Source organism: Pipistrellus kuhlii, unplaced genomic scaffold (assembly GCF_014108245.1).
Source record: "Pipistrellus kuhlii isolate mPipKuh1 unplaced genomic scaffold, mPipKuh1.p scaffold_m20_p_5, whole genome shotgun sequence".
Classification (NCBI taxonomy): Eukaryota; Metazoa; Chordata; class Mammalia; order Chiroptera; family Vespertilionidae; genus Pipistrellus; species Pipistrellus kuhlii.
Genome location: NW_023425551.1, coordinates 647200 through 1212535, shown reverse-complemented (window position 1 = coordinate 1212535; position 565336 = coordinate 647200). Strand labels below are relative to the sequence as shown.

Sequence of the window (565336 nt, the reverse complement as noted above, 5' to 3'; positions counted from 1 at the left end):
GGCACAGGGTGAGGCACCCCCGTGTCTTGGGGCGCGTGCCTGGCTCCCGAGTGGAAGCGGCCGCTCGGGCTCGGCCGTGGATCATTAACAAACCGGGGCCGCTGAGGGCAGTTCTGACAAACAATATGGACACCCCGGGCCTCCCTGCCCGCTGGGCCGAGCTGCGGGGCTGCACTCGGGTCACAGTCCCGAAGGAGGTCCGGGGCCGAGCCCAGCGCCGCCCGGCCCGCCCGACCCCGGCGGAACCTTCGGGAAGGGCCGCTCGGACCGGGAAGCCATTGCTCCGCTCGCCGGCTGTGGAGCCGCACGCCCTTCGGCAGCCCAGGGCGCCCGGCCCCGCGCCCCGCCGCCCGAGCCCCGCGCCCCGGGCCCCGGGTCCCCGCCGCCCCGAGTTCTCGCCGCCCCGGCCCCGAGTCCCCGCCGCCCCGGCCCCACCGCCCGAGTCCCCGCCGCCCGGGCCCGCGCTCCCCGCCGCCCCGGCACCGCCGCCCCCCGCCGCCGCCTCCGGGCGCTCCCCCTGAGGCCTCGGGACGGGCGCTCCCCCTGAGGCGGGCGGCGGGCGCTCCCCCTGAGGCGGGCGGCGGGCGCTCCCCCGAGGCCTCGGGCCGGGCGCTCCCCCTGAGGCCTCGGGCCGGGCGCTCCCCCTGAGGCCTGAGGCGGGCGCTCCCCCTGAGGCGGGCGGCGGGCGCTCCCCCGAGGCCTCGGGCCGGGCGCTCCCCCTGAGGCCTCGGGCCGGGCGCTCCCCCTGAGGCGGGCGGCGGGCGCTCCCCCGAGGCCTCCGGGCGGGCGGGGCGGCGGGCACAGAGCGCCGCCGGGGCGGAGGCTCCCGGGGGCGGACCGTGGGCAGGAGGCCGGGCCCCGGCCCCGGGCGCTTCCGCCGGCCGCACAGCCCACGGGAGGCGGCCGCGGGGGCGGCGCCGCAGCGGAGTGAGGAGCCCGGAGCGGCGGCGGCCGAGTCGCCCAGCGCCCAGCCGGGCCGAGCCGCAGCCGCAGCCGCAGCCGCAGCCGCCCGCAGCGCCGCCGCCATGGCCGCCAAGGTGAGGCGCCGCCCGGCGCGGGGGCCGGGCCGGGCCGGGCCGGGCGCGGGGAGTGGGGGCGGCGGGCCGAGGCCTTCGGGGACCGCGGGGCGCGGGCGGGACTCGGGGGGGGGGGGGGCCCCGCACCCGCATGCCCCGCGCTCCCTCCCGCCGCGCCTCCGTGCGTGCCTCCCGTTCGCGGTTTGCTTTCCGGTGTGAGGAGACGCGGAGCGGGAGGGACTTGTCGGCGGGGCGTTCGCCGGAGGGAGGCCCGGCCGGGGCCGCGGAGCCGGGACTGGGGCTGGGCCAGCGGCCGCCTCCGCGGGGCCCGCTCGCCAGGGCCGGTTCGGGGCCGGTTCGGGGCTGGTACGTGGGGTCGGCGGCCCCTCTTCGCCGCCTGCGGCTGCAGGGGGCGCCCTCCCCGCCCCTGTCCCGGGGCTCTTAGTTCCGGACCGAAGGAGGGAAGAGCCGGGATCCCGCCGCCGGGACCGGAGCTGGGGACCCGCCCGGAGCTAGTCACGTGGTGCGAGGGGCGGCTTGGCTTTTGCAAGTGGTTTTTGTCCTGCACCCTTACCCTTTGTAAACATCAGCACCCTTATACCCATCAGCACCCTTATAAACATCAGCACCTTTAACCCTCTTGCATATTTAGGTTTGAAATCTCCCAAGTTTCCGTTGGGTTAGTTTTGTGGAGGTTGAGTGTCTGTGGGATAACTTCGGAAAGGGGTGAGACATTTGAAATCCCTTTGAAAGATCAGGCTGTCTGATGTCATTCAGTGTGCGCTCAGAATCCACCTATGTTTTAATGGAGATTCCTCTCCCAGGAACCTGCTTGCCTGCCGGCCCTGAGACAATTACCTTTTTGTTAAAAGACTGGTGTCTGTGCTCTTCCTTGGTGTTACCGGATGTGACAGGACTTGCCACCTTTTAAAACATGTATCATTTGTGTTGGCCTTTTAAAAACAAAACTGAACCCAAGCCAAGGATTTCTAAGGAAATTTGATTTTGAGGTTTGTTGCCACACATTTTGGAAATTAGAGGTGACACGGTCGTAGGTGACATCCATCCTGCAGCCTTCAGAGCTGGGTGGCTGCAGCTCGGGGCGGTCAGTGTTGGGGCATTGCTGGCGCTGACCTGCTGATCATGCCACCAGGTCTGTCCTTTAAGCGGGGGCCCGGCTTAGCAGCTAGCTCAGGTGCACACAGTGGGGATTTTACTTGGTGGGTACAGCTGAACTTAGTTTTTCCACCACGCTGAAAGAGGTGGTGTGGTTCTTGTATTAAACTTGACTTGGGCGTGCTCCCATTAAATACAAGCCTGCTTAAAGCGTGCATCAGCACTTCCTCCTTGCTTATCTGGACACCACTGTGAGGGCACATTCCAGTTCCTTCCTAATCACTATTGCACAGGGGACTCATTTCCATGTGCCTGTGGTGACAAACCCTTCCATTTAAAAAAATTTTATTTTTTAAAGGAAGCGCAAAGAAGTGACCCTGCCTCAGTTTTCTGGTTTTCCTATTTTCTGGTGATTCTTCCATCAAACCAAGAGAATTTGTCCCTTGTTCCTGGAGAGGAAAGTTGTTCCCGTGGCTTCCCTTCCGCCCACTACCCACACGCTGCCCTTAGCAACATCTGACTGGTTTGGGCTTTTCCCTTCCCTTGAATCGGGAGGTGGGAACATTCTTTCAATAACTAATAACAGCTAATGTTCTTAACATTTAAGACTCATCTAGTGCTCAGGCTCCGGCTTTAAGTGATGACAAATAAATTCAATATCTGGAGATGCCAGGTAGAGCTGGGTTTCCCTTTAGATTCACCAGAGAATGGCTTTGGCTCTCTTCCATACCATTTTCTTGTGTATTACGCTTACATGTTTTCTTGAAGATGCATTTACCTTCAAACAATCATAATTTTTAAAAATCTTTTCTGGTATACTCAGAATAGAAAGGAATTATCTTTGAAGAGAAAAACTTGAATTGGTCAATTCTTCACTACCCAAGAAAGTTAAATAGTAACTGCATGTTTTAAAAGGATTATCTGTTCTTTGAATCTAATCTTTCCCTCCTCTGCTGAATTCAGTTGTGTCACTCTGAGACCAGTCCAGCCTTACTTCACAAACACAGGGAAAGGCTAATACAAGTGTGTAAAGTCTTGACTTCTGTTAGAAACTTCAGAAGGTTATATTTTGACACAGTCATATGGTGAACTTAGGAGTAAGTTAAGTTTTATGTATTAAATCTTGGAAAATAAATGATTTTTTACCCATATGTATTAAAAGGGACATGAACTAGTTAATGAAAGTTAATTCATAGCTGTATAACTTAGTTGTAATTTCCATTTCAAAGTTAACCTTTCGTAACTAATTTGGATCCTTGTGTGCTTACGTAGTCACTTTTGGGATTAATCATTATAACAAGATCTAGGAGTCCCTGGTGCTTTTTAAAAAACAACTTTTCTTTCCAGCTCGAATGTGTAAAGTCACACCTTTGTGTTGTACCGCTTGTCCGGTAGAATTAAGTGGGGTAGAATGTTGAAATACTGCTGGGAAAGGAGTGAATTACTCATTCCTTACTGTTCCATAATAAACAAGAGAGAGGACAGTTTAGAAAGCATACTTTATGGTCTCCTCTGAGCAAAAATCTCTTCATCTGGGGGGAAAAAAATAGAAAAATCTTCCTCAAGAGTCTTCAGGGTTAAAGTTGTGTTGAAAGTTAAAAATATATATATATATGGGAAATGCTAACCATTCAATTTTGCTTATCAGTAATATTTTAAAAAGTGTCTTAGTAAATATATCTGGACAGTTTTTGTATAGTCAGAAAAATTTGGTGACAGTAGAAAAGTAAACCAATTTCTTATTAAAGAAGGAGTAGATTAGAAAGCATGAACATTTTGCTGTTTTCTGCTCCCGGTTTTTATATTGACCATCTGAGAATTAGAGTTTTACTTGGCAGATGCTGTTCTTTCTTTTCTGGAATGCTGTTCTCTGGCTCTTCCCCCAGGTGCCTTCTTTTTATACTTAAGTCTCTGCTCAGAGCATCACTTCCTCTGGAAATCATTCCCGATCTGCCCAACCCTTGAGATCACACATGCCCCTACTGCCATCTAAGGTATGCTTCCATGAGTGGCCGTCTCTTTTAAGGTTCTGTCGGCAGATATGTGCCTTGACCGATGACCTCTTGGTTCATGGGGTGATGCTCAACTGCTGAGCCACACTGACTGGGCTTTGCTGTTTTGATTGGATGTTTTCTGCTACCTTATCTTCCAAATCACTGATTTGATCAAGTACTTTATCTAATCTACTTTATTCTTTATTTCAGTTATTATAGTTTCATTTCTGAACTGGTTCTTTTTTATGTTTTCCATCTCCATTTTTATGTTTCCGATCTCCGTGAAGTCTTCACTGAGAACACAGGTCATCTTTATAACCTGTGTTTTGAACTCTACATCTGGTAGATTGCTTGTCTCCATTTTGTTTAGCCTTTTTTTTTTGTCTTTTCTTCTAGAGCTTTGTTCTTTCAGCTGGGACATGTTTATCTCCTCATTTTGTTTGCCTCCCTGCATTTGTTTCTGTGGATTAGGTAGGGTGTCCGATCTCCCCGTCTCGTAGAGGGGCCTTCGGCAGTGAGTGTCCATGGGGCCCAGTGCAGTCCCCCTGGTCTGGAGTGTGAGCCCTCCCGCAGTAGCTGAGCCTTTATTGATTGCTTTGGTATGGCAGAGAGGGGTTGACCCTCACTACGTTGGAGGAGCAGTTGATAGGGGAACCCTATGGCGCAGTATTCGTTTTAGTGCTCCTTGGTTGCCTGCTGAGCCTACCCTTTGGGTGTGTCACTCGTGGAGGAGGTTGGGTGATGTTCTGGTGGGTCTGATGCAGGCCTTTGGGTGTGTTGGTTCTGGAGCTTCTCGGGAGGGGCTCTGATGCGGTCAAGGTCAGCTGCTGCCTGTCCCTGCCCCGGCCCCTGTGCGGGGCCTGGATAAGCTGCCTGGGAGAGGCCGGCTGCCACTAGTGTTGGGCTTGTGGCTGCTTAGAGAGAGATAGGGGCACCTGGAGACTCAATGCCGCTCCTTTGGGGTTTGTGGACCTTGGAGAGATTTTAGGAAAGTTCTCACCATGAGCCAAGACCATTTGTATGGAAGAGCCTCTGGAAGCGGCTTGGGTGTGTCTGAGAGCGGGTGGGGTGTGGTCTCAGGGAATGACCAGGGCAGGGCAGCCAGGGTCATGAGGCTGATGGAGGCTCAGATACGGCCAGTCTGTGGGCTGGGCTGGGGGAGGGCTCCTAAAAGGAACAGTGGCCAATGCCAGCACTTCTGACTGGGAGAAAGCTGCCCTCCAGCCCTTGCCCTAAAGCCAGACAATTCAGTTCCTCTCACATGTCCCTGGTACCTTTCCAGCTGCTACCCCAGTGCTGGAGCTCAGAGGGAATTAGTCCGAAAAAGTCAGAGCAGTCCCTTTAAGAGGAATGCCCTCTGTCTCAGCTACAGTTGCCACTGGGTTTTTTGTTTTTAATGTATTTTTATTGATTTCAGAGAGGGAGGGAGAGGGAGCTAGAAGCATCAATGATGAGAGAGAATCATTGATCGGCTGCCTCCTGCTTCCCCAGGCATGTGCCCACAACCCAGGCATGTGCTCTTACTGGGAACTGAACTGTGACCCCCCCTCCCCCATGCTCAACCATTGAGCCATACCTGCAGGGCGATCCTCACTGGTTTTTACCAGCCAGAAGTAATGGGATTCTCTTCCTGCCGCTGGGACCCTGGGCTGGGGTTCTTTTGTGGGGCTGGGAGTCCCCAGGGTGACTTCCGCACAGATATTTTTAACTGCCATGTTTGAGTGGGTGACCAGCCCACTTGGTGTCTCCAGTCTCAACAGGGCTTCCTCTGGTATCCTGAGTTATAAGACTCTGTCAGCCGGGCTTAGGGGGTTGCCAATGATGGCTCTGTGTTTTAGCTGGAACTTTGATGTGGCTGTGGGAGGACGAAAGCACAACATTTGCCTACTCCACCTTTTTGACTGGGAGCCCAAAAGTATGTTTAAGTTTTAAAAGTATAGGGTTGCTCTTTGTCTTTTTGTTAATAATTTCTAACTTAATAGCATTGTGATCAAATAATCTGATTGATACTAATACTATCTGAAAATTAGTTGAAGCTAACTTTGTACCTAGTGTTACGAAGCGAGTCCCCAAGAGATGGACCACCGGAGCCAATTTGATTAAGCATGCTAGAATTTATTACAGATTCGAATCTGGACTCAAACCATGGCTGACGCAGCAGCCGGTAAACACCCAGGTAAGAGCCCTGATGGAGGGGCAGTCCCTCCAGAGCGCTCACACAAAAACACAGACAAACACACACCTACCGCGGCCAGTCAGGCTCTTCGGAATGGGGGTCCCTCATGGTCCTGGCTGGGGATTCCAGTCATGATCCCCAAGGACCACCAGGGAGCCGAGTCCGATGCAATAAACAAAAGAGCCATCTCTATGCTAGCATAGGCTATCCCACTCATGCCGGCAGCATGGCGGAAGAGAGCGAATATCGCCCAGTCCAGGAGTTTTATTCAGGTAGGTGATGTCACTGCCTCGGCTAACCCTGATTGGCCCCTCAGGACTAAATTCTAAAGACTGGGGACGGCCTGCAGGGTTGGTTCCCAGTCACACCCTGCTTGACATTGGATGTGGCCCTATCTTGCCCATAATACAAAAGCAGAACTAAAGGATATCTACAGTTTCTACCCCTGAAGCTACTGAGTCAGTGGCAGTCAATCTCCTGTAACTACCCTATTGTTTAAGCAAGCAATCGAAGGTAAAAGTCAGATAGCAAGGTTAAAATTCAAACAGCAGTTTTTACCCAAGTATGAGTGCTACCATATTTCACCTAGCATATAAGCAGAAATATTCCACTTGTGCACAATATATATGTATATAGAGTATAGATACATGTATATATACCCTAATTGATACACGTGTGCGTATTCTGTGTGTGCCCATTAGATTGAACTTACATTAAGTTATGCCTTTCACATCTGTTTTCTTACTAACTGGATGGACATGTTGGCTTTTTAAAATGGTGGCTTTTAAAAATCTCTGAGTTTAGAAATAACATTATCTTCCAGGTGACTTTAATGCTCATTAAAATACTTTTTTTTTCTTTCTTAAAGACCATTTTGTCTAACGTTAATGTGGTTTCACTGGCTTTCTTTTGGTAAATATTTGCCTGAGATATAAAAGCGTGTAGCTGAATTTTCCCTTTTTATCTACTCTGGCAATCTTTGTAGCTAGAAAGTTTTCTCTGCTTTTATTTGTGTTTACTGATGTGTTTGATTTCTGGCTACCATCTTAGAGATTGGTTAAAACCCCACCCTCTTTATTTTACTTCTTTTTCCCTTTCTCCACTTTTTGGAAGGTTTGTGGGACATACTGCCTTTTCTTCAGTGGTTATCATGGAGTGTATGTTACCACTTCTAAGTTAGAGTCTGAAATTACTCAATGTTATTGCCCGCTCTCCCCAAATAGCCAGTTATTGCCTAGTATTTGAATTCTCTCTTTTCCACCACAAATTATACATTATTTTAATTTTTTTGCAATTAATGTTTGTTTATATTTCATCACATGTTACCATATCTGTGCTTACTATTCCCTTTTACATTCCAGTTCTTCTTTCTGGGATAATTTTCTTTCTGCCTAAAGTGAATTCTTTGGGATTTTGATTAGGGAAGATTTGGTGATGGTAAATCTCTTCGGTGTGAAAATATGTTTTGCCTTATTCTTGAAATGCAGTTTCCTAGGTTCAGAGTTCTAGGTTGGTAATATTTTCTCTTGGCATGTTTGAAGGTATGATTCCCCCGTTTTTATGGCTTTCAAAGTTACTGCTAAGAAGTTAGCCATCTAAGATTGTTCCTTTAGAGATGGTCGAACTGTCCCCCTGCCTGTTTAGAAGACCTTCTCGGAGTCTTTAGTATTGTGCAGTTTCACAGTGTGTGTGATTGTGCATTCTATTTACACAGCTTGGGATTAATGGGTGTTTGAGTAGCTCTAGGGCAGTGCAGTGCAGTAGAATTTCCGTGATGCTGCAAATGTTCTCTGTGCAGTCCTATATGGCAGCCGCGGGCCACATGTGGCTAACAAGGACTTGAGATGTGGCCACTGTGACTGAGGAACTTTGTTTTAATTCTTAATTTAAATAGCCACGTGTGGCTGATGGCCACTTTATTGGGGATCACAGTCGTAGAAAGTTCCCAGTGATTATCAATTCATGAATATTGCCTTGTTCCCATTTTCCTTTTCTGGAACTCGAATTAGCATGAAAATGTTCAACAGACGTAACTTCTTAACTCTCAACCTGTTATGTTTTCTTTGTGCTGCATTCTGGATATAATAAACCCTTGATTCTGCAGATCTCAATTTAATGGACTTTGGGTTCAGTGGACAAAATTTCCGATCCACATGTCATATGTGGAAATTAACATCCTATTAATTTTAAAATCTTTTAACCTAGATTAGTTTATAACTAAATTAACGGGTGTTTTTTTTTGTTGTTGTTGTTGTTAACAACTCACTGTTATTTTTAACAAATTTTAGCAAATAAGCCATATGTTGGAGAAAACACTGTAGTAACTTCACTGACATAAATCATTATAACATACCTATACGAGTCACAACATTTGTAAACGGTGTTTGACAAATGTTTAGCACGTGATCAGACTGCATCGCACTGGACATTCTGCAGCAGCTTTACAGCGTGCTGGCTGGTTTTCTGACGTGCACTACACCATATCCCAGCCGTGTGCCTTCGTTTCTTCTCGATGACTGATGAATGCACACATTTGCTAGACCTATTTAGTATAAATTTAAAATTACAGTAATACATATAGAAAACTTTTATGTGAAATTAAACCTTTGAAGCATATATAATTTTAATTTACACAAATGTGTCTACATAAGTAAAAACAGGTAAACTAACCAATTTGTCAATCTTTTAACATGTGCATCTGGAAAACCTGTTTCTTATGTAGTGGACTTTCTGTGATGCTACAAATGTCCTACATCTGTGCAGTCCCTTATAACGGACACCCCCTCGCCCTAACTGGTCTGTTATGTTGAGGTGTTACTAATTTACTGTAATTTCTTTGACTCTTACCCAACTAAAAAAAGGACAGTTCACTGCTCTCTCTCTTTTTTAAGTTGGGCCTAATTTGCTTTTTTACCCATACCATTAGTTTTTAGTTATATTCTGGTTTTAGACATTATATTGGATTCTATTTTAGATCTGCTTGGTCATTCTTTATAGTCTCTCATTCTTTCCTCATATTTTTAAGCCTCACTTAAGCATAATAAACATTTTTAATTTGTGTCTGGTAATTCTAATATCTGAGTTCTAATTTCACATTCTGTTTCTTCTGTTCATACTCATGGTGCCTTGTTTTCTTGTGTGTTTTATAATTTTATTTTTTTCTATGAGTTGCAAATTTTCCTTGGAATGTCATCTGTGAGAATTTTAATATCTATATTGAAGTCACTCCCGAGAGAATTTGTCTCTGCTTATGCCGTTCTCCTGGAGAGGCCACATCCTTGGGGCCACTCTGACTTGATTGCTGGCTTAATGTTTCCAGCCACACTGGGTAGCGTGAACACGGACCTCAGAGCTCAGTGGAAATTTCCCTCATTCCCTCCTCTGTGTCAGTGGCAGGTTTCCTTGCTGTTCCTTTGGTACAGCAGGCTCTTCTCTCTCTCTCTTTTTTTTTTTTTTTTTTTTTAATATATTTTATTGATTTTTTTACAGAGAGGAAGGGAGAGAGATAGAGAGCTAGAAACATCGATGAGAGAGAAACATTGACCAGCTGCCTCTTGCACACCTCCCACTGGGGATGTGCCCGCAACCAACGTACATGCCCTTGACCGGAACCGAACCTGGGACCTTTCAGTCCGCAGACCAACGCTCTACCACTGAGCCAAACCGGTTTCGGCAGGCTCTTCTCTTTTACCCTGTGTTTTGGTCCTCTGGGCCCAGCTTCCAGCTCAGTACAGGAGTCCTGCCCTCCCCCAGCACAGCCTTAGGGTACAGATCCAAACAGGTCTCCAGCGTTTGCAGGAGGCTCCTAGGACAGAACCCTGCCCCAGCACACCTCTCCCAGGGTTTCTGCTCACTCCCTGTGACCTCTCCAGATCCTTTCCGTTTGTGCTGACTCAGAAATGTGTTTTAAAAGGTGCATATTGTGTGTGTGTGTCTCTCTCTTTTGCTTTTAATATTTTATTCAGTACCTTGGTGTTTCACTGTGATGTTGGTTAACATATCAGCCTGTTGTGTTTACCAAAATAAAACTCAAGTTAGAGCGTCTTTATAATAGATCGTGAAGGAATGGAGGATGTGCACACCAAGGGTTAATTTGTTTTTGGGGGGAAAAGGCAAAGTTGTTAAGCATTGGGGTTGAAACCAAACCTGACGTCAGGCAATCAAAATAACAAGCTGTGGGCATTTCACTTTCTAATTGGTACGTCTTCTCCCCCTTTGATTTTTAAAAACACACCTGCTAGATTTAGCCCATTTATTCACTTCTAGGCATGGTGCTGAAGGATGTTATTCAGTGTGACTCAATGTTCTAAGCTATTCTTAGTATCTGAAAACCGAGTGAGGTAGTGGTATTACCTGCAGGGACAGGGTCCAAAAGTGTGGGAGCTGTGCAGTCACCATTCACGGGCTCTCATTTGAACTGTGGATGAGCTCAGAGCCTGTCCTCAGCTCCACCGTGGCTGTGATCGGAAAGCCTGTGCTTGCCCTCAAAGGGCGAGCTCCCAGAGCTGTAGAGCCCCAGGGGGCAGGGGGGTGGGGGCTCCGCCCAGTGGGCGCTTTCAGAGGAGCAAGTCTTTTTTAAAAATACATTTTATTGATTTTCCACAGATAGGATGGGAGAAGGATAGATAGCCAGAAATGTCGATAAGAGAGAAACATCGACCAGCCGCCTCTTGCACACCCCCCACCGGGGATGTGCCCACAACCAACGTACATGCCCCTGACCGGAATCGAACCCGGAACCCCTCAGTCCTCAGACCTACGCTCTATCCACTGAGCCAAACCGGTTTCGGCAGAGGAGCAAGTCTTGAAATGTCTTTTCCCTTTAATCCATGATTGGATTTAACCCTCATTCTATCACATCAGCCTCTTAAAATGCCTAGTACATCTCGATAGTTTGCGAATTTAGTCTTTGTCCTGTAGGGTCTCAAATATTGAATGTAACAGACATTGCAGTAGCTCCTGTGTGCCTCTTGATGCTCCAATAAGGCAGCCAAGGTTTGGATCCTTGCCTAAGAGAGCTGACATTCAGAAATTGAGCTATTGAAAATGTACCAGTTAAATGCCAGGTTCCATGTATTTTCTAATGCAGATTCACAGAAGAGGGATTGAAAATGTAGAAATATGTGTTAATAGTAATTGTTTCTCTGATGGTGGCTGCCATTAACAACTTACTTTTCAGCGTTTAGCCTGTTTTGTATTCTCAAGATTTTGAATAATGAATATTTATTGTCTTAGTAATAAGGAAGAAAACAAGTTCATTTTTTTAAATTTAAAAACTTATTGTCACTAACCAGGCATCTAAAGCAGAATCCAAAACTTATCCACCTTCTGTTAATTGGTTTTGAATTTACTAAGATGAAAAAATGTTTTTAATTTAATTTATAAGTGTCATGTCAACAGAAAAAATAGAAAAATGCTAATGAATTCAGTATTATAAATAGAAACTTAGATATTTATTTAACTTAATTACCATATCCAAAGGAGAAAAAAGTATGTTTTTTTTTAACTTTTAAAAACAACTGAAAACTTACTGAATAGCCACCACTGAACCTGAAAGTTTTATTGCAGCTTTGTGAATACGTGTGTAATTTACCTGCTTCTCCGCATCCTTCTCTCAGAACCTCGAGAGGAAGCAGAGCAGCTAATCTGTGGGTCAGCAACAGTGTTTTTGTTTGTCATTTCTGTACGTTTTTCACCTTCATAAGATTTTAGAGTCAAGTTAAGTTTAAAGTTTTTTTACAGCCTTTTTGTTGATGTGTCAAAAATGAGTCTCTAATCTATTTTCCTGCATTCACTGTCATTGCAAATTTAAGAGTAAAAATGAATTTATATCTGTAAAGAGACCACAGCCTTTTTTCAGAAGTCTACTTTGTGCTCAGTGGTTGAGCGTTGACCTCTGAACTAAGAGGTCACAATTTGATTATAGGTCAGGGCACAGGCCTGGGTGAGGGCTTGATCCCCAGTGTGGGGCGTGCAGGAGACAGCTGATCGATGTTCCTCTCTCTCTCCCGCTCCCTTACTCTCTGAAATCAATAAAAATATTCTTTCTACTTGGTTGTTTTCCCTTTTTGTGATGTTTATTCATGTGCAGAAAGGATTCACTATAAACTGGGATCTGTTAGACTCCAAGATCTAGGGTCTACCTTGACTGTATTCTGAGTGCTTAAACATGTTTTTCTAATTTCAAGTTACTCTTGTGGAGGTGATGAACTTTTTGAACTTACTTTTTTAAATATATATAATCTTATTGATTTCAGAGAGGAAGGGAGAGGAAGAAAGAGAAAGAGAAATATCAATAATGAGAGAGAATCATGGATTGGATTCCTTTGAGAACTTCTTGCATTTAGGACCTGCTGGGATTAGCTTCCGCAGTGTGCCTTGCTAATTCTGATAAATCGCCTTTCATACATCAAAACAAGATAAAAATGAGTCAGTGTTTGAGGCATACAGGACAAGCGTGTGAATAAGCTAAAAAGCACATTGGCATTGCTAGAAAATCTGTGACATACCACTATATGTGTTAGCTGGTTCATAATTTTATTAACTTAAAGAATATTACAACTATAAACCTACTTTGCCAGCCCCTGCATTTCCTTTCAGTATTTCCAGACACGTGATCTGAAAATTTCTATCAAATAGAATCTAAAATTCAGTATGTTAAAGATTTTAAACATTTTCATTTAAAAATTATTTTCAGCTGATTTGACTGGGATATTTCTCATATATAAAAAGATAGACTGTTAATCCTTATGTAGCTCTCTCACCAATTGGCTTAAACGGAGCTCAGGATTTTTCTAGTGTCACTTTAATTAGGTAAGATCAATTAAGTTTCAAGAAGGGATGAAATAAGACTTAAGTCTAATATAAAGGTGAACAGAGCATTACCTTCCCACGGTTAGCTTTTACCAGTACAGGCAAGATCAACTCTTTAAAAAAAAGGCTGGTGTAGGTGTGTTGAAGCCCTTCAGTAGTTTTGCATCTCAGAGTAAATGCCAAAGCCTGGTCATCATGCATCCTTTCCTGAGATGGGAGCCCTGCTGCTGTGCCGGTGGCTCAGACTGCCCGGTGCATGGATGGTGCATGGACGGGGCGGGGGCGTGCTCCCACGAGGGCGGGTCCCCGTGGGCCCCAGTGTTCTCAGGGGCTTCAGAAGAGAGGGCGTCGTCCTGGCTTAGGATTTTGAGATTTAGTGAACTGTAATTTTTTTGTATGAAATGTGTTATTGAAATTTTATATTTTTTGTGGTTAAAACCCCCACAGCGATGAGTTTTATTAAAGATATTGTCTAAATATTTGGCATGACTCAATATTTTTTATTTTAACTATTCATAAAAATTCCAACCACAGACAACAGTACAATAGTATATTGAGCTCCAAATGTACTAGTATAATACCTATCACCAGTGTGAATAACTATCAACTCCTGGCCGATTTTATGGCCTCTAACCTTCCTCTCCTATTTCCCCTTCCTTTGTTGTTTTGAAGCAAATTTCAGATATTAATGATAAGTATTTTAGTATATACCCTTAAAAATAAGATTTTAGAAACAAAAACAGTGTTTGTTCTTTACTGTTTCCACTGGAACAACTGCTTCTAGTAAATCAGAATCTGTGCTGCATCATGATGTACCAGAAGTGCTTCTGTGACATTTCCAGTGAAAATGGGTCTTAAACAGTTCTCTAAAAAATAACAACGTAGTTCACTGACTACTGTGGTGTAAAGAAAATACCACAGCTCTTTAAGTTTAGAGGTCTTACCAGTGTAGGGAACCTAACAGGGCTTACTGTTATTTGCAGTAAAATAACTAGGTTTACTGTAAAGCTAGAAGTCAGGACAAACACAGTCTGCCCTTGAGGGAATAAGAAAATGAAAGCCAGTGACCAAGTCCTGAAGGCTGAGCATAGCCTCTCCCCTGCTTTCTCTGCCTTCTTCCTTCTTCCCTCTGCCCGCTGTGCTTGCTCCCTGCGCCTTCTGTTTTATCACACCGCACTTCCCATCAGCCACTGGGGGTGGCTTCTTGCGTGTTTTCATGTCCTCCTGGTGTGCTCGGTGGTAGCTGCTGAGCAGCTGATTTTTTGAGTAAGAGCTGCAAGCCGCCTGGTGTCCTGGACAGGAAGGGCCCAGGCTCTGGAGACAGTCCTGGGTGCAGTCCCAGCTTTACCACTTTTTAGCAAACCAGTCACCCTGGAATTATGCCAGAGCCTGTCATGTTTCTCGCAGGGATGTTAAACTTCCAACGAGCAGGCAAGTTCCAAAATAAAGAATATAAAGAATTGCCCTTCCTTGGCCCCAATGCTAATTGCACCGTTGTTGAGAAACGCTGGCTGAGGCTAATCAGGCCTAGATCTGTCCCTCGAGCTGAACGTGGTGTTACTTTGCAAAGTGGGGGCGGGTTATCTGGCAGAGAGGGCAGAGGGCGTGAATGCTGTGAGCAGGCTAGTGTGGATCCCGGTGGTGTGTCTCTAGGTGAGATTAGAAAGTGCTCTGCTAGGGAGGGTGGTATTGCGGAGTGGAAGATAGGTTAGAGTTTTAGGGTGGGGTTAGGTTTTGGAGGATCTTACACACCTGGAAATGAACTTGAACTTGATCTTAGATAATCGGGAATCATTAGGAGTTTTCAATATGTGGCATGACACGCCTGCTTTACCAAGAGAGCCTCCACCAGTGACTGGGTAAGAGGAAAGGCTGTGGCCCCATCGGTTAAGGGGTCAGGACAGGATCCGTCCAGGGTAGCTGACATCACAGAGGTGGAGGGCTAAGAGCTGGGTTAAAATCCCAGTTCATTTGTTGGTCATTCTACCTCAAGACAGGTGACCTCCTGCAGGACAGCAGTACCACCATGTTAGGGTTGTTTTAAAAACTAAGTAAGGACCTGGCGAGGTGCCTCCTGCCTGGAGAGGCTTAGTTCCGCTTCTCTGTTCTTTCTGCGTGGTGGTTTTCCCTGCTTGTGATGTTCATTCGTGCGCAAAGGGAGGAGCAGGTGCTGGCAGACTGGTCAGAGTTAGGACCCCTCCTGGGAGCTCTTCTGGCTTCTCAGCTTTCCCACGCCATGGACCCCTCACTCTGTCATCTTTCCCGTCTCTCGGTTGCCATTTAGTCTAAATCTCTTCATCTGGTTAAGTATAATTCATTCATTCTTCTGTTTTTGGTATAATAAACTTTTTTTTTAAATACATTTTTATTGATTTTTTACAGAGAGGAAGGGAGAGAGATAGAGAGCTAGAAACATCGATGAGAAAGAAACACTGACTAGACGCCTCCTGCACACCCACCACCGGGGATGTGCCCACAGCCAACGTACATGCCCCTGACCGGAATCGAACCCGGGACCTTTCAGTCCACAGACCGACACTCTACCACTGAGCCAAACCGGTTTCGGCTGGTATAATAAACTTTAAGTTAGCTCAGATTGTATTTTATTTTGCTAACTTAATTCTCTTTGGCACTCTTTTTTTACTGTCTTTAACCTTATACTGTGATACTATAAAAGCCAGCTGTAGTCCTGTGGTGAGTTTATATTAGCTGTATGAATCTAGAAGAGAAATTATCCAAAAGAGGAACCACTGATAAAAATAAATCATAGTTACTGTCCTGGTCTGTGTAGCTCAGTGGTAGAGCATTGGCTCACACACAGAAGATCCCAGGGTTCGATGCCAGATTGAGGGCATGTGCCTGGGTTTCAGGTTTGTTCCCTGGCCCCCGGCTGGGTGCATGTGGGAGGCAACCAGTTTCTCTCTCTCTCTCACATCGATCTTTCTCTCTCTCTCCCTCCCAACCTCTTCCTTCCACTCTCTCTAAAAAGCAATGGAAAAAATATCCTTGGGTGATATTTTCATTAAAAATAAAAATAAGATAAATAAGTCATAGTTAAAAGTACTGGCCTTCATCCAAATATTCAGTTTAAAGCAGACACTCATATTCCTTATGCAGCCCAGTTATATGTATCTTTATACAGATTACCTTAAGAAGCATATTCTGAGTAGTTTAATTGTATTTTTAATTTTTTTTTAGTTTTTAAGTTACAGTTGGTTTAGAATATTTTGTTACTTTCAGGTGTACAACATAGAAATTAGACATTTGTATAACTTACAAGGTGATCACTCCAATAAATACAGTACCCATCTGACAACATGGAGAGTTATTACAATAGTTTTGACTGTATTGCCAGTGTTGCACTTTACATTTCTATGACTGTTTTTTAAATACCAATTTGTACTTCTTAATTCCTTTGCCTTTTTCACCTATTCCCCTAACCCTGTGGTCTGCAAACTGCAGCTCATGAGCCACATGCGGCTCTTTGGCCCCTTGAGTGTGGCTCTTCCACAAAATACCACGGCCTGGGCAAGTCTATTTTGAAGAAGTGACGTTAAAAGAAGTTTAAGTTTAAAAAATTTGGCTCTCAAAAGAAATTTCAATCGTTGTACTGTTGATATTTGGCTCTGTTGATTATAAAAGCCAGCTGTAGTTCTGTGGTGAGTTTATATTAACTGTATGAATCTGGAAGAGAAATTGTCCTAAAGAGGAACCACTGATAAAAATAAATCATAATTAATGCCCAGGCCAGTGTGCTCAGTGGTAGAGTGTTGGCCCACACACCGAAGATTCCAGGGTTCAATTCCAGATCGTGGGTGTGTGCCTGGGTTGCAAGTTTGTTCCCTGGCCCCTGGTTGGGTGCATGTGGGAGGCAACCAGTTTATCTCTCTCTCACATCGATCTTTGTCTCTCTCCCAGTGCCGACCACTGCCCTAACCCTTTTGCCATATGGCAACCATCAGAATGTTCTCTGTAGCTAGGATTTTTGTTCTTTTTTATTTGCTTGTCTGAGTTTTAGATTCCACATATAAGTGAAATCATATGGTATTTGTCATTCTCTGACTTCTCTTAGCATAAAATCTTCTAGTTTATCCATGTTGTTAAACATGCAAAATTTCATTCTTTTTTTATGGCTAAGTAATATTTTATTATATATGTGTACCACCTCTTATCCATTCATCTATTGATGGACACTTAGGCTGCTTCCATATCTTGCCTATCTTAAATAATGAAAGGCTAATATGCAAATTGACCGAACAGTGAAACAAGGGGTCGCTATAAGGCACACTGACCACCAGGAGGCAGATGCTCAACACAGGAGCCGGGCTCACTGTTGGTGAGCATAGCAGCGGTGCTAGCAGCCTCTGCTGCCTCCACAGCAGCGCTAAGATGTCCGGGGACCAGGCCTAAGCCATCAGTCTGACATCCCTGAGGGCTCCGGGATGGCGAGAGGGTGCAGGCTAGGCAGAGGAATCACCTTCCCCCCCACCTCCCCCACACACACCAGTGCACACATCTCGTGCACTGGGCCTCTAGTTAGAAATAATGCTGCCATGAGCATATGGATGCATATGTCTTTTTGAATTAAGTGTTTTGAGTTTCTTCAGATAAATATCCAAAAGTAGAATTGCTGGATCTTTCTTTATCTCTTGTTACAGTCTTTTTTAAAAAGTCTAATTTGTGCCCCAGCTGCTATGGCTTGGTGGTTGAGTGTCTACCTATGAACCAGGGGGTCTCTGTTCAATTCCCACTCAGGTCACATGCCCAGGCTGTGGGCTTGATTCCCAGTGTGGGGCATGCAGGAAGCAGCCAATCAATGATCATTCTCATTACTGATGTGTGTGTGTCTCTCCCTTTCTCTCTGAAATCAATAAAAATATATTAAAGTCTATTTTGTCTGGTATATGTATTGCCACCCCAGTTTTTAAAAATTTATTTCTATATTCATGAAATGTCTTTTTCCATCCCTTTGCTTTCAGTCTGTGTGTGTCTTTAGATTTGAAGAGAGTCTTTTGTAGGCACCATATGTAAGAGCCTTGTTTTCTTATCTATTCAGCCACCCTGTCTTTTAAAACATTTAATTTGTTCACATTTGAAGTAATTGTTGATAGATGGTAGTTATTGACATTTTATTTATATATATTTTTAATCTTTTTTTTCTTCTAAAAGATGTCCCTTTAACATTTCTTGTAATAGTAGCTTGGTGGTGATAAACTTTTAATGTTTTCTTATCTGAGAAGCTTTTAATGTGCCCTTCAATTCTAAATGATACTTTTGCTGGGTAGTTGTCTTGGTTATAGTTCCTTCCTTTTCATTACTTTGAGTATTTAATTCCAATCTTTTCTAATCAGCAAAGTTTCTGTTGAGAAATTATCTGCCAGTCTGGGAGATCCCTTGTTGGTAACTGCTTTCCTTGCTGCTTTTAAGATTCTCCCTTTGTCCTTAACCTCTGGTTTTTTCATATATCTTGGTATGCCTCTTTGGGCTCATCTTGTTTGGGACTCACTGCACTTCCTAGACTTGTGTCTGCTATTTCCTTGGCCAGGTTAGGGTTTTCCATCATACTTCCTCAGATCGGTTTTTATCTTGTTGCCGTTTCTTTTCTTCTTCTGGTACTCCTATGATGTGAAAGTTGGTATGCTTGGTGTTGTCCTAGCAGTTTCTTATACTATCTTCATTATTTAGGATTCTTTTTGCTGTAGTGATTGGGTGTTTTATGCTACCTTTCCTCCAAATCGCTGATCCTGTCCTCTGTTTCATCTAATCTGTGGATTTTCTCTAATACATTCTTCATTTTAGTGATTGTATTCTTCATTTCTGACTGGTTATTTTTTGTTTCGATCTCCATTTTGTTTTATGTTTGCTATCTCTTTGTTGAAATTCTTCCTGAGGTCATTGAGCATCCTTGGGATTTTGGATGAATTGCAGTTTATTTATAAACAGACATCTTTATGTAGTTGCACTTGTTCTCAGAAACATGTGATATATTGATAGGCTTTCTTTAGTAAATTCTTTATGCTTTTGGTTATCCCTTCTTTTGTATTTTGTTTTTGTTGCCCTTGGGAAAATCCTTCCTATTATTTTTTTTTTTTTATCAAAGTATTTTCAAGGAAACTTGATTTTTTTTGCCTATTTATTTTAAAATTGATCTAGTCTAATATTTTTTTCAAATGACTGAGGGTGAGGGGTTCCTTGTGGACATCATTTTTAACATTGCTGGGTAAACTCTTCCCACCATACGCACTACACAGGAGTGCAGGGTTGTTGGGGTTGGCAGTTCCAACCCCCAGGTGGATCTGGTTCTTGAGCTATGTGGTGAAGTAACAGGTTCCAGAACCACCTTTTGTGGGAATAAGCAACTTGGTCCTCAGCTCTTTCTCTTGAGCTCCCAGGCTAGCTCCAGAGCCTTTGGTGGCTGGAAAAAGGAAGGCTGTACAATGATTTTAGCACATGCAGTATACCTGTGTGTGTGTATCTACACTATTAATCCATACTAATAAAAGGGCAATATGCAAATTGGTCACAGTGCCCTCACAGTAACAACCGAACAGCAGGCTGCGTGGGGCGACTAGGCTGGCAAGGGGGTTAGTGAGGGACAACCAAACGACTGACCAGCAGGCTGCGTGCGTGGGGCGACCAGGCCAATAGGGGAGTTAGTTACCCCATTTGTTATGCTGTTATCTTTTCCTGAGGAATTTCAGACAGAGACTTTAAGCTCTAAGGAATTCGGCCTAGTTGGACCTGCATGGTCTGGTTTCAAAGCCAGCTTAATCGCTGTGCTGCAATAATTACACTCCCCCTCCCCCTTCCCCTCCCTTTGTGGGAGGAACGGAAAACATCCAATACACAATACTGGGGCCTGGGAGGTAGCACCTTAGACAGACACTGTTACTGGGAGTGCAAATAAGTTCTCTACCAGTCATCTCTGGTTTCTGAAAAGTGCACGCACGTGTGTTTTATTTACTATGTACATGACTTTTTACAATCAGGAAAATAATAAAGCTGTTTTAATTTGGGGTGGGGAGTGAAGCTATTTTCTTAACCACAGCGAGGTAGGCTTTTGTGTGCTTTGCCCTGGAGGTCAGTAGTAACCTTGCAAGTGTGATAAGGTATGCTGATTTGAAGAGAACTGAGAGTAAATTTGACCCCAAGAACAGGAGAAGAACAGTATACGTACTATGGTTCTAAGTGGTCTTGTGTTTATGTGCAAACGTGTCAAATGCATAATTTTTGAAGGGTACTTTAAGGGTACTTCCGATCTGTTAGCACTTGTATTCTTTGGCAAATGAGGGACATTTTTTAACTTTTCCTTTTTCAACTTCATTATATTGCTTTTGTCCTTGTGAAAGTATATTTATTATGTTTATGTACAGTGAAAACCACAGTATTCAGAATGAGAACTGCAGGGATATATAGCCCTTAATACAGATTCTGCCTTTTAATCATTTTTTTTAAATCCTCACCTGATATGTTTTTATTGAATTTTAGAGAGAGAGAAACATCGATTGGTTGCCTCCCTTACAGCCCACAATGGGGTGACGGAACCCATAACCTAGGCATGTGCCCTGGCTGGAAACTGACCCATAACCTTTCGGTGTACACGACGATGCTCCAATAACTGAGCCACATGGGCTTGAATAGATTCTTGAATAAATTACTAAACATGCTACTTGTGAACGCTCAAAGAAATAGACCAACTTTATTTTCTTTGGGAGTTTTAAGAGTACCATACCCAAAACATGGCAGTTAATGGACCCATGTCCCCTTGGAGAATTTCTCATCTCTAGCAGTTCTCTTGGATCCCAGGCCACAGTATTTTAACAGTTTATTAATGAAGCAGGGAAACTATAGAAAGCAAGCTTATCAAGCTTCCTGATGACTTAGCAGGAAAGGATAAGGACAAATTAGTGGCTTCAGAAAACTCTTATTAGTAGGTAGAAGCAGTGGGCTGAATCTATTGATGAAAATGTAGAGATATTTAAGATTTTGTATTTGATTCAAAAATAACAGAATAAGCACAAGCCAGGATTTAAAGTGATTGAAATCATTTATAACAGGGATAAATACATCTATATTAATAATGTAATACAGTAATGCTCTCAGGGTCTATTAGAATACATTCTGTTTCTTACTTAAGCTGTAGAAGAATAATTGATCCTCCAAAATAAAGAAACAAAATGAAACAGACTCAAACACAGAGCAAACTGGTGGTTGCCAGAGCGGAGGAAGCTTGGGTGCTGGTTAAAAAGGTGAAGGGCTTATGAAGAAGTACTAATTGCAGTTACAGGTAGTCACGGGGGTAAAGTAGAGCATAGGGAATAGCGTCACTAATACTGTACTAACTGGATGTGGTGCCAGGTGAGGACTTGGTAAAGTATGTGATTGTCTGACTACCGTGTTCCCCCGAAAATAAGACATCCTCTGAAAATAAGACCTAGCGCATGGGAAGATAAGACATCCCCTGAAAATAAGACAGAGCGCAACTTTGGGAGAAAAAATTAATATAAGACACTGTCTTATTTTCGAGGAAACAGGGTACTATGCTGTACACCTGAAACTAATACAAAATAATCTTATATGTAAACTGTAATTGAGAAGTAAAATGTAAAGTTGGAAGGAAGGAAGGAAGGAAGGAAGGAAGGAAGGAAGGAAGGAAGGAAGGAAGGAAGGAAGGAAAGGAAAGGAAAGGAAAGGAAAGGAAAGGAAAGGAAAGGAAAGGAAAGGAAAGGAAAGGAAGGAAGGAAGGAAGGAAGGAAGGAAGGAAGGAAAGGAAGGAAGGAAGGAAGGAAGGGAAGGAAGGAAGGAAGGAAGGAAGGAAGGAAGGAAGGAAGGAAGGAAGGAAGGGAAGGAAGGAAAGAAGGAAGGAAGGAAGGAAGGAAGGAAAGGAAGGAAGGAAGGAGAAAAGGAGAAAAGGAGAAAAGAAGAAAAGTTGCTCCTCAAGGCTGAACGTTCAGTTTGTTTTCTTTGGCCTGTTATGCTCATTTGGGGATGTGCCTTTGGAATATTTTTGTTCTCCAAAATTATTCTCATTTCTAATTTTTAAGAAACATCTCTAGATTAAAATAAAAGTATTGATCAGTGTTTTAAATAAACCTACACTTTTATATACATTTTTGCCTCGGATAAATGTTTAGTAACATTTAAATGTGTAAGAGTTTCCAGTTTTTGTTTTTATTTTTGACATCCTGTTTACCAAGTTATAAATTTGGTAAACAAGAGGCTTTGGTATTCTGTATTTGGGGATTAGTTGGAGTTAGTGGGATTAAAAAAGAATGGTTACCTGGGATTCTTAAAGAATAATAAGAAAACATCTGGCTCTTGTCAGCACACCAGACCCTCCCCAGGAAGCTTGCTGTGCTGAGGGGTGTGTCCTGGCTCAGGGGCCTCGCCCCGCCCCGCCGTACCCATTGATCTCATAGGATTGAGATTGGTATGACATGTTTTTGAAAAATATTCCACATGACAAGCAGAATTCTTCCCCTTTTGCAGCTGTAGGAGAAAAATACCTCGGCACAGTTTGTTGTGCTTGAAATGACCTACGGAAAATTAATGCTCCCAGAATTCTCTGCCTGCAGTCTGTTCTTCCCACCCCCTTCCCAGCCTCTCTGTGAAGACGGGAGTAAGGAGTCAGGTGCCATTTCTTCACTGACACACTATGCACTACCATTGGTTTCTGTCCAGCATTTTATTATGAAAACTCTCATAAAAGTTGAAACAATTTTTCATTGAACACCATAAACCCACCATCTAGATTCTATAAATAGCATTTACTATTAATATACATGCTTTATCACATATTCACCCATCAGTCCATCTTATTATTTTTGATGTATATGGAAATGAGTTTGTATTTAGGTTTTTCCCTTGTCTTTTATTCCTAGCTGAGAATTCTTAATCCTTATGGTAAGAATCTCGGGCATCAGTAAGCCAGTGTGAGAAAGCGCCCGGCGAGCAAGAGAGCGTGCACAGGCCTCTGTATGGCAGGTGTGCGGTAGATATTTGTGAAGTGAATGCAATGCCATCCGTCCTATTTGACTAGCCCTGGAGGTAAACTTCAGTTTGCCTCTTAGACAATTACTTTAAAAATAAACCATATAATCTATAGATTCAGGTGAGCCTCCATTTATAAGATGTACTTCTTTCTATGAGACAGTCCATGGAAGGCATTTATATAGCATTTGAAATGACTAAAAAAGGGGTTTTTGTTGGTTTGGTGGTTGTTGTTGTTGTTAGTCCTTACCCGAGGGTATGTTTCCATTGATTTTTAGAGAAGGTGGAGGGAGGGGGAGAGACACACCCATCAGCTGCCTCCCGCACAGCCTGACCAGGACAGGGACGGAGCCTGTAGTCGAGGCATGTGCGCTTGACCAGAATCAAACCCAAGACTTCGTCCATGGGCTGGTGCTCTGTCTACTGAGAAAAACCAATTAGGGCAAGATAGATATATATATATATATATATATATATATATATATATATATATATATATCTCAACATTTTTTCCACGGAGCTTCTCTCTCAGAATACATGTGCGGCAGAATTCCAAGGAGCTCACACTTCTGGGTTGGTGCCCCAAGGATCCTCTTAAGGAAGAGGCTGGAGGAGTAACCTCACAACCAGAATGCCTTCCTTTTAGTATGTTTTCTGAGAAATTAAGATTTCATTGCAGGAAAATGTTTGAAAATTCTAACTGTTCAGGTTACCTGGCCAGTCTCCACAGCCCTATGAGTCAGCGTACAGTGGGTAATATTGTAGAACAAGAATGCAGTGTATATCCTGCACTCTGAGTTTACTTGGCTGGGAAAATGCATTATCAGGATTCATCCCAGAGGCTGTAGATAAAGAATAGTGAGAGCTGTAATGGCAAGGGGAAAAATCTCAAGACGTCTGCCTCTCCCAGGTGTCTACATATGTGTATGCCTCTGCATCTCTCCGGTCCCTGAGAGTGCGTTCCCATAGTGAACAATGTCTGTATTACTACTTACCCCCTGGAAAGGAGGGACATGCCTTTCCCCCCTTGATGAAATGGGTTTGTTTTGAGGACTTTTGGGGGGCCAATCTCTAAATGCATTGTGGGCAGTTACCAGAACTTCTCCTGTTTCCAAAACAGAACCGGGCTCTGAATCGTGTGGTAATATGTCTCCTTTCTCCCGAAACATGGCAGCCACTGTCATGTGGTGTCTGTTCATACCAGCATGTATACAAAGGGAACTTAAAGGCTGTTGGTTTTTTACTAAGTTTATATTTGTAACTTCTTTTCTTTTCCACTCCCAACAGGCTCGGGTTATGTATGATTTTGCTGCTGAACCTGGAAATAATGAACTGACGGTTAAGGAAGGAGAAATCATCACAATTACAAATCCAGTAAGAGAACTATTGCATTTAAATTGGATTGTCCCTTAAGGACCTAATTTTTAAGATTTTATTTATTTATTTGTTAATTCTCACCAGAGGGTGTTTTTTCCATTGCTTTTTCAGAGTGAATGGGGATAAAGAGGAAGGAAGGGAGGGAAGGTGAGAGAGAGACAGACAAACATAAACAGAGAGAAATTGGTGTGAGAGAAACACATCCATTGGTTGCTGCCCTGACCAGGATGTGCCCTTGATTAGAAATCAACCTTGAGACCCTTCAGTGTATGGGCTGAGGCTCTAACTGCCGAGCAACACCAGCCAGGGCAAGAATCCTATATAATAAAAGCCTAATATGCTAAGTGTCCAGTCAACTGGTCAGCTGTTCAACCAATCAAAGCATAATATGCTAATGATATGCTCAGTGGCTTGCAATGACATGCACTCACCACCAGGGGGGAGACGCTCCAACTGGTAGGTTAGCCTGCTGCTGAGGTGTGGCGCTGGAGCCCTCCTGCGGTCCCTCCCCAGCTAGCCAACTTCCTGCATCTCTCCCCTGCCCGGATTATGCCCTGGTGGGGCTGAGCTCCTCAGCCTAGCCTGCACCCTCTCGCAATCTGGGACCCCTTGGGGATGTTGGAGAGCTGGTTTCAGGGGATGGTTTTGAGGGATCCACTTAAGCCGGCAGACAGACAATCCCCGGAAGGGTCCTGAACTGTGAGAAGGCTCAGGCTGGGCTGAGGAGCTCCCCTCAAACCCCTACAGCCCAGTGCATGGATTTCATGCACCAGGCCTCTAGTACTTTATAAACATTGAGAAAGTTAAGTCTCCTAAAGATAGCTGGGTAGGAGTTCATCAAATAGAAATCCTAGCCAGATCCCAGCCAGATCAAAGGTGCTAAAATTAGAAAGTATTCAGTATTTCTTAGAAGTCGCAGCAACTATATTGACAACCTGTGAGTCCAGTGTTTGGCTAAGTTCTATCATACTTTATTGTATTTTCCCTTTGAACGCTGTGAGGTCAGTATTTTTGCAAATGAGGGTAACGAGACTTAGAGAAGTTAAGTAACTTATCCAAGGCCATTCTACTTGTGACAAAACAAGGATTCAAATCCACGTCTGTTTGGCCTCTAAACTTCTGCTTTTTTTCTCTGCTGGGGAACACTACATGTACACCAGTGTCCCAGGTGTGTACAGACCAGTAGGAGACAGACTAAGAACACTGGCTCTGAGAGCCAAATCAGACAGGGCTTGTATGCCATACAGAGATTCTGGGCTTCATTTGCTTAGTAGTGGATTCATTTAAGGGTTTTGCTAGTTCTTGGTGGTTGGTGGAGTTGGCAAGGGACATGATGAGACCAGCACTTGAGGAAATTAATCTAGTAGAGGCATATGGAATGGATTTGAGTCAAGGGACATGACTTTGAGTCACAACAATAGAAGTTGAAAGAAAATGGATATCGGAGGCTTTGGAGAGTCAGACCCAGAGGACTTGGGGCCTGATTAGGGACTGTTGGTGAGAAGAGGGTCAGAGACCCCTGAGGTGTTTGTTCTTTGCGCCTGAGACAATGGTGGACTTATTAATGTGTGTAAGTCAGGAAAAAAGATTAAATGAGTTTACTTTTAGATATGTTGAGTTTAAAGAATAGAAAATAACTAACCGTGGCCTGCATCAGTTTAAGAATGGAAATGCAGAGCTGGAGATGAGAGCTGGCTCCCTGGGCTCTGACAGGAAGCACACGAGGAAGGTGCCAGGAAGGCCAAGGGGACTCGGGGAAGGAAGGAGATGCAGCTGTTCCACCCAGTGGGGGCAGGGGGTGGGGGCGGGACAGCTAACAGCAGCACAAAGAGCCGGGGAGGAGACGAGGATGCCCGAGAGGAGGGTGGTGCTTTCTTACTAGTGATAGTATTTTTACAACCTAGTATTTTAAAATCTGCCTTAGGCACAAAAATGAATTACTGGGTAGAAAAAGAATATGTAGTTCTGTAAAATATGCTAGGTGTATATAAGTAAATAGGTTCTATTTTTAATCATTGATGAAATTTTGATTCTTTTATCTAATTTTTTTTTAAATGAAGACATATTCTTTATATCTTAGAAAAATAGTAATGTCTAAGATGCTGTTGTCAAAAATGGACAGAGTTGTGGCTTAATTTTTTTAAAAGAATGAAAAATGTTTTATCTAGATTCAGGTAATTAATAAATAATTAGGGCACAATTTATGAACTATTTTAAGGGGGGGAAAGTGGGTTTTTGCTGAGATAATAGATTGAAACACAGGAATCCTGGTATAGAGTACTTTATTACTTATTTTATTAGTAGTATTTTACAAGAAGAGCTAAAGAACCCACGGATCAGTTAGTTTTTTCTAAATAATTACCTTTTCCAGAGCTTAGCGACTAGAACAAATAAGCATTTGTCGTTGCTCAGGAGTCTACAAGTCAGCCGGATAGTTCTACCAGCTGGGGCTCACTCATGAGCTGGAGGTCACCTGGCTGGGCTGGGGCCTCCTGGGTCACATGGCTTCACTCACTCACGTGACCGACAGTGTTCCTGCGGGGGTAGACTGACTTTAGATGGGGCAGATTGGGCTTTGTCTTCATCACCATCTAGCAACGCAGATGTGTTCACAGAGCAGCTCTTCTGGGGGAAGGCCTCCGGAGGCCAGGCCTGAGCTCACCCCACCGTTTCCATCTCCCTGCTGACCAAGAGACCACAGCGGACAGCGCCGGTTCCAGAGGTGGGGTGTGCATTCTGCTTCTTGACAATCTGAGCTGCAGATCATTTTTGTAATCTACCACAGACCATAACTAGGAAGGAAAGATGGCATTCTGTGAATAGGTTATTTACAAATCTTTATCACTTATTGTTGAAGTTTGTTACTTCTTGTTTTTAGATGATATCATTTTTTGGAGTAAAGAAAAGGCTTAAAAATTTAAAATTTTGACATCACATATATAACAATTTCCAAAGTAAAATTTTTGCAGGAAATTCCAACTACATTCTTTCTTTTCTTTCTTTCCTTTTTTTTTAATTTTAATTTTATTTTTTAGGATGTTGGTGGAGGATGGCTGGAAGGAAAAAACAGCAAAGGAGAACGAGGTCTTGTTCCCACAGACTATGTTGAAGTAAGAACTTACTGTCATTTATCAACTACACCTTGTCTTTGTCAAACATAGTTTTATGAATTACCAACTGAAGGGACAGACTGGATGATAGCAACTTTATTTTTAATAAAAAATTTTCATTGCAAAAGTAATACACATTGATTATATAAAATGTGGAGAATACATTGAAGTGGAATTAAGGGAAAATATTATCTGTGGACCCAAGCTCCAAAGAGTGACTCCAAATATTTAAATGAAGCTCTTTCCAAAGATAGCAGTGTGTCATTATTCTGAATCTAAGTCCCTGTTTTTCACTTGCTTATGTTGTGTAATAGCTGCTACCTACGATACTGTTTATTATAGAATTGCCTCACACAGTGTAACTTTAGTACATTTCTCTCAGTTCCTCTCCCATTCCCACAGACAGAGGGTTTTGAACGAGCTACTGGGGACCACTGGCTGGGTTAAGCTCTGTTATGATAGATGCCAAGGGTAGTGTTACAACACCTTGAATGAATGAGGCTCCTGCCTGGGACACACCCACTCATCTGACAGGCCCTCTTGTGGGTCAGCCTCCCGGCGCCCCCCCGCTGGCTGTCCGTATGGGTTCTATAGCAAGCTATTCTCTAACCTGGGATATAGAACTAAGGCTGCCCGGTAGCCTGGGAGTAAAATCAGAGTGAGATCCAGAATAAAGGCACCTGCGGTTCCCCTCCAGCAGGGAGGAGCTACACCCAGGGAAGATGTGTACCAGGAGCTGCCTGCGGAATGAATGGCTGCCTGTCTCCTGTTCCTGAGTGAGAGAGTTTGGGTGGGAAGTTTTGAATCCTTTGGAGAATCTAATGAAATCTGTAGCCCTGCCGAGACCGGTTTTGCTCAATGGATAGAGCATTGGCTTGGGGACTGAAGGGACCCAGGTTTGATTCCGGTCAAGGGCATGTACCTTGGTTGCGGGCATATCCCCAGTAGGGGGTGTCCCAAGAGGCTCTCTCTCATCGATGTTTCTAGCTTTCTATCTCTCTCCCTTCCTCTCTGTACAAAATCAATAAAATATATATTTTTTTAAAAAGAAATCTGTAGCCCTTCTCAGAAACGTGCATTTGCACGCACCCAGCCTTTTCCATACAGTTTCAGTTTTCCCAGGCCTCTGAACTCAGTCCACATGCCTTATGTTTATGTTGTGTGTTTTAGCTCAGGGCAGCATGCTTTCAGGATTCTGAAAATTGACAAGAATAAGAAAAATCTGACGATTTAAGTAGATACTGTCTTTAATTGCACTGCCTAGAACTCTGCATATTCACAGAAAGGAATAGTTAACTGTGCTTGGGTTACTTGCCTCTTAGAAATATAAACCCCTTTTCTATAATAGATAGCTGTTCTTACTTGCCCTCAGGGACTCTTAACTCTGAAATAACTCTAAAATATTAAAATGATTGCGATCCTTTCTAATGTTCAGATTTTGCCCAGTGATGGGAAAGATCCGTTTTCTTGTGGAAATTCAATGGCTGACCAAGCCTTCCTCGATTCCCTCTCAGCAAGTACAGCTCAAGCGAATGCGTCAGCTGCCAACAGTAACAACACGGTGAGTCTTACATCACCCTGCTGGGTGTGGCTGGCCTCACTGGGAGCAAAGAGCATTGTGAGAGCTTGTGCTATGTGATAGCTGTCAGATGTTTGTGTGGCATTTCTCCTGGATATTAACAAAGAACTTGCTTGAAAAGAGTTGCCTTGAAAAGTCTGGCACGATCTGAACACAGAGCCTGTAAGTGGCGAATACCCTGTCAAGTGAGGGTGAGGAGAGGAAAGAAGGGTCCTGTGCTGAGGTGGTCAGTGTCAAAGCTCTGGCTGGGACAGGAAACCATCTGTCTGACCTTGGCACCTTGCTTGCACTCTCAACTAGAGCTCCCTCTTCTCACAAATGCAACACATGTAAAAGTGACTGCCAGCCAGCTCTGAGCACTTGGTACTATTATTGTATTCCTTCTAGAAAACTTGGGACAGTGTGATAATTCAGTGGGAAAATTACACTGTAATTTTACATTAATTTTAATGAAAATATGATCAGTTTAGGTGATGCTGCCTAGTGCAGTTATTGCTGATTGATTATCCACAGTGAGTGACAAAAAGACAATTGAAAGAATGGATATCAGAATATTATTGCTGCCTACATCTTTAGAGTGAATGGGCTTTAGGGAATGCTATTTCTTTATATATTTTCAACTACTTAGGTTCTTTGTGCCTCAGTTTCCTCATTAGTAAAACCTCATAAAATTGTTGGAAAGAGTAAAGGGAAAAATAGTTATAAAGTATTGAGAACAGTACTTGGTACTCAGCAGGGATTTGATAATTGCTTGTTACAGCTATATTATACACTGCTGCCTCTATAATAAGACATTTAGGGGCCTCCTCATTGCCTCCTGAAACAAGTAACCATTTCTACATGCAAAGAGAAAGAGTTAGGCAAGAGGTAGTCACTATCAGTCAGGATAACCAAGCAGACACCAAAGTGCATGGAAGGAAATTGTGTAAGAAATTCACCTGAACTTGAGGTAGGATTAGATACTTTTCCAATCTCAGTTCCTTACCTTATCCTTACTATGTATTAGGCTCCAGCCAAACTGGCTGTTCCCCAAATATGCCTTATGCTACCCCATCTTTTCTTTGTATCTTTGTTCTCTTCCAAGAATTATAGAATGATTCCTTCCATCTTTCAGAAGTCTGCCCAACCCTTAGGTCTCAAATCAAACATTACTCCTTTAGAAGTCTGTTTTTTCTTGTCCCCTTTGCTTCCTCTCGATTCTTGTAGCACTATTTGAGACTCGTAAATTATATCACTTATTTGTAAACTTGAAATTGTAGCTAAAGCCTCAAAGGTTTCAAATTGAACACTTTGGGCAAGAATATATTATGGGTAATTTTGTATATTCATGCTATAATACATCACATCAGAAGACATAATATCTAGTCAGCCCACCATTACTGATCAGAATGAGCTTGGGTCAGGTCAAGTTTTATTAGGGACCCAGGGGAATTACTACAGTGTTTTTCCCCTTAAAATTGTTACCTCTTAGAAGTCCATTCAAAGTATTTCCTCTGACATCAATATTTGACATTTTTCTTGCTCTTAAATACTACTAATTCTATCATTTGTTATTGCTGGGTCAGCTTCAATTGGTTTTTATCTTTTTATGGGTCTTAATTTCTTGCTTCTTTTCTTGCCTGGTGATTTGTTATTGGATGCCAGACATTTGTGACTTCTATCTTGTTATTATATGCTGGATAGTTTTATATCCTCGTTCTGGCATGCAGGTAAGTTACTTAGAAACAATTTAATCCTTTCACAGCTTATTTTTAAAAACATTTTAAAATGAGATCAGAGCTACATTTAGTCTAAGGACATTTTTCCCCCTCCCGGGAAGCAAAACCCTTTTCAGTCTGTCCCTAGTGCCTGTGAATGATGAGGTTTTCAATTCTGGCTGGTGAGAAGGGCCGTATGTGATATATTGACACTTAATCCTCTCATGTGGCAGGTTTCTCACCCGCATATGCTGATAAGTACTGAGCCCAAAACCTGGGGCCTCCTTCAGTCAGTCACATCTCCCCCTCGGTCCTCGGCCCCAAACTCCCAGCTGTCTCCACAACCCGAAGACCACTGGGCTTTGTGTGGGTTCCCACCCCCAGTCCGTGGCCTGGAAAGTCTCTCCAGGAGGGAGCAGGCCCTTTACTGCCTTATGTCCAGTGATTTGAAATCAGTTTTATATATTTTGTCGTTTTTATTTTTCAGTTTTAAGTGGAAACTGCATCCCAGTTACTCCATCTTGATTGCCCACTTTTGCATATTACTTGGTTTAGAAAACCAAGTTTATCTATATCTATAAAATGGAAATAATGCCACCACTTTGCAAGAGAGTTGTTCCAAAAAGTGCGTTGTCACAAAGCTGCATAAATGTTAAATAATGACATTGACTTCCCTGATAGATAGTTGTGGAGCTGGGATCTGAAGCCTGGAAATTAGACTCCAAAACTGTCCTCTTAACAGTGATGCCGGTTTGGCCTTGGCTGGCTTAGTGGGAGGGTATCCGTGATTCTTTTCTCCCTACGATGCTGCGTACTGAGCTGGGCAGAGCCTCGGGAACCCACCAGAAAAACTTTGCTCCTGAGTTCACGGCCTGGACGGGCTGTGTGGTGCCCTCCGCTGGGTTTGGTGGGTTCGTCATGGCTCTGTGATTGCTTCACGTCAACCTCATGGCTGTTCATCTCCTCTTCGCTCTCATGGATCTGGTGGCCATGAAAGCAAAGGGTTCAATATGCTAACATTATTAAAAGCTTGGCTATGTTTTTTCTCTCGAGTTTCTTTCATTGGCTGTGATACTTGCATGATATTTGTTCTGTTTCCTCTGTACTATAATTATTTTTAGTGCTTTAGAGATGCTGAATTATGACAGCAACGAGTCTTTATTTAAATTATTATTTTATTTTTTTAATTTTATTGTTTTTTTACAGAGAGGAAGAGAGAGGGATACATAGTTAGAAACATCGATGAGAGAGAATCATCGATCAGCTGCCTCTTGCACACCTCCTACTGGGGATGTGCCCACAACCAAGGTACATGCCCTTGACCGGAATCGAACTCGGGACCCTTTAGTCCGCAGGCCGATGCTCTATCCTCTAAGCCAAACCGGTTTCGGCAGCAACAAGTCTTTAGAATATAAACTAGTGCATTGGAGATAGCATATTGCAACCCAATTGGGGCTTTGCTTTTTGCATGTAATGTGTGTGAGCGAGGGGCATGCTGAAATTTCCTGGTAAACTTAGCCCTGCTACGAATTTGCTGTTTTTAGTTAAGAGCTTTGGAGTACTCTTTTTTTTCTTCATTTACTGAGCACCTCTTTTATTTTAAGGTGGATATTTTGGCTCAGATTGGTTGTGTTGAAAGTCTCAGCCAGTCACCACCTTCTTCATCTTCTCCTTCTCCTCCTTCTTCTTCCATAAATAAGGTAAAATTCAAACTTAAATGCAAGAGGAAATACACATTTAAAACCCCTGAAGTAATACCTGTTTCCCAGTGAGGTCATTGCTCCAGGTAAAGCATCTTGCACAGCCCTTCTGGAGGCGTGTGGAACCATTGGAACTGCAGTGAGGGCTCAAGAAGAGTCTTAAGGACGAGGCTGAGATTCAGGAAGGACTTGGTGCCATAAAGGGAGGGGCCGGGGGAAAGAAGGGAAGACATTGCTGAGGATAAAGGAGAGGAGGGAAAGGTAGAGAAGTGTTGCCTCTGGGTTTGGCTGGGACTGGAACCCTCAGTACGGTAGGACTTGGGCAGAGTTCAGGAGGAGGATGGAGGAGGCTTTGTGTGCCAGTAGAGAGAATAGCATGAGCAAAGGCAAGATGTAGGAGAGTTTGGGAACCTGTGAAGGTTGAAGCACAGAAGTGAAGGTTAATGGCAAGTAAGAATGGGAAATGTCATGGAGGAAAAGTTAGGACCTTGATGGGTGGACAAAGGAGCTTGGAGTTTATTCCATTGCCAGTGAGAGCTAATGAAGGGTCTTTAACGACATGTGGTTGAGAGTGAGGAAGGGTTTGGTACCGTAAAGAGGTTAAAAGAAGAGTATGAAGACACTGCTGGGGAGGAAGGAGAGGGAGGAAAGCTGAAGAAAGTAGAGAAGAGTCACTTCAGAGTTGAAACCGTAGGGAGGAGCAGAGTGTGTGACCAGACACAGGCAGCTGAGGGACCACGGATGGGGGTTGAAAGCAGAGAAGTCAGAACGGTGGGCTCAGAGAGACAGGACCAGACTGTGTGAGCTCATTTAGGTATTGATCTTAGAAGAGGGGTTCTGGAGGTCAGTGAAAGGTCATCAGAGAGAGAGAAAGCCAGTAAAAGGCATGAAAGAAGGCTGGAAAGAGTTCTGGTTTGGAAAGATTGAAACAAGATAGAAAGTTCCAGAAAAAATAACAAAAGACAGAGGCAAACCATTACCATATTTGCCTACAGGGATTTTATAATCTACAGTAGATAGAGAGCTAAGATCGTAAACATAACGAAATAATGTAGCAGTTATTACAAGTATTTTGTGAACAAAGTGGTTTTAGAGAGAACCATCATATGTTTCTGCCCTAAATTGTAAGTTCTGGGGATACTTGCTGTGAGTAGGTCACATTCCGTTTGCCCAGTGCTGATGAAAATCTTCCTTTGACCCTTCACTGTCAGCCTTAGCGGCACTGCAGTGCTGAGCTCCTACCCTTCCTGTTGCTTTAGTTTATAACCCTCTGTTCCTTTACTTCGTTTCAGTCTGTCAGTCTCAGACCCCGAGTCGGCTGCCTGGACTTGAATTCTAGCTGAGGTTGCCCCGCTGGAGAGGCAGAGCCAGGGTTGTAACCCGCAGCCTAATGGAGGGAAGCCATGTTCCTAACTGTGCCGCCCTCAGTTGGCCGCCTTTATTTCCAGTCTCCACTGGAGTAGCTTGGAAGTATGATCTTGTAAGCCATGTATTGGAGAAACTCACGGTCGTGTGAATGAAATGTCTTTCTGCTATTAATATTTGCCTTAGACAAAATCATTAGGAACTTCAGAAATCATAACTCCATATATAAAACATATATTCTGCTTTTTATGCTTCTGGTATGTTGTAGCCAATTATCCATCCCATCTGTCAGTGAAGTGTAAACAGACCAACATTATAGGGTTCTAGAACGTTAAAAAGCTACCTAAACAGTTTGGGAAATTTTCCTATAAATATCTATATGTCTCTATCTCTTTCCTCCGCCCCCAACTCCATATTTTTTTCCCCCATGTGAAGGGGAAATATTGTGATTCCATGTTCGTGGATATACAGATTCAACATTGAAATTGCTGCTGTTGTTTTTTAAGGCATTACCTGTATTTAAATTTAAATTGGTTGTAAATTTCTATTGCTTTCTTTCAGCATTACTATTGTATTCAATTGTTACGTGATTCCTCCCGAATTGAGTAATGCTTCTAGAAGTCACAAATATTTTTTCTCCTTTTTTACCCTCAACAACAGGTCAGCAGTGGCAATGACCCCTGGTCGGCCTGGAGTGCCTCCAAATCTGGAAACTGGGACAGCACGGATGGCTGGGGAGCCAAGGCGGAGGGGACTGCAGCCCAGAAAAGCACTGCCAATAACTGGGACACCGCCTTTGGTCATCCCCAGGCCTACCAGGGACCAGGTGAGGAGGATGAGGAAGAGGGCTCTGCTGGGGACTAGGGCATCGGAATAAAAACAGATTCCAATCCAAGGAGCTGTTCTCAGGTGCTCCTATTGGGTAATAGTGAACCTATTACTAGTCTGCATCTATTGTAGGTAGCTGTTAATTATGGCCATTAGTCCAATCTCAGTTATCTGTCAAGGAGTCACATGCTTGCAGGGGCCAGGTTCATAAAGCAAAAGAACACTTTAAAATCTTGGCAATTAGCCGAAACTGGTTTGGCTCAGTGGATAGAGCGTCGGCCTGCAGACTGAGGGCTCCCGGGTTCGATTCTGGTCAAGGGCATGTTACCTTGGTTGTGGGCACATCCCCAGTGGGGGCGGGGGTGTGTGCAGGAAGCAGCTGATTGATATTTCTCTCTTATTGATGTTTCTAGCTCTCTATCCCTCTCCCTTCCGCTCTGTAAAAAATCAATAAAATATATTTTAAAAGATAAAAATAAAATAAAATTGTGGCAATCGACACACATGTAGTTTCTTTTAAATCTTAGGCTAAAAACAAATGTATACAGATGAAATATGGTGTATCACCTGCCAGGCTATGATCTCTGACCAGCTATTTCATCTTTTCCTTAACTACTTGTTTGACTCCCAGGCCATCAATGGAAATATTGAGGCAGAAGAGGAATTTATAGATGGGGAAACAGTTAAGGAAGGATATTTATGTCGGTTCTGAAAACAAATAAGATACAAATCTGCTCATCATTTTTTATGATCCCTATATGAGCACATTGTGCCAGGAATTGAATGTGCTAACTGGCAAGGACCGGGACTATTGGCAGGACCAGGAGTCTTGGGCTGAGTAGAAATGTTGAGACCAGAGTGCTGACGTGTAGTTCTTAGTAAGTGCCATGGCCCCAGGAAGCTTGGCTCAGGTCCTTCTAATACTTCCTGTTCTTTTCTTTTTTGTTTTGGCATTTGTCTCTTCGTTGTGGCACTCTTAAGGCAGAGATGCCAGGGTCATTTCCTGTCTAATAGCAAAAGGACAAGCCAGGCCCCCAGAGGTGGGAGGCAGGCAGACTGTGGTGAGGAAGGGAGCAGGTGAGCTGGCAGCACCTTACCTGATATACAGACTACTGCTGTGTTAGGCTGCGAGTGCTGGCTGTACTTCCTATCTCCCGTTTTTCTGTCCTTTCTCCTCTATCCCCATCCTGTTCCTTTCCATCTCTCCCACCATCACCCTTCTCTCACCTTTATTGTTCCTAATGATAATTGCTTGTAAGAGCTTTATTATACCTTTTGTCCTCCTCACTCATAGATAAATAGATAGGTACATAGATAGATTTCAGAGCGGAAGGGAGAGGGAAAGATAGAAACATCAATAGCATCAATGACGAGAAAGAATCATTGATCAGCTGCATTCCCCCTGCTGGGGACCAAGCCCACAACCCAGGCCTGTGCCCTGACTGGGAATCAAACCATGACCTCCTTGTGCATAGGTCAGCACTCAACTACTGAGCCATACTATGCAGACCTCCCCAATCTTCTTGACTTTAAGGGTGTTTGATCTGCTTCCTTGCGAGTTTATAACGCTAGATTTATCAACGAATGGGCCTCCAGAAGACCTTCCCTTGTGTACCACGGAGCATTTTTATAGTCACTTCAGATGAATGAAGTTACTTGGACTGACGGTCCTCTTGAAGCTAAAAGGCAGACTGACTGCGGAGCCTCTATTCTTCATGTCTACTTCATGCTCCTCTAGTGCACCCTTTTCCCCTTTTTAACTGGTCAGCCCCCTCGGTAGTTTTTATCCTAAAATTAAATTATTCCCTTTTTATTTTGTTTTCCTTCACTGATCATCGTTGGTGCCCACCCCTAGCAACTGGTGACGATGATGACTGGGATGAAGACTGGGATGACCCCAAGTCATCTTCTCCCTACTTCAAGGATTCAGAGGCAGCCGAAGCAGGAGGTGCTCAACGCTTAAACAATCGTGCTGGCTCCTCGTCGATGAAGCTGCCACTTAACAAGTAGGTTTAAAGGGAGTCAAGGCACAGGACCTCTGTGTAGGAATAGACAAGATACAAAGAGGCCTTTTCTCTTCTCAGTGATTTACAAAGTTTTGTAATTTGCTCACTTTATTTATTTGGATCTTAGCTTGGTAGTTTGTTTTAATACTAGAGGCCCGGTGTACAAAATTCATGCACTCGGGGCCGGGGGTACCTTAGCCTGTGTTGCAAGAGGGTGCAGGCCAGGCTGAGGGACCCCACTGGTGCACAATTGGGGCTAGGGAGGGACGTGGGAGGTTGGCCAGGCAGAGAGGACCATAAGAGGGCTCCAGTACATGTCCGGTCTGACTAGTTCATTCCTAATCTGCTTCACCCCAGCAGCAAGCTAACCTACCAGTCAGAGCATCTGCCCCCTGGTGGTCAGTACATGTCAAAGTGACTGGCCTACTGGTCAACTATCTGCCTGCTGGTCGTCAGTGCACATCATAGCAAGTGGTTGAGTTGCCTTAGCATATCATTAGCATATTACACTTTGTTGTGTTTTTTTTTAAATATATTTTATTGATTTTGTACAGAGAGGAAGAGAGAGAGAGAGTTAGAAACATCAATGAGAGAGAGTCATCGATCAGCTGCCTCTTGCACACCCCCTACTGGGGATATGCCCGCAACCAAGGTACATGCCCTTGACCGGAATCGAACCCTGGACCTTTCAGTCCCCAAGCCAACGCTCTATCCATTGAGCCAAACCGGTCTTGGCAGCATATTACAGTTTGATTGGTTGAACAGATAACCAGACAGCATATTGCGCTTTTATTATATAGGATTTTTTTTTTCACTTTAAAGGAAATATTTGTCCTATTTAATGATCTGCAAACACTGTTTTTACCTTTATCAACTCCAGGATGTATTTAGGTTTCCTTACTAACGTCACAGGAAAACCAAAACTAACTTTCTTTAAATATTTTATTATTTATTGGTCATTGATCGCTTATCGAATTACCAGGCATTGTACAAAGCAGTTTGTATACATTCTCACGAGAGCCTCATATCCCTGTGGTACATGTAATCTCTGTTCTGTGGGGAAAACTGAAGCCCAGAGAGGTTAACTAACTGCCCAGACTCACACAGGATTCCAGGCCAGTCCCTCAGTCTCCTAAGTACATGCTCTAAACTACATTGCTTAAGGTAATTAAGATTGTTTTCACCTAGATTTCTCTTATATTAAAAAAGGCTTTGAGTCATACTTGTAGATGCACTGCTTAACAAGAAGGCAGGTGGTAAATATGGACGGAGTACTGTAGCATTGCTTGGTAGAGAGTTCTGGATAGTCTGTAGTTCACACCATAGAGCTTGAAGGGGATATAATTTGAGACTTCCATAAGAATCTTCAAGTGCTCTTTCTTTCAGCAGTTATGTGTGAAATAGTTTTCTAAGATGACTGATACTGTTTCTCAGTGGTCCAAGCCCATGATTCAAAGCAGATACCAAGGAATGTTAACCTGCGTCTGGAAAAATATTGTCAACATAATGTTTGATACCTGTATCTAGTTACCAGGCTCCAGTTCTAGATCTGCACACATATGCATACGTTAATAAGCCCTACAGTCCCCTTAGTATATTTAATGAGCATCAGTGATTAAATATCATCTTTTAGCTACCCACTTTTTCTATGTCTCTGTCTGGTTTCTTCCATTATGTATTTTCATGTTCGGTTTCTTGTGTAAAAAAATTAGTCATTTGTTATTGACAATATCCTGTTTCTTAGGGACAAATTTGAAGTTTTCAGTATGGTCAGTAAAGATGTGTATTTCTCTCCACTGTTCTTTAAACCTGCACACAGAATGTATTTAAAACCCATTTCAGTGGAATGTATCTCTTTGTCCCAGTTTGAAAATGAGGAAGTCGAGACTGCACCACATGACCGGCCAAGTTTTCTGCCAAGTTTTTGTGGCTAGAAAGTGAGGTTGTGGCTGGTGCCCAGGCCCGTGGCTCCACCGCCTATTCTTTCTTTCCACTGCTCGACGCTGGCTGATACGCTGTATAATATTAGAGAAGTTGGAAGATCTGGTTGAGCCTCAGCCACCTAACCTCTAAGTGAAGGGGCTGGCTTTAAGAATTTTCTGCTCTAAAATTTCATTCCTCTTTGAAACCAAGTTAAAACAGTCCTCATTTGCATCTGCAAAAATTTCTAATCCAGTCTTGTCTTCTTTAGAAATAGTACTTTGGATGGCTATGCATGTATTCCAGCTTTTCTCCAATTTTAGAAATTTGCTTTGGATTTAGATTTGATTTCTGGAAGTAACCAAATTTATTATGTTTTAGGTCTCTGTTTTCTTTTGTGTTGGGAAAACTAGTTCTTTTGTCTGTCAAAGGCAGCTTCTTTGGGATAATTGTGGCTGCCCTGAGGAGGGCATATGTTGAAAGACAGCTTTAATTTGGATCTAGAAATGCTGTGTGTGGCCATTACCCCGTGGTCAGCTCTCATTGGTATGCTCGGTAGCGTCTCCTGTGATGTGGGGGACATTTTTCTGGTATGCCCTTCACTCTTTGTGGGTGATAAAGTTAGGCAAATGGAGTGCCATAAATATCACACTTTCTGGAGTCAAACTGTTCTCTTACCAGAGAAAGCTTAATTAAATGACTAATTGGCCACCACACAATCTGATTAGTTTAAGTTTCATTTACCACAGTTTCCTAGACCTAGTACACCTGTGAGACAGACAAGGTTAAGGTGGTTGTATTAAGTAAATGTGGATGAGAGCTGTATAATTCTTTTAAGAAAGACGTACGTCTCACGAACATTTGTCTTCATGTTTAGGTTTCCGGGATTTGCAAAACCTGGGATGGAACAGTATTTGTTGACTAAGCAACTAGCAAAACCCAAAGAGAAAATTCCTATCATTGTAAGTTTGTTCATTTTTGTTTGTTTGCTGTGTTTCTGACTAAGCTCTCTTATATCTCTTAAAACTAAAAGGTTATTAGTTATTTGGAAAGTTTCTAAACACATTTAATACTCTAAATAACTGAGTATGTGCTAGTATTTTAAAAGTACTAAAGTTAATTAGCATAAATTAATGTCTGTCATAATGTTTAGGTATTGTTTACATTTACCTTTCAGATTTAGTAAATGAACCAACAACACCCTTTAGTATCTGTATTTTTAATAATTCTTTGTCTGTTTTGTGTCTTGAAGTACCTTTTACATGCTGTTTTTCTACCTAATAAACCCAATTCAAATATTTAGGTTTCTGCCTGGCAAAGTCCATGCATGCTATCAGAATTAAGTGCCTTTTCCACTAAGTTGATATAATTAGTCTTTCTTCCAGTAAACCTGCTCTCAGGTCATAATAAGGAGCTAGCAAATAAAAGCTGACAGTAATGACACCATTCAGAATATCTGTCTTAGAATAACTTGGCTATTACATCACATGCACTGGCTCTTCAGTTTCACCCAAACATTGATTGCTGGTAGATTTTTTCTGTCTAAGCATTAGATAGCCGATATTCTCAGATAAAATTCTGGGAGAGAACTGTGGCTCCTTCTGACCCTATTGCCTTACCCCGGTGACTACGGGATGGGGGAACCTTGAGTGTAATCATCATAGACTCAAACAAGGAGGAGGAAACATCTGGTCTTAATCCATAATCTCCTAGGAGACTTGATAAAATTGCAAGAATGATGTTGGACTTATTTTATTACTTATTACATCTTTGAAACCTGGAAACCTCCAGAGAGAAGGGATGTGGCCAAGACCCCTTTTTTCCTTCTTTCCTCAAAGCAAATTTGGGGTAATTATCTTCTGAACTACCCTAGAACAGATATTCTTAATGGTGTCATTAGATTAAATTTTTTTTTCCTTCAGACCTTTTGTAAATACTGAACATGTATCATTGTTTTTGTTTTGTTTTATTTTTCATTAAATTTAAAATTCCACATAGTTAAGAGGCCCTCGCCCTGCCCCCTGGATTCGCAAAGGGGACTTTGTCACAACTGTGGCAGTGGTGTAGAGCTGAAGGACCCCAGCTTATGTACCAAAGTCGTAGGTCGAAGTGCCCTGCAGGCAGACTGCCTCTGTGGGCTTCTTGTGTGGAAAAGGGAGCCCAGGAGAGCCATTCGTCTTCAGGAAACCGAGAGGAAGTAGAGACCTGGTTCTTGGCTTTTAAGGCACAGTAACCCTTCCCACTGATACAGTGGACCCTTGTGTAGTGAGCAGAGTCCATCAGAATTGCTCTCGTGCTGTGATTGTGGGGAGTTCCCCAGCGGCTCCTCTGCAGCTTTAAGGGTTTTCTGGATCAGCACTCCCCTTGGGGAGCCAGAGTAGCTTGTTGTCATAGATCTTCTCTCTAGCACCTTATTAAAATTCTCTGGACCCCAGTCATCATCCTGACCTAATGGCCCCTGAACTTGCATGCCCCGCCCCACTTTTCCTTCCTTCCACCCTTAAAAAGAAATAGGCCAGGGTATACAGAAAATGGGAACGTTTGATGGCAATGTGACATTTTTCAGACATACAAGGCTGTAATTTTTTATTTCACAAGCTATCAACCCATGAGAGAAGGGAACATTTTAAACTAGCCCTTTATACATATAACTAAGATGGCTGGACCAGAGAGAGAAAACTTGTGTTCCACCCAGCATTCCAGCGGGGAGGGAAACGGGCATCTTCCCCTCCTGGCCTGGAGGACCCGGATGAGGAACAGCACTATTTGCCTGGCGAGCGTGTTCTTCAAATAGAGCTCAGCGGGAACAGAGAACATTGATGTGACCCTCAAATAGGGGCAAGAGCAGCCCTCCAAAGGACCCCTAGTCCTAAAGAGAACCTTGATGACTTGCATCAACTTTATTTGCGGGTTTTCCTTATAACAAAGTTATCTCTCCCTTAAACGTTATGTAGGTTGGAGATTATGGCCCGATGTGGGTTTATCCTACCTCTACCTTTGACTGTGTGGTAGCAGATCCCAGGAAAGGCTCCAAAATGTATGGGCTGAAGAGCTACATTGAGTATCAGCTGACGCCCACTGTAAGTACCCGAGTTATCAAAAGCTTATGTCACTAGTTAGAATTGGCTTTTTTCTTCATTTTCTGTAATTGGCATTGTAACTTTTTCTCCTCTTTCCCTTATTTTGTAGAATACTAATCGATCTGTAAACCACAGGTATAAGCACTTTGACTGGTTATATGAACGTCTCCTGGTTAAGTTTGGATCAGCCATTCCAATCCCTTCTCTTCCAGACAAGCAAGTCACAGGTGAGTGTGTGTGCCGCTGAACTCAGGGCGACAAGTAAAAAGACTCCAGTTTTTAGAGTTTCCCGATATAAATCAGTAATGGCATTTCCATCCTCTAGAGGGGCCAGATGGAGGAGTTTGGAGACAGTAGCTGCATACACTATACATACCGTACATGTGTTTGGAAGTGACCTAAACACCTAACAAAGACTCATAAAGTTTTCTATCAGAGTTCTTGAATTCTAGCGAAGTTGTTGTGTCTTTATTGCTACACCCTTTCTTGTAAAAGAAGTACATGGATGTTAAAATGATACCTGAGAAATGATCCAAATAGCTTGAAGTGGAACCTCAAATCTATGGCCCCGCTGGTGGGAGCACTTCACGCAGTCAGATGTCTTGTTTGCAGTAGAGATGTGTAGGTATCCGGGGTAGAAGCCACAGAGCTTCCAGCTGTTAATGCAGGCGCTGCCAAGTTTTCTACCCAGTTAGGAGGTGACTATTTGTAGTTAAATGTTTTTATTTATCACTGAGAAGCCCTCTGCTTTTTCTTATTTAAGGTGTTATTTTCCCCACTTTGCCCTGCCCCAAGTAGTCTGTTGAAGAATCCACATGCTGCCAGAGCCCCTTATAACCTGCCATCGGAAAGGACTTCTGTGTCTGTTTTGAGAACTGTCATTGATTTTTTTTTTTTATCTCCTAGTATAAAACCTGGAAAAATAGTACTCAGGATTTGTTATGTTTTTCTCAGAATAAAAGTTTATAACGAAGCTGAGCTTTACTGAAGATTGGGAAGAGTTTTAGTAAGTAGGTATGGAACTGATAAGTACAGAAAGGAAAGGATCAAAGATGAGAGTGCGGCTTAAAGGTCTGGGGTAGATAGCCTCTGAGAAGGGATGACATCAGCAGGCTAATCCTAACCCCAAAGCAGAACGCAAAGCAGAACGCAGAGTCTGGGGAGGAAGGCTCCTTCCCCAGATGTCCGAGAGGACCAGACAAGGTTTAATCCTCACCCCGTAGCGTGGAGATAAGTAGTTTAGAGAGGAACTGAGAATCCTAACCAGCCGAATGGCAGAGCCGGCTAGGACACTTCGGTGCTGTAGTGAACTTACCCCTGCCGGGGTCCGAGGGCCCAGACACGGCGCCGCTGTCTCCGTTCAGAAACGCCGAGCCGCCCTGCCGGCATTCCGAAGCTCGCTGTTTAACATGAGATGTGGACCAGCTTATCTTAGTCAGAATTAGAGACCTTAGGATAAGAAGTTTGTTCTCCTTAAAACGTTACCTTGTACTTATTTTCTGTTTCTCTGAGAATTTTTGAGGGCATGGAAACATGTTTTTAAAAAGTTGTTTTGATTGTGATTTTTTTTTTTTTTTTTCAAAAATTTCAAATTGTCACAGCAGAATGGGGAATGGGGCTGGGGCTGCATTAGCATTCTCACCCTCATCTGGGTGGCCCTGAGCAGCCCCTTGGGCGGGGCACATCGGCGGGAAGCCGTGTCAGGGTGGCCAGGCTGGTGTCTCTGCTGCCTCCTTCCACTCGGAGGGGTCACTGTACCCCCAGTCCTGTGCCCGGTTCACAGTCCTCCTTTTGTCATCCTGTCACTTTAAATAGCAGCTTGCTTTTTAAAATTTTAGATTTCTTTCCCTGAAAACATCAGTCTGCCTTTCTCCATATTTTCAAATTGCAGTTCGTTTCCTGAATGTTATACTCTCCTTTATCAACTTGACTGGCCCAAAATGTGGAATGAGTGGATTGAGTTATTTCAGGGCTGAGGAATTTACAGACCACTTAGGTTTTAATACATTGTTTAGTCTAAATCAGATAGCTGTGCTGTTTTAAAGCGTCGTGGAGTCGTGGTTCTCTTCCCATATTAAGGTTTGTATGGTTTTTTAAAAAAAGAAAAAGTTCAAGCCCGAAGCCAGGGGGATGCCAGAGGAAAGCAGAAAGCACAGCCCGTGGTGTGCAGAGAGCTGAGCCTTGATTCACTGCCTGGGAGATGTGCTGAGGAGACTGGAAAGCACAGAAGCCACTTCTCTCTCCCTCCTCTGGCTTGCCTCCTGCCCCGATGCCACAAGACCATTATTGTGTAAACTCCCCTCGCACTCAAGTCTGGAGGACAGAATAGAAATGCCAACATATGATGTCACGGCATTTCTGTGGACTTGCTGAGCTGTCCCTGAAAAACCTACAGCTATCATTTTTTATTTATTCACAGATTTGGGGCTTTGTGAAATAATATTGAATGAATCTGGCTTTACTCCTGGGTGCAAAACTGACATGTTCACATTCTTAGTGAAAACCTAAGCAGGGTTATTAAAAATGGGAAAAGGAGAATTCCCTCCCCCATTTCCCGCTCCCCCCCCCCCCAAATTCTCTGAAACATGCTATAAAAATCTTACCAAGCACAAAATAACACCTGAAATTATTTGGAAATAAACCAACTATGTCAGAAAATTTTCTGGAAGAAGTTAAGAATCAATCAATAAATAGGCTATGAACTCGTGGTATGAACTCACTTGGTCATAATGGGGAATTCGGTATAACTCAGGTCTATGCTGATTTATCGGGTCTTTTTCTGTCCCTCCTTATATCTAACAGACGAGACTGTTTCTGCACAGCCTAAGCTTATATAGTACTTAATCTCTGTCCTAGTAAGTGCAGAATTTGAAGTGCTTTCATATACAGGACCTATCACACAAACACACACACACACACACACACACACACACACACGTACACGCACCATAGATGATAAATTGCTTTTCACTTGCTGCTTTCAAATTTTGATTTTGTTTTGTCTTTCAGAAGTTGGATTCTGCTATATCTTGGCGAGGGCTCTTTATATTTATCCTACATGGGGTGTATTGAGCTTCTTGGAAGTGTAAATTAAAGTTTTCCATCAAATTTGGGAAATTCCCCCACATTATTTCTTCAAATATTTTTTTCTTCTTTCTCTTCTCCTTTGGCTTCTCCCATCATGAGGATGTTGATGTTTTCTGAGGCTCTGTTCATTTTACATTGGTTTTATTTCTCTCTGTTCTTCAGATTAAATAACATCTGTTTATATTCAGATTCACTCTTTTTTTTGTGTGTGTGCCATCTTGAATCTGCTGTTAAAACCTTAGAGTGGATTTTTAATTTCAGTTATTGTATTTTTAACTTCAAAATTTTTCAATCTTTTTTTATAATTTCTGTCTTAGTCTCTATTTGTAGATTCCTCGTCATACTTTTCTTTAAAATTTTTAACATGGCTTCCTTTTAGTGCTTGGAACATATTATATTTATAGAAGCTTCTTTGTTGTTTTGGTTTTGTTGTGAAATTCAACATCTGGGAACACTTACAGTTTCTCTTGACTGCTTTTTTCCTCATATGGATCATGCCTTGCTGTTTCTTTGCAATCTCTTAATTTTTTGTTGAAAACAACATTTTGGAGAATATATTTTAGCAATTCTAGATTATAATTTTTCTCTCTGAAAGTTGTTGTTTCTGTTTGTTTTATTTGTTTGTTTGATTTACAAGTAACTTGCGTAGGCTAAGTCTCTGAAACATGTCTCTCCTATGGCTCAGTTTTATTTTATCTTTTAAAGTAGTATGGCTTCCTAGGGTTCACCTGTGTCTGTGTGTCTTGGTGGTAAGCCTGCCTCAGGCCATTGAGCTTCTGTCCTCTGCCAAGGGACCTGTGAGTGAGCAGGGGAGCCCATTCGAAGCTCAGGTCATTTTCAAGTTAGCCCTGGTTTTCCCTTCTTTGAGGCCCCTTTTGTGTCTCCTTCCCATGTGTGTGTAGCCTCAGGTTGGCTGGCCTGGACCCCAGCAAATCTGCCCTGTCTCTGCACTGGGCCTCGGCCTGAAAGTCTTGGCTCAACCTCGTCACCTTGGCTCCTGGAGCTGTTGGCCTCCCTGTTCACCAGCCTCTGAATTGGCACTGCCCCGCCACTGAGCATGGGCATCTCCCACACTCCAGATCCAGTGAGGTCCTTTCCTCCCCGAGAAGAGCAACTGCCCATCTTCACTCCTGCTCCGTCCTGGTAGAACCCCATGCCGGCCAAGGAGAGATGGAGGGTGGGGGCAGGAGGGGAAGACAGGAGCAGCCAGAAGCCAGACGCCACAGATTTCCACTGGCTTTGCCTGAAGTACAGCAGTTTTGCAAACACATTTCTCAGATGGCTGCTGGCCTTCGGTGGGCTTCCAGGGCGCTGGTGGTTTTGCTTGTTTGGGTTTATAGTCATTTGGGGAACTGGGTTAGCTGATTGCCTCACTTGACTGCAGCTGGAATCTCCATTGCCAGAAGCCTTTTAACTGATACCCTGTTTCCCCGGAAATAAGACAGTGTCTTATATTAATTTTTTTCTCCCAAAGTTGCGCTAGGTCTTATTTTCAGGGGATGTCTTATCTTTCCATGCGCTAGGTCTTATTTTCGGAGGATGTCTTATTTTTGGGAAACACGGGTAGTAGCTTTGTTTGGTAGGCTTATAAAAATGGCAGCTTTCATTATTGCATTCTTGGAAAAATTGCTTTTTCTATTTTCAGTTTAAGTAGCTTAAAAAATAAAATGGGGGGAAAGAGCTTCAGTCCTGAGTTACTTTGCATAAATACTAAACTTAAATTTGTATATCTGAGATTATACAGCATTTGGTCACATTTTTATAAATATAGAAATTTCATATGCTTTTATAAGGATTATTTATTAAATTCAACAATATTACCTTTCTTATCAATAGGACTTAATATGGCCACAGATTACTTTATAAGAAAGAGAAGGTTTTTCATATTGAAATAAGATTTACTTTAAATTTTTAAAATACTTTAGGAAACCTTGAGGAAAATAGCATTTTGAGGTTATAATATTCTTATCACAATTAAAAGGTTTGTTGACTTGTTAAATTGTAATTTCATGCTTATAAACTAAAAAGTCTATTGTATCATTCCTGTGGGTCTTTGATAATTCACTATGTTACTTGTTTTTATTTTTCTTTATATTATTTTTTGTGAATCCTCACCTGAAGATATTTTTCCATTGACTTTTAGAGCAAGTGAAAGGGAAGGAGAGAGAGAGAGAAACACTGATGTGAGAAAGACTCATCAGTTGGTTGCCTCCCACACAAGCCCCATCCGGGACCAGGGATGAAGCGTGCGCCTGCTGTCTGCGAGGGCTGCTGTGGAAATCACCGTGGCTTACCTTTTACTAATAACTTTCTACCAAGGAGCCATTAGCTCTATAAACAGCTTTTTGACAAAGTGGTAATCCTATCGGCGCATCCCTTGCAGGTCGCTTTGAAGAAGAATTTATCAAAATGCGCATGGAGAGACTCCAGGCATGGATGACCAGGATGTGTCGGCATCCAGTAATTTCAGAAAGTGAGGTTTTCCAGCAGTTTCTAAATTTCCGGGATGAAAAGGTATTTGATAATTGTCATATTCACATCAATTTTATGTCTGAAAGGAGTTAAAATTATGTCAGTTGGATGGTTATTTCTGATCTTCTCTACAAAGACAATGGGGATAGAAAGCTAAATCCCAGGGATAGGAAATTAGTCACAAAGTCTGAAAGAACTGCTTGCTGGGATGGTTCTCCATCTGTGGAGAACAGATTGGCCAGAGTAGAAGGGGCAAAGGATGTGCTAGGCTGAGGAATGGTTCTAGATGCTAAAAATAGGCTAGACTCCAAACTATGCAGGATATTACCAGCATGAAGTGAGGGAAACAGGATGAATTATTTTTTTTTTATGATCATATCAATTTTTTTAAAAATTGATTTTAGGAAGGGAAAGAGAGGCAGAGATCATAAAAACTGATTTTTGTAGTCAAGAACTCATGTAGATGGATGAATACAGAAAATTCCAATGAATCTACAGAAAAATTACTAGAAATAAGTAGTTAGTGAGGTAGTTGGTTATAAGACATTGCATATTTGTATATTGGCAATAAACAGAAAATGAAAGTATAAAATACTATCACTTACAACAGCATGAAAAATATCAAATTTCTAGGAGTAAATACAAGGAAATTTACAAAAGACATAAAAAACTATGGGACACTGTTGAGAAAAATAAAAGACTTAAACAAATTTTCCAACATTATCTTTCATGGATTGAAGGACAGAAAAAAATGTCATATGTAAAAAATCAAAGCACTGAGAACAGCCAAGATCCTCAGGAAAAAGCACGAAGTGGGAGGAGGACTTCTTTGGATATCAGGACTCACTGTAAAGTTAAGAGTTTCAGAAGCAAGGAAGTGACGTAAAGGAAGACAATAGGCCAGCAGAGCAGGACAGAATGCTCTCCTAATATCTGACACAGAGGATGCTGATTCGGTGGGGAAGGACGGTCCTTTTAACAAACGGTGCTCAGTCCATTAGGTTAGTGGTCGCCAGTCAGTGGTCCGTGGACCACTGGTGTCCATGAGGTCCGAAAGGTTGGTGACCGCTGCATGAGATGGCACCACTGGAGAAAACAAAGCATGGTGCCACCTGAACAATGTACTGCTGGTCTTGTTAGGCTGACATTAGCATGGTGGCTATGTGTGGCCTTATATCGGAGAGGTCCATTTAAGTAAGCAAGAAAACTGGTAGAATAGAGGAGATAAAACAAAATTGGTAAATTTTTGATAATTGTTGAGGGCTGAGTCTTACAGGGGCTTATTGTTCTTTCTCTCTACCTTTGTATATGTTTGGAAGTTCCATTGTATAAAGTTTTAAATCAATTCCAGATCATTCTGAGGTCTAAATTTGAAAGGCAACCAATAAAGCTTCTAGAAGGTGACATGGGAGAATAGCTTCATTACGCCTGAGTAGGGAAGGTTTCTGAAATAAGACAAAAACAACTAACCATACAGGAAGAAATAGGGGGTTTTTAGAAATTTAGATTGCATTAAAACTAAAAACTTCTGTTTATCATCAGAAGCCATTGTGAAAAACAAACTAAGATATGAACAAATATGACCAACCAATGGCTGGATTTTAGAATATAAGAAAGAAAACCCAAAGAAAAAGGTAAAGTAATCAACCCAGCAGAAGAATTGTAGATTTGATTAAAGACCTCTCAAAAGAAAGTATCGAATCCTCAACAAATGTTTAGAACAATAATCTCATTAGTAATCAAGGAAATGCAAATTAAACCACAGTGAATACCACTAAATATTCACCAGAGAGGCTAAAATTAGAAAGTCTGATAAGTGATGAGCAGCTACAGGTGCTCGCACACTGCCTGTGGGTGTCAGAATAGGTAAACAGTTTCATATTATCTAAAGTGGAACAGTTTTTTATTCTTATACCTAACAGAAATTTGTGTGTGTGTGTGTGTGTGTGTATGTGTGTATACACACACATACACACACACACACACACACACACTGAATGGTCATATTATTGATCTCTGAACACATAATAATCTGGCCACTCAGTATATATCCTATATAATAAAAAGGCTAATATGCAAATTGTCCGCTGGACCAGGAGTTCAACCAGCAGGCAGGCCAGCCAACTGCCGATGTCCCCTCCCCCTGGCCAGATTGGCCGGACCCCACCCATGCACGAATTCATGCACCGGACCTTGAAATATCTGAGTGGCCAGATTATTATGCGTATAGAGATCATCATAATATGGCCACTCAGTGTATAGGAAGACATACATAGCAACTTCATTCATAACTTGGCAGGGGCCAGGGGTGACTACCAGTCATAGGATGGGTAAATAAATGGGGGAGTATTTATATAAGGGAATATTGTATAGCTATAACAACAGTGTGAATGCATCTCTTATACACAGGTTGAGCCAAAGAAGCCAGATACACGAAAAATGTATAGAGATCTTTGCTAGTCAAACTAGGAAAACTATAGTTTAGGGATTCATGCCTAGGTGGTAAAATTCTAAAGAAAAGTGATGAACCAGCCATCATAAAGGAGAGAGAGGGTAATGGTTAACTTGTGGGGAGAGAAGGGTGGTGACTGGGGAGGGACATGAGAAGGCTTCTAGAATGCCAGCTCTCCCCCGTTCTTGGTCTGGTGGTAGTTACACAGGAGTTTGTGAGAATTCCTTGCATGGGGCACTTTTCTGTTTGTATATGCATATATGCTATATATAACTTGGAAGAATATGTTTTTAAACTAACTCATAGTACTGGTTCCTATCTTATATTTTAGAAAAGTGTTAACCTTTTTCAGAACTAAACAGCCTAAAAATTTAAGGCACCGTGTCCGAATTCATAGGTGCGTTCCTACTCCCTGTGTTTAGATTGGAGCGGCTGGGCACGGAACAGTGGCCGAGTCACCTCACTCACTCGGGAAGGGCTGGGGCGCTGTTCACATGAGATCACGTTTGAGATGTGCAGGATATGGCCCATGGGGCGGGGGGGATGGCGGCGAGCTGCTTCCTGAGAATCAGAAAGGTAGAGACGGTCAGTGAGCCGATTCTACCAGAGGGTTTGAAAGACCAGTTTAACTCATGACCCTCCCTTTTACAGGAATGGAAAACTGGGAAGAGGAAGGCCGAGAAAGATGAGCTGGTGGGACTTATGATATTTTCCACCATGGAACCGGAGGCCCCTGACCTGGACCTGATAGAAGTGTAAGCGACCTGCCAGATCCGCCTCCTCCTCGGCTATGTGCGCCGCCCGTGCTCCGTGCTCACGGTCCGGCAGGGCGGCGCGGTGGGGCTGGGGCAGGCTCCAGGGGAGGAAAGGAGTGGGCTCGTGTGAAGCACATCCCCCGAGAGCACACGGCAGTCTGCTTCCTTTCTGCCCTCCGCACTGGGCTCGGAGCAGAGGTTGGTGGTGACTCCTAGTGAAGCGCGCGGAAGCAGACGGCTCAGAGCCAGTCACACCCACGCACAGTCCGCAGAGCGGAGTCTGAGCATTGCCTCGAAGGAAGTCATCTCTGGTCTGCTTTATCTGTGCTTTATCTTGTCATCTGCTCTTTAATGTGGGCTTGCTGAGGATTTGCAGTAAAAAAAAAAGTCTTGAGGTTTGTTTTTATTTTAAGAAACCTCTTTCTTATAAAATCATTGCATATGTGTTACCAAAAACATAGACAAGGAAAAAATCGACACACCACCCAGTCTTCCAACTACCCAGAGAGGAAGTCAGTGTTAACATGTCGGCCTATAGTTGTCGTTTCCCAAACCCTCCTTGGTACAAAGGTGTCTAAAGGAAAATTGTTTAAACAGAAATGACCTCACAACGTGCATTCTCTTTTATCATCGTTTTAAAATTTGAGGAGTGTCTCATGTGCTCGCTTTGGCAGCACGTGAACTAACAGTGGAACGACACGGAGATTAGCATGGCCCCTGTGCAAGGACGACACTCACATTGGTGAAGCGTTCCATAATTTTAAAAAAGTATCTGGCGATGATTTTTTTCAGGTTGATAAATACTTTTTGCATCCTTAAGGAATTGATCAGTTCAGAATCACCTTAGAGCAGTGATTTTCCATTTTTTCATCTCATGCACATAAACTAATTACTAAAACCTTGAGGCACACCAAAACACGTTATATTTTTTGCCAAGCTGACAAAAATAAAAAGTAGCTATAATTGTGATTCATCCACACCAAGTGGCTATTGTGTGGGCTGCTGTCAGTTTGTACCTTGGCAGTCTGAGGGGAAGAGGCCAGTGCCCTGACGGAGGGGTCAGGTGCCACACGTTTTACATCCCCGAGGCTCGGGGGAATGGCTGCGTGTGCAGGCTGGTTCTGGGCTCACGGCTGGGAGAAGGAACGCCTGCCATAGCCGCCCCTCTCATGTTTTTCAGGTTCCACGGTACTGCCCACGATGGAATTTCTCTAAAGATATCCAAGAAATGAGGGTTTTATTCACTTTAGAATAGTTTTACTTGCCATTCACAAGGAGTTGAGGGAAGGAGGGAGCAGAGTAAAACAAATGGCACGTTTCTAAGTAGTTCTTTAAAAGCCTGGATCAGGCCTGTTTGTGAGACTGGTTTGCTTAAAGGGCGGTGGTCCTGGTGCAAGGACACAGGCCTGTGGCTGCCTTTGGGGTGAGGCTCCTGGCCACCGAGATGTTTCTCCTCCTGCCCGATGCCGGCATTTTTCCTTGTGTTTGCCCACAGAGAGCAGAAGTGCGACGCTGTTGGAAAATTCACCAAGGCCATGGACGACGGCGTGAAGGAGCTGCTGACGGTGGGGCAGGAGCACTGGAAGCGCTGCACCGGCCGTGAGTGCCCTCCGCGCCGCCCGCCCGCCCAGCTCGCAGGCAGTGAGGCCCGCTCTGCGGCCTGTCACCCGGGGCCACACCCCTGGGGCAGAAGAGCATCTAGTGACCTTAGTCGTGTCCTCCCATAGCTAGCGATGAACCTCACTTCTCCACCCAACTCAGCAGCAGACAGTCGGCTCTCACGAAGCCAGTTCGGGAACTCTTAAAAAAACACCACATTTGCTTAAATACTTCCAGTTACTTGGGGGTTTGTAATCTATGAAAAACTTATCCTTTCTGCGTGCTTAGAGAATGGTTGTAGCTCATTCTTTTAATTTTTCAATCTCCATTGGCCAGGTGTTGATTTGACTAGCACCCTAGTTTTTAGGAAAAACCAATGTGATTGGTAGGAAACATAAGACAGGTTGGGACAGGAGCACTGCTGAGGGGCCAGTGGCACCGCCAGGTATGCTTCCTGCCTGCCGTCCCCATGTCCTCCAGGACGTCTTGTCCCCTCACTTCCCTTTGTTTGCAGACTGTCAGCCTGCTGGGCCGCGTGTGCTGTGTTCCTGAAGCATGAGCTCTGGTGTCGGATTGCCCGGCCCAGACACAGGTGTCCATTGTGGATCCTGCCACAGCCTCCCCCTCCCTCCCTGAGGCTGAGGCTCACCTGTAACATTCACTCAGGTGTCCCACTGCCTCAGGATGGGAGTCTTCTCCTCTTCCATCCATCCTGCCCTCACTGCCAGCACAGCCTCTGAGTCCCGCAGAGAAAGCCCGGTTTCTGAGCTGTAGCTGGGCCTCACCCGTGATTGGCTGGGCTGCTCCGCTGAGAACGAGGTCCTGCTAGTCTGTCACTAAAACCTATAAGAATCCTGGTCATCCCCAGTTATTTTTTTAAAATAAAAATGGCTTGGCTTTTAAGTATAAAAATAACACATGCCCACTTTAACATTATATTAATACTTTGGTGCTCAGCATAGAAAGGAGGTTAAATTATATGTTTTTGTAAAGATTTTTTAAAGATGGAATTTTTCTTCTAAATAATGGAAAAAAATAAATTTGAAGTCCAATAATAGTTTTAATGAACAAGAAACTGAATGTGGAGGGACTTGAGGGTGAAATATTAAAATAACAAAGCCAGTGAGGAGCAATTCTGAGGTCTGTGACCCAGACTTGGAAGGGAGGGGCAAACTGGGACCTGCAGTCCAGTCTGGCGTCCCCCACTTTTGTAGTGAAGTGCTGCGGGAACAGCGTCCCATGTACTTCCGTGTAGCCGTGGCCTCTTGTACATACAGTGCACAGCGGAGGGAGGAGTCGCAGCGGAACCTGTGCCCCACACTGCCTGGAGGACTCACTGTCCAGCCTCCGAGTGGCCCCTGCCATCCACACGGCTTATACCAGCGGATGAGAAAGCTCACATCCTTCCTGCCTGGTCCTGGGGACTCCCTCTGCCTTTTTCTCCACACCTTGTTGCTTTGAGTTTTGTTTTGTTTTGCAAATAATCAATCATACATACATAGCAGAGTGGGGAAAGCCATGTAATTGGAATCAGAAGTGCCACATCCACAGTTCCGTTAGCCATGTGACCCCGAACACGTCACTTTACTGATCTGTGTTCGGGGTCACATGGCTAACCCTCCCTTCCTACCCCATGAAGCGGAGGGGTGTCTGTATTGGGGGAGGGGTCGATGTGATGGAGTGGGTGGCCTGTGTGACAGACAGCATGTGCGCACTAGAATCGTCTTCTAACAGCTGCCCGTCCACGCAGAGTCATTCAGTATATGAGAATGGGCAGTGGTGCTGGTTAACAGCATGCACCACTCATTCAGCAAGTGATTACTTATAAATTGAGAGGATTTGATTGGGGGGGAAAAACAATAAATTAAAAAAACCCTATGATTTTATTATAGCATATAAACTATTTTGAATCACTTCAGATTTCTACTATTATAAAAGTAATCACTTTTAGAAAATAGCTGAGTCCCACTTCAGTCTGCGGGGTGGGCTGGTTGACGATGGATTGCTTTTTCTCTTTCAGCACTACCCAAGGAATACCAGAAGATAGGCAAGGCCCTGCAGAGCTTAGCGGCAGTGTTCAGTTCCAGTGCTTACCAAGGTGGGCTTCACTTACTCACCTTACTCACGTTCGCGTGTTATCCAGACAGCCACCCTGCAGACTCCTGCAGACAGGCCGGAGCGCTGAGCCAGCACCTTGGCATCGACCCAGATTGGCTGGGCTGCTCCGCTCAGGCCTTCTGCAGCCGCACCGTGTGACTTTTGAGAAGAATGGAGGGTTGTTAAGTGTGTTTTCTTGCCAGCTTCTTTGCCAGAAAGCTGCACACTGACTGATAATTCACATCAGGGACAATTGCCTTCACTATAATACGCTATTGTCCTTATTTTTTAGAGTCCTTATCTTCTAAGTAACATTTATGATGACATGTTATGTGGCCAGTGGGAGAGAGGTGGGAGTGAAAAAATATTGCCCATGCACAGTTCATTGGGAGGCTTAGGTGATGGGTAAATGTAGGGATTCATTCCAGTTTTAAAAAGTCTGAAATGTTCTGTCATAAAATTTTTAAATAAAATGAATGAAAAGACATAACTTACAACCACTGGCAACTGTGATGCTTTCAGGTGAAACAGATCTCAACGATGCAATAACAGAAGCAGGCAAGACTTATGAAGAAATTGCCAGTCTCGTGGCAGAGCAGGTATTCACATACCCACACAATTCATGTAATATTTTATGCCATCTAATCTACATGCTTAATTTCAAGTAAGTTTTAAGACAAATGCTCCAATGGTTATCCTCTACTTTTCTACTCCTATTTATCTTTTTAAATTGTATTTGGTAATAGTGCTTCTTAGATTTAGCTGAAGTGATGGATAAAGTTGTCATCAAGAAATTTAAAAGAGCCCTAACCGAGCTGGCTCAGTGGATAGAGCGTCGGCCTGCGGACTAAAGGGTCCCAGGTCAAATCTGGTCAAGGGCATGTACCTTGGTTGCAGGCACATCCTCAGTAGTGAGTGTGCAGAAGGCAGTTGATGGATGTTTCTCTCTCATGGATGTTTCTAACTCTATCCCTCTCTCTTTCTCTCTGTAAAAAAATCAGTAAAATATATTTTTTAATGTTTTTATAAATCTAAAAGAATACCTTCCAGGGTCGAGGGTTGGATCTGTCGTTAGCCGCCAGGGGTCAGTGTGTGCAGGAAGAGCACTGCTCAAGTCCCCTTTGGACTCTCACTTGCCTCGGTTCCCCCTTCGGGAAAGTGGCGGTGGAGGCACCAACCTTGGGAGGAGCTCGCTCACAGGGAGCTCAGGACTCAACGCTAATGAGGCGAAGCTCCCGCTCCAGTCCCAACACCAGCCGTCCTCGTCCTCGGCACAGAGCGGCGTGGACTGGAGTCGCTCCTCTCGCAGATAACTGGAACACGTGCCTCCAAGGACATGGTCATCTAAGTTGTTTCAAATCCCTGAATTTAAACATTTTTTTCAGATAGCTTTTTAACGTGTATATACACAGGTGTCTGTGGACACACACTCATGTCATTAGTTACTCTCTGCTGCCTGTAAAAAAGATTGATTTTTAGAACTGTGCATGACATAGCTATTAAAAAAATCATAATTCAGAAAAATAGAAAATGTTAAAGTTGCCACTTACAATGATTACTAGACTTTCTAATAATATTTTTACATTTTCTGCTAAAATTTAGACATTAAACTCTAACATCTTATTTCCCTGTATGTAAACATATAGTCCTAACATTATTTTCCTCATGATGTTGTATTTTGGACCCAACTACAATATTATCTGATGTGTCATATTTTCTTTACAACCTGTGGTAGAGGATATAGGACTCTGGGGTTATTTTCTTGTAGGAAAACTAAGCTGAATGCGTAAGCACTCAATAACTTGATGAGTACCTGGGGGATTTGGCTAATATTGTCCTCAGCTAGGTGTTTTCTTTTCCTTGTTTGTCCGGATTCCTCTGCTAGTAACAACCAACTTGTGTCTTGTTACAGCCAAAGAAAGACCTCCATTTCCTGATGGAATGTAATCATGAATATAAAGGATTCCTTGGCTGCTTCCCTGACATTATTGGCGCCCACAAGGTAACTGGATCTGGAAGTTGACAGCAGACGGGGGGTGAATGGGGAGCTGCAGGCACCGGCCCCACCTCTCCCCCTCCTGAGGCGGGAAGCTTTCTGGGACCCCCGGAAGTCCTTCGGGCTTAACTAGCAAGGTCCCCATCACATGTTTGGATATAAGAGCAGTTGTTTCTTTTGTTATTAAAAAACAATATTATTTTGAAGGAACTAAACATATGAAATCTTTATGCATGTAGTTAGGTATCTTGATGTTTGAAATCCAAGACAGTAACAGGAATGGTCCTCTCTTACCAGTGAGACCTTGTCAGCTGCTGGGCAAGTGCTCAAAGACCCTGCCCTGGCGCAGGAAATGACCGCAAGTTTTCTAGTTAAAATTCACAGGGTCAGTGTTTGCATTATATGTTTATACATAGTATAAAAAGGAAAGTATATAATTCCCATCAAAAGTATTTTTAAACTAAATTTAAAAATTGACTTAGGGTATACTCAGATTTTGTTTCTGGTTAATTTTTATCTCTTTCAAAATCTGTATTACCTCAAACTTAGGGTATCTTACAGCCGTGGGACTCGGGACACAGTGCTGTGCGGGTTTGTTAGGAAACTACGAAGGCTGGACGGGACCATTTTAGCATTTGGCTTCACTACTATAATTGAAGTAGGAAGAGATTGCATACGTAAATAAGAAGTTGTGTGCAACTTAGGTAACTTAATATAAATCTCAGAGCATTTTCCTGATCCATTCATCCGTTGATGGACACTTAGTTGTTCTGTATCTTGGCTGTTTTAAATCGTGCCCCAGTGACCTGTGAGTGTTGTGTCTCTGGGGGAGTGATTTTGTTTCCTTCAAATATGTAACCAGAACTGCTGGGAGAGTAGATCTTAAATATTAATATAAGGAAAAAGATCTCATCATAAGGAAGAATATGTGTAATTCTGTGAGGGAGATGGATGTTAACTAGACTCACTGTGATGATCACTTCAGATAGACACATGTAACAGGTCATTGTGTTGCACATCTTAAGCTAATGCAATGCTGCGTGTCATTGCATTCCAGTAAAACTGAAGAAAAGTAAAATTACAATCTCAGTAAATAACTCAGGTCCGTTAGCTTGTTGGAGGATGTATCCCACTGAGTGAGAGTTCTAGGCACGAAGCCGAATTTACCCGTGAGCGAGGAGGTCTTTCCAGGCGGCTCTGAGTAACGCGCGCCGTGAGGTGTTCAGCAGCTTCTTCGGCTCCTTCCATCGGATATTAATTTAAAATGGACTCAGTGCTCGCTTAGCACCAGCCCGTCAGTCCTCCCCTGAGCGCAGGGAGCGCTGTGCATGCACCCCAAGCCCGTCCTCCCCGAGTGCCCAGGCACCCTGCCTCCTGCTGGGCGCTGCCTGACCTGCGGTGGCCCACGGAGGCTCCGGAAATGAGTGCTCCGGGCTTCCTGCTTGCCCGCAGCATAAAACCCAGTCACAGCTCAGTGACACCTTCCACGAACAGTTACCGTGGCTTGCAGGTGACTTGAAGGAGTCGTGTGTAGTGCTTTCCTATGTCACCTTGTAGCAACCTTGTCCAGTTCAACATTAAGTCATTCATTGTAAAAGAAGTGGTTGCTTGGTTATATTTTAAACTGAGGACTGATGCTTTCAGCTTTGTTTTACTGATGCCATTTCACTTCTCTGTTTCACAGGCAGCAATAGAAAAAGTGAAAGAAAGTGATAAACTGGTTGCAACTAGCAAGATCAGCCCCCAGGACAAACAGAACATGGTGAAGCGCGTCGGCACCATGTCTTACGCGTTGCAAGGTGAGGAGTCTGAGCAGGGGGCTGGTTTCCCAGCAGAGCTGCTGTTTCCGGGTTTCTCCGGAGAGAAACCCAATGGGAACCGCGGTGAAGTCAGGCTGGTTTGGAACATCCTCATAAGCCACTTGGTCACAGGACCCCAGTGTTGATGAAAACTGACGTGGCTATGAGTGACGGTTTGATTAAACTTGCACATTTTTATTCTATCTTAGGGTCATTGAAGGTGCCTTTTCCAGCCTTAAAATCAGCACCTTCCTAATGCTCTGTCCAATTCCCACGCTCAGCTGTTAGCAGCCTGGAGCCTCCGTGGCCGAGGACCATGGTGTGTAAAGGCATTTGGAGGTAGCAGTTGGGCACAGTGGACTCTTAGTGAAAGGAAGAGTTCACTGCTTTTTACGTGGTTGAGTGTTCTCCTAGGAGCAGGAAACAGGTTTGTCCTGTTTGGTGGACAGATAGAATATTCATGGGAAAGGAGGAGACACGGATGCTCTAGCATAGGGGTGTCGAACTCAATCAGAGAAGGGGCCAAAATCTAAAATCCAGCCTAAATCGCGGGCCGAATGGTTTACTGAACAGTCATAAACTGTCATTGTGATGGAAACGCAGCAGAGTGCAGTGATGACAGCGCGGTGCGGGCCACATTGCAAGGCCTGGCAGGACGGATTTGGCCCGCGGGCCTCGTGTTTGACACATGTGCGTCTAGCACAAACAGAAGCGTACACAATAGTGCGCAATGATGCCCTCGGCCTTTGGGGCTAAAACATATTTGTAGGTGATTGGGGAATGAGCGTTGGTGATTGTGGAGAGCCTTGAAAGCCAGGCAGAGGAGTCTGGACTGGGTGTGGGCAATACAAAGCCATGAAAAGGTTTTGAGAGAAAAAGTGCTCACAGGAGAAGAAGGGCTTGCTGGTGACGTGTACACCTTGGAGGGCAGCATTGGCTCGACCACGGCCGGAGACCACGGCTTGTGGGTGAAGTTGGAGGACCCGAGGAAGGTGTGCCGGGGCGGGGACAGCACCGCCGGCCGGCCCTCCAAGGGGCACTCGGGGCGAGGGGTTCGTGGGAGGAGGTGTAGGAGAGATTGCCAGCTCTGGGCAGCCAGAGCGGAGATGGGAAGCCGCCCTGCAGATTTGGGTGCTCAGGGGTTTGAAATAGGGAATTTGGTGTTGTACTTGTCTTTGAGCTTATCCAATAGATAAACGAAGAGCTTCAGATAGCATAGAGGTCAGAACAGGCAGCTTTTTGTAGGCGTTGATGCCAGCAGTTGGCTCTCTGGGCCGGGAGTGGAAGGGAAAGGCGAGCAGCAGCTGTGGTGAGGAAGCCTCGGTGGCGGCAGTGGTGGCAGTGGGGGGAGGGGTGGTGCCGAGAGACTCGTTGTGAGGAGGGGACAGCGGTGCGCGGGCAGTGACGCCCCATTAAGGATCAGGTGCAGAGGGCCCATCGGTGCCTGGCTAGGTCCCCGTAAACACACCTGACCTTCGCAACTGCAGGCACCTGCAGAGAATACACAAATCAACAGAGTCCTCCGTCTCCTCGGAAGTGTTTGCCTTGGCTGTCCAGTGGTTTTTCTAGTCTCTGTAAAGGGAGCTGGCACTGCGCTGAGAACCTGGCTGGCGAGGAGCCCAGCGGAGCAGAGAGGCCAGGCCCGTGTGCAGTCGGGGACTGACTGGTGTGCTGGTTTTGGTTGTAGCGGAGATGAATCACTTCCACAGTAACCGGATCTATGACTACAACAGCGTCATCCGTCTGTACCTGGAGCAGCAGGTACAGTTCTATGAAACGGTAAGTCACCCTCTCACCCCACTGTCTGTGCAGAGGTCACTCACTCTGCATTAAGTTAATCTGCTTGTATTTTTTAATCCTAAGTATTAAACCCAAAGAGGCTAAATATTTCCTAGGGTTTAGTTTAATCTTTTAATTACCCCTGCCTTTCCGGTTTTAGTAACACTGGTTAATATAAAGGTTTTCTTTTGAAGAAGGGGGAACGGGTGCCAGCGGGGAGGTGCCGAGAAGACCCTATTGTGTGGTCCTTCCCTCCCTCACTGCCTCTCTGTGCGCAGGGAACACTGCTGAATGGATGAGGTCACCCTGCCGCCCAGTGGGCTCAGCCGGGGAAGGAGCCTGGCACCACTCGGGCACCACAGGCGGCCTCTGTTTGTGACTGAGGTCTCAGTGCACCAGGGGACCACAGAGAGGAAATTAAAGAGAGCGAGGCCGTAACTACTTCATTCAGAAACCAGTGAGAGCGCAGTTTTGTACTCTCTGACCCATTGTTCACCAGAGAGCCAGGCTCCCGCATGGAAACGAGAAGTCGGCCACCTGAAGACAAGCACTGCCACTTTATCATTGTCCGTGTGCCGGCCGCCATGTTCTCAGTCTTCCACCGTTCCACGGTGTCATGTCAGGTTGTCCAGGGCTTTAGTAGGCAGGCTCCAAGCTCAATCCATGCGTGTGTGGTCTTTGGACTAGACACCGCCCAGAAGTATATTACTTACATATGCACATACACATACACATACACATATACATACACATACACATACACATACATTTACATACATACAAACACATTAGAGCGTGCGGTGATTGTCCTTCAATCCAGCCTGCACCCCCTCGAGGAATGTCCGACTGCCCATTTAGGCCCGATCCCTCCTAAACGGGCAGTCAGACATACCTCTCACAATCCAGGACTGCTGATTCCCAACTGCTCACCTGCCTGCCTTCCTGATTGCCCCTAACCTCTTCTGCCTGCCAGCCTGATCACCCCCTAACCACTCCCATGCCAGCCTGATTGATGTCTAACTGCTCCCCTGCCAGCCCGTTTGCCTCCAGCTTCCCTCCTCTGCCGGCCTGGTCACCCCTAACTGCCCTCCCCTGCTGGATTGATCGCCTTCAATTGCCCTCCCTTGCAGGCCTGGTCCCTCCCAACTGCCCTTCCCTGCTAGCCATCTTGTGTCCACATAGGGGCAAGATCTTTGACCACATGGGGGCAGCCATATTGTGTGTTGGAGTGATGGTCAATTTGCATATTATCCTTTTATTAGATAGGATGGAGGCCTAGTGCATGGGTGGGGGCCAGCTGGTTTGCCCTGAAGGGTGTCCCGGATCAGGATAGGGGTTTCCTTGGGGTGTGGAGTGGCCTGGGAGAGGGGCCAGTGGTGGTTTACAGGCCGGCCACATCCCCTGGTGACCCAAGCAGAGGCCCTGTTATCTGGGTTTATTTATCTGATACAATTGAAACTTTGTAGCCTGGAGCAGAGCCAAGCCTCCTGCTCGCTCAGTGGCGGCAGCCTTTTCTGTTGGAATTTATGTATCTTCTATAATTGAAACTTTATAGTCTGGAGTGAAGGCCTGAGCCGGCCAGGGCTGCTGAAGCTTGGCTTCCTCCATTGTGCGGGAAAACCCTAGCCTCCTGCTTTTCCAGCTCATGGCTGCTGCCATTTCTGTTGGAATTTATTACCTTCTATAATTAAAGCTTTGTACCCTTGAGTGGAGGCCTGGGCCCACCAGGGTGTGTGGAAAGCTTGGCTTCCTCCATTGCTGGGGAAATCCAAGCCTCCCTCCTGCTCTTTGTGGCGGCAGCCATGTTGGTTGGAGTTAATTTGCATGCTCGCTCTGATTGGCTGGTGAGTGTAGTGGAGTGATGGTTAATTTTGCATATTACTCTTTTATTAGGTAGGATACACAACACACACATATACACATGTATATATATATACATATACATATATATACAATATAAAAGAAACTTTATTAAGTCTAACATAGTTATTAAAATGTGCATATTTGTTCACGAAGCAACCATTTCTTCAGTGTTATACTTACTGCAAATGCTCAGGGTCCCAGGATGACTGAAACCTCTGTCTTCAGGAGTGTGTGTCCTTGGGGGAGACATAGGCATGCCATCCCTGAGGGATAGCAGTGGCTTTCTGTTGAAGGTGGTAGCAGAGGGGTGCGAGCACGTGGAGAGCCCCTTGGCTAGGTCTTAGGAGCTCAGAGGTGGAGGGATCCTGGGGCCTCACTGGAAGGGAAGGGGATGGAGGTAGGGAGGCTCTCGGAGGAGCATCCACTTCCCTGGGAGCATCTGGTCCGCCTCTGAGAAGGTCTCTCCCACACCAGCGGGGGAGAGCCTGGGTGCATAGACCCAAGAGGCTGGAATTGTTACAGTGTTAACTCAGAGGAGCTGGAAATAATGGGTCCCTGTGCAGCTGTGTGGCCGTGCTATCTCAGACCTTCTCTTTCCACCAGATTGCAGAAAAGCTGAGGCAGGCCCTCGGCCGCTTCCCAGTGATGTAGGCGGAGCGGAGCAGGAAGAAACTCCCAGTGCGTCCCCGACCTGGGGCATGCAGTCCAACCCCCTCACCCCGACTCGGCCCGAGAGAAAGAGTGCAAGACTACACCGACTTCTGACCTCAGGCGTCAGGCCTATGCCTTCTCTTCATTTCTACAGCCATTGTTTAAACCGCTGGAGATTGTCTCTATTTTTGGAAAGTATTTAAAATTACCAGAACTTTGAATGGAAAATTAGAGGTTTCCCCACTTATATTTTACATAAATTTGTAATTTTTAAGCCCACAATCGTCCAGTTCTTACCCAAGGCCAGATGGTTACTAATTGCTTTCTTAAAAATATGGAATATGCCAGAATAAAAAAAATATGTATATATTTTTATAATTCTTTTCAATGCCTTGGAACTCCTGTCTGTTTAGGAAGATCCACATGCCTTTCACTGACAGATTCATGCCTCAGTGCTGGCGTTTTCAGGAAAGGAGGCCGAGGGGCTGTGGGGCCGCGGGCTGGCAGGCTGTGCCTGTGGCGATGCCGCCCCCAGCAGGAGGGCGTTCTCTCCTGCACGACCTTCCTCAGCAGGCCCAGCTCCACTCGGGGAAGACACGTGGGGCCCATTGGGGGCGTTCCCCAGGGCTCTGACTGCTGACCCCTGCGCTGACCCCTGCGCCCCTCCTGGTCAGGGGCGAGACACACCCATCCTCGGGCTTCTTGCTGCCCAGTCAGACGTGATGAGAAGTGAGAGAGGACTGGCCACTTACTTGGTTTGGGTGCAGACGGTGGGCCAGTTGGTATTACCGGACAGATGAAAACAGTTACCTGGCCGCCCCCTCCCCCCAAGTGGGGGAAAAGCTTAGCGGCTGCGAGGGTGGCAGCCTGGTCACTGGCACTTCAGTGCCCGGCATAAGCCAAGCAGAGCCACAGACATCCCTGCGGGTCTGAGCGCGCACACTGTCTTCCTGCGGACGCGTCCCGTCTGCCCTCTTGCCTTACTCACTCCGTGATCTCTGCACGGCTCTCGCTCTGTCCTAACCACGCTGTTACAGAAAATGGACTGTCGGGCTGCATGAATGAAATGAAACCAAAAAATAAGAGGAAATCAGATGGACATGAATGAGAACTTCTTGTTCTTTAGTGTCACGGGTTTTTGTTAATGTTTTATAAGTAATTTCCCTTGATTTTTCTTTTATAAGATCTCATAGAACAGTGTTTATGATATAGCCATTTAATATATGTACAAATTGTAAAGAATATGTATAAATGTTTTACACAAATGTAGAGCATGTAGAAACAAACATATAAATAAATTGTTTAAAAAACCTGTACAGTAAATTCTCAAACCATTTTTCAAAACACTTTCTGGTGTTATTGTGTGATTTTTTAAAAATGGCTTCTTGTGGCCATCTGCTGAGAACATGGTGCCCCAGGGGAGGCGGGAAGGAAGGGGTGGGCCGGGCATTTAAGCCACTTCTTCACGGAACCTGGGCAGCCTTCATGGCCCGCTGGGCAATCACAGGTGCCCCACGTCCATCCGCCACACGTCCATCCACCAACCCCGCTGCTGCTCCGGGCACCTTTCTCCTGGAGCTGAGCTGAAGAGCCGATGTGACCCAGGCAAATACAACATCCTCTTCTTACTACTTACCCTCGCGGATCTCAAACTGACCAGCAGCAGAGATGGACTCCCTCAGCAGCCATCGAGTGAGGTGAGGCTGGACACGGTCGCCTGGCAGGGCAGAGCTCCAGGCCAGCCCAGCTCCGGGGGAGGACAGCTGGGTGTGCATGGTCAGCGGCTCCCTCGGGCTGCAGACCAGAGGAAGGGCCTGCACCCTGCTAACGATGCCTGTCCCAAGCCCTGCCCCGGAATGTGATGGGATGTCTGCTCCTTGGCTAGTGGCTGCCAAGCCTCAGGCCTGTTGGTTTCTGGGGGTTCAGTCCCTGTGCTTACGTGGTTTCCTCTGATGAGTGCATGGAACCATGTTCAGCCAGTGTTCCTAGAGGACACCCGGCAGATCTGAACTGTGTCCATGTGTCTCTCTCACATCTGATCTCTCCTTCTCTCCTGTGCACTCCGCGGCAAATCCTACCCGCTGTGCTCACCCTAAACGCTTATCTCTGTCTGCTGGAGGACTAAGAACAGTGCCTGCCAGGTATTAGGTACTGGAATCCTTACTAAACACAACAATGAAAATAAAGAGAAGGGGACCATTTTCCACCCTACCCCAATGGTTGATGAGGGGCAGCACCTGTTAATCTGTTTTCCCATATAGAAGTTTTCCTTTGCAGTCACTCTAAGTTGACCCCACAATTGCATCGTGGGTACAGGGTTCCTGCCCACAGGTCTGCATAGCTAGTCTCTCCTGTTGGTCACAGCTTCCATAACCCGGGGCTGTCACAGCTCACAAGTGAACGCCGGTGCAGTGCTTGGACTGGACTATAGACTTGTGTTCCCTTGTCTTTCACTAATAGCCCTTTTCTTTCTATGGGAGGATCTAACCCGGTACCCCACACTGCGTTAAGCCCCCTCTGTGCAGTGTCTCTCAGTGGTCCTTGTTTGGAATGACGTTGACTAGCTGGGAGGGTGCTGTGTGGAGAGGGGCCACAGCATCTGCACAGGTTCAAGACTGGGACTAATGAGAAGACCCAGTCCTCTGGTGGCCACGTGCAAGTCCCAGCTTGGAGGGCAGAGCCTCCCGGCACAGTGACAGCCAACGGCGAGAGGTGTCGGCTTGAACCTGTGATACTTTTATATGGAAAAACTCAGCAGGGCTAAGAATGTCCGACTGACGGCTTAGGCCCCCTCCCCGCTGGGCCTAAGCCATCAGTTGGACATCCCCGAGGGCTCCCAGACTGCAAGGGAGTGCAGGTCGGGCTGAGGAACCCTCCTCCAGTGCACGAATTTCCATGCACGGGCCTCTAGTTAAAAAATAAACTGTATGTAGCGAACTCTTGTTGGGTAGTGGTAATTCTCGTGCATTCCTGCACCTGTGTAAATTGGCTAACATCAACTTAAACCAAAAAAAAAAAGGAAGAGGCTCAGCTGAGAACACTGAGCCAACACCCAGGAGAGGGGGGCCTGGCGAGCTGCTGGCGCCACAGCCAGCTCCTGCCACGTGGAGCCCGGCCTGGAGCCGGAGCAGCCTGTCCGGACAGCTGGGGTCCCTCCCGCTGCTGAGTCAGCGGGTGCGTTCCCCTGGGCCCCCAACCGGTGGGTCTGGACATCCGCTGCCTGGGCGAAGCAGGAGCATTTGGCAGTGTGCCCTCTGGAAAACCATCAACCCACAGAGGAAGCACAGCAAACAAATGTTTACCGCGGTGGGCCGTTTTTGTGAGCTTGCGTCCTCCTGTGGGTGTGTTTAATGCCTTCCAGATGGGCCACACCATCGCCGTTCGGGAGGCCGGTTCTCCCTCAGCGCACACCCAGGCAGGAGGGAACGCCGGGGAGCGTGGATGGGGACTCCGTGACCCACCCGCGAGGGAAACGTTCTCCTCGGGCTGAGGGGGGGGGATGCGTGCTTCACCCCCCACCCCTCCCTTTGCAGCTGTTAGCTGTGCGTGTCCTGGGAAATGTGTTTGCCGTTAAGATCACGTCCCCAGCCCCTCCTCAGAGGGATCCTGTCCTCAGCTGCTGCTCACTCGCCTCTGAAACAGGAATTCTTGGCCAGGGTCCCGGCAGCACTGGTGTGTGTGTCAGTGAGTCACATGCGACTTCAGGCCAATGACTCGTGTGTGTATTTTACAGTTTCTCTGGGGAAAGGGTATCTGCCGTCCCCCTCTTACAGGTCCGGGGCCTCAGAGGGGGTTCCTCACCCGCCCAGACTGCCGTCTCTCCTTTCACCACTGGCATCCTGCTCTTTCTCTGGTGATTGCTTCTCTTTCTTTGGAGCATCTGACCACAGGGATGTCCTGAGAGGTGGGTTGGGGGAGGGTAGGTGGCGGATTTCACAAGTGGATGCGAAGTCAGTCTCCAGCTGACGGCCCAGCTCAGCCGTCTGGAGGAGACCCAGAGCTTTAGTCGGTGTGGTCACTGCCACAAGCACCTGGGGCTCTTCCCGCTCGGAACAGCTGCGGGAAGGACAGCCCCGGAGCTCTGCTCACCCAGAGGGGTGAGGAGGAAGGGAAGGGGGTTGGGGGTCTGGGGGAGAGGGGGGAGCTGGGCCTGGAGGAGAAAGGGATGTCCTTCTTCTGAAAGGCCCGTTTCCCTCCAGAGCTGAGGCCCTGTGGCTCCGGGGGAGTCTGGCCTGGGGGAGGGAGGTTCTGGACAGAGTGGGCGAGTGATTAAGAGTGAAGGGAGAGGGCAGAGAGAGTGGTGTGTGCTCTCACCACTTCCGGGAGAGTGCTGGCCCTGAGAGGCGGGAGGCTTATGCCGCTGATCAGGAGCCGGCCTTCCGGAGGTGGAGAAAGCTGGCGGAGTCAGCCCGATGGTCCACAGAAAGGCGTGCGGGCGGTCTGCTGCGTGCCCGCAGGAAGGAATTCGTGTGGAAACTTCTCTGTCACGGACGCTGCTGGCTGGAGGCGGCTGGTCGCGGGTTTTTAACGCACAAAGCCCTTTCTCTTACATCATCCTTAAAACACAAGTGCGGGTGTTTTACAGGCCAACCCGTCCCCCCTGAGAGACACTCCTGCCCGCCCGGAGGAGGCCGAGTGAGGGCCGCGGCAGCCCCTTTGCTTGCCAAACCCCGGCAGGTCACTTTTTAGTTATTTTCGTGACGTCTCACGTGGATGTAGCTCAGTTTTGAGATTAAAAGAGTCACACAGCTTGAGATCGGCGAGAAAGCTGTGGTATTCTTACAGCTGCTGCGGCGTTTGCTCTCAGTCCACCGCCTCCTCTCCCTGTGGCTGTGTTGTGGCCAGGAGGGGCACGGAGCCTGGGCACCGGGGCAAAGAGGCACGTGTGAGGGCTGGGGGTCTCCAGCTCTGAGCTTCAGGCCAGGGGGTGGGGGAGAGGATGGTGGAGGGGGCAGGGGGGGCGGTGGAGGGGGCGGCAGAGGGGGTGGTGGGGGCGATGGAGGTGGAGGTGGTGGGGGCAGTGGAGGGGGCGGGGGTGTGGGCAGGGTGGTTTCACTGGGGTCAGGCTCCTGCGCAGTTCTGAGAGGTCACAATCCTGCGGGCTCTGCTGCTTCAGGTGGGTGGTGAGAAAGTCAAGTGAGCCTGTCCATCCCCAGTGATGTCACCCGAGGCCCTAAGTCCAGTCACGTGTGTGTGTGTGTGTGTGTGTGTGTGTGTGTGTGTGTGTAACGCCCCTAACAGTGCCAGGGCGCCCGCCATCTTGCAGAGGGGCTTCACGTAAGTTCCTGATCTCTGAGAAGCCCCAGTGAGGGGTGATGTGGGTGGAGGGAGGGTCCCCTCTCTCCCATGGGGCCCTGCTGGGAACGCCCAGGAGGGAGGGAGACGGGTGGTGGGGGACAGGGGGAGAGAGGAGGAACTAAGTCTTTGGGAGGGAGGAGGGACAGGGTCCCAGCACGTGGGAGGGAGCAGGCACTGGGGGAAGCAGAGGCCCGGAGACCTGGTGCCGGTCTTCCTGCCGTCAGATGACGAGCCGAACCCACACTGTCCGGGAGTCACCGGCAGGTAAGCTCGAGGTTCAGATTCCCAGCTGCTTAACACCCGGCTGTGGTCCTGAGAGTCCTTTCCCACTAAAACCATCAGGACTTCTTGGAGAAACAATTCACTGCAGGCTGAGGAGCAGAACATGTGCCAGAGGAGCCTGCTGCTGCCGCACCGGAAGGCAAGGAGTCGTCAGAGACCACGGGGGCCGCGTCACGTGGGAGCACCGAGCATAGGCAAGGCCCGTGGTCGGCAAACTGCGGCTTGCAAGCCCCATGCGGCTCTCTGGCCCCTTGAGAGTGGCTCTTCCACAAAATACCACGGCCTGGGCATGTCTATTTTGAAGAAGTGGCGTTAGAAGAAGTTTAAGTTTAAAAAATGTGGCTCTCCAAAGAAATGTCAATCGTTGCACTATTGATATTTGGCTCTGTGGGCTGATGAGTTTGCCGCCCTGGAGGGGGACACAGCAGATGTGCTTCCGCTCAGCTAGCCAACTGGTCGCCGTCGGAGGGAGTCAGAGAACAATCACTGAGGTGGAAACAGCCCTTGTTTGAACACGAGCAAATGAAGGAACAGAACCCTCCCCACAGGTTCTGTGTGTTGCTCTCGGGAGGTGGGGAGTTTGAGTTCCCGGGGAAGGAGTGACGGACAGGCGGAGCTGTGGGAGGACGGCGGCAGCATGGGTGACGGTGGCTGCTGCATGGCCAGGGGACATCAGAGGCATACGCACCTCGGGACACGCTCAGCAAACGCCGTGGCTGAGGCATGTGGCACGCAACTAGTTTTCCACAAGCAGATGGCCGAGGAAACAGAGATGGAGGAAACCTGCCTATGAAAAGGGGCTGAAACAGGTTTGGCTCAATGGATAGAGCGTCGGCCTGCGGACTGAAAGGTCCCAGGTTCGATTCCCAGTTAAGGGCATGTACCTTGGTTGCGGGCACATCCCCAGTGGGGAGTGTGCAGGAGGCGGCTGATCAATGATTCTCATCAATGTTTCTAAACTCTCCCGTCCTCTCTGTAAAAAAACAATAAAATATATTTTAAAAAGGAGAAAAGGGGCTGACTGTGTGAATCACAAACTGTGGGAAGCACCTTATGACAGTTATGTGAGCACTCATTGGATATCTGATGATATTAATAGTTATTGTTGAGATGCTATTAAATCATGAATAAGGACACCAGTGTGTGGGGCTCCGCTTTTCTCAGCTTCTGGGTCGCCCTGGGCCGGCCAGTCCTCAGTGGGCCGGCTCCGTTAGGTGCTGGTGTCTGTGCAGGTGAGCTGTGCCTCTGCCCTGAAGTCGGATGGGGTAGGGGGTTAGTTAACAGAGGGGGGCAGTGTTGGCAAGGTGGAGGGGAAGGCCCTCCTCCTGCACCTCCCAGTAGTGCCTGCTCCTTACCCTGAGCTTTCAGTCCCTAACTCCTCTGACTGCCCCCCTCCCAAGCCCCTGCACCCACCCTGGAAGGGGTGGGATGGGAGGGCAGGTCCTGGGAGGTGCGGAAGGCAGGCGGGAGGTCAAGCTCACATATTGGCAGGCCTAGAGACAGACCTCAGTCCCTCCAGGACAGCACCCGTGACCTCCCTGGGAAGGAGCACAGGCAGCGTGTCCATCGGGGTCCGCTCACCGCGCAGCCTCACCCGGCCCAGCGGGCAGGTTCCGGTGAACCGCTTCCCCGCGGGCAGCTGAGGCAGAGCGGCCGCAGGGAGCCGGGGCCGCCGCCCGAGGGGAGGACAGGGAGGCGCAGCCGGGGCTCCCGCCGCAGCGCCCGCCGGGCTGCCCATAAAAGGCCGCGGGATCGACGTCCGCTCCTCCGGCCCCGGCGCCCAGGAATGTACGGAATCTCCCTCCGCCGCCCCGTGGGAGCCCCACCCCCCACCCCCCGCGACCGCTCTGATCGCCCCGATCCCGATCCCGCCTGGGGCCGGCCTCCCGCCGAGGGGGCGGGGAGCGCAGCGCCGGCGAGCGGGGCCGGAGGCGGCGGCGCCGCGCCCCTCACCTGCCCGGCGGCCGGGGACGGGGCGGGGCGGAGCCTGTGAGGCGGGGCGGAGCCTGCTGGCGGGGCGAGACCTGCGGGACGGGGCCTGTGGGCGGTGGGCGGGGCCTGGGGCGGGGCCGGAGACGGCGGCGGCCGCGCCCCTCACCTGCCCGGCGGCCGGGGACGGGGCGGGGGCGGGGCCTGAGATGCGGGGCGGGGCCGGCGGGGCTGGGGGCGGGGCCAGGGGCCGGAGGCGGCCGCGCCCCTCACCTGCCAAGCTGCCGGGGGCGGGGTGGGGCGGGGCCTGCGGGGGAGGGGCGGGGCCTGCGGGGCTGGGAGGCGGAGGCGGAATCTGAGGGGCGGGGTCTGTTTGAGGGGCGGAGCCGGAGGGGCGGGCAGTGGGCGGAGCCTGTTGGCGGGGCGGAGCCTGCTGGCGGGGGCGGGAGCTCCTCGAAGTGAAACTCCCGCAAGTGGCAGCGGGGCGGGCGGGCGCGTGGCGGCCCGGCGGGCGGGCGGGCGGCAGCGGCGGCGGCGCCATGGCCCTGAGCAAGGGGCTGCGGCTGCTCGGGCGGCCCGAGGCGGGGGGCAGCGTCCTGCTGGAGGCGCGCGGCCGCGGGGACGGGCTGCTCTTCGAAGCCGGCACGGTGGCCACGCTCGGTGAGTGCCCGCGGGGCCGGGCCGGGCCGGGCGCCCCCTCTCCCGCCGGCGGGTGGGCGCCCCGCACCTGCGGAGGCTGGGAGACCCGGGCCTCCCCGTGACCCGCCCGCAGGCATCGGTGGGGGGGGACTGGCGGGTTTGAATGGCGGGCGCGGGGGCGGGGACGGGACGCCGGACACTGCTGGCCGGGCCGTGCCCTCGGCGCCTCGGGAGCCGCAGCCGGCCCGGTGCGCTCCGGCGCGGGTTCGGTTCCGGGAAAGCCGCCGGCCTTGGCCGCCCCGCGCCGGCCTGGGTGCGGGCTCCCGGGGTCCGCGGGGCCAGGTGCCCGGCGGTGAAACCCTTGGTTTGTGATCCAGCTTCACTCCCGGGGCTGGGACCATCCCCGTGACACAGACGGAGCAGCCCGGGCCGCCTCTGAGCCGCTGGGCGCAGCGGGGTGGGCTCCGCTCCTGGGGACCCCATGAGGGAGTCCGCCTGCCCCCCTCACCCGCTCCGCTCCGGGGCCATCCCAGTGGCCTCCTCCCGGTCTGCCTCCGGCCCGCCGCTGGCGCCTTGGGCGGGGAGGCGGCAGTGCTGCCAGGCCCGGCACGGGGAGGCAGGCCCACCCCTGATGCCACCTCTCCTGGGGGTGTTTTAGAGGCAGAGGCCGGGCTGGTGTGTGACAGACAGAGGGCTCCAGGAAGTCTTAGCCTCGCACTGTGCCAAGGACGTTAGAGCCCATCCGGTCTCTGAACAAAAGAGCCGTCATTACCCCCGTGTTACAGATGCGTAAACTGAGGCTAAGACGCCTGCCTGCCCGAGTGGCAGGTCTGTACCTGACTCCGCGTGGCCATTCCGGGCTCACGGGCCCTGGTGCCTTGCTCTGCGGGAGGCTGGGTAGCGCCAAAGAGGGAGGACAGGTAGGGCTGTTCAGCTGTGAACTGGGAAGCTGGAGCCCAGGCTCCCGCTGACTTCCAGCTGTTCCACCTCCCCTGGTTCGTAGCTGGACAGGGTGGCCGCCAGCCCCTGAGGTGGCGGGTGGCCAGTGCCCTGGCTTCCGTGGTACTTTATAAAGTCTCCAGTCTTTTCTTCACATTTGCGGGCATCGGTGCTTCCGTTAGGGTCCGCGTCTTGGAAGGACTGTCTCATCTGGTCCCGCCTCCCCAGTGCCTTCATCAGCAGAGTTATGGGCTTGTTTTCCATCGCTCCAGTTTTGTCAGAACCATACATGTGCAGCGATTAAACCTGGTGGATTAAACTCTGACCAGGTTACTCCGGTTTGTGCTCGGTCCTGAAAAGTCCAAGTTTGGTCATTGGCGAAGGTCTTGTGCGAAAACCACAGAAATTTCCGTTCCATGTTAGATGTCCACTTCACGCCGCATTTGTCAGAGGCGAGAGATTAAAGTCATGGTACGACACTGCTGCCTCGTCAGCGAGATTAAAACGTCCTGTGGTCGAATGACACCCCTGAGCTACAGGCAGACGCGTTTGAGTTCCTCTGAAGCCCCTCGGGGAAGATGGACTTTATTTTTTCCAAAGTGAAGATTTAAAAATGATGAATGGAAGTAATGTGCATACTTCCCGCTTGGAAATTAAATTGGGGCTGACATACATGTGCAGGTTGTCCCTCCAAAATGTATATACACCTTAGCAGCCGGTAGCTCAATTTAGAAAATGAAATGCATTTTAATAAACATGCCTGTATGATTATCCAGTGTTTATTATTTTAATAAACACTGCCTGTATGATTATCCAGTGTTTATTATTTTAATAAACACTGCCTGTATGATTATGCGTCTACACTTCGGGGGACACCCTATGCGTTACGTTGGTGACTACAGTACAGGGGGTTCTGGAACCGGGAGTGTGATGAAGGGAATGGCATGTCCCGGACTCTGGTGCCGCCCCCATTTGTCACTTACCCTTGCATTCATGTTTCTGCAGACCTTGGCCTGAATACTGACTTTTTAAAGTCTGTTTTTCTTAAATTAAGTGCAACTGTTTTTTTAAAAAGCAGCATAGAGTCTGGCTGGTGTGGCTCAGTGGTTGAGCGTCAACCTATGAACCAGGAGGTCACAGTTTGATACCTGGTCAGGGCACGTGTCCGGGTTGTGGGCTCGATCCCCCAGTAGGAGGCATGCAGGAGGCAGCTGGCCAATGATTCTCATCATTAATGTTTCTCTCTCTCTCCCTCTCCCTCTCTCTAAAGTCAATAAAAACATATTTAAAGTTTTAATTAAAAAAAATGATAAATGCAGTGCGGCATTTGGAGGTATTGCTGGTCCTCGGGACGGTGAGAGCCCCCTTTGCTCAGACTTTAAGGGATCCTAACCATGCCCCGAGCAGCCAGAATGGCTCTCAACTAGAAACTTCTACCTGTGCTCCTAGCTTGTTGGCTCTCCTTTCCCTGACGAGGTGAAGAATGCCTTCGTTTGTTTCCCTCAGAAGGCTGCCCTGTCTGCTCGTGTGCGGGGCGGCACACCTGGCAGCTGGCAGCGAGGGCGGCGGGACCCTGCCCACCACCCTCCATGAGGCGCAGGGCTGGGGCCGCTTCCTTCCTCACTCCAGCTGTGGCTCCCTGTGAGGGGTCTGCCCCGTGGGCGTGAGAGGCCAGGGGGCCGGGAGTGGGGGCTTATTCCTATGTGGGTAGTGATTCTTGTGGCCACAGGGTGGCCCTGGCTCAGCTCTGGCCGATGCTGCTGCTGCTGCTGCTCTCCTGGGGAGCTGCAGGCGGGCTGGGGGGGCAAGGAAGGGGGGGCAGGGGAGCTGCCAGCCACCCGTAAGCACAGCTCTTCCAAGCACACCGAACCCCAAAAGCACCCTATCTCGGAAGGCCTCTCTGTGGAAGGGGCTCAGGGCTGCTCAGTGTTTCCAGGCAGGGCTGGAGACAGCGGCTGCTTGAACTGGGCTGTGCATTTAGGAAAAATTGATAATGACCCTCGGACGGTGGATTGCTGGGCCCAGCCCTCTGTTCCAACATGACCACAGGGAGCTGGCAGCAGCAGGGGTCTGGCGGCCCCAGGGGTCTGGCGGCCGGAGGGGGCCGCCGAACGCACACGCCCCAGCTCCCGCTTCTGCAGGAATCCTCGGACCCTGTCTGCAGTGTGGGTCCCTGAGAACGGGAATCCCAGGGGCAGGAAAGCCTGCAGGAATCCTCGGACCCTGTCTGCAGTGTGGGTCCCTGAGAACGGGAATCCCAGGGGCAGGAAAGCCTGCAGGAATCCTCGGACCCTGTCTGCAGTGTGGGTCCCTGAGAACGGGAATCCCAGGGGCAGGAAAGCCTGCCGCCCGGGCTCCCGTTTCCAAGGTGTTTGTCAGGCTTCCGTGGCGGCCTGATTGAGACAGGGACTTCTCTGGTGCAGCGGAGAACTCCCCGCGGCCCCAGAACTAGGGCACAGACGGTGTCCTGTTTGCCCGGGGGACCGAAAGGACTCGCTGTCCTTGTCTCCGTCTCTGGCTCGGTGTGGACCAGGCGCAGGGAAATGTGCCTGCCGGCCGGGGTCCCGTCCACCCTGGGGCCAGCCCCCAAGCTCCGAAGGTCAGGGTTCTCCACACAGCCCGGGGGGGGGGGTCCCCCGAACCCTGCGTGTGCCCGCCCGGCTTGCTGCGGAGGCGGAGGGGGGGGGGGGGAGGGGCTTGGGAGACTTCATTGTGAGTGGGCGTTGCCCCTGAATTAGCTGGAGCTTCGGGGGACAGGTTTCTCTGTGACACGACGTGTTTCCCAGCTGCTGTGCCCTGTGGCCCCGGGGCCAGGCCGGCTTCCTCGGAGCTGTGGCCTCGCTCCGTTCCCCGAGCTCTGGGCCCGGTTTATTCGGTCCGGCACCTGAGCGGGTCACCATCCCTCTTGTCTCGGAAAAGAGAAGCCCAGGCGGGCTGGCGGGTGCAGGCTCCAGGATCTGGCAAGGACAGCTCAGCCCCGGCCACCGGCCGCCCGGCTCCGGTCAGGCCCTCCCGGCTGTAGGTTCGTTCACCGTATTGTTTACAGAAATGCCAGTCGGGTTCGCGTGGCAGGAATGTGATTCCGAATCCCACGGGGCTCCTGGTTGATGCTTTCACCGTTAGTTGTGAAAATTTAAAAACAGGCACAGAAGTGGCAGGAAAATTAATGTTGTGTGCCTGTCCCTCCGCCTTGGTAATTATCAGTGTATTTCGAATCTGTGTCACCCAGGCCTGACTTTTTTAAAATTTTTATTTATTTATTTATTTATTTTTACAGAGAGGAAGGGAAAGGAATAGAGAATTAGAAACATCGATGAGAGAGAAACATTGATCAGCTGCCTCCTGCACACCCCCTACTGGGAATGTGCCCACAACCAGGGTACATGCCCTTGACCAGAATTGAACCTGGGACACTTCAGTCCGCAGACTCTCTATCTACCCAGCCAAACCGGTTAGGGCCATATCCGTCTTTTTTATGAGCAATGAGTCTTCTAAAATTCAGTTGGTTCAACGCCAAGCAAGAATGTGGCTTGGCTCCCCCACCCCAACTTGCATTAGAGTGTGTGTGTGTGTGTGTGTGTGTGTGTGTGTAAGTTCTGATGAACTGGACAGATCTGACCAACAGTGGAAATGGTGGTGCGGATTGATCTTGAGGTTTTAGCTGGGATACGTTTTTAAAAGCAAAGTGGTCATGTGAGAAGAGTAAGCTACTGCCCAGAGGACTACAGTCCTGGGGGGACCTCGCTGGGCTGGGGGGTGCCCTGTGCTGCTAGGCCGGGGAAAGGCTCCCCCGCACCCCCTCACCCTGCACTCTCACCGGCGGGCAGAGGGGGCTGCGGGCCGCGGCCACTGTGTTTATGCGCCCCGTCTGGACCACACTGCAGGTTCGCAGGACCCTGAGCCTCCTGACCCAGCGTGCCCCCGGCTTCTGGCTGCTCGGTCTCTGCCCAGGCCCTGTGGACTGCGCAGTGGGGCCGTCCGCTCCGGGCCCGGGGAGGGGTGCGGTGAGGGTCCCCGGTGTGGGAGGAACCGGGGTGAGGGTCCTCAGGAGTGTGCACAAGGCCCTCACGGCATGGTGTGAAGCTGGACAGCGGAGATCTCGGTGGAGATGCTGGGGGGCGCTGGACGCTCCCTCACCGGCCGCACTCTGGACCCCGCCCTCCCGTTCCTCATGGGGCGTCTCCTCAAACTAAACTAGAACGTATTCTGTTTGAGAGTTTGTTCGCTTGATCTCAGACTTAAACATAGTTTGGCCTGTGGGGTACAGGGCTCCCCTGTGAGGCTGTCAGCAGGTGAGTGTGGGACTGGTGTCCGCTGCAGGCCTCCTGGACTGGGGCAGAGGTTCAGGGAGCGCGTGCTGGGCGCCCTGTTCGCTTGTCCTGGGGGCTGGGCGCGGGGCTCTGCCAAGTGGGTGGGCTCATGGTGCTTTGCACCTGAGGTGGGCCCTGCACAAAGGGCCCAGCTGGAAGGTGCTGCCTTTGGCCAGGTCCAGGGACGGGGTGGGGGTGCAGCAGGCAGTGCTGCTGGCATGGGAAGCTGGCGGGTTGCCATCTGCTTGTAGACAGCTTCCTGGTTCGTTAATGACTGGGGTGGGTGGAGCCACTCTGAGCGCAGTCATGGGGTGGGGGGTGGGGGGCCAGGGCAGCTCCTCCCGTGGCCCAGTTCGTGGCAGCAGCTCCAAAACACAAATTAGAGACTTGAATCTAAGGCGGTTTCCTGAGGATGTGGGACTCTCCCAGAGAGGACTCAGTGCTGTCATGGGAGCTGGCACCTGGTGCTGGTCTGGCCTCTGTGCCACTTCTGGTGCCTCCTTCCCCGAGGCTGGGCCTGCCCGAGCTGCCCCGCCCCCCTCCGGGGCTCCCGGAACCATGGCTGCCTGAGGCCAAGCCCGCGCTCCTCCTGTGCCTGGTCAGTGTGGCCCTGCGCTGCCGGTCAGGGCCTCCTGCTGCTGGACAGCGGGTGCTAAGACATGGAAGGGGCTTTCCCTGTCTTTACTGGTAAAGCAGCGGAGTCTCCCTGTGGGACTGGGGCGTGGGGTGGGGTGGGGAGGTGGGGGGTGCACACAGGACTGATGGTCCAGCCGCCTGCCCAGGTCCAGAGTTAAGGTGCGCATCTCGGTGGGACGCTGCCTTTCATCCTTTTAAAAAAATATATATTTTTATTAATTCAGAGAGGAAGGGAGAAAAGAGAGAGACAGAAACTTCAATGATGAGATAGAATCCGTGATCGGCTGCCTCCTGCACGCCCCACACTGGGGATCGAGCCTGCAACCCAGGCCTGTGCCCTGACCGGGAATCGAACCCTGACCTCCCGGTTCATAGGTCGATGCTCAGCCCCTGAGCCATGGCGGCTGAGCAGCCGCGGCCTTTCTGCTGTCGCTTGTGCTGACTTACTCCTGCTCGGTGCAGTGATCTCCGCTCAGAAGCAGACCGCCCCTCCTCAGGCTGGCCCACCCGGAGTGTCCCCCCAAGCCCTCCTCGCCTGTCTGTCCCCGCCGGATCCTGGCTCTGTGCTGGGGGGATCGGCTGAACCCCTCCAGGCCTCGGAATTCTAACGAGACAACAAATGAAGGAAACCCGTATTGCCTCTCTACTCTTGAGGTATCTTGTGTCTTAAAAAGAACAAAAACGTAAACATTAAACACAGGCAAATAAGAAACACCATGCTCCACACACCTAGTTAAAATTATAAGGATTAAGAAGTACAAATTGGCAGTTACAAAATACAAAAGGTTGTCAAATGCAGCTTAGGGGATGCAGCGAGTAAGATTGTAATAACTGTGTATGGTGTCAGACAGGTACTGATTTGATAGCTTCATAAGTTACATAAACATTGAATCCCTATGTTGTGCACCTGAAACTTTATAATGCACATCAACTGTAATTGAAAAATGAAAAATGATTAAAATAAAAGGTCTCAGAGACGCGCGCGCGCGCGCGCGCGCGCGCGCACACACACACACACACACACACACACACCTTCCCAGAAATTTGAATCTTAGGAGAAATGATCTGGCAATGTAAAATCCAAGATGGCTCAGCTCTGAGTCTGCACTTACCTTAGGAAACCAGTGCTATGCATTTTTAATTGGACACTTATGAATTAATTAAAATGCATGAGAATCTTTGTCCTTCATTCTGCTCCTCACCTATAATCAACAACAACTAAAAAAGTAAAAAGTCAAAACAATGTGAGTTTGAATTAGGGAGACAAAGTATGAATTTGTTAAGATAGCATACAGCAGTGGTCGACAAACTCATTAGACAGCAGAGCCAAACATCAACAGGACAACGATTGAAATTTCTTTGGAGATCCACATTTTTTAAACGTAAACAGACTCGCCCAGGCCGTGGTGTTTTGTGGAAGAGCCACACTCAAGGGGCCAAAGAGCCCCATGTGGCTTGCAAGCCGCGGTTTGCCGGCCACTGGCCTACACCGCGCCCACTGGTAGTTGTTCAGCTGGTTCTGATTCCTGGGCGTCGCTGTCCGCCAGCGTGGAATTCCATTCTGCAGCCCCATTGCTGGCCTTCCCGTGCTACCCATGAAGATGTGGGTGACCCTCCTTCTGCCCCCCACCCCCCGATGCATCTTCCATCTCTGGTCTGTTTTTCCTCCTGTCTTTATGGCTGGAGTATTCCTGTCAATTCTTCTCTGTTGCAGGAATCCACATGGTCTTAGAGTTGTTTTCTGAAAATATACAAACATATCTCGACCAAAATTAATAAAGGAATCTTTTCTATAAATTTTACTTGGGATACTTTTAATTTTTTGCCCAAACAATTTTTCTTTGACTTATTTTGGTACTATGTGTGTTTTTCATGGCTGTCTTACTGTTATCATTACAAATGATTTTGAAAAATTGGTTTTCAAAAGAAGAAAAATTTTTCTAGATGTAGTTTACTTACAGGACACATTTTTTTTTTTTTACATGGTATTTTCCACTATCCCCCTTTTTCTATTTAATTATTAGGAGGCTTTTGGAAAAATTTTATAATGCTGTTTTGATAACTTTTAACTTTTAATTTTTTGTACAAAAACTATGACTGCTTTAGGGTTTATTGTATGTTAAACAATTTTACCATGAAATGGACTACCAATAGAAATTTTGGTTAATACTTTAGGAACAGCCTGTTGTACAATTAAATTTTCTTGAATATTAACTCATTTCATTTAGCCAATTTAAATTAATTTGAAAACTTGACTATTTTACTGTCAAATTTAATACTTTAACAACATTTTTAGTTTACTCTGTAAATATTAATAGAAAAGATTATATGCATCCTTAAGAAAGCCCTGAGCACTCATAGATTTAGGCTGGATTTAGATGTAGGACAGTCGCCATCAGCCACTTTTCTGTTGCTTAGGTCTCAATAAGAGCCGTGCCAAGTCTCTTGTTTGTAGCTGGGTCTCAATCTGAGCTGGACCAAATCTGTTTGTTGCCTGGGTCCCAATCTGAGCTGGGTATGGGAAGCGTGAAGCAACCATGGGGCAGGAGACATCCCTCAAAAGGGCGAGTGTTCAAGCCTCTGCAGCGTTGGGGGGGTGAGGATCTGTGCCCCACCTCTGTTGGCCCCCAGGTCCTCTCCTGATGGCCCTCTGCGGCTGTGCCTGTCTTAGGTTGTCCCTCCCGTGAGGAATCTTACCCGTCATTGGCTAACCAGCCATCCTCCAGGGCCAAGCAGGGTGATGTGAGGTTCAGTTCTGTCTCCTTGTAGCCTATGCCCCTATGGCCTCCATGCCCAGTACCTGCCTTGGAATCCCCTCGCCTGCTGGCGGGGCTCCGGCATTGATCACAGATCTTAGGGAACCCAGGTTTCTTCTCCAGGGAGGATCCAGCTCACCCCATTGTGTGAGAGACGGATCCATGGTACCAGCCACCATGAGGTTTTAACCTCAGCATGAACTGAAAACTCAAGCAACAGCTGTGGGCAATTATTGTGACGAGAGGGTCCCTCTTTGCAAATAAGGCAAGAAAGGCCAATATAGAATGCTCAAGTGCCTTCCCAGTGAGGCTTTCCACACAGTGGAAGGGATTAAATTCTTTCATGTCCTTTTCCAGGATTAGGACATGGAGGTGAAGGGGGCCATAAAGGCCATTCCTTCAAGTTTTCTTCCTGCTCTTCTCTGGGAGGAGCAGAGGGAAGCTGGTGAGGAGCTTCCTCCTCAGCCTCTCTAAAAGGCTCTAATAATCTAGATACTGCATTCCCCATGGTAAAACAGTTTTTCTGAGGTGCCTTGTTTCCTGCTGCTAAGCCCCTTTTCTTCAAAAAAAAATTTTTTTTTACCACCTTTTGCTAAACACTCAAGATCTAATGTACCTTCTTCAGGAAACAAAGGGTTGTATTCTATATTTTTATAACCGAATTCTTCCCCATTAGCCTGGCTGAAAAGAGACGTTCCCACCCTGCTTACAGTTCGCGACGCTGCAGCTGGTCGTGGGCTTTGAGTGCGGTGAATTTCCCTCACCTTTTTTCTGGTGAATCTTCCCTCACCTTTTTCTGGTGAATTTTCCCTCACCTTTTTCTGGTGAATTTTCCCTCACCTTTTTCTGGTGAATTTTCCCTCACCTTTTTCTGGTGAATTTTCCCTCACCTTTTTTCTGGTGAATTTTCCACACCTTTTCTCGGTGTATTTTACCTCCTTCGCTCTAGGCGAAAAATACCTTCTCCTCCAGAAGTCCCGCGTTGAAGGCGCCAGATATTGGACTCTCTTTCATGGCCCACGTTGGGCGCCAGATATTGGACTCTCTTCCACACCCGCGTAGAAAGAGTTCCAATTCAGGGTTCAGCTTCTGGAGAAGGGCCGCACACAAATGAAGAGACTTAAAGAAATTTAATTTGGCGACTTGGGGGGCCAGGCGGTAGTCCAACTCTAGTGGGAGAACTACGACTGCTCTGGCCCTGCCATCCCCTTTTATTGAGGCTTAACAGCTGCTTCAACTTAACATAATCTCAACTAAAGGTTTAAAGCAATTGAGGTTGTTGACCAGCCTTCCTGGCTTCCTGTCAACATCTCTTTCCCAGCTGAATAAGATTTGGTTTCCAGCAGCCGCTTGCGTCTTTCTCCAGCCAGACTGTTCTGGGTGAGGACTGAGAATTTTATCTGGTCGTATAAATGGACTTTGATCAGAACTCTGTCATCTCTCTCTTTAAGGTTTGCTGCTTTTTGGCGGGGGAAGAGGTATCATTTTCATTAGGAAGTTAACCATATTGACACCCAGGGAGCCTGTGATGGGGTCAGAGGGCAAGGGCCAGGCCTCCGTGCCAGTTCGGGGGGGCCGAGGGGGGGGGTCCTTCAGCTGTGATGTGAGTGCGAACGAATTCCCCTTCCGTGCCCCCTCCCCGCCATTCCCGCTCCGAGACACTTTTCCCAATTCTCCCTGTGGGCTGCAGGCTGCCCAGAGAAGGACTGGCGAAGACTTTTATCTGACTGGCATGGAAGTAACAAATGTTTAATTCAACCACAGAGCTGGGCTTGTGCCCCTGCAGCACAGGAGCCAATGACACAGGGCCGCGTACAAGAGGTGGGGATTACAGGAAATTCCGTCGCCTGCAGAGGCTCCCCTTCCCCCATGGAGTGTTGGGCGGGGGGCCTGACTTCCAAAGCACCCCCCTCTAGGCTCAGTTTGCTGTTGGGAAAATCCTTAGTGCTTATTAGGATTTTGTCTTAGGAGAGAACACTCCCAGAAGGAAAAGCTGAGGAGCGACCTGTGAGGTGGGGGCTGTAGAGGACGGTGTGTGCCCTCAGTGCGCTCACCCCCTTTCTCCTGGGCCTCCAGGGGTCCCCCTGTGGCTCTTTCTCACCTCCTGAACGCTCTCAGGACTTTGGGTGCAGAGGGTAAGGTGTGTACATAGACAATTCGGGACATACCCTGAAGTAGCTGTGTGTGCAGTGATGCCACGCCTGGCATCTGTCTGTCAGTACTCCAGGACACACACACACACACAAACACACACACACACACACACACACCGGCACAGCGGCGGGAGAAGAGGTGAGTGAGGCTAGGAGATGCTGACAGGGAGCGGCTGGGAGCACTGGCCCATTGGACCTGGGGCTGGAGGCACTGGCCCATTGGACCTGGGGGCTGGGAGCACTGGCCCATTGGACCTGGGGGCTGGAGGCACTGGCCCATTGGACCTGGGGGCGGGGAGCACTGGCCCATTGGACCTGGGGGCTGGGAGCACTGGCCCATTGGACATGGGGCTGGGAGCACTGGCCCATTGGACCTGGGGCTGGGAGGCACTGGCCCATTGGACCTGGGGGCGGGGAGCACTGGCCCATTGGACGTGGGGGCGGGGAGCACTGGCCATTGGACATGGGGGTGGGAGCACTGGCCATTGGACATGGGGGTGGGAGCACTGGCCCATTGGACCTGGGGGCGGGGAGCACTGGCCCATTGGAGCTGGGGCTGGGAGCACTGGCCCATTGGACGTGGGGGCGGGGAGCACTGGCCCATTGAACGTGGGGCTGGGAGCACTGGCCCATTGGACCTGGGGGCGGGGAGCACTGGCCCATTGGACCTGGGGACTGGGAGCACTGGCCCATTGGACCTGGGGGCTGGGAGCACTGGCCCATTGGACCTGGGGGCTGGGAGCACTGGCCCATTGGACGTGGGGGCGGGGAGCACTGGCCCATTAGGCTCCGGAAGCAGGAAGCTGGCTGCTCTTCCAGCACCACCGGCTGCTCTACCAGACGTCGTCATTAGCCATCAGAGTGTGTGATGGGAAACAGACCGCTCCCAGGGACAGCATTTCTGGGAATAAACATAATAAAAACCCTAATGCCTCCTAGAAGAAAGATATAAACGTTAGTGAAGCACCACATTTTGGGATGGGAACATCAACAATATAAACATATTAGTTCTCCAATTAATCTAAAAATACAAGTAAAATCCAATGAAATTCCCATTAAAGGCTAATGGGCCGATTTTAAGGTGTGTCTGGGACTGTGCCCCTCCCCCCGCCCTGTAACGCATTCTTATCGCAATCCCCCCCATGGGCGGGGCAGGTGCTCAGGACAAGGACCTGTGTGTCATCCTGGACCCCTGCCTCCTGCCGCCCCATCCAGCCCACTGGCACGGCTGGACCGCTCTCCGCCAAATACATCTGAACCCGCCACCCTCCCTGCGCTGCCCTCCCTGCCCTGCCCTGCGGTGATCCCACCACTGCCCTCTCTCGCTTGGACTGCTGGCCACCACCTGCCCCTCCTGGAGCAACCCCCAGAGGCCCGCACAGTGGCCTCGTCACACACAGTGGCCTCGTCACACACGGTGGCCTGATCACGCACGGTGGCCTTGTCACACACAGTGGCCTGATCACACACGGTGGCCTGATCACACACGGTGGCCTGATCACGCACGGTGGCCTGGTCACACACGGTGGCCTCGTCACACACGGTGGCCTGATCACGCACGGTGGCCTTGTCACACACAGTAGCCTGATCACACACAGTAGCCTGATCACGCACAGTGGCCTGATCACGCACAGTGGCCTTGTCACGCACAGTAGCCTGATCACGCACAGTGGCCTGATCACGCACAGTGGCCTGGTCACACACGGTGGCCTGATCACACATGGTGGCCTGATCACGCACGGTGGCCTGATCACGCACGGTGGCCTGATCACGCACAGTGGCCTCGTCACACACAGTCGCCTGATAACACAGTGACCTGGTCACGCACGGTGGCCTGGTCACACACGGTGGCCTGGTCACGCACGGTGGCCTGATCACACACGGTGGCCTGATCACGCGCGGTGGCCTGATCCAGCCTGCACAGCCTGCACCCGCTGCCCACTCTTTCCCCAGCCTCTTCCCACTACCTGGGCTCACTCCCCTTCCCTGGGTGGGTCCTGCCTCAGCACCTCCCCTCCCGCTGCCCTCCGCCCCAGCTCTTCCCCAGACCTGCCTGGCCGCCACCTCCTCTTCAGGCCTAACTCGGTGACTTCAGGGGGACTTTCCCAGCCACCCAGCAGGACCAGCCCGTGGCCTCCCAGCCCACCCTCTTGTCCCTCACCCCCGGAATGACCTCCGTCTGCTTGCACTGAGCGTGGCTGGATAAGGCAGGCTCCTCGCAGCAGGGTGCTGGGGTGTGTGTGCCCCGAGCGTGCTCGTGTCCTAACCCCTGGGAACGGAGTGTGGCTGCATTTAGAAGTGGGGTCTTTGCAGACCCAGCCAGGAGGTAAATTAGGGAAAGGTCACACGGGAGCAGGGGGCCCTTCATTCACGGGACACAGGCTGGAGGAGAGCGGGGCCCGGGGCCGCCAGCTGTTTCCAGATCCCGAGCTGGTTACGTGGGGGCGCTCCTTGTGGGAAGATCCATGGAACCGTACACTTCAGATTTGCTCATTTCTCTCCATCTGTGTTAAACTCAGTTACAAAAACACTTCCTAAACCGACCAGGCTTTCTTTTGGGTGACCTCTGAGCCCTGTGCTTCCTTAGAAAGACTTCATACCGTCAAACTGAAAGCTTCTCTCATGTTTTCTTCTAGTGCTTTGAAAAGCTGGGTTTCTTTACACTTGACTCTTAAATCCCTCTGGGGTGTACCCAATGCAGGACGTAACGTAGGGCTCTCTCCCCTTCCCAAGGGGAGTCTGCCATTGGTTTGACTCTCTGGGTATCACTGCTCAGGGCAGACATGGCCTTACCTGGCTAAGTGAATCGCTTCTGAGGAGGAGCCACAGAGGAGTGATGCACGTTGACAGGGCAGCTCCGTGCCTCCTTAGTGTGACAGCTGGCCTGGGCTGCCCCGGTGAGCCCTGGAATCGCTCCCCGTGGGGTTTTGTAGGGATATGGGACCCTGTGGGCACGAGGCTTTAAGCTGGGAGAAGCGAGTTGCCGGAATCGCACTTCTCAAAGGAAAAGGGCACGTGGCCCCCCTGCCCTCTGCCTCGCCCTAATCGGTGGACAAGAAATGCCGACTCTGCTCTGTCTCCTGTGGTGCAGGCGGCGGCCCTGGTGACACACTGCGCTCGCTTAGTCACCTTCCCTCCTGGCCCGCAGCCCGCCCTCACACCCGTCCCGTCCCCTCGGGCTGACCCCTTTCCCAGGCCTCCAGACAAGCCCGGATCCGCCTCCTCCCCGGACACACCTGCTCGGTGCTGGGAACAGGAGGGCAGGCCCGGGCGTGAGGCTGAGAGCAGCTGTGGCAGGGCCCGGGGTGGCGAGGACCCAGGCATCCTGTTCTGCCTCCTCTGTCCTCCGTCCCGCACACCCTGCCCAGGTGGCTCTGCAGCCCAAGACCCGGTGTGGGCTCCAGCCCTTCCTCCACTCTCCCTCCACCCTCTCTGTCCCCTATGGGATCCATGGCGGGATCCTCGCTCCCTCTCTGCAGCCTCTCAAGCCCAACCCCCACCTCCCTCCCTCTGCCTCCTTCCCTCCTTCCCAATGGGATGGGGCCGACGCTGCTGTCTTCCTCCCCGGCTCCTGTTCTCCCTGACGCAGGGCCAGCCAGGCCCGGTCCTTGCCCCGCCCCTGAAGCCCTCTATCTGCACCCAGAGACCACTGGGCCCATCCCAGCGCACCCCCAGTGGTCCCCTCCTTCCTCAGGCCACGGCTCTCCTGGTCCTGCCCGTGTCCGGGTCCCAGAGCTCACCCGCACACAGCGGGAGTGAGGCCAAGGAGGTGTGAAAGGGGACTTCCCCTCCCGCGGCTCTCTCCCTCAGGGGAGTTTATAGCTCACACTGCACGGCTTCTGAAGGGCGTGCGTGTGTGTGTGCGTGTGTGTGAGAGAGAGAATGTGTGTGTGTGTGTGTGTGAATGTGAGTGTGTGTGTGAGAGTGTGTGTGTGTGTATGTGTGTGTGAGAGAGTGTGTGTGTGAGTGTGTGTGTGTATGTGTGTGTTTGTGTGTGTGTTTGTGTGAGTGTGTGTATGTGTGTGTATGTGTGTGTGAGAGAGTGTGTGTGTATGTGTGTGTGTTTGTGTGTGTGTATGTGAGTGTGTTTGTGTGAGTGTATGTGTGTGTGTGAGTGTGTGTGTATGTGTGAGTGTGTGTATGTGTGTGAATGTGAGTGTGTGTGAGAGTGTGTGTGTGTGTATGTGTGTGTGAGAGAGTGTGTGTGTATGTGTGTGTTTGTGTGTGTGTTTGTGTGAGTGTGTGTATGTGTGTGTATGTGTGTGTGAGAGAGTGTGTGTGTATGTGTGTGTGTTTGTGTGTGTGTATGTGAGTGTGTTTGTGTGAGTGTATGTGTGTGTGTGAGTGTGTGTGTATGTGTGTGTGTGAGTATGTGTGTGAATGTGAGTGTGAATGTGAGTGTGTGTGTGAGAGAGTGTGTGTGTGTGTATGTGTGTGTGTGTGCGTGTGTGTGAATGTGAGTGTGTGTGAGTGTGTGTGTATGTGTGTGTGTGTGAGTGTGTGTGTATGTGTGTGTCTGTGTGTGTGTGTGTGTGTGTGGAAACTGTGAGAGGCAGGGCGCACTGAGGTGAGAGTGTGGCAGAGCTGGGCGGCCCTGGGGCGGGGAGAATCACCTGTGGAAGGAGGACAGAACTGGTTGGGCTGGTCTCAGGGTGAAGAAACTGGAATGGGAGCTGGGAGGGGAGCCTCGGGCACCTGGACCTAATTTGTTAGTCAGAGGAAGCAAACCCGAGGCTGATTGTAGGAGGAAGGGCCACGCCCGGCCCTGTCCAGGAGGAACCTGGGGGCAGGGGAGGGACGGAGGCCAGGAGTGAGGTCTGGGCCAGGCCCTGAGCCATTCATTGCCCAGGAAGACTGGCCTCTCTCCCTCTGAAATCAGTAAAAAATCAATGAAATATCAATACAATAAATAAAGCAGAGCACTTGCACGTTTGTAGACAGATGGGACTCTCTGAGGGAGGCCCACGGCCACCCGGCCCGCTGACCAGGGGGGAGTCCTGAGCTTCTGAGCCTGGCCTGGGGAGCACATTCATCTCATGTCAGAGCACATTAACCCTGCATTCCGGCTTTTAAAGGAAACTCAGCTGTAAAGTCTCGTGTCCAGCTCTGCACTCCAGCCCCGGGGTCCGAGGAGCCGGCCATTTCTTTCGGCCGAGTAACCTCGGCCCCTGCCCACCTCACCTCCACAGGGTGGGTGCGGCCTGCCCCTGCCCCTGCCCGCGATGTTCGTCCAGCTGTGGCCACAGCAGAGGCAGGATCTGCCTCTTTTCTCTGGCTCCACACAGCTTGGCGGGCGGCAGTACATTTGCTCAGGTCACGCTGTTTGGAGGACCCCCCCCCCCCCGGCTCTCCTGTGGGGGCTGGGCATTTGAGGGGGGGCGGGGTGGGGAGGGCAGGGAAGTGTCTAGCGCCGGTGTGCGGGGTGCGAGTGGCTTTGTGTGGCTCTCAGCTTCGTTTCAGGCTGATGTTTTGATTTGCACTGCGCTTAGCAACGCTCCGCAGCCTCTGGGCCGGAGAGCCCGTGTCCTTCCGAAGGAAGCGCATGCAGCCCCAAACGGATAACTCGGAGGAGCCGCTGAGCCGAGCTCAGCGAGCACGCATGCAGGGGAGGCAGCGACCTTGATCTGGATGCTTCCAGCCCCCGAGGCCCTGAAACGCGAGCGGATGGTTTAACATTCCGCTCAGGAATGCAGCCGGGAGGGCACCTCCGTCTGCGCTTTGTTAGCTGACCTACTTGTTTTTCTGACCTGTGGCTGGGCCGCTGGAATTTCCTATGGCGCGTTATCGTGGAAAATAGTATGAAAGGGAAAAGGAAATATTATGGATCGAGATTTACCGGGACCTGTGCTGCCGGCAGGAGCAGGGCTGCTGGCCTGCCCGGGGCGGGGATTGGGGGGTTGGGTGGGGGATAGCAGGCTCTGGCCGGGCACCCACGCTCCCCGAGACCAGACGCAGCCTCGATGTCTGACCCCAGAGCTTTGTCCCGGGAAGCAGACCGGGGCCACATGTGCTCTGCCCGGGGCCGGCCACTGGTTCCCGCAGGCCTCAGTGGGGCTGCCTAACACCCCTCCACTCGGCCCCTGCACTGGGGGTGGGATGCGTGTCCCTGAGGCTCCTCTCCCTCCTCCCCCATGAAAGCACACAACCTGGAGCCTCCTGCACAGCACCCCCCAGGGGTCTGTGCGGGCTCCTCTCAGCAGCAAACTGCCAGCATCCTGTGTGACCAGCAGGAACCGGCTCGCTGGCAGGTGTCTGACTTTCTCCTCCAGAGGCGCCCCATAGCCCTGTGAGGCCCTGGCGTGCTCACTCACCTGGTGTGGGGGCCAGGCTGAGCTGCTGGGGACTCTCACTCCCCTCACCCCCCCTACCCCCGAGGATCTGTGTCAGGGCTGAGCTCCAGGCTCCCAAAGGCACCCCCAGGGGCCCCGGTGCTGTGACAGTTCACTTGGGGTTTCTCTCGCTCCAGATCCTCCACCAGTCACTTTTTTATTTTGATTGATTTCAGAGAGGAAGAGAGAGAGAGATAGAAAACATCAATGATGAAGAGCGTCATTGATCGGCTGCCTCCTGCACGCCCCCCCTGGGAATCGAGCCCCCAACCCGGGCCTGTGCCCTGACCGGGAATGGAACCGTGGCCTCCTGGTTCATTGGTTGATGCTCAACCACGGAGCCACGTTGGCAGGGCCAGTCAGGTCTATTTTTATTATAAGCCATGTTGTCTAATAACATAGACAACTTTTATCAGGTTACCATGGAAACAGGGCTAGAAAGTGAACCGAAGGCCAAATGCTCCGGCAGCTGCGTTAACCCTTTGCCCGCACATTCCGGAACCACGTCACACACACACACACACACACACACACACACACACGCCGCCTCCTGGAACATAGGGCCGTCCTCCTCTGTCGTCTCCCGAGGCCGAGTCCTGCCCTCCCACTCGGTCCCTTCAGTTGCCCTGGTGATCCTTCTGAAGACCTTGGCCTCAGGTTCCCTGACCTCCCCTCCTCCAATGAGTGCATCCTCACTCTGGCTCAGCCACTCCCTCCTCGGCCATCCCTGTCCCTCCTCCTTCAGTGTCAAACACCAGCTCTGTCTTCTCAGCTCGCCCCCGTAATTCCCCCATTCCAACCGTAATTCCCCCATTCCAGCCCTCTTTGACCCTCCTGGAACGGCCACCCCTGAACCTGCCACTTCTGCACAGTCCCTCTCCTGCCCCCTTCGCCTGCTCACTCACCCACCGGCCTTGCTCTCTCCCCCTCCCTCTTCTCCTGCCCTCCCTGGACTCTCAGCTGGTGGAGTAGCCGAGGAGGAGGTGGAAGCAGCAGGAGAGAATTTCCAGTTACCCGCCCACCAGTCTGTCCCTCCTCCTGTTAGCCGTGGGCGGACTGTCTGGCTGTCAGGCCATCTCACCCCCTCACCCTCCCACCCGGCCCGAGATCCATTGACCTCTCCAGGGCAGGGCGCCAGGTAAGCTCCCGCTCCTGCTGCATCGGTTTTTACCTCTGGGATCCTTTCTAGTGTGCGCACGCTGGGTGAACCCCATCTTAGACCTGGCCTCGCTGTCCTCTCCACAGCCTCCCTCTCCTCTGCACACATACACACACATACGTGCACATGTGCACACACAGAGGTCCTCAAAGACTGCCTCACTGTGGCCTGTCATCCCGTGCACCCAAACGCTGCAGGTTCAATTCCTGTTCCGGGCGCTTACCAGACGCAGCCCATCGATCTCTCTCTCACATCGATGTCTGTCTGTCTGTCTGTCTGTCTCTCTCTCTCTCTCTCTCCCGTCCTCTCTAAGTTGAATTATATGTATCTCCTTAGGTGAGGATTTTTTACAAAAACAGTTGTCTCTGCCCACTGTCTCCACTTCTCTGTCTTTATTACGGTTTTGCCCGTCAGCTGCTCTGAAACGGCTCCTCGGTGGCTCCTGTCACAGGACATGAGCAGCTCTGACCCTTGACCCCTCCTGCCCACCTCCTCCCTCCGCAGGTTTCCGGGACACCACGCACTCCGGGTGCTCTGCGTACCTTAGGCCGTGTCTCTTCCGTCTCCCCAGCCTTTAAACCCCGTCCCCAGCCTCACCCCGGTGACCTCCCAGCCTCACCCCAGTGACCTCCCACCCTCACCCCCGTGACCTCCCAGCCTCACCCCAGTGCCCTCCCAACCTCACCCCCAGTGCCCTCCCAGCCTCACTCCCGGTGACCTCCCAGCCTCACCCCAGTGACCTCCCACCCTCACCCCCGTGACCTCCCAGCCTCACCCCAGTGACCTCCCAGCCTCACCCCAGTGACCTCCCACCCTCACCCCCGTGACCTCCCAGGCTCACCCCCGTGACCTCCCACCCTCACCCCCGTGACCTTCCAGCCTCACCCCAGTGCCCTCCCAACCTCACCCCCAGTGCCCTCCCAGCCTCACTCCCGGTGACCTCCCAGCCTCACCCCCCCACCCCCACCCCGGGACCTCCCAGCCTCTGATAAATACCTCCTGTCTGCTGGGGACCCGGGTGTAGGGTCAGCCGGCTTCCCTGCTGGCCTCGCCCTCTCCAGCCTGGGCCCCTGCTGCTCCACAGACCGGTCCCCCAGCCCCCCTCCTGGTGGAGCCGCTACCCTGTCTGCGGTCAGGAGACAGGAGCAGCGTCCTCGAACCCCGTCCTCTCACCTCCCACATCCAGTCTGTCCTCGGATCCTGTCCCGGCTTTTCAAAGTGTGGAGATAGTTAATGATGTTAAGGGAAGTGCTTAAGTTCTTTTAGAGATGATAATGCTATCATGGTTATTTAAAAAAACACAGCCTTATCTTTTGGAGCTTGTTACTGAAATATTTGGAGATGGAATGATATGAAGTCCGGGGTTTCCTCTGGATCGCCAGGAAGGCCAGGATTCTCACTGAGAGGACGCATTACAACACCAGCTCCGAGCCTCCAGCCCTGAGTTTCTGGTTCAGCCAAGCCGGAAGGGGGGGGTGGGGGGAGGCTGGTAACTGGTATTGCTAACGCTGGGTGCTGCTGGCTGTCTGAAGGCCACACCTGAGGCTCTGATCTCAGGGGTGAGACGGGTGGGGGCAGTGAATGAAATAAGGAGTGAATGGAGCTAGCTGGTGTGGGGCTGGTGGTGCACGGTGTGTGGGTGCACACGGTTTATGACACTCACTCTGCTTTTCTTAGGAAATTTCCACGATAAAAGTGTGCGCGTGTGTTTCCAGAATTGGACTATTTCTCGGCACTCCGCTGCTGCATCACGGTCCCACTAGCGTGTCTGGCCTGAGCCATTGCCGGGCCTGCTAGCTGTCTCCTTGCTTTCTCCCCGAACCCCCCTGGGTTCTGTGCCCAGCATGGCAGCCTGCGTGAAACCCAAGGCTTTTTATGACCCAGAGGCTCTCTATAATGTGTCCCCCACGCCGACTCCTGCCACACACACTGGCCTCTCTGGCCCCAGGATGGCCAGGAATGCACGGGCCTCAGGGCCTTCGCACATGCTCCTTTGGGCCTGCAATGCTCCCTGCCCTCTCTTTGCTCAGCCTTCTCTGTCGTCTCCTTCAGGGTGGCATTCAGAAGTCACAATTGCGGCAAGGCCTTCTCAAACCATGAGATGTAAAGCTCCCCCCCACCCCCCTCACACACACACCACCTGACACCCCCCTTCCTTGCTCACTGTTTCTCCTTAGCCCATGCCTCTGTCTATCCTGTGCTTACTGCCCATGCCTGTCCGCCCTGGCAGGAAGCTTACAGGGTGCCCGGCACCAACTAGGCCTCCGTGGATGTGCCTCGGCAGCTCCCCTGCTCTAGGGTCCCACCCACCAGGGTGGCCTCCACTGTCACTCATCATCCATGGCACAGGGCCCTCCATTGCCAGCGCCCAGTGCCTGCCTGGCTGGCTCTAGTGTACGGGGATGGTGGCCTATTGGGCTCACTGCCAGGCCCCTGTGCCAGCCCCAGTAGGGGTGAATGGCAGCAGCCCAGGAGCAGGAGAGGATGGGAGAGTAGCCTAGAGGACTTCCCTCAGCAGGCTGGATGTTCACGGCCAATGGCAGGGGAAGCAAAGACATTCTCCCGAGGAAACCCACAGGAAATGAAGGAAGGTGTGGAGGACGGGAGCGCGCTATTTTGGAGGCATTAGCAGGACAGAAGTTGCAAACGGGCAGGCAAGTACCGTCTGCCCACACGGTGCTTAAAATAAGTGGGGTTGGTTGTCAGCAGCAAAAAATCAGCCCTGTCCCACTTCTCTGGAAAACCTGAGACCTGCGGGTACTGGGCTGGCATGGCTGTTGGGGGCCTCGGGCAGCACTGACCGCTGCCCCTCAGAGCGGGCGGGCGTGCCCTCTGGTCCCAGGGCCCCTTCCATCGGGGGCCTGCCCGCTGCTGGTAGGCACAGGGTCGGGAGCTGTCCTTAGGGGAGCAGGATGGGTTCTCCTTTTCCAAACCCAGGAGGACACGGAGTTGGGGGGGCCGGCAGGGGCCCGTGGTTTCGGAGCAGGCTGCCGGGGCGGCCAGGCCTGAGGCACGTGGGGCTGGGTCAGGGGGGTCCGAAGGAGCCGCTTATCGGGGAGACGGGGGCAGGGGGTGTGGGCCTTACAGGCTGGCTCACCAAGGGAAGCCATCACCCAGGGCTACGGCTCCAGCTGCGTCCCCACCACCCGCTGTTGAGGCCCCAGCTCTCACCCCAGAATGTGGGTCCGCAGAGAGGTCGTTCGTGGAGGGGAGGTCCTGCTGGGGCGGGTGAGGCCGTGTCCTCGTGCGAAGCGGACAGAGAGACCCTCGGGGAGAAGGCAGCCATGGGGCGAGGGAGGGAGGGAGGCCCCTCAAGCAGGGGCGGCGGCCACCCCGGAGCTGGGCGGCGGCAGGGAGGGCCCTGGAGCCCACAGAGGGGGCTGCCCCAGCCTCGCTTCCCGCCGCGCCCCCGGAGCGGTGGCCTGCGGTCGGCGTGGGCGGGCTTGTTTGCAGCCGTCCAGCTGCGGCAGGAAAACGCGCCCCTGGCAGGATGACCGCTGCCGGGCAGGCGGCTGAGTGGTCCCCGCGCGGCCGGCAGGAGGATGCTCGCGTCAGGAAGCCGGTCGGGGACAGGACTCGTGGGCCCCGGGGCCCCGGGGCAGGGCTTGAAGACCATCGGAGCGCCTTTTATTGGCGCTTGTTTCCTTGCCCAGGCCGGGTGGGGGGGGGGGTGTGCTCTGTGGCCTGTGACCCGTGGGCCGGGCGGCCCCCGTGTCCACAGCCTCTCCCGTGGGCCGTGCTGCGTGCGTCCAAGGTTGGATCTGACACTTCCTTTGAATCAGACAGAAGCGGTTCCTCCTCTTCTGTGTGGTGCCCACAGAGCTCCCCCCCCCCCCCCCCACCCCGTCCACAGTTCACAGCTGAGGGCCGGCCTGCAGAGGCGGGGGGTGTGTGTGGGGGGGTGCGCTGCAGGGAACCTCAGTAAAGCCCCTGGCTCAGGAACGTATAGATTGCATCAGGGTCATTCTCACGCATTTGTCCACTTGTCCCCTGACAGTGGTGACTGTGGTGTCCTTGGCAGTGCCCCTGAGGGTCCTTCCTTCGGTCAGCTTTGCTTTCCACCTGCTCTGGCCGAATTGGGGGGGGGGGTGTTTTCTGCTCATGCAGCTCCCCTTGGGGTTCACGCTACTGAGCCTGGGGTGTCCGGGTGCCCAGCCTCTGTGCAGCCCCCTGTGGGTGGACAGTTCCTGGGGGTGGGGTGGGCAGCAGACGAAGCCCCCGGCGGACGCACTTAGGAGGGCAGGCCCTCCGGCAGGGGACGGTGACCGCTGTGTCTGAGCACGTGGGCCCCGGGGCAGTGCCTGCTCCCCGCCCCAACCCAGTGCCTCCGGCCCGGCCCGCGGGGGTGCCCCTCGCTCGCTCCAGCCCTCCCCACCCCCCCACCCTCCACACACACACCCGGAAGCTGTGGGCGCTGCACAGAGCGAGCTTTTCGCGGGGAGGTCTAAATCTCTGCTGCCTGGCGATTCGCTGATGGTGAAACCTCAAACCTCCACACGCCTCGCCCGGCCGAGCCATTGTCTCTGCGTTTGCTTTTCCAGGGGCGGGGGCCGGGAGGCTGCGGGAGCGGGAGATTCCAGGGCCGCCGGCTGGCGCTGACGGTCTGTGCTGTGCTTTCCCCAGCGCCCGCGGAGAAGGAGGTCATCAGAGGCCAGTTCGGGAGGCTCACGGACGCCTACGGCTGCCTGGGACAGCTCCGGCTGGGGTCCGGTGAGTACCCCCACAGCGGCAGCTGGCAGCGCCGCCGGGCAGGGCCTCTTGTTAGTCTGGAAGGACTGCCAGGTCCGGGCGCTGCGTTTTAACCGTGTGATCTTTGGAATGTTTGTTTTGCTGGGCCTGCTCCTCCTCGCTGGGAAGTTCAAGGTGAGTGCAGCCAGCTCTCACCTGTCTGTGTTGCTTCTGGCCTTGGGTGCAAAGAAAGGTCCCCTTGGTGGTTTGCCCATCGGGATCTGAGCGTCAGTGTGTGTGTGTGTGTGTGTGTGTGTGTGTGTGTTTGGGGGGGGTGAATGGGGGTGTTTGTCACTGACAAGGGATCTGCACTCTGCCACAGGTCCCATGCCCCCTGGACAGGCTGGCCTGGGCATTGGTGGTGAGGAAAGCCAGCCACCAGGGCTGAGCGTCAGGCACTGGCAGGGGCTGGAGGAGGGGGAGCCACAGGGAAGGAAAGTGCATCACAAGTGGGGCCCCTGGTCTGGCTGGAGAAGGCAGAGGACTTAGAGGAGCAGGTGGCGGTCCTTGCCTGGTGTGACCTCGAGGGGCCACACGGTCAGCCAGGCGGCCTTGGGGCTTGTGCCCCCCGCCCCGGGCCACCGGGTCCCTCTGCACTCCTGGACCTCATGGGAAGCCTGGGGCACCGCGTCCCTCCCTGTCTCAGCCGGCTGGTCTGTGTGGGCCCGCCCGGGGCCATCAGTGAGTTCGGGGCCGAGGCCAGAGCTGGGTCAGCATGGGAAGGGCTGCGACTGACCTGCTTCAGGCGCGATGGCTCTCCCCAGCCCCGCACACATTTCCCACCCCCTCAGCCGGGGGCGTGCGGATGGAGGACGGGAAGCCACCAGAATGGCAATGGCGTTTTCTGGTCTTCTGGGGGCTGGTCTTGCCTGAACAATAGTGATGACAGTGGCAATTTCTTTTCTTTCTTTTTTTTTTTTTAATGTATTTTTATTGATTTTTTACAGAGAGGAAGAGAGAGGGATAGAGAGTTAGAAACATCGATGAGAGAGAAACATCGACCAGCTGCCTCCTGCACAGCCCCAACCAGGGATGTGCCCACAACCAAGGTATTTGCCCTTGACCAGAATCGAACCTGGGACCCTTCAGTCCGCAGACTGACGCTCCATCCACTGGCCGCACCGGTTTCAGAGACAGTGGCAATTTCTAAGCAGGCCGAGGAGAAGCACTGGGCTGCCCACCCACGGGCGAAGTGCTCTGATTGAGTCCGCTCCGTGCCAAGGACTCGATACACATTGTGTCCCTTAGTCCTGCAGAGCAGCAGTGGGGGCTGCCCCTTCACCGTTTTACAGCGAAGGAAGCGCCCCCACACTCTGCTGGGACTCACACCCGACCTGGCTGCCTCCAGCGCTTGCTTTTCCCGTAAAAACGTGCTGCCCGCCCCACCCCCAGCGGCCTTCCCGTGGCCCAGCCCCAGGCGTGATGCCGGAGGAGGCAGGTGGCCCTGCACGGTGCCTACCCTGCCCGCTCCCCCAACCCCCCCCTCCTCCCCACTGCTGACTGCTGGAACTGACTACCGCAGCTCTCCCGGCAGCCTGAGGGGGCGCTATTGTCACCCCGCTTCTCAGACAGAGACAAACTGGGGTGTGTGTGGAGTAGCAGAGGGGGACTTACCTGCTGTGCGTCATCTGGTCTGTGACACTTGTTCCTACGCTGTCACTTCCAGGCACTCGGGAGTGTTCCATGGCTGACATCTTACAGGGACCATTGGAAAGGTTTCTCTTGTGCTTAACGAAATGATCCCTTTTTTAAAATATATTTTTATTGATTTCAGGGAGGGAGGGAGGGAGAGAGAGAAACACCAATGCTGAGAGAAAATCATTGATCAGCTGCCTCCTTTACGCCCCCTACTGGGGATTGAGCCTGCAACCGGGCATGTGCCCTTGACTGGAATCAAACCTGGGACCCTTCAGTCCACGGTCTAACGCTCTAACCACTGAGCAAACCGGCCAGGGCTGAAGTGAACCTTAATTAATGCTCTGAGGGGGCCTAGGCTCAGTGCAGGGCCGGAACTGCCCAAGCTCAGGCAGTCCTGAAGCTGCAGCTCGGGTCCTGAGCCTTCTGGCCCCAGAGGCTGCTCTCCAACTCCAGGACGCTCTGTCCCAACGGGGCGGGAGTGAGCTTCCGAGTGCGAGGACAGCACCCCTCCTCCCAGGGAAAGCTGTGGGGCCGAGACGGGCAGGAGCCCGCTGGGGAGAGATCTCGGAGCCGAGTGCTCGGAGCTGAGCGCACAGCAGTGCCCGCAGAGGAGGCGGGGCCTGGCCCGGAATGAACGGCCTTGTGTCTGCTGTGACTCATGGGAGCCCAGTGCCAGGCTCCCTGCCAGGTGACAGGTGCCACAGCGCGGTGGGCGTGGGCCGTCACTGCAGGCTCGGGGCGCGGCAGCTCCAGCTTGGAGGTGGGCTTCGAGAAAAGAGTGCCTCAGTCAGTGCTGAGGTTTCAGAGAGGTTTGGTGAGTGTCACAAACTACGCAGGAGGTGAAGTGTTACGTGTGCAGTTCAGCGGCATTAAGAGCATTCCCAGTGTTGGGCCACAGTCCGTCTTCAGAACATTTCTTCTTCCCAAACTGAACTCGGCCATTAACCCCTCGATTTTGAGATGCACCGTCCGTCCTCCTCCTTGCCTGTCCAGGCTGCAGGCATTGGGGGTCAGAGGAGCTCCAGCTGACGGAGCTAGAAGACTCTCCTTGTCTTCGGACCTTGTGCTGTTATTTAACACAGTTTGTCCCTAGGCAAGGTGGAACTACACACTTCAAAGGCTTGCCAGTTTCGGGAACAGCCTACAGCTGTTCAGGTGTTTGGCCAACAGGAGGCAATAAAATGCCCTGAGCTGACTGGCAGTTAACAAAAATCCAAACCGGTTTGGCTCAGTGGATAGAACGTCAGCCTACGGCACATGTGTCAAACACAAGGCCCTCGGGCCAAATCCGTCCCTCCAGGCCTTGCAATGTGGCCCGCACCGCGCTGTCATCACTGCACTCCGCTGCGTTTCCATCACAATGACAGTTTATGACTGTTCAGTAAACCATTCGGCCCGCGATTTAGGCTGGATTTTAGATTTTGGCCCCTTCTCTGATTGAGTTCGACACCCCTAGCCTACGGACTGAAAGGTCCCAGGTTCGATTCTGGTCAAGGGCATGTACCTGGGTTGCGGGCACATCCCCAGTAGGAGGTGCAGCTGATCACATCCCCCAGTAGGAGGTGCAGCTGATCGATGTTTCTCTCTCATTGATGTTTCTAACTCTCTATCCCTCTTGTTTCCTCTCTGTAAAAAATCAATAATATATATATTTTAAATCATCCTATTCAGATTTGGGGGAAGTGCCGTTTAGCCGTTCCAACAGGTAAACTACATGTGACTCAACCCTGTTGAGCTCCCCAAGCTTCACCCACCTTTTGGTTTTAAAACTCTTGTAATTATTACATGCTGGGATTCGTTCTCGGCAGGGAGGAGGGTGGGAGGAGCTCCCCTGTCAGTGGGGAAGTGGGAGCCATGGAAGGAATCAGGTGGAGCAGGGAGGTCTGCCAGCAGGGGCGGTGGGGAGGCCACTCCAGTGACAGAGCTGGAGGACCCAGTGGCTGGAGGCCCTGAGCAGGTGTGGCTGAGAATTCAGGGGAGGGTGGCTTTGAGAGGTTTGGGGAAGAGGAGGTGGGTAGGGGGAGAGGGGGCGGGGCTGGGAAGGCTCCAGGCCCGGCACCCCTCAGCTCTGCTGGGCAGTGGAAGCGGGGGGGAGGGGAGGGAGGCTCGTTGGAGCACGTGCTGGCCAGGCCACGGGTCTGCATGGGCTGAGAATTTGCAAATATTTCTAACAGGCTCCCTCCCAGGTGGCGCCGCTGCTGGTCAGGGGGCCACGCTCAGCACCAGGCCCTGCACTGCAGGTCCCCGCGGCAGGGCGACTCCTAGACCCTGAGCGGAGGAATTGGAGGCGCGGGGCGGGGGCGGGGGGGTGAGAGGGGGGGGTCATGAGCAGGAAGGCACGTGGCTGCGGGAAACTGGGCCGCCTGGGCCCCGGGATGGCCAGCTGCCGCCACGGCCCTGAGCGCTTCTGTCCCATTTCCCCCCAGGTGACACGGCCCTGAGCTTCCTGGTTCTGGTGACGGGCTGCACGTCCGTGGGCAGGATCCCGGAGGCTGAAATCTACAAGATCACGGCCACGGACTTTCACCCCCTGCAGGCGGCGGCCCGGGAGGAGGAGCGGCTCCCGGCTCTCAGGAAGATCCTCAGCTCCGGCGTCTTCTACTTCTCCTGGCCCAGCCACGGCTTCGACCTCACCGTCCGGGCGCAGAAGCAGGGGGATGACAGCGACGAGTGGGGGCACCCCTTCTTTTGGTGAGGCCCGGGCCCCCCTCTCCCTTCTGCCCAGGTCTCCGGGCGGCGGGCCCTGGCGGGCACCTGCATCCATGACCTCCGCTTGGCATGGTCCCAGGGTCCCCGGTGACCCCGAGAGCAGAATCCGCGCCCACCCAGAGGGGCCCGAGACGCATTCTGACGCTGCAGGTCCAGGGACCAGCTCTGAGGAGCAGGCCCGGGAAGGGGGAGTCTGTGACTCACGGGGCACTGCGGGGACCAGCTGGAGCGTGCGGCCCTGAGGTGGCTGAGCCCACGGACCGAGGGTCTGTGTTCCCAGGGCACAGACCGTTTCAACCCCAGGCCGACAGGGGAGCAGAGGCCAGAAGTCCCTGAGGCCGTGACCTTCCACGGGAACATTGTAGGGCCAGAGGATGGCTGGGGCCTGGGTGCCACCCACACCCCCATGTAGCTTCCCTCCTCAGCCTCCTCCTGCCCGCGCTGTGGCCGGCGGCTCGAGCACACAAACAGGAAGACAGCAGAGAGTCCCTCTCGGAGGCTCAGTGGGGCTGGGGAGACTTTATCTTGATAGAGTCGAGAGGAAGCGGTGCCTGGGGCGGTGCCTGGCTGCTGGGCCGGACACCAGGGCCTGGTGTTTGGGCTCAGGGTGCACCCACTTCATTTCCTCACCCACCATTTGGGGTGCTGGGTCTGGCCCCATGTCTGGAGTCAGACGGGGTCCGTGCTGAACATGGCTGGTGAGTAGGGAGCGTGTGCGGTGGGGTGAAGTCGTTTTTCCGAACTGGTTATGGCCCCGCCCAGATGGCTTCCCGGAAAAGCCAGGCCCGGGAGGAAACACAAGGCTGACTTCCTCTCTGAGCCTCCTCCAGGGGTGTGTGGTGCCCGGCGGGCAGGCAGTGCTGCAGGCAGGCTTGTTCTGGGCTGTCCATTGGCCAGTCTCCTGCTGCTGCCTGGCTGGCGGCGGCCACCGCGGAGGCTTTGTCTAGATGCGGCGTGTGGGTGGCATGCACTGGTCCCCAGGCGGGCTCACTCTCTGAACTTGGGGGGTGGGGGGCGTGCAGGGAGGGAAACGGGTGTTTGCAAAGCAGTCCTGGTGACCCTCCTCCTTCAGGTAGACGGGCACTGAGGCTCTGAGAGTTAGGGATGGGGTTGGGGGTGTCCCAGCGCCCAGATGGAAGTGGCGGTGTCACGGCAGGAAGGCTGGCCTCAGTGGGGGGTCGCTGCTGCCTGGAGGAGCCACCTGCGACGTCAGGGCTCACAGCAGCTTCTCCAGAAGTGAGAGGGGGCTGCTGTCTTTGAGGAAGGCCAAGGACAGGGCCAGGCCTGCCGCTTCTGAACAAGTGGAGCATTGTGATCTAGATTTGCTTAATTACCGGCGAGGGAGAGGAGGAGAAAGGGAGGGGAGGAGAGGGAAGGGAAGAGGAGGGGAGGGAAGGGGGGTGTGGTGCCACGGGAAAGGTAGGGCCTTCATCAGGAGAGGCCCGGGCTGGCTGCCTGGGAAAACGACACCTGCTCCCGGCTCCATGCAGCCGCTTCCTGGCTCCCTGTGCCTCAGTTTGTCTGTCTGTGAAATGGGGTGAGGATCACATCCATCACACAGCATCATTTCGAGGAGGAAGGGAGTTCATCCATCCCGAGCACGTAGATGTGCCCTGTGCGCCGATGAGCGTGGGCTGCTGTCCCCTCCTCACCTGGGCTCTCTCTCCGGAAGCCCAGAGCCGTCCCCAGGCCGGGACACACAGTCAGGCTTTATTCCCATCGCACCCTCTTCTGTTTATTTGTGACGGCTTTGTCATCCACCTTTTCGGATTTGGATATAATTTCAATAAGCATGCATGTGTTTCGTAGGGTTAATCATTTGTCGTTATCTAATCACAAAACACGTGTTCCTTTTTTACTGATGGGCTTGCCCTGTAAAACGTGGAGGCCGCAGGTGTACACAGAGGCCCGCTGAGGTTCGCTGAGAGGCGATGGCTCCCACGCCAGGCATGGCTTCCCCTGGCGTGGCCACCGGCTGCGCCTCCGGGAGAGGCCTCCTGGCCCGCTCCCGCTGCACACGGAGTCTCGGCAGCCCAGACGCCCCGGGGTGGGGGGGACTGTGCGGGGGAGGCAGGTCGCCGGGCCCTCCCTGCCTCTCTGGGGCCGTCCCCGCAGGCGGCGAGGTGACCCGAGTGCGGTCTCCGCCCGCAGGAACCAGCTGCTGCACCTGCCGCTGCGGCAGCACCAGGTGAGCTGCCGGGACTGGCTGCTGAAGGTCATCTGCGGGGTGGTGGCCATCCGCACGGTGTACGCCGCGCACAAGCAGGCCAAGGCCTGCCTCATCTCCCGCATCGGCTGCGAGCGCGCCGGCGCCCGCTTCCTCACCCGCGGCGTCAACGACGCCGGCCACGTGGCCAACTTCGTGGAGACCGAGCAGGTCAGTGCCCGGCCGCGCTCGGAGGGAGGGGTGGGGGGAGCAGGGCAGTGCCCGGCCGCGCTCGGAGGGAGGGGTGGGGGGAGCAGGGCAGTGCCCGGGCCGTGGCTCAGAGGGGTGGGTGGAGCAGGGCAGTGCCCGGCCGCACTCGGAGGGGTGGGCGGAGCAGGGCAGTGCCCGGGCCGCACTCGGAGGGAGGGGTGGGGGGAGCAGGGCAGTGCCCGGGCCGTGCTTGGAGGGAGGGGTGGGGGGAGCAGGGCAGTGCCCGGCCGCGTTCGGAGGGAGGGGTGGGCAGAGCAGGGCAGTGCCCGGGCCGCACTCGGAGGGAGGGGTGGGGGAAGCAGGGCAGTGCCCGGCCGCGCTCGGAGGGGTGGGGGGCGCAGGGCAGTGCCCGGGCCGCGCTCGGAGGGAGGGGTGGGGGGAGCAGGGCAGTGCCCGGCCGCTGGCTGCACTCGGAGGGAGAGGTGGGGGGAGCAGGGCAGTGCCCGGCCGCGCTCGGAGGGAGGGGTGGGGGGCGCAGGGCAGTGCCCGGCCGCGCTCGGAGGGAGGGGTGGGGGGAGCAGGGCAGTGCCCGGCCGCGCTCGGAGGGAGGGGTGGGGGGAGCAGGGCAGTGCCCGGCCGCACTCGGAGGGAGGGGTGGGCGGAGCAGGGCAGTGCCCGGCTGCACTCGGAGGGAGGGGTGGGGGGAGCAGGGCAGTGCCCGGCCGCGCTCGGAGGGAGGGGGGGGGGGAGCAGGGCAGTGCCCGGCTGCTGGCTGCACTCGGAGGGAGGGGTGGGGGGAGCAGGGCAGTGCCCGGGCTGCTGGCCGTGCTCGGAGGGAGGGGTGGGGGGAGCAGGGCAGTGCCCGGCCGCGCTCGGAGGGAGGGGTGGGGGGAGCAGGGCAGTGCCCGGGCCGTGCTCGGAGGGAGGGGTGGGGGGAGCAGGGCAGTGCCCGGGCCGTGCTCGGAGGGAGGGGTGGGAGGAGCAGGGCAGTGCCCGGGCTGCTGGCCGCGCTCGGAGGGAGGGGTGGGGGGAGCAGGGCAGTGCCCGGCCGCGCTCGGAGGGAGGGGTGGGGGGAGCAGGGCAGTGCCCGGCCGCGCTCGGAGGGAGGGGTGGGCAGAGCAGGGCAGTGCCTGGGCCGTGGCTCAGAGGGGTGGGCAGAGCAGGGCAGTGCCTGGGCCGTGGCTCAGAGGGGTGGGGGGAGCAGGGCAGTGCCCGGCCGCGCTCGGAGGGAGGGGTGTCCGGAGCAGGGCAGTGCCCGGCCGCGCTCGGAGGGAGGGGTGGGCAGAGCAGGGCAGTGTCCGGCCGCGCTCGGAGGGAGGGGTGGGGGGAGCAGGGCAGTGCCCGGCCGCACTCGGAGGGAGGGGTGTCCGGAGCAGGGCAGTGCCCGGGCTGCTGGCCGTGCTCGGAGGGAGGGGTTGGCGGGCACATGTGGCTCCGGGAGGGGCATTCGGGGCGGCGTCTCACTCCAGCGGGAACGGAGCAGTCAGGGGGCTCTGCCTGCAGACGGGCATCTGGTTCAGGTCTCGCTGGGAAAGCACCGCTCACCGGGGTCCTGCAGGCAGCGCCGGCTCAGTGCTGGCTGAGCGGGCGTGCGGCCCGCCGGCCCCGGGTTTGACGCCTGAGGAGCGGAGGCAGGGTCCCGGAGGGTGGAGCTGGCCGTTCAGCAGAGAGCAGCCGAGGACCCATGAGCCAGCGGAAGCTAGAGGCCGTGAGGCTGAGGCCGGCACATGGCTCCTGGAAGGGAGAGGGAGGAAACCTCCCTGGGACCCTGTTTCATTCTGAACCAGCCAAAGCTGCGCCCTAGAAGCCGCCTCAGCGCCGGGCTGGGGAGGGGGAGGGGTGAAATGGCGTGTTCCGCAGCCGTGGCTCTGAGGGCCGTGGGCTGGGACCTTCTGCTGGGTTCTCAGTGACGAGTTCCCTAATCCCGGGCCTCGTTCCCGGGGCGGCTGGCTCAGCGCGGCTTCTCTGCCGGGCCGTGCGGAGGTGAGGCCGTTGCGGGCCGCAGGTGGAACACATCAGAGGCCCCGGGCGGCCCGGGTGCAGCACGTGGGGGTGTCAGGCTGCAGACACCTGTGTGCAGCAGAGGGGTTTCCCGGGGCCGCAGCCAGGGGCTTCAGCCCGGACCGGGGCGCCTGCCCGGCTCCCAGGCGCGAGAGGAGCAGTGTCCTCATGGAGAAACGCCGGCCAAGCCGCTTCTTTCTCGGCAGCCCGGCCGTGCGGCCCCAGGGCCCTCGGTCTGCTCGCCCTCACGGTGGCCAGCTGCCCCTCGGCTCCTTTGAGGTCGGTAGGAGGACGGTGGTCCGTGTTTGGACACAGGCGGCCAGCCCCTCGCCCAGTGCCTTTCCCTGTGGAGATCGGGGGATGGGACGGCCGCCCAGCAGCGTGGCCCCGGCCGGTGTGACTCCTGTAGTCTGGGCGGCCCGCGGGCCTGGCGTTCTGTCCTCCCTCAAATGACTAATGCATGCCGATCTGAGCGAGATCTAGCCGGCGGAACGCTACCCGGTAAGGGAGCAGGCTGGTGGGAGCGGAGAGGCCGGCGGCAGCGCCCGGCCGCCCTGCCAGGCCAGGGTAGAGTTACCAGATAAAGGGCAGAGCACCTGAGAGCCGCCGCGGCCACCCTCTCCGTCCTCTAAAGTCCCTCCCGGGCGGCCGGGAGCTGGTTCGCTCTGGAATAACGGGGGAGGGAGAGATGCCGTCTTCTCTGAGTGAGTATGGGCTTCCGTGCAGCGAGGGGCAGCTGTGCTGTGTGCTGACTCCGGGAGCGGCTGTGTGAGGACACGGTGGCGCGGGGCCAGGGCCAACTACAAGTTCAAGTCTTGGCCCCGGTGGCAAGTGCAGGGCTGACGAGAGCCCTCCACGGCGCCGTTGGCCGCAGCCTGTTCGCTTCATCCATGCAGCCCTTCCCCAGGTGCCTCCTCTGCTCGCCGATGGACAGTGGGCTGAGGGCCCTGACAGGCGGGGCCTTGCTGGGAGTGCAGGGCGCTCGGCCGCTGCACAGCCTGAGGCCGGTGGGCAGCCAGCAGGCGGGAGGGCGCCCGCAGGCCGCGGGGAGCACAGGCCTGACGTCCGCGGCCGCCCCCTCCCGGTGTCCGGTCTCAGGCGGCCGGATCCCGTTACCCGCCTGGACGTTGGGTTTCACTGAAGAACACTTCCCTTTGTGTCTCTGTGGTGCAGACGATCTACATGGATGATGGTGTGTCGTCTTTCGTCCAGATCAGAGGCTCCGTCCCGCTGTTTTGGGAGCAGCCGGGGCTCCAGGTAGGTCATAAAAGGCCCGTGCGCGTGTGTTCCTGTTCGCCCTGCCTTCTGTCCCCCTCGGCTGTGGTTGGTTTCTGTCAACATGTTCTTTCATGGCAGTTTCTGGCCTTTTCCCACAGCGCAATCCGGCTGACCCGGCGTGTGTGTGTGTGTGTGTGTGTGTGTGTGTGTGTGTGTGGTGTGTGTGTGTGTGTGCGCGTGTGTATATGGTGTGTGTGTGTGTATGATGTGTGTGTGTGGTGTGTGTGTGTGTGTGTGTGTGCGCGTGTGTATATGGTGTGTGTGTGTATGATGTGTGTGTGTGGTGTGTGTGTGTGTGTGTGTGGTGTGTGTGTGTGTGTGTGGTGTGTGTGTGTGGTGTGTGTGTGGTGTGTGTATGGTGTGTGTATGGTGTGTGTATGTGTGGTGTGTGTATGGTGTGTGTGGGTGTGTGTGTATGATGTGTGTGTGTGATGTGTATGCAGAAACATATGCCTTGTGTGTAATGTTCCCATCGTGAGCCCACTGTTGATGCACCTGCAGGGAGAAGTCTTGCTGATAGGGAGCTTCTAGTATAATTGAGTTGAATCACCTTGTTAGCCCCCAGATTCTGTGCACGAGGCTGTTAAAGGCGTTGGGAGTTGGCATTACAGGGGCCCGTTGTGCGGCCACGTGAGAATTGCACAGAGTCTTCTCGTGGTTTCTAAAAATACCCCTGCCACCCACAACAGCGCTCTGGCCAGCGCCGAGGTTTTGGCATCTGCCTCCTGGGGAGAGTTTGGGTGCCGTGTGCCAAGCGCACATTTGCTGTCCACGGACTGGCACTGCCTCGTTCACAGCTCCTACTCGAGGGAGTGGGCAGCGCCCCTGTGGGGGTCCTGAGGTTCCTCAGCACCATCCGACCGTCCACCATCCGACCGTCCTTCTGGCCTGAGCGTCGCTGTGCGCTCAGCAGGCCTCCCGCCCGGCCTCGGTCCCGTGGCTCCCGTGACAGCGGTTCGGGTGACCGAGGAGGCTCAGGCATCTCCCAGGACCATGGGGTGTCGGGCAGGGCTGGGTCTCCCCGGCCCTTGCCGTGACCCGGTGTCACTGTAGGCGCCTTGTCCTCCAGTCTGTCTCATGCTGCCGGGCAGCCCCGTCAGCTCTGCGGCTGAGATGGCCGGTGAGCGTCACCTGGTCTGAGTCCCGGGAGGGAAGCCTCCCAGCACCCGCCTGCGGGTAAGGATGGAACGGCTGAGCGGCTGGGACAGCCGGGGGCGGCAAGTGGCGGCAGAGCGGCCCCCCAAGCGGGGTTATAAGGCGGAGAACCCCTGGCGTGCATCCCACAGCGGGTGTGCAGAGCTGGCTGAGACACAGTGACATTCCAAGAACCTCGCCCGTGTGGAGCGAGCGAGCCAGTGGTTCTCGTGCGTTCACAGAGCCGTGTAGCCATCATGGAATCTAACGTCAGACATTTCGTCACAGCTCAAACCCTGTCCCCGCGGGCAGTGGCTCCCCGTTCCCTCCCATCGCTCCTCGCGGCCAAAGCAACTGAGTCTCCATCGAGAGGCCCCTTCTGGCCCATCCGCAGAGGGACACTGGGCTTTCCTTAGGTTTGGGGATTTCCCTCTGCAGCTTCTGCAGCTCTGTAGAAGGAGACAGTCAGACATCAGAGGAGCAGGGTGCAGAAGGGAGGAGGGAGACCGCGTTTAAGAAACCCTCACGTTGGGGGGATGATCCTGTAGCACTGTTAGATCCTAACACCGGTGCTTCTCCGGAAGCTGCATGCGTGTTCCTTCAAACACATCCCAAAAGCTCTGTGTCGGTGAACCTGATGACCTCTGAGTCTGATGTGCGCCTGCATCCTCCGAGTACATCCCTCCTCCCAGGGGAGCACCAGGGACCCGCAGGCCCTGCTCAGCGGGCAGGGCCTCCCTCACGGATAGATGCTGGCTGTTCTCCATGGGGACCTCCCCCCTTCCTTCTTCGCTTGGGTTATAAGCACAGAGGTGTGGGGTGAATAGCTTGCATTTTAAGTTGCACTGTTGCCCCTCTTGAGGCTGCCCCAGGGAACCTGAGTCTTGAGGGCCCAGAGCAGGATGGGGGAAGGGGAAGGGGTGGGTATGGGCAGAGAGGACTGTGGGATACTGATTCCTGTGCGACTTTTCATAGGAACGGTACCCTCGTTAGGAAGCCCGGGGTCCTGAGGCCATTTCCAGCCACCGTGTACCTTTCACAGTCCATCCTCACCAGGTCAGGGGGTTGCACAGTTTATAAGCAGCCACATGGACGTTTTACCCTCAAGGCTCACCGCTCTCCCGGAGGGTCAGTTACAGGGACTGTCCTTTACATACCGCGTGTCTGTGGAAGACTTTGCCCCTTGTGTCAGGTAAGAACCTCCCTCCCCCGTCACTGCACACAGGGACCGTGTCTTGCACCGGCGAGTTAGTCCGAGTTCTGAAGCTCCTGTGCCGCCCCAGCGGGGAGGGTGCGGGTCGGTGAGCGCCTCTGCTGTTCCCACCGGACCCGCCTCCCCGTCAAACCGCTGAGCCGTGTGCTGTGCTCATTTGTGTGGTCCCACTTTCCTTTGTTCCAGAACGTGAGATGGCTCAGAGGACAACCGCTTCAGAAATGACGCAGAGGGTGGGGTGAGGGGGGATACAGCGAGCACGGACTGGAGCCGAGATAGTTGCACACGCGTGTTGCCCGTGGGTTTGCGTGCTTGCTGCGTGTGAGGCAGCCGTCCCAGGAACGAGGCCACGTTTCCTGTGTTTCAGAGCATAGAGCCCGTGAACTCACACAGACCCACGTTCTACCCAAGTTCTGGTTCTCTCAGGATCCATATTCCGTTTAAAATTGAATTTTTGGGGTGACATCAGTGGATAGAAGTATATAGGTTTCATGTATACCATACCTAAAGGCATCTGTACTGTATGCTGACCTTCCCAAGTCAGCCTCCTCCCATCACCATTTATCCCCCTTTACTCTTTACCCTCCTCCCTTTCCGCTGGGAATCACCACACTGTGTATGTCCATGGGGAATCATACCTTTGTGAAAAGTTCTAATCTCAAAAAAAGAAAAAAGAAAAAAGTTCTTATCACAGAAGAATGTACTTATCTCAAAAATATTATCTCAAAAAATGTTCTCATTTCAAACTAGAAGTTCTTATCTCAAAAACAGTAGAGAAGTTCTTATCTTGGCTAAGCCTCAGCTTCCTCTTCTGTTGTGTGGAGTAAACAATACCCACCTCTGGGTAATGGAGAGGACTGGGAGTCTGAACTGAGCTCGGCAGCTAGACCCTGGAAAGCCCCGGGAATGGTAGCTGTTAACGTAGGAACGTAAATTATGACATCCAGGAGGGGCAGCTCAGGCTGCAGGGCTGGTTGCCTCTGGCCAGAGAATGAGATTCCTCCCCGAGGCGGACAGGCAGGTGCCTCAGTCTCTCAGGAGCTGCACCAGGGAAGTCTTCTGGGCTGTTCCGTCTCCCAGCCTCAGACACCCCAGAGCAGGCCATCTGTTTGTCCCACAGACACTCACTGAGCATCTGTGGATACGCAGGCAAAGCCCCTGGCGCCAGACACAGACGGGGTTTAGTTTGGGGAAAGAGGACTGGCTCAGCAGGGCTCAGCACTCACTGGCCCGCTGCGAGGAAGGGTTCCGGGGGTGGGTGACGCGGTGCTGTCCCTGGACTTGGAGCTGGTGTGTGAGCTGGGAGCAGGGCTCAGCACTCACTGGCCCGCTGCGCGGAAGGGTTCCGGGGGTGGGTGACGTGATTAGCTGCAAGTGAGGTGGGGTTTAGTTTGGGGAAAGAGGACTGAAGGTGAAGACACCAGGTGGGAAGTCTCAGCGATCCAGGTGAGACGCTGGCAGCCTTAACTGGGGGCGGGGCGGGGGTGCCCGGGGATTCGCAGATGCCCTTTGTGATCGTGGGGCCCTCTCGGGGGCCGGCGTGGACTCAGGTCTGACTCGCACAGCCAGGTGTCCTCCAGGTCTTGCCCCGAGGTGTGTGGTCTGTAGGACTGAAGTGGCCACTCCAGACAGGAGGGATTGTCCAACGTCTACCTGGCCAGGGGGAGGAGGATGGCCGATGGAGAAGGAGGGGAGGCCCAATAAAGCATCACAGTCGGTTCCAACTGTGGCTTCACTCCAGCCCCGACCGAAGGCGCCCAACACCGGGCGGCCTCAGGACCAGCTGACACCAGAGTGGAGGAGGCAGGATGTGAGGCTTGAATCAAAGAATGTGGGAGGAAGGATGACCTCCTGAGAGAATGCAGCCTGAGGCCATGATATCTAGGGAAGGGGAAAGGGGTAAGCTGGGCCTGGTCACAGTGCCCATGGCTGGGCAAGCATGGACAAAGCTCCTCCCCCCACCGCCCCCAGCTGCTCATTTCCTACCACCTTCTCAGCTCACAGGCATTTGCAATCTGAGCTAAAAGGAATGGAGGGAGAAGATGAGTCAAAACCAGTGCTGCTCAGACTGCAGTGCTTGTGCACATGCGCAGACACGTGCAGACATGCACAGACACGTGCCCATGCATGCAGGAGTCATCTGGCCGGCCCTTTAAACAGATGATGCTGCGGGTCTAGAGACCACACTTTGAGGACTGCTGGGGTCAGGGATCCTGACTGCCCTGGTCACTCTCTGGACAGTGCCCTCGACTTCTTAGTGCCCCCAGGAGGGTTTGTGGTCAGCAGGGACCTTGGACTAAGTGCTGTCGGGACAGAACATGCCCTCGGCGGTCCTGCCTGGCCCTGTCCACAGGGAAGGGTGTCAGAGGCAGCTGAGAGAGAAGCCAGGGGCATCGGAAGGAATGGTCACTGGCGGGTGGGCCCTGCGCGCCCTGGCCGTGGGCTGCCGCCTCCCGGCTGGGCCCACCGCCCTGGCCCGCTGCGGTGCCATCTTCCTCCAGTACACGGCTCTTTCTCGGTAAGGAGGGGCACCGTTTCCATCAGATTCCTGTTCCTTGTCCTGCAGGCTTGTTCATGAGCTGGAACCCCGATGGTTTCATCCAGGGCAGGGAACTTGGGGTCTTCCTATGGTGCCCGTGCTGTGTAGACGTGGGTGTCGGGGTGCGCTCGCTAACTCCGTCCTGGGCTGGTTATGCAACTTGTCGTGGGATCCAGGCAGTGTTTACAGTGGGAGGGATTTCGAGCACAGAGGTGGGACACTCCTGGTGCAGTCATCGTGACTGACATTTCTACTGTTTAGACGAAGAAACTGTGGGCTGTGACTGGGCGAGGGGGGAGGGGAGGGGGGATGTGTTCAGTAATAAAACTGTCACAACTAAAATCTAGGCCTTTGAGCCAGTTTCTCCATCCTCCCCTCACTGCGTTCCCATGGGAACGAGTCTAAAAACAGCCGCAGTATCCCTGAGGCCGGGGAGACTTCTTGCATGACTGGCAGACTGGCAGACAGACGGACACAGCCCCTGCTCTTGGGTCTCAGCGCTCGGGGTCTCCGAGGGTGGCTGAAAGGATCCCGTTTTCCCGGGTGCCTTCCTTGTAAATCCAGAAAACAGACGGGAGCCCACTTGCCTCGGAGGCAGGGCAGAGCGGCTTCTCAGGGCCTGGCTGTGATGGTTTTTCCTCAGCCCGGTGGCCTCAGCCCTGAGGAAAGGGCAGAGGAACTCAGCCCCCAGACGCGGGCACACAACCACGGGGAGACAAACAGTCCAGGACAGTGGTCGGCAAACTCATCAGTCAACAGAGCCAAATATCAACAGCCCAACGATTGAAATTTCTTTTGAGAGCCAAATTTTTTTAAACAACTTCTTCAAAATAGACTCACCCAGGCCATGGTATTTTGTGGAAGAGCCACACTCAAGGGGCCAAAGAGCCGCATGTGGCTTGCGAGCCGCAGTTTGCCGACCACGGGTATAGACACATGGATTCTCGTTTTGCTGTCCAGGTTACAATCCGTTATTGTCCTCAAATTGTCCCAGAAATGTTCAGAGAGAGCCCGTCCAGCGGGCTGCAGCAGCCACACGCTAGCTTCACGTTTTTAAACTTCCAGTGTCTAATAGGTAGCTCTGAGTAACAGGTAGCTATAACTCAAGCGTCAGGGCCGCCCCACCGAGGGCCCCGTAGCTGTAGAGGATGCGGGGACAGTGGTCTCTCCCGTTGGCTTAGCTGTCCTCTCACCACGGGGGTTTGTGGGTCTGTCGCAGCCTCGTGGTCGTACCCTGGAGGTTCCCGCTGTCTGTGGGAGAATTTGAGTGGCATGGTCCGCGCTGTGCTCAGAGCCCCCCTCGGGCTGAGGGACCTGAGTTCGGGTCTGGCCATCCTGCGTTTGGAGGAGCCACATCGGGGCTGGGAATGGGCCGCTGGAGACTGGGCTGCCAGAGACAGGGAGTGGGGACCACTTCTGGGTTCAGGGCAGCAGGCGTCACAGGTTATTTCTCTTTACGTTTTAGGTTGGCTCACATCATCTGAGGCTCAACAGAGGCCTGGAAGCCAACGCCCCTGCTTTCGACAGGTAAGGCCGTCGTGTCACCTCCTCCCAGCAGACTGCACAAAGGAGACAGCAGGAAGGGAGAGAGAGAGAGAGAGAGTGTGTGTGTGTGTGTGTGTGTGTGTGTCCGTCCCGCATCTGACCTTGCCCTTTACTTTGTTCCTGTATGCAAAGTGAGGTTTGTACCTGCGCTCAGGTCTCCCTGAGGCTCAGTAATAAATGCTCAGGTAGGATGTAGAATTATTTTATCTTATCAGTTCCTCCTGTGGTGAAGCTGGGCTCCTCTGAATCACAGGGTATTTGTAGCTGTTTGTGTTCATTTTAAAAGTAATATATTCCCAGGTCTGATGTCACCACATAGAATGGTATAAAGTGAGAAGTCGACGCAGTACCCTAGCTCCCAGTTCTCACTGCTTTTTATGTATCGTTCTAGAAAAAAGCTGGCATATACGTAGTTCATGTTATAAAACACAAATTGGACCATAACACACTAAATAGCTTGCAACTTTAACCTGTACTATTAACTTGAACTTGAAGAATTAATAGCTTCCTAGAATGTCTGCTGTTTTAATCTAAATACTAATTTTAAAAATTATCTTAGCGAATGTCATTGAACTTCAGAAAGTCATTTTGTGTTTGAATCACTGTGCCTGGAGCTTCGGTGGGACGTTACACTTGTTTCCCATCGCCTGGTAACACCAGCCCAGCTGCGACCCCTCCTAACAGCTTTTCCTGGAAGGAGCTAGTCACCTGATAGTGAATATGCTTTTGCCTCTTTTCCTGAGCACTGTTCATGTGTCTGCCCTTGGCATATGGCCTCTTTTCGCTGGCCCGGGTCTGCATTAAATGTTCATAGGAAATATAAGCGAAAATGAAATTCCCCCTGAGCTGGCCTGGGGCAAAGGAAAGGGGCCTGCTGGGCTCCTTCCAAAAGCCTTCATCTTCATGAGCTGTTTGTTTTAATTAAGAACATTTACAATGACTAACAGTTTTTAAAATTGTGTGTCAACCTAAGGATAAACTTGGTCACCAAACCCCTCTCTGAGGCCGTCTTTTAACGGGCAGCCCCCACTTAAAATTCCGGCTGCAGGGGCTTCTTTTTAACGCCTCTCACCCTGAAGTTGGACAGACAGTGCCCCCTCCCTCCCGCTTGGAGGAGCTGCCTGTCTGTCCTGACGGCTGCTGGCCCCTCGCCCTCCCTGGGCCACCGTTTGGAAGTGAGTGTCTGGGAGTGAGGTCACAGGTTTCTCTCACAGACCGAGATGGGGTGCCATAGTCCCCCCGGAGCCGTGCCCCCAAATCTCTGAGTTTCTCAGTTCTTCAATGTGTTTGGTCCAGAGCAAATCCCTCTCCTTTCCCCTATGTGAATAGTCCTCTCCGTGGGACCCTCTCGGTGGGACCCTCTCCATGGAGCTCTGCTGTCTTGCTTTCCTGGTTGCTCGCTGCTGTCCTGCCATCCGCCATGCCCGAAGGGGTGTCTCCAGTGGCCGTGGGCTGTGGCTGCTCGGAGTAGCATACAGCTTGGATGACAGCGTCAGCCTGTCTCTTGGCGGTGCCTGCTCTCACTCTGCAGGACGGTGACCCGCTCCACCCGCCCTCTCTTGCTGTGCACAGACCTGCTTGTGTCTGGACATCCGGTGGTCTAACTGCTGCCCCTCAGCTGTACCCAGAATTTGAGAAGGAAGCTGCCAGATGGAATCTGACTCCTCGAGGAGCTGGGAAACTCCCGTTTTCCAGGGAGCGCCGTCTGCAGCAGCAGATGGGCAGAGAAGGTTGAAAAAAATCCCTAAACGCATGGAGCCACCCGTGCCAGGAAGAGCCTGGGTGTGGACTCCAAGTCTCTCCCTTAGAGCGGTGGTTCTCCCCTTCCCAGTGCCGCGACCCTTTAATACAGCTCCTCATGTTGTGGTGACCCCCAACCATGAAAGTATTTTTGTTGCTACTTCATAACTGTAATTTTGCTACTGTTATGAGTCGTCATGTAAATATCGTGTTTTCCGATGGTCTCAGGCTCTGCGGCAGCAGCTCTCCACCCCCTCGGGGATCCAAGCCTAAGAGCCTGCTGTTCTGTCCACAGTCACTTCTCTAGGCAGAGGCCCCAACGAACGTCCCATTCCTTCCAGCAGCCTCACCCAGGGCTTCACGCCCACAGCTCCAGGGACAGACAGAGCACCGCCTGCGAGAGGCCCCACCATCTCAGTCAATGGTGGGCAAACTCCTTAGTCCACAGAGCCAAATATCAACAGCACGACAACTGAAATGTCTTTTGAGAGCCACATTTTTTAAACTTCTTCTACCCTGTTTCCCCCAAAATAAGGCAGTGTCTTATATTAATTTTTGCTCCCAAAGATGCGCTAGGTCTTATTTTCGGAGGATGTCTTATTTTCGAGGAAACACGGTAACACCACTTCTTCAAGATAGACTCGCCCAGGCGGTGGTGTTTTGTGGAAGAGCCACACTCCAGGGGCCAAAGAGCCACCTGTGGCTCACAAGCCGCAGTTTGCTGATTGTCAGTCCCTCTTTCTGAAGGGCTGCTGGGAGGGCGGGGCCACGGGGAGGGGCCGGGGAGGGGGCGGGGCCTCCAGGCTGTTGCTCTGGGAAAGGCAGTTCAGCCAGACAGAAGCTGCCTGCAGACTCCTGCTTACCTTCCCTTCCCAGCGAGAAACCTGCAGGGCCCCCTTCAGAGTCATATTCTTCTACCCCCTGCCGTCCCTCAAAGTTAGTAACAGAGTGTGTGTTTTCCCTTACAGGGTTTGGTACTTTTGTGATACTTAACTTTTTTTAAAAAAAAATTTTGTTTATAAAAGAAACATGTCATTGTAGAAATTTGGAAAGTAATGAAATGTTTAGAGAAGAGAAGAAGCTTAAATGACATAAAATCCCCCCACTTCCAACATCATTATCTTCTGGTCTTCTATATTTAGTATAAAGATGACCCTATTAGATTACAGTTTTCCATCCGCTTGTTGCTTGTGTCTTTTTCCTATGCCGTTTCTTTTTAAACACTGCATTTCAACCTTTCTAGCCATTGTTAAAATAGTAAAGTTACTTTTGAAAAGCTGGTGATAAAAGATATACATTTGAGTCTCTTTCAAATATTTCAACATATGTGTTTTTAAAATGGTCTCTGATAAGCAAATGATTTTCTGAAGACTGAGACTTGGTTGTTTCTCCTTGTTTGGACCCTCATAAAGCAGCTCTTAGCCTGGCCAGCGTGGCTCAGTGGTCGAGTGTCGACCCAGGATCCAAGAGGTTGCTGGTTTGATTCCCGTCAGGGCACATGCTGGTTGCAGGCTCGATTGGCAAGCTCAGTCCCCGGCGGGGGCCATGAAAGAGGGCTCTCTCTCTCTCCCTTCCTCTCTCACTTAGACAAACACACACATTTTTAAATAAAAAGGAATGGAAAAAATACATAAAGCAGCTCCTAGATAAAAACTGAACCCTGCGGTTGACTGCTCTCGTACCAGGTTGTCCAGTTTGGAGGACAGACAGTACCAAGGGGAACAGATTAATTTCAGCGATAATGCACATGGCATTTCTGAGGCTGTGTTCATGCAGGCCAGGTCAGCTGTTCCAGGTCTAATGGGGCGCTTTCTGGAAAGTCCTTCCTCTCATGTGCCAGCTTTATTCCTGCCCTTTTGCGGGCAGGTGCACCCTCTGGGCCTCCGTGCCCAGCAGGTCCCTTCCACATCCCCTCCCCCGAAGGCGGTCCGCATCCTGCTGACTCTGCTCTGTTGCAGGCACATGGTCCTTCTGAAGGAGCAGTATGGGAAGCAAGTCGTCGTAAACCTGCTGGGGAACAGAGGTGGTGAGGAGGTGCTCAACAGAGCCTTCAAGGTAAACGCAGCTTCTGCACACGGGGGAGTCTGAGGGGCCCCTGCTCGGAGGCAGGCTCCCTGGGGGGTTGGGGGCTGGAAACACAGGGCAGCCCGCACCAGGTTCCAGCATTAGTGGCTCGGGCTCCTGCGTGTGAGGTTTTGTTTGTCTGAACTCAGAGCTGGAGACTTTGCTGAGTCGAAACAGAGCATCTCCCATCTCCAGCTGCATTCCCTCCAGAGCAGGCCTGTCAGACTCGTGACTGCGGGCTGCATGTTTGACTTGCTTGCTCTAGAGCAGCGTTCGGCAAACCGCATCGGTTTGCCGCTCTGTTGACTCATGAGTTTGCGGACCACTGCGTAAGGCATTACCCTTACCCGGAAGTTTTGACTTCAGGTTAAAGATGTAATTAAAATGTTTTGATTATTCCATTATTAAAATGTTTTTTAAGTGTTTTCCCCTAAGGCAGTGGTCAGCAAACTCATTAGTCAACAGAGCAGCAAACTGCAGCTCAAGTGCTGCATGTGGCTCATGAGCTACAGTTTGCCGACCACTGAGCTTCCACCGGGGCTCGGAGGCTCAGGGCAGCCGGGCCTTTTCCGCCCTCTTGGATGGACACACGCACACCCACACACACATACACATACACAGTCACTCTCACTCACACACACACGTGCACACAAACACATGCACCCAGCCACTCATGCCAACGCGTGTGCGCACGAATATCTGGGCTTCGGCCATGCAGCCCTGACCTGCTCGGGGAGCGGGAGCTCCCCCTCCCTCCTCGGTCTGGCCCGCTGCTGGCAGCTTCTGTAAACACCCTCAGGCCCTGTGCCTGGAGTGACCCTTCAGAGCTCCTGGTCGGCTTAAGGCAAGAAATCTCCCTGATTTCCTCCTGCTGACTTGGTGCCTTCAAGCCTTCCACTCTTGCTTGGGCTGCCCCTCAGAGCTGTCCGGCTGCCCATGGCTCCCTGCGGCCTCCCTGGGCAGGACCAGGAGGGTGGGGAAGAACCTGGCCAGGGGAGGCAGCACCCCCTCCCGCGCCCCATCTCTCCCTGTCCCCAGAGCTCCTGTATGTTCCGTCTGCCACGGGAAAAGCTCCAGAATGGGCAGTGGGCACCTCCACAGCCCCTTCCCATCACCACACCCCCACTTAAGCCAGGAAAAGCCCAGACGGAGAGAGTGTGAAGGCAGGCCTGCCCTGGCTGGTGGCAGCTACCCAGCTGGGTGCCCATTTCACTCACTCAAGAAAGCCATGGGCGAGGAGCAGACTTTCCAGATGCCATTTCATTTGGCCAGACCTGCTTTTCCTGTTTGGTTTGTTGCTACTAGCAACGCGATTGAGAAACATCTCCCCTCCACCCATCCTGGCAGCTCATTTTAAGGAAGAAGGAAGGAGGGGAGCAAGAACAAAAAAGAGCCCAAGGATGTCTTTCCCTGTAAGCCTTGAGTTATGGGGAAGGCGCCTCCAGCGACCTGTCGGCCGGTGGAAGTGCCTCTTGGGCTGACAGGCTCCTTTGGCACAAGACGGGCACAGGATGGCAGCGGGCCCGTGGCCCAGGCCGGGGCGGGCAGGCTCCTGGACAGGTGGGAGGGAAAGAGCTGACATTCCGCCCGCAGGAGACCTGACCAGTGTCCCATGGAGTCCGGCTCCCGCGGCCCATCAGCTCTGCGATGCTGAGGTCCGTCCCGCAGCCGGCCTGCGACCCCGTGGTGATCAGGCCACAGGGACAGGCGCTGCTCCCGACACACAGTCACCGACTTCATCTTTGTGGCAGCACTGCCTTGTCGGCCGCACCGGGCATTGGTTTGCATCCTGGCTCCTGGTGGACAGGTGGACGGTGCCCTGAGTCACAGGACCAGACACCTGCAAGTCCTACTAGTCCTTCGGGGTCCTTACATCTCAGGACAAGCCTGTCCGGAAGCCGTGGGTGGGGAGGCCTGAGGCCAGCCCCTGGGTGGCAGCCCGGTCTCCTTCTCTCGGGGCTGGAGAGAGAGCTGAGGGGGCGAGGTTCCTGTGTGGGAGGGGAGTCTCTGCCAGGAGCACCCAGAGGGCCCTTGGAGACCCAGCCGCTCCAGAGCGCCCCCACCTGGAGGCCAGTGCTTGTCTGGATGGGGCTGGTTACCAGGCAACCGTGAGCTGGATTATGAGCTCCCAGCCTGCGGGCTGCTGGGCGCCGCGGGGGCCTGAGGCACTTGGTGCCTGAAGAACAGAGTGGTCCTTCCCTCCGGCCCTCGGAGAGCCCCGCAGAGGCGGTGCCGGAGCAGGCCTGGGGGCGCTTCCTCCGCAGCCTCACCTGGCCGGGCTGCCATCGGCCCCAGGCGGGCCTTCTGTAGGCAGGATGCTCTGTGGGTCCGTGGGCCGGCTGCGTGCTTCCCTCGCAGGGTCCGGGCCGCGTGCTCCAGTGAGTGATGGGTCCGCCGCCCGGATTCAGCCGGGAGAGGTTTGCTGCCGGAGTCGCCCCCGGCCCCCCCGCACTCTCACTCCTCCCTCTCCCCCTCCAGAAGCTGCTCTGGGCCTCCTGCCATGCCGGCGACACGCCTATGATAAACTTCGACTTCCACCAGTTTGCCAGGGGCCGGAGGCTGGAGAAACTGGAGAACCTGCTGAGGCCGCAGCTGCAGCTCCACTGGGACGACCTGGGCGTGTTCACCAGGGGCGAGCGCGTGAGCCCACGGTGAGTCCCCGCCGCCCGCCGCTGGGCCAGGCCCACGGTGAGTCCCCGCCGCCCGCCGCTGGGCCAGGCCCACGGTGAGTCCCCGCCCTCCCTCCCGGGGCCAGGCCCACGGTGAGTCCCCGCCCTCCGCTGGGCCAGGCCCACGGTGAGTCCCCGCCCGCCCTCCCGGGGCCAGGCCCACGGCGAGTCCCCGCCGGAGTCCGCTGGGCCAGGCCGCAGGGGGCTGGACTCTCCCGGCTGTGTGCCTGCCCACCACTCGCCAGGCTCAGTTTTCTGGTCCCTGGGTTCCAGCCTCTCCTGCCCCTCTCGCCATCAGAACATGCTTTTTTTAAAAAAAAAAAAAAATATATATTTTTATTGATTTTGTACAGAGAGGAAGGGAGAGAGATAGAGAGCTAGAAACATCGATGAGAGAGAGTCATCAATCAGCTGCCTCTTGCACACCCCCCACTGGGGATGTGCCCGCAACCAAGGTACATGCCCTTGACCGGAATCAAACCCAGGATCTCTCAGTCCCCAAGCGATGCTCTATCCATTTTTGCCACACCGGTTTAGGCAGAACATGCTTTTGAATGTTGTGGGAGATAGGGAAGCACATTAAATTTGCCAATAAAGGCGACCAGGCTACAAAGGGAGCCATGTAATCGTATGACTTCTCCAGCCAGAGGAGAGAGCCCGAGGGCGAAGGGGTGGCTGGCATAACCCCAATTGCCCACGGAAACAGGTGCGGGTTCTGCTGCTCAGCTGAGCGGAAGAAGGAAGTCCAGTGTCCTCCAGTCACAATACGGCTGATCCCCATTGCTCCCCCTGGGCGTGCAGACAGATGTGCCCTGCGTTGCCTCCCGCAGTGATGCCAAACCTGTGACCCCAAACCCACACTCCAGCGTTCACAGGCAGCTCCTCGGGGAGAGCCTGAGCCGCCGGCCGGCGGTGTGTTCCCCCGGGCTCTGCCCTCGGTTCCGCTCTCCCGCTGCCGTCTCGTTAGTGCCCCGGCTTCACATTTTTGTGCACTGGGTTGGCGATGTCACCGTTGGATAAACGGCCCCAAATATGGCGCTCAGTGCCGTCCAGGGACCCTCACTCGGCACAGGGGGGATGTGACGTGACTAACGGAGAGCTCAGGAGGCTTCGGGCAGCTGGAAGAGCTGAGCTCCGGGCTGAGGAAAGCACAGACTAAATAAGGCGTCTCTGCCAGCGGAGCCCGTGGCACAGGCTGCAGGCGGAGTGGGCGGGGGAAAGGCGTGGCCAGAGGCTCGGGAGCTATCTCCCGCGAGCAGGGGCTCAGCGTTTGCTCGTGGGCTAGTGGTTCACCGATAGTTCACGGCCACTTCCTGAGTGTTTAGAATGACCTGGGCCCTAACCGCTTTGGCTCAGTGGATAGAGCATCAGCCAGCGGACTGAAGGGTCCCAGGTTCGATTCCGGTCAAGGGCATGTACCTTGGTTGCGGGCACATCCCCAGTAGGGAGTGTGCAGGAGGCAGCTGATTGATGTTTCTCTCTCATCGATGTTTCTAGCTCTCTCTCCTTCTCCCTCTTCTTTCCTCTCTGTAAAAAACTCAATAAAATATATTTAAAAAAAAAAAAGGATGCCCCGGGTGTGCGGACTGCTGAGCGTGTGCTCTGAGGTCCTGAGAGCTCCGAGGGGCTGCATTTTGGGGGCCTGTGTCACACAGAGGCCGCGGTGCTGCACCATTGCTCCGTCTGACAGCACGTAACCATTTCTCTCTGCCTGCCTCAGTTTCCAGAAAGGCACTCTGCGGATGAACTGTCTCGACTGCCTGGACCGAACCAACACGGTGCAGAGCTTCATTGCGCTCGAGGTCTGTCCTGCCCCGGCCTCTGGCCTCCGCCGTGTCCGTGCCTTCGCGGGCAGCCGGCCAGCGCCTTCGCGGGCTCTCTGTCACTGTGGGGAGGGGTCGGGGTGTGCTAGGCACCTGCCGAGGTTTTCCGCGGGGCTGGCCGGCCTCTGACCCGTCAGGCCCATGTCAGGCTTCTCAGACGTGGTGGCCCAGGTGCCAGGAGTATTGTGAGCCCACTGCCGCGCAGAGGCGGGCAGGGGCTGTGCGAGGAGGCCGGCTAGAGGCCTCGGAGGGAACAGTCTGTTCCTGTGACTGCGTGCTCTCTCCTGGCTCCAGGCCAACTGCCCTGCTCGCTGGGCACCCCCCGGTGGCGGGGCAGGGACCTCCGCTGTACGGGGTCAGAGGAGGCTGGGAGGGTGGTAGTGGGGGCAGTTGTGGTGCAGGCCCCATTCCTTGCTCAGGGTCCCCTCGTCCTCTGGAGGGGCAGAGGGATGGGTGGCCTGCCGGACAGGCGGTCCATGGTGAAGGGAGCGGGTGGCTGGGGCAGCTCCCGGGCGGAAGCCGACGACCCTGTCCCCACCTCCCCAGGTCCTTCACCTGCAGCTCAGGAGCCTCGGGCTGAACTCCAAGCCCATCGCCGACCGCTTCGTGGAGTCCTTCAGAGCCATGTGGTCCCTGAACGGGCACAGCCTGAGCAAGATGTTCACGGGCAGCCGCGCCCTGGAGGGCAAGGCCAAGGTGGGCAGGCCGCGGGGAGGGGTGCGGGCGGGGAGGGGCGGGGGCGGCGGGGGGTGCCCCTCACCGCCCGTGGTCCCGCTCCCAGCAGGTGGGGAAGCTGAAGGACGGGGCCCGGTCCGTGTCCCGCACCATCCAGTCCAACTTCTTCGACGGCGTGAAGCAGGAGGCCATCAGGCTGCTGCTGGTCGGGGACGTGTACACGGAGGAGGCGGCCGACAAGGGACGGATGCTGCTGGACAACACGGCGCTGCTGGGTACGGGGGCGTGTGGGGTGCCAGCCAGCCCTCCTACCCTCGTGGCGGCCCAGGGGGCGGGCGGCGGGGCGTGTGGCCGTGACGTAGCTGCTTCCCACGCTCACGAGATGCTCTGCCGCGTGCGGCCACACGGCAGGCAGGAGAGGGCCCCCTCGCGGACAGAGCCGTCCGCGGCCGGGAGGGCGGGCTGGCGGGGTGCAGACCGACGTGCCCGCGTGCCCCCCGCAGTGACGCCCCGGATCCTGCGGGCCATGGCGGAGCGCCAGGCGGAGTTCACACACCACAAGCGTGTGCGCGTCGCCATGGGCACCTGGAACGTGAACGGCGGGAAGCAGTTCCGCACCAACCTGCTGGGCACCGCCGAGCTCGCCGAGTGGCTGCTGGACTCGCCCCGGCTCTCCGACCCCGAGCCCCAGGGTGAGCCCGCGGGGAGCTCTCCTCTGCCGTTTGGGGTCACTGGGACTCTGGTGTGTGTGGTGACCATTCTGCATGCCCGCCCCCCTGCCCCAGGCAGGCCCTGTAAGGCACAAGCCCGGTGACTCTGAGCCCCTTCTGCTGAAATGGCTCTCTTCACTTGTCTGCAGGAGCAGGCAGGTGCTGGCAGCTCCCTGCCTCTTACTGTGCGGGGTTGTAAGGGGTCAGAGGGTGCACCGGGGCTCCCACTAAAAGTCGCCACCTTCAGGAGAGGGGGGGAGTTGTGGCTGTTGCCACGCAGATCAGAGGAACAGTGCTTTTTTTCTTTAAAGAAAGAAAAGAGACTCTAAGCCAGTGAAGCCGGAGGGTCCAGCTGTCCTGTGTGGACGACAGGAAGCCGTGGACACTGGCCGTTCGGATGGAGTCAGGGAGGAGGGGGAGGGGTCACTGGCTGCAGCTCGAGAGCCACCGGCTTCCTGGCCAGGACACAGTGTCAGAGGGACGAGATGGAGAGAGGCAGCCGGTGGCTGCAGGATGGCACGGAACCCTGAGCTTCCTGTCCAAGGGACCCGGGGGCCGCAGGCCTAACACCCTCCCCCTGTGTGCTTCCTGTGAGCCAGGCGTTCATTTCCTTGGCGCAAGCTCCGAGACAGCTTCCCCTCTGGCCTCGGGTGTGACACCCCCCGGGGCCAGGGCCACGTCGGGCGGTCACTCCCCGGGGAGGACTGGGCCCAGCGCAGAAAAGCACTGTGGGGCCCAGACATGAGATGGTGTTTGCCCCTGGGAACCTGGGCCTGGCGGGGGAGAAGGTGTGAGGCACAGGGAGGGGCAGGCACCTGCCCAGGATGCAGACGAGAGGGCCACCTGCACGTGGGGGGAGGAGGTGCTCCAAAACGCCAGTCCTCACCTGATGAACGGCACGCGGTACGGACGGACGAAGATGTAGAGACAGACGCCCACCAGCTGTGCCGAGGTCAGGAGGGTGTACCTGTGGCTGCGCGAGATGGCCTTCTGCAGCTGCTCGCCCCACATCTTCCTGTTGGTGGTGCTGGGAGAGGACAGAGGACAGAGGCTGGTCACCGTTGCTGGCCCTAGGCGCTCTCCCTCCAGCAGGATCCTTTACACGCGTGACAGATGGCCCGTGGCCCTGGGCCTGCCCGGACACCCTCCGGGAGTGTCCGTCCAGTGGGGCGTCTGTCTCTACATCTTCGTCCGTCTGTCCGTACCACGTGCCAGTGAGGACTGGCGTTTCGGAGCACCATGGGGACACACACACACACACACACACACACACACACACACGGAGCTTTGTTCTGGCTTCCTCTCCGTCCTCTCAGCACACTGCTTCCCGGAGGCTCCTCGGAGCTTGGCGGGAGAGCAGGCGGGCGGCGGGTGGCGCCAGCCCTGCCGGCAGCGGTCAGGAGGCCGGGGTGAAGATGTCGGCCTCAGGGCGCTTTGTGGGTGCTTTTGTGGGTGCCGAGCCCTTGAGAGTTGGGGCCGTGGAAGAGGCGCTCCCAGCCCATGGGGCGGCTGCCGGGGCGGGCGGGGGCGGGGCAGCGGGTTGATGGTGGGCGCGCTGGTCGCCGTGTGGCTCGGCGTCTGCAGAGTCCGCGTGTGCGGAGCTCCGCCCAGTGGGCTGGATGAGTGCCCCTGGACAGGGGTACCTGCACTCGCAGGCCAGTGTGGCGCCCCACGATGGCGCTGACGCTGGCCATGGTGGCTCTGACGTCCTTCGTCTCCTGCCCCCAGATGACAGCAGCCCGGCGGACATATTCGCTGTGGGGTTTGAAGAGATGGTGGAACTGAGCGCGGGGAATATCGTCAACGCCAGGTGAGCTGTGGGCGCCGGGGTGCGGGAGAGAGACGGACACTGCCGGAGGGTGTCCGGGCAGGCCCAGGGCCACGGGCCATCTGTCACGCGTGTAAAGGATCCTGCTGGAGGGAGAGAGCCTAGGGCCAGCAACGGTGACCAGCCTCTGTCCTCTGTCCTCTCCCAGCACCACCAACAGGAAGATGTGGGGCGAGCAGCTGCAGAAGGCCATCTCGCGCAGCCACAGGTACATCCTCCTGACCTCGGCACAGCTGGTGGGCGTCTGTCTCTACATCTTCGTCCGTCCGTACCACGTGCCGTTCATCAGGTGAGGACTGGCGTTTCGGAGCACCGTGGGGACACACACACACACACACACACACACACACACACACGGAGCTTTGTTCTGGCTTCCTCTCGTCCTGCCATTATTCCCGGTAAATGGACGCGAACCCCCGGGAAGAAACCAGGCTGAATAGGACATTGTCTGCCAGGGAGCCGGCCACAGTGGGGCCAGCGCGTGGGAAGCTGGGCCCCTGTGGGAGTCCTGCGTCACCCACGCTCAGCTCAGCGCAGGGGCAGGGCCGGGCGCCTTGTTGACATTCTAGACGGGAAAACCTCTGAGCCAGAGCTGAGTAACTCGTCAGGAAAGGCCAATTCTTTGCCTCTTAAAAGAATTTTAAAAAATCGGAGCCACGTGGGCAGAAAGCCTCCGCAGCAGGTGTGGGCCTCGGTCTGTCGGCTCACAGCCGCTCGTGTGCACTGTGAGTTGGCGCTTTAAGGCGGTCAGGAGTCCACATTGAACCCCCTACGGGGCCCGGCACGTCCCCGGGTGCTCCCTGCTCCTCAGCACGCTGCTCCCCGGCGGCTCCTCGGGAGAGCCGGTGGGCGGCGGGTGGCGCCGGCCCTGCCGGCAGCTGTCAGGAGGCCGGGGTGGAGGTGTCAGCCTCAGGGCGCTTTGTGGGTGCTTTTGTGGGTGCCGAGCCCTTGAGAGTTGGGGCCGTGGAAGAGGCGCTCCCAGCCCACGGGGCGGCTGCCGGGGCGGGCGGGGGCGGGGCAGCGGGGTTGATGGTGGGCGCGCTGGTCGCCGTGTGGCTCGGCGTCTGCAGATGGGACTCAGCGGCTCCGAGCCGGCGGTTTTGGCGTTCTTGGCTGCGGCCTCGGCTGCGGCCCGGCTCTCCTCTGTAGCCAGACAGGTTGATGCTCTTCCCCGAAGCCCCTGAGAAGCCCGCCTGTGCCCCTTCCGTTGCAGGGACGTGGCCATCGACACGGTGAAGACGGGCATGGGCGGGAAGGCGGGCAACAAGGGCGCCGTGGGCATCCGCTTCCAGTTCCACAGCACCAGCCTCTGCTTCGTGTGCAGCCACCTGACGGCCGGGCAGTCGCAGGTGAAGGAGCGGAACGAGGACTACCGGGAGATCACCCAGAAGCTCAGCTTCCCCACGGTGAGGGCGCAGGGCGGCCCGCGGCCGGCGAGGGGCGGCCAGGAGGTGGGGCAGGCCCTGGCCTCCCTGCGCAGGCCCCCGCGGGCGGGTTTCTGAGCTGAGAACGGGGGCAGGCACAGGGGACGCACCAGCGCAGAGTCCCTGCCGTGGTCCCTGTGCTGGGGAGGGGCGGCCTCGGCTGGTGCAGTGGAGGCGAGCCGGGCGTCCAGCCTGGAGGGACCACGCTCGTCTTCACACGTCTCTGTGAAGTCTCACCTACCCTGTGTGTTCTTACGTGCGTTTCCCGGTTTTCTGATTCAAGCGTGTGGAATGGGAAGGAAAAGCAATGCGTCTGCCCTGTGTCCGAGCACAAGGCTGTCTTCCTGAGATTCAGTCTCGGCACATAGATTCCGTGGCGGCTCAGATGAGAAGGCCGTTTTCAAAGCCAGGGAATGTCTGACTCAGGAGCCCTGGGTGGCCCGTCCCGTCACAGGGCCGCGCTGCCCTCTAGTGGTGACCCGGAGCTTTTCGTTCTGAGGCCGCAGATTTGCCTCCCATTTCAGCTTTGAACGTTCAGTGCCAACCTGGCCGCGCACCGTCAGCCTGCTGCGAGCCACCTGTGTCCCGGCGGGAGGGGCGACCTCAGCTGTGATCCCAGTGTCCGCGCCACGTTCCGCAGGTCCCGAGCGCGTCACAGGGAGGCCAGGCCCGGAGACGGCGCCTCCTTTACCAGGCGGCACAGGCCGGCGAGGCGGGAGGCCTCGGCGTCCTGGTTCTTGGGTTAAAGAGGAAACAGAAGAGTTGGGAAATTGGCGCTTTGTCATTTTCCAGACTCTGTAGGGCATTATCTTCCTCGTGTGTCTGTGTAATTTAAAAGGTCGAACCTTGTCCCTCGACCTATTGGAAGGACACATTCTAAGTAATTAAAAGATAGGTAGCTCCCTTTTCAGCAGTGGAAGTAATGAAGGTACCTAGAAGTTGGTATTCTACACCTGCATTGTCCCGTAAAGGAGTTACTAGCCACATAACAGCTATTTAAATGGAAATTAATTAAAACTGAACAAAACTCCCTCGGTTGTGCTGGCCACATTGCAAGTGCTCCGTGGCTGCAGCGGCTGGCGGTCCCGGCTTGGACAGCGCGGGCAGGGCCGCGTCCGTCACCACAGAAGCTTCTGGAGAGCCTGCTCTAGCACTCACTGTCTGTGGTCCTGGTCATTTTAATCTCCTGCCCAGACAAATGCTGGGGGTTGGGGTGTAGCAGAACAGAAACAAATGTGGGAGCCACGTTCAGATCTTGTCTTTATCACACACTGGTTGTGTAGCCTTCAGCCAGTTTTCCTGAATTTTTTTTACCTGGAAGAGGAGCGGGCAAGGTGTGCCTCAGGGGCTGCGTGAGGGGTGCCGGGACAGAGCCCCGCCCGAGACAGGTGACAGGAAGCGGCCGCTCTCACCGTGATTCCTGCGGGAAGGGAGGGCGAGGGACCGAGCTGCCAGGCCCGAGGGACTGGGCGAGATGGGGAGGAGGGTCACAGATGAAAATGTATGGAATCCTGCCCTGTGGTCCCTGTGCTGGGGGAGGGGCGGCCTCGGCTGGTGCAGTGGAGGCGAGAAAACCTCTGAGCCAGAGCTGAGTAACTCGTCAGGAAAGGCCGGTGTGGCTCAGTGGATAGAGCGTCAGCCTGCGGACCAAAGGGTCCCGGGTTCGATGGTGGTCTAGGGCACGTACCTTGGTTGCAGGCTTCTCCCCAGCCTGGATCCTGGTCAGGGTGTGTGTAAGAGACAATCAATCGATGTGTTTCTCTCACATCATTGTTTCTGTCTTTCCCTCTCTCCCCCACTCTCCCTAAAAATCAATGGAAAAATATCCTCGGGTGAGGATTTACAAGAGAAAAATGAGAAAAGTTTGAAATCTCTGAAGCTTTAGGAAGTTGCGCGTCCTGTGCAATTTTACTTATTTCCTTGCACCTCATCCTCACAGCACGATGTTTGGGCGGCTCTTAGGGTCTGGATATAGAGGCAGCAGCTCGGTCTGCCCATGGGGGGTCAGCAGAGCAGATGTTGGCAGCCATGCCGCGGGGAAGAGTGGGGCATTTCTCCAAACCACTCAAAAGCACGATTATTGAAAACAAAAAGCAAGCCTTGTAGAAGCTCCCCAGTAGGCCTCGGGGATGGATGAAACGTAAGATGCGTTCACATTAGACTTTTTTAAAGAAATGTTTAAGAAAATGCGTCTGCTCGTCGCCTGCGGGGGGGCTTCCCTGCCCCTCCCTCCTCCCCTGGAAGCTGGGCCTGAATGATGTGATTTTCCTCTCGTTTAGGGAAGGAACATTTTCTCTCATGACTACGTGTTCTGGTGTGGCGACTTAAACTACCGCATCGACCTCACGTATGAAGAAGTCTTCTATTTTGTCAAGCGCCAAGACTGGAAGAAACTTCTGGAGTTCGATCAGCTGCGCCTGCAGAAGTCCAGTGGGAAGGTGAGTCGTGCTTTATAGCCGTTTGGGCAGCTGCTGCAGGAGGGAGTAACATGTAGATGTGAGGGCTCGCGTCTGCAGGTTAAGTTCCAGGAATAGATTAAAAAGGATCGTGAAACATTGTAGGAAATGGGTGTCATCGTCGGTTCACACACACACACACACACACACACACACACACACACACGTCCTGCTCCCCCTGGGCCCGTGTTCTTGCACCCTCCCCTCGTGCACTGAGCAGGCGGCTGTTCCTGGGCCTCCCCGGAACCACGGCTGGACCTGGTGCTGGAGGGAGAGGAGGACTCACCTTCGGTCGGGGCTGTCACACACTGCGTGTCGTGAACAGGCTTCGCTCACGGCTGTGCGGGGTGGGCGGGGCCCCCCAGGCCTCCTTGCTCGTGCCCCTCACTGTCTGCGGGGCCAGCCAGCAGACGGAGTGATGGGCCGGTGTCCGGGGCGGGGTGCCCCAGAGGCAGTGAGTCAGACAGGTGGACGGACAGACAGTCACCCGGCTTTGCTGATTAGAAGGCACACACACGCCCCGTTTGGGCCCTATCTGTGAATGTGACCTGGGTCCTGGGACTTAGGAACAGGGGGCCGCGGGGAGCACATGGCTTCCTTTCCTCCCGCCAGATTTTCAAAGACTTCCACGAGGGCAGCATTGACTTCGCTCCCACCTACAAGTACGACGTGGGCTCCGCCGCCTACGACACGAGTGACAAGTGCCGCACGCCCGCCTGGACGGACAGGGTGCTGTGGTGGAGGAAGAGGCACCCCTTCGACCGCACGGGTGCGGGGGCGCTGCGGCCGCCGGGCGGGGGCGGGGGCGGGGCGCGGGCACAGAAGGAGCGTTTCCTTAACAACCCCCCAGGAGTGGGTGGGAGGGGGCAATGGGAAAGAGAGGGGGACATCTATAATACTTTCAACAATAAAGATAATTAAAAAAAAAAAAAAAAAAAGCAAATGGAGCGAACGGAACCCGGGAAAAGGATGGATGGTGTTCCTTGAACTTTTATATAATTCTGAAATCATTTTCAAATAAGTTAAACGTTTAAAAAACAATAAGATAAAGTAAAATTAGGTCATCTGTCTGTAAACTGGTACATGAACAACTGAACTTCTCTGGTGAGACACTTGCTGGGATTGCAGAGCCACGAAGTGGTCACACCTGCAGATTGAAAGACGCATTTAGTTCAGATCCACGTGGGGCACCTGGTGGCCCCAGCCGTGGCCTGGCACCTCCTGCCATGCAGAGGGCTGCAGAGCCGGACCCTGCGCCCTGCACGGAAGCCCCACAGTGTGATTTCCCTGTCTCTTCCCCGCCTCTCTGTGCCCCCTGGGGAGGGGGCGGGCGGGCGGGGCTGGACACTCCACAGGGGACCAGGGGTCAGAGCGAAGGAGTCTGACACGTGGGTCCGCCCTGTGGCCGGGTCTGTGTTCGGCGCCCGTGTATGTTGACACCGAGCTGTCGTCTGTCTGTGGGTCTCTGGATTGGCACCCGTGAGCAGCTGGGGAGCTCAACCTTCTAGACAGCGACCTCGACGCGGACACCAAGGTCAGACACACCTGGTCCCCCGGGTCCCTCAAGTACTACGGCCGCGCGGAGCTGCAGGCGTCCGATCACAGGTACGGCCCTCGCGGCCGCGGGCACCGGCTGCTCGCTGAGACCCAGGGGGACGGAGGCCCCGGGCAGCCCGGGGGCCGCAGGGCGGTGTCCGTCCGCGGGGCCCTGGGCACGGGCGCCGTGTGGCCTCGGCCGGGCTCACGGCCGCGTCTCCCTCGTGTCTCGCAGACCCGTGCTGGCCATCGTGGAGGTGGAAGTCCAGGAAGTCGACGCGGGGGCCCGGGAGCGGGTGTTCCAGGAAGTGTCCTCTTTCCAGGGCCCCCTGGACGCCACCGTGGTCGTCAACCTGCAGCCGCCCTCCGCCGAGGAGGGGGACTTCCCCGAGGACGTGCGCGCCGAGCTCATGCGGACGCTGGAGAGCTACGGGACGGTCGTCCTCGTCAGGTGTCCCCGCCCGCCGCCCGCCCGCGGGCTCCGCGGGGGTGGCGTCCGGGCTCCGCGGGGGTGGCATCCGGGCTCCAATGGGCCGGCATCTGGGCCGCTGGGCTGGCATCTGGGCTCCGCTGGGCCGGCGTCCGGGCTCCGCTGGGCTGGCATCCGGGCCGAGGGGATGGTATCCGGGCTCCGCGGGGGTGGCATCCGGGCCGCTGGGCCAGCATCCGGGCTCCGCGGGGCCGGCATCCGGGCCGCTGGGCCAGCATCCGGGCTCCGCTGGGCTGGCATCTGGGCTGCGGGGGCTGCGAGGCGCTCGGGGTTGACGGGGCCGTTTCCTTTATTCCAGGATCAACCAGGGGCAGATGCTGGTGACGTTCGCGGACAGCCACTCGGCTCTCAGCGTCCTGGACGTGGACGGCATGAAGGTGAGTCTGCGTGTCCCGGGCGTCCTCGGTCCCGCGCCCCCTCTCCTCGCCGTGCCTTAGGTGTCGGCTCTGTGCGCGGGCAGAGGCCACGACCCTTCACCGGCATCTCCTCCTGGCACTTTGCTGAGGCGTCTGATGGCCAGCCCGGGCCACGTGCAGAATTTGGGAGAAAGGTTTTGGAGTCTCTTTCCCGCCGGGTTCCTGGGTCTATCTGGTCACGCCTCTGTAGGGGAGTGTTGCTCTCTTGTCTATTGAGAGGAGGGGTGGGGAACGTCTGGTCCCAGGGCCGTGTAAAAAGAAACCATTTGCCCTAACTGGTCTGGCTCAGTGGATAGAGCATTGGCCTGCAGACTGAAGAGTCCCAGGTTCGATTCTGGTCCAGGCCATGTACCTTGGTTGCGGGCACATCCCCAGTGAGAGGGTATGCAGGAGGCAGCTGATCAATGTTTCTCTTTCGTTGATGTTTCAAACTCTCTATCCCTCTTGCTTCCTCTCTGTAAAAAAATCAATTAAAAAAAAAAAATATATATATATATATACACACACACAAAATCCTTCGGCCTGGCCCTGCCCAGGCGTTAGGGGTGAGTTAATTCAATGTGTGACCAAACACAGCAGGCTGATGTGTAAGCTGGTCATCTTGCATGGTCTGCAAACAATACTATTGTACAAACATCCACCGGCCCGTGGCGGGAACAGGGTTCCCACCTCAGAGCCTGCGCTTTGGGATTGGCAGCGCAGGCGTTTTCCATTTTGACGATTTCGAATTCGCTGGGAACGAAAAGCTGAGGATGCTGGTCTGCCTTCTGCTGAGACCCGGAGCGAGCCTGCCGAGGCCAGGACCCGCCGTGCGGCCGGCCGGCTCGGCACAGGGTGGGAGCGGGAGGCACGGCCCCGGCCGGCCTGGGCGTGGGGCGCTCACCGGGCGCTGTCCCCGCAGGTGAAGGGCAGGGCCGTGCAGATCCGCCCGAAGACCAAGGACTGGCTGAAGGGGCTGCAGGCCGAGCTCCTGCGGAAGCGGGGAAGCCTGGCCCCCGTGTCGCCCACCGCCAACTCCTGCCTGCTGGAGGAGGGCTTCGACCTCACCAGCTCCGACTACGAGTGCGAGGGTGAGCGGCCGGCAGGCGGGCAGCGGGCGCACTCCCAGCGGTGGCCTCGGGACAGACCCGGCTCCGGGCAGCACGCGTGTGCGGGAGGATGCGTGGAACGGCCGCCGGGACCCGAGACGTCGAGGCTTCCCTGGAAAGCAGTGGCTGTGAGGGTGTCAGGGCTTCGGTGTGGTCCCGTCCCAGGCGTGAACGGACTCCGGCTCCCGTCCTGGGGTCATGTGGGCCCAGGGTCCTGGCACCCACTGTGGGCCTTGGTGCCGAGACCGGCCCCCCCACCCTGACCGTCTGTGGCTCCCGTGTTCCCAGGGGACATTCTGGAAGAGGACGAAGACTACCTGGATGAGCTGAGCCAGCCCGTGGTCTCCGACAGCGAGCTGGGCGGGGACGACCCCTCCGATGCCCCGGGCTCCACGGCGGCCCCCCCCAGCAAGTCGCCTGCGCTCCCCAAAAAGAAGCAGCACCCGACCTACAGAGGTAGCGGGGCCTCTCCCTCCTAACAGCCCGGGCACGGGGTCTCATCTCGGCACATCGGCGTGCTGCCACACTCAGGGGCGCCGCCCTGGAGGGCTCACCGCGAGCGACGGGCACGGGCTCCGGGGAGGTGGCAGCTGCTGCACGCTGCTTTTCTCCAGTGATTTGTGTCTTACAGTGTTTGCTGCCCCTTTAACATCCCACATTCAGGATAATTCCCATTTATCCTGTGTGTTCCAACAGCACAGCTCTGAACTGATTTTACATTTGATTTTTTTTTTCCCCCTCTCCAAAACTTTTCTGATTCAGTCCTGTAAGAGGCATGTTTAATATCTGTGCTAAGCTGATGGCCTGTTTTTGTTTTTTTATAGCGTGATATTATATAGTAACAATTTTATACATTACATAGTTACATATATATGTATACGTATACGTAATTAATGATATCAACATTAGCATCATCAGATCACCACTGACTGAAAGGCATGTGGATTGAACTGCAAGTCCCCAGATTATATACCCTGTTTCCCCGAAAATAAGACAGTGTCTTATATTAATTTTTTCTCCCAAAGTCGCGCTAGGTCTTATTTTCAGGGGATGTCTTATCTTTCCATGTGCTAGGTCTTATTTTCGAAGGATGTCTTATTTTCGGGGAAACACGGTAGTATAGTTGACTCTTGAATACTTTTTTTAAAAAATTTTTTCTTGATTTCAGAGAGGAAGGCAGAGGGGGAGAGAGAGAAACATCAATGATGAGAGAGAATCATTGATCGTCTGCCTTCTGCTCACCTCCCACTGGGGATTGAGCCCACAACCCGGGCATGTGCCCTGATCTGGACTCAAACCCGGGACCTTCAGTCCACAGGCCGACGCTCTATCCACTGAGCCAAAGTGGCCAGAGCCAGGTGCCTCTTGGAATGAAGACTAGAGCAGCGGGCCATGTGGGCTGCCCAGCCACCTGGTGGGCATCCACGTGGACTGGAGGGAGGGGGTGTGGGAGCCAAAGTGAAACAGACCGGGCTGTGCTGCAGTGTGAGAGAAGACCTGACCTTGCTCTTGTTCACACATGATACATACATGGAATGAAACATGAGCGGCACTTCCTCATGCTGCTCTGAGCCTTGGAAGGCTTGGGCTGGGTCAGTGGTCGGCAAATTGCGGCTCTCGAGCCACATATGGCTCTTTGGCCCCTTGAGTGTGGCTCTTCCACAAAATACCACGTGCGGGCGTGCACGTACAGTGTGATTGAAACTTCGTGGCCCGTGCGCAGAAGTCGGTTTTTGGCTCTGAAAAGAAATTTCAATCATTGTACTGTGGATGTTTGGCTCTGTGGACTAATGAGTTTGCCGACCACTGGGCTAGGGGGTCTGGGTGGGGCTGTTGGTGAAGTCGCGGGCCCTGGCTCGGTGTCTGGGAGCTGAGTGCCCGGACACCCCATGCGGGGCTGCGGCTGCAGGACGAGCATGGCTCTCGGGGTCTCGCAGTCCGTGTGTGTGCAGCGTGCGGGCTTAGGAGGCTCGGCCTCCCGCTGCCGCCTCTGCTCGGTGCGGGAAGGAAACACACCTCTCTGTGCTCTTCCGTCTCTGGTGTCTCCCCCGCCTGGACGAGGCTGGTCCAGGTCCCTGAGTGCTCCCCGCAGGCACTGGGTCCTGCCCTCCCGTGCCAGCCGCCAGGGGGACACTCCGCCCCAGGTGGCTCCGCACGCCTGTGCCCCACCGCTCACCTCCCTCCTCCCGCCCCGCGTGTCCTCCAGATGACGGCGCCCTGGCGGAGCTAACGCAGGAGCTGGAAGCCGCGGGGGACCGCCTCCGCGCTCCGAGCAGGTCTCTGTCGGTTCCCAACCGGCCCCGGCCGCCCCGGCCGCCGCAGAGGCCGCCCCCGCCAAGTAAGACCGCTGCGGGCTCCGCCTGCTGGCTGGCACGCTCCCGCCCCGCTCCCGCTCCCGCTCCGCTCCGCACCAGCGGCTGCGTCACCTGCCCGCCTCCGGCCACATGCACCTGCCTCTGCACCCTGCCCACATGCACCTGCCTCTGCACCCTGCCCTCAGTCTCTGCCCTCTGCCCTCTGCACTCTGCACTCTGCCCTCTGCACTCTGCCCTCTGTCTCTGCCCTCTGCACCCTGCCCTCTGTCTCTGCCCTCTGCACCCTGCCCACATGCACCTGCCTCTGCACCCTGCCCACACGCACCTGCCTCTGCACCCTGCCCACATGCACCTGCCTCTGCACCCTGCCCACATGCACCTGCCTCTGCACCCTGCACTCTGCCCTCTGCACTCTGCCCTCTGCCCTCCTTGGGCCTCTTTTTGTCTTAAATCCGTGACATTTGATACGGGAGGTGCAGCTGGGTTCCTCTCAGAGTTGGCGATCCTTTGGGAGACTGGCCCGGGCCCCCTGTGGCTGCTTCTAGCTGCTTCCGTGGAGAATGGGAAACCGGGGCCTCAGCCCAGAGCGGGGCTTTTCAGCTTCTCCCCAGCCCCACAGCGTCTTCCAGAATCTTCTCCCCTTGAGTGCTGCCACACGCGCACACACACACACACACCACCCCTCTCTCTGTGCTAATCCTCACCCGACGACATGTTTTTCATTGATTTTTAGAGAGAGTGGAAGGGAATGAGGGAGCGGGAGAGAGAAACATTGATATGAGGCACACCGATTGGAGCCTCCACACCCCCCAACCAGGGCTGGGATGGACCCAGCTACGGGCCTTTCACCAGGACGAGAGCCTCTGCCCTTTGGTGCACAAGCTGATGCTGCAACCATTGAGCAGCACTGCCAGGGCCCTGGCCCTCTCCCCTGAGGAAATGCAGGCCCCTGACCTGTCAGGTGACTGCACGCCCGCCTCTCACCAGGCGACTTCCTTTCTGAGCCCAGCCCGCTGGCCCTGTCACTGCCCTGGGCCTCAGACACCCTCCTCCCAGCCCCTCCGAACGCAGTGCCTGCCCGGACACAGCTGGGACATGCTTCTCACCAGTTGCGAGTTCCCTTTGCTGCTTACCACCTCCTGAGCCCCCCAACTTGTGGCCATTAGGCCTAGATTTTGCTAAGACTTCTCAGAATCAGGTTCCACGTGGCTTACATCGCAGTAGTGACCAGTGGTGAGCTTTTCCCTTTTCTGAGTGGATACGCAGGAAATAAAATGTAAACCAACATTTTAAGTGCTATGTATTCCCGAGGAAAACTTGTAAACATAGATAAATATAAAAAAGACGTAATTTCTTCATTTCACTTGACTACCGAGAAAGAACAGCTGTGAATCCAAAGACTGCCAGCCCCCCTCCACTCATGCACATCGACATCCGATCTCTTATTTATTTCCGTGTGTTTTACAAAGTGGGTGGCGGTTTTGTTTGGCCATTTTCCCTTCACCCGATGCCCGTGTCATTACCTGCTGTTCCGGGACGTGGCCTGTCCGTGGCTGCACGTGTCGGTTAGCATAGAGTACTCCCCTGCTCTGGGCTTATTTTCGATTTTTAAAAGTTTGGTCCTCATCACAGTCGTGCGTAAGCCAGCCGGCCTGTGCACCCCTGTGAGCCCCCGGCATGTCAGGGTGACGTTTAACCAGCCGTTACAGGGAGGCCGTGCTTTGCCAGAGCGTCTGCGTTCACACAGGAGCGTGGCAGGGAGAATGGGCCTCGTGGCCGCGGTGCCCGCGCCCAGCTCCCCGTGCTGCCCGCTGCCGCTGCCCCCCGCGACGTGGCCGGAAGCACCGCGGTGCTGAGAGTAAGGCCGCCCGGCGGTTCTCACAGCAGGTCTGATGGTGAAGAAGTCGGCCTCGGATGTGTCCATCTCCGGCACCCACGGCCAGTACTCCATCCTGCAGACGGCCAGGCTGCTGCCCGGAGCGCCGCAGCAGGCGGTGAGTGGAATGGAAACGTGCCAGGCCCCAGGGGCTGGCCTGTGGTTCGTCCTCGGCCCCTCGTCTCACCCCGGGTCACCCTTTCCAGCTCACACATCGACTGCTGCCTCTCTAACCCTCTAACTGCCCACCGGGTCCCCCCAAAGCCCCATAGCTTAGTCACGTGTTTTTTATGGGCTTTTCAATGGCCGTGCAGGGCCTGGGAGGGAGATCCCGTTGATGAAAAGTCCCAGTGTCCCGTGTGGGGGGATTGCTGGCCTCCAGACTCACCCGCTTCTCTCTCTCCCAATGCCTGGCTTGGACCGGGGTGTGCAGAGTAGTGCGAGGCAGAAGGGAAAGGAGAGAAATTCCGATCCATTGCTGGGCAAAATTAGGATGACGCTGGGGTGAAGGTAGCTGAGAGAAGAGGCTAAACCAGGCCCAAGAGGCCTAAATAACACAGGAGGGGCCCTGGGAGTGACAGCAGCTGTGCAGGGAGAGGGGTGGAGTGCCAGAGGAGGCCCGGGCTGCCAGAGACTGTGGGTGGAGGTGGGTGGCGTCAAGGCGAGGAAGGAGGGAGGAGATCTGGGTGCTGGGTCCCGGGACAGGGGCAGAGGGCGGGGCCAGATGCCATGCCGTCCCTGCAGGGGGTTGGCTACCCTCTGTCCGGGGTTTGCAGGCATAAAGGCTGGTTAACAAAGGGACCTGCTGGTTAAACGGGGTGAGGAGACAGAAGGGAACATATCTGGAAGGCACTTTAATAACTCCACTGGGCCATGAAATGGCTCCGGCTCTGCTCTGGCTCTTCCCTGGTTATGGAGAGAAGGCTAGAGGCTGGCTTGTCCCCATTGCAAACACCGGTGACCCCGGTGGGGAGACCTGGGAGCCCGGCTCCGGGCAGGGGCTGAGGACGCGGTTCAGAGCGGACGGTGCTGGTCGCGCTGATGGCTCAGGAGCAGATGAGCGGGCGGGGAGCTGGCCCAGGCTGCCTTCTTCCTGTGCTCCTAGTGCTTCTCTCCTCTCCGCCCCCAGCCCAAGGCCAGGACGGGCATCAGCAAGCCTTACAACGTCAAGCAGATCAAGACCACCAACGCCCGGGAGGCGGAGGCCGCCATCCGCTGTCTCCTGGAAGCCAGAGGCGGTAGGTGCCCCCGGGCCTCTCCCGCCGGGGGTCGCTTGTTGCGTTTTATTTTATTTTTTTAAATATATTTTATTGATTTTTTTACAGAGAGGAGGAGAGAGGGATAGAGAGCTAGAAACGTCGATGAGAGAGAAACATCGACCAGCTGCCTCTTGCACACCCCCTACCGGGGATGTGCCCCCAACCAATGTATATGCCCTTGACCGGAATCGAACCCCGGACCTTTCAGTCCGCAGGCCGACGCTCTACCACTGAGCCAAACCGGTTTCGGCTCTGTCCTCCTTTTCATCTGCCTACTAAACAGGGCCGAGAGGAGGAAAGAGTTTTTTCCTAAAGGCAGGGTTAAACGGAAGCCACCTTAGCAACATTTTGTAGAATTCTACCATTTAAAGTTATATCTTTAAAATTCAGTGAGCACATAGAGAGGATCCCAGGGTTGTGAAGCAGTGCTTAAGGGAGAGAGTGACAGAAAGACAAATGGATGTTAGCCAAGGCTGATGCCCCAGGCACTGACCCATCCTGCGGAAGGTGCACTCGGGCACACATCCTGTTCCAGACACAAAACCCACTTTTTAAATCAGCAGCTCCCAGTTCGATGTCAAAGAGCCCACAGGTAATTTAACTGCCTGTTCACGCAGCTGCTGCCACTTCCCTCAGCCCACGTCCGTCATATGTTACCTGAGCACACCCCCCCCCCCCCCCCCCCCCCCCCCCCCCCCCCCCCCCGCACATTCACATCCCTACGATTCAGGAGCGAGGAGAGCATGCCCTCTGAAAAGCCACTTGCCGTACAAGGGACTGAGTTGTTTTTAGTCAGGGTGTTTAACTTACTTGGGATTTTCAAATAACATCGAAAGAGGGCAGGAAGTAAGAGGGTGAGAAGCACTGCTGTAGGGTAACATCATCTCAAGTGGTTTCTTTTTCATTTAAATCTATTTTCAAATATTTGTCAAACATCAAATTTTTTTTTCATTGATTTTAAAGAGAGAAGGGAAGGGGGACAGAGAGAGAGAGAGAGAGGGAGGGAGGGAGAGGAAGGGAGGGAGAGGGAGAGAAAGAGACAGAGAGAGAGAGAGAGATAAACATCAGTTTATTTTTCCATTTATTTATATATTCATTGGTTGATTCTTATATGACATGGGATTGTACCTTGTATCAGAGATACACCTAACCAACTGTGCTACCTGGTCAAGGCTGTTTTTTTATTTCTTTTTAAATCCTATATAATAAAAGCCTAGTATGCAAATTGTCCCCTCGACCAGAAGTTCAACCAGGAGGTGGGGCCGGCCAGCCAACTGCCCACAGCTCCTCCCCTGGACGGCCCCAACCCTCAAGCATCCTTTTTAGAGAAAAAATAAAGGAAATATACTGCATCAATAAATTACCCTCAGAATGTAGATTATCTAAAGGTTACTTGGCCCAGGCGCGTCAGCGTGCGCTTTGTGTTCCAGGCCCCCCGGGGGAAGTCCTGAACGCCCCCGCCCTGAGGGACCAGGAGTCCTCCAAGCCGGAGCCCGAGGCGGGGGCGGCCCCGCTCCTGCCCCGCCGGCCCGCACCCAGGGTCCCCGCCATGAAGAAGCCCACCTTCAGGCGGACCGGGAAGGTAAGAGCTGGCAGCACCCGCCTCTTGCCCCCGAGGCGCTCGAACCCCGCACGTCTGGCTGGATAGAGTCCCATCTCGACGAGTCTCTCTCTCCGTAAACACGAGCCCCTGGCTGGGCCCCGTCCTGGAGGGGGACGCCTGGCCATCGCTTCCTCCCCCTCGTGCCCGGCTCTGGCTGCGCGGGAAAGCCCGGGATTCCCTCCACGCGGGGAGCTCGGCGGAGGGAGGCCTGCTGCCCGGCTCCGGGCTCGTCCGTGTGTCCGGGCGGGTGTGCGGGCCGCGTGGGCAGTCCCGTTGGCATCGGAAGAACGGTCACCGGTCCCGGCGGGCCGCCTCGAGGTGGACGAGCCTCCGTCTTCTCACCGCTTCTCTTGCAGATTGTGTTCTGCTCTGGCTCCCCAGCCCCCCCGCCTTGCTTGCTGCTTCAGAGACATGAGTTTGTCAGGACGGTAGCCGCCCAGAGACTGGCACCTCTAGAGGCACCTGGACCTTCCGTCTGACCTCAGTGTTCTAGTGCCGGACGCCCGGTAACCCGCGCTGCTCTTGGCATTGACCCCTGCTCTCCCTGCGGACTGCGGGCCGGGCCGGCCCCTCGCTCACGCGCACCCAGCTCGCCGCCGCCTCTGCCCCCTTCGGCTCGTGGCGCCTGTCGTTTCCCTCCTCCTCTCCCTGTCCTCGCTTTGTCTCTCGCCTTCAAAGCCAGGAGCAGAACTAGTCCATGGCCCAGCCCACCGAGGGGCTGTGCCTGCCGGGTGTTGTCTGAAGAAGCAAAGCAAGCGCTGAAGGCCGAGCTGCCGGCCACTGCGCACAAAGCTTCCCTCGGCCCCGCACTCCGGCCTCGGGGTCTTTGAATTCGACCCGAGGAGGCACAGTGTTCGCGGAACGGTTTCCGTCCTTCCACACTCACACACCACGCCCAGGAGCAGCGGCTCTGCATTGGCTTATCTGGGTCTCAACCGAGAGAGCGTGGGAGAGGTGTGCGCGCCGTGCGGGAGGCCCCCCTCCTCGGAGCAGAGGGAGCCCCGTCTCCGGCGACACCTGTGCCCTGGTTTTCAAGCCCCGCTCGCCTCTCGTTGGCCCGTGGTCCTCCTGACCCGTGTGTGTGTGTGTGTGTGTGTGTGTTTCTGCCGGGTCCTCTCCCTGGTCACGTGGCCGCATCCCGGACATTCTCAAATCCTGGATTTCCAGAATGTCCCGCGGCCCCGCAGCTCCGGCTGAGGCTGAGCCGGTGCCCCAGCCCCCGCTGGCGTGTCACTCACTCCGTGTCCTGCCTCTCCCCAGCCCACGTCGCCGGAGGAGCCGCCCGGGCCACCGCCTGTCCACTTCACCATCGGGCCCCCCGAGACGAGCCTGGACGCCCCTCCGCCTGCGACCGCCCCGCCCGTTCCCAAACCAAGGACGCTGCCCCCGGGGAAAGGCGCCGAGGGGCGGCCGGGCCCGGGGCCCCCGCTGCCCCTCCCGGGGGCGCCGCCTGCGCTGCCCCGGGTGCCCCCCCGGAGGAAGAAGTCCGCCCCGGCCGCCTTCCACCTGCAGGTGCTGCAGAGCCACGGCCAGCACCTCCAGGACCTGGCCCGCAGCGGCCTCCGCGGGGACTGCCCCCCGGCCCTCCCGCCGCCCGCCAGCGCCCAGGCCGCCAGCCGCAGGGAGCCTGGACCCGAGGGGGCCTCCCCGCTGGGCGACGGCCAGGACCCCTTCTGGAGCCTCCTCCAGCACGCCGGCCTGGCGAGCGGCGCCTGGCTGTGCGAGAGCTCCGAGCCCCTGGACGCGGGCCCCAGGCTCCTCCGGAGGGCGCACACGGCCCCGCTGCAGGCCAGGGGCCCGGCCCCCGAGGAGCGGCCACCGGCGCACGGGCACCCAGACCCCGGCCCCTGGGCCGCCAGCGACACGGACCGGAGGACGGTGCTGCAGGCCTTCGACCCGCTGGCGGAGACCTGACGGAGCCCGGCCGCGCCCTGCAGACCGCGGGCCTCCCTGGGGCGGTGCCCGGCGGAGAAAAGCCCGTCCTCCTCGGTGCCCCCGGGAGAGGCCTCTGTCCCTGCGCGCTCCCGCCCCCTCCTGTGCAGTTACAGAAACCGTGTCTCTCACTCCAGTAAGATGATGGCTCAGCCCCCGAGCTGTGACTGTTGCAGACGCACGCGGCCCGAGTTTCCGCTCGGGGCCCGGGAAGGAGCCTTCCCGGCGGGGCCTGCATGTGGGTGTTCAAAACGGAGTTCGTGGACGACGCCCAGTTCCCTCCCGTCGAGCGTTAAGTGGCTGTTGGGCTTACGTGTGTGTGTGGTGTTCCTTCACTTCGTTTGTATTTTACAGGTTCAGAGCCATGGTTTGGTGCATCGCCTGGGGGCGGATGCGTAAAGTCAGGCTCACACGCACAGGTAGCTGGCACCACGGGGAGCCGTGCCTGACCGCCTGGCACTGGGTTAGAATCGTCAGAGAGAGGCAGCAGAGAGGTCAGCCCGGTAACCGGGCTGCCCATCCCCGGGGGGTTATGTATGTGCGTGTCCCTGTGAGCCTTGACCGTGCCGGGACGGGGTCTGTGCCTCTGGGGGCCTGAAGCATATGCCATCCGCTTACCTGAGCTTCACCCGCTCCACACGCCCGTGTCCTGTCTCAGGTGTGCACGCTCCGTGCCCTGCTACAGCCCTGATCCTGGTGTGCTGTGTACACCAGTGTTTACACGCCGTCTAGCCCCCTTTGAAGGAAACCTTGTGAGTTCGTTTCTTCCCTTAAATTCCCTACCTGGTAAACGCACAAATGGGAGAACGCCTTCTGGGCATGCCATGGGTCCTCGGTCACGGTAATGGCTGCCTGCTGTAGCCGGGTCTGTGCTGCAGCGTCAGGAAGGAGAGCCCTTCTCCATGAGGCAGTGTCTCTGGATTGGCTTCTCTCTGTGTCTGTTGGGTCTGTTTTTTACCTGCGTTTCCCCTCTACGTCTCCAACACTACTTCTTGCCCGTGAAATCATTTAAAAAGAAATGGCCATTCTGTTCCACATTGAAAAAAACAATGTTAGAAGGCCTAGAGCAGTGGTCAGCAAACTGCAGCTCGCGAGCCACATGCGGCTCTTTGGCCCCTTGAGTGTGGCTCTTCCACAAAATACCACGGCCTGGGCGAGTCTATTTTGAAGAAGTGGCGTTAGAAGAAGTTTCAGTTTAAAAAGTTTGGCTCTCAAAAGAAATTTCAATTATTGTACTGTTATTTGGCTCTGTTGACTAATGAGTTTGCCATCCACTGCCCTAGAGTTTCATTTGGAGAAGATATTGTATTTTTGCTAATAAATTCACTGGCAAAAATTTTAGTGTGTCACATGGCATACGGAGGAACCTTTCACAGCATAGGGCCACACACAGTGAGTCTGGGCTCCCCTGATATAAGCCGGGAACCCCTACACTCAGTGCTGATGGTTGGGATGGCAGGGATGGCCTTGCCCAGGCAATACCACTCTCTCCCTACTGATCAGACCTCGGGGTGTTCAGGATTACTTCTCATTGCCACTATCAAGGTACACATACAGCTCTTAAATCCAGCACTCAAGTCAAAAACCAAACCACCACGTTATTTCACTTCATCGGAAAACTGAGCACAGGAAAAGGCATTACTGACCCATCGAGATGAGCAGAACACACGCATTGTCCTGTCAGAAAAAGATGCTGTTTCTGGCCACGGCGCTAGGACACTTTCTGGAGTACGTGCTTCGTATCATCTCTACCTCTCTAGCAAATGCAAACAAAGAATGTAATCCTTGAACTCCTCAGAGGAAGCAAGCAAGCAGGATGGGTAGCAGTCTCGGAGAAGTTCGATGATTTGCAGCGGCTACTAGAGTACAATTGGAAACGGAAGCAAAGGTTTCTTAATGCAGCCATGCTTCTTGTCTGCCACCTGTTTTCCCGCCAAGGGAAGGTGCATTTGAAAGCAGGTGCATGTAGCCATTGGTTGGAAAAGCAGGGGAAGTCTGTGCCACCACAGTTGCTTGCAATGCTGGGAACAGGCCTGATTCTCAGGTTACTCTTTGTTCTAGAAAACCGGTAGCCAGTGGCGGGCACAGGAGCTGAGTGTCCGTGGAGGCAGGTGCTGGTCCCACAGCAACACGTAGGGATCCAGCTGTGAGCAGTGGCGCGCGGGGTGGTGTCAGCCTCGGGGCGCAGCCACGGGAACAGGACCAGTTGTTTAACAGGACGAGCTGAACAAGTACTTGGTCCCGGTGTTCACGGTCAGGGACCACAGAGGCTGGATTTTGAGTTAGTATGTGAGGCTCCCAACCACCTTCCTCTGAAGGAGACAATCAGCGTCACCTTATTTATTTTTTAAATGGAGGCTCCTGGTTGCCGGTTTCCTGGGTGAGGGGCAGGCAGTGGATAACACAGCGAGGGCTGCCATCAGGGATGTCATTATCCGGGGATGTCACTCTGTGGGTTTGTATTTTCGGTTTTTCTTTGATACTCCCTCCCACGCGGGGCTTTTTACTGGGACCTTATTTGTGGTCTGTGTGTCATTCCTTCTCTGTAAGACGTTAAGTTCGCTGCAGTCCGTGTTTTCAGCAAGGTACTTGACAACTCGGCACGCTCTCGAGGACTCCGATGGCCCTCTTCCCTCCCACGGTGTCATCTCCGACTTGCTGGCTATTTTTAAAATTTATTCCAGTAAATTACTGGAATTAGGACATCTGTCTAAGCAATTCCTGTAAAGGTTTTACAGTGTTGAAGTTCAAGACAGTTAATAGAATTCTCCTGATGTGTATAAGTATAAGCAAAGTAATGTATTAAAACTTTATAACAGAGTGATTTATTTCAACAGCAAGGAAAGCCACAAAAATTATTTATTGGCTGACTGGCAATTAAAAAATCCTTGTAATGTTTATTTGAAGTGATCATTTGTACTGAAATTGTAAAAAAGAAATCTATTAAATGTTTTGTCTTTGTTTTGTAATTTGCCTTTTTTTTTTAGATATGAAGAGAATCTTGGGATAGCTTTTTTGGCCAGCCTTCTGTTCTGGGTGAAATGTGACTACATTACAAATAGTTTTCCTCTATTTGAGTTTGTTTATTTTTTCAACCATCAGACTGAGTTGAAAAAGCATTAGAATCATTTGGTTAAGAATTCGTGACTTGAATAATGCGGGTAGGGACCACTATGACGCCATACATAATAACTTTAAGCTATAATATTTATAAGATGTGAGAGATGCGAGAATTCGTTTTCTGTAGGGTCTTATAGCCGACATGCAATCTTAGACTGCACTGGTTTGAGTGCATTACTATGTCGAGGCAGAAGAGAGTAAACAATGTTCAAGTTCTGTCTAGGTTGGTTTTCAGCTAATTAACACAAAAAATACATTAAAAATGTTCTCTGATGATTTCTAGGAATGAGGATATACTGACAATCTCGAAATAATAAAGATGGCTAGTCCTTCCTGCCCTGTAAGTACCATTCTGAAGTCCCTTGACCTGACTGCACAGCCCCTGGGCTTGGCTGGGGAGAAACCGCTGGTTACGATCCAAGGTCATGGGGGAGAGGGGTTTGACACCCGCTCCCTGAGGAGGCCAACTGTTTGTGTCTACGGAATCACCGTTAACTCAGTGATGTAGGAGAGTACAAAAGAGTGATTGTGAACACACGGCCAGGGGACAGTTGAGTGAAGAGGATTAAGGATTTGACAAGTAGCAACGTGGATTTATGTACATGGAAAGGGAGAGAACTTCAGAAGACCTTACATGACAGTTTAGGATTTTATTCTGCAGATAATAGTGGGTAACAGAAACCTAAACAAATCTGTTAGAGTGGCCATGGTTACAGGCTTTGTAGGCCGGTGTGGACCAGGGGCTGAGCATCCACCCATGAACCAAGAGATCACTGGCTTGATTCCCCATCAGGGCACATACCTTAGTTGTGGGCTTGCTCCCCAGTAAGAGGCATGCAGGAGGCAGCCAGTCAATGATGTTTCTATCTCTCTATCCCTTTCCCTTCCTGTCTCTCTAAAAGTCAATTAAAAAAAATTTTTTTTTAATTTTAGCATGTGTTATTCTAAAAAAAAGATTACAGGCTTTGCCTGGGCTAATAGAAACTCTTCAAAGCACCTGGACTATAGCTTATAAATGGTGTCTGTTTGAGGGGGGGGGGGGGGAATTCTTAAATTATCTTCCTGAGAGATGGTATAACATGTAATTATTCATATTGGTCTCTTGTGAACCTTAGTATTTGTGTGTTATCAGTTGAAATGGCTTCTCATTTCTTTTTTCTTTCTTTCTTTTTAAATATATTTTATTGATTTTGTACAGAGAGGGAGAGAGATAGAAAGATTGATGAGAGAGAGTCATCAATCAGCTGCCTCTTGCACACCCCCTACTGGGGATATGCTCGCAACCAAGGCACATGCCCTTGACCGGAATCGAACCCGGGACCTTTCAGTCCCCAAGCCGACGCTCTATCTATTGAGCCAAACTGGTTTCGGCCTCATTTCTTTTTAAAAAAAATATTGTTGAAAGTATTACACATCTCCTTTTTCCCCCATGGACCCCCTTCCAGCCCACCCTGGCCACAGGCCCTTACCACCCCACTGTGTGCATCCATGGATTATGCATTGAAGTTTGGATTAAACTAAAAATCTAGGATTCTAGTAAGTTTAGTGTTTCCCAACCTGGGACCAGGTACTGAACTCTATGGCCATGTTTCTAAACTCCAAGACCAAGTTGAACACACATTAAGAAGGATGTTCATAGCCAAAACTGGTTTGGCTCAGTGGATAGAGCATCGGTCTGCGAACTGAAAGGTCCCGGGTTCGATTCCGGTCAAGGGCATGTACCTTGGTTGCGGACACATCCCCAGTAGGGGGTGTGCAAGAGGCAGCTGATGGATGATTCTCTCTCATCAATGTTTCTCACTCTCTATCCCTCTCTTCCTCTCTGTAAAAAATCAATACAAAATATATTTTTTTTAAAGTGTGTTCATAAAAAATTTTATGAGAAATGGCTTGTTCTAAATTTGAAAATTTCTTAGATATTAAACTGATTTATGTCTTCTGTTCTATTAAGGTAATATATATATATATAATATATATATATATATATATATATATATATATATATATATATGCCTAAGGGACCAAACAACTGGTGGGCCAGTCACTATGATGCACACTGACCACCAGGGAACAGATGCTCAACTCACAGGATGGGGCTCCCTCCTGTTTGGATCGGGCCTGCGTGGATTGGGCTGAAACCGGCTATCCAACATTCCCCAAGGGGTCCCGGATTGCAAGAGGGCACAGGCCAGGCCGAGGTGTTACCAGTTCATAATCAAATATTTCATAAACTTCCAATCTATTTTAAGTGATTAGCTATTGGGAGTGTTCAATATCTAATATAAGGGCACAATCAGTTGTAGGAAAGACTTTAAAGTGACATTTATATAAATGCTTCAATTTTTGGTTGAACATAATTTTTTATATTAAATGTCAATAAAGACTCATTCGATATATTTGATATTACGAAGGAGTAAAAATTCAGGATGGTATGCCTAAAGCTCAAATTTTAGGAATTGGAGTTTGAGGGGCATTGTGAGTTATGAACCAAGTTCAAGACACATCACTGTGTCACTGCGCTGTGCTTCTCACTAGGAAGTGAATGCTGGTGTTCCCACCTCAGGCAGGCACAGGGCGCAGGCCTGCACCCTCCACCGTGTCCTGCGTGTTGGCGTAGCCTGGGTGACTGGTTGAGAGGCTGGTGAGAAAGGTATCATGACCCTCCTTTTTGTAGTCTCTTTCTGTGGCGACATTTAATGTAAACTCTGGGGAAAAGGGGACTCGGTGCCCTTGAAATTTAGGGCTGACAATGTAATCTGGTAGGTTTAGGGGAAATGTAACCAGAAAGAAAGAAATAGGTTATAAGTAAAAATAACTGACTTTTCATTTTCATTCTAGCTGTATTTTTTTTTAAAATATGTTTTATTGATTTTTTCACAGAGAGGAAGAGAGAGGGATAGAGAGTTAGAAACAAAGATGAGAAGAGAATCATCGATCAGCTGCCTCTTGCATGCCCCCCACTGGGTATGTGCCTGTAACCAAGGTACATGCCCTTGCCCGGAATTGAACCTGGGACCTTTCAGTCCGCAGGCCGACGCTCTATCCACTGAGCCAAACCGGTCCCGGCTATTCTTGCTGTATTTACAGCTTTCTTTCAGTAATTTGTTTGGTAACACCTATATTCTGTTTACTTCCTTCTTAAAAAAGATCATAAAAAGTGACTTTTCACATGAGGGAGAAGGTGATATGAAGCTTTTGAGTTTTTCCCCCCAGAAAGGATATTTAAACAAAGCTGATCAAATTCCCAGAGTGTTTTATTGATGGTCTAAGTTTGAAACTACTTCAAATACATGTTTTCATACTTAGTGTTTTTTAAGCATTTTTCATGCAATGATTATTTTAAAAACATTGACTTAACTATCACAAAATGGATAAAGTCAACCCATGTACATTTATATCCATTTCATAGGCAGAATAAAAAAAAATGCCTTGCCTGAAAAACTGTGTAATTTAGTACTTCAGTGGATCCCTCTCCCAGACCTCATTTTAAAAGCACCGCTAAAGCAGCTCTATAGAGATTTAAGGAGTGGGGCTTCATTGCATTACTCTACGTTAATGAACAATTGTTTTCATGGAAACCAGGAAAAGAAAATGAACCAAGTGTATCTACCCCTTCTCCCCATAACATCCCATTAGCTAGCATTTATTATTTAATATTGTTAGCTCGTAACCATGCATTCACTGTATCTACACAATAATACAAGTGGTTAAGTCACTTGTTAGGTTGTTGCAAATTAAACAATTAGATGTTGACAGGGTTTTACTGATGACATGTTCTCGTTTTAGCTTTGATTATCCCATTCTACAATGTCCATCATCTTCAAAATGGTTATATCCTATATAATAAAAGGCTAATATGCAAATTGTCCCCTCGATGGGGAGTACAACCAGGGGTTAGCCAACTGCCCGTGGCACCTCCCCTCAGTGGGCCCCATCTAATCAGCCCTGATCGGGGGCAGGCCGGCTGGCCAGACCCCACCCATGCACAAATTCATGTACCAGGCCTCTAGTGAGCTTAATAAGACACTCTAGTATATATCCAAGAGAATGAAAAACAGCATAATACCCCCAAATTCCAAAGAATCTAAATGTTCAAGCAGCATAATACCCCCAAATTCAAAGAATCTAAATGTCCATCACCAGATGAACAAGTGTGGTATATCCATACCATGGAGTATTACTTGGCCATAAAAAGGAATGAAGCCCCGATACATGCTTCCTCAAGGGTGAACCCTGAAAACATTACACTAAGAGAAAGAAGCCAGACACAGAAGGGCACATAGTGTATAATTCCATTTATATTCAAGTCCAAAACACGCAAATCTGTAGAGATGAAGTAGATTAGTGTTTGCCAGGGCTGGGGGAGAAAAGGTGAGGTGTGATTGCTCCAGGCTATGGGGTTCTTCCAGGAGATGATAAAAGTGTTCTGAGATCAGTGGTGGTGATTGCACGACCCTGTAAACTTACTAAAAATAAACAACCTTGAGTTAAGGTAAATTTTATGAAATGTGAATTATATCTCAATAATGTCATTATTTAGAAAAAGTCAACATGATTTCCTATTTCTCACTTGCTGGAAGTCAAAGGAGCAGGAAAGAAAGGGATGTTTTACTTGGCCTAAAGAGAATTGAGAACCTTAATACTAAGTGTTACTAATCTATACAATGGCTTAGAATAGTTTTATTCACACTGTGATTAATAGTGGATTAGCTACTTTATCTGGGAAAAATACAAGTATAGGTAGCTAAAGTCTGGAAAGCATTACTATAAGCTAGATTTTTTTAGAGAAATATCTGTTCTCAGCCATATGAAAATAAAAATGTACAAGGAACTGGCCCATGGGTGGCAACAGGTCTAACAGTTAACATGTTAGACAAAGGTTTACACTTACATGTTAGTAAAAATTTACAGCACATGGAATCCCAGAACAAAAAGAGTCTTTTATGTTCTAGATCATTCTCTGCCCGCTCCAGGTGCTCTCCCACTAGCCTTGTCATGGTAAGCTGGCGGCGCGCTGTCCCTTCAGAAGCCATCAGTGCTCCGCTCGCGTCAGCCATAGGCGGTCACAGGTGACACAAGGTACTCTCCATCCACAGCAGCGTGTTCACAGGGACAGCACTGCACAGCATCCACTGGCCCCCACGGAATTCCCTGAAATCGAAAGCATCCGTCCAGCCCTTCCTTCTCCGAGTGCCACTCTGTGCTTGTGCTTTGCAGTGTTCTGCTGCCTGCAACAGACTCCAGACCACGCGATGCCACAGTGACTGTTTGCATGATTGCTTCAAAAGAGACCACCGAGCTTCACATGAAAAATGGAAGGTAATTGTCAGTTTTCAAGGTCTTTGGCTAAAGCTTCCCGGATGAACTGTAAGGTACGTTGGTACAAAAAAGCATCCTTTTTCTTTGGCTTACAAATGTTCAGATGGTTCACGTCCACAGGAATTAGATCTCCAATGCCTAAATCTGAAGAAAACAAAAATGTGAACAAAATCTAAGTAAAAATGTAAGCTTCTCCCTTATCAATAATGAAAGAGGCCAAATTTGCAGTTCTTAATGTTCACTTGGTTGTGACTCTTAAAAGATAAAGGATCTTTAGCTAAGATTCACTGTAGCTAAACTATATTTGATTAATCATGCCTGAATGGATTCTCAGAAGATATAATTATGCATTTCACAAATTCATTTGTATACTTCCTAATTTAGTAGTGAATAGAGCCTGGTCACTATAATATAATGAAACACTTTTTCTAGAGTCTTTATTATAAAAGTTGATAATGAGCTCCCTTGTCCCGATATAAAGAATGGGGATATCTCACATAGGGCCCATTCTAGCCATAGCCGGCTATGGTGGAGGTGACCCAGAACAAGGCACACACAGAATGGAGTTGAGGCGATGTCACTATAAGCAGTTAGTCCATAAGTTAACTTTGCTTTTGGTTTAAGCTTCCAAAGTCCTTTTTGGTAAATACCAGCAGCTGATCCTGAGCTCTGCAACTTCTCAATAGTAACTGCCCGCCCTACGGCACATTTCCTAGGAAAGCCATCCCTAGGCTTCACGGAGCAGAAGGCTTTTCATCTTATTTAGGCAGCATGGAGGAGGTTCGGACCCAACCGAAGAGCCACCCAGCAAGTGCTCTGCCTCACACGGTCCGGCTGCAGGGGCCACGTGGGCTCTGGGACAGCACCTACGCCCACTGCCGGGTGATCGGAAAAGGGTTTCACAGCAAGCTGAGGAGTCCGGGAGCGACAGGCAGAGTCACTGCCATCACGGAGTAATCAAGGAGCCACAAGGAGAATGAAGATTTGGGCCCTCCTCTCAGAGCCGATGGCCCAGTGTAATCAATACACTGGAGCAGGTGCTGTCATTCCCTCACTTCAGGATTATGAAGAGATTCTACTTTTAACATTAGTTTTTCCCATCAGAATCTTTGTTGAATGGTCCATATATCTTCCATTTATTTACTAAAGACTCCATATCTTTAGGTGATCTTTTTTAAAGTTTCTGCATGCAGGTATCAGTCTTTTAAATGAAAAGCCCCTTTCAGTCTAGCTAATACCCTGTTTCCCTGAAAATAAGACAGTGCCTTATATTATTTTTTTCTCCTAAAGTTGCACTAGGTCTTATTTTCAGGGGATGTCTTATCTTTCCATGTGTTAGGTCTTATTTTCGGAGGATGTCTTATTTGCGGGGAAACACGGTAGAAGGGTTTTGTGTTCTTACCTGAATACAACAGAGTTCACTGTTGATGCCTGATTTAGAGTTAGCCAATTAACCTTTGCCATCTAATCAACTAAATGAAGGGTGGGGAGTGGTAATACCAAGGTTATATGTTTTTGGAGAAATGTCAATCTGTGGCTGAAAAGAATAACAGGATTAGAATCTAGATCTCCCTAAAACTGAGAAACTAAACGTAAAAGCTGACGTTTATCATTAAATGCCGGGCATCGCCCACCAGGTGTGTGACGCCGGCCCGCTCCTGCAGGGGGAGTACCTGCTGAGTCCACAGGCACCACGTGCAGCTTGAGCATGCTCCCAATGCACGTTGGTAGTGTCTCCACGAAACTCAGCACCTGGAAGTTTCTGTCTTTAGCAAACTTCAGAAAGTCATCCTGTAGTGCCTTAAGCGCAGGACAATCTGAAATTATAGAGAATAAGGCTGTGACAGGCTCTGTTTATCCAATTCACAATAAAATACATTAACCTTCCAACTGTGAGGGAAAATCAGGGTTCTAATTTGGATGGTGGCTTGTTTACCGCCTCTATTTCCTTAAGCTGAGAGTAGAGGGCTAAATGCAAAAACAAGCGGCCAGTTTTGGGGGGAGAGCTCCCACATTACTGCTGACAGGAAGCAGCCCCCAGTGTGTGGGACTCGGGGTCTCCCCCCTGCCGTGTGCTGGCTGGCATCCCCCACCCACCCTACAGCACAGCCTCCCAGACCACAGCCTGTCTCCAGCAGAACCCTCAGCCTCAGGTAAAAGGACTACCACGAAGCTCAGAGTATTAGAAAATAGATCTGAAGAGCAAACAGAAAACCGGAGGGGGAAGAAACAGAGAGAAACTTACAACCCCCACTAATTTGTCTCTTTAGAATGATTTCAAAAGATAATGGATCAACGAACAAGAAATATCTATGAAAATAAAAGGACTGCAAACATGGAATTCAACAAAAGGTTCAACAAAATTAACTCTCTCTGCGTAAAGGAGAGGAAACAGGAATAGAGAGACGTCTGGCACGTTAAGCTCACGCCGAGGGCCACCCCTGACCCACAGGTACTCCGGGGTAAGAAAACGCTGACTAATGAAAGCAAATGCAGGGTGGGCAAAAGTAGGTTGACAGCTGTGACTATGCAAAACACAGAGTTTAATCTTGTATTATTATTTGTCAGTTTCCATGTGAACAACTGTAAACCTGCTTTGGCCCTGCCCTGTATATAATGCTTTGCAGCTGATATGGTGAAAACCTTGAACGCGTGTGCATATTTTAACAGTTGATGATTTTCCAAATTCATGGATAAAAGCAATTGGTAATTTGGAATTATACTTAAAACCTCATGTAATTTAAATTTTTAAATATTTTACATAGTATTGTAAGTTCCAATGTACAATTCTATAACACATTATCTGTACATTGCATTGCATGATCACCACCCAAAGTCTAGCCTCCTTCCCTCACTGTATATCTGACCCCCTTTATCCTTTATTACCTGCCCCCAGCCGCAGTTCTCTGGTAAGCACCATACTGTTGTCTGTGTTCATGAGTTTGTTTCGTTTCTTTTGTTGCTTTCTGTTTTATATCCCACATATGAGTGAAATCATATGGTTCTTGTCCTTTTCCATCTGACTTAACAAGAGATTTTCTTAAAACCCACAATGCCCACCTATCCTTTTTCTGGAAGGTGAAATGTATTTAGAACCAAATGAATCAAATGCTAAATCAATTGGAAAAATAATGATTTTAAAGAGGAAAATAATCTTGAGACTAAACATTTGTTACAGGATATTCCAAGACCACTTTGGGCCCTTTCCAGTACAGATATTGACAAAATCAAGTCAGCCACTCCTTTTAAAGTAACTTTGCCTCTCCCTAATATTCACCAATATCATTTAAGACCTAATACACTAGCATCCACCCTCCCCCCAACCCCAACCCATACTCCCCACTCTGCCCCTGGTCCGTCCCAGCTGCCATTCCAGTCCTAGCTGTAATTAAGCCCATTATATGTAAGATTTAATTATAAGCAGACTTATAATTTCATATACGAACCCTTGTAATTCTCCTACCTTCCAATTAAAAATTACAAATAATAAAAATTTATACAGAATCTCAGAACTAATATGTATATTACATAGTATTAAAATTGTTATATTTGAACAAACAATGGCTTGAGACAAAAAGGGGAAGTATCAAAGAAAAGCCAGACGCAAACTGAACATTTTCCGTGAGAGTCTAACAATTCATATGCAAATAGTAAAATGCAATGATCTAATCAGGTTAGAAGCTCTTTTTTCTCCTTCCCCAGGAAACTGATGTGAATAGTCCCGTTTCCCTCAGGACAGATCGGGTTACCCTTGCTGAGCTCCTTGACTTCCAGCGAGGGGAAGAGCAGGTAGCGGACGTTCACGGAGTAGTCGGCCAGGTGGGAGCCGTGGTGAGGCACGCTGTAGAAGATGATCCCGCGGGTGTTGTCTATGACCGAGCTCATCTCTGGGTTCTGAGATGCTTCCAGCAGCATCTTCTTGACAAGAAGGCCTGGCCACGGAGAAGTCAAAGAAGCAGAAGCTATTTCCTTCCCTCCACTGCTCTTGAACCAGAATATGCAAAACAAGAACTACAGAGAAGCTTTCTTTAAAGTTTAAGAATAGTTCTCTGTAGTCTAATACTCAGGGCCTTAAAATATCGACACTGACTAATCCTCCCTGTCTTCTGGGTCAGTCTCTCACCCACAAACAAGAGTCTAGAAGCTCATCTGTGCCCCAGGCTGCACTGTCCCACAGAGGTGTATCAGGTCTATGTTACGTGTCTGTCAATGAAGCGAAAATGCAGCTGCCAGTCTCCATCCTGCCCACAGCGGCCTGCCGATGCCCTCCGCTAGGACAGTACTAACATCCCAAAGCACAGGCCATGGAGCTGACTCTCCGTGCAAATCAAGCTTCTGTGCCCGCGGGCGTGAGCCAGCAATGAACACAAGGTCACGGAGATGGCGGCACTGCCTTCCTCAGCTGAATGCTGCCCTCGGCGCCTGCGCACCTCAGCAGGTGCACTGGCAGCAGCGCAGAAAGGCCGCTGCGAGGTGGGCGGCGAGACTCAGACTGGACTGGGGACAGGGCTGGGGAATGCCCGCAGGGAGCGAACACAAGGAGCCGCAGAGCGGGCACCTGCAGGGCCGGGCGGCAGGCACGAAGGGGCTGTGGCTGTGGCACTGGAACAGTCATGGGCTCTGCGGTGGCTGGGCTGCAGGGAAGAAAGGGGAGCCCTGGGAGCAGCCAGGAACAGGCACATGTCAGGCTGTAGAAGCCAGGGACTGCTTCTGGTGTTTGTGCGTCACTATTAATGACAGCATTAAGCTGTCAACCTCAGATCCCTTTTATATGGTTTGTCACTAGCTGCCCCTTCTTGGCGAAGGGTGGAGGAATTTTGAAACCCCAGCTGTAGAGAACCCTTATTTAGGGGGAAAGGGTCACGAGTAGACAGAGAGCTGCAGTCACTCAGGCAGCCTGCATGGCTGATAGGCACTTACCCCCCATGCTGTGTGACACCCACACCATCGGCCTGTCCCCAACACCAGCAGCTCGGAGTTTCTGAAGAAGTTCGTTGCTCCTGAATGCAATGGTCTTTCTGAACAAAATGAAAACAGCAGGCATGATGGGAGGCTACTGATCGCCCCAAAGTTTGCTATCCAGTTGTTAAGGTAAGAGCTTTTGTTTATGGACCAATGCTAGTGCTACATCTGGAGTCAGGAATACCCTTCCCTATTCTCTCTGCTCAACCTCTGCAATTGTTCATTCTCCATTTCTAACCTAGTCACACGGCATAGTTGAGAGTATCTAAGCCCAGAACAAGCCATTCATGTACTAAACAAGCACTATTTGAGCATCTAATACGAGTCTGGCAATTTTCACAGGTCAAAGGTCGGTCTCACTCCAACTGCCCCCAGCACTTAGGACATGGGTCTTTTCTCATTAGTGGCCTCTTTCTTGTGGTTTGCCTACATGAAGGCTGCTGTCATTGTACTGAATTGTTGTATTGAGGCTGAAAACATAATTTTAGTTTGTTACTTAAAAATAACAGAGAGCGCCGAAACCACTTGGCTCAGTGGATAGAGCGTCGGCCTGTGGACTGAAAGGTCCCAGGTTCGATTCCAGTCAAGGGCATGTACCTTGGTTGCGGGCACATCCCCGGTAGGGAGTGTGCAAGAAGCAGCTAATCGATGATTCTATCTCATCGATGTTTCTAACTCTCTATCCCTCTCTCTTCCTCTCTGTAAAAAATCAATAAAATATATTTTAAAAAATTAAAAAATATCAGAAAGCTATTATTAGAATGAGAGCATTCAAAATGAGTAATTTTCAAAACGGGAATGTCAATACTGTCTCGTCAGGAAGTTTCCAGCTGTTTACCTGTGGAATCTTTCTTCAGAAGAAAAGCTCGTCAGAGTGCTCTGGGTGAAACGGGAGGAGCCCTGGGTCCTGTCTCCCCACCCTCGGCACCGTTTCGAGCAGCTAGGTGGGGGCCATTCAGAACCCCAAGACTCAGACTGAGCCTCCCAATCTGTAGACCAAGCTCTCCGTACAGTAATGACTTGTCTGAGGTCACCCAGTGAGTCAGAGGGAGAGCTGAAGTCTGTGACTTCCCGTACACACACGTGCACGGGGGACAGGCAAGTGGCCTAAGGAGCCTCTATTGCTCAGCACCGTTTTCTCTGCTCCCTTCAGCCAGTGGGAGCGGGAACACGAAGCCAAAGGAGGAGGGGTGCTTTGTTCTGGGCTTAGAAGAGCTGCAGGTAGCCACGTCAGGAGCCCAACACCGACACTCTGTCTACCGCTAATCGATGCGTGGCTAACGGCCCGAGAAGAGAGGAAAAGGTTAGTTTTTCCTAAGAAATTCCGTCTCCCTCCCTGAGGGCCCACTTGTGGTCTGGACCCTCGCCATCCCAAAGCGTCTGTTACCTTTCTGTCGGGCACCTCGCTCTCCAGTCACTGAGGCTGGTGTCGTACTCCACAGATATAATCCGGAGAGCGGGACAGTCTCTTGCTAACCACGTCTATGTAAAAGAAAAGGTACAAAAGAACATAGATGACTTTCCAAAGCCCCTATTGTTTCCTAGTAATGAAATTCATAACTAAAGGACTCCTGCAATATTGACCAAAAACCGCACTGATCAGAGAAAAAGGCCGGCATTTTATCTTTCCATGTCTCTGTCACAGGTGGCATAAGTATTTATAGCGGCAGGCCAGTGGTGTCCGGAGGATACTGTTTTAATCTGCTACAGCCAGAAGCAAGGCCTGTTTCTGAGTCTGGATCAAATTGGCTTTTTGAAAGCATTTCACAGAAAGCTATGACCTCAGGACAGACAGTATGGTCTGATGGTTAGAGACTCAGCCCGAGCACTCAGAGCCATTCATTACAGTCCCAGTTCTGTCTCTATGGGCCAGGCTCTGTCGTTATCCCCACACCTCAATGTCATCACCGAGTAAAAGCCATTCTCCTGCTGACCAGCCTTTATGGCGGGGAGTGAGCAGAGCGGGACAAGCCCTGGGACCTCTCTCCAGCTCCAGCATAGTCACTGAGCTTCAGGAGCTCGGGACTGTAGCTCAGGGCTAAGCTCTTTGGAAGAAACAATGTCAAAAAATCCAAAGTAGAATTACTTCTTCAAAGTCTTTCTATTTTTATCATTAAAATCATAGAACTAGCCAACTACCATGCCTGTAATATCCTATTTGATACATATATATATATATATATATATATATATATATAGAGAGAGAGAGAGAGAGAGAGAGAGAGAGAGAGAGATCGGGTCTAGTAATAATTAATGTCGTTTTTAAACATTCGTTTAAAATCTTGCTTGGCGTTGACTTGTATTGACATAACCTTCAAACACGTGGTATCTACAGAACGTGTGAAGTGCAATTAACAAGTTTTGCTTGAAAAAGTTTGTGTTTGGTTTGGTTTTTGTTGCAAAACTAGGGCTAAGAAGATGGCGGATGAAGAGCATATTCGGCACTGCATGCTTTACGAGTTCCGATTAGGAAGAAAAGCAAGTGAGGCTGCAAAAAACATCTGCAGTGCTCTTGGTCAAGATGCAGTTAGCGCCAGAAAATGCCAGTGTTGGTTTGAGAAATTTCGCGAGGGAAATTTTTCGTTAGATGACAAGAGTGGTCGAGGCCGTGTGTCCAATTTTGATCAAGAAGCTCTTCAAGCTCTTTTGGTGCAAAATCCTCAAATTACCCAACAAGAGCTTGCGACAACTTTAAATTGTTCACAGAAAACAATTTCCAATCAATTGCGTGCACTTGGCAAAGTCCAAAAGTTTGGAAAATGGGTTCCTCATGAGTTGACCGACAACAACCGTAATCAAAGAGTCACAATTTGCAGTTGGCTCCTCTCTCGTCAAAACCGTTTGCCGTTTTTAGAGCAAATTGTTACCGGAGATGAAGAATGGGTGCTGTATGTTAATTTGAAAAGGCGGCCTCAATGGTTGGACAAAAAGGAGGCTCCGCAACCCACGCCAAAACCTGACTTGCATGCGAAAAAAGTGATGTGTGTTTGGTGGAATTTTAAAGGAATTCTTCATTATGAACTTTTACCATCTAACCAAACCATTACAAGTGCAGTGTATAGTGCCCAATTGGAAAGGTTAGCCCAAGCTTTAAGAGAAAAAGAACCCGCGCTGATTAATCGGAAGGGCGTAATTCTTCACCACGATAACGCACGACCGCATACTGCAAGAATCACTGCTGAAAAACTGCGCCAGTTGGAATGGGAAGTTCTCCCTCAACCTGCATATTCTCCTGATACTGCCCCTTCCGATTACCATTTGTTTCGTTCTTTGCAAAACTTTCTTCTTGGAAAAAAATTTAATAATGAAGAATGCCTCAAAAATGCATTGACCGAATTTTTTGCATCAAAATCACAAGAATTTTACAACAGAGAGATTAAAATGCTTCCTGAGCGTTGGGCACAAGTAGTAGAAAACAACGGCAACTATATTGTTGATTAAATTTTGTTGTATTGTTTAAATAAATTTGATTTAAAAAAGTATTAGAAAACATTAATTATTACTAGACCTAATATATATAGGATATTCGTTGTTATATATATATTAAATGTACTTTCATTGATTTCTGAGAGGAAGAGAGAGCGAGAGAGACAGAAACATCAATGATGAGAATCATTGATTGCTGCCTCCTGCATTCCCCTATTGGGGATCAAACCTGCAAACCAGTCATGTGCCCTTGACCAGAACTGAACCTGGGACTTTTCAGTCTGCAGGCCAGCGCTCTATCGACTGAGCCAAACCTAGTAGGGCTGTATTATATTTTTAATTGGAGTGAATGATTACTGGCCCTTGTCCCTGTTTTTTTACTTATTGGAATATTTTTTAAGAGTCATAGACTGTACATAAATTACACAAGTGATAAGCCCAGCTGTTCTTATAACATACCACAGGCGTCACTAAAGGAAGGAAACACTGCATAGGAAAAAAATCAGAGTGGAAATAGAAAAGCAAGTCACAATGAGGGCTCCGACAGGCAGTGACACGCAGAGTGTCATGACAAAGGTGGCCCACCAGAGTCAGCCGTATCCTTACCTTGGGCCAACACGTTGTATACCTGGTTTCATCCCCTGAAACCTTTTCAGTGAGCGCCTGGTCCTGCTGACGCCACGTCTTGAATGCTGCTCCCATAAGGCCGTGAATAAAAAGGACATCTGCTTTAATGGGCTGACTAACAGGGGAGAGAGTTTTAAAGAGAAGCAGAATAAACACATTATTGTTTTGGTGAGAATCTGCATAGCACACTCTGTGGATGGTGCTTAGCAGGGTTACGGGACATAAGATAAAAACGAAGGCAAGCTTTAGGAGCCCACATTTGCTGAAGAACCCTGCAAGGAGTTTGGCAAAGCCATGCACGGAGTGTGCTCACTGCTCCATAGAAATGGGGACATCTAGTCAGATGGACCAACTAAAATCAATTGCAGTGAGTCACGTGATGAGAGAAGTGACACATGTCAAATTGCCCTACAAAGAACTCCATGGTACTGTCCCACAAATTGGTATTTAAAAAATTAAATAAGAATATGCTATGCTAGAGTAGTTTCAAAGTCAGTGTGCATAAAAGGGATTTTCAAAAATTTACCAAGGATAATGTTTATCAGAAATAGAGTGAATGACTTTTTAAAAATATGTTTTTATTGATTTTAGAGAAGAAGGGAAAGGGGAGAGATGTCAGAGGGAACCATCCATTGGCTGCCTCCTGCACAACCCCTACTGGGGAGCGAGCCTGCAGCCTGGGCCTGTGCCATGACCGGGAATAGACGGTGAACTTTCAGTTCATGGGTGACACTCGCCCACCTGAGCCACTCCAGCCGGCTGCTAATGACATTTTAAAGCAATATTCTTTCTTTGTATGACATTTAAAATATGTAGATAGTATATTACTTACATCTTTTTATTTTTTTATTTTTTTATTTTTAAAAATATATATTTTATTGATTTTGTACAGAGAGGAAGGGAGAGAGATAAAAAAGTTAGAAACATTGATGAGAGAGAGTCATCGATCAGCTGCCTCTTGCACACTCCCTACCGGGGACGTGCCCACAACCAAGGTATATGCCCTTGACCGGAATCGAACCCGGGACCCGTCAGTCCCCAAGCCGACGCTCTATCCATTGAGCCAAACCGGTTTCGGCTACTTACATCTTTTTATAGGGCACACACAACTATACAACACCCAAATACCAAAGTATTTTACTTACAAATTGGAATTAAGTAGGCAATCCATTTTTCAAATTAAAAAAAAAGTTTTTGCTCTTTTCTGAGTTAATATTTTAAAGTGTCTGACAAAATCTAAGAAATATGTAACTTTTTCATTGTAGTCTTTTCTGTCGATGACACAACTGGAAAAGGTAGCCAGAAATGACCTTGAGGAGTCATGTAAGATTTATTACGACTTATTGCTTCCTTTACGACTTATTGCCATGCTTTTAAACCTGGCATCAACTTTTTCCAGTTCCTGGAGGGCTAGGCCCAGGCTAATTTGGTTGCCTGCATATAAATAATAATGTCCTATCTCCTTCCCATCCAGAACGACCTGTACCACCCGGATCAGATATTGAGTCTACGTGGAAAGTGCTCTGAGACAAAGAAATACGCGCACAGTTTAAGTGCGACCTGTAATGCAAGGTGAAGGCCGCCTTCCTGGACGCAAGCCTTTGGTGTGAAATAACCCTGAGAACTAGGTTCCTCCCCTGCTCTGTGGCAGCCTGCGATTCTTCTGAGACGAGGACAACTTTCCGTGTATATAAGGTGTGACATTCTTATCTGTGAGGTTTTTAACTTCTCTAAATTATGGGAAATAAATTAAAACAGGAAGCCTGTGGCTTCCCATCCCCACAGGGACGGAGGGGACGGCTGCTCGCTTACCTCGTGCGACACTGGGGGTGAAGCACGTACACGCCGTCCTGGTACTTCTCCTGCACCGTCTCTCGGTCTAGGTTAGCCAGGGTTCTGGCGGCATGCGAGGCCTCCACAATGTGGTGAGACTTCAGTGCTTCTGCCAGTAAGGAAACCCAGCCTGGTGAGGAGAACACACCTCCTAAATCCCATCATCCGTCTCGGTGGTGCAGAGGCTTCAGAAAATGATGGTCCTAGGTCTGCCTGGCTTTCTCTCGGCCTTGGCGGAAAGGAGCATGTAGAAAGAAGCCAACGGCCCCGGCCCTTCAGAGCTCCCAGTTGCCAGCCAGCACCAACTTGCAAGCTCTGTGAGCAAGTGATCTGGAAAGTGCACCCACTGCCCACAGCTGACCATAACTGCTGTTTTAATGAGTGAGTTGTGGGATGGCTTGATACATAGTAATATATAATTGAAACAAGAAAAAGGTTGAAATCAGTGATCTAAGTTCCTAACTTAAGAACCCATAAAAAGAGCAACAAATAAAATTTATTTGAAAGTGGTCCTTGATAGAATTTTCTGATTCCTCTTCTGATCAAAAGACACTCTTAAATGTACATGTAAATGTAGGAACATATGCATATACAGTTGACCCTGAACGAGGAGGTTAGGTCCCACCAACCCATGCTGTTGAAAATCTTCATATAATTTTAGACTCTACAGAAACTTAAGTTTTCCCTGAGTATCTGCCAGGAATTGGTTATAGGGCCCCTCAGAAACCAAAATCCATGGGTGCGCAAGTCCCTATAGAACTGGCATAGGTCAACGCAGCCAGGCAGCTCTCACATCCTCGGACTCCTAATGGTGGATCTAAAATGGTACAGGTATTTATTGAAAAAATCCACATATAAGTGGACCCACATATAAGTGGACCTGCACATTTCAAACCTGTGTTGTTCAAGGGTCAACTGTACATATGCAGATATGTATGTAGATATATATATATATGTATGCATGTGTGTTTTTTTATCACAGCTTTTTCCACTGAAAAAGTCAAGAATAAAGACACCCCAGGAGCAATAAGCACACACAGTACCCAGATCTTGGTCTCTAATAATCATTCATATCAAAGATATAAAAATTTAGGTGATCATCAGCAAAAACTGCTCTCATGTGTCTGCCATACACTGATTAACTTAGGTGTGGATTATCCAAATAACGAAGCAATTCCTTGCCCCTACACTAAAACAACATGCTGTAGGACCGATAACTTGCCCTAAGCAGTCTTCAGTCTGTTGAAAAAGTGAATATATCATGAGAAATGGAGGTAGGAAGATAAAGAACTGGATCCCAAGCCCTCAGCATACAAAGTTGTTACCTGCGTGAACTATAGTTGAATGAAGATGTTCGTTCAAAGCCATATTCCCAATGATACGTATGATATGTCTCTGTACTTTCAGGCAGTCCTTGTGAAGTTGGTACAGCTTCTGAAGTAGTTGCAAGCCTCCATTTTCTTCAATTTTATCACAGTGTGAGGGTATCTGCACAATAAATGAATGGAAGCCCACTTTATGTCGTACACATTCACTAAGCAGGTAGCAGCATGCGGCTGAGCAGTCAGGTGGGCCCTGCTAAAGGACAGAGACCCTGAGAGACCACCAACCTCTCAACTCAGCTTACTTAACACATAAGCCCCTGTAGACATGGGAAGTGCTTCTAAGTCATTGAAAAAATAAGTTATCTCACCAGGATTTCTGAAATTGTTATTCTTAAAGTTATTCTGTTTAGCTCTTGGTCAGAAATAACCTAACAGCATCATTATTACAGAACTGTTTAAATTTCTGGTGATTACTCTGATTGGCTTAAAACTACCTTAGAATCACAGCTATAGGGACTGTCTGAGCTCAGGAGTCAGAAAACTTTTTAAAGAGAATAATCTAGTACAAATAGAAAGAAAAGGGAATATGCATTTTTTTTAAATATATTTTTTATTGATTTTACACAGAGAGGAATTGAGAGGGATAGAGAGTTAGAAACGTCGATGAGAGAGAAACATCAACCAGCTGCCTCTTGCCCACACCCGACTGGGGATGTGCCCGCAACCAATGTACATGCCCTTGACCGGAATCGAACCCAGGACCTTTCAGTCTGCAGGCCGACGCTCTATCCACTGAGCCAAACCGGTTTCGGCAGAATATGCATTTTTAATAGAGAAAAGAGATGAAAGAAGACCAAAGGAAATATGTACACTAAGGTAAGGTGACAGAATGAATGGCCAGTCATTGTGGTGTGCTGCCTCTTTCCATCTCTAGTTGTACTCACTGAGATGACACCTTGTCACTCACGTATATGCAACTCTTTTCATTCCTACATTTTTATTAAATTTTATCACATTTTACGTGCATTTAAAATATGCCTTTTCGACGTCTATCAGTTGTGATGTGTACGAGCCTGAGAGGCTTCTGGAAAGGTTACTGTATTCCATGCACTGCATCTTCTCCTGCAGAGGCACCTCTGCTTCAGATACTAGACTGTCACAAAAACTCAAGCTCGTTGTCCCCCATTCCCTTCGGCAGTCCGATATTTTACTAACTCTGCTTTGTCCTTGACCCTAATTCCACAGGTGGGAAGTAGGTGCCAAGCAAGCCCGTGTCCTGAGCCACGTCTAATGGGTCCCAACATTTAACGGGAGAGTTCAGGATGTGCAGGAAGATGCTCCTCCCCACGGGGATGACCAGAACCATGAGCAGCAGCCTCGCCAGGGATGCCGGGCTCCACCCCACATCAGTGAATGAAAATTGATACAGGTGAGCAGGAAATGCGTGTTTTTAACACGTAATTTTTATGCACTAATGTTGGAACACCATAAAGTTTGATATTTTTTTCTTTTTAAAATCAAGCTATAATCATAATAGGAAGGTTGTGGTAAAGCCAAGAAATATGATGATCACTGGCATATGCTATGGTTAAAATTTGGTTGTTCGAGTGCTTTCTTTTTTCTGTCTTGACACATCTTGGACAGGTTTTAATGGAAATTAACTTTGTGATAATATTACTTGTAAAAATGATCTGAGAAAGGTAGTAAAATACAGCATAGCTCAAAGACAAATGCTGTATTTAGACAACACATTGCTTTTTTCAAGTGCAAGTAAGATTACATCCATTTTTAGACATACTTAGCAGGAATGAAATTCATATATTGCTGCTAAAACATGATTAGCAATTTGAACAAATGAGTGGAGGAAAGCAGAAATTTTAAAACAAGCAAAAGTTTTTTTTCTTTTATAATAAATGAGAATAATTTTCCTTAAATGAACACGTGTAATTTTTTCAATGTGATCATAAAGATAAATCACGTATGAAAATGTGAGTTACCTCAGAATGCTTTACTAAAGCTTCTAAACAGAACATTTCCACTGTCACTGAGGGAACTTCTCCGAAGCTCTCGGCATAAGGAAGTCCATTTCCTCCAAAACACCACAAGCCACCCTGAAAGGAAGAAAATTAAAACTTTTACTGAAAACATGACTAATATTTTTTGTTGAACCAAAAAAAAAATATCTTTTTAAAAAATATATATTTTATTGATTTTTTACAGAGAGGAAGGGAGAGGGATAGAGAGCTAGAAACATCAATGAGAGAGAAATATCAACCAGATACCTCCTGCACACCCCCTACTGGGGATGTGCCCGCAACCAATGCACATGCCCTTGATCGGAATCGAACCTGGGACCCTTCAGTCCGCAGGCTGACACTCTATCCACTGAGCCAAACTGGTTTTGGCAAAAAAAATCTTCGTATTGTATACAGTATTAGAAAGGACTGATACGTGGGTCCCTAAATATTATGGGGACTTTAGCTATGCAAACTGTTGCTTACTAGAATAGAAATCATGGAATTATTCCTAAAAGACAGCAATCTTTTTATTAAACATATTTGTATTAGTTTCAGAGAGGAACAGAGAGGGAGAGAGAGAGAGAGAAACATCAATGATGAGAGAAAATCAATGATCAGCTACTTCCGCATGCCTCACACTGGGGGGTCGAGCCCGCAACCGAGGTATGTGCCCTGACAAGGAATCGAAACTTGACCTCCTGGTTCATAGGTTGACACTCAACCACTGAGCCACGCCATCAACACAAGACCTTGGAAAGAGTGGAAACGCAGAAATATTTACAGAATGAACAGATGAGCTAACCTTCTGAGCTGCCAGACTCTGACTGCTTTCACTCAGAGCCAAAGATGTAAAATACTGGATGCACTCATCCAGCTCCGTTTGAGGTAAAGAAGCCAGCAAGTGTCTGAGCTCTTCTTCAATGGAAGTATCCTGAAACAAAAGGAAAATAAATTCTTCATAATTAAGCTCAACAGCTGAACAAAGAGTACACAAAGAAAGCCAAACAAGCAACAAACAATCAAACAAAAACATGCAGAGATAAATTAGTGCTTTTAGTCTCAAAAACAGTCACCCACCCAGGTAAGCAGATCATTTCATTTTGAACGCTTTGCTTTCACATCTGCTATCCAAACTGCAGACCTCTGGCCAAGTACAGCTCTACATTTCACCTCCTGGGCTACTTCACTTCTTAATTCAAATGACTATTACCCTTTCTAACTCTAGCTGGCTTTTAAAATCCAGAACTCATTACTATCTGATTTCCCTAATAACTTACACCTAGTATAATTGTTTTTCTATTCTTCAAAACATGGTAGCAACTTTTCAGATTTTTCCTTTTCTAGTCTAGGAAAGGTACTCAAGAAACATGCTCAAGTATCTGTCCTGCTGGCTAACAGCGGGAATCTCCTGTGTCAGACATCAGTAACTATGCAGTGGTTCTCCAGCTGTGTGTGGCACTTCGGGAAACATTCCGCAATATCTGCAAACAGGTTTGGTTGTCACCACTTGGAGTTGCCGCTGGAATCTAATGAGAAGAGGCCAGGAGGCTGTTAAACACCCTACAATGCATAGGACTAACACCCTCCACTAAAAAGAGCTATTTGGTCAAATATGTCGATAGTGTTGAAGTTGAGAAAAACTAACCTAAAAGCAACCTTAGGTCAAGGGACCAGTTCATGGATGCTGATATGCCATGAAGTTATCCTCTGGTGCAAGAGACTCCCGATACTCCAAAGGGGAAAATAATGGAGAAACAGCATCTCCTGAGGAATCAAGAACTCTTTGTAGGAAAACTACAGTTTCAGGTCGACATTGTTTACTTCCTTGTAAAAAGTAGCCAACAAATTACTTTTTGAATATTTATTATACACCCAAAATGAAGACTATATATTAAACAATTTTCGCTCTCTGTATTTTATTTACTTACGTCATTTAAAGCTGGTATAGGAGGTGGAGGAAGAAAAAAGCGAAGATCACTCTCTTGGCTTCGTGCTAAACCAATACGTGTTCTCAGATCACAGGCTTGAGCAATTGTCCTATACTGGTAATCTATTGTAAAAGTATGCCGTTAGCTCCAGGTTGGCTTAGAGTTTCAAGGACTAAATCGACAAACTACTTGAAAGCACTCTAATTTTTAAATTACAAGTTTATAAGTCCCGAGTATTTTTTCACAACTACAACATCAATAAGCTAAATACCCATCATTTCCATATCTGATCTCACAATTCTCCTCAACATGTATCTGGGTATGTCAGGGTCCAACTAACATTTTTGAAAAGAGGAACTTCAAATGTGAAAGTTAATAGGTGAGAACCAATTTATCTTCTCTTTAAAAATAATTCTAGCATTCAAAACTATTTTGATTGCTACTCCAAAGCCTGCAATTGCAGTTAGGTCTATTGTTCTGGTAACAGTATGATACCTTCCATGATGTCCATGTGGGGCAGGGGTGGGGAACCTTTTTCCTGCCAAGGGCCATGTGGATATTTATGACATCATTTGTGGGTCACACAAAATTATCAACTTAAAATTAGCTTGCTATGTTTGGTTAAACATTTAATTAACTCACCCCTAATGCTTTGGCAGGGCCAGACCAAATGATTTTGTGGGCCTTAATATGGCCCGCAGATTGGACGTTCCCCACCCTGGTGTAGTGTGTGAGGTACTTTATCTTTTCCTTCATGATTCTCCACTCCATTCTTTATCGATTGCTGCAGACTGAATGTTTGTCTCCCCCCAGATCCATATGTGGAAACCTAATCCCCAGTGTCATGGCATTTGGAGGAAGGGCCTTTGGGGATGAGTAGGTCATGATGAAATTAGTGTCCTTATAAAAGAGACCCCTGAGAGCTGCCAGGTTCCTTCTGCCAGGTCAGACCCAAAGAAAAGATGGCCAGCCTTGAACTAGGAAGCAGGGCCTCCCAGATACCCAACTCCACCGGCACCTGATCTTGGACTTCCAGCCTCCAGACTATGAGAGATACATTTCTGTTGTCCTTAAGCCACCCGGTCTATGGTATTTTTGTTACATACCCCTTACAATGATATATACACATGAATCAGATACATTTAACTATTAGTATTAGTATTAGGCCAGTTGTCAAGTGAAAGCAAATATAATGCTATGGTGCAGCAAGCAATTAAAATATATTTCATTAAATAGGAACCACAAAAAAATGTAATACGACATGAGGCCATAACTATGAGAATCAAGAGTTTCTCTGATCAAATAAAACTTGGTTCCGCTACAAAGTTACACAAAGAGATCTACCTCGGGTTTGAAGCTGTTCTTACGCTGGTTACCAGGCCAAAGGGTTTGCACTGGAGTTTCTTTTTTTAATTTCTGAAAATATTTTTAATGTAGTTTTAGATTGCCTGGATTATTTCCTTCCTTAAAACCTCATTCCCTTCCCCTCTGTACAGAAGTGGAGAAGTGGCAATGTGCGCATGTGCTGGGTCATTACCATGCCAGTGGTGGGCCTCCGACATGGCCTGCACAGCCTGCAACCGGGCCGTCCTGTCACCTGACCTGCTCTTCTTCAGGAGCAGCCACGCGTCACATTCATGATCTTCTATGTCAACTGTGCTAAAGGTGTCTTTGCAAAAAGAAAGAAAAAGACAATATGAGCAATGTGAACAGCTACAAACATTTCTATCCTCCTATTTATTTGTTAATCTTCACCCAAGAATATTTTCCCATTGACTTTCAGAGAGAGTGGAAGGGAGGAGGACACAGAGAAACATCAGTATGAGAGAGACATCGGTTTGCACGCGCCTCTACTGGGGCCTGGGATTGAACCTGCGACCCAGGTATGTTCCCTTGATCAGAATCGAACCCAGGACCCTTCGATCTGCAGGCCTAAGCTCTGTATAGTGAGCCAAATCAGCTAGGGCTATCCTCCCATTTATTTAGAGTGGTAATTTATAAATATTTGAAATCTACAATCTATTTCCAGGTATTGATAATAGCTGATACCTTTTTTTTTTTGTTGTTCCCCTAAAAAAACTTTTCATTATAAAAAAAAAAAAAACAAACAGCCCTGGCCAGTGGGACTCGGTTGAGCGTCGTCCCATGCACCACAAGGTCACCAGTTCAATTCCCAGTCAGGGCACATACGCAGATTGCAGGTTCAATCCCCAGTTGGGATAAATATGGGAGGCAACCAATAGACGATTCTCTTTTTCTCTCCATTCCTGTCTCTCTAAAATTAATAAAAAACATATTTAAAAAAGAAATCAAACATATGGAAGAATTAAAAGAATAATACATTAATACCAATATGCCTACCACAGCTAGATTTAAAAACTTATTTTGTCATATTTGCTCAAGCTATATGCAGAGATCTATATATTTTCTTCTAAACTATGTAAAAGGAAGTTGTAGGTCTATGACTTTTACTTTCATATATGTAAAAGGAAGTTGTGGACCTATGACTTTTACCCTTTCATGGTTCATACTGAATCTCCTAAAAATAAGCCTGCATTCTCCTATATGTAATCACAATGCCATTGTAACACTCAAGAACACACAAAAGAATCCTTCAAAATTATCTAAAATCCAGTCTAACTCCATATTCAAATTCCTTCAATTGTCCCAAAATGTCTTGAGAGGTTTTTGAAACCAGGATTTAAGCCTCTTTAGTCTCTCTTAATTCTAGAAAGCTTTCCATCTTTTCTTTTTTCATGACATCAACTTTTGAAAGAGATCTGTTCTTTTATAGCTAGCTCTACATTGTAGAGTTGCTAGTTGTGAAAACTACATTTTTGATGCAGTATTCTCATTACAAGAAAGCATGAGAGATTTCTTAACAAATTTTAAATATTGAAGAGGGTATATTTAGTTTCATTATTTATTTACAAATATCTAAACAATATATTCTCAAAGTTGGAAGGAAAAAATTTTTCAAGTAATTAAGGCTTAAAATTTAATACAATCCAAGATTTCACTGCTATAATAAATGTTAGTACACAAAATGGAAAAGTATCTTAGGTAGACCATCGAATGAGATTCCTAGTTAAAGATTTGATACTTACCAGCAAATGGACCCTGCAGTATCTTGGCTGAGGTTGCTAATATTCTTCTTACTGTTTTGTGAAGCTCTTTTCGCGCCTGGTAAAGGAGTCCTAAAGTGTTTACAAATTTAAATAACATCAAGTATGTACTCTTAATAACAAGTTCTAATACTTCAAAGAGAAATGTAATTAAACTCCAGGTTTTATCTTTTTTAAAAAGTCTCTATTGATTTAAGGTATCACATATTTGTCCTCATCCCTCCATTCCCATCCCAAACCTCTCCCCACGTGTGCCCCCACCCCCTGTTGTCTGTGACCACTGGTTAGGCTTATATGCATGCATACAAGTCCTTTGATTGATGCAAATTTTTTCAAAAAGAAAATATAAAATATAATCTTTCTGTTTTTACTGTCACCTGATTGAAGCAACAAAAACCATTATGGAAACATAGAGTTCTAAATCCAAAAAAGATTGCTCTCCAAGTCAGGGAAAAGGTGAAAAACAAAACAGAAACAAAAACACTAAACTTAACAAAAATCCCCATATAAAGCACAGGAGTAGCTACATTCAGGAAAATGTCCCTTAAAAAGAGTCCCTCTCATACTAAAGTTTAGATATCTCACTGAGATTAAGCTTCACTATATAGGTAAATTACAAGCTATAAAAGTGATCTGTGTGACTGAAATTGTGATACCACAGAAGCTTAAATACAGGAAGGTGAAATGGTAACACACACAGCTTGTGGCAGGGAGCACCAGAACCTGCCCACTCAGAACCATCATGTACCAGAAGGACTGGCTGTTCCGACCGACAGCGCAGGAATATGCAGCTCCGAGTCAAGTGTGCTGACTTACTAGACTACCCACATCTTGATGGAACGATACTCCTCTGCTCTCAAATTCATGTTTACCAAGCAATTGTCTGATCACTAATTAGTTTCCATGTAACCTAACTATGGAGAAGAGGAATGTTCTGACTAGTAGAAACAGGTTTTCTAGCCTTCAAGACAGATTTTTCCCTCTGTAAAGAAGTTTGTATTCATATTTATGAATCCATTTCTCCAGTTTAGTGTGCAGAGTGAATAAATCCCTGAAATCAGAAATATCTCCCAAGTGACAAACACTGAGGGCCAGCCTATGGACTGAAGTGCCACTAAGGGGGGAACTCCAAGTTTATCCTGAAACAGCTAGCTAGCCTTCACTTCACCCAGTTAAAGGGGAACTACAAACTTGAGCTCCAATTAACTCTTTTCTTTTTTTAACATATTTTATTGACTTTTTACAGAGAGGAAGGGAGAGAGATAGAAACATCAATGAGAGAGAAACATCGATTAGCTGCCTCCTGTACACCCCATCCTGGGGATGTGCCCTTGACTGGAATAGAACCCAGGACCCTTAAGTCTGCAGGCTCTATCCACTGAGCCAAACCGGCCAAGGCTCCAATTAACTCTTTAGGAACTTGGTTCTCACAGGGTTTGGAGATTCTTAAAGTTAGCTGAACCTACCTTATTTATACTGTGCTTTAAACATTCATTTCTAGTATTCCAGTCACAGAACGGTATATTTCAAAATGGCTGCAGAGTAGAGGCACATGACCTTGACAGTGTTGCCTACTTGTCTATTGAGTCACTGATATCTCCTTTGCCCATTTCCTCAGCTCCTTTTCTTTTTAAAAAATATATTTTATTGATTTTTTACAGAGAGGAAGGGAGAGAGAGAGCTAGAAACATCGATGAGAGAGAAACATCGACCAGCTGCCTCTTGCACACCCCCTGCCGGGGATGTGCCCGCAACCAATGTACATGCCCTTGTCCGGAACCGGACCTGGGACCTTTCAGTCCGCAGACTGACGCTCTACCACTGAGCCAAACCGGCTTCAGCCTCAGCTCCTTTTCCTTGGCCTTTAGCTCTGGTCTGGGGGGAAAGGGGGAGGGCAGTTCGAGGGGGCAGTTTGAGGGGGCTGGGAACAACGGGGAGAATAGGTTGTTGCTGCTGGGTGCTGTGAGAATCCTGCAGGCACAACTGAGGTTTCACACCTTTACAACCATCATTAGCAACCCAGATGAGCAAAACGGGATCTGCACCAGAGTGGGCAAGAAGAAAGGCAAAGCAAGGCAGGGATCTGAGGAAGGTTAACAGTGCTTAGTGACCTGTAGGAAGAGCAGCGTAAGGAAAAAGAGCACTCAAGGAGGTCACCAGGTTCCTGGTGTGGGTGATGGGTTGAATGGGAATGCTACTCTGGAGGAAGAATGTGGTTTTGGGGGGAAACAGTGAGTTCTGTATAAGGTTCTCCCTCCTCCCAACTGGTGGGCGGAGTTTGACATTACTGGCATCTGTCACAGAGACATCCCCAAGACATTGAGCCACCAATCAGTGCCTGCCAAGGTGTCCTGGAGCCCACCTCTTCCTGTTCTGCCCTGGGTCCAACCGTTTCCTGTTCCTCCCCTTAAAAGGACCCCCAGACCAGCCACGTGCTGCTGGTCCTCCATGTCCAGGCGGCAGCCCGGCTGGGTCCATCCCCCTTCACAGCTCCTTCAATTCTGATTTCTCTACCTCTTTTATGAGTCCCGCTCATTACTAGGGAATAAACTTTACTTTAAAATAAAAAAATAAAAAAAAATAAAAAAAAATAAACATTCATTTCTAAATTCAATAACTAGCTTCCATTTGTCACAAAAATTGTATTACTTTACCACAAAACTTACCATAATTTTCTCTTTTATCTAGAACTGTATGCATACATATATATGACTTCATTTTTTCTCTTTCTACCACTTGAGTATCCAATGTCAAAGACTTCTTTAGGGCCAGAAGTTCATATGTAAGAAATAAAGAACTTCTAAAAAAGAAACAAAAAATTCATCTTAAACATATGATCTAAATGTAACACAAGAGTCACTCTTTTATTAAGCTTTAAGTAGTTAACTTAAAAAGATAATAACTTTTCTATATTTTTTAAATATATTTTATTGATTTTTTACAGAGAGGAAGAGAGAGGATAGAGAGTTAGAAACATCGATGAGAGAGAATCATCGATCAGCTGCCTCTTGCACACACCCCACTGGGAATGTGCCTGCAACCAAGGTACATGCCCTTGACTGGAATCGAACCTGGGACCTTTCAGTCCGCAAGCCGACGCTCTATCCACTGAGCCAAACCAGTTTCAGCAACTTTTCTATATTTCTTATTGAAAAACATAATATATTTGCAATAATGGGCATAAACCATATATTTTTATATATGCAAATTATATATGTAAAGGTATACACATATTTCAGTTAAACAAATAATAATAAATAGCTACATTACCATATCCAGGCAAAACAATAACAACAACAGAACTTTAATAGCAAGTATCCCAGAAGCCCACAGTGGGCACCTTCCTGATCGGGACTCTCTCATGTCCACAGCTAATTATCATTCTGACCTCATTATAATAGCCTGTTTTTCTTCATAGTCTACCATCTGCATATGGGACCTTAAACAACAGTTTTGCTGCCTGTGAACTTCACAAGAATGGGATGACACTGTATTCTTTGTTCAGTCCTCTGTGAGCTTCATCCATGTCGCTGCATGTGTCTAGTTCATGCATTTACACTCATCATTAATCATCACTGTATGAATACACCACAAGTAATTTTCCCGTTCTACCCAGATGGGCATTAGGGACTTGGTAGTTTGGGTCTATTACAAACACCATTGCACATCACACCCAGGTGCACTGTACACACATTAGTTCCTATAGGGTACATATCTAGAAGCAGAATTACAGACTTGCTGACAGCATACTATGATTCCACTTTACTATATAATGCCAAACTGTTGTTTAAAAGATTAGTCAGTTTGTACTCAATCACCAACATAGGAAAGTTTCTCCTCTCCTAAGTTATACCTAAGGTCAGTTTTGTGTTTGTTTTTTTTAATATATTTTGATTTTTTACAGAGAGAAAAGGGAGAGAGATAGAGAGCTAGAAACATTAATGAGAGAGAAACATTGACCAGCTGCCTCTTGCACACCCCCCACCGGGGATGTGCCCACAACCAACGTACATGCCCTTGACCGGAATCGAACCTGGGACCTTTCAGTCCGCAGACCAACGCTCTACCACTGAGCCAAACCGGTTTCGGCCCTAAGGTCAGTTTTTAAATGTCACCTGTATGTTGTTTGTTGTGTATCCCCAAATGAATCAACCCGCACCCCAATCAGACTGATTCGCATACTCCCTTGATCCAGATACCTAGGCTGCCTGCAGTGTAACATTACTAACCTAAGCATCTCCTGAACTTCCCAACCCAAAGCAAAAGCAGGTGAACAGAAAGGCCAGGCACTGGATGGCACCAGAGGAAGAGAGACAAGGCTGAAAAGAGCCCTTTTCTCTCTTGGGGACCTATCTGAGCAGCCAAAAAGATTCAATGTATTCAGTATTTTATCATGCTTCCCCTGAAAGACAAAATTTTTTACTAAAAATTATGCGATTAGTTTCCATTCTATTCCTGAATATAACTATGATATAAACAAACTACTTTACAAAAGAGTACTCACTTATCTTTTGCCTAGAATAAGTCAGAGGAAAAAATCATCTATGTTTTGCCTGACCTTACAGTGTCATGGAGAAATGTATATATTTGGATAAAATGGCAATTATATCTCTATCATTTTAGTAGGTCTAGTAATAATTAATGTCGTTTTCTAATACTTTTTTAAATCGAATTTATTTAAACAATACAACAAAATTTAATCAACAATATAGTTGCCGTTGTTTTCTACTACTTGTGCCCAGCGCTCAGGAAGCATTTTAATCCCTCTGTTGTAAAATTCTTGTGATTTTGATGCAAAAAATTCGGTCAATGCATTTTTGAGGCATTCTTCATTATTAAATTTTTTTCCAAGAAGAAAGTTTTGCAAAGAACGAAACAAATGGTAATCGGAAGGGGCAATATCAGGAGAATATGAAGGTTGCGGGAGAACTTCCCATTCCAACTGGCGCAGTTTTTCAGCAGTGATTCTTGCAGTATGCGGTCGTGCGTTATCGTGGTGAAGAATTACGCCCTTCCGATTAATCAGCGCGGGTTCTTTTTCTCTTAAAGCTTGGGCTAACCTTTCCAATTGGGCACTATACACTGCACTTGTAATGGTTTGGTTAGATGGTAAAAGTTCATAATGAAGAATTCCTTTCAAATTCCACCAAACACACAACATCACTTTTTTCGCATGCAAGTCAGGTTTTGGCGTGGGCTGTGGAGCCTCCTTTTTGTCCAACCATTGAGGCCGCCTTTTCAAATTAACATACAGCACCCATTCTTCATCTCCGGTAACAATTTGCTCTAAAAACGGCAAACGGTTTTGACGAGAGAGGAGCGAACTGCAAATTGTGACTCTCTGATTACGGTTGTTGTCGGTCAACTCATGAGGAACCCATTTTCCAAACTTTTGGACTTTGCCAAGTGCACGCAATTGATTGGAAATTGTTTTCTGTGAACAATTTAAAGTTGTCGCAAGCTCTTGTTGGGTAATTTGAGGATTTTGCACCAAAAGAGCTTGAAGAGCTTCTTGATCAAAATTGGACACACGGCCTCGACCACTCTTGTCATCTAACGAAAAATTTCCCTCGCGAAATTTCTCAAACCAACACTGGCATTTTCTGGCGCTAACTGCATCTTGACCAAGAGCACTGCAGATGTTTTTTGCAGCCTCACTTGCTTTTCTTCCTAACTGGAACTCGTAAAGCATGCAGTGCCGAATATGCTCTTCATCCGCCATCTTCTTAGCCCTAGTTTTGCAACAAAAACCAAACCAAACACAAACTTTTTCAAGCAAAACTTGTTAATTGCACTTCACACATTCTGTAGATACCACGTGTTTGAAGGTTATGTCAATATAAGACAACGCCAAGCAAGATTTTAAATGAATGTTTAAAAACGACATTAATTATTACTAAACCCGATAGCATCGAGTTGATTTTGTATTTATAGACTATTATTAACAAAAATACTAGAGCAGTATGAGACATACATTTAACATATGTCACCCCCGAGAAAAAAGAAAAGAGAATGGAAATACAATTTTCAGAAAGAGAGTCTCTCCGTCATTAAGTGCTTCTAAAAAAGCACAGGAAAGGAGATGTCAATCAATTGCTTTTCTAAGTCAGCCTCAATTTCCTTTCATAAGAGTTTTACGCTGATTCATAGGATTTTCCAAACTAATTTTGACTATAGCTGACTTTCACCTTCTTTCCCCACGTTAGACCCCGAAACCAGATGTGGCTGGAGGTGTGTGACAGCTGCTGGTGAGTCCCCGCTCTGCAGGGCAGCACTCTCCTCGGAGTGACAGTGCTGGTGGGCAGGTCCCCTGGCACACTTGGACCGGAGAAACCAGCACTCAGAAGGTAAAGTACCTGGAGCGACCTGACGCTGCTGTGGTGGAACCAGTGATTAGCCAGTGATGAGTCCACTAATTCCAAGATCTATACCTTTCACTCCCCCATGCAGTCTGGAAAACACTTTCATTGGGATTTCAAATAACAGTATAATGAAGCCAATTAGTATCTCACTGTTGACTTACCCTAAAATGAGTGATCCAGTAAACTTGATTATGTTTCCTTCAAAGGAAAAAAAAGTCAGTGTGATTAATTTCATTTAAAAAATGACAGGAAATAGGCATATTCAGATAATAAGTGACTGATATTTCTCCATTAATATAATAAATTGCTATCAACACCAGGCTTACTATCCTGATATACACTGGGTGCAAAAATACCACCTCATTTCATATTCACTGTCTTCCCCTTCCGTCCCCACCCCATCAGCAAGGCCCTGGTCCCCGCTGGCTGCTGCTTCCAGGCCCAGTGCCCCCATCGAACCCCATGTCCTGGGAGCTAGCTTCCCCGCTGACTCCTGTTAGCTCCCATCCCATTAAATAAGGGAGCGGGGATACCATGTTTCCCCGAAAATAAAACATCCTCCGAAATTAAGACCTACTTACAGGTTTCCTTCTGAGTGAAATATAAGGCATCCCCCAAAAATAAGGCCCCCCTAGGCTAAACATGAGAGATTTGGTCCACTGATTCTGAAAGAAATGGAGTCACAAGAAATTCACAGGAAATTCAGGAATTAGATTGTTATGATGCTCCAGAAGATGATTGGCATGATTGTCATTGAATAAATGAGTAAATTCTTGATACTGTAGGATTCACAGTTTGTCTGGTTTGTGTTGACAACTACCATACTACCGTACCGTATACAGGTAATAAATTTCCTTTATGTTCATTTAACAATAAATGTGTACCATATTCTTCTTCATGGAAAAATAAGACATCCCCTGAAAATAAGACCTAGCACATCTTTGGGAGCAAAAATTAATATAGGACACTGTCTTATTTTCGGGGAAACAGGGTAGTTCTTCCTTTCACTGCCAACACTGCATTGAGGGACTATGGTTGTCTACTGGGATACGTAAAGCACATCTTCGATGCTCACTTCTAATACATGTGCTTTGCAGTTTAAACAATAACTAGCTGCGGAAGGAGAATGCAGTAATACATAAGTTAAATTCAAAAGGATTAGTATGAATCTAACAGGAAACACGTGAGAGGGACAAGAGTCCCAAGAAAAGAAGTGTGCGTAGCTCTAGGCCTACCAATTGGGGGTGGACCATTAGCCTAGAGAAGATAAACAGGGCTCAGATTTATCCTGGGTTCAACAAGCTTTTGTGAACTATCCTGGCAACCTACCACCTGGCAACAGGCCACTGCTCCTATGAGGAAACATTACTGTTCGAACTACTCACTGATATCTTTCCAGGACGTGCTGCTCTTTGGAGGAGGAGTTGAAGTTCCCATTCTTCTACAACAGACGACACAATAAGCAGCCAGGGACATTCTGTGTACTTGGAACAATTATTATAAATTTAGTTTAGTGTCTAATTAAAAACACTTCTTTTAATCTTAAGAACATGTCACATCACAGTGCATTAGGCATAGGGTTAGATTTTTCAAGAGCAGGAAAAAACTTTTTTTTTTAATTTATTTTATTTTATTGATTTTTTACAGAGAAGAAGAGATACAGATAGTTAGAAACATCGACGAGAGAGAAACATCGATCAGCTGCCTCCTGCACACCCCCCACCGGGGATGTGCCCGCAACCAAAGTACATGCCCTTGACAGGAATCGAACCCAGGATCCTTTGGTCCGCCGCAGGCTGACGCTCTATCCACTGAGCCAAACCGGCTTTGGCGGGAAAAAATTTTTAATTAAAAAATATATATTTCTCCCTTAAAAACTTAAAGCTGGCTTATTAGAATATTTTACTAGTACTTTGGTTATTTTTCAAACTCTGTCCAATTGTGAATTATGATTAATAAGAAACTGGAAAACACAGGTTATTAATCAGAACGTCAATATAGGAATTTGCCCTGGCCGAGTGGCTCACTTTGTGGGATGTCATCCCATGCATCCAAAATCGTGGGTTCGATTCTCAGTCAGCGCACACACCTAGGCCACTGGTTAGATCCCCACGTTGCAGAGTGCTCAGGAGGCAACCAACTGCTATTTCTCTCTCTCCCTTCCTCCCTCTCAAAATTTTTTTAAATCAATAATAATGTCAATAAAGAAATTTAAAATTGTAATGTCTTTTAAAACTATGTATGCATATAAGTAGATATTATTTACCTTTGATGGCTGAAGGCCCTACAGAAATGAAAGCAACTCGAAATGAAAGGTCTACTTAGGACCCAGGAAGTATTTAGCTTTTCTCCAGCTCCTTCAGGATGGCTCCCAACACTTTTTAAAATCTTAGACGCTTGCTCACTGTTGGCTCCCTGTCAATGGAGAATTGTTGCTCTACCGCTTCACCGACTGAGTACAGATGATCTAAATATGATGCAATGGTTTCTACAACTCAGCATCTAGAATCGTATCAGATTCTCTTTGAAGGAGACATTTTTCTTCTTTCTCTTGGATTAATGTAGAAAATGGTCCTTTGGTTCAATATATAAACAATCCCTAGCAGTTTTATAGAGATTACTGGGGAATTATTTGATGTACGTGTAAGAAATATGTTAGACAGCACAAAATAAAAGCTTTAAATTTTTTCTTGTGATTCCAGTACATCAACTGATGACTAAGCAAACGAGTTTAGGCAACAGGTAAACTTGTAGGTGACTGTTTTAAAGGTCTATATTCTAGATCTCAATCCCTTACTTCCATAGGGACCTGGATTCATTATCTATCCTCCTCAATATTCACACACTCCTCCCCCTGACTACTGGATTTCCAATGTTCTCTGAAGTATAGGGTGTCCCAAAAAATGTATACACACACTTTGAATAATCATAAAGGCAGTGTTTATTAAAATACATTTCATTTTAAAAATGGAGCTATGAGCTGTTAAAGTGTATATACATTTTTTTGGGACACCCTGCATATATTTACCAGCAGTTCTGCCAATTTCCTTCCTTACTATTACTTCCTACATCTGTTACTTTTTTCTGGGTTCAAATCATCTGTGATAAAGACATATCCTCTGACAGTTCTTTCATGAAGGCCTGTGTATAGTCAGCACCCTCAGTCTTAGCACATCTGAAAATGCTGTTTTCACCTTCTTTCTTAAAACAGCTGACTCAGAACTCTAGATGAACAGCAGGTTTCCTTCAGCACATTAATGATACTTTCACTGATGTTTCATCTGGTATTTCTCATCGTTCATGGGAAATCTATTGTAAATCTGTTTCTTTGTAAGCAAAGTAATAGTAATGAGATTAGCCCTAGCTGGTTTGGCTCAGTGGATAGAGCATCAGCCTGCAGACCAAAGGGTCCTGTGTTCGATTTGAATCAGATGCATGTACCTTGGTTGCAGGCACCTCCCTGGCCCAGGGCCTGGTCAGGCTTGAGCAGGAGGCAACCAATCCATGTGTTTCTCTCACATCAATGTTTCTCTCCGTCTTTCCCTCTCAATTCCTCTCCCTAAAAATCAATGGGAAAATATCCTCGGGTGTGGATTAACAACACCACCAATGAGGGAGAGGGAGAGAGAGAGTAGGGAGGGGGGGAAAAGGAGAGAGGGAGGAGGAGGGAGGAGAGGGGGGATGGGGAGGGAGAGAGAGAGGGTAAATGGGAAGGGGAGGGGGAGGGGTGTTACATGACCCTCCTCTTGGGAACTAGAAATAATAAACTTCTTTCAAAGCAACCGTCTCTGTGTCTGTCATCCTACCATACATGATTAATACAAAATCCTGGAAACATTTTAAAACACAGCTAGACAAATGATTATGGGCTAGTTGATTAATTTCTCTGCGTCTCACTTTCCTCATCTATAAAATGGCAGTAATCACAGGATTGTTTTGAAGGATTTTATCAATGTCACATGAGTTAACACGAGTAAAGCACACAGAAGAGTGCCTGTTGTGAGCACTCAATAAATGTTGCTTGTCATTATCATGATTACTATATCCCATCTGGCAATTTAAAGACCTTTTCTTTGCTTCTGACGTTCTTAAACTTCTCTACTTTACGTTTGGATATGGGTTTGCTTGTATGTATCAGGATTTGATATGCTCCTTCAGTGGTAGAATTTGTATCTTTCTTAAATGCTACGATGTTTGTAATAACTATCACTTAGAACCCCATTCTGTCTTTCCCTCTGGTACTTCCAATAGATGTATGTTAGTCTTTCTACTCTACCCTCCTATTCTAATCTCAAACTTCTGTATTTTTTTTCCTTTTTCTGTCTCTCCAGCACGCACTACAGATTGTCTCCCTAAATCAATCTTCCAACTGACCAATCACTTAGTGGGCTGTATTTAGCCTCACATGCAATCTATCCAGAGTATTTCAATAACTTTTTCTTATTTCTGATCATCTCACTTTCACACTTGCTTGCTATTTATTCCACACTATTCAGTTTTTGTCTTGAAGTATACAGATTATAACAAAATGGCCACAAGTTATTCCTTTCCTATTTCCCTGTTCGTTGGTAGTGCCCACCTCCTCCCTCCAATACTGATGCTGGGCTGGCCTCACAACTGACTTTGTCCGTCAGACAATAGACACATCATGCAAGCTGAGACTAGGGAAGCACTGGCACACCGAGGCTTCTGTCTCCGCTGCTCTTGGGAACCCTGTGGCCACCGCCATGTTGAATACCCAGTTTAGTCTGCTGGAGGGCATGAGCAATGCTGCCCAATATCCCCACCAGCCCAGCCACCAGGACTACCTGACAGCCAGTACCAATTGGTGGGCATGTGAGGCCATCCCAGACTAACTAGCCTATAGCTGACCCTACAAACCCCATATTCAACCCACAGGCTTGTTTAAGCTACTAGGGTTTGGTATTGTTTATAAATGCAGCAAAAAACCAACTGGTGTGCATGGTTTCTAAATCTTCCTTATACTTTAACCATACTTAAAGTCTGCTGAACCACTCTTTCTAATAGACAGGCTGGCTATCCTTCATGGATTGCTTTTATACTTTGTAATCTTTGAGAGTTCATCTTCAGTGGAAGTAATTCCTGTGGGAGTCCTATGTACTCTGGGCTATAGCACAGTTTTAAATTTTCTTGGCCAAAGTAAAACAGAGATCACAAATGTATAAATGTTCAACTTGCGTGTCCCAGCATTATGAAGACAATGTACACTCCAACCCCATAACCCTAAGTGATGTAGAGCTCCAATAGCCACTCTTTCTTCCTCCTGTGGTTTGGGCCCCTGACTTTTCTATCCTAACGATGGCATCTAGGCCTCAGTTGCATTTCAGCTCCAGGTCCAGAAAGCAGCAAAACCAGACCAGTGACCCCATGGCTGACCTCAGGACCAGCTTCACTGACCAATGACCCCATGCCCTGGTGTTGATCAATCAATCAATCAAGAGAGATCTAGACCCTGAAAGCACGCACCTGGGAAGCTGCTGAGTATTCTCCTGAGATCTCCCTCTAGGACCTCCCCAACATCTCCACCCTGAGAACCCTAAGGTCAGAGGACCCAGCACACTCTGGAGCAAGCCTGCACCTTTCTTCCTCTCCCTCCTCCATCGCCCCCCTCACCCCACCCCATGCATTTTCATTACCTTCTCACACCCAAGCTCCAAGGGCCTTTCCTTACCTGTATAACCTGTTTCCTAAGCCCATTTCTAGAAATTATGTCTTCTAGCTCTGTGGTTTTGTAAGTAAATGTTCTCTTATAGTTTGGGTCTTGGCTCTGAAATCTTTCCTAGCCAGAACTCAAGTACCAAGGTTGCTGAATCCAGGTCCGGTCTGACCCCACCTGGCGCCATTCCCATAGCCCCGTGGTTGGCAAACTGCGGCTCTCAAGCCACATGCGGCTCTTTGGCCTCTTGAGTGTGGCTCTTCCACAAAATACCACAGCCTGGGCGAGTCTATTTTGAAGAAGTGGTATTAGAAGAAGTTTAAAAAAGGTGGCTCTCAAAAGAAATGTCAATCATTGTATTACTGTTATTTGGATCTGTTGACTAATGAGTTTGCTGACCACTGCCATAGCCTACAACATATTTGGTGCCAAGACCCAATTTGTCTTACTGTGACTTGGATTGTTTCATCACTGGTAAGCCTGTTTATTGTCCTTGCCACCTGGCCTTGAAGGACATGACTAACTGTTCTCTTCCCTCCCTGCCGATTGCCACACTGTATGGGCACAGGACAAGCATTTAAAAGTCGCTGGAAAACTCTTGTGACAGGATTTATTGATCATGGACCATGGAAGTTGGCACTAGGCCAGTGTTCGGCAAACTCATTAGTCAACAGAGCCAAATACCAACAGTACAATGATTGAAATTTCTTCTGAGAGCCAAATTTTTTAAACTGAAACTATATATTGATAGGTAGGTACATTGTTATTAACTTAATTAAGGTACTCCTAAGCTGGCCTTTGCTAAAGTCAAGGGATCAAAGAGCTGCATGTGTCTTGAGAACCACAGTTTGCCAGCCACTGCACTAGGCAATCCACCAACTGCAGGTCAAGGCCCTTCCCCTCGCTGTTCCCAATCCGGTTACTAGTGCCAATGGAGAGGGAGAGAACATTGCCCTTCGACTGGAAGGATGTTCTTCCCTTTCACTCCTTCCTTTGTGTCTGGAGTTAAATTCAGGCTTTTTTGAAATCCTCAAGATGGAGCGAAGGGTTGAGGATTCAGAGACTCTAGGCTAGGGGTGTCAAACTCAATCAGAGAAGGGGCCAAAATCTAAAATCCAGCCTAAATCGCAGGCCGAATGGTTTACTGAACAGTCATAAACTGTCATTGTGATGGAAACGCAGCGGAGTGCAGTGATGACAGCGCGGTGCGGGCCACATTGCAAGGCCTGGCGGGACGGATTTGGCCCTCGGGCCTTGTGTTTGACACATGTGCTCTAGGCTATCGATCAGAAGTGAGGTAACTAAAAGTCAGGGAAGAAATGAATGGCTCCTTTATAGCTTTGGCTTTCGACTGGAATTGCTTTCTGAGGATCTAAACAAAACCTTTTGCTGGATAAATCAGAGCCTAAACTCATTCTCTTTCAAAACTGAGGGACACCCAGCAGTTTCTAATCTTCGCTTTCCCTCAGGGCCTGAGGTGCGCTTGGTCTGTCAGGCCTCCCAGCTGACTGACATAGGTCATGAGGGATCTTCTTTGATCCCTGTCAGGTTCCCTGACTTTTTGTTTGTTTATTGATTTCAGAGAGGAAGGGAGAGGAAGAGAGATAGAAACATCAATCATGAGAGAGTATCATTGATTGGCTGCCTCCTGCATGACCCCCACTGGGGGGGGGGGTCTATTGCGATTCAATAGACTATAATACACAGTTGTGAATATTAGACTCTAATTTAATTAGCTGTCTTCAAAGTTTTATTTTTCACCTATAAATTGAACTGGATCCTGAATTTATTTTTCTTAAACATTTGGCTACCACCCTCCAAACTAATGTTTCATTTTTCGCCCATCCTTTGACTTGGGATTTCTAAAGACTAACACTTTTCCCTTCCACGAGGACCCTCTGTCCTAATTCTGTCACCCAGCGCTGTTCCACCACCTACAACAGTGCGGCTTGAGGGAGACACGTAAGAACTCACAGGTCGTTAATGTGCATCAGGATGGCACCTGGAGCACAGGGTGGAGGGAGGATCAACGTGATGGACTGCTGAGATGGCCAAAGAGAAGAACGCATGCAAGGACCAAAAAAGAAAAAAAAGAAGAAGAAAAAAAAAGAAAAGAAAGAAACTTGGGAAGAACTCTATTTAGAGGCAGATTAAAGAGGGCGCAGCTGCCCACAACAGGAATGGAAGCCAACGGGAAGGAACAGATTTGAGGAATAGGAAAAGGGAAATAAGTGGGGGCTGGGTGTGTAAATCCTAGAAACACACGAAGTGAGGAAGCAGCATGAATGAGCTCATTAGGTACAATGCAACCTCAGGAACAGAAAGCATGACCCTGTACCTCCGCTGGTAAAAGCACAGACAGACAGACGGACAGCGCTGTTAGAACACAGACCAGAATTTGGGGAAGGGGTGACTTTGGAGCCTTCCGGGGTCTCTGGGGTTAACATGACCGTTACTGGGTTCAGAGACCTATCAGCCTTCAACCTATTGGCCCTCGGGGTCAGCGCTGGAGTCCGGGTCTGGAAGGCCCGATCTGTCCTCCCGACCAGCATTCCGTCACTGCCCCCCAGCACCCCCGGCCCCTCCGGGTCTTGGGGGAGAACCAGAGGACGGCGCCGCCGGGAACGAGGGCGTTTAGGGCTTCAGGGGCGGCCCTCGCGCCCGGCAGAGGGTCAGCGGGTCAGGCGAGGCCCGCCAGGCCACGCGGGGGCGCCCCGCCGCGCCACAGCCGCCCGCCGCCCCCGGCCCCGCTCTCCGCTCTGCCCGCCGCACGGACGCCCTCGCCGCCCCCGCAAGCCCGCTCCCCTTCCCACCTGCCGGCCCCGGCGGGGCCCGCCCGCAGCAGCTCTCCGGGCCGGGTCAGCGGCCGCCGCCTTCCTCCCGGCCGCCAGCCCGCGCCTCCACCTGGAGGCGGGCGGCACGTGACCCCGCCCCCGCGCTCCTCGCCCCGCCCCCGGCCCCGCCTCCCGCCCTCCGGGGCGTCGCCGACGCAATGACGCAATGCGTGGCGTGCTCTGTAGGCGACGCCGGAGAGCTGCTGGGTCTGTGGGCGGCGGTGCGTGGCGTCTGCTCCCAGGACGAGAGGGGAAAGTGAGGTGCGGGAAGATGTGGGGGTCCCGGGGGAAGAGAGGAGCGGTGAAGGCGCCCCGAAGCCTGTCCTCCAGCTGCGGGGGTGCAGGGCGGCGTCCCGCACCCCCTCGGGCCCCATCTAACGGGCCGCGCGGCTGGCCCGCAGGGACTGAACCGTGGCTTTCCCCCGGGAGGCATGGCCGGGGACCAGGGCGGGAGTTGAAGGGTTAGGACCGCGTGCACGGCTGGGTTTTTCCCCTTTAGTTTAGATCCTTAGGAATGTCATTTATTTTGTAAATGAACACAAGTCTGAAGACCTTGTACCCTTTGAGGAGAGGACGGGGAGCTACTGCTTACTCGCCTCAAAGGCTCTGGCTCAGCTGTAAAACGAGGTGATTGGACTCAATATATAATTCTCAAGGCCTCTTTCGGAGCTGCCATCCTGTGGTTTCTGCCTCCCAGAATCTTTTTTATTTTTTAAATCATACTCCTGGTGGGAAGAGAAATCTTTCAACTAATGTTTTATTACTTAAAAATATATTTTTTATTGATTTCAGAGAGGCAGGGAGAGGGAGAGAGAGACAAACATGAGTGATGAGAGAGAATTATTGATTGGCTGCCTCCTACACGCTCCCTACTGGCGTTGGAGCCGGGACCCTTGTCAAACCCGGGACCTTTCAGTCCGCAGACCCGCGCTCTATGCACTGAGTCAAATCAACTAGGGCTCAACTAATGTTTTTAAAATGGGTTTGGACACACTGGTGTAGGTAAGCCGCTTGCTTTCATTAGGATTGACTGGTAAAATTTGTTTGCCAGTAAGGTTTATACATTAATATTCCAGTAGACTTGTAATTTTATTGAAAGGTCAGAATATCTGTATGTTTTCTTAATGTTAGCTCTCTGTCTTCACAGACTTAAATGTTTATTCATATTCTGCCCCATTTCAGAGGTAAATTTCCAAAGTGTATTAATGTTGATGCTTTTGAATTGTATGTCACCGTCTTCCTTTTATTCGCATTTTTAAGGGCATCTGCTGCTTCTGACTGAGGAAAAGATGGTCAACGTCTTGAAAGGAGTGCTTATAGAATGGTTAGTAGCTTTGATACTTAATGAGCATTTTAAATTTCTTTTTTGTTTTAAGATCTGAATGGATCAAGTTTTTCACCTTGCTCGACTTCAGTTTTCTTATTTAGATAAAAAATGGAACAGATTTTGTTGCTAAGTTTCTTCCTGGTGCCAGATTTCCATGTTTCTGTTGAACTGATCTGTTTGGCATTATTTCCACCAGTTTTGGTGGGAGGCAGCATACTTGTGGGTCTACCACGTGACCAGCAACAGGCCAGGGGTCCCAGAGCGGCATGGCCAGCGATCTGAAAGGCCAGGGAGTCTAAGCTGAATGACCGGCAATATGCTAGGGGAGGAAGGGCTATCCTGGGAGTGACCATCCTTGCTCTGCTCCTGTCTGTCTAACTGCCTGCCACAGAATTTCAGGGTCTGCAAAGTCTTCACCTCACAAGCTATGGTCTTCCAAACATGCAGGGGGAAAGCTAAGCGAGCCAGCTGAAGGTTGCTTAACCTAGTCATACACTTCAAAGGAGGAAGGAGAAACCTAAATGGGCAGAGGCCCTCATGCCCAGCACCTGTCAGCCCCGCAAAGCCAGCTTACGGGGCTTAGTTATCATGCAGCTGGAGACCTGAACTGCTCAGTCTCCACTTGTTTGCTTGCCCCACCAGTAATTCTGTCTCATCTGGGAATCTCGCTCTGTGAACACTTCCATTGTCTGGAAATACTGTTACCTGTATCTCTATGCCCCTAATATGAGTCATAATATAGATAATGGTACTGTTTACATGATATTTCAGACTTACAGGCTTCAGTATTTTAAGGAAGGGGGAAATACTTGAGTACCAACTGCAGATCAAATACTATCCTTGGCATTTTTCTCCTATAATTTCCGTAACAATTCTCTTATGTAGGTTTTCTTTGAGGCTTTGGGAGATTCAGTACATTTTAAGGTCACACAATTGAATCCAGATCTGACTGTACTGTGCACCCTGCTTTATAAAGTGACGATTTAACTGGCTTTGTAAATTAATGTGTCACTGGAAAGGTAGTGAAAGGCTATTGGCTTTTTAAATGTAATGGTTGTGGACAAGTAAGGAAATTCATTTTTAAAGTCAGTCAAGGAGGCTGTGATTCTAGGCCCTATTAACTACAAAGCCTTGAACATTACTTCTTCAAAACATTATTGGCCTCTTTCTCTTAAACTTATACTAACAGCTCTAAAATGAAGCTACATCTATAAATCATTACCACTTAAGGCAGCATGGGAGTGAGAGTTTAGGATTTTTAACTTAACCTAAAAATTCTACATGCTCAAAATTCTAACCACTCAGGTTCTGGTGTAAATTGACAGTAAGGTTTCTCACCAGTATGAGTTTCCCTCCACAGTGACCCTGCCATGAAGCAGTTCCTGCTGTACTTGGACGAGTCAAATGCCCTAGGGAAGAAGTTCATCATTCAAGACATTGATGACACCCATGTCTTCGTCATAGCAGAGTTTGTCAGTGTCCTCCAGGAGCGAGTAGGTGAACTAATGGACCAAAATGCTTTTTCTCTTACCCAGAAGTGAAAATATTAGATATTAAAAGTAACAGATGCAAGAGACTCTTCACTTAGTATCTTGTGTGACAGGCTAGACTTAGAGCCTTGCTAAGAAGCATGCTGTGGGAAAGACTCAGGGGTCATTTGTTCAGAAAAAAGCCCCTGAGCTGATGTTCTGTTCTTTTGTGTGCATAGTTTCCTTTTTTTACTATGTGTACCCTAGAATTAAAAAAAAAAAAAAAAACCCACAAAACTTTAACAGTTGGCAATAATTTGACTTTATATTATTTTTCATCACAATTTAATACATTAGGAATATAATGGAATATGACTTTTAATCATCAGTCTAGCCTAGATGCTTATTTTTCTTGTTCCTGTTACTAATTGTGAGTTTTTGTAGTTTCAGTGTGGTTAGTTCTGTTCCACCTAGAAACTTCAGATAAATTTTTAATCAAAGTATGACATACATACAGAAAATGCACAAGTCATAACTGTACAAACCTCAGAATTTCCACAAACTGAACACACTTACATAGCCAACACCCAGATCGAGAAAGAAACAACCACCACCAGCCCAAGAGCCCTTCCATAGAAACACCCACGGGCCAGCACTGTGCTGACTTTGAACAGCATAGTTTTGCTTATTTGTTAACTTTTTACCGATGGAATCATGCAGCATGTATTCCTGTCCGGCATCTATTACTCAGCATTGTGTCTGTGAATAATCCGCACTGTCGAGTGACGTTATCCAGTTGACCTGGAACAATGGGTTTGAACTGTGCAAGTCCATTTATACGTGGATCTTTTTCAATAATTAATGTAAATGTATTCTCCATGTGATTTTTCTTTTTTCTTTATTGTAAGAAGATAGTACATAATACATATAACTTGCAAAATATGTTTTAATCAACTCTTTATGTTATTGGTAAGGCTTCCACCCAAAGGAGGCTATTAATGAAGTTTTGGAAAAGTCAAAAGTTATACATGGATTTTTGACTGCACAGACGTCGGTGTCCTATCCACTCTGTTCACTCCCTGTATTCAAGGGCCAACTGTAGTTTTTTCATTCTCATAGCTTTATAGTAGGTATTCCATTGTTTGCCTCAACCACATTCAAGATATTTTGGTTAATAAATAAATCAGTCCTAAAAATTTAATCAACTATTCATTCATTAAACCTCAATTTGATAAGCATACATCAGAAAATTTCATCATCATTCAAATGTTCATACTAATTTTTCTCTAGTGGCAGGATGTATACAACTTTATTGTATTTGAGAAAAGAAATAGAAGTACAGAATCTAATTGCAAATATGCTGGCATTAGTTACATTATTCTGTTATTCAGTTCCTTCAGTCCATCACTTACTCAAAAACTAATTAAGTACCTCCATGTCCTACCTGTAAAGGATACACTTTTAAAAAGATGGATGAGCCTAAACCGGTTTGGCTCAGTGATAGAGCGTCGGCCTGCAGACTGGAAAGTCCCAGGTTCAATTCCAGTCAAGGGCATGTACATTGGTTGCAGGCACATCCCCGGTAGGGAGTGTGCAGGAGGCAGCTGGTCGATGTTTCTAGCTCTCTATTTCTCTCCCTCTCTGTAAAAAAACAAATAAAAAATATATTAAAAAAAAAAAAAAGAAGGGTGAGACATCTGAATCTTTATCAGTAATGCTTTTAACTTGAAGAACACCAGTGAAGAGTTATTTAAGCAATGAAGAAGTTTAATTGTCTAACAAGAAGTCTGGAGACAGCTTCTGCTCTGCCATCCTAAACATTGGTTTTTGGTTCCTGGCTTATTGCCTCGTGATCGCAAGTCATTGGCTGCCACTGCAAGGTATTTTATTCACACCAGCAGCCCAGACAAGGGAAGGAAGGCTCCATTTGCCAGCAGAGAGAAAAGGGAAAATTTCCCCTGTTGTAGCTCTCCTTTTATTGGGGTGGAAAATCTTTCCACTTTATTTCTAGACCAAGAGGAATAAAATGAAAGTTGACTTAGATCAGTGCCTCTCCACCTTTAAAGTCATCGGGAGTCTCTCCAGATTTCTTATGTGGATGCTGTTCAGTCCAGGTGGCACTTAGTCCCCTACGGTGAGTATGTGCTGTACTGTGGCTCACTTCCAAAGAGTTGATTTAGACCAGGTGAAAGTAACTGTTCAGTGGAGAAACCTGGAAAAGACTATCTTAGCCAGGTGTCAGGGTTAACATCAGAAATAAGTCATGCTAAGAACATGTACCCCTAATATGATGCCATGAGAAGGTATTTCACCTCTGTGGTTTTCTCCTTAAAAAAACAATCACCCCAGTCTTACTGTGAACAACACAGATTTAAGGGAATTCTACCAAATACCTGGCCAGTGCTCCTCTAAACCACAAAGGTCATAAAAAACAGGCAAGACTGAAAAACAGGATCCGAAGAGACTAAGGAGATATGACTAAGTGTGAAGCGTATCCTCAGTGGGATCTGGAAACAGGACAGGCACACTAGGGGAAATCTGAGAAAATTTGTGTGAAGTCTGCAGTTTAGTTAATGTTCTGTCTGCTTTTGTATATCTTTGAAGATTTCTAAATGGGAATATTTTATTCTAGTATTAATAAACCTACATTTGTTTCAATAAAAAAAAAGCATAGCATAATGGTTAATACTGTGAAATTGGGCATCAAGTATTCTGTGTTTGAATCTGTTTTATCGTTGAATAGTTATTGATTTGGGGCAAGTTACTAAACTTTTCTAAATTTTGATATCATTATAAGAGAATGGCTGCTAATTTTAAAAAATTATTGAATGACATTGCAATGCCATGATTTATAAGAAATGTATATTTGGCCATTCAGATAACCAAAATATATTTCTCATATACTGGTAGTCTTAGTCCACAGTTCCTGACTCACAATTCCCCAGGCCCTTGGAATTTCCTAAGTGTTGAGAATTATAAAGGTGTCTTTTGTTACCTGAATGAGTTAACTTTTGGGAAGCACAGAAGGATGGGGGCTGGTTGCCAGGAGAGCCACTCATGTGATTAGAGGTTGGAACTTTCATTCCTACTTTCATCCCAACTGCTGGGGAGGGGAAAGGGGCTGGAGGGTGAATCAATTGCCAATAATCGGTGATTTAATCAATCTTGCCTATATAATGAAGCCTCCATAAATGTCCAGGAGGATGGGTTTGGGGAGCTTCCAGGTTGGAGGTTTGGAAAGAGTGGTGCACCTGGAGAAGAGTGGAAACTCCATGCCCTTTCCCACTACCTTGCCTTGTTCATCTCTTCCATCTGGCTGTTCCTTAGTGATATCCTTTTATAATAGATATCCTTTTATATATCCTTCTATAATAATCTCATAAGTAAAATGTTTTTCTTCCTTCTGTGACTCACTCTAGCAAGTTAATAGAACCCAAGGAGAGAGGTTTGTGGGAACCTCTGATTTATAGCCAGTCAGTCAGAAGTACAGGTGACAACCTGTGACTGGCATCTGAAGAGGAGGTGGGTGGCTGTGCAGTCCTGTAGGTCTGAGCCCAGAACCTATGGAATCTGATGCTATCTCTGTGCGGACAGTTCAGAATTGGGTTAAATTCTTGGGCACTCTGCTGGTATCTGAAAATTGCTTATTGATGTGGGCAACTCTTTCTACACACACTGAAATTGGGTCTCAGAACACCTAAAGCATTACTAGCCCACAGACAAGAAGTTAATAGGATTGCAGGACAGGTGCAAAGAAAAGCCAACTTATGCACAATATAGTCAAAATGCTGAAACCAAAGATACAGAAAAATCTAAAAGCAGCCGGAAGAAAACAGAGACTCATCACATATGTCATGAAAAACAATGAAGGCCAGAAGACAATGGAAACACACCTTTAAATTATTGCAAGTGAAAGAACAGTCAAATTAGAATTCTATCCTTCAAGACTGAAATCAAAACATTTCAGATAGAAAAAGCTTGGAGACTTGTCATCAGCAGATCTGTGTCACAAGAAATCCTGAAAGATGTTCTTCAGGCCGACGGGAAATTATCCCAGAAGAAAGGCCAGGTCTGCTGGGAAGAATGAGGAGCCCCAGAGAGACAGAGTAAATGGATGGTAAGATAACAAAGACCTTAAAAATGTTTTCTTTTTTCTCTTCCTATCTTTTTCCTTTCCCTCCTGGCACAGAAATTCTGGCAGTGGAGGAGGAGGGGCTGTGAGGGAGCATGCTGCACAGATATAGCAGCAGGAAGCCCCAGGGTTCCAGAAGGGCCATGGCAGAGGAAGAGGGACACCAGAGACAATCGTGGGATGCCCTGATGGCTGAGGATGTGGGAGAAAGTGGGAGGGATATGTAAAGGCTTTGGTGACAGAGAAAACTGCAGTGGAAGGAGGGTGCAGAGGAGCTAAGGGAGGTGTTGGAGAAGAGTGGGTGGGAAATGGCTACATTGAGCAAATAAGTGAACTGGTTGAGCAAATCCTATACAGTATAATAAAAGCCTAATATGTAAATTGGCCCCTCGGGTGGTGGTTTGATCAGAAGTCCCAACAGCTTGCTATGACATCCTCTGACCATCAGGGGGCGGCGCGGAACATGGCAGGCTTCAGCAATGCAGTTTTGGCAGCAAGCAGCAACAGTGGAGGTGCTGCTGGTCCCAAAGGGCCCCTATGAGAGTGAGCCCCCGGCGGCATGGTGGAGCAGGTGAGTGGGCAGCGCCAGGCCAAGGTGGGTTCGAGCGGGGCCTGATCGCCTTGCAGATAGCCATGGGGGGGAACACGTCACCCAGCTCCCAGGCACTGAGGGAGAAAAGGCAAATAGCAATGTTAAAATATTCTAATTATTTCCCTTTCAATGTGCACGGACCCGTGTACCAGGCCACTAGTAATTAAATATATTGAGGCTACTAGGAGCCAAGTTTCTCAGTGTCTGAAAAGAATACAGGAATGTTGTTGGAATTGGAAATATAACTCATGATAAATAAGTAATTTTTATACAGATAGTTCTAGAAATTATTATAAATGTGTGTGTGTGTGCAATAATGTCCTCTGTTTCTTGAAAGAGCCTAGAAGCAATGACACCCTCATAACAAAAGCCCCAGATCTTAGTTTCTAAATGCTATTCTACACTAAAAAGAGTCCTTGGAGGAATGGCTGATTCCAGAGCTGAAGCCAGGGAAAGTATAAAGTGAGCAAGGATACGGAAGATTTGATAATTCTGTCAATCCATTTGACATTTACAGAACACTTCCCCTGACAAAAGCAGAATCCTCATTCTTTTCAAGTGAATATGCAACAGTCACTGCTCTCGGAGTGTACGCTGGCTTATAAAACAAGTCTCACTGAATTTCAAAGGATGGGGAAAAAAGAAAATATAAATTAGAAATGCCAAGGATGAAAGAGAGGATGTTATAGATCCTACAGATTAAAAGCATAATAAAAAAATTACAAATGACTTTATGCCAATTTGACAATTTAGATGAAATACACAAATTCCTTGAAAAAACAAAATATATCAAAACCAACACAAGATAAAAGGTAAAGTTTAAAAGTTTAAAAATTGAACATTTAATTTAAAAATCTCTCAAAACTATAGGCCCAGCTGAAATTCTATCAAACATTTAAGGAAGAAGTTTATACCCTTTTACACAAACTCTTTGAGAAAATGGTAAAGAATATTTCCCAACTTATTTTATGAGGCCTACATAACCCTGACACCAAACCTGGACAAATATTACAAGAACAAATATCAACTAAATTCTCTCATGAGAATAGACACAACAATCCTTACAAAACACCACCAAATGGAATCTAGCAATATACAACAAGGAGATATATTTTTTTAATATTGGCAATATATAACAAGAATAAAAGAATAATGCATCATAACTATTTGAGCAAGATTATTTCAACATTCAAAAATCAATTAGTATGACAATAAAATGAATACAGGAGAAAAGCAATATGATCATGAAATACATGCAGAAAAAAAGTATGTGACAAAATTTAACATGATTTAAACAAAACTCCACAAACTAGAAAAATATGTGAACTTCCTCAATCTAATAAGTACACCTATTGAAATAATTAATATAGAATAGCAAAAAAAAAGAATGCTCCCGCCTAGAACTAGGAACAAGGCAAGAATATCCACTTTACCATTTCTAATCATCATATTTCTAAAGTTCTAGCTAGTATGATAAGAAAAAGAAATAACAGGCATTCAGATTGTAAAAGAACTGTTGTAGTCACAGATAACAAGATTGTGTATGTTGAAAACCTTATAAAATCTAAAAAGATGACAGTTGAATTTAACAAAGTCATTGGATACATCAATAAACAAAAGTTAAGTTTTCTATACCAGCAATGAAAGACTGAAAAATAAAATTTTAGAAATACCATTTACAATAACATTAAAGCCACAAATACATAGGAAATAGATCTATCATGTACCTCATAAAATAAGACCAGAGCAGTTCCTTCCTCATAGTTGTTAAGGTGACATGAATATTTTTAAACCAGGTAGATCAGAAGTAAATGTTAACCCAGATCTCAAAGTACATGCCAGTTATAAGATGAATGGAAGATATAATATGGATGTTTAAAAATTAGCACTTGGTGTGACATTTTCCCCCTGCCACAAAGAAGGAATTGGTGACCTATTGAGTATGCGACAGTGTTAACATCTGTTAAAAATTTGAGTCTTGACCAGGAGTCTGATATCTTGTACTGAGTATGTTATTCCAGTAGGAGGAGCTCTGACCTAGAGTTTGAAATGACACTATTGTCTGCTTTGGAGATCCAGACCTTCCATGACCTAAAATTTGTCCTTCCTTTGCTCTCTGTGCAGTGTTTAGCGAAATAAAATGCTGCTACAAACTATATATAATTTTACTGAGAAGCAGTATATTGGAATAAATGAATTTGATTTAGATTTCAGACTTAATTTCTACCGGAAAAATAATGCATTTTCCTTGTATTGGCAAAAAATTAAAAGGGTCATTTTTTACTTTATAAACATTCACATTTGAGGATTAAAAACAGTATCTTTATTTCTTCTTTTGAGACCACTGTATAGAAAGCTTTACAAAGGTTTTATTGGCCTCAGACCTCAAATTTACCTTTAGGCTTCCAAACGCCCTCTGCTATTAAACAAAAAGAGCCGCCTTCATCAGCAAGAGCTATTTTATTGTTCTACCCTCATATTTATTACATTTGAAATATTTTCCTATTTTTTTTTTTTTTACTTGTTCTTAACCCATTTAGACTTTAGATGTGCTATTTTTGTTCTTGTTGAGATACTAGAGGTCTGGTGCACGAACTCATGCACAGGTGGGGGTCCCTCAGGGTGGCCTGCAGGAATGAGCTCTAGCTTGTGCCCCCAGCCTCACAGCCCCAGAACCCTGCCTTGCACCCTGCCGTGGCCTGGCACTACCCTCTCATCTGCTCCACTATCCTGCCTGTGGGATGATCCATCGGGACCGGGGGCCCCCACCCAGCTCCCTCAGTGCCTGACACTGCTCACTCATTTGTTCCATCATCCCACCATGGTCCTGCTCTCATCAGGGTCCATTGGAGCCGGCAGCACCTCCACTGCCACCTGCTGCTGACAACCACCATGTTCCGTGCCACCCCCTGGTGGTCAGCGCACATCACAGCGAGTGGTTGAACTCCTGATTGAACAATTTGCATATTAGACTTTTGTTATATAGGCTCTTTGACCATGAAGAGTTGCATATATTTAAGTTATACAATTTGATGGTTTGACATACATTGTGTGGTGCTAGCATTATGAGTTTTTACATTTTTGTCATTTATCTTGTAGTTCCTCTTGAAAAGCTTAAAACATGTAAACAAAAGGGGACATGTCTCGCTAATTTCAGGTTGCTAGGCAACTAGCCTACTTCTCCATAGCATCTCTTCCATTGTTCAGAGATGAGGCAAGGTTAGCAGAAAGTATGTACTATTTAGGACATATACATACATATACACTAAGAGGCCACATTATTATGATCTTTGAACATATAATCTGGCCACTCTGTGTGTGTGTGTGTGTGTGTGTGTGTGTGTGTGTGTGTGTGTTAGAGGCCTGGTGCATGAATTCATGCATGGGTGAGGTCCAGCCAGGCTGGCCAGACTGCAGGGACATGGGCAGTTGGCCGGCCTGCCTTCTGGTCAAACTCCTGGTTGAGGGGACAATTTGCATATTAGCCTTTTATTATATAGGATATATACTGAATGGCCATATTATTATGCATTCAGAGATCATAATAATCTGGCCACTTTGTGTGTGTGTGTGTGTGTGTGTGTGTGTGTGTGTGTATGTATTATATACACACATTTAATAAAATATATGTTAAATATATTTTATTGATTCTTTACAGAGAGGAAGGGAGAGGGACAGAAAGTCAGAAACATCGATGAGAGAGAAACATCAACCAGCTGCCTCCTGCAAATCCCCCACTGGGGATGTGCCTGCAACTAAGGTACATGCCCTTGACAGGAATTGAACCTGGGACCTTTCAGTCCATAGGCTGACGCTCTATCCACTGAGCCAAACCTGTTCTGGCTATATGTATATATTTAATAGAATCACATCTTAGAAAACTATTCAGTTTGTGTACTTTGTGTTATCTTATTTCTCCAAGCTAACTTCCTATTCCATCTTTTAATCTTCTGAAGTTGAATAAAATTAATATTTAGAATTTTTCTTCAGAGATATGAATGGATATCAATGTATATTTTCCTCCTCATCCTCTGAAATTTTTTGTGTAAGATCAAAGTCTTTCTTAAATATCAAAACCAAATATTTTTTACAATGTCATAATGGTATTCTTTATCATTTCTATGTGTTTAGGTTTGCAAGCCCAGAATCCAGAAGCTGATTATTTCCTGCAGGGTACCTTGCCTATAATTATATGTACTTAATTTATGATTACTTTGGTGTATAATATGAAAACCATTTAAAGATATATGAGATTTTTCATCTCATATATATATATATTTTTTTTAAATATACTTTATTGATTTTTTACAGAGAAAAAGGGAGACTGATAAAGAGTTAGAAACATCAGTGAGAGAGAAACATTGATCATCTGCCTCCTGCACACTCTCCACTGGGGATGTGCCCGAAACCAAGGTACATGCCCTTGACCAGATTCAAACTTGGGACCCTTCAGTCCACAGGCCAATGCTCAATCCACTGAGCCAAACCAGTCAGGGCTCATCTCATATATTTCTTACTTCTTAAAATTATAACTTGAAAATCTGAAGATAGTTGTTAAAAGAGCCAACTATACAATCCTTAACTTTAATCACTTTATTTAAAAGACCAGAGAATATCACGACAAAACTAGTCCAAACACCTTTCCAAGCTGAACCTTCTTTATCCCTTCTCACACACCTACCAAGTAGCTGTCCAATCTATTTATTCTTGAATACCTCCAGTTACCCCTTTACTTTAAATATCCAGAAACAAATACTAGTTAACATGTGAACCTTTTCCACAAATGTTTAGTGTTATTTTATTCCAAACCATTATAGCTTTCATATGAATGCTTGATTTATTCATTCATGGTTAAATGATTCATCTACCCATCATCCATCCAGATTTGTTAGTTATTCATTCATCCAATTAGTCCTCACACATTTCATCACTACTTGCCACAATTCTGGGCACTAGAGATGGATATATATAATAGGAAATATAGACTTAATCATTTTTCTCCTAAGGTCCTAGTTACCGATCTCTGCTACAATATCCCAAACTCGAATTATTTTGAGGAAGTCTACTTCAATGTAGGCAAATCACTGCTGGGGCTTATTTCATCTATAGTCTGATTCTTAAATAATACTCAGATACTTAAATCTTTCAGAGACTCTCTTCCTCTACCTTCGTCAACAAGTTATTGAGTAATAAGTCATTTTCTTTGGAGCTTAATGCTTAAGTAGGTATAACTTGATATTTGTAGGTATAACTTGATATCCTGTTAGTCAACATCTGGGATGATTTTTTCAGCCAGTAAGAGGAAAACCAACCTAAAATTGCTCCAGCAAGTTAACCTTGTCTTCGTGTTCCGTGGCTTAGTATAATGAAACATTCCTTGTGGTAGGCTGGTGCAAACATTCCAGACAATAGGGAAGCCAACTGTCGTTCCTCTCCACAACAGTTTCATTGACAACACTATAGAACTTCAGATTAGTCATTAGAAACAGAAGTATTGTAACAGTGCTTTATTATACCTAATTGCTTGGGCCTTAGCTACTGTTGCCTGAAAATTACTCTATTCAAAATCCAGGCCTTGTCATGACATAGAAATGTTATTGTTAGTAAGTTTCTTGAGTTAGTTGATACCTAAATTATATCTAACTTTTTATTGAATTAAGTCCTCCCTGAAATAAAGCACATATATGTTTATTTAAAAAAGAAAGAAAGAAAAGAAAAAGCTATAGAACTTTCAAGTTGGAAAGGATCAGGGACCAACATCCCTCCCCATTTTACAGACTGAGGAATGAAGCTGGAGCGATGGAGTAATGTGCCCAAACACATGGTCAGCAAGTGCTGGTCTGGGTGACAGCCCAGGCCTTGTGACCGTGTTCTTCCGTTCTAGTTCTGCCACGTGGCAGCTAAAACAAAGACAAGCTATAACAAACAGGTTATATATAAATAGCAAATGAGCTGAGACTGGTTTGGCTCAATGGATAGAGCGTCGGCTTGGGGACTAAAGGGTCCTGGGCTCAATTCCGGTCAAGGGCATGTACCTTGGTTGCGGGCATATCCCCAGTAGGGGGTGTGCAAGAGGCAGCTGATCGATGACTCTCTCTCATCGATGTTTCTAACTATCTCTCTTCCTTCCTCTCTGTACAAAATCAATAAAATATATTATAAATAAATAAATAACAAATGAGCCCGAAGTATTCACGGTGTTCATCTTTGAGTGAAGTCAGTTTCCTTGTACTGTGCGTTAGCTTACAAGCCTGATAATCTACCCGTCTTCAGCCCCAAGCCTTACAGCCTCTGCTCCCACTCCAGGGCTCTCATTCAAGCGCTTCCCAGAGCAGCCAGCCTCCTGAGGTTTGGTCAGAAGTGGTTTTGGCACAGCCTTGGGGTGTCCTGGCCAGCTTCCCCTGACCAGCCCCCGATGCGGGCCACAGCTTCTGTCTGCTCTGCTCTCTGCCTCAGTTCAGGGCATTCCTTCCCACCAGACCTCCTATCCCTCATCAGCAGGCTGGCTGTAGGGTGGTTCATTGAAATCTTTCCCAAATCACTCTTCTTCTCAGAGATCAATTCTGCATGTTAAGACGCGAGGCAGTTTTAAAACACTGCCAGGAAAAAAAATATTTACCCAAGACAAGGGTGTCTACCTGCTTTAATAGTTGTTGAACTAAGACCAATTCTGTCCCTTTTGGAAGACCACTGACTACTCTGCTAGAAGGAAAAATGGTGCCCAGCAACATTTACCTACTCAGTCCAGGAACTGGCAGAATTCAGGGCTGCCTAAGGACCCGCCTCAGCGAGGAAAGGACTAGGAGGGAGGAGAACGAAGCTGTGACTGGGCAAAGCATGGCGGCCTGCTCACCTCCTCTCTTCTGGAGTGGGGGAAAGAGATGATTACAAAAACTTTTTGTTTTCAATGGCTATACTTATTTTTATATTTTTATTTATCCTCACCTGAGGATATTTTTCCTTTTTTTTTTTTTTTTTTTTTTAGAATAGAGGGAGGGGGAGAGACAGACAGAAAGAAACATCATGTGAGAAAGACACATGGATTGGTTGCCTATCATAGAAGCCCTCACCGGGGCCAGGGGATTGAGCCTGCAACCGAGCTGTGTGCCCTTGACTGGAATTGAACCCAGGACCCTTCAGTCCGCAGGCCGACCTCTATCCACTGAGTTAACCCAGCCAGGGCAAACACCATTGTCTGACCAGCCCCGGTGCAGGCCAGAGTTCATCTGCTCCTCAGGCCTCTGAGATGAGGGCCCTGAGGCAGCAGGGCAGATGCTGCCATCTTCCTCCTTTCCAGAGGGAGCCAGGCAGCACTTCCGGTCCTGGGCAGCGGTGTTGCCTTCGCTCGGCCAGCACTCGCAGGATGGGGGAGAGCAGGCAGCTGGCCGAGGAGAGGCTCTGGGCTTTAAGACTGAGCCTTGAAGAAGGACCTTGCCCTCTATGTCCAGCCTAGCTCGTCAGAGTCCAAGCAGAGGCATGAGTGGCTCCAGGCTATCTTACCATCCTGTGGCAAGGCGCTCTCTTATCTGAACCCTAAACCACACACTGGCTCCGGGACAGTGCTTGGTCCAAAGTAACAGCTCAATAATTAAAAAGAAATACTGTGCCCACATGAAGATATTCACCCTCATTGTCTTCTTTGTCCACATTAAGCACCCCCATTGTCTTTACAAGCTATTTATAAAACTGCACAGCAGCCGAAACTGGTTTGGCTCAATGGATAGATAGAGCATCCGCCTGGGGACTGAAAGGTCCTGGATTCGATTCCGGTCAAAGGCATGTACCTTGGTTGCGGGCATATCCCCAGTAGGGGGTGTGCAAGAGGCAGCTGATCAAAGACCCTCTCTCATGGATGTTTCTAACACTGTCTCTCCCTTCCTCTCTGTACAAAATCAATAAAATATATTTAAAAAAAACTGCACAGCATCTTAATACAGCTTCTCAAGTCCTTACCCTCCTGGTTACCCTTCCTAGGTTGTGCTCCAACTTATTAATATCCTTAGACTGGGACTGTGGTAGTGTCAGAACCGGGAGGAACAGCTGGAGGAACAGCCGGAGGTAGCTGGCTATGCTGAGCACAGTGCACCTCGGACATTTCCTCCCAATTCTGAATGCTGTCTTCCTGTAATGGGGCCTAACCAGGCACTGGTGATTTTGGCTCTCGGGATCCACTGAAAGACAAGGCTTTCATTTTAATTCTCCAAAAGCTCTAGCTAATATGCTAATTAGACCTTCCAGCCCACCTTCCAGAAGGTCTTCTGGTCTAATTAGCATATTACCCTTTTATTAGTATACTTAATACCTACATGTATTTTTTTATAAAAGATTTCAATATTTTTGGTGTGCTATACTATTATCAAATAATATTGATATCAATACTTCTATTAAGTGCATTATAAGTATTAATGTATTTGCATGAAGCAAGTATTGCTTGTTTAAAAATCATGTTTTTTTTTTAATTAAAAAAAATCTAGGTAGCACTTGCCAACTCTTGTGAAACCTCCGGCATGGAATTTCAGAATTTAAGAACTCTTCGTCTACTTTTTTCTTTCCTTTCTGACATCCAGAAATTCACAGCAGGAATTCTTAACATATGAACCTGATTTGAGAAATTTGGCAATTAGGCAGAATTGGGAAAAGTTCCGATCCCTTACAAAGAGGGGCTGTTACACTTAACAGTTTGGGGCATTTTACGCCTCGAATCACGGAAGGAAGGAGGCGACCCGCCTGTGTTCAGGAAGCGCCACGGCTCCGCGGGCCGCCGCCCCCAGCGCTGTCTGCCCCACGGAAAGGGCGGGCCACGCGGAGTGTCCGCCGCGGCGGTCAATGCCGGGCGGGAGCCGCGCCCCCCTTTGTGCGTTCAAGTGACGCTGCCGGTCCTCTCCCCACGCCGCCCGGGAAGGCGTCCCCGGGCACCCGCCAGGCACCTCAACGGCCGTCTTCGCGGGAGAAACGCCGGTCCCAGGTGGGAGCGGGTCGGAGCTTCCCGTTCACACAGCGGGACGTGCACTGCCGGCCACACCGAGCGGGCCGCGCCGGCGGGGGCCCGGGCCGGAGGGAGTGCTCGGCGGGCCGGCGGGAGCCGCGCGGTCCGCGTGGTCCTCGCCGGGGAGCAGCCGCCGGGGAGGCGGCCGAGCGCCCGGGCCGCGGGTCGGTGGGGCCGGGGCTCCGTGACGGGAGCAGGGGGCGGCGGGGCAGCCCCTCGGGCGGGGACCGAGCGCCGGGCGAGGCGGCGGCCGCGACCCCAGCCCGGAGCGGCGGCGGCGGGAATGGCCTGGCGCGGGGCGCGGGGCCGGGCGCGGAGGCGCCGCCGCCCGCCGGGGTCACGTGGCGCGGTCACGTGGCGCGGCGCCGGGCCCTTCGGCGGCGGCGGCGGCCGAGGGAGGCGGAGACTCGACCGAGACGCGGGGGGAGGCGGCGGCGGGGCTGCTGCAGGCGGAGCGGCGCGGCCCGCACGGCCCGGGAGGTGAGGTGCGGCGGCGGGGGCCGCGGTCCCCATCGCCCTGCGTGCGCGGCGGCGGCGGCCCCGTGCCGCCCGGGCGTTCTCCGGGCCGGGCCGGCGCCGGTGCCCTCGAGGCGGCGCGGGGCCGGAGCCCGCCAGGCCCCTCAGCGGGCGGCGGGAGGCCGGGCTGCGGGGCCGCGGGCGCGGGGAGAGGGGGCGGCCGGGCTGCGGGCGGCGCGGAGCTGGTCGCCTTTGTCTCGGCCTGCGGCGGCGGCGGCGGGAGCGCGGGTGCGTGTGCCTGTGTGTGACCCGGCGGCGCTTGGCGCGGAGCCATGTTTTCCCTGACTTGTGGAGCCAGAAAAGCCCCGACCACGGCTTCCCCGGGGAGACGGGCTGTGCTCCTCCTCTTCCTCCCGGCGCCGGCCGAGCGGCTTCCCTCCAGCCCCGGCCCCGTCCTGCCCCGGCCGCCGGCCGCCGGGCGCGGGGTGCCCCGGCCGGTCACCTGTCGCGGCGGCTGCCCGGAGCCGCTCCGCCGTCTGGTCCGGGCCGGGCTGTCCCCGCGGCGGAGCCCGGAGCCGCCCGCCCTCCGGTCCGCGCTGCCCGACAAAGTGCGTGGCCGTGCGGGGCTGAAGTTTGACCCGCTCCGGCCCTGAGCGGGGGAGAGGGGTCCGCTTCCCCCGTCACATCCTTCAAGGTTGGAAGGTGAGGGCCGTCCAGCTCCGGGGAAGGAGGTGAGGGCGGCCCGGTCCTCCCGTGAATGGATGTGACCCTGACCTGCTGGATGGCCACGGTGACCGGGAAGTCTCCCAACTGGTCTCCTTGGGGACAATCCCCTCCGCACCCCACCCCTCCCGCAGGGAGCCGGTTCCTGGATTTCTCAGTCGGGGACTCCTCCTCTTGGTATTTTGCAGTAGTTCAGTGAGTTTACTTAAGGATACCCAGGAGGCAGGTTTTTAAGAAAAGCACAGGGAAAGCCCTTTATTGCCAAGGCTTTGAAGAATGTAAATAGCCCTCCTGGAGGGTGAGGGTGGGGGGTCCCTTTCTCCCTGCCTCTGCCTCTGCCTCTGGGTTTCCATCTCTCAGGAGTGGGAGTGTGTTTCTTGCAGGCAAGGCCGCTGGGAACGGTGCGGGGGCCCTGGAGAGCCGTCACCACCAGGCCCGGAGCACCGCACCGGCCTGCGGGGGCCGTGATGGATGTGAGGTGACAGGGCACCTTGCACGTAGCCCTGGCTGCTCCCCTCCCCGGCAGTTCGCAAGTGGGTGTCAACACTGTGCAGCCACAGACTGGGTGGACCTCAGAGTCCCCACCTCATTTCCTCATAGTTTGCTGTCGTGGAAATGAGCATGTGAATGCATTGTGAGCAGCCACATCCAGTGTTTAGTTTCTTGTCTACAGACTAGGGCAGAGTTTGTATGGAAGAGTTGTTAGACGAAGCATTTTGTCTCAGCGTTGTGGAAGGATTGTGTTTCCATGTGTTGGGGGAGGTGTTGCTGACCCCTGGAGTCAGAGGTATGCAATTCTGAGTTAGAGGGATCACGTGGAGAGCTTTCAGACATGGGAGCAGAATGGAACACCAGGACTGCTTCCTGTGCCTGAGAAGACTATAATGCACTTGCTGTTATATATTTGAAAACAATGACTTTTTCATTTAGAAAAGACGTATGTTGTATTGAACATTCTAGTTTTCATATTGAGGTATAAGAGTGGCAGTGTGGTTACATTATTTTTCTCACTAAAACTCTAATAGAAAAAAAAAAAATTAAGCCCATAAAAAGATAGTTGGTACATGAAACCTGTTTTACATTGAACCATCCAACATTAATGCCGAGATCCAAGTAATGAAAGACCAGTGGAGGTTTCAGCCCTCTCACTAGATGGTGATAGGACGGGGAGTGACAAGCAGGTGTTCTTTCTGGTTTTACTGCAGATTCACTGAGTATTAGAATTCACGAATGTTTATTGAGTGCCTACCTTGTACGTGGCTAAGCTAGGCCATCGATCTTCATCTCTCCCATTGAATTGGAAATATCCATTATAGTCTTTCCTGTCCCCTTCTGTGGATAAAAGAGATTGAAAATGGATTGAGTGGCCCAACTATGCACATGATTGATTCATCAAGGGCAGTGTTTTTCAACCTTTTTTGGGCAAAGGCACACTTGTTTCATGAAAAAAATCACGAGGCACACCACCATTAGAAAATGTTAAAAAATTTAACTCTGTGCCTATATTGACTATATATAAAGTAATTCTCTTGAATAGGAATCAAATAAACACAAAGAAAGTATTTTATAATTACTTTATTATGAAATATTAAGTAAACAAAATAGTGAAAAATTATAAAATTCTTGTCTTGTCTGCACCTACGGCACACCAGGCAACATCTCGGAACAGCGGTTGAAAAACGCTGATCAAGGGCATTAAAGATTGGGTAAAACTATTAAAATGCTTTGATTTAGTTATTGCATTGGTTCCTATTTAGGATTCGTGAAGCAGTTTCTACATTACCAAAAGCTTTATTGAACTTATATATTTGTCCTTGGTGAAGCTGCAGGGACTATGCAATTAAAATTCAAATGCTCATAGTAGTGTTGTTTACAATAGGTAAGACCTGGAAACAGCCCAAGTGCCTATCAGTAGCTGAGTATATAAAAACATTGGTACATTTACACGATGGAATACTATGCACCTGTAATAAAGAAGGATCTCTTACTCTCTGAGACAGCATAGAGGAACCTGGAGAGTATTGTGCTAAGAGAAATAAGCCAGTCAGGAAGACAGGTATCACATGACCTCACTTATAAGTGAAATCTATTAACAAAATATCCTAACAGAATAGATGCAGAGACACGGAACAGGCTGAGGAATCTCAGAGGTAAGGGGATGTGGTGGAAAGATTAACCAAAGAACTTATATGCATACTAGAGGCCCAATGCATGAAAATTCCTGCAAGAGTGGGCCTGCCTTCCCCTGGCTGCCAGCCCCACTTCCCTCCTGGACCCGAACTTCCTTCCCCAGGCTGGCTTCCCTGGGGCCCTGGTCAGAAAGGATGTCAGGAAGTCATCCAGTCTAATTAGCATATTACCCTTTTATTATTATAGATATGCATAACCTGTGGACACAGACAATAGGAGGAGGTTGGGGTGCAGAGTGTCAGGGGGGCATCTGTAATACTTTGAACAATAAAGATAAATTTTAAAAAATGTGAAATTTCTCTTCATTTTAACATACTAAACATTGTTTTGTGATTATGTGTGTGTGTGTGTGTGTGCATATATATATATATATATCTCCTAAAATTTACCATCTTAATCCTTTTTAAAAAAATCTTTATCCAAGATCATGCTTAGAGAGATGGAAAGAAAGAGGGGGAGGGAGGGAGAAACATTGATGTGAGAGGAACATTAATCAGTTGCTTTTCTACCCTGACCAGAAATCAAATCTGGGACCTCGTGGTTCATGGATCCATCCCCAACCACTGAGACACCACTGGTTGGGTCTCACTGGAATTTGTAGATATATTTGTTTAATTAAAATGAGAAAACAAGTTAGTTATTACTTAATGTTCCTTTTTAGGATATAGAATCCATGGGGGGATAAAACAAATGTGTACATTATGTCATGTTGGGTCCTATCTTTTCCTTCCGTGTATATAGTGATATCTTTTTGAAAAGTGTGGCTTATGTAGATGACATTTTTGTTTCCCAGTTAATGTGATAATGATGTATGTTTTGCTATATGGAAGAGTATATAGTATATAGGACTCACCATGAGGTATAATATCGATTGTATAGGAAGGGTGGGAATAATGCCTAATTGTTTCCCTTTAATTACCACTTCCCCAAATCATAAGTTAGTTCCCTAGTATCCTATAGTGATGGATGAGGATTTTTTTCCTTTTTGTGTATATATCTTTATAACTCTACTAGAGGCCCAGTGCACGAAATTCATGCACTTGGGAGGGGTGCCTCAGCCCAGCCTGCGCCCTCTCGCAGTCTGGGACTCCTCAAGGGGATGTCTGCCTGCTGGCTAAGGCCTGTTCCCCTGGGGATCGCCTAAGCCGGCAGGCCGACATCTCTCTCGCATTTTGGGGTCCCTTGCTAAAACTGCCTACCTGCAGCGGAGGCAAGAGAGGCTGCAGCCACTGCCGCTGCATGAGCCAGCTTCTGCTGAGCAGTGCGCCCTGTGTTGCGTCATAGTAACCTGTCGCTCCACCGTTCAGTTGATTTGCATATTAGGGTTTTATTATTTAGGATTATTATATCTGTTTCAGTCCATTTCAGTTATTGTCCCCCCCCCCCTTTTTTAATTTATTGATTTTGTTTTAGAAGAGAGAGAGATTGTTTGCAGTGTTTGCTTCTTGTATTTCTCCTGATTGGAAATTGAGCCTAAAACTTTGATATATCCGGATGACACTCTAAGCATCCCAGCCAGGGCTCAGTTACTGTCCTTTTGAAGCTCAAATTGCCCTCTCTCTGGGTAGGTAGGCTTACCCAGGTTGGCTCCAAATCCTATGGCAGGGTTCTATTATCTATGTAGTTCTTTGTTTTCTAGCATGACAGATGTTTCAGGCTCCTCCTGTACTGTCCCTGTTCCAGATTTAGAGTCAGAACAGATCATTTTGTAAAAGTAAAAATACATGACCAATAAACATATTAAAATAGCCAATTTCAGCCACAGTGTGGCTCAGTGGTTGAGCGTCGACTTATGAACTCAGGAGGTCATAGATTGATTCTCGGACAGAGCACATGCCAGGGTTATGGGCTCAATCCCAGTCGGGGGTGTTGATTGATGGAGGCAGCTGATTGATGTTTCTGTCTCTCTATTCTTCTCCCTTCCTCTCTCTAAAATCATTAAAAACATATTAAATAAGTTAACTGTTATGAATTTTCTGACATCTGAATAATGAAATAACTTCGGTAATATTTAAAATGCTTGGAGTAGCCGGCACCGGTTTGGCTCAGTGGATAGAGCGTCGGCCTGTGGACTGAAAGGTCCCGGGTTCGATTCCGGTCAAGGGCATGTACATTGGTTGTGGGCACATCCCCAGTGGGGGGGTGTGCAGGAGGCAGCTGGTCAATGATTCTCTCTCATTGACATTTCTAACTCTATCCCTCTCTCTTCCTCTCTGTGAAAAATCAATAAAATATATTTTAAAAAAATAATAAAAAAATAAAATGCTTGGAGTAAAACACAATTTCTCTTAGTAAAAGATAGAAAGCTCACAGTTTTCTTATATTATTCCAATAATAGTAATTTTTACTACTGGGATAGAAGTGAGAATACAAATGACACACAGTGTTTGTCTCCTTACCCAGCTTTGATCGAAGGGGCTTGGGAATAAATTGGGTAGTGTAGGTTTGGGGTGCTACCCAGAATCTATACTTTACAGCTTACTAAGAGCATCAGTTTGCAACCTTTTTGGATTTAAGGCATCCTATTTGAGTTTGTTTTGTATCTCCTTCCTCCTTACCATTCTGATTGCTACTCTGTTATCAGTGGAGAGCAAAGTGCTGAGATATGAAGTACACAAATAATTACCATAATTAAATTTTACATAAGTATGTCAACCTTTAATTTTAACTGATCACTACCAAACCTTTTCTGGACCAGCTGCACAATTACGTAACTATATGGTATAGATTTATTTATGGTTTTCATCAGTTAAAATTCATGATTTGAAAAATGTGGTGGTGTAGTGTAGTGAATCGGATCTGTATCTTATGTGTGTTTATGTGCAAGAAATGTGATGGATAAATATGAAGTACCATTAGAAGCAACAGTGTTTATAAGGTGCTCTGAAATCAGCCTTCTAGGGATTTATTGTAAACTAGAGGCCTGATGTGTGAAATTCCTGCAAGAGTGAGCCTTCCTTCCCTGGCTGCTGGCACCAGGGCCCAGGCTTCCCTCGCAGCCCGGGCTTCATCTGGAAGGACATGGTTTAATTAGCATATTACGCTTTTACTATTCTAGATTGTAAATAAGCAGAGAAGACTCAAGGTTTTTAACTGATGGTTCAGAAATGGTGTGAGTATGGTGTTTAATTCGGAGAGTCATGGGCTCTCACAGTGTCTTCCCTTCCTTAGCTTGCTATGTTTAGTAAATAACTGACCTCCGAGGCTAATGGTCATATTGTAGAAATGGAATCTCCTTGACTGTCCTTTGCCTGTGTTCGATGGTTAAGTTCTTTCTTTTTTACGTGATGCGTAAAGATGGGCATGTGCTGGCTTCGGAGAATTGATCTGTTTCTCTGGTGTATACAAGACAGCCATAACTTTTTGTGGGAAGTAGGGTAAGCACCCTCATCTCATGTGAAAGGTACCAATAATCTCTAGAGGTCCATTTAAGCCAATGACCAACCTTTTACTCTCAATCAGTTATTACCCAGCCTTTTCTACATTGTTAGTGACTAGCAAAACTGGTTTGAGTTGAACCTCTTTTGGTGTTAATGAGAGGTAAAGTGGGCCCAAGGTGAGTGTCTGAGTAAGGGGGAGTCTGGACTCACTCACAGATAAGCTCATGAATGAGCTTCTAAAAGTTAAGATTCAGTTTAAATTCCTTTCTCTCCAATTTGTGTCTGCCTGGTCTTAAGAACTGGCTGTTACTACAGAAGGTTATTTTGAGAAGTGAACTGTCTTGGAGCATAGGAAATTCCAGGTAGGTAAGGCAGTGGAAATCGGCCTCATTTTCTGAAAGAAGATAGATAATCAACTGGAATGCAAACTTTCAGCTACTGAATTTTTAGTCCTGTGGTTTTAATCACGGTCACACTGTTCTGTGTGGAAGATATTTGTTTCTTGGCTTCTGTATCGTCTTATGTGTGACGCTGTAATGTCACTTGAGATTTACAACTTTCTGCTTAATTTTTAATAAGATAGATGACTAATACTCATTCTTAATATGATTCTAATTCTGACTTCATAGAAACTGTCTATATATGGGAACATCTTGGATGAAGTATATTTAAAAACACATTATTTAAATTTAAGAACACAGAAATAACAAAAACCAAAACATTACCTAGAGAGGTTGGTTCTGATATAAACTAATATCTTATAACATACAGATATTAGTAAACACCTACTAATGAGGTAGGTAGATATAACTTTTATTTTAAGAGATGCTTTTCCAATTTATTGCACTCATATTAGCAAAAGATAATGCAGTTTAGGAGCAGAAATGATTATAAAAGAAGTAAATTGGGGTAAATTCACAAGTCAAATTCAAGGTGTGCTCAAAATTTAATTGCTCTAGGGATGATAACTATTGCTTTCTAACCTGCTCTTCCTGCAGTGCTGAGTGCATGCTGTCGTCAGGGGAGGATGTCCTGGGGAGACTACTGTTTCCTGAAATGATTTAATATGGAGCGCCTGGCTGATTCTCAAACCCCTAATTATTTCACCCTCAGTCTGACCTCATTTCTTAATTTGCTTTTAAAGAAACTTTTTTAGCATCTGATGAAACTTGTAGACCCCTACCAATAAAAGTACTTTATTATTACATGATTAATTTCCTCAGTTAAAATAATAAGTGATCCAAAAATAAAAGGTAAGAAACTTACTCTTTGAATAGGTAAGTTTCTCAGAAATCCATGTAAATGGGGCTCCAGTGGGAGAGGGCTCCCCACCTGTAGCAAACGCTTTTCTGCTTGCTTTTTTCTGTTTACCCAATCGGCTGGTGCAGAAATTGAGTCTAGTTTGACATGCAAGGTCTTTGCACCTCTTAGTCTTTTCTTGGGACTCCCACTTCTGGTTGTGGTTTGACTTATTTCCACTATTGTGGCACCAACCAGCTAAGCTTGACATACTGGATTCACAGAGGGGAGAAAGTTTGGGTTCTAGAAGGAGACTGGTTAGGAGTAGTCAACAAGTTTAACAGGAGTGGGCTGCTGACACTCTGCTGTCTCTGCAGGATTCCCAGGCTAGGGGATGGGAAGGGAAACACGTGGCTCAAGGGGCACTGAGTTTGAGTTTGGACAAGTCATAGATTTGACCCGTGTGCAAGCAGTGTAGCAGATAGAGCATCTAGGTATGTAGCCCCTCCCCCTTCAGTAAAATGTTTCCTCTATTGTGGATATTAACCACGAAGAAGTACTGGGTATAAAGTTTGATCTAGTCACAGGGACAGAGATGCTTCCCTGAGGAACTGCAAAGACCTTGGGGAGGAGATCACTTTTCCTGCTGGGTCTTGTATCCCAATTTTAAGAATTTGGTCTTTATTACAAGAAAGGTTTCAGACCTGGGGTGTGCCGGGGTGCAGTGAGTTACAGTTAAATTAAGTGTCCCTGCTAAAGAAAACCTTGGCTTAGCATTCCAGAGTCCAGTGTGGTTTGCTGAGCAGGCAAGGAGCAGTCAGTGGTTAAGGCTCTGACAATTAACAGGTGTATCCAGAGAGGACAGAGGAGTATCTGTGCTTGGAATCTGGTGAAGTAAACCATCTAGGTTCTTCCCTTCGCGCGCGCGCGCGCGTGTGTGTGTGTGTGTGTGTGTGTGTGTGACGTGATTTATGTTTTCTAACTTAGATGAATTTGAACAGTCTGTCATTCTCTTAATGTGTGATCATTTAGGTTAAAAGATTGCAACAAGAAGTCTACTTGGTGTTATAAAAACAGGATGGATGGTTTCATTGTAAATAGATTTAAGGATGTAGTAATGTGTCTGAAATTGAACTTTCAGCATCTCCAAAGGTTTTTCTCCAGGTTTGCTGTAATAAGATGTGCTCTGATTCTCATGCATATGGATATATTAGGAAACTGGACTGCATCCCAGCGTCATCAGGCAGGGAGCCTGCCTCAGCCATAGAGTGGAGCTGCAGTGGAAGCGCCGTGTTCCTGTAATTACATCAGGCCGCGATGCGGTCCCTCTCTGTGTTTATTAATTAGTGGAGTTGTAATGAGACTTCCCCCCATGCTTTTAAGGATGCTCATCAGTGGGCATCCGGGCAGGATTTTAGTTGTGCTTGGGAGCCTTCTGCGTGCAGGTGTGCGGGATCTGTGTTTCAGGTGGCAGCAGGTGAGCCTCCCGCCAAGTTGGCATGATGGGAACAGGACTCTTCTGGGTTGCCATCTGTTTGTGGCTGATAGGAAACCAGCAGTGACTTCGGAGGAGTTTATGTCGAAATACTTAGGAATTAGTAATGTGAAGGCCGTGCTGATCAGGTGCTGGGAGGTGGGGGGAAATGGACTGTGTGGAGTGTTTTCATTCTTACTGATTTCAGAAGACAGCTGCTTGGGTTCAACAGCCCCCTCCCCAAAACCAGTCTTTTCTTCCCATGAAGTCAGCCCAGCTCTGTACTGAGTTGCCCATCGCAAGGGAACACTTGTTTATAGGACTGTCATACTTAATAGCGTGCATAGTGCTTGCCATGGGGATTTAGTCAGTCTCTGTAACGCTTTTATTATGTTACGGTGTGTGTTTATTTGTTTGTTTTTTAATTGTGGTAAAATATACAAAAAATTTACCATTTCAGTCATTCATAAACTATAAAGTTATTTGCATTGATTACATTTATGTTGTTGTGCAACTATCATGGTGGTGTTTTAGCCAAGTATTTTTATGTACAGTTGTTCCCACAGATACCAAAATCCACACATGCTCAAGTTCCTAATGGAGAATGGTGCAGTATCTGCTATATCCTATATTTGTATGCTAGAGGCCTGGTACACAACAGTCATGCACTGGGGGAAAAGGGCCCCTCTGCCCGGCCTGCAACCTCTTGCAGTCTGGGACCCTCTGGGGACATTCCCCGAGGGGTCCTTAGCTGTTGCACTCGCCAGCCGTGAGCCGGCTTCTGGCTGAGAGATGCTCCTGGGATCGCAGTGACCACATGGGGCAGCTTCTGCGTTGAGTGTCTGCCCCCTAGTGGTCAGTGCACATCATAGTGACCGGTTGTTCGTTCAGTCGATTTGCATATAATATAAGGGTTTCATTCTATGGGATAGGCTACAGCAGGGTATGCCTACGTGTCACTTGGTTTGTATGGATTGAGTGTAGTGCTTAATGTGTGACAAATTCAAGTTTTGCTTTTTGGAACTTTCTGGGATTTTCAGTTTGCAGTTGGTTGGATCTGTGGATGTGAAACCCGCGGATAATGAGGGCTGACTGTATGTAAAAAAAATAGTGGACACTTCCTCTTTGTGCACCGAAATATATAAAAATATCATCAGCATGCTCTGTCTAATGTGATGTCCCTTTGGGTTTTAAGCTTGAGTTTATTTTCTTTCCATATGGGAAGTTGACTAGGTCAATGGTCAGCAAACTCATCAGTCAACAGAGCCAAATATCAACAGGACAACGATTGAAATTTCTTTTGAGAGCCACATTTTTTAAACTTAAACTTCTTCTAATGCTACTTCTTCAAAATAGACTCGCCCAGGCCGTGGTATTTTGTGGAAGAGCCACACTCAAGGGGCCAAAGAGCCGCATGTGGCTCACGAGCTGCAGTTTGCCAACCACTGGACTAAGGGAAGTGGAGCCACTGTGCCCACATTTCCCTGGGTTCGTCTTGCTGCTCTCGGACCTGAGGACTGCTGTCCAGGACAGTGCGTTTTGATGGTATCTGGACACTTTGCCGGTCTCTTCCCTGCTGTACTCTAAAGCCAGGCTGTGGGTAGAGAGCAGCTCCCCTCCCTCTAACTAGGTTATTCCAGAGGTTATAGGAGAGCTGGCCTTTAGTGCCTGGGGAGGATGTGTGAGGTTGGCGTTACCCTGTGCAGCCTCTGCCACAGAAGCGGTTCTGAGGTACTGCTTGCTGCTTATTGGCTTGCAGCCCCTGCTGGGTTCCAACTACCACCTATAAGTTTCCACTTGCCTCTTTCAGGGAAAAGAAAGGACTATAGAGCCCTTTGCTAATTAGGAGATTCTTGGTGGCACATAAAAGGGAGTTAACTGAACTCACTTATTAAAAAAATATATATATATATATATTTTTTTTTATGGGGAAGATTCTGAGCTGTCTACTGGAATCTGGGCAGGGAAGTAGCTGGGCCTTAGTCAGACCCAGAGACTGGAACACTATATGGACAGGCCTAGAAAGCTTTTCCTTACTCTCCCCCCATCTCTGAGCTGTCCTCAGAACAGATCTGTTCCTTAACTCCTCAGTCCACGTGGCAGAATGGCTAGCAATACCCTCTCCCCTTAAAAAAATAAAAAAATAAAAAAATAAATAAAAATATATATATCTGGTCTAGTAATAATTAATGTCGTTTTTAAACATTCGTTTAAAATCTTGCTTGGCGTTGACTTGTATTGACATAACCTTTAAACACGTGGTATCTACAGAACGTGTGAAGTGCAATTAACAAGTTTTGCTTGAAAAAGTTTGTGTTTGGTTTGGTTTTTGTTGCAAAACTAGGGCTAAGAAGATGGCGGATGAAGAGCATATTCGGCACTGCATGCTTTACGAGTTCCAATTAGGAAGAAAAGCAAGTGAGGCTGCAAAAAACATCTGTAGTGCTCTTGGTCAAGATGCAGTTAGCGCCAGAAAATGCCAGCGTTGGTTTGAGAAATTTGGCGAGGGAAATTTTTCATTAGATGACAAAAGTGGTCGAGGCCGTGTGTCCAATTTTGATCAAGAAGCTCAAGCTCTTTTGGTGCAAAATCCTCAAATTACCCAACAAGAGCTTGCGACAACTTTAAATTGTTCACAGAAAACAATTTCCAATCAATTGCGTGCACTTGGCAAAGTCCAAAAGTTTGGAAAATGGGTTCCTCATGAGTTGACCGACAACAACCGTAATCAAAGAGTCACAATTTGCAGTTGGCTCAAACCGTTTGCTGTTTTTAGAGCAAATTGTTACCGGAGATGAAGAATGGGTGCTGTATGTTAATTTGAAAAGGCGGCCTCAATGGTTGGACAAAAATGAGGCTCCGCAGCCCACGCCAAAACCTGACTTGCATGCGAAAAAAGTGATGTTGTGCGTTTGGTGGAATTTGAAAGGAATTCTTCATTATGAACTTTTACCATCTACCCAAACCATTACAAGTGCAGTGTATAGTGCCCAATTGGAAAGGTTAGCCCAAGCTTTAAGAGAAAAAGAACCCGCGCTGATTAATCGGAAGGGCGTAATTCTTCACCACGATAACGCACGACCGCATACTGCAAGAATCACTGCTGAAAAACTGCGCCAGTTGGAATGGGAAGTTCTCCCTCAGTCTGCATATTCTCCTGATATTGCCCCTTCCGATTACCATTTGTTTCGTTCTTTGCAAAACTTTCTTCTTGGAAAAAAATTTAATAATGAAGAATGCCTCAAAAATGCATTGACCGAATTTTTTGCATCAAAATCACAAGAATTTTACAACAGAGGGATTAAAATGCTTCCTGAGCGTTGGGCACAAGTGGTAGAAAACAACGGCAACTATATTGTTGATTAAATTTTGTTGTTTAAATAAATTCGATTTTAAAAAGTATTAGAAAACGACATTAATTGTTACTAGACTAAAATATATATATATATATATATATATATTGTATATATGGGACTATTTCTATATATGTGTTATAGAAAATTCTGGAATTCTGGTAAGAACTGATGAGTGGTTCTAGAAAATGGTGGCTTCCGTTTTAAGTATGGAGGGGGGGTGGATATAAGTAAGTTAGGATATCTGTGCTACAAGTTTGCAAAAGTGTATGGGACAACCCTAATGGTAGCAATCATGAAAGGACCCAGGCTGTGAAAGCAGCTAAGCTTTGCATTTGAAACCAAAGCAAAACAAGAAATCCAAAAACTAAACCTAAACCCAACTATTACCAAGTAAATTGAAGAGGGGAAACTGCTAAATAAATTATGGAATGATTATTTTAAAATTAAATTTCTTTTTTAGTAAAATAAATTATAGCCTATTTTCATATCAGCATTGTTTAAACTCAGAGAAATTGTGGCCAAAATTTAATTAAGCATAATAATTTGATGTGGGAGATATATTTCTGAAAACCCAAGTATAAACATTTTTTAAAATTAGATTATATGTTAAGTGCATGGGATTCCTGTTCTTAGAAGAAATTCTTTTATAAATGTTTTTCTAAAATCCACTAAAGGTGAACCTTCCTGCATCACGGTCACTTAGATCACGGGGTGCCAGTGGATTGTCCTTCCTGCTGTCATTACTCGTCAGGGTCACCAGTCCAATGGCAGATGACACCCTCCTCTGACTTCTGAGGTGACGAGAAGTAGCAGTTCCTTTTTCACTAGTCGTTGTGTGGTTACACACCTGGATTCCCTGTATGAATTGGAGAACCCTCTGTGAATTGAAATTAAATTGGATTGAAAATCCTGTGTGAATTGTGAACCTATATGCAGTAATCCAAGGAGATTTGAAAATATCACCTAGTGATTGCAAGTTGAAGAAAGAGTGGTCTGATAATTCTGGGAATTAGTGCCATTTGAGAATTTGGGAATTTACAGATATGTTTGTTTGACATCTTCTCAGATGTGCAGTATCTACTTTATTTGCACATTTGTCATAAAAGTGGTTTATTGCCCATTTGACTTATTACGCATTTACAATTAAAACTCAGTTTTCCTTCCACAGAACATGTGGATTGTGTTGGAAGTATGACTTGCTCATGGACCTGAGGGGACTTCAGGTTAGTACTTGAATAAACATTGCTACACTGGAAGACCCTCTGGAAGGCTTTCTTATGCCCTCACTATTAGATTTCCTACCTTCCAAACGGTAGGAAACGTTCATTCCTGCCTTCACGGACGTAAAAGCCAGGTGGTACTCTGAAGCAGTTTGGAAAGAGCCTGCTGTGGATTGAAGGTTGGGAGTGCTGCCTGGGGTGGTGGAACCCTTCATCCCATGGCCTTTCTCTTTGTATGTGGGCCTCTTTCTACACACCAGAGGGGGTGCCCCAGAAATGTCATGTCTTAAACACAGTCTTGAACCATATCTCTCATTAAAAATGCAGAACCAGAGAGCTCTAAGGTCGGGAAAATCGGGGCCTTCAGAATGACATTAGAAGTTATAATGTAAAAACAGAAAAAAGATCATATGTGAGGGTTGATTTTTTGTGCTACCTTCTGACAAGACAGAAAAAATCTAATATTGTATATTTGATAAGTCATCACTTTTAGTTTGGAAAGCATGTTACATTCTTCAGAGCATTCTTTATAAATGTCACCTTTGATATTTATTTGTTGATAAATGTGATAAAGGGGGACCAAATAGTCATCCATTTACAGATGGAAAACGGAGTTTGGCAGAAGCTGTGCACCACTTGAGGTCTCCCAGCCATTACCTAGCTGGGCCAGTCAGAGCCCAGCTTCTGATTCCTCGTCAGATTCTTTCCCCACTTCACTTTCCCTGCTCATTGTTTTTATTATCTATTTATTTATTTTAAAAATATATATTTTATAGATTTTTTTTACAGAGAGGAAGGGAGAGGGATAGAGAGCTAGAAACATCAAGGAGAGCCGGGACCAGTTTGGCTCAATGGATAGAGCGTCGGCTTGGGGACTGAAGGGTCCCGGGTTCGATTCCGGTCAAGGGCATGTACCTTGGTTGCGGGCATATCCCCAGTAGGGGGTGTGCAAGAGGCAGCTGATCGATGACTCTCTCTCATCGATGTTTCTAACTCTCTATCTCTCTCCCTTCCTCTCTGTACAAAATCAATAAAATATATTAAAAAAGAAAAAAAAGAAAAAGAAACATCAAGGAGAGAGAAACACTGCCCAGCTGCCTCCTGCACACCCCCCAACGGGGATGTGCCCGAAACCAAGGGACATGCCCGTGACCGGAATCGAATCCAGGACCCTTCAGTCTCCAGGCCGACGATCTTTCCATTGAGCCAAACGGGATTTGGCTGCTCATTGTTTTTAAAATAAATCTTATCTATATTATAAAAAGCCAGTGGCTGTAACATCGTAATGACCAAAGGCCCAGTCGCCAGGAGGTGCATTGATGGGGCTTGCAGCGCCAGGTTTCTGGGTCTCGCGTGATTTCGTGCACTGGGAGTCTAGTCTGAGGATAACTTTATATACTTATTTAGAGCCCAGCCTCTCTCACAAAAGAGTTGAAGAAACTGAAAAGCAGTGACTAAGAAGGAAGTTAGGTGGATAGATACCTTTGGCTGAAGTGAATTTCTTAAGCTTTGAAAATAAAGATAAGAGAAAACTGTTTATTTGATTAAAGTTAAATCCTCTGGGCACCAAGAGCTCCCTATCAGTTTTTAGTTAGGGATAGGCCCCACGTTTAGGATGTATGAATGGAGAAAGGCCCATAGTTACAGCATTGGTTTGACAGCATTGAAATATATCTATTCTCCACTCTGCTCTCACTCTGGAGGGGCTCTTCTGGGTAGGTGGTGGACCTCACTGGACTTTGCAGGCTAGCCCAGCCCTTGCCTGGGCCTGTGCTGGGCACTCAGTGAACATTTCTTGCTTGCGTGTCCTTTGGCTGCTTTCCTCATTTCACTATTCACTTTGGACTCTTGCAGCTAAAATTAACACCTCATCTGTTGATTTGATGCTTGCCTCTTTCTTTCTTTTCTTTTCTCTTTTCTTTTCTTTTCTTTTCTTTTCTTTTCTTTCTCTTCTTTCTTTTCTTTCTTTTCTTTCTTCTCTTTCTTTTTTAAGCCTTTCTAAGCTTTGCAGATTTCTTCCTGGATCCTTCCTGATGAAGTATCTGAATTAGAACTAATTTACTCCAGCCTCCATTGAGCTTAATTATGGCAACTTTCGAGGCTGCCTTCACTTTTGTCTCAGAGTTTATATATACCAGCAGATTGTAAAAAAACTGTAATTGGTTTATTTAATATAAGCAGATTTTGGTAATATCTGGTCTTTCCTATTTTGTCTTGTTATTAATTGTTGCTTATTATGTGGTATCAAGAAAGATTTGAATCTTAGGCAAGTGAGTAGCTATTTAGGTCCAGCTTTCTCAGGGTTGTGTCACTTAGGAGGAAGGGCAGAGAAACATTTAACTCACAGAAAAAGTACATGTGCTTTGTCTCTTGGACCTCAGGGTTTTGGTGTGTGTGTGTGTGTGTGTGTGTGTGTGTGTGTGTGTGTGTGTGTTTCTCTCTTTAGAAATTTTGAAAGGGTAGCTCTGATTCAGGTATAACTGTCCTCCCAAAGTTTTTTAAAAAAGGTTCTGAAAAGTTGGATTTGAAGTTAGAAACCAGTGAGAATGAATCTGCTGGGGGAAACTGTTGGAAAACTACATCTGAAATCTGTCAGTCTGCTTTAGGTGAGACAAAGGGTGTGTGCAAAGGGCAGATGGGGGTAGGTAGGTTGTTGAAAGGATTTATTGTACAACAGTGACTTTTAAAGTATTTGCAGAAAATTACTTAGAATCTTTAATTTCTAAATTGGAAATTTATAAAGTAGAATTTAGGAGTAAGGGAGTTAAGTATTAAAGGATTAGTTCAACAATAGGCTGTCATTAAATCATATATGGATGCTGCCCTCAGGGAGGTACAGTCTAGTAGGGGATCGAAGCCTTCTCCCCTAGATTTTAATGAGTTTCATGTGCATCCTGAAACTCATAATGCTATCACGTTAGGATGGTAGGTGTGTTTCAGGCATTCTGAAGAAGAAATTTTGAGTTAGGAGTTACCAGTGGTCACCAACATTTTCACCATCGTATTCTTCTTTTTATTATTATTCCTTTTTGCTCCACAAATGACGGTGATCTTATTAATAGCTAAGAAGCTTTGTTCAGTATAAAGTAAAGGGTATTAATAGCTCCTGTTTGTTCGGTATTGCTGACCCTTGAACAATGAGGGGGTTAAGCGTGCCAACCCTGCCCCCCAAGCAGTCAAAAATCTGTATATGAACTAAAAAAAAACAACTTTATTGTTGAGTGTATTACAGATGTCTGCCTTTTTTTCACCTGGTTCTCACCCCGCCCCAGGTCTTTACCACCCTATTGTTTGTGTCTATAGGTAATGCATATATACATATAAGTTCTTTGGTTTATCTCTCCCTGCCCCCTTCCCTCTGAGATTCATCAGTCTGTTCTATGTTTTCATGCTTCTGGTTCTATTTTATTCACCAATTTATTTTGTTCATTAGATTCCTTGTTCATTTATATTTCAGATTCAATTGTTGATATGTATATTTCCATTTTATTGTTCATATTTTTATCCCTCCCTCCCTCTTTCCCTTCCTACCCTGTTTCCCCGAAGACAGTGTCTTATATTAATTTTTTCTCCCAAAGTTGCCCTAGGTCTTATTTTCAGGGGATGTCTTATCTTTCCATGCTCTAGGTCTTATTTTCGGAAGATGTCTTATTTTCGGGGAAACACGGTACCTTCCTTCCTAAAGAATCTCCTTAAAATTTCATGTAATACTGTTTTAGTGGTGATGAACTCCTATAGCTTTTTCTTGTCTGTGAAGCTCTTTATCTGACCTTCAATTCTAAAAGATAGCTTTTGCTGGATAGAGTAATTTTGGTTGTAGAGTAATCTTGGTAGTAGGGTAATCTTGTTTGTAGGTCCTTGCTATATTCATCACTTCGACTATTTCTAAGTGTCTAAGGTCTACCTTGGTCTGACCTGGGATATTGGGCTTCCACAGGACTCAACACTAGACCCTCTTCTCAATCTTCATTCTCTCTCTCACTGACTCACCATTTTCTGTAGTTAACTCATCTTTATGTAGATGACTCTTAAGCCACTACCTCTAGTCCAGACTTTTTCTCTGGGGTTCAGATTCATGTGACCAACTTTTTACTTGACCTTGACATTTGAATATCTCACAGACAATGCAGACATAGCATTTCAAATGGAACTGTTTCCACAGGCCCTGTTCATAGCAATCCCCTAGTCCAGGGGTCCGCAAACTGCGGCTCGCGAGCCACATGCGGTAACTAATGATTTTGCCAACCACTGCATAAAGGCATTACCCTTACCCAAAAGTTTTGACTTCAGGTTAAAGACATTAGTACATTATTAAAATGTTTTTTTAAGTGTTTTTACCTAAGGCAGTGGTGGGCAAACTCATTAGTCAACAGAGACGCAAACTGCAGCTTGAGAGCCGCATGTGACTCTCGAGCTGCAGTTTGCCGACCACTGCCCTAGTCTATCCTGTTCTTTACCTCAGTTATTGCCACCACCAACTGGCAATCATTCATGATGATAACAGTAAGAGCTGATATTTGTTGAGAGTTTATTATGTCCCAGACACTTCCCTAAAGGCATTACATGAATTAACTCAATAGTACCATGAGAGAGAGATGATGATAATAGTAATGGCAATAAATAGATTATATAGCTCCAAGTACATACTAGGCATTCTTTTAAGCATTTATCAATACTGACTCATTGAACTCTCACCCATGTAACAGTAAGCCCATGAGGTAAATACTGTTACTATCCCTGGTTGACGTATAATGCCAGCAACTTGAACACTGAGAGATTAAGTTACTCCCCACAGCACTCAGGATCCCCTGGCCAGTAAGTGATGGGTGGAGCTGGCAATACAGTCCCGCAGAGACCAAGCATGTGCATTGTGCCAGTACTGCATTTTACTGTGTTTATCCCCATTTCACAGAAGGAAGGAGATTCCTCTACTTCCTCTCCCACATTCAGGTCATCAGAAGTTCTGGTTTTAACTCCAAGACAGCTCCAGGCTGCTCTTTTCTCCCTCCATCTAGTGAGCATCTTTGTTCAGGCCACCATTGGCTCGCCCGGGATCACTGCAGCAGCCTCCTTCCTATTTTTTCTGCTTTCACTTAGTTCCCTCCCAGATCTCTTCTACATCCCAGCAATACTGGTCCTGAAATGAAAACCTTGACATGTCAGTCCATGCTGAAGACGACTCAGTGGCTTCCCACAGCACTCAGAATTAGATCTAAGCTCCCTTTTGTGGCCTACAGCCCTCTCCCCCAAACCTTATCTTATGCCTTGTTTCCCAGTCTGCCCCACCAAAGTCTGTCCTGCCTCTTAACCCTGTTACAGCCACTGCCAGTGGGAGGCTCCCCACCCCAGCTCTCCATCACTTCTTTGGTCTCTCCTGCAGTCTCTTCTCAGAGGTCCTTTCCCGCACCACTCGTAGGGTTTTTCTCCCGCCCCTGCGGGGGCCCCCCGCCCCCCCAGCACTTATTGCCAATGGCAATAACATCATCTCTTCCCTTTTGTTGTTGACTCCTCACCCCATTAGAATGTAAGCTCCATGCAGGCTAGAGCTCAGTATTTGTTGAAAGAAAGAAATACAGGTTCAACTTTAGGCCACATTACACACCTATCATTTTCCAGCTGGAAATGTGTTTTGAGTTCCAGAGGAGCTGGATCTTATGCAGACTGGGACTCAGCCACCGCAAAGCTGTGGGATGCTTATAGAGTTCTGCCACCTCTGGGACACAAACTCAAGAGTCTGGGACACTTACATCTGCAATTTTGGTTACTCCGCTATTCAACTTAGCCTTTCTCCTCACGCACCACAGAGCTGGAGCCTTGTGAGGTCACTGCTGGCGTTTTTGTGGGTGTGGAAAGGACCCAGGCAGGGGAGTGCTCTCACAGGTGAGGGTCTGAGCCTGAGTGTGTTTGGCCATGTCCCTGCTTGTGAAACGCTGTTGGATAAGGTGACTTTTAAATCCCCAATCCAGCTCTCACCCATTCATTCTCCTGGATCGCATTTACAAATCGAACATCACCAAGTCAAGACATCTGAAAGGTCAGCCATGACTTCTGTAGCTCTTTTTTTTTTAATCCTCGCTGAGGACGTGCTTGGAGAGAGATAGAGGAACATCTATTGATCGATTGGTTGCCTGCCACAGTGCCCTGAAAGGATGGAACTTGCAACTGAGGTGTGTGCCCTGATTGGGAATCAAACGGGCAACCTTTGCGTGCAAAGGGTGACGCTCGGCCAGCTGGGCCTCTCTGGCCAGGCTTCAGCTGCTGCCTGGTGCCTCCCTCTCCCCACAGCTCTTGTCACTTCCTGGGGATTCTTCTAGGCCACCTTGGATGTATGATACATCTACTTTAATGGCGAATTCTTTTACTTCCTTCAGTGACCGATTCTCTCATGATGGGCATTCGGGGAAATGTGCCTCATGAGAATTTCTGGAGTAAGCAAAATGGTGGAATTTGTGCTAATTTTAAGTGAGCAGGCAATTACTGTTAGCAAATTAAGGACACATAGTTCTTGTGGAGGACAGTAAGTTATTCGCTGACTTAGGACTCTGGGACTTCCGAAGAACGTCATTCTGTGAAAGTCCTGAAGGAAGGTGGCCCCTGCCATGAGAGGTAGGAGCAGCCACACATCCAGACTGCAGCTCATTGTCCCTCGCTGAGAGGAGTGACGGCTGTGATGGACTAGGGACCCTTTCTTCTACACTACCTGTTCCCAGCTGACGGTGGGGTGTACACATGACCCTACTTAACGGCTGCTTCAGTTGTTCTGTGGCCTAAGCTCAGAAGTTAGGTCACAGGAAATCAGTAAAGACGGGCCAACGTGCAACACTCGTTCCAGAGGACCCCTTCCCACAGCAGTCTTCGTTTTAGAACACGTGTCAAACACAAGGCCCGCGGGCCAAATCCGTCCCGCCAGGCCTTGCAATGTGGCCCGCACCGCGCTGTCATCACTGCACTCCGCTGCGTTTCCATCACAATGACAGTTTATGACTGTTCAGTAAACCATTCGGCCCGCGATTTAGGCTGGATTTTAGATTTTGGCCCCTTCTCTGATTGAGTTCGACACCCCTATTTTAGAACAACTGGAAGTGACGGGTGTAAAGCAGCACTTTCTCTGGAAAAGTATTGAGGTGTTTCTCAGCAAATAGTGAGGCCTACGTTACTATAATAGAACCTACAGAAATTCCTTCCTTGGCTTTTCTCCGTCTTGAATGTCACCTAGAACCATGGTCAGCAAACTGCGGCCCCTTGAGTGTGGCTCTTCCACAACACACCACGGCCTGGGTGAGTGTATTTTGAAGAAGTGGTGTTAGAAGAAGTTTAAGTTTAAAAAATGTGGCTCTCCAGCCGGGATCGGTTTAGCTCAATGGATAGAGCGTCGGCTTGGGGACTGAAAGGTCCCGGGTTCGATTCCGGTCAAGGGCATGTGTACCTTGGTTGCGGGCATATCCCCAGTAGGGGGTGTGCAAGAGGCAACTGATCGATGACTCTCTCTCATTGATGTTTCTAACTCTCTATCTCTCTCCCTTCCTCTCTGTATAAAATAAAATTAAAAAAAAAAAAGTGGCTCTCCAAAGAAATTTCAATCGTCGTACTGTTGATATTTGGCTCTGTTGGCTAATGAGTTTGCCGACCACTCACCTAGAACAACTGGCATCAGGGAGGTCAGGGAAATGAGATTTGTTCTTAGACACTGAAGTTGGAGTTAGATCCAAGTACATTGTGGGTTAAAATGACTTTTATGGACTAGCCTGGGAGCAGTGATAATGCTTATGACATTACTTGTTTAGAATGATTTAGTCACAGCTATAAACAGTCCACTTACAAACAAACGTTAACCATGTAGTGGTTAGCATATTACACTTTTATTAGTGTGTGTGTGTGTGTGTGTGTGTGTTGATTGATTTACTTGATTTTACAGAGAAGAAGGGAGAGGGAGAGAGAGATAGAAACATTAATGATGAGAAATAATCATTGATCAGTTGCCTCCTGTACACCCCACACCAGGGATCAAGACTGCAACCTGGGCATGTGCCCCTACCGAGAATTGAACAGTGACCTTCTGGTTCATAGGTCAATGGCTCAACCACTGAGCCATGCTGGCCTGGCATGAGGAGAATCTTGATATATATATATATATATATATATATATATATATATATATATATATATATATATATATTGTTTAGAATGATTGAGGTGTTTGTATATATGTGTGTGTGTGTATGTGTGTGTATGTGTTTATTGATTTCAGAGAGAAAGGGAGATGGATGGAGAGATAGAAACATCAATGATAAGAGAGAATCATTGATAGGCTGCCTCCTACACACTCTCTACTGGGGATTGAGGCTGCAACCTGGGCATGTGCCCTTGGCCAGAATCGAACCTGGGACCCTTCATTCTGCAAGCTGACACTTTATCCACTGAGCCAGACCAGCTAGAGCATGAGCATCTTTAACACATGGCTTCAATGGTACAAAACTTAGTTTCAAATGACTTCACTAGTGTTAATTTCAGGTAATTATGTTAAAAAGGAAAAATGGAGACTCTCCCTCTCCCAGCTCATCATTTGGCACTAGCATAACTGGGACAGTATCCTTGGCCTGTCTCCTTTCCCCTCCCCTAGAATGGTGTAGGCGCCCTGTGACCTTGCTGAGACATACGGCAGACCTATTCATTCTCGTCCAAAGGTTTCAGCTGCAGCATGCAGCTGTGAGCACTTGATCTTTGCTTGGCTTGGAATTTAGCATGTGAGTCTCCCTAGAAAGTCACACTGCTAGGCCAGAGGACTATTATTTCAGAGGGCGCTGGGGATGGTGATGCTTCTCTGTGACTAGACTAGATGTGAGGCATTTACCATGTGGTGGACAGGACGGCCAAGTGCACAGTACTATGCTTTTATGCCATTGTATCTTTTTCCCCCTGGAATTTCTTTTTTTATTTTTGATACTTTACACTGGTCATTTATTACCTTATCCTCCTTTTATTTAATGTCATCTTTTCACCCTACCTGGTTTGGCTCAGTGGATAGAGCATTGGCCTGCGGACTGGAAGGTCCCGGGTTTGATTCCAGTCAAGAGCACATGCTCACTCAGGTTGTGGGCTCTATCCCAAGTGGGGTGTGTGCAGGAGGCAGCCAATCAGTGATTCTCTCTCATCTTGACGTTTCTCTTTCTATCTCCCTCTTCCTTCCTCTCTGAAATAAATATAAAGATGTTTTAAAAAGTTAAATAAATAGAAAAATAAAGTGATCTTTTTTTCCACCAGGAATTTATTTTCTTTGCTTTTTGGAATAAGTGACTGTTTGAATGTAGATTATATTTTATTATGGAAATTAGTTTCTTAGAGACCTTCTTCAGTGAAATTAAGAACCGCTCTGCACCAAGGGAGAAAGCCGTGGTCAGGATTTGATTTCCCCCCTAAATGGCTTCCTCAGTGCCTCTGGCCACGAGAGCTGTTGGCACAGTCCCTGCTGGTTGCGAGGACAGAGCTGAAAGCCAGCTGTCCTTAGGAAGGCGGCCACGTCGGGTGATTAATTGAAGATATGATTTTGTGTTTGAGATGAGGCCCCGAGCCCTCTTTAGGTTAGCAGGAGACCATCTCACATTCTGATGGTATTTGAACGGTGCCCTTTTATCGTGCAGTGCACATCTTAACTGTTTAAATTGGGAGAGAGAAACAGTCATTTATCAACTAAATGAGAAAGTCAAAGGTGTACTTCATTCCTAGTTTTTTCACTGCTTAGCACAGAGGCTAGGATGTATGGCAGTCAGTATTTGTTCACTGAGTGACTAGATGGACAGATGTATGAATTAATAATTGGTTTTTATGTTTAAAATAGTTCATTTGAAAAGAAACAGTAGCAGATATATTAAATCTGAGAGCAACTTTTAATTCTTTTGCTCCCTATGCTTTGAGTAAACGAGTAGAAAGGAAATGGGCGATATCTTGGGGCCAGTTAGAGCTGCCTCAGCTTGGGAATGTTCTGGGAAGGATATTTTAAAAGGCAGAAGGAGAAAGAAGCAGAATCTCGTTTGTGTCCGTGCCTTTTACTGGCATCTGAGAGGTAATTCAGACTTTGGATTCTAAGTTGAAGTCCTGCCTTAATTTCCTTATTTACAGAGCCAGTCTAAATAGGGAGGTCTTCTTCCCCATCCTGGTTTTTATCTTTCTGTCACTCCAAAGGAATGACAGAGGCAGGGGGACTAGTGGATGTTGTATGGCCCTTATTTTGTCTGCTAACTAGTTTAAGAGGCATGCTTTTTAGGAAGAATGGGAAAGACACCTCTCTGATGCATAGCACATTTTGGACCAAATTCTCCAAGCCTCAAGAAATCACTTTTCAGTGGATAGAGCGTCGGCCTGCGGACTGAAGGGTTCCAGGTTCGATTCCGGTCAAGGGCATGCACCTTGGTTGTGGGCACATCCCCAGTAGGAGGTGTGTAGGAGGCAGCTGATAGATGTTTCTCTCTCATCGATGTTTCTAACTCTCTGTCCCTCTCCCTTCCTCTCTGTAAAAAATCAATTTAAAAAAATCATTTTTACTGAATTATCCTTTAATGTTAAATTTTATTCATGTTTGCTCTAGGAAATAAGTGTAAGTCCTGTTGTACATTCATGTGACATTGTCAGAAACATCATTTCCATCATCTGATGGCATTCTGTAGTGCTGCAATGTTGATATCTTTTCAGAATTTAATAAGGGGAAAACAGTTGTCTTTCCTGGATAACTAGGCAGTTTCCTCGTTTCTGATCATAAAATTTCTGTAAGACATCCTGAGTCTCCTTTCCCCCCGATTGCAAGCATACGTATGGCCAAGATTTTGTGTTTACTGTTAATATTTTTGCTGTCTCCTTTTTCTCAGCTCGTTTTCCCTTTTTATAAGGTGATAAATAATATTGTTTTACTTTGTATGCACTTTTATTTTTTTTATATTTTAATCCTCACCTGAGGATATGTTTATTGATTTTAGAAAGAGGAAGAGGGAGAGAGAGAGAAACACCAGTTGATTGCCTCTCATATGCACCCCGACTAGAGATTGAACCCACAACTTAGGTATGTGCCCCAATGGGAAATCAAACCCACAACCTTTTTGTTGTACAGATGACACTCCAACTGACCCAGCTGGCCAGAGCTGTATGCACTTCTTTTTTTCTTTTCTTTTTTTTCCTCTTTTTTATAATATTTTTATTTATTTTATTTATTTATTTTTTTTTTTACAGAGTGAAAGGGAGAGGGATAGAGAACTAGAAACATCGATGATGAGAGAAACATCGACCAGCCGCCTCCTGCACAACCCCCACTGGGGATGTGCCCGCAACCAGTGTACATGCCCTTGACCGGAATCGAACCCGGGACGGGACCTTTCAGTCCACAGACCGACGCTCTATCCACTGAGCCAAACCAGTTTCGGCTTGTATGCACTTCTTATAAAGTGCTCTAAATTCTTTCTGGAAAGAGTTATGTTTTTAATAGGTTAATTAAAACAACAGTATGTACTCATTATTCATTAAGTACTTCGTTTCAGTTTATGCTTGTTGGCACTATAACCTCTTTAACCACTAACTCCAGTTGATTTTTCTTGTTTAGTCCAGGTCCATGCTGAATATCTTTAAATATAGGTATTTGCATACTGTTTTAAGACTTTGATGTTATAGTATAAAAATGTGAAGGAAACATAATTGATTTGTTTCTTCCAAAGCTAACTTTTTGAAAAATGCCTGAATCCCTTCTGAGAACCTGGGTAATATAAATCATTTCCTGAACCCACGAGTCATGTTCATTCATTCCAGCACTTAATTGAAATGTGGTTGAAGGGAAGATTGGGATCATTATCTGTCTATTATTTGAAGTAACACCGTTTTCTGGGAAGAAGGCTTACTCCACTGTTCAGATAGACACACAGTGGAGATGTAAATTCTATAGTTCATTTTCTCATTTTTCTTTGTACAACTACTCATCAGTACTATGACTTAACTGAATTTGCATTCTTGTTAGTGTTATTTTAACAACACCTGTTAGAAGCAGGCATCTGGATCCCACAAGGATACAGACACCTTCCTTGATGAACCCCATTTCATGTTATTCCGATCTCAATGTTGAGTTCTTTTAGCAATTTCACATACAGGACATTATGTTAGTATATGAAAGTGCTAAAAGGTACTGAGCGGTGTGAGTATGTCCTTATGTAGCTTCTTTCATCTTCCTTTTGCTAATTTGTAACCAGCTCCCACACATGGTTATTGTTACAATGAAAAGAAATAATTTAAAAAATCTTGAAGCACTATGCCTGGCTACATTCAGTAGTAATTGAATCAGAATAATAAGCATTTCCAAGCCATTGGTGATGGCCCACTTATTCCCAACCTGTATAACCAAGTCCTGTGGAAACAGCTCCATGATGTAGAAGGTGACAGGATGTGGCTTGTCCTGAGTCTTAGGCTTTCACAGTAGCAAGCACAGCATCAATGGAACACCCATTTCGTTCAGCTCATTTTCTGTGCCTGGGTTCCCTATGCCATATCTCCTACTTGAATTTGACTTCACTTTGAATCTGTGTGCTTGTCATGACTGTTTTGGGTAAGTTAATATACTAGTATTCCTAAATTATCCTCTTTAACTGACGAGAGCACCATCAGTTAAAGGGAGACTCTCCTCAGGATGGTCCTTCTCTCCAGCCTGTCCAGGTTGGCTCTCGTGTCAGCTGCTTGTGTTTCCTCACCTGCTTTGGGTATCCCCAGATTTGACTGCTTTCCTGATTTCAGTGCTTGCTCACCTTTGGGACAATTTCTGACCCCACATCTGAAGGTGAGGTGACAGTATGGAGCCCTTCTGGAATGAAGTTGACCAGATATTTTAGAAACCCTCCTGTTACAAACACTTCCAGTAGAAAGATTGGAGAAGATAAAGCAAACATCCTCTGACTATCTTGATTGCAAGAAAGTGAGGAACCCACAGGGAAAGAGGAGTAAGTATAAGAGAGAGAGAGAGAGAGAGAGGGAGGGAGGGAGGGAGGGAGGGAGGGGGAGGTAGCTGACACAGAGGGAACCTCTGCTGATACTAGGGACCTAGATGTCAAGGAAACAGGGTTTCGTCTGCACCTCCCTGAAGGGTTAGAGCCTGGGTGGGGAGAGAACATCCATTAGCAAAGGGAGGAGGCTTCTGAGCTTGAAATAACATGTTTCTTGGTGTTCTTGGGTCTGGGATTGAATTTGTGCTACCTGCATGAGCTGGAAAACCGTAAGCTGAGACACTCCTCTCCATGCTTCTGAGTCAGAGACACCCAAGGGCACAAAGGCACCCACAGCCCATTGATTATGAGCTCTAAAATGTGAGCAAAATAAAAAAATATTACTTAGGAAATGAGCCACCATGCATGAGAGTCATCTTAAAGTCAGTTTGCTGTGCCATCTGTTCATCACTCAACCACAGTTCCTCACATTTCATCCTCACTCGCTAAATCCTAGGTACTGTTCTCAGTGCTGCGAGTTTGCTCCCAGGGGGAGGTTATGAACTGTTTTAAGTTCAGGGGCCAGATGCAGTATTCTTTTTATTAACTATATTATCTAGCCTTGGGCTGGCTTCTAGGTAACTGTTTTATAATAATCTTTCATTGTTGCTTGATTAAGCATGTAATGCCATTGTCATGAGGAAATGAAAATATTTCTGACCAAAAAGGTATTATGGTCATTATGTGAGAGTTACGGTGACGTGGGAAAATATTTTGGCCGGTTCTTTATGATATAGATTTCCGTATCCTGCTCTCTCCGTCCTGATTGAGAAGATGACTCCCACCTGATTTCCCGCTGCAGTTTCCTTTGCATTCATTCAGTGCCAGGCATGCTTGTACGTGCTCCCACCACGCTGGATGCTCTCTGTGTTGATCATTCACTGCCTCACAGCTGCTTCTCTAGCCCCAAACACATGTTCCAACGGAAATATGTCCCCTGCCTCCCTGCTCTGCTGGGTAGACAGCTTGGCGTGCTCTGTGTCGGCTTGTCTGTCTGTTGGCCGTGGGTCAGGCAGTCCTGCTTACCATCAGAACCAGAAAGGAGTCGATGGAAGTTATCCCTCCCACAGAGCCCAGCCCAGGCCGCGCTGTGCCAGGACTCTGTTGTCAGTGCGCTTGTGGCTGCATGCCAGCTGTCCGTGCGGGCCCTTTCTGTCTGAAAGACATGGCGGTGCCAGGGGGTGCTTTTAGCAGTGAAAAAGATGGCAGCAGATGTGAGGACAGTTTACTCTTCATGATGTCAATTGGTGTTTTGTTTTCATTTTGGTTAAACAATCTATAGGTACTTGTGAAAATATTTCACTGTAAAAAATGAAGAAAAATATCAAACTGCCATTTATTACAATGTAATCCAGTTTAGTTCTTCGGAAAGAACTTTTAAGTTATGTTAAAAAAAATACTGAAATTTATGTCAGTATTAAAGTAAGCTTTAAAAGTTTTAAGGAATTGAGCAGACATTAACATTCAGATTTAATATGATAAGTTATGCCTGCTTTTGTACCGATATAATAATTCTTAGGAGAGTAGAACGTGGTAGTGGAACTCCTTACTGCACGGTTGTTTGCCACAACTCTTACTTTTCTCTGATGGCTGAGCGTGGGTGTGGTTTTCTTTTTGTAAAGGAAGCTGTATATATTTTGTATTTCCTCCGTAGCCATGACTAAGAGGGTAATTTCTTCACTAACCTACACTTTACCAGTTTGAATTTCCTGCATTGCCATGTATCTGTGAAAATACCCTGTCTTACTGGTATTTCTAGTAAATTCAGCATGGTGAGATCACGTGAACACTGCGAAGGGGACATTGGCAGGAGTTTGGGGAATATGCCAGTTATTCACAACTCTGTTACGGTTAATTTCAAGGCAGATTTTATTACATAATTTCATTTTATGTATTTACTGTCGTCCAAGACTGCAGTGTTTTAGATTACTGGAACTTACCCCTCTGAGAGCCCCCGATTTTCAGCTCTTTTAAATGGGAAAAAGAATCCAAAATAAGCGATTTCCTTCTTAATTAGAAGACAGTGGTTTTAATAAAACCTATAGTTTACCATTCAGGGTCATCTCTTTATTCCGTGAGGACATATAGTGAAGCTTTTTGGAGTAGGTAGCATGTTGGACTTCTTCTTACATTTAATTGACATTTATTCAAAAAATACTGAATTCTTTTCTAGGTGTGAAGATTCAGTGATTAGGGCATATTTCCTGCTCTCAGATGGTTCACAATGTTACAGGAAAGGACAAAAAAATCTCAGGGGAGGCATTAGGGTATTCATGTTTGAGATCCAGATAGGCCTGAATTCGAACTATGGGGCGAATGAAGTTGTATTAAACTCTACCCAGCATTTGTGTGACCAGAGTTGTGAGTGCATGAGTCTGTTTGCCTGCCTGTGGCAGTGGGAGGATTTCTGGAAGTTTATTGGCCTATAAAAAACCAATGTATCATATCCTTGGGGAAGCATTTTTATTCTTACATAGGATCATTTGTTCTTAGGGAAAAAGGTTTTTAACACCATGTACAAAAGGAAAACACTTTTATTCAATTGAGCATACACTTATTGAATACCTTGAGGCATTTTAAAAGTCCTTACCCTTAAGTAACTAATAGGCATTTAAAAGTCCTTACCCTAAAATAACTATCAGGCTAGCAGGGAACATAAGGGCTCACATACCTATAATGTGATGGAGAATTGAATGAGCAACTCACAAAAGATAGAAGAAAATGCTGTGAAGATGGAAGACAACAAATCCCGCCCAGCAGGGAGAAGCGGCAAGGTTTTGAAGATGCATCAGGAAAGATGGCTAAAACTGGGGGGTTGGGTGACCTTTGTAATCAGCAGAGTAAACTTGGGGCTTGGTGCATAAGGAGAATTATGCTTTGAAATGACTAATTTTTAGAGAACAGAAGTGTTAGGTAGGTCTTACAGAGAGGGTGGGCCGTTCGTTCTGTGAGGGCGCGGAGTGCCAGGCTGAGGCGGGCGTCCCCGGTGGTGTCTGAGCTCAGGGACTGGTGAATGTTCTTCCTGGGCTTGCTTTTCAGTTTTGGAGTTTTCTGTGAGAGATCTCCTCAAGCTCAGAGATTACTTCCTCAGTCATGTCCAGTCTCCTAGTGAACCCATCGGAGGCATTCTTCACTTCTGCAGCATTTTCCTCTGGAATTTCCACATGTTCTCGCATGCTGTCTACTTTATCCATTAGACGTAGGGGTGTCGAACTCAATCAGAGAAGGGGCCAAAATCTAAAATCCAGCCTAAATCGCGGGCCGAATGGTTTACTGAACAGTCATAAACTGTCATTGTGATGGAAACGCAGCAGAGTGCAGTGATGACAGCGCGGTGCGGGCCACATTGCAAGGCCTGGCGGGACAGATTTGGCCCGCGGGCCTTGTGTTTGACACATGTGCTTAGAGTCTTTACCATATTGAACATAGCTGTTTTCAGTTCCTCGTCTGATAATCCCAACATCCCTGTCATTTCTGAGTCTGGTTATGATGCTTGCTCTGGCTCTTCAAACTGTTTTTTCTGCCTTTTAACATGCCCTGTAATATTTTTCTCGATAGCTGGACCTGATGTACTGATTAAAAGAAACTGTTGTAAATAGGCTTTTAGTGGTATGGTGATACGGTGTGGGGGGAAGGGAAGCCTTCTGCAGCCCTATGGTTACGTGTGTGTGAGTGTGTGTGTGTGTGTGTGTGTGTGTGCACGCACATATTTTATTAAGGTGAAAAGTGCAAAACATAAATCTTGCCATCGTAACCATTTCTAAGTGTACAGTTCGGTAGAGTTAAGTATATCCACACTGTTGTTCAACCAGTCTCCAGAACTTTTTATCTTGCAAAACTGGAACTATACCATTAAGCAATAACTCACCATTCCTACCTTCCCTAGTTCCTGGAATCACCATTCTACTTTTTGTTCCTATGAATTTGACTACTCTAGGTACCTCATATCAATGGAATCGCACACGTTGTAGTATTTGTCAGAATTTCTTTTTTAAGGCCAAATAGTATGCCTTTGTTGTGTACAGCTCCTTTTGTTTACCCGTTTACCTGGTGCTGGACACGTGGGTGCTTCCACCCCTGGGTTTTGTGAATAATGCTGCTGTGAACATGGGGGTGCAAGTATCTGTTCACCATCCTGCTTCCGGTTATGTGCCCATAAGTGGAGTTGCTGGATCATATGGTGGTTTCTTTCTTTTTTTTTAGTGTGTGTGTGTGTGTGTGTGTGTGTGGCCAGGAGGAGGCTAGTTAATGCCTCAATCACCTCACATAATTGCCATTTCTTTTTTGTGATGAGAGCATTTAGATTTACTGTTAGCAACTGTCAAATATATCATAGTGCCATTAACCATAGTTATCCTGCTCTACATAATATCCCCAGAACTTTGGGTCTCAGTCTTTTAGTGCACTTTGCCTCTGAGCTGTCTTCAAGTGTTTTCCTCGGTTTCTCCCACACCGTCTGGCTAGAGGGGGGAGATGGGATTCTCTCTTCCAGGCCAGCTAGGCTCTGTTTCAGTAGCTGTTACTGAGGGCGGGCCTTGCTAAGAACAGAATGCTCCGGTGATTTCAGAAATACTCCTTGTCACCTTCTCCTCCTGGAAGCGAGGGGTTTCTTCTTCAATACTTGCTGTGAAGCTCTGCTGAGCTCCTGGAGATGAGCTCACAAAGTCTAGGGGCCGCAATGGCTTGGTCCACCTCAAGATTTTCTCTCTGTCTCGCCCACACTGAGCCTGCTGCAGTTCCTCAGTGCAGGCTTCCCCAGGCGAGGACTGGTCCCCACAGAGGAACCAGCTTGCTGATTTGTGTTCTGGCACATGTGATTCTTTGTATTAGCCTTTGGATACCTCCCGTTTTCCCCCTGTGACTCACTCCTGTTTTGGATCTAAGAAGAGTTTATGTGTGTGTCATGTTCCCTCCTTGATATTTCTCATACTTTTCTGCAAAACCAGCAAAGATTGTTGTGATTTATCTATTGTAAGATCTAGTTATATAGTAGTTATATCCTGGAAGTGTAACCTGTAATGTCACTTTTTGCTTAAGTTATTAAGAACATGTCACCATATCACCCTGTATTACATAGTGTTTTATGGCTGTGCCAATATTTATTGAATCAATGTCCTATTTAGGTCATAAAGGTTACTTTAGATTTTTTCTTACAAAAATGGTGTGGTGGAAATCCTCCTAAATCTCTGTACAATCCAGGATTATTTTCTTATGAATTTCCAGAAGCAGATTTGCTAAATCAAAAAGTTTGCACCCGGCTGGTGTGGCTCAGTGATTATCAGCCTATGAACCAAGTCACAGTTTTTTTCCCCATCAGGGCCCGGGCCCGGATTCTGGACTTGACTCCTAGAAGGGGGCTGCCTCAGATCTTGCAGGAGGCAGCTGATCAATGATTCTCTCATCATTGATGTTTCTATCTCTCCCTCTCCCTTCCTCTTTGAAATCAATAATGGAAAGAAAACGGTTTACAACATTTTAAGTCTTTTGAATTATATCACCAAATTGGTCACATTTCTCTGTGCCCTACGTATTGGTATTACCATGCTTTTCAGTTTTTATCACTTTGATAAGTGGAATGTCCTCCTTTTTGAATTAAGGCACGTGACTTGTACCAGTGAGCTGTTTCACTGCCTAAGTGTGAGGGTAGATGCACTCTTAGAAGTATCTAGCTCCCACTCCCTTGTAAACTACAATAGTAATCCAGCTGTTTGTCTTACAGCCTCTGCACCTCCTTTCTCTGGACAGAGAATTAAGTGTGCATGTTCTCAGACGGGCTATTGAAACCGTGTGAAGAAAGTAAGAGGGAGTAACTTTCCCTGAAAAGGTGCCTCTTCTCTGTTCTCCACGCACAGCAGCACTCCGGCTTCCTCCGTGAATTATTTTTCTCCAGGGGCTGCAGTGACTGTCCGCCTCGGCTTTCAGGGGACCCAGGTTTTGCATGGTTGGTGTTTACCCAGTGTTCCTAGGGAACCTCATTCAGTTAGTATTTATTATTCCCCATTTTCTTAGAAGACTGTTGGGGGCTCTGTAGCATGCTTAGTGCCTGGGTAAGCACTTAATTAAATGAAGTACTGCTGAGTACTGCACTGAGGTAAAACCGGAGTCTAGGAGTTTGTGGTCTACTATGTATGATGAAGTAAACAGAAAAATAGCTCTATCACAAATGGAGAAGACCCTTGCCATGTGAGTCTGTAACAGTGCTTCAGTCCTACATCTGAAAGGGCTGGTGCTCTTCTGAATAAGACAGCTTTTCTGTGGAATGCATCTCTAAAATTCATAGTGCAAGTCAATGGGAAAATGATTGGATACTGACACAGCTGTAGTAAGAATGCATCTTTGGAATAAGCGTGGGCATAAGCAGGCATGCATGTCTTTAGTTATTATCTCACTAGCATGTTTTGAGAATAATACTAGATAGATAGATAATCATTATAAAGACATTTAATTATTACTAAGCTCTATTTATCTTTGCAGTGGTGGTGTAAAATTTCCATCTGTATCAGTGGCCACATGACCAGTGGTTATTGAGAGTATTCCTGCCCTAAAAGGCAGACTTGGGAGGCAAATCCAAACTAGCCCCTAGGCAGCAAATGAAGCTCATTAGGAACCAGCTAGAACAGCCTTGGACTCCATGGATATATGGGTTGTGGTAATTCCCCCAGGGAAAGGAGTAACTATAATTAAAGACAGGCCATCTTAGTTGCGTCCATTAAAAAGAAGAGTGGAGTTCAGGATCTGTTGCCCTCTGTAGGAAAGAGCAGTGAGTGGCCTGCGGATGGAGAGAGCCCCCTCTGTATACCCCGCCAGCCAGAGAGTTCCATCCCAGACACCGGCGGGCCACAGCTGCAGAGCAGGAATCGGGATGTGTTTAATGTGCATCCCCACCAGGAAATCTCATCTTCCTGTCCCTGCTCCCTAACCCCGAGCAAGTCTATAATCAAGCCTTCAACTCTAGGATGTTTGGAATATTTTACTTCAAGGTTTCTACTGTGTTTTTCTTCCTGCTTTATGTTCATCTAATATGTGTATATTTTTTCTTCACATCTTATTTTTACTTAAAATGTAACTATATTATGAAATGTTATCTCCACACATTACTATTAATATGTATTTTCTTTGTGGACACCTGCTTAGCTTGAGAAGTAACATAACATCTTTGATACTTTATTGGGATTTTCTAGATTGGGAGTGTATTCATTAAGCTTGTATATAATAATTTTAAAAATTCTTTCTGAATAAGTGATTTAACATTTCTACAAATCTCAAAAGATGCTGGCCTAATATACTTGACAGCTTGTTCTACCTATTTATTGTGAGATACATCATACATGTAGGAGAATATGTTAGACATATTGAAAGTAAAGAATAATTATAAGAGTGAACTCCCAAAACTGCCACCCAGATCAGGACATGGGCTATGGTGAGCACTGAGCAACACTCTCTGTTCTCAATCCCCGTCCCCAGGGAATCGCTACACTGCTTTACATTACATTTTCTTTGTTTCTAAAACTGCATATGCAGTTTTAACTGATAAAATTAGTTTTGCCTATTTTGAACTCTATATAAATGGATTCATATTGTAGATTTTTTTTTCATAGATCCCTTGTTCAACATTATGTTTGAGAAACTTACCCATTTTATTCTGTAGTTCATTTTCCTTGCTGTATAGAATTCTGCTGTTGAATATACTGTACCACACTTGATTCATTCAGGTGGGTTTCAAGTTTTGGCTAATGTAAATGATGCTATTGCTACAAATGCCTGTGTGTCCCCTGGAGTGCTTGTAAGGACTGTGTCTGATGCATATAGTCAAATAAATAGATAATCTCATCACTAAATGGAGAAAAGAGAATATTCCAGAATATAGTTCTATTTGACGTAAAAGGAGTGGAATTGCTATATTCAGAGTGTTCACGTCTTCATTAGTGCCAATGACTCAAACTGTTTTTCCAGAGTGCTTACACTGAATATTTCTATCAAAATTGAGTACATGGAAGATGTCTTCCCAAATTTCTCTCTGATCTCTAACATTAATTCTAATGCTTCTTAAAAAACCGAAAGTTCATTTTTATTCCCCCCTCTGGTGAATTTTACTCATGTCAGTGGAAAGTAGGATAAAATGAATGATATCGTAAGTGCTTTTTCTCAGGGTTACTACTGTTCTTTAATAGTCAGTGGAAATTTTTTCTGTGTAGTTGCTGTTTTGAAACAGAATATTAAACAGACATATACCCAGTGGTTGAGATTTAATAAAATTAACAATTTAATTGCTGAATCGAGAACATTCTTAAGTGAAGCCGGCATTTCAAAGAAATCCAATGAGTACTGGTACAGTTGGGTACCAATGCCTTGATTGTATTAAAAAGCTGGCAGTTTGACCCACTATCACTTTTGCACTATTGATACAAATTATCAACACAGTGAAGAAGGCACATAATATTCTAGTATTATTATAAAAATTATCTTGACTTTATGGACACCCTGGGGGATTTCGGTGGGATGACTGATAATTTACATTGTTGTATTTAATGTAGATGCTTTAATAATCATGAATTATGCTCTTTAGTTGTTTAAAACCCATGCATATATACAGCTGGGTCTTGAGAAGTTGCTTTTGCTTTTGCCATCTGTGATGCTGCGCCCTTCCAGAGCAGGGACTAAGGTGGTATTATTCAGTGGTGTTATTCTTTTAAGAGGACGAACTTGGCATTCATTTGAATTTTATAGCATTTGTTTTCACTTTATTTTTTCAGGTGCAAATGCTTCCTGAGAGATTTTGGTGGTTTTGATTTACTGGCACATACAACTGTATACACTGTGACTCATCTGTAGTAGGGCATCTCGAGGCATTATGTGTAGCTGCTGCCTTGCTCCTGCCTGCTGCTCCTCGCGTTGAGCTCCCAGTTTATGTATGCACGGTCTACTCCAGAGGAAGGCAGGCTCCCGGTTCCGGAGCGGAGCGAAGAACGCCAGCATGCGGTGTGAAGGGGCTGGTGCAGGAGTTGGGGCTTGGTGCTGGGAAGAGCATAGGAGAGGTGCCATGTAGGTGGCTTTTAAAGGGAGCGGCAGCAATGGAGACATGAAGGAGAGGAAGAACATAGTACTTTGTGGACAGAGAGTGGCCCAATGCCATGGTGGTCACACAGGCTGGATGGGGAGGCTGTGTCAGGAGAGAGGACAAGCTGAAATCAGATCATAAAGGGTCTTGGCCCCATTGACCAGTGGTTCTCCACGGCTGCTCCCCAGACCAGCTGCATTAGCATGTCTTGGGAGCTTGTTAGAAATGCAAATACCTGGGCCTAGCCTGAGGCTTTAGGTCCGGTTTTGTGGCTTTAGATTTGTGGCTTCAGCTTTGTGGCTGCGGCTGGGCTGCGGCCAGGCTGTGTGTCACTGGGCCTCTAGGGGACTGCCTAGGCCAGGAAAGAACAGTGGAGGCTCTTAAGCAGCCTTGCTTTTTTTAAAGCTCTCCCTGAGGACCCTCTGGAAGGCGGGACGGTGTGGGGAGTTAGGGGCTGAGTCATTGCTGTGTTTGTGGATAGGATGTGGTTCTGGACTGAAGGTAGCAGGAAGAAGAGGATGGATTTGCTGAGCTTCATTGCTATTAGACAGTTTAAAAGTTGAGAAAACAGCTGTGCTTTGCTCTGTGATCTACCCCCAATCAGAGGTGGAGGGGTTTTAGACCCCTTTGCTGCCCTCTGTCTTTGGGGAACATCTTTTACTGAAGGGGGTGGCGGGACAGGGGGGAGGGGGGAGGTAGTGGGGGAGACAAATCACATAACTGGCCGGAGCCTCTTTAGTCTCCTTTTGGATGTTGCCTGCTTCCTCAGAATTACGGCTCTGGAGGGCCATCTTGCGTAATCCGGAGTCTTAGAAAGGAGGGCAAAGTGGCGGAGACAGGCAGTGACTTCAGGTCTGCTTAGCTACTGGCCATTTAACCTGTTAACCGAGTGGGACCTATAAATACGTCAAACATAAACACTATCGGGAACGGGTAGGACATATGAATACGTCCTTGAAATATATGTTGCGCCCTGAGAGGGACGGTATATATTTTTTGTAATCTTTTTTTTTAATATATATATTTTATTGATTTTTTACAGAGAGGAAGGGACAGCGATAGAGAGCTAGAAACATCGATGAGAAACATCGACCAGCTGCCTCCTGCACACCCCCCACCAGGGATGTGCCCACAACCAATGTACATGCCCTTGGCCGGAATCGAACCTGGGACCTTTCAGTCTGCAGACCGACGCTCTACCACTGAGCCAAACCGGCTTCGGCTGTAATCTTTATTTATATATTTTTTTATATTTATAATTTTTTAATTCGATGTTTCCATTTTTTTGGTATTCTTTTCTATTTGTTTGTAATTTTGTATTTTACTTTGTGCATTATATATAAATAAACGAAAAAATATATATTTCATTTATTTTAATTAAGTATAAATAAAAATAATAATAATATAAAATTACGTCCTCTGGGCATGACGTACTGACATGTCCTAGTGAAAGAGTATGCGCCCGTTGTAAGTTGTGTAATTTAAAAGGGAACTCCCTCGTTTGCAGGTTAATAACCAGTAATGGCACGCAGACTTACGTTGTACATTGTCTCTAAGTGGGTGGGGTGTACCTTTTTGCTCTTTGAATTTTACCAATCACTAACTCCAGTTAGTACATGTAAGTGTAAAGATGGGTCTCCAATTTCAGTTACAGTGATTATTTTGTTAAAGCTTTATTCTTCAGCATTTTAACACTTTTTTAAAATCCTGTTTGTTTTACAGGTTTGTAAGACTCCAAGGCCTGCACGCTGTGATTGCTCAGATGGTTCCTAAAATGACTGGGAAACAGACACTTGACGGGCCAGTTGAAGAGTGGATGCTGGTGTCTATTTAAAACCTTTCTATGCACACACGCAAACACACACGAGAAGACAGGCTCGTTCTGGCGCACACTTGAAGCATTTTACAACTGATGAAAATTAATCTAAGAATCAGATGGAGCAACTTGACACCACTGGGCTCAGGAGCCCGGGGAGAAAAATACATCACTAATGGCCAATTTTCCATTTGGTCTTCACGGGTAAAGAAAGTCTGCAAAAAGAAGAAGAAAAAACTTGCACAGATAAGCTTCAGAAATACCTCCAGTTTGAACAAGGAGCTTAGTGAGACGGCGGCCGGGGAGCAGTGTGATCTCAAGCCTTGCAGGTGGGATCAAGCGGTGTTTTTTGCACTTTATTTTTCAGTGGGTTTGATGATTTGGACAGAGACTGTACCATTCTGGACCGACAAGTTTCTTTACGTGAGCTTGTGACTGGAGGAAAGCCAGTTCAGGTTTGATGGGACAAGTTTGAACAGTGAACTGGTTCCTTTCCCTTTTTCAGTTGACTATACCCAAGAAATTTTAATTTATTACTTCCCTTTTCTTTTCTGTATCTATAGGATAATATCCTAGATAGCATTTGAAACCGATAAATGAATATCAAGGAACACCTAAGCGAAGCTGCTTTTCCTTGGACTGTGCGTGTGGCATTGGGAAACCGTCTCTGAATGTGAACAGAAAAGGGCCCATCAGCCAGACCGGGTGACTCTTTAGGGAAACGTCGGGGAAGACCCCGCCCTTGCCTGTGTTTCTGGTCTTTTCTCTTCTCTGTGGAGTTTAAGAAGACTTGTGCATGTAAGAGGAGGATTACTTGATGGACTTAAGTCTGAGGTTCTTTTTTTTCCTTCAATGAAAAAGATGTGACTTTTAGGAGCAGAAAGGGGCGGAGTTAGACGGTGGGGGAGGAGACAGGCAGGAGAGAAGAAAGCTCGGGAGGGTTCGCTTTGGCAGCAGGAGGATTAGGACTCACCTGGGCAAACACGTGGGCCAGCTCTGGCTCTGCAGACAGGGGGCTTCTCTCGGCCGCTCCGTGGCATGAGGGCTGCTGGGCTGTGAGGGCATCAGAGAGAGCCCAGCTCGGGGGCACAGGGACTGGCCAGGAAGCCGCTGCGGCTCTCGGGGGGGCATTCTGGGCTCTGAACCACGGCAAAGACTCTCTTCCGGAACGCGGACTGCTGCCTGCACAAACTGTTGTCCTGCACGGTGTGTGCCTTTTCCCCCTTACGCAGCCTTTCCAGCGCTAGCAGCAGGAACTTTCTCGCTGAGAAAACATGCCAGAGGGTGGCCGCAGGGAGAGGGGGATCCCTGTGCTTTGTTTCTGCCTCTGAACTTGTGAAGAGAAAATTCCAGCTGAGGGATTCTTAAAGCCTTAAGTTACTTGAAATCTATGTATTTGCAGCCCTTGGTCTCTGGAATCACATTACGCTAAACTGGAATCTCAGGCGGAACCAGAATAACCGAGTTGAGTAGAAAGTCGGAAACTCCGTTTCTTGCGCACTACAGATTAGCGATGCTCTTTCTCCAAAGGGCCAGCCCCCTCCTCCTCTAAGGACTTGAAAATAAAAATGGGCCCCAGGTTTTTTTAAGCATTACCTTTTCTTAGCAGACTGCCATCGTCTTTTATAGAGGACTTTTTTGACTATGCATTTGGGGATCTTTATAAAATACTGACCTTCTGATTAGATCCAGGTCAATCTTAATTAGAGGAGACCGGGGAAGCCAAGCAAGCCGACCACAGAAATAGAATATTCCATCCATGAGAGGAGCCGGGAGGCTTTGTCAGCGGCCAGCGGTACTCTGCAAGGACAGTAGTCACTGAGAAAGCATGTATGCAGCGGTGGAGCAGGGGCCTGTCCTCTACAGCGACTCCAACATCCTCTGCCTGTCCTGGAAGGGCCGCGTCCCCAAGAGCGAGAAGGAGAAGCCCGTGTGCAGGAGGCGCTACTACGAGGAGGGCTGGCTGGCCACGGGCAACGGCCGCGGCGTCGTGGGCGTGACCTTCACCTCCAGCCACTGCCGCCGGGACAGGAGCACGCCGCAGAGAATTAACTTCAACCTGCGGGGCCACAACAGCGAGGTGAGCTGGGGTTTCCCGTCACAGTTCCATCACTGCTAGAGGTATTTGTGAGCCACCCCACCCACGGGTCCAGAACTTCACTTTTCTTCCGTTTCTTGTATTTGCTGCCAACTGAGACTGTTTGCAAAGTGAGTTCTATCGTCAGTGTTTTAGTGGGAAAGTGTTAGGCAGACGCAGTGCCCATTGCTTAGTTACCTCTTCCCCTCCTTCCACGCAGTGAGCAAACCCCTTGTCCCACCCCACACGCCCTGTGAGCTCTAGGGAGGAGCCCAGGGAGGGCCGGACTCCCCTGGGCCATCAGAGGAACCCAGGCCTGATAGCTCCAGGCATCTGCTGATGTCACAACGGAACAACTTGGGGCTCTTTTTCTTCTAGAGAACAAGTTCTTAAACATATTTTTGCTGCCATTCAAGTTAGTCACGGTTAGTACTGATTCTCTATTTAACAGGATTCCTTAGGAGCAGGTATACGTGTTTGGTGGAAATGGTTTCATTATAGGGACACATCCCTATAGGAATGGTCTTACCTGCGTTCTTGGATTTGGCTACCTCTCTCTTACGTTCACACCCCCTTTCCTCCCCGCCCCCCACTTGCCCCTGCTGAGCTCAGCAGCCTTCTGAGATGGTGCTGGTAATGATAGCTAGCTGCTGTGTGGGTTGGGCAACTTACTGTAAGATTGTTCCTATGGCCTTAACTTCCTCACCTCCCACTCTTTAAAATGTCATTTATTTTAATTGCCTTTAACTGATTAACCCACCTCAGTGTGGCTTTCCCCCCACTCTCTAACTGAAAAGGTCACATTCCCAGTGACCTCACATTGCTAAGCCCATAGTCACTGTATTGCAGGTAGTAGAACTCAGTGGAGTTGAAATGTCACTCTCTTGCTTTCCAGGACACCACCCTCTTCTGGGTTTCCTCTTACCTTTAGGTCCTCTACGTGCCACCCTTCTTTGCTGGCTTTGGCTGTTTTCTTTAAATTGAAGTGTTGGAGGGCCCCAGGCATGCATCTTTTCCTAGACGATCTCTCCACGTTGGCTTTAAACCACCTCTATGCTGGTGACTCCCAACTTTATATTCCCCACCTGCCTCACCCTCACCTTCCCCAACTGCAGACTCCATTCTTCAATCGATTGTGAGATACAAGATTGAACCTTAGTTATTAGACCATCTCAAAATGTGGTCTCTCATGAGAACTTGCTTTTCTGCTGCCCCTTCAGCCACCAGCCCTGTTCAACCTCCTCCTTCCACCCCTCTCGTCTCCCCAGGACCAGCCCACAAAGACTTACTACTGCAGTTTTCTTATGGCTGTGCAGAGTCCGGCCCCCAGCCCAGGGAGCTTTGTCCTGTACTGTTCTCCAATGTTTCAGCACACCTTCCACGTCCAAAACACAGTCACTCAGGATGTTTCTGGGCTCATTAGGCGTCACCTTTTTTGAAGCATTTTCACAGAAGGGAAAAACACACAGACATGAATTAAATCCTACACCTGCCATCTTGGTCATCAGCTCTATTCCTTGGATAAGTCTATACCATCTCTGAAAGTCAGGGATAATAAAGCTATAGAGAGTTGTTATGAGGGTTAAACAAAAGAACGGACAAAAAGCACATAGAAAATTGTGGCCATAGAGCATATACTGGTAGCAACTGGTAGCTGCAGCAACAACGTTAGTTCCATGCAACCCACATGTCCGTCCTCTGACAGAGAGGTCACGGGGCAGAAAGAGCCCCTTCGCCATGGTGCGGTGTGTGCAGGCGGCAGCCAATGATTCTGTCCCATCGTTGATGCTTCTCTCTTCTCCCTTTCTCTCTGAAACCAATAAAAAATATATATTTAAAAAAAGATTTTTTAGAGGTTCTTAAAGGCATTAAAAGTAGATTTATTCATGGTTCTATTCCCAGTCAGAGCACATGCCATAGTTGCGGGCTCGATCCCAATGTGGGGTGTACAGGAGGAGGCTGATCGATGATTCTCTCATCGTTGATGTTTCTGTTCTGTCTCTTCCTCTCCCTTCCTCTCTCTGAAATCAATAAAAACATATTTTTCAATGGATCTATTTTCCCTAAACAAAACAAAAATATTAGTAGTATTATATTTTATTTAGAAAATAGAATTTGTCAAAATAATGGCATTGTTCATTATTTTTCTTTAGCAACTTGTTTTATTCTTTTTCTAGTAGAAATAAATGATGTCTGAAAGTAATTTAGACACATGGAAAACACTGTCTTTTGGGTGTGTTTTTGCTAGAGAGGAAGAGAAAAGGATGTGGGTATAAGGCAGTAATGTTTTTGGTAACAGCCTCCTAGGGAAGCAGCTTCAAGCTGCATCGTGTCAAAATGAGAATGAAGGAGGCTATTACTGAAGTCCTGGGCAAATAAATGTTTTCCTAACTCTAGCATCTGTCTGTGTTTTATTAATAGCTGTGCCTATGATTCCTGAGCAGACTGCTTGGGTTTGAGCCGAGCCCCTTTCTGTACGACTTGGGACAAATTACATATTTTTTGTGCTTTGGTTATGCTATCTGTACGGGAATGTAGCATCTACCTCCTAACTTGCTTGTGGTGACTAAAAGATACAGTCCATGGAAAATGCACATAAAAGAGCTCATTATGTCTTAGTTCTTTTTAATTATGATTCCCTGCCATTCTTGGGTTTTTGCCCATCTGCATTTCCTTTTCCCCCTAATCCTCACCTGAGGATATTTTCCCCATTGATTTTCAGACAGAGTGGGAGGGAGGGAAGAGTGGGAGTGGGGAGAAAAGAGAAACAGAGACAGAAATCGAAGTGAGAGAGACACACATGGATTGGTTGCCTCCCACATGGGTCCTGACCAGGGCCAGGATTGAACCCATAATGGTGATATGTGTCCTTGACCGGGAATTGAACCCATTACCCTTGGGTCTGCTAGCCAACACTCTAACCAGGGCTGCATTTGCTTTTGCGTTTGAATCAGTGGAGCCATGATGTCTCTGCTGAGAAATAGCCTGACAGTTGCAAAATATAGGAATGGAATGTGAGGCAGGAGGCAGGTGAGGAGTTAGGAGCAGGGTTCGGGGTGTCCAAGCTGGGAAGGAGGCTGAGCTTGTGCCACTAGTTTTATTACAGGTTGGGATTCTGGGACGTGAGGTACCTCATCTGTGTCACCTCCATAGCTGCAAGGCATTCATCCTGCCTACTTCCGTTCTGGTCTACAGCAGTTCCGGCCTCACTGTGCATGGAGCCACCTAGCCATCCTTCAACAGAGCTGTTAGGCATAATGCAGAAATGGATCCCCAGTGCGCTGCGCAAGGGGGTATCCTGTTCTAATTTTGGAGGTTTTGTCTAAAGTTGATTAAAGTTATCTTTGAGGGATATGGTCTGGGAAAGGTAGGGAGGGTGTGAAGGGAACCAGAGCAGGAGAATCCGTGCTGTGCAGCAGTTTGATATTTCTAATTGGGTCTACCCACGTGCTTGACTCTGAACTTCCAAAACAAACATGCCTGTGCATTTTGCCAACATCATACCCCTGGATGTTTTCGTTGTACCTTCTGGCAACCTACATTTGGTTTCTCTTCCTCATTGTTTCTGTTTTATGGAATTCTTCCTGGCATTTGTGTTTTTTCCACTTGGCCTAGATAGATTTGGTCTACTAAAATACAGAGAAAATTCTCTTTATCCTAGGGAACTTTCTTTATCCTGAAATAATCTTCCTGTTCAAGTTCACTCCTACTTTTTTATTCTCCCTGTTCACAGTCTCCACAACAGTGTGCAAAGCAAAACCCAGTGCTGTCCGTCTTAGCGCTACTCTTTCTTTGCTTCTTACATTTTTAGAGTTTAAGCAAGTATTTGTTACTGGATCTTTAAAATAGAAAATAACCTTGGAAATAGCATCATTGTCAACAAGGTATATTTTGTAAACTCAGTAGCAGAAATAAATGCTTAATGGTTTTGTTTATAAAATAACATAAGTTGATGTTTAGACTTGGGAAGTCTATTTTATTCAAACAATATAAAAGCAGGAGTTTAAAAACGGTTGTCTCCATTTACTTGATATTTTCACAATTTTAGTTTCTAATTTTTCTTCTTTTCAGGAAAGTTCTACAGGAGACTAATTAGGAAGTTACTTAAATAACATGACCAAAGACCTCTTTCTCGTCTAGGAGCTATGGCCAAAGATCATGAAAATCCATTGTTAGGTGAAGTAAGGATTGGGTGGAAGTGTGACTTGATCTTTACAGATTCATTCCAGAGACTAAAAATATGGTAATGAATTCATGCTGAAACCATGTTTTGTATTAGTCTCCCCACCATACCTCCCACCCTAGCTTATGCTCTGCTGTTTCACTTGTATAATGGGATTTCCTTCATGTCTGAAGAATTGAGAATTTAATTATTTAAAATAAAATTTAATCTCAGCTGGTATGACATTTATTAGGAACGTGTGGCCCTGTTGAGCAGCTATCTTATCTTTTTTTTTTTTTAATGTATTTTATTGATTTTTTTACAGAGAGAAAGAGAGAGGGATAGGAAGCTAGAAACATCGATGAGAGAGAAACATTGACCAGCTGCCTCCTGCACCCCCCCCCCCCCCCCACTGGGGATGTGCCTGCAACCAATGCACATGCCCTTGACCGGAATCGAATCCGGGACCCTCCAGTCCACAGGCCTAATCCACTGAGCCAAACTGGTCTCGGCAATCTTATCTTTTTTTTAATGTGAAAAGGGGCCAATTAAATTTTTAACGAAATGACCCAGAGCCAGATGTCCTCTTGAAGGTAGCCCATGCACCTTTTGTAAAGATCAAGAGTACAAAGCAATTCTGTTGCCATATAACGGTCAACGGTTATCATAGATTTGGCTTAATCTGGAAGGAATTGCCAAAACTTTCATGTAGTATGAAATTCACTTAAGTTCCAAGGATTTATAATAACTACTATAAATGGAGGGTTTCTTTTCAGAATAAATTTATGCCTGAAAAGTCAACTTTCCATATTTTTTCCTAGTGAAGATTAATTATGACAATTATTTTACTGTTGACATTTTTAAAGAGAATAAAAGCTATAGAAGACATTTTACCCTAAGTTTTCGTTCAGCTCATTTGAAAAAAATACTAAGCATCTTCTGTGTGTTAGCTGCCATGTAAGTGATGTGGTTATAGGGGTGAACAGGGTGAACACAGATTGTGTTGATTGTGATATATATAGTTACAAGTACAGAAAAATTATTTATATTGGCTTAAGCAATTAGTGAAAGCAATGCATTGGCTCGTGGCACTAAAAGCACCTGGGGGATCTCAGGATTGAGTCATTACTTGACCAGTTGGGACCTGGTGTCTCTCCATTGCGCTGCTTCTATGCTGGCTTCCTAGGCTGCTCACTCAGCGTGGGTGCCTTGAGGACCTCCGGCTAGTAGTCTCCCGTTCTCTGTTCAGTGGAAAAGAGACTGTGCTTCTCCAATAAAAGCATCGGGCTTGACTCTTACTATGTGGAATTAGTCGTGTGCCCACCCTGAACCAGTCACTGTGGCCAAAGGGAGGCAAAGCTCTGATTGGCAGGCTGAGCCAGGCTAGAAGAGTCATCCCTTTTCTGTCATGGAGGCTGAGAGCAGGGAATGGTGCTGCCTGGGGGGAATCAGAGCTCTGCGTTAGGGGCCGTCAGTGGAGTAAAAGTTAGCACTGCCTCGCCCTCTGCTTCCAAGCCAGCGGCCTCCTGAGGAAGATGGGGCTTCAGCAGCGGTGACACTGGAGGGTGGCGGGGCTGTGGTGAGAAACTCCGTGCAGTTTAGGTTAAAGTGTGACAAATAATAACAGAAAGTGGACACTTAAAATACATGCTTAACGTAAACGTAATTTGGTGAAGGAACATGGCAGTTAGCCTTACCTGGACATTTTCTCAGGCAGTGGGCCTGCTAAGCCAGCACCTGTCGGCCTTTCTGGGCCCGGACTGTGCGGGAGAGAACTGCCTGAGCGGGGACGCTCCCCTCCACGTCCCAGAGTGTTAACAGGCTGCGTTTCTGTGCGGTAGGAGCAGGTGCAATACTGTGACATCGAGTCAGCCTCCTTGTCCTTGTGTTACGCTTTCCGAGGGGAAGAGCTGAGCAGCTGCAAGGTGAGGTCTGTACAGGGACCCAGATCACTGCCCCAAGCAGGGCCAGGGCCACGGAGGGACTAGGGATGGGAGAGGGACTTTGGGTGTGGAGGGAAGATCACAGAACATTCCTGAACAATGTGGCTTTTGAGGTGGGCCTTGATTCTGACAAAGGCTCCTCCTGACTGGAGCACTGCCTCCCTTCGTCTGAGAGCGCCCTCATGGAGTCCCTGCGGGCTGCGTGTCTCGTGGAGGCGTTACACACTCCTGGGCGGGGGGCCGTGCTCCCCCGCGGGACTGTCCTGAGAGGTCAGAGAGCTCAGGGAGTGCTCCTCTAGGGGCCAGGTGAGCGCAGAGGGGGAGAGTCTGCTCCTGAGCTTCGAGTGAAGCCCAGCCTGAGGACGGAAGCAGGAGTGTGGTCTGACCTAGACCTCGGAGCACCTGTCCTCGGTGGTGCCCCATCCCAGTGATGTTGACACTGCAGTGGCCACCAGTAGGCGCACTCAGAGATCTGTAACTTCATTTGGTGGAATCTTGGTAATTTGGTGACTAGTGAAAATGCATTTTTCTGGGTAAGTTTATCAGAATTGTTTTGTATTTATTTAGCCTCTAGATTCAACAAATGTTAAACAGTAATGTAAATGTGTAACTATAGAGTACAAGTCATGTTTACTGAATTAAGTCCTCATTAAGGTAGTTTTCGTTTTTAAAATATATTTTTATTGATTTCAGAGAGGAAATGAGAGGGAGAGAGAGATATTGAAACATCAATGATGAGAGAGAATCATTGATTGGTTGCCTCCTGCATGCCCCCTACTTGGGGATTGAGCCCGCAACCCAGACATGTGCCCTTGACCGGAATTGAACTAGGAACCCTTCAGTCCGCTCTATCCACTGGGCCAAACCGGCTAGGGTAGTTTTTTAAATTAAGCTTATTACTGGGTGAGTGTCCTCCCATACCTGCTAGCAGCCCACAGGTTGAGAACCGCTGCTGTAGAGCTTAAGACCATCGGAAAACACAGATATTTACATTACGATTCATAACAGTAGCAAAATTACATTTATGAAGTAGCAATGAAAATAATTTTAAGGTTGGGGTCACCTCAACATGAGGAGCTGTATTAAAGGGTCACGGCATTAGGAAGTTGAGAACCACTGTCTTAGAGGAAGGAGGTGGTTTCACTGAGGGGCCTGGGCATGTTCCCCAGCTGTCCACCACACCTGAACTGGCCCTGTGCTCTCTCTGACCCTGCTTCTCTCCTACATCGCCATTGGAAGTGGTGTCAGTTTTGGGGACTCTGCTTAGCCCTTCCTTTTCCCTGAAGCGCCCTGACCATTTGGACCGATGGGATCTCCCTCTTTTGCATTCGGTGGTTCTGCGGTCACTCATCACTTATTGCTTGGACCATTTTAGGGCTGTTTGCACACCATGCTTCTCTGGTTTGTGCTTTTTGAGTGAGAGCCTTGGGGGACTGCTGAGCTGCTAAATTGAAAATTTCTGTATTTTTTTTCCCAAACGGATTGCCAAAATGATGAATACCGGGTTTCTTAAAAACATTCTGGAGTCTAGATTTTCTAGATCATGTGGAGTCTTAGTTTCTTTGTGGCTAATTCAGGGATATAAAGTCATATATTACAGCTTTGCTTTTTATGTCTTTAATAATTGGGTTGAAAGCAATATCAGTTTGTCATCTATATAGACTGATATTGCTTCTTTAATTTTGTGGATTTAGTAAAATTTTCTATGTTATATTCATCACATTTTTTCCACCCATTAAAATATTGGGTTTAAATAACAAAGAAAAGGCAAATAGGGTTGTTTTTCCTTTCAATATTTTTTGGAATTTGTGTCTACTTAAATTTTCCTATCACTTTTTACTCTAATAACCAAGGTTTCAGACAGCAGATTCTAGCTGATGCAAAAAAATAAAACAATTAAAATAAAAACCAGGTCCCAAATAAGGGTGAGCCAGCTAGAAGTCTTCACATGGGATTGATGTTGATCTGCGGCGTGTGGTCTGTCTGCTCCCAGACCTCCTGGCTCCAGTAATACTGATGCTTCGCCATCCCCACCCCCTTGGCTCTGCCAATAGTTTTCCACTGAGAGTTTGATAATGCTTCAAGCCTACATAGTAACTTGGCACATGTCTCTACTGCTATAATTAGTATTCCAGATAGAATCTTCAGGCATCTCCTCATTTGTCTGTATCTCCCATTAGGCTTTCATAATTTTCTTTAGTTTCTTAAATCCTACTTTAAGTTAATGTTCTCAAATTACTCATACTGCAGACGTGATTGCTTTACACTTTCATGTGTAGGTCCTTGGAAAAGTTGAAGCCATCAAACAATAAACATTCAATATATATATTAATCCGAAAATCGAAAGCAGAGCGCTTGGCGAAGTTTGTCATGTGTTCTCTTTTGTCCTCTACCTGAAAATACATTTCCACCTTCCAGCTCTGCATTTCCAGCTTCTTTACTGAGTTCAGGCACCTCTTAACTGAGTGCCGTTTGTGGAGTGACAGATAGCGAGAATGTTATACCGCTGGATTCCTCATTAGTTGACAGGTTCAGAAATTGTCTTTAAATTTTAGAACCTCAAAAGCTCAATTAATCAATGTTCCGGATTGTCTGGCTTTTCATTAGTTTTTCCCTAATGGGTGGATTAGTGTTATATTTCATTTAATCAAAAGCGAATCCCTAGTTTATAGCTTGTCCCTCAAATCAATTAGCATTTGATGTGCTCACCTCTTGAGGTGCAAGCTGCCTCTTTTCTTTTCTAAAACCATACATATTCATTCTTGTTGCAGAGATCAGAGCTGTATGGACAAGGATGGAGTGGAATGCGAGGCAGGCTCTTGGCATATGGGGAGCGGTGTCTGCCGTCACTTCCACATTCACTCCCTGTTTGCTAGCAGCATGTGTACTCTGCACGTTAGAGCAGCATCCTCCTGCCTTCAGAGGCTAACTCACAGAGCAGGCTGTGTGCTCCACCTCCTTCTCCTTAAGGCAGAGAACGTTTTCCTGTCACCAACATAAACACTAGCAGCGGATTCATTTTGCCTCGGGAATCCTAGGCTCTCAGGCTTTGAACCTTTTCGGTTGGCTGAAAGTCTGGTGAGAGTTCTGTTCTTGGCCCCACACGGAAGACGCCGTGGCTTCTGAGAGCCCTGCTGCCTAACGCCCTGTGCCTGAAATAGCACTGGGGCGGCACCAGCGCTCGCCCAGGGCCCCGGACCCGCACGCTCGGTTGTTTGTACTGCCTCTGACCACAGGCTGGCTTCTCGGCTGTCCTGCCGGCGATCCTTCACAGAAAACACGACTCATTCCAGGGAAGTCCGACCCTGTGGTGGTCCCTGCGAGCACAGCAGGCAGACTGTGTGTAGTTCTGTCCCAGGCTGACCGCCCGCATTGAGGGGTTTCCATAATTTATTTCTGTTCTCGGAGCTTATTGGCGCCTGGGTTTATAGATTGTCTGTCTGCACTTAACCCAGCCGCCCAAACTTGGTAGTAAATCTGACTCAAAGGCAGTCAGATGCAAAGTCACAGTTCCTGTTTTAGAGTTAGGATGTGTTTCCTCACTATGTGCTGTTTAAAATAATATTTCTTTTATTTCCTGTTTTATCATATGAAAAACTGTGGACTCTCCTCTTGCTGGCAGTATGTACAAGGTTACAGATAACTTACAGAGCCTAAGAGTAGGCAGATAATTGCTCTGTATCGAGTTGCAGAAATTCTGAGGTGACTTTATTAGAGAATGTGTTAATGTATCACAGATCGTACAAAGAAACCAGTATCTATCTGAATCACTGTTACATCTCTGAGAGTACCTGTTTTTCAGCTCACCTAGTGAGTGCCAGCTAGACTTTTATCTATTGTTGTTTTAACTCCTGTTTCCTTTGGGTTAAAGATATGCTAGTCATGCGCATTTTGTTGTTATTAAGCCAGTACATATTGGTATTGGCATCTTTAGTGAATACATATTAAAATAGTGACATGATGTCATACTAAGAAAACTTTGTTTAGAGATGCATGGAGTTTCTCTTCATTAGGTACAAATCAAAGGCAATTATGAACTACCAAGGCTTCACCTTTTAAATTATGTGAGAAAACATCATGATTTTATGTTAAATATGAAGAAAATAGAGCACATCGCTGAGGGCCAGGTATTTTGACCAAGGAAATTCTCAGTACTAAGTGAAATGACTAATAGAAACTTCTCTTGAATTCTTCCTCATTATAATCACATTCCAGGAAAGTTTTTAAATTTAGAAAGAATAAATAAGGGTCTAAATGTTGTGAAAAATACCTTTGTCATATTTAGGAGCTGTCCACCTGTGCTCTGCTGGCTGAGGGTCGTCCTGGGCACTGAAAGGGGCTGGCCCGTGCCTGGGTGGGGAGAGGGAGCATGCAAGCGGCAGCCGTCAGTGTAGTGCTCTCACTCTCTTCCTCTCCCTTTCTCTGTTCCTAAAAACCAATAAAGAATAAAATAAAATAAAATAAAAAGGCCTGTAAAAACAGTATACGAAAGTGTAGAATTAAGAGGCAGAGCGTTAGAAGAAAGAATACTAATTTGGGAGTCTTATACCAGGTTCTCATTTGTCTCAGCCATTACTTATGAAACCTGAAATAAGCCTTTTATTCCCTCTTACTCGGTGCATTGCCTTTTTTCCCTTTGGGTTTTAAACATTTTTGCTGAGGTATATATATCCCTTAGTATTTCCTATAGTAGCTGTCTGTAAGGGGTATTTTATCCCCCTCTTCCTGCGTACAGAATGCTAGGTTAACTGGGGCTTTCCCTAAAAACTTTGAAAAAATGACTTGATTGCATTCCAGTATTGTTGCTATTGAGAAGTCTGCTGCTAGTCTAATGATCGTTTCCTTTTAACTCCTCCCTTTTTTTCTTTTCTTTTCTTCAAGAGTTTCTCTTTATCCTTGACATTTTTTCAGCCTCACTACAATCTATCCAGAAGATACTTATTTTATCCATTCTGCTTGGCACACCTGTGCACTTCCAGTATCAAGAGTCATGTCTTTAATTCTGGAAAATTGTTAAGCACTACTTCTAATATTGCTACCCACCACCATTCCTTCTAGCTTCATTTCTGGAAATCCTAATAGATTATGTTTCTTCTCACCTGTTGTGATACCTGTCTCTTTGAGCAGACTTCTAAATAGAGGCTTGATTTTTCCTTTTGTGCTTGGTGTTTTCTCCCATCTATTGAGTTTTAAATCAGTGACCATATTTTTCATTTCCAGGACTTCAAATAGATATTTGTTTTCAAATATATCATTTGATTCACTATCTGACTAATATTGTTTCAAAAAAAAAAATTGGAGGGGGATATTTTTTTTAAATCTCTTCAAAGGTTTTATCATTTATATTAAAGTCATTTTCAGTTTGCCATGTTTTCGTCTTGCCAGGAGTGACTTTATCAAATTAAGTTTTTGTCAGTCTTTTTGTAGTTATTGCCTCTCCTGCGTTGGGCTTTAGTTTAGAAGCCTGTCTTAAGTGGGAGTCGTGGTCCCTCTCTTTGCCCTCCTCTGCCTGGCCATGGTTTTGTGTTATCTCACCCTCTGCCAGCCCCTAGCTTCGAGATGGATCTTAATCGGAGGTTCCACTCCATTCTGATATCGAGGATAAGACCAATCTCCTCCCTAGGCCAGGCTCAGGTTGCAGACTCCGTGCTTCCTGTGCTGCCCCGGGTGACACTCTCAGCCACGCTCCCAGCAGTGGTCACAGAAGCCTTTTTGGTTTCTTTCCACCGACAGTGTGTGTTGCTTCCGGCCCATGTGCTCAGTGTACTGCCGCGCTCTGCACCGTTTGCCTTTGTCCTCCCGCCTCACATGAGCCTGTGCCTTTGGCTGCTGGTGCGGCCAGACCTCTGCCTGGTTCTGAGGGGTAGCTGCAGCCTCCGGCCAGCCTGGTTTTTGTTCCATGTGTCCTGTTTCTCTTGTTTGTAAACATGACAGGTTCACTGCCTTCCTCCACCCTAAAAATACTCTGTCATTGCTATCATTTGGACTAGTGAATGGTATTTAAAACCTGAACTCACAGGCATCCTGTCCAGAAGTCCTGTCTTGGTTTCTTCATCATTACTAAGTAATCTCGAAGGTCTCTTCCAGCTCTACAAAGCCTAACCACCCCGTATGCACCAGGTAACAAGAGAAGTTATCTGTGGAGTTAGGTGTTTGGCACATTGAATCAACCCAATCACTTTCCAGTCCTTATGGGTCTAGGACAGTGGTTGGCAAACTCATTAGTCAACAGAGCCGAATATCAATAGGATAACGATTGAAATTTCTTTTGAGAGCCACATTTTTTAAACTTAAACTTCTTCTAACCCCACTTCTTCAAAATAGACTCGCCGTGGTATTTTGTGGAAGAGCCACACTCAAGGGGCCAAAGAGCTGCATGTGGCTCATGAGCCACAGTTTGCCGACCACAGGTCTAGGCCAAACAGGCTCATGAGTTATTGACCTAAAAAGATGACTTAAGTGTTGTGGCCTCTACAGAAGATTTCCTAGTATTATTTGCCTTTTTGGTTATTCTATTCCATGCGAGACTTTTCTTTTGTATGAAAAAACAAAGACACAACCTCTCTACATAGTTCTTATTGGCCTGCTGGCCATTAATTCCTTGTTGCTCCCTACGTTTATTTCCTTTCCTTCATGACTTCAGAGACCTGGATGCTTCCAGAAACAACTACTTCAGAACCAAGGACTTGTTTTCGTTTTCTGCTAGGAAGTAGCGATAGGCTTTCCAGCAGTCTGGCTATTGAGCATCACCCAAAGGGGCCTCAAGACAGGACAGGGAGGGCTCATTGTCTGTCAGAAGGAGGTGGAGTTGACTTTTTATAAGCTTCTGAAGTCTCTTCATGGATGATCTCTAGAGCTGTTTATGTTTTATGAATAATGTTTAATGAAGAACTGCCAAAATTGCTGTTAACATTTTTTGAAAAATAAATAACTTAGAAAGGAAGCAGCCATATGGTATCTGTTTAAAATTGGAGGCCAGAGTCTATTTTTAAAAAATAGACCTACAAAGAGGCTGAACACAAACCAAAACATCCCTTCCTCTTTAATAAAAGTACTACTTAACCATTTGTGGCGAAATTTTAAAACGAGACAGAATTTAAAACTTTCACAAATGGCATATCACATTCGGCAAGCAGGAGTTCTGAGGAAATACACATTTGAGCCCAGTCCAGTGGTTCTCAGTGATCCATTATAGTGCACCTCTCTGCAGAAGTAGGTACTGCAGACGACCTCAGTGCTTAGGGAGCCTGGTGCTGCTGTTGAAAAGAGGGGAGGGTTGACATTAGGAAGGAAGGAAGGCAAGGAAATAGGTGATAAGGGGGCGGGATGGGCCCTGAAGGAACTCGGAAGAGAAGATGGTGCTGTTGTGATCCCATTGCTCGTGCACGTACCCTGCAGCCCTTGTCCTTCAGAACACCTGGGCCTCACAACTGATCTCAACGTGATATGTGCCTTCTCAAGCGAAAGTTTGTGCTACCCATGAAACTTCCTTTCGATGATTCTTTTTCTTCTTGGTTGGTTTGTCTGTAAAATAAGAACATCTAATCAATCATTAGAATTTATTGCATGAAATATGATGAACATTAATGCTAAAATGATGTATAACAGAATTGAGTTGTTCCTTCAGTTTAACTGCTTGATTCAGTGTAATGTTCTCAACCCTTTTGAACAGCATCTGATAAGCCTTTTGTCTTATGTGTAAAGCATATCAGGAACTCATCTCTGTCTAATGGTCTCTGGTGGGCATTTATGAATTGGCTAATTAGCTCAGTTGGTTAAGACACTTTGCCCCTGAGTCAGCCAGTTAATTTAAGTTTTCTGAGCACAGAGCCTTGGTCCCCCAAGAGGAGTGGATCCTCACATTGCCATTACCAGGTGCTGTTATCAAAACATCTTCCGGTACATGGCTTCAGCACAGAGTGTATGTCAGTACCATTTTCATTAAAATACATACTTTTTTTTCAAGTACACAATTATATAGTTGCCCCTGCTGGGACAGACAAAGAGTTAAATTTTAAATGTTTTTATCGTTTTAGTATTTGTATAGTATTCAGATTATTGTTCATTCCATAATATACTGGTACAAAGAATCCTTACTATGTGGTTCTAGATCTCTCTGTAACCATAACTTTGCAAAAAATGTGCCAGGTGTAGTTTTATCTGATCTGAAGCTATTTGTTAAAGTATTTTATAGCGCCAAATTGCAAGAAATGTCTCCTTTTATATCTTATTTGAATCAATTAAAAAATGCAAATATATTTTCATTGAAAGGCTGTGACTTTAACTGCAGGGCAGCCTTTGTTGGGTGCCCTTTTATTTTGTTACAGTAGCTTGTGGTGAGTTTTACCCAGGAGGACATTGGAACATCAAGAAGCTTTCATTTAGCCGGGACCGGTTTGGCTCAATGGATAGAGCGTCGGCTTGGGGACTGAAGGGACCCGGGTTCGATTCCGGTCAAGGGCATGTACCTTGGTTGCGGGCATATCCCCAGTAGGGGGTGTGCAAGAGGCAACTGATCGATGACTCTCTCTCATCGATGTTTCTAACTCTCTATCTCTCTCCCTTCCTCTCTGTACAAAATCAATAAAATATATTTAAAAAAAAAAAAAAAAAAAAAAAAGAAGCTTTCATTTAGCTTCTGCCGTCAGAGGGGCCAGGGTGGGAGTGGGACCCTGACACCCTAGGTGTCCATCTGGGTGGGTAACTGTGTTATTTCTTGCATTAGAACATCTTCTCTTGGGCCTTTCAAAGATGGGAGCTGAGTTCGTTTCTAGCGTGTTCCTAAAGCTCGGTGCAGAACAGATGTGCTGTCATTTGGTTTTGGAAAATCACACATGTAGGCTTTTATGCACATAGACTATCTCTGGAAGGAAACACAAGACCCACTTGGTAACCATGGCCCCTGGCTGTGGGAAATGATATGACGGTAACTAGATGTTGGTGAAGTCAGATGATAGCTCCAACCTTCGGTAATTTACTTAAAGTCTTCAGCCCAGGCTGGGTGACTCGTTCGATTCCTGGTCACATCTCACATCGATGTTTCTTTCTTCTTCCCTCCCTCCCTCCTGTCATCACCCCCTTTTCCTTTCTCCCTCTAAAATCAATAAAACATATCATCAGGATTTTTAAAAAATTAAAGTCTTAGTACTCTTCTAGAAAAGTATTAATAAAATTATTATATTATTTGCTTCAAGGTGAGGAGGATTTGGTAGACATCTGTTGTTTTTGAGATGCAGTGACCATTCACCCTTCACGTGAACCCTCCCCTTCCCTACTGCTCCTGCCAGGGATCCCCTTGGGATCCCATGACCTAGGACTAGCTTAGGCTTTGCGATTCCCTGAAAATCGCGAAGTGGTGGGCTCAGGAAGGAGGTCATGATTTTGATTAGCACATCTACAAGTGAAGTTCCTGTTCTTCCCCGTGGCCTTGAATGACTGAGAAGAGATGGGAGGTTTGGAGAAGCAATTAGCCACAATCTAACCTCGGGAATTGGAGAAAGGCCAGTAGGGAGGAAAGCACAGAGCCTGGAGTCACACGGTGGGCCCTGAGCTCAGACTGCACCTGCAGCTACTGCTTCTACCCTGGCTTCCGACTACACGCCTCACTTACGCGAGCCAGTAACTCCACTTGTAGGCTTCAGTTTTCTTCTTGTCACGGAGGTGAGGAAGCAAAGTTCCATCAGGTTCGGGGTCATAGCATTTCAGCTCTAAGGTTACTGGATGATGAACTGAAAGGTGTCTGTAAAGTGTGGTGCTTGGACATTGAAAGCACTTAGTGGTACTTTACAGAATATTTAGTCAGAAGTCCACCTCACATTTTACTAATAATTTGCTCTAAGGTGAAGTAGAGGCTGCAGGAGAGATGATAACCAAGTAGATAGTTTTTTAGCCTGGCTCAAATATGCTCCACATCTGTTCAAGTTCAGATACTTTGTTAAAATAGAATAAAAGTCTGAGGCATATTACAACAAAGAAATACTAGCTCTTCGCAGGTTCCATCGTTGATTTAAATCCCCTATTGTTTTCAAAGTAAAATAAAAAATACAGTTCCATGCTATTTACTAATTAAGAAAAGAAAAAGCTGTGTTGGGTGACTTAAAACTAAACCAACCAACCAGGAACTCAACAGAAACAAAGCAGGCAAGGGTCAGCCCATAGGAAAACACCTTGTCCCTGCATGAATTTTGACTACCATTCCTTTCCCCAGCTTCTCCAGGGCAGAAAAATCAGGAAGTTAAGCTACTATTGAGATAGGTAGAAACACTTTTCTAAAGCTGTTAACATTGAACCGCAGAGCCCCTTGGATTACATAATATCAGAAATAGCATTTTTGGTTTTCTGACATCTCAACACTCCTAAAAGTGCAGTGTGGCTATTTTTTTTAAGATGAAATGAATTAAAAATCAATTTCTATTTCTAGAATTTGAATAGTGTGAGATAATTTGAAAGTCCCTGGAGTGCTTCAATAATGCCTGAGAATCATTGTTCTTAATAATAAAAATGAACTCTGAGGTGACAAGCATTTTATACACTCTGGGTAACCTGATTTTTAAAATAAAATTGTTTCTAATGAGTATGGAGCTCATGGCCCCAATCTGTAATAATCTTGACACTTTTTCCCTTAGGACTGTTATATAATTACCTCATCCCAGACATCATATTTCTAAAGTGCTGTGTGTGTGTGTTTTTATGTGTGTGTTTTTATTACTAGTAAGTACAATTTACAGTATCTATTTTTGTTTTTGTTTTTACCGCTTCATTACTTCTACATTCTGGAAAAGTAGTTGTAGTAAATTAGTGAGAAAATATTAGGCATGTATATCAGTAACTAGGAATGGAGCTGATATGTAGATTATTTTCATGTAGTAATAATGAAAGCTGCTGACAGCACTCTGCATCCACTTGTACTACTGATACTGAGCAAGGTCTGGCCAGCCTGACACTGCTCACGTGGAAGAACCTGGAGATTAAAGTTGCTGATGGGTAGAGTAGGGTTGGAACTTCACTCTAAATAAATGCTGCTACCCTGTTTCCCCGAAAATAAGACAGTGTCTTATATTAATTTTTGCTCCCAAAGATGCGCTAGGTCTTATTTTCAGGGGCTGTCTTATTTTTCCATGCGCTAGGTCTTATTTTCGGAGGATGTCTTATTTTCCGGGAAATACGGTAGTAGGTCAGGTTCTTACAGAGAAAGTTCTTTGATAGAAAATGTAGACTCTGATAATGGTGGTAAGAAGAATTACAGCAATAAGTTTTATAGCTCTCACTGTGTTCCAGGCACTGCGCTGAACTCTCTTGTGCTTACCGACCTACTGAACCTTCATAGCAGCTCTTAGGGGCAGGTGCCGTGACCACCCCATCCTTCAGACAGCAGAGACGTGGAATGGTGAGGTGACTCGCCCTAGGCATTCAGTTGGAAAGTGTGAAGAGAGGGAGCTAGTGCTTTCCACTTCCACATGGAGTGTTATTTGATGAGCCCCAAGGCCAGAAAGCCACGGGGGAGCTGCTGCCATGGAGACTGAATAAATGGTAGGTGCACGTACCCATGTTCATCTTCATTGTCCAGGATAGCTTTGCACTTGGACCAGGCTTGAATGCCGTGCAGACTTGGCAGCATGGGAAGTTCTTGAAAAAAAGTTTGTTCAGTTCCCCTTACAGTCACAGAGTTATTTCCACTTATACTGTCAGTACTGTCTTAATGAAATTAATGTTTTTCAAGGAAAGGCTATTTGGAATGGTAGGTTATGGTGACCCCCAGTATCTGACTGGTTATCTCCTCCTAGATGCTGTCTTGAACCTCTTTGGTCCACAAAGATTTTTCCTTAGGTTAGGATTTATTTATATACTATTTACCAACTGCCTTGTAATGTGGCATGCTTTTAATTGTTTTCCAAGTTGATACATTCAGCAGGTGTTTACTGAGACCCTGCTGTGGTCCACTCTTTGGAGATAGGGATTTAGGGCCAAACTGGTCCTTGAAGACCAGTAGGTTCTATATGGGCAGAGATACCAGGACATCTTACTGAATGAGAATGGGTAGTGCAGGTCAGACATGAGCATGAGAGAGGCTCTATTTCTTTTATTTCATTAGGTACATCAAACCAGGAAACGGAATGTCTGTGTGACATGTCCTGCTGTTGGGAACCTTGGTTGCACAGGCCGTTTCTGGACTTACTTTAATCATGCCATTATGCTTCTATTAATAACACAGCACTGCAGAGGCCTGCTGAGATGCAAATGCTGATTCGACGTAAATAGTAGACATTTTCCAGGAATGAATTGGTAATGTAGATGTATTGCAAATATGAATGGTATTTTGTGAGTAACATTGATTTTCTAAAAAAGGAAAGAAATTAGAGGAGGAGCGTTTTAAAATTCACAGATGATAACTACTTTTTAGTCTTCAGGGTCAGCTCCTCAATTTTGGATTCTGTCATGGAAGCTCCGCCAGGTGAGAGAGCAGAGTTGTCACATGGCCGAGGAGAAGGTCAGGAGTTCTGCTTTTGGCCTGCTCCTGACTTAGGCACAGTCTATTCCTTAACTCCTCCATCGAATTCCAAGAACTCACTGTCTAACTTCCAATATCCTCAAAGTAGTAGCCAAGATTGTGTATAGGTACATTGTCCATCGCAACAACCCTAATATGTGAACATAGGAAATACACTGTATCAATTAACACTGCGGAGTTGTTTCTGCTTCCAGCTGTTCTGTGGTGAATTTATTCCTGACCATTACCTCCTAGGACTTTATATTTTTGTTTTAAAACATGTCTGAAATGTAATATTTTCTCAAAGTAGCTTGCTTATATTTTTGGTTTACTTATAAAGTTTATCAGGGTGTGTGTTTTTGTTTGTTTGTTTTTATGTGTTGATTCGAGAAAGAGGAAAGAAGAGTGGGGAAGGGAGGGAGAGGGAGAGGGGAAAAAGACGCATAACACACTGATTCGTTGTTCCACTCACTTATGCATTCATTGGTTGCTTCTTGTATGTGCCCTGACCGGAGGTCAGACCTGCAGCATTGGGTATCGGGATGATGCTCTAACCCAGTGGTCAGCAAACTGCAGCTCGAGAGCCGCAGTTTGCCACGCTGTTGACTAATGAGTTTGCCAACCACTGGACTAGACTAAATGTTACCGTGTAGTTGGAAGCTCTGAGGATTATGCATTTGTGGCATATTGCGTGCAAAGAGGTAAAGGGTAGTATATGACAGGGGTCGGCAAACTCATTACTCAATAGAGCTGCAAACCGTGGCTCACAAGCCGCAATTTGCCTACCACTGCTTTAACCAACTGAGCTGCCCGGCCAGGGCCAGGGTGTCTTCTCTCTCTACAGTCGTAGCCTTGCTGTGCTTACCTAACCACTGTCTCCTTTGCTTTGGTGATATCCTGAAGTCAGGAAATATGATGCTAAACAAACGTTTCTCAGGCCTTGAATGGCCCCTCTCTGTGTGGCCATGCCTTAAATAGCTTTCCCAGTCCTGTATCACTCCTTCCGAGCAGAACAGAAGGCTGGGGGCAACGCACCTGGCCTGGCTTCGTTCATGCTGCTCTGAAGGGTTGTCGTCTGTGTTTGCAGTTGGGATGACTGAGTAGAACTTGAGGCTGCACAGTGACTTTCTGTTTGGTAAGAGCTCAGGCCCTGTGTCAGGCTCCAGAGAGAGAGGCTGACAGCTGTGCTTGCCCATGAGGCTCACCCTCTGAGGAAGGCAATGGGGGCATGCCAGGGGGAGGGCCATTCGGGGTCAGATGGGAGAGGGCCCCCCGAAGGGGGCATGTTGTAACTCATCTGCACATTGCTCTGATTCTTGGGGATGGGGGGGTGACTGCAGGCAGGAAGATGGGCACTTCATTCTTTTTGGTTGACGGTGAGTTTTCGCTCTCAAAGTTCTGTGTGTGTGTTGGATGCAATTTTCTTTATGCATCCAAAAAGCAAATGCAGTACCATAATTGTATCTGTGCTCTTGAATTAGTGTTTGGATTATAGAAGCTACATGACACACACCCACAGAGAGCGAAAGGCACCATGAAGGGCTGAGCAACACCTGCCATTAAACAGTCTTTCAGCAAAGCTCCCTGAGGGGGGGGAAGGCCTGCCTGAGCTGCGTGCCATCAGGACAGAGTGTGTAGCCACATAATCCAGTTCAGCTTTTGTCAAGTAGGTGAAAGATATTAGGTCTTCAGAGATTTTTAGAGTTCAGAATTGAGGATAATTGGTTGTGGACTTATACTCCAAATGTAGGACGCTGCTTTTTTTCTTTTTATGGGCTTGATGTTCATTAGAGTTGTGGGTGTTATGTAAGAACGTGGAGGTTGAAATGACTGGACTTGTGACTTGCTGTGTGGGATGAATTCTGTGTTGTGAGCTCTAGAAGTAAATTGCTACCAAGGCCAATTCAAGTATGTTCTTTACTAATGATAATACTATAGTTTCATTTATTTTTTTAAAAAGCTCAAATTATGAATTGTTCTTCATGCAACTACAGGGCATACTGTTCTGGGTTGATGCTTGAATATCTTCAGAATCTTCCAGAGATGTCATTGTGCTCTATTTTACTGTCATGAGCACAACTTTATTTTGTTTTATTTTTTATTTATTTTTTTACTATATTTTATTGATTTTTCACAGAGAAGAAGAGAGAGGGATAGAGAGCTAGAAACATTGATCAGCTACCTCCTGCACACCCCCTACTGGGGATGAACCTGCAACCAAGGTACATGCCCCTGACCGGAATCAAACCCAGGACCCTTGAGTCTGCAGGCCGATGCTCTATCCACTGAACCAAACCGGTTTCGGCGTAGCACAACTTGAAGAAACAGATGTCTGGGAATTCAGCTGGCTGGCTGGCTGCTCTGGGGTCCAGGAACATTTATCTACACCTGAATGTATCTATTCAGTTTGGGGCTCTGTCCAGGGTCCCTTGTGCCCACTGATCTTAAGAAGTGGATGGCAAGGAACTGGGTTCAATGCCCTATGAAGTTATGGGGATTTCCTTCCTGGTTGAATGGGAAAACTAGCTTTCCATCGCTGCACGCCTCCCGTGATGGAATTCTTGCTGCTCCTCCTCCGTGTGCCATATCCCTCCAGGCAGTTAAGGGACGAAAAGGAGCTTTGGGTCCCGGCAGACCAGAGGTTGAATGCTTGGTCTGCTATTATTAGTTTCCATTTGGTGACATAACTTTAAATCTCAGAGCCATGTTCTCACCTCTGAGATGTTGATGATCAATAGATAAGCTCTACCTCACAGGCCTACAGTAAGGGTGAAATGAGGTCCTTTCAGTAATGTGTACAGAACATGCCACTTAGCCTGGATGAATGTGGTTCCCTTTCCTCACTGACAGCCCCTTGGTGTAACTCTGGCATTTATTGAGAAGTTGAGATTTTATTACATCAAGGGTGGAGCTGTTAATTACAGCATTGCTTTGTTTTGGGTTTGTTGTGTTTTGGGTTTCCCCCCACATAAGTGAGTCCAATACCATAATAAATATCATTAATCTTGAGAAGTCAAAAAAATCTTGATAGGCATAGAGGGGCTTGATGTTCATTCATTAGAGTTGTGCGTGTTATGTAAGAACGTGGAAGTTGAAATGACTGGACTTGTGACTTGCTGTGTGGGATGAAGTCTGTGTTGTGAGCTCTAGAAGTAAATTGCTACCAAGGCCAATTCAAGTATATTCTTTAATAATGATAATACTATAGTTTATGAATGAGAAGTCGGGTTCAAGAATCAAGGTCACAGAAGGTTTAGACACCAATGGGGTCATGAGAAGCATTTGCTGAGCAGTTTAGCAGATTGTGTTGAATCTGACAAAATTCAACCCATCTTGACCTGGACCATTCATTCTGCTCAGCGCCCTCCTCAGAGTCCCATGGTCATTAAAGTGTAGAACCTAGACTCAAAGCCCAGTTTGGTGACTTCAGACCTGGCATGCTCTTTCTGCTCCTGGCACCTTACCCTCACTTAGAATGAGCATATCTGATAAAAACCCTTTTAAAACGTCCAATCTCTATCTAGATTGTTGTCTCTACCTTCTGACAGTTGTATCACCTTCACGTAATTCAACTGCAGTCTTTCTTAGTGGCCTGCCTTTATTGAGTCTTTGCAAATTGAACTTAGTTTTCCTAGTTAAATTCAGATTCGTGAATGTGCATGTGAATAACTTAAACTCATTCCCTGAACAAATGAATTCTGTATTTAATCAGTTCTGTCTTACTTGGTACATGTTAACATAGTTACTTGGAGACAATTGCTGCTTTAAGAGATTCAAGTATCTAAAATGATTTAGCTAGAGTAAATATAAATTTATAATTACATCTTTCTTGTTTTTTAGCTATTATAGCAAATTGCCAAATTCTGTCTAATTTATATAGTATAAGACTTAGTAATTTCTGTGCTTAACTAGCAAATAATTAGCCTTGAAATTTTCTTTTTATGGAAGACTGGTAATGAAATTGGTCTTATCTATCATATACAACATTTAGAAAAATATATATACTCGTTTTGTAATGTATCAAACAAAGCCCTCATCACAGGATAGCTAAAACACCTGAAAAATAAAATTCTTATATAGCTTTTGAAAATCATTGAGGCAGCTTAACTCTGTAAATTATGTCTAATTTGTATCATAATTGAAATCCTACTAGGAGCACAGACTGGACTAGACTAGCTGGCAGATTATCCATGTTCTTTGGTGACAGTATATTCTCATAGGGCAGTTGTAGAGAACACATGCCTGTGGTCACTCTGTCCAGTGTGTAGTATCTCTGATTCCTCATCTGAGGTTTCAAAAGAAATGTCCCAACTTAAGCTGATGTGGTTTGCTGGGTTCCAGCTTTAAAGAGATATATGAAGCCCAAATAAATAATTTCATATTTTTGCCAGCTAGGGTACGTTTTTGCTGAAAGTATCTTACTTAATAGGCAAAGGATTTCATTTTATCACTAAATCCTGCAACTAAAATCAATAAAGGACAACTCTTCCCTGAGACAAAAGGAAGAGTTACTTCCTATATACATAAAACTGTGTTTTATGTGAAGATTGAAGTAGACTTAGGGATTTTATCGTACAAGTTATTTCTTAGGTTTTAATTAATATAGTTCTATAGGAGACATTTTAATATGTGGTATGCCTCTTTCTTTAGAGGTGGCAAGCAGTGCTTTTGACAAGATGTCTGTTTTCAGTGTGGATCTGCCAGTAGTGGCCAGAGCCCAGCAGTACCCTCCCAGCTCATGTGCAGAGAAGCTCTTTGGTTTAAGGGTAGAGTCTGCTGGAGAGGGCAGCCAGGTTCAGTTCTGTTGAATAAAAATTGATGTGCACATGAGCCAGTAAGTAGGCTAGGTAACTCACTTTTTGTTTGTTTTAATGGTGATAAAACATGTTTAGTTGTACAAGGCATTCAGGTACATGGTGAGAAATAACGAGGTCTGTGAAATGAAATGTCCTCTGCAATATCCGGGGAAGCAGATATTGATAACAGTTTGGTGTTCTTTGTGAACTTTTTTGGCCCACAAGAACAGGCAAAACACAGAGCATGTTTACAAACGTACATCTTTTTACATAACAGAATTAAATTGTGGTATACCTGATCAGCAGTTTGTTTTTATAGAGACAAACTGCACATGAATTTTTTTTTGTCAGTACACCAATAAAAGAAAAATTGTTATTCAAATGAATGGATTAACTATCATTTCTTTTATTATTCCCCTTGTACTGGTCTATGTTTAAGTTGTTTTGTCTTTATTGATTTGTTAGCATCTTCAACTAAAAAGAAACAACCTGAATTCTAGTTTGTTTTGTCAGATGCTACATTAAGGGGATGTATTCCTAGTAAAGCATTAGTATCTACAGACAGCTAAAGTATTGCCTGTGGACCTCTTCCTAAAGCTGACTATGTGGCAAAGTGTTCATACCTCATGTGAACATAGATTGGCTCCCATGGTAACTTGGGCCTAACTGTCAATCTGTATACTCTGTTTCATCAAATACATTTGTAACCAGAGGCGTCTCCAGAGACCATCGGCAGGGTGGGGCTCACACAGCAGTTCCATAGATAGGGAAAGTCATTATTCTGCCACAGATGGGACAATCCAATCTCAGAGGGAAAAGGAGCAAACAGAACATGAAGAAGATTGCAGCCTGCGTACCAAAGAATTGCAAAGTCATATGGTCGAGAAGAGAAAAACCATTTATGGAATGGCTTTGTAGAAATTGAAAATTCTCAAGTGCAGAATTTCAACTACCACTTTTTATTTTGGATACTATGTTTAAAAATAGGAATAAAATAAATACCAGTATGGGTCACAACTTTAATGTAAGAGTTTCTTAGCATAGTGTCCATATGTGTATGTTTGGGGGCAGGTAGGAGTTGAGAGTATTGCTATGTATTTGCTTTTGTAAAATTTAAAATAAAAACCACAAAGTATTTTATTATGGAGTGGAGTAAAATAGACATATCTTTAAGAATTCAATAACATGCAGCCCTGTGTGTAGCACAGTCACTAGCAGTAATTCTGTTGCCTTTAACAATTGCATGTAGAAAGCACAGCATGCCCACAGGAGAGGATGTCGAAGAGCTGTGACTCAAGCCAAATACCGTATTTTCCGGCGTATAAGATGACCCCCCTAATTTTACAGTTAAAAATTCGTTTAGCGGCATATCGAGACGTTTTCCGGGATATACTCAGCGTATGAGACGACCCCCAATTTTCAGTTGACTCCCCCCCCACCCACCCCCTTTCAAAAGTCATCTTATATGCTGGAAAATACGGTAATCATCAGCAATTTGGTCAATATTTTTAAAAGATTTTTCTCTTGGCAACAATGTTTTTCCTTAAGATAACATTTAAAATAGACTAGAAATATTGAATGTCAAAGGCTTCTAAATCCATTTCCACACCTGGGAGAAACTCCTCGGAATACCTGGGAGAGGAGATTGAATTAGGCCGCTTTGATACATGCGGCCTGCTTGCTTTCCAGTTTCCACTGTTGTGCTGGGGGGAGGCAGTTTTGTCACGTCTTTGCCAGCACTGACGGTTTATTGTACAATGACCTTTTGTTGTGATTGTTCGTTTTGCTTGTGAGTAGACATTTAGTGTTACCTCTAGTGCTAGTGTGCTTCCCTCTGCAGTTTAGGGAAGCACCACCAGAGCAGGCCTTTTCGGTCAGGATAGGCCACATGACATAGCTCTGGCCAGTGAGCTGTGAGCAGGAATCTGTCAAAGCCATCGATCCTGAGGTCTCTGGCCTTCTCTAATGTATTGGAACAAGATGCAGCAGCCCCCTGGTAACCAGGAGGAAAAGGCTCCGAGAACCAGAGAGGCTGCTGAGCTCAGGCTTCTGAAAAACGGCAGTAGCTGCTTACCTCCGGGCTCTCTATGATGTCACTCAAATTCCCGTTTGTATGAGCAACAGTTAGGCACATGTTGTTACTTCATTCAACAGGTATTTACTGAATGCCTGCCACATTCCAGGCACAATCGTGAGCAGTGCTGGCATGAGCAACAGGGTGGATGAATAGTAGTGCCCTCCTTCGTGGAAACCAAGCATGCTGGACACAGAGAAACGGGTGCCCAGGCATGTGTTTCTGCAATTGAGCCTGCTGTTCTTTGATTTTTTCCCTATTGCCTCAATGCTTAGAAAATTGTTAGTTTTCAAATATATTATACCTGTACAGTTCTGTTTTGTGTTGACGTGCTACGTTTGATATTTCTATACTTTACTCAGGCCTCTTGGAGTTGATCTGAAATGTGATGTGGATAAGGTACACCCAATTGGCTCTTGACTCTATTGCCAACTTCTCATTGTGTCTCTGGCCACAGTAGCTATGAGACCTTGGGCAATTATGAAATCTGCCTCTCCCTCCAGCCCATCCTGTCACATCTGTTATGTGAATAGCAGAGCCCTGGTTCTCTTGAACCTTTTTGCTCTCACACTGACTTCATCACTTGCTTGTTCTTGGAAAGAATCATCTTTGTTTTTAGGCAACTCATATGATTAAAAAAACATTTACAGAAAGCTTAACTTTGCATGCTTTTGAGACAGGTTCGTTTTTTACAAATCAAGTAAATACTGGGTTAATCAACTTCTACTTTCTTTACATCAGGTGCAATATTTTTATTTTATTTTATTCTTATTTTTTAAAATATATTTTATTGATTTTTTTTACAGAGAGGAAGAGAGAGGAATAGAGAGTTAGAAACATCAATGAGAGAGAATCATCGATCAGCTGCCTCTTGCACACCCCCTACTGGGGATGTGCCCACAACCCAGGTACATGCCCTTGACCGGAATTGAACCCGGGACCTTTCAGTCCGCAGACCAACGCTCTACCACTGAGCCAAACCGGTTTCAGCAGGTGCAATATTTTTAAAAGGAAGAGTCAACAAGGTAATATACAAAAGGAATTTATTACGATGCATAGATCCTTTGAAAATATACTGAAAGACTAAGAAAAATATTTTGTATTCCCATCTCCTAGAGGTATAACCATTATTTACAATGTGGTAGCTCCTTGCACACTGCTTTTATATATACACATTCAGTTGGTTGTCTTTTCATTTTGTTGATGGTTTCTCTTCTTTTAAAAATATATTTTTATTGATTTTTTACAGATAGAAAGGGAGAGGGATAGAGAGTTAGAAACATTGATAAGAGAGAAACATCGGTCAGCTGCCTCCTGCATACCCCCTACCAAGTATGTGCCAGCAACCAAGGAACGTGCCCTTGACCAGATTTGAACCTGGGACCTTTGAGTCCACAGGCCATCGCTCTGTCCACTGAGCCAAACAGGTTAGGGCAATGGTTTCTCTTTTTGCCACTTATTTTTCTCTTGATGCCTTTACTTTTGGAGTAAGATCCAAAACCAAAAAACATTGCCAAGACCAATGTCAAAGAGCTTTCCTTGCTTGTGTTTTCTTGTAGGAGTTTTATAGTTTTAGATTTTACATTCAAATATTTAATTTATTTTGAATTAAATTTTGCTTATGGTATAAAATGGGGGTTTGACCAGCTAGGGTCATTCCTGGCTCTGTCCCATTTGCTGAGGGATTTGGGATGAACCGATGAACAGCTCTAAGCCGCAGTTGCCTGTCTTTACAATGGGACGGTCCTAAATACCACAAACACTTTGCATGAGGACTACATGAGATGATATGTGTGCAGAACCCAGCAGCAGTAACTTCAGGATGAGTGGTTACTATTATCTTTAGCCAGTTTTCTCTTGACAGTATCCTGAGTTAAGTGTTGGCCCCCTGTTTTACAGACAAGGAAACTGAGGCCCAGGCTGGCAGTGTAACTCACCCAGCCATGTGTCTCATTTTTCAAATGTTTATTAATAGTACTTATGATGGGATAGAATTGACTCTTGTTTTTACAGTTTAGAGGTTGCTGGATTCTTTGACCATCCAAGCTGCCTTTGCTAATTCCCTTCCAAAAGAATATTATGTGTGCATCTGTCAGCAGGATGCAGATTATGTGCATGATAATGGATCCTTCCGAGACGTGGGAAAAAGTTGAATTTTAATAAATAGTGACATACAATTAAATGCAAATAGTTGTTAAAATTGAATTTAGGTTATAAAAAATTTCAAAATTATCTCAGGTAATTGGGGTTACTGGCTGGGAGCCGATGTTAAGTGGTACTCCAGTAACACATCAACAGCTGACTCTTGAACAGCACAGGTTCGAACTGTCGGTGTCCACTTATACGCAGATTTGTTCGGTAAATACTGCAAATTATTTTTCTCTTCCTTAGGCTTTTCTTAACTTTTTTCCCCCTCTAGCTTATAACAGTATGTGATATATATGAGCATAAAGAATATGTTAATCAACTTTTATGTTATCAGCAAGACTTTCAGTCAACAGCAGGCTGTTAATGGGTAAGATTTTGGACGTTAAAAGTTATATGAAGGCCCTGGCCAGTTTGTCTCAGTGGATAGAGCATTGGCCTGCAGACTGAAGGGTCCCGGGTTTGATTCCAGTCAAGGGCGCATGCTCAGGTTGCGGGCTCAATCCCCAGTGGTGGGGGTTGGGGCATGCAGGAGGCAGCCACTCTATGATTCTCTCATCATTGACATTTCAAATCTCTCTTCTTCTCCCTACCTCTCTGAAATCAATAATATATATATATATATAATTTATTTATTTATTTATTTATTTAAGTTACATGAGGATTTTCAGTTGTGTTGGGACTGGGGACTCCTAACCCTTATGTTGTTAAAGATCAACTGTACACAGGAAATTAAACTCTTTAAATATTTTGAAGAGGGAATCCTGAGTGTTATACGTGTTAGGGAATGAGTAATTACAATTTTCTGGGCAGCTGTTACTAAGCTCCCAATTTTCCCTCTAAAGGGGAATGCTGGGCACAATAGAAGTTTCTTGCTGATGAGGGATTTGATAATGAGTGTGTTAGTGGACAGTGCTGACGTCCCCTAGCTGTGGGTGTGGAGCCATGAAAATTCCTGTCTTTGTAGAGACTTGTGACTCAGGAAGCCTCCTACTCCTGTCTTTCTGAGCTGCTCCAGGGGCTCTGCTTGCATTCCTAGCATCAAGCTGAGCTCATTCTTGTGTAATTACTTAACCTGCGGTTCCCTCCCTCCACCCCCCAGCCCTTCTGGATGGGCAAGGCCAGTCCCATCCTCAGCTGTCCCTCTGGCTCCAGCGTGGTGTCTGATGTAGGATAAATGCTCAGTAAATGTAAGAAGTACCTTGTCTTCGTTTTAATTACTGCCCACTGTCATTTGCTTGTTAAATGTGTAGTCCAGCCAGCCCAGTACTTTAGTAAATCATTGTGTTATTAGGAATGCTTAAGTCATCCTGATAATGTGCTAATGCAGAATTTCATTTCTGGCCTTTTAAAGTATGAAAGAATCATAATTGAATTTGATAAACACAGCTGGGTTTTTTGCTCTCAGAGTTTGTATTTATTTTGTGTATTTCTGTGTATTGTTATCAATTTCAAAAGAACGATAACTATTCACCTCCTAACACAACCATTGATGGGATAATGTGGCTGTGTATCCAGCAATCAGAAAGTAACGTCTCAGTAAGGCCCCTTGATTAAGAAAACCTGCAGGTAGTCAGTCCCATGTTGACCAGTTTCCCTGGAAACCAACAAGTCCTGCATAAAACATAGTGAGTGTGTGTGCCTGCACTACTTACTTTTGTCTGTTGAACATGTTCTGCATCCTAAATATGAGGTGGCCCACAAGCTAAGAAGTGAAAAGTAAACGGTAGGCAGTGGTGTGTGGCCAAGACAGAGCTGTGCTGGGCCTCTGTCATTAGGAGGCGCTCAGGGGCCCGTGTGGAGTGAAGCCTGGGTGTAGGGCAGGGCAGGGCCTTCCCAGCATTGGGCAGATCGCTCTCCTCACCTTAGAGGCTCAGCCCCAGCCTGCAGCTTCCCTGAGCTGGGCCTTCTCATCCATTTCACTTCAAGTGCTTGTGTTCTGACTTCTATACAAGGCATCATCCTGGCAGGTGGAGACTACATCCCCTCACTCTGTTCTTTTGTTTAATTTTTGTGGATGTATACTGTTTCTTTGTAATTCTGAGTGTGTCGTTTTTGTAAAAGTGTCTCAATCTGTGTTTGAAATTAATCACTCAAAAGTAGTGTGGTATTCTGGACTACTTACGAGTCCTAGTCTCAGTGGTGGCTCTACAGATAAATCGTGGAAAGGTGGTAGATAAAACCTTGGTGTGTGCTGTCTTCTAGCAGAAATGCTCCCTGGCTGATAAGGAAGTTAAGAAGGTTCCCTTGAATATTATAAGGACAAGTTGACAAGATTCTTTAGCTGCTTTGAACTTCAGAAGCACGAATATCGCCTAAAATCTAGTTGTTGAGTTGACCTCTAATAGATGATTCATCCCTTCCATATGGTGTTATCTTCCTAATGAGCATGTCTTTAAAAAACTGAAAGGCAGCCATATGTACAGTGTTTTTAAGGGATCATGGATAACTCAGCAATCATTTTTAAAATGCTGCTTCTATTTGTATTCAGCATTCATTCAAATTACATTCTCTTTAAGTTGAGGAAAACATTTATGAGTATTGAAGATACTAGTTGTTTACTGAGGTGGTTATCCATATATTTCTATAAAATATAAACGATATTCATATTTATCAACACTATTTGAAGGGTTCTTGCTTGAAAAGATGAATATCCTTGAATTGGGTTAACAATTTTTTCTAAAAATAGTACTAGGTGTTGGAAGTGAAATGACTTGTTTAGGGCATCAGGTTACAGCCCACATGGGCTTTCAGTTGACCGGCCCTATGCTTTTAGTATAGATTTCTCTCCTTTAATAGTCCTTGATAAGTATTTATTGGTAACAATGTTTATAACATGATAGAACATCTGCATTAGAGAGGGTAACAGGCTGGCAGTTTTTGAATAATCTAAGCCGTAGGTCAAAGCTTAGCTTCTTGTCTGTCTTTTTAGTAGAACATCACGCACTTCAGCTAACACCCTGACCACTGAGGTTCTTCTGTGCCCAGAGGCACCCTGAGCCCCATTTTCCTTTAAAAGGGAAGGAAAGTTCTGGCTTAGAATGCCTGGGCACCCTGCATTCTGCCGCTGAGAAACCAGCTGGCCTGCTGCTTGGTAATTCCTCAACACTCTGGTATGTCTTGATGTTGCCAAATAGACTGGAAGGATTCGGAGAACAGGAAATAAACTTCTGGGAGATAAGACGAACTGTAGACCAGACGAGAGAGGAAATGAGAATACGAATCCAAGGAAACATTAGCAGTATGGCTTTATTTTTAAACCCAGAATCACTGGAAAGATTTCTTCCCCTAATTTAGGGGAGCGATCCACTTAGGTTTATTGGTTAGAACTCACAGCAAAGAAGTATGTGGGGGGGCTGTTTCTATTTATAGCTGCATCTCAGCTGGTCAGGAATTGCAAAAAGATGCACTGGAGCCGGTGAACTTGCTGTTGATCTTAAAGCTACCACTGTGTTCTCCCAAGACCAAGAAATCTGTGAAGTTAGAAATGACTTTATATCTTACCTTTTCTCTTTAGTGTTTGTGACATGTTGTGGCTGTGCTGGCTGTTTTCATGAAGAAGAATTTGATTACTAATGTGAACCAAATATGCAGCCATTCCTGGATATTAAAGCAAAAAGGCAAAAGTATAGAAACTGACTAGCCTTTATGCTCTCAAATATGACATCTTGTCATCAGATACTATTTCATAAGGAAGGTCATAGTACTTGAATAGCTTTCAATAACCTTTTATAGTTCATGTGTTAACTTACCCGTGGTCAGCAATGACTGTCATGTTATTGGCCATAGTTTGTCCTGTGCAGCCATTCTGGAGGCAGTCAGTGACTGGGCTTAAAGGCGGGCCTGTGACTTAGGAACCAAATAGCATTGCAAGGCTCAGGCCAGATCATCCCTGGGCCTGGAAGAACTTTATACAGTTGGCTTTTATTGGCCATTTGGAAACTCTAAATTTTACGACACATTAAGTGCATTTAAAGACTTTTGTTGCTGTTTTGGTTTTACAGTTTTTAAAAAATTAGATCAGTAATTTAAATAGAGAATTTAAAAAACTAGAATCAAATAAATGAATCTGGATTTGCTGCCCCCATCCACCTGTGTTGAGGTCCTCCTGTGTATGTTCACAACTCTCTAATGGCAGATAGAGCACTGGATTGTGTCCATTTACTGAACTGAACTTGACAAGGACAAAGGTGGCTTAGCACCCAACAGTTTGTAATAGGCAGGCTGGCAGTGTTGGCTGTTGTTAAAATGCCTTTGGGAGTTTGAAAGCTGTTTCCATAACCTTTTATAGTTCTAAGATACAACTGGAGCCAAATCCGGTTTGGCTCAGTGGATAGAGCGTCAGCCTGTGGACTGAAAGGTCCCAGGTTCGATTCCGGTCAAGGGCATGTACCTTGGTTGGCGGTACATCCCCAGTAGGGGGTGTGCAAGAGGCAGCCGATCGATGGTTCTTTCTCATCAATGTTTCTAACTCTCTATCCCTCTCTCTTCCTCTCTGTAAAAAATCAATAAAATATATATTTAAAAAGATACAACTGGACAAGGATGATAATTTCTAACTATGTATTACTCTTTGGAACAATATATTCAAAATTACTGTGTGTCAGGATTCTGTCTCTTTCCTCGGGCAGCACAGCTCAGTAGGGAGGGCATCTGTGCAGTGACAGTTGCCACCCATACAGTGGGTGGTGTGAGTGCTGCACATGCAGAGCTGGGACTAGAGTGTGGTAGGCGCTCAGCAGAGGGGAGGCTGAATGGGCTGCTGGGAGCTGTCGGTCTGCATCCGTGGGAGCTGCCCGCGGCATGGGAACCATCAGCTAAGTTAGATGTGACTAGTGATTGCCATGTCTCGAAATTGCAACCTCATAGCTCTCTTTGATTTTTGAATTTTAAGAATATGTATAATTTTATTGATTTCAGAGAGGAAGGGAGAAGGAAAGAGAAATAGAAACATCAATAATGACAGAGAATCATTGATCAGCTGCCTCCTGAAAGCCTCACGCTGGGGATTAAGCCTGCAAACTGGGCCTGTGCCCTGACCGGGAATTGAACTGTGACCTCCTGGTTCATAGGTTGATAGTCAACCACTGAGCCAAGCTGGCTGGGCCAGAGATGTTTTGTTTTGTTTTGTTTTGTTTTGTTTTGTTTTTAAAGCAACAGCATCCTTACATTTTGAGTGGGTAAGAATTTCCTCTTGGAAAATTTGAGGATTTTATCATGCATCTTTTTTTATGCATTTTATAACTAATGCTAATGCCATTAGTTATGGGGCCACTTCTAGCTCTGTGGTGCCTTGCACACAAACCTCAGGACTAAAAACAGGTGTGCCCATATACAACTTGGAGAAGTGACTGGGCTTCTGTGTTAGTCTGTGTTTTGGACACAGATGGCGTGAGGAGGTCCTGTCATTGCACAGTTGACCCTCAAACAACATGGGCTTGAACTGTATGGGTCCACTTGCATGTGGCTGTTTTTCAATAAATACGTGTCAGCCCTCTATGTCCCCAGGTTTTGCATCCACCACCTGCAGGCGCAGATGGCCAATTGCATGCATTGATCTGTGCCATTTTATATGGCGGCCTTGAGCATCCTCGGATTTTGGTATTTATAGCAGTCCTGGAACCAGTCCCTCATAGAAGCTGGTGGATAGCTGCAATTAAGTTTTGGGAGAATTAAAAGGTGTAGGTGGATTTTTTTTATGTGAGTGGGGTCAGTGCCATAGCAAGGGTCAACGGTATACATTAGAATTTGGAAACCATTTACACAGGTGCCACACGTTCATGAGGGTAGTTCAGTGGTCAGCAAACTATGGCTTGCAAGCGGGGTAATTCGTTTATTAGGCACAAAGCCCTGGGAAGAGACAGGATCCGAAGCTTCCTTATGAACATCAGGCGTGCTCTTGTCAGTTAATGATAGTCCTACTCTGACAGACACACCTCAGTGTATATTCACGTATTTGTGGATGTTGTGGCTCCCAGCTGGACTTTTCCCAAGAGTGGAGCCTGGTCTTCTCCAGCTTCATATTGGTCACAGCATCTCATAGCAGGAACCTTAAGTATGAGCTGAATGTCTGACCCGTTGATTTAATTTAACATGATTGCTAACATGGGCTGGTGAGGTGACACTCAGAGAACCTTCACACACTGATTGTGGGGAGCCGGTCTCATGGCTCCTGGGCTCCTCCATAGGCCTGTGTCCGCAGAGGTTTCACTGGACTCTCTGAGGGCTGCCCCCACGCATTCTCCTGATTCCACAGACCACCTTCAAGAGGCTCTGCGGTTTAGATGGCGTGATAGCTGAGAAAGATCAAAGTCATTTCCAAATTAGCCATGTTTAGATGCTGAACTATTTGAAAATAAGAATCTAGAAAATGTATGGAGAATTTTATATTGGGAGGAAAATGACATTAAATAGGTTTCACCTTGCCTCTTACTGCACTAAAAAATAATACTCTGATTCAAATACACAATATAGTCCGTGAAAATGGTTCCCCTCATACCGTCCTGTCAGGTGAAAGATCCGTGCATCTCTGAGAGGCACGGCAGAGTCAGATGGCCTCTGGGCCCATTTCCTGGGTGGGCGTTTCCCTGCCGCACTGATCCCTGGCTCAGGTGTCTGCTGTTTCCTGGGAAGCCCTTTGGGTCTGGTGCCTGTGACTGCCGTGTGCGGACTCTGGCCTGGCCCCTCCACTCATCCCCACTGCCTCCCCAGGCTTTTCCTTTGACCATGCACTCTGTTTAGTTCTGGAGTTTGATCTCTTTGTAGGTGTAGTCCTGACTGGTTCATTCCCTGTGGTAACTATCTTCTTGGCTGTTTTCTAGGTTGTGCTGGTGAGGTGGAATGAGCCATACCAGAAGCTGGCCACATGTGACGCAGATGGAGGGATATTTGTGTGGATTCAGTACGAAGGAAGATGGTCTGTGGAGCTGGTCAACGACCGAGGGGCTCAGGTGAGTGGTGGAAGCTCTTTCAGGGAAAGACTGCTGGAGAGACAACCGGGTCCTGTGTCCCAGGCAAATGGAAACTCTTTCCAGAAATGGGTGGAGTAGAAACACATAAAACTAGAACCCTGCTTTTCATGTTTGTGTGTATGTACTTCCACTGTGCTGTTCTTGTGAGAATGCTCTGAGTCTTCAGGCTTTAATTAAATCTGTGAAATCACTTTCACATTCAGTGTGATCGCATGTTAAACTTGGGTCCTCGGAAGTACTCTGGCATATCACTTTTTTGCTCCCTTTCACAAGGTATTTTCCTGTGCTGTAATCTTCCCGGTTATCTCACAGGGAGCTCCACATGACTGTTTCTCACAACCCACTCACCAAACTGAGTTGTCAACACCCTTCTCTCAGATTGCAGTGAGTGTGGCCGCCCGTTGTCCTCCTCAGCTCTTCCTTCCTGGTAGAAATTTGTCTTCCCAGAGGAAAGCAACTGCTCCAGGGATGCCCTGCCGAGCTGTGCTATTTTTTTTTTTAATTATATTTTATTGATTTTGTACAGAGAGGAAGGGAGAGAGATACAGAGTTAGAAACATCGATGAAAGAGAGTCATCAATCAGCTGCCTCTTGCACACCCCCCACTGGGGATATGCCCGCAACCACGGTACGTGCCCTTGACCGGAATCGAACCCGGGACCCTTCAGTCCCCAAGCCGACGCTCTATCCATTGAGCCAAACCGGTTTCAGCTTTTTTTTTTTTTTTTTTTTTAATAAATTTTTGTTCATATTATTACAAATGTTTTTTCCCCCACCCCCCTCCATTGCTCTCCTCCACCAGGTTCCCACCCTACCCTCTGCCCTTTCCCCACCCCCATTGTCCTCATCCATAGGTGCACAGTTTATGTTCAGTCTCTTCCCACATCCCCCTTTCCCCTTTTCCCCAAGAATCGTCAGTTCACTCCCCTTCCATACCTCTGATTCTATTATATTCAACAGTTACTATTGTTCATCAGATTTTTTTTTAAATTTCCTTGGTTTTTAGATTCACTTGTTGATAGTTACGTATTTGTTGTTCATAATTTTTATCTTTATTTACTTTCTCTTCCGAAAGAACCCCCTTCAGCAGTTCATATAATTCTGGTTTGGTGGTGATGAACTCCTTTAGCTTTTTTTATTAGTGAAGCTTTTTATCTTACCTTCGATTCTGAGTGATAGTTTTGCTGGATAGATTATCTTTGGCTGTAGGTTCTTACTATTCATCACCTTGAATATTTCTTGCCATTCCCGTCTGGCCTGCATGGTTTCTGTTGAGAAATCAGCTGACAATCATATAGGTGCTCCTTTATAGGTAACTACCTGCTTTGCTCTTGCTGCTTTTAATATTCTCTCTTTGTCTTTTGCTCTTGGAATTTTAATTATGATTTGTCTTGGTGTGGTCCTCTTTGGATTCCTTTTGTTTGGAGTTCTGTGCGCTTCCTGGACTTGTAAGTCTAATTCTTTCACCAGGTGGGGGAAGTTTTCTGTCACTATTTCTTTCAATATGTTTTCGATACCTTGTTCTCTCTCATCTTCTGGGACCCCCTTAATTCTGTTGGTTCGCTTGAAGTTGTCCCAGAGGTTTCTTACATTATCTTCAATTTTCTGGATTCTCTTGCCGCCTTATTTCTGCGGAGGAGTGTCTTTTGGCTCTTTATGTTCCAAATCTTTGACTTGATTCTTGCGATATTCCATTCTGTTTTTAGGACTCTGTATAATATTTTTTATTTCAGACAATGTATCCTTTATTTCTTGTTGATCCCTTATCATTTCTTGTTGATTCCTTATTAATTCTAGTTGATCCCTTTTCATATCCTCATAGGTCTTATCGATCTTTTCTAGGAAATTCTTAAAAAAACCTTATAAGCATAGATTTGAACTCTATATCCAGTCGCTTTTTGTCCTCCATTTCTTTCATTTGTGATCTATTTCGTCTCGGCATTTTCACAGCTTCCCTGATGGGGCGGGGTTTCAGGGTAGAGCCTACAGCTTTGGCTCTGTCAGTCCCGCCCTATGCGGCTCCTGAGTCTCAGGGTCCTTCAGTACTCGTTGCAAGCGCCTCTTGAGAGAAAGGTGCCCTCGATTTTCGCCTGCTACCAAACAGTCTAGGCTCTCCCCCAATGAGCCTGGTATTGGGGTTCAGTTCAGCTGGAAGTGGGGTTGGAGGTGGCATTCAGAGCAGTCTGGAGCCCCTGTCTCCTTCCCGTCAGGGCAATCCCGCGGCACAGCCAATCGTCCCTTCTCTGCGCGCAATGTGCGCGCCTCCGGGACCTCCTTTCGTCGCTCCCCCGGGGTTCCACTTTACAGCCCAGCTCCCTCTGTTTGAGTCTGGGTCCCCGGGGTCTGGCCTAGAACTGGGGTTCAGAGCAGTCGGAACTGGGGCCCAGCACAGTCAGAGCTTTTATCTCCTTCCTGCTAGGGAACGCCAGCCAAGTACTCAGCCACCCCTCCTCTCCGGCTCCGCCCTCTCCGCGTGCGTGCCTTGTGTCTCCGTACCTTAGGCTTTTACAGCTCCGCCCTCTCCTCCGCTCTTCCTTCTGGTTTTCTCCTTCTCGTTATAGAATTTCCAGTCAGTCGACTATCCTGTAGTTCTGGATAATGTCCATTTTATATTTTAGTTGTATTTTATTGAAATTGTTGTGTGCGGCCGTGGCTAGGTGTTTACCTGTGAAGCCATCTTGGATTCTCCCGAGCTGTGCTATTTTTGAAACACTTCATCGATTCTTCTGGCTTAAGGAGCAGCTGTGCCCTTCCTCCCCCGTATAACAGGATATTGTAAAAATCAAGTTACAATATTTTTATTAAAAAGTTTCTTACATACCGTTATATTGTCTGGGCTGCAAAAATACTTGTTGTGGGTCGCATGCTGCCCGTGGGCCACAAGTTTGATATGCTTGGACTATATGGTTTAGCCCTCTTTTAAGATGTTTTTCCTCTTAGCACAGTATTTCCCAAGATAAATGAGTTAAAATGCATGTAAAGAAAAGCATTATCTTTGCAAAATGAAAGGACTTTCAAATATTACTGCAGATTGGATTGGACTTCATGAAAATGTAAAACTTACACTTTGGAAGATACCACTAAGAAGATAAAAAGGCAAACCACAGAGTGGAGAAATTTTTGCCATAAACGATTCTGATAAAAGATTGTATTTAAATTTTTTTTTTATAATATATATTTTATTGATTTTTTATAGAGAGGAAGGGAGAGAGATAGAGAGCCAGGAACGTCTGAGAGAGAGAAACATCAACCAGCTGCCTCTTGCACACCCCCTACTGGGGATGTGCCCACAACCAATGTACATGCCCCCGACCGGAATCAAACCCAGGACCTTTCAGCCCGCAGACCGACGCTCTACCGTTGAGCCAAACCGGTTTTGGCTAAATTTTTTACAGCATAATAGGAAGACCAACTTCTTTTTTTTTTTTCTTCTTTTTTTTTAAATATATTTTATTGGTTTTTTTTTTACAGAGAGGAAGGGGGAGAGAGAGAGAGAGAGAGAGAGAGAGAGCTAGAAACGTTGATGAAAGAGAAACATCGACCAGCTGCCTCCTGCACACCCCCCACCGGGGATGCGCCCGCAACCAATGTACATGCCCTTGACCGGAATCGAACCCAGGACCCCTTAGTCCGCAGACCGACACTCTACCACTGAGCCAAACCGGTTTTGGCGGAAGACCAACTTCTTGATATATATGATTAGGTGAATGGGAATACATATATATAAATACATGTATATGGCAAGGGATTTGAACAGACATGTTTCAAAAGATGATATACAAATAATCAATAAGCACGTGAAATTATGTCATTAGGGAAATGCAAATTAAAACACAATGTCATACCACTGCACAGCTACTAATAAAGCGAAAATAAACCGACCGCACGAAGTGTTGGTGAGGTATGGAACTGTTAGTACTCTCATATACTGCTGATGGGGGGTGTAAATGGTGTTACCACTTTGGAAAACAGTTTGGTAGTTTCTTATGCAGTTAAACATACACGTAACCATATGAACAAGCAATTAATTTTACTACTGGGAAATGGTACCATGTGTCTACAGAAGGTCTTGCCCATTTTGGTTGTCCCATCAGTGCCTATTTTCTCTGTAAAATGGCCATGATGATACTTCCCACAGGTGGACTTTATGACGTTTATTAACATCTGTGAAGCACTCAACACCACACTGACACATACTTTTCAAATAATGTCTTTTACATTATGTAATATTGATATAATACACATATTATATACTAGAGTCCCAGTGCACAAAATTCGTGCACTGGAGGGGGTTGTCCCTCAGCCCAGCCTGCACCCTCTCCAATCTGGATCCCCTCAGGGGATGTCTGACTGCTGGTTTAGGCTCGATCCCTGTGGGACTGTTGGCTCCCAGCTGCTTGCCTGCCTGCCTGATTGCTCCTAACTTCTTCTGCTTGCCAGCCTGATCACTCCCTAACCACTCCCCTGCCAGCCTTATTGAGGCCTAACTGCTCCCCTGCAGGCCCAATTGCCCCCAAGTTCCCTCCCCTGCTGGCCTGGTTGCCCCTAACTGCCCACCCTGGTTGCCCCCAACTGCCCTCCCTTGCAGGCCTGGTCACCCCCAACTGCCCTCCCTTGCAGGCCTGGTCTTCTTCCCCCCCCCCCTCCCAACTGCCCTGCCTCTCCTGCTGGCTTGGTCACCCCTAACTGCCCTCCCTTGCTGGCCTGATTCCCCACAACTGCCCTCCTCTGCCACCCATCTTGTGGCGGCCATCTTGTACGAGGGCATGATGGTCAGTTTGCATACTACCTCTTTATTATATAAGATTAGAGGCCCAGTGCACGAATTCATGCATTGGTGGGTTCCAGCCGGCCTCCCCCAATCAGGCCAGTCAGGGAAAGGGGACGCAGGAGATTGGCCAGCCGACCCCACCCCCTGGTCAAACTCCTGGTCAAGAGGACAATTTGCATACTAACTAGTCTTTTATTATATAGGATATTTATTGATATATTGTTCTCTTTAAAGCCACCTTGTTCTTAGCCAAAAGCTAAGTTAAGAGCTACATCTAGGTCTTTGATGCAAGTGCTTTTCATTCAAGATTACACATTGACCACTTTTCTCTGTGTGTGTCTCAAAGGTGAGTGACTTCACGTGGAGCCACGATGGAACGCAAGCACTTATTTCCTATCGAGACGGGTTTGTCCTGGTCGGCTCTGTCAGCGGACAAAGACACTGGTCATCTGAGATCAACCTGGAAAGTCAGATCACATGTGGCATCTGGACTCCTGATGACCAACAGGTAATGCATCTGGAATATAGGTATGTAATGTTAAAACCATGAGCGCTGAGGAGGAAATGAGTTAAAAATTATCACAAGGAAAAAGGGCTGGGGCTAGAGGAGTTCGCTCCAAAGCTTCTTAAAGAATCACAAAGGAAAAGAACAATTGACGGTGTCCAGGTAAATATTAAAACAAAAATTTGAAATGAACCATAGATTGGAGAAATAATATTTCCCACCAACGTGGTAAACATTGGGTAAATATTTTAATTACAGAAAATGTTGACACAAATTTAGTTTTAAATCTACATAAGTAGCAAATTAATAAATGGATAATGGACATAAATAGTAATTTACCAAAAAAGTTCAACTAGTCAATAATAATGGTGGAAAATTATTCTAAGGGAAAAAATGCAAAATAGCATAATGAAGACATTTTCACTTTTAACAAAAGTAGTAATAAACTGATACAAAAGATTTTACTCATTATTGATAAGAGTACAATCAAGTAAGTATTCTCATTCATTGCTAGTAATAACATGTATTAGACGTTTGAAGAAGCATTTTAGTGTACAGTATGTCAAAAATATTAAAAATTATCAACCATTTTGACCTGGTAATATACTTTAGGAACCTATCTAAAATAAAGGGAAGCCCTGGCTGGTGTTGCTTGTGATTAGAACTTCAGGTTGCACACCAAAAGGTTCTTGTGTTCTATTCCTGCTCAAGGGCCTAGATTGCAGTGCTTCTTTGGTTTTGTCTGTTTTTCTTTAAGTGTCAGGGACTAATAAATTGACCACCACTTCTGAGGGAAAACAGTTTCAGCCTTTTAATTTCCCTCTCTTCATATTTATTTATTCTTTTTTTTTTTTTAATTAAGGTATTATATGTATACATATCTTACCATTGGCCCCTCCCCCACTCCCATACATGCCCTCAACCCCCAGAGTTTTGCGTCCATTGGTTATGCTTATATGCATGCATACAAGTCTTTGGTTGATCTCTTATCTCCCCCACCTCTTCCTAACCTTTCTGCTGTAATTTGACATACTGTTTGATGCTTTACTGTCTCTGTATCTATCTTTTTGTTCAACAGTTTATAATTTTCTTTATTATCCATAAATGAGTGAGATCATGTGGTATTTTTCTTTCATTGACTGGCTTATTTCACTTAGCATGATGTTCTCCAAATCCATCCAGGTTGCTTTCAGTCATTAAAATGTGGATCATGTTTAAAGAAATATTTGGTCGTAATTGATTTATCCTAATAGTCCTGTAAAATCTGTGAGCTCATTACTACTTAAGTGAATTATAAGGGGAATCGAGGTTCCCCCCATGACATCCGGCTGGATGGAAGCACTGTCAGGGAGCTGCCAGCCTTGGTGAGATACTCTTGCACTGCCCTGATGGGGACGGGGATAACTCCCTTCCCCCTTCCTCTGCCTGCCTGTGCTCCAGCTCTGCCATGTGCCTGTCCCATCCCCCAGCAGGCCCTGAGTGTGTGCTCCCCGACCTGGGGACCGGGGCAGTTCCCTAGGGCCAACCTCAGCAACTGGAGGTCTCGGCCCATCCAGCTGCATCCCAGCCGTGCTGGTCCTTCACTCACAGGAGTGTTCTGACCGTTACAAGGGCAGCTTTAATATAGTGCTTATCACAAAGCCAGCACTCAGTGAAGGTAATAACACCATTAATACTTTATAACATTAATTAACTAACACCATTCTTATTCACAGTGAAATAAAACTGACAAACTATTTCAGGAACATCTTTTCCACATATGATTAAGTAACATGCTTACATAACCGGGTATATTTTCTCTAGGTCAAACATACACCAAAGTCTGTCTTCTAAATTTGATAAATTCTTAACAATGAACCTCTGTTGCTGCTTTATTTTCCAGAAAAATAAGTGCATATAATCCTCTTAACCCTCTTCCTTCAACACAGAAAACAAAGCAACCCACAAAAAGTGAAACCAGGATTTGCTCATATTATTTGATAATGTCCACACAACGCAATGAATATATTGATTGTGCTGCTGGTCACATTTCAGTATGAGAGGACTCAAGTTTTTGCAGTAACAGCTAAATGTTCACTGCTTTATGCTTGTGTATCCCTTCAGTTGCTTAACTGGTCTGTGTTTTTATTCCATGTATACCTTGTCCTTCTAAACAAGTTGGGGTGGTGAGGTGTGTGGGACAGAGGCCTTCCCCCCGTCCATCAGCAGCCTGGCGCCCACTTGCAGGTGCTGTTCGGCACGGCCGACGGGCAGGTGATCGTCATGGACTGCCACGGCAGGATGCTGGCACACGTCCTCCTGCACGAGTCTGATGGCATCATCAGCATGGCCTGGAACTACCCTACCTTCCTGGTGGAGGACAGCAGCGAGAGCGACACGGACTCCGACGACTACTCCCCGCCCCAAGGTAGCGCGCTGCTTCCAGGGACCGGCGTACAGAGGGAGTGAACTCCTTTAGAGGCAGAGGGGGAAAGGTCTGCCGCAGGCACAGCGCCCTGACTTGTTGGGAAGAGTTCATGAGCCAAATTGCAAAGCCCAGTCTGTGTTCTCGATTTGACTGTCTTCTCTCTGCCACCCCGTCTCACTCTCACTGGTCAGGTTGATGAAACCCCGTTGGCATAGGTTTCCTGCACATAAAATGCTCTCACTTTCTCTGCTTCCTTTCCCAGAAGTGGATGTTATGCTTCCCAGAGAAAATGCATTACACATACCTGTGAATGTGTGTGTTTGTTTATTTTATGAGAAGACAGTGTTTACACATAAAAAAATTAAGATCAGTGCTGGTGTTTCAGGGTAGATAGGTCTTGAGGGAGAGTGTTCTTAGCACCGACAGGTGCACTTGGGAAGTAACTGCCCCAGGTTCTCTGCAAAGCACCCTCTGCGGACCTCGTCGTTCGGAGTGGTGTAGAATGGTGCTTTCTGTAGCGGTATCCCAGGCCAGAGTCCGGCCTGCACTGCCAGGCAGTTTTCAAGACCCTCCACAAGACTGCAGCGTTGTGGCCCTGGATTTAGGTCATGTGTCCTTGTCTCTTTTTCACTCAGCACTTTTGTCCCCACAGATGGCCCCGTAACATATCCCGTCCCGGTGCAGCATATCAGGCCACTGCTCACCGTCAGCTTCACCTCGGGGGACATCAGCCTAATGAACAGCTACGATGACTTGTCTCCCACTATCATCCGCTCAGGACTGAAAGGTACTGCATTCGACCGTAGGCCCAGGGATTCGTTTTCCAGGCCGGGTGTCGTACACCCCGCACTTGCTGATTCTTGTCCCCTGCAGTGACCTCTTTCTGACTAGGGAGTCTGTTAGAGGCCATTTCCTTTCTCTTTTCTACTTGGCTGACAAGTCGCTGCCTGGTCTTGCCTAGAAGAGGGATTCCTAACCTCAGGCTTCATCGTCATCTGCTCTTCTCCCTCTTCTCCCACTATGGCCCTCTCTCTGTGTGCTGTGTTTGTCTCTGGCTGGCACAGTGTCTGCGGAGTAGTGGAGGGCAGCACCTGCTGTTCTTGAGGCAGCAGATGGTGCATGAGACACATTTACACAGAAGCCCCTGTGGTTTTAAGCTTATTAAAGCCTTAATGGTTGTGTAGTGAAGTTACCTTGGATGTATTATTTTGTTCTCTGTTTATCTGACAAGATTGTATTGGAGCAGCATCCACAACATATTCCCACCAATTTGCAGATTAGAGACACGTGTGACTCGGGGGGCTGACCCATAATAGCCCTCCCAGATGAGAATTTTTTTTGACTAGAGTTTTATTCTTACTCCCATCTTAGATCCGCATGGTATTTTTCTGTTACTGTCTCAAATAAATACAACCAGAGAACTCCCATGCAGAAAGCTGACTTGTGATATTCTTCAGCTTTTCACCAGTGATTATGTCACGTGGAAAGAACTTAGAGTGCCTGCGGCCAGCCTGCACCCTCAGCACCTAGCACCTGTTTCTGCACTGCAGACTCGTTTGTGTGTGCATAGGGGCAGGAGTGATTTTGTTTTTGTTTCCTAAGCAAGTTGTACCTTGAAGAAAGATATGAGAATCCCAAATTTGGGACTTATTTATTTATTTTTTTATCACACAGTGAACCATAAATTGGTTCACCTTATTTGGAGTGTTTACCCTTTGTTGTGACTTTTACTCTTTCTTGAGGATGTAGGGGAGGAAAAAAACATTTCCCTCTGCCCATCTGAGGTTCTGCAGCTGGGGCCCTGTAGACTAGACCGGCCAAAGACAAATTGACAAGAGAAAAAAGCAAACAAATGTATTACCTCAGGCATTGGCCTTACCTATGAAAGCACTCAACGAGTAACTCGGGGTGGTTAGAATGTGGAATTATACAGCATGTTAACAAAGAAGCAATACATCTTAGAGAAATGACAAAACCAAGTTAAAAGACTAAGCTTCTAAGGCAGCAAATTGTGGGAACTAATTGACGATAAGAGCTAGTTCACAAATTTGTCTTATAGATTCGTCTAGTATCTTTTCTGAGTTGATAATGGTCTAAATTGCCTCCAATATTCTTCCTAGTGGGAGTCATACACGTTTACAAATTTGTCCTGCTTCTATACAATTATGGGGAGCAGAGAGCTTGTCTTGTATCTTATTTCTTCTCAAAATAATCCTTATGCCAGTAAGGCATATTTTGGATGTTGCATTCTGCTACCAACCAAAAATAATAATAATAACAACTTAGCCAGGAGTTCAAAAATTTAAGAGCATGTCTCACTTTACCCCACATTGCCTTAAAATAAAGGAATTCAAATTCATATTGTTTTGTTTCTCTGTTTTTTAGAATTTTCTCTTTTTAACATTTCTTTGAGCACACCATGACCCTATTATTGTGAAACTTACTCCTTTTAAAAGATTGACTTGTCATTATAGAGTATAACTGTCTCAGGATAACTTTATAACTGTGTCAAATGCACTCAGTTAAGATTCAGGAGGCTTTGTCTAGAAGTAAATAACAAAGACTTATGCAAGTGTCATAGAGTTTGCAGAGAAAACACAGCTAGGCAATACCAGACCATTCCAATAGAGAAAGAAAAGCCGAGGGTTCTTACAGTACAGAGTACATTCTTGAGAAGAATCAGTCCTGCCTTCTTAGCCCTGCGTTGATTCAAGATGGTAACTGTCAGATGTCCGGTGATCTGGACAGTGGATCAGTTTCTTCTTGAGATCACTCAGATGGTCTTTGAGGGTTTGATGTATGTTCAGGCCATAGACGCACAGTGAGCCAGGCGCATTCAGGCATTGACGCAGGACTGGAAAGTCCCGAAGGTTAAGTCCCCAGGCTAGTCAAAGCAAGAATGGTGTCAGCAGACTTTATTGAATAATTTAGAGGCTTGACCATAGTGACTCCATATTCTTATTCACTCTATTCCTCAACTGCCCTGAAGAAATCCCTGCACATTTGCTTGTGAATATTTGGGCTCATTCTTTTATTTTTTAAATATATTTTATTCATTTTTTACAGAGAGGAAGGGAGAGGGATAGAAAGCTAGAAACATTGATCAGCTGCCTCCAGCATACCCCCTACTGGGGATGTGCCCACAACCAAGGTACATGCCCTTGACTGGAATCAAACCTGGGACCTTTCAGTCCGTAAGCTGACGCTCTATCCACTGAGCCAAACCAGTTTTGGCTAGGCTCATTCTTAACTCAGACAGCTCCCACCTAGTAAACAAAATGTTTGAGACTCCCAAAGTGTCATAAGAGCCTGGAGTGCCCAGGGCCTGTCTTTGAGCAACCTCTGACTATGACTGTGTCCGGGTCAGCCCTGCGGGAGCAACAACCTACTTTTCTGTTGGTAAAAGCCAGAATGCCAAGAATGTTATTAACATGAATAAACAGCCAAAGGAATGGTGCCGGTACCCACTCACCCACTGACCAAAGCGGGTCAGCTAGGAGCTGTGAAAATGAAGTGCTGGTGTCTGTTTCTGTGGTGGTGCAGTGATGCTTCTGCCCTCGACAAGGTTGGACCTCATCTTTTTCTGGTTTTACCTGTTAGTGCTCCTCCTTTTGACATCTTTGTGCTTACAAAGGAACCATCCAGAAAAGGGCGTTTCAGTTTCATTACCACAAGGCTCTTCACTGGAGCGATTGGGGCATTTGGATCCAGAGCACACTGGTGTATGCACAAGCCCTCTCGCTTCCCCCATCATCTTTTTAAAAATATATTCCCCAGGATATGTATTTGATTCTCTAAAGTTATTTTTCATTTGTTCCACCTTATTCATATCCTCTTATATGAAAAGGGGGCGGGGAGGCTCCTTTTATTGATGCGCGCGCGCTCTCAGGGTGTATTTTTTCACTTGGTGCTTGTCCGTAACTCCTTCCTCTCAGCTCTCTGCTGCCTCTGTCTCTGCTTTCTGTCTGTGGCTGACTTGACGAACGAGCTCTGGCTTCCCTGGGTCTGGAGAGGCCACTGTCTAGCCTTCAAGGGAAGTCAGTTTGTGCGGTGACCTCAGGACGGCTGGTGCTAATGTCAGCATCAGTGCCCACGTGAAAAGAGAGGCCGTGACCACGTGTGACTGTTAGCACTTAGGCTGTTGAATTGTAGACCCAGCTCTTACCCATGTCCCTGTCCAGCCTCTGCAGAACGGGCCCCTGAGTTCCAGACTTCTGGGTCCTCTGTATAAGCCACAAATAGTCTTAGGGTCTTGAGGGAGAAAAGCTCTACTGTAAATCTCATTAGTACCAACAGCTTATTTCACCAGCAAGAAGAAGTAACTGGCTCACAACAGGATTAGACAAATCCTTTCATAGCCAATTCTGTAGGCACTGAAAGGCTGGTAGGAGGGCACCACATCTCCAGTGTGGACATTCTCTGACAACACGCCCCCCTAACAGACTTATCTTCTTTCCTAAGCCCACAACATCGTCAGCTGTTGGGTAAGAGTTGGGGCCTTCATATGCAGATATGTTCTTTACCTGCACATTATCTGCCCGGGGTGCATAGAAATCAAATGAGTATAAAGTTAGGCTTTGCCCTGATTTACTTTGTACTTTTAACATTTATGACTTCTTTGAGTCATCTCTTGGTCGGGGCACAGCACTGGGAAAAGCACTTAGGATGTACATCATAGGTTTTATTAGCTTGCCTGCTCTCCCGGAATTCTGCAAGTCCGGTTACGGAATTGCTGGCATTAGAGAGAGAGATTTAGCATGCCAGCTTTGTCATATATTTTCTTTAATTTCATTGTCTTTTAGCTGTCATGTTTCACCTGTTATGTTTCCGCTTTTAAGCACCTGTTTTTAATAGAGTCTGTGTTGTTTTCAGAGAAATAGGTAGCTAACGTCTTCATGAGAGAAAAGGGGAGAACCACTGTTATATTTGTCAAGTGTCTCTTTTTTAAACTACTCAAGTGAAAGTCCGGGAGAGGCATGTTTCAGGCCATTCTTTTTGTGATTTCAGAGGTGGTGGCCCAGTGGTGCACGCAGGGAGACCTTCTGGCAGTCGCTGGAATGGAACGGCAGACGCAGCTTGGTGACCTTCCCAACGGCCCTCTCCTGAAGAGTGCCATGGTCAAGTTCTACAATGTGCGTGGGGAACACATCTTCACACTGGACACACTTGTGCAAGTAAGGATTTGGGGGCGGGGGGGGGGGCAATCCACTCTGTGCCCCAGTCTGCATGAGAGAGTCATGAGTGGGTTATACTCACTGTCACTGTCTTTGACAGATTTTAATTCTTCGTTGGCTTTAATTAAATTATGGATATGAACCAGGAAACATAGGGAGAAAGACATTTTTTTTAACCAAAATATTTTATTGCCTAGTCAAATGAATAGACAGTAAGCAGAGTGGTGTTATCAGTCTGAAGTAGAAATCAGAAATGTGCAGAAATGGATGCTCAATCTTAATTTATTCACTCCAACTTTATGTTTGTTAAGTCAGTAATGTATTTTTATATTTCAACTAAGTTACTGTTAAACAGTCTTAAAGCTTAAAAGTTCTTTGAGAAAGTGCTCAGGTGGGCCCCTTTCTGTCTGTTTTATGTTCCAGAAATCTTCAGACCATTCGGTCTGGTCTGGGTCAGTATGGCAGAGGATGATCCTCAGCAGGGTGGGCTGGACACAGAGCTGGGAGTGAGTTGATGATTGATGGGGTTGATAGTAACCTAGGGATTTATGTCCTAACCTCACCCAGCTCATTAGAGAGACAGGTATGCCATATTGGGGTATTTTGTAATTAGATGCAGGCATTGATTATTTAAATATATCTTTTAAAAAATTACAATAAGATATACATAACATAAAATTTACCATCTTACCATTTTTAAGTGTATAGTTAGGTAGTGTGAAGTATATACCATTGTGGTCTAACCAATCTCTAGGACTTTTTCATCTTATAAAACTGAAACTTTGTCCCATTCTGTTTCTATGCACTTGATTATTGTACATACCTCATATCAATGGAATCATATAGTGTTTGTCTTTTTATGAATTTTTAAATTTTTAGTTAGCATAACCTTTTCTCAAAGTTCACCCACGTTACAGCATATGCCAGAATTTTCTTCTTTTTTAAGGCTGAATAATATATCATTATATATTATATATGTGTGTATATATACACCATGTTATACATCCATCCATTGGGTTCCTTCCACCTTTTAGCTATTTAGGTCTAATGCTGCTGTGACCAAGGAGATACAAATATAACTTGAAACATTGCTTTCAGTTCTTTTAAATAAATACCCAGGACACTTGCTGGATTATATGGTAGTTTTATTTCTAGTTTTGGAGGCACTATCATACTGTTTTTAATGGTGGCTGCACTAGTTTACATTGCACCAACAGTACCCAAAGGTCCTAGCTTCTCTACGTTCTTGCCAACACTTGGTATTTTCTGGTGTGTGTGTTGGCTGATCTTTTCTTTGGAGAAAAGTATCTATATAGTGTCTTAGCATTTTAACAAATCAGTGATTCTTTTTTTCATTTGAAGGTTTGTTTCAACCATTGAAAAAATTGCCTCAATAATATAAAGTTCAATATATGCTATTAAAAATCAAACACAATATTAATTTTATATAGTACCAACTCTCTCTTTGCCTGGAATGATTCTGAAATCACGTTATCTGTGCTATGCTACTCATGGAGTCCAAAGGCAGGAACATTTTTATAGCAGGAAGGAAGTTGGTCTAGTTATTGAACTGTTTATAAAAAGAATTTAATGCAGTTTAGATTGGACAATTTATTTCCAAGTTAATTAGATTGTAGGTTATTGCGTACAAAGCCGTTGCCAAGCACAAGCTCACACAGCCTCAGCCTTAAAACTGATTCTCCTGATTTACTCATGATGGCTCTGCCTGTGGCTGAAGCTCTTACAAGGAAATACGCTATAATTTATTTTCCTTCCCTTCCTACCTATTGTAATTTAAAATCCTATAATTGACCTCATTTTCTCTTACCTGTGACCATCTATAAATAATGGCGTAGCTCACATGTGTCAAACACAAGGCCTGCGGGCCAAATCCGTCCCGCCAGGCCTTGCAATGTGGCCCGCACCGCGCTGTCATCACTGCACTCCGCTGCGTTTCCATCACAATGACAGTTTATGACTGTTCAGTAAACCATTCAGCCTGCGATTTAGGCTGGATTTTAGATTTTGGCCCCTTCTCTGATTGAGTTCGACACTCCTAGCGTAGCTGGTCATCTGGCACAGGTTTTCAGAGTTAGCACTACTGACTGAAGCTTGCTGCTGCAGCAATTTGGGTCTGGGTTGTCAGTTGGTCAGTAGTTTTGTTTTGTTTTAGCTTTATGAACTTTTTCTTGCATTGAAAGCAAGTGGGATTGTATTCTACAAGGTTCAATCATTGATGTAAGGTATTTGGGTAAAAAATTTAAGAGAGAAGGAAAAGAAGATGGTAGGTGTGGGAACTGAAAAATCAAGTGAAAGATTGCATTTGTGCTCATAGACTTCTACACTCTTGAAGGAGAAACCTTTAGCAAAAGCATATTTGCGTCCTTTTGTTGAGGATTAGCTCTACCTATTCTCAGGAAGCTGCTTCGCGTGCTTTTCCTTTTTGTTGTAAATGGATGAGAAAGTCCTTCCCTGCTCATCTGCTTACATAACACAATGGTGTGTTCTTCTGAAGCTCAGCTGGGGTGACTGAATCCTGAGCTAGCTTTTATTTCACTTGGTTGGTGGCCAAATCATCGTAACTTAATATTCAGAACGTCCACAGCTCCAGCCAACACAGTCTTTGGTGACCAGTCATCGGCTTAGTCCGTTTGAAGGTGAGCTCCTCTAAATAGCTTTCCTTTCTGACACATTCTGTACAGACATTAATCATCCCTGTCTACGGGGTCTGTGAAACATCTGAAGTGCATTTGCTCTTGAGCCAGTGTTCTCTCTCTTTGACCCTTTTTGTTGTCGACTTTAATCCAGCGTGATCAGCTTAGCTTTAATACGGAGCGGACACCCTGCTTTGTGCTTCTCTCACATTTTTAGAAGTCTTCATCCAGTTCACTGCTGTATACAAACAGTAACATAGTGAGGAAGCCATCATTTCCCGTTAACAAATGAATCAGTGGGTTCCCTCTACTCAAACAGCCCTGCTCTTGACCTCGCCCTTACCTAGTCCCGTTTTCTTCGCAGCACTTTCCCCACCTGGCGTCACCCAGTCATCCGGGCAGATACTCAGTTACTGTCCCTCCCCTCCCACCTCAGAGGGTCAGTGCGCAAGGGCGGGATTTTACCTTACTCTCACACCTGGAGTCTGTGTGGCCCCTTGTGCACAGGTACCAGGTCTTCACTGAAAAGCTGACTGGCAGCTCAGGAGCTGAATAAGTGACTGGGCAAATGCATGGCCTCTCTGTAGTGGCAGGAGGGAGGGTTTGGACATACTTTGTGTGTCTTTGGATGCCCTAAGGCACATGTGTCAAACACAAGGCCCGAGGGCCAAATCCGTCCCGCCAGGCCTTGCAATGTGGCCCGCACCGCGCTGTCATCACTGCACTCCGCTGCGTTTCCATCACAATGACAGTTTATGACTGTTCAGTAAACCATTTGGCCCGCGATTTAGGCTGGATTTTAGATTTTGGCCCCTTCTCTGATTGAGTTCGACACCCCTACAAGGGGTTGAAGCAGGCCCTTGACCTCACTGTTCCATCGTGTTGTGGCTGTAGAGTAACGAACCTGCACTCCTTTTAGATGGCTCAGCACTGACAATGAGGGAATACAGACACTTGAGGGCAGTGGTTTGTCTTTAAGTTTAATCACAGTTTTGGTACTAACAGAACTTCTGTCCTGACTGGCACTTGTGGGGATTGGTGACACCAAAGAAAATTGACTGTGTTTTTTATGTGTCATCTGCCTTGTCTTCAGCAGTGAGTAACCTTGCTCTGAATTAACAGGCCCCTCTATGGGCTCGTCCCTCTGGTGGGATCTTCTTGTAAGGAGGTCCTTCTTGGAAGTTTCTGGAAGCCCCAAACTTGAGTTCCAGGCTCCCTGGTCCTCTGGTGCTGCAGCTGGCCTCTGTGATGGAAATGAAAGCTGAATTATCTTCAGCCAATGGTTGGTTTTGAAGTTAAAACCTGGATTAGCTGACCCTGGGGACAATTTTAAGCAAGTGTCTTCCTGTGTTCCTTTTATCTTGCTGTTGTCACTAAAGTTGTAAAGATTCTGTTTCTATCTGTCATTCATATTAAAGATCTGGTATCCCCACTTCTCACCTTTGAGACCCTCAAGACTTCATTAAATTAGAACTCCATCTGCCTGGATCGGAAAGAGCAAATTCTCTTGTATCTTCTCCATCACAGCCCTTCACCCCTTGCTTTCTTCCTTGGCTGATCTTATTTAGACGGCACCCCCAGCTCTGAGTGTTTGCAGCACAAGCAGTTTCTACCTGCGCATTTGGATGCCAGCCGGCCTCTTCCAAGCAAGTGATGGCCACCAACCCCTACGAGGCCACCACAGGACCTGCGTCCTCCTTCCCTTCCCCCTTCCAGCTAGCTCTCCACTTTCTCTCAGAACCATCAGCTAGAGGGTGGCTGCAGATAACAGGGACTTCACGTGTGTGGGTATGACCTATGAAAGGTCCCGGGAGCTCGCCGACATCTTTCATTCCTTCCATGCTCACAGCTCCCACTGGCTCGGGAGAGAGTAGACTTGCAGGGGTTATGTGGTGGCCTCCAGGCCACACAGATCCTGCCCCAGATCCAGTGTCAATATGTCTGTCCGGACAAAGGGGAAGGGCCTCGGGTCCACTCCTCACCACCTGCCCATGCTGTGGGAGCTGGGCCACCAGCTACTTGGGGCCCAGATAATCAGAGCTTTAGTAAGGAGTACATGTTGCTGTACCCCAAGCCTGTTGCATCTTCTGGTAGAAACGTCGCTACTTTAGGTTTTAATGGCACTAAAGTAAGTGAGATAATATATGTACAGGAACTTTGTAAAAATGATTTCAGTAATCTATCTATACTCCGGCCTGAGGATCTAACTGCTTTTCAGTGAAAGTACTGAATGTTCATAATACAGTATTGAGGATTCCCTGTTGTACTTTTTAAAACAAATACTCTCACAACCTATTTGCTTGAGATAAGCATGCATGAGCTTTCTTTGCTTACAAGAGTGAAAGCTTATGCGTGGTTGCCCTTCACTTCCTGGCAGCGCCCCATCATCTCCATCTGCTGGGGCCACCGGGACTCCAGGCTGCTGATGGCTTCGGGACCGGCCCTGTACGTGGTACGTGTGGAGCACCGGGTGTCCAGCCTGCAGCTGCTGTGCCAGCAGGCCATTGCCAGTGCACTGCGAGAAGACAAGGACGTCAGCAAGCTGACCCTGCCCCCTCGCCTCTGCTCCTACCTCTCCTCCGCCTTCATCCCCACCATCAAGGTAGAGCCCTCCTCCCTCAGCCTACTCTACCCCCCACCTCTCTTCACTCCCCCCACCCCCCACTGCCCTCCTCCTCACCCGTGCAGAGAGGGGGCGAAGACAGGAAGATGGCTGAGAGTGCCCCCCCAGGTCTGGGTGGGGAAGGGGTGTGGCTCTGCAGAGTTCCGCCTCATCCTCCCACATGTGCGCCATCCTGAGTGCATCCACCAGACACCCGCCTCATGTGAAGGACATCAGCTTTCTCATGGCAGAGGCAGTGCTCTGAGCTCCATGGCCCCCTGCGATCAGCTGCTTCATTCATTCATGACTTCCTGGCACATGTACTGTCATTCCCTTGAGAAAGCAGGAAACAGGTTCCTAAAAGTTGAGTAACTTCCTCCATAGCTCCTTATGGGGATGGTGAGGATTGAGCCAGTCAGGGTTTAGGGCCTGCCATCCTCACCTGTGCTGAGGAGGAGCGACCCGCCCAGCACTCACTGCCCATCTGTACTGACTGTAACCCCAAAACTGCTCTGTTTTTCAGTGAGAGTGTGTGGACTGTGTCTGCCCGGTGCCTTTCAGGCCTGGGCTGCCCCCTAACCGGAGGTTTCTTTCTGTGTTCTCTTTTTTGTATTCTGTCTCTGCTTCCAAGTAGGAGATTGACTCATGGATTACATTTTTCCTGAAACACGAGAGTTTTAGAATCTGTTGTAATTTTTTTCTTTCAAGTTGCTTTGTAGCCTGCTCCTGAACCTGTAAGTCTCATCCTGGCTGCATATTGAAATTACCTGGGGAGTTTTTATAAAATACACGTGCCCAGGCCCACTCCTTAGAAGTGCAGTTTCACTGTCTGAGGTGGGATCCTGGCTCAGGTGTGTGTTTTTAAAAGCTCCCAGCAGATCCTGATATCCACCCAGAGTTACCAGTCACCACTCCATGCCAAATACCCCAACTGGGCCACCAGGCAGTGTTCTGTCAGTCACCAGTGAACCACACTCTCTCCCTGTTTTCTCTGCTGCTTTCAGCCCCCCATTCCAGACCCTAACAACATGCGAGACTTTGTCAGCTACCCGTCGGCCGGCAACGAGCGCCTGCACTGCACCATGAAGCGCACAGAGGATGACCCAGAGGTGGGAGGCCCATGCTACACGCTCTACCTGGAGTACATGGGCGGGCTCGTGCCCATCCTCAAGGGGCGGCGGATCAGCAAGCTGCGGCCGGAGTTTGTCATCATGGACCCCCGGACAGACAGCAAATCAGGTGGGTTCCCTCGCCGAGGGACCGACGCCTCGTTGTCAGGTGTGGTTCCTGACAGCCCATGCAAAGAGAATGCCCATTTGTGGAATGTGGGCTAACGGGCACATCCTCAGAGCCACTCCATTTCCAGATGCCTAACTGCCTGTGCAAGTTCATGGCTGCACGCACTTTTTTCTTTCTTTTCTTTCTTTTTTTAAAAAAATATATTTTATTGATTTTACACAGAGAGGAACTGAGAGGGACAGAGAGTTAGAAATGTCGATGAGAGAGAAATATGGACCAGCTGCCTCTTGCACACCCCCCACTGGGGATGTGCCCTCAACCAAGGTACATGCCCTTGACCGGAATCGAACCTGGGACCCTTCCTTCAGTCCGCAGGCCGACACTCTATCCACTGAGCCAAACCGGTCCTGGCTGCACGTACTTTTTTCATGGGACTTTTAACCGCATGTCGAGCTTCATGTGGTGGGGCCGTCAGTGAAGGGGACACTGGCACAGGGCCCTCCAGGGGGTAGTGATCATTGAGGGCTCCGTGTGCTATTGAGACAGCCTGCTCTGTCCCTGCCCCGCCTCACGTGAAGGAAAGAATTAAAATCCCCACACCTCCAGCTCCTCCCATCTCCTGCCACAGGGATCTCTGTCCCTCACTGATCTACTGGGAACTGCTTGTCACCGGTAACCAGGGAAAATTCTTGCTGTTCATAAAGATCTGGCGTGATAAGCACGGCTCCCTTCCAGAACCCTGTCCTCTGCAGCTGCATTGCTCAGTGGATGTGCTCACGGTGCTCCCTGCACACCTGTTCCTGCGACTCTGCTTTGTGAACTCTAGACAGGACTGTGTTCTTTTTGTTTGTACTGACTATTCCTGCCCAGTGTCCTCAGCCAGTGCCTGTCGAGGCCTGAGCACCCGTCAGCAGTACCTGCCAGCCCAAACGTTCTGCCCCCTGACAGTAAACTCCGCTTCACTGTCCTCGGTGCCTGTCCCCCGTCAGTGCGGCTGCTGAGATCCCAAGAGGCACATAGTAATCTTGTGGGGGCTCTGTCTGCCCCTGAATTCTGAGGGCCTGGGGGGAGGAAACTGAGTCATCTCTGTATGCCCAGTGCCTGGCAAGCACCTGACCTTGGATAACAGGAGTTAAATGAGGTCTGTTGGCATTAGTTTCACTCTGTTTTTTCCACGTCCTAGCTCCCATTCATCCTCTCTCCCATAGACTGGCTTGTGCCCGTCGTTATGTTCCTGAAGCCACTGTGACCTGCGGTATGGCCAGAGCTATCCTAGAGGCACAGGGCAATGGCTTTTCAACCTTAGCCTCACTTAATCACTCCAGTATTCAATTGTTTTGTGTGTGTTTTTCTTTTGACTCATGTGATGAACTAGTACCAAGAACAAGGTGAGCGAGTAGAATAAATGGGAGCTGGTAGGGAGGCGAGCGAAAAGGAGGGGAGGAAGGAAGCAAAGTGACAAAACCAAAAGGGCTGTGGGTGTGAATTTAGAAGAAAATGTGATTTTTAGGGGATGGAGGAAGAAAGGAGCCGTTGATGGTTAGAGGTGACCGAAGGAGGATATCAGACATGAGCTTCAGCTACTTAGCAGTTTTGTGATGGCCCCATCTCTGTGCACTTCACCTTCTGCCTTGGGGCCTCCAATCTTCTGCCTGGTGGCCAGTTTGCAGAGTTACCCTGAGTGGCTTCTATACAGGTACCCTCAGTGGGACCCAGAGCTACCCTGAAAGTCCAACTGCACAGGCTTCCCTGCAGCCATTGCAAACAGCTCCACCAGTTGGACAGCCTGGCCTCCACAGGCAACCTGGGGGCAAGGCCAGCAGACTGTTCTACAAGCCAGACATGGCGGCTCCGTCAGGTCTCCTTTCTAGAGAGCAGGCCCGGACCCAACAAGGGCTTTCCCAGATCCCAGGTCAGAAATAGGTTTGGGAGGGAGTCCAAGAGTCAGCAAGACCCTCAATCGGCTCTGGGCAGCCCATGAGTTCCTGATATTTGGTGTGTCATAAGCACAACAGTGAAGCCATTTTGGTCTCAACTGTTGGCACAGTAAAGTACTGGACTATGTTGTACATTTCAGGGCATTAAAATACTGTGCCCATTTGATAAATGTAGAAGTAAATGCTTAGAAAATATCTACATCAATAAGAGAGTAAAATGCAAATTGACCATACCTTCAGGACACCCACCAGCCAATCAGGAGAGAGTATGCAAATTAACACAACAAAGCCGGCAGGTTATTTTGCATATGCAGGTGCCAAGTGGCCCGGGGCATTTCACACCGCCCCAGTCCCCCGGGCCTCTGGGCAGCGTGGGAAGGCAGAAAGGCGGCTCTGGACCCGAGTGGAAAGGTGGCTCTGGCCGGAGCTAAGGCGGAGCCGGCAGCCAGGGGAAGGAAGGTCCGTTCTTGCAGGAATCTTTGTGCATCAGGCCTCTAGTAATAGCATAAAAATGTAAATGACAGCAGTACTCTGCTTCTTTCCATTTCACTCTCTGGTCTTAAAATGATGGCCTGTCCTTTAGTTTCTAGTAATGATCATTGTTAGGGTCTCATGTCACTTCCCTTATACTTGCTGGTTGGTGTCTTACCAGATGAAATCTATGGGAACAGCTTGATTTCTACCATGATCGACAGCTGCAACTGCTCGGACTCAAGTGACATCGAACTAAGTGATGACTGGGCTACCAAGAAATCTCCCAAAATCTCCCAAGCAAGCAAATCACCCAAACTCCCAAGGTAATCTCTTCAGGGTGTTTGCCTCTTTTCTGTGGCACTGGAGGTGTGTGTGTTGTGCCTGTAGTAGAATCCCATTGAAACCAACAACAGGAGAGCACAGGGACACCTGCACCCCCACATTCATCCGGAAGCTCAGCTTGCAATGGCTACAACTTCCCTTCTTACTTCTGGACAGAAAAAGACACCCCATGGGAAATTGGCTAAGCCCCAGGGCTTCTCTGGCACGGTGCTGGTGGTGGGTGGCACAGGTGGCCAGAGCCCCCGGCATACAGTTTGAGAAAGTTAGGAAAAGGTGTTACAGTGTAGGGAATGTGTTGAAAAGATTGTCAGATTCAATGTGTATAATGCTGTATAATGCTGAGCTATCACTCAGAATCGAAGGCCAGATAAAGAGCTTCACTAATAAATAAAAAAAAAGCTAAAGGAGTTCATCACCACCAAACCAGAATTATATGAATTGCTGAAGGGGATTCTTTCAGAAGAGAAAGTAAATAAAGATAAAAATTATGAACAACAAATACGTAACTATCAAGTGAATCTAAAAACCAAGGAAATTTAAAAAACAACAACTGATGAACAGTATTAACTGTTGAATATAATAGAATCAGAGGTATGGAAGGGGAGTGAACTGACGATTCTTGGGGGAAAGGGGAGGGGGGATGTGGGAAGAGACTGAACATAAACTTTGCACCTATGGATGAGGACAATGGGGGGTGGGGAAAGAGCAGAGGGTAGGGTGGGAACCTGGTGGAGGAGAGCAATTGGGGGGGGGGGGTGGAAGAGGAACATTTGTAATAATATGAACACTAAAGATTTATTTTTAAAAAATGCTGTAATTAGAAGGAAATAGTAAAAAAAAACAAAAAAACAAAACAAAAAAAAACTTTAAACCCTACGGTTTATTTTAAAAATTGGAACGAGCTGTAAGAGTAGATTAAGGGCCCTGGTGTCACAGGTAAGAAGCATCACCTTTCTCATCCTGCCATCACTGCCTGTGGGCTGTGTAAGTGTACAGATCCTGACTGGATACTCCTGTCATTCTCTGGAGAGGTTCATGGGTAGACGGATCTGCACTAAGATAGAGCCCGTCCAGCTTAAAAGTCTGGGATGCCGGGCAAGATTAAAGTACAGTTTGCGTACAGATACATACCTGCCTAGACTGAAACAGGGAATTCACTGTGCAGCTGGTTAGGCAGTGTTGTCCCCACCCTGGCAAAGTTAAAGGACATGCCATCCTCGCCCATGGTCCCTGTGCAGCCTCCCATTCCATCCCCGCTCTCCAGAAGAATCGCTGTTCTGGCTTCTGTCCCCCAAGACTAGTTTTGCCTCTTGACCTTCACATAATGGAGCCAATACGTACTTTTTATTTGACTCCTTTGCTCAGAATAATGATTTTGAGATTCACTTATGTTGTTGTGTCTAGCGATAGTTTTTTTGTGCTGTGGAATTCCACTGTAATGAATTTGTTTACTCTGTTTACGAAGTCACAGGTTTGGTAGTTACAGTTTGGGGCTATGATGAATGAAACCATGATAGACCTTCTTGTACACGTATGTTGGTGGACAGGTGAATGCATTCATCGGAGGCATGTGCTTAGAAGGGAAATTGCAAGGCTTGGGGTAGCCGCGTGTGTACTGCACTGGAAACAGCCAGACAGTCTTGCGGGGCCTGTACTGTTGTGAGTTCCACAGCCAAGTACGAGAGTGCCCACTGCTTTCCTTCTCACCTGCAATTGTATCGCCATTTTTAAAGATAGTTTTACCCTTTCTGGGTGGGGGGGTGCAGCGGAGTTTGATTCTGGTGCATCCTGTGAGTTAGAGGTCAGTGTTCACTTTCCCCATATAGATATCCAGTTGCTTCAGCAATTTGGTTGATTTTTTTTAATCTTTGTTCTAAGCTTGTTAAAATTATAAATTATGAACTTTCCTACACCTCTATGTGTTTTGGGTTTTCTTGTAACTTAAGCAGAGAGGACATTTAACAAAAAGTAACTAAATCCTTCATCTTTAAAGGACCTTTTAAGATTTCTAGATGTTGTCATCCCCATAGTCCGTCCTCCTCATTCCCTCTTTCCCTGCGTTGAATCCTCTGCATGCAGCAGGCAGGCTAATCACCTCACACAGGCCTTCACCAGCTCAGTTTCCGTGCTCCCGTTCTGTGGAGTGCTGATGTCTTATCAGGCTCAGTAGTAATGGGAGGCGTATGCTCTTCTTTCTTAGAATGTCATCAACCTCGCCTCATTCATTTTTATGACTCTCTTTGGGTTAGACTGGCTGACCATAGGTGGAACATAGAATCAAAAGGCTGCAGAGCCCTGGCCGATTTGGCTAGTGGATAGAGCAGCCACCCACAAGACTGAAGGGTCTTGGGTTTGATTCCAGCCAAGGATACATCCCCAGCCCCAGGTTAGGGTGCATGCGGGAGGCAACCATTCGGTGTGTCTCTCTAACACTGACGTTTCTCTTTCCTCCCCTTCCTTTCCTCTCTCTCTAAAAATCAGTGGAAAAATATCCTCCAGTGAGGATTAGCAAAACAATAAAAGAAAAAAAAGGGGGGGGGGGCTTCAGAAAAACTTGCATTCCATTGAAATATTTGATTTAAACATTGCAGGCCTGAAATGCTAGGTCTATTGAAATCCAGTGTTGCACTAGGAATTGTAAAATGATGTAGCCATAAGGTGAGAAGTGACTCTTCCCACCTGCCATTTTTCTCGAGACTGATTTTGCAAACCCCTGGCAGAAGACTTGGACATTTCTAAATTTAACCTAAGTCAGTAGAAAGTGAAAGATAGTTAATTCTCTGCGTTTCCTTTCAAATGAATTGCTTGATCTACTCTCACTATCTTTTAAAATATGGATTATTCAGTATATAATTCCGTCCTACTCTTCTCCTGATCATGAAGCAAAAACAGGTGGGAGGGACTTGGTTAAATCTCAGGACCTGGCTCCTAAGAATGTGACACCCGTGGGTGACTTGGAAGGTGAATGGGCCTGCCACGAGTGTGGGTGCCTTTCGGCCAGCGTGGCACATCCCCCCAGGTGCCTCACCCTCCCGCCTCGCCTCTGCAGGATCAACATCGAAGCTCGCAAGTCACCCAAGTTGTCCCGGGCTGCTCAGGAGATGTCCAGGTCCCCCCGGCTGCCGATGCGCAAGCCCTCCATTGGCTCGCCCAGCCTGACGCGAAGAGAGTTTCCCTTTGAAGACATCACTCAGGTAGTGTCTGCTTCCGGGTTGGTCACGTGTACCTGCTGCGCCCCAGCGTAGGCTCCGTGATGGCTACCCCGCCCCATGCATGTCCCTACGACTCCAGACACCAGTTCAGAACATTAGAGCCTGTGTCCCCTCCTCACGACCCTGCCCTCAGGCAGGCCCGTTACTTCTGCTCCACCTCCCACAGGGCATCCTTCAGCCTTAGACACCTCCTCCCTCCACCCTCCCCCACCAGGTGACAGTCACACCTGCCTCTCCCCGCCTGTGTGCCTGTGCTGTGCCTTGGCCACTGGAAGCCTGCACACTCCCAGACCACTTCCCCTCCTGGGAAGGCTTTCCCCGCCCAGCTCAGCCACAGTACCTGCAGAGCCCTTGTCACCTTTCCCAGTGACTCCTTGTGCGCAAACCGTCCTGGGCCCTCTCGTCACAGGGCATAGGCGCTCTGGGGAGCTGTGTGGTATACCGTTCCTTGTCTTCGGGTACACACATGCAGGCATGGCGAGGCACAAAGAGAACTTTTCATTTTTTGAACTTCATTGACTGAAAAACAGATCATGGGATAGTTTCAGGAAGGTGTCAGGGCCACTGGTGTTTTTAGGAGAAATATCCAAGATAAAAATGGGTTCAGAGCCAGATACCGTCTCTAGTTCAGGGACTGTGGGAAAGGAGAGGTGAAGGTGCATGTGCCCAGACCCACTGGCCTGTGATCGCTCCCACGTGGACCGATGAGTTTAAATGGGCTGGCGGCGGCGTTGGCTCTGCTCTCCACAGTGGTGGGCGAGGTGGGGTGAGTGTTTCCTGGGAGCTCCTGGGCTTTCTGAGCAGTAAGTGTTAGCGTTCTTATCAATAGGAAATATGGCGCCAGGTGGTAAGTTTCTTCCCCTCTTTTCTTCCACAGCACAACTACCTTGCTCAGGTCACGTCTAATATCTGGGGAACCAAGTTTAAGATTGTGGGCTTGGCGGCTTTCCTGCCAACCAACCTCGGTGCAGGTAAAACCATGTCCTTTTTTGGCCCGCTGTCCTAGTTGAAACTCAAACTGAAAAAAACAAGGTCAGTTTTTGGCCTGAAGTAGAGAAAATGAGCTCACATGACATCAAACGATTAGCATGCATTTTACTCCAAACTTTGACTCCAGCTATTATGATGTCACAAAAAATCAGAATAATCACTCAGATTGGTTTTTTGCCAGTGGTGCTTTCATTATCACCCCTGCCCTGGCTGGTATTCTCAGTGGTTAGAGCGCCGGCCTGTATTCCAAAGGATCTCAGGTTCAATTCCTAGTTAAGGACAAACCTGGGTTGCGGGTTCGATCCCTGCCCTTCATCAGGGTGCATGAGGGAGGCAACCAATCAATGTGTCTCTCTCACATGGATGTTTTTCTCTCTCCCTCTCTTTCTCCCCTCCCTCCCACCCTTCCTTCCACTCTCTATTTTCTGCTGAGGATTAACAACAAAATCATCCCTAACTTAACAAAATGACAGAAATAGCTGACATCTCTATAAAAGGTCTCAGATTTTTTACAGATTTCCGTTTTTTTTAATTTTAGCCATTCGTTGGGGCAGGTTTTGGTGCCAGTATCTTTAGGTCCTTGAAGAAAGCAGTAGGCTAGAAGAAGAAGCTGGCTGACTGTGAGCACTTAGTGGTGAATCTTCATAGATGTAATTTCTAAGTAACAAGTCAGTATCCTTTCAGAGGAACATGTGAATAATCCTGTAATGACCACTGGATGCAAAGTCATCTCTGCCAGCGCCAGGCCAAGCACCAGCCTTACAGAGGAACTCAAAGGCCTGCTCTGCCATGGCAATGCTGGCCAGTCAGCCTCCAGGCCATGACAGGTGATAGCAGTAGAGGTGGAACAAAAGAAAAAAAAGGAACCATGGTGGTGAATAGTAGCTCATAGGAAAGAGTATTAAACATAAAGTAGCCAAAACCGGTTTGGCTCAGTGGATAGAGCGTTGGCCTGCAGACTTAAGGGTTCCAAGTTCGATTTCGGTCAAGGGTATGTATCTTGGTTGCCGGCACATTCCCAGTTAGGGGGTGTGCAGGAAGCAGCTGATTGATGTTTCTCTCTCATCAATGTTTCTAACTCTCTCTTGCTCTCCCTTCCTCTCTGTAAAAAAATTAATAAAAATTTTTCAAAAACAAAAAACAAAGTTGACAGGCAGTTTATCCTGATTTTAACCTACAGATTATTTTTTTAATGTATAGATTTAAGAGAGAAAAACATCGATTTGTTACTCCACCCATCCATGCATTTACTGGTTGATTCTGGTATGTGCCCTGACACGGGATTGAACCCGCAACCTTGGCATATCAGGATGATGCTCCTACACCCAGCCAGAGCCAGGCTCATTATTTTTTAACTTCCTTTGTCTCCTCTAAATATTTTAGTTGCAATTTGTCTTTCTCTTAAATATCCCTGTTAATTAAATTAACCAGTATTTTAAAAAATTATCTGGAAGTTCCTGATAAATCTCTGTACTGATCGTAAAATTGAAAGTTATTAAGACAAGTACCCTGTCCTGACTGGAGGCAGCATCTTATCTCTGCCTGATGCACACCACCCCTTATCATCTCAGAGCTGCTCTCAAACAGCTGGGGGCTGCCCAGGATTGTCCTGAGCTCAGCAGCCTGGTTATCACAACTATTTTCACTAAATCATCTCTGTTTACAAGAAAGCTTTTTAAAAATATCTCTCATACCCCAGCTCACTCCCAAAAAAGAATTTAAGTCTCAGGTAGGGTTTTAACATTCTGAACGTGTGGCTCTATAGACAAACCATTAGCAAAGTGGTTGGACTAGACGAGTGGTCAGCAAACTCATCTATCAACAGAGCCAAATATCAACAGCACAACGATTGAGATATTTTTTTTTTGAGAGCCACATTTTTTAAACTTAAACTTTTTTGAAGCCACTTCTTCAAAATAGACTCGCCCAGGCTGTGGTATTTTGTGGAAGAGCCACACTCAAGGGGCCAAAGAGCCGCACGTGGCTTGCGAGCCTTTCTCTGGCTGTGACCCTGTTGGTCCTTGGCTGTTGTTCTTATGTCTCTTCTGCCTGTCTCCTCCTCCCCTCAGTCATCTACAAAACCAGCCTCCTGCACCTGCAGCCGCGGCAGATGACCATCTATCTCCCGGAGGTCCGGAAGGTGTCCATGGACTACGTGAACCTGCCCGTCTTCAACCCCAACGTGTTCAGTGAGGACGAGGACGACCTACCAGGTGAGCTCGCACAGGACACCTGGCTGTCGGGAGCCCGCCCTCGGGGCTGGAGCAGGACAGAGAGTTGTTGCCTCACAACTTCTTTGGGAGCTTCTCGGTAGAATCTGAAAGCGGCCCCTTACTTGGAGGCAGAGCAAGACCGTAGTCAGAGGCAGGCCACTCCGGAAGGGCCGGTGGCTGTTGCAATGAGCAAAGGAACTTATGTGGCTTCCTTTGGGCGCTGTACGCTGGCAGGTTCCGCACCCACTGCCAGTCTTATGGAGAGGCCCTAACGGGTTCGTCACACACACCATCCGACGTGCTCATTTCCAAATATCTGTAGTGCTTTCTCTTGGGAGATCTATTTTGGTTAATAGATTATAATGATTTATAATTAGCCTGCCAATTATTTGTATGTAACTATTCTAAAAAAAAAAAAAAAAATCCACCTTCAATTTTATAAATGCTGTAGAGATTCCTCTACGTATGTCCAAGCAGGTTCTGAAAGTCTCTGGTTTCTGAGCCAGAAGGAACCCACCTTCTCCGTATATTGTTCTCCAGCAGAGGGCGCCAGTCCTCATGGCGGAGCTAGAGGGACAGGCATCCCCACCTGGGCTCTGACGCTGGGAAAGGGTTGCCTTTCCTCAGCGCAGGCTGTTCTGTCAGTGAGTGTCCGGTGCTGTCTGACAGGAGCCGTCCTGGTGCAGCCCCCGTCCTGGACTGCAGCCGCGGTCCCCTGCAGGGTGCGGAGGCCCCCGCTGCTCCAGAATGCCGGGTTAGCAGTCTCTCCCAGTCTCCGCCCCGCCTCCCTGCTCTCACGCTCGGCCCTTTGTGCTGCTGTGGTCCCAGTGAGAGTCGGGAACATTTGTCTCAGGACTTGCACTTAATGCAGGTGCCACGGCAAAGAGACTCTGTTTTAGCAGGGACCATGCCTCCCCGCAGTGTTCCATGCAGATGGGAGGACATCTGGAGGAGGGGTTTGAGAGGGACAATAGGAAATGAGACGGGGCCCAGCCAGGCGGGAGTTACATCTCACCAGAGAACTGCCTCGGGGAGGGGCCATCTCTTACAGGAACCCAGGAAGGCTTAGCTTTTGATGAACCAAATGTCTGCATTCTGTAATTCTGGTGAAAGGTCAGCCAGTCTTTAACCCTTTAGATTGCATGGCCTGCTCATTCTGGTTGGCACACGGCCTCAGAGCGCCCAGATGAGCAGAGTTGCTCTCGGCCACTTCGGACAGGGCAGACAGATGGGGGCTCTGAGCCTGCCAGTGTCTGCTGGTCATGGCTCAAGTGTGTACCCTAAGTTCTCGCCACTGACAGATAGGATATAGTAACCCCAACCTTACTTCTGTTTGAAATGCTGAACAGCAGAGAAGTTAGGAAATGAGCCTTCCCCTAATATGCAGATTTTCTGTGTGTTCTTTTTATTGGTTTCTATACTCCACTTTACATGTTCTATTACAGGAACTTAATTTACATAGAAATTTCAGATACACACCTGCTGTTTGCTACAGGCACATTCCACACTGACCAGTACATGCCCATGGAAAAACCTCCTCGATCATGCTGAGTCCAGAGCGTCTGAAACAATTCCGTGTTTGCCATGTGCACACGTGGTGCCAAAGGGGGAAGGTGGAAAGCTGACAGTGCCTTTAGCTTAGCTAGTGGTGAGGACAGGCTGCCTGCAGGGCCTGCAGTGCCTGCAGTGCCGGTGCCCATCCCGAAGCACCAGAGAAGCTCATGTAACCGTGTGAACAGATCAGCTTTCCCCAGCACAAACATCTCGTCTGTGCAGTGCCTTTTGTAGACAAGGCTGAATGAATTGGGTGGTGGTACTTACTTAGACCCAGTTTCATGGTGTACTCTGTAAGCAGCGTGTTTTCTCACTTCCCTCCAGTGACAGGAGCATCTGGCGTGCCTGAGAACAACCCGCCTTGTACCGTGAACATCCCTATCGCTCCCATCCACAGCTCGGCGCAAGCCATGTCCCCCACGCAGAGCATCGGGCTGGTGCAGTCCCTGCTGGCCAACCAGAACGTGCAGCTGGACGTCCTGACCAACCAGACCACGGCCATGGGGGCCACTGAGCACGCCAGTGAGAATGCCACCCCGTACCCGGTCCCCAGCCGCTACTCCAGCCCCGGACAGGTGATCTTCGGGGGCGTAGAGATGGGCCGTCTCCTCCCGAGCCCCCCGCAGCTGCCCCTGCTGCCGCCCGCACAGGGGCCCGCGCCGGGGGCCCACGGAGACCGCGAGCACGAGCACCCGCAGAAGCCCGCCAAGGCGCTGCGGCCGCAGCTGGCCGCCGAGGGGGACGCCGTGGTGTTCGGGGCCCCCCAGGAGATCCAGGGGGCCAAGCTGAACCCCCCACCGCCTTACCCAGGCACCATCCCTGCCGCCCCCACCACCGCGCCGCCCCCGCCCCCGCCGCCCCCGCCGCAGCCCCCCGTGGACGTGTGCCTGAAGAAGGGCGACTTCTCGCTGTACCCCACGGCCGTGCACTACCAGCCGCCCCTGGGCTACGAGAGGATCACCACCTTCGACAGCAGCGGCAACGTGGAGGAGGTGTGCCGGCCCCGGACGCGGGTGCTCTGCTCGCAGAACACCTGCACCCTCGCCGGCCCCGGCAGCTCGGCCACCCTGAGGCTCACGGCCACCGAGAAGAAGGTGCCGCAGCCCTGCACCAGCGCCACCCTGAACCGCCTTCACGTCCCCCGCTACGCCATCCCCCCGGGAGACCCGCCCCCCTACCCCGACCTGGCCGGCCCGCTGGTCTCCAGCCGGGGGGCCACGCCGCGGCTGGACGGCGGCCTCATCCACGCCACGCTGCGCAGGAACAACCGCGACGTGGTGCTCAAGGCCGCGGCGCCCGCCGAGCCCCCGCGGCTCCACCCGCCCCTGCAGCACCCGCACCCGCACCCCGCCAAGCCCAAGGCCACCGCCCAGTTCCCCCTGCGGCCCCCCGCAGCCCTCTACACCTGCAGCCAGTGCAGCGCAGGGGGTGCGCAGGCGGCCAGCACCTCCCCGCTGGCCTCCCAGTCCTCCTACAGCCTCCTGGGCCCGCCCGAGGGCAACCGCGAGCGCACCGACTACGTCAACTCGGCCTTCACGGAGGACGAGGCGCTGGCCCCGCACTGCCCCGTGGACAAGCCGCCGCGGCACGCCTCCCTGCCACTGCCTGAGGCCGCTGTGGCCGGGAAGCGGCCGCCCCCGTACCAGTGGGACCCTGTGCTGGGGGAGGACGTCTGGGTGCCTCAGGAGAGGACAGCACAGCCTGCAGTGCCCAACCCCCTGAAGCTGCCCGCCCTGGTCGTAGGTCAGAGCCAGCACCTGGACGTGTCCCGAGTGCCCTTCATCTCCCCCAAGTCTCCCGCCAGCCCCACTGCCACTTTCCAGACGGGCTACGGAATGGGAGTGCCCTACCCTGGAAGCTATGGCAACCCCCCGCTGCCGGGAGTTCCGGCTCCCTGCTCCTCAAAAGATGCCCTGTCCCCCACACAGTTTGCACAGCAGGAGCCCCCCGTGGTCCTGCAGCCGGCCTACCCTCCCAGCCTATCCTACTGCACCTTGCCCCCCATGTACCCCGGAAGCAGCACGTGCTCAAGTTTACAGCTGCCATCCATCGCCTTGCACCCCTGGAATTCCTACAGCGCGTGCCCGCCCATGCAGAATCCCCAGAGCACCCTCCCCGCCAAGGCACACTTGGTGGAGAAGCCCCTCGTGTCCCCACCCCCGCCCAGTGACCTCCAGAGCCACCTGGGCGCAGAGGTGGTGGGAGAGACCTCGGACAGCTTCCAGGAGGTGCTCTCGCTGGCGGAGAGCCCCGTCCCGCAGCGGACAGAGAGGTTCGGGAGGAAGAGCCGGAAGCGCCTGGACAGCCGGGCGGAGGAGGGGAGTGTCCAGGCCATCACCGAGGGCAAAGTGAAGAAGGAGGCGCGGACCCTGAGCGACTTCAATTCCCTCATCGCCAGCCCCCGCCTGGGCAGGGAGAAGAAGAAGGTGAAGAGCCAGAAGGACCAGCTCAAGTCCAAGAAGCTGAACAAGACGAACGAGTTCCAGGACAGCTCGGAGAGCGAGCCGGAGCTGTTCATCAGCGGCGACGAGCTCATGAACCAGAGCCAGGGCGGCAAGAAGGGCTGGAAGAGCAAGCGCAGCCTGCGCACGGCCAGCGAGCTGGACGAGTTCAAGTGCCGGAAGGCCAGCGAGCGGGAGGACGGGCGGCTGGGCAGCCAGGGCTTCGTGTACGTGATGGCCAACAAGCAGCCTCTCTGGAACGAGGCCACCCAGGTGTACCAGCTGGACTTCGGCGGGCGCGTGACCCAGGAGTCGGCCAAGAACTTCCAGATCGAGCTGGAGGGGCGGCAGGTAAGGGTGTCCGCGGGCTGGCCAGAATCGAGGTTTCTCTTGGGTATTAAAGCCGGGGGAAGGGGCTCGGTGCTTTGGCTTAGAGGAGCATTTTCCAAAGGCCACCGGGAAACGGGGGGCCACGGACCCTCCTAGATGGGGCCAGTCTCCCCGCTCGGCCCCCTGCTGTTCTTAGCCAAATCAGTCGTCACCTGGCACCTTGTTATGCCAGCACATGTTTCACAGCTGAGCCACATAGTAGGGTTTCATTACATTCCCTTTTTTATTGTATGGGTTTGTTTTTTTCCTAGACATAATTACCCAGTTGTATGTGTGTGTGTGTGTGTGTGTGTGTGTGTGTGTGTATGTGTGTGTTTTTAATTATTTTATTGATTTTTTACAGAGAGGAGGAGAGAGGGATAGAGAGCTAGAAACGTCGATGAGAGAGAAACATCAATCAGCTGCCTCTTGCACACCCCCCACCGGGGATGTGCCCGCAACCAAGGTACATGCCCTTGACCGGAATCGAACCTGAGACCCTTCAGTCCGCAGACCGACGCTCTACCACTGAGCCAAACCGGTTTCGGCTACCCAGTTGTGTTGTTGGCGTATTTCTCCATGTATTTATTGCTAAGTCATTCCCCGGTCCTATGGCAGGATGTAAATCTCCTTTCAATGCAGTTAAACTCAGTGGGTGATTTGGCAGTTCTTTCTGCTTCATCCCAGAATGCTGGCCCTAGCCCTGCTGCATAGCCGTTGTGCTGGGACAGTGGTCGGCAAACCGCGGCTCTTGAGCCTCATGTGGCTCACGAGCCACAATTTGCCGACCACTGTGCTGAGACAACCCTTCTCCACTATCCTGGGAGTTCCCTTCACCTCACATTATTTAAATCTTATTTTCATTCATTCACCCAACGAATATTTATTGAGCACCTGCTATATGCCTGGCTAGCTTCCAAGCAAGGAGTTGGCAAACTGTAGCCCACGGGCCAATCTGGTCTGCTTCCTGTTTTCATAAATACATTTGCAACGGCTGTAAGTACAGAAATTAAAGCACTGAGGTAAACAGAAAGGCCCTAGCCTCACGGAGTCTACAAAAATGGAAGAAAGAATGAATAAAAAACAACCGAAACCGGTTTGGCTCAATGGATAGAGCGTTGGCTTGGGGACTGAAAGGTCCCGGGTTCGATTCCGGTCAAGGGCATGTACCTTGGTTGCGGGCATACCCCCAGTAGGGGGTGTGCAAGAGGCAGCTGATCGATGACTCTCTCTCATCAATGTTTCTAACTCTATCTCTCTCCCTTCCTCGCTGTACAAACTCAATAAATAATATTTAAAAATAAATAAATAAATAAATAAGATGTAATGTGACAGTTACGTAATGGTCACTGCACGTACAGAAATGACACAGGAAAGCAGGCTGGGAGGTGAGCATGATGGGAAGGAGGTGTGCTGTGTTCATCCCGCTCTGAGCAGTGACATTTGACGGTTACAATTGATGTTCTTCTTAAGCCTCTTCCAGCCGATAGATTCTTCTCTCTACGCTCTCCTGTCTGTTGCCTTGGTGAGGAAACCACTTCATTTGACCCGTGGGGCTTCCCACGCCCTGAATTTTGCCCACTGTCTCTCCACTGCGTTGCTTAGCATGTTCCTCCATTCCTTTGTTTCTGACAAACTCAGAATCAGAAGCCTACCAGACTCACTTTTGTTGGCAAAAATACCTCCTAGACCGTGCTGCCTGCCTCCGTGAGGAGCCGCAGGCCTGGGTGCCTGTCCAGCTTGTCTCCTAATGTCTTGGCTTCGATGCCTCCCTCCAGGTGATGCAGTTCGGCAGGATCGATGGCAATGCGTACATTCTGGACTTCCAGTACCCCTTCTCGGCTGTGCAGGCCTTCGCCGTGGCCCTGGCCAACGTGACGCAGCGCCTCAAGTGAAGAGACCGGCTTGGGGAGCAGAAAGCGCCCGAGGAGCCTTTTCAGAGAGGTCTGATCTCGGATGGTAGAGACCCCGCAAGGGCCTCAGGACCTGGGGACCAGAAGACAAGAGCAAACTGGAAAAGTCTGCCAGGCCCAGGAGAGGGCACAGACCGTTAGCGTTGTCGTTTGGGCTTTTATTATTCTTTATTGTCTTTCTTTTTAATCAGACAAAACAATACAGAAGAGAGGTATCTGGAAGCAGAGACCAGGCACCTGGAGTTTTTTTGGAACCATAATTGATGGTGGTAATGTGCCACTGGGCTTGCATATGTCAGCTACACACAACGGGTCCTTCAGAAGGAAGACAGACTGCATTGTAGCCCGCTATTCTTTTAGACGTACGGAGTATGCCTTCTTCTCATCCTCCACAGCATCACTAGTGTGCAATCAAAACCTTTCTTTAAGAAACACACCCAAAACCCTGAAGGTACAGGTTCTCTTGAGGGACAGCATTTGATTCATACATATTAATGTTTCTCCCCTAAAGGTGACTTGATCAATGAAGGGTATTTTGGCAAACGCACTGTTTGGCTAATAAGAGTGGGCTTTCTGTAGGTGCTGTTACCAGGTGAGAATAGGCCATGCTCCTGATGATGTAGGGGAAGGGCTGAGGGGCGAGGAGGAAAGTCCTGCACAAGCACACCTGGCGGGTGTGACTTGAAATAGTACAAGGGTTCTGCTCCTCTCTGGAGGATGTTGACACTGCAGACGCCACTAAGCTTTGTAACATGTCCTAATCCATGGGATCAGTGTGGCTGACTTGAGGGGAAGGGAGGAGAGAGACGTGGCAAGGTCCCAGGGCGCGGTGGGGCTATGGTTTCCTCGGCGGGAGCCGTGGCGAGTCCTGGGTTCCCCTGGCTGAAAAGTAGCATTTACTCCCCCTCTTTCGTTGCTGAATCTGAAATGTGACCGAAGACATCATCCTTCCCGTCAGACAGCACTCTTCTTCACTTCCTTTTTCTAAAAACGCTAACGATGCTGATTGGAAAGCACTCCTCTCTCAGCTACATTAAATTTCACTTGACTAGAAATGTGTTTCCACAGCTTAGAAATGGAGGCAAAAATGTGTAAGATTTGCCGGGGTATGAGGAGGTAGTGTTGTGGTCATCTCTTCACAGAAGTCCCACTGTCGTCTTCAGGAAAACAGTTGTTCGTTAACTGTGCAGTGTAGACAGCCTCTGCCACAGCCTGGGGAAAGTTGTAGTTACGGTAGTTTCTGGTTAATTGCAGAAGAAAAATCCACTGAGATCTTTTCCCCCCTCATCCTGTCCTCCCGGACACCTGGGCAGTGCTCAGCCCTGGTGGCCAGACCCACTGCACTTTCTCAGTTGTTCGCATCTGTGATGTGTTTAGGGCAGGAGCACAAGAACTACCCTATGTTTGGATTCTGTTTGAAAACAGAAAAATGGAAAACTACAGGAAATTATGTTTTTTATTTTAATTCCATGTTTTAGTGTTGAAATGTGTTTTTAATACCCTGTTTTGGTTTAAAATTAGAAAAGAAACCGTCCCATTCCTTCCCTAGAACAAGAAGACATCCACACGCACCACCCTCCGGCCCCACAGAAACATAAGGTTGTAATCATGGCGAAGGCATCTCCAAGCCGGGACCATCTGACATTTCACAATAGTGAACCTGGCAAAAAGAATTTAGTCATGTATTCATATTTAATTCTTTTATGTGAGCTTTTGTATCTTGATATGATGTTTCAGTGGTTATTATTAGTTGTGCAATATGGTATACCCTATTTCTAAAATAATTTAAATGCAATTTTCTGTTTTATTGCCCAAGAGATCATTATTTATCTTGCTTTAATAGTGTTCTTAGGAACTACTTTACTACTCTTTACTGGTGAGTTATGCCCATTTTATAATTTCCTTAGAAAAACAGAATGTAACGACTTACTTGGTAGCAGTATATTTTGCTGCAAGAAATAAAAAAGTTGTGATGGGGGGTTTACTGAACAGTGTAACTTTTTCCAATTGGGAAAAACATTTCTATTAATCCTTTAAGAGTAATTTTTTCTTTGCATTTTGAGTTAGTGATTATATATGAGATAACATATCCTAAAATATTACCCCTTCTTTTGAAAACTTTATTTTTAATTAAAAATAAAAGGTGATATGAAATGAGAAGAGACTTTTTAGAATTAGAATAGGTATCAAAGGAAGGGATTTTTAGTAATAAGTTTTAAAAATTCTGATTGGTTTTTGAGATATAAAGACCATGAAATGGGGTACTTTTTAGAACTTCTCTTAATATGAGGAAATATTGAGAGAAATCCTTGGAATTAATGCTACAAATACATCTGTAAAAAGAATGTATTGTAGCAAATAATTAACTAAACTTACTAATTCTTGGACCGCTCCTCAGAGGGCGTTTTCCCTCAGCAGCCTCCCTCCTGGATGTTTTGCACACGTGGTGAGCCTCTGCGTTAGCACTGCTCTGCTCCCCCGGCCCAGGAGCAGGTGATTTCAGGTGCCAGGTCTACTTACACAGATGTCTGCAGCAGTGTGCTGTCTTCTAAGCTAATGGCGATGCCTTCACTTATTTTAAAAATTGTTTTCATTCGGTCAGTCTCAGTTTGTTAAGTACTACTAAAGTCAGTACTTTAAGCAGCAGAATTCTACATACTTTATGTTTATTGGTAGCAATTTATGAATATTAAGATACCTCATTGAATCCCTACATATAAAAATACTAGAGGCCCAGTGCAAAAATTCATGCACCAGTGGGTCCTTTAGCTAACCTACGGGATAGGGCCAAAATTGGCTCTCCTCCATCCCCCAAGGGGTCCCAGATTGCGAGAGGGTGCAGGCCAGGCCAAGGGACCCCACCAGTGTGCGATCAGGGAGGGACAAAGGAGGTTGTCCAGCCAGGAAGGGGCCACAGGAGGGCTCCAGGGCATATCCGGCCTGTCTAGTTCAGTCCCGATTGGCTGGACCCCAGCAGCAAGCTAACCAACCAGTCAGAGCATCTGCCTCCTGGTGGTCAGTGCAAATCATAATGAGCGGTTGAGTGGCCTTAGCATATCATTAGCATATTACACTTTGATTGGTTGAACAGATGACTGGACACTTAGCATATTAGGCTTTTATTATATAGGATTAGCCCAGTAAATGGTCAACTACATAAAAACCCATGCCTTTTTGAAGGAAGTAGTGTATTAACAAACAAAATTTTAAATTTGTCTTAACTCTAACCTCATCAAACCAAAGGCCTAGATTTGTATACAGTCTATTCACTGAATATATACTTTGAAAAAAATTGATGTAAAGGAGTCAGAGAATGTCAAAGCTTGGATGGCAGTAGATGTCGGGATCATGCAGGTTAGTATTTTTCATCCGAGGCCCTTGCTCCTTGTTGAGTGTCCCACGAGGACACGTGAGAGCATGCATGGTTATCCTGTAATCAGAGCAGGATGTCAGGAGACCCAGGATCAAGCCTGATCTGCCACAAAGTTGGAGGGTGACCTCGGGCCTCCACTTGTCCATCTGTAAAATGAAAGGGATGCGCTGCACAGTCTGAACTCCTGTCCAACTCTAACAGCCCTAGCACTCCACTTCACATATTCGGAAGGTCTGTTTCAGAACATTGCTGTTTTGTAGAGATCTTTTCCATCTTAACAGGCTATCTGCTGGACGTAAATCAGGGCATTTTGAGTAATATCTGTAGAAGATTCACCTCCAGAAAAACACACTTTTCATAAAATTATACAAAAGCATCTATTCCAGGTAAGACAAAGGAGCCTTGCTCAGTGGCCACCCTTGGAACTGCCTAAAATAAATCACCACTGGCCCCAAAGACCATGAGTGCATTAGAAAACAAGCAACCAGAGAGTGTAGGGCCTCTTGGAGCCTGGTGTTCAGTGCAGGTTTCGGGGGAAACAGCCCGTGTGTTCCTGTGGACATCCATCACTTGGCCAAGTCAACGGTAATTGAGACAAAATATGTCAAAAATGTTTGAGTTCCTGGGATTTTGTAATAGCACATATCTCAAAACTTTCATCATTCATGTATTTTCTTATCTTTGGCTGATAAAACTCTGAAGGGTTGTGGCTTATTTTGTTTTCATTTCTTCGGCTTTGTGCAATTTTCTTGTAACTTGTACCTATATTTTCTGTTTACAAGTTCTTTTAAAGGGGAGGGATAGGGTTCTATGATCTCGTTTATTGTAGATATAAAATTTGTTTTCGTGTTCTAAAAAAGCATGGGTTACGTGTTTGACTGAAAAAGGCACTGTGTTCTTTACCAAAGGGGCGTTGTTTTTGCATTTGTTTATAAATGCATTACTTTGGTACTGTAAATTTGGACATAATTTCTGAGTTTATTACTACTGTCATTTTCTTTCTCCTTTTTTATATTTTAAACTATAAATGCACGATGCAGGTGCACAGGTCCCAGACCAAACCAGACCACCAGCATGTTCTTGTCCAAACCTGGGAATGGCGCACTGCCCCCTGCGCCTCCGTTCCTTGGTGTTGGTTTGCTTTCACTTCCGCACCCCGCTTTTGTTTTACTTTCCAACCAGTGTCTGTTGAGATGATCAATTGCATTCTAAGGAGCTCACTGATTTGCCTCTCTTCTTAGGTATTTTGTGTATTAGATTGTGAAGGAGGTGTTCTAGAAGGCAGTCATGGTTTGCATTCCAAACGGTGTGGTTTGTCCAAGTTATTTTCTGTCTTTATTGCTGAGATGGATTATTCTCCTTATTTTTTCTTGATGATTTGAAGTTGTACGAGTTGTCCAGCTATTGCTTAATAAAATTTTGCAGATCAAAAAAAAAATCAATTGCTGTGTGCAGAAACGTGCCCCAGCCTCCGGTGTTGCCTTGGCCTCCGGTTGATGCCTGAGACGTTACCACCAGCGCTTTTTCTGAGAGGCCTGGAGCGTGCTGTCTCCCTGGTGAGAGGGTTTGAGTTTGTGTTTGCTTTTTCTTGTTTGTTTACCCACTCAGGATGCAGTGTCACAGCACCTACAAAGTCAGAGGTGCTAATGACACCCTCACCTTCTCTGTGCTTGGTGGGATGGTTACTAAAACCAGGTTGGAGCAGTTCCTCTGAGGTGCTAATGTGTCTGCTAATTGTCATTACTAATGTGTCAGTGCACCCCTCACTCTGCCCAGGGGAGGGAGCCAAGGCTGGGAGGCTCACCTGAAAATTCGTGTGTACATCACAGAGCTGCCCCGTGGCTCTTTTCAAGAGTAAAAATAGATGCGCGATTACTCAGGCTTTACAAGACGGCACCACAAACCACTGTCAAGTCTTAAATTCTAAGCACGCATTAAATTTTAAAATAACATAGGGCTATAAGTCTATGCCTTAAATAGTAGCAGTCATACAAGGCTAACTGACCTGAATTTTGTATAAGAATCAAAATATATCTCTTATTATGAAAGCTTGTGAATTTCAAGGTAATATGCATTGTACCTTTAATCAGTTAAACCAGGTAGCTAACAAACCCTCACTTCCCCTGCTCCTCCAAAAAACGAGGGACCAGACCCTTACCAGCAGGCTGGGGCTGGGGCTGTGCTGAGGGCCTGGGGTCAGCTGTGGGCCGTTCACTCAGTGTGAATCCGAGTCTCCAGGAGTGATTTGTTTTTAAAGTCCTGGTAAGAAAACATAGCAAATCCCTTTCCTTCTGAAACGTACTTTGAAAAGGATGCATGCTCTTTTTATTCCAGTGTTCAGAATTCTTTTCCTGGCAGAGTTAAAAGAATGGGGAATCAGCCAAAACCAGTTTGGCTCAGTGGATAGAGCACATGTGTCAAACACAAGGCCCGCGGGCCAAATCCGTCCCGCCAGGCCTTGCAATGTGGCCCGCACCGCGCTGTCATCACTGCACTCTGCTGCGTTTCCATCACAATGACAGTTTATGACTGTTCAGTAAACCATTCGGCCTGCGATTTAGGCTGGATTTTAGATTTTGGCCCCTTCTCTGATTGAGTTCGACACCCCTAGGATAGAGCATCGGCCTGCGGACTGAAGGGTCCCGGGTTCGATTCCGGTCAAGGGCATGTACCTTGGTTGCGGGCACATCCCCAGTGGGGGGTGTGCAGGAGGCAGCTGATTGGTGATTCTCTCTCATCGATGTTTCTAACTCACTCTCTCCCTTCCTCTCTGTAAAAAATCAGTAAAATAAAAGAATAGGGAATCAATTTAGTCTTGTACCCTGGCCCCGAAAGCACGCTGTGGAAGGGAACGACTGCCCCGGAGGCTGCATTGCCCTTTGCAAGAGCGTGCCCCTGAGTCTCCTGCCCCGCCATGCAGGGGGCACCTCTCCCTTCCCTTCAGGAGCAACCTGAAGCATCCACGGCTGACGTGACTTCTGGATTCCATAGACACACACACACACACACACACACACACACACACACAGATCTGAAATGGAATCCAAGGTTTCTGGGTCACAGTAATGAACGGACCTCGTTTATGCCAGCCTCTCGCTCTGGTGTTTCATAGATATTTGCCTGTAATGAGCTGTGAGCTACTTACACTAGTCACCGCCTGGGAAAGCCTCAAGGTGGCCGCCCTCGCTGGGCAGCAGGCGAGCTCACCCCACCGCTGGGCGCTGGGTCTGGAGATGTCGGAGGGTGAGCACACGGCTCCCAGGCCGTTCCCCCCCGGGGGCCACAGGGAGCAGGCCTATGATCTGTTTCTCCACGTCTTACTGAGGACTGTGAACAGGCCACGTGGAGAATGGGCCCGTCTCCTGAACTTGCTTAAAGTTCCTGTTACGACAGCTTCAGAGAGAGAGAGTGCGCCAGCCGAGCAGCACCTGGGCAGGAAACGCTGTCAGGTGAGGGAAGCATCTGTACTGCATGTCTCGTGCCTGCCTTTGTCTGGGTTTCCTGCTTCGGCCCTATTCCAGGCACTTTCTGGACCCAGTGTCACTTCACACACATCTACAGCTCCCTCGCCCCACGAAAAAGGGGAGGGGGTGGGTGGGCCTTGAACGAGGAAGGCGCTCGTGTTGCCGTATCTCACGCTACTCATCAGCTTGCCCCTCCGTCATGCAGCCGCAGTCCACCGTCTTCAGCCACTGGGGTGTGGGGGAAACTGGGCTTCCTGTTTCCACTCTTCTCCCAAACGGGGAACAGGATGGTGGTCCTGACACCACTGCCCATCGCACACAGGGCACCACGGGGCACCTTGGGCCACTGCATCTCCTCTGATTTGATGTACTCTCAAATGGTCTGTTGTTTCTCCTTTCGCATGAGTTTCTGTGTTTCCTGTCTCCCAGGTGCCACCTTGAGAGTCTTGTATGAACCGCCTGTCACGGTCTTGCACTTTGACCCTGTTGTGGGTGCAGTCCCTGTTATTAAAAGGAGAAATCCTCGAGTCCCTGTTCTGACCCAACTGGTAAACAGGCAAGCAGCCTGGACACCACAGTACATGAGACACAAGCATGTAATGTCCTCCAAGTCAGTCACTTTCTCCTGTGCGTGAGCCCCCAGGGCCCTTCAAGTCCGAGTCCTGCTTCCCTCAAGGACCTGCACTAACGCAGGAGGCTCCGAAGTCCTGGGATTGCCCTGTAAGGCACCCTGAGGTCTGTGCTCTTCGAGTTGGAGTTCATACCAGAAACGTGGTCCGAAATAGACCTTTCCCTGGCTGGTAGGTTATCTGCAAAGAGTCGGTGTCTCCTGAACTCTCCTCACAAGAGACCTGTCATTTCAGTTTCCCAAAATACAGAGCCAAGGACAGAAGAGTCATCAGGCCTGGAAGTAAGATCGCAAATCATGTCCCCTGGGCGCCCCGAGACTGGCAGCCACTGAGGGGACTGCCTGGTGGGAGGGAACAGCTGGTGCCCCCCTGGGGACGCCTGAGTGAAGGGGGACCAGGCCTCAGCTGTTCCCCTGGGAGAACCTCAGCGCCGAGGGCCCTGAGGGCCAGCAGAAAGATGCCCAGTTCTTCCAGGGAGCCGCTGGTCAGAGGTGGGCCACTTTGTGACCAGTGAGGGCGTCTGTTTGGCTTTCTGCAGTTGGTTCTCAGCTGCAAAGGGGAACAAAGATTAGGGAAGCTGTCAGTGTGGAATCACGTCTGGCCATTTTGAGCTGATGATTATAGAGGGTTCTGTTTATCTTCCTGGGCTGTTGGAAGAGGTAGCAGTCTGACTTCCTGTAAGTCTGGCTTAGGCTGGCTTCCTGGGCTGGTCACGTAGATGGTAGCTTGGAATTTTTATATGTGGTCTGGCCACTGGCCATTTGTACATTCAGTCTCTGGGTTTAGACAAGCAAATTAACAATTTTCCCGAATTCTGTCATCAAAAGAATGAAACCAGGCTACCCCCCACGAACAACAAATGGACATCAGTAAGAATATCTGACAATTGCACAATTACCCCTTCAAATACACCTGCATCTCCCCGCAGTTTCTCTTTTGACCTTGCAGACATGGGAAGGGCGTGCTGACTGGGCACGTCCCGAAATAACCACAGGGCAGAAACCCCTCGGGAGCCGCTGGGAGTGATGCGGGCCAGGCCACGGGGAACGGTAGGGGCCTCTCGGCTCAGTGGCCTTGGTTCGCCCCGGAGCACAGAGCCGCCCCAGGCTCCCGGGACAGAGTGGGAACAATGACTTCACCCACAGACTAGTCCAGGGAGATGTGCTCACCTGGACAGCTGTGCTACCGTGTTCCCCCGAAAATACGACATCCTCCGAAAATAAGACCTAGTGCATGGGAAGATAAGCCAGCCCCTGAAAATAAGACCTAGCGCAACTTTGGGAGAAAAAAATTAATATAAGACACTGTCTTATTTTCGGGGAAACGGTATTATTAGTTACCAAGGCGCCTGCTTTTGGAATGTTTAAGAGTTCTCCCACCCCTACGTAACACCACCCTGAGGAGGAAGCGGATGGCGGCCCTGGGGAAGGGAGGCCGGGGCAGACACCTTTGAGAGAGCCTACAAACCGGGAATGTTAAAGCCCACACGTCAGAAACTCACGGGGCATCTCCTCCCCCGAGCCTGCAAGCCCAGCTCCACGGAACTCTGACTTCTCTGCCTGCCACGGGCGTGACTCGGCCTGCCCTGCCCTGGCCCCCTAGCGCCATGAGCTGCCCACAGCGCTCCCTCCTCGGGGAGCCATACTGGCAGTGAGGGCTGGGGACACGGGCTGCTGGTCAGTGTTGAACAACCAGCCAGCTCTCCAGGAGCCCGCAAACCCTGAGTGCAGCAGTCCGCACACACAGGCGTTGAAAGCTGAAGGCTTGAGGGTGTGAAGCGCACGATGACAATAAAATATGCAGTACCCTCCTCCTGGTTCCATACAGCCTACTGAGCCTCAGGCTATCTGTGGTGACTTTTGCCAAACGCATGTATTGGTAGCTAGCTAGCCTGTGGTTACAGTTGACATGAACATTGGTTGATATTTTCATTTACATTTATGAGCAAAACAGAAGGGCAACAGCAGAGATATATGTTCTGTGAAATGTCAGAACTCTACCTCATGTTAATGACATGAGTAATTTTGTTGCTGCAGTGGGTAATCTCAAATACTGAAAGAAATGTTCCTCATTTTTCTTGGTGCTCTTCATGATATCATGGCTACAGACATGGTACATTTCAGTTCAAACTGCATTATTCATATTGCCTCCATCACTCCAGTCTAGAGTCCAGACTTGAGCCATAAACAAAGGTTAAGCAGCCCTCGATTTGGGGCTTTTGCAGATTTCATTGGTGTGAATATTCCCACTGAGCCAGCTTCAAGCACCCAACATACTATTGCTGAGTGGGCATTGGAAGGAGATATGCAATAAGTCGCAATTTAATGTTTAATAATGACTGCGGTTAACAATCAGACCTCAGGATTCCTGCACAGCTAACCAGAGGCGGTCAGGAGCCAGTGGTACCAGCACATGGCTGCTTGGTGGGTGTCAGAGCACAGAACAGCCCGGGCTCAGGCTGCGAGCAGGCTAGGCAGGGCGTGTTTAACGTAGGCAGGCTGTGCTTCCCTCAAGTCGCTCAGCTGCTGGGCTCAGGATGCAGATTGTGTCGTTTTCCCATTCATTTGGCCAATATATAAGAGGTGTCTACTAGATGCCAGTCACAGATGCCTGTAGAGACAAGGAGGCTGGACGTGCACAAACAGACGCAGCCCTGCCTTCTGGAGGGTGTGGACCCAGCTTCTCCCCTGCCCACCGGGCTCTGCTGAGCCCCTTCTCTGCCAGGTCTGCTCCTCCTCTCCACTCAACGCCCAGAGTTCTGGAGCCCAGTGGAAGTGCTCACAGTTGTGCCAGATAACCAGGAATCAACCTTGACCCCTACCCCTCTTTTGTTCTCTGTGGCAATTCACCACCAAGTCCTGCCCCTTTCTCCTCCCAGAGCTCTCAATCCCTCCCAGTAATCTACACCTCGGCTGCCTTGACCCTGGAAAAGCCCTAGTCTCTCACCTGGTTCTTTGGGGGCCTCCTAGCTGGTCTTCCTGCTCCCTTGTTTCCCAGTCCACACTCCACTCGGCAATCAGAGGGGTTATTATTTTTTTTAAATATATTTTATTGATATTTTACAGAGAGGAGGAAGGGTTACAGAGAGAGAGGGGGTTAGAAACGTCAATGAGAGAGAAACATCGACCAGCTGCCTCTTGCACACCCCCTACCAGGGATGTGCCCACAACCAATGTACATACCCTTGACCGGAATCGAACCTGGGACCTTTCAGTCCACAGATCGACGCTCTACCACTGAGCCAAACCGGTTTCGGCCAGAGGGATTATTTTAAAAGTAAAATCTGTTTTATATATTTCTTAGCTTTAAGACTTGTAATGGTGGTTGAACATGATAATGAGAGGCATCATTATCCAGCCTGTGGGTATGTGGAGTGACTGGGGCAGAGTATATAGGGGCCCTGTGTCTGGTTCCCACCTGCAGAATGAGGATGATCTACTGCCATCGAACAGGTGACTTCTGAGGATTACATGAGTTAGCATATGTGTGTGCTCGGAATGCATCGTTATACTAAGGCCAAGCCTCTTCCCTGTTCCTGCCTGCCCTTCCAGCCGCTGCTGTGTGTTCCAGAGCCCAGTCCCTCTCCACAAGGCTCTCGCCACGCTGGCCTGGCTCAGGCCCATCTCCCTGCCACCCCACTCCACCTTTAACACATCCTTCAGAGCCTCTCCAGGACCATGTCCGCAGCCACTCCTTCCCTGTCCCCCACCTGGAGGAGGTTTCCTGCGGGGCCCCTTGGAGCACATGTCCTCACTGTGTTCACACATCCACTAGGATAAACATGTAACGGCGAATGCCCCATCTCCACGGTGAGCTCCGTGAGCGTGCCAAATGCCCAGAACACGGGAGGCCTCTGTATGTAAAATCCCCATCATAAATAGGGCTTATTGAAGACCCGTGTGAGAGGCCACTCATCACAAGCAATGTCTCATTCAGCCAAATCCCACTATGAATTAAAAAGGGTGGCCGAATGCCTGGATCTGAGTGGAGGTAGTCTTTGGTATCAAATCTTTTGCCCTATAACTTCCTTTTCCCAACACTGCCGAGGGCCGAGTGCTCAGCGCGGCAGAAAGAAGAGCAGGGTAAGGCGTGGGGGCCTTGGCTATGTACCCTACCTTCAGAGTTGTAACTGCTGAGCAAACTTGACTTCCCGAGGCCATTCCTGACGATTCCAGTTGGGTAAGTAGCTGTCTCAAACCCTGAGCACCCATTGGCCACAGGAGATGGACGCAGCTGGTCACACAGCTGCTTCACCACACCCTGACTCTGTTCTGCCAGAGAAGGCTGAACTGGAGAGGGAGCCAGCTCCCCAAAGGGGACCTGAGATTGGGCAATCTTCCCCCGTGGGCACCTACCATGGTGGCCTCGACATATTTTGGTTTGCATGTTTTAAGTTGTTAACTATTAGAGAAACATGCTAAAGTACTAGAGTGAGATGATATATCTAGGATTTGCTTTAAAATACCCCAACAGCAAAAATGGTGGGTAGAATAGATGAAGCAAGAATGGCAAAATGTTAATAACTGAACCTGGGCGAAGGATGATGGATACATGGACGGAGAGTGGGTGAAGGGCTTCATTATAATAGATGCTATTTCTGAGTGTGTGAAAATTTCCGTGGTAAATCCCTTTAAATAGTCTCAAAATGTATAAAGCAGAAACTGATAGAACTATAGGAAGACACTGACAACGTATGAGCTTACAACATACTTCTTTCAATTATAGAAACACCTAACAAAGCTTAATTTTGTGGACATAAATAAAACTTGGCACCCAACAACTATAGAACACAAAATCTTTTGAAATATACATGAAACAGTTATAAAAACAGGTCATATACTAGGCCATGAGACAAATATCAACACAGTTCAAAGAATCTGCATCAAATAGACTATATTCTCATAATAATGCAATTAAGGTACATAAATCAATAAACAGGTAAAACTGTCCACTTGAAATGAATTACAAATAATCCTTAGGTCAAAGAAGAGCTAGTGAATGAAAACCTGTGAAATGCCATGAAAGTAGCACTTGGAGATAAATTTGTAATCTTAGATGCTTATTTTTTTTTTACATAGGAGCAAAAACTAAAAATTAGTGGCCAAAGTACATTTCAGACATTGGAAAAATAACAAAACTCTAGAAAGAGGAGGAGCCTGGTCGGTGTGGCTCAGTGACTGAGCGTCGACCTACGAGCCAGGAGGTCAGGTTGGATTCCCAGTCAGGGCACATGTCCAGGTTGCTGGCTCAATCCCCAGAAGGGTTGCATGCAGGAGGCAGCCAATCAATGATTCTCATCATTGATGTTTCTCTCCTCCCTTCTTCTCTGAAATCAATAAAAATGTTTTTAAAACAAAAACCATAACTGGTTTGGCTCAGCGGATAGAGCATTGGCCTGCGGACTGAAGGGTCATGAGTTCGATTCTGGTCAAGGATACGTGCCTGGATTGCAGGCTTGATCCCCAGTTGGCAGTGTGTAGGAGGCAGCCAATCAATGATTCATCATTGATCTCCCACTCTGAAATAAAAATAAAAAGAGAGAAGGAAACAGATAAAGAACAGGGTAACAAGTTAATTAATATAAAAGCAAAAAAGTACATTCAAGGGTGTCCATGATGTCACACAAGTTTGTTCTTGAGAAAAGATTCATGACTTTGACAATTATCCAGCATGATGTATTTATGAAAGAAAAAAAAAAAACCACAAACATATTGGGGATAAAGATGGAACATGACTTCAGATAGAGAATTTTTTAAAACTAAGAGAATAAATACTTTGAATAACTATGACACTATAAAGATTTGGAAATATAATTATTTGTTTAAAAAAAATCTTCCTACAAAGAGAACATTAACCCACATGGTTTTACTGGTAAACGCAACAATTTTCAAGTAACTTCTCTGTCCTCTCTTACACAAATACTTTTAGAAAGGAGAGAGAGAGAGAAAGAGAGAGAGAGAGAGAGAGAGAGGAAACACTCTCCTCCCTTCCCATCCCCACCACAAGGCTCGTGCATTGATACCCAAATAAGACAAGGAGCCGCTAAGCCCTGCCAGCTGGGCCCAAACCTTTTCAGAGCACAGTGCCACTCCCACCACCTGACCCCTCTGCCTAGGGCTGTGGTATCTTTGAAGTTGGTTAACATTTCCCATAATGATGAGCTCTGTAATCAATTATAAATTATTTGAAATATGACATATGCTAGTCTGTTTCATTATAGAATACAAATTACCCATTTTTTAAAAATATGTTTTATTGATTTTTCACAGAGAGGAAGGGAGAGGGATAGAGAGTTAGAAACATCGATGAGAGAGAAACATAGATCAGCTGCCTCCTGCACACCCCTCACTGGGGATGTGCCTGCAACTAGGGTGCATGCCCTTGACTGAAATCGAACCTGGGACCTTTCAGTCCGCAGGCCGACGCTCTATCCACTGAGCCACACCGCTCAGGGCTGGGAACATCCTTGTACCGTTAACAGTAACACTCGCTATGGCCTACCGTAAGGGGCTTGACTGAGTGCTCCTTGCTTAGGCCCAGGGGAGCCCGAGAAGAGGGGAGGGGGGGGGGAAGCACCGGCAGCTGTCCGCGGTGCTGAACGTGGAGCCGGCTCCGCCTCCGACCTCCCTCCGCGCGTCCTGAGCCATCTCCCTCCCGCCCTCCCCGCGGCCTCCCCTCTCCCGGACCCGCAGCGGCGGGAGCGGCGGTCCTGGGTCGGGGTCCCCCATCTCCCCCAGCCCGGGCGGCGGCTGATGGGCGCAGCACCTTCCCCTCCTTAGGCCCCTGCGGGGACCTTCTCCCCACCCCACCCGTCATCCAGCGGCTCCCTGAGCACGGGGTCCCTCCCTCCTCCCCCTCGCCTCCCCTCTTCCCCTCCCCCTCGCCTCCCCTCTTCCCCTCCCCCTCCTTCCCCTCCCCTCCTCCTCCCCCTCCCCCTCCCCCTCCCCTTCCTCCCCCCTCCCCTCCCCTCCCCTTCCTCCTCCTCCCCTCCTCCCCTCCCCCTCTTTCCCCTCCCCCTCCCCGTCCTCCTCCCCCCCTCCCCGTCCTCCTCCCCCTCCCCTCCCCCTCCCCTCCCTCCCCCCCTCCCCGTCCCCCTCCCCCTCCCTCCCCTCCCCCCCTCCCCCTCCCCCTCCCCCCTCCCCCTCCCCTCCCCTCCCCTCCCCCTCCCCTCCCCTTTCCTCCCCCCTCCCCTCTCCTCCCCTTCCTCCTCTCCCCTCCTCCCCTCCCCCTCTTTCCCCTCCCCTCCCCGTCCTCCTCCCCCCTCCCCCGTCCTCCTCCCCCTCCCCCCTTCCTCCCCCCTCCCCTCCCTCTCCCCCTCCCCTCCCCTCCCCCGCCCCTCGGCCCCGCCCCGCACCAGCCCCGGATCGGCGCGGGGGAGGGAGGGGGCGCAGGAGCCGCGGAGGCGGAGGCGGAGGGCGGAGCGGCGGGAGGGGCGCGGCCGGCATGGACGCCGAGTACCCGGCCTTCGAGCCTCCGCTGTGCAGCGACCTCAAGCACCTGTGCCGGCGGCTGCGGGAGGCCTACCGGGAGCTGCGGGAGGACCTCGCGCCCTTCAAGGATGACCGCTACTACCGGTAGGGCGGCGGGGCGCGGGGCGGGGGCGGCGGGGCGGCGGGGCGGCGGGGGCGGCGGGGCGGCGGGGCCGGCGGGGGCGGCGGGGGCGGCGGGGCGCGGGGCGCGGGGCGGCGGGGCGGCGGGGCGGCGGGGGCGGCGGGGCGGCGGGGGCGGCGGGGCGGCGGGGGCGCGGGGCGGCGGGGCGGCGGGGGCGCGGGGCGGCGGGGCGGCGGGGGCGCGGGGCGGCGGGGCGGCGGGGGAGCGGGGCGGCGGGGCGGCGCGGGGCGCGGGGCGGCGGGGGCGGCGGGGGCGGCGGGGCGCGGGGCGCGGGGCGGCGGGGCGGCGGGGGCGCGGGGCGGCGGGGCGGCGGGGGAGCGGGGCGGCGGGGCGCGGGGCGGCGGGGCGGCGGGGGGCGGCGGGGGCGGCGGGGCGCGGGGCGGCGGGGCGGCGGGGGAGCGGGGCGGCGGGGCGCGGGGCGGCGGGGCGGCGGGGGCGGCGGGGGCGGCGGGGCGCGGGGCGCGGGGCGGCGGGGCGGCGGGGCGGCGGGGCGGCGGGGCGCGGGGCGGCAGGTCGGGGCCCGGGGACGGGCCGGGGCGGCAGGTCGGGGCCCGGGGCCGGGCCGGGGCGGCAGGTCGGGCCCCGGGGCGGGCCGGGGCGGCAGGTCGGGGCCCGGGGCCGGGCCGGGGCGGCAGGTCGGGCCCCGGGGCGGGCCGGGGCGGCAGGTCGGGGCCCGGGGCCGGGCCGGGGCGGCAGGTCGGGGCCCGGGGACGGGCCGGGGCGGCAGGTCGGGGCCCGGGGCCGGGCCGGGGCGGCAGGTCGGGGCCCGGGGTGGGTCGGGGAGGGGCGGGAGCTGATCGCGGGCCTGGAAGCCGGAGCCCCGATTCCGTGTCCCGGGAACCGGCCCCCGGGCTGGGTCCCGGCTGCGCTCCTCCCCTCCCTCCCTCCCGGCCACGCTGCCCGCCCCGGCGCCCCCGCTGTCCGGCCGGTCTGGGGACTGACCTCCCGTTGGTCCCGCGGAGAGGCCTCTCTCCTCTGAGGCCGGGGCCGGGCCTTCGGGAGCCCCTGAGGCCGGGCCAGGGGTCGGGGCCGGGCCAGGCCCGGGGCCGGGCCCGGGGCTGGGGCTGAGCGGTGCCTGCGATCAGGCTGTGGGAAGCGGCGAGCACCCACAGGCGCCGTGCGCTGGGGTGGGTTTGGGCGGGTCTGTGCTTATCTCTGCATCCCTCTCCTGAAGCCAGGGCCAGCGTGGGGCCTGCCCCTTCCTCCCGCCGTGCCGTTCTGGGGGAGTGTGGCCCTGGCAGGGGCTGGCCGCCTGGTGTGGCCCGTGCGGAAAGGGCCTAGCAGGGCTGCAGCCTGAGCCGGGATGGGCTCACCCTCACTAGCTCCGTGGCTGGGAAGGCTGCCTGCGACGGCGCCTCCAGCTCCCTCCTCTGGAGCGTGGGAAGCTTGACCAGGTTTCTGAAAGGCGGGACTCTAAGCACGACCTGCTCCCTGCATGCTAACGGGTGGCGAGTGTCCTGAATGGCCATCTTTGAGGCGGCGGCAGGCGTGTGCACACGCTCCGGAGAACGTGTGTCACAGTTCCGCCAAGCCTTTCCGGAGCCCGAGGCCTCCCAGGGCTCACCCACAGTCTGTCAGTGAGCAGTGTATCCGTCACAGGCACTGGGGGGTTTTAAATGTAATTCCGATCACATGGTGGAGCTTCTGGATGCGCCTCCACGTCTTCCACTGCAGCTCCTGGGGGTCAGTATAAAAAACCTGCAACCCGGAGGTCCAAATCTTATTTTTGGCCTGTTCCAATCTCCTTTTCATGAATCCCCCCTGCTCTGTTTTTTCCTCTATTTTATTTTCTTGGGGGTTAGTGAATAGCAAAATGGTATTTATGCAGGTAGCAGAGGAGAGAGCAAGGCCACCTCACTGGTTAACCCACGGCTGGACTGTCCTTCATTCACCGGCCATGCATTCCCCTCACAGTTACCGAGCATCCGCGGTGGTTCTCGGTGTTGGGGTGGGTGGGACAGGCAGGGCACCTGCTGTCAGGGGGGATGGCTAGTGAGCACGTGGCGGCCTAGGGCTGAGTGTAGGGAGACCCCGGGCCCTGTGCCATGACCAGCGTGACGGGCGCCACTTCGGAGAAGGGTCAGGACGCTCTTTGGGAAGGTGACATCTGGCTGGGAACTGAGGGAGGGACAGTGAGCTGGGGGAGGTGAGGAGAAGAGTGGAAAGTGCCAAGTCCCTGGGTCCATGAAAACACGGGGTAGTCACGGAACAGGCTGCAGACCAGCGTGCTGGGGACGAGGGGCTGGGAATGGACAGGGCCAGGCCATCAGAGGCCTTGCAGGCAGCCCGATGGAGTGCTTGGAGTTCCAGTGTGGGCCAGGGAAGGCTCTGGGGTGGAGGCAGTGACACGGGCCGTTTGGCTGCCTGTCCTACAGCGGCACTGGAATCTTTGCTCGAGAACAACTTCTTTAAGTTGGCTCCGGAAGACAATCCGGGCGGGCACTGAGGACCCCGCCCTCGGCCCTGAGAGCACGCTCACCGCAGAGTGCTCCACCGACCACACGGAGTGCTGGCAGGGCGGTGAGGCTGCTGTGTCCTGGGGAGAGGTTTGGGGCCCTGCACTGCCTTCCACCGCTCCGCTGCGCATGTCTGTCCGTCAGGGAGCTGCGCCCTTGCGGAGCTCAGGAGCACGCTTGGGCATCTCAGTTGAGAAGCCGATAGTCACAGCGCCTGCCTCTGTCTGGCGGGGAGGCGAGTGTGCTACTATCATTTTTGCTCCTACGCTTCTCACCATCTGCACGTTCCCATCAGCGGTTTATGATCAGCAGGCGCCAGTCCTTTCCTCCCGGGAGGGCCAGGCTCTTGGCTCCTGTAGCTCAGGTTCCTCAGAACAGGGCGTTAGCTGCCGGCTCTTCGCACATTGGCTGCATCATCTGGCTTCTCTGAAAACGGCAGCTGTGTGGGCAGAGGGCTCGTCGTGTTCACAAAATGCGAGGTGACCGTTGTACTGCCTGCCAGGGACAGGGGAGCCCCTTGGAGGGTGCAGGTGGAAAGGCAGTGGGCTGGGCATAGGGAACCCCGACTTCCAGTCCCAGCTCTGCCCTGTGCCTTGGGGAAATATCGAATTTCACTGGTGATCCATTTCCACACCGGAAACATGAAGCAAGGATGTTGTGGGGCTCAAGTGCTTTATGGAGATAACAGTAGAAATGCTTCTAGCCCTAGCCGGTTTGGCTCAGTAGATAGAGCGTTGACCTGCGGACTGAAGGGTCCCGGGTTCAGTTCTGGTTAGGGGCACATGCCCAGGTTGTGGGCTCAATCCCTAGAAGGTGTGTGCAGGAGGCAGCTGATCAGTGGTACTCATCATTGATGTTTCTAAACTCTCTCCCTCTCCCTTCCTCTCTGAAGTCAATAAAAATATATATATATTTTTAAAAAAGACAGTTACTAAAATGTTCATAGCAGCACAATTTGTCATCTTCCTGAACTAAAACTCAGCAGTTGAATGAGTAAAGGTGGCTTGTTCCATGATGGAATATTATACAGCAATCAAAGCAAATAAAACAACACACAATAAAGTTGAGCCTCACAGACATCATGTGAGCAAAAGCCAGACACAGGGAGTGCCTACACTTGGATTCCACTTAACAAAACCGTACAGAGCAGGCACCATGTCCCACTGCCAGGGGAGGGTTACCCTGAGGGACTTCGGGCTGGCGATGTTTTGCTTCTCAGTCCGGGTGCCGGTTACACAGGTTATTTAATCGTGAGCATTGGTCCCGTTGTCCGTGTGACCTGTGCACCTCTCCGTATGCTCATTGTGCTTCAATGGGAAGCTGGTAAGAAAACCCGCTCCTGTGTCTCACTGGTGACATCGGGCCTTGCCCTCCCCCGAGCAGGGCGTGGAATCCGGCTCCCTCACACCCGGGCCCAGGAGCTGAGTGGGGGCCAGGCCCACCAAGGGAGGAGGGGCAGAGGGCTGACCCGGAGGGGGTTCTGGCAGGAACTAGGTGTGGGCAGTGGACGCCGGGCGGGCAGTCGGCTATGTCCATGTCACAAGCGGCGGAGTGTTATACAAAGGAGAGGACAGCGAATACGTTCCCCTAGCGCTCAGTTCTCAGAGGATTGGTGCTTGGCCGTTGGCTGGCCCATGTGTTGTATCTCGTGCGATCACCCCGTGAAATACACGCGCAGCGGAGGTGGGCTGGCTTCTTCCTGGCCAGCGAAGTGATGCCCAAGAGGCTTCCGGAAGCAACGTTCTGTCCCCTGGGTGAACTCATCGGCCATGGGGCTGGCCCGCGTCTCACTGGCCTAGGTTAGACCGCACGTCCAGGAAAAGTTGTTTGCGGTGACGGCTTCACAGCAGCCAAGCTCTGGCCTATGTATGGTGTTGAACCGGACGGCATGCATTCAACATGGGACCAGTGGCACCAGGGCAGGGCGATTCGTGAGACGGGTTCTTTTTACATTATTATTTATTTTTATTGATTGTAGAGAGGAAAGGAGAGGGAGAAAGAGGCAAAGACATCAACATCACGCCGCGGCTGCCTCCTGCACGCCCCTGACTGGGGATGGAGCCCACAACCCGGACAGGTGCCCTGACGGGAATCAAACATGGGACCGCCTGGTTCCTAGGTCGACGCTCAGCCACTGAGCCTTGCGGGCCAGGCAAGACGGGTCCTTAATGCTGGCCACGCATCAGAATCTCCGGGGGAGCTTTTAAAAACACAAGTGCCAGGCCTGCCCTGGAGGATTACGGTTTCATTAGTCCGGCTGGGTGTTGGCCAGGATGGAGAGCCCAGGAGGTGAGGAATGTTTGGAGCATCAGGCCTCGGGAGCCTGGGCAGCCACTCGTCCGTGGGCAGGATTGTGGGAGGTCATTAGCCAAGGCGCCCTGCCTGCCCCCAGCTCAGAGGCCACTGTCAGGGCCCACCGTGGCCGGTCCTCCCGTTTCCGCTCTGCCCGCTGCCCGGCCTCCGTTTTGGATGAAGTCAGCTGGTCAGGGTGCAGTCAGGTTTAAGGCCAGAGAGCCGCTTTCCTGATGAAGGCAGCCTGCGCATTTCCACCCGGCCCCCGGGCTGAGGGGCTGGTCACATCTCAGCGGGCGACCCTTTCTCCTGGCGCTCATGTCATTGGAGGCAGCCCGCTGAGCGGGGGTCCTGGCGGCTCTCCGGGGCCTCCGTTTCCTTTTTGGGGGAAGAGTGATAAGTATCCCTGATGAGGCTGTGATTTTAGAACAGCTTCTCTCCGTCATGTCAAAGGCAGACAAAGAATTTCCTTAAACTTCAATACTCGCAGCTTAGGGCTGGCCGCACCCTGGCGTGCCAGGGAGGCTGGTGCTGTGGTTCTCTGTTTGCAGCAAGACACAGGCCCCGGCGGGCCAGGGCCCGAGGGCCCGAGCAAACACGTGTATGAGGGGCCGGCACAGTCAGCTCCCAAGACCTAGCCGTCCTGTCTGCGCTGTCCCTGCCCCACTCCCCACACGCTCCTGACCGCTCTCTTCTCCCTCTTGGGTCTTCCCCCACAGCTGTCCCCACTTGTCCCCACGTCTCAACTCTGACTCCTCCTGTTCGTTTGCAGCTCTGCCCGAAGTGCCCTCAGCCCGGCCTCCGGGCCACCACACTGCCTGGCCCCCACCTGCTGCCCTGTCAGTAGGGCAGAGGGGGGCCCTGCATGTTGGCTCCACATGGTTTGTTTCTCCACTTATTTCACAGACCAGCTCCCTCCCACCATGACCAGCTCCAGTTCTCTCACACCTGTTGCTCTAACTGCAGCCTCAGTGTGCATATTGTTAGCCATTTCGGGTGTGCATACCTCTGAGCAGCACTGACATCAGCTGCCATCGCTGAGGCAAAGCGGGGCTATCACGGCCCCCAACCTGCCGCTGCCGCCCGTGGGAGCACGCCCACCCAGTCTTCTCACCTCGCTGCTGAGTGGCTGGGCACTCTCCCACCCCCCTCCTGTGGGAGCTCCCATGCCCGCTTCCCCTCCTGAGTGGCGGCCTTGACCACCCAGTCAGGAGGGTCTCCTGCTGAGAGGAACCGCCCCCTCCAGGCAACCTGTCCAGGCGCCACCCACTGTGGTGCACCACCGGTGTCCTGTCCCCTCCTTATGCAGCTCGGAGCGTGGGGCTCACCACCAAGCCCCGGGGCTGCTCTTGCCCACGTCCCTGGTGGCCTCTCCCCCTCCAGCCAGTGACCCCCTTCAGACCCTCGCCCTGTGCGCCCTGAGGAGCTGGCCGGGCTGGGCCTGCCTCGGTCCTGCAGGGCCAGCGAGGCCTGCTCTCCCGTTCTCCTTCCACACTGACCTCCACACGCTTGCGCAGCTTCTCAAGTAGCGCCTCTTCCTGTTTGGACTTCCCGCACTTCCCTGAAGCCATTGCACTGTGACTCACAGCGTCACACAGCCCAGCAGCAGGAGCCGCGAACGCTGCTGTTTATTGCCTCAAACCGCCTGTCAGAGGGGTGACACTGTGAAGGATAGCTCCCTCCTCCTCGAGGTGCTGGTGTGTGACGTGAGAACCAGACACAGCAGCTCCTGTTACCTGTCCGGCAGCCTTCCGGGGCAGAAGGAGCTGGTGACCGAGGCTGGAGGTGGGTGGCATCTGTGCCACCCTGGGAACCCCCCGTGAGGGCACCAGGGCCTGCTCCAGGTCACCCCGTGACTTCTGAGAGTTCCTGGTCTTGTCTTGGCCTTGGAACTGTTGTAAAGCCAGGCTGGATTCTGGGACATTCGGGGACGTTTCTCAATAAGTTATACGGTCCGGAACAGAGAAAACTCAGGTGAGATTCAAAATTCACATTCAAGTCCACACCATTTCTTATTCGTTAAATGGGGACAAAGGCCGCTGACAGCTCATCAGTTGTTGAGGTGACGCGTTGGCTCAGACCTCAGTTTTCAGGCGCCGGTAATTGGTCATTCTCACGGGACAGCATGACCCTGAGCAGAGCCGGGGAGGCCTCCTGAGGATGGAGTGGGGGCCACATGGGGGGAGGCTGCCAAGATGTGAACCCCTTCTCAGGGCTGATCGGACCGCATGTGAGAAATGTTCCCTTCTGAGCTTCAAGAGGAAGCTTGCCAGACTGACAGAAGCTCGGGTGGGAAGCCTGGAGGGGAGGGGAGGGGCCTGCTGGGGGCATGGTTGACGGATCAAACTTTCTCGGAGGCCCAGAGTAGGTTGGGTCCCTTTGCCTTCTTCCTGAACACGGTCACACACCTCTCCACTTCCCTCTCGATCACAGTGAATGCTGGACGGAAAAATAAGCGAGGAAAAGCGTGATCTAAGTGATGCTGGACAGCAGCTCTGGAGAGAGCAGCTAGGAGCCTTCCCGGGGGGGCAGCGCGGCCCTCAAAGATGTCAACACTTTAGAACTCGCATGGAACAGCGAGGGTCCTGGGGACTCTCAGGAGCGGCCCAGCCACTGGCTCGAACCCCGGGCAGGCCTTTCCGCACCAGATAGAGCTGCTTCTGATGGGAGGGGCACCGGCTGCCTCTGCCTGTGGGTTCGTCCTCTTCGAGCCTAACGTAGTTTTTCAGTTCCTTTCCAACGTTTGAGAATCCTAAGGTGTCGCATGAAAAGGCCTGTTCGGAGTCAGCCTCTTTCGAAGTGCTGAGCGGCAGCCGCCCCTCTAGACGATGCCCACGCTCCGGTTCGCCGTACCCACTGACCCTCATCTCCTTACTTGGCTGTCCCCACATGGGTGCTGTGTCCCTCAGTCTTCTGGCCTTTTCTCTCCACGTGTCTCTGAGAAAGGACCCGAGAAATAACCTTTCGTTATGGCTCCCGTAAGAGCTGAGGTTTGAGATTCAAAGTGCTAATGGAACTTCTTGTCATATAATGTACTCTGTGTTCAGGTGGCTCCTTTCCTTGCTATGCCCCTTCCCTCCAACTCCCAGCCCTTCCCACCTCCCCTTCCCTCCGACTCCCAGCCCTCCCCACCTCCCCTTTCCCCCCTCCCCACTCCCAGCCCTCCCCACCTCCCCTTTCCCCCCTCCCCACTCCCAGCCCTCCCCACCTCCCCTTCCCTCTGACTCCCAGCCTTCCCCACCTCCCCTTTCCCCCCTCCCCACTCCCAGCCCTCCCCACCTCCCCTTCCCTCCGACTCCCAGCCCTCCCCACCTCCCCTCCCCCCCACTCCCAGCCCTCCCCACCTCCCCTTCCCCCCCCCCCCCCCCCCCGACTCCCAGCCCTCCCCACCTCCCCTTCCCCTGAGGGCAGCCCAACAGCGTGCCTTCTCTCCTCCCTGGTCCGCTCTGCCCAAGCCCCCAGTGAGTTTGGTGCCCTTCCTGGTGACACTGGAGCAACCTGTGCTGGTGGTCACTCACTTTGCTCAGGGAGAGCAGGAACTGCATCTTCGTCCTCTGGTCTCTTCCCACCCACCGAGCTTGTGGACAGCTTAGTGAACGAACGTGGGTACTTAGGAAGGAGGCTGAGGCCTTTATTTTCCTCACTGGGTTTGACTTTAAGCCCACTGGACATGGAGACAGGGGACGTTTTGACCGATGCTGCAAAGGTGAATCTCAAATATGCGGACTGTGGCTCTCGGCTGTCCTAGATTACAAACACAACTGTGAGCCGAGAACCCAAACCAAGCTGATGCCTTCGCACTGGCCGCCCTGCAGGCCCAGGTGGCCCCAGCGCCTGTCAGCGCCGGTGCTGGGCGGAGACGCGGTGGCGGCGGCCGTCCGGAGAGGTTTGCAGAGGCTCCGAACAGCCGGAAAGCTCTCCTCCGTCACTCGGGCTGGCGGCAGAGGGTTCCTTCCACCTCCCCGCGGCCACAGCTCTTTGGGAATACAGAAAGCTGCAGATTCTCTGCCAGGAACACGAGACACCACAGTGTCTTCCCGATCCCACTCGCATGCCCCGTTAGATGCCCGGGAAGCGGGGTGTGGATGAATGTGGGGGGGCCCCCTCCGCTGAGGACAAGGAGTCATTCATTCATTCACGCCTCCTTCCCGCGTGTGGCCCCGCCTCTGGGCTCTAGAGTGGGGGAGGAGGGAGACCCACCAAGCTCCGCCCCCAGCCTCAGGCCCCGCCCCGCCGCGCCTGCCGCGCCTCTGGCCCCGCCCCCATCCCAGCCGCTCCGGCCGCTTCCGCGCACGTGACCCGCCGCGCGTCGCGCTCTGACGAGTCGCGGAGCCGCTGCCCGGCCGCTGTGGTTCGGCTGCGCCTGTGGCTGCGCCTGCGGCTGCTGAGCGGCGGGGCGCGGGGCGGGGCGGGGCGGACCCCGGCGCCGGCCGCGATGGAGCCGTGAGTGCGGGCCCGGAGGACGGAGGCGGCGGCGGGGGCCGGTGTCCGGCGCCCGGGCCCGGAGTTGGGGTTCCTGCGTCCCGCACCCGGGAGCCCTGCCGCGGGGCCCTCCGCCCACACCGGGCGCGGGGACGCGGGAGGGGGCGCTGCCGGACTTTGGGGGGACTCGGGAGGGGCTCCGCCGCCGGGCTGGGTGGGCCGTGGGGCCGGGGTGCGGGGTCCGGGCCCGGGGAGCTGGGTGCGGGCGGGGTCGCCCAGGGCACCGGGGCCCGGCCTTCCCGGGGAGCCGGGGGGTGCCCGGCAGTGGCCGGCTCTGGGCCCCTCGCCCGTCCTCGGCCGCCGGGACCCAGCCTCCCAGGAGAGGCGCGACCCCCGCGGGGAGCGAGGTGCTTGCGAGGCGGCTGGTGATGCTGGCGCGCTGGGAGCCTGCCAGCCTCTCCGGGCCGGGGTGCCCGCCTGCCAGCTTGCGGCCCGTGGGCTCCGGGCCCTTTGCCTCGGAAGTTAGGGGCTTTGAGTGGGGAAGACCTGGCCCGGCCCCGGGGCGCACCGTAAAGCCGCTTCCCACGCAGCTGTCACCGGAGTCCCAGGGGCACCCAGCGAAGGGGAGAGAACTGGCCACCAGTCCAGCTCCTGAGCGGCAGGAAGTCAGGGAAGGAGGGCGGTCCCCGCGGTCCAGCGCGGCCCTCACACGGGACTGTGCTGCTCTGTGCACTTGGGGCTGCCTGGCCACTTCTGATCACAGACATAGGGGCTAAGATCCAGGCACCTGCCCAGAGGCCAGCAGCTGTGATGGGGGAAAGTCTGACCTTAGCACCGCGTGGGAGGCCAGCCTGGCACCCCGCCTCCCTGCTCTGTAGACCCAGGTGGAGGGGTCAGTGTTACTGCCTCTGTGCCCTCGGGAGCACCGCTCATTTGTGGGGTCTGTGACTGGCACCGGGAAATGCAGGGGGGTGCCTTCTGGTGCTGTGCAGAGTTGTGACCCCGTGGCAGAGTGACACCGGCACGCTGAGTCCTGTCACCCGCGAATCTCCCTCCTCGATCGCACGCGGCCCCGGTGTGTGTGCTGGCGGTAGACCTTTCCACAGGGCTCAGAGGCAGAGGGGGTGACCTGTGTGGGCTCCTGCCGGACCCGGAGCCGCCTGCTATCTGACGTGGTGGCAGTGGTCCCGCTGCGGAGCGGGGAGCAGGGGCAGCACGGGTGCTCCTGGGAGCCATGTGCCCTGCTCCACTGAGCCAGGGCCCGGGAGGTGGACGTGTTCCCTGGCAGTCAGCTAGCCACTGCCCAGTCCAGCACTCAGGATGGCACGGACCTGGGGATTCGATAAAGCGATTGGCAGCGAATAAAAATCCTAGGAGAAAACAAGCCTGAGCTTCCGAAGGGAGTACTGGCCTTCGTGCTCTTGTTGGCAGAGGTGACTGAGCCCCGTTTGGGACGCTGACAGGCTGCAGGAACGGGGAAAGAGGCTGAGAAAGAATGGCTGGGGGGATGGCGGGGAGCCGTGCGGGGTCTGTGACCCCAGGGCCTCCCTGCTCACATGCAGCCCAGCCCACTCCTTCTAAAAAATACATATTTATTGATTTTTTACAGAGAGGAAGGGAGAGGGATAGAGAGTTAGAAACATCGATGAGAGAGAAACACACACACACACCCCTCCCCCCCACTGGGGATGTGCCTGCGACCAAGGTACATGCCCTTGGCCAGAATCGAACCTGGGACCCTTGAGTCTACAGGCCGACGCTCTGTTCAGTGAGCCAAACCGGGTGGACACAGCCTACTCTTTTTAAAAGGACGGGAGAGAGTGCTGCCCAAACCAGCCTGAATGAGGAATCCAGCTCTTAAAGATTGACGTTCACGTTCCCCGCAAACTCCATTCCTTATCTGACAGCGAGGGGCGTGTGAGCCGGGAGGAGAGGAGAGGGCGAGTCCCACCCAGCTCCTAGCGCCGGACCTTCCTGTTGGCTGCTGACTACAGCGAGTGGATCTCTCTCAGGTTCCGTTTGCTGCTTTGCTCTTTCTGTAGCATTTCCCTGCGTACCTAAATAAGGTTGGCGTCTGGTGTGGGTCTTGCTTGGTATTTACAACCCGTTTTTAAAGAGTGTACTCTGCCTGTCCCTCTCATCGGGGACATTTAAGTGTGAAGTGTATCAGTGAGACTCCCGTCTGCCCCCAGCGAAGGGGCGGGTGGCCCACGGGCCCGCTGTGGTTCTGTCCCAGGCTTCCTTCGTGGCAGGCCTGCGTCAGTATCCTGGCCCCGCAACCGGAGAGTTGGCCAGGATTGTGTCTCTGAGAATAGGTTTGTTTTTCCTGAACCACAGTGATCTCTGGAACCAATAAGAGAGAACAGAGTGTTACGAAGCCCCTGAGTCTCTCAAGCTCACAGCTAGTAAGGGCAGGGCTGGGACGGAGGCCGGTGGTCAGCTCCAGAGCCCCCCCTGACACTTTCCACGCTGTTGCTGCTCCGGTAACAGAGGCGATGACTGAGCAGGGCTTTCGGGAAGTAGCTGCCACAGCGACCCTCCGTGACGGTCCCTTAGCCCCCTCGCTCTCACAGTTTGGGAACCAGAGAAGGAAGGGATTCTCACTGCCCAGGTCAATGGTGAAGGCCCTCCAGCCCAGGCAGTGGGCCTCGAGATCCCAGTTCTTAACCACTGGGCTGCACTGCCCGTGACCCTGCGTTGACCAGTGTGTGGTCTGCTCCCTCCATCTGTTTGCCCTGCGAGGGTATTGGTGGCCTCCCCAGCACGCTCCTGGGCGAAGACGCTGGGTGGACAGCCTCGGAGGCGTACACGGGAGTTGGTGGCTTGCTCATGCACATACATCCTGAGGTTGTGGGGCCGTGGCTGCCTGCATATGGCTTTTCTGAGTAGCTAAAGATAAATTATTTGTACCATATTCAAGTCGGTTGATTGAAATTTCAGAGTTCTTGTTCTGTTCCTTCCCTCAGAGTTTCTTCCTGAAACCCAATAAATGGCAGGTTTGAAAAGGAAAGACTTCGGTGAGGAGGCCCAGGAGTGAGTGTGAGGGAGTTGGGGGCCACCTTTGTGCTCCTGACCGTGTGGGTTCAAATCCCACCTCACCGCCTGCTGACGGGGCCTCGGCAGGCGGTCCCTGTCTGTGAAAATGGGCGGATCACCCCTGCCTCCGGGGAGCACCTGCCTGGGGCCCAGGAGGTGCCCAGGGAATGCCAGCTGCTCCCACCCTGTCCTTCCGATGGCTGAGTCTGAACTAGAGGTGCCAGTTACGCAGTGGTCGTCGGGGGTACTGGTAGGATGGAAAAACAAAAAGCTGGGGGAGGGGAAAGCACAGCTCCTACCACTGCTAACCAACATGATGGCCCCCGCGCCCTCCGCTGTTCTGAGCACTGACTTCACCGCTGCCTCCCAGCAGCCCTGCGCTATCGTGTCTCCGATCTGTAGATAAGGACTCTGAGGCACCCAGCCAGGGCTTTGGGCCACAGAAGAAATTACTTTTATGCAGATTTCTAGAAGAAATAGAATCTCAAATAAATGGGAGGGGATCGAGAACGGAAGCCCTCTCCACTGCCTAGATTCTCATTTTTTTTAAATATATTTTTTTATTGATTTTTTACAAAGAGGAAGGGAGAGGGATAGAGAGCTAGAAACGTCGATGAGAGGGAAACATTGACCAGCTCCCACTTTCACACCCCCTACTGGGGATGTGCCCGCAACCAAGGTACATGCCCTTGACCGGAATCGAACCTGGGACCTTTCAGTCCGCAGACAGACGCTCTACCACTGAGCCAAACCGGTTTCGGTTAGATTCTCATTTTTAATTCTTAAGTGGAAGCTCCCAGGACGGGATAAAATGAGTCACTAGAGCCGAGACCGGTTTGGCTCAATGGATAGAGCGTCGGCTTGGGGACTGAAGGGTCCCGGGTTTGATTCCGGTCAAGGGCATGTACCTTGGTTTCGGACATATCCCCAGTAGGGGGTGTGCAAGAGGCAGCTGATGGATGACTCTCCCGCATCGATGTTTCTAACTCTCTATCTCTCTCCCTTCCTCTCTGTACAAAATCAATAAAATATATTAAAAAAAAAAAAAAATGAGTCACTAGAAAGCCCTCGGCCTCCCTGCCCCGCTGATGTCCCTGCCGTCGGTGCCGTCGGTGACGCAGGGCTGTGTGTGCCGGTGTGCCCTCCTCTCCCCAGAGCCCGAGGACCAGCCTGGAGGTGTTTCCTCGCGTCCTCCGCTCACCAGGTTCTCCCTTTGTGGCCATTGTGCTGCGGCCCAGACGGAGTCCACCGCGTGCTCCCTGCCCGCCGCCTGACGGCCGCCTGAGGGCCGCGGGGCAGGCAGAGTGCGTAGAGGGAGCTACTGTTGGCGCTCCGAGCACTCTGCCTCCCTCCTGCCCGGCTGTCCGGCTGCAGGGGAGGGAGGGGCCTTCTTGGCGCAGAGATGGGAAGTTGGAGGTCACGGCGGCCTGTCCGTGTCCGTGTCCGGGGTAGGCAGTGGCCTTGAGGTGTCAGAGTCTAGCCTTTGGGACCTCGGGAGCAGAGCCGTGGCAGGGCGCCGTCACCTGGCTGGGCTGCGGGGCCCGGACCCGCTCTCCCCAGCCCGTCCCACAGGCTGTGCGGGGCCCGGACCCGCTCTCCCCAGCCCGTCCCACAGGCTGTGCGGGGCCCGGACCCGCTCTCCCCAGCCCGTCCCACAGGCTGTGCAGGGCCCGGACCCGCTCTCCCCAGCCCGTCCCACAGGCTGTGCGGGGCCGCGGAGCGGCTCCCTCAGCCCCTTCCCGGGGACCGGCGCATCTTGGGAAGAGCCCCATCTGTTCATGCAAACCCGAGGGGCTGGGCCGCTCTCCTCTCCGGGCTGATACCTCAGGGCTTTCCGGGCTCACGGCCGCTGGGCCCAAACGCTAGTGGGCCGGGCCCTGCCACTGGCTGTCTCTCCTCGGCACCGCAGGCTGAGTGCGGCTCAGCCTTTGGACCCGCGCCCTGAGTCCTGCTTCCTCCCTGTGACTGGCTGCAGTCACCGCCCGGAGGCCCGCAGGCCCCGCCGGAGAGCGGGCCGCTGGGCACGGCCACGTCAGAGCCACGGCGTGGGCCACCTTTGCCCCGGACTTTGGCCGGCTGGCTTCCGGCTGAGGAGCTGGCAGCTTGGCCTCGTGGGGGAGGAGGGTGTGTGTGCACAGAGCCACGTGAGCCTCGTGCCACCAAAGCAAATAAGCTGATTCTCTGCTGTGGGTAAGCCTGCCCCCCCTCCCCCCCAGAGGGTGTGTCTCACCTGCCGGGAGGCGTGAGCCGGCTCCTCAGGCCGAGACCAGGAAGTGCTAGCGGAGTCAAAAGCAGAGCGCCCCGCCCCCAGGCCCCCCACCCGCTCCCAGCTCTGGGTTTACGGGCCTCCTCTTCAGGATGGGGGGGGGGGGGGACCGGAACGGCCTCGCACGTGGCCCTGGCGTGGTGTCTGGACTGCACTGCGTGGAGACCGGTGTCTTCTGGTCCTTCCCGGGCTTGTCTGGTCTGCCCCCTCTGGGGAAGGGGTTCTGAGTGAGAAGTGACTCTCACTCCCACCATGGTCTCCTGGCCAAGGGACAGAGGAGGGTGAGGAGGGCCCCTGGGAGGGTTAGTGTCAGGGTGGTTTCCATCGCAGAAAACCAGACCCCGCAGCGAAGGTCAGCAGAGCTTTACCCCCACGGGTGGCGCGTGAGGGTCTCAGACCGGAGGGACCTTGGGCAGGAAACACGGCCAGCGGAAAGAGACGGGAAAGGATGCTGGGCTGTGACCGCTGACAGTCATAGCTGCGTGTTTGCGTGTGAGCGACCCAGGGCCTCCCCCCAGGGGCCTGGCCGCCCACGGGGAGTGGCGGGATGTGCCCTGCGTGGGCATGGAGCCACAGCCCATGGTCCGGCCCCGATGGGGGGCTGGGCTGGCGCTGTGCAGACCACGCAGGGCAGGGCCTCTCGGAGGGCTTCCCGCCGAGCCCTGAGTCACGGAGGCTGTTGTCAGGGTCACCTGGGCTCGGCGGGTCCGGTTGTGCGCTGAGGGCTTTCAGGGGAGGGCCTGCTGCGGTCCAGCGGCTCCTGCCTGCCTCACCCGCTGGCCTTGCCCCGCAGGCTGGCGCCCATGCGGCTGTACACGCTCTCCAAGCGCCACTTCGTGCTCGTGTTCATCGTCTTCTTCGTCTGCTTCGGCCTGACCGTCTTCGTCGGGATCAAAGGTAGGTGCAGCTTTGGCCATGGTATCCTGTACAGTCACCCTGTGCAGCCCGCCCGCTGTACCCACTCGCTCCCACCCGGCAAGGCCCGATTCTCCCTGACCCACCGGGTGGAGGGGTGACCCTGTCCCGCCCGCGCGGCAGCCAGGGCCAGGGTGCAGCGTGCAGCCCCGGGTGGCCTTGACCATGTTCCTTTCGCTGGGAAGCCCAACATTTCTGGAGAGGGTGTGTGCCAAGATCCCGCCTGGGCGCTGGGCAATCCAGAGCTTGCTGGCTGGCGAGGAGCAGGCCAGTGGTGGGGAGGGCGGGAGATGCTGGCAGCGTGAGGCTGCCCTGGTGATGCCCCAGCTCTTGGCAGGAGGAGCCTGCAGACGGCTTTGGCCTTGACCTCGGCCCCGGGTGCCTTGCGGCCCCCAGTATGCTGTTTGAGGGGGAGAAATGGGTTCTGGGCCTCAGTTTTCCATCTCTGAGAAAGGGACCATTTCAAAGGCCATTTCAAAGCTAAAATCAGCAAAAGATAGGTTTCTTTTTTTTTTCTTTTTTTTTAAAAATATATTTTATTGATTTTTTACAGAGAGGAAGAGAGAGGGATACATAGTTAGAAACATCGATGAGAGAGAATCATCGATCAGCTGCCTCCTGCACACCCCCTACCGGGGATGTGCCCGCAACCCATGTACATGCCCTTGACCGGAATCGAACCCGGGACCTTTCAGTCCCCAAGCCGACGCTCTATCCATTGAGCCAAACCGGTCTCGGCAAAGATAGGTTTCTTAACCTAAACTGAGTCTTGGGTTGGTGATGGACTGAGAGAGCTGGGCAGAGAGAGGGTGATTACTTCAGTGCCATTTGCCTGCTGCTGCTGCTGAAGATGATGGTGGCAATGGCAACTGTAGCCAATCTTGTTTCCTCTTTTGTTAACCCTCCCCAGGACATTTTCCCATTGGTTTTTAGGGAGAGTGGAAGGGAGAACGAGAGACAGACAGAAACACTGATGTGAGAGAGAGACATCCATAGGCTGCCTCCCGTGTGATTCAGCCAGCGTCAGGAGCCCACACCTGGGCATGTGCCCTTGACAAGAATCAAGCCCAGGACCCTTTAGTCCACAGGCTGTCGCTCTATCCACTGAGCCAAACTGGCTAGGGCCTGTGGCTTTAATTTGCAACTCTCTGATGATCAGTGACTTTGAGCATTTTTCCATAGGTCTCTTGGCCATCAGTATATCCGCTTTGGAGAAGTGTCTTTTTAGGTCCTTTGCCCATTTTTAAATTGGATTTTTGTCTTCCTGGTGCTGTGTTGTGTACATTTGTTATATATTTGGAAATTAACCCCTTATCAGATGTATCATTGGCAGGTATGTTCTCCTAAACAGGCGGTTCCCTTTTTCTGTTGATGGTGTGTTTGCTGTGCAGAAGCTTTTTAGTTTGATGTGGTCCCGTTTGTTTATTTTTTCCTGTTTCTCTTGCCCTAGCAGATGTATCGGTAAAAATATCTCTATGTGAGATGTCTGAGATTCTACTGTCTGTTTTCTTCTTGGATTTTTATGGTTCCCCAACTTCCATTGAAGTGTTTGATCCATTTTCAGTCTATTTTTATGTATGGTGCAAGCTGGTGGTCTGGTTTCATTTTTTGCATGTGCCTGTCCAGTTTTTCCAACGACATTTGTTGAAGAGATGTGACCACTTCTTTTAAGGCCAAAGTCCTAAAAAATTACAGTGCAAGCATTTATGAAGACTGCATATCTGTTATATCAGGAAAAGCTTTGAGTATATATTAGCAAGTATGCTTTTTCATGTTCTCTGCTGAGTAAATGTTTTTGGAAAACTGGAGTAATTGGGTGAATTGACAAATGCCTTAATTTTTCGGCAGAAATCTTTATGCTTTATAAAATAGGTAGATGCCCTCTGTGTCATGAGCGTTTTCTTGGTCTGCGGTGCCCAGAGCCCTCATAGAGGCAGGGAGAGGTCTCTGCGGGGACAGAAAACCCTGGGGATTGTGTGCCTCGTGTGGTGGCCGTTGGTTCACCTGCCCGGAGGTCACCAGCAGCGGAGTGGATGCTGTGTGTCTGTGTGTTTCACATACATGTGCAGCCTCTGATGACAGACCAGGAGAATAGGACCACCACCATATAACGTATGTCTTGGCATTTGACAAGAGCCAGTAAATTAATTATCAGTGGAGGCTTTAACCTGCTTTTTCCTTCTGTTACACTTTAGGACCCAGAGCGATCCAGACTTCTGAAGCTAATTTTTCACTAAATAATAGCAAAAAGGTAAGACTGGGTCTGCGTGGTAGGCGATGGGCCATGGAAGCATCCAGGTCATTAGCAGTGGCCGCCTGTCCTGCAGGTTCTTCTCAGCCAACACGGCCAGTGGCTGGCCTCTGGGTCCTCGTTTGATGAAATGGCGTTTCCTGCTGCAGTAGATGCCTCAGTGCGAGAGGGGCTGGTGGCGCGGACACTGAGAGCGCAGCGGTTCACGGCCGTCCAGAGGCCGCTGACTCCTGGCCTCATGCTGCAGCTCTTCCTGTTTGCCCAGTGCACCGCGGTCGCCAGGCTCGGTTAACAGCAGTGACAGTTCTTTTAATGAACTCAGTTTAAATGGAATATCCTTTTTTTCTTTTCTTTTTTTAATTTTCCTTGATCCTTTGCCATCTTTAGAGAAAAACAAAAGTTCTTCCAATTGGAGGATTTTGGTATTCTTTAATAAATACTAACTTGCGAGAGCCCAAATAACTAAACACTTTTACTTTCCTGTGTATGAAATGAAATTTTTTTTTTAAATATATTTTATTGATTTTGTACAGAGAGGAAGGGAGAGAGATAGAGAGTTAGAAACATCGATGAGAGAGAGTCATCTATCAGCTGCCTCTTGCACACTCCCTAGTGGGGATATGCCCGCAACCAAGGTACATGCCCTTGACCGGAATCGAACCCGGGCCCTTCAGTCCCCAAGCCGACGCTCTATCCATTGAGCCAAACCGGTCTTGGCTGAAATGAAATTTTTATCTGTAAACTGAGCACACTTGTCTTGCATTCTCATAACACCATAACATCTGATTATCTGACCCCAAATATTAACTTGTCTGTTCTTCCAGCTCCCTGCTACGTGTCCACCCTTACAGTTTTCAAAAAGGCAAAAAAAAGAAAATACCCTAAAACCTATACCTTTAATTGTCCCCTTTGCTACTGCTGGCTTGAAAAGGGTCCCGGTGTAGCCCATTTCTCCGCATTTCCCTGTTTTCTCTAACTCTCAGCCTGAGTGAGCACCTGATTGGAAGAGGTGCAGCCATGAGGCCCCTGATCGGAGTTTGCCTTTTAAATTTTCTGTCTTAGCATGTCAGGTGTTGTTTTTTTTTTGACACTGAACATAGCAGCCGTCCCACAGGCTGACTTGCTTCTGAAGGAGGATGGATTACCCTCCGAGAGATCCCCTCACGTGGGTGAACATGGGCACGGCTCTGGGCATGGGTTCGATGGAGACCTGCCAGAGCATTAAGACCCAACAGCACACGCTGGCGTCAGAGACTGAGCATGCAGACGGTGCTTTCTCCGGAGCCGCTGTGCAGACACCGGAATTGGGTTTCTCAGCAGACACCACGGAAGGATCATTGCCAATGGGGTCCCCTCCAACTTTTCTCCCCCAGGGGGTTAAGACTCTTCTAGAGCTGAGGATAACAGATAAGACACGTCAGACATGTCTGGTATATTGATATTAAATTAAGAGTTTTGCGAACATATTTCTTTGGCATCCTGTTATCATACGTCGCATCACATGCCCTTTAACTTTCCTGGAGATGGCTTTCTGGGAATGGGCGTTGTGCCGAGGCTGCAGGTGGTGGGAGCGCCTGCCCGGGGGTGTTCACGGAGACAGATGTGCGTTGTAGCAGTTAGGCCTTTCTCTTTCTGGAAGGCGGGGTTTCACTCCCGCCCTCGGGGACGCGCCGTGTCTGGCCCAGCACCATGCTCGGCCCTCCTCGCTGGCTGTCCGCTTTGGGTGTTTAGGTGAGGTACTTGGTAGCTGCAATGGGAACGGAAAGGTCACACGGTTACTTAACTTCTTTCTCTTTCCCTCAGTTGAAGCCAATTCTCATACGTTCGAATCCGCTGTCCACATACAATCAGCAGCTGTGGCTGACGTGTGTTGTTGAGTTGAATCAATCAAAAGGTAGGAAGCCTGGCGTTGGGTCTGATTCTTCTGTGTACGAAGCCCCACGTTGTAAAAGTCGAAAGAGCTTTCAGACCTTTTAAAGTGATTTCAAAGGAGGGGTTACAAGGATGGTCTTTATTCTTTATAACAGCAACAATGTGGAAGCCCTCAAATGCCCTCGTGTCCCCCGCACTAAGTTACCCTGTAGCACCCCAGGACCAGTCACCCCTGGGGAGGGCAGCTCGCCCCCCAGGAGCGCTGGTCAGCTCAGCTCAGTGGCTGCCTTTCCAGTGGGTCCGCCCCCCAGAGACACCGGCAGTGTCTGGAGACATCGGGACATGTTGATTGTCACAACTCGGGAGGCGGGCGCTTCTGGTGTGGTGGGCAGGGAACACGCCATCACGCACAGGCCGGCTCCGCACAGCAGGGAATCTTCGGCCTCAGGGTCAGCGGTGCCGGCTGGGAGGCCTCCCCCGAGCACCCCGGGCGGACACAGGGCCTGGGCCCTGCTCACCGAGGCGGCTCTGATCGTGGGCCGCCTGGGAGAACCGAGGAGGATCACCACGTGAGCTTCGTGTTCCGGGTTCACGCGAGGGGCTTTGGCTGAGAAAAAACTTGGGGGGAAAAAAAACCTTGGAAAATGCATATTAGAAAAAAGTCAACTCCTTTTATGGTAACATTTTAAGAAGATAAATTTGATAGCATTGTGTATTTGTATGTCTAGCAGATGGCCTGCGACGATGGGCACGTACCTGTTAACTTGTTCTCTAGGTGGAGGGATTGCAGTGTTTAATCCCATTGTCATAGTATGAGCATGTAATCAGAAAAAATTATATAATCAGAAAATATACATCTGTTTTTATGTTCATATAAAATTAAATTTAAAAAATTATGTGGGGTCTAAAAAGTAATTCGTTAGCTGTGCACTATTTGTCCTTCCATGAAATTAAGCTAATGGGTGGAGACCTGCCTGGCCTGTCACAGAGCCAGGCGGGCGTGTTTGTCCGCATGAGTGCCTGGCGTCCCTGACACGGAACTTCTCTCTTGTAGAAATGTCTATGCAGACGAGCTTTCTCATGACCGTTAAAGTGGATGGTGTAGCTCTCGATGGAACCACCATGTTCATTCATAACAAAGTTCACAATCGCACAAGGACCCTCACGTGTGCAGAGGTGAGTGCATTCCATGGCCCGTGGTTACTCAGCAGGCCACACCATCACAGACTTGCTTTCTTAAGTAAAAAACTTCATACCAGTGATGGCATGGAAAAACCATCTGCCTGTATAAATGCTTATTAACACACACACACACACACACACACACACCTGTACACCCATGCACAAGCACATACATGTACACAAACCCACTCGCATGCACACACATGCCCTGAGGATGTGTGGCACCTGCGTTGGCTGTTTGTGGCGCTTGCTGCCTGGGTGTGTGTGGGTGACTGTGGCTGGGCTGCCCGCCCGCCGCACAGGAGGGCCTGCCACTGCTCGGGTCATTTCGGATCTGGGCTCTAGGTTGTTCGCAGGCCTCGTGGGAAGAGCAGCCAGTGGGCGAGCAGCGTGTGGCTGTGGGAGGGGGGCCCGACGGCCCACAGCGGGGGAGGAGCCTCGCTCTCGGTTCTGTCAGGGGGTCAGACCAGGCCCCTCTGAGCGAGGAGGCGCCGTCGGGGGGGGGGGGTGGAGGGCAGGGGGCGCACAATACAAGCGTGTCTTAGCGTAGAGTTAGGAGAGCGGTTTCCTGCTGGGCCTCAGCCAGGTGCGCTCAGACGGCACCTCCTCAGGCCTCGCAGCGGGCCCACGGGCAGGATCTGTTACCGGAGCTCGTTTCATCTAAGAAGAGCCGAGCTCAGAGCGGTCAGAGCACGGGCCGGAGCGACGGGCGCTGAGGAGGGGCCAGGATTTCAGCCCAGGCTCTTCCGTCCCGAAGACTGTGCCCTCCGTGCGCCGCACACGCCTGTGGGCAGCCCCGGACACGGCCTGCTCGCCTGGCCGGGAGGGTGCCGGGAGGGTGCCGGGAGGGGCGGTCCCTGCTCAGGGGCGGGATCGCCCTCTGCTGATGCCTAGGAGATCCTGAGATGGTCAGAACCACGGCCGGGGGCTGGCATGGCAGGCAATTGCAGGAGTGGGCCGAGGAGGAAGTGAGGCTGGGGGGCTGATGGGTGGGGTCTGGGCCTGTGCGCCAGTGTGTTTGTGGGAATGCCAGGGCTGTGTTACACTGAGCTGCTTTATGCAGGTGCATAGTATGAGTCATCCAAAGTAGCGGCTAAAGTCTGTAATTCAATTTTGTTCCCAAAAATACCCATTTGGGTCTTTCTTTCTAAGAACTGCTTTTGGCTGGCATCTGCATTTTTCTGGGCTTCTGGTGCCTTCGCTGGAGATGATCCGTCCGATCATCTGCTGTTGGGACGTGTCGCTCCTGGGTCACTGGGTGGGAGAGTGAGTCTCGCTTGCCTTAAAGACACAGCTCTCCCTGTGCGTCTGCAGAAGTGTGCGGAGATCATCGTCGCCCACCTCAGCTACCTGAACTACACGCAGTACACAGTGACGGTGGGATTCGAACACCTCAGACTGCCCCTCAAGGACGTGAACTTCACAGTAAGTGCGGCCGACCGCAGAGGATCCGGCTCCCGGGTCCTCTCCCGTTCTTCCGCTGCGTGGCTGAAATTACGTTATTTTGGATTGTTTAAAGTTATAGTTTAATTTAAACCACAGTTTAAAACAAATTTATTATTATTATTATTCACTATTCATAGTTAGTACAATACAAGGTGAGACAAAAGTAGACTTACCGATGTTCATATGGAAAATAATACAGTAATTAATAAATATTAATTATTAAGTGAAATCATCTGGCACGTGCCCTGACCGGGAATTGAACTGTGGCTCCCTGGTTCATAGGTCGATGCTCAACCCCCAGAGCTGCACCAGCTGGGCTCCCGGAGGCATTTTCCTGGTTACTTTTTAACGTTTAATTTCTCGTGCCTGCACGGGATTTGACGCTGTATTTGCCGATGTGTGGTCAGAGGAGGCGCTCAGCAGTGGTGAACGGGGGACGTGGACCGAACCTGTAGGCTTTAATCAGGGAGACGGGCCCAGGCCATGAACTCAGCCTGTTCACGTGTCCACTCTCGGAACGGCAGGGTGAGCCAGGAAGGAAATGTCTGCAGCCTGAGTGTTTGCTGGGATTTTACTGCTTATTTCCTTTGCAGTTTCATTGCCTCGTGTCCAGTGTTTTCAATAGTATGTGTGTCTGCGTGTATTTTTCAGTGTCAGGCCAGTGAGTTGAATCTAGTGTAGAAGAACCCCTGCTTTGAAGGGGTTTTAACTGCTCAGACGGCTTTCCTTCGGAGCATTGCCCGTGGGGCCCTGCGGCCCAGCGCCGTGCTCTGGGCCTGCTGTGAGCTGGCGTGGCCGCGGCTGGGCGGGCTGCCTCCGCACGCCTGGCGGGAGGGAGAGGAACTGACGGCTGATTTGGTTTCAGAGGCAAATTTTAACGTTTCATTGAGTCTTTTTTAGAACATCCTACCTACTCACAGTTTATGTCTTTTTAAAAATCTGTTCCTTGCCCTAACTGGTTTGGCTCAGTGGATAGAGCATCAGCCTGCCGACTGAAGGGTCCCAGGTTCGATTCCAGTCAAGGGCATGTACCTTGGTTTCGGGCACATCCCCAGTAGGGGGTGTACAGGAGGCAGTTTCTCTCGTCGATGTTTCTAACTCTCTACCCCTCTCCCTTCCTCAATAAAAAGTCAATAAAATATATATTTAAAAAAAAAAAAAAAAAAAAAAAAAAAAAAAAAAAAAAAAAAAAAATAAAAATCTGTTCCTTTTCCTGGAAAGCCTGGCATTCTCTAACAAAGAGACTGACAGTGTTGATTTTTTTTTTATGAGATATAAAAGCCAAATGCTCTTTTATGATTATAGACTAATTTATCTGCCAGGCTCATCATTAGTATAACATCAATTAAACCTATTTTCAGCTCTAGGCCATTAGTATTTTCAAAGTCTGTGTTCTTTGATAACAAAAGGGTAATATGCTAATTAGACCAGGAGACCTTCCAGGTGTCCTTCCAGAAAGCCATGGTGGCGGGGCCGAGGCAGAGGTGGTTCGGGGCGATCAGGCCGGCAGGGGGGCAATGGGGGCGAGCAGGTTGGCAGGGGATGGCAGTTGTGGGCAAGCAGGCCAGCAGGCAGAGTGGTTAGGGGCAATCGGGAAGGCAGGCAGGTGAGCTTTTAGGAGCCAGCAATCCCAGATTGTGGAGAGGGATGTCCCAGATTGGAGAAGGTGCAGGCTGGGCTGAGGGACAACCCCTCCCGCCCCCACCACCCGCGCACGAATTTCATGCTGCGGGCCACTGGTATCAAAATGTGATGTGCTAAAATTTTAGGACATGTAAGAAAGTAGAAGGAAAGAGAACATTTTACCTAACAGTCTCATACCTAGAGGTAACTATTATTATTTTTAATCCTCACCTAAGGATATTTTTCTATTGATTTTTAGAGAGAGTGGAAGGAAGAGGGAAAGACAGAGAGAGAGAAAAAACATTGATGTGAGAGAGACATTGCCTTCTGCATGCACCTCACCTGGGGCTGGGAACTGAGCCTGAAAGTGAGAGGTACATGCCCTTGACCAGAGTTGAACCTGCGACCCTTCAGTCCTCGACTGATGCTCTATGCACTGAGCCAAACCAGCGAGGGCCACAGATAACTCTTACTAATAACCTGGTGCACTCCCGTTTTTGTGCTGTTTTACTGTTTTAACTTTATTTGTCACCTACAGTTGACATTCAGTGTTATTCTGTGTTAGCTTCAGGTGTACAGCACGGAGGGCAGACAGTCACGTGCTTCACGGAGTGGCCTCCCTGGCATTTCCACTGCCCTCCTCGCCCCATGCACGGTCATTGCTGTGTGGGCTGCGTTCCCTGCGCTGCAGACTACTTCCTTTTAGATGCATTTCTCCTCAAACTGTGTCCCCGTTCCCATTCTAGTGGAAGACTTACGACCCCGCCTTTTCCAAGATGGAAATTTGGTTCCGGTTCGTCTTTGTGGTGCTTACCTTCATTGTCACTGTAAGTACCGTCCGCCAGACAGCCAGGCCACAGTCTGACAGGAGCGGGTCAGTGTGTGAATTTTGATCGCCCAAGTGCAGACCTCCGAGCGCTGAGACCCGTGTGCGGCGGGCCTGACCCACGCAGTGCTCCGCGTGTCTGCTCTGCGTGTCTGCCCCGCGTGTCTGCCCCGCGTGTCTGCCCCGCGTGTCTGCTCCGCGTGTCTGCCCCGCGTGTCTGCCCCGCGTGTCTGCCCCGCGTGTCTGCCCCGCGTGTCTGCTCTGCGTGTCTGCCCCGCGTGTCTGCTCTGCGTGTCTGCCCCGCGTGTCTGCCCCGCGTGTCTGCTCCGCGTGTCTGCCCCGCGTGTCTGCTCCGCGTGTCTGCCCCGCGTGTCTGCTCCGCGTGTCTGCCCCGCGTGTCTGCCCCGCGTGTCTGCCCCGCGTGTCTGCCCCGCGTGTCTGCTCGGGTGCCGCAGTGCAGGCGGCGACATGGCCTCTGTAGCCGGGACGTCCGTGTCGGACACTAATCCCAGGGCACTGGCTTGTAGGCAAACTCACACCCGTGGGCACTGGCTGTGCCACTCTTCTCGTGGCAGGAGGCCGCCGGGTTTGTGTGACCTTTTGGCTGTAGGCCTGGTCCCCTTGGCTTTGCCTCTGGGAGCCCCATGCCATCTGTCATGTGGCCCTGCATGGCACATGTGGCCTGTGTGTGGGGGCGCTCTGTGTGGCTCCGTTCCATTCCTGCTCCCTCCCGCTCCCTCCTGCCCCCTCCTGCTCCCTCCTGCCTCGTCCTGCCCCCTCCTGCTCCCTCCTGCCCCGTCCTGCCCCCTCCTGCCCCCTCCTGCTCCCTCCTGCCCCCTCCTGCCCCCTCCTGCCCCCTCCTGCTCCCTCCTGCTCCCTCCTGCCCCCTCCTGCCCCCTCCTGCTCCCTCCTGCCCCGTCCTGCCCCCTCCTGCCCCCTCCTACCCCCTCCTGCCCCCTCCTGCCCCCTCCTGCCCCCTCCTGCTCCCTCCTGCCCCCTCCTGCCCCCTCCTGCCCCCTCCTGCTCCCTCCTGCCCCGTCCTGCCCCCTCCTGCCCCCTCCTGCCCCGTCCTGCCCCCTCCTGCCCCCTCCTACCCCCTCCTGCCCCCTCCTGACCCTCCTGCCCCGTCCTGCCCCCTCCTGCCCCATCCTGCCCCCTCCTGCCCCCTCCTGCTCCCTCCTGCCCCCTCCTGCCCCGTCCTGCCCCGTCCTGCCCCATCCTGCCTCCTCCTGCTCCCTCCTGCTCCCTCCTGCTCCCTCCTGCCCCGTCCTGCCCCCTCCTGCCCCCTCCTGCCCCGTCCTGCCCCCTCCTGCCCCCTCCTGCCCCCTCCTGCCCCCTCTTGCCCCGTCCTGCCCCGTCCTGCCCCCTCCTGCCCCGTCCTGCCCCCTCCTGCCCCCTCCTGCCCCCTCCTGCCCCGTCCTGCCCCCTCCTGCTCCCTCCTGCCCCCTCCTGCCCCCTTCTGCCCCCTCCTGACCCTCCTGCCCCCTCCTGCCCCCTCCTGCCCCCTCCTGCCCCCTCCTGCTCCCTCCTGCCCCCTCCTGCCCCCTCCTGCTCCCTCCTGCCCCCTCCTACCCCCTCCTGCCCCCTCCTGACCCTCCTGCCCCGTCCTGCCCCCTCCTGCCCCCTCCTGCCCCCTCCTGCCCCCTCCTGACCCTCCTGCCCCCTCCTGCCCCCTCCTGCTCCCTCCTGCCCATCTGATCGGGCCCCTTGCAGCAGTTACCGTCTTGCCGCAGTTGTCACTGATGGTCTCAGCAGTGTGTTCCACAAGGGCTGACTCCGAGCTCTCGGCTGGACCGGGAGGGGTCTGGGTGGCAGGTGCTCCGGGAGCAGCAGCAGTGACAGCCGCTCCCTTCCGTCAGTGCCTGTTCGCGCATTCCCTCCGCAAGTTCTCCATGCGGGACTGGGGCATGGAGCACAAGTGGATGTCCATCCTCCTGCCGCTGCTGCTGCTCTACAACGGTAGGTGCGCCTTCATTCTGGGCTTCCCCTCAGAGTGGGCTGGGAGGCCCCCGAGAGGCGGGCTGGGGCAGGAGGGGGGCCTCAAAGGCACAGGCAGCAGCGCCCCAGCGTGAAGGATGCCGGAAGACTCGGAAGGTGCTGGAACCTTCCCAAACAAGTGACGGAGACTCGGAAGGGCGACAGGCACAGCCTCCTTGGACTTGGCTGAAGCTGCGAGCCTGCCGTCTGCTCCTCTCCCCTGCCCAGAGCTGCACCTGGGGGGGGCGGGGGCAGGAGCAGACGGCGCTCTGTAACCACCACAGGCCATCTGCTCGCCGGCTTCAGGTTTTTAGAAAACAAAACGGCGTCAGTGCGCTCCTCACCAGGTCTCCTGCTCTGCCTCCAGACCCCTTCTTCCCCCTCGCCTTCCTGGTGAACAGCTGGGCGCTGGGCACGCTGGACGACCTCTTCCAGTCGCTGTTCCTGTGCGCCCTGCTGCTCTTCTGGCTGTGCGTGTACCATGGCGTCCGCGTGCAGGTGAGCCGCCCGTCACCGCCGGGCCCGGCCTGCCCATGCCTGCTGCCGGCCTGCGGCGGCCGTCCCCAGGTGAACTTGACCTTGGGGGCTGTCTCCAGCCTCGTGGTCTAGAGAAGCATGGCCGCCCTGTAGAAATGTCCCGTGTGTGACCAGTGCGGGCTCAGGGTTAGAGGTGTGCTGGAGTTACTCATTTCTCTATTCCTTACTCCTTTTTTGCTTTTTAGGGAGAAAGAAAGTGTTTGACCTTCTATTTGCCTAAATTCTGCATTGTCGGACTCCTGTGGTTGGCTTCGGTCACACTAGGAATATGGCAGACGTGAGTAATTTTGTAACGTGTGAAATGTGCCGCGGACAGATCCGAAGTCTGCCTGTGTGCTGTGCCCTCGTCCAGAAAGGAATCTGTCACCCAGAGTCTCAGGACTCGGCCGGGTGACTTGACCTGAGGGCTCCGTTTTGCAAGAACGACATGTGGAGGGAGGGATCCACGACTCTTCCAGGCTGCGAGGGGGCGGGGAAAGGGTGTCACTCCAGAGGCCTCCTCCTACGAGGCCAAGGTGTCCTGTGGGCGTGGCTCAGGTCGCACCTGGCCCACCAGCTGTCTTAGCTGCTCCGTTGGCTGCAACCTGTCAACTTCCCGTCTTTCTCAGCGTTTCTGTGCTTCTGTGGAATTGTGCGCTGCCGAAGCCGTGGGTTCCATTGTGGCACCTGCACATGAGACTTTAGCTCACACCTTCTCCCTGCCCGCCCGTCATACCCGGTTTCACGTCACAGTGATGGCAGGGAAGTTAGGTTACTTTTACTGCCTTTTTGTGTGCACTCATCTGATTCCTGGTGCCCATTTATCATGGAAAGGCGCCTGGGAAACGGCTCTTAAAATTGCGAGAGTAAGAATAGCGTAGGGATTTTCGCAATGAAAAACACTTCCCCTTTCCCACGGTGATGACTGAGGACAGTCATGCTAGCAGCATCGTATGCCTTGTCAACATGAAATTTAGGGTTACTGCTGAAGTCGGTCTGGCTCAGTGGATAGAGCATTGACCTGCGGACTGAAAGGTCCCAGGTTCGATTCCGGTCAAGGGCATGTACCTTGGTTGCGGGTACATCCCCAGTAGGAGGTGTGTAAGAGGCAGCTGATTGATGATTCTCTCTTATCAATGTTTCTAACTCTCTATTTCTCTCTCTCTTCCTCTTTGTAAAAAATCAATAAAATCTATTTAAAAATAAATAAAGATTAAGGGAATGTCCTTCTAGTCCTAGCTTTAAAAGATTATTAAAAAAAAAAATTAGGGTTACTTTTTAAAAAGCCTTCATCTGAGTGAAAGCATAAAAGTAAAAAGTAAATGATTATTAATCTATGGTTTCTTATAACGTGTTTTCAGAGTTAATGAGTTGCACGATCCGATGTACCAGTATCGCGTTGACACAGGAAATTTTCAGGTAAGGATTAATGAAGCCTGAGGGTGTTTTTAAATGCCATTTTTTAAAAACGACTGGATTTTGTAACTTACATTGTTCTGTTGGCACAAACTCACTAACTGGCTGTTGGGGAAGGACTGTAGGAAATTCATGTGGGAAATGTGCTTGAGTGGTCTGAAAAAGGGCTTTCTAAAAGCTCTGCCGGTCCTTGGCTCATGGCTGGAGCTCCGGCCCAGGGAGTGTCCGGCTGCAGGGACACGGGGACCGCGGAGGGAACGTCTGGTCCTTTGTTCTCTCCAGTCGCGGAGGTTTCCGGCGGGACAGGCGCAGGGCCGGGCCGGGAGGCGCCGCCCGACACCCTGTCCGCCTCCGCCGAGGCCACGCGTTCCCACTGTCCGTCAGCCCGGGCCCGTCCCGCGCTCCACGCTGGCGCCCTCAGAGTCCCCTCGTGTGTCCCAGAGGGCGGCTGGCATCTCCCACGGCTCCTGTGACCGCCGCCCGGTTCTCTGAGGCAGTGGCCGCGGAGAGGGCAGCTGAGTGGCTGATGCCGTGGGAACGGTGGCCACCCGGAGTGGGCCTCGTGGGAAGGAGTGTGAGTATCCGATGCTTCACTGGAGCCCAGTGGGTGCCAGCGGCCTTTCCAGTCAATTACTGATCAGCGTGAGGAGTTTGAAGGTCGCTGAATGTAAGCTTTATGAACAGAGTGCCGTGACCTTTGCCCTCGATGGGTGACCTTGTGAGGGAGAAAGCACGGAAGTAGAAATGGGATTGTGAGGGTTCAGGGCGCACCCGTGGACGGCGGGCCAAGGGCCGAGGGCGGTGGCCTCTTTGCTTTGTCCTTTTTCTGTTGTTGAATCATCACCGTAGGACCTGTTAGGTAGTGTGAGGGGAGAGCAGCACCCTGAGCTGGAGCGGGAGTTCTGTTCCCGGGTCACGTGGGGGCGGCCGTGCCCAGCAGGGAGACGGCGTCGGGCAGGCCCTGTTACCAAGGAAACGCTGGTCAGGCTTCCGGGAAGCTGAGCAAAGCTGCAGACGCCCCACCCTTTACAGATGGACAAGAAAATGAAGCCCAGGCGGAAGTCGGTTCCTCCTGGCCTCCAGACTGGCAGCCCTTTGCCCTGGGGCGGGTGCTGCCCCGGAGAGGAGAGGGCAGGGATGCCAGGGGTGGGTGGGAGCTTGAACTGGAGGGGGAGCCAGGCCTCACCGCCTGCCTGCCCACCGCAGCTTCCAACCTCAAAGCAAAGTGTTCTTGTTTTTCCTGCGACAAAACCACAGAATGTGGAAAAGACCTGACGACTTCCGCCCCCATGTCACAGACAGGAAGCCCAGGTCCAGGAAGATGAGAGTCGCCTGAGGGACTCTCAGGATCTGGTCCCGGAGTCTGTCTGTGACACGTGCCATGACCTTCGCAGGCAGGGCGGGCAGCCAGGCGGCCAACCTGTGTGCGGGGCTTGCCGCGTGGCAGGGAAGGAGCCCGGTTCTCCCGTAGCCGGTCAGCACGGGCTGGGTCCTCGTGGGGCCGTGGGCTCAGAGAGGGCGAGGGCGGCGCCTGGGCAGGGACCTGGGCGCGGCGGGAGCGCCTGTTCTGTGTGTGGGCGACCGTCCGGGCTCCAGGCTCCGGGCCGGAATGTGCTGGCCTCCCGGCCGGGCTGCTGGAAGCTCAAGACCGCGCCCACTCCGTGTGGTTGGTTCCAGGGCATGAAGGTTTTCTTCGTGGTGGTGGCCGCCGTGTACGTCCTGTACCTTTTGTTCCTGGTCGTGCGGGCCTGCTCGGAGCTGCGACACATGCCGTACGTAGGTGAGGCCACTGCACAAGTGCCAGCGCGAGGTGGTCAGGGAGGAGTGGCTGGAGGCGGGAGACCCAGAGACCGGCCCCCCCACGGCTGGGTGGTCACTGGGCCGTGTGGACGGAGCCTCGGGCTCTGGGGAGGCCTGTGGGCGGGAGGCGAGCTGGGACCTGGGAGGGAGTGGCGGTTGGAGCTGCCTGGATCCTTCCCGAGGCTCCTTGTGGAGGCCGCTCCTTAGGGTGGTTTTAGTCCTGAGTCAGGAAGTCACCGACGTTGGGTCCTTGGGTCCATTCCCCAATCCTAAACAAGTCCTGTGAGCATGTCCTCGCCGGACCTGCCTTCCGGCCCAGCATCGCCCGGCTCGGCACTCGCAGGCTCCGTCCGAGGGAAGAGGCTCTCGTTCAGGCGTTTGCTTTATTTCCTGAGAGACGGAAGTGTAACGTCCTCGGGTTTGATGGAGTGTTCTTCTTTTTCAGATCTCAGGTTAAAGTTCTTGACTGCGTTGACCTTTGTAGTGCTTGTCATTAGGTAAGAAAACTTTATCTCGACGCAAACTGCGCATTTTAATCTTAATCTTACTCTGTGGTCTTTTCTCCCCTCTGACGGCGTTCCCTGGGGTCCTCCCTCAGATGTGCTCTGCGGCTCGTTAACATCGTCCGGCTGGGCTGCATGTGGAAGATGGAGCCCTCGGAGGAGAAGGGAGAGGAGGGGAGGGGAGGGCCAGGCCAGGGCGGAGGATGGGGTCCTCAGGGCAGAGCCTGGCTGTGGGGCTCACCTTCGGGAACCGCTGCTGCCGCTTGTCGGGGAGGTGACTGACGGGAAGGGGTCACTGCCAGGGACGTGTCGTTAGGGAGGAGTGAGTTCCCGGGAGCTGGTCACTCGGAGAGGATCTTGAAAACATGAACCTGGGAGTGAGAGGAGGAGGGGATGTGCGGAAGGTCACATGACCTCCAAGGCCCCGACTCAGGACCATGACATGGCCAGTGTCAGGGTTAGCTGGCCCTGCAGCTGAAGCCACACACTGCGGCAGAGGTGGGGTGTGCGGGGGAGTGGGCACGTTTCCATGCAGAAACCGTAGTAATAAGACTGTAATCGATAACAGGGCGAATACAACAACTCCCACAAAGCTTTGCTGTTTCTTCCTGTAGTTTACACATCTCCCTCCTCTTTTCCAGCATCGTCATCCTTTACTTACGGTTCGGAGCACAAGTATTACAAGACAATTTTGTAGCTGAGCTGTCTACTCACTACCAGAATTATATCCTTTTCCTCTGGCTCAGTGCTTCCGGTGGCGTGGTTAGCTGGCAGGTCTCTGAGCACCCCGGAGAGGCAGGCCACCGCCTGGGCCGTACTGCCCGGGTCCCGCCCCGTCTGCAGAGGGGTGTGTCCGGCCCGCAGCCCCGGGACACTCCTCCCCGGCAGCAGCTCAGGCTCCCGGGGCGAAGTCAGCCGTCAGTGACCAGGTGGATTCAAGCCCAGACATTGGCCTCTGTCCCCACCACCCAGAGGCCTCCAGCTGCGGTGTCCGCGGGGTGGGTGATGAGGACAGTTTGAGCCTGTCTCCAGGGAGCGCCTGTGTTCGTTCCTGCGTGGGTGCCTGACAGGCTAGGTGGCTTCCCACCCGGTATCTGTGACTGAATGTCACACTACGCTTCTACCAGCCTCTCAAAGCGCCTGCCATCCAGAAAAGGGGAAAGAATGACTGCTGTGAGGGCCTGTTCCCAGCTCTCCATTTCATTCTCGATTCACCCGTGTGGCCTTCCCGCCCTGGGTCCTGCCTCCTCCGAGGAGACTGCTCCTGGCAGGTAACCTGGAAAGGCTGCTGTAGCCTCTGGCCTGGGCTTGTCCTGTGGGTTAGGGGGCCCCGGTACCCGGCGGGTAAGGAGCAGACAGACTGACAGCACAGGCCCGCCCCGCCCCGCCCCGCCCCGCCCCGCGTGGAGTGTCCAGGTCTGCTTGCTTCCCTTGACGGGCCCACCAGCCGAGTTCCTATCTTTCTACGGCCTGTTGAACTTTTACCTCTACACGCTGGCCTTCGTGTACTCGCCATCGAAGACCGCCCTGTACGGTAAGCCGCGGGGTCAGAAGTTCAGGGCCCAGCTCCCGCTTTCCCTTCCTTCTCTAGCAGGGAGGCTGTCCCTTTAAGTGTGAGCTCGGCGCTCAGAGCACAGCAGGTGTGTGTGGTCAGCACAAGGTGAAAAGCGTGTGTGAGGCCCAGCACGGCGCCCTGGCCCCCAGGAGAGTCCCAGGGTCCAGCCTCCTCCCGGAAAGCAGAGCCAAGGCAGCCGGCCGCACGGGAATGGACAGGACGAGAGCTTTCTGGAACCGGGGCAGGGCCTAGCGTGTCAGGACCACTCCTGACTCATGTCCGTGAGCTCTCAGAGGGGCTCCTTGAAGAGGCTTGTCTGAGCGTCACAGCAGCTGACAGAGGTGCAGCTGGGCCTGTTCTCTCGCCGTCCGTCCGGCAGGTCTCCCGCTCCCCGTGCCCTTAGGGGAGGCCTGGGAGGGGGCCGCTCCCTCTGCGCGGGGGCTCCCGTGCCAGGTGCTGCTGCCTGGCCGGCGGGTGAGACACGCTCAGGGCACAGACGGCGGTGGTGGGAGCTGGGCTTGAACCAGCTCTGTTCGACCCGCCCCAGGTCAGCGTCCTCTGCGGGCTAACGCTCTGGTTGTTTTCAGAGTCCCAGCTGAAAGACAACCCTGCCTTCTCCATGCTCAACGACTCCGACGACGACGTCATCTACGGGTGAGCCGTCCCGGCGCCCGCCTGGGCCTGCGTGCTGCTGAGCGGGGGCAGTCAGCTCGGGGTTCAGGCGTCTGAGCACTGCTGTGGCTGGCGGTGTCACATGGCTCTGCTGCCCCGTTATTCTGGCTGAGATGGAAAGGGGTTCCTTTTACCCAGCTCCCCGGCCAGTGGTGAGCACAGGCAGGCAGTGCTTTCCGGACGGCGGCCCTGGTGACGGGGGTGTGGAGCGGGCACTGGCAGTTGGTGGTGGAAGTGGAGTGAGTGAAGCTGAGCTCTCGTTAGAATGGCGGCCGTACGAGAGGAGCCGTGCCAAGCGTCCTAGTAGCCACGGTCTCTTTTGTAACAGGAGCGACTATGAAGAGATGCCCCTGCAGAACGGCCAGGCCATTCGGGCGCAGTACAAGGAGGAGTCCGAGAGCGACTGAGCGCCTGGGTGGCAGGCGTGGGGGCGCCCTGCGGTGCCAGCGCCTCCGCTCCTGCCTGTGCACGGCTGGTCTTCTAAGCAGAGCTTTCTGGGTCCCTGTTTGTTTACACATTTTTAGAGGAAAACCTAAACTGAGGAAAATTTTATCGTTGGGCCAAATTTATTGTTAGAGTGGCTGCATTGGGAAGAAAGGCGCTGACGCAGCCCAGTCCTCTGCCAGAGGCTTCAGGTGAGCGAGAGCTCGTCCTCCGTGGAAGGAAGGAGCGACGCCTGTCTTTGTGAGAATTATGTACTTATTTTAAGATGATTTACTGAGTCCACGTTCGTGGGGAGCCCTCTGGAGGCCTCCGCCTGGCAGCGCTCCCCCCCCCCCCCCCCCCCCGCGGTGCGCTTTCTGCCTCCACCCCAGGGAAGCCGTGCGCTGCCTCCCCAGGGCAGTCCCGCCGAGAGGCCTGCGCTCCTCCGGACCTGATGCAGCTCCTGTTAGCCTGAGACGGGGGGAAGGTGGGTGCCAGGCCCAGCCCTTCGCCCACCAGGGCAGACGTTCCGGGCGTCCAAAGAGGGTGTGACAGGGTTTCTAAGAAAAGGACAAGGCAACTGAGCGGTTGCCATAGGTTTCCCAGGGGTTGTGTGCACACGTGTGCGTTTGTATGTTGATGAGTCACATCCATGGATATGCAGGATGTCCCTGCGGTTGGGGCGGGGAAGATGGTCCAAGGGACAGTACCTTCTGCAGCTCTGCTGCCGAGGACACCGCTAGAGCTTTGTTTTGCTTTTTTAATAAAAGCTAAACAGATGACTGACAGGTTACATTTCAGTAGCTCCTCACTTCTTTACTGCCAAAAGCTTTTTGGTTTCTCATTTGGCACTAAATGAGATGAAAGGAGGTGAGGCATTGTGGATCGTTCGTGGAAGAACCTCTTTGGGTGGAAATAGCTTGTTGGGAATGTCTCCCTGGTGGTCAGGTCAGCAGTCAGCCCCCGGGGCCGCTGTTCCTGTCCCTCTCAGCACCTGGTAGACACCAGTGCTCTGCTTTGACGTGCTGGGAAAGGTCTCCAACTGTTAGCAGGCTCGTGCAGGTGCAGGGGACAGGGTCTGGTTGTTCGCCGTGCACGCAGCTCCTGCCCGTCCTTCACTGGCTTGAGCTCTCGGCTCACCGTTCCTGCTGAACATGTCCCCTCCGGGCAGTGCTGGGACCTAGAGGTCAGGAGGGACTGCCCCTCACTCAGACCTTCCTTCTTAATTTTAACATCAGTGTGATAACATTCCTTTATATGAAGTCCGTTTATGTTTTTAAAGCTCTGTAAATATGAATGTTCGGATTACAACTGTATTACTGCAAGGGTAATTCAGGTTTACATGGTTTTTTATATTTGCAATGATGTGTTACATTTTTAAATTGTGTGCTCAGAAGTGTTGAAAAAATTTTGTTACCAAATTTTACAATCTCTATTAAGACTAACTATAAATAATGTTATGTAAATTAACAAAAATTTGTGCTGATTAATGTATTGTAGTATGTGATGTAGTTTACATTTTAATTATAAAATAATTACCCATAATTTGAACACTGATATTTATCAGGAAGTGTAAAATGTTTGAGGCATTTAGTCATATAACTTAGAACTTTTTAAAACCTGTCTTTGGCCTGTATTGTAACTATACCTGATGACTGATATCTTCATATATTGATTCATATGGTGTCAAGGAAATGAACACTATGGGCATATTTATTTACTTTGTGCAACGAAGTTGGGAACAAGAAAAAACTTACAAAAGAAGGTCCTTAAGGGAAATAGTCATGCATTTTCAATTTCCCTCCCTGGTGTATCATAATATGAACATCGAGGGTCCGTGCACCGGTGTGGTCCCTCAGCCTGGCCTGCACCCTCTTGCAATCCAGGACCCCTCGGGGGATGTCAGACTTGGTTTCTCCCACCCGGCCTGCGGGGATTGAGCCGAAACTGGCAGTCGGACATCCCCCAAGGGATGGTAATAGTGTGCAAAGCGGTAGGTGGCCAGGGTTGGGCGCCACACCACTCCTGCTCATCCCAGCCCCCATGCCCGCCACCGCTTGGTAGCACTTGTGTGGAGGCAGGAGAGGCTTATGCGACCTCCGCTGCACTAGCCAACTGTGAGCCCAGGTGTCTGAGTGGGACTCCTGCTGTGGGAGCGCACTGACCACCAGGGGGCACTCCTGTGTTGAGCATCTGCCCCCTGGTGGTCAGGGTGTGTCATAGTGACTGGTCAAACAGTTAACTGGTCGCTTAAGGTTTTATATATAGATTATATACTCCATGTAAATTTTTGCTTAAAGTATATTTAGCATATACTGTATGTGCCCTAGGTGTTAGATTAAGACACTAACCTCTGCCAGAAACTTTAAACAGTAGCAGGAATTTTTTTCTTTGGAGATCCTCAAACTTTTGCAAATTTAAATGATAAAGGGCTAACTTTAGTTCTTCCATTGTAACAGCTTGAATAGCATCATCTTTGGGGTAACTTTTGTGCTGGTCCTGGCTAGGGCGATCTGGAAGACGACACAGGTATTTCAGTTTCCTAGGGACAGCGTCATTCTCTCTGCAGACAGCGGTTCCTCTGGATTTATTATTAAATCATTACTGCAGTAAAGTGATGGGGTTTCTCTCTCTTAAGCCCATTTGAAAAGCTAAAAAAGGCAATATATAAAATGGATTCAAGGTTTGTCAGCTCGTCCTGTACAGAATTAGATTGCAGGAAGCTTAGATACATGATGTACACCAACCCACTGAATGGGGAGATTATAAGAGAAATGTCACCAGCCTCTATTTTGTTAAGTATTTACTAAAGGTATATAGTAAATAGGTTGTAATGTGGGCATTTTCACGGGGAAAAAGATTCAGATAGAAGGGATGATTTAAAGGGATGCCTACAAACTCTGAAGTATACTTATACATTTTTAAGGGTTTTAGAAACCAGTTGCCTTAGAGGTTAGACTTTCGAAAAAAATCTTTTTTCCAGACAAAAGGGAAGTTGCTTTAGTCTGTGACATCTTGTTATCCTGTTGATCTTGATTTCACGTGTTTTAGAAATACCAGTAATTATTCTGAAATACAGAATTTTCTGCTACTGAAAACTGCCTTTTTACAAGATTGTAAATATTTATAAAACACACTCCAGTTAAAGCTTGAAAGGGTAGAGCTGCGAATTAGAACTGTCAGTGGGCACAGTAAACCCGATCACAGAATGAGCACTGTAATCTGTTGAAATGAATAAATGTTTATTTATTGCAAATTTTTGGAGTAGCTTTATTCTGAGACTACCTTTTTGGTAAGTGTATGTTTTTAATATTTGATCCTTCTTTATTACGTTGGTTTGCTCTTTGCATGTGGAGTTAACGTGATCTTTCACGAGAGTGCTTTCAGGACAAGAGCAGCGTATTTTTCATTTTAGCAGGTAGACAAGGAGCGTGTCTTTATTGCCAAGATAATGTGGTCCAAGGACGAGCACAAAGATGCGGTCACAAGACCAGGGTTTAAGGCTCACCTCCTCACTTACTTGGATGTGACTTTAAATCAAGCCAATGACTTCCCAACACATTTTCTGTAAATAAGGATGTTAACTGTTGTATAGATACAAAACGAATGATTGTGAAGGCATTTTGCAAGCCCTAGAGAACTAAAACATTTGTGTGTGAGTGCTACAGAAAATGAGAACACGGAGGACAAGTTGCAGTGTTACAGATCTGAGCCGTGTGTGTGCATTGGAGCTCCTGGCTAAGGGACAGTCAGCGCCCGCTCCCCACGGGAGCCCTAGGAGAGGGAGCTTGGCTGGAGGCAGAAGGATCTCTCCAGCACACAGCGGAGCTGTCAGGGCCTGGCCCTTGGGTGAGCAAGTCTTTGTGTTGGAGAGGACCAAGCCAAACTGCAGCTTGTTTTTCTTCTTTTTTTAGTTTCATGGATGTTGAAGCACTAAGTAAATACATTTTGTTTGTGACACTATTTAGACTAGTGGTCACCAACCAGTAGTCCTTGAGGTCCGAAAGGTTGGCAACTGCTGATTTAGACTAAAGAAAAACGAACTTTAAATTGGAATAATTTATTCTAATAAAAATACAAAGTATGGAAAAAAGTGTGTTGAATGATTTCAGAGTAGAGAAAGGTTCACACTAGCAGGCTGAGTGTTTAGCACCTTTGAACAGAGAGATTCAGAGTGGACACATGGCAGTCCAGGTTCCGACGGAGGATCCTGTGACTGGGTGTGTGACCACAGAACAGGCCGTCATTGGGTTTTTCTCTGCATGTTGACAGTGCCACAGAAAACAGGGAAAGCTGTTCAGAACTCATGGCTGGTGGTTAGAGGGTCAGACAGAAAAGTTGAGACAGAGGAGGAAGCCCGGGGGGATGAGGAGTCAGTCAGATGGACAGTCCGAAGGCGCTGACGATGCAGTACATGGTCTTGTTCTCCCATCGCACAGTGCAGCTCCCTGCGGGCAGATGGCATGGGAAGTCAGGAACACAGGCCACTTTGTGCTGCGGTCTCACTGTATGGCCCAACACTCAGATACTTACCTCTCTGGATACACACATGAGAAGGCTGGCAAATCTCTTTTCTACAAAATGCTTTAAAGGTAACTAATAAGCATGCAAAGACAGGGAACATCCACGCACGCAGTTCAGGGGAACACTGCTTTGGACAATCTAGATCTCAGCAGGTCCAAGAAAAAGGACACCACAACCTCAGGAAAATGCCCACGACAGACTGACCCGGGACTGAGAAGCGTACCGTCAGTAGAGCTGTCCCAGAAGCAGGAACTCGCTGTGTGTAGTCCTGCTCCGTTCTTCTGCATAATTATACAGGTAACTTCAACGAAAACAACTTTCATTAGAGAAATGTACCTGGCAACACACTTCTTTTTGCCCACTTTTAGCATATGTATACTGATCACGTGGTTGATGCTCATAAAAATTACAAGGGAAGCTCGCCTGGTCCTATGACATTGGCAAACCACACCTGTCCCTTCCCTTCACTGCACACCCAGCCTACAAGCATCTGATCTGAAATCCAGTGGCATGCCTTCGATTGTTCCAGCAGCCAAACAAGGCCAGTTGATGCCAGTTCTGACCTTAAGTAAAGCAATGTGCACAACACAATGACACTTCTACGGGAACTTGGAGGTTGGGTACCACACTGACAACTCTCTTCTGACATCAGCCCTGCCTTTCAGCAGTATTTTAAGAACCAGCATCAATATATACGAGAAACAAGTCCATTACCGATGTATTTGAATGGTTTTCCCAGCTTGGTGAGTTGGCTTAAAGTTTGTTCTACTACGTTTGTGGTCCACTGGTTGACTTTGCTGTGCTGGTAGGCGTTGCCGCCGATGGCACTTTCTATGGCCTGGAAGACAAGCACAGAGGAGTCGCTATCAGCAGAGCACACCCAACACCTTCCAGTTAGCACTCAAGTTCATCGCTGAATACAGTTTGCATACAATCTAAGCTTACTTGTATCCATAAGATCAAATACACCTACTGTTTAATAGTATCATGTTTAAATAAGTTTTACATTTGTTTTTAAGAATTCATAATTACATGGGGGTCTATCAACATTTTGAAGCATTCTGACTTAAACCAGAAAACTTGAGTTTTTATGACAGTTACGACCTAAAATAGAAGTGTTCAGTGATCGTCAGGTTCTGTCCTGAGCACGAGAACAGTGCCAGGATCTGACCATGCACCTTGGTGACGGCCTACTGCCTGGCACAGCCCAGTGATCTTGCTTTTGAGAAACAAAAAGCTACTTAGTCACACCCTCATTTCTGTCAACAGAAATTCCTGTTTCTCCTGGGACTCCGAGCAGTCACATTAAACAAAGATTATTTGGCTTCCTGCTGCTTCCCCACCATGCACTCTAGCATTTCATCACAGCTCCTTTGCGCTCTCTGCCACATCCCTGCCCCCCTCCAGCTCTGCAGAGGGGGGCTGGGCATAGGAGCCCTGGTTTTGTGTACAGGGCTACTAGTTACAGATAACAAGCTGGAGTTTGCTGTTCTTCAGGGAAGGAGAAAAGCCGATTTGGACCCACCCAAATTTACTACTACCCAGTACTTAGAATAGTTCGGGTTAGCATCACCAGGCAGAGCTGTGGAGGCCGGTGACTGCTTCCTGGGAGACTGGGAGCTTACCTCAGCTCACCTGCTGCTGGTAACTAAGTCAAAGTGAGGCCAAAGGACCCTTCTAACAACTCCAGTTCCCACTGGCTCAGTGTGTGGCTCACCACCTTCCTGCTCCCCATTCCTTCCACTTTGAAGAAGATGAAAGTCAACTAAAAAAATCACCCCAATGCTGAATAACATATAAGGTAGAACAAAGTAATTTTGTTTTTTGATGATGTTCACAAAAACAGGTTGAGTTCTTTATCACTCTGGCAGTAGTCAGTGATTTGTTTTAAGAATCAGTTCCGAATCACATACAGATCCTCAGTGGTACTGTGCAACTCAGGCCATCTAATGACTTTCTTGTAGCCAATGGCTTCACTGTCTGCTCAGCTCACAGCCGTGCCTGCCCTCACGCACACTCCACACCCTGCACAGGGCCTCTGCACAAGCTGGCCCCTCTGCTCTGCGCTGAGTTCCTGCTGCCCCTACTCACAGGTCCGGCTCTGAACTCCCGCACAGCATCACCTGCTGTGCAGTGACCTCATCCCAGTGTTCTCACTGGACAACGCCTGCCCTCCCTGCCCCCAGACTAAACTCGAGGGTCAGACCCCTGCATGCCCTCGGCTTCGTTTTAAATAAATGAAGAAGAATCCTTTTTTGTCTCCCATTCTCATTACCTAGGGGAAGCACCATGGTCAGTAATGACAAAGCAGGCAGTTTAGGAACATAAGGAAAATAAGAAAACGAGCCTCTACCTACCAGACCACCAGGTGTTCAGTAACTGGGAGTTCAATTTTTACATCCCTCTTTCTTCACAGGCGTTGGAAACAGCCACGTGTACACCATGAATCTTTTATGCTAAAAGCTATACAATCAACCCAGTGTTATGCTAACCTATGGAATTCCCTGTCTGGCTTAAAATACATAACTTACATAATATGGGAGTAGTTCTTACCCAGCTATTCTCTGAAGTTAAAGACTGTTATTTGAAATGCCAAACACAGGCAGGTGCGACCGAAACATTCTTTTCACTCACATAAGCCATTAAGCGAATATTTAAAAGGCAGGCATTTCTCCTCTTACCTCTTTCACGATGTTGCTCACTTCGTCAACAACAAAAGTAGTCTGTAAGGAGAACAAGAGCAGATTTGATTTAAGAGATTCCCATCCACAGGAGCACCGATTCATGCCAGTTTAGGTAACGAGCACACTCGGGAAACGAAGACCTTCCTTCTCCCGAGGAAAACATTAGTAACTCCAACACCAGGGGCTCGGCCGGGGTCACGGGGCTCGGCCCGGGTCACAGGGCGGGGAGAGACGTCAGGGGGCAGCCAGGCACGGAGACGCGACGGAAGGGGTTCCCGCTTTGTTTCCGTCGGAGTCACGCCGCGATCCAAAAGCCTGGCTTTAAGCTGGGACTTAACCTCTCCGTCCGCCCCACGGGACGTGGGGACCCGGACATCAGCCACCCTCACCCCCGTTACACTGTCCCCGCTCCGCCCGGCTTCAGGGAGACAACGAGTGCCCCGCCCCGCTGACCGGCTGGAACCCAAACGGAAATAACGGCCCTCAGCCCCCGGTGCGGGCGGCGGGCCCGGGGGGCGCGGCCGGGGCGGGGAGCCGCCGCAGACAAAGGCCGGTCTCCGGCCCGCAGCCTGGGCGTCCGCCCGCGTCCGGAGGGCCCGGCGGCCGCGGCTGTGCGGGCGGGCGGGCCCGGGGCGTGGGCGTCCGCGGGGCAGGGGCCGCATCGCTCAGCCGAGGGCCGAGCGGCGTGACTCGGCCGGCGCGGCGCAGGCGTCCGTCCCAGGGGCGCCTCACCCCGGCAGGTCAGGGCACCGGGCAGGCCGCCCGGGGTCACTGCGGGGCGCTCGGCAGGCCGCGCGGGGTACGGCCGCTGCCCACGTCCGGACGCGCCCAGGGCCCCCACAAGCCCTTGGCTGCCGCCGCCCACCCGGCCCGGGGCTCCCGGCCGCCGCCCGCCGTCGCCGCCGCGGTTACCTCTTCCGCACTCTGATAGTCCTCCATCTTCCCGGCGTCGCCCGCCGCCCTGAGGGAGCGCACTGCGCCGGCGCACTGAGGCCCGGCCCGCCGGCCCCGCCCCAGGCCCCGCCCACCCACTCACGCCCGCTCAGTGGCCACGCCCTCCAAGAGCCCCGCCCCTCTATGCCTACGCCCTCCTCCAGGCCCCGCCCACCCACTCCACGCCCGCCCAGTGGCCACGCCCTCCAAGAGCCCCGCCCCTCTATGCCTACGCCCTCCTCCAGGCCCCGCCCACTCACGCTCACGCCCCTCCCGGGCCACGCCCTCAGAGACCCCGCCCCTCTACGCCCAGGCCGCTCCCGGCCACGCCCTCCCCCCGTGCCTCTGTCTCCGCTCCCGGTCTCCAGGCGGCGGTGTCCGCGGGAACCCATTTGAGTAGCCTGGCAACTAACACAAAACAAATGTAAGCAAAAAACGGAATGTGATCAGTGTACAGAGCCAGCTCGGGGGCAGAGTGGTCTGTGCGGGGTAATTTGAATGTTCGGACGGCTTGACACCTGGTGAATTGTGAGGTGACTTGATGGGCAGCCTGAGATATTAGTCCCCCTGGGGATCCAGGGTTAGGAAGCTTGGGCTCTGATAGAAACCTTCCTGTGGGGAGGCAAGTTTTCCACATAAATTCTTATTATTATTTTTAAAGCACCGTTTAAAAAGCATTTGGGGGGAAGGGGGGACTTTGTAAAACGCTGCACACGTCCAGGCTGCCTTAACCAGCATGACCTAGACCAGTGTTTCCCAAACTTCTGACCTATGTGCACCCCTTCTATAATTTTCGTAACGCTGAGTACCCCTCGTACTCATGAGAACGTAGAATTAGGCGCAGCTAAGCATGGTGCAGTGCATATCCCCACCAAACTCCGGTGCAACGCTCCCCCCACCAGACTCTTCCCGTACCCCTGGGGGGACGCGTACCACACTTTGGGGAGCACTGACGGACACTCGACCAGTGTTCGAGGTCTTTATGAAAATCAAAAATTGCTTGGGGCTGGGAGCTGTGGACCTGCTTGCATGGCGCCCGCGGCTAAGACAGTTGGTTTTGGGGACTGTTTTTCTGGTGTTGCCACGCCCTTGAGGTCAAGCTGTCACTCCCCACCTCTCCAGAGCCCAGTTGCTAAAACCCACTTCCCATCCCCCCTGAAGATCTGAGTACAAGCCCCGTGACTCGGCCGAACCCACGCGCAATCCATCGGCAACCCGTGCTGTTCCCGCCCTACAGAACCCTCATCTCCTCGCCGGCGGAATCTGTGCCCCTCCGTTGTGCTGGCACACAGTAGGTGCACAATGAGAATCTGGTGAATGAGTGCTTGCTTTCCACATGGATACTGGCTCTGAGAGAACTGGGGTGGAGGAAGGTGCAATGGCTGAAACACTGCAGTCCAAGGAATTCTGTGCCGTAAGGAACAGAAAATAAACCCGTGGCTGACACATATCTGAAGTGAGACCCGTAGGCTGAGAAATTCCATGCTAATGAGATGCTGTCCGCTGGGAAACGCAGGCACCATGGGACTGAAGTACCAGCTGGAACTGCCGTTGCTCTGAGCCCCTTGGGTTTCTCCTCCTTCCAGCTCTGGCTACCCAGCCGCTTCCCTGGGGCCCCACCCCCCAGATTAACTACTAAGGGATATCTCCTGGCATAACAGGAACCTCCAGCTGCTATTTCTTCTGACGGTTGGTTTTTGTGCTATAACTAGAGGCACAGTGCATGAATTTGTGCACAGGTGGGGTCTGGCTGGCCTGACCCAGATGGGTGTCGATCGGGGCTGGGCCTGTTGGGAGGGGGATATGGCGGGAGGCTGGCTGGCCAGCCTGCCCCAAACAGGGCTGATTAGGGCCGGGCCAGCTGGGGGAGGGACTGAGGGCAGTTGGCTGGATAGCCCTGCCCCCTATGGGGTGGGGGTGCTGATTGGGGGCCAGTGCCCAGGGGGAGGAGCCATGGGTGGTTGGGTGGCCGGTGGTGCCCCTGATTGGGGACTGAGGACCGAGCCCACAACCTAGGCGTGTGCCCTGATGAGGAATCAAACTGTGACCTCCTGGTTCAACCACTGAGTGACACGGGCCAGACAGCAATTACTATTTATCAGGAATCTTTTATTATTTTATTTTATTTTTTAATATATTTTATTGATTTTTTTTACAGAGAGGAAGGGAGAGAGATAGAGAGTTAGAAACATTGATGAGAGAGAATCATCGATCAGCTGCCTCCTGCACACTCCCCACTGGGGATGTGCCCACAACCAAGGTACATGCCCTTGACCGGAATTGAACCCGGGACCTTTCAATCTGCAGGCCGACACTCTATCCACTGAGCCAAACCGGTTTCGGCATTTATCAGGAATCTTTTAAAGTCAGGGATCCTGAACCATGATCACTGTGGCAGCGCCTGACATAGTAGAAGCACAATAAATATTTATGAATGAGTTGAATGAACTATAAACTACGAAGGAAGCCATGTGGCACTCACCAGGAAACAGGCTCAAAGAGGCCAAGCAGTTTCCTGAGCATCACTCAGATCTGTGACTACAAAGTTTTCCCTCTTAGCTCACTCTTCCCTGTAGTCATCTAACCCTTCACTGCTCACCATCACCTCCCACCCGCACTGCTCCTCACCGATGGGATTCACCATCTCCATCTCAAGTTGTCACCCTCAGGCCAGGGGAGAGTGAGATTTCAGAACCAAAGAGCCACAGTGATGAGCAAAGCAAGCCTCATGTACAGACGAGGAAACCAAGTTCCAGGAGTGTTCAGAGAGATCTAGTGACTCCACACAACACACCCTATTCTTGGTCATCAGCTGGCTTGCCGGAATCATATTCTCTCAACTGGAGTTCACACTGTATCACCCTGAAGAGTGAGTTCAAGACCCTCAAAAGAGCCCAATTAAGGGAATGAAAAAAAAAAAAAAACCTGGCTCACAGAGGGAGGGAAAATATCTGCACTGTAACTTATCTGACAAAGCTCTCGTGTCCTGAATATATAAGGAACATCTACAAACAAAAACAGAAAGACAGGCAACCCAAAAGGAAAACAGGCAGAAGACTTGAACAAGTCCAACATCAAAGTACAATAGATCTCCAAATGACCAATAGTCGTATAGACTGATGCTCAGATAACTCAGCTACACAAAACATCAGGGAAATGAAAATTGAAACTGTAACATGGTATCACCCCCGGCTGACCAGGATGGATGAAATGAGAAGGGCTGATAACATTAGGTGTGGATGAGGATGTGGAGCAATCGGAAATTGCTGCTGGTAGGAGTGTGAGTACAACCATTCAGGAAAGCTGTGGGTGGCATCTATGGACATTAAACATAACCTGTGACACAGAGTTCCACTCTCACCCACGTGACCAACAGGAACACGTACAAATACCCAGGAGACTGTATAACAGTGTTTGCAGTCACTCTGTTCATAATAGCTGAACATTATAAATAACACAAGTGTCCAGCCATAGTACAATAGACCAATTTTTTTTTAGATGTTCACACAATAAAATATAATGCTGCAATGTGAACTTCCAGGGTGCTGTTAAAGTTCAGTTCTTTTTTAAAAATAGATGTTTTATTGATTTCAGAGAGAGAGAGAAACATCAATGATGAAAGAGAATCATCCATCAGCTGCCTCCTGCACGCCCCACCTGGGGATGGAGCCCACCACCTGGGCCTGTGCCCTGACCGGGAATCAAACCGTGACCTCCTGGTTCATAGGTCCACGCTCAACCACCGGCCCAACAAGTTCAGTTTCTCGGTAGACGTGTTCACTTTGGGAAACCTTATCAAGCTGTGCTTGTGATTTGTATCATGTTCCTGTATGTGTGCTAAACGGCAATGCAATTAAAAAAAAAAAAAAGGAGTCGATGCCAAAATTGTTCTAAAAGGATGTTTGCGTTGGCAGCTGATGCTTGCGACGCAGTCATTTACATTGACGCTCATGTGGAACCCTGCAGGGAGGGGACGGTTGAGATCTGGAGCCGCTGCTCTCTGGGGGTTTTCTTGGTGGGGTGAGACATTTCAGCAGCACGGCTCAGCCTTTCCTCCAGACGAAAATGGAAACTGTTGGCATCTGAGAGTTCCTGGGTGTGGTTTGGGGTGGCTTTGTTCTCGGGGCCCTCGGGGATGTGGGGTAGCCACAGAGCGGGGGGGGCGGGGGGCGGGGAGCAGCCGGGGGTACACGCTTCAGCCCCGAGCCCAACAGGAAGGAAAGAGAAACACGTCAGTGGTCCTGACTCGAAGCAAGATGGACTTCCTCCTCTTCGGAGCGGACTCCTCTGGCAGCTCCTCTCGCAGCTGAATCCAAGGCAGGCTGAGCGTCCGGGACAGCGCGGGGCAGGCCGTGTGGGGGCCGGGTGAGTAGAGATGACACTACGGGAACTTCTCTTAGATCGAGGGCCTTAAAAGGTGGGGAACAAAACCAATGGTAACTTAAAGAAAGGATGGCTTGTCACTTTATTGAATCGCATCCATTTGAATTCAGAATAATAATGATTTAGATGATATGGAGGAAGTACGTTAGTTACTTAAAACAAAAAGGGTGTGGATTTTTTAGGCGGTGGTACAGAGTGGTCTTCCTTAGCCTGTGAGTGCTTGTATGTGTAGGTTATTACTGATCTGCTCTGAGTCTGCTGCATGAATTCCGTTTGTTTGGATCAACCATAATCCTCCGTTTGGAGGGGGAATAGAAATACAATTTTAAAATTAAAAAAAGTTAAATTAGCTGGGGTCTAATTTAATTTCTTTCAAGTAAACTTCCTTAATGCACACACAAAGTCCTTGACGAGAGGAGAGATTCCGCGAGGAAAACGCACAGCAGATATTAAGGCTCATTGAGCTGGAATTGGTGTAGAAAAGCTTAGCCGGCCAAAGTCGTGGGAGAGTCTAACTTCTGAACTTCTCTGCCCAAACCAAGCAGAAGGCTTTGGAGCTACATGGACCCTGATTAGAATGTGACTTCAGATAAATCACTTAATCACTCCGAGCCTCGCTCTTCTCATCTATAAAACGGGTGTGCTTACTCCATGACGTTTGCTGTGTGTTGAAATGAGGACTGAGGTGTGCAGAATGCGTGTCACACTGTCTGGCCCAGAGTAAGCGCTGAATAAATCATGGCTGTTAGTACAGTTGTAAGTGGTCATGACAAGTCCCCAGGACAATAACATAACATCGATTCTCATGTCTTTACCCATCCGGAAGAGGATGTCAAGCATAAGCCATGAAACTCATGGACGCCTGTGCCAGCGTTTTACTCCGATTCTACCACAGTATGGGGGAGAGAGAGGGCGGGGGAGGCAATATGCCCTCCTGCCTGGGCAGAGACAGCAGGATCAGCGGTGCGCTGGCTGGGCTTTGAAATGGTCACTTCTCACCGAGAGTGGAGAATTCTTAAAGAAAACAAACACAGAACGAGGTGCCGGGCCTTGGCAGGGCGGCACTCACCGGCTCTCAGAACACCCCCTCTGACTGAGTGACCGTACAGAAGAGGAATTCATCCACGCGCGTGTCCGTTCGGGCGCCTGGCCTTTGCAGCAATGAACCTGTCGCCTGTGCCCGTCTGAGCCGGGCGGGGGGACCACAGGGGAGAGAGTGGCTCTCCACGCACCCCCTTCCCGGGTGAGGCCGCTCTGTGGCAGTCGCTGCTTCCGTGAGGAGTGCACACGCGGCCCCTCAAGGTCACCTTGGCCCCCACCTTCCCCAGCGCCGGGCTGTGCTCTCAGCCCTGCAGCTGCTCGAGGAAATGGCTGTGGCCAAGCCGGGCCCCGGAGCCTGCGGTTCGGGGCTCTGAGACCGGCTGCCATTTCCCCTGCGGCATCGATGACGCTCCCGTTCACACACGCCCCACCCCCCAATGTGCCACATTTCCACCGTCAGGTCAGTGCCCTCCCCACCCCCACCCCCGGCCAGGCGGGAGTCTCTCTCTCCTTTATTCCAGGGCCAGCTGCTCAGAGCTGGCAGGAGGAGGGAGAATGGGGAGGGGGGGCACAGCCTGCAGGTAGCACATTTGCTTTCCCATCCCCCCTCCCCCAGACTCTCATTTCTTGTACTCCCTCCACCCCCACCCCCCACCTCGCCCCAGCAAGTTCTACAAGCAAAATGCAAGTGCTCTTAGGTGGAGGGAAGCAAGCAAGCACGTGATTGGGTATCTGGTTCCCCTGGCAGAGTTCCCCGGAAGCCCCCTGACCCCCTCACCCTCTCCCCCCACCCTTCGCATCTCCACTGTCCTGTGGGTGCACCCTTCTCTGTGGAGACTCGAGGATTTCATACTCTCCCTACGTGCTGTCACTTGTTTGCTGGCTGCAATGTGAACTTTTAAAAATATATATATTTTTTATTGACTTTTTTATACAGCGGAAGGGAGAGGGAGAGAGAGTCAGAAACATCGATGAGAGAGAGACATCCATCAGCTGCCTCCTGCACCCTCCCCACTGGGGATGTGCCCGCAACCAAGGTCCATGCCCTTGACTGGAATCGAACCTGGGACCCTTGAGTCTGCAGGCCGACACTCTATCCACTGAGCCAAACCGGTCAGGGCTACCATGTGAACTTTTAAAAATATATATTTTTACTGATTTCAGAGAGGAAGGGAGAGGGAGAGCGAAAGAACAAGAGAGAATCATGGATCGGCTGCCTCCTGCACGCCCCACCCTGGGGATGGAGCCCACAACCCGGGCAGGTGCCCTGACCGGAAGTGGAAGCGTGACGCCTGGTTCACAGGTCGTGGGCTGTGGCCTTCCTGGGTGCGAGGACGGGGCCTTTCTTACTCTGGGGCCTCCCTGCCGAGTGCCCGGCGGGGAGCAGGCGGGTAACCTCGGGCTGTTGGACGCTGGCTCCCCCGGGGCCGTGCACACCGTGCCTGTCCGATGCCCTGTCCCACTGGGCCTGCAGGGACTGGAGGACAGGCTGGGTTTGGGGGCCCCCGCCCCACCCTGCTGCCCGCTGCAACCCCAGTCACGGCATGGCTCCCTGGCGGCCTCGCTGGAGAGAGAGAGAGAGGGAGACGGCAGCTGGGAACAGGCCGGTCTCCTCGCTCTGTCCCAGCTGGTGGGCGGAGGGCGGGGCCGGCGATGCTGGGTCCGTGTTTGAGCCCGACTGACGCCCGGATCTCCGCGGCGACGGGCCGGTTTGGGGTAAATCCCCGTGGCCGGGGAGACCTCCTCCTGAGTGGTGCTGGGGTGTCGGTGTCACTCAGTTGTCGATTCTCTCGGCCGCTCACTGTATTTCATTGTATGCGTTTAAATAGGGAAAGTTGTCCACCTTTAAATATAAAGACTTAAAGAAACAAGGGTTAGGAGTCACTGCTTAGAGAACAATCCTTGGGCTCACTCACCGCTCCCCTCACCCCCCCCCCATTCGCGGTGGGGTGCAGGGACAATGGTGGGGTTCTGTAGGAGGCCCAGGGGGTCGGCCTCTCCCGCACTCGGAGGCAGTGCCGTCACTCAGGCTTCACGGAGGTGTGATGACAGACGGCGCTGTAGGAAGACATCCCATCATGGCCTCCGCCCGGCGTCTCAGCGACGCCCAGCCTCTTCCCGGTGTGGGGAAGCAGCCTGAAGGGGACGGTGCCCCCGGCCACTGGTTCCGAGCAAACAGGAGTAGGAGCAGTGCGGGCAGAGCCTTCCACGCGTGTTCGCAGGGACAGGACCACCCGGCAGCTGGTGGAACCACGAGGCCCACACGTGGCTGACGAGCCGCCTCTCCCGCTTCCCTAACCGGTCACCTTTCTGAGTCCTGAGGTTAATTGTAAAAACGATAGCTGGCCCCGCGGAGATTGCTCTGCTGATGTGTCTTCAATGAGGAGGACGGTATTGGACACAGACCCCCTCCCCACCTCTGGCCGCTGAGCAGGCAGCAGTCAAACCAGGAAAAGTTGGGTTCAGGAGTTGGAGGCCTTTGGAAACACGAGGCCTACTCAGTGAGATTTAAAATCCCCGGACGCCACCGGGCAGAAGACTGAAGGGCTGCCCGGAGGGAGGGCTGCCCGGAGGGAGGGCTGCCCGGAGGGAGGGAGGGCTGCCCGGAGGGAGGGAGGGCTGCCCGGAGGGAGGGAGGGCTGCCCGGAGGGAGGGCTGCCCGGAGGGAGGGAGGGCTGCCCGGAGGGAGGGCTGCCCGGAGGGAGGGAGGGCTGCCCGGAGGGAGGGCTGCCCGGAGGGAGGGAGGGCTGCCCGGAGGGAGGGAGGGCTGCCCGGAGGGAGGGCTGCCCGGAGGCGAGGCTGCAGGCCACGGGCAGGCGCCTGACACTGTGATTCTCTCCCCAGGCACTGAGCCGGCTGGCTTCCCGCCGTCCTTCCTGGCGACCGACCAGCAGCTGTTTGCAGGGGACAGTTGGCCTCTGAGTCACGGACACCTCCCTGCTTCCAGTTTAGCCCTCAGATCAGAGATTGCATCTGCTTCGCAGAAGTTATCTGCGTGCTGGGCCGGTGCCCGCCTAGAGCCACTGCCAAGCCCTCGGAGAAAGACACGCCAGAGGCTGCGGCGGACCCGTGAGAGCGCCCGGGGGCCGAGGCTCTCCGCCCGTCCATCTGTCCATCTGTCTGCCCGTTCGTCCGTCCATCTGTCCGTCGAGGAGGGCGACAGGTACAGAGCAGAAGCAGAGCCACGGGCAGCGGGCGCCAGGGAACGGCGCGGGAGCGCTGCCCAGAACAGACCGCGGGCTGCTGGACACGGCCCCTCCCCGCACAGGGCGCCGGCCGAGCAGGGTAGCTCCCCCCATCCACGTCCACGTCCACGTCCACGGCGGCAGCGGCAAGATGGCCCAGGAAGTCAGCCTGGACGCCCTGCAGGAGCCGGAGCGGGAGGCCATCCTCCGTGTGCTGCACCGGGACCGGGCGGTGCAGAGCGTGGAGGAGGAGCGGGTCCGGTAGGCGCCCCTGGGGTCCCGGGTGGGGCTCTCCCCGCACCCCCGCACCCGCTGGTCTGACGGTGCCCCAGGGCGGCGGGGGGCGGCGGGGGGCAGGGGCGGGGCACAGAGGCTGCCGCTGGCTGTTCACTTGGAATGGTGCCGTTTGGGGGCACCTCTGCCTGCTTTGCAGGAATAACTCCAGGGAAGCTGGCAGGCTCCCAGCACCCCCCGGGGCAGGGTTTTCCTGACTTATTTTTCGTGGCCCCTGAAGGCACAAGGAAGGAAGCAGCTGGGAAACAGCACATTTACTGGGATCCATCCCTGTCTTTTCTTCCTTCTTTTCCTCTTCTATTTTTATTACTTTCCTTCTATTTTTTTTTTTTTTTCTTTCTCTCACTTTGGCCGTGAGGAAAGGAGGAGGAGAACAGGAACCTGCCCGGCCTGTTCCGGCCGGTTTGCCCACTGGCAGCTCTTTCCTCTCTGCCTCCGTCTTTGCACAGCTGTTTGTGGTCAGGCAGCAGCTAAGGAGGCAGAGCTGGGGCACCTCAGAGCCGTGCCCGCCGCCTTCGAGTGGGGCGGGGGTTCAGGACACCGATGCTGGTCCATCCACGCTGTGGGCCTGGGGTGGAGGCCGGCGGTGAAGGCTGGGCTGCGGCCGGGAGCTCTCGGGTCTGCCAGGAGAACACGCCCCGAGCACCCTGCGGACCGGTGCTGAGGGGGCAGGGAGGCGTCCTGCCACCTGGAAGGAGGGTGTTCTTCGTCCTCACCTGCTCGCCCCAGACTCGGATGGGCTCACTCTTCCCTCCAGTGAGCACTGGAGCAGCTGAGCACAGGGCCTCTTTGATGGTGGGGATCCCTCCGTGGCTCCGTGGCTCAGAGCAGCGGTTGCCACCCTTTCGGACCTCACGGGCCACCCGTGGCCACCGCTGGTTAGAGCGCCACTTTGGGAATCCACGAAGAACGAGGCCCCGGGGCGGGACGGTGTGTTCTGAGGTCCCGGTTCCGGGGAGAGGCTGACGGGGGTGTGCGCTTGTTCCTGGAATTGGCTTCTCTCTATAAGGGCAGCTCACAGACATTTCAGAGAGAGTCCTGGTGAAGGGCCCGTCGTGGGTCCCACGAGTTCGCCCTCTGCCCAGGGCTGCTGCCGGGGGGCGTGGCCACCGGAGACGGTCAGAGCAGAGCATCCGTTAGCCGTCGCACTGGCACTGAGGACAGTACAGGCAGGCACGGGGTGTCACAGGCCTCCGTGCCTGGCCCTGGCACTGGGTGTCATAGTCCGGGTTTTACTTTTCCTCTCCTCTCCCTGTCCTTGCCTGTCACTTCAATGCGCTTTGGGCGCGAAGGGATGAACCCAGACATTCCGCAGCAGGCCTCTTTCTTTTCTTTTTTTTTAATGCATTTTATTGATTTTTTACAGAGAGGAAGGGAGAGTGATAGTTAGGAACACCAATGAGAGAGAAACATCCATCAGCTGCCTCCTGCACACTCCCTACTGGGGATGTGCCTCCAACCAAGGTACATGCCCTTGACCGGAATCGAACCTGGGACCCTTGAGTCCGCAGACTGACACTCTATCCACTGAGCCACACCGGTTAGCGCTGTGCCAAGCCTGTTGCTTATGCTTTGCCCTTCGCCGTCCCAGCAGCCCTGGATGAGGTTCTCCCGTCCCTGTTTCACAGGGACAGCCCTCTGTGCCTCCGGATGGGCCGTGGCGGGGCCCTGGGCGGGGGGGACCAGCCCCTGTCGCTTGCCGGGGGGCTGGCGCTTGCCGGTGGGGCCGGGTGTGGGGAGGGTGTGCGGCTCGGCGGGTCTGACAGCCCTCTCCGCAGGAAGCTGAGGGCGCACCTGCAGCAGCTGCGCTGGAGAGGCGGGCGGGGCCCGCGGCCCCCGGAGAAGGCCTGTGCCCGCTGCCGGAGCGCGCTGGGGCGGCTGCTGAACCGCGGCGCCGTGTGCCCGGGCTGCAGCCACTGCGTGTGCCCCGCCTGCCGCGTGTTCCTGGGCCGGCCCCGCCTCTGGAGGTGCACCGTGTGCTACGAGGGCAGGTGAGCAGGCGGCGTCCCGGGCCCCGCCTCAGGTTCAGGGCGGATGGTCGCAGAGGGCCTGCCCCGGGCGGACTCCTGGGGCTCGGAGGTCACTGAAATGCAGCTGCCCGCTGCGAACCAGGGCCGGGCGGAGCATCACTGCCCCCGTCAGTGTGAGCGGGCGGCCCACGCCCTCCCTCACGCAGGAGGGCTGGCCACCGAGACCTCCGGGCGTGCGTCTCCCAAACGTCCATCCCTGCCCCAGGCCTGACGCCTCCGCCGCTCTCCCCCGACAAGTGCAGCCCACCCGAGGCCCCAAGTCCATAGTCAGGAGCGGCCTGCCTCCCCCTCCTGCGTCTCCGGTTCCTGGGTTTGGGGGAGCCAGGCCTTGGGCCTTCCTGGGCTGGAGAGCCGCGGCCACACCTGTGCTCGCTCCTGCAGGTCGGGGTTCTCGGTGTGTGTGTGTGTGTGTGTGTGTGTGTGTGACCACAATTCATTCATTCCAAAAATGCCTCGGAAGATGGAACGCTCTTCCTGTTTTATCAACCATACATGTTTGAGGTCTAGTGATGAATGCAGAGTAGGCATTCCGTTCTTCAGGAATTTTCTCCTCATGGTGAGCTACAAGCAAACAGTCAGAGGGGGGCGGGGCTGGGGCCGCCTCCCAGGCGCGGGCCGTGCTGAAGCGCTGCCCTCTGAGACACCGGTGTGATTTCTGTAGCCCCAGCTTCCTCCTTTTGAAACAAAGATGTTTTCCCAACACCTAAGACAGCTGCAGCGCCCTGTGTGAGCCCACACAGGTCCCAGACGGGAGAGCGAACCGATCCCTGACTCCCGCTCCCCCTTTCTCTCTGCTCCTCTCTCCCAAACCTCTGTGCTCGCTCCGGCCGGTCCACTGTGGGCTGCCGTCCTCTTTTGTTTGTTTGTTTGTTTTAATCCTCTCCTGAGGCTGTGCTTTTCAGTAACTCTAGAGAGGAAGAGGGAAAGAGAAGCATCGATGTGAGAGAGAAACATTGACCAGTTGCCACAACCTGCAACCTGGGTATGTGCCCTGACTGGGAATCAAACCCACAGCCCTTTGGTGCATGGGATGGCGCTCTAACCACTGGGCAACACTGGCCAAGGCATGGCCACACAAAGAAGGCCTGGTAAACCTTTAGAATAGGGGTGTCGAACTCAATCAGAGAAGGGGCCAAAATCTAAAATCCAGCCTAAATCACGGGCCGAATGGTTTACTGAACAGTCATAAACTGTCATTGTGATGGAAACGCAGCGGAGTGCAGTGATGACAGCGCGGTGCGGGCCACATTGCAAGGCCTGGCGGGATGGATTTGGTCCGCGGGCCTTGTGTTTGACACATGTGCTTTAGAACATTTACATTCGTAACTGGACTGGGGCCTGGAGGGGGGCTGGAGCCCCATCCGTCCCTGCGCCTGCTTCTTCCTCGGCCTGAGACCTGCTCCCCAGAACCGGTGGGTCTGTGCTGCGGGCACAGGACGAGGGACCGAGAAAGGCGACGCTCTGGGCGGCCATGGAAAAGCAGCGCTGCAGCCCTGCAGGCCTGGGCCAGGGCGTCCAGGAGCAGCGAGGGCCTGCCCTCAGGGCAGGTGTCCCCGGGGGACCGCAGGGGGAGGCCGGGAGGAGGGACGGACGGCCATGGGAGGAGAGGAAACAGCCTGGACGGTGAGGGCTGCTCACCACTCACTGCGAGGACGCCGGGTGTCTCCTTAAACCCCGAGGTGGTGCTCTGGGCGGCCACCGCAGTTCTGCCTCCAGGCGGGCACAGCTGCGAGACCCCGGAGAGCTGCCCACGGCCGAGGTCAGAAAGACCAGACCCGGTCTCCCTCCCGCCCCTCTGCCGTCCTGTCTGCGGGGAGCTCCTGTGAGGGCAGTCTTCAGAGCCGCGGGGAGCTGGGCCCGGAGGGAGACCTAGGGCTTTGCCGAGGAAACCCAGGAGAAGGGGCTGTGGGCCGGGGACTGGGAGGGGGGTCAGGGAACGGCCACGTGGAGGTCCTTGTAGTGAAGCCAGACTGAGGCGGTGAGGCTGGTGGCGGCGGAGACAACGGACAGCCGGCGGCGTGCTCAGGGGCTGAGCACAGGAGGTCAGGGTCCGAGTTCCTGGCAGGGCACAGGCCCCGTTGTGGGCTCGGTCCTCAGTAGGGGTGCGCAGGAGGCAGCCGATCTGTGATTCTCTCTGGTCATTGATGTTCTCTCCCTCCCTCTCCCTTCCTGTCTAAAATCAGTAAAAACATCAAGAAGAGATAGAACGGCAGACAGTTCAGCAAAGCGGTGGGTGTGGGAAAGAGTTCTGGGGGAGAAATGAGGGCACCTCCCCCTGTGGCCGGCAGGTTATGGCAGCCCAAGGCCTCGGTTCAGGGGCCCGTGCTCTGCCCAGGCCTCAGCCTGGCAATGTGAAGCCGGTGCGCGGGCTCTGCTCGGCACAGCGCCCGCCCTCCCCGCGCCTCATTCCCAGCGGCTCCCCACTTCCCGCGGCTGCCGGGGCGAGTGTGCGCGGCCGCGGGTCCGAGGGCAGGAGGCGTGGCCGACCTCGGGGCACCGTCTCAGGCTCCCCCGGTGCCGGTCCCCCTGGTCCCTCAGAGTCCCAGGGGCCCTGCCCACCCGCCCGTCTTTCCCGGCCACGGCCTCCGTCCGGCTGGGCTGTGCCTGCCGCACCAGCAGGCCCGGCCGGTCGTCCTCTCGAGGTCAGGCCGAGGGGGAGCCGGCTCCGTGCGGCAGGCTCCTCGCGCGGCTGAAGCGCACCTTTCCGTGCGGCCTGCGCTGCCCAGGGCGCTGGCGGCAGAGCAGCCTCCAGCCCGGCTCAGACCGGCCCGCTGCGAGACCCCGGGGAGGGGCCCGCTGTGAGCCCAGATCACAGCGCTGCCAGGCCAGCCGGCACCGTCCCGCATGCGTGCGTCCCGCGAAAACCGTTCTCCTCGCGTCTGCGACGGTTCCCACGTACAAAGCGTCAGCGAGGCCCCACGCCAGCCGGCCATCTGATCGCAGCACCGGAAAACAGGCTGATGGAGGCGATTAAATCCTAGGCAACCAGGCTGGAGCGAGAGCGTGGTGATGAAGATAAGGAAAGGGTTATGGCTGCCCGCACGTCCTGCGGAGCACTGACACCCTCCACTTGCCCTGGAGGAGACGGCCGCCGGGCCTGCTGGAGCGGCAGGCACAGCCCAGCCGGACGGAGGCCGGGGCCGGGCCGGGGAAGACGTGGGCAGGGACACCGCGCTGACGTGTCTGGGCAGGAGCAGGGACAGCGTCCCCCTTCACCGCGACAAACCTGGTGCCAGTGCGCGCGCCCCCGCAGGCCGTGCGGCTCCCTGCCTGCTGCCAGGCCGCGGCCAGACCAGCTCGGGCTGTCCGTTCACGGTGCGGTGGGCATCCGTGTGCTGGGATGGATGGTGCAGTGAGATCGTGTGCTGGGGTGGATGGTGCGGTGGGCATCCGTGTGCTGGGATGGATGGTGCGGTGGGCATCCGTGTGCTGGGATGGATGGTGCGGTGGGCATCCGTGTGCTGGGATGGATGGTGCGGTGAGCATCCGTGTGCTGGGATGGATGGTGCGATGGGCATCCGTGTGCTGGGATGGATGGTGCGGTGAGCATCCGTGTGCTGGGATGGATGGTGCGGTGGGCATCCATGTGCTGGGGTGGATGGTGTGGTGAGATCGTGTGCTGGGGTGGATGGTGCGGTGGGCATCCGTGTGCTGGGATGGATGGTGCGGTGGGCATCCGTGTGCTGGGATGGATGGTGCGGTGAGATCGTGTGCTGGGGTGGATGGTGCGGTGGGCATCCGTGTGCTGGGATGGATGGTGCGGTGGGCATCCGTGTGCTGGGATGGATGGTGCGGTGAGATCGTGTGCTGGGGTGGATGGTGCGGTGGGCATCCGTGTGCTGGGGTGGATGGTGCGGTGAGCATCCGTGTGCTGGGATGGATGGTGCGGTGGGCATCCATGTGCTGGGATGGATGGTGCGGTGAGATCCGTGTGCTGGGATGGATGGTGCTATGAGCATCCGTGTGCTGGGATGGATGGTGTAGTGAGATCCGTGTGCTGGGATGGAAGATGCAGCGAGCATCCGTGTGCTGGGATGGATGGTGCGGTGGGCATCCGTGTGCTGGGATGGATGGTGCTATGAGCATCCGTGTGCTGGGATGGATGGTGTGGTGAGATCCGTGTGCTGGGATGGATGGTGTGGTGAGATCCGTGTGCTGGGATGGATGGTGCTATGAGCATCCGTGTGCTGGGATGGAAGATGCAGCGAGCATCCATGTGCTGGGATGGATGGTGCGGTGGGCATCCGTGTGCTGGGATGGATGATGCGGTGGGCATCCGTGTGCTGGGATGGAAGATGCAGCGAGCATCCGTGTGCTGGGATGAAAGATGCAGCGAGCATCCGTGTGCTGGGATGGATGGTGCAGTGAGATCCGTGTGCTGGGATGGATGGTGCGGTGGGCATCCGTGTGCTGGGATGGATGGTGCGGTGAGATCCGTGTGCTGGGATGGATGGTGCGATGGGCATCCATGTGCTGGGATGGATGGTGCAGCGAGCATCCGTGTGCTGGGATGGAAGATGCAGCGAGCATCCGTGTGCTGGGATGGATGGTGCGGTGGGCATCCGTGTGCTGGGATGGATGGTGCAGCGAGCATCCGTGTGCTGGGATGGAAGATGCAGCGAGCATCCGTGTGCTGGGATGGATGGTGCAGTGAGATCCGTGTGCTGGGATGGAAGATGCAGCGAGCATCCGTGTGCTGGGATGGATGGTGCAGTGAGATCCGTGTGCTGGGATGGAAGATGCAGCGAGCATCCATGTGCTGGATTGCTGAGCGCTTTCAGCGCTGCTCCGTGTGTGCCCAGGAGGTGACGGCAGCGGCGGAGCCCCAGGCGAGGACGTGGAGGCCCCCAGGAGCTGATGGGGGCGTCTGCGCCCCTGAGCTCGCCGGTCATAGTGACAGGGACCTGGATGCAGTTAGTGGAAGGCCAGACCCCTGCTCCTCGGGGTCTGCTGCCCCCTCCCCCGTTCTTGCTTGAACCCCGTGCACTTTTGGTTGATGTGAGGAGCTTCAGGGAAGCGTGGCATGGTTCTGCGGGATGTAACGGCTCAGCCCGCGCTGCCCCAGAAACTCCCCGAAGCTTCGTGGGCACATTCCGGCCGGCCAGCGGGGCGAGGGAGGAACCCTCCTTCGGTTCCGGGGCTCGGCTTCCCGGGCCCGGCGAGGCAGGGCGGGTGCTCGCCTGGCCTGTCTCGGCTGCAGCGGCGTGGACAAGCCTCTCCCGAAGCCTCCGGTGTCCGCGGAGCCTAAGGGCGGGGAGAGCTGCTCGCAGTGCGGCCGCGGCCGCGCTTCCCCGGGGCGGGAGTGGGGCGGCTCCTGCACAGATCACAGAGGGTCACACACTCTGCTGCAACCGGGAGCCGCGGAGGTGGGGGCTGGGGGCAGGTTCGAACCCCGAGGTCCTGGCCATGCGGACACTGCGGGTGCCCCCCTCCTGTGAGGGCCACGGCCCCAGCCCACGCTCCCCTCTGCTGCTTTTCAGAAACGTGAGGATCAAAACCGGAGAGTGGTTCTTTGAGGAGCGGGCCAAAAAATTTCCAACCGAAGGTAAATGCTCTGAAATCTTCCTTACGTTAAAAATGACAAATGCCTCTTGTGAAAATACTCGGTTTAAAGCTTTTGAGTAGAAACCACTTCACATGGTGAGTGACAGCACGCCGTGCTCTTGGTGCTCCTGTCCGGCCCCCCCCCCCACGTGCCCACCTTGGATCGTGGTGTCTGCCCTCTGCCCAGGTCCCCGGAGCCTCCCTGACGCCGGCTCCCGGGAGCCAGGTCTCCCTCCTCCACCCGCAGAACCTGTGCCCTGAGTCCCGTTAGCCCCTCGCAGCCCGAGCACAAAGCCTCATTCAGGAAGCAAAACCTCGATCGAGGCGATTGTGTGAATAACCGAAGAGAGCGCGTGGGTGGGGTAGAACCGAGCAGATGCCTGTGGTTATGGGGCCACGACCACGGCAGATGAGAGTGCCCACAGGGGCCTGCCCGGCACCACCCCCAGCGCAGTGCCGAGGGCACCACCCAGCGCAGTGCTGAGGGCAGTGCTGAGGGCACCACCCAGCGCAGTGCTGAGGGCGGCATCACCTGGGCGCAGTGCCGAGGGCACCACCCAGCGCAGTGCTGAGGGCGGCATCACCTGGGCGCAGTGCCGAGGGCACCACCCAGCGCAGTGCTGAGGGCACCACCCGGCGCAGTGCCGAGGGCACCACCCAGTGCAGTGCTGAGAGCACCACCCAGTGCAGTGCTGAGAGCACCACCCAGCGCAGTGCTGAGGGCACCACCCAGCGCAGTGCTGAGGGCACCACCCAGCGCAGTGCTGAGGGTGGCATCACCTGGGCGCAGTGCCGAGGGCACCACCCAGCGCAGTGCTGAGGGCACCACCCGGCGCAGTGCCGAGGGCACCACCCAGTGCAGTGCTGAGAGCACCACCCAGCGCAGTGCTGAGGGCACCACCCAGCGCAGTGCTGAGGGCACCACCCAGCGCAGTGCTGAGGGCAGTGCTGAGGGCACCACCCAGCGCAGTGCTGAGGGCACCACCCAGCGCAGTGCTGAGGGTGGCATCACCTGGGCGCAGTGCCGAGGGCACCACCCAGCGCAGTGCTGAGGGCACCACCCGGCGCAGTGCCGAGGGCACCACCCAGTGCAGTGCTGAGGGCACCACCCAGCGCAGTGCTGAGGGCACCACCCAGCGCAGTGCTGAGGGCACCACCCAGCGCAGTGCTGAGGGCAGTGCTGAGGGCACCACCCGGCTCAGTGCTGAGGGCGGCAGCCTGCGCTGTCACAGCCGACCTGATGGACCCAGCAGGGGTGGGGCTGCTGGAAACACTTTTTTTCCTGGAAAAGTGATGGTTTGGGGGAGAGAAATAAGCTATTTAGCATCCGCCCAGTGCGTGGTCCGGGGAAGGCCGCTCTGAGGGAAAGGCCCAGCTCACAGCTTGTTTCTCTGCGCGACGTTCTCCCCGGATTCCACACTGACTCTTCTCTTCAGACCACAGGACGCGTCTGCGAGGAGCAAGAACCGGGACACACACACACACACACACACACACTCTCTCTCTCTCTCTCTCTCTCTCTCTCTCCAATGGGACCTGAGAAGCCGGCCCGGCCACTGTCTGCGGCCCTGAGCCCGGGGTTCCCGGCCCTTTCCCTCTGCGTCCGTCCTGCTGGCCCCAGGCAGCCTGCCCAGCACTGTTCCTCTAACTGCTCCCCATCTGTGCGGGAACGGCGCCCCCAGATGCACTGCAGCCTGCTCCTGGGCGGGCCGGGCAGAGGCACGTGCCACTGTGACAGCGGAAAGGTGGCATTGCCCAGCGTCTCGGGCTCCTGTTGGGAAGGTGTGGGGGGGCCCTCTCAGCCCGCATCCTGAGCAGCGGCAGGAAGCAAGGTGACGGTTTACACCACGAAGGCGTCGACCCTCGAACCCAGGCTTCCTTCTGTGCGTCCTTGTCTTTTGGGGGAAGCACGTGGTGGCGTCCATAGCATCGTTATTCTGCGCGGGCTGTCCAGCGGGAGGCCGGCCTGGGCGGAGGGGCGGCTTTCTCGGGCTCGGGCACAGCCTGTGGGCCGGTGCTGCCGGCAGGCGCCGGGCCCCTCCCGCCTGGACCCCTCCTCAGGGCTGCGAACCCCCTCGGCCAGGCGCCGGCTTCCAGCTGGTGATCCCAGAGAGACGAAGACTATGGAGGGTTTTCTCTTTTCCGAGTCCAGTGCGGCTAGAGAACAGTCCGGTTCCTGAGTAGGGGCGGCTGGGGATTGAGCAAATGAAAGAAAGAGACAGACACAGAGAAGGAAGGAAAGCTGGGGCCGGGTGGGGCCATTGCTTCTGATGGAGAGACAGGGACCCAGAGCCATACAGGGTGTTTATTTTATACCCCAAATACCAGGGTATAAAATGCCTTCCCAGGCGCTCTCTATAGAAGACAGAGCACTGCGGTACCTTAAGAATGTTTTTTTAAAAAATATATTTTATTGATTTTTTACAGAGAGGAAGGGAGACGGTCAGAGAGCTAGGAACATCGATGAGAGAGAAATATCGACCAGCTGCCTCCTGCACACCCCTTACCGGGGATGTGCCCGCAACCAAGGTATTATACATGCCCTTGACCGGAATCGAACCTGGGACCTTTCAGTTCGCAGACCGACGCTCTATCCACTGAGCTAAACCAGTTTTGGCAAGAATGATTTTTATTGTGGTAGAACACATGTAGCATTAAACTCACCATTTTAACCACGGTTAGGTGTATGGTTCAGTGACATTAAGTACAATCACACTGTTGTGTAACCATCACCGCCATCCATTTCCGGAACTTTCCATCCTCCCACACGGACACTCTGGTGCCCATTAAGCAGTAACTCCTCTTCCCCAGCCCTTCCCGAAGCCCCTGTCACCTCTCTCCTACTTTGTCTCTGGACATGGCGTGGCTTCATAGCTCAGCCCCCTCATTTCTGCCCCACCCCAAGCTCTGCAGGGCGGGGACAAGAATCGCCGTGTGTGACTGTCTGCAGGTTTCCGTCCTGCCTTATAATTTAATTTTGCATAAGCGTGTCCCTGCGCTACTGAGACTTCTAAAACGTCCTTGAACGTAGACAAGGTGTAAGAAATAGTCCAAAGAGGAAGAATCCATATGAATTGTGGCAGCTTGTTATGCTAACTCTCCAGCCATTAACAAGATTCAGAAACAGGAAAACTGAGCCCCAGTCCCTTATTTCGCAGGGAGGTGGTACATGCGGCCTTTAAAATATCCTCCTTTCCATGTTTCTTTTCTGGTTGTAGGCTGTTCTTCCCTCTAAGACTGTAATTCGGTGTTTAGTGTTGTCTTTAAATGGCTCCTTACCTGCAGCGGCCTGGCTCCTCCGAGGTGCGTGAGGAAGGTGGGGCCGTGGGCGCTGGCCTGCACCGGGCGCTGTCCCCTCCTGCTCCCCCCCGCTCTCCCCTCCCCACCACCACCACGGGGCACCCGGCCACCTGTGCACAGAAGGTGTTTCCTGAGGCTCCGGGATCAGCTCTGAACTATTTTCACTTCCAAGGTCCTGCCTCGGTGGGACCAGGTGGGACCAAGAGTGTGCATTTCACACGCTGCCAGTGATTGTGCTCACCACTGTTCGTCTGAGAGCCGCTGGGGGAGCAGCGGAGCTGACGCAGTTGCTAAGGTCACTTTCTACATCCCTGGAACCTGGAACCTGAACCCAGATCTTCATTCTCACCCCTGGGTACTTGCTAAGCATATGGAGATAGCGCCCTCTCCTGGCTCCGTGCTGTAAATGCGTATATTTCGTAGCCATGACGTGTTTGTGTGTTGTTGTTTTTTTTATTTTTAAATTTTTATTTATTTTTTAATTTTTTTACAGAGAGGGAGAAGGATAGGGAGAGGGAGAGAGAGCTAGAAACATCAATGAGAGAGAAACATGAAACAGCTGCCTCCTGCACATCTCCTACTGGGGATATGCCCGCAACCAAGGTATATGCCCTTGATCGGAATCGAACCCGGGACGCATCAGTCTGCAGGCAGACACCCTATCCACTGAGCCACACCGGTCAGGGCCAGAGATTCTCATTCACAGGAAGCATCCAGAACCGCTGCTGGTAGAGGAGAGGGAACTCAGTCACAGGGAAACACTTCTCTCTCTTGCGCAGAGCAGGTGCTGCAGGCGCGGTGAGGCCTCCTCCACAGGAGGTGCCGCTCACGGTGTCTGTGCTGTGAGAGGCGGCCGCTGCGGGGTCACGGCTGTGCTGTCAGCTCCCTCACCCTGGCCAGCGTTTGGGCCGGGCTAGCTGCGCTCGGAACTTCTCTGAGGACTGACATCTACCTAACGGCTCCGGAGTCCCAGTCTGAAGCCATTTATGACAGGACACCATGATTCTTCACTGGTTTTAGGTCAACGTTTTTGAGAGATTTTCCATCTTGCATATGTGAGCCAAAGAGTGATTCAAAACCTTACTGTCCTGAAGCTGTAATAGTCCCCCCCCCCAGTTTTATTCGTTCTCCTGGTTCTGGCACTCCGGAGGATGCTCACGCTGGTGTGGGGCCACCCCTTGGCCTGTGGCATGTAGGTGGGCCCTGCACCGGAAGCCAGGGCAGGTCTGAGGGGGGACGAGGGCGGGGGGCGGGGGAGGGAAGGATCTTTCTCCCAGCAGCCGCCTCTAGGGGGGCCTGGAGGAACATCCTTCTCTGAGCATTTCCCTCCAGGAGGTGATTTCTTTGAACACTAACAAGGAAACATGTAGTGCTTGTTAAGGAAATGGTGTGTAAGAAACAACTAAGGAACAGAAGAGAAAGAAACGGAAAATAAATGGCAAATCGGACAGAGCCACGGGGCAGGCTTCTGAGGTTCAGCACCAGGTTCTGATTCTGCAGGCGGGGCCTGGGGCTCTGCATTGCTGAGGAGCGCCCCCTGCTGCTGGGGAGACCCCCCTGCCCACACCTGGAGTAGCAGGGACACGGCAAACCAGGACACGTCTGCCCAACCGGGCCCTCCGCCTGGTGTCTGTCCTGTGAGCTGAAAATGGGTTTCACGTTTTCAAATGGTCAAAAAGTCAAAAGGATATTTGTGACATAAAAAGTATATGAAACTCGGTTTCAGTGTCCAGTTTTATCAGCTCCCAGTACACCACTCTTTCATGTTGTGTATGATTGCTGTCCTGGGGCGGTGAAGGGCTTGGAACAGAGCCCCTGCATGACAGGGAACTTAAAATGTCTGCTAGTTGACCTTTACAGAAAGGTCACCATCCTAGTCTGGTTGCTCAGTGGTCAGAGTGTCGGCCTGCGGATTGAAGGGTCTGGTCAATGGTACATGCCTAGGTTGTGGGCTCGATTCCCCGTAGGGGGCGTGCAGGAGGCAGCCGATCAGTGGTTCTCTCTCTCATCATTGATGTGTCTACCTCTCTTTCCTTCTCTCTTCCTCTCTGAAAATATCTTTATTTATTTTATTTTTTTTTAAATATATTTTATTGATTTTGCACAGAGAGGAAGGGAGAGAGACAGAGAGTTAGAAACATCGATGAGAGAGAGTCATCGACCAGCTGCCTCTTGCACACCCCCCACTGGGGATATGCCCGCAACCAAGGTACATGCCCTTGACCGGAATCGAACCCGGGCCCTTCAGTCCCCAAGCCGACGCTCTATCCATTGAGCCAAACCGGTCTCGGCTGAAAATATCTTTAATATAAAAAAAAAGATTAAAAAGAAAGGGTGACCTAACTCGTAGGCCAAGGTTGCAGTAGGCAGCAGGGGGCAGCAGAGAGCTGTCTCCAGTCCAGTGTTGCCCTCAGGCTGGGTCGTTAGAACCATGGCTGGGGGTGGAAACGCCTGGGCAGTTAGCAGGAGATGGAGGGGGTAGGTAGGAGTGAGTAGGCAAGGCCCAGGGCAGGTAGGGCAGTAAGAAGCGATTCTGTTGCTGGAGCAGAAAGACAGGCCTGTGGGGTGTGGGGGAGGCGAGGCCAGGCAATGCAGAGGCGTGGACTTTGGGAGGAGGCAGTAGGGAGCCACTGAGGGTGGTAGAGTGATAGCAGCGCATCTGGGAGACGGACTGGAACTGGTGGCTGTGCCCCTGGGACGCTGTTAAAACGAACAACCCAGGGTCCAGAGGCTGAGGCAGAGCAGCCGCCTGCAGGTGACACAGCCCGAGCGCGGGAGGCTCCACACGTGGGCACCGAGCCTGGGTTCGGGCTTGGCCGGGCAGGCTGGAGCCATGGTGCTGTTCTCTCTCCCTCTGGCCCGTTTCTCTGCGGTCCCGGCTGCCGGGACGCCGTTTTGCTCCTGCTGGGACCGTGGCTCCCATGGACGTGGTCTCGCCTCTGCAAGCTGGTTTTGCTGGCTCGTTTCTGTTGCAGGGAGTGTGTCTTTGGAGGAGGGCGCGCAGACTGCTTTTAGGATCAGTGAGCACCGTGACCCCCGGGAATGTGCGTGGGCAGGGGGCTCCGTCTCTGAGAGGCTGGCAGGCCTGTCCTCCCTGTGGGCTGCACAGTTCAGAGTCGGTTAGGGGTCAGGGGGCAGCTGACTGAATGTCAGACCTGCCTGCCCCCTCCCAGAGGCTCACACCTGCCCTCCTCCTGTGCCACGGAGAGGACGTGAATATGTGCCATTCTTTGGAGTCAAACCTCCCGAACGCTCACGATGGGAGCTCGACGGACTCCTGGACGGCAGGCCGGTGGCTCTGGCTGGTGTTGGGCAGTGTGGACCCTCAGGGCTGTGCCCTGAGCAGGGACACTGCCTTCCGTCCACCTCCCCCCGCCCCGCCCCCCTGCCCTGACCCAGGAAACACTGTGTTCACAGAACTCTGAGCGCTATTTTGGGGTCTTAACACATCACAAATCCCCTTTCCTTGAAACAAAAAGAGCTCTGTGTTAGATGCAGTCTTCTTTAGGAAATTATTAGCCTCCATAGCTAGAAACAAGGAGATTACATTTTTTAAAAGATTAACTTAAGCTCCATAACAAGGAACACTTAAAGTGAATATAGTCATTCAATTATATAATATTTCCAAAGAGCAAATAGAAGCTTGGAAGCCTGAACTGTTTTTCATATTCTCCTGATTTAGAAAATCGATCCAATATCAACGTTTAATAAAAGCAGCCATTCCCAGCAATTATGGTGTGTGTGTGCGCGTGCGTGTGTGTGTGTGTGTGTGTGTGTGTAACAATAGCTTGGCTGGAATATATGTTACATGGCTTAAGTTTCACCTCTTTTAAGTGCGTGATCTAATGATTTTTAAAGTAAATTTATGGTTATGCAGCCATCACAACAATCTAATTCTGGAGCATTACTATCTACCTAAATTTTACATTTTCATCGTAAGACGTGACATTAGAGAAATAGCCACTTTGCTAGTATTACTGCCTGTGGTTGCGTCGTCTGAGTTACACCCTCACTGACACGGACTTTGCTGGCTCTCCCCCAGGAAGGTGCGAGACCGCCGGCGCCAAGCTCTTGCAGTCTTACCAGAGGCTCAGGTGAGTTCTGCAGACGGCCAGCCGCCCTGCAGCCCGGAGCTGGGCGCTGAGGTCTCTGGCCTTCCCTGGCTTTGGAATGTGACTTTTTTACTTTTAATGATAAAGTTCCTGGAAAAAATTCAGAGATATTTCCAGATCCTTATGCAAAGCCTTCTGGATGCTAGCGTGGTGTTTTCTCCCTAAATGTGCTGTCCTATTTCTTAAATCCTCCTGAACTGTCCTAAGGAAACAAAGTGTTATTTTGGATGGCACGTTCAATGAGCTTCCAAACAGAGTCTTTACTTTTATGAATCATTCATGTCTCCGATATCTTGGAATGAACTTCGGTGGACGTGAATAATATAGCCTTATTGATTTCAGAGAGGAAGGGAGAGGAAGACATAAAAACATCAATGTTGAAAGAGAATCACTGGTCCGCTGCCTCTTGCACGCCCCCTCCTGGGGATGGAGCCTGCAGCCCAGGCCTGTGCCCTGACCGGCAATCAAACCGTGACCTCCTGGCTCATAGGTCACTGCTCAACCACTGAGCCACACCAGCCAGGCAGATGTGAACTTCTTTACACAAAATTCTGGGCAGCAGCGGTTGGGGTGCTGGCAGAGTGCACACGGGGTTCCCGGCTCCCACGGAAGGCCGCTGGCGGCTCCCACAGCAGCTCTGTGGCCGTGGTGAGATTCTCCGATCCCAGGCCTTTTCCACTCCCCATCCTCCCCCAGTGCTGGCGCACAAGCTCCTGACTCTTCTCGTGGTGGATTGTTACGTCCACGGCCTTCCTGTGCTTCCGCCGTGGGTTTCCAGGGGAGCGCGCCAGGCCGCAGGACCGCCCCCGTGGCCTGCACTGCCGTTCCCACATTCAGATCCCGGACGCAGTGCCCTGGCCCCCAGCACATCCCAGTGGGGACCTGCTGAGAGCGAGGAAGTTAAAAACCGCACAAGCCCCCGAAGACAGAGAGGTTGCAGTCAGGGACAGGAGCGGACGGGGCTGTGTGCTTGGAAGACTAACGGGCGGCATCGGGGACCCGCTCTCCCCGTCTCCCCGTGTTCCTCAGCAGCAGCATCTCCGTGGTCCCGCCCACGCCCCCGCCGCTCAGTGAGAGCTGGTGCAGCGGCAGCCCTGGCCGGGTATGTCTCCCTGCGGGCGCCCCGGGGGGGCGGGGGGGGGGCGGGAGGGGGAGGGGGGGGCCCAGGACAGAGGGAGGCAGCTGTGGCTGGAGTGGTCATGAATGAGGCCAATCACCGAGGGCCAGCTGGGGGTCAGGGAGTGCCGGGCTCGGCCAGTGTCTGCGCTTCAATCTGTATTAACAACCGGCTCATCTGCTTCTCCCAGACGCCCTCGCCTGCACCCCACGCCCTCCCCTGCACTCCTGTCCCCATCTCTTCCCGTTTGCCTCTTCGTGGCCTCTCTCTCCGCCCTGTGCTCTGTCCAGTGGACGTGGGGTCTGTGGAGGGTCTCCGGGGTCGAAAGGGAGATGCAGGTTGAGTCACAGGAACGCGAGAGCAGGTGCCTCTAGAAATGTGTGTGTGTGTGTGTGTGTGTGTGTGTGTGTGTCTTCCGATTGTTTGCAGGTGCTAACATAGACCAGGGCCACTTTCTGTCCAAAGAAATTAACCCTGTGGTTTGGGGGAGCTCCCTGGGTCCCCCCGGAAAGGTGGAAACAAGGATACTCATCTGATTTGCCCCCACTGATGTGAGAAATGAACAAAGCCATGCCTGTGCTCATACTTGGAAACTAAACTAATGTGCCATGGAGATGTATGGCCTTAATTATTTTCATTATTAGTATCCTGTGGACGCAAGGGAGTAACTATATCTATGTATAGAAAGATATACATATCTCAGGGAGAGAAAATATACACATTGTTTTTCTTTTATTTTAAACTGAGATGCTGGAATGACCTTCAAAATCCTGCTCTACTTTCTCCTTGAGATTTTAAATTCTCCAAAGCTCTTTGAACAGCACTGTGCCCAGGCCATATTTACTGGGTGGATGGGTGGAAGAGTGGATGCATGGACAGATGGATAGATGCATGAACAATTGGATTGATGGATGGACAGATGGATGCATGAATGGATGGATGGATAGATGGATGGATGGATGACTGAATAGATACATGGATGTATGGATAGATGGATGGATGGATGGATGGATGGATGGACGAATGTATGGATGGATGGATGCATGGATAGATGAAGGGTGGATGGATGGATGGATGGATGGACAGATGGATGCATGGACGAATAGATGAATGAGACTTGCAGAGGGAAGTGATCTCTTTTCTGTTGTTTTCTCTTCCTTTTTCTTCCCTCTTTCATTTTTGGAGGCAGAACTAACCCTTGGCTTCAGGCTGGTTACCTGGTGCCTGCTCCACACTGTCAACCCTGTGACACATGCGTTCTGCCCGGATTGGCATCCCTCCTGTGGGGAGTGGGCATGAGGTGACAGGAGCAGGTGACGTGGGTACAATTTTCAGCCGATGAAATGTCAGGCGCTGTTTCCTAGAGGTCATTGTTACCTTGTCCACAACCCCTCGATAACGCTCCTGCCTTCAGTGTGGTGTCAGAACTCAGAGGAAGCTGAGTAAGGAGGATGCCTGTCCCTCAGGAGGACAGTGCCCTCTTCACTCAGATGTGTATGCACCCACTCCTACATGCACCGAGCACCCACACCCACCGAGCACGAGCACCCACACCCACCGGGCACGAGCACCCACACCCACCGGGCACGAGCACCCGCACCCACCGGGCACGAGCACCCGCACCCACCGGGCACGAGCACCCACACCCACCGGGCACGAGCACCCACACCCACTGAGCATGAGCACCCACACCCACCGAGCACGAGCACCCACACCCACCGAGCACGAGCACCCGCACCCACTGAGCACCCACACCCACCGAGCACGAGCACCCACACCCACCGAGCACGAGCACCCACACCCACCGAGCACGAGCACCCGCACCCACCGAGCACGAGCACCCACACCCACCGAGCACGAGCACCCGCACCCACCGGGCACGAGCACCCACACCCACCGAGCACGAGCACCCACACCCACCGAGCACGAGCACCCACACCCACTGAGCATGAGCACCCACACCCACCGGGCACGAGCACCCACACCCACCGAGCACGAGCACCCACACCCACCGAGCACGAGCACCCGCACCCACTGAGCGCCCACACCCACCGGGCACGAGCACCCGCACCCACCGGGCACGAGCACCCGCACCCACTGAGCACCCACACCCACCGAGCACGAGCACCCACACCCACTGAGCACGAGCACCCACACCCACCGGGCACGAGCACCCACACCCACCGGGCACGAGCACCCACACCCACCGGGCACGAGCACCCACACCCACCGAGCACGAGCACCCGCACCCACCGAGCACGAGCACCCGCACCCACTGAGCACGAGCACCCACACCCACCGAGCACGAGCACCCACACCCACCGAGCACGAGCACCCACACCCACCGAGCACGAGCACCCACACCCACCGAGCACGAGCACCCGCACCCACTGAGCACGAGCACCCACACCCACCGAGCACGAGCACCCACACCCACCGAGCACGAGCACCCACACCCACCGAGCACGAGCACCCGCACCCACCGAGCACGAGCACCCGCACCCACTGAGCACGAGCACCCGCACCCACCGAGCACCCACACCCACCGAGCACGAGCACCCGCACCCACCGAGCACGAGCACCCACACCCACTGAGCACCCACACCCACCGAGCACGAGCACCCACACCCACTGAGCACCCACACCCACCGAGCACGAGCACCCGCGCCCACTGAGCACCCACACCCACCGAGCACCCACACCCACCGAGCACGAGCACCCGCACCCACTGAGCACGAGCACCCATCGGGCACGAGCACCCGCACCCACCGGGCACGAGCACCCACACCCACCGAGCACGAGCACCCGCACCCACTGAGCACGAGCACCCACACCCACCGAGCACGAGCACCCGCACCCACTGAGCACGAGCACCCACACCCACCGGGCACGAGCACCCACACCCACCGAGCACGAGCACCCGCACCCACTGAGCGCCCACACCCACCGGGCACGAGCACCCACACCCACCGGGCACGAGCACCCACACCCACCGGGCACGAGCACCCGCACCCACTGAGCACCCACACCCACCGGGCACGAGCACCCACACCCACCGGGCACGAGCACCCACACCCACTGAGCACCCACACCCACCGAGCACGAGCACCCGCACCCACCGAGCACGAGCACCCACACCCACCGAGCACGAGCACCCACACCCACCGGGCACGAGCACCCACACCCACTGAGCACGAGCACCCGCACCCACCGAGCACGAGCACCCACACCCACTGAGCACCCACACCCACCGAGCACGAGCACCCACACCCACTGAGCACCCACACCCACCGAGCACGAGCACCCGCACGCACTGGGCGCCCACAGCACACACCTGCTGGTGTTTGGGGGTTGGCAGCCGGGAGGCTGCTGGGCCCGCACCCGTCTTCAAACACAACTCACCCTCTCCTGTCTCTGTTTTAGCTGCAGGAACTCGGTCGCTGTAGAGGGTTTAATAAGTCAGTGGAAAACTTGTTCCTGTCGGTTACCACCCACATGAAAAGTAAGTGGATGCCTCTTCCCATGGCCTCCGGCCCTACCTGCGCTGCCATGCCTGCAGGGGAAATGAGTCTTCGCCCTCCCCTGCCCTCCGGTACCTCGGCCAGCTACTGGGAGGGGGAGGGAGACAGGGACCCCAGCCAGCTCCTGGGAGGGGAGGGGGACAGGGACCCCAGCCAGCTCCTGGGAGGGGAGGGGGACAGGGACCCCAGCCAGCTCCTGGGAGGGGAGGGGGACAGGGACCCCAGCCAGCTCCTGGGAGGGGAGGGGGACAGGGACCCCAGCCAGCTCCTGGGAGGGGGAGGGGGACAGGGACCAGAGGGGTCCTGGGCTGTGCAGTCCCGTACGGTACCTGCAGCCACGGTCACAGGTGGCTCATGAGATGTGGTGCCTGAGTTAATAGTAAAGCCGAAACTGGTTTGGCTCAGTGGGTAGAATGTCAGTCTGGGGACTGAGGGGTCCCAGGTTCAATTCCAGTCAAGGACATGTACCTTGGTTGCAGGCACATCACTGGTGGGGGGTGTGCAGGAGGCAGCTGGTTGATGTTTCTCTCATCAATGTTTCTAGCTCTCTATCCCTCTCCCCTCCTCACTGTAAGAAATCAATAAAATATATTTTTATTTAAAATATATTTTTATAAAAAAAAGAAAAACACACTGAATTCTGGAAACAGTATTCAGAACTAAGTTTAAAATTTCATTAGTAAGTTTAATATCAATTATATATTTGAGCAATGTGTGGATATAGTATAGTATTAAAATTCCTTTGCCTTTTCCTTTTTTATATTTTTAAAATATATTTTTATTGATTTCAGGGAGGAAGGGAGAAGGAGAGATAGAAATATCAAAGATTCTAGAGAATCATTGATCTGCTGCCTCCTGCACACCCCCGTTGGGCCTCCTGCACACCCACTGGGGACCGAGCCCGCAACCCCCAGCCCCGACTTGTGCACTTGACTGGAACCGGGGCCCCTTCAGTCCATACCCACTGAGCCAAACCGGCTAGGGCACCTTTTCCTGTTTGAAATGTGGCCACGTGGAAGTTTGAAGTGACAGGAGCATCCTGGGCCGCTGCTCTAGAGACAGCTTCCCCGTCATCCCGAGAGCGGCAGGATCTGGAGGGAGCAGGGATTCGGAGGGGGCCCGTGCTGGGTGCCCTCTCACGGCAGTGACACATCCTTCTCCCAGACAGACCCCGGTCACCGTGCACACCACATGCACAGCCATCTTTCCGGTGTTGCTTATTGAAATAGGTGCCTCTCTTCAAAAAGTCAAACTCGCTTGCAATTGGTTATAAAATCTTGGGGAGGTCCTACCTGGCTTGGCTCAATGGGCGGAGCCTTGGCCTGCGGACTGAGGGGTCACAGGTTCGATTCCAGCCAGGGGCGCATGCTCGGGTTGCAGGCCCGGTGGGGGGCATGCAGGAGGTAGCCCATAAATGACTCTCTCTCATCACTGATGATTCTCTCTCTCTTCTCCCTCCTCTCTCTGAAATAAACAAGTAAGTAAGTAAGTAAATAAAAATCTCGGGGAGGACCCTAAAACACCGGCTCTTGGCTGGGCTCCGTCTTCGTGTTTGGACAGTCGGACACCCGGTGTGCGGCCCGGAGGCAGAGCCCCCTGAGCCAGAAGCTCTTCCTGTAACTCCCGCCCTGACGGCGGCCCTCGATCGCCTCTTAGGGCTCCCGTTCCTCAGACCCAAGCCAGTAGGCAGTGTCTGGAGATCCCCGTCTGTCTGAGCCCCCTCCCCCCAGGCCCGGAGCTGGGTGCCCTCCATTCACCCGCTCTCCTGGCACCATGGGCCCCCACTCCCTGGGGGTGAGAGAGTCCCCCAGGAGGGCTCCTCGGGACTGCGTGCCTGCCTGCCACCTCCCGGGTCTTGCTTTCTAGAACTCTCTAAGTCCCAGAACGACATGACCTCGGACAAGCAGCTCCTCAGCACGGACCCCAGGCCGGGCGCCAGCCGGACGGAGCGGCGGAGCCAGAGTGACACCGCCATCAACGCCGCCCCCAGGGTACGCCGGGCTGCAGCCTGAGCCTGCTTCCTCCAGACTCCGGTTCTTTATGACAAAGCACCAGGCGGCCTGCACACACAATCACGGGCGCCTCTGTGGGGGCTGGGCCAGAGGAAGGTCAGAACCAAGGTCCGCTTGGAAAACAGGTCAGAGCAGGCAGGGCTCAGCCTCATTCCCAGTGCCGGTCCCCGCGTCCCGCCGGCCGGCCGGCCTCACGGCCCACCACGCCGAGGGGGAGCAGCAGCTTCGTGTGTCCTGAGTTCCCATCCCCTAGCGCTGTGGTCGGCAAACTCGTCAGTCAGCAGGACCAGATATCAACAGCACAACCACTGACATTTCTTTGGAGAGCCCCATTTTTTAAACTTTAACTTCTTCTAACACCACTTCTCCAAAATGGACTCGCCCAGGCCGTGGTATTTTGTGGAAGAGCCACACTCAAGGGGCCAAAGAGCCGCGTGTGGCTCGCGAGCCGCAGTTTGCCGACCACTGGGCTAGACCATCAGCCTTGCCTCTGTGCAGGGTGGGTCTCACACAGGCGCTCACCGTCTCTGTGATCTGCCCCCAACGAGGGAGCGATGGAGACACGTGAAGAAGTCCCGTGGGGGGGAGCGTCTCAGCCACTTGGACAAGCTGTGTTCCCGTGGCTGGGGTGCTGACGGACAAACGCCCCCGCGCCCCAGAGTGTGCTGGGGAGCAGGGGGCACCACGGCCACAGGGCGGTCCTCAGGCAATCAGAGTGGGCGGGGCTTCAGAACAGGATGGACTTGTCATCATTCCGGATATGCACGTGTGCCCCGGTGCTTCTCCCAGTCTCCCTGGGCCCGACCTAGAAGCCAGCCTTCTACCCCGAGCACTGACAGTCCCACTGACGCCCAGGCCCGGCCCCTTCCTCTCCTCTCTCCATTTCAATGGTGTGTCCGCTTCCTGCTGGCGAGGGACACCTCAGAGGACAGCCTCTGCGTCCTCTCCTCCTCCCCTTCCCACTCCTCCTCTCTCTGCCCCCAGGGCTTAGGGTGGTGGGGTGGACAGGGCACTGCTTAACCCAGGCCCAATGCAATCGAGTTGAGGGCAGAAAGAGTAATTTGGAGGTAATCTCTTTCTTCATTTGTCCTCTCCATCCTCACTTAGCTTTTCATGGCTGATGATTATGACGGTGGTGTGACTGCTGTTTTCAAGCGCTGCTTCTGAAAAAGCCCCCGTTCGGAAGTGTTTGTCTTCAGCCAGAAGCTGCTCCATCTGCCCGCTGTGTTCAACGGCCTCACATGGCTGCTAAGCATGTGCAGTGTGTCCGGGACAGCTCAGGAGCTGAACTTAATAATCTTATTTGATATCAGTTAATTAGAACCTGGATTAAGTAGCCACATGCGGTCAGTGGCAGCCATGTTGGAGAGCGCAGCTGTACACGTTATAAAAGTACCCACTTTTCATAAGGAGTCGTTGTGTAAGAGTTAGAGATATGTTTTGATTTTTCCCTTTGTTCTGGGCTAAAACTCTGTCCAGTGAATATTACATTTCGTGTGATTAAATGCCAGGGTCATTACCGAGGCCATTTCTTTAAGACTCACTAATCCCTAGTAACCCACCCATACTGGTCATGGCTACCCAAGGCTTGGTGATGTCAGCTCAGGGCCGTGTGTGTGTGTGTGTGCGTGTATGTATGTATGTCACAGAGGCTGGTATGTTTGTGTGTGAGTGTGTGTGAGTGTGTGTGTGTATGTCACAGAGGCCATGTGTGTGTGTGTTTGTGTATATGTCATAGAGGCTGGTATGTGTGTATGTGTGTGAGTGTGTGTGTGTATGTCAGAGGCTGTGTATGTGTGTGTGTATGTCACAGAGGCCGTGTATGTGTGTGTGTGTGTGTGAGTGTGTGTGTATGTCACAGAGGCTGGTGTGTGTGTGTGTGTGTGTGTGTGTGTGTATGTATGTCACAGAGGCTGTGTGTGTGTGTATGTGTGTGTATGTCACAGAGGCCGGATGTGTGTGAGTGTGTGTGTGTGTATGTCACAGAGGCCGTGTGTGTGTGTGTGTGTGTGTGTGTGTCACAGAGGCCGTGTGTGTGTGTGTGTGTGTGTGTGAGTGTGTGTGGGTGTATGTCACAGAGGCTGGTGTGTGTGTGTGTGAGTGTGTGTGGGTGTATGTCACAGAGGCTGGTGTGTGTGTGTGTGTGTGTGTGTGTGTGAGTGTGTGTGTGTATGTCACAGAGGCCGTGTGTGTGTGTGTGTGTGTGTGAGTGTGTGTGGGTGTATGTCACAGAGGCCGTGTGTGTGTGTGTGTGTGTGTGTGTATGTCACAGAGGCCGTGTGTGTGTGTGTGTGTGTGTGTGTATGTCACAGAGGCCGTGTGTGTGTGTGTGTGTATGTATGTCACAGAGGCTGTGTGTGTGTGTGTGTGTGTGTATGTCACAGAGGCCGTGTGTGTGTGTGTGTGTGTGTGTGTATGTCACAGAGGCCGTGTGTGTGTGTGTGTATGTATGTCACAGAGGCCGTGTGTGTGTGTGTGTGTGTGTGTGTGTATGTCACAGAGGCCGTGTGTGTGTGTGTGTGTGTGTGTGTATGTCACAGAGGCCGTGTGTGTGTGTGTGTGTGTATGTCACAGAGGCCGTGTGTGTGTGTGTGTATGTATGTCACAGAGGCCGTGTGTGTGTGTGTGTGTGTGTGTGTGTCACAGAGGCCGTGTGTGTGTGTGTGTGTGTGTGTGAGTGTGTGTGTGTGTATGTCACAGAGGCTGGTGTGTATGTGTGTGGGTGTGAGTGTGTGGGTGTATGTCACAGAGGCCGTGTGTGTGTGTGTGTGTGTGTGTGTGTGTGTGTGTGTGTGTGTATGTCACAGAGGCCGTGTGTGTGTGTGTGTGTGTGTGTGAGTGTGTGTGGGTGTATGTCACAGAGGCTGGTGTGTATGTGTGTGTGTGTGAGTGTGTGTGTATGTCACAGAGGCCGTGTGTGTGTGTGTGTGAGTGTGTGTGTGTGTGTGTCACAGAGGCCGTGTGTGTGTGTGTGTGTGTGTGTGTATGTCACAGAGGCCGTGTGTGTGTGGGTGTGTGTGTGAGTGTGTGTGTGTGTATGTCACAGAGGCTGGTGTGTGTGTGTGTGTGAGAGTGTGTGTGTGTATGTCACAGAGGCCGTGTGTGTGTGTGTGTGTGTGTGTGTGTGAGAGAGTGTGTGTGTATGTCACAGAGGCCGTGTGTGTGGGTGTGTGTGTGTGCGTGTGTGTAGGCTTTTGCCTGACCAGAAGTGTGCCTGTGGGGGTGCGGGCATTACTGCCCTCGGCCACAGATGCAGGCTGTGCTCGCGGTGGTCGCCACATGTGAAGAGTGAGCTGGGTGCAGGCTCCGTGCTCATCCTGTGCTTTCTTTTCCAGAAGGTCAGCGCCCCCGACATCCTGATGCCTCTCAGCCAGGAGAGTCCCAAGCGCTCCACCAGCCCTGTTTCCAAGGAGGACGGCGTCTCAGCCCAGCCCGCGCCCCGCACTCCGTTCTCAGGAGGCTCGAGGCAGGTGAGTCCCCGTCCGTCCGTCCGTCCGTCCGAGAGCTGACACGGGCGTGGTTGCCGTCGGCACGCGGCTGGCTCGGTCGGCCAGCCCGGTCGGGCGCGTGCCGGGAGTGGAATGAGATGGAGCAGAGACGGTGCCGGAGGCCCCCTGACCTGGCAGGGAGCCGGGGAAGCCTCCTCTCACCGGTGGTGCTTCTCACATCGCCTCAGAGGATCCTGCTGTGCAGGCGGAGAGGGGTTAGTGCCATATAGTGGGTGTTCGGGTGAGAAGGTTTTCATTTTGATGAAGTTTATCAAATTTTTCTTTTGGCTGTTTCTCTGTCTTGGCTGCTTGCAAATTGTAAACATATTCTCCTATGTTTTTTTTTCTAGACGCATTATAAAAGTTTAGCTTTCAGATATAAGTCTTGATCCAACTCACTCATAATTGTGAGTGGTGTAAGGTAGAAATTGAGGTTCATTTTTTCCTTACAGACACTCAGCTATTCTAGCACCATTTATCTTTAAAAACAAAACAAAACAACAACAACAACAAAAAACACACCCACACCTCTAGTTTCCCTGTTGCCTTCGGTGGCTCCGGTGGAAAAGTGTGGATCTTCTCTGTCCAGCAGCCGCCAACCTTTCGGACCTCACGGGCCCCCAGTGGTCCTCGGCCCACCAGGTGGCGACCGCTGCCGTTCTGCGCACTGACCACTGTCCACCCTCACGCCGTGCCCCTCTGCCCGGACGTTGCACGTTTGTTGGAAGTCTGGAAGTCAGTTTATTCCTCCCACTTTCTCTGCTTTCTCAAGGTTGCTTTAAACATGGCGTCTGTTTATAGGCAGGCCTTTTATTTACTCATTTTCTTACTTAAAAGCATTAAATGCTCACTTTATGCCCAACATTGGGATATATTGCCACAGATCCTTGGAGGAGGGGTCCTGAGGCCTCAATTATAGTCAAAGCCTTTTCATTAACTCACTGATCTGAAAGAATCATGAAAACGTTAAAACTTCAGAGTCCTCATCAAGGAAGTGAGTATCAAAGTTTGTGTGTTTTTTTAATATGTTTTTATTGATTTTTTAGAGAGAGGGGAGGGAGAGGGATAGAGAGAAACACTGATAAGAAAAATACCATCCACCGCTGCCTCCTGCACGCCTCTACTGGGGACGGAGCTGTGCCTGACCGGGACTCAGACAGCGCCTCTTGGTTCCAGAGGGACGGATGCTCAGCTGAGAGCTACCCGCCAGCAGGGCCCAGAGTTGCTCTTTTCACTTCGCCGCGTTGCATGGAGAACGCAATGAGAGCAGATTCCGGGGCGTGGTGTCGTGGTTCTGGAAACCAAGCTTGTGGCTCACATTCCAGCTCCATCCGAGATGCTGCGCCTGCGCCTTCCCTGGGGAGGAGCCCGTGTCGGCATCCAGGTCCCACCGCGTCTGTGCATCCGCTGGTCAGGAGCCGAGAGGCTCTCAAACGCGGAGGCGGCTCACACAGCCCAATGGGGGTCCCTCCCCTCCTGCTGGCGGGGGTCGCCTTCGGCTGTGGGCCTGCCCTCTGCATCTCAGATGCCCCTGGGCTGCGGGCTGGGGTGGCCCTGCAGGCCTTTCTGCAGCTCCTGTTGGAGGGCGCTCAGTGCCTCGGGGCCAGGCTGTATATGAGAGACTAATTCAGAAAGATGGAGGTCCTGAGGGCCATGGGGGCAAGGGCGGCTCTAGAATGTTCTCTCCTGGGGTTGAAGCCTGTGTGGATGGGAACAGGGAGACCGCAGGGGTGGCCTCTGAGGCTTTTCTAAGACTCCTGGGCTTGCCTCTGCCCCAGCGACGAGGGACCCGGGACCCAGCCAGCCTGGGCCTGCTGAGCCGGATCCCCACGCTGAGCCTTCTCCGAACCCGAGCACAGCTCTCCTGCACTGCCTGGACCTGAGCTCCCCCTGGGCCCAAGCCACGGCTTTCTATGCCTGGAAACCCCCACATAGGCAGGACCCACCCCAGATGCTCCCCGGGCTCCACACGAGCTAACCCCCCTCCCCCCTGTTCATGCCACTGAGCTACACCAGCCTCTCGCTGGCCCGGGACAGGGTCAGACTCACCTGCTCTGGGCGCTTCTGGGGCTGCGCCCTCCCCAGGCACCACGCTCCTTCCCTCCCTTCCCCCAAGTCTTCGCCTCACGGTCACCTTCACAGGGAGGTCACCCGCCCCCCATCCCCGCTCTCCTCTCTCCCCTCCTCCATTCACACTCTTATCACCCTGCAGCCTGCAGCCTGCCTGCCTGGTGGTGACTGTCTGTTGTAGTTGCCAGGTGCCTAGAGTAGAGCCTGACCCCTAAATGGCACCAGTAGGAAGGCTGCATCCATCCTCCTCAGAGGTGCCATTTACTGAAAGCCTACTGTGTGCTAACTGCTGCGCCCACCGCCCAGGCCTCTCACAGCGCCTCCCCCACAGACGGTGCGACCCGGCACAAACGGGAACGGGGTCCTCCGAGGGGCCCTGTGGACGTCTGGGTCGCCCCCGGGGCCGTGGGAGCCGGAGCTGGGCTGTGGGTGCTCCCCCGCGGGGCTGCTTGCCTCCGGAGCCCACCTCCAGCCCAGCTGACAGGCCGCCATCTGGCCACGGCGCCCGCGCCCCCGGCTGCCCTCAGTGACCAGCGCAGCGTTTGCAGCGTAGCGGTGGTTTCTGTCGGCGCCCGGGCTCTGTCACAGTCAAGGGCACTGCGCCTGGCTGGTAGCCACACAGATAAGCCATGACCTTCAGGGGAAGTGCTGAGGGCGCCCCCTCCTCGCAGTCCTGCCCTGTGTTCTGTGGACAAACGTGGTCCCGTGGAGGGGGGGCGTGCCAGGCTCACCTCCCCACGCTCCCGTCTCCGCAGTCACCGGCCCCGGCTTCCTGGCCGACGTGGTGGCTCTGCGATACCATGCAGCAGTGTCTGCTGTCTGTTCCCAGTTCCCTTTGTTCCTGGCAGAGGGTCGGTCGATACAATTCAGTCTGGCAGCCCGAGTGGCGCATGCTATGATGCCAGTTTCATTATCAGAATTTTTAGCACCTCCCTCCCCCCCATTCCCGTCCCCCCAGCACCCGGCATCTCCGAAGCCGTTCACGCCTGGGCCCAGCTGGCCCACATCTTCTCGCTTTCACCCTCACTCACCCTCCTCTCACCACGCCGTGCCTTGCAGAGCCTGGGTGTTTTTACGTTGTTTTCCACGGGAACGGTGGTGTGCATGCTGGCAGGTAGCCCTCTCAGAGCCAGAGGCTGGGCTGCTGGCGCTGGTTGTGTTCTCGGCATTAGTCAGCTCGGGCTCGGGCCCTCTGATGCGCTGGTTTGGTTTTTATCTCTCTCTAGTGAGGGAGAGAGAGCCCGGGCCTTCTGCTCAGTGTCTCGCCAGGGCGTTGGCAGCGTGGAGGACGGCCTGGGAGTTCGCAGAGAGAGCGGTTAGAGCTCCCTGTCTCAGAGGCAGCCTGGGAGCGGTTGCATGCCATGGTGGCCAGTGTCTAAGCCACATGTGTCAAACACAAGGCCCGCGGGCCAAATCCGTCCCGCCAGGCCTTGCAATGTGGCCCGCACCGCGCTGTCATCACTGCACTCCGCTGCGTTTCCATCACAATGACAGTTTATGACTGTTCAGTAAACCATTCGGCCCGCGATTTAGGCTGGATTTTAGATTTTGGCCCCTTCTCTGATTGAGTTCGACACCCCTAGTCTAAGCAAACGATGAGGCGGTTTGCTTTGTGTTTTAGGCACAGGCGTCTGTTCCACGCAGCTCACTGACTTCAGCTCAGCCTCCAGGGCCCTGACTGGGGAGTGGGTTTTGGGTTCCATGTAGGTGTCCCGAAGAATGGAAACATGTTGTGTGGTTGTCTCTGACTGCATTCCCTCCATCCTTTGTTACCTCCCACTCGTCCTCACCTCAACCCTGGGAATGGCAGAACCAGCACGTGCACAGACCTCTGTCCCACCGCCTCCCCAGCCGGCACTGAGCCCCACACTGCTGCTTCCCCTCGGCTCCTCCTGCCCTGGGCTTAGCTGTCCTCTGAGGCTTACCTCTGCAGAAGCACACAGGTCTGCTGTGTCCCCCTGATCTGTGATAAGGGATAAGATTCTGTAACCTTTGTTGCTAGGCAGAGACCAGATCTGGGCAGGACAGGAGCTTGAGGATTCCCCATCTCCTTAGCCCAGAATCTGTGGGGACTTACGTTGGCCAAGAACAAACTCTAGCTGTTAATGTCATGTGAGTTGGGATGCGAGCTCCATGTGGATTCTGATTTATCTGACACCTTGAAATCAGAACTGCGAAAGAATTGATGGACGGTGAAGTAACTGACCTTACCTCTCCTTTTTATTTCAGGGAAGTCTAATCAGCATTAACAGCACTTGCACGGAGATTGGCAATTTTGACAACGCTGCTGTCTCTGGAGAAATAGAATTTGCCCTCCGCTATTGCTTCGAAACCCGTTCTTTGGAAATATGCATCCAGGCCTGCAGGAACCTTGCCTACGGAGAGGAGAAGAGGAAGAAGTGCAACCCGTGAGTTCCTCCCTGCGTTTTGATGTGAGATGGACAGGCCTATTAATCCCAAAGTTGGTAGGGAAAGTCCACATTAACCAACACAATCATAATAAAAAGAACAAAAAGTAAAAAGACACAGTCAAGAGCCATCGTGAAGTTCCAGTAGCTTCGACAGTGTTATTGGTGCGAGGCTAGGTGAGCAGGCTGGCAGAGCAGAATCAAAAGTCCAGACACAGGTCTGAGCATCTACGGGAAGTCACACCATCCAGGGGCTATTAGAAGTCAGTGCCTAAATGGTGTTGGAAATTTGACTTCCCGGAGAGGAAAAATAAAATTAAATTCCTGTCTCACACGATCTATAAACAGATTACATTTCTCTCCAACCGACGGCTGTGAAATGGTGTCACATTATTTTAACAAGCATTTCCTTGATGAGTAACAAAGACAAGCAACTATTTATAGAGCGTCAGCCACTCGGGGCTTCCCTCCTGCGCACTTCCTGTCATCGGAAAGATGGCCGGGTGGGAGAGCGGGGTCTGGTCTCTGGCTGCTGATTGCTATTCTGATCTCAGAAGCGCGGACCAGGAGGCACACAGCCAGTGCTGCTCCATCGCCTCCCAGCGTCCACCAGCTCCCCCTCCGGCTGGTGTAACTTCCAGGGTTTGTAAGGACCGGTGCCCTCATTTGTCTCCCTTTTTCATTTTTTACTTTTTTCCCCTCTTGAAAGCCAGACACTACAGACTAGGACATTCAAAAGTAGCCGCAGAGCAAGAAAAATTAGAAAATAAACACGTATGCTCAGGAAAAGGTACAGGCTCAGGAGAAAACCTGAGCTTACATCTCAGGCTTATCTTGGGCACAGGATCAATAAAGTAATAACAAAAGACAGACAACCGTGGGAAGCAGGAGAATCTGATTTCCAGAGTTAACACATTATTAGATACAAATGTCCAGTATTCAACAAAAATAGCAAGACATATAAAGAAACAGGAAAGTATGGCTCATTCAAAGGGAAGTAATAAATTAACAGAAACCGTCCCTAAAAAAGATCTGATGACAGGCTTACTAAACAAAGACTTTGCAACATTATCTTAAAGATGCTCAAAGAGCCGAAACCGGTGTGGCTCAGTGGTAGAGTATCGGTCTGCGGACTGAAAGGTCCCAGGTTCGATTCTGGTCAAGGGCATGTACATTGGTTGCAGGCACATCCCCAGTGTGGGGTGTGCAAGAGGCAGCTGGTCGATGTTTCTCTCTCATTGACTTTTCTAGCTCTCTATCTCTCTCTCCTCCTCTCTGTAGAAAAAAAAAAAAAAAAAAAAAAAAAAAAAAAAAAAGATGCTCAAAGAACTAGAAGAAGATGTGGAGGAAGTCAAGAAAATGATGTGTGAGCCGAAACCGGTTTGGCTCAGTGGTAGAGCGTCGGTCTGCGGACTGAAAGGTCCCAGGTTCGATTCCGGTCAAGGGCATGTACCTTGGTTGCGGGCACATCCCCGGTAGGGGGTGTGCAAGAGGCAGCTGGTTCATGTTTCTCTCTCATCGACGTTTCTAGCTCTCTGTCTCTCTCCCTCTCTGTAAAAATCAATAAAACATATTTTAAAAAGAAAGAAAGAAAGAAAGAAAATGATGTGTGAACAAAGTAGAAATATCAATAAAGAGATAGAGAACCTAAATAGAAACCAAAAAGAAATTCTGCAGTAATTAAACTCCATTTACTGAAATGAAAAATTCACTGGTGAGATTTGAAGGCAGATATGAGCAGATGGGAAAAGGGAGCAGTAAATTTGAAGAAAGGTCAACAGAAATTATTGGGTTTGATAAAAAGAAAGAAAAAAGATCGAAGAAAAGCAAACAGAACCTAAGGGACCTGAGGGCCACCATCAAATGGACCAACATCGGCATGAGGGAGTCTCAGAAGGAGAAGAGAGAGAGCAAGGGGCAGAGAGAATATTTGAAGAAGTAGCTGAAAACTTCCCAAATTTAATGAAATACATGAATATAAACATCAAAGAAGCACACTGAACTCCAAGTAAGATGAACTCAACGTGGCCCACCCTGAGACACAGTATCAAACTTTTGAAAGACAGAGAATCTTGAAAGCAGCAAGAAGAAGCAAACCCTCAGGAAGCTCTTCAGCAGATTTCTCATCAGAAACTCGGCAGGCTGGCAGGCCAAAGTGCTAATCTATATATAAAAGCCTAACCCCCTGACTGCTTGACCCTCCAGCCGGTAGCTGGGTCCTTTCCCAAGAACTCGGATTGACAGGGAAGAGGCTGAGCCTGGAGCGCCAGGGGGCACTTGAGCCTGTTCCTAGCCGGTGGGAATAGGTTCCTGGTCAGGGGGCGAGGGCGGGCCATTGCCATGGACAAAGCTGCCAGAGAGCCAGGGAGGGAAGTCCCAGGACCTGGGCAGGGGGGCAGAGTGCTGGTGGAGGTGGCCTGTCCTGCCACCCCGCCACCCTGGCAGCGAAGCCAGACCCAGAGTCCGCAGAGGGCCGGTCCGCACGTCAGTAGGACAGGCTGGAGGCCCCGCGAGGGGACAGCACACACTGCCCGTTTCTGCTTTTCTGTGGGGTGGGGGGCTGGATGGAGGGACAGGTGGGAGAGGACAGACTGCCCCGTGGCCTCTGCATCCAGAGATCCAAGAATTTGCCCCCCTGGAGCCCCTCCTCCGTGCACGCCCCCCCCCCCCCCGAGCCTGGCAGGTGGGCAGCGTCAACTCCAGGGGTGTGGCCTGGGCACAGCAGGCAGCATCACCCAGCCAGACACGTGCCAGGGGTGCAGGCTGAATGAACAGAAGCTGTGTCCCCAGCGTGGCATCCTTCCCAGCCCTTGGCGGCCCCTGGCCCTTCCTACCAGTGCCCGAGTCAGCAGCAGGCAGGGCAAAGGTCCCTCTCCCTCCCGGCCGGAGCCTCACCGCCCGTCTCCTCCAGGTACGTGAAGACCTACCTGCTGCCCGACAGGTCGGCCCAGGGCAAACGCAAGACGGCCGTCCAGAGGAACACGGTGGACCCAACCTTCCAGGAGACCTTGAAGGTACGCCCGCCCTGGGCAAACATTCACCGGCCGCGCCTCCCGTCCTGCGGGCTCAGGGCCAGAGTCCACACGGCCCCTCCAGGCCCTGAGTCAGCACACAGGAGCGCAGACACCGCCGCCCGCCTGCCCGCCTGCGGGGCTGGCCGCCCGTCACCCCCCGGCCTGCGGGAGAGGGCAGAGTCTGCGCCCCTGTCCGGGAATGATTTCCCAGAAAACGGGAAAGAAGCTGGCTGCCTCTCGGCGTTTACCGCCAGGCTGCCCAGCGGGTTCTGTACCTCCCAGAGGGGCCTCCGCGGGCAGGCATGGCCCCTTCACCGCAAACCCAGGCTCTCCTTATTTATTTATTTATTTAAAAATATATTTTATTGATTTTTCACAGAGAGGAAGAGAGAAGGATAGAGAGAAACACCGATGAGAGAGAATCATCAATCAGCTGCCTCTTGCACACCCCCTACTGGGGATGTGCCTGCAACCAAGGTACATGCCCTTGACCGGAATCGAACCCGGGACCCTTCAGTCTGCAGGTCGATGCTCTATCCACTGAGCCAAACCGGTTTCGGCAGGTTTTCCTCCTTTTAAGCAACAAAACCGACAGAGGAAGGGTCTGGGTGTTCACCGTCCTCGGTGCTAAACGTGGTTAGCGGTTGAGGACGGGGATGGGGAGACGCCTTGCCGGGGTGGAGAGGGAGAGGGGGTGAGGTGTGGGGGACGCAGGTGAAGTATGGGGGGCCCCCACACTGGCAGGACAGACCAGACTCACGGAGCTGTGTCCACGGAGGCTGAGAGCCCGGACCCCGTGCGCCAAGACTGGAAGGGGCGGCCTGGCCTGGCCTCCGGGGAGAGGGCGTTGGGAGCTCCCAGCGGCGGCAGCTGGCACCCAGGCCCACTGGCGACATGGTCACCCTCCTGTGGCCGCCTGCTTTGTCCACCCCTGAGCTCAGGGTTAGACTCCCCATGTACCCGTGGGGAAACCGAGGCACACTGGACCCACCGTGGGCTAGCCGTCCTCAAAATGGATGTGCACGGGGCCCCAAGGGGCCCCAAGGAAAAGCGGCTGTGACCCCGCGGTGGGCGGGCTGGGTGCTGTGGGGCCACGGGGGATCCGCCCAGGAGACTGGCCTTCAGGGCTGTGCTCAGGCACCTGCCGGCGGAGTTCGCGAGGTCTGTCTGCTCCCACCTCCCAGGTCGACGCCTGACTGCCGAGCCCTTCCCTCAGGGGTTTTTAGCTGGAGAGGGAGGTGCGTGTTTTACATCTTATGAAATGAGATCAAATGGAGGATGGACTCCATTTTAGATACAAAGTCAATTGTATGGTTTTATTTTTAAAGTTTAACTTGTTTAGAATGCACGCAGAATCTCACTGGTTTACCCTCCCCGTCCTCCTGTCCTCCCCGTCCTCCCCTCCTCCCCTCCTCCCCCTCCTCCCCGTCCTCCCCTCCTCCCCGTCCTCCCCTCCTCCCTGTCCTCCCGTCCTCCCCGTCCTCCCCGTCCTCCCCGTCCTCCCTGCCCTCCCCGTCCTCCCGTCCTCCCTGTCCTCCCCGTCCTCCCGTCCTCCCCGTCCTCCCCGTCCTCCCCGTCCTCCCCGTCCTCCCCGTCCTCCCCTCCTCCCCGTCCTCCCCTCCTCCCCGTCCTCCCCTCCTCCCCGTCCTCCCGTCCTCCCCGTCCTCCCGTCCTCCCGTCCTCCCCGTCCTCCCCGTCCTCCCTGTCCTCCCGTCCTCCCGTCCTCCCCGCCCTCCCCGTCCTCCCCGTCCTCCCCGTCCTCCTGTCCTCCCCGTCCTCCCCTCCTCCCCTCCTCCCCGTCCTCCCCCTCCTCCCCGTCCTCCCCGTCCTCCCATCCTCCCCGTCCTCCCCGTCCTCCCCGTCCTCCCCGTCCTCCCCTCCTCCCGTCCTCCCCGTCCTCCCTCCTCCCGTCCTCCCCTCCTCCCCTCCCTCCTCCCGTCCCTCCCCGTCCTCCCCGTCCTCCCCGTCCTCCCCCCGTCCTCCCCTCCTCCCCTCCTCCCCGTCCTCCCCGTCCTCCCGTCCTCCCCGTCCTCCCCCCCGTCCTCCCCGTCCTCCCCCCCCATCCTCCCCGTCCTCCCTCCCCGTCCTCCCCGTCCCATCCTCCCCGTCCTCCCCCCCTCCCCGTCCTCCCGTCCTCCCCGTCCTCCCCCCTCCCTGTCCTCCCCGTCCTCCCCGTCTTCCCCCCTCCCTGTCCTCCCGTCCTCCCCGTCCTCCCTGTCCTCCCCATCCTCTCCATCCTCCCCCCTCCCCGTCCTCCCCCCTCCTCCCCGTCCTCCCATCCTCCCCGTCCTCCCCGTCCTGCCTCCCCATCCTCCCCGTCCTCCCTCCCCGTCCTCCCCGTCCCATCCTCCCCGTCCTCCCCGTCCTCCCCGTCCTCCCCCGTCCTCCCCCCTTCCCTGTCCTCCCCGTCCTCTCCATCCTCCCCCCCTCCCCGTCCTCCCCGTCCTCCCCTCCTCCCCGTCCTCCCCGTCCTCCCCCCCTCCCCGTCCTCCCCCCCTCCCTGTCCTCCCCGTCCTCCCCCCCTCCCCGTCCTCCCTCCCTGTCCTCCCCCTCCTCCCCGTCTTCTCCATCCCGTCCTCCCCGTCCTCTCCGTCCTCCCCCTCCTCCCCTCCTCCCCCCCTCCCTGTCCTCCCCGTCCTCCCCCCCTCCCCGTCCTCCCATCCTCTCCGTCCTCCCCTCCTCCCCTCCTCCCCTCCTCCCCTCCTCCCCTCCTCCCCTCCTCCCCGTCCTCCCGTCCTCCCGTCCTCTCCATCCCGTCCTCTCTGTCCCATCCTCTCCCTCCGTCCTCCCCGTCCGCCCGCAGTACCAGGTGGAGCCCGCCCAGCTGGTGACGCGGCGGCTGCAGGTGTCGGTGTGGCACGCGGGCACGCTGGCCCGGAGGGTGTTCCTGGGAGAGGTGGTCGTCCCTCTGGCCACGTGGGACTTCGCAGACGGCAGCGCGCAGGGCCCCCGCTGGCACCCGCTGCGGGCCAGGTGACGCCGGACGGCCGCCCCGGAGCTTCTCCGAGGGCCGAGAAGGGAGAGGCCCGGCCCTCGGCCTGTGTCTGCGCGCCGGCTGTGGGCTTGGCCGGAGCTCCCGGCCGGAGCTGGGGGCGGGCCCCCAGGGCGCCGAGCGGCAGGCGGCTCCGGGCCGCGCACAGAAGCCCCAGCCCTGACCCACAGGAAGCTGGGCCTCTGTCTCTCCCTCCCGCCATCCGCACCTTCCCAGCAAAATAAACAGCTTTCCGGGGACGGCTCCGCGTCCACTCTCCGCGGCTCCGAGGGCCTTCCCCGCTCAGTTCCTCCAGGACCTGACAGCCCTGACCTCATGTCACCCAGTGCCAGCCTGGTCCGGCCTGCCCCTGCCCTTCCCCCTGCCCCCTGCCCCCTCCCCCTGTCCCCTGCCCCCTCCCCCTGCCCCCTGTCCCTACCCCCTGCCCCCTGCCCCCTCCCCCTGTCCCCTGTCCCCTGCCCTTCCCCCTGCCCCCTCCCCCTGTCCCCTGTCCCCTGTCCCTGCCCCTCCCCCCTTCCCCTCCCCCCCTCCCCCTCCCCTCACCCTCCCCCTCCCCCTCCCCCCCTCCCCCTGTCCCCTTTCCCCTCCCCCTGTCCCTGTCCCTGTCCCCTCCCCCTGTCCCCTGTCCCCTGTCCCTACCCCCTGCCCCCTGCCCCCCCCCCCTGTCCCCTGTCCCCTGCCCTTCCCCCTGCCCCCTGCCCCCTCCCCCTGTCCCCTGCCCGGCCCCACAGCCCTCGCTGCAGGCAGGCGGCGGGTGCCCATGCCCTCAGCATTTCCCAGCTCCCCGGGGTCCCACCGGCTCCCCTCAGCGCCCAGCTGTGGAGCCGCCTGGGGAAACCCAGGCCTGGAAGGGAATCAGGACCCCAGCTGCCCCCCCCCCATTCCCCGGGAGCCTCGGAGGCCAGCGGGCGCCCAGGGCTGGCTGCAGGGGGAGGGCTCTCTGGGAGACGGGCCGCCCGGCGGGATGGCGGTCAGGGACGTGGACAGGCGGGAAGATGGTGGCCGTGGCCCTGAGGACGGACAGTGCCCTGATGGCCAGCCCTGCAGCCCCGCGGCCGCCCCTGCTCAGCTCCGAGCCCAGAAACAGAGGCCCGGGCCCCTTGGCCCCAGCCCCGGCTCTGCGCCCCCTCCACCCCCGCGGAAACGCCACACACCCCCCCTGGTCGCCCCGCTCCTCCGCAAGTCCGCCCGCCCGCGGCCCTGGCGCTCTCTTGGCGTCTGCGGACGGTCACACGCCTTCGCTGAGCGGCCAGTGTGAGTGTATGTGCGTGTGTGCGTGTGCGTGCGTGCGTGTGTGCGTGTGTGTGTGTGCATGCTCGTGTGCGCGTGTGCATGTGTGTGTGCGCGTGCGTATGTGTGCATGTGTGTGTGCGTGCGTGTGTGTGTGCGCATGTGTGTGCAGGGGGGAGGGGGTGTGTGCGCACAGGGGCGTGTTGTGTGCAGGGGGTGATAGCAAATGACGGCTTCTCTTCCAGCCACAGATCAGCCACCATGTGACGTCACTGTGGTCAGGTGGCCCCTGGGTGGGCGGAGGGTCCGTTAGCGCACTGTTTACTGGAACTTGTTACACACAGGGAACCCCAAACGGTGAGCCGTGGCACACCTCCGTGTTTACCTTCCCACAGAATCCACAAGTCCCGTTACAACTGCTCTGCCCTGGCCTCTCAGGCTCAGTGGATAGAGCGTCGCCTGCAGACTGCAGGGTCCCGGGTTCGGTTCAGGTCAAGGACACATGCCTGGGTTTTGGGCTCAGTCCCCAGTGCGGGGCGTGCAGGAGGCAGCCCATCAGTGATTCTCTCTCATCAGTGATGTTTCTATTTCTTTTTTTATTGATTTTTTTTTAGAGAGGAAGGGGGAGCATGAGAGAGTTAGAGACATCAATGAGAGAGAAACATCAATCAGCTGCCTCCTGCACACCTCTACTGGGGATGTGCCTGCAGCCAAGGTACATGCCCTTGACCGGAATCGAACCCGGGACCCTTGAGTCCACAGGCTGATGCTCTATCCACTGAGCCAAACCGGTTAGGGCAGTGATGTTTCTTTCTTTCTTTCTTTTTTTTAAATAAGAATCTTTTTTAATTTTTAAATTTTTTACAGAGAGGAAGAGAGAGATAGAGAGTTAGAAACATCGATGAGAGAGAAACATCCATCAGCTGCCTCCTGCACACCCCCCACTGGGGATGTGCCCGCAACCAAGGTACATGCCTTCGACCAGGATCGAACCTGGGACCTGTCAGTCCACAGGCTGACGCTCTGTCTACTGAGCCAAACTGGTTTTGGCAGGTGTTTCTATTGCTACTTCAATTTCTCTCCCTTTCCCTTCCCCTCTGAAATCAATTAAAAAAAAACCTCATCTCCAAAATCTGTGGCGTCCAGGTTTGGATGCTCACCGCAGTGAGTCAGCACTCCCTGACCGAGGGAAAAGGCCTTTTCTGAGTATTTCCTCAGCTTCCAGTCTCCCTCTTCACAGTCAGAGGGGTGACTCAGCAGATCTCATTCTCACCTAACCTTAGCGTTCAGGGTTAGGATTGGGGGTTAGGGTTAGAGTGTAGGGTTAGTGTTAGACTAGAGTGTAGCATTAGGGTTATGGGTTAGGTTAACAGGCTCGTTTTTTTTTTTGTTTTTTTTTAAGTATTAATAAAGCAAACACTATTTTTCCAATTGATTTGAAAGAGAGTGGAAGGGAGCGGTAGAGAACATCATGTGAGACACAGATGGGCTGCCTCCTGCTCGTCTTGCGGGTTCCAGCGGTAAACCTGAGCACGGGCCCTGACCAGAAACTGAACTGTGACCTTTTACATGCCTGGGACACGCCACCGGGCCACCCAGTGTGGTGCCGTCACCGTTAGACTGCGCAGTGTCCTCACCCGGACTTCCCGTTGGGGCTGGGGAGGTGCTCGGTGCTTCTGGCCTGAACCTCCTGCCGAGGGCGGGCTGGAGCAGATGAGCGTGGGCCTGGGCCTGGGCCTGGGCCTGGGCAGCCGAGGACGTGGCCGTGGCCGTGGCCGCTGGGCGGCCGAGGAGGGGGGTAGCGCAGGGACCGCATGGCCTCAGCTCCCAGCCACCCCGGGCCTGGAGCACCCCCCAGCCTCGGAGCTCCCCTCCACCGGCCCTCCCCGCCGTGGCACACAGCCAAGTAGTCCACCCGTTAAATCAGACTCGGGACCTGCGAGGCCTCCACCGGGCTGGGCAGACTTTGGTTCCCGGCATAAGTCATAAAGGAAAATGCCTCCTACAGGGTTTCGTGCAGAGGGACAAAGGGGGTGCTTTGGTGCTGCCCAGCAGGGTGCTTCTGACATTGTGAGGGGACGGTCCCTCCTCCTCCTCCTGCTGGTTGCAGCAGGGCCCCCCAAGCACTGACACCAAACCATGTACACACACTGCAAGGCCGGGGGCCGAGGAAGACACGCTGATTGGCCGTTCCATTGCAATCTGCTCTTAAAGGAAATGCTGTGCAAAGCGCACCCCTTCCTCCGAGGACTGACTTCAGAGCTGGCCGGCCTGGCTCCCACGTCCCCGGGCTGCGATGCACGGACTGTAGTCAGCCTCCTGGAGGCCCAGCCCACCCACCACCACTCCTCGCTGAGCTGGCAGGAAGGAAAACAGCTCGGCCTTGGAGGCCTCAGGCCCACGGGCCCACGCCCGGCTCTGACCCATCATTGGGGTGTGGGCAGGAGCCCTGTCACCAGAGGGCTGAGTGGAGGTGAAGCTCACTTTCTGGCGCCCGGGACCCGGGCAGCTTCGCTCCGGCCACCGTCAGGCACCCGGGACCGGGGCTGCTTCTCTGGCCGCCGACCGGGGTCCCCGTTCGCCACTCTGTGAGAGCCTGTGGGCCGGAGGGACCGAGCGGTGGTCACTTCACAGCGACGGGTCGAGCGGTCTTCCGGTCGTGATGCTTATGGCCTCTGGCGTATGATATAGGACTTCTTTTTACTCTAAACACTTTCTCTACTTTCATTGATTTCAGAGGGGGGCATAAAGAACACCAATGAGGAGAACCATTGGTTGGCAGCCACTGCGCCAGCTGGCCACACGAAAGCAGCCTCCTCTTTATTTACTGGCATTGCCATTTCTGGTTCTTTTAAAAAGCCGAGGGACGTGTGGTGTCTGCAGGCCCATGGCTACTAATCCGTCACCTCACTCCTCAGAGGGAGCCACAGCCGGCGGCGCGGACACGCCGTCACAGCTGCCGTGGCACCAAGTTCTCTCCCCCCCATGTGTGGGCAGACACGACCCTCGTCTTGCAGGTGCCAGGTGCCGATGGGAGCCGCCCACGTGCCCGCGGGCCAGCTGGACTGAGGGTGTGCAGCTGGGGGGCCCCTGGAGGGGACCCCTCTGCCTACAGCAGTCATGTAACGGAGCAGTGGGCAGGGACAGCACAGAGTCCCGGCTGGTTACCTGCCGAGACGTGGGGAATGGTCAGATTTCAATGCGTGCTGCTGCCCGTCTCCCAACAGTGAAACTGGCCTTGTTGTGTTGTCCCAAAGAAAGCAAAGGAGCTGGGGGCGTGCGATCCCTCCCCTTCTGCAAAGCCCTTTCTGGAGGCGGTCAGCCAGCCTCGAGGAGCTGGGGCGGGAGGGACAGACCCCTTCGAGTCAGCTCTGCAGTCCGGTGAGGGCGCTGCCCGGGGGGCGCTGCGGGCAGGGCCGCGGACACCGCCTGGGCCTTGCCGTTGGTGGGGCCATGGCCAGGGCCGTGGCAGAGAATGGAGGCAGCTCAGCAGGCTCTCCCTGGGCCGGGCCCCGGGGCTGCAGCCCGAGTGAACAGCCCGTGCGTCTCACACAGGAAGTCCCAGGAGAAGAGGGAATGTGCATGGTCGGACGTGACCACAGCAGTTAACCGGCTTTATTATGCCTCACAGTGTCATGTTTTCATGTTCTTTTATTATTCTTTAAAAGGTAACAAAATATACAGAACAAGTTTCCCCTTTTAACTAACGTTACAAACCCCTATTATTGCTTATATATAAATATCATTCTATAGCTGATCAGTATTAATCAGGGGAAGCCCAGCCACGGAGCCCCTACTGTTAACAGGCGTTTATCTAAGCGTGTCCTCCGTGCTGCTGATCGGACTGCGGGCCGGGGCCGCCGGGAGCGAGTCCCTGTGCACGTGTGGGTGCTGCCCACCAGTGTCTAAGCCTCAGACATGAATGCAGAGATGCCTCCTTCAAGAAACCAGTGGATCTATTGCTCTGAGCTCATGTCAAACACAGGCGTATGGCACGGACGAGCCACCGGTCGCTTCAGACACGGCGCTCACACCCGCACGGAGCTGCCCGCGGCGCGCAGCGGCCTTTCCTTGATTCGATGGCCTGCCCGGCAGACAGGAAGTGATTCGATAACAGCAGAAAATCAGGCCCGTTTGGCACTATGATACAATGGGGAATAGCAGGGAGCCCCCGTCCCAGCCCGGACATTCCGGAGACAGCCGCTCTCCTTAACGGGCTGGGACGGGGGCCAACAGAGAACTACGGAGACAGTGTCCGTCTGCGGCCGCGGGCCCGCCGCCCTCCGCGCTCACATGGCCTCGAACTCGTCGATGCGCTGCTTGGTGTTGCCCTGGCGGATCTGCCGCAGCGTCTTGTACTTGTCGCGGCCTTGCCGCATGTTCTCGTTGTGGATGATGTCGTTGTGGGTCCTCTTGTTCTCGTCTCGGGCCTGGGACAGCTCGCTGGACAGAGTCTGCAACGCAAGAGGCAGGTCAGGCCCCGCTGCCAGCCTCCCGGACCCGCGCGGCCCCGGGAGCGGGAGCCGAGCCCGGGGCCGCCCGCCCCCTCACCATGAGCTGCTGCTGCACACGCAGGTTCTTCTCGGCCTCGGTGACCCGCTTCTCCTCGTTGCGGTCGCCCAGGATGCCCTCGCTGGACAGCTCGGCGCTGCAGCCCGAGTCCTCGGGGCCCTCCTCCTGCAGGTTCTCGCGGACGTGGTAGGCCACCGGCTCGTACACGGGGGGCGGCGGGGGCGGCGGCGCCGTCATCACCAGCTGCAGCTCCTCCTTGGTCTTCACCAGGTCATCCTGGGCCTCCTTGGCCTTCGGGAGCGAAGCACGGCCGTGAGCACTCCCCAGGCCCGCCCGACGCTCCCTCGGAAGCAGCTTTCCTCACGGAGGAGGTCCCCTTGTGGATGAGGACCCGCTCCTCCCGCCTCCCCCTCCCCCCCGCCTCCCCCTCCCCCCCGCCTCCCCCTCCCCCCGGCCTCCCCCTCCCCCCGGCAGGCGCCCGCAGCATGAGCCACAGGAGGCGGCTGCACCACCAGGTCCCCTGCAGCCCGGCCGCCGCCCGGGCCCCGGGCCCACGGAGCAGTGGCCACACATGCCCGGGCCCCGGGCCCACGGAGCAGTGGCCACACATGCCCGGGCCCCGGGCCCACGGAGCAGTGGCCACACATGCCCGCAGCACAGAGAGGTCTTTCTAAGTATCTGTTCTTCCGTCTGTGATCCCAGCATGTGCTCAGCTTCCTTCCCTTTCCCCTGGCCGCTGCTCGCCAAGCTCCCCTCCCATGGCAGGTGCTCAGGAAGTCCTCACCATCACCCTGACTCTTCCAGCACCTTCTCCAGGGCACATAACTAAACCCCACTCACTTCATTGCCACCCTGATGGGCTTAGCTTGTAGCTGGTTTGTAACCCGCTCTTCTCACTTAACACCTTATCACAGCACTTTCTCCAGAAACCCAGGGACTGAGGCCTCTGCTCCCAGCTCGGGGCGGGACGGGGCCCCAGGGTCCTCACAGGGGCTGCCTCAGGCGGGGAAGCGAGGACAGGCCGGGTGGGACTGAGGCCTGCACTCGAACCCACACCCACAGCGCCCAAGGCCTGGGCTCCCGGCGGACGTGAAGGTGGATGGAGTGGCACTGTCATGGCTGCAATTCACTACCCTCTGCGGGGTCTAGAGCAGCCCTCCAGGCGGGCAGCGGTCCCGTCCACAGGAAACGAGGCCGAGGCCTCAGCTGGTCACACCAGGTCCCATCGCTGTGCGTGCCAGGCTGCAGGTGCCAGACACAGGGGAGGCTGGTTCCGGGCCCTGTGGCTGGCTTGCTGCTGGGGGCACCCAGCTAATCTGACCTGAAGCCTGGGGGCTGCCTGGGGGGGCGGAACGCTCAGGCGTCACAAGGTGGCTCTCTGTTCCCCTGCTGATCCCACAGGGAGGACCGGCACCGGGGGGCATGCGGTGCCCTCCCCGCCGCCCGCCGCCCGCACTCACCCGGTGCTGCCACTCCTCCACCTCGTCCTCCTTGCGCCGGCGCGCCTCCTCCAGCAGCGCGATCTTGGCCGTGTACTCGGCCAGCTCGGCCGCCTGCGGAGCCACGGAGAGTGAGCTTGGCCCGCCCTCAGCAAGCCGTGCCCGCGCGTGCCCTCCGAGCAGCAGGCGGCGGCCCGCCCCGCCTCCCCGCCGCCGTGCCGTCCCGCCCGCCGATCCGCTTACACCGACAGAAATCATTGTCCGCAGGTGTCCCTGCCTCGGTCCCCAGAGGCAGCGCCTCCATAATTCAGTGCCGTGACACCGGGCTCCTACCAGCTGCTCCTGGCTCTTTATCTGATCCACCGTCTGCCGCTCCAGCTCCTCCTTGGCGCGCAGCGCGGCCATGCGGTCCGCCTCCAGGCGCTCGGCCTCCTCCTGCGCCCGCCTCCGCTCCTCCTCCAGCTGCAGGGCCCGCTGGATCTGGTCCGAGAGCTCTGAGGGGGCACCCGGGGCTCAGGCTCCGCACCGGCTCCCAGCCGGCCGGGATCACACGCCCTGTGCTCGCCGGGCGCAGCATCACCACCTGCCACTGCGAGCAGCCTTTCCTGCCGCTAAAGCCCCCTCCTTGTCAGGAAGACGGACCCTCAGCACTCACCCCTCGCTCAGGGGCGTTAAGACAACGCCCACAAAGCACGCAGCACCCAGGGCCCGGCCCGCTCCCACCTGGCCCTGGCCCTCCAGCCTGTTCCGGGCGCTGGCTGCACCCCTCCCGGGGGGCGCTGTCTGCCTGGGGCCGTGGCCGTGAGAGAACATGCCCACCTTTCTCGGCCTTCTTGGTCTTCTGCTCGTAGTCCTGGAGCCTGAGCATCAGCTCCTCCTTCTCCCGCATCATCTGCTCCTTCTCTCTCTCCACAGTCTCCCGCCTCTTCTTCTCCGTCTCCAGCTGCTGCCTGTTCGGGGCGGGCACAGCAGGTTAGGCTCCGCAGCCGCGTGCTGTGGACACGGCCAGTCCGCCACCCAGCGCGGCTGCTTCCGCCGAAGCTGCTTCCGCCGAAGCCACCTCTCAGCCCGGCACGGCGAGGGCCGCGAGGGAGCAGCTGTGTGGCACCGGCCACCCAGGCCCCGCACTGCCACAGGCTCTGCCGGCCCAGCCACGGAGGGCCTCCCGCGGCTCGCCCCGCCGGCCGCCCCGCTGGCCGCTCACCGCTCCAGCTGCTTCTGGTGCTTCTCCTCGCGGGCCTGCGCCTTCATCTGCTGCACCTCGATGGTGTCGGGCTTCCGGCGGCGCATGTACAGCTCGTGGTTGCCCATGCAGAGCTGCAGGATGCGCTTGTTGATGCGCAGGCGCGGGGCGTAGAAGACGAAGTCCTGGGAGGGAGAGAGCAGCTGACGCCCGGCCGGCCCTGAAGGACTCCGATGGCGGCCACGCCCCAAACCAGGCCTGGGCGCCGCGGGGCCGCAGAGGGTGGGCGACGGCCGGCGGGTGCGGCCTCAGGCCAAGGGCCCCAGTGCCAGGGTGCTTGGCCTTCGGGTTAGCGCCCGGCCTGCCCTCTACAGCCACCGCCACCGCCACCGCCACGGTCCTGCCGGCTTCTGCAAGTTCCCGCTGGGCTCCTGTCTCCCTGCCCAGCCTGCGCCCCCCATGCCCCAGCAGAGGGGCAGGACCGCTGGGCCGGGGTGCCTCCCGGGAGGCCTGGCACACGCGAAGGCCACCCCCGGCCCCGCGCTCACCTAACCACGCCCTTTCGTGCCACAAGCCTTTCCTCAAGCGGTCCCTCCTCCTGGCACCCTGCCCAACGCCGTGCCCGAGGCCAGCAGCGCCCCCTGCGCCGGCGCTCCTGGTACCACCGGCTCGGTTTGCTCTCTGTCCCACTCCAACAGGCTGGGAACCTTTTTGGATGTCTGTAACGTCATTCACTCCAGGTAAATCTTTGTTGCTCTGAGACAGCTCCTACAGTTACTGAATTTCCAGTCCCCCTGCGGTTGCCTTGGCAGAGCCAGACCAATGATTTCTCAGGCCGGGTGTTCCCCACCCTGACCTGGACAGTCAGCACCTGGAGGGCAGGCCAGGGGCAGCCACCTCTGTATTCCCGTGTTTACTGCTGCTCACGAGCACCCTCCTGATGGCTGACCGACAGTTCAAGCCCCCTGACCCTGCGCCTCTTCAACTCTGTGGGAGCGGCAGCACCCTGGTGGGGCTGCTGAGCTGATGAAGTCAGTTAACGCTCGAAAGGACTCACAGTGCTGTCCACACCACAGACGTGGCCGGTGCACAAAACGCTCACGCAGAGGCTGCTGGCTGCCGAGACCTGCCAATGGAGCAGCTCACGGAGGAGCAGGAGCAGCTCATGGAGGAGCAGCTCACGGAGGAGCAGCTCACGGAGGAGCAGGGGCAGCTCACGGAGGAGCAGCGGCAGCTCACGGAGGAGCAGCTCACGGAGGAGCAGCGGCAGCTCACGGAGGAGCAGCTCACGGAGGAGCAGGAGCAGCTCATGGAGGAGCAGCTCACGGAGGAGCAGCTCACGGAGGAGCAGGGGCAGCTCACGGAGGAGCAGGGGCAGCTCACGGAGGAGCAGCGGCAGCTCACGGAGGAGCAGCTCACGGAGGAGCAGCGGCAGCTCACGGAGGAGCAGCTCACGGAGGAGCAGCTCACGGAGGAGCAGCGGCAGCTCACGGAGGAGCAGCTCACGGAGGAGCAGGGGCAGCTCACAGAGGAGCAGCTCACAGAGGAGCAGCTCACGGAGGAGCAGCTCACGGAGGAGCAGGAGCAGCTCACAGAGGAGCAGGAGCAGCTCACGGAGGAGCAGCTCACGGAGGAGCAGCTCACAGAGGAGCAGGAGCAGCTCCCGGAGGAGCAGCTCACGGAGCAGGAGCAGCTCCCGGAGGAGCAGCTCACGGAGGAGCAGCTCACGGAGCAGGAGCAGCTCACGGAGGAGCAGGGGCAGCTCACGGAGGAGCAGCTCACGGAGCAGGAGCAGCTCACGGAGGAGCAGCTCACGGAGCAGGAGCAGCTCACGAAGAAGCAGGGGCAGCTCACAGAGGAGCAGCTCACGGAGCAGGAGCAGCTCACGGAGGAGCAGGGGCAGCTCAAGGAGGAGCAGCGGCAGCTCACGGAGGAGCAGCTCACGGAGGAGCAGCGGCAGCTCACGGAGGAGCAGCTCACGGAGGAGCAGGGGCAGCTCACAGAGGAGCAGCTCACAGAGGAGCAGCTCACGGAGGAGCAGCTCACGGAGGAGCAGGAGCAGCTCACAGAGGAGCAGGAGCAGCTCACGGAGGAGCAGCTCACGGAGGAGCAGGAGCAGCTCACGGAGGAGCAGCTCACAGAGGAGCAGGAGCAGCTCCCGGAGGAGCAGCTCACGGAGCAGGAGCAGCTCCCGGAGGAGCAGCTCCCGGAGGAGCAGCTCACGGAGCAGGAGCAGCTCACGGAGAAGCAGGGGCAGCTCACGGAGGAGCAGCTCACGGAGCAGGAGCAGCTCCCGGAGGAGCAGCCTTCTTAGAAAAGGGACACGCTGCCTCCGGGAGCTTGGTGACCGGGGACCAGATGCTCTGGACGCGGTAACCAGAGCTTGTGTCCTAGCTCTTGCTCACGGCGACCAGCAGGTGACAGAAAGCAGAATGGCGGTCAGAAACGCTCGCTAAGTTACTTAAAGCACCTGCCTGCTTCCTCTCCTTTCCTTCCTTTCTTTTCTCAACCGCAGGCCCTCACATCAGGGTTCTGGCCACCAGCTCAGGGAGACCGTGGCCAAAACAAACAACAAACCAACAAACAAACGCGCCTCCCACTCCAGGCCTTCGTCTGCCCCAGAAACCTGGGCGGATGCGGAGCCCGGGCCCACGGCTTCCGGGGCGCGGCCTCCGGTTCACCTGTCACTAAGCCGCCAGGTTTCCCAGGGAGGGGCCGCCCACCTCCGGTTACACAAGAGGAAACCAGTTGTGCTGGCCGCACAGATAGGCCCCGCCCAGGAGGTCCAGACTGTGTCCCTGCGTACCGGCCAGGCCTCTGACCAGCACCAAACCCGCTGCAGAAAAGGTCCGTCTAGAAAGCCAAGAGGCAGGGAGTGTGGGCAGGTCCCCTCCCGCCTCCGAGAGGCCGGTGGACAGGGACCCGCTCACACTCCGCAGGAGGTAGTCTGCCTTCTAGTTAAGGCCGAAAGGGGTGCGCATTATTAAAAGGTCTAAATCCAGGTCTCCAGCCAGCGAGCTAACGCGCAGCCACACGCCATGACCTGGGACGGCCAACCAAACTCGGAGAGGACACACCCTCGGGGCACGAGCCAAGTTCAAGGAAACAAACCCAAAGGTCACCTTGAAATGGGCCAGGGAACCCCTAGGCACACCCCCTGGGCCCCATCCAGGGCTTCCTGCTCACGGCGGGAGGGGGCAAAGGTCACGGGGAAAGCGCTGAGCACAGAGCAGGTCCAGTCCAACGCCATTTTCTCCTGCGGGGACCTGAGGTGCTGCCGGGAGCCCCCGCACCCAGGACCGCGGTCTGGGCGGCCGGCTGCTCTCCCCGGGACCATGCTCGAGCCCAGCGAGGCCTGGCCTTCGGCAGAGGCACCGGCACAGGATGGCCCTTTTCCTCTCGGGAATGCAGACGGCTGGCAACTCAGGGGCCAGTCAGGCAGTGGCAGACACCGGCCTGTCCTGTGCCCCAAGAGACCCTGGCCCTCCACGTGACCTGCCGGCAACTCCCCCACCCACACACACATGCTGAGCACCACCGGCTCCTGTCACCGAGGAGGGAACCGGATTTATCCTGGAAACACGCTTGGCTGCAAGAAAACCAGTGCCCGCGCACTTACTGGCGCCTTCTTGTCGATGGGCTTGATGACAAACTTCTTGTCGTTGAAAGAGATGTTCCTGATCTCACTCCACGGGAAGCCGATCTTTGGGGTCAACCTGAGGTTAAAGGTCAGAGGTTAGCTGTAAACACCGAGCACTCATCGTTCCCGCCGCTCCGAGCTGCAGGGCGGCCGTCTGGAGGCTCAGGAACCTGTCCTCCCCATCGTCTTTCTCAGCTGGGGCGCCACCCTGGCTTGTAACCTCCAGCCCGCTCGTCCCTGCGCCCTGCTGGAAATGCTCACAGCCATCTTCAGCCCTAAGCCCCTTCCCGTGGGACAGCCCAGCCACGGTGCTCGGGGCCGGGTCCACGTCCGCCGGCTCGTCCGGGGAGCTTCCTTTCAGTCGACGGTTCCCTCTCCCAGTGTCCGCACGGCGAGGAGGGCCCTCCCGCCAGCCCATCTCCCCAGGCGAGAGGCTCTGCCAGAGGAAAGCCCGAGCCCGGCTTCCTGTCCCCCGCCTCTGCACACGGGGTCTCCCGGAGGCACCTGGAAGGGCTCCCTCCTCTCCTCCGGCCGCCACGTCCTCCTCACTCAGGCCTCTGTCAGCATCATCTCTACGGGCACCAGACGCTAATCCACGGCCCCGTCACCAGCCCCATGGAGGCGGGAGGCGGGACTCCCGGGCTGTGCCGGGGCCACTCGCCAAGGAGGCGGCCAGGGTGGTCAGGCCCCCCATTCGGCATGGACTTCGCTGGGGTCCAGCCGGCGCTGCCGGGGGTGGAGGCCTCTGGCCGGTCAGGGTGTGCCCAGCACACCTGCCGCACCCTCCTGGGGAGCGAGGGCGAGGTGCGGGCTGCTCTTCGGGCTGAGGGTCACCCCACATTCTGAGCGCACCAGCCCCCTCCTAACAAGCCCCACCCCATCCTGCGCGGTCACTATGGCCCACGGGGGCCGAGACCGGCTTTTAAGAGCAACCCGAGTCCACAGGCTCTCCTCACCTCCTGATGCCAGCCCACTCCCGCAGCGTCACCACGGCTGCCCTCGGGGCGAAACAGACCCTAAGCTGCCTCTCAGACACTGAGTGGTGGGAAAGTGGTGGGAAAGCCACCTGTTCCAGGTTCAAGTTCGGTTCCAGAGACCCGGAGAGCTCAGCCTGGCCCCTGGTCCCCCGCGTCTGAAAGAAGCGCAGTCAGCACAACGCCGGGGCCTCCTCCCGCCACCGAGCACACACCCTCCAGCCAGAACCCACAGCCTGGCCCCTGGGTGTCGGGTGGAAAGTGGGGATTCCGTCTTTAAGTAGCCGGTCTGACACGTCCTTCCGGACGTGAGGGCAATGGGAACGGAACCAGAACACTGACTGTCAGCCCAGGTGAGGGCCGGAGGGGAAGGACGCTGGCTCTTGGCTCCGTCCCCACCCACATCCTCTCTGAAAGGGCTAATGGAGGGGCCAGAGCCCCGCCCCGGAGAGCACCCTCACGGTCCCCCCGGACTCCGTCCCCCCGGACTCCGTCCCCCCGGACTCCGTCCCCCCGGACTCCGTCCTCCGAGCCGGCATGGACTGGCCCTGAGGGAGGGGGCGGCGCTGCAGGGACAGAGGCTCGGGGGCAGGATCGGGTTCCTCTGCTCTTTGTCTCGCTCTGTTGTTTGGTTCCTGGTCTGGACGCCAAGCAGAATTATAGCAGCTGATGTGAACCTTGTTCCCAGGCTGATAACGCTTTTCAGGGAAGGGCCTGGGTCTGCCAATTCCTTCCCTCCCATGGGCTCCTGCTCCGACCTCCGGGTTCACAGGAGAAAGACAAGTGCTTCAGTCCTACGTGCCCGCTGAACGCCGTGTGTACGATGCGAACGGGACCCAGGGGGCATTTCCCAACTGGAGCTCATTCAACACCAAAAGGGACAACTTTTTAGTGAAATAAAGGCGTGTCTGTTTCTTTGCAGGGCGCACCGAATCTCCTAGGCCCAGCTTACATCCTCCATGTGCCCGTCTCCCGTCTGAGCACCCCTCTGCGAACCCCACCCCCACTCCCAACCCTAACCCAACCCTGTACTCCCCTAACCCTAACCCAACCCTGCTCTCCTAACCCTAACCCAATCCTGCACTAACTCCAACCCTAACCCAATCCTGTACTCCCAACCCTAACCCAAACCTGCTCTCCTAACCCTAACCCAACCCTGCTCTCCTAACCCTAACCCACTCCTGCACTAACTCTAACCCTAACCCAATCCTGCACTAACTCTAACCCTAACCCAATCCTGTACTCCCACCCCTAACCCATCGCTGCACTCCCACCCTAACCCACCGCTGCACTCCCACCCTAACCCAACCCTACACTCCCACCCCTAACCCAATCCTGCTCTAACTCTAACCCTAACCCAATCCTGCACTCCCAACCCTAACCCAACCCTGCTCTCCTAACCCTAACCAGACCCTGCACTGCTCTGCACTAACCAGACCCTGCACTGCCCGTCTGCAAGGGCACCAAGTGCCCGTGAACACAGCCAGGAGCTGCCAGTCCTGGCTCACCGTGGGCGCCGCCGCATTGCCGTTTGGTTTAAAAGGAGAAGCGGGCCTGGTGAACTCCTGCCTGTTTGCTAAGTGCAGAGGGAGCCTCCCCAGGAGGGGCGGGAAGTGAGGCTGCGCCCGCCCGGTGTCTTGGGGGAGAAGCCCCTCGAGGGGGTGGCCAGTGTCCCGGTTCGCTGGGGGAGGGAGCAGGACTGGGACTGGAGGGGCACAGTTTTACTGGGAAATGCACATTTGTGCGGTGGGGCAGTTACAGGCTGTTCCTTCAGCCGGAAAAACCTGTTTGGACGGCCCTGGCCAAGGCTCTTACAAAACCTGGACATTCAAGCAAGGCCACAGGCAGCTTCCCCCGTGACCCAGGAGGCCTGGTTCTCCACTCCGCTCCGCTCCCAGGCGGGGCCTGCTGACCTCGTCCCTCCCTCACCACGCGGAGGGCACAGGCCCGTAACCCACTTCCGGGTTCTGGAAGGCTCCGAGAGCCCGAGGCCTGTCGTGTGCACGTGTGACCAGACCCTCCAGCAGGAGACCCTCCAGCGGGGCCCAGCGCGGCCCGAGCACGCCGCCCCAATCCAGCACCGAGGGGAGCTTCAGGACCGGCTGACCGGGTCCCTCCCAAGTCAGCAAGAGGCAGTGGCTGGGGTGAGAGATGCTTTTGTGGGATCACAAAGCAGTACCACCCCCTCAGGATGGCAGAGGGGGCTGTGGGGGCCAGGAGAGGAGGGCTGAGAGCACGGACCTCTGCGAACGGGGACAGAGGGGCCCAGGGGGACATGCGGATCAGCACGCGGCCGGGAGGGCACCGGCCAGTGGTCTGGTCCGGCATCACGCTGGTCTCTCTGCTGCTCCGCCCCACCCTGCACGCACGGAGGCAGGAACCGGGCCACAGGGCGTGGCGTGGCACCAAGGCCTGGGGGCAGTCCCCGGGCACCCTCACCCTCAGCTCTGCAGGCCGCCTGCACTCGGGAAGCTTCTCAGGGAAGAATCTAGAACTTAGGCCTGTTCCCCGCTCAGGAGCCACCCCGAAGCAGAACGGGGCCGCTGTGCAGCCTCTGGCAGGAAAGAGGCCTGTCCGTGTGCGCAGCGGGCGGCACAGGGATGGGCACAGGAAGTCGGGAGCCGCTCCTGCCCAACAGACCACCCTCCCCTCCCGGGTCCAGGGACCCGGTGGACTGTGTACTAAGGCTCCTGTTTACAGCCTCGGGGTCCCCGTCAGCCCCACAAATACTCCTGGTGGAATGAGCACAAACCTCCAAGGTCTCCCTCAGGACCCTCAGCACAGGCACAGGAGAGCAATGACGCACGCTCCGAGGCGGCCACAGCCGCAAGCCCCGAAGACACACACACACACAACCCCGGCCAGTCGCCGCCCGCATGCACAGCTCCCAGGCCATTCCCCTCACCTGAAGGTCATTATAAAGGTCAACTCACTTGTCATCCTTCTCATAGATATTCAGGCCCAGGGCGTCCACTCCGAGCCACAGGTCTGTTCCCTTCTTGTTTTTTATCTCGAAGTAGTTGATGCCGTACATCTCCAGGTCCTGGGCGATCTTCAGGTACTCCAGCATGGCGCTGTCTCTAGTGGGGACACGCGCACGTCAGCGGGGTGTCCCTGGCGGGGAGGCAGGCAGTCCGTGGACGGCTGCACCGCGCGCTCCGGGGCTGCCCGCGGCCGCCTCGCCACACCGGCCCGCACTCTAAGGAGCTGACCGACTCCCGCGGTTTCTCCCGTGTCACTTTATTGCCGGGACCCCCTTCTCTGCCTGCGGGGCCTTGGGGCTCCCCCGGCAGCCTCATTAGCAGCCACAGCTTAGGCTTCTCGTTACTTCCCTCGAGGAGGCAGCGGGGCCGGGCAGGAAGCTCTAAGGACACGTGTTTGCGAAGCCCGAACTGCAAAGGGCCTTCTGGCCGGGGACCACGCGGCCGTGCCCGAGACGAGGATCCGGGACCGCAGACTGGCCATTTCTTAGGCTGGACAGCGTGTTCCTGGCTCGGGTCCGCTGTTTGCACTCACTTAGAAAGCAGTCGCCTCACAGACCGTGGAGCCCAGCCCCTCGGTGACAGGGAAGACAGTCTGGAGCTTAGGAGCAGCGCCCAACCCTTACTGGCAGGACATTTCAAACATGAGAGGGGAGCTCAGGGCTTGAAGGCTCCAACTGACCGGCCGCTGCCTGACCCAGGCCCCCGAGCTGGCGGCCGCCCCCGGCGGCCTCGGGCCAGGCCGACCGCAGGCCGAGGCCCACTCACTTGAGCATCCCGCGGTGCTCGGCGTGCCACACCTGGATCCGGTCCTCCCACTGGTCCCGGGAGAGCTTGTGCTGGTCCATGACTCTGGTGGCAGAGGAAGGTGAGTGACGGACTGTCCCCCTCACCAAACTGTCCCTTCTCTCCAGCCAACATCACCACAGTGATTGGTTTCTACTTCCCACCGTGCCATCCTGCTTAAGATGAACCGAAACCGATGGTTTACTCCGGAAGGAGACAAACTCGGCCCTGCTAGAAAACTTAAAGGGCATTTCATTTTAAGAAGCCTTTTCTCAATGCTAAGATACGTGCACAGGTAATGATTTAATAAAAATATTCTGCCCACAGGGGGTCACTCATGTGGTCACCGGTGACTAAGCACAGACCTCACGGCGCCCGACTACGACACCAGGAGGGGAGGCAGCCAGGCCCTGAGACACGTGTGTCCTGTGACACCCTCGTAACACGCCCTCCACGGCCCAGAGGACGGCCCTCCTGCTGCTCAGGGGCGCCGCTCAGCTCAGCGAGGAGACGGCCCTCGACGCCATCCCCGCGCTCCTCCGCCTCCCCTGCCGCCCGCCTGCCTCACCTCTGGGGGATCAGCCGCTCGGAGCTGAGGTAGCCGGACTTGTGCATCTCCTTGTTGTAGTCTCCGAACTTGGCCTGCACGGCGTAGGAGCCCAGCAGCACGGCCGTCTCCGGGGGGCAGTAGATCTCATCGCTCAGGATGCCCTCCTTCACTTGGAGGAAGAACAGCTTCTGCGTGATGTCCTGGATGAGCTCCTCAGGCACGTCTTCGGGGTAGAACTTGGCCCTGAACTTGAACTGCAGGGGATTCTCCTTCCTGACCTCCTGGGCCGACACCTGGACAGCAGAAGCCGAATGCTCAGCGCGCTCAGGGAGAAAGCCCCGCCCCCAGCACAGGCCGCCACCCGCCCAGAGGGCCTGAGGGCCAGTTTCAAAGACACTGTCCATTCTGAAGCCACCTTTTACATGTCAGACCCAAAGGGCCATTTACAAAGCCCACTACACACCCTCCCTTCGGGGAAGCCGAGCGCCAGCCTGGCCCGGTCCGACACCTCTCTCCGTGAGCCTGGAAGCGGGGGCACTCTTAACCCCTCAGCCCCTCCCTCAGCCCCCACCGCCCGCCGCCCTCTAACTCGGGAGGAGAGCAGAGCTTGGAAAAGCGACATTTTCCAAACTGTTTGCAGAAAACACGTTTTGCTTCTCGCTGCTCCTTCTAATTGTTACTGGGATTATCCCGTCTTTAGAGTTGGGAGATAATCTATCACAGGCTCCAACAAAGCAGTAACAGGTTCTTACAGAACAGTGACTCATGGTTTAGAAGACTAATATTCGCCTGAAAACACACACCGAGGCAGCTAAATACCAAGAACTCATCACCGCACGCTCAGTGAGTGAGCAGTGCGGGAAATGCCAGGATCCGATTTCCAGCCATATCCCCATTTACGGGAAACCTGCACCTGTTTGCCTGTAAAAACTTGTACATGAACAAAAAGCAACAAAAACCACAGTCAGAGTAAGGGCTCCAGCTCCAGGCCAGCGAGGAGGACCCACACCCAGCGAACAGTGCAAACAGTTGGCTCTGGTTTACCTTCTTGTCAAGCTTCAGCCAGGTCGGAAACCCCTTGTTATCCACGTACTGGAGGCCGAAGTACCACACCTCCCGGAGGCCGATGGTCTTCACCACCTGGAGAGGGGGAGGGGAGAGAGGGAGAGAGGGAGACGGTGGTCATGGAGCAGGCAGCACAGGCCATCACATCACCCCAAAGCCACAACAATTTATTTTTAATAATTGGAGCTGATTCTGGGTTTACATTAAATCTTACAAAATCTTAAGACCTAAAATCTCACTCCTACTCCTCAACTCCATCACGCGTCCCGATGTTCCGAGTCGCTGCGCTGAGTGACAGCAAGCACAGGGCCCAGCAGTGACAGCGTGCCCGGTGTGCCCCGGGAGGAGCGGGACTGGCCGGCGTGAAGCAGAGGCGCCTGGCGCTCTCTGGCCGCCGCCTCTCCGCCAGCAGGGAGCCCCGCACAGGGAGCCCCGCACGCACAGAGAGCCAGCAGCCGGATGGGCAGGGCAGGCGGCGCGCACTCCAGGGAGGGGCGGAGTCTGTTCCCGTTCGGACCCAGGGAGACTTCGCCCCAGGTCACAGCGAGAGAGGCTCTCGTTGGAAGAACCCTCCGGGGTCCCTGCCGGACGGTGATCCGGGCCTCGGAATCGAAGAGCAGCGCGGGCACCATCACGGCCAGCCCGAGCGGTGCAGACGGTTCTGAGCCCATGGCGTGCCCTTAGCCTCCAAGAGAAAGCCGTACCCGCCCTTCACACACATCCGTCACATGGAGAGGGAAAGACTGCGGGCGGCGGCGATGAGGGACCAGGGATCTGAACGCTCGCCTACATCAAGTGGGAAACGCCACGCACACCCCTTCCCAAGCTGCTTCCCGCTCGGGACACGGGCCTGTGCTACCTGCTCCCGCCCGGGACATGGGCCTGTGCTACCTGCCTCCCTCCCGGGACACGGGCCTGGGCGACCTGTCTCCTGCTTCCCGCCGGGGACACGGGCCCGGGACACGGGCCTGGGACACGGGCCTGTGCTACCTGCTCCCGCCCAGGACATGGGCCTGTGCTACCTGCCTCCCTCCCGGGACACGGGCCTGGGCGACCTGTCTCCTGCTTCCCGCCCGGGACACGGGCCTGGGCGACCTGTCTCCTGCTTCCCGCCCGGGACACGGGCCTGGGCGACCTGTCTCCTGCTTCCCGCCGGGGACACGGGCCTGTGCTACCTGCTCCCGCCCAGGACACGGGCCTGTGCTACCTGCTCCAGCCCGGGACATGGGCCTGTGCTACCTGCTCCCGCCTGGGACACGGGCCCGGGACATGGGCCTGTGCTACCTGCTCCCGCCTGGGACACGGGCCCGGGACATGTGCCTGCGCGAGCTGCCTCCCGCCCGGGACACGGGCCCAGGGACACGGGCCTGTGCTACCTGCTCCCGCCCGGGACATGGGCCTGTGCTACCTGCTCCCGCCCGGGGACACGGGCCTGGGACACGGGCCTGTGCTACCTGCTCCCGCCCGGGACACGGGCCTGGGACACGGGCCTGTGCTACCTGCTCCCGCCCGGGACATGGGCCTGTGCTACCTGCTCCCGCCCGGGGACACGGGCCCGGGACACGGGCCTGTGCTACCTGCTCCCGCCCGGGACACGGGCCTGGGACACGGGCCTGGGCGACCTGCCTCCCGTCTGGGGACACGGGCCTGCGAGACCTGCTCCCGCCAGGGCCCGGGCCCAGATCTGCTAAAACCTTCCCCCCAGGCCCCCGTCAGCGCCCAGCCGCTCCCCAGGGACGTGCTGGGTGGAGGACAGGCTTTCCTCCCGTGGGGCCTCAGAAAGGCCAGCACAGCGCAGGCCTTTCACCGCCTGCTGCCCACTGGGCTCCCGGCCCGGAGAGACTGCTCTGAGGAGCTGTCCCCGGCAGGAGCCATCGAGGTGCTCGTGTCCCCATGACAACGCCCACCTCCACCTTGGGGCTGACCGTGCCGGGCTCCGTGCGCCCGCTCCGGTACGCGCGTCTGAGCTCACGGTCAGAGCGGGGGAGGGTCCCCCGGGAACGTCCCTCTTGGGCCGTGGGCGGAGTCTGACCACACTGCACCCCGCCCCACATGGTGGCAAGCAGCCAGGTGACCCCGAGCCGGGGGCAGAGGGCAGCAGTCCTGGGTGCGGCCGAGCGGGAGGGGAGGCGGCACTGCCCCCCGCAGGCACCGGCCGGCCTGTCGCCCTTGGTGCTGAGCCTCGGTGTGCCCTGAAGCAGCCCCGCTGGAGGGAAGAAGCAGGCAGCACACCAAGGAATGCGCTTGGCAAACACAATGACCCGGATGCTGCAGGCGTATCTTTTCTAAACAGGAATTCTCTCTTAGTTCAGAGACCAACCTGGTCAAAGAGCTGCTTTCCCGTGGTGTTGGGCTGGATGGCGAACTCCAACTCCGCATCCATGGTGGTGACCCGGACATTGATCTGGAAAACACGGACAAATCACACTCAGCGAGCAAGCTCTTCTCTCTTTAACAAAATATATTTTTTATTGAGTTCAGAGAGGAAAGGAGAGGGAGAAACATCAATGAAGACAGGGAATCATTGATTGGCTGCCTCCATCACACCCCACTCTGGGGATCAAGCTGGCAACCCAGGCGTGTGTCCTGACCAGAACCAAACCCAGGACCCCTCAGTCCACAGGCTGACACTATCCACTGAGCCAACCAGGAGGTCAGCATTCTTTCCTCTGAATCCTCTCCTGAGCCTTCACTCAGGGCTCCTCAGCAGCACGGCAGGTGGGTTCTCTCCAGCAGCCATGATCAGTCTGGTCACCACACACACAGGCACACATTCACATACATGCACACACACACATTCACATGCACACACTCCCCGCTGACGGAGGTAACTGATGGTCTCGGCGTGTGCAGTCTGACCCGAATGCAGGCCTCCCCTCTTGAGGAAAGCACATTCACACTCAGTCTGTGTCTGGCTGCGGTGAGTTATTTCCCACGCATCTCCTCCGGACCCCACAACAGCCAGGGAGGCACCGGGCGGCGAGCCTGCCCCGGAAATTCAGACCAGGCAGGAAGGAGAGGAAGGAGAGGGTCACAGCAGTGGGCAAAGTAGGTTGACTTCTGTTCTTATGGGAAATGAGGTGATTAACAAGTAATAATAGTCGAACCGGTTTGGCTCAATGGATAGAGCGTCGGCTTGGAGACTGAAGGGTCCCAGGTTCGATTCCGGTCAAGGGCATGTACCTTGGTTGCGGGCACATCCCCAGTAGGGGGTGTGCAAGAGGCAGCTGATCGATGACTCTCTCTCATCCATGTTTCTAACTATCTCTCTCCCTTCCTCTCTGTAAAAACAAACAAACAAACAAAAAAACAATAAAATATATTTAAAAACAACAAGTAATAATACAAGAGGGCAGCACAGCATTCGTCTGCAGAATGGCCAGCGCCTGACGACACAGTGCTCTCGGCACAGAGGACACAGTGGTCCTGTCTTAGTCACGTGTTAAACGCTCCATGTTCATAACGACGGCGGAAATCGTTTCCCAGCTACGGATCTGATGGTGGCTGCCATCAGCATGAGCTCCCATTGGCGGTTCCCATAAAACATCTACTCAGACAACAGGCCATTTCTATACACATCTGGTCACTTATCCAGGGCTTTGGAAGCGAAGAACATCTAAGTCCCAGCTCCTTTCCCAGCCTCTGTGAGGCTGTGGTGAGCTGCGCTCACAGGAGCAGAGCCCCGGAGACCGGGTGGGTCTCGGGGTTCTACATGGCGGGAGGCAGCCTCACAACAGGGCAGAGGCATTCTCGGCGCCTCGGTGTGTCTCAGAGGCAGCAGTCCCTGCAGGAGCACAGCCGCACAGGGGCGTGGGGTGGGGCAGGCATGTGTGCGGAGCAGCAGCCACTGAAAGCCTACCCTGAGGAGGCTCGCCAGCACACTAAGACCGCTCCGCACCCAGTCCTGTTCAGCGGGGTGGTGACAATTAAAGTTTAATTCTGCTCATGCACCCCCTGCCCATATACACGTGCAGAACCATGTGGCTGATGGTGCAGATAATTTAATAATTCATGTCTCCTTCCAAATGCTCAGACAGTCACACTGTGAGGTCTAAAGTGTCAGAGCATGTGAGGCACCAGACATCACCCTACTCCACTGTTTATACTGGGAATTCACAAACACCTTTACGTGTGGGAGTTAAGTTAGCCCTCAACTGATTTTTAAAAACCAAACAAAACAAGAACTGGCCAGTGAAACTTCTTAAATTTAAGCAAAATGCTGTGCACGTTTTGTTGTTGTTGTTGTAGTTGTTGTTGTTATTGGTGGTAGTGGTGTGTGTGTGTGTGTGTGTGTTTCATGAATAATGACTAGAATCTCACAGGTATTTTGCTCCAGGCCACTTGACTACATAATGCATATTATTGAACATAGGATTCTACAAATAAATTTCCTTTGCCTTCGTCATTGAAGATAACGAAAACCTAATTGTCAGCCTCTCTATCCTCCCTCTGCTTAATAATCTGCTCTCTAAGACATTCTATTTGCTGATGTTAGGGGTCAGCTCAGCAACCACACTACGCACCCTGAGCCAGGACAGCACATGCTGCTGCCCCGCACCCCCGCCCGAGGGCACCTCGCATCCTGTGAGGCTCGCGTGCTCTACAAGCCCCACCACATGCTGCTGGGGTGCTGGCACATGGGGGTCACCGGTCAGGAGGAGGCAGACCTCCCTTGCACTTGAGCCACTTGACTTACCCCACAGAGATGGACTCCAGTGGCTGTCACACCCGAATGGGACCCGCCGTCAGACTCCCCAGAGCAGCTTTACAAACACTGGAGTTTCCGGGCCTCAGCCCAAGAACCTGTGTTGTTTTTTTAAGCCACTCAAGTGGCTTGAGGACGGCCCAAGCCACTGATAGCAGGCAGGAGCAGGGCAGCCGGAGGCCTGGGTTCGAGACCTGGCGCTGCAACCCACTGAAGACTCGGCCTCTTATGTGCAAAAGGTCTGGACCACATAAGGTCCTTTCAGCTCGGAAATGTTAGGCAAGAGTCCAGCGGGACCCGGGAGAGAATCAGAGCAAGAACTGAGGATCAGAGCAAGAACTGAGAGTCCTGGCGGCCGACTTCTAAGGAGATGTGGGGGGTACGGGGAGGATCCCTGACAAAGTAACTCAGAGGGACCCTCTCAGCAGGCGGCCAGGAGACCGCTTCCGACAAAGGCAGGCTCAGCCCCTGCAGGGCTGTGACCCTCCTGGAGGAGACTGGCCACGGGCTTCCCAGCCGACTTCTCTTTCTAACCAAGAGAACTAACAGTATTTAAGCCCCAATCTTCCTTTTAAAACACCCAATAACAATCCACCCCCTAAACGACATAAATCGGTCCCCGCTGCTCCCTCCCTCCAGCCAGCCCCGCCCGCAGCCGCGGTGCAGATCCGTCTGTTCTGGGAGTGGGTGTATCTGTAAGGCTGTTCCTCCTTCAGCATCCTGTACCCCAGACGTCACCTGAGAGCTTCTGGCCCACGTCAGCGGCCGAGTTCTCTGCTAAATGCCCGAAGGCAAAGAGAGGGACAGAGAGGGACAGACAGGGATGCTCAGGGGCAGGGGACCAGCGGCGTTTGAGGTCGGAGGTTAACACTCCGTTTCTTTCTTCTCTCTTTCTCTGAAAGGCTTTGGGTGTCTGCTGTGTTCACGCACTGTGAGTCCCAGGCCTTCCTTTCCGTGGCCACCCCAGGACCGGCCCTCCGGACACAGCGACCGGGAGTGACCACGGGCCTCAGTCCTCCTGTGAAAACACGAGTCTTCCCAGCCTGACGTGTTACGCTCCCAGCAGCCTGTACAGAACACAGAGGCTGGACTGCTGGCGGTGAGTGACCTCCCTTTCTCCTTCTCCTTGCTGGCCAGGAAGTACTTGGCGCTATTGCCGGTGGGAGGTGCCCACATCCTCCTGACACACTGCACTTGGTCTGAGATGACCTCCCGTAGATCCTGCCACCAACCTTTCAGCCCAGAGTGCCCAGAGTGCCGTTCCGTGAGCCCCTTCAGAGCGAGAGCATGGAGCCCAGGGAGCCGGGCGCAGCCTGCGTGTGGCCTGCAGGCCGTGCTGGCGATAAGGCTGATCCCGGTGTTATCGGACATGCGCGGGGCTGCCCAGCACCGAGATTACCCGGGAGCCTGACCTTCACAATCACTCACGTCAGCGCGTTCCCACCGGCCGGCTCCCCCGCAGTGCCGCTCAGCAGCTCCGCCGCCGTCACATACGTGGCTAAGCCCTCAGATACCTCCAGGCCGACGGGAAGCAGGCCCCCGCCTTCGCCCACAGGGAGGACACGGGGAGGCCAGCAAGGAGACCCCCTGAGAGCCGAGTGAGAAGGCACCCCAGGGCCTGTTTGGGTCACTTAACGGAAAATCACACAGAAAACACCGTGTTTTCATCTTCAGTCAAGCTGTTGTGTCCTTTTAAAATTGCAGCCTCAGGAAATATAACTCACAGCCGTAATATGTGCCTGTTAAAGCCAGCAATTCGGGGCTTTTAGCACACCCGCAGTTACACAACCTCACCACAGCTAACTTTAGCACATCTGTCACTCCCTGGCCATCAGCACCCCTCCTCCTACCTCCCTGTCCCCAGCCCACTCCCGTCTCCAGACGGCCCTCCTCCGGGCAGTCCCTGGGAAGAACGGGGTCTTCTTGTGACTTGCATCTGTCACTTAGCATGTTTTCCCGGTTCATCCATGTCCTAGCATGTCAGGGCTCCAGTCCCTTGTTCTACCCCCCAGCATCCCACTGTCTGGGTGAGTCACTCTTGTCTCTCTGCTCTGAACTGAACCGCCTGTGGTCAAACTGGAAAGAAAAACCTAGGGGGAAACAATGACGAAAGAAAGTGAATTTTTAGAAACTAAACTTCAGTGGGAGTTCCCGGTCTTCCAGCTGTAGATGAAAGCACCCAAAGACAAGGTTTGTTTTTCCGTTCTTTTCCATTTCACCCACCTTTCTCGATGTCACAACAGCAGCTGCCATAGAACCAGAGGCCCAGTGCACAATATCCGTGCACTGAGGGGGGGGTCCCTCAACTCGGCCTGCACCCCCTCACAGTCCTGGACCTCTGGGGGGGGGGGGGGGTGTCTGCCTGCCAGGGATCGGGCCTAAGCCAGCAGTCAGACATCCCTCTCACAGTCCGGGACCCCTTGCTCCTTACCTCCCGCCTGCAGTGGAGGCAGGAGAGGCTCCCGCCACCACCATTAGGCTTGCCAGCCATGAGCTCGGCTCCTGGCTGAGCAGTGCTCCCCCTGTGAGAGTGCACTAAGCACCATGGGGCAGCTCCTTCGTTGAGTGTCTGCCCCTGGTGGTCAGTGCGTGTCATAGCGACTGGTCATTCCACCATTCGGTCAATTTGCATACTACACTTTTATTGTATAGGACGAGGCTTTGTCTTGTTACATGTGCAATGCAGCCCCAGTAGCACTGTTTACATAAACAACACGATTATATGGAAGCCGTTGCCACTGGAAAGCCAGTGGCAGATTTCACGTTGTCATAGTTTCTAGCAAACACAGTTAGAAAGGCCGTCCACAAACCACCCAGTCCCATACAATTCTTTTAAGGACAGAGAGGCCAAAACAAAACCAGTATGGTGCTAATACTGAAACTATTGTACAGAGAGAAGGCAAATAAAATGGAAATGTGGTCCTAACACACGAGTTTTCATTAAATGCGGTGACGTCCACATTAACACGATACCGCACCGGCAAAGACACCAGCCGGCTCGGCCGGCAGGAGCTGGGAGGCAGTGGTCCCTCTCCCCGCACTGCCCCGCCAGCAAGAGCCACACGTCCCCATGTGCCAGAGCAGGTTGGCTCAAAGCTAGAAATTCCAGAGGTGAGTGTCTGAGCTCTAGATCTTAACGCCAGACTCCCTGCGGTCTCTCGGCCTTCGGGGGGGGAATAACAGGGTGAGCATATTTCACTGGTGAGCTAGCCTCCGGCAGGTCCGTAAACAAATGGATAATGACGTAATATTGCTCTTCCTTTCTCGCCAGCTCTTCTAAACCTTAAGCTGAAATTATACCCAATCACATCATTTGATCTTTTTTCTTCCAAGGTTCGAAAGACACTGAGTGACGGTGAGGAGACTGGCTGGTCAGGCTTAGGAAACGTGCAGATGCCCCAGGAAACTGGTCCCCTGGCCCCACGAATCCTGTAAAAAGATGTGTAATTGAAAATAACAAAAATGTCAGGCACTCTGGGACGAGTCCCGGCCTCGCTGGCTGCAGGACGGTGGGCAGACCCAGAACTCTGTTCTGATCAAGTTCTCATGGATTGCGTAACTCCGGGGCAATATTCTGGTTTTATGGCCTCTGGTGGGAACAATAAAGCCATCGATGTTAGCGATGACAAGAGTCCACCTGGGAAGACTCCTGTGAGTAAGGTCAAAGTGCTGGCCCCGGCGGTCATTGCTAGAACTCGCCCAGGGGTCACGGACAGGCAGTCACGCTAGTTCTGGGAACACAGGGTCCTGAAAGCTGCTGAGCAGGCCTCAGCGATGCCGGTTAGCTGCTCTAGGTCCCCTGTGCCCCTCCCAGAGCTCCAGGTAACCCTTCCCACCATGAAGAGCCAAGCTGGGGCGCTGCTGCTGACATTCCGGGAACAGCGCCCCCTGCAGGGAGCAGCTATCAGAAACGGAACGCACCTACAGCCCAGTGCCTCCAGCCAGGTCATCGCCCTCTGGACAGCAGTCCCGGCCCCGCCCTTCCTGCTGACCGGTCAGAAAGGCCGTCACTGGTCAGTGTTTGCGAAGGTGCCAACACTCATGGAAAGCAAGTCCAACTTCATGAGCCAGCTGGCCTCACACCAGCGAGTTGTTTGGTTGAGTTTCTTGCTTCAGTTTAAGCACAGCCTTATTTATTGAGTGAAAACTTTAACGTGGAGGAATGGGGGTGGGGTGCCTCTTATCCAGAGCACTGACCTCATTCTGCAGAGAATGCCACAGCACTTCAACTTAACCGTGAAAACTAACTACACACCCACCTCCTCTGAGCTTCTCTCCTCCGCCCTTAGGCTAAGCTTACAACTAGCAGCTCAGTTCTTAATAGGCAGTTGACAGCAACAGGGCAGAGTATCACCATGAAAGCCGGGCTTGGAATTTCCAAGTCACTTGTTACATGTGGGTTGTTTAACATTTTAAGAACAGAGAGGCCAAAATAAAATGTAATCATCCACCTCTTTTATGTTTTGTAAATGTATCTATGTATATAAAAGCCTAAGCGACCGTTACGACCAAACGATCAGTCACTATGATGCGCACTGACCACCAGGGGACAGATGCTCAATGCAGGAGCTGCTCCCCGGTGGTCAGTGTGCTCCCCGGCCCTCCCTCCGCTGGCCAGCCAACCTCCTGCGGCCCCTCCCCTTGGCCAGCCAGCCAACATCCCACAGTCCCTCCCCCTGCCAGCCAGCCCCCAACAGACCTCGCTCACTGGCAGGCTGAGGGACCCACTAGTGCACGAATTCATGCGCCGGCCTCTCAGTGTTATAACAGAACAAGGAAAACAGTGACAAGGTGCAACTGCTTTGTAGGGTTACTAAATGGAACTGCTTGGTGAGAGGTGTCAATTATCCTAGCCTGAACCCCTTCTTTTAAACACTGGGGAAACTGAGACCCAGAAAGTACACAACTTTCTCAACTTCTGGTAATCAGCTTCTAAAAATATTTACATTTGTATAGCTCTTAAGCATTATTCCTAAAGTTGTATCTCTCAATAGAGTCAGTGGTTTTAAACTTCTAAAATGTCTGTATTTCCAAATCCCAGGTGAAAACTTCGGTAAAATTATGCATAAGAAGGAAGTGCCCACGTCAGCCAACACCCAGCCGGTAAATTTCAAGAACAAGTGACGAAATCCCAAATCTTTCTAAACAGCTCTTTTTGCCTCTGAATGTAAGCCACTTCCTGCCCCCAGACCCACTTCCTGTCAGCCCAGGCTCTGACCAATACAGAGCGGACAAACCAGTCCTGTGTGTGCTCATTAGAGCCGGGAAATCTCGGCCTCAGAGCTGGAGGCACTTTCCGGCAGTCGAATTAAAGAGGCTCAGCTCCTCTCCAACAAGCTGTGGGGAAGGCGTGTGCCATCCCGCTCCGGGGCTGGGCTGCCCCCACGCTGGGAAGGCTGCCTGTGTGAGCAGTTACGGGTGTGTGTGTGTGTGTGTGTGTGTTAAGAGAGGAGGGTAGAGGGAGAGAAAAACATCCATGCGAGAAACACATCTACCGGTTGCTTCCTGTGGTGGGAATCCCATAGGGCAGTGGTCAGCAAACCGCAGCTCAAGAGCCACATGTGGCTCTTTGGCCCCTTGAGTGTGGCTCTTCCACAAATACCACGTGCGGGCACGCACATACAGTGTGACTGAAGGAGTACCCTAGTTAAGTTAATAACAATGTACCTACCCGTGTAGTGTAAGTTTAAAAAATGTGGCTCTCAAAAGAAATTTCAATCGTTGTGCTGTTGATATTTGGCTCTGTTGACTGATGAGTTTGCCAACCACGGCCCCAGGGGATCAAACTGGCAAACCTGGTAGGGGCGGCCTGACCAGAAATCAAACCTGCAACCTAGTGCCTGGGCCACAGCGGCCGGGGGGCCTGTGTAGCTCCAACGTGGGGACTGAACTAGAAGCTCAGACACCTGCACGGAGGAAAGGGAAAGGGAATAATCAGAGAACGCTACGTCCTGCAAAAGAACATTCCCTTTCAGAAACACAGATAATCTGCCTCAAGGTCACTTTCTCTTTACCCAATTAGCTTGGTTCTGTAACACTGACTTCAGGCTTACTGGCTGTCATACATACTCGGCCCGATTCAGTCCACTGGAAAGGGGAGAATTCCATCCACAAGCTCAGGATCCCAAAAAGACAAAGTATGGGCGGGGCCAACACGACCATCACAGGCCACAACGGTTTTCATTCTGGGCTCACAAACATAGGAGATCGAAGATAGACTGCATTTCACTACCCACCTGGAGTGGACTGTTTTCTTTGTAAATTGAGAAGTCTGCAAGAGTGTTTCCTTTCTAACCAGTGTGTGTGAGTGTGAGTGTGTGTGTGTGTGAGTGTGAGTGTGTGTGTGAGTGTATGTGAGTGTGTGTGTGTGTGAGTGCGTGTGTGAGTGCGTGTGTGTGAGTGTGAGTGTGTGAGTGTGAGTGAGTGTATGTGAGTGTGTGTGTGTGAGTGCGTGTGTGAGTGCGTGTGTGTGTGTGTGAGTGCGTGTGTGAGTGCGTTTGTGTGTGTGAGTGTGAGTGTGTGTGTGAGTGTGTGTGTGTGAGTGTGTGTGTGTGAGTGTGTGTGAGTGTGTGTGTGAGTGCGTGTGTGTGTGTGTGTGTGTGTGAGGGTGTGTGTGAGGGTGTGTGTGAGTGTGAGTGTGTGTGTGTGTGAGTGTATGTGAGTGTGTGTGTGTGTGTGTGAGTGTGTGTGTGAGTGTGTGTGTGTGAGAGTGTGTGTGTGTGTGTGAGTGTGAGTGTGTGTGAGTGTGTGTGTGTGAGTGTGAGTGTGTGTGAGTGTGTGTGTGTGTGAGTGCGTGTGTGTGTGAGTGTGTGTGTGTGTGTGTGAGTGTGTGTGTGAGTGTGAGTGTGTGAGTGTGTGAGTGTGAGTGTGAGTGTGTGAGTGTGTGTGTGTGTGTGTGAGTGTGTGAGTGTGTGTGTGTGAGGGTGTGCGTGGGGGGAGGGGGGGAGGCTATGAAAGAATGAAAATGCCAAAACCAGGTGACTGCTGTGCTGACCTGCTGTTCTAAGGAAGGACATAGAAATAAGCCACATTTCCTTTCCTTCCTCTCACCTGCCATTCCTGATAGAAACCTTTGCCCCTAGATCACGGTGCTAAAGGACATTTCTCCTGTAGAAGGTTAGACACGAGGCATGTGAGCGTGATCAAGAAGTTTTACTTTAGCCATCTATCGAAAACGGGGAGTAAGCCCCACACTCAATCAGCAAGCTTACAGAATCTGCTTGAAGAAGCAAACCTCAGTAAAACATATGCTTTTAAACCACCATTCTGTTAAATACACACGCCCCATTTAATTTATATGCACTATCAAGTCTGTTCTATCCGGATGGGATCATAACTGCACATAATTCCTGACTCCACCATGACCTGTGTGCAGTGCAGCCCCGCACCGCCCGCCCCAGCTCTGGGCCCGGCTCACAGCTCTTCTGCCACTGCGCGCCCAGCTCCGGGAAGGGCGATTGGGATAATGACCTACTTCCAGCCGGGTCACAGCACGCTCCCCCGCCCCCGCCCCGAGACCGTGGGAACAGAGTGAGGCCTGGCGAACAACAGCTCTGTGTGCTGCGGCTGCAGCGGGGAGAAGACCCACAGCCGCCAGCAGCTCACAGACCTGCCTGAGCAAGCGAACTCCGTCCATCACGTGCTTTTAAGCCACCCGGTGTAGCTGTCTCTCTCTCTCTCTCTCTCTCTCTCTCTCTCTCTCTCTCTCTCTCTCTCACACACACACACACACACACACACACACACACTTACACACACACACTGGCAGTCCGGCTGATCTCCTTTAGTAAAGGCGTGCGGGGGGTGAGATGGCCAGTGGAGTAAAGCAGCCCTCACTGACCGGCCACAGAAGGTCTCCCGAGGAACCTGGCTGGACTCAGGGACCAGGGAGAGGCGTGGGGGGGAGGGGGGGCCAGACCAGGGAAGGAGCCGTCCCTCCTCCCGCACCCTCTCCCACCAGACCCGGCACTTGGTGACTTGGAAACGTGACAGCATCTCTCCCTTCCACTCTATGGGCTTTCGGGGAACAAACTTCATTTTGGAAACGAGGAAACTTCACAAAAACAGAGAAGACAGTTTAAGGAGCCCCATGTCCTCCTCATCCAGCTCCAACACCATCACCTTCCCAGCAGTCTTGGTTCACCTACTTCCTGTCCCCTTGAAAATCACTGGCACATTCATGTCACTTCACCTGTAAGAGCAGCAGACGTGGCCCAAATGGACCCACGCCACGCCATCATATTTCCAACCTAGCTCAAAACTGGTCCTGAACGTTCTGTTTTTATAATATATTTTACTGATTTTTTTACAGAGAGGAAGGGGGAGAGATAGAGAGTTAGAAACATCAATGTGAGAGAAACATCAACCAGCTGCCTCTTGCACACCCCCTACTGGGGATGTGCCCGCAACCAAGGTACACGCCCTTGACCGGAATCGAACCTGGGACCTTTCAGTCCGCAGGCCGACGCTCTATCCACGGAGCCAAACCGGCTTCAGCAAAACTGGTCCTGAACGTTCAAAACTGAGTCAGTACTCAGTGCCCCCCCCTCCACAGGGGCTCTGTCAGGCCGTGGAGTGCACCCGCAGCCTGTCCTCACTCATTTCAAACTGCCCTGTTCGGCCAGTTTCTTAATAAACACCAAGGCTTCCCCACCCTCTCCCCACTTAGAAGTCTCACCCGAATAGCAATGTGTTGTGCAAGCAGATACTTCACCAACAAGAAGCCACATCCGTGATTATTTAACCAAGGCGATGAGGCGTCTGAGTGACAACACTATACTGATATACCTAGCATTCAGACCTCTAACATGGATGTTCTAAGCTTTTACCAATTTGCTCTCAAAAGAAAAGAAAATTAGCATATGGAAAGTGACTTCAAACTTAACCAAAGGTAAAAATCTGATAGATTTGGCTACTACAGTTTGCCCTCATGTGGTATTTGTTCCTGGGTTTATCAATAAGACTTAGGGCAAGATCAGAATTTTCATTTTGCTTTTAAAGTTTTTCTCAAATACATTAGATTAAAAAGATAATTGTGTTTACGCAGTTTTCATTTCCTTTGAAACACCAATACCATTAATCCTTAGGGTGTTAAAAAAAAAAGTGGGGGGGGGGAATGTGATTCATAATCAAAGAAAAACAGAACTGACCACTGCTACCACCTATGCCTTTCTGCCCTGTGCAGCTCTCTGGTGAGCTCCTATGCATCCCTCAACACCCAGCTAAGCACCTCCCCAGCTGGGAGGCCTCCTGGTTCCCGGGGCCACAGTGTAATCTTCTTAGTGTGTACCTCTTACACACTCATCGCCCTGTCCTGCCGATCTTTACTTACCTGTCTGACTGCCCTCTGAGACTGAGAACCCCTCAAAGGCAAAACCCATCTCCTTTACTTTGTAGCCCCAGCCCCAGCACAAAATGACATGTAACAGGGCTTCAGCAGTAAGGAGGGAATCCACGCGAGCCCCGAGGGAATTCTGACAACTGGAAGACATGGAGGTGGAAAGCAGGGACGGCCAGGAAGCGGTTTGCAGCAGGAGTGCACGGCTCACTCGGGAGCTGCAGGCTGGCTCTTTAATCGGCACGGGCCTCTCCCCTTAGATTGCCCAATTAAAACGGCAACAGCAACACAGCAATGGCCCCCTCGGGGGAGTGAATCAAAAGCACACCTATTTTTTGTCATTGGCCAAAAATATATTTCTTAGTGTACCACGGAACTTCAGTGCTTGGCTATGTGTGCTAAGCAAGGAAAAAGGCGGAAAATTGCTGCGCTAGAGAATAGCCCAAACATTTCACATGGCTGCTCTCGGGGAAGGTCTACTGACAAACTTCACCGATTTACAGCAACTCGGGGCGGAAAAGCCTTAGTTTTAGCTTCGGGTTACAGTGAAGTTTGTAAAACCAATCTCCAGGGGGAAAAGCTACACGAGGAATATACGGCGCTCACAGCAGCTCTAGAGAAGCTGAACGTTATGGACACAGCTTTGTGCCCGCTTATCTATCTAACATTCTCTTCATTTAAAAACTTCACAGATGACAAAACTGACTCACAGAAGTGAAATGGCTTGCTCAAGTACAGGTAAATAGTTGATTATGAAACTTCTTTATATGGCTCTTTACATCTGTATTTGCAAAAACATATTAACTATATATTAACCATTTTATTTTAATCAAACGTGTCTAAGCCACCCTATAACAATGACTTTTTAAAAACTATTTACAGAAGTCTAGAATAAAATCTTTATTCTTTACATTGACAGGCATGGTTGGTATGTATGAAGAAAAATATTTCAATTTCTGGTCTCTCCAATCAATATCCCATACTTAATTAGTAGCAGTACAACAATTAGTGCTTAAATTGAAAACTGGAGCCAAAACTGGTTTGGCTCAATGGATAGAGCTTTGGCCTGCAGACTGAATGGTCCGGGTTCAATTCTGGTCAAGGGCATATACCTTGGTTGTGGGCACATCTCCAGTAGGGGGTGTGCAAGAGGCAGCTGATCGGTGATTCTCTCTCATCCATGTTTCTAACTCTCTATCCCCCTCTCTTCCTCTCTGTAAAAATCAATAAAATATATTAAAAAAAAAGAAAAAGAAAAAAAGAAAAAAAAAGAAAACTGGAGTACTTGGGGAATCCATAAGGGATTACTCAAAATGAACTCACTGGTTCTGAAAGCAGGCTGTGCGTGCCGCTGCCTCAGATCCGAATTAAAATGTCTGACGCTAAGGAAGCGGGAGCACTGAGTCATCCTGAGACTCTCCCTGCAGTCGGCTTGGCGGGTTGGAGCATCACCCAGTTCACCAGAACGTTCTCCGGTTTGACTCCCAGTCCGGGCAGAGGCAACTGACTGATGTTTCTCTTTCCTCTCTCGCCCTCTCTCTCTAACTTAAGTTTCTCTTTCACCTCTCTCTTTCTCCCTCTCTATCTATCTATCTATCTATCTATCAAACCAATCAAAACACACATCCTTGGGTGAGGAGTTAAGACAGCTTGGCATGTCCCTCAGTTGCAAGCTCAATCCCAGGCTGGCAGGGGTGTGTGGGGTGGACTTAAATGGATGTGTCTCCCTCCCATTTCTCTGCCTCCCCCCTGCCCCTTCCACTCTCTAAAAAATCAACGGAAAAGTATCCTCGGGTGAGAATTAACAAAAAATAAATAAAGATTTTAAATTTAAAAAAATTATAATAATTCACCAAGAATAACGATACTGAGATACCGTTTTGCTTTCCCAAACTAAGTATTAATAAAGGCATTCAAAATCTTGTTGAAATCAAAATATGATTGAGGACAGTAGCTAAGGGAGGCCTGTGCGGAGGCCGGCAGTGTCTCCACGTACCGCACACCGAAGTCTATTCTGTGAACTCGCACCATCTCCGCGCCCACTCGGACCTGGCATGCCGGGGGGACGAGAGGGCTGCGGGCCCTTCCAGCCCCCGTGGACCACACGGGCCCTGCAGCTCGGTCTGGGATGGTCTGGGACGGCACGCCTCTGGGAGGGGAGGGTGTGATCGTGAGAGGAGGCAGGGACGTCCTGTCACAGGCGAGCTAACAGCCTGTACCACCCAAACCCTCCGCGGGCACCCACACCTGTCCTCCCCCAGGTCCTATCTCGGCGCCTGGCACCGCCAGCCAGCCAGCCAGCCAGCCAGACCCCAGGAGCCGGCCCCGCCCTCGGCCCTCACGTCCACCCAGGTCCAGTGAGTTTACCTCCACACGGCCCTCCCCCCTGCACCTCCACCCCGTCCATGCCATCTCCTCTCCGCGGCCTCCAACGGCCTACCTCTCCCATTGCCACCGCCTCCTCCGGCCCCCACCCCGCAGCTGCAATGGCCCCCGGAGGGCGGGCTGAGTCTCCTCCTCAGTCAAAGCCCCAGCGTCTGCAGCGGAGCCGGCACGCCCCGGGAAGGCCTGTGTTGGCCTCGGGTTCCTCTCGCCCACTGGGCTGCTCGGGAACCTGAGCTCCCCCCTCATGTCCCTCTCCGTGCACAGGGACAAAGCACAGACAGAAGCAGAGCACCGGGCCTGGAGCGAGGGGACAGATGACTGATGCGGCCAGCACTTCTCACTGCCCTGGCAAGTCTCCGCACCTAGCTGACCATCAGCCCGTGGAGAGGGGCAAGGGGGACGGAAAACACACCCCCTGCATCCTCCTCCATCGGTGGAGGGTGGGAATGTACCAGTACACGCAGTAAATCCTGACCCTGCTAAAACAGTGGCAGAGGCTGTGTGCTCCCAGAGCGCCAAGGAATCTCAGAAGTGACCTTAAAATGTTGGAACCGGGCGGAATTTGGACACACTTCCCAAGTTTCTGGCTGAAGGACAAGGCACTCCTGCCTGACACTGTACATCCACTCAGGAACCGACGGCCAGGCTCCACGGGAGCCACTCAAAGGCGTTCAACTCCCAGCTCCTCGGGGAAGCTTTCATGTAAGAGAGCTTGAGAGTGACCCCCCTCCCACCCCCAGGCTGGAGACAGGTTTCCCTTTCCTAAGCCTGCGCCTGCTTTCCATCACAATGAAGACACCGGTGGGGGCGGGGGTGGAGGGGGGGATGGAGGGGTGGGGGCGGAAGGAGCAGCACAGGCCGCCCTTGGCTGAATCGTGGGCACAAAGACTGCTTCCTCAGCCAGGGACCTGGGGACAAACACCATCACCCCCTCCCCTCCTGGGTGAGAGGGCAGGCAGAGCACCCTTTCCCTAAGCCCCGTCTGGGAGAGCTGGGAGTTCCAGCCTGCTGCAGCAGGACCTGCCGACTGAGGGGCACTCAGGCCTTTGAGCCAGTGGTGGTGGAAAAGCAGCAAGTAGACATTTCACTTATAGTGTCCTATAAATAGTCACCCACTGACTCAGTTTGATTGACAAATCAATCAAAAACGCAAGGGGTCGGGTGGAAGCTCAGATGTACCCCTTTCCACGTTTGCCCCTGGATCCTGCTGTCACACATCCGGTCACACAAAGCCCCCAGCAAGATTCTCCGCTTGGACTGGAACAAGGAGAATCAATAAACCTGCCCTGGCGGGTGGCTCAGTGGTTGGAGGTGGCAGGGTCTGGGCACGTGCCCCGGTGAGGGTTTGATCCCGGTTGGAGCACGTGGGAGAGGCAATGAAATGTTTCTCACGTGGATGTTTTTTCTTTCTTTTCCTCCCTCCCTCCCTTCTCTATAAGATCATCCAAAACAAAGAGAGAGAATCAATAACTTTTCTGAAGAGCACATCTGCAGGACTTGTTGGGGATCTCCCCTTCCACATCTACTGAGGGCACTAAAGCACAATAACAAACACTAGGCAATGTGCACGGCCTCAGGACCAATCCAAACGTGTGCGAGCCTCAGCTCTTCTCAGCCTCCTGTGCAGGTGTGTGCGTGTGTGTGCGTGTGTGTGTCTTTTATGAGGTAAAATCTCCAAGAAATCATCCCCACAGAGAAGGGGGCAGGTGGGAATTTCCCAAGCGGCTCATCTAAAGGAGACCTCCCAATACTGTTTTGAAGTTACAACTGTACCCATTACCCTAGCCTACCTAATAAAACCCTAACATGCAAATCAGGAATAGCATAACGACCAGTGGATATGACGTGTGCTGACCACCAGGGGGCAGATGCAGGAGTTCAGCCAGAAGCCCGGCTCATGGCTGGTGGCACAGCAGCAGTGCTAAGAACCCCTCAGGGATGTCTGACTGCCCGCTTAGGGGAGCAGGCCTCAACCAGCAGTCGAACATCCCCCAAGGGGTCACGCACCAGGCCTCTAGTGCAAAATAAAGTCTTTCGGAGCGTGATTCTGGTTATCGGGATCCTCACACACCACGTGATGGCTACCGTGCCCCTCAACAACTTAACTATCCGCACTTGGGCAGAACATTTTCTAAATTTCTGATCCATCATAAAAGACTGAAAGAAAGTGAAATTACCATGAGCCTGCCGTGGAAGGGCCTTGAAAAGGGAGGACATTCTGACAGCCACAGCCTGGAGGACTGAGGACTTTGTGCTGGGCAGTGAGTCAGACGCCAGAGGACAAACACCAAGATGCACTTCCCTGAGGCCCCAGCCAGGGGCCGGGAGGATGGGGTGCTGGTGTTAGGAGGTACGGGTCTACCTGGGGGAAGGCGATAGGCATATTTTACTACAATTCCTTACAAAAATGAGAAGGACAGGTAGTGACTGGGAACTGGCTTTCTGACTTTCTCCTGAGGGATAGCTCACAAGCTGAACTCCGCTTCTTTCTTTTAGCAAAACAAAGCAAAGCTCCTAGGTGAGCTCTTGCCCACGGCTCTGCTGCTCGCTTCCAGGCACAGGGCTGGTCCCAGGGTGAGCACTGTTGCTGGGTCAGTTTTGTGTCCCAGGCATTGGCAAGCCTGGTGTCACGTGCCCTGAGCATGTTTGAAATGAAGAATTTGTGTAGGAAAAGAATTTCCTGCACCATGAATGAATCATCTCAATGATGTAACTTAGGCAAAAACTAGCCGGCTTCTGAATCTATTAGCATATTAACACGGTAACTTATTTAACCTAGCAGTGAAATAAACTACTTTAGTTCAAAACTCCTTTTAGAAAATCTAACGTTTAACAGTAGAAAAACACATAAGCACCGACTTTGCAGAACTTGTTTGCAAACTAGCAATAAGTTCCCTGTGCATCTTTTATTTCTACTTTAAATAAATCCAGATATTTTCTCCTCCGCGATTTACAAAGTCAATTGTCCTCTCCTTTCACCGTGAGAAGCAGGTGGAATCCATAGCTTTCTAAGAAAAGCAGCACAAAGAGCCGGCCTTGTCCCTGCAACTCAGAGGAGAGCTGAGCAGCCCCAGGCCTGGGCGGCCAGCCACCGGGATGGCGACACCCCGGGGAGGGGTGGGGTGGGGTCGGGGGAGGGGGCAGGGTGCGCGGCGGTGCCGGCAGGAGGGGTGCAGGCAGGAGAGCGATAGAGGCCTCCTTATCGGAGGGAGATAGAGCCTCCTTATCGGAGGGAGCCCGGGCCGCCCTCCGCAGGCGGTTCAGGTCCCTGACCCCCGCCCCCCGGGGTCCCGCTGCAGCAGCACATCCCGGGCAGCGCGCGCCCGGCCGGCCTCCGCCGGGGCCCGGGGTGCGGGGCCGGGAAGCCGGGAAGCCCGGGCACCTGCGGGGCGGAGGGCGCGCCCTCGGAAGCCGCCGGGCCTCCCGGTCCCAGCTGGATGAGGAAGAAGGTTCCCGCACAGGCAGCCCAGGGGCCCTGAGTGTGACCCCAGACGGCTGCCCTCCGGCCCCCGGGCTCACACCCCGCCGGTCCCGGTCCCCGCTCCGCCGGCCCCCAGGCCCCAGCGCCGGAGCACCGCGGGGCAGAGCCGGGGCGCGGCCGGGGGACACTCACCGGCTTCGGCATTTTCGGTTCCTGGTCGGTTCCTGTCGGTTCCGGCGGGGGCTCCTCGCTCCAGGGAACGCGGCGGCGGCGGGACCTGCCGGTGGGACACGGGCGTTAGCGCTGAGCGTCCTCCCGCCGACGCCGGCACCGGCACCGAGACCGATACCGGCACCGACGCCGGCACCGAGACCCGGACCCGGACCCAGACCCGGACCGAGCCCGGGCCCGCCCCGCGGCCTCAGGACCGGCCGGCGGCGCTGGGAGAGTCCCGCCAACTTGGGCGGCCGGCCGCGGGGCTCGGGGCCGGGGCCCGGGGGGCCCGGGGGGCCGGGGGGCCGGGCGGGCGGCCGCGGGGCTCGGGCCCGGGGCCCGGGGCGGACGGGGGTCCGGGGGGCCCGGGGGTCCGGGCGGGCGGGCGCGGGGAGGCCGCCGCCTCCAGGAAGCCGCGGGCGGTTTCACTTTGCGGAGCGGCCGTTTGCCCGCGGCCCCGACCGCAACCGCCGCCGGGACTTCCCAACCGCCCCGGCCCCGGGCACCTGGGGGCACCTGGGGGGCTCTTCGGGGCACCTCGGGGGCTCTTCGGGGGGCACTCGGAGCCCGAGGGACGGAGGGGAGGGGAGGGGGTCGCGGGCAGCCGGCGCGGCCACACCGCAGGTTCGGCTCCACCTGCCGTGAATTTGGGCCCAAATAAGAGCCGAGACCCCGGATCCCGAACCCGCCTCCCCCCGGGCCCCGGACCCGAGCCCGGACCCCGGACCCCGGACCCCGGACCCGAGCCCGGGCAGGAGCGCGGCCCGGCCCTCCGTCCGCCGCCCTGTCGCCGAGCCCGGAGCACCTCCCCCTCCCGGCCCGCCCGCCGCCCTCCCGCCGCTCACCGGCTGCGGACGGGGTTGTGGACGGGCCGCTCCGCGTCGGTGCGTCTGTCGAGCCCGCCGCCCGCGCCGCCAGAGTCCCCGGGGGGGCGGGGCCTGGGCCGCGCCCTCCCGCCGCCCCGCCCCTCCGCCTCCCTCCCCGCCCCGCCCGCCCCGCCCCTCTCGCCCCGCCCCCCGGCCGCTTCCCGCCCGGCAGCCCCTCCCCGCCGCCCCGCCCCCGCCCCGCCCCGCCCCGCAAGGCGCCCCGCCCCGGCAGCCCCGCCCTCCGCCGGGGAGAACCGCGGGGCCGCGCTGCGGGCGGGCGGGCGGAGGCCCCGTGGGGGCGGGCGCCGCGGTCGGCCGTCCCGCGGCCCCTGCGCCGCGCGGGGCGGGAGCGGCCTGGGGCGCCTCCAAGGTGACCGGACGCCCCGCTTTTTAACACAAACCACGTGCGGGCCAGACGGTGCCATTGAAACTTCGTGGCCCACGTGCAGAAGCCGGTTTGGGGCCTGCGCGGGCCTGGTTAGAAGCGGCGTTAGGCTCGTGGTCGGCAAACTCATGAGTCAGCGGGACAAATACCAACAGGACAGCGTTTGACATTTCTTTGGAGAGCCACATTTTTAAACTTAAACTTCTTCTAAGGCACTTCTTCAACATAGACTCGCCCAGGCCGTGGTGTTTTGTGGAAGAGCCACACTCCAGGGGCCAAAGAGCCACATGTGGCTCGCGAGCTGCGGTTTGCCGACCTTGGTCCTACCCTGTCACAGGGCAGACTGCCTCGGGGGCACCCTCCCATGGCAGGTCCAGGGCGCTCAGAGTCCCAGGTGCGGAGGGAGGCCCTTCCTGAGATTTCAGTCCCCTCTGTTTGGGCAGGTCTGTTCCCTCTGAAAGACTGACTTTGTTTTTCATTAAAAATCACTAAAATGAGGATGTAAGGTAACTGCTGTGGGAAGGAAACAGGCTTAAGTAACCTTGGCAATTACAGTTTTCCACCTCACAACTCCGCCTGGAGCCTCCTTAGTCATCCGGGTCCGCTCTGCGATGGTACACACCCCGCTTCCACCTCCGGGCACTGTCTTCAGACTCAGCGTCCGGATCGCAGGGGCCCACCACCTCTACTTCTGACCTTCACCCTCAGGGAAGCTGGAAACGCAGAGATCGCCGGTCTAGTCCCAGCACTCACAGCGGGTCACCTTCGGCCGGTCTCTCTACTGACTAAGTTGCCCTCTTCATGTGTAGAATGGAGATGATCTTGTAAGCCTTTAACTTACTCAAATTGGACTAGAGGGGTACTTTTCCCGAGTGAGTTAAACAGCGTAGAGCAGACGTGTGAAACTGGCAGCCTGCAGGCCCCATGCGGCCCACAAGGAATATTTTTGCGGCCCAGCCACTATAACAGGAAGTAAGAAACGTTTTAATAAAAATTTTCTAACTTAATTTTTACAATATCCTGTTATACATCATTTTTAATAACAAACTACAACATTTGCTAATGACCGATTACTATAATTGTGTGGCATTCATTTTCCATTTGCACCTTACGTACAGGCGCACCATTTCTCTCCACTAATTCCAGCAGCGAATGTTCTAGCAGCCAATGGCCACGTCATTAGTCTTGGACTGACTTATTTGGTGTGCGCACCAGGAAATATTTCATTTTCGGAGAACAAGAAAAATAGGTTTATTTGGGTTACGCTTATTAATTTGTGCAGTTATTCTGTGTCTGGTAAGTTAATGTTCAAGAAAAAAATGTTACTTTTTATTAAAATGTTCTATTATGTTAACGAGCACATTTATTTCAGCCCTATGTATTCAGCGAAATAAACCTACGCTTCTATGACAATTGAAGCTTTTGGGTTTTTTTGTGGCCCACATACACGTAAACCCTGTTTGTCTGGCCCGGGCCAGCCTCTGAGTTTGCCGTGCTTGGGGCAGAATCCTGCTTTGCATATGCATTCCCCGAATAGCACACATCACGTAAGCATTGCACATTACACTGACATTCCGATAGAGCCCTCCCACGAATCCACGCAGGAACCCTGTGCGTGGGAAGTGAAAGGAAGTTACTTGGAGAGTGGCTGGTGGGGCGGGACTGGGCGAGCCCATCTCCCACGGCCCCTCCCCTGGGTCTGCACTCTGCGGAGTAAGCGGGGTCTCTCCGGCAGGTGGGGCCCCTCGGCCTGGCCTGCAGGATTGGGCCGAAATTGGCTCTCCAGCATCCCCCAAGGAGTCTTGGAGTGCGAGAGGACACTCTGCAAAGTTGCTGTCCTACAGGGCAGCACAAGCACAGTGTGCAGTGAACCCGATTCAGGGCTGACAGGGCCCAGCAACCACCTAACCCTCAGCCAAAGGTGAATCACGAGGCCCCGAGGGGCTCCTCCTCTCTGGTTTCAGGGTGCATCACCCGAGCACCACTGCTGCCAAGTCACTGCAGCTCCGCTGCTCCTGCATTGAGCATCTGCCCCTGGTGGTCAGTGAGCATCATAGCGACCGGTCGGACGGTCAGGCACTTAGCCTTTTACATATATACAATAGATCTTCTGAGGGATTTCAGGTGATTTCCCAATGGTAATTTATTCTCACATGACTTTGGAACCTAATACCCTCCCACTCCAACCCCACAGCCACCATGTCTCCCACCCCCACCCCCAACACACACAGAAGACAACGCCCAGAGATCCAGGAGCATTGCTGTGGTGGCTGTGCGTTTAGCCGCTCCCCCTTAGGAACTGGGAGTCGTTAAGTCTCAGGCAAACCCTGCGCCAAACTGGGAGAGCCCCCGAGGCAGGGTGTGGCACAGCTTTATCTGGCCTCTCTCCCCCAGGGCTTGTCAGTTCGTTTTGATCCTCAGTGCCAAGAAGGAAGTGAGGAAGTCTGGAGCCAGGAGTCTGGGTCACCCTTCCTGCTCTCCTTGTGACTTCTGACCTTGAACAACTCTGCTCCAAGTGCAGGGCCTGAGCGTTTCAGCCGGAGGAGGGAATCAGGTGCACGCCTGAGCCCGAGGGGGTGCTGGGAGTTCAGGCAGGTGACCCTGAGGCGGGCCGGCAGCCCTCAGGCGCCTGCAGGCCCGGGGCAAGGACGGGCGGTCACAGGACGGCCCCTGCCCCGGCCACCGAGGCCGGTCTCCTCCCGGTGCCGGTAAGCTCACCGTAGGAAAAGGTCACAAGTAGCGGACAAGCTCCAGAAGAACGTACGTAGGCCGGAGGGAGCGCTATAGGGAACCCGTGGCAAAGGAAGGATTGGGGGTGTTATGGGGTCGGACCCTGGGTTCAAAATAAGACCACCAGGTTAAAACTCAAACAGCAGTTTTTACCTGAGATGAATACTCTTAATGTCTTATTTCAGCGGTATTTGTCAGGACCCCGGCCGGCTGCAGAAAGCTGGGTAAACGGCGTGGTGAGCACCCTGTGTGCCTTTCTGTGGCCTGAAATGTAACGTGTTTGAAATGTAACAGCGGGTGAGCCTGCCGGGGCAGAGATGGCAGATAAAGGGAGCTACGCGTTTCACGTGATCTTACAGAGCTGCGTGAGCTCACTGTGCAAACCCTGGCCCCACGTGCCAGTTCCCTCCGACCCAGAGGGGCAGCAGCCGCCCAGTGTGGCTCAGTGTGGGTGAGAGCAGGGGGTGGGGGAGCACGGGTGGGGAGCACTCACGTGGCCCGACAGGTGGCCACTTGGCCTGGACTCTTCCCAGGACAGTGAATGAGAAGGAAGGAGCCTCTTGGTGCTATTTTTAAAAATATATTTATTTGTATTTGTTTCAGAGAGAGAAACATCAGTGAGAGAATCATGGATCGGCTGCCTCCTGCCCGCCCCACATTGGGATGGAGCCTGCACCCCGGGCCTGTGCCCTGACCGGGAATCGAACTGTGTCCTCCTGTTCATAGGTGGGCCTCTGAGCCATGCTGGCCCGGCTCTAGATGCTCTTGGCTGGTACACGTACATAATTTGGGTCTGCTCAGAAAGATTCTGGACACTAGGTATTCTATTTTAAATAATTTGCCTAAATAGCCATAATCATTTTTATGGAAAAGGGTACTGATGACTGCAAAACTTATTTGACTAATAACATCTCAAAGAGCAAGCTCTTTTTATTATATTGTTTTATTCTTGATCATTTTATGAGGGTATTTTTTTGGGGGGAAAAATGTCTAGCTTAAAAGGAAGTTTTCCATATGGTGTGAGGAGGTAATGGGTGGGACCGTACACACCCTCTATTGTGATGCCCTGATTTAGAGAGGAAACAGCCAGGGAATAAATTGTCACCCTCCGACACCCCAACTTCTCAAGATTTCCCACGACCTCCATCTTGCCAAACCCAGAGGCCAGACTCCTCTGCCTCACCTGCTGCTGCTCCCCTAAGCCCCCGAGGACACACAGGGTTTCTCCTCTCTCCCCTCCTGCTTCCTCTTTTGAGGTCCTCCCACCCCATTCCACCCACCCCCACCTCAGGGCCCTTATCTGTGCACATTCTCTTCCTCAGTCATCGGTTCTGACCCCAATCCCCGAGGTCATCATGACCTCCCCCCCCCCCCCCCCCATCTCTCAAGCAGCCGCTGTGGACTCACGTAGTCTTGGTTTTTCGAAAACCATGGCCCCGCCAAGCCCCTGCTGACCGGCAGCGCGGTGACTGCAGGCAGGGGAGCCCCCAGGAAGGTACAGGAGGCTCCACAGAGGGCTACGTAACCACTGGCTGTTACCTGGTCCCCAACCTACAAGTCAGCCCGAATTCCTCTCTCTCCCAGACTACCGGCCCATTTCAGAGTCTATCAGATTGTGTGGTCCCCTTTCCCCCCCACCTCCCGTAGGATTTAAACCCCTTCCTTGCCTTGGCTCCTGCTCCTCCCGGGTCACCTCCCCGCCACCCCCTCTCCTGCCTGCGCTGTGCTCTGCCTGGGGAGCCCTGCCTCACGCTCCTAGCCGGAATGCACTGCTCTCCCCGCCAGCCTGGCCTTCCTCCTCTCCCAGGCCTTTGCCCAAATACCAGCTCCTCTGAGACACCCCCCACCTCCCCATGGGCAGTGCCAACTCCGGGTCGCTCCTGCCACGTTACCTGCTGGGCTGTGTGCAGGGCACCTGCCTGTTTGCCTCTTTATTTTCTGTGATCCTCCCTGCCCCCCTCACCCCCTTTGCTGCTTCCCACCCAGGCAAGGCAGCTCCCGCCTCACAGGCACTGCCGCTCCTCAGAGCCTGGGGCCTCGCAGATGCGCCAGGAATGTGTGCTGATGAGGAGACGAAGGAGCCGGCTAGTGAGTGCCAGCCAGTCCCCGGTCCCTTCGCCCTGCTCCCGCCCTGCCATCTGCTGGGACGCGGGCCTGGGACCTTGTCACTTACCTACATCCCAGCTGTGCAGCCCGCAGGGAAAACCAGAGCCGGGAAAATGTTTTTTTAAAAGGGCACTCACCTGTGTGGAATCTTCTAGGCTTCAAGCTGAGGAATTCCAGGCGTAGGCGGGGTTCTGGCAGGTCTGGTTGGCTTTGAGGGAAGGCGTGAGGGGCAGCACACACCAGGCCGCAGGGGGCCGCCACGCTGGACGGCGAAGAGCAGACAATGACGCCTCGCTGACCTGACGGGGGTCACGTAGCCCGGGACCGCCAGGTGTGACCCCCAGGAGCCCGGCGGAGCCCGGGGCACGGACACGTGACCGTGTGGCAGTTTTCTCCTGCCTACCGAATACCATCAGAGAACGTGTTATTCTGTGATCTTTCTAAAATTATAGAATGTGTTAAATCTTCAGAAAGTAATTCAATAGACAACTATGTACCCTCCATCCAGATTGAACAAAGGGTGGTATTTTATCGTGTTTTCTTTATGATTTTTAATAAAAAGATAAAAAGAAACCAAGCACTCCACCCGCCTAGCCCTCCTCCTAAAGTCGCTGTCTCCTCCAAGCGGGGTCTGGTGTTGCACAGGGAAAAAGTCCACGTATGTGAAACCAACGATCTCCCAATGCATCAGATTTATTAACCAGCTCTTTGGTTGCAGAATATAAACAAGAAACATTTAAAAACCATCACCTTTGGCCCAGATGGTCTGGCTCAGTGGATAGAGCATCGGCTTGTGGACTGAAGGGTCCCAGGTTCCATTTTTTTTTTAATATGTATTTTATTGATTTTTTTTTTTTTTTTTTTACTACAGAGAGGAACAGAGAGAGATAGAGAGTTAGAAATATTGATAAGAGAGAAGCATCGATCAGCTGCCTCTTGCACACCCCCTACTGGATGTGCCCGCAACCAAGGTACATGCCCCTGACCGGAATCAAACCTGGGACCTTTCAGTCCGCAGGCCGACGCTCTATCCACTGAGCCACACCGGCTTCGGCCCAGGTTCCATTTCAATCACAGGCACGTGCCTGGGTTGCGGGCTCGATCCCCAGTAGGGGGCGTGCAGGAGGCAGAGGATCAGTGATTCTCATCATTGATGTTTCTCTCCTCCCTTCCTCTCTGAAATCAATAAAAATATTTTTTAAAATAATAATAATAAAATAAAAACCATCATCTTTCCTTTCCTCTTTTTTTTGGATTGTCAGAAGCTGCCTTCCTTGATGGAGCAGTTACTGTCGTGGGCTGTCAGGGAGGAGAGGGCCGGCTGGGGGGGAGGGGGCTGCAAGCCTGGCCACTCGCTCAGGGTGGTGTGAGTCCTTGGCTTGTCAAGAGTGACAGTTCTCACACCGTCTGCCCGGCTCCTCACCGCCCTTTCTGCACTCGCCCCAGGTCTCGGCCGACTCCTCGCCGGCGAGGTGGGTCTCCGCCTGTCCTGTAAGCTGGGGTCCACGGAGGAGACCTGGAGCACGTGTGCGGGTGGGACCCGCCACCGACGTCCCAGCTCCTTTCCCTGAGGAACCTGACCGCCGAGGACAGGGGCGCAGGGCGTGTTTCCTAAGACTTGCTTTCATTTTGAAATTATTTTTACGCAAGAAAAAGCAAGACTGCCCACCCACAGTCGGAGCTATTTTAGGCCTCAGAGCGGGGTTACCGTCCTCTCTCCTCCACGTTGGGGCGCCGGCTGGGTCGCCAGGGCGGAGCGGGGCGGGTGGGGGGTGAGACCGATAGGAACGGGACAAACCGGGTTCTGTGAACTTCCTGAGGCTCCGAATTCTGATGTCATCTGGTCTCTCCCCTTTAGCCCAAAGCCAGGCCCCACCTTCCAGAATTTTCCGCAGAGAAGATCCCATCTCAGAGGAAGACAGGCCATGTCCTTGCCTCCGAGGGTTGAGGGGACACATGGCTCTTCTGTCCCCTCAGTGGAGAAGGTCTCATGTGATCAGACTGGTGGGTTCGGAGGGGCAACCTGGCCACATGAGCCGGGCCGGCCTCCTCTCTCTCTCTCTCTCTCTCTCTCTCTCTCTCTCTCTCTCTCTCTCTCTCTCTCTCTCTCCAGTCTACCAGCAAAAAGTACACTCTGGCCCTTCAAACACACACGTCCTCGAGCCTGGCCATCTGGGAGCCGGGAGGCACAGGACTGCCCCACCCCAACCCCTCAAGGTGGCAGGCAATTCAGCCCTCGGTGTTTCCTGTGTTGGGGGGGGGGTGGGTGTCATTATTTATGAGATGCCGTCACACTGCCTCAGGTGCCCTAATCTCTCTCCCAGGCTGTTCCAGCCAGTTTACGATGACACACACCGCCCCGCCCGCACCCCCCCCCCCCCCCCCCAAGAATCACTGCAGTGCCCTGCATGTCCTGCTCCTCTGTGTCTCCAGAAACAAATGGAGATTTCTTCCCATCGGAGGCCTCAGGTCCTCTCAACCTGTAAGGCTTCTGATCTGTCCGTCTCAGGCCCGGTGAGATCTGAGGGGAGCCTGCCGTCTGCACCCAGGACGCCTCTTCCGCCCACCTCCCTGCCTGGGACACCTCACGGCCCCTCCCGTCCCTCCCGACTTCTCTCTCCTCCATGGGGGGTACCCGTCTTCAGCAATGAAATCTCCCTCTTTCCAAACACCACTGGGAACAAGCTTCCCCTAAATAACAAACCAGGCTCCATTCTCCCAAATACTGTAGCAACTCTCAGAACATTTACCAGTCAGGCTAGACTTACTCAGCCCACGTATTGAAAGGGAATTTTATTTTAAAGCATCTTTTAAAAATATTTATATGTTTTTATTGATTTAGGGAGAGAAATATCAATGATGAGAGAGAATCACGGATGGGCTGCCCCCTGCAAGCCCCCAACTGGGCAATCAGCCCGCAGCCCCGGCCTGTGCCCTGGATCCGAACTGAACCCGGGACCCTTCAGTCCGCAGGCCGACGCTCTATCCACTGAGCCACACTGGCACGCGTGTCCGTCCTCCCTGGTCTGCTTGGGCATCTGGCCAGGGCAGGGCTCAGTCAAGGTTGCTTCCCCGTCGGTGCGGCCGGTGAGCAGGGAGGAACCGGGCGCTCTCCCCTGTGGCTCCCACAGGGAAAGTTCTTATCAAAGGGTGCCGGCCGAGGCAGCAATGGGGAACTCTGTCGTCACTCCTTTTTCTTTCCGCTTCTGTGTCCTCCCGTCCTGCGTGGTGAGTACCTGTGTTTGCGGGTATTTCCATCCTCTTAAGAGAAGGCTGGCCATCTCCCTCCGACTCTCCCCCCTCGGCCCTGCTTCCTTACTCCCTGGGCTGCAGGGGGGAAGAGGGTGGGGAGATGGCATCTAATCCCGGCCCTGGCACCTCAGGCCTTCTTGTCTGTATCTGCACGTCCCAACTGTCCTCCCTCCGATGCTGGACATCCAAGTTGCCTCCACAGATGCCACAAATTCTGTGGACACGTTCCTGTGGGCCTGGGAACTCCGGTGGGACAGCCGCCGTGAGCGAACTGGTCAGATCCTGGGAAGGCTGCATGTCCCTTACCATCCACGCAAGGACAGTTCGGAGCACCCCAGGACAAGAGGCGTAACCAGGACTGGCCCAGGCTGACCGCGGGTCAGATCACCTCACTGAGGAGTTCAGATACACGGCTCCCACACCACATCCCAGATGGGCCTGGGGTGCCCATCGCCCCCCACCCCCCAGCTTAGTGGTGGCCCTGAGGACACGCACCTCATTACTGTCCACTCTGCCTTCCTCTGATCTCCAGGCCTCTGAGTGTCCCACTCTGCCACTGGCCTCTCGTCTCCTTATTTGGAAGTTGTTCCCCTGCTTTGCCTGTTTGTGTTGGGGTTTTCTTGCTGTTTGCAAGTTTCCTGGCTGTTAATCCCGTCAGTTTTAGACACAGCAAATATGTTCTCTGCTAGCTAAGCTAATTTTGTCCACGCTGTTGAATTTGGTCTTTCTACTCCAGCTATTTGGGGTTATCCACTTAGAGTTTTGTGTTCCTAACATTCAGTTTTAGAAGTATGTTCTTCCCGTTGCAGAAAATCATTCTCCTTCATTTTCTCCCATTGACTTTTCATTTTTTAATTACTTTTAAATATACATTTTATTTTTAAAAATATATTTTTAATGATTTCAGAGAGGAAGAGAGAGAGAGAAAAACATCAATGATGAGAGAAAATCATTGACTGACTGCCTCTTGCATCCTCCACACTGGGTTCAAGCCTGCAACCCGGGCCTGTGCCCTGTCCAGGAATCCAACCATGACCTCCTGGTTCACAGGTCAAAGCTCAATCACTGAGCCATGCCAGCCGGGCTCCCATAGACTTTTTCAAAATTAATTAATTAATCTTTACTGTATTTTTATTGATATCAGAGAGGAAGCGAGAGGGAGAGATTGAAACATCAGTGAGAGAGAGATTATTGATTGGCTGCCTCCCACACACCTCACACTGGGGATCAAGCCCTCAGCCTGGGCATATGCCCCTGACCGAAACTGAACCCGGGATCCTTCAGTCCTTAGGCCGATGCTCTATCCATTGGACCAGCAGGCTCCCATTGACTTTTTGTTTTCCCCTGGAGAGTGCCCCTCCCCGCTCCTGGAATGCAGGAGGGAGGCGGTCCCCGCATTCCCTCAGGGCCCATCCTCCCAGAGATTTGCAGAGTCCTCTTTCTGGGGCAGGAAGTTCCCGTGTGGACCGGGGTCTGTCTGCAGGTCTGTCTGCAGGTCTGTCCTGCTCCGGTCCGGTCCGTGCCCCCTGCTCCTCACTGCAGGCGCGGTGCAGATCTTACCCAGCAGGACAATTTCCCCTCTCGGGATTCCCATTTCAACACGATCTGCACGGAACCCTGGAAGGAACACTGGCTCATCGGACGGCCGAGTGCTCCACACGGACATCTTACGGCAGCTCCTCTCACTGTGCACTCACGTTCCCTCACTAACCCTGGAGGGTCCTCAGGGAGTTAACATGCTATTGTAGAATTCAGAGAGGCGCTTCCTTTCCAGGCCGGTATGAGGGGTGAACGTTTTTAGCGTAAACTCTGAGAAGCGGGTGGGGCGTGCTGTGCCATCGAGAGGGGCCCGGGCCCATGGGCCGGACTCTGCGGGCTCGCTCGGCTCGGCCTGGAGAAACCGGGGAGCAGCTGGCCTTCCCCCTGCCCTCTCCCTGGGACTCCCCGAGGACCCCGGGCTGCGTTCCCAGGCCGCCTGCAGGCCCCGTCCGTCCCGCGGGCTACCGAGCCCCAGAGGCACCCACGGTCTCTCCCACAGGCTTCCCCGAGGGCGTGGGGCTCCCGGCCATGCAGATGCCCCTGCCGGGCGGGATCGCTCCTCCCCACCCCACCGCAGCCTCACCCACAGCCTCGCTCTGCGGGGCCAGGTGCGAAGGTTGTGGCTCTCTTCCTCCTGGTCCGCCTCCCGGGCTGTTTTCTGAGGAGCAGCCGGATTCCCGGAGGCTTCCTGTCTGCCTCCTGAGCACGACTGAGCACGCACGGCCTGCACACAGGGCCCAGGGCCGCGGGAACCACGGGTCACAAACTTGGTGGCTTAACAACAGAAATGAGCCGGCTCCGGAGCCGGGGCTGAGCCGGGGCTGTGCGGGCCGTGCTCCTGGGAAACCTGTGGGCCGGTGCTTCCCGGTCCAGCTCCTGTGGCCTCCGGCAGTCCTTGGCTTGTGGCCATGTCACTCGTCTCTGCCTCGTCATCACACGGCCGCTTCTCTCTCTCCTTATGAGAGCACCAGCCACATTGGATTAAGGAGTCACATTGCTCCCATCTGACCGCATTTTACCTTAATTAATTACACCTGCAACGACCCCGTTTCCAAATGAGGTCTTATTTGGAGGTGCTGGGGGCCAGGACTTCAATGTATCGGGGGGAGAGGGGGTGTCACAGAATAAGGAGCTCCCACCTTTGGGGCAGGCAGAGCGCCCAGGGCCTTGTTCTCACCGGGAGAGCCGGGCTGGGGAAGGGAGGGACAGCCCCTGCGGGGAGCAGGCGCCCTGACCGGGGAGGCAGGAGGCAGGCTGGGACACCGCAGCCTGGCTGAGTCCACAGCGATCGCTGCCTTGTTTCCATCTGGCTCAGTCACTGCCTCTGCCTTCACTCAGGCCGGTGTGCCTGCAGCACAGGCATACGATTAGGGGTTTTGTGAAAGTGCTGAATTCCACACTCAGAAGCCTAGATAATTGTTAGCAAAAGCTGACCAATCATTTCACCATAAGCCATACGGTGAGTGTAGAGCCCATTGGAGAGCCTTCCATTTACAGTAAAACGTCCCTGGAATGTCACCCGGAGCTGGGGGGGCCGCCGGGAGGGGACAGCCCTGCTGGCAGCCCCCACACCACTGCGTTCACAGCAGCGATACTTTAGGTGAACACGGCAATCCTTCAGAACCCCATTTCCATACATTTTCCACACACCAGAACCATAGTGAGATCCTGCTCACACCCTTAGGAATGGCCTCTACCAACCAAACCAAACCAAACCAAACAAACCAAACCAAACCAAACCAAACAACACCGGACCGGCGGGGGCGAGGATGTGGACACACTGAAGATGCTGCAATGCTCTGGAGGACAAGCCAGCGCTTCCTCAGACCCTGGGCCCCGCACTCAGCACCCCTCCAGCGTGCCCGCCCCCCCCACCCCCTTCCCGAGAGAGCTGGGAGCAGGACCAGAGAGACCTGCACGCTGGCGTTACTCCCCATCGCCGGGCGTGGAAGCAGATAGAGGTCCGTCCATGGATAAAGGGGATGTGGCCCACACACGCAGTGGAGCATCATTCAGCCTTAAAAGGAGAGCGCGACCCGGCCACGTGGGGCAGCGCGGACGGGCCGGAGGACACCAGTGGGCCCTGGTGACATCAACAGTCCCAGGAAGGCAGGCACCTAAGTGATTCCTCTCACCGAGGGGCCAGCTGCTCAGACTCGGAAACTAAGTGGAAGTGTGGTTGCTGGGCTGGAGCGAGTGCGGGGAGGGGACGGGCGGGGGTGGGAGGGAACAGGGTTGGGGGGAGGGGACGGGCGGGGGTGGGAGGGAACAGGGTTGGGGGGAGGGCTGCCGTGCAGTGAGCAGCGGGGGTGGGAGGGAACAGGGTTGGGGGGAGGGCTGCGGTGCAGTGAGCAGCGGGGGTGGGAGGGAACAGGGTTGGGGGGAGGGCTGCTGTGCAGTGAGCAGTGGGGGTGGGAGGGAACAGGGTTGGGGGGAGGGCTGCCGTGCAGTGAGCACGGGTCCAGGTTTGCAGACGGGAAGTCCCGGAGACCGGTGCCCCCACAGCGGTGTCCACACAGGTGACACCCGTGCTGCGCTCTCACAACGGTCACGGTGGTAAATGTCACATCCCTTTTTAACCACAGTTTTAATAACCCCCAAAATAAAAGAATCTGTAATGTTATTTCCTGATATTAATGGTTGTGTTTCTTGTTCTTGTCTGTTTTTGTTTTGTCATTGAGTGCAAATATGGGTGTCTTTAATTCGGGCCCATGTTTGGGGTGTCAACTGCCCACAAGCCTGTGAAGGAACCCTGCAGCTGACAGATATTAGATAATTCCAGATCACACGGAAGATGCCCCATCTGCCTTAGAGAACCAGAAAGTAGTGTGAACTAGAAGCAGCAAGCCTTTCACCAGCACTCACCTCCCTGTCCCTGGCAGTAGTAACTGGCAGCAGTTCTTGCCACTATCATACTATTATCCATTCAAAAGTCACCTGCCGCCGAAACCGGTTTGGCTCAGTGGATAGAGCGTCAGCCTGCGGACTGAAGGGTCCCGGGTTCGATTCCGGACAAGGGCATGTACATTGGTTGCGGGCACATCCCCAGTAGGGGGTGTGCAGGAGGCGGCTGGTCGATGTTTCTCTCTCATTGATGTTTCTGGCTCTCTGTCCCTCTCCCTTCCTCTCTGTAAAAAATCAATAAAATATATTTTAAAAAAAAAAAAGTCACCTGCCGCCGAAACCGGTTTGGCTCAGTGGTAGAGCGTCGGTCTGCGGACTGAAAGGTCCCAGGTTCCATTCCGGTCAGGGGCATGTACGTTGGTTGCGGGCACATCCCCAGTAGGGGGTGTGCAAGAGGCAGCTGGTCGATGTTTCTCTATCATCGACATTTCTATAATAACTCTCTATCCTCTCTCTTCCTCTCTGTAAAGAAATCAATAAAATATATTAAAAAAAAAAAAGTCACGTGACGAGTGCCAGCTGGATACAGTCACTGTCCGAAGCAGAGAGTCAGGAGGGAAGAGGTGGCCATAACGAGCAATCCTGTTCCTTGGAAAATTATGGCATAATTTAGCACAACCCAAGACATTTACAATTTAATAAGGAACAGAGAAAAATGGCAAAATAGTACAATGAAAGCTGTTGTAGCGACAAAGTGCTATGTGAGCCCAGAACAGTTTTATCTTAACTTTACCCAGTTCTTCCCCTTCTTCCGGGAACAGAGCCAATGCCCGTCCCCGTCACCGGTCCACGTGGCCGGGGAGCTGACTCCAACCCCAGCTCTATGTTCCGGCGTCTGGCCCAGACACGGCCAGTGAGTAGGCAAATCTCTCCCCCACAGGGACTGGTTTTAACAGTGATTCTCCGTTCCCCCAGTGGGACTCGATTCTGTCTCATTTTCGTTTTTTTCTTTTTTCTTTTTTTAACTCTTGGGGAGCTTAAAAGGGGACTTCCGCCTCTCAGGATGTCAGCGTGGCCCTCTGCAAATGAAGTGAAAACGGAAGGAAGTAAACCCAGTGAAGAAAGAGGTGGGGCTGGGTGACATTGCTGGGCCCCGGGCCCAGCGTGGCCACCCCGGCGTCTCTCGGGGAAAGTGCACTAAGGAAGCCCCTTTCTTTCCCACGGCCGCTTCAGGCGGGTTTCCGTCACTCCCAACTAAGGCTCCACAGTGGCACAGGCCTTTAGGGTGGAGCAGCTGCAGCTGATTGGCTGGTCTCAGCCTGGGTGTGGGTGTGGTAGCACCCCATCACTGACACATCAGGGCCACAGAGCAGGACTGTAACCTCCCTTTTATTTTTATTATTTTTAAAACATTTTATTGATTTTTTTACAGAGAGGAAGGGAGAGGGATAGAGAGCTAGAAACATCGATGAAAGAGAGAAACATCAATCAGCTGCCTCCTGCACACCTCCCACTGGGGATGTGCCCGCAACCAATGCATATGCCCTTGACTGGAATTGAACCTGGGACCCCTCAGTCCACAGGTCGATGAACTATCCACTGAGCCAAACCGGTTTCAGCTGTAAACTCCCTTTTAAACCCTAAACCATGATGTGTAACATCTGATCGGTTCTAGGAAAGGACATTTAGAATGCATGGCAGTGCTTTTACTGAAAGAAGAAAGCTCAGACACATTATTCATTTTTTTAAAGCCCTGTTTTGCCAATATTTCCATTGCTAGGGTATTTGAAAGATAACGCAAGCCAATCCTTTAACAAGTGCTGTAGACCTAGCATCCGTCAGTCACACCAACGATAAAGACCTAAATGTGCATGGCCCCGCGGGCCATCGGATGTCCGTGCGTGCTACTTCAGTGCGTGTCTGGTCCAAAGCCTAAGATCGCGTGTGATGACCATGATTATTATTCTTTCCTTAGCAACAAGCTTCCTAATCTCCAGCGGGGCTCAGATTTCAATTAGTTTGGGTTTTCTGAGCAGACAATGACTGAGTAGAAGGAAAATTAAAAAACAACAACAATTCATTGAGAATTGATTAGATATTATCTAAAATTTCCAAGACTTTGCTAGATATTATCCAGAATTTTCTCAGAGTGCTGGCATTTACAGCAAATCTTTCATCTCTCCCACTTGTGAGAACAGGCTTTAATTCCTAACCAATTCACACGTGGGAAGCTGTATAAAGGCACCTTGAAGAATTAAACCTAACAGCCCAGCCGGTGTGGCTCAGTGGTTGAGCATTGACACATGAACCAGGAGGTCACGGTCCGATTCCCAGTCAGGGCACATGCCCGGGTTGTAGGCGCGATCCCCAGGAGAAGACGTGCAGGAGGCAGCCAAGCAACGATCCTCTCCTATGATGTTTCTATCCCTCCCTCCCTCTCTCTGGAACCAATAAAAACATAAAAATAAAGAATTAACAGAACAAAAGTGCTGCAGAGGTACCTCCCCAGGAACCACATCAGCTGCTGAACAGCCGCGGGAGGGCTGGGCCCGTCACGCCCCTCTCGACGGTAAGTAAAGCCGAGTCCCTGCCGGTGCTGTGGCCCCGGGTCCCCCCCTGACACGGTGACTGGTCCCTGGACTTCGTGGAAATGAAAGCATAAGAGCCAGGTTCTCTTCCAACCAGTTTCCCTCCCGGCGAAGTGCAGCAATGGTTTGTGACTCGGGCTGCGTCTTCCAACAACCATCCCCACATCCTGTGAAGAGCCACGTCCATCTTCCCAGCGGGAAGGCCCTCGTGTCCCAGGGGCCGTCCGCTCTCACGGTGGAGGTGACGGACACCGGACGGCTGGCTCAGCGCCGCGGTGGCCTCGGCTCCGTGCCCCACGCGAGGGGAGTGGGAGGATGGCCGGGTGTGTGCCGGCAGCTGGGCCTCCGGGCTCCTTGTGGCCTCTGTTTGCTAGTAGCGGTCCTTTGCATGTGGCTTTTGTCCCCCACGCCGGTTGCCAGGTGATTGCAAGATAAATGCTCGGCTTCTAGGATCCTGCCAGGGAAGGGCGAAGGGCAAAAGGTGATAGGGCCCCTTTGGGAGAGTTTCCCCAGAAGTTCCTCCCAGAAAGTTCTGTTCCCTCTCATCGGCCTGAACGTCTCCCAATTCCCTCCCCTCCCCTCCCCCAAAATACATATCAGCGGCTGGAAGGTATAAACCAGTAGAAAGGAGGAATTTTGAATCTTCCCTGGGTGACCAATCCATACGGAGCTCCTCTCAGAGCTGTAATCACTGAGCAGCTCCATGCGGAGCAATGTTTGAGGACATTGAAATGAACCAGACCCACAGGTGGAGGGAGAGCCGCTGCCACAGAGCCTGAGACCATCGGAAAACACAGATATTTTCATGACGGTTCATAACAGTAGCAAAATTACAGTTAAGAAAATAATGTTATGGTTGGGGTCACCCCAACATGAGGAGCTGTATTAAAGGGTCTCGGCACTGGGAAGGTTGAGAACCCCTGGACCCTAAGTGGTCACTGCTAGGGCCCAAGGAAACAGCCACCTAGCGAGCAGGCTCCTGCACCGGCTCCTGCACAGCCCCCTCCGCCCTCAGGAAGGGGCGTCTTTGTTCAATGATCCCACAACCAAGACACTCTGCTTCCTGCCAATTATGAATGCAGACACTTCCTAGGAGCTTCACCTGGTGATATTCTCAGACCTTCACTGGACCTGACGGTTAAAAACATAGCAGACTGAAAACTGTTCCTGAGAGGGCATTCTGACTCCGCTGAGCAATTTTACCCAGTGGGGTCCGAATAGAAGCAGCTGGTAGAGCGTATGCTTGCAGCTAAGAGAGCACTGGCGATGGACGGGATGACATTTTTATTTCCTCTCCCGGTTCCCATGGTGCTTAGGGAGGTGCGGGATACATTTCCCAACCCTCATGGAGAGACTGAATCTGTATCATAAGATTCTGGCTTGCCATTCACTCCAAATTCTTACATATCTAAACCGGAAGTTAGTTGTATTTTCAAGAAAGCCAGAAATGAAGGAGGATCGCCGAAATATCAATTGGCCTCCTTAGGGAGCTCAGCCACAGGGTGAAGCAATAGCTAAGCCCGGGGAGGCCTGGCCCGGGAGGGAGGGGCGGGGACAGAGATGACAGAGAAGCAGAAGTTTTCCCAGGGAGGCTGACATCAGCTTGCTCTTCCTGAAAGGTCAGGACGGACAAATATCTAGCTGTTTGGTTTGCTAAAAGGCAGACAGTCTTGTCCTACTCAGTCTGTTTCCTCCTCCGATCGTCACTCCTACTGACACGGGCGAGAGGGGTCCTTGTGCAGGTCTGGGGCTTCCCATGGGCGGCGAAGGTCACAGCGTCCGCACTTTCCTGCGGAGGCCTCACCGGCTGCGCGGCCACATTTGTGCACATTTGTGTGCCCGGTGGTGGGCAGCAGCTCCACCAGGCCAGGCCCCGAGCCCCCTCACCCTCTCCCCAGCACAAGCCAGTAAACACCTGGCAGATAAATCACGGAGCAGGCACAGCTTTGTCCTCCAGCCCTTCACACTCATTCAGTTAATTTAAACTCAATTAGAAAGGCCTAGAAAATCCCTAGTAACGTGTCGATTTTAAAAAGTGAAATTCACACTTACTGAAAAATTCTCTCTCTGTGTATGAGAGATTTTTGTAGTGAATAGGCTGTTATGTAAATATCCAGGAAATGGATTCAAAGCGTGAGGGGAAGAAATTAACTTTCACAGGTAAGAAGAGTTACTGAACAATAACTGTGCAGTTTGTTTTCACACTAATACTCAAACTTGTGCGGGCATTGCTCATATTCACCACTACGTTACTGTTTTCAAACAGTATAGCTTGCCTCCCAGATTGGAAAGTCTAATGGTCAGCGCCGACCCTCCCTCGTTCATTCACTGGTTCTGTCACCAGTGGTCCCTGAGCCCTGACTGTGTGCCGAGCGCCAAGGGTATGTTAGTGAGGACACAGGCATGCTGCAGAGAGCTCAGAAGTACCCAGCAATGGCACACGTCAGTGAGAAATGCGCCTCTCACAGGAAGACAGACGTCCGTGGGGTTAGTGTTAGTGCCGTAGAATGGGCAGACCTGTCCTGACTGGACCCTGGGGAAAGCTCTAGCAGAAATGGCGAATGAACAGATGTGAGGGGAGGAGGCAGACTGACCGGGTTGCAGGAGGGAAGAGAGACTCCGGCAGGAGGAGCCGCAAGCCGAAGCCCTGGTGGGCGGGAGGCTGGTGTGGCCGTGGCTGTGGGCATGGCTGTGGCTGGCGCAGGGCCCGAGCCAGGGTGTGCCACTGCGAGAGTGGACTTCTCTCCGGAAAGCGGGAAGCCACCGGCTGCTGGAGGCCAGGCGGGAGGGGAGGCTGGGCAGGAGGGGAGGCCGGGCGGGTGGGACGGACTGAGGCCTGAGCTACATCGCCCGATTCACCTTTGCCGGGCTCCGCGGGCAGGGCTGGCGGCCACATGGACGGGGAGCAGGCCAGGGGGCAGGAGGCCCAATATCCTCCGCCCCCCCCCCCCTCGTTCTGCAGAGAATGGCCCCTTCTTGTTTTGCCACCAACTTAAAATAAAAGCTGAAGATGTATTTCCAGAAAAACAAGGGAATGGAACGCCAGCCACGCTGCACCCAAAGGATTTTTTAAGTAATTGTGCCCCCCTCCCCTGCCCCCCTCCCCTGCCACAAGCCTAAGGGGTAGGAAATGTGTCCTCTATGCCATCTCCAGCTCACCCTGGCAGCCGGCGAGATGTGGCCAGCGACTGAGGAAACACGGGGCAGCCCTGCCTGACCACAGACCCCGTCTGCTCCCGGCCCCCCGGAGCGGCCAGGCCCGGTGCCGGCGGCCGGCTCCTCCTGAGGCTGGGAGGTGTCCCCGGCTCCCTCTCGCCTTGCAGACGGGCCTGCATCTCCTCCTGTGTGCGCGCCTCTGGGGCCACTCCCCTGTGATGACAACTGTGTCCTCTGAGCGCCGACCCTCTAACGGCCTCGTCCCCACAGGGCGGCCATTGAGGCCCCGGGCGTTAGGACGCTGGCATTTGGATCTGGGGGGACACGTTCAACCCACAGCGCAGGGGCTGTGCGCGCTGGATGCCATGTCACAAGGCAGCTTCTGTTGTGCCAGCTCCCGGCGCCAAGCCCCAGGGAGGGAGCACAGAGTGGGCAGAGCAGAGCAGGGAATTCCCTTCCTGGTCTCTTCAAAGCTCAGCTCATAGCCACGGAAACGCCAAACAAAAGCAGATACTGTCCAGACGGCTCCCATTTAAATGTCCCCCTTCTTATCCTCCAAAGTCATCCTGAAGTCCTGAACGCCGGAACGGGACTGTCTGTGGAGGCAATTACATTCGCAGCAGGTCCCTGTGGTGGGCCCCACGGTCACAGCACTGGCGGCCTTATCGGATAGAGATATGTGTGTAGGCTCTGAGGGGAGACACGGCAAGCCCAGGAGAGAGGCCTCGGAGAAACCGAGCCTGCGGAAGCTGTATCTCAGCTCCCGTCACGGTGAGAAAAGAACCCGCTATTGAGCTGGGGCTGCGGTGTTTCCTTACGTCTTTCCCAGCAAAACAATGTACAAACCACCCGGCCAACACCCGTTACAGCCCAGGCGCACCTGATAGCCCACACCACGGTCCGCTTCTTATTCATAAAGAGGAGTGTCCCTGAGCCTGTGCCGAGAGCATCGTCAATGCTGTTTTATCGAAGCTGTACAATTGGATCTAGACACAGGAGTGTTACGATCTGAATTTTTACGGGAAGCAAACTGAGCCTGAGAGCTGTGAAGCACCTGCTGAGGCCCCCCAGGGGAGAGGGGACAGAGGCAGGTCCCCGGGCCCCGCGCCCGCCTGAGGACCCTTCTAGGAGGCGGAGCTCCAATGCGTCCTGCGGTCCAGAGGCACAGCCGACACACCTGGGCGTTTGGCTGGTGAAGAGATGAACTTACTCCTTACAATGATTCCTCTCCACAGGAAAACAGACCCCCTGGTTAAAAATGAGCCACACAAGCCAAAACCGGCTTGTCTCAGTGGATAGAGTGTCAGCCTGTGGACTAAAGGGTCCCAGGTTCGATTCCGGTCAAGGGCAGCTGGTCGGTGTTCTCTCTGATCGATGTTTCTTTCTTTCTTTTCTTTTCTTTTTTTTTTTTTTTTTTTTAATAAATCTTTATTGTTCATATTATTACAAATGTTCCTCTTTTTTTCCCCTCCACAGGTTCCCACCCCACCCTCTACCCTTTCCCCATGATCGATGTTTCTAACTCTCTATCCCTTCCTCTCTGTAAAAAAATCAATAAAAAATATATATTTTTTAAAATGAGCCAACCCGTAACAGACACCTCACCAAAGAAGATGTGCAGGTGGCAGGTAAGATAGGAAAGATGCTCCACACCCCATGTCATCAGGGAAAGGCAAATTAAAATGAATGCCTAGGAGAATGGCCCAAATCCAAAACACTGACGGCACCAAACGCCGGCAAGGATGTGGGGCAGGGTTCTCACTCATCGCTGGTGGAAAAGGCACTTTGGAAGACAGTCTGGTGATTTCTTACAAAACTGATCCTTCTCACCACACCATCGGCCGCTGCGCTCCCAGGCATTTACCTAACGGAGCTGAAGGGTTCTGTCCACACAAAATCCTGCACACACACATTTATGGCGGCTTCATCCAAACTTGGAAGCAACCAGATGTCCTTCAAAAGGCGAATGAACAAACTGGTGTATCTAGACATGGACCATCATTCATCATAAAAAAGAAATGAGCTACCAAGCCACGAAAAGACAGAGGAAACGCAACCACTTAATCACAATCAGTGCCGGTGATTACGTGGAAGAAGCCCACCGAAGAGGCTGCACACTGCGGTCCCAGCTCGATGGCATTCTGGAAAGGCAGACCTGGGGCCAGGGAAAGGACCAGGGTTCCCAGGCTGGGCGGGGAGAGGCGAACAGGTGGGGCACAGGGTTTTAGGGCCATAAAATGACTTGGATGGCACTGCAGGGATGGGCACGTGTCAGCACACACTCGTCCACAGAACGTTCACCACCCAGTGACCCTGCTGTAAACTGTGGACTTTGGGTGATGACGGGGTGTCAGTGTGTGGTCAGCATGTGTGACAGACGTACCAGCTGGTGGGGGTGTTGATGGTGGGGGAGGGTGTGCATATGTAGGAACAGAGGTGTATGGGAAATCCCTGTACTTTCACTTCAATTTTTCTGTGAACCTAAAAATACTCTAAAACTAATGCCTTTGAAAAAACACACACACCTCCTTTCATCTTGGGCCAGCTTGTGACTACAAGTTCTTCCTCATTCTTGCAGAAATCGCCAGCCCTCCCTTAGCAGTACTGACATCAGGCCCACATTTCAGAGCCCGGATCAAACACTTTGGCCTTTGCTATTGCCACAAGGGGACGGGAAGAGAAGAACGGGAGAAATGGCCACACCACCACATCACAAAGGGTCCGGGGAACGTGTCCTTCAGGACTGCAGCTGAAGGGGGTGCCAAGGGGGGTGGTCCCTGCGTATTCGCACGAGAGGGCATTCACAAGCCTTTCCCACCCGGCCCCCGGCGAGCGGGAGGGTGGACCTCAGCTTGCTGACAGGAAAGGCACACAGTAATGTCTGCTTGGGGAGGTAACACGCGGGAGGGAACGACAGGCTTAGTCTTGTGGGACATTGGATTTTACCTTGGACGTGAACTGCCCGCACTGCCCGGGGTGGCCTATGCCTGCTTTTACACCGAATTGCCAAACGGCTGCAATTTGCATTTCCCCACAATCAGTGCCCCTGTCGATAGGGAGCGTGCATGGAGCAGCAGCAAACCCTGCCCTGAGGCCGGGCCACCGGGCCGGCCACCCTCCCTGACCACAGTGCCCCTCCGCGGGGACCCTGGCTGCCGCTCGGAAACGCTGACGCCGAGAACACAGGAGGCCAGAGGAGTTTCCCCGGACCTGCAAGGGTTAAGCACTGAGTCACCCACAGCCAGGCGCACCCAGCGTGAGGTCCGAGGGTGAAGTCATTATCTGTGAGTCACCTCGCTGGATACACTCTGTTCTATACATTGTTGGTTAGCAACGCGCCACCAAACACCGTGCCCGCGGTCTGGTACACACAGCCCTGGAGAGGGACGGGATCGCCCGTGGACTGGACGCCCAAGGCATGAATGAGGCATTGACACAGATGGGGGGGGCGGGGTGCCCCGGTGGAGTCAGAATCGGGAGCTGTGTTGTGGGATCCCATTTCCCGCAGAGTGTGAAGGCCAGGGGAGGGCCCCCCTGGTGCCCTGGCTAAGGGGCAAAGAGCAACACCTCTGAGAAGCCGGCAGTAGAGTTAAAAAAAAAGAAAGGGAACCAGCCCAGCGGTCCTCTTGCCTTCTGCCCCGGCTTTCTCACAGGCTCTGGCCACAGGACTGGATTCCTAGCAGCTGACAGGACCTCACAGTGACTCATGTCTTAAAGCAGAACCGGAAATGCAGTCCTCCCAAGCACAGGCCCTGATAAAAGAACCCTGTCCGTACCGGGGGACAGCCGGCCGGGGCGAGGCTGGTGTCTCCCTGACTGGGAGGAAGGTGTGAGGCGCTGCTGTTTTGTTGCTAGGCAGCAGGTTGCTGGTGACAACAATCCCTTCTCTCTGAAGGCCCAGAGTGCCCCTTGGTTGGTGAAAGCGGCACGCTTTCACGGTACAAGAAGTACACCGGGAGCTTACACTAATCCGGGCTTCGTCAACGGTGGCGGTGAAAGGGAAGGTGGTTCTATTTTTGAATTCTTGTGTTTGCTTTCCACCGTAACCTGAGAAAGCATTTGTCTGAGGAGACAAGCTGCTTCCTTCTCTCAGCTGACGCCCTCTGTTTGCTTGTCGGATGTGGTTTGTGTGCCTGTGGCTCTCTCCCGACCTCTATACTCCAACAGGTGACGCGTGAACCGGCCTCAGAGCTTCTCAACAGAGAACACCATGACTACATTCAGAAATGGTGTAAGAGTTGATTCTAGCCGAAACCAGTTTGGCTCAGTGGATAGAGCCTTGGCCTGCAGACTGAAAGGTCCCGGGTTCGATTCCGGTCAAGGGCATGCACCTTGTTTGCGGGTGCATCCCCAGATGTGAGGTGCAGGAGGCAGCTGATAGATGGTTCTCTCTCATTGATGTTTCTGACTCTCTAACCCTCTCTCTTCCTCTCTGTAAAAAATCAATAAATTATATTTTTTTAAAAATTGGTTCTATAATTTCAAGTTAATTAGCTGATCCTGACAGGAACATGTCATGATGGCTTCTGTTTGTTTTTCTTTTATTGATTCCCTCCCAGTATGTGTGTGCGGGTTGTGTACTGGCTACAGACTCCCTAAGACAGGGCCTGACCTCCTGCATCCTCCCAGCCTCAGGAGCATCTACCATAGAACGTGGCATGCAGTAGATGCTTAATAAGTGCTTGCTGAGTAGACGAGGGAATGGATGCACAGGGATGAACATGCATCTTCCAGTGACATGAATTTTACGTACACCCACGTCAGGCTCTGAAGACAGTGACGGGGTGACTGGTATCACAGCTCCTGTGAAAAGAGACCCCGAAACGTGCTCACAGACCTGTCCTTCCTGCATAAAATCATGCTTTACGTAGAAATATCCATCGAAAACTCTTGGGTATGGTTGCAACTGCTGATATTGTTTGAATTTTAAGAGACCACAAAGTTAATTCTAAACACAGGGAAGAGTGGAGGCTGAGAGCCTGCCCACAGGGTGGACATGTTCTCCCAGGTGAGTCCTCCCTTAGTGTGTGTGTGTGTCTCAGCACGCCCTCGGACCGCTGGAGGCGGCGTGCTGGCCTCCTGTCTCCTTGACAGCTAGGAGGACAACTCCGACTCTTAGGTTCAGAGTTAAGATGAAAAAAAAAAGATGCTTCTGACACCCTTCTGGACACTGATTCTTTTTTAAAAATATATTTTATTGATTTTTGTACAGAGAGGAAGGAAGAGAGATAGAAACACCGATGAGAGAGAGAGTCATCGATCAGCTGTCTCTTGCACACCCCCTACTGGGGATGTGCCCGCAACCAAGGTACATGCCCTTGACCCGGGACCTTTCAGTCCCCAAGCCAACACTCTAGCCATTGAGCCAAACCGGTTTCGGCCAGACACTGATTCTTATTCCCAGAGGATAATGGTTATTGCAGAGTGCTCACTGCCTGCTGCCGCCACTCCAGGCTCTTCACAGGAATTAATCCCTTAATCCCCACAGCAATCCCGTGAGTGGATGTTATCGCCGTCCGTTTTAAAGGGGAAGAAACGGAGGCCCCAGGAGGGAGGCTGAGTAACTGGCCTCCGGCTCTGCAGAACTAAGCTGAACCAGACGGGCTAGTCCAAGCTCCTGTCCCGATCCTCCCGACACCACCTCCACCTGGAGGAGGGGAGTCCGCTGCCGCCTTCCCCCCTGCGCTGTCCTGCCGCTCCGGGCGGCCAGGGTCATGGCTCGCTTGCACTGAGGCTCAGGGTCTTGCAAAGGTGAGTGGATGCACTGCGGCCTCAGCCTGAGCTCCCTGTCCTTGAGCTGCGCTGGCTGTGCTGTGCGGAGTGGCCTCCCTGGGCTCGAAGTGAGGGTCACCCCCAGACCTGCACCTGAGAGCCTGGGACTGGCCTTCGTGGGGGGCCAGGCAGGCACTCTGACGCCAACCGCACTGCCCTGGGGAGGTGCATTCCCATCAAGGGCAAGCCTCTGGCTGCGCCCAAGGAGCCAGGCTGACTCTCTCCGCAGACAGAACATTCTGGCCCTGTGGCCCTGCCGGAGGCTGCCAGAACCCTGCCCTCTCCTCCAAGGGGAGCGAGTGGGGGCAGTCATATGCCACACACACACCATGTGTACACACACAGACACACACACACACACACACCACACCATACACACATATACCCACACACATTATACACACCATACACATACACCGCAAATACACATACCCACCACACACACACACACCATACACATACACTGCCACACACACATACATACCCACCATACACACACATATAAACACCATACACATACACACCCCATACACACACATACACATCAAGCACATACACACACCCCATACACATACGCACCCCCACACACATATACACACCATAACACATGCACCACACATATACACTGCCATACACACCACATACATACATGCATGCATATACACACCACACCCATACACACACCCCATACACCACCACACATACACATACATACCTGACACATACACACACTGTGCTTTATGTAACAGGTTTGCCTTCCCCCACTCTTCCTGATCAGCAAACACTCCTGAAGGCGCAGCCCACACCTGCATTCCCAGACCACACGCAGCCCTGCCCTGCCCAGGCCGGCTCTGCTCGGTGAGTCACAGCTCCTGCGCAGAGTCCCCCGTGGGCCCCGCCCTGCCCACAGGAAGTGACAGGAGTCAATATATAACTTTCTCAGGGCTGTGCACATGTTCAGAGGGTGGCTAAAAGGAGCCAGAGCTGTCCGAGTGCAGTGACAGCTCCGGAGAAGGCAGGGAGGTGGCAGCAGCCTCGGAGGCCACCGATTCCCACCGTCTTTCATGAACCGGCTCTGAAATGGCGGAGCCAGCCCCGAGGAGCCACCAAGAATGCAGGGGCGAGGCCAGAGGGGGCAGCCCGAGGGGGAATGCCAGAGTGGGGCTGGGTTCTCTTTGCATTTAAAAAATCAAAGTGTAAAAAAAAAAAAAGTAAAATCAAAATGTTGTCTTGTGGGTGTGCTCAGTGGCTGAGCAGTGATCTGTGAACCAGGTCACGTTCTGTTCCCAGTCGGGGCACATGCCTGGGGTGTGGGCTCAATCCCCAGGAGGACGCGTACAGGAGGCAATCAATGATTCTCTCTCATCATTGATATTTCTATCTCTCCCTCTCCCTCTCTCTCTAAAATCAATAAAAACATTTTAAAAAAAATGAAAGTGTCATTTCTCTCAGGAACCTTTCCGGGGCCCTCAGGCCCTCCAGGACCCAAGTAAAAGCCACGGGAGCTGGTGCCTCTGAGCCGCTGCCTCCTCGGGGAGCACTGACGGTCAGGCTGCCACTCAACAGGGCTCACCATGTGCCCACGATGGGGCAGGGACCCCAAACGGTCAGGTCTATTCCCAGCATGCACTTTGGACCGCCTCCGGTGACTGGGGCAAACAACATTCCACTTGAATCTCTCCGAAAGGCGAAGGGCCACAGCAGAGCCCATGGTCTGCACTGCTGGAGGGCTGCACTGGAACTGGGCACGCCGCGGGGAGGGAGGGCAGAGGGGCCGGAGCCCCCTGGCTGTGAAATTGTGCGTCTGCGGGAGTCTGAGGCTCCACAGTTCCCCCAGCCAATGCCCAGGCTGCTGGCCCACGGACCACACTGGAGTACCTAGTATTGGGGGTACTATAGAGCATTTGGGAGGGGTGGATCAGTGCACCCTGAGAGAATCAGAGGAGGAAAATGGACTCTCCGAATGGAAACTGGAGATGAGGCAGGTCTGAAAAGTGGGGGTAGTAATCCCATTCCATAGGCGTGGGGGAGGATAAAATGAGATGATATATGAACGCCTTATAGGGCCTGGCACAGACTAAGCAGTCAGTGAATAGAATACTGGTCAGAATTATTATTATAACTAGAGGCCTGGTGCACAAAATTCGTGCATAGAGGTGGGGGTTGGGGGGGCGGTCCTCCAGCCTGGCCTGGGCCCTCTTGCAGCCTGGGAGCCCTTGGAGGATGTCCAAGTGACGGCTTAGACTTGCAGGCCCAAGCCACCAGTTGGACATCCTTAGTGCTGCCACGGAGGTGGGAGAGGCTCCTGCCACGGCTGCTGCACTCGCCAGCCGTGAGTCTGGCTTCTGGCTGCGAGGCGCCCCCCTGTGGAAGCGCACTGACCACCAAGAGGCAGCTCCTGCTTGAGCGTCTGTCCCCTGGTGGTCAGTGCACATCATAGCAACCAGTCGTTCTGCCATTTGGTTGATTTGCATATTAGCCTTTTATAATATAGGATTATAAATAGCTGAAGCAAAGGAGTGGTGTGTCTACTGTTTACTTGCACCAACACAGCTCAAAACAGATGGCTCTGGGAGGCACGAACTCCCTCTCCCATCTGTGGTCCCTGTGATGCTGGGTGGACAGGAGAACTGGGTGCCCTTGACCAGAGGGCAGAAGGTCCCAGTCCCAGGGCCTAGGATGGACGGAGGCTGTCCCTGCTCCTGGCATAAACGGGCAAGTATTCAGGGCACTCGGGACTAGTTCATGGTAGAAAGGTTGTGCGGACATTGAAATGTTACCGCATGGCAGACCCTCCCTGCTTAGCCTCAGTGCCCCAGGATATGTGCCAACTCAGGGGCAGCGGACTCAGAACGGGATCACTGGTGTCAGGCTTGCTGATACTGGGCCTGCTACACCCCACGCCCCGACTGCCTCCACCCACGGCAGCCTGGAGCTGTGCTCAGTACAGGTCCCTTCACTTCCCCAAATATTTCCCTGGGGAGATAAACCGGGCGGTAAAGGGAGGGTGTCAGGCGCTGCCAAGCTCCAGAAGGCCAGCCCTCTGGAAGAGCAGCCATGAATGTTGATGAAATGGGCAGAAGCTAAACAGCAGAGATTTATTTTCCAAAATCTCTGGCATTTCTAATCCTATTTTTCTTCTCCTCCCCTCTCTTAACAGGGCAGGGCACACAGTCTCAGGCCAGTTGGCCGCACTCTCTGTTTTCCTCAAAGTTTGTATGTGAAACGATAAAGCTTTTTCGTGGCCACCCTCAGCCAGGCCCTCCTCTGCTTTTCAAGGATGTGGCCAACGTGCACAGACGTCCCCGTTTTAGAGGTGAAGAGACACAGGCCACCCGCCCTGGCTGAGCTGTGTCCCTCCCTCCCGGCACACCTGGGAGCCCACTCCTATGGCCGCTCTCCCGGCCCCACCTTCCTGAGCCCCACCTGTCCCCTCCCCCACCCGCACCCGGGAAGCTCCACAGTGACCTCTGGGTGGCCCAAGCTCACCAGCTGAGCTCCCGCAAGCCAAATCTCAGTCCAAGAGGACAATTAAGTCATCTCACTCTTTTACAGGAGGGAGGCCCCCTCTCCTGGGGGCATGTGCCTTAGAGCAGCTGCATTCACTAGTTTATTTAGCGAATGGCCTGGCAGAGGATAAGCAGCCAGTAAACAGAATCCTGTTGATGTTAACAACTGAAACCACTGAGTCAAGCATGTGCCAGTACAGTTCAAGGGTGTCTGGGGATGAGCAAGATGTGCCCCTGCCTCTGGCTGTTCCCGGCCATTGAAGGCCATCGACCAGGAACGTGCGGTTAAATGGAAGGTGATGGAGGCAGAGCGGGGAGGAACAGCACGCTCTGTGCCCCAGAAGCACATGAGGAATGGCCGACCTCTGAGAGGTGAAGACCTGGTGAAGGTGACATCTGGGCTGTGCTATGGTCTGAGTGTGTCCCCCCTGAGATTCTATGTTGAAATAAACCCCGAGATGAGCAGGCCATAGATGTGGGCTCTCCAGGTGTGCCAGGAAGGAGGGGGACATACAGGCCACCATGTGAGGACACAGTGGGACGGGGCCAGCTTGGAGCAGAGAGAGCTCTTACCACAATGCAGCTGAGCTGGCCCTGACCTTGGATTCCAGACTCCAGAACCGGGAGAAGTAAATTCCTGTTGTTTACAGTCGCCCAGTCTGTGGTACTTTGTTAGAGCAGCTTGAAGGGCCTAAGACGGGCTGTTGCTCCAGGGCCAGGAGAAGTTGGCCAGAGAGAGGAGGGGATCACAAACCTCTGGAGAACACTGCCAGATGCCTTCCACAGGGAACTATTACTCCCGAGAATTTCCTGTTCGAACTTGGCTTTGATCTTTGTAAGTACTTTCCTAGAGCAGACTGGAATTTCTAGAATATTCATTGTAATAAAAATATATGTATATTCTTTTTAAAAAATTCTCACTTTTCACTGACAAACTGTTTGAAGATATAAGGTAGGATTTCCTAAAATCCCCAAATGAAAATAATCTGTTCCCCTATGAGAGGTTACAGAGTTCCTATAGGTATTTGAAGTTTGATATATTTTATCCAGCATTTTTAGGTGTCTTGTAGTGAGGTTGTTTTCAATTTAAGATTGTTCACCTTACCACCAGAAATTTCAGTTCTGAATACCGGGTTTGAAATATCTTCCTGAATAAATCCTCTGATAGGAACACTTCCACTGGCCAGGGAGCTGTCATCTGGCCGGTCTAGGATGAATGCCACTGGCTCCGCTGAGAAGCTCCTAGTCCTTGGACAATGCCTGGGGATCCTCTGGACAACCCCAGAGGTTTAAGGTCTGCCCAGCTCGACCACCTACTCCTAGTTGTGTGAACCAGTTCCTTCCTAACAGGTTTTTACTTTTATTTTACTAAGAGACAGAGGAGCTGAAACCGGTTTGGCTCAGGGGATTGAGTGTCGGCCTGCAGACTGAAAGGTCCTGGATTCGATTCCAGACAAGGGCATGTATCTTGGTTGCGGACACATCCCCAGTAGGGGGTGTGCAGGAGGCAGCTGGTCGATGTTTCTCTCACATCGATGTTTCTAGCTCTCTATCCTTCTCCTTTCCTTTCTGTAAAAAAATCAATGAAATACATTAAAAAAAAAGAAAAAGAAACAGAGGAAGAGGAGGAGAAACATTGATGCCAAAGAGTGAAACATCATTGGTTGCCTCCTGCATGCCCCCTGCTGGGGATCGAACCGCCAGCCTTTCAGTGCACAGGATGATACCCAAACACCGGAGCCACACCGGCCAGGGCCTACCAGGCTTCCCATGCAGCCAGTGAAGCTGCCCTATCTGTCATGTATGCGTACATTTTAGTATGTACATACCTAGCTCTCTATCTCCCTTTAGCCAAGAGTCCCACAACACCACCACAATATGTCAGCCACTGACCTCTGTCCTTTGATGTGAGCCTTGGAACCAAAAACTGAGTGTGTGTCCATAACAATTGCTGGTTTTAGCCACAGAAGAGGTTATGTTGCATTTCCCACATTTTTAGGATTCCTGCTAAAGAGTCCACTATCATGAACCATCCTGCCCAGATCCACCCAATGTGATGTGATCCCTTAGCTTCGCCGTCAAGGAAATAACTAAGATTCCGTAATGCAAGGCACAGCCAAGGCAGGGAACCTCCGTGTCCCATTCCGGAGGCCTCGGAGTGGCAGTCTTTGAAGAATCAGTTATCTAGGGCCTCCCTCTGCTCAGACGCACCTCTGAAGTGACTGTCAGGTGTTCCTTCCACGTGTGCATTTCTTTTGGCACAAACACCCAGCCTTCGTCTTGCCGAGGGTGTTTATGGTGGAACCGGTGACGGATCCGTGCACATTGTAAGGAAATTCATTAGGTGGTCAGTGGGGTGGGACTGGACGAGCTGGGCCAAACATGCCCTGGAGCCAACCTCCTGCGATCCCTCCCTGGCCGGCCGCACCTGGGTGGCGCTGTGGCTCAAAAGGCGTCTGTCAAGTGAGTGGGGTCCCTCTGGCAGGTGGAGTCTCTGGACCTGGCCTGCGAGGATCGGGCCAAAACCGGCTCTCTGACATCCCCCCGGGGGTCAGAGTGCAAGAGGGCACTCTGCAAAGTTGCTGTCCTACAGGGTGTGGATCACAAAAGCAAGTGTGCAGTGAACCAGATTCGGGCTGACAGTGCCCCAGCAACAACATAACCCATGGCCACAAGTGGAATCGTGCTGCTCCCTCCTCTCTGGTTTTGGGATACGTCACCTGAGAACCGCCACTGCCAAGTCATTGCAGCTCAGCAGCTCCTGCGTTGAGCGTCTGCCCCCTAGTGGTCTGTGTACGTCACAGCAACCATTCAGAAGGGCAGAGGGACACTTAGCATATTATTATAGCCTTTTATATATATAGATGCACCCCTTTAGTGACGGTGGCATTCTGAATGGCAGGCTCACTGGCTAGCAGGCGTCTTCAAACTACGGCCCGCAGAGGAGTCTGATCCGGCCCGCCAGGTTTTTTGGGCAGTGAGCGCAGCCGAGGTGTTACAGTAGGAATTAGTTCATATAGTCCGGCCCTCCAGCTCTCTGAGGGACCGTGATCTGGCCCCCACTTTAAAAAGTTTGAGGACCCCTGGGCTAGGGCCTTGAACCAGCCATTATAAACTCCCAGGCAGTTGCCAGCAGAGCCTCATCTATTTACTATTCACTTTGGGATTAGGGAAAAATAGCTCCCCTTAAATTGTAACTATTTAGGTAAACTTAATATTTTGCAAGTTTCTGGAAACTCATTTTACTTAAAATATGTCTGGATATGTAGTGACTTGCTAAGTTTTCATTTTTTTTTCTCTTCTCCCTGAGAGGAGCTGGGGAAGGTTTTATGGAGGAACTGGCATTCCAACTGAACTTTTGAGGGTCGAGCAAGTGCCAAAGGGAAAAAGTGAGTCCCTCCCTGGCAGAGCCCAGCAGAAGTCACAGGGCACATTGGGTGTTTGGGGGGATGGCAGTTCCCTGTGTCTAAAGCAAGGCAGACAGGAATGCAGGGGTGGTTCAAGGCCAGAGTAGCAGGACCTCTTAAGTTGCAAAAGACAAAAGACACAATCCCAAGAGGCTTAAATGGACAGGAAATCTGCTGACTTAAAAAGGTGAAAAATTCAACTTATCGGCTTCAGGTAAAGCTGGATCTAGGGGCTTAAGTATGCCACTCGCTCTCACATCTCTCTGCTTCTCCCTGTGTTGGCCTCACTCTGGCTTCCCAAAGGAGGCAGCTCCAGGCCAGTGGAAGAAAGGTTCATTTCTTGCAGTTTTCATTTTTGTAATAATATTCACTGTATAGCTGCTACAATGTGCAGCACACACATGGCACATTTTATAACTTTATACTGGAAAAGAGGACTTACAGGTCTCCCTTTAATTGACTAACAGAGATGAACACAAACTTAACTGATTATGCAAGATTAATAAAATTAGAGACTTTTTTAAAAACTGTATTTTATTGATTTTTAACAGAGAGAAAGGGAGAGAGATAGAGCTAGAAACATCGATGAGAGAGAAACATCGACCAGCTGCCTCTTGCACACCCCCTACCGGGGATGTGCCTGCAACCAAGGTACATGCCCCTGACCGGAATCGAACCTGGGACCTTTCAGTCCGCAGACCGACGCTCTACCACTGAGCCAAACCGGCTTCGGCTAAAATTAGAGACTTTTAAAGGGAAAAACGTATCCTAAATTATATTTTAAAAGAAACATGTTTAATTTTTTATGTTACTTCCATTCTTGGCATTTTGTGTTTGTCTTCCTTATTTGGGAATGTGTGTCTTGCTAGACTAAATTATTTTCATTAAGAATTATGGCCAGAATTATAGGTCAATGCTCAGCCATTGGTGTGGCTCAATGGCTGAGCGTTGACCTATGAACCAGATCATGATTCAATTCTCTGTCAGGGCACATGCCTGGATTTTGGGCTTGATCCCCAGTGAGAGGTGTTCAGGAGGCAGCTAATCAATGATTCCCATCATTGATGTTTCTCTCTCTCTCCCCCTCTCCCTTCCTCTCTCTGAAATCAATAAAACTTTTTTTTTTTTTTTTAAATTATGGTGAGAGTTAGAGCTTGGGACCAGTAAGAAAGAACGTTATTATTACTTAAAAGTACAGTTTATTTCTCTAATGCCTGCTTGTGAACTGGGCTATTTTGCTGAAATGTCTTCAGAAAGTTCTATTAAATAGCCTATACACGCATAAAGCCTCACCAGTGGTCACGGACAACAGAAGGGTGGGGGCATACGTGGGGAGGGGTTTGGGATGGGAACAGGGGGATGAGGACAATTATGTGATACCACAACCAATAAAGAAATTAAAAAAAAAGAATAGCCCATGTACTATACCTAATATATTTTCAGTACCTATTTGTTAAATGCATGACAGACACAACCAAAGCTGAAGCTGGTATTTGGAAACGATGTTGCTGAAGTGTCAATAAGGACATTTCAAGTTATAAATGGTAATAAACCATCTTAATGTAAATTACTATCTTAGTGAAATTCAGTACAGTACGTGGCACTATAAAAGGAACAATAAAGGTACAGTCATCACAGCTAGTACTTTCCTTAAACATTCAGGAGAAGGGGCAAAAAAGGAGAACTAACATTTTCAAATATTTATAAACAACACAAACTAATCCAGGAACTTCATGAATCTCACGTAATCCTTACAGCAAAGTAGGTTACAATAAAGAAAATGAGGTTCAGGAGAGTTTTGACTCTCACAGCATTCAATGCAGACTGCACCGAGGCCTGCCTGGCTCCGGCCAGCCCCGCTGCAGTGTCTACATTCATGGATTTGGAACCGTCATCAAATAGTTCTGGTAGCTCTCTGCGGCAAAGGGTAGAAAAATGTTCGAAAGCCATTCTTAGGGCCAGTTTGCTTCCTGGTTCCTAACCAACCAAGGGGATTATGCGAGGCCACTTTGTACACAGTCCAGTTTCCATACCAACGAGCACAGCAGAATCAAAAATCTCTCCAGAGGCTTTGTCCTGCAGGCTTAATATGGCCTGTTGTTCGGGGCAAGTGGAGACTGTTAAGACCCTGGCACCATTACTTTCCCTTAGTAGCAATCCTCTTTTTTAAAGCCAGCTGCTGGAGATATATAACACTTATTGACTGATCTCTCCTCCTTTTGTTCCAGTCTAAGGCTGAATTTCCACTTACGTAAGACTGCAGAAAAGAAACTCTACATAGCTTAGTAGTTAAGGGCACAAATGTCAGAGTCAGACAATCTTGGATTATGAATCCTGACATTGCCTCATACAAACAAAAAGTTATTCCATCTCTTTGAGCCTTAATGTCCTTTTCTGTAAAATGGGCATAATAATACTATGTTTCCCCGAAAATAAGACATCCTCCGAAAATAAGATCTATTTACAGGTTTCCTTCTGAGTGAAATATAAGGCATCCCCCGAAAATAAGCCCCCCCCCCCCCAGGCTAAACATGAGATTTGGTCCACTGATTCTGAAAGAAATGGAGTCACAAGAAATTCACCAGGAAATTCAGGAATTGGATTGTTATGATGATGTTCCAGAAGATGATGACATGATTGTCATTGAATAAATGAGTAAATTCTTGATACTATAGGATTCACAGTTTGTCTGGTTTGTGTTGACAACTACCGTACTACCGTACCTTATACAGGTAATAAATTTCCTTTATTTTCATTTAACAAATGTGTACCGTATTCTTCATGGAAAAATAAGACATCCCCTGAAAATAAGACCTAGCACATCTTTGGGAGCAAAAACTAATATAAGACACTGTCTTATTTTCGGGGAAACAGGGTAGTATCACAGATTTTGTAAGGACTAAATGAAACACCTAAGCATTTACAATGCTTGGCACATTAAAAACACTTAATAAATGGCGATTCTTACTGACGTTGTTCATGTTCAACAGAGACTAAGTCATGTTCTTTCTACATACAACTGCAAATGCCCTTCAAGGCTGTGAGCTCAGAAAATCTAGGCCTTCGTGAAGGGCTCTGCAACCATAGGTAATATTTGTGATGCTGAGGAGGAAACAGAACTCTAACAAAATTCCTTTCGAGCTAAACTATCATTCGATTGGGAGCGATGGATTTAAGGGTCCTTTTTTTTTTTGCTTATCTGTTTAAGTCTGACCAAGATTCCCGGTATTTCGAAATCACACTTGGTACTTATTCAGTCACTTTCACCAAAGAAGCTCAAAACCAGTTTGCCACCAAAAGAAACTGAAGAACCCTGAGACTCCGCGGTAACGCCGCCCGCCTGCGATGGACGGCCAGCACGCGGGGAAGCGGGCCTGGCACCGCGCCGCGTGGGATGGCGGTGGAAAGGGGATCCCTCTGGGATGTCTACAGGGCTTTGTTCTCCGCTTCGGAGGAGGGAGGAGAGCCGCACTGGAGGAAGAGGGAGGCCTGGCAGCTGTCTGCAGCAGAAACAGGAAGGCTACACAGCTCCTCAGCTCCGGGCGAGGTCAGGGGGCAGAGAGACCGGTCTGCGCACGGAGCTGACCGCGCCCCCGGGGCCGGAAGTGCAGCTCCGGGCTGGCATCGGGCGAGGCCGCGTTTCCGCCACGGGGCTCGTGAGAAGAGTCACACCCCCAGCAACCGCCTCCCAGAACCACAGGTGTTCGGTTCTCAGCCACCCTCCCCGGCCCACCCAGGCTCTTCAGGAGACATGACCCAGCGGCAGGCTGGAGAGCGGGCACGCAGGGCCCACGGCAGCCCTAGGACCGGCGGGGGCCTCGGGTCTCGGCCTCCTAGGCCGCAGCGCCACTCACCAGCGCGGCCGCCGGAAGCGTTCCTCCGCCCCCCGGATGTGGCCCCGCCCCGCGGCGCGCGAGCGTGTCGTCACTTGCGGTCGGCCAATCACGGCGCGGGACCAAAATAACCCCCTATAAATCCCAGGGGCCCTCGCCGCGGGCGCCGCGCGGCGCAGGGGGTGGGGCTGCGCGCGCAGGTGGGCGGGCGCGGTCGGAAGGGGCGGGCCCCGCACCTGTTTTCCCGGACGTGGCCCGGGAGGTTGCCAGCTTCTCCCGGGGCCTCCGGAGCGCGGGGTTTTCGGGGAGCAGCGCTGCCGCGGCCGGGCTCCCGTCCAGCCCCTCAGGTTCCCTCCGCGGGAGCAGCGCCGCGCGCGGCCCGCGTGGTCGGAGAGCACGTCCGAAGGCCGGCTGTGACCGGACTTCCGGTTATGATTCCGCTTATAAATGTGCCTGCGGCCGGCGCTCAGCCCCGGGGGGAGTCTAAAGTGAACGGGCGAGCTGAAACCGGTGTGGCTCAGTGGATAGAGCATCGGCCTGTGGGCTGAAAGGTCCCGGGTTCGATTCTGGTCAAGGGCATGTACCTTGGTTGCGGGCACATCCCCGGTGGGGGGGGGGGGGTTGTGCAAGAGGCGGCTGATTGATGATTATCTCTCATCGATGTTTTAAACTCTCTATTTCTCTCCCTATCTGTAAAAAAAATAAAATGTATTTAAATAAATAAGTAAATAAAATGACCGGGCGGACCTCTACCCTCTCCGGCCCGCTCGGCCCATGCCCACCGGAGGTCGGGGGGGATGAGATGGGCCTCCTTCTCCGGAGGAAGAGTCAGTTGAGGGCGGAAGGCCAGTCTCGGGTCACCTTTCTAGGACGAGGAGACTCTGAGCTAATCGGTGGAAATACGAAGGCATCGATCACACGTGGGTTCAGCCTCTGCTGGGGTCACACTCCGGCTCCGGGGCACTGAGCACGTGGGCCAGCATGGAGGTTCCCAACTTTTAAGATGCAGAGGACAGCACATGCCCACCCGGATCATGTTCATTTCTCTTACTTACTTCCCTCCCTCTCTTCATTCCTTACTTCATCTCTTCTCGCCTTCATTTCCTCTCTCTTCTTCATTCCTTCATCTTCCTTGCTTTTTTTCTGAGCTATAACTCACACATAATTAAACACAGGTTTTAAGAGGGTAGCTGGGTGGCCCTCGGCCAGTTTGGCTCAGTGGATAGAGCTTCGGCCTGTGGACTGAAGGGTCCCAGATTCAATTCTGGTCAAGGGCACTGTCCCAAGCAGGTCCCAGGAAAGGATCTGGGGTGTTGAAGGCGTCCCTTGAGATAAACTTCAGCCGTACAGGTGTTGGGACATTCAAGTAGTTGCTAGGGAAGAGACTATGCAAGCAGGACCAAGGGCAGGCCGAGGACGGAAAAGACCGGAAGCTTTTAATTTCAGTTTTAAGCATACGCAAAGCAGTTCAATGAACTGCCGGAGGAATTATACCACAGGAAACATCTGCAGTTGCAAATCGCATGCCGGGGCTGTGGGCTCGATCCCCAATAGGGGTCTTGCAGAAGGCAGCTGGTCAATGATTCTCTCATCACTGATGTTTCTATCTCTCCCTCTCCCTTCCTTTCTGGAATCAATAAAAATATTAAAAAAAAGAGGGTAGCTGGGTGAACTTTTATGTATATATACATATATAATCAGCTTCCAGATCAAGATATAAGATATTTCTATAGTCCCAGGTTTCTACCTGCTCCTTCCCACTTAAAACGTGCCCCCCAGAGGTAACCACTGTTCTGACTTCTACTATGAATGTTTTACCTGTTTGCTATCAAACAGTTGCTATTTTCTGTGATTATTTGCTATAGCTAGAGGCTTCTTCCAACTTTCTTTTTTTAAATTTAATATATTTTTATTAATTTCTGAAAGGAAGGGAGAGGGAAAGAGAAACAGCAATGAGGAGAGAGAATCATCGATTGGCTGCCTCCTGCACACCTGCCACTGGGGGATAAAGCCCGCAATCCTGGCATGTGCTCTTGGCTGGAATACAACCTGGAACTGCAGTCTGAAGGCCGACGCTCTATCCACTGAGCAAAACCAGCCAGGACATAGTTTCCTTTTCTTTTTTTTTTAAATATATTTTATTGATATTTCATGGAGAGGAGGAAGGGAGAGAGAGAGCTAGAAACACCGATCAGGAACATCGACCAGCTGCCTCTTGCAAACCCCCCCCCCCCCCCCCAGGGATGTGCCCGCAACCAACATACATACCCCTGACCGGAATCGAACCTGGGACCTTTCAGTCTGCAGACCGACGCTCTACCACTGAGCCAAACCGGCTTCGGCAGTTTCCTTGTTTTTTGATGCATCCCTATTGTCTTTGCTTTTCCTAAGCACACTAAGCACTCCTTAAATAGAGTCTGTTTTGCAGCTGGCTCTCTCAGGTGGAATCCCTGATGTTCTGTACTGGAGCTCTGTTGATGTGGTAAAGTGTAGAGAGAGGGAGGTGTCCTCTGATCATATAATTAAATCACTTTTTTTTTAGTAGGCCTGAGTCCTGTGCTTCGACCTTCAGAAGCGATTCTTAAGCCTTTTCTTTCTTTCTTTTTTAAATCTCCTTACAAGAGACAAGAAAGTTCAAGAGGCTGGAGTTGACTAAATGCCATTCCTCCTAGTCAGATAAGACTGGTAGTTTCCCTTACTTACACAGTGAGCCTTTGTTGTGGCAACCACACTGGATGTTTCAGAAAGGGTTAATTTCCCCTCCCTGCCTGAAGCCAAGGTGGGGCTTCTGGACATAAAACCCACAGAAGTGGGAGGGGGCCCCAGAAGCACTGAAACCATAAGGTCTGACTTTTTTTTTTTTAATATATATTTTATTGATTTTTTACAGAGAGGAAGGGAGGGGGATACAGAGTTAGAAACGTCGATGAGAGAGAAACATCAATCAGCTGCCTCCTGCACACCCCTCCCACTCCCCACTGGGGACGTGCCTGCAACCAAGGTACATGCCCTTGATCGGAATCGAACCTGGGACCCCTCAGGCCGCAGGCCGACGCTCTATCCACTGAGCCACACACTGAGTGGGTGAACCATGGCTGTGATTTGCAAGAACAGTTGGGGTGTAAGAAACCAAGATGGCCGGTTGGTTTTTTCAAGGCTCTCTGGCAATTCCACGTTTTAGTTTTTGTCTGCCTTCGTCCACCAGAGCGCATTTAGGCTGGGTTGCATTCTCCTGGCACTCTGTGTGAGTTATGGATAGGTTCTTGTAGCAGTGTGTCTGCGTTCCAGATAGATTCAAGCCGATCCCCTCACCACGGCAAACACACTGTTAGCACATGTGTCTTCACTCCATGTGAGACCACAGAACTGTCCCTGGTGACCAGTGTCTCCTGTCCATCCCTGTTAATGGTAGGATACCCGGTGCCCACCTGTGGCTGGTAAAGCGGGCTTCTTGGCACGAGGAAAGGGATTTCCTGAGGCTCCCACAGGAGAACGAGGCATCACAGAAAGCCTTCTATCTGTGGGATTAAACCCTGCGTCTCCGAGGTCCCGTCTCCCTCCGCTCAGCCCATTTTGCTGTCAGCAGGACTAGGGTTTACGCGGCTGCCCAGAGCCTCCGCCCCACATCGCACTGACACAGACCAGCGAGCATCCAGTGAGCTGAGCTGTGCTCCCAGCTGCAGGCCACTGCGTGTGGGTCCTGCGTGGCCGTGGCCACGTGGCTACAGAGGGAGCACAGGGGAGCAGGAGGGAAGCCAAAGGAAAGGGAGATGTGTGTGTGTGTGTGTGGGGGGGGTGGCGGCTTGCGTTGGCTCCACTCCTCCAGCCAATGACCTTTGTCCCCAGGTCGGACTGAGGAGTGAGCGCCTCTTGGCTGGCCCCTCCCCGCAGTGATTGGTAGGGAAAGGCCGTGGCTCCCTGAGAATTGAAGTCACAGCTTCCTGGAGAACCTGCCAGTGGCCATGCTTACAGTATCCTGTCCCCCCTCTGCTCCTGCCCTGGTGTTAACATTAACCAGCTGGTCCGCCGCAGGAACAGCTGCCGGTTCCTAACCCTTCCCTCCGGACTCCGCCGCCTCGCACTCGCCATGTTCTCTCCACAGCCACGTGCCCTAGAAGCCACGCGCGATGGACTGCTCCTGATGTTGAGAAGACAAAAAATAAAATTAAAAAACAAGGACGCTGCACAGCAGCGGAGGGACACTGCTTCACACACTGGCGGACTCAGGGAACAGCCTTCCACATCCGAGAGGAGCACGCATGGGGCATTCCCTCATGGCTCCCTGTGGCCTCCGTCCCACAATTATGGGTTACGCTTCCGGTCCCTTTGGCCGGCCTCGCAAGAAGGCCCCCACGTGTTGGGGGTCTCCAGGCCGCACCTGGGGGTCTGGCCCGGCTCAGAGCTAATAGCCCTCCCTCTGGGCAGTGCGCTGTCTGCAGCCCCGTGGCCTCTGTAACTGGTTCTGTGAGACCGGTGCCCGGGAAGGAGGCAGAGACTTAACGGTAGGTTATCAGGAATGTGCACCGAGCTCGCTGGCACCGGTTCAGGTCACTGTCCCCCAAACGTCAGGGTTCCATTGGAATCAGCCCTTTCTGGCCTTCTCCCCGAGAGCCAAGCTCAGCGGCCTGCTGTGGACGGGGCTGTGCGAATGCAGAGCGGAGACGCTGGGCCACGGCTGGACACCTCGCTGCTGAAGACCCAGCTGGACCTCCGCCTTGGCGGGACGGAGGGAGACGGAACCTTGGAAACGTAGGGGTTTAATTCCACGCAAATAAACACCACTCATTCTCTGTGCGAGCCCAGAACATTCCTTTCCTCATGGCACTGCGAGAAGCCCGCTTCCCTCTGCAGCCGGCCACGGGTGGGCATGGTCCGCTCCCGCTGCTGAGAGAACTGTGACCAATAAACATCACAGGTTGAGCCCTAACGGCATGGCTCAGTGGATAAAGTGTCGACCTGTGGACTGAAGGGTCCCAGGTTCGATTCCGGTCAAGGGCATGTGCCTTGGTTGCAGGCACATCCTCAGTAGGAGGTGTGCAGGAGGCAGCTGAATCGATGTGTCTAACTCTCTATCCCTCTCCCTTCCTCTCTTTAAAAAAAATCAATAACATATATTATAAATAAATAAATAAATATCACAGACTGAGGAAAGCTGTCCTGCCGCACCGGATCACAGAGCTGCAGGGGCCGAGGAACAGCCTGACTTCTCACCGCACCCCTCCGTTACCCTGGGGACATGGGATCCGAAGGCAGGAATTGTGGGAGAAGACGCACAGACACCACCACAGGCCCAACAGGGTGGCCATTCCTGCGAAAAGCCGGGGATAACAAACCTAATGTAACGCCTGGCCGGACTGCAGTCTTCTCCCAGAAACACAATCCACCCCTCTGGAAGGTTCCGGGGGAGCACCAGTAAGGCGATCCGGCACACAGGCCCTCTCCACCCGCTGTCCCCCAGGAAACAAGCGGAGCCTGGGTTACAAAAGCCGGTCCCCACTGCTTCCCCCAGAGAAAGGACGCTGGGCCCGAGTGCTCCTTTCTTCCCTTTCGCTCCTGGCTCCCCCGCCCACCTGCCTCCTAGACCCTCGGGCAGCCCCTGGGGCGCCCTTCTAGCTGCTGGGTAGGTTGCTGCCCTTTCCACGAGCCTCTTAACAAAGCTGATGAGATCGTTCAACGTTCTCGATTGAATTTTGTTTCCTAACAACATTCATATAAAGCTTCGACACGTAGAGAATAATACCTAAGCGGTGTTTCGAAATGTCCCCTCAGTTAGTGAAAGGAGTCCATGGGAACGAGGGCACCGATCCAGGCAGGAGTGGTTCTCGGAGGAAGTGGGAGCTTAGGGTTAGGGTTACCCTGGGAACTGCGTGTGTAATGTTTTAGTTCTCACACTGGGAGGTGTTGACTGTATTACTTCTTACGCCTTTGCAGTGTATTTTTGTTTAAAGCCCTCGCTGGTTTGGCACCGTGGCTAGAATTTGAAAGGTCCCGGGTTTGATTCTGGTGAGAGGCACAAGCCTGGGTTTCGGGCTCAATCCCCAGTAGGGGGCATGCAGAAGCCAGATCCATGATTCTCTCTCATCATGGATGTTTCTATCTCTCCCTCTCCCTTCCGCTCTGAAATCAATAAAAATATAATAAAAGTAAAGAAAAGAAAAAAAAAAGAGAAGCTACGGAGTCCCTTTCAGCCTTTGTGGGCTGCCAGCTTCAGCAGGGGGTGGGGGTGGGGAGATGGAGTTCACACCCTCACCTTCCCCTCTCCCCCGGACTCTCTCTGCACTTTCCCTCCATCTCAGCGGCTCAGAGCTCCCTGTGGGATCCTCTGTGCTCCCGTGAGTCCCTTCACCGAGCAAACAGGGAAATCTGGCGAACGGAAAGAAAATTCCGGTAAAGTTAAGTGTAAGTCATCCAAAACGCTGGTTAAAAATAGTTCTGTGCTGAAACTCAATCCTGTAAATCCCGTCCTAGGGAGCTTTTCCTGCTTTGATGTGAATCTCACACGTTGGAACACAGGAGTTTTCACGGGCGATTCTCTCCAGGCCTGTGACCTGATGGCGGGCAGGGAGCCGCCGGGGGCAATGACGCTCCCGGGAGCCGGCCCTCGCTGGGGCCCCTGGAAGGGGCGCCTCCCTGAGTCACACACTTTCTCCGTGGCGGTTTCAGTTCCAGGCCAAACCAGTTCCGCAGCATGCTTCTGTCCCTTTCCAGAGACTGATCCGGGCTTTAAAACCACTTAATTCTTTCCTTTCTTAAAAGCCTCTTTCTTTGGAGAGCCTGTGGGTGAGTCATACAATTACCATCTAAAAAGACTCAGCAGCCATTGAACTAGGGACCCCGGGGGAGTCTGACCCACATACATGGCCAGAACGACCTTGGACTTGGCAGGGGCCTTTGCAGGTGGGAAAGGGGTGGCTGCTGAGACGTGGGGGTCCCCAGGCGGAGGGAGGGGGAGGGGTTGGGGGAGGGGAAGGACTATCCCCTATCCACCACCCCCTTCTCAGCCCCTCCCTCCTCCTGGTGTTTAATCCCTGCTCTGGCTCAGCCCTAAGCAGACAAGGACAAAAATTAAAAAACAAACAAACAAACAAAGAGCGAGGGAAGCCCACTGGAGTTGCTGTCACTGTCTAGGTTTCTGATGCCTTCAGTTCGGTGAAATGCTTTTGAAGCTGCTTTTCCCGCTCTATCCATGCTTGTTGGATGAAACGTCAGACTCGGATGTTTGCTTTGAACGAGAGAGAAGACGGGCTTCAGGTTGGAGCCTGGAGGGGCCTGTCTGCAGCAGGAGCTCCGCTGTGAGTCCCCCCTTCTCGTTGCCCCAGATTTCCCTCCCCCTTGTCTCCTCTCCCCCTCCAGCCCACGGGTCCCCGGGGGAGAGGCGGTACTGGTTGGACAAAGTGCTTCCCGGTCACTCATTGGCGTGGCTTCTGAGGCCTGAGCTTCTCCTCCTCCCCCTCCCCCTCCTCCTCCTCCTTCTCCTCCTCCCCCTTCCCTCCCCCTCCTCCTCCTCCTCCTCCTCCTCCCCCTCCTCCTCCTCCTCCTCCTCCTCCTCCTTCCCCTCCCCCGGGCTGAGCGCCGGGTGGCAGGACCCGTCCGTCCAGGGAGGGCTGCCACCGCTGGCGTCACTCTCCGGGCCTGCAGCCCCGGCCGGCAGGAGAGGGACCTGGGCCCGCGTCAGGCGGGTGTTTGCAGCCCAGGTGCTGCCCGGGGCCGGGGCCCGGGGCCTGTGCGGCCGCAGGAAGTGCTGCCCGTGGTGGCGGGGCCGTGGCACGAGGCCCCCGGCCTTCTGCTCTCCTGGCTTCGCCGAACAGCGCCGCACGGGGAGGGCTGTGAACGGATCTCCAGGCCCGCACGGCTCCGGGACAGGTGTCTGCCGCCCGCCACCGGCACCACCGGTTCATCCCCACAGCGGCTTGGCCCTCCCTCTCCCTCCTGGCTGACCCGAGGCCTCTCCTGCCCTGGCTGCCACTTTCCTCCTTCTCCTCCTCCTCCCCCTTCCCCTCCTCCTCCTCCTCCTCCTCCTCCTCCTCCTCCTCCCCCTTCCCCTCCTCCTCCTCCTCCTCCTCCTCCTCCTCCTCCCCTTCCCCTCCTCCTCCTCCCCCTTCCCCTTCCCCTCCTCCTCCTCCTCCTCTCCCTTCTCCTCCTCCTCCTCCCCCTTCCCCTCCTCCCCTCCCCCCTCCTCCTCCCCCTTCCCCTCCTCCTCCTCCTCCTCTCCCCCTTCCCCTTCCCCTCCTCCTCCTCCTCCTCCTCCTCCTCCTCCCCCTTCCCTCCTCCTCCTCCCCCTTCCCCTTCCCCTCCTCCTCCTCCTCCTCCTCCCCCTTCCTCCTCACTCCTCCCCCTTCCCTTCCCTCCTCCTCCTCCTCCTCCTCCCCCTTCCCTCCTCCTTCTCCTCCTCCTCCCCCTTCCCTCCTCCTCCTCCTCCTCCTCCTCCTCCTCCTCTCCCCCTTTCCCCTCCTCCTCCTCCCCCTTCCCCTTCCCCTCCTCCTCCTCCTCCTCCTCCTCCTCCTCCCCCTTCTCCTCCTCCTCCTCCCTCCTCCCCCTTCCCCTCCCCCTCCTCCTCCTCCCCCTCCTCCTCCTCCTCCTCCTCCTCCCCCCCTCCCCTCCTCCTCCTCCTCCTCCTCCTCCTCCTCCTCCCCCTCCTCCTCCTCCTCCTCCTCCTCCTCCTCCTCCTCCTCCTCCTCCTCCCCCCTTCTCCTCCTCCTCTCTCCCTTCCCCTTCTCTTTCCTCCTCCTCCTCCTCCTCCCTCCTCCTCCTCCTCCCCTCCTCCTCCTCCCCTTCTCCTCCTCCTCCTCCTCCTCCTCCCCCTTCCCCTCCTCTCCTCCTCCTCCTCCTCCTCCTCCTCCTCCTCTCCCCTTCTCCTCCTCCTCCTCCTCCTCCTCCTCCCCCTTCCCCTCCTTCTCCTCCTCCTCCTCCTCCTCCCCCTTCCCCTCCTTCTCCTCCCCCTCCTCCTCCTCCCCCTTCCCCCCTTCCCCTCCCCCTCCTCCTCCTCCTCCTCCCCCCTTCCCCTCCTCCTCCTCCCCCTTTCCCTCCTCCTCCTCCTCCTCCTCCTCCTCCTCCTCCTCCACCTCCTCCTCCTCCTCCTCCTCCTTCTTCTTCCTGCACCTCAGTTTTCCTGTAGAAGCTGCTGATCCCTGGAGAGGTGGACACCAAACTGTGTACTCGAACGAAGGTCTGGTGAGCACGGATGGCCACCAGGGCTAAAACCAGCCCCCCCCCCCCCCCCCCCCCCATGGGATGGGATTAGTGCCTGACCCCACCCTCCACCCCCAAGTGGCTGCACCCCGGGGGCTTTGTGTCTGTCTCTCCCTTTCCCTTTGAGGGCTGCCCTGGGTTCGAGGCGTGTCCGCTGTAGGAACACTGGCCTGGGGCACAGGCGCCATGCAGGGGCTGCCCAGGGCAAAGGAGGGCAGACGGTTCTGGAGGACACGGTCCCTGCCTCCTGGATCATTCCCTGAGGAGTGGCCTCAGAATAAACATGGAATTTAACCCAATGCACAGAACCTGGTTCCTCCATCAGGGCCCCAGCCCAGCCTAAGGGAGCGGCCGCCCGGCCTGAGGGCTGGAAGGAGTCGGGGGAATATCTTACCTCCCGAGATCACCCGCTCGGCCCTGCAGGGCGGTTTCCTTGGGGAGCCTCGGCCTCAGGTTCGGTGTGAGGGTGACTCCACCTCCCTGTCCGGGCTGTGCTGGTGCCAGTGTGAGAGCTGCCGGCCACCGGGGCCGCAGGGAGAAGCCTTTCGGAGGCTCAGGGTGTCGGGGGGCCTGCTGGGCCCCGCTGTGAGAAGTCCACCCTCTTCTTTCACCGAATCATCGCACACGATTCCAGCAAATTCGAGGGACTCAGAGAAATGCCGATACCGACACAGTGTGCGGCATGCAGAGAGCCAGGCTCTCCCCTACAGCTTTCTGCTGACTCACTTACTTCCGCCTCACCAAAGCCCTGAGAGGGCCAAAACAGGTGTGGCTCAGTGGATAGAGCATCGGCCTGCAGACCGAAAGGTCCCAGGTTCGATTCTGGTCAAGGGCATGTACCTTGGTTGCGAGCACATCCCCAGTGGGGGGTGTGCAGGAGGCAGCTGGTCGACGTTTCTAACTCTCTATCCCTCTCTCTTCCTCTCTGTAAAAAATCAATAAAATATATTAAAAAAGAAAAAAGCCCTGAGTGGAAGGTGCTGTCATTAAGGCCAGGAGCTGTGCGGGGCGGAGGCAGCCAGAGGCCAGTGAGCCTGAGGCCACCAGGGGTAGAGCTGGCCGGTGCCGGGCAGCTGCTCTCGGCGCTCCGCTGTGTGTCTTTGCAGAGCTGTTTGCAGTCATTGGGTCACATGTCACACTAGACCCTCATATTTTCAAATGTGCACTGCACAGATAAAGTACCTGCTGGGTCAGAAAGTAATACTCTCAGCTCAGACTCAGAGTGAACTTTCTCATCCTGAACTCGTTTATTTATTCAGAAATATTATATACCCTGGTGTCAGTTATGTGCCAGACACTGTTCTAGGCACTTGAACTGCATTGGCTTTTATAATAGACTAGAGGCCTGGTGCACAGATTCGTGCACTGGCAGGGTCCTCTGAGGTAACCTGCGGGGATTGGGTTGAAACTTGTGGTCCAGTGCCACCTGCCATTCCTGCTCATCCCGGCCCCACTGTACCTGCGGCCGCCCATCAGTAGCTTCGCTGCTGCTTGCTAAGCTCTCTGGGCTGTGGTGGCCAGCCACGAGCTCTGCATCTGGCACCCATCAGTCAGCGGAGCGGTGCTCCCACTGTGGGAGCACACTGACCGCCAGGGGCAGCTCCTCTGTTGAGCATCTGCCCCCTGGTGGTCAGTGTGTATCATAGCGGCTGGTCACCTGGTGGTTCTGTCATTTGGTTGCTTAGGGTTTTACTAGCATATATACAAAGATTCTCAATACAAAGCTTCCTCCCTGCTGGGCTTACCCCCTGCAGGCCAGTTCCCTGGGCTGAGAGAGGAGGCACACAGATCACCTAAAGTAACAGACACAAGGCCACTGTGTAAGAAACCAGAGCTTCGAGGGGCCCTGCCCAGGCAGACTCCGCCAGAAGGAGCTGCACTTCAGTCCCTCTGCCAAACTCTCTTTGATTAAAAAATGTATTTTTTTTTTATTGATTTCAGAGAAGATGGGAGGTGGAGAGAGATAGAAACATCAATGATGAGAATCATTGATCAGGTGCCTCCTACATGCCCCACACCGGAGATCAAGCCCACAACCCAGGCATATGGCCTGACTGGGAATCGAACCGTGACCTCCTGCCTCACAGGTCGAGGCTCAATCACTGAGCCACACCAGCCAGGCCTGCGTTTTTGTTAGATCCCAGCAGCCTCCCAGGGTGTTGTTCCCTCAGCTGGGAGAGGTTAAAGCAAGGGGAGTCTCTCTTTATTCGGCCTTTCCCTCCGGAAGCATGTGGGCGTGTGCCGAGTGCGGAGGGTGCAGAGCTGTGGGCCGCCGGGTAAGGACCGGCCTCGAGCTGCTAGGATGACTCGTTTATTGTGGCGCAGTCTGCCAGGTGGACCATGACCAGCTGCGGCCAGTGAGCCAGGTGAGTGATGGCGGATCCCGGCTCAGTGTGTGGGGCCCCTGGTTATTGCCCGAGAGGCCATGCAGAACCAGGCAAGGGATTTCCATGTGAACTTTGCCAGTCATTTCGTGATAAGCAAGATCTGGCATCTCTCTCTCTCTCTCTCTCTCTCTCTCTCTCTCTCTCTCTCTCACACACGCACGCACGCACACACACACACACACACACGCACGCACGCACCTTCCAGGACATAAAGATGTTTTAGAAGAAGGAACAGCTCAGCTTCACAGAGGACCCCAGGAGTTCACACCTGAGCTTGGGGGTCAGTGACCCACACAAAGAATGGCTCCTCTTCCCAGGGAATGTCCCACAAGGGGACCTCCGGGCTGCATGGTGCTCCGTGCTGCAGTGGCGTCTGTAGGAAGGCGATGCCCACGTGCCATCACCCTAAGCACGCCTCTCTCCCGGGCCGCAGGCGGCACCCCCCACCTTGGGAAAAACAAGCCGTCATCCCACCTTCACGGGCTCACACGACAGGAGCCAGGAGCGCAGTCTCGGGCAAGGACTGGCCCGGAGGCCCCTGTCCGCCAGCTGGAGGACAGATAAACCCGCTGAGGGGTAGCCGTGTGACAGAGCCATACTCGCCTGTAAGAGATGAACTACTTACTGTACATGCGAAACAGGCTGCGCCCAAAATAATGACATCGCGTGAAAGAAGCCAGCTGAGCAAAGACTCTACAGTCAGCTCTCTGTATCTGTGAGTTCCACATCCGTGGGTCCAACCAACTGGAGACCGAAAATATTTAGGGGGAAAAAAAAACACACCAAAAAGCAAAATATGTTCCAAAACAAGTCCCAAAAACAAAATAAGTTCCAAAAAGCAAAACATGAATTTGCCGGTGCCCAGTACGACAGTGAGTCCATTTGGATGAAGTGGTGTGTAGGTGACCTGGCTGTAGCTTACAGCAGATGTCGGGGATGCACAAAGACGATGCCATTTTACATGAGGAGCTTGAGCATCCTCAAGGGGATCCTGAACCAACCCCCCACATTATCTTGATTGTGGTGATGATTACACAGGCAGACACAAGTCCAAAGCCCAGCCCCTTGTACTCCTTAATTATGTGCTGTTTACTAGTTGTTTATACCTCAATAAAGATACAAGAGCAAAAATATCGAAACTAGGGCAAACTGCAATGATTTTTAATGAGACAGGAAAGGACTATGAAAACCTTTTATGGCACAAAATGTTCCCCAGTTCTCACAGAAAAGCCTTTAAAGCACATGTGTCAAACACAAGGCCCGCGGGCCAAATCCGTCCTGCCAGGCCTTGCAATGTGGCCCGCACCGCGCTGTCATCACTGCACTCCGCTGCGTTTCCATCACAATGACAGTTTATGACTGTTCAGTAAACCATTCGGCCCGCGATTTAGGCTGGATTTTAGATTTTGGCCCCTTCTCTGATTGAGTTTGACACCCCTAGTATAGTGTAACCACAGGGCCTGTGTGCAGGAGCACGTGACGATGGTATAGTGTAACCACGTGGCCTTTAGGAGCAGTGTCGCCCTCATGACGACTGTAAATGATTAAACAAAGTCCGTGAGGGCTGGGAGGCACGGGTTCCAAAAGCAGCTGACCAAGCTGCTCAATTAAAACATAATTTTTAAGAATATGTTTTTACTGATTTTTTTTAGAGAGAGAAGAAGGAAAGGGAGAGAGAGAAAAAAACATCAATGAGAGAGAAACATCAACACCGATCGACTGCCTCCTGGTGCCCCCTGACCAGGAATCAATGATGCTCAACCACTGAGCCACCCCAGCCAGGCAAAAACATAACTTTTGTTAACTTTCTATTTTAATATTGCATCAATTTCTATTATATGATACTATTTTAACACTGCAATATTTGCTTTGGCTCATATTATCTAAAATAAATCTATTCCTACATTAAAATCTACATTTCTTCCAAATTTCTGAATAAGCAGGGATTGTTTTCATATTCATATATAAACTTATTCTTCCCATTCACAGTGTAAATAAGATTCGGTTACAGTCATTACGATAGATGAGACACGTTGGGGACATTTCCCCCCAGTGGGCGTGGACTGTCACCACACGCTTCTAAGTGTGTGCCCTTGGCTGGGGAAGGCGGACCATTAGCCATCACCCCTCTCCCCGAGGACCATGTCCATGGCCCATTGTCACTCCAGCCGCTGTTCTGGGGGCCTGAGAGATGGCAGGAACTCTTAGGGTCTGGGAAGCAGCTACTAATTCTCTGGGTTCATTGCCAACCCTGAGCAGCATATTCTGGGTCAAATGACGATAAACCTCCATCTAGGAGAACCCAGAGAGCAAGCAATGCTGAGGTTTGCAATTTTCCAATTGTGTGTGGGCAGCTTTCAGCCCTGGCCAGGCCCGCTCAGCAGCTGAGTCAGCAGGTGTGAAAGGAAGCCTGTGAGGCGTGTCTGTGACCACAGGGCAGGAGCCGCTCAGGGAGGTGGACAGGCCTGTACGTGGTCATTTCCAAGAGGCAGGGCAGGCAGGACAGTCACGGTATCTGTTTGTTCACCGTCATGTCTTTGTCACAAGCACAGCAGACACATAGTTGGCGCTCATAAATGTTTGTTGAATAAATCAGTGACAAACGACAAAGACAAGCTGTGTTTCCTCTCGAAGGCACAGACCTGCTCTCTGGCCTCTCCCTTCCAATGTGCCCAGACCTCTCCCCCTGACCATGCCACCAACCGTCTCTCTGAGCGACCGGGCCTTCATCCTTTTCTCTCAAATGCTATCTCTCTAGGCTGGTTTCTCTTTATTCTGGGAAAAGTAGAGAGTGGGTTATGATTTCTTTTAAAAAATATATATATTTTATTGATTTTTTATAGAGAGGGAGAGAGATAGAGTCAGAAATGTTGATGAGAGAGAAACATCAACCAGCCGCCTCCTGCACACCCCTCACCGGGGATGTGCCCGCAACCAACGTACATGCCCTTGACCGGAATCGAACCTGGGACCTTTCAGTCCACTGAGCCAAACCGGTTTCGGTGTGGGTTATGATTTCTGACTCAAATAACAGTGTTAAAAAAAAAAAAAAAGGGCTTATGGGTAATCTATACATTGAATAGTAAACCAGCCACAAAATAGAAATTGTCAGTTTTATTTATCTCCTTTCCTCATCCGCACAATGCACAGGTGATTCAAAACGTTGTGGTCAAATCTTCTTGGTGCAAAAGGCCAAGCATGGTCTTAGATCAGCGGTTGGCAAACCACAACTCTCGAGCCACTCTTTGGCCCCTTGAGTGTGGCTCTTCCATAAAATTCTATCGCCTGTGCTAGTTTATTCTGAAGAAATGGCGTTAGAAGAAGTTTAAGTTAAAAAAAAAAATTGGCTCTCAAAGGAAATTATAAATGTTGTACTGTTGGTATTCAGCTGTTGATTGATGAGTTTGCTGTCCACTGTCTTAGATAAATATAGGAGGTCCCCCGTGAAGATACATCGATGCAATATATAAAAACCGCATTTAATGCCAGGCAGTCTCACGGAAGAAACCCACAATACAGACCGCACGGGTGAGCTTCCCTGGGCCCACCTTCGCGAACAGGAGGGGTGACCCCGAGGGAGTCCCTGGAAGTCTGCGGCTGACGCCCCCGACAGGAACGCACGCCTTTCTCCGAGAGCTCGTAGGAGCATTACTCAGATAATGACTAATACTTTATACACGGACGACACGGAAGCCCGTAAATCACTGTAATCTCTAGAGCTAGTAAATTATTTTACAATTTTATTATAGGTGTGCCATTACAAACATTTCCCCCTGTATGTCTAGCTGGTCTGGCTCAGTGGACTGAAGGGTCCCAGGTTTGATTCCAGTCAAAGGCACATGACCGGGTTGCGGGCTCAATCCCCAGTAGGGGTGTGCAGGAGGCAGCTGATCGATGATTCTCTCTCATCATTGATGTTTCTCTCTCTCTCTATTCCTTCCTCTCTGAAATCAATTAAAATATATTTTTAAAAAATTGGTTATCAAAATTGTAGTGTTGCCGAAACTGGTTTGGCTCAGTGGATAGAGTGTGGACCTGCGGACTGAAAGGTCCCGGGTTTGATTCCAGTCAAGGGCATGTACCTTGGTTGCGGGCACATCCCCAGTAGGGGGTGTGCAAGAGGCAGCTGATTGATGATTCTCTCTCATCGATGTTTTTAACTCTCTATCCCTCTCTCTTCCTCTCTGTAAAAAATCAATAAAATATATTTTAAAAAATTGTAGTGTCTCTGATGCTCCACCAGAACATTCTACCATTGCAGGGAGGCTGCTCACAGACACGGGCCAGAGAGGGCTGTCGGGACAGGGCCGTGTGCAGTCACGGGGGCCCCCCGGCCATGGGCCGCTCTCCGGAGCATTGGCAGCACTGCTCTCAGCACCCTTGGTTGGCCCCTGGCAGGCTGAGATGGCCTGCTTGGCTCCAGGCCTCGGGGCATTGCTGGCACTCCTCTCACCTTAGTTCTAGCCCCGGTCACACGACTCCCCGGCCAGTGTCTACCCTGTGGGCTCCTGGAGGACCCGATGTGCTCTGCATCTGAATCCCCAGCATCGCCGGTGCCCCCTGCGTGGGCACCCTCGCAGGACTGGCCAGGAGATGCCCAGCGGTGTGGCTCACACTTGAGCAGAGCTCGGGAACGAAGCTCACCTCCTTCCGTTGCTTCCTATGGTCCCCGCCCCCGGAGACGCGGGCACGTGCCCGCTCTGTGAGCACGGCCGCCCGGTGCCCGCACAGCTCGTCTCCGTGCCTGGCCCGGGCTTCGGTGTGTGCTCACCTTGCGGGCCTGCCATTTGTTTTGTAAGACGCACATTTCGGACCTTACTAAAAAAATTCCTTTCGAAAGCACTTTTATCAGTGACGTTACCCACCTTTCGGGTAGAGCTAAGTTACTCAGAGCTTTTCAGGAAAATTTATACACGGCTAATTTATACCTGTTAATTTCTTTGTTCTCTCAACAGTCACGCAGCGTGCTGGTGCGTGGGCCCGTTCGTGAGGTGCAGACACGTGAGCCGAGTTTTTAAGGAGAAACCGAAGCTGGGTAAGGAGGCAGGTGGTGTGTACGTGGCTGGGGGGCGGGGGTGGTTACAGGCAAGCAGGACAACAGGTGCACAAGCAGGGAAGTCAAAGAGGAAGTCAAGAGGGACACTGTCAGGAACTGGTCTGGTGAGACCAAAGGGTGTGAGAGCCCTGGGCAACGAGCCGGGACAGACAGGAAGGGTCCGGCCCCGGGCCTCTGTCCTGCGAAGGAGTGGACCTGCTGCTTCGGGCACAACGGCGGGACGGCATTCCCGGGGCTCTCCGCTGAGTGGATGGGCCGCTGTGGCAGGAGCGAGGCAGGCGGCCGCAGCGATCAAGAGCGAAAGGATGAGGACTGCCCGTGGGATTCTGCAGGGAAACCCCGAAGCCACAGGATGGGAGCCCCGGACAGAGGAGCCCGGGCCCGACTTAGAATCTGGGAGGGAGCGGCTCGGAGTCACTCTCGGGGCATCGGAACTGGGTTTGCAGAGAGCCATACGGAGTGCTCCTGTGTCTAAGCCAATGCGGCCTTCTGCTTTGTTTTTAAGCGTTTCCCCAGCATTTAGCCTCTACTGGCACAGGGGAGGAGAGATGGATGGCGGAACTGTGTGTCCAATATATCGGGGACAGAGAGGAATGGATTCGGCAGGTGATGATGCATCTGGTTCAACCACACGCTGAACTTAGGAGGCCAGTGGGACAGCAAAACCACCTTGTGGAGGAACAGTTCTCTCGAGTTCTGGACGTCTTAAGAGCAAGCACCGACTGCCTTCCTCAGACGGTCTGGCCGGGATGTCCGTGGAGCCAGCCACCTTGGAAGGAAATCCAAACAACGTTCCAAGGAAAAAGACTCTCTCCTCTGGAGAAAGGGCAGGCTTCTGCGCTGTGAGATCCGAGTTCCCCCCCTACGCTCCGGTCCCTCTTCCATGAGGCACCCCACCGCACGGGCGAGTTTCACCTGAGCTTCGTTTGACCTTGTGGGAACCAGCATAAAACTGCCGATACTCTGGTGCTGTCATTGCTGTAAGTAATCACTGCCTTTCATCTCCCACTTAGGCTTGTCTTTTACCCCGATCCTTGAAGCTCTGGCAGGGTAACTTGCTAACTTGGAGGCAGAGAACATCTCATATTCTTTCGTCTGGCCAGGGCTGTCCACAGATGGTTAGAGATATAGATTTGGGGCCCAGGATGGAGGTCTCATCAGAGTACAGGTGGGCTGAAGTGATAGGGTTGGTGAAGTAGTCATGTTAAGTGAGAGATGAGAAAGTAGAGAACCTTGAAGAACACAGAGAGAGAGGAGGGAGGGAGGAGAGCAGAAGGAAGTAAAGAACCTTGAAGAACACAGAGAGAGGGGGGGGAGGGAAGGAGGGAGAGAGGGAGAGAGAGAGAGAGAGAGAGAGAGAGAGAGAGAGAGAGAGAGAGAGAGAGAGAGAGAGAGAGAGAAAGAGCATATGGAGCCGCTCAACAAAGAGAGATCTGAGAAATAAGAATTTGAGCTTCAAACAGGAGTGGTTAGGAATGTTAATTACTTGGGAGTCAACAAGATAAGCACACTGGATTGGAAACTTGAGAATCACTGGAGACGTTAGTGTGACTAGCTTCCAGAAAATGAAGACCAAGTTCAGAGTGCAATGGACTAAAACCCCATAGGAGGTGAGAACGGGAAGACAGCGCAACCCATGTTTCAAGAAGTGGGTGGAAAGGAGAGAGGATTAGAACTAGTGAGGGGTCTAGGGTTCTGGAAAGTGGTTCTAGGATCACACACACACACACACACACACACACACACACAGCTATATCTCATCCTTGTGTCCAAGCTTTTCCAATCGGACAACAGTTTACTTTTCTAAACCAATTTCATATCAGTTCCCATCATGAAGCACTAGTACACGTCTAATAGATTTACTAACTCCATGCTTCTTCTCCTTTTGCTTGTTCCTACTTAACGCCCAGACAAACCGCCACCACCAGGCAAGGCCCTATGAAGTCCGCCCTCGCTTCATTCAGGGTTTCCCTGCGGTCCACAGGCATCTCTCCTCCCGCTCACAATGGAGGCTCCTACTGTCCCTCTCTCTTTCCCGGCACTTTGTAAGGTTTCCCAGCTGTGCTTCAGCTCGGATAGTCCACACACACCGGCTCTGCCAGAGGCAGTGAAGTATGAGTGGCTGAGAGCCTGGGCTAAGTAGCAGCAGGACTGGAAGCAGGCACCGGCTCTGCTATGAATGACCAGAGCAGACACAGGCAAGGCCCCCAAGTCCGCAGCCTCGACTTCCTCTGGTGCAGCAGAGTCTCACCTTACAGGACCAGCGGGATATTTACATCGACGCATACAAAAGGCTTGATATGGTGCCTGGCTCGAGTAGGTATGCAACTTTGTCCTCAAACATTTGCTGGGTAAATAAAACGTTTAACTTTTGATTATCAAGAACAAGTTTTAGAATTTTTTGCTTTAAACAACATTAAGACTTGGAAGAATTTAAAAGGAGAAAAAGGAAAAAGCAGAGAGAAGAAAGCAGTCATTTGCTTGTCTCCAGACATTTATCCTTTCTCATTCTCTATTAGATTTTGGGGATCCGACTTTCTAGCTGGTGTCATTTCCCTTCAGCCCGAAGAACTTTCTTTAATATTTCTTGTAATGTGGGTTTCTTGATGGTAAATTCTTCAGCTTTCTCCTTTCTCAAAATGTCTTTGTTTCACCTTCATTCTTTTTTAAAAATATACATTTTTTTTTTTTTTTTTATTGATTCATAGAGGAAGGGAGGAGAGAGAGATAGAAACATCAGTGATGAGAATCACTGACTGGCTGCCTCCTGAGCTGGCAGCCTGGGCATGTGCCCTTGACTGGAATCGAACCTGGGACCCATCAGTCCACAGTTTGACACTCTATCCACTGAGCTACACCAGCTAGGGCTCACCTTCATTCTTGATGGACAGAATTCCAGGTCCATTGTTTCTTTCATACTTCCAAGATGTTGGTCTGTTCTCTTTTGGCAGGAAGAGTTTCTTTTTCTTTTCTTTTTTTTTTTTTTTTATAATATGAATTTTCCAGCCCTTGCTGAAGGCTCAAGGTTCACCAACCTTTTTTTTTTTTTTTTAAATATATTTTATTGATTTTTTTTACAGAGAGGAAGAGAGAGAGGGATAGAGAGTTAGAAACATCAATGAGAGAGAATCATCGATCAGCTGCCTCTTGCACACCCCCTACTGGGGATATGCCCACAACCAAGGTACATGCCCTTGACTGGAATCGAACCTGGGACCTTTCAGTCCCCAAGCCGACGCTCTATCCATTGAGCCAAACCGGTTTCGGCAGAACCTGGGACTTTTCAGTCCGCAGGCCGATGCTCTATCCACTGAGCCAAACCGGTTTTGGCTGGCAGGAATAGTTTCTGATCTCAACTCATCTGTCAGTCAAATCATTGTTTCCCAGTGTGTAATCTATCCTTTTTCTCTTACTGCCCTCAAGATTTAATATATATATTGGGCTTTCCACAGATTGACTGGCACGTCCTGCTGAGATTTTTTCTGTTTATTCTGCTTCCTGTTCATTAATAATCTTATAGTTTTCACTTTTTCCCTGTTCCTCACACTGGATAATTAATTGTTACTGATTGCTCTTCAAGTATACTTATTAGTCTCATTTCCATTCACCCGATACATCTATCAAATAATTTGAAACTTTGTCACCCAGAAACAGAGTTTGCAATTCAAGCAATTAAAATTTTCAGATATATTTTTCAGTTCTGTAATTTTTTTTCTTCGATCATTTCTATTTCTCTTCTGAGATTTCTTGATTTTTACTTATTGAAAGCACATTTTATTTAACTTCATTGAGGAGCGTTGTAATAGCTATTTAATATTCTCCTCCGCTAGGCTCAGTATCTGAAACACCCTGGCAATGGACTTAGTGGATTTTCTTTCCTTTTGAGAATGTGTTCCATTTCCTTGGTTTGTTATGCGTTGGGTAGTTTATTATTATATCCTGGATATTATGGATGTTAAATTGTGGACATTATGGGTTCTCTTATTTTTCTCTCAGGATTATTATTTCTTTTGTTAAAGCAGGTTAACAAAAGAAATAATAGCTTGTCTGTGCTCGAATTGCAGACTCTGTTTCTGGGTGACAATCCATGCTCAGCTCAGATATCCTTTCTCTCTTTGCTCTCCTTATAGGATTCCCATTATGTTTGTTAGTCTGTTTTTGATACCCCACTTGTCTCTGAGGCTCTGTTCATTTATCTTCATTTTTCTCTCTGTTCCTCTGAGTGGATAATTTCTATTGACAACTTCAATTTCATAAATTCTTTCTCCTACCAGTTCAAATCTTGTTACTGAGGCCCTGAAGTAAAATTTTCATTTGTCAGTAGGTATTTTTTATCCTAAAATTTCAAACTTCCATGGCCCATTCCTTCCTATTTTCACATGTGCTCCGTTTTGTTTTGGTTTTTGTTTGTTTAAATTTTAATACTTTAATGAGTCAAAATGTAGTAGCTCTGACATAAGAATCTTGCTCCACCCCTCCAATCTGGGTGGTTGTTGCTGTTTTTCTGTGTGATGGCCATCCTGACCAAATTCTGTAAATTCTGTGTTCTTTGTTGTGTGCTGCTGGATAAGTCTCCGCTCAGTTAGCTTAGTCACCAGCTAACGATTAGACAGATTTCCTTAAGTATGAGCCGGTAAGCCTCTCCCCTTGGCTGATGGCTCTGGATGTGCTGGGACATGCCTTCAGGATTTCAGCTCTTTACAGCTCCGACTTAGCTTTCCATTCCTGCTTACGCAGAACCTCAAGGTGAGCCAGAGGTGTCTCCTCGGGCCGCCTGGGCAGCACACAGCCCACCAGGCGCCTACATTCAGTGCACTCCTCAGAAGCCAGTGAAGCCCTTCAAGGCGCCCACGAACATCTCCATTCCCAGATTTCCAAGGTTTGTGGCCAGCGAATTGTTTGTTCCAACTGGTATTTCTGCCTCAGGCAGCAGTGCTATTAAACAAGTGCTCCTGTTTTCTTTTTCTTTAAATTTTATAAATGCTCTAGTGTTAAAACTTTCCTCACTGAGCAAGCTCTGAGTCAGGTCAAATAAAGATAAGCCTTGTGAATGCACTTTTCCAGGGAGCTGCCAGACAGGTCAAATAGTGACAAATTTCTAGGAATGTGGCTTTTGGGGAAAATTTTCAGTTTTGCTTCCTCCAGGCTGCTGGTTTTCTCTGTTTGAGTCTGCTGGTTTTCAAAGCTAACAGAGAGCTGGGAAGAATGAGGGCAAGTTGAAATGCCACAAAACTTACTGTTCTTACTGATTTTTAGCCATTTTTCTTGAATAAGTGCTCTTCATTGATGCAAATCTTTGATTAATTTCCTAAGTTCTGAAAATGTTTTTATAAATTGATAGTTAATATCTAAACTATCAATTTATTAAATTTTAAATGAGGGAGAGATAGAAACATCAATGATGAGAGAGAATAATCAATCAGCTGCCTCCTGCACGCCCCCAACTAACATCCCTACAGAGCTGTCAGATGACTTTAGGGCAACATAAGGCATTCAGTGCTGCTTCCGAAAAAATTTAAAAATGAGCAATAAAATGGCAATAAATACATATCTATCAGCAATTGAACCTAAAAATAAAATAAAAGCGTAACAGAAACAGACTCAATGATACAGAAAACATTTTGAAGACTGCCAGATGGTAGGGGGGTTGAGGGGGTAGGCAAAAAAAAAAAAAAAAAAAAAAAAAAAAAAAAGTGAATGGATTAAGAAGTACAAATTAGTTGTTACAGAATAATCATGGGGATGTAAAGTACAACATAGGAAATATCATCAATAATATTCCAATAACGATATATGATGTCAGATGGGTGCAAGATTGATTGGGATGACCACTTATAAGTTGTGCAATGTCTAATCACGGGGGTGTACACTTGAAACAATTATATAATGATGTATGTCAACTGTAATTGAAAATAAAAAATGATATTTAACAAAAGATATTCCATGTGAATCTAGAGACTCCAAGGAATACAATCTATATTTGAACTCTGTCTATTCAGGTTTCTTTATGGTCATTTAATTATGTATGAAGTTGGAGGCAAGTTAATTTTATTATAGGATTTTACTGACACCTAGTGGTAAATATGGATGTCAATTTTATATATATAAAAGGCTATATACTGTATATAAAAGACTAGTAGGTATGACACACACTGACCACCAGGGGCAGACACTCAATGCAGGAGTGGCAGAGCAACAGCAACTTAGCAGAATGCCCTCTTGCATGGGGACCCCTCAGGTGATGTTGGACTGCCAGTTTCGGTTTCGGCCAGATCCCTCCAGGCCAGGCTGAGTGACCCCACCTGCAGGAGGGACCCCGCTCACTCTGCAGACGCCCTTCGAGCCCTGGCACTGCCCCAGGAGTGGCTGGCTGGGGAGGGACCGCGGGAGGTTGGCCCAGGGTGTGTCGGCCCGTCTCACCCAGTCCCACCCTGCTGGCCACCTTCTAGTTAATTTCCTTTCAATGTGCAGGAATCCGTGCACCGGGCCTCTAGGATAATATAAAATCTTAGAAGATAATATACACAACTATTATAAAAATAAAAATATTCAATATTTATAAAAATTATAAGTGTACATAGTGACAAAAATATTCATGTTTTTTTTAAAAAATATATTTTATTGATTTTGTACAGAGAGGAAGGGAGAGAGATAGTTAGAAACATCGATGAGAGAGAGTCATCGATCAGTTGCCTCCTGCATACCCCCCACTGGGGATATGCCCGCAACCAAGGTACATGCCCTTGACCGGAATTGAACCCAGGTCCCTTCAGTCCCCAAGCCGACGCTCTATCCATTGAGCCAAACCGGTCCCGGCTAAAATATTCATGTTTTAAAAGATATTTTTAATTGATTTTTTTTTTAGAGAGAGAGAGGAAGAGATAGGGAGAAAGAGAAACATCAATGTGAGAGTAGAACATGCCCCCTGCCAGGGATTGAACTGCAATTTGCGTATGTGCCCTGACCAGGAATCGAACCTGCAACCTTTCAGTGCATGCAATAACACCCATCCAACTGAGCCACAACGTGTTTTAAACTCTATTTCTGAATAGAATGAAAATTGCTTAAATGTTATCTTTAAGATATCTTTATCCTAAAATTTCAAACTTGTATTTTGATTGATTTTATTTATAAGTAACTTGCAATACCATTACTGTATCTTTTAACTCATATATTTCAGTTAAAGCATTTTCATAATTATGAAAAATAAAAAATATCTAAACTATCAATTTGTTAAATTTTAATTTGTAAGTTAACCGCAATCACTAAAACACAAAAGTAAATATGCCCTAATTCAAAGTGAGAATTATAGATACCAATCTAATATCATTAAGAACACTTTTTAGTGATCGTGACATGCTATTTGTAACATTCTTGTTTGTATTCCTGACTATGAACATATAAATATTTAAATCCTTACCTGAGGATATTTCTCCCATTGATCTCTTCAGAATGTGTGGAGCGGAGGGAGGAAGGGAGAGAGAGAAACATTGATATGAGAGAGACCCGCTGACTGCCTGCCCCCCGCACGTGCCCCAGCAACGGCCGAGGATCGATCCTGCAACCCAAGCACATGCCCTTGACTGAGAATCAAACCCGAGACTCTTTGGTCTGCAGGCCGATACTCTAACCACTGACTCAAACTGGCTAGGGCAGATTTCTGTGTATTTTAATAAACTGAGATAACTTATGGAATTATACAGCACAAGACTGAATGTTTTAGCAAAGCACCTGAGAAGTACTTAGTGGACTGTATAATTGTAAAAAAGGAATGGAATTTGTAAATGATTATCTCAGCTCCAGTTTGAAAGCATTCTTAAGATTGTATGTATTTTAAAGTCAACAACAATAATAATAATAATAATAATAATAATACTGATCAGCAACAACCCTAATTAAAACATGTTTTGGTCTTCTTGCCAAAATCAATCTTATAAATTTTAACATGATTATGAATACTGTATAACAACATGGAACTAACCCAGCAATGGATAACAGGTGCAACTCGGATTTTAAAAATGCTGTTAATACAATAATTCACTTAAAGTTATTCTTTGTAACCCACAGGACTCAAGGTTGTTCAGCAGAAAGCCCACTAGATGAGACGAAAGGAGCTTTCATCCCATCACCGAGTAGGCTTGTCACTTCAAATCCCTGCAATGGGGTTTCCTTACTCATAGCCCTAATTCCACGTATCCGTATTTTCCGGCGTATAAGACGACACTGTGTTCTAGTAAAAAGCCTGCTCAGATTGGCCAGAGTCAGAGAGGCGGTCTATTAAAAAAAGAACTGGTGTTGCCTCGGAAGTGGGGGGTAGTCTTATACAGCGAATATAGGCCCAAACCTGTTTTAACTGTAAAATTAGGGGGTCGTCTTATACGCCGGGAAACACGGTATCTCCACCGCCAGGCGGTGCCGCAGGCACACGGTGCCTGGCACACAGCAGGCACTCAGGGAGTGTTCACTGGCTAACGGCACTAATGACGAAGCTGAAAATACAATACATGCTGTCACTGAGCTCTTTCAGAAGGGGTGCTAAGAGGTGTACGTGATACAGCGATGAATGGGAAATACTGCTACACAGTCATACAGTACAAGTCCTTTTTATAACTGGAAAAGGATATTCTTCTCCATTGTTAAAAGACGGGCACATTTTTGGTACCTAATTTAAGAAGAAATTGAGGTAACTGTGTCAATAACTGCAAGTTATTTCAAACCACTACAGCTTATATATCTATACATGTTTTGAGAGAAATAGGCTACCTATAACCAAAAGCTCAGAAGACTTCAGTGACTACTGAAGAGTAACATGAGCCCTAGCCAGTTTGGCTCAGTGGATAGAGCGTTGGCCCAAAGACTGGAGGGTTCTGGGTTCAATTCTGCTCAAGGACACGTACCTTGGTTGTAGGTTTCTTAGCCCTGGTCAGGGTGCATGCACATGGCAACCAATTGATGTATCTCTCTCACATCTATGTTTCTCTCTCTGTCTCTCCCTATCTTCTCTCTAAAATCAATGGAAACATATCCTTAGTGAGGCTTAACCCCCTCCCCCACACCCCGCAAAAAAAAAAAAAAAAGAGTAACTTGACTTTAGAGATAAAATACCTGATTTTCAAAAGTGCTACTAAATTCTCCAAACAAGTTCAGATTAAAAAGTTAAATGTGGCAGAGAGATCCAAGATGGTGGCATAGGTAAACATCTAAACTGCTGCCGTGTGCAACAATTTCAAAACTACAACTAAAAGACAAAACGTCTATCACCCAGAACCATGGGAAAGCTAGCTGAGTGGAAGTTCTACAACTATTTAGATGGAAAGAGAAAAGAGCATTCAGGGCACAAGCGCTGAAAAACTGAGTTACGGGGGCAAGCGTGTGATAAGGGCTGGCGATGGATCCCGGCTGGTGGATGGCATTGCTTTTTTCAACTGGAAGAGAGACAAGCTCCTGATCTCCCGGAAATCCAGTTTCTGGGGAGAAGCTGGACTGTCTGCCAGTGGGTTGGAAAGTGAGGGTGGCTTGCTTGTAGAGCTTCGTGCAAGAATAACCGTTTGCTGTGCTAAGGGGCAAGACGCAGGGACGAGGTTGAGGGGCAGAGGTGGATCACTGCCAGCCATCACTGCTTGCCACACCTTAGCCTAGTAACACCCTGAGATTCCACCCAGCAAAATCTACAAACACACCTAAGCTCCAAGCAGCAGATTTTGCATATGAATGGCCTTCTGTATTGCATTTTAACCTAGAAAACTTGCAACCCGGTGCAGACAGCTCCAGAGCCTCCAAGCTCCAAGCAGGGAGGAGAGGACTGTGGTTCTCGCTGTAGCTCCTGCAGGGTGGCCTCAAACAGTAGCTGAATTGTACCCCACTGGAGATCCAGAAGCCAGTGTACTAGTGGTCAGTGTGAGACACCAGATTTCAACTCCTCACATCCTTAAGTGACACATTCGGGATGCGGACTCAGTGAGCACCAAAGCCCCACTGAAACCAGGCCTGCACCATAAGCTTGTCTCCAGCGCAGCAGTTCTTCCATTATAGACACAGTGGGTCCTCACAGCCAATTGGCCTGGAGGACAATGCCTCCCAGTGTACCAACAGCAATGAAGGCTTAACTACACTAAGAGTTTGTACTCAACCCAGAAAGGGGTGTCCCAAGAGCGACCACCTCAGGTGATTGGGAAAGCTGAGCTACGGGCCCCTATAGGTCACCTACCACACAAAGCCACTCCATCAAAACAGGGAGGCAGCCAAAATGCAGAGACACAGAAGCATGTCACGAATGGGAGAGATGGAGGAAAGTAAACTACTGTATGACACAGAGTTCCAAACCACATTTATAAGGTTACTCAAGAATCTTCAAAAACTGCTGAGAAACTCAGAGACCTTCAAGGACCTTAATGAGAATGCCGGAAAAAAGAAAAAAGAAAAAAAAGGAAAAAGACTAGTTAGAAATTAAGCATACACTGTCTGAAATAAAGAATATACAGAAACTCAACTGTAGATCAACATACCCCAAGAGTAAAACCAAAGATCTGGAATATGAGGAAGCAAAAAAAGCACCAACCAGAGAGGCAGAAAGAAAGAAGAATCCAAAAGTGAGAATAGTGTAAGGGACCTCTGGGACAGCTTTAAGGGTACCAACATTAAAATTTTTGGGGTGCCAGAAGAAGAGAGCAGGATATTGAAGACCTATTGGAAGAAATAATGACAGATAACTTGCCCTACCTGGTGAAAGAAATAGACTTACAAGTTCAGGAAGTGCACAGAACCCCAAACAAGAGGAATCCAAAGAGGACCACACCAAGACACATCATAATTAAAATGCTAAGGGCAAAAGACAAAGATCTTAAAAGCAGCAAGAGAAAAACATTTAGTTACCTACAAGGGAGTACCTATAAGACTTTCAGCTGATTTCTCAACAGAAACTATGCAGGCCAGAAGAGAGTGGCAAGAAATATTTAAAGTGATGAACAGCAAGAACTTCAACCAAGATTACTCTACCCAGCAAATGTATGATTCAGAATTGAAGGTCAATAAAGAGCTTTACAGATAAGAAAAAGCTAAAGGAGTTCATCACCACCAAACCAGGATTACATGAAATGCTGAAGGGTGTTCTTTAAGAAGAGGAAGAAGAAAAAGGTAAAAATAAAAATTATGAACAACAAAAAGACATCAAATACATACCTACCAACAAGTGAATCTAAAAATCAAGTGAATAAAAAATCTGAAGAACAGAATGGTGAATGTAATAGAATCAGGGACATAGAAAGGGAGTGGACTGACAATTCTCAGGGGGAAGGGGGGCTGAAGGGTGCGGGAAGAGATGGGACAAAAATCTTACACCTATGGATGAAGACAGTGGCGGGGAAAAGGGCATGGGTGGGGTGGGGAATCAGGTGGAGGGGAGCTGTGGGGTGAAAAAAAAAGAGGAACACCTGTAATAATCTGAACAATAAAGATTTATTATAAAAAATGAAATAAAAAGTTAAATGTGAATTCTCTGTACCATAGCAGTCATAATTCATAAATCTTACCATACTTTACAGGAGTTGAAAGGTCTACCCTGGCCGGGTGGATCCGTTGGTTGGAGCATCATCCCGTACACCAAAAAGGCTGCAGGTTTGATTCTTGGTCGGGGCACATACCTAGGTTTTAGGTTCAGTCCCTGGTCCCAGTACGTACCAGAGGCGATTGATTGACAGTTCTCCTTCACATCGATGTTCTCCCTCTCCCCTGCCCCTCTCTCTAAAATTAATTAAAAAGAAATCTTGCAGCACACTGGTGTGCCTCAGCATACCAGATGAAAATAGCTGCTACAGAGAAGGAAAGCTCGATGGCCGACATCACTGATATCTAACATTACAGATAAAACAGACCCCCAACCACGCCGAAACTGGTTTGGCTCAGTGGATAGAGCGTCAGCCTGCGGACTGAAAGGTCCCAGGTTCAATTCTGGTCAAGGGCATGTAGCTTGGTTGTGGGCACATCCCCAGTGGGGGGTGTGCAGGAGCAGCTGATTGATGTTTGTCTCTCATTGATGTTTCTTGTTATCTCTCTCCCTTCCTCTCTGTACAAAACCAATAACACACACACACACACACACACACACACATATTTTTTTTTAAAAAGACCCCCAAACCCACAAATTAGAAAGATTAAGGAAAAATATGTTAGTTATATATAGTGATAATGGGAAGCTTGTAAATAAGCATAATCCTCATTAGTTATAATGTCTTGATATTCTACTATTAAATAAATGAAGTGTTTAAATTTTACTTATTATTAGTTTTATTTCAACATATTCTATTTACCCAGTCCATTAGAGAAAAAGTCACGTCGACTAAATTCAACATAATTTGCATAGCCTTTGGGCCTCCCGTCGTTACCTGGTTGCTTGCAATGCAGGTGGGCTGTAGGTTGGTTTCACCCCTCCCAGGATTCCCTGTCTTGTAACTGTTCTGCCCTCCCCAAGGACCTCCTCAGTCCTATCGGATCTTCCTCCTCCTCTTCTTCCTCCATTAGCTTATCATACGGGACATCTGCGCTGGGGAGCGGCCTCTGCTCCTGGAAACCATAACCCATCGTGGGGTCTCTCAGGGGTGCAGGAATACCAGGCACCTCCTCGGGACTCAGAAACGGTTGCTTGTCCTCCTTTCGCTCATACGTGGCCAGCCTCCTCTCCACCACCTCACGGATCAACACTGAAAAATTGGATGGACAGAAGTCACTGTGATTTTCTGTATTTTAGTGGTGATAATGCTTACTGGTGGATGCACATAAAACATGTCCCAGACCTCATCCCTTCCCCAGATGGAAGTCTTTTACAGTCAATGCTCTTCCTTACTGAGCCATGTAATGATCGAGTATGAGTTATATTCAATGCCTTCTTAATAAGATGTCACAAAAGAGATTAATTCTGATCTAAGTATAGAACAGTGGTTGGCAAACTGCAGCTCGTGAGCCACATGCGGCTCTTTGGCCCCTTGAGTTTTTAGCAAAGGCCAGCTTAGGAGTACCCTAATTAAGTTAATAACAATGTACCTACCTATATAATTTAAGTTTAAAAAGTTTAGTTCTCAAAAGAAATTTCAATTGTTGTACTGTTGATATTTGGCTCTGCTGACTAATGAGTTTGCTGACCACTGGTATAGAAGAATGAAAAATAATATTGAGGGTAAAAATTTGCATGTTGATTAATTAATAGAACTAATGTACTGAAAAATTAAGAACTAAAACTGTAAAGTAAACATCTTCCTTCTAAAAATTTGAGAGATGACTTTTAAATAACATAACTTACTGTCAAGCACTGTCCTTCCCACCATGCTGTGCTCTATGGTTTTGTCAACTTCGTTCATTAGCCATGGAAGGAATCCGAGCTCAATATCTATGATAAAAAATTTAATTATAACCATTAAGTAATTTTTATGAATCATTATATAGATAGGAAGAATCTGCTTTCCCCACATGGTTACAATGCCAATATTGTCAAAATTGTTTCTTTAACACAAAATGTTAAACCGGCTCACACAGCATTGGTTTTGCCATATTCTCGCTCTATATGCTGGCCCATTTCCTGTCTATTGCAGTAGAAATAGCATTTTCAAACCTATGAGGCATATGGGAGTGGGAGGGGCAATGGTAAGATATATACACATATAATAATTTAATAAAAACAAACAAACAAAAAAACTATGAAGCTTTCCTTTAGGGTTGACTTCATAGGTGCACTGAGATGGAGTGAAGAAGTGGGGGTGGGTGGGGGGGTGGACCTGGGAGAAGAGCAATCTACATGCAGTGCCAACCTGGGACTGAGCAACGCCTGGAAAAACACGCCCCACCTTAGCCTGGGGCCAAAGGCAGCTGATCAGGGTTTGGAGGGTAAGGTCAGAGGGCATCTGAGAAGAAGGCCTCTAGACCACATGTGTCAAACACAAGGCCCGCGGGCCAAATCCGTCCCGCCAGGCCTTGCAATGTGGCCCGCACCGCGCTGTCATCACTGCACTCCGCTGCGTTTCCATCACAATGACAGTTTATGACTGTTCAGTAAACCATTCGGCCCGAGATTTAGGCTGGATTTTAGATTTTGGCCCCTTCTCTGATTGAGTTCGACACCCCTACTCTAGACACTGGGGGTTTCCAGTGATAAAGCTGTTCAAACTGAAATGGAATCCACTATGATGTAAGCCTTTCATTTATTTTGTTTTAAGTATATTTTTATTGATTTCAGACGGGAAGGGAGAGGGAGAGAGAGAAACATTAATAATGAGAATCATTGATCGGTTGTCTCCTGCACACCCCCCACTGGGGATGGAGACCACAACCTGGGCCTGTGCCCTTGGCCAGAATCGAACTGGCTCCTGGGTTGACATTCTGAGCACACAGGCTGGGCTGGGGTTGTTGATTAGAATAATAAGTTAGCTGAGAAAAAGTTAATAACAACTTACATACACAGTGCTTGATAGCTTACAAAATTCTGTATGAATTATGACATTTAACTCCTAAGTAACTCTCATTTCACAGTAAGGAAACTGAAGGACATAAAGCTGTTTAAAGATGAGGCCGGGTCCCAAACCCAAACTTTTTCACATCAAGTCCATATTTCTTCCTACAGTCCAGTGCTGCTTCTGAAGAGAGGCAAGCTGGCGCCCTAAAATCCAGAGCTTTATAATAGACTCATTAGTAACACCTTTTACCTAACACAATGCCAACTGACTCTTACATCTGCATCAGAGATAGGAAGGTTCCATTTGGAAATAAAAGCGGGCAGGAGGTGAATCCGAACAGTTAAAAAGGGTTAAGCTGCACCCCTATGTTCATAGCAGCACAATTTACAATAGCTAGGATTTGGAAACAGCCTAGGTGCCCATCAGCGGATGATTGAATCAAAAAACTATGGTGGTACATCTACACAATGGAATATTATGCTGCCATAAAAAAGGAATTCTCATCATTTGCAGCAACCTGGATGGAATTGGAACATGCTGAGTGAAATAAGCCACTCAATGAAAGAGAAACACCACATGACCTCACTTATTTATGGATGATAAAGAACATTATAAACTGAAGAACCAAAATATAGATATAGAGACAGTAAAGCAACAAGCAGACTGTCAAATCACAGCAGGGAGGGTAGGGAGATCTGGGGGAGATAAGAGATCAACAGAAGGACTTGTATACTTGCATATAAGTACAACCAATGGACACAAAGCTCTGGGGAGGGAGGGCATGTATGGGAGGGGGGGCAATGGTATATGTACACAGATAATAATTTAATTAAAAAAAAAAAAAGAAGAAGAAGGGTTAAGCTAAGAGAAACTCCACACACCTCTCTCCACGGGGTCGAAGAAGTAGCCCCCGTCCTTGAGGCTGCCGAACACGGAGGGCAGCAGGTCGGACAGGTAGCGCTGCGAGAAGGCGCGGGCGGCGATCTTCTGCGCCGTCTCCTGGTGCTTTTGTATCACCTCCCACTGCTGTTGCTTCCGGCGTTCCTGCGGGCACACCCAGCAGCCAGCGCTCGGCCACGGCCTCCCCCAAGCGAGTTCGAGGAAGAACCAGACTTACATTTGTATGAAAAGAATGGACAGCAAGGTGTCTACTAAACGTTCCTAGTTTCCATCAAGATGGTAACAAATTTCAACAGCTCGTGGGTACTGAACTCAGGATGGAGCTTACGGTAAAATTCATCTCCTGGTCCATTTTCGAGTAAAATAATTTCAAGATATATATGTTTGTATGGCTATCAAAGTGTTATAATAGTTATATGTACTTTTACATAACTGTATAAGTATTGCTGATATGAAAATTATAGTTGCTTAGATGTCTCCAGTAAAGAACGTGGGCCAATGAATTGTCTCAGTTGTAATGATTTTTTGAAGTCATAAAGTTGCCAAAATGGTCAAACCTCTTTTTCGTTGCTGCTGCTTCTTGAAGACCACAGGACCCCTATAAAGGTAATGGGCCATACTCCCCTGCACGAGTGGGTGCATGATATGTTTTCTAATTACGTCTAATATTTCATAATATATTTCCTAATGTAAATAAACTAACAAATAAGTACTCTGATAAATTTCACTGATTATTTCAACAAAGCTCATTTTGTCAGTGTTCATTTTACATTTGTAAACAAATAGCGTTGCATTTGCACAATCTTAACCATAAGGCGTGTGCTCTTTACCAAGTAAAGAAAGCCCTATGCTCTTCCACTTGGGGGGGCCTGAATGCCCATCTGACCGGGCACCGAGTAGACCACCCCGACCACTAAGCCTCTCTGGGCAGCACGGGGGCTCTCTGGGAGCTATGTGAGCTGTGCCAGGTCCCGGCTCCATCATTCCCTCTGCCGGTGTGAGCCAGGGCGACAGTAACTGCCGGACATTCCGAGCCCGGTGTCTCCTAGCTGGAAGTTAGTGGCCTATTTTAAAAATTGGATTCTACAAGCTTCCTTTTGAAAGGTTATAAAAACCTATAATTTTAAAATTGTTCTCTAAGGACCCAAGTGGTTCTGGTGTATCCCCAAGGATATGAGAAGGTCTAGCCGCTGAGAGAGACCCAGAACTCTTATCGCTCACGGTTCAGATACACTCACCTTCTCCGTCCCCCTTTCCTGCCGCCAACTTTTGGCAAATCCACCTGTCCTTTCGCTGGGGCTCTTGCTTGTTAAGAGGGCCTTGCAGCTGGGACACATGTAACTTAAATAACTGAGGAATGGTTGGTACTCCACTTAGGTACAGTTACAGAGGCTGGGATTTAAAGGATCTATCAGTTCACAAAGGATCTCTGATCCGAGAACAGGAGAGACCTAAACAAATACTATTTGTCTTTCCTGGCACATTCCTCAAGACCGTCGCTCTGGGACAGACCCCGTGCCATTCTGAGCACACTGTTGCCCAGCCAAGGGGTCTAAGGAGGAAGCGGGACCCTACTTTTTCCTCTCGGTGTCGCCGCTCCTGCTCTTCCAGCCTCTGGACCTCCGCCAGCTCCGCGTTGCGCAGCTCCTCATACTCGTACTGAGTGGCCCGCAGGTCGGCCAGCTCCTCCTCCTCCATCACCTCCAGCAGGGCCTGCTCAATGGTCTTTCCCACCAGCACTTCCAGCATCGGTTTCACTTCCAGGTCAAAGTCAAAGAGCTTAATGCACAGAACAAAGCAAACGTCACATGTTAATCATGAACCGAAAGCTCAATGACAAAACACCCAGAAGGGCGGCAGTGACACCATCCTATGTATGAGCGTCTGTGCGCCAGACTGTGCGGGGCTTTGTCTGTGGTCCCGCCCTCACGGCAGCCCCGAAGGCTCACAGAGGAGCATTCTGGGCCCGGGCAAAATTAAGTCAGAGCCACGGAAAGATCCTACAGTCTTCAAAATGAACCCCGATACCCAACAACTTTAAGGTCAGACTCTAAAACCCAAGAGGAATATTCTTTTTTCTTATTCCCTGCCTTTCCTACTAAATTTGCACTGGTTGTTTTCGATAACAGTTGCAAATCAAGCAATAAGAATAAGGGGCATTATGGTGATTCATCTCTAGGATTTAAAGGCAAAATATACTCTTCTATGCAGCTTATGAAGACTTACTTGATTTCTTAATTTCAATGACAGTTCTTTCAAGTTCCTTCAAGTCTTAACCTCATTTAAGTCGTTATGCACAGAAGCACTGCCTTCTCTCCTTACATTTCAGAACACATTCCATATTGATATGAAAATGTAATTGTTTTAGAACTTTTTGACATAGTTATCTTCATAAAAATTATGTAATTTATAAGCAACTAAAAGAATCTTTTCATCACAGAGATATTATATTTCCTTATTTGGTATAAGTCTACTTATACTTGTATATTATAAGCAAGAATGCAGATACATAAAAGCAAAAGACATTGCTAACGATTTTTGTTTTAATAATATCTACCTTTTTAAAAAAATATATTTTATTGATTTTTCACAGAGAGGAAGGGAGAGAGATAGAGAGCTAGAAACGTCGATGAGAGAGAAACATCGACCAGCTGCCTCTTGCACACCCCCTACCGCGGATGTGCCTGCAACCAATGTACATGCCTTTGACCGGAATCGAACCTGGGACCTTTCAGTCCACAGACCAATGCTCTACCACTGAGCCAAACCGGCTTCGGCAACGATTTTTATCTCTGATCAGCAAAGAGGGGGAAATCAGAACATGGCATTTAAAAATATTTCTGGGTACTTCAGGATAAAACTATTAGAGATAAATTTGGAAAGAATTCCAGTGAGTAGAATCTTTTTGATTGTGCAGTACTTTGTATTCCTATTAAGATTTTAACTAAACCTAACTTTACATATTTATAAAGAAGACAGAAGAGCCGAGACCGGTTTGGCTCAGTGGATAGAGCGTCGGCTTGGGGACTGAAGGGTCCCGGGTTCGATTCCGGTCAAGGGCATGTACCTTGGTTGCGGGCATATCCCCAGTAGAGGGTGTGCAAGAGGCAGCTGATCGATGACTCTCTCTCTCATTGATGTTTCTAACTCTCTATCTCTTCCTTCCTCTCTGTACAAAATCAATAATATATATATATTTAAAAAAAAAAAAAAAAAAAAAAAAAAAAAAAGAAGACAGAAGAAAGTCCGAATAATGTACTATACCTCTCCTTCTTCAATTTGGGTGGCCACATCTTGGCCAGTTTTGGCAGGAATAAAAAGTGGTGTTGGTGGTTTGTCCAAAAACGCATCTGTCTGGCATTCCATATCAGCTTCTATTATGCGGTCAGCAATTTCTTCAAGGTATAATTCTAAGAGAATACCATATACATTGAGTTTGACATTCGGGTCTATTTCAAGCATATATCTGTATCTGAAACTTCAGCTCCTTCAAAGTAGAATTAAATGGATCAGAAAATAAGTCTTAGGAAGTGCTCAAATGGGGTAGTCAATTCACAAGTTGTACTAAGCATTTTTCTATATTTGGAAGGCCAGAGAGTCACTTGGGCTAGAATACACTCAACATCAAGAAAGCACTGAGCTTTACATTTGAAAATGAAACTAACACCATAGATGTATATAAGATGCAAAGCATAATGTGACATGGAAAGTTAATAACCTTATAAAATTGAGTCCTAAGATAGTAAACATACAGAGATTTGAAAATTCCTGCATATTTAAAGGTGCTATGCCCCATGTACAGACTCTGAGATAGGAAATACTCAACAAAAGGTGGCTACTGTTTATCACCTACTATTCTGATGATACAGATAAACATTAAAATGAATCTCTCACAGAATGACAACTGTGTTGGCTAATCACACTTACTCATTCTAGACTTGGCCTCAAGGTCGGGAAAAAGCGTAATGGTCCTCCTTTCGCCCTTGCCACCCGGAAACCCTCTGAGAACACACTCACCATCGTGGCCGGGTGCAAGGTGCCCCTCGGCGGATACGTGGCTGTCCACGGAAGCACAAGTGCTGTCTGATTATCAAGATTCTGTCACCCACACGGCCAGACCCACAGGCCCGGGAAGCCCTCCAGCTGGGGACAGTCAGACGGCAGGAAAGGCCTGGCACTAGCCGGCGGAGGGCATGTGCCCAGGGAGCACCGAGTGACAGGAGAGCAGCAGGGAGGGCAGACAGGGCCGTGTGAGAGGCGGAGGGCTCAGCCTGGAAGGCCTTACCCCTCTCAGGAGGCAAATAAAATGCCCAAACCGAACTACAACCTTCTCCTCTCCTGTGAGCCCAACAGTGATTCATGTTGGACTATAAAAAAAGTGAGCAAGAACCCCAGTTTGAAAATAAATACGTAAAAAGGGCTGAGAGAGGATTTATCTGGTTATAAAATCCTATTAAAAAAATCTCACATTGCCACGTGTAGCCAACATAATAATAACATGTAATCTAGGAATTGTTTTAATGAATTGCCTTCTACTAAGTGGCTGGGAAGAACTGGGAGCACAACAGACGCCTAAATAACAGGAAGGCCACTTAACAAGAACCAGCAGGAAACTGAGCACCTGAGGAGCCACGGCCACAGCCCGCACCGACCTGTCTGCACGTCCACGTGCTTCCTGCCCTCCACGGGCTCGGGCGTGTGCGGCCGGAGCTGCTCCTGGGCACGTCTTTTGGCCGCCACCCTCTTCTTGGTCTCCTGGAGCTTCTGAGCATGCTCGTCGATGGCGTGCCCGCGCTGAGAGTGACGGAAAAGGGCCTACAGTTTAGAAACCATTTCTCAAAGCAAACAGGAGCGCATTGCAAAAGCGACTCCTGGGGAGACGCAAGGCGCCCGGCATCGCGGCTCCGGAGTGGCGGGGACCTGGGGACGGAAATGTCATTTGCACTTGGCCCGTCACTACCAAGCTGTCTGCCAAGCACAAGAGCAGCTGTTAAGTGGAACAATTGGTGCAGGACCTTAGCTAAGAAATCCTTTTCCTCATTCAAGTACTTTTAGCAGGATTTCCTCCCGTGCCTAGTATACCAAATAACCTAGTATACCAAATAACTATCCAGGTGTAATAAATTTTAATATACAAGTAAAAAATTGAAAAGCACTACAATTATTTTTACTTTTCAATTACAGTTGACAATAATCCCATCTAATAAAAGAATAATATGTAAATTGACCACCACTCCAACACACAAGATGGCTCTCCCCATGCGGTCAAAGATGGTTGCCTTGATGTGGACATAAGATGGCCACTACCAGATGGCCAGCAGGGGAGGGCAGTTGTGGGTGATCAGGCCAGCAGGGGAGAGCAGCTGGGTGGGACCAGGCCTACAAGGGAGGGCATTTGGGAGCAATCAAGCCTGCAGGGGAGGGCAGTTGGGGCTAATCAGGCTGGCAGGAGAGTGGTTAAGGGGCATCAGGCTGGCAGGCAGAAGCTGTTAAGGGCAATCAGAAAGGTAGGCAGGCGAGAAGTTGGGAGCCAGCAGTCCTGTATTGTGAGAGGGATGTCCGACTGTCCTTTTAGGCCCGATCCTACTGGACAGACAGACATCCCTCAAGGGGTCCCAGATTGGAGAGTGTGCAGGCTTGGCTGAGGCACACACACCCCCACGCAAGAATTTCATGCATTGTGCCTCTAGTATTTTATATTAGTTTCAGGTGTACTTCACAGTGGTTAGCTATTCATTTCTTCTATTTGAAATGAAAGGGTATCAGGGCAATGTTGGCCTCAAAAAATAAGTTGGGAAATATCCCCTCCTCTATTATTTTCCAGAAGAGACTATGTAAAATTGATGAAAAATCTTTTTTTTACATGTTGGGTATAATTCTCCAGGGAAACCATCTAGGCCTGGAAATTTCTTTTGGGAAACTTTTAAATTAGAAATTTAATTTCCTTAATAGTTAATAGGACTATTCATTTTTCTAGTACTCCGTTTTTTAAAATCTTATTTTATGCATGTTTTAGTCTGCAACAGATTAGAAATGAAAAGAAACAAACACATGAACTGGCCTTCGCTTCACTCGAATCTCCTCACCTGCAGAGCATAGGTGTTGCCGCGGACCACCCTTCTGTCATACATGATGTTCCCGAATGGCAGCGGCTCGTCAGGCCTGTGAGAGCGCAAATTCTGAATGACTGACTGCTGGTGCCGGCAAGGCCAACTCGTTTTCTGTAAGACTTAGACTAAGATGGAAACAGTTCGAGGACACGGTTTTTGTTTGAGTACAGTCCAAAAAATAAGGGGACAAATGGCTGCCACTCAGGGAATGCTGGTGATACCCCCTTCACATGTATTATTTTATTTATTGCTCAAGATAAGCTGAAAGTTGGGAAATATAATCCTCATTGGAAAAAAGGGGAAGTGAACTCAGAAAGAAGTCTGCTGGTAAGTGGCAGAGCTGGATATGGGCTGTAAAACTTTAAACCACTTACCATTAAAAACGGAAAAGGGGCCTGGCCGGTGTGGCTCAGTGGTTGAGCGACAGCCTATGAGCCAGGAGGCCACAGTTCGATCCCCAGTCTGGGTACATGCCCGGGTTGCAGGCTCCAACCCCAGTATAGGGTATGCAGGAGGCAGCTGATCAATGATTCTCTCTCATTATTGATGTTTCTCTTTCTTTCTCTCTTTCCCCTTCCTCTCTCTGAAACCAATAAAAAACAAACACACAAACAAACAAACAAACAAAATACCCAAAACTGAAAAGGGATCTGCCCTAAAGAACTGACAAAAGTTTGATTCAAGGACTAAAAATTACATTAATAGAAACAGGCATAATAAAATAAAACAAGTTAAACTCGTTGTTCTTTAACTTAAAAGATCTTTTAAAATTATATTGTTTTAATTTGGAGTGTAATGATCACCAGTGAAAAGTACAGTTGAAATTTTCATCCAAGGTTCTTTAAATGACATTCTACTTATGGTTATAAAGCCGAATATCTCACTACACCAGTAACAGTCTCCGTCAGAAATGATGCGGAGGGGGTATATGCTGCTTGTGTACCACAGGTCGAAACCCCATTGGATTACCTGACTTCATCTTACTGGGACCCGGCCCTGCTGGACTGCTTGTCCTCCGGCCGCCCCTTCCCTGAACCCCCCCTTCCCAGCCTCGGCGACACACCGCATCCCCCCATCGCCTTTCTGCTCCTTCTCCCTCGCTCTTTCTCACCCTGTGGACAGCGCCTCCTGTCCTGGAGGATTTCCTTAGGGCTCAGCCTGCCGCGTCCTTAGTTAAATTCACCCATTTTCAAGGCTTCACTTAAGACCCGTATGCTTAAAACCCCCAGTGTTAGGGTTAGCTCAGAACTCTCCTCGAGCTCTAACCACGTACAGCCAGCTGATCTGTCCGACGGCATCTCGCTAAGACGTCTCAAAGGCAACCTTACTGAACTAACGGATTCCCCCACTCTACCTCGCTCCTCCTTTAGTGTTCCCTAGTTCATTTGGCTTAATCTAGAAGCCTGGGAGTTGTCACAACTCTTTCCTATTCCCCACTCCCGACATCCAGCAAGTCCTGTTAATTCTAACCAGCAATCTCTCTCTCATCACTCTACCCATGCTCCACCCCACTATCTTTTACCTGGGCTATTGCAAACATCTCAACTGTCTGGAACAAAACCTCTCAATCTGGCCTATAAATTGTAGCCAGGCAGCTGTTAGAATGGAAAAATCCAAATATAATGCTTGCTTGATTAAAGCCTTCCAGTGCTAATTAATGTAATAATGAGGGCAAACTTTAGTTGAGTTTTATGCTATCAAAAGCCAAAAAGAGCCCTAGCTGGTTTGGTTCAATGGACAGAGCATTGACTTGCAGACTAAAGAGTCCTGGGTTTGATTCCAATCAAGGGCACAAGCCCAGGTTTCAGGCTTGATCCCCATTGGGGGGTGTGCAAGAGGCAGCCAATCAATGAGTCTCTCTGATCACTGATGTTCCAGTCTCTCTCTCTCTCTCCCTTGTTAAGTTTGCTTACAACATGGAGGTGGGAGTAGAGGTGAGCAAGAGATAATTAACATTGCCTTTACTCATCCTTATTTTGCATTTCCCTTTGTTTTAAAAAGCACATATATTACTTTTGTAAATTGAAAGTTACCAATGAGGATAACTGTAAACCGAAAAATAAAATATACATACATATACCACACTCCTCCCAATGGCTCAAATCAATAGATTAGTTCAATATAAGCAAGGTCCTGCAACTTACCAACTAATTCTATATATAAAAATCATTCCAAATGTATTACCAATGATTCTTATTTCATCTGTTGGTAAGATTTAATAGTAATGACTTTTAAGCAACCACTGAAATGCACCAGAAAGTGTTTTTGTTGTTCGTTTTTTTAAAGGAAAGGCAGGATCCCTACCTTTTATTTTTTAATTAAAAAATTTTTTTAAAAATTGATTTCAGAGAGGAAGGGAGAGGGGGAGTGAGAAACATCAATGATGAGAGAGACTCATTGATTGGCTGCCTCTTGCATGTCCCCACTGGAGATTGAGCAGGCAACCGGGCCGTGCCCTTGACCAGAATAGAACCTGGGACCCTTCAGTCCCCAGGCCCATGCTCCATCCACTGAGCCAAGCCGGCTATGGCCAGAAAGTGATTTTGAAAGAAATGCCTTTTGAAACGGAATCTTTTACAATATAAATAACCTCTCTCCAAGTTTAAAGTTTCTATTTTGGTTTTCTTAAAAGTGATTTAGTATTTATTAAAAATGCCTTTGTCAGAATAAGATAACTATGAATTTGGACTCAGTTTTTTAAATGAGCATCAAGCATTACATTGCTGCCCTAGCTGGCTTGGCTCAGCGGACAGAGTGTGGGCCTGCAGACTGAAGGGTCAAGGGAATATGTCTGGGTTGCTGGCTCAATCCCCAGTAGGGGGCGTGCAGGAGGCAGCCAATCAATGATTCTCTCTCTCATCTCTCCTTTCCTCTCTGAAATAATTAAAAAAATATATATTTTTTAAAAAGTTCTATTGCTGATTCCCGACCATTAATTCAGCAGTTTGTATTGGGTGCTTTCTGTGCCTCAGACAGGGTCCTGGTGAGGCCACAGGCGGAAAGGTTCCTGCCCCCACGGAACCTGCATTCTTGGGAAGATCTGATGATTCCCAAAGTTGATGCTTATGGAAGGAACTTCAAGGGAACCATAATGATTACGGTCCTTTTAAAATATAGATATTTGGCCCTGGCTGGTTTGGCTCAGTGGATAGAGCGTCCACCTGCAGACTGAAGGGTCCTGGGTTCGATTCCAGTCAAGGGCACGTGCCTGGGTTGTGAGCTTGATCCCTAGTAAGGGGCGTGCAGAAGGTGGCCGATCCATGATTCTCTCTCATCATTGATGTTTCTATCTCTCTCCCTTCCTCTCTGAACTCAATAAAAATATATTTAAAAAACATATAGCTATTTGAATATTAGCAAATGCTCATCCATGTAAAAATACCATTTGGGACCACCGGAATTTTGACCAAAGCCTGGCCTGGCTCCCGTCCTGGGCGCGCGCTTACTGAGTGGCACTGGTACCCGTTTCGCGGTTTGCACATGGAGTCACGGAGCCGGCTTCGCAGCCCTGTGCCCGGGGTGAGAACATGCGTGTAAAGGGCTGGCGGGAGGCGCTCGGCACACAGCTGGCCCACAGGACACACCCGTTGGGTCACACTCTGTGAAATGGGTTCGCAATTCACGATCCCCCGCAGGCCCTCCTGCCCCGCTCCCCGCGCGCCGGCGGCCGGCCGGGCAGAGCTCCGTTCGGGCGGCGCGGAGGGGCCGAGGGGCGCGGTGGCAGGAGGGCGGCGGGGCCGGGGGCGCCGGGGGCACCGGGGGCGGCGGCACTCACGGCTGCGACATGCTGTAGCGCAGGCGGCAGGGCGGCGCCCGCGGGCGGCTGGTGTAGGTGTAGGTGGTGCTCATGGTCCCAGACGCCGCGCCGGGCATCGTGGCACCGGGCTTCAGGGGAAGCTGGCTCCGCGGCGGGCGGGCGCCGAGGCGGCGTGGGGCCGCAGAGGGTCACGCGGGGCCCGGGCAGGGCTGCCAGGCGCCGGGAGGGGAGGCGGAGGAGCGGCCGCGGCCGTGGGGAAGCTGCCGGGCGAGAGGCGGGAGCTCAGAGCCGCCGGCGACGCGCACCGGTTGCCCAGCAACCCCGAGTTCCGCCGGGAGGCGGGGCATCCGGGCCGATTCGAGGGGCGGGCTTCGTGGGACGGTCCCTAGGGCCGTCCGCTTCCGGCTCTTGACTCCGCCCACCGCGCCTCCCGGCGGGTGCGCCTGCGCATTAGCAGCTCCCTGGGCGGGAGTCGGAAGTGGGCGTGGCGCCCTGGGCTGCGTCCTCGAGGGACGCGGCGGCGGTCCCAGCCCCACTTCCGGTGTGGCTGTGGGCGCCGGTGTTGGCGGGTCCCCAGGCCTCGTGCTCCGGTCGGTAGGGGCCTCCCCCCTTGTTTCTCCTGCTGCTCCCCGGCTGCCCACGGGGACGCCGTCGCTCACCAGGAGCGCCCAGGCTGCCCGCTCTGTGCCCGGCCGGCGGCAGGGCCCCCTGGGTCTCCCAGCACCGCCATCTCGCACCCGGCTCCGCAGCCAGCCGGCATCCCCGCCTGATGGAGCCTCCCTCCCCCCAACGGATGGAGGGAGTGTGACACCTGCACCCGCAGCCTAACCTGGCACCTTACATGGACCGTGCATTGCACCACCATCAGCACATGCCAAATACCCTAAGCCCATCCCTAAGTCCCTGAGTGCCTAATCATGTGCCTTATAGGAAGCCACCAGTCAGCACCGGCCGAGTGCCCCAAATCCCATCCCTTCCCACTCCTCCCCTCAAAAGGCGCCTTCACCCTGCACATGCGCTCTCTTCCTTTGGCAGGGTCCTTCTCTAATAAAGCCTGTGACCTGGTCTCCTGCCTCTGTCTCATCTCTCACCGCCTTTCTTTTTAAAATATTTTTTTTTTACTTCAGAGAGGAAGGGGGGGGGGGAAAGAGAGAGAAACATCAGTGATGAGAGTGAATTCATATATATATATATAATTGATTTTTCACAGAGAGGAAGGGAGAGGGATAGAGAGCTAGAAACATCGATGAGAGAGATACATTGACCAGCTGCCTCCTGCACACCCCCTACCAGGGATGTGCCCGCAACCAATGTACATGTCCTTGATCGGAATCGAACCTTGAGTCTGCAGGCCGACGCTCTATCCACTGAGCCAAACCAGTTTCGGTGAGAGCGAATCCTTGATTAGCTGCCCTGGTCAGGATCGGGCATTGGGCCTGCCACCCGGGCGTATGCCCTGACCCGGAATCTGAACCCTGGTCTCCTGGGTCATGGGTCCAGGCTCCATCACGCAGTCCCCACACCTGCCACCTTTCTTGTCTTCTTCCTGCCCGGTTGCTGGCACCTCAGAGGACGCTCAGTCCACCCAGCGACAAGGGCTGCCCGCAGGCATCGCTTTGGGAACGGGGTGGGGTGGGCGCTTTGTGGGCCTTTCTGTGGGCTCCTGTGTCTTCCCGTGCCCGCCCAGGCTCTGAAGAACCACAGGTCATGGGCTGGGTCTGCACTTACGTGTGCAGAAGCTTCGGTTCCATGTTCCAGTGTCAACAACGTTGTCTGTGTGTAAGGAAGTGTGTTTCCCCGAGAGACCTGATCTGAGGTGTGGAATCTGTAACCATAGATTGTCCTTCAGAGGAGCTGTGCTGTCCTCACTCCTCAGTGAAGCGCCCGAGGCTGTGGACCAGTCTTTTAACGGTAGCAGTAGCACATGAATTTACAAGTTTCTTGCCACAAGGTGTCACTAACACTTTGTTAGCTTTTAGCCGATAAAATAATTGCAGCACAAGTACACCTTGCATTAAGGGAATACTATTTAAAAAAACCTCACATTTACAAAGCAGGCCAACTATTGTAGAAGGCCGTCATTGACATGGCGGGAGGGTTTCCTTCCGAGAACCGGGCTCTCGGGAATGGTTGGTGTGTGCACATGGCACAGGGGAAGGGCACCTGGGCACCAGGCAGGAGTGGGCAGAGCTGGGTGTGGGCCGAGAGCACTGAATTTGGAATTGGGGACTGGAGTTGAGCCATAGGTTTGCACTTGCTAGCTGTGTGACCTCAGGAAAAATGTAAATGATTCTTTGTCTCCTCGACAAAGACAACATATTTGTTGTTATTTTAGAATAACAGATAATAGACACTGGTTTCCTTGTATTACACCATTATTTTTGCATATCAATGTGTATAGTGTCTCGAAAATTGTGAAGTATTATGTAAATGAGATTTAAAACAATTTTTGTAAAATGTAGGCCTACCTTCATAGCTGTGTAGAAATTACATTAGACAGTTATGCCGGTGAAGATTCTTGGCTGCACATGGTAGAAACTCATCAGAAATTGCCTGGCAAGAAGAGGATGTTTGACGTTTACCAGGGTAGTTCCTGTGACTTCAGGAATGGCAGTGTTGTGGGGATGGGGCTCCAGTCACCACGGAGTCAGGATTTGAATGACACCAATGTGAGCACCCCATTCCGCCCCCATTAAAAAAATACTTGAAGATTTCTGCTACCCAAGGCAGCTGTTAAAAAATTTAGTCTGGCTGGCATGGCTCAGTGTTGAGCTTCGATTTATGAACCAGGAGGTCATGGTTTAATTCCCGGTCAGGGCACCTGCCCAGGTTGCGGAATTGATCCTCAGTAGGGGGCGTGCAGGAGGCAGTCAATCAATGATTCTCTCTCATCATTGATGTTTCTCTCTCCCTCCCCCTCCCTTCCCCTCTGAAACCAATACAAATATATTTTTAAAAACATGAAGATCTCAGTGATGAGGACTTTATAAGACCAACCTATTCATGTCGGACAAAGTGCAGGCGTTCGACTGGCCCCCGGCTGCTGCCCCCATGCCCCAGAAAGCACATTTCTCACATCCCGGGCTCTGCTCCATGTTTCAGAAGCAATGTCATGTGTGATGACCTCTTAAAACTGGTTTGGCTCCAGTATCTGCTCATACTGGCTTCACTCTACATGGTGGAGACAGGATGCTCAGAAGGAACCCCCCACCTGTTCTCCAGGGGAGAGCAGGGTGTCACATGTTTTTCTGCATCTTTTCTGACTTTTGCCTGACTTGTGGCACTCTTCGCTGGGCAAGACTAGCGAACGGTGTTGCAGTTCTCAAGCTTCTCTTTATCTTCCTTCCCCCGGGACTTGTGACTGTCCCAGCATTGTCTACGGGGGTGGTGGCAGTATTTCACTATGTACATAGAATAATAACGTCTAGAAATGTTGCTGATCTGTTGTGTTTCTGTTCCTTAAAGGAAATCTCAGAATTTCAGACTCACTATCATTTCCTCTGGATCTAAGAAGTCAGTGACTCACTTCGGTAAGAAATACATCCTTAATAGCACAGGCACAGAAAAGAAAAATACTAAGAACCAGAACATCTCTAGTTTCTATTTCTGGGTAACTAGTTGTCCCAGAAATGAGTGGCTTAAGTAATCACCATTTTCTGAGCCTCCCAGGGGCTGTGGGCTTGGAGGGTGGGAATAGGAAGCAGGGGGCCTGGGGGTCTCTGCTCCAGGAGGCTTGGGAATGACTCAACTATTAATGCTGAAGAGAACCTCAAATTTTAATCAAGCAAGCTAAAAAAATTAACTTTTATTTTCTCGACAGAAAATATTACAAAATCATTTTAAAAAATTTAAATTGATTTTTAGAGGGGGGGGGGAATGGTTGATTTGTTGTTCCAATGGTTGATTTATTGATGCATTCATTGGTTGCTTCTTGTGTGTGCTCAGACCAGGGATTGATCCCAAAAGCTTGGCGTATTGGGACTACATTCAAAGCAACTGAGCTGGCTGGCCAGGGAGAAGTGACTAAAGGGGTGTGCACCCTAAAACTGCACAAAAGGGAGCGTTATCGAACTGTCTCCGAGTCTGTAATCTCATTGCTGGGGGCGATGTCAATAAGAACATCATGTGATTTTGAGGGGGATTTTGTTTGTTATAAAAATACAGCTTCGTTAAATTTACACTTTATTTAACGTGTGATTTTGTTCCTCGCTCAGTGTAAACATTGGTGTTCACTCTTGAATCTGTGCTGGTGACTTTTGCATTCTTTTTCCTACAGGAGGTGGGCTTGAAGGAGGAGAGCCGAGACCAGCCCTGTTCTTTGCGAAACTGTTGTGTGCTTCTGAGGTGCATATTCAGGGTCGGACCTGCTGAGTTTCAGAGAGAGAGGGGGGAGGGAGAGAGGGGAGAGAAAGAGAGAGGAGAGAGAGAGAGAGAGAGAGAGAGAGAGAGAGAGAGAGAGAGAGAGAGGAAAGAGAGTGCTCCGAATGGGGTGTTTATGATCATTTCCTTCCACTTACGCTCATTTCCTTCCGATGGCAGAGCTTCCTCCCTCTCAGGTGGGAGGGAGAGGATGCTCCCACCGCACAGGCACACCGTGACTCAGAGGTGAGAGAAGGGCGCTCCGGTCCTGATGTTTCCAACACAAAGCCATGCTGGGCTTTTGAATGAAAAGTAAAATTTGAAGCCAGCGGATGGAAACTTCTTGTAAGGAGACATAAAAACCCCCACCCTCTTCCTATTTTTAAAAATGAGAGTTGTTTTTGTGAAAGGCCCTGAGCCTCCCTTGGGTGGACTTTTTCTTCTTATTTTTTAAAATAAATTTTTATTGTTCAGATTATTACAATTGTTCCTCTTCCTCCTTCTCCCCCCCCTTCCCCCCCCCCCCATAACTCCCCTCCACTGTTTCCCACTCCATCCTCTGCCCTTACCTCCCCGCCTCCGCACTGTCCTCATCCATAGGTGTACAATTTTTGTCCAGTCTCTTCCCACACCCCCCACTCCCCTTTCCCCCTGAGGATTGTCAGTCCATTCCTTTTCTATGCCCCTGATTCTATTATATTCACAAGTTCATCAGACTTTTTATTTGTTGTTCATAATTTTTATCTTTACCTTTTTCTTCTTCTTCCTCATCTTAAAGAATACCTTTCAGCATTTCATATAATACTGGTTTGGTGGTGGTGACCTCCTTTAGCTTTTTTATTTTTTATTTTTTAAATCTGTGAAGCTCTTTATCTGACCTTCAATTCTGAATGATAGCTTTGCTGGGTAGAGTAATCTTGGTTGTAGGTTCTTGCTATTCATCACTTTGAATATTTCTTGCCATTCCCTTCTGGCCTGCATAGTTTTTGTTGAGAAATCAGCTGAGAGTCATATGGGTGCTCCCTTGTAGGTAACTAACTTTATCTCTTGCTGCTTTTAATATTCTCTCTTTGTCTTTTGCTCTTGGCATTTTAATTATGATGTCTTGGTGTGGTCCTCTTTGGATTCCTCTTGTTTGGGGTTCTGTGCACTTCCTGGACTTGTAAATCTATTTCTTTCACCAGGTGGGGGAAGTTTTCTGTCATTATTTCTTCAAATAGCTTTTCAATATCTTGCTCTCATCAAATGCCCACTTCCTCTTGCATCAGCGTGTGGCAAGGGGCCAGTTCCATCCTTTCTCACATAGAAAAACATGGATATGAACATTCACCTCATGATGTCATGACAATGAAATGAAACGGCAGTGAACTTCAAACAAAACAAAGAATTCCCAGTCTAGTTACAGCTCCTGGCACCCACTCGGAGCTCAGAAAATGCTTCAAGTAACAAAGGAAAGAAAGGAGAAGGCCTGGCATCTCCTCACAGAGTCTGAACCTAGACCAGAGCCGAAGAGAGGACCCAGGGGATGGGGGAAGGGCCAGGGGCCTCCGGGGTGGGCGCTGAAGGAAGGGCAGTCAGCAGCAGCCTGGGGAAATCCTAACTCAGAGTTTCCCATGAGGCCCAGGTGGGAGCAGGTGAAAAATTATAGGGACCCACTGTCATATTTTGGGGTTGAATTCTTTAATTCCACAACTGATGTGGTGCTAGGGTTTCCCCCATTGCATGGGTGAAGAAGCTGGGGCTCAGACAGCTGGGCAGCTGGCTCCTGGCGGCACACGTGGGGTGTGGGCTCAGGGGCTGTGAATTCGGGTCTCATCTCCTCCAGAGATGCTGTTGCTCTGAGTTTCCTCTCTGCTTCTGCGGCCGTGGCTCACCGGGCCCCCTCTCTGCCGCCTGTAATAGGAGGGGGGCCGCCCCCATCCCCGGTCCTTCCTCCCTGACATGGACTTTGTACCGGGAGCGGACACACGCAGGGTCTGAGTCCGCAGTTAAGACAGTGCCAGGAGGTGATTTGTTTGTACCGCTCGCAAAATGTCTACGCTGATTCCTCAGCAATTCGGCCTCTGCGGATCGAGAGTTAAGATCTTACATAATTCAGTTAAAACTCTCCACGTATGTGAGACCCAGCTGATGCGGGTTTCTGTCCACCTGCCCTTGGGGGAGGGCGGTCCTGGCGCTGCCTCAGGGAGATGGCAGTCAGGGACATCCAGCAGGACTTAAGTTAATAACGGTGTGTGAGGACGGCAGCGTGGGCCGTGCGTGGGCCGTTCTCGCTTCTGGCCACGGAAGCACGAGGCCTTCACCGCGGCTTGCTTTACTAGCATGGCACGCCGTGTCGTTTGCTGAGCAGTTTCGCTCAGCTCTGGCGCGAACAGCCCTCCCTGGTGACACCTGCAAGTCAACGTGTCTGGACCAGGTTGTGGGTGGTGCTGGGGGTGAGCCCAGTGTCACGCAGGCGGTCACAGTGCATCACGTGTAGCCTGTGGGATGCTGGCCATGGCATGGGCAACCGCCCTCCCCTCTCCTAGGAGGAGAGAAGGTACCTACCGCCCCCCGGAGAAGGAATTCTAGTCTGTCCTGCCAGACTCCAGGACACTGAGTGCTCATGTTTTCCCGTCTCGCCTCTCACTTGGTAAGAGGCCGGGATCCCCCGGGCCAGGCAGGCCAGCGGTGGTGCAGGGGTGCTGGGAGGCCGAGGCTCGGACACTGGCGATCAGACGTGGTTTGAGGTTGAAGCCCCTGTGTAGACCTCCACTTCCAACTGACCCTGGGAGTCAGGTCCCTTTGTGATGGTCCCATTTGGGACTATGGGCCCCAAAGAGGTCCGTGGAGGACAGAACGCTGGTTTTCTGGCTCCCCCTGAAGTACCATGCTGGTATCACCCGCTTCCCACTGTGAGCGTGAGCCCTCTGTCTCTGTGTTAAAAGCTGTCGGTGTCATCGAGGTATCGGTAAGTACTATCTGTGAAACCTGGTGGAGAGGGTTGAATGGTGTTGCCTCACAAATTTATTTGTTAAAGCCCTAACTCCTAGTCTCTCAGAATGCGACTTTAAAGAGGAAAGTGAGGTCATTGGAGCAGGATCTCATCCAATGCCTGGTGTCCTCACAAGACAGGGGAATCTGGGGACAGACACACAGAGGGAAGACAGTGTGGGGGACACAGGCAGACAACCATCTACGGCCAGGGAGAGAGGCCGGGACAGCTCCTTCCCTCACGGTCCTGCAGGCACCAGCCCCGCCCACACCCCCACCTCCGTTCCAGTCTCTCGGAGTTAATTCAATGTCTGAGCCGCTGGTTTGTGGCGGCTGGGCAGGCTCACGCACGGCAGCCAGGCCGGCCACCCTCTTGTGAAGGAGAAGTGCGCACAGCACCCTGCGGTGCTGGGAGCCACCGGCCTGTCGCCACCGCTACAAGACTGTCCCGGCGATTGCTCGACTGCAAGAAACTCCTGTCTGTCAGCAACTGTCCTACAGGCCAGAGGGAGAAGGCTCCAGTCCACTCCTGCCTTTTTACAGGGAGGGGTTGGGGGAGGGCTTTCGTGGTCTGAGTTGGGTCACAGAGGTCAGGTCAGGGGAAGAGTGGAGGAGGTTGGAGGCTGCCTACCTTACAACCTTATCCACTGATTGCTGAGAATTCTCCGGTTCTCAGTAAGAAGTTGCTAAAAGCACGATGGAAATTTTTTCTCAGTACCGAAATACGTAGCACAGCGCTGGCCGCGTGGTAGAAGCTAAAATTTGTAACTATTTCTAGTAATGTCCAATTCTGGAAAAGGATTGCTTGTCTTAGGTTAGCAGTAGGGAAGGGGCTGTCTGTCCTTGAAATTTATACGTTATCAGTGGTGTTTAATAAAGTATTTTTAATGATATTGTTGGGCCTCAACGTGCTGCCTTCAGCAATCCAAGTTACAGCAGTTTTAACTTTGTGTGACTTACTAATAAGCCACCTCTGAAAACAGAGGTCTGTACCATCTGGCAGCTAGTCTATATAGAAATATTCCTTTAAGCAATATAACTTTCAGTGTTTTATTAGAGGTGGTGATAAAATAAGGACAATTTCCAAGTATCTCTTATAAACTAACATATTTGCTAATAATCAATAAAAATAAGGTTTAATTCACTAAAAAGACAGGAAATACGGTATTTTCTATCGTCCTATTTTGCAGACTAAATGCTCTGGCCTGTGAGTGACCATCTGCTGAAAAATGGCTCAAAGTGGGCACATTTTTATGGTTTTGCAAACATCAGAACAGGGATTCTCTTTTCCCAAACACAAGATCCCCAGCTTTGCTATTAGTCTAGAACTGTGGTCGGCAAACTGCAGCTTGAGAGCCACATGCAGCTCTTTGGCCCCTTGAGTGTGGCTCTTCCACAAAATACCATGGCCTGGGCAAGTCTATTTTGAAGAAGTGGCGTTAGAAGAAGTTTAAGTTTAAAGAATGTGGCTCTCAAAAGAAATTTCAATTGTGGTCCTGTTGATATTTGGCTCTGCTGACTAATGAGTTTGCCGACCACTAGTCTAGAATAATAAATACATCTGTTCAGTAAGTGTTTGTTGAGTGAATCATGTGAGGGGGTTTCTTGGTGGGGTTCTGTGAACAGAGGGAGAGGAAGTATCATGTCAGTGAAGAATAGATGGTTTGGTTCAGCGGATACAGTGTCGGCTCTCGGACTGAAGGATCCTGGGTTTGATTTTTGGGCAAGGGCATGTTCTTTGGCTTTGGTGCAGGAGGCAACCAATTGATGTATTTCTCTCACATCGATGTTTCTCTGTCTTTCCCTCTCCCTTCTCTCTCTCTCTAAAAATCACTGGGGAAACATGCTCAGGTGAGGATGAACAAAACCAGAAAACAGAGAATGAACATTTTTACTTTGAAAAGGCAGGCAATTTATTGTAGTGAGATTATACTGAAGTTTATATACGACCTGATGCATATAAAGTATCGCCCTCCGCACGCCGGAGAAGAAATCCCTGAACTGCAAGGCAACTCAAAGTGCTATCGTATAATGCGTTTCCCCATCGATCCCAGTTAGAAGCCAGGAGATCAGGACACAGGGAAGTATTTCATACATTTCCACAACAGCTTCTCTGTCCCTGACACCCCATAGGGGCCCCTGCGGGTGAGTCTCTGCTCCCCTTCCTGCAGAGGAGGCGCCCCCTGCTGCTAGGGAGCCGCTGACGGAGTTAGACACCCTCTTAAACGGAGCTGGGGAAACTGTGAAACTGGCATGGCCTTAGGAGCAACATAAAAAAGAAACATTGGTTTTAACACCAGCCGGTAGAAAGTGCCCCAGGAGGTGGAGAAGAGCAGTGCAGTGTACCCCAAGTTCACAAACAAGTACAGACACGTGTTTACGTGGACACCTCTGCACTCAACGCCTTGTCTGGAACACACCACACGTGAGCTGTGTGTGCACGGATCGGTGCATGCAGCCAGCACCGAGGGCCGGGCAGCTGTCCTCGCTGAGGGCTACACGGCTCCCGAAGGAGCTTACTCTGACTTCGAGAAAACTGTCTGGAAGCAGTCCATGCGGCCACCGCATCTGCAGCGCTGGCCGCTCCTAGATGTAGGACTCCTTGGCGTAGAGCAGCTGGTCAGCCTCGAAGGCCGGCTGGCTGTGGCTGCAGCGCCCCGCCAGGCAGTCCCACGGGCCCCGCTGTGGGGACTCGGACACAGTTCTGAGCCGGTGCAGCTCAGGCCTCCCGATGACGGTCCCTGGTCCGACCGTCTCCCCAGCACAGCCAGTCCTGCTCTGGCTCCAGCTCGCAGTCCTGGGTGAGAGTCTGTGCTCATCGAGGGGCTCCTGGCCGCATGTGCTCCCCAAGTCCGCTCCGTGGTGCACGGGCAGGCGAGGCGCCAGCCCCGAGTCCAGGCTGAGCATCCTGGCCCGCAGGCTGCCAACCGTCTGGCTCCCCCGGGCAGCGAGCGCCAGGCGCGGGCCCCGCACGGCCTCTTCGTAGGAGGGGGGGCTGCCGGGCCTCGTCCTGTCCACCAGCCGGAACATGTCCTCCCCCGACGGGGCACAGGATCCTGGGCTAAAGTCCAGAGCTGCCTGGCCGTGGGGTTCAGACAAGTTCTCCTGGACGATTCGCCCAGCCAGCTGGCTTTCCCTCCTGAAGTCTTTCCTGCCGGGGCCTCTGGCTCTCAGCGACAGGCTGGGGGGCCTGGGCAGCGCCCTCTTGTGCGAGGCGAAGGAGAAGGACATGGAGTGTTTTTTTATTTCTCTGCTGGGCTTGCTTTTATCTGTCTTCGTAAAAGACTGGTGTCTGCTGAAGAAGTTTCTCCTGGGGCTGGAGGGGGAAGCCGGGGGCGAGCTGTCAGAGGAGGCGTCCAGGGAGCCACTGGAGCAGGCCGTGGGCGCCCGTCCCTGCAGGGACACTGCGCCCCGCGTGGAGCTCTGCACACGCAGGTCCTGCAAGTCCTGCGGCCTCTGGCTCCCACCTTCCACCGCGGGAAACACCTCCTCGGGGAAGGGGTCCTCGGCCTCCTCACTTCCCGAGCTGGAGGCCGGCCGGGCCCCGGGGGCGTCCTCGCTGCGGGTCAGCTTCGGGTTAGCCTGCCGGCTCCCCGGGCACTCTGGTGAGGGCGACACGCCGGGCTCCGAGTGCCTCCTGTCCGGGTCGCCGAGGGCGCGTTTCAGCCTGGCCACGGTGCTGGCCACGGTGCTGGCCACGGGCTCCACGGGGGCGGCTGTGTCCCAGGGCCCCGGGGGCAGCCCGGCCGGGGAGCCCAGGGCGCTGCCGCAGTCCCCGTCAGGGTCGGTGCTGTCATAGGCCGAGTCATTCTGCAGGGTCGACGTGTCTGCAGACGAGAGGGAGGTGAGCTTCTGCTCAGATTCTTTAAGAGGAGCTTCCGTACAGCTCACTCACCCTATCGAATGTGGCAGTGGGTAATTGGTGAAGCTACTTTGGGGTTTGAAAGGAAAGATATTTGCCACATTAAATATTGGTTTCTTTCAAAATTACCTCTGTCCATGGGGACAGGGAGGGAGGGAGGAAACAGCGTTTCACTGAATATGGACTGATCTTCACCCCAAAGCGCTCCTTTGGATGGCCTCCTTGGGTCCAGTTCCATTTTAGCGGACCGTTCTCCCATCGGGAGATAGAATGGTACGGCCCGCCCCTGGCTCAGGGTCATCAGAAGACTGGCCGTTTCTGACTGGGACCGGGGAGGGCCCAGGCGCAGCGGTGGTGCCTGCGGCTGCGGAGACGCTGCGGGAGCCCTGTGCGCAGTTACCCTCCTCCCCACGGCGAGTGCACACCCAGCCCGGCCCGTCACAGCTCCTGCTTCACAGCCAGGGACGCGACACTGATGCAGTGTGAGGCCCACAGCGCCCTACCTGAGCCGTCTGTGTGCTCCAGGGAGTCGTCGGAGACGGAACTGGAATGCACTGGGATGTTCTCCCCGAAGATTTCCAGGCAGTTGTCGATGAGGAACTCCACCAACGTCTTCACCTGGGAGGACACGTGAGCAGAGGGTCAGCTAAAGGCAGCTTTATTTCTTAAAGGGACGGGGCAGGGCAGGGGCAGCTGTCAGGGCGGGGTCACAAGGAGCCTCAGAGAGGTTGTGTCTGGAAAGAGCAGACAGAAAACTTGGTACCCATCCTCTGTGTTAAAGTTATTTCTGAGACATGCACTTTTTAATTTGAGAACCTGAACGTTTCCTTTAAGTACGGAGTGTCTCAAACCCATATTGGACCGAGTATGATGCACAGAGGACAGAGTGAAGGCGTTCTGCTCTGGGAGATGGAGTGAACATCGGAAGCACTAAACTCTCTCGGGGAGGCCGAAGGCCGAGGCCAGGCTTAGGTCCATGAAATGCATGCGCCTAAGAGTGGAGCTGTGAGCAGGACACCCTGGGCTCCCCATCTGCGCTGTGACGGCGAACAGAGAGACGCAGAGGCACTGCATCGCTTCGATGTGCAGGCGGACAGCGGTGAGATCAGAAATGGAGTTTCCCAGAAATAGGCTGGAACAAACCTGATTGTTCAAGTCTTTCTGGGCTTCCAACGAGAGGTCCCGGTCACTCTCCCGGGTCAGCATGTTGGGCCCCACGCAGATGGCGAGGTTGCTGGCGTCCATCTTGCTGACCTCGGCGTTCTTGCTGACCAGGTAGAGCACGGAGAGCAGGTGCTTGAGCAGCAGCAGGTTGGGCCGCGGCAGCTTCTCTGCGACCCTGCAGTGAGGGAGGGAGGGCGGTTCAGAGGCGCAGTGGCTTTGCTGGCTGCAGCGTAGCAGCCGAAACCCCCTCAGCCAGACTTCCTCTAAAATGAGGAAGGTGCTGCTTTCACAAGTAACGTTGTGAAATGCTCTTCAGACTCCTCCAAGGGCAACGGACACGGGATGAAACTGGCTGACCACACATCTGACAGCCTGAGCCACCGACACCAATGACACATCCTGTGTTATTTACACAGATCCTAGGTTTGGAAGCATTAACCCCAGCAACAAATACCAGCGCTTAATATGTTGAAAACCATTTTTGTAGAAGAATCATTTAGCCATGCAGGATGCCTTTTTGTTCCTAACACTGCAAGACTGTGTGCTGTGTGTGTGTGTTTAACACAATCATTTGCCTTTTTTCTGACCTGTGACCATGGAAGAAAGATGGGACATTTTTGCACCATTCTGAGAAATCTTTACGGAGGAGAAATCAGTGTATTAGGCATCTTCATAACCATGGTCAAGGCAGCATTTCAATAGCAACATTATTACTAACAAATAATAAATTAGGGTTTTAAAGCCTCTCTTTTTTAAAAAATTCAAATGGTGACTCTAACATATGGACCATTTTCATTTTTCATAAGATGTATTGTTCTGAAAGAGCTATATGTTTTTAAGTAGAAAGTAATTTTCATTTTGGGGCTAACACTCTAATGTCTTCAATTCTATAAATATATTTTATTGAAAATATTTAGCCATGTGGTCAGTCATAATATATAGGCATATTCTCATAGGATTTGGCAAAAGTGCTAATATTTTAAAGTTAGGCATTTAAGATTCTCTAGTCATCAAGAGGTATATTTCATTCACATATGTAATTATTTTCGCTGTCACTGGAGTTTGTTTTTATATAGTTCTCGTGTTGGTTAATTAGAAGAAGATGAAATATAGGATGGTATTTAGTGAACAAAATAATGCCTTACAGGGATGCTTTCTGGGAGAATGGTTGTCTTGCAGGACACCAGCCAATTGCAGGGAAAGGAAAACCCCAAATTCCTACACCTGGCTGGCTAGCCCATTTCGAAGCTTTCATCTGTGATTATGCCTCAGACCTTCTCAAATGACTTATCTTTTTAGACTCCCCCACCTCTTGTGATTTGTACTGAAGTTCATGTTCTACTTTTTGAAAAAGTATCTACTTTCCTCTGGCCGAAACAGTGTTTGTAAATGTCCAGGGTAATTCCTGATTTTCATTCTGGGAATAGGTGAGCAGTTCCGCTCAGATCCCCTGATCATTACAACGTGCATGAAGCACTCTGCTACGCGCTGAATGAAGAGATGGAGTCCATGTGGGAGGACCCTGGCGACTTACTGTCTCAGAGCCTCGATCCTGTCCTCCTCATTCTGTCTCTCCAGGGCACCCATCCAGTCCTCAAACAGGTCACAGGAGAGCAGCTTCCGGGGGATACTCCGCAGGAAGTCCTGGAGGATGAAGAAAGGGTACCATTTGGCCTGTTCATGCTGTGTAACGTGCTGGTGTCTTTGTCTCAACTTTGTTCCACCTCAGGGAACCTATGCTCATCCTGCCACAGGCTGTGCCCCCTCTTTCCTGCATTTGATTAGTTTGAAGGAGATCTCTCTCTTAGGTTGTCTCTCAGCATCTTCCCACAACAGGCATAGTAAGGGCACACCATTCAAGGGGCCACAGATTTAGGGTATGGACTTGGCCATGGGGCAGCCCAAGTGCCTTTCTTCTCAAAATGCTGGGGAACTTCAAAGCCTCACTTTCAGAGCCCACCGGCAGGTTCTTTGGTGCCAATGCTGTGAACTCACCTTAAAGACCACTGCCAGGAGGTGCACAGGGAGACTTTTCAGATCCACCATGACTCCTGAGTTGAGCTCCTCCTTGAGCTCTTTGCGGGCTTTCTCGTTGGCTGCTTTCCTAAATATTCCTTCAGTGGAAGGGCCTTTCAGGCACAGAATAGTGAGAATGTCCTAGAGGAAAGAGGCAGAGGAATAGGAAATGGTTACCTTTAGTTTAAAGAGATACTTTGCTACTAATACAACAGAAATCTATTATTAGGTAGGAGAAAGAGAACTAAAATAGTGCAAATGCACAGTAGCTAACTTTATCTGTCATAAAATATCCTCTCCATTAAAGTTAGTTCCCCATGATCCTAAGTTAGTCTTAACAAGTGACCGCTGGTGCCAGTTGTTCCTTTCAGTCCATTGCTATCAACTCTTCCTCCACCCTCCATTTTTCTGAGAGGAGGTGCACTGTGAAAGCTCTCATTTGCACATACTAAAACCGCTTCAGGCCTCCTTCCTGTGACCCATTCCACACACACTTTAGATTTCTGATCAGATACGCTACACCACATCTCTGTCTGCCGATTTTTTAGAAGCCACACATTTTCTACATTCTTAACTCTATGAAGTCAAGGACAGAGCGACCATCAATCTGAGCTCATTGGCAAAGACAACTAATTTCCAGAATGTAAGCAGCCAGGGACTGGCCTGACTGCATTCCTGGTGGAAACCATTTCTAAGAAAGACAGGCCTCAGCAAGGTTAGATGAGGGTGACATTCCGCTGCCCAAGGACTTCTCACAGCTGGCAGGAAGCTGAAGCAGGGTGACCAGTAAACGCACTCCTACCTGGATGGGTCTGGGGAGGGTGTCATCGTCACCACAGATAATCGACAAGGGCTGATCAAACAAGGACGCTTTCAATTCTGGCTCTGAAGCCCCAGAAAAATCCGATGGAGGAGAAAGCCTTCGCATGAGAAAGGGCCAGGACAGCACCTTCTTTCTCTTCTTAATTTCTACAGCCAAGAAAACAAGGCAAGGTGAGAATTTAGATTAAAATATTAACAAACAAAGGTCCATGTCAGACAGTGGGTATAATGTCATCTCTGGTATGCCACATGGGGGAAAAACCTTTGCAAAAACTAAGAAAGCAAAGGGCATGAATCTTAATCTCCAAACATAAACCCAGAAAACCACCACAATGTTACCAGGGCAACCAACCCCTAAACATCAACACCAGGGTTTTTCAAAGTCTCCACCTTTCCTGTTTTTCCCTCACTAGCTGCAGAAAACTGGCAACACCTAACTGTGCGGGTCATAAACCATCATCTTAACCTATTGACCTAATAACTTAGTGCACATCTTTCATGTGAAATACATTATTTTAATTTGCTCCTTTGAAGAAAATAAAACTTACAAAGAGAGGAACTGACTTGCTCAAGAGGGCGGGCTGTAGCCATGCCGCACCACCGGCCACTAGAGGGAGCTACATCGCTCAGCCTGTCTGCAGTTCCCTTTCCCTCCAGGGTTGCAGCGAGGCTGCCTCAGGCGGGAGAGCACAAAGGGCTGCAGAAAGGCCGGGGCTTAGACATGGCAATTGGGAATTATCAGTGAACATCACCAAGAAATTCTATCTTTGCAAAGTCCTGAAGACGGGTGTGCAATGGGTACTGCCTTTCACAAGTTTCCTTCTTTTTCTTTTCTCTCTCCTCCCTTCTCCCTCCCTCCCCCCGATAGAAAAGCTGTATTTTCTAAATGCTTGGTGTATGTTTCTATGTAGTTTATAGTGGATGTGGAAGAGGCTGGCTGGAGAAGTGGCTTTTTCCCAGGGTCCAGGAGAACTGAGACCATGGGGCACATACAACTACGTAATGCACCATGAAAGGAGTGAAGAGTGACCCGTTGGCTCTAGCCTGTTTGGCTCAGGGGACAGAGCATCGGCCTGCGCACTGAAGGATCCTCGGTCGATTCTGGTCAAGGGCACACGCCTGGGTTGCAGGCTTGATTCCCAGTGGGGACGTGCAGGAGGCAGCCAATCAGGGACTCTCTCTCATCACTGATGCTTCTAACTCTTTCCCTTCCTTTCTGGAATCAATAAAAATATATTTAAAAAAATAGTGAACCGTGGGTTCTTTGAAATTGGATGTCTGCAGAGATTGGGCTCTTAGATTCCCTTTCCATCACAGAAGTAAGAAAGGGGAAGGTCTCTGTGCGTTTTCCATGTGTCCGTGTGCTCTCATTATCCAACAGGGGGCCAGGGCCCTGTCACCCACTAGGAGCCCCTTGGAGAGCAGGGGTGGCTCCGAGGGGCCTTTTCTGTCTGATGCTCGGGGGGCTGGGCCTCCACTTGAGTGTGGATGTTCTGCGGTCTTTAAGAGCACACCATACAAATAATTCCTAGTAGAGACACATCCTGTGGTTTTGCAAACCAAGAACGTTTGCTGTTAGCCCTTACATAAAAGAGCAGTATGTTTTCAAAACTCACCAATCAGCTGGCAAATGCTATCTTCACTCTCGCATGATGCCAACAGAGGATGTTGCTTGATATCACCCTGAAAGCATGTTTACTACAGTTAAACACAATGTCTGAAGAATCCTACCCAGACTTCCCCCACAAAATGCTCACATGACATTTTATTCATATTAAAAATTAGCCACGGAGTTCACTGATTTCTTTCTAGCTTCCAGAATCAATAGTAAAGCAGTGATTGTTCATATAAGAGTTTAACACACTGCACTTAGGATACTAATTTTCTACTCTAATAATTAAATAAGCCAAACATTCAATTAAAGCAGAAAGTTTTCCCTCTTCTCACAGTGCAGATAAAAACTTTAAAAAATTGCTTTCTTACCTCTGATTGACATTCAATGAATGTCTCCATGTTATTGACATTTAGCGTTTTCGGCTAAAAGAGAAAAAAATTAGGTTAGGTACACATTTGACTCCAGCCTTTGGGAATTACGAAGGAGCAAAATCAGGAGGCACATACAGCATGGCAGCTGCTGGTCAGCTTCATCAGAAGGTCGGCCCCTGTCCTGATGGCGTCGTCCCCCGTGGGCCTCGCTCTGCCTACAGAGAGATCAGATGGGAGAGGGTCAGGAGGGACACGTAGGGTCAGCTGGCCAATGTCAGTGCCACTTTTCCAGGACACTAAGCCTGACACTACTGGGTAGGAAAGCTGTCATTTAAAGTACAGCCGTCTGCTACCAGATGTCTTAGGCTGTTCGGAACAGCGTCTGAGTACACATTTCTAAGTGAGTGGAGCCTGACAGCATCACCAGGCCAAACTCTGTTAAGAATTTATTACAATCCCATCCAGAGAGACTCCGATGACAAGCCCAGTAACAAACTTTTTTGGGGGAGAGCTCACTCTGCGTCAGCTTCATAGTAAGAGCTTCGCATGAATTTGCTCATTCGACCCGAAAAGAGGGAAGCTCAGACACAAAGCAGAGACAGTTACAGAATTCCGAAGAACAGGGTTCTCCCGAAGCAGAGCTCCGCGCTCAGAATCTCTATAGCAGCACTGCTGCGCCCTCACCGTGTCCCAGGATCAGACCTGACAGCCCAGCCGCCCTGAGGGCACTTACCGTGGGGGGTGGAGGGGAGTCCCAGCCAGAGCTCCCCTGTCCGTCCGGGAGCTGTGGGGACCTGGGGACCGGGAGAGGCAGTGCGACACCCGTTAATCCGCTGGCAGGAGGCAGACTGCGCCGCCTTCACGTGTTCTGCGTTATAAGCGAGGGGCGGGCAGGTGGAATTCACCATTCGCTGGGACCGGAAAGAACATCATGGGCCGTCACCCTGCAGAGCAAGCCGCCGAGAGCACCCGCTTCCTCATTCCTTTTAGGGCAGCTCTGGTCTTTTTATTTTTATTCCTTCCACTTGAGAGGAAAAGAAAACCTGCAAACTGCCGGGGGTGGAAAAGATGACCATGGCCACAGGTGAAGGCTCTGATTAAGGTCACAGGTGGGATGTGTGACTAGCGAATGGGTTATTCTGTATATAAACAACATTTCATTTTCTAAAATGTCATTTCTGCTGCCCTGACCCTGTTTTTGGTATACTGTTCGAGGGCTGTCTCTTCTCCCACCCACCGTATACTATTTTCATCTGTCACCATACTTATACAATTGAAAAAAAAACACTATATAGCCGAAACCGGTTTGGCTCAATGGATAGAGCGTCGGCTTGGGGACTGAAAGGTCCCAGGTTCAATTCCGGTCAAGGGCATGTACCTTGGTTGTGGGCACATCCCCGGTAGGGGGTATGCAAGAGGCAGCTGATCGATGACTCTCTCATCGATGTTTCTAACTCTGTATCTCTCTCCCTTCCTCTCTGTACAAAATCAATAAAATCTATTTAAAAAATAAAAAACTGAAAAACTATATAGTTATTGACTTCAGAGAGGAAGGGAGAGGGAGAGAGAGAGATAGAAACATCAATGATGAGAGCCCTGAAAGGGGAGCGGGGAGGCGTCGGGCTGCGGCCCCAGGTCACGGACAGCAGTCGCTGTCCAGGCTTCATGATGCTGAGACCTGTGGTCTCATGTCTGTCTCAGTGAGGCTTCCTTCCTTTGGCAAAATGAGAGTCTAGGGGCTGATTCTACAGCACAAACGTGCTTCTGCCGGCAGTGGCTTTCTGTCAGTTACAAAACTTACTTTTGTTAATTATCTGATGACTGTCCCAAGCTCCCGAACACCGAGTTTACAATAACCTCCAATCCCGCCAGCTCAGCACGCCCGTCCTCGCGGCAGGGGGCATGGTGGGCCGATGGAGAAATGCAATGCAGCCGTTCATGCAGGTCACGAGCTCTGTATTTGTTAAAGTGACGTAAGTTGTATTCTATGTTCTTAATGAAACTGACAGGAGATTTTGAAGTTTCAAGACTATGCTCTAAATCTGACTCTTAGTGTCAAAAAAGAAGGGGGGGGGGCTAGTTTAGAGAGAATTTTTAATTCAATGTAACTCATAGGTTTTGCATTTTAATTATTTTTTAAGATGTCCAAAGTTACCACATCATTAACAAACATATAACCCATTTACCCTACTTTTCAGAAGAGTTGTTACTGGAATGAATATGTTTATATGTCTATTTCATATCCTATTTAATAATAAACTTAGAGACATGATCCTCCATATGAGAAAAATAGAACCCCTAACAATGACCAAATCTCATTTAAAGGCTCAAAAAGTTTAGAATTACATATCCAGAGGGAAATGGTGCTCTTCTTGTAGCTGACTGACTTCCTCATTCTCCCTGTTGTTGCACGTTGTGGCTGAGTTTATAGTAAGGGACGTGCTCCTTATAGGAACTAAGAAGTGGAGGACCATCATGAAGAAATGAGACTCAGGAGTGAGCCGAGGGCTGAGGACCCGTGGGCCCAGCTGCAGGCACAGCTCTCCTGGGAAAGGGGCAAATCCCAGGGCAGGGACTCGAGTGAGCGGGAAAGACTTTCCTTCCTGCAATCCCAGGCTCATCAAGCTGTTCACAAACAGCCAGCAGTGTGAAGGGTGGATTACGGGGCCATACACCTTGAAAAAATGTGCATTAAAAATGGCTCTGGCGAGATAGGGTGAAAATAAGAGGTCAAAGATGCATGCCACCTGGGTAGAATTTCCTCACAGGCAAAGGTATGGTGTTGATCAGGAGTTCTCCAACGTTTTGGTTTTAAGAACACTTTCCACAAAATTATGGGCAACTCTTACGAGCTTTAATTTATGTAAGTTATAGCTACCAATGTGTACCTTATAGAAATTAGAAGTGAGAACATTTTAACGCAAAAGAATGCGCAAGCCTGCATGCCCAGCGCTTCTGAACATTCCCCAGCGGTGGCTCTGGAAACTCCACGGCTGTCAGTGACCTGGGGCCGCAGCCACGACTGCCTCCCTGCTCCCCTTCCAGGGCCCGAGGCCTCACCTTCGCTACAGAGGGGCAATCCCTGCTGGTCCCATCCCGGATCCTCTAGCTCCATCCGCCCCCAGACCGTGATGTCCGGGCTGTGCCCAGGCTGAGGCCTGCAAACCGGGCGGGGGAGTCAATGGAGGCCCATGGAGCCTCCGTTGCTGTCCGGAGCTCGCTGCTGTCCAACCCCGTCTTCCAGGAGATGGGCCTACTTCTCTCTTTAAACGAGGGCAGGAATTCATTAACCTGCCACGCCCTTTCCACACAGTGACGCTGTTATAAGGAATTGGCAGTCACCTCCCCGCCTGCTCTGCTCTTAGGAACTTCCAGGGAAGTCTGTGGGTGTGTGGGAGGGCGGGAGAGACATTCCTGCTCCCCAGGAGAGGCAGGTAGGGGCCTGGCAGTACCTCCAGCCCATGTCCTCTCAGGTCATTTCTTGTTTCCCGGCAGGAGCAGGGCTGTCCTCCAGCCAAATTCTAGCCCCCTGGCAGGAGGCTCCTGACTGCCCCCAGGCGCGCTGGGCCCACAGCACCCTGAGTGCGGCAGGCCACTGCGTCTCACGGGATTATTACTCCCGCAGCACACACAGACGCCCGCATTTCTGCGGCGGACGCACATAGCGAACTGCCCTCTCAGAGGTAATGAATCTGTCTTTGTCCCGGCAGACAGAAGAGCCCCCGCACACACCACGTGAAGAACTGTGTTTGCAGAAAGCTGGCTTGAAAACTAGCAAAGTTAGAACAAAATGTTCTAACTGCCTTCCCCACTTACTGAGCACAAGACAAATAATTAGAAATAAAACATCCTCAGATTAGGTGATTAGAACCTGAAAACTGATGATAAAACTACCACAGTGTCATGGGCAATGTGCCAACTCACACATATCACCTTAAGAACTAAAGAACCCTTCCTTTCTAATGACTCTTTGGCCCCCAAACTGCACCACACACACACACACACAGTAATGTCAAGATGCAACCCTAAGCATCAGTTAACTATAACATCATCTAGCAGGTAGTCTTTAAAAGAGGAAATTATGAAAGCTGAGGCTTTTTGTTAGCAGTCTGCGAAATTCATGTGCAGCATTTATAAAAAATTTGAACAAAAAAAGTAGAAACTGTGGAAAAATATTGTTAGCCTCATGCTTTTTAAATGCCCTTTAAAGAGGTATTTTCTCCAGTTTACTTTGATTTTTTTAAATTTTATTTTACTTAGTGCTTTTCTCTTTTGTCATATGAAAAAAATTATGTAGGCTTTTACCTCCCGGTTTAAATTTTAGAAGAGAAAAGTATTTGTCATTTTGAATGTGTGTGGTCCCTTTCGCAGACACTGCGCCTTATTTGGTTCTCACTCCTGAGAACCTCTCCGGGCATGGCCTCGGAGGGGCGCTGGCTCTGGGCACAGGCGCTGCGGGCGTGGCCTAGGCCGGGCCGCGTGGCCAGCATCCATGCAGCTCCCACAGGAAGGGGCAGGGGGTCTCCATCACAATCGTAGCCTGGCCTGAACGAGCTCACCAATGACTGGAACTATGCTCATTGGGTGGTTTGGTCTCATTTACACTTAAAAAACCCATCTTTTTATTGATGTCAGAGAGGAAGGGCGACTGAGCGAGGGATAGAAACACCAATGATGAGAGAATCATTGACCGGTTGCCTCCTGTACGCCCCCTACTGGGGATGGAGCCTACAGCCCAGGCATGTGCCCTGACCAGCAATCGCACCGTGACCTCCTGGCTCATAGGTCCACACTAACCATTGAGCCTCGCTGGCTGGGCTCATTTGCACTCTTTAGTTCGGTTCAGCTGCCAACCAGAGCACGCTCCTCACCCTGGTGGCTGACCCTGGGCAGTGACTTCTTCTCTTGGTTATGAGAGCTTTTCTGATGCACCAGCCCTGACGGTCTGAGATGCAGGGCGGATCCGGGCTGTGGGTTAAAGCTCCGTAATCTTCCATGTGAAAGGGCTTTGGATGAGAGAGGGCAAGGCCAAGAGGTGATTCTGGAAGCCTGGCCAGGGCCTCCTGCAGGGAAGATGTGAGTGGGAAGGAGCGGAGAGTGCGGACAGGGTGTGCTGGATGGACAAGGTGCCCAGGAACGGAGCTGACACGCACAGGCTCAGCCCCCGCTTCCGGGACTGGATGGAAGGGCCGGGCCTGGAGGTGCTCTTCACACTGCACTCCCGGCTCGACCTGCAGAAAGGAGAGTCACAAGCTTTCCTCCTGCCTTTGGCTCCAAAGACCTCATGCAACACGCCAGGAACTCGGAGACACACACATAAGGAAGTCTTGTACCTTCCCTAAGTTTACACCTGTCGATCGCAGTGAGCCCAGATGCCATCTCCTCGAGAAGCAATCTTGGTGACTGCAGTGACTCTCCGAGGGCAGCCACGTCCCCCACGTGTCGTCCAGTGGTGATCGGCAGCCTCCGAGGCCCACGGAAGCCAGACACGGGCCCGCCAGCTCTGGGCCAGCTCTGGGCGCAGGCGGCGCTGGCACAGCTCGCCTGGGCCCGTGGGGAAGACTGCAGGGAGCCCGAGGGAGTGAAAAGCAAGCGCCTTTTCCTCCGGCATCCTGGGCATGGGAGGTGCCCTCCGGGGCATTTTCAGAACCACCAGGCTATTCCTCGGCCCCAGCACCTCGCTGGCTCTCCTGCGTGTCTGGCCCTGGAAGGAGCCTGCAGCCCTGACGACGTGGAAGTTCACACTGACATGGAGACCAGCGAAGCCGCAGCGGGAGTTCACAAACGCTTCATTTTAAGAATGAGCACAATGACCGGCCTCCAGGCAGAGGTTCTGCTTCCGCTTTGGCCAAACCCTGGGTGCACCTGCTTCCGGCCTCTGTGCTCGGCGCTGTTTCCCAGACAGAGCTGCCGGCCGCTCGGGGATGTGGAACGTCCGGGTGCCAGAGGCCCCGCACCTTCCCAGGGGCCCAGGGATATGGCAGCGCTGCTTGACTCAGGGCCCCAAGGCCCAAGGCGGGAGACCTTTGCTCGTTTTTATTTTACCTTTTTTCAAATTCTGCGGTGTCCCCTGTTGGTGACTCACTTCCAGTGGCCGCGGGTTGAGGAAACCAAATGGACCACAGGGTACACGGGCACGTTCTGAACTGTGCAGCTGGCTCTTTGCCTGCAGGATGTCTATTCCTCATTAAGAATTTGTTCCCCACAAACAACATTTCTACGTGGCAAGTCACTAAGCACTGAAGGCAAGGCTTCTTTATTATCATCTACCGGGATGTGCCGCGCGCGTGCCTGTGTGTGTGTGTGTGTGTGTGTGTGTGTGTGTGTGTAACACTCTCCTTTCGCCTGCACATCACAAATGACAGGTAAATCAGTGCTGGTGGAATCTCTCTTGTCTAATGAGAAAAGGCAGTTTCAAGTGTAGAGTCCAGTCCTTTGCACACTTTGCTGCACATCAGAACCCCTGGGGAGCTTTTAAAAAGTCCCAATACCCAGGCCACATCCTATGCCGGTGAAACTGTGATTTCTGGAGACAGAGTCCGGACACCAGTGTGCTTAAAAACTCCACAGAGAGCGTCAATATGCAGTCAGATTTTTGAGGTCTGAGCAATCAACCGTAGGCACCGGACAATCTTAGAAGCAGCAGGTGCATACCTGCCCAGGGTGGGAGTGGGGCTCAGTTTCCCTCCACAGATGAACGCCAGCTCAGGAGGACTTCCCTGACTCACATAGAAAGTGAGAAAGTTGGGGTGACTTTGGATCTGTTGCAATCCTGTGGTTGATTAGAGGGGGCCAGAAATTCTTTGTTTCTATCAGGAGATGGATTCCACTTCCCCACTCTTTGAAGCTGGGCTGGTTCCGTAACTGGCTTTGACCAGTAGAACGTAGCCAAAGGGCTGTGGTGTGAGTGCTGGAGGCCAATAGGACAGGGGCTTCACTGCGTGTGGAGACGGGAAAAGGACCACGTTCCCAAGCCCCAGGAGCCGTGGCGTGCTCCTGTCGTGTCCTTTCAGTTTCCCAAGCCATCAGCTGCTGACAGCACGCAATCTCCGTCCCTTCGTGGGAAGTCATACCTGGCTCTTGTGGAGGGTCCCCCAGTGCTCCAGTGCAAAGGAGGGTGCGGTGCCCCCCTCAAGTTCTAGGGGTTGGAGACTGGATCAGGAATGAGTGGGACCTTTCACCCACGACTTTGAGGGGCTTCTTCTGGGCAATATATTCCTGTAATTTAGCATTGAGAATTAATTAAATGTGAAGGCTTTGACTTCCACTAACCACTCCAATTTGTATCACCTTCTCACATAGATCAAACACACACACACACACACACACACACACACACACACTCACACACTCAGGCTCTGTAACACACCACCACCAGCTGGGTGGCTTAACCAAGAGAAATTTTTCTGGCAGCTCTAGAGGCTGCAAGTCCAGGGTCAGGTGTCTGCAGGTTTGGTTTCTCCTGCGGCCTCTCCCCTTGGAGCTGCCTTTTCACTGTGCCCCCACATGGCCCCTCCTCTGTGCGTGAGTGTCCTTGTTCTCTCTGTGTGGCCTCATCTACTCTTCTTCGGACACCAGTCCTACCAGCTTAGAGCCCTTCCTAATGGCCTTCATTTCAGCTTAATCACCTGTGAAAGCCCTCTCAAAATACAGTCCCTGTGAGGTGCCGTGAAAAAATTAGATGTGCATATATGTTTTGATTTTTCATTGACAGTCAGTGTGCCTCCATCTGTTTCTCTGTCAAGAGGTTAGCATAGCTGTCTCTTATGTCAAACCTTCAGAGACAGCACAGCCAGCATGGCTCAGTGGTTGAGCATCAACCTATGAACCAGGAGGTCACAGTTTGATTCCCGGTCAGGATTGTGGGCTCGATCCAGTGTGGGGCGTATAGGAGGCATCCGATGGATGATTCTCTCTCATCATTGATGTTTCTATCCCTCTCTCGCTCTCCCTTCCTCTCTGAATAAATACAATAAAAAAGCTACAGAGACAGACAAACGGGAGAGGGAAGAGGTGGCTTGAAGCCGCTCATGCTCACGCCTGAACCACTGAGGGTAAAAGCCCGGGAAACTGCAGGAAGTCTGGGGGCTGGAGGCCACACCCCCCAGCGCACTCCACACCCACTGGGCTTCCCAGCCTGCACGCCAGGCCGGCACCTTCACACCCCTCACCCCTCACCCCTCACCCCTTGGAGCGAGTTCCCTGGGCCACAAACCACCTCCTTCAGCGAGGTTGCTCAAGTTCCTATTCAGAAATAATAATCAAAGAGGAAGTTACAAATTTGGCGGTTCTTTTCTCCCTCCACATTTTAAACCTCCTTTCTGTGATAGGCAAATGGGACTTCCTTACGCTAGTCGCTTAGTTCCCATTTTCTCTAGCTGGAGGCATTTCAGATAAAAGGTCAGGTTGTCAAACACTTCTTAACTGAAGGGGAACTCCACAGATAACAGGAAACCTGGGAACCGGAGTGAGGGTGTTTTGAGAATCCAACATTGTGTATTCACGCACAAAACTCAACAGACTGTGTTCGAGACTCTATCCGATCCTCGTGTCTGAGGGACCTCCTCCCAGACGAGTCCGCAGACCTGGCTCCTCTTCCCCGGTGGTGCCAGGAGCCCTCCCAGGCTCCCCCACAAGGGGGCAGGAGACATGGCAGGGGAGGCGCAAGGCAGGCTTCCAGAGGGGAGCAGGAAGAGCCTACAGGATCACAGAGAGACACACTGGAATTGTCAACAAAATGGCCAGATGGAAACCTCAGACCCTGCAGGCACCGAGCCCGGGGCCAGAGGTCGCGGCAAGGAGGCTGGTGCATGCTGCCATGTCCCACCCAAGTCCCAAACAGGTTTTAACTCTGTGGCTTGTTTGCCATCCTGCACCCAGTTACCAAGGTGGAAGAAACGGGTCCCTGTAGAAGCCACTGGTGAGCATAAGCACGCAGCCCTGACTGCAGCCAATGGTGACGGGAGGCGGTCAGATGGCAGGCACTCATAGCGGGGCCCGTCCAGGTGGCAGCCCAGTCGGGAGGGAGGAGGAGCCGGTCATGCTCCAGCTTGTGGGGCTGAGAGGGAGGAGAGAGGACGTTTCCTATGCCTGGTTTTCTCTGTGCTCCACCTGGGAAGTGACTCGGACAGTGTGACCAGAGGGCAGACGCCTCTCCAGCGGCCCCTCGGAGGAACTTTTACGAGAGCTTAGGAAGAGAGCCTTGGTCGTGGGAGCAGGCGGCCACAGAGCAAGCAAACGCCTGGTCTCCGGGTCTGAGCTGGACGGGGCTCCCTCACTACTGGTGACTGCGAGAAGCCAGTCTCCCCACAGGAAGTGATGTGCTGTGACCACTAGTGACACTTGACTCGTTGGAGGGGATAGAAAAGCTTTCGAGTTCAAGTTCCTTCCCATCTTTCTCAGAGCTGGTTGTTTCTCACAGTAATAAGCCTACTTTTCTCTTACGAGAAGAACACCATTCCTAAGTAAGAACTGATTTCCCCTCCGCCGTGTCCAGTACTCTGCGTCCTTTTGAGTCTGGAGACCGGGTGGCTGTGTCCCGGGACAGTGGGGCACGGCTGCCCGACATCAGAGCGCTCCAGGCTGTCGGAGCACCCCTGCCCCCGCAGGACCAGGCCGGTTTCTCTGGAATTCTTGGATTCACAGCCATATTTTTCAAAGCCCTCAAAGAGTAAATCATAGTCCTCAAATGCAAAGGTTTTGATTAAAAAAAAATAAGGCCAACGATTTAATTAGAAAAGTATACTTTGTTCATATTCACATAACATAAAAGTTACCAAGGGATTCCACCCCCAGAACTTTCCATTAATAAAAAACAAAACAAATGTATACTGAAAACAGTAATGAGAAAATTCAGCCAAAAGTAGAATTTTTCCAGAAAGTTAAGGGCAAGTGACAAAAAAAGCCTATCATTGAAAAAACTGCTTTTCCAGGAATTTCCTCTGAAATCTGTTTGCAGTGAATGTCTCATTTCAAAGATGGATAAACAGCATTTGCCAAAAAGCCCCACCTCCGGCTCTGCTGAGAAGCCTGGTGGAAATGCCCACGACAGAGTTAACTCAGGCTGAGTCAATGCGTGCTTTAAAGAAAAACCAACAAATGCTTAACAGTAAGAACACACGGGGGTAACAAAATGAGTAGCAGCCAAGTGACTAGCTGAAAAGCACTGTCTTCATAGCAAGGTCTGAGGGCTCATCCTGCAAACACAGCTTTCTAAATCAGCCTGCCTGTGACGGCAAGGAAGCAGGTCTCCCAGGAGATGATACTGCGTTCTGCATGGTCCTAAGCATCTCTCATGACATGATACTATGTTCTGCATGGTCCTGAGCATCCCTCATTACATGATACTATGTTCCACATGGTCCTGTCTCCCTTAGATGACACTATGTTCTGCATGATCCTGATCAACTGTGAAAGGAGCAGAACAGTGTCATGGGGCGTATCGGTTACTGACCCAGCCTGAATGCTGTACGTGTCTGTAATCGTCACTCTCTGCTGTATTTTAGTTAGGCACAGAACACTGACCTCACCCACAGCTTCACATCGGACCTGCCATAAAGCCTCCAGGCAAGCCCTTTCCTGATGAGGTCACACGTGCCTTCCCAGCCTTGCATGTCATGGCCTCCTATTGGGCCGTGTTCTTACGCCTCCAGAGAAGAGGCTCAATCACAGAGGACAGCCCAAGAGTCTCCCAGGCTCCTCCGGGTTTGCTTCTCTTCCACTGATGGGCTTTCCTAGGCTGAGCTCCCCTAAGCACTTACAGACTATTGAACAAGCTCCTCACCCCACACCTGGGAGGAGGGAGCCAGGATTCCGTCTCCCCAGCACCTCCTGGCACCGCTGCGGGCTCCTCCTGAAGACACCAGGGTTGGCGCTCTGAACGTGAACAATACCCGTGCTCTCAGGTACCATGTGGAGTGGAGGTGCAGGCAGATGCCACTCCTGGGCCACGCCGTTTCCTGGATCTTTTTACTGAGCACAATGTCTGTGAGGGACTGGAGCAAAGCAACCCAGGCAAGGCCGAGCTGGAACAGCCCGCAGGAATGGGGGAGAGGGCGTTCCTCCTGCTACATTTGTCACACGGCTGAACTCAGAACTGGGTCTTGGTGGTGACAATGGTCATGATGGGGGTAACTTACGGAACAGATGCAAAGTGCAGCCCACCCTCCGGTGCCAGGGCTGGCCTGTCTGTCTGTGAATGGCTTTTGTGCCTCGTCCCTCTGCTGGAATGCCCTTCCTACTCCTCTCCCATGACACAGTCTAGTCCTCCCTGGAAGGCCCAAAGATGCCACCTACTCCTACCCCCAAGTCCTCCCCACTTCTCCACCATGAGGTTAACTGCCTGTACTGGGTTGAATTGCCTGCCCCCTCTCCATATAAGTCTAAATTCTAACCACTGGCGCCTGTGAGGGTGACCTTATTTGCAAACAGTCTTTGCAAATGTTAATTAAGGATTCTGAGATGAGAACATCCCAGGGTAGGGTGTGCTCATGAGAAGGGTGTCCTTATGAAAGCTGGGAGACACGAGGCACGAGGGGAAGCCATGGGAGGCGGAGGCAGAGGCTGCTGCATCGACAAGCCGGCAGCCCCGGAATTCCCGGGACCACTGTGAGTGAGGAAGGGCCTGGCAGACCCGCTCAGAACCTCCAGAGGCACTGACCCTGCCGACACCCCACTCTGGGCTCCTGGCCTCCGGAGTGAGAGAATATCCCTCTGTGGTTTCAAGCCACCAGGCCTGTGGTGATTGGCTACTGCAGCTGCAGGAAACTACTACCCCACCTTTCTCTGGGCTCTCCATCATCCCACCTGACTGCCTCTGGAGACCCCGCAAACGTGATTCCAATTTTACTTCTCACGTCCACCTTCTCCTGGCAGAGCCAGTGTTACCTCGGGCCTCTCACTAGACCTCCTGCAGCGCTGGCGCCCTGACAGTGTGTGCAGGGTGTGCACGGGGAGTTGGAGCAAAGACAAGTTCATGCTCTGAAAGCGACTGGAACAACTCAAAGAAGGCTTGGTCTCCGTGTGGCTCTTCCCCAGCTCTAAGGCCCCTTTGGGGTGCCCTGGAGGCAGCCCCAGCTGAGGGCTCCGTCCCATGCTTCCCAGCTCTGCCTATTTTCCAAATGAGCTCCCCACGCCCTGCCTTCACCGGATGCACAGCTGTCTGGGCCAGGGCCACAGCCTCCTCTTCTTTGAATCTCCATAGCTCGGTAAAAGGACGTACCAATGTCCAGTGAACATCACTTACAGCCCTTAAGGATTTGGTCTCCAATTAGCTTTTCAGGATCCTTTTGTCTTATTTGTTCACTCTGGCTGCCCCTCCCCTGGCCTCTCTCTCCCACTGCCAGTCAGGGATGCCAACCTCCTGTTTAGGTGTTGAATTGCTCCCCCTCCCTGTCCCCTCAGATTTATGGCCTTTTGGAGAGAATATACTAGTATTTACACAGACAGTCAAGTTACAGTGAGGTCATCAGGGTGAGACCTAGGCTGCTAGGCCTGGCGTCTGTGAGGGAAGGTGATGTGAAGACACAGGGAAGACAGCTGCCTACAAGCCAAAGGAGCGGCCTGCAGCAGGCTTCCTCAGCCCTCCGCAGGAAGCAGTCCTGTTGACACCTTGATCTTGAACTTCAAGTCTCCAGAACTGTGAGCCAACCAAGCTCTGCTGTTTCACCTGCCCCACCCCACCACCAGTCTGCGTACTTTATTATGGTGGCCAGAGCTGAGGAATACACTGAGTTCTCAGACACCAGCCCTCCCTCCAGCCTTTGCATGTGCTGGATCCTGTCCACGCTACGCATGTAAAAGCTCAGTTCTTGCTGAGCAGTCACGTGGGAGCCTCCGTGCCGGGAGGTTTACATGCATGACCTCATTTAACTCTCATAACATGGTACTTGGAGCTCCTTTTCATGAAAAGAAGTGTTGCATGTGCTGGCTGGCCCGGACTGACTTTATCAATGGAATTCGTCTGGCTGAACCAAAAGAGCAGTTACATGCTTTCCTGATGTCCCAGTGCCCACGTGGAAGGAGTTGGTCAAAGGGCACGCTGGCCATCCTTGGGTGCCCCAGCCGGTCCAGTAGGTCACTGGGGCATCTCTCGGTCACCTGATATTGGATGGGTGGGACTTCCAAGATCAGTAAGAGAAACCATTTTTGTGATTTAGAGGAAGCTGTTGATGGAAAAAGGAAACCCGTGAGATGCTCAGTCTGAAAGCCTCTTGCTCCATATGACACCGCGTGTCTGTAAGAGAGGGGAAGTGGATGGCTTGTGGAGAAAGTGTGGAGAACAGTGCTGGGCACGGCTGAGCCTATGTGACTGCTGGCTGAGATTACGACTATTGCTCTGAGAGTTCTCCGCCAGGGGAGTGTGTCACAACATTAGGTTTAGCTCCTCCCTTGCGTATGGGAGCTGATCCTACAAAGTTTATAGGATCCCAGTTATCTATTGCAAGGGTCAAGAGTGAACTGTTTCTGAAGAATAGTGTGGCAAGCAAAGGAAGGTGACACAATGCCGGCCGCTTCCTCCCAAGCCCGAACCTGCGGCTGCACTCTCTGCAGGCCCCAGTTCCGTACAGTGATGCTCAGTGAGCACCTAGGTTCTTATGTGTGACCCCAAACCTCAGGTGCACGCTGGACCGCCTCATGGCCGCAGAGGGACCCCTCTTCCTGGCCCCCTCCTCCGCAGTGCCTGTGTGCTCCACACCGCAAAGCCTGTGTCCACCCTTTGCCATCAGTGGTTCTCCACAGCAGCGTGAAGCAAGCTGGGATTTGCTGGGAAGTTTCTGAAGAGACCGAGATCAGAAACTTAGAGGGACAATTCCAACCTCATCAATCATCTTGCCCAGGAAGCCCATCTTCCCTGACCTGGAGTTTCTCTTCAAGATAAAACATGTAGCCGAAACCGATTTGGCTCAGTGAATAGAGCGTCGGCCTGCGGACTGAAAGGTTCCGGGTTCAATTCCCGTCAAGGGCATGTACCTTGGTTGCGGGCACATCCCCAGTAAGTGGTGTGCAAGAGGCAGCTGATTGATGATTCTCTCTCATCGATGTTTCTACAATAACTCTCTACCCCTCTCTCTTCCTCTCTGTGAAAAATCAATAAAATATATTAAAAAAAAAAAAGAAAAGAAAGAAAAAACATGTAGCAAGAGCCATTGTATCAGGCGCCTACTCAGCTCCCAGGATTTCCCCGAAGCTGCCTCTCTCCTCCATCCTCAACTACATGCGCCGGCCACTGGTTTGTTCCGCCTCACAGCTCTGTCCAGCAGATACGGCCATTTCCTCAGCGGAGGGCTAACTAGGACACTGCTTGTGCACATGGACGTCAGGCTTTGACATACACAGGCCTGCGATCCGGAAGCGGGTTTCTCGCAGCGTGTCTGCAGCACCCCATTTCAAACTGGTCGCTCTGATCTTCTCCTGCAGGAGAGGAGAGGGCAGCTCCCGTTGCCGTGCCCACCTCCCTGAGTGACAGACTTTCTCACTGGGCTGAGTGCTCACACCTGGACTCTACGAACAGAAATGCTCCTATTTGTCTAACCAACACCTTAGAGCACATGTGTCAAACACAAGGCCCGCGGGCCAAATCCGTCCCGCCAGGCCTTGCAATGTGGCCTGCACCGCGCTGTCATCACTGCACTCCGCTGCGTTTCCATCACAATGACAGTTTATGACTGTTCAGTAAACCATTCGGCCTGCGATTTAGGCTGGATTTAAGATTTTGGCCCCTTCTCTGATTGAGTTCGACACCCCTACCTTAGAGGGAAAGAAAATTCAGAGCTGGCCTGAGTCCTAGAATCAGCAGTGAACTACCAAAAACCAGCAGTATCTCCTCCTTTCTTATCGTTGCTCACAATCTGCGTTTTATTCCTTTAGAAGTAACTAACTGGTAGGAAATGCAGGAAAAAGCAATGCCAGACTCGCAGGTAGCCCTTGGCTAATGCCAGTGCAGACCCTCCTCTGACGGGAGACATCTGCACATTCTGCTGTGGGGACGGGACAGTCCTGAGGAATTAAGGAGCCGAGATCTTGATGCTGTAAACCTGCCCCTGAACGTGGAGGCCCGCACGGAAACTCGGTGACACAGGCTAGAGGCCACCATGCAGAAGACAGAGTTTCCTCAGCTGGTGACGAGGTTGTGTCCTCATCTGCTCTCCCTCTTTGTCACGGGAGACCCCTTCGGTTTGAATCCGCAGCTCTTAGGAGACCTGGTAAAACCCCGGAACACTCATTTGAAAGAATATATGCATCCCTATGTTTACTGCAGCATTATTTATAATAACCAAGATCTGGAAGCAGCCCCAGTACCCATCAGTTGACAGGTGGATAAAAAAGCGGTGGCACATTTGCACAGTGGAATAATACTCAGGCATAAAAAGGGAATCTTAACCTTTGTGACTGCATGGGCCTGGAGAGCATTATGCTAAGTGAAATAAGCCAGCCAGAGAAAGACAAATACCATATGATTTCACTTATATGTGGAATGTAATGAACAACATAAACTAACAAAATAGAAACAGACTTATAGATACAGAGAACAGACTGACAACTGTCAAAGGGGAGGGAAGTTGGGAGGCTGGGTGAAAAAGGTGAAGAGATTAAGCAAAAGAAACACCACAAAAAACAAACAGACACAGCCAACAGGAGGGTGACTGCCCGAAGGAAAGGGGGTGGGGGAGGTGGAAGAGGGCAAAGGGGGGATAAATGGTGGTGGAGATTCTTGACTTTGGGTAGTGAGCGTAGGATGCAGTATGCAAATGATGTGTTATGGAGTTGTTCACCTGGAACCTGTATGGCTTTATTAACTAATGTCACCCCAATAAATTCAATTAAAAGGAGAGAGAGAAAAACAACTCAAGAGTACAAACGAGTGCTGAAACATGCCTTCTTGACAAGGACAACCTTGAAAGTTCCCCTTTCGACCTGAGTGGCCACTGCCATGTACCATGTCATAATTATTATAAGGCAGGGCAACAAATTCTGAAAATGCAAGAAATATTCACCCTAGAAGCAACATAGTTCTTGGCTTCTGGACTCCCAGTTCTTTCAATTCAACATGAGACTCGTTGGCAGAAAAACAACTGTGGCTTTGGCACAAAGTAAAATGCTGAGAGCCAGGCTGGGGGTGGCCTCCTCACTCCTGGCGTTAGGAAAGAATCGCTTTATCTTCACGAGGAGATCTGAGCTGGAGAAGAGGAGTGGAATAAATAGCAAGTGCAAAGCAAGGGACCCATAAATATCACACACCTCAGCATGTTTCCAAAACATCCCAGCCACCCCAGAAGCACATGGCCGCTCCAACACATAATGGCAAACCTTGATGACACCCAGACATCAGAAAGACTTCTGCTTGGCGTTGAAGAGAGGTTGAGGGTGGAGAGAGGATAGTGGCAAATCATCGTAGCAATTCCCTCATTTCCCCCAAAATTAACGGAAGGGATTCTATTGGCCATCTGGAAAAAATCCAGCTATCTGTAAGGCAGGCTGGCCTATCAGGCCTAAATATATATGTTTGCAACAACATTTTTTTTTTTTTTTGCTTAAAATAATAAACAAGGACTATGGCTGCCTTTAGTTTTTCTTTCACATTTGTGCTACCTGGGCCCCTTAGGTTATTAGGACTGCTGAGACTGAGGACAAATGGCCAACGGCATCCCCAAGTTAGGTACCAAGGACAAGTTACCAGGCATTTTTCTAGGGCTTTCATCACCTCCTCCAGGTCATGGACTCCCAGCCATCAGACTGCTCTTTGGAGGTAAACAGCTCTTTATGTCTTCCTCCTGCGAACTGGACAGCCTCAAGGACCCTGACTTGGTGAGAACAGCTGTCTTCAGCCCGCGCTGCCCTCCCCTCCCCGCCTCACCGCACATTTTTGTTCTCAAGAGATCTGTGTCTTGGTGTGGGCACCCTTTGCAAGTAACACATCCCTCCCTCACTGCCTGTGGCCTGTCAAGAGCAATGAGAGATGTGGGTGTTTTTAAACTCAACTCCACATCCTTCTACAACTTGAAATTTAAAAAATATGCTCTTGATGCTCAACAGTGGCTCTCCCTTCTTCCACTCCACGACCCCACCGTACCAGCCGCTGTGCTTTCTGACCTTCGTGATGGGTTTTTGCCAACCACCTCTCCAGGGGCTGGCTTATTTTGTGTGTGTTTGTGTTATTTTGGTTTGTCGCTAGGCGGCTCTCCAAAGGGCAAGCCAAATCCATGATTCTCCCTTTTCCACAAACTTAGCTGACAGCAAGACAAAAGGCTATTTCAACCCAGCTAGGTGCCCTGCTTTTTGTTCACGTACAAAGAAATCAAGAAACGGTCAATGGTTTCTCTCTGGGAGGCAGTGCGGGGTGCTCACCCCCTCAGTCAGCTCTTGGCTTTTTACGGGGGTGGGAGGCTTTGTTTTCATCTGCATCCAGACAGAAGATGAAAACACAAGCCATGGAAAAACGAAACAAACAACACACAAGCTGTGACACACGATTATAAAGTAGTGACATGGGTGCCAGCGATGACACAGGAAGCCTTTCCTTGCTCTGTAGCTGCCCTTCACGTGCGGTCATTAAAGCGTGAAGTCAAATGGGAACTTCGATGGCCTGGGGCAGGCATGTCCCTGGAGAGGGTCCCAGGATGTGTGGGGTGCTGATGCTGCACTCTGAAGTGCCTGCCACCTTGCCTCACTCCTAGAAGGTAGTGAAACCACGTGGAATTGACTCAATCATGTGTCCTCAGCTGAGAGACAGCTCAGAGCGTCCCAGGGACTCACATGCAGGGGCAGCACTGCATTGCTGTTCCAGGGAGACACCTTTCTTACCGCAGGAGTCAGGGACTGTCCAACAGGGAGGGACGTCCTCCCTCTGCTCAGAGGAGGTGGCGGCGGCATGGCTGTGCTGTCTTGGAAAAGGTCAGAAATGCAGAGGCCCAGGCTGCATTCCCTCTGGCTAGGGAGACATCACTAGTGATGCTGACTGAACAGCTGGGTGGGAGTTGCCTATGTATCTGGGAAGGGGGAGGTAGGTAAAAGCAAGCTGGGCTCCCTAGTTAATGGGATCTTGCTAGTTCACTGGGCTTCGTCAAATACCGCTGTTTCTGCCTTAGCAGTCTTCACGGGTCAGGAATCTCATGATTATACCTAATACCACACTTCTAGAAGTTTTACTTCCTGTTGCCCCAAATTTAAGCTCTCCTTGGAGATCTTGGTTTATAAGGGAGGACTGCCATCTGATAAGTTGGGGCTCCTCATGTCCCTGAACCAAAAGGAAAAAGGGGGATTACAAAAATCACAAAACATATACGTCTTTGTCTCTGCTCCCGTTCCTGGCTCCTAAATCCTTGCAGTGTCCTGAGTGATAAGAGCACTTAGGAGCATCTTTGATGCTAATATCTGGCCTTTGACCCTGGTTCCTGACTCAGCTGCTAAATCCCTTGGCCTTTCCTGTCTTTTGTTCTATTAATAATAGGGTGACAAGTTGGCTCCAGGAAAGCTTCAGGATGGGGACAGACACCAGAAAGACCGTCCAGAACAGAAACATAGCATTTCCAGCCTCTTTGACTCCCCAACCCCCCGTCATCCTCTGGTAAGGGAGAAGAGCTGGAGAGTTAACCACCCGGTAGAGAAAAGCTTCAGTGGCTGTGCAGGGGGTGGGGGGCGTGGAGAGAGAGAGAGAGGATAACTTAAACAACAACAATCAGGCTACTAACAACAAATAAGGACAAATTTTGGTGAGACATATTTTGACGAACTATCATTTATCATGTTTTCCAGAAACGCCTCACATTTTTATGCAAGGAAACTTGGTTTTTGTTGCTGATTACAGAGCAGCACTATACATCCACCATGTGCTTCACTTTTGTCTTTTTCCCTATTTACTAGGTGTGACAGTTAATAATGCAGATTTTTTTCAATAGATGGAGTTACACATATGTTGATATATATGTGATTTGATATGTATGCTATTTTGTTGTATTGACAGCAAGCTTCAAAACTTCATATGTCAAATTTGCTGAAGGTGTTAACATCATAGATATTTTTACACTAAAAAATGTCAAATTTCATGCCAAAAAAAGAGCTGCTGAATACTTCAAGAAGCTTATGGTGAACATGCTCCATCTCAAGATATTGTGAACACTGGTTTAAAGTCTTTAAAAGTGATGATTTCAATGTGAAAGACAAAGAACATCCAGGTCAACCAAAAAAGTTTGAAGACCAACAATTACAAGCATTATTGGATGAAGATGCATGTCAAACTCAAAAACAACTTAAAGATTAAACGTGGCTCAGCAAATAATTTCCAATCGTTTACAAGCAATGGGAAAGATTTTAAAGGAAGGAAAATGGGTGACACATCAACTGAACAAATGGAAAACTGAATAGGCATCAGTAAAATGTTTCAGCTGCACGAAAGAAAGTCTTTCTGCATCGAACTGTGACTGGCGATAAAAGTAGATTTGAGAATCTCAAATGCACACACTCATGGGTTGATCCAGGTCAACCATCAACAATGACTGCAAGGCCAAATCACTTTGGAAAGAAGACAATACTCTGCCTTTGGTGGTATCAGGAAGGTATATTATGAGCTTCTAAAACCAGGTGAAACCATTAATACTGATGGCTACTAACAACAAATAATCACTTTGAACCACACTCTGATTGTGAAATGACCAGAATGTTCCAGAAGACACAGCAAAGTAATTTTGCTTCATGATGATCCCGGTCCAAATGCCCAGCAATCTCTTCACTGGAGCATCCATCACACACTTCAAAACCATTTAAAGACACATTAAAAGATCTTGCCTAGGAAGTATTAACCATCCCGCCATATTCACCAGACCTTGCTCCTTCAGATTATCACTAGCTCTTAATTGATGGCACACACACTTTCTAACAACACTTCAAAACAAACGAAGTGAAAAATTGGGTCTCTAAATGGTTTGCCTCAAAACAAGAAAAGTTCTATTGAGACGGTATCCACAAATTACCTGAAAGATAGGGGAAATGTGTAGCTATCAATGGACATTACTTTGAATAAAGCACTTTTGATGTTTCTCTTGAAATTATCATGTTTTCTTTAACTACAAAACCTGCTATTATTAACCAGCATACCTAGTATAGGGGGGAAATAAGAATAAATGGAATTCAACAGGGAATATATATATAATGGTGTCTAAATTTCAGACCTGACAAAACTTTAGTATTTGGATTAATCTGGGAGTACTCTGTCATTGAGTACAACCAGGGTTCAAAGCCATTGAAGATTAAAAAAAAAAAAAAAGCTACAATATGTTCACGTCACTGATGCAGAGCAAAGCATTGCCCCCAGTCACGCACAGAAGTTAACTAACATGACAGGAAACAGGGTGTCTGCCCCTGGTTCTAACTCTCATCAGCCTCACAACTTTGACATTTGATCTTTTGTGACTTGGCAAGCAGAGCTAGGAGAGCAGTAGCAGAAGCAACCGGGCCGTATGAAAGCTCTCTTGTGTTTTGTAAGACTGGCCTACTTTCTTCTGTTCAGTCAATATTTGATGAGTGCCTACTATGTGTCAGAAACTATAGTAGGTGTTAGTGAATAAACAAAGTCTCTACCTCCACTGGAGCTTACTGGAGACTAAAAAACATTGTACCAGACTTTACACACGTGTTAAAAAAAATCTATGGATATTTGAATTCTTAATTATTCATGGCGATATCTTGTTGAAAAGTAAAAACAAAACAAAACAAAAAACAGATCACAGTAGTGGGTGCTAAAGTCCCTGAAATCCAACCTTCTACACATCTAGGCTCTCCATCTGCCTGTGCATCTTCTTCCTGCGATTCGCTCATCCTTTCGCTCTAATGATGTTAGATGAGGTGGCACACCTCTCTGCAAAGGCGGCGAGCTGCAATGCGGTGAGGAACGGTGGTATCTATCGGTGGGGGTGGCTGAGGTGAGAATTCCAGGCAGAGGGAGCAGCACATGCAAAGAGCCTGAGCTGGGGAAGGAGCATCCCCCCTGCCCGCAGGCGCCGTAACAGCACATCACCATCAGCCACCGCGCTCACCTCTTCTCTTCTCCCCTGTGATGACTTCTCCCTCATCATGATGGCCGGCTGTGTTCAAGATCGAGCCCGTTTCCTGAGCTGCGTCCTGGGGTGAAGGAGCTGCGGCTGAGTGCGGCTGAGTGCAGCGGGCACGCAGCAGGAGCAGGAGGTAAACCTGCAGGCCCTCGGCCACTGGATAATTCGCGTTGTTTCTCACAGCCTGAGCTAGCCCGCCCTGACACACAGTCCTCATTGCGAGACTCAGCAGGTCCTTGACCAAAGCGCTATGTTCCTACCTCTCGAGATAAGATGGGGAGGAGAGCGCTGCCTTTCCCGGTCCACATGCCCAGCAATCTCTTCCCTGCAGCACCTGTTGGGGCTGACCGGCTGTCCCAAAGAAGGCAAGTCAATAAACAGTGCTCGTGTTTCTCCGAGGAGATGGAAAGCCCCAGAGTACACCCCGGGGCGAGCATAATGCCCAGCACAGGATGACGTCCAACGATAGCTTGCTAGAAACAAAATAAACTTTCATTCATCCCTGCCACTTCCACGTCCACCCTGTGAATGATTCATTCAGTTATTTGCAGTATCAGCTTCTTGCTTTTGGGACTGAGTTAAGCACTCGATGCCTCCTGTCCCAGTCCGATGAGATCCTGCCTGGCCGTGGAACTGCCGCTGACCTCTCCAGCGCACCCTTCCTGGAGGCGGGAGCTGCGTGCGGCCCAATTCCCAGCCGAGCCGGAAGACAACACGCAGGATTCCAATGCTGACAACCGGGCAGCAGTCTCTGGGCCACAGAGATGTTTTCAGGCCTGTACTAATTTTAGAAACTTCTACCAGGTCTTCAATTATTAGAACACTCTTTGAAGCTCTTCAAATGGGACAATGGTAATAGCTTCTTAAAAGATGGGGTGGCCTGGCCGATGTGGTGCAGGAGCTCATGGTTCGATTCATAGTCAGGGGACAGGCCAGGGTGTGTGGGGTGCAGGAGGCTCAATCCCTAGTGTGTGGGGTGCAGGAGGCACCCAATCCACGATTTTCTCATCACTGATGTTTTAATCTCTCTCTCCCTCTCCCTTCCTTTCTGAAATCAATAAAAAAGTATTTTTGAAAAAGATGGGGTACTGACGGGAAAGAGTGTTGCCACAGGAAGAAACTGCAGGAGAGAGAGGTCCCACTGGTCAGAAGAAAAGGGAGCAGCGGGCGGCCTCCAGCTCCTGCCGCTGGGCCTGGGCCTGTGATTTCCTCGCCCTGGCTCCAAGGGGCCCGAGTGAGCAGCACCGGCCCTGCAGCGAGTGGGAGGCAGGAAAAGTCAAACCACAGAGCGGGCTTCGGCACAGCGGCCACTGTCCTTTCACTGAGGGGGCTCCGGAGGTGGGGAGGCGGGTGTGAACGTGCCCTGTCACGGTTTCCGTGGTAAACCATGGGCTTTCCAGCCCTTCAGCTCCACGGCCCACCGCCTGTACCGCTGCCCGTCACCGAGGGGGCGGGCACTGGCCCCTTCTCACTGAGACGGGAAAGCACTTCTCAGGTCGGACTTTGATTTGTAAGAGATGAAGGAAAAATAATAAAATCAGAGCTTCATGCGTCCAGAGCTTGTTCTTAAGGTGGCATCTAATGGGCACTTCCATGCCCCCGGCACTGGGATCAACATTTCCCATCATTCTCTCCACAGCCACTTGCAGGTCCTGTTACTGCTCCCGTCTGCATGGGAGGGAATGGCGGCCACTTCCCCTGGCACCCCCTCGCCCACGGGAGGGCCTGCTGGGCTCCTGCTTTGAGAATCCTGCTGCTCCTCACAGGGCGCCGCCGTGCATGGCCCTGAAGTTTTCAGGCTGAAACAGCCAGTTCACAGCTCCGCTCCTGCCGGCCAGCCTGCCCCCTACCCAGGGAGGCCTGCTGGGCTCCTGCTTTGAGAGCCCACGCTGACCTCACTGTGCCAGGAGGTGCTGGGATCTAGTGTGATCACAGGAGACAAGGCATTTCTGTGGGCGCGTCAGCCCAGAAACAGGGGTCCCGGGTGTTTGGGCGTCAGATGGAAAGAAAAGTGACCCCCAGGCCAAAGCTGTTGGGCTCTGAGCAGAAGGCGTGTGATGTGCCTGGCAGTTTCACTGAGCTGATGGTGGACTCTGAGGACTGGAAGTGAGGGGGGGAGAGAGTGGGGAGGTTCGAAGGGATGGGAGTCAGAGCGAAGGCCGCATTGAGATGGGGCTGGGCAGGCAGCAAGGCCAGGACATCGTCCAAAGGAGGGAGGGCGAGGGCCTGGAGCAAGGCAGCGGGCACGGGGCAGTTTCCTGGTTGAAAGTCGCTGGAGAGACAGTGGGATAGAACTGGCAGCGATGGCTTCACCTCGCTTCCTGCCTTCCACCTTCCACCTTCCACCTACTCAGCGCTGTGGGAGCTCCCCTGCGTTATGGAGTTTAGCATTCAGGGCTCATGGTTTGGCAGAAAATCAAAACATTTGGTACTTAGTAGAAACAGACGTGAGACACATGGGATGAGGAAATATTAACCTGGGACAATTCAAGGATAATCTCTCTTCCAGACATTTGAATCGCCAAGAATTAAAAATGATGCTGTCAGAAAACATGTGGACTGTAATATGGGGAGGGAAAGACAAATTTCAAAGGCCTCTTTAAAAATCCTAGGTAAAACTGGGTTACAGCCTCCTGGGACCAATAGTTTATTTTATAACTAGAGGCCTGGTGCATAAAAATTCATGCACGGGGTGTGTGTGTGTGTGTGGGGGGAGGGGATGTGTATTCCCTCAGCCTGGTCTGCACCCTCTCCAATCCATGACCTCTTGGGGAGATGTCAGACTGCTGGTTTGGGCCCGATCCCTGCACAGTTGGACATCCCTCTATAAACTGGGACTGCTGGCTCCTAACTGCTCTCCTGCCTGCCTGACCACTCCTAATCACTCTGCATGCCTGCCTGCCTGGTCACCCCTAACTGCTCCCCTGCTGGCCTGATCATCCCTAACTGCCTCTGCCCCACCACCGTGGCTTTGTCTGGAAGGATATCCAAAAGACATCTGGTCTATCCAGTCTAATTAGCATATTACCCTTTTATTAGTATAGATTTTTCCTACAATTTTGTTCTGCAGTTTTACTAGCTCTATAAAGAAAGCCTAGGTCACATCTGGGCCCAGACTTAGGAGGCCCCATGCAGCAGGAATGCATAGGCTCGGGGGTTGGGCAAATCCTATTTCACTGTCTACTCGTGCTGCGATTTTAGGCAGGGAAGTCACCCAAGCACTGGCTTCCCCATCTTCAAATTGAGAATAAAAATACTAATGATGGGTTGTTGTGTGGTTCGAATTACATAAATATAAAAACATTAGTACGGAGCCTGGTAATATAATCGACAAAGAGTAAATCCAACCCATCCTAGCCAAGCTCATGGCAGCGGCATGGGTGCCCCGGTAGGCACACAAAGGGCTTGGTGGCCCAGGGGACTTGACCCGCTTAGATTCTCTCTGGAGAGAGGTGGGCAGTTCCT

At 50.9% G+C, this 565336-nt stretch overlaps 11 protein-coding genes, 2 long non-coding RNA genes and 1 other non-coding gene across 51 annotated transcripts; 7 read left to right on the top strand and 7 right to left on the bottom strand.

Moving 5' to 3' along the window:
• The first annotated feature begins 922 nt into the window (after positions 1-922).
• SNX9 (sorting nexin 9) lies at positions 923-62386 on the top strand. Of its 4 annotated transcripts, none has more exons than XM_045572845.1 (19): positions 923-1037; positions 24393-24479; positions 27518-27592; positions 29028-29153; positions 32473-32568; positions 34594-34759; positions 36617-36767; positions 39565-39649; positions 41642-41767; positions 41877-41994; positions 47238-47368; positions 50430-50533; positions 52029-52132; positions 54153-54230; positions 54752-54828; positions 56142-56231; positions 57910-58024; positions 59712-59803; positions 62270-62386. In XM_045572845.1, the coding sequence occupies exons 1-19, from the start codon at positions 1026-1028 to the stop codon at positions 62315-62317; spliced, it is 1881 nt and encodes a 626-aa protein (XP_045428801.1). In that variant the 5' UTR covers positions 923-1025; the 3' UTR covers positions 62318-62386. The 4 variants fall into 4 exon arrangements, with proteins under 4 accessions (XP_045428801.1, XP_045428800.1, XP_036269422.1 ...); XM_045572844.1 differs by lacking the exon at positions 923-1037 and adding an exon at positions 4091-4126; XM_036413529.1 differs by lacking the exons at positions 923-1037; positions 32473-32568 and adding an exon at positions 4091-4126 and having other exon boundaries at positions 29028-29150; positions 34591-34759.
• Positions 51192-51295, top strand: LOC118706291. Its single transcript, XR_004983994.1, has one exon. It is a non-coding gene; the product is annotated as a U6 spliceosomal RNA (small nuclear RNA).
• A 72-nt stretch (positions 62387-62458) lies between the features above and the next one.
• Positions 62459-76369, bottom strand: LOC123651350. Its single transcript, XR_006739996.1, has 3 exons — positions 76359-76369; positions 63785-63789; positions 62459-63184 (listed from the first exon to the last, which is right to left on the bottom strand). It is a non-coding gene; the product is annotated as an uncharacterized LOC123651350 (long non-coding RNA).
• On the top strand, positions 70299-147215 carry SYNJ2 (synaptojanin 2). 12 transcript variants are annotated; one of them, XM_036413461.2, is made up of 28 exons: positions 70301-70486; positions 93371-93457; positions 97540-97804; positions 99974-100199; positions 103353-103436; positions 109809-109870; positions 113587-113683; positions 116171-116343; positions 118082-118163; positions 118731-118880; positions 118969-119134; positions 119363-119551; positions 121298-121379; positions 121546-121686; positions 122611-122803; positions 125101-125259; positions 125890-126046; positions 126765-126882; positions 127049-127264; positions 127602-127680; positions 128621-128789; positions 129096-129263; positions 131014-131145; positions 133007-133116; positions 134128-134236; positions 135688-135839; positions 136217-136366; positions 137121-137239. In XM_036413461.2, exons 1-27 carry the CDS (start codon positions 70366-70368, stop codon positions 136337-136339), a joined length of 3810 nt encoding a protein of 1269 aa, XP_036269354.1. In that variant the 5' UTR covers positions 70301-70365; the 3' UTR covers positions 136340-136366; positions 137121-137239. The 12 variants fall into 12 exon arrangements, with proteins under 12 accessions (XP_045428792.1, XP_045428793.1, XP_045428790.1 ...); XM_045572834.1 differs by lacking the exon at positions 136217-136366 and having other exon boundaries at positions 70300-70486; positions 116174-116343; positions 137121-137819; XM_036413458.2 differs by lacking the exon at positions 136217-136366 and having other exon boundaries at positions 70300-70486; positions 137121-137819.
• SERAC1 (serine active site containing 1) lies at positions 144122-180455 on the bottom strand. 8 transcript variants are annotated; one of them, XM_036413464.2, is made up of 18 exons: positions 180328-180435; positions 175018-175146; positions 173223-173319; positions 171999-172035; positions 168142-168275; positions 165458-165547; positions 163888-164019; positions 162351-162472; positions 161225-161353; positions 160402-160515; positions 158405-158567; positions 157059-157209; positions 155226-155361; positions 152581-152675; positions 151152-151249; positions 149981-150163; positions 147905-148048; positions 144122-146375 (listed from the first exon to the last, which is right to left on the bottom strand). In XM_036413464.2, the coding sequence occupies exons 3-18, from the start codon at positions 173311-173313 to the stop codon at positions 146239-146241; spliced, it is 1956 nt and encodes a 651-aa protein (XP_036269357.1). In that variant the 5' UTR covers positions 173314-173319; positions 175018-175146; positions 180328-180435; the 3' UTR covers positions 144122-146238. The 8 variants fall into 8 exon arrangements, 7 of the variants coding, with proteins under 7 accessions (XP_036269357.1, XP_036269360.1, XP_045428797.1 ...); XM_036413467.2 differs by lacking the exon at positions 175018-175146 and having other exon boundaries at positions 173223-173314; positions 180328-180455; XM_045572841.1 differs by lacking the exon at positions 175018-175146 and having other exon boundaries at positions 173223-173321; positions 180328-180440.
• Positions 180456-180503: 48 nt separating this feature from the next.
• GTF2H5 (general transcription factor IIH subunit 5) lies at positions 180504-184028 on the top strand. Of its 4 annotated transcripts, none has more exons than XM_045572848.1 (3): positions 180504-180609; positions 181609-181672; positions 183036-184028. In XM_045572848.1, exons 2-3 carry the CDS (start codon positions 181638-181640, stop codon positions 183214-183216), a joined length of 216 nt encoding a protein of 71 aa, XP_045428804.1. In that variant the 5' UTR covers positions 180504-180609; positions 181609-181637; the 3' UTR covers positions 183217-184028. The 4 variants fall into 4 exon arrangements, with proteins under 4 accessions (XP_045428804.1, XP_036269363.1, XP_045428803.1 ...); XM_036413470.2 differs by having other exon boundaries at positions 180515-180567; positions 181597-181672; XM_045572847.1 differs by having other exon boundaries at positions 180520-180569.
• Positions 184029-196750: 12722 nt separating this feature from the next.
• TULP4 (TUB like protein 4) lies at positions 196751-306629 on the top strand. 3 transcript variants are annotated; one of them, XM_045573292.1, is made up of 15 exons: positions 196751-196833; positions 234677-236850; positions 271276-271404; positions 276543-276704; positions 278928-279108; positions 279761-279895; positions 284116-284282; positions 289314-289538; positions 290543-290777; positions 293367-293511; positions 296580-296724; positions 297620-297713; positions 299802-299945; positions 301824-304291; positions 306088-306629. In XM_045573292.1, exons 2-15 carry the CDS (start codon positions 236599-236601, stop codon positions 306202-306204), a joined length of 4599 nt encoding a protein of 1532 aa, XP_045429248.1. In that variant the 5' UTR covers positions 196751-196833; positions 234677-236598; the 3' UTR covers positions 306205-306629. The 3 variants fall into 3 exon arrangements, with proteins under 3 accessions (XP_045429248.1, XP_045429247.1, XP_036270261.1); XM_045573291.1 differs by lacking the exon at positions 196751-196833 and adding an exon at positions 197249-197334; XM_036414368.2 differs by lacking the exon at positions 196751-196833 and adding an exon at positions 232650-232787.
• A 14478-nt stretch (positions 306630-321107) lies between these two features.
• TMEM181 (transmembrane protein 181) lies at positions 321108-355122 on the top strand. 4 transcript variants are annotated; one of them, XM_036413537.2, is made up of 17 exons: positions 321109-321262; positions 336565-336668; positions 338882-338937; positions 340741-340831; positions 341864-341985; positions 343306-343416; positions 345807-345887; positions 347746-347845; positions 348231-348361; positions 348586-348677; positions 349741-349798; positions 351473-351575; positions 352041-352092; positions 352740-352822; positions 353543-353632; positions 354241-354307; positions 354654-355122. In XM_036413537.2, the coding sequence occupies exons 1-17, from the start codon at positions 321132-321134 to the stop codon at positions 354730-354732; spliced, it is 1551 nt and encodes a 516-aa protein (XP_036269430.1). In that variant the 5' UTR covers positions 321109-321131; the 3' UTR covers positions 354733-355122. The 4 variants fall into 4 exon arrangements, with proteins under 4 accessions (XP_036269431.1, XP_036269430.1, XP_036269432.1 ...); XM_036413539.2 differs by lacking the exon at positions 321109-321262 and adding an exon at positions 330332-330490; XM_036413538.2 differs by lacking the exon at positions 343306-343416 and having other exon boundaries at positions 321108-321262.
• A 3670-nt stretch (positions 355123-358792) lies between these two features.
• On the bottom strand, positions 358793-362974 carry DYNLT1 (dynein light chain Tctex-type 1). Of its 4 annotated transcripts, none has more exons than XM_036413545.2 (5): positions 362869-362974; positions 361954-361995; positions 359987-360110; positions 359496-359573; positions 358793-359196 (listed from the first exon to the last, which is right to left on the bottom strand). In XM_036413545.2, the coding sequence occupies exons 1-5, from the start codon at positions 362893-362895 to the stop codon at positions 359126-359128; spliced, it is 342 nt and encodes a 113-aa protein (XP_036269438.1). In that variant the 5' UTR covers positions 362896-362974; the 3' UTR covers positions 358793-359125. The 4 variants fall into 4 exon arrangements, with proteins under 4 accessions (XP_036269438.1, XP_036269437.1, XP_045428537.1 ...); XM_036413544.2 differs by having other exon boundaries at positions 358793-359189; positions 359497-359573; XM_045572581.1 differs by having other exon boundaries at positions 358793-359156; positions 359498-359573.
• An 8408-nt stretch (positions 362975-371382) lies between these two features.
• Positions 371383-407488, top strand: SYTL3 (synaptotagmin like 3). 3 transcript variants are annotated; one of them, XM_036413543.2, is made up of 11 exons: positions 371383-371759; positions 373571-373783; positions 379303-379367; positions 386709-386760; positions 387811-387880; positions 391319-391397; positions 393283-393407; positions 396764-396898; positions 401216-401394; positions 404306-404408; positions 407212-407488. In XM_036413543.2, exons 1-11 carry the CDS (start codon positions 371650-371652, stop codon positions 407383-407385), a joined length of 1305 nt encoding a protein of 434 aa, XP_036269436.1. In that variant the 5' UTR covers positions 371383-371649; the 3' UTR covers positions 407386-407488. The 3 variants fall into 3 exon arrangements, with proteins under 3 accessions (XP_036269436.1, XP_045428618.1, XP_036269434.1); XM_045572662.1 differs by having other exon boundaries at positions 387808-387880; XM_036413541.2 differs by lacking the exons at positions 386709-386760; positions 387811-387880; positions 391319-391397 and having other exon boundaries at positions 371392-371759; positions 407212-407487.
• A 926-nt stretch (positions 407489-408414) lies between these two features.
• Positions 408415-446802, bottom strand: EZR (ezrin). Of its 3 annotated transcripts, XM_036413536.2 has the most exons (14): positions 445801-445885; positions 428081-428164; positions 425740-425835; positions 424714-424988; positions 424128-424211; positions 423312-423458; positions 419384-419480; positions 415786-415949; positions 415401-415531; positions 414915-415075; positions 414603-414695; positions 413182-413433; positions 412920-413084; positions 408415-408457 (listed from the first exon to the last, which is right to left on the bottom strand). In XM_036413536.2, exons 1-13 carry the CDS (start codon positions 445810-445812, stop codon positions 412920-412922), a joined length of 1761 nt encoding a protein of 586 aa, XP_036269429.1. In that variant the 5' UTR covers positions 445813-445885; the 3' UTR covers positions 408415-408457. The 3 variants fall into 3 exon arrangements, with proteins under 3 accessions (XP_036269429.1, XP_045428617.1, XP_045428616.1); XM_045572661.1 differs by lacking the exons at positions 408415-408457; positions 424128-424211 and adding an exon at positions 446667-446802 and having other exon boundaries at positions 412268-413084; XM_045572660.1 differs by lacking the exon at positions 408415-408457 and having other exon boundaries at positions 412268-413084.
• Positions 446803-479670: 32868 nt separating this feature from the next.
• Positions 479671-482359, bottom strand: LOC118705856. The gene is made up of 2 exons (XR_004983835.2): positions 481830-482359; positions 479671-479888 (listed from the first exon to the last, which is right to left on the bottom strand). It is a non-coding gene; the product is annotated as an uncharacterized LOC118705856 (long non-coding RNA).
• Positions 482360-510704: 28345 nt separating this feature from the next.
• On the bottom strand, positions 510705-523929 carry RSPH3 (radial spoke head 3). The gene is made up of 8 exons (XM_045573000.1): positions 523664-523929; positions 519865-519940; positions 518431-518572; positions 517043-517188; positions 515354-515557; positions 513760-513922; positions 511732-511818; positions 510705-511135 (listed from the first exon to the last, which is right to left on the bottom strand). The coding sequence occupies exons 1-8, from the start codon at positions 523759-523761 to the stop codon at positions 510858-510860; spliced, it is 1194 nt and encodes a 397-aa protein (XP_045428956.1). The 5' UTR covers positions 523762-523929; the 3' UTR covers positions 510705-510857.
• A 9319-nt stretch (positions 523930-533248) lies between these two features.
• LOC118705863 (T cell activation RhoGTPase activating protein) lies at positions 533249-541803 on the bottom strand. Of its 2 annotated transcripts, none has more exons than XM_045573006.1 (10): positions 541561-541803; positions 540963-541042; positions 540825-540878; positions 540458-540524; positions 538822-538988; positions 537999-538160; positions 537538-537647; positions 535983-536178; positions 535343-535457; positions 533249-534804 (listed from the first exon to the last, which is right to left on the bottom strand). In XM_045573006.1, exons 1-10 carry the CDS (start codon positions 541733-541735, stop codon positions 533564-533566), a joined length of 2367 nt encoding a protein of 788 aa, XP_045428962.1. In that variant the 5' UTR covers positions 541736-541803; the 3' UTR covers positions 533249-533563. The 2 variants fall into 2 exon arrangements, with proteins under 2 accessions (XP_045428962.1, XP_036270873.1); XM_036414980.2 differs by having other exon boundaries at positions 540963-541044; positions 541564-541688.
• Between the last annotated feature and the right edge of the window lie 23533 nt (positions 541804-565336).

What these genes read in the sequence shown, in the direction of transcription:
- TULP4 (XM_045573292.1), top strand. Translation starts at nt 236,599, where the DNA reads ATGTATGCAGCGGTGGAGCAGGGGCCTGTCCTCTACAGCGACTCCAAC. An exon ending in CATCCGCTCAGGACTGAAAG is followed by an intron (nt 279,896 to 284,115) that starts GTACTGCATTCG and finishes TTGTGATTTCAG; the next exon opens with AGGTGGTGGCCCAGTGGTGC. An exon ending in GGACGAGGACGACCTACCAG is followed by an intron (nt 299,946 to 301,823) that starts GTGAGCTCGCAC and finishes ACTTCCCTCCAG; the next exon opens with TGACAGGAGCATCTGGCGTG.
- DYNLT1 (XM_036413544.2), bottom strand. Translation starts at nt 362,895, where the DNA reads ATGGAGGACTATCAGAGTGCGGAAGAG. An exon ending in ACTATCAGAGTGCGGAAGAG is followed by an intron (nt 361,996 to 362,868) that starts GTAACCGCGGCG and finishes TTCTCCTTACAG; the next exon opens with ACTACTTTTGTTGTTGACGA. An exon ending in TCTGGGACAGCTCTACTGAC is followed by an intron (nt 359,190 to 359,496) that starts GGTACGCTTCTC and finishes CGCAGGGAGCTG; the next exon opens with CACTGTGCGATGGGAGAACA.
- SERAC1 (XM_036413467.2), bottom strand. Translation starts at nt 173,313, where the DNA reads ATGTCCCTGGCTGCTTATTGTGTCGTCTGTTGTAGAAGAATGGGAACT. An exon ending in CTATACCAGCTTTAAATGAC is followed by an intron (nt 161,354 to 162,350) that starts GTAAGTAAATAA and finishes CTTTTGTTTCAG; the next exon opens with GATACTTCCATTGAAGAAGA. An exon ending in CACCCCCAGTGTCGCACGAG is followed by an intron (nt 155,362 to 157,058) that starts GTAAGCGAGCAG and finishes CTCCCCTGTTAG; the next exon opens with TCAGCCCATTAAAGCAGATG.
- SYNJ2 (XM_036413458.2), top strand. Translation starts at nt 70,366, where the DNA reads ATGGCCCTGAGCAAGGGGCTGCGGCTGCTCGGGCGGCCCGAGGCGGGG. An exon ending in TGCAGAAGTCCAGTGGGAAG is followed by an intron (nt 125,260 to 125,889) that starts GTGAGTCGTGCT and finishes TCCTCCCGCCAG; the next exon opens with ATTTTCAAAGACTTCCACGA. An exon ending in TGGACGTGGACGGCATGAAG is followed by an intron (nt 127,681 to 128,620) that starts GTGAGTCTGCGT and finishes CTGTCCCCGCAG; the next exon opens with GTGAAGGGCAGGGCCGTGCA.
- RSPH3 (XM_045573000.1), bottom strand. Translation starts at nt 523,761, where the DNA reads ATGCCCGGCGCGGCGTCTGGGACCATGAGCACCACCTACACCTACACC. An exon ending in CCCAAATTGAAGAAGGAGAG is followed by an intron (nt 515,558 to 517,042) that starts GTATAGTACATT and finishes CTGTGCATTAAG; the next exon opens with CTCTTTGACTTTGACCTGGA. An exon ending in CTTCGACCCCGTGGAGAGAG is followed by an intron (nt 511,819 to 513,759) that starts GTGTGTGGAGTT and finishes TTTTTATCATAG; the next exon opens with ATATTGAGCTCGGATTCCTT.
- GTF2H5 (XM_045572848.1), top strand. Translation starts at nt 181,638, where the DNA reads ATGGTCAACGTCTTGAAAGGAGTGCTTATAGAATG. An exon ending in AAAGGAGTGCTTATAGAATG is followed by an intron (nt 181,673 to 183,035) that starts GTTAGTAGCTTT and finishes TTCCCTCCACAG; the next exon opens with TGACCCTGCCATGAAGCAGT.
- SNX9 (XM_045572844.1), top strand. Translation starts at nt 4,106, where the DNA reads ATGCCCCTACTGCCATCTAAG. An exon ending in TAAATTTCCGGGATGAAAAG is followed by an intron (nt 47,369 to 50,429) that starts GTATTTGATAAT and finishes TCCCTTTTACAG; the next exon opens with GAATGGAAAACTGGGAAGAG. An exon ending in AGGTACAGTTCTATGAAACG is followed by an intron (nt 59,804 to 62,269) that starts GTAAGTCACCCT and finishes TCTTTCCACCAG; the next exon opens with ATTGCAGAAAAGCTGAGGCA.
- TMEM181 (XM_036413537.2), top strand. Translation starts at nt 321,132, where the DNA reads ATGGACGCCGAGTACCCGGCCTTCGAGCCTCCGCTGTGCAGCGACCTC. An exon ending in CGTCTTCGTCGGGATCAAAG is followed by an intron (nt 336,669 to 338,881) that starts GTAGGTGCAGCT and finishes GTTACACTTTAG; the next exon opens with GACCCAGAGCGATCCAGACT. An exon ending in TTGACACAGGAAATTTTCAG is followed by an intron (nt 349,799 to 351,472) that starts GTAAGGATTAAT and finishes GGTTGGTTCCAG; the next exon opens with GGCATGAAGGTTTTCTTCGT.
- EZR (XM_036413536.2), bottom strand. An exon ending in GAGCGGCTGATCCCCCAGAG is followed by an intron (nt 424,212 to 424,713) that starts GTGAGGCAGGCG and finishes CTCTGCCACCAG; the next exon opens with AGTCATGGACCAGCACAAGC. An exon ending in CCATCGACAAGAAGGCGCCA is followed by an intron (nt 415,950 to 419,383) that starts GTAAGTGCGCGG and finishes TCTCCCTCCCAG; the next exon opens with GACTTCGTCTTCTACGCCCC.
- SYTL3 (XM_045572662.1), top strand. Translation starts at nt 371,650, where the DNA reads ATGGCCCAGGAAGTCAGCCTGGACGCCCTGCAGGAGCCGGAGCGGGAG. An exon ending in GGTTACCACCCACATGAAAA is followed by an intron (nt 391,398 to 393,282) that starts GTAAGTGGATGC and finishes CTTGCTTTCTAG; the next exon opens with AACTCTCTAAGTCCCAGAAC. An exon ending in CCTTCCAGGAGACCTTGAAG is followed by an intron (nt 404,409 to 407,211) that starts GTACGCCCGCCC and finishes GTCCGCCCGCAG; the next exon opens with TACCAGGTGGAGCCCGCCCA.
- LOC118705863 (XM_045573006.1), bottom strand. Translation starts at nt 541,735, where the DNA reads ATGGTGAATTCCACCTGCCCGCCCCTCGCTTATAACGCAGAACACGTG. An exon ending in AGAAAGACTTGAACAATCAG is followed by an intron (nt 535,458 to 535,982) that starts GTTTGTTCCAGC and finishes GTGTCCTCCCAG; the next exon opens with GTGAAGACGTTGGTGGAGTT. An exon ending in GGAGCACACAGACGGCTCAG is followed by an intron (nt 534,805 to 535,342) that starts GTAGGGCGCTGT and finishes TCTCGTCTGCAG; the next exon opens with ACACGTCGACCCTGCAGAAT.